The sequence below is a fragment of the Camelus dromedarius genome, chromosome 3, assembly GCF_036321535.1.
Source record: "Camelus dromedarius isolate mCamDro1 chromosome 3, mCamDro1.pat, whole genome shotgun sequence".
In the NCBI taxonomy this organism is placed as follows: domain Eukaryota; kingdom Metazoa; phylum Chordata; class Mammalia; order Artiodactyla; family Camelidae; genus Camelus; species Camelus dromedarius.
This window is the reverse complement of record NC_087438.1, coordinates 31,321,234-31,897,949: the sequence shown is the minus strand read 5'-3', so window position 1 is coordinate 31,897,949 and position 576,716 is coordinate 31,321,234. Positions and strand designations below refer to the sequence as shown.

At 35.4% G+C, this 576,716-nt stretch overlaps 1 protein-coding gene, 1 non-coding gene and 1 pseudogene across 2 annotated transcripts; all 3 read left to right on the top strand.

The window, feature by feature from the left end:
• The first annotated feature begins 118,804 nt into the window (after positions 1 to 118,804).
• On the top strand, positions 118,805 to 442,460 carry HCN1 (hyperpolarization activated cyclic nucleotide gated potassium channel 1). Its single transcript, XM_010974280.3, has 8 exons — positions 118,805 to 119,228; positions 161,781 to 162,204; positions 306,866 to 307,027; positions 352,488 to 352,706; positions 385,643 to 385,789; positions 406,116 to 406,356; positions 437,167 to 437,331; positions 440,555 to 442,460. The coding sequence occupies exons 1-8, from the start codon at positions 118,813 to 118,815 to the stop codon at positions 441,412 to 441,414; spliced, it is 2,634 nt and encodes an 877-aa protein (XP_010972582.3). The 5' UTR covers positions 118,805 to 118,812; the 3' UTR covers positions 441,415 to 442,460.
• Positions 338,966 to 339,068, top strand: LOC116152363 (U6 spliceosomal RNA). The gene has a single exon (XR_004136004.1). It is a non-coding gene; the product is annotated as a U6 spliceosomal RNA (small nuclear RNA).
• A 53,363-nt stretch (positions 442,461 to 495,823) lies between the features above and the next one.
• LOC105084392 (small ribosomal subunit protein uS2-like) lies at positions 495,824 to 496,731 on the top strand (annotated as a pseudogene).
• Positions 496,732 to 576,716: the final 79,985 nt, after the last annotated feature.

Here is a 576,716-nt window from a genome sequence, read left to right as displayed (position 1 = left end):
TTGTCTGACCTCTGATAGTTGAAAAACCACAGAACTTAAACATGAAAGAATAAGGAACAATTTAAGTTTTTTAATGTGTCAAATGAGAGACATTGATAATAAAGAATGTTGGGACAAACGGAGTAAGACCTCTCAGGGAAAATGGGATTCAAGCTGTGCTTTAGGGGTTGGCTAGGAAGGAGGTAGGAGGAGAAAGCATGAAAGAAGTTGCTTTATGCAGGGAACATGACATACACAAAAGACAAAAAGGCAGAGATCTAAACGTTATATTTAAGAAACAATGAGTTGGTCTGTTTGGGTAAGAAACTTCACTTAGGAGGGTGTAAGACTGAAGGGAGGATAGGTAAGTTTGTCAAGGCTCCTGAATGCTAAGTGTTATGGACTGAATGTCCACTCCATCCCTAACCCAAATTCATATTTGGACACTCTACCCTCCCAATGTGATTGTATGAGGAGGTGGGCTCTTTGAGGATTAGCTGAGATTATGGAGGTGGCTCCCTCATGAGTGGGGATAGTGAGTGCCCTACAGGAATCATGAGAGAGTGCTTCTCTCTACTCTCTGCCATGTCAAGATGCAAGGAAAAGTGGGCAGCCTGCAACCCAGAAGAGGGCCCTTACCAGAACTCAACAAGGGTGCACCCTGATCTTGGACTTCCAGCCTGCAGAACTGTGAGAAATAACATTTCTGTTGTTTATAAACCACCCAGTCTATGCTGTTATTATTATCACAGCCCAAAGGTGACTAAAACAGCAGGGTAAAGAACACAGACTTATTTTGTGGCACTTCGGAGATTTGTGATACTGAAGGAACTACTCTTACATGCAAATTTCTGTTTATCCTTCACAACTATAGATATCATCTTCTCCTTGATGTTTTCCTTAACTCCTTCAAACAGAATAGCGAATAGAAAAAAGATTCATTAACAACAACAGAAACAAGAGTTGGATGGCTGCATGACAGAAAGAACACAATTAAAGAATATTTGACATTAGCTCATTCTGGTGTTGTATGGTTCAAGGCAGCTGTGGCTTTGTGAGCTCTAGAATGTAGTATCTTAAGTCAAGAAAATTACACACTGTGGTTTCAGAAAAAGAAGTGAAACATTTGACTTAAAAAGAAATTTAGTTTGGTGTCAGATAGATGCCATACATGCTGCACCAGGGATATCACTGACCAAAATAGTATAATTTATTTTTAACCAGATTACTTTTTATTGATTTCTGAATACAATTAAGGCTTAATCCAAGTCCAAGCTTTTGTCCTCATATTGTGGTAGAAAACAATTTTGAAAAAGAAAAGAGGAGGGTTGGAAGGAGAAGGATTAATAACCTTATTTGCTTTCTAATGCCTGACTTGTAATATTATCTCAGGGTGGGCTGGAGATTCCCTGCTGAGTAGCTAGCCCCAACCCCAACTGTCTTTATCTTAGAGAGAAGGTTTGTCAAAAGCAATTTGTAAATTGCAACAGCTGTGTCCTAATCTGTGAACAAATAGATATAATATATCCCATCTAATTATTAATTAAAATGACTGGATTCATCACAACCTTAACCTGGAATAAAAGATATCTAGTTTATATAGAACTTTACTAACTAACTGAATCTTAAATTTTGCCTGCATTCATTTGTTTAAAAGCACTGTAAAAACATTACCTCTCGTTATTGAACATAACATTTGCTTTTAAATAAACCTATTTTATTATATCTTGAATTTATAATGCAAATGAGTATGTAAAAGTTGGATCTGGGGTTAAAAGCATTTTGCTACCTCTCTCAATGAAAAAATGTTTTTATAGAGAAAGGAAATGAGAAAATATTATTCCATTAATGTTATATGTCTTTATAATATTTGACTGTCTGTGGCTCAGGGTTCTACTGCTAGGCTTGTTCAGATCCATGAGAGCTGACACAGTGTAATATGAGAAGTTCTTACATCTTATCTTGTGTAGGACTATTTTATTCATGCAAAGTTATCTAGTGTACAGTTTAAATGTAAATGATTTATTATACTACTATTTCCCTTTTCCTATGAGGGTATTGAGTAGAAGGCTAAGTTTACCAGTGATTTTTTTGCTAAGGCTGAGGAAAGATGATCTGTATCCTGGAGGCATGGTTACTATGAAAATTAAGAAAGCCCATCCAGGTTTGTGAGTTGAGTCAGTAGAAACTAGTAAGGTATAATGAATATAAAACAATAGAATTCAGACTGTCTTTGAGAAAAGAATTATGGAGGCAGAAAATTGGGGACCAGATAGCCAAGTTTTAAGAGAGGCTTGTTGATCTTGGGCAAGTAAATTCTTGAAACTCCAGATGTTCCTGAGACTACCCTCTACACTTATTCTCTAGTCATACATGATTCTTGGATCAGGGAGAGGAAGCACATATCTGAATAAAGTTTCAGTATCTGAGATAAATGAAGTAAATAAAAATGAAGTAGATAGGTTATTTGGTGAAAGGAAAAAAGGAACAGAAACAGCCTATAATGTATGTAGGTAAGCTTTGTGTATTACTTCAGGAGATTCATAAACATTTACCCATAAACACATATACACACACAAATTTTCTGTGATCAGATAATACTCTCCAAATTTATTTGATCATATAAACTTTTTTCCAGTGGAATATTTTGTGTGTGGATGACATTTTATGAAACAAACCTTGAAATTTAGGCACCAGATTTCACTTTGTGATGACAAAAAAATCCTTGAGATAACAATTCTGTCTTTGTATCTCTGTATGCCCAATGCCTGGCGGTGGTCAGTAATGTTTGTTGGCCCTCATTGCTTGACTCAGTAAACTAGCTAAGCCTGTACTAGTTTACCTTTATAAGTGAGAAAGCTGAAGGAGAAAAAAGTTGTGAGTTATGTGCCCAAGGATAAGGGAATTAAATGTGGATCTATTTGACTCCAACCAGGGAGACACCATCTATGCAGATTATAATGTGCCTCACACCTCAGGCACAGCTCCAAGAAACGTCATGCCAGTGATAGGCCCCCTGACTCATGTCATGTGTCCTTGCAAAAGCTGTGTACTTTCCATTCTTGTTGGGCAAGAGTGCCCGCACCTCTTTGTCCTCTTCTAACTGCCCGTCTCTAGCATAAGTCCAGGGGTCTAAGAGAATTTCTGTGGATGTTGGTCCTGGTTTGGGCAACCATGAAGGATTTGGTCCTGGATAATGGAACTTTGAAAAGGTGCAGTCATTTCTAGGACACTGTAGGATTTCTGTTCAATTTGCATTGTCTCTAAGGAGCATAGGAATATGGCTTAGTTGTTACCTTTTTGTCTTTCCCAGAGTGGTGCTTCTCAAACTTTAATATGTATGGGAATTACTTAAGGATCTTGTAAAAATAAAGATTCTGATTTTTTAGGTCTAGAGTGAGGTTGAGATTCTGTATTTCTAATAACCAACAAGATGCTGATAATGCTGCTGGTCTGTACACCAACTTGGAGTAGTAAGGCCCTAGACTATCTTGAAAATCACTGTCAGACCCTTCCCCCATTTGAAATTTAGAATCTTTTTGATACTCTAATCATTTATGATCTCTAATCATTTGTGATAAGTGAGACCAAAATTACCTTCCTCAGTTGAAGAGTACAGTAGTGGGCAAGTCTTGCTTTCCTGAGTTGTCACTGAACTCAGTTGTTCTAGAGTTGGCAGGTGGCAGAGGCTTTTTATAAAACTTCTACCTGGTTGTCATTGTGACTTCGGAGTCTGGTTTTCAAATAATATAGAATGCTTTGGTAAAAGATCGGAGGAATCTTTGCGGGAGGGTATAGCTCAGTGGTAGAGTGTGTGCCTAGCAAGCATGAGGTCTTGGGTTCAATCCCCAGTCCCTCCATCAACAATAAATAAATAAATAAATAAATATTGGAGGAATCTTTGATATGAGTAAAAAAATTGAGAAATTTATGAGATTAGTCACATTTCAAACTAAAAAAAAAAAGATTTATTCAGTTCAGTAGTGTTAGATCACCTATTATTTTGGAGATGAAGAATTCAATGATAACTAAGATAGCCCTGTTCTTGTGGAGGCTACTATCTGATAGAGATAAAAAATTAAAATATAATTATTAGGAAGTTCAGTAACTATAAAACAATATTGCTATATACAGTATAGTATGGGTACAGAAAAAGAACTATATAATTCCACATGGAGCAATTAGGAAGGGCCTCAAAGGGACAAAATGGACAAAGAGGTGGAGGCAAATCTAGGCAACTCAAAGAAGGTAGTCAACAACACTAGGAATGAAAGTGCAAGTGGATTTGAAGGATCGTTCCTCCTGTTACGTGCACAAATTTCCAGCTTGGAATTGTGATAGTGGGAAGATGGGTAAAGATGAGTTTGGGAAGAAATACAGGACCTTATGTGAAAGGGCTTTACATATTATGCTAAGAGATGTTAACTTTAACCAGTTGGCAATTGGCAAGATAGAGTTATTAGTAGTTATTAAGTGTGGAGGACATAATCAGGTATTTGTGATAGAAAGTCACCTTGGTGGAAGAGACAGGGGAGAGACTGGTAACTGGTGTACAGGACTGGGGAGAGACTGGACTCAGAGAAACGAGTTTAAAAAAAAAACTACTGTAATGATAATAATGGGGCCTGAACTAAGGTAAATAACATCTGTAAGATGAAGAGGACAGAACAGATCCCAATTCAGAGAATAAGGAAAAGGTCAGAGCTGAGGAGAGTGCTAAAAGGAGACGTTTTAGCCACTTGGTAGAAGTGATCTTACCCTTTAGAGCTGGCAAGTGACTATAAAGATCATTTGGTTAATATGATAGGTTTCGCTGTATTACAGCACATTTTAAAAACATGCACTTGCTTTTTAAATTTATATTGCTTTTTTTTTTTTTTTGTGAATAAGAGCACAAATGCAGATTCACTTGTCCTTTTAGCCCTATCCACATGGACCTTTTAGCCAGTTGTATCCAGGGAAACTTATTGGGTCATAGTGACATGAAGTTGAACTGTCCAAGACACAGAGGGAAAAAGTGTACTCCATCCCAGGAACTTGCTTAGGTCAGCTTGCCCTATAATCGATAGCCTATGTGAATTCCTGGCTGTCGTTTTTCTCTGCTTGTGATATTTCTTGACCACTCAAGAGACAGACCTCTTCTTCACACCGACTCTTCTAGCCTTGTATGCTACAGTTTTCTTCTGTCTGTTTCTCAGGCTATGAAGCCATCCATACTGATCAATACCGTGGAAGTTCCTCTTTGTGTTCCTTCTCTAAGAAAGAAGGCAGACACAGATGGATTCACAGACTGAGGTTTATATCAACTACATTTTATGACATGTCCTTCTGGAGTCATTAAACTAGAAGTGCTGAATTACATGTTATCTAATAGAGACCTTCAAAACTTTATAAGGTGCATTATTATTCTATTGTATCACTTGGTTGGTTTAATAAATGCTTCATTTTTATTGGAAAATGCTTTTTGGAAACCCATTTTGCTGTTTTACATGTAAATGTACAAACTATCCAATCCAACAAACATTTGTTGAAATCTTTTCATATGTACTTCACTAAGATAGGTTCTATGAGGATCCAAAAACAAAAAAGAGGCACAAGTTTTGATGATCTTATAATATGGTTGACTAAATACATATATAGAGAAATAGACGGACTTATACAAATATTGGCATGATACATGACTGTCACATGAATGTAAACAGATCAAATGAGAGCCAATTAACGGCATTTGAAGACTTTGAAGAAGATTCCAGAATAGATTAGTGGGAAAGAGGCTTTGTAGAAAGTCAGGAGTCTTCAGTTTGCTGTTTTATTTTGTAATATTTTTGAAATATTTTCTTCATCAACTCCTGAACACTTTAAAATATATTTTAAATAACTTCTCACAAGCACATTTCTTGCTTACTCTCTCCATCCACTCAGTTTCTCGTTCTCTCTCCACTTCTTTTAGGTGCATTTTTGAATGAATTCCTCTGAGGAAGGTCTGATTTTATAGAATTCATGCCCTTCGTCCCTCAGAAAGCTTCCAACTGACTTACATGGCCCTCCTCAGACCGAGTCTGACTCAATTCACTTTCACAAACCATTAGACTGCAAGCTCCTTGAGGTAGGAATTGTCTGTATTTATCATTGAAGTCCTGGCTTTTGAGGAAGCTGTGCTATGGATTTACTACATTACAACACAAATTGCATTTGTTCTTTAAAATACGGAGTACATATTTGTTTTATTTAATATTGGTTGGATAATTTCCTTTTAAAAATATCAATCCCTGTCAATTTAGCTCTATTGCCCTTACAAGTAACTAGAAGACCTATCTGACTTTGAGAACGGATTTTATACAGTGCCTGGCATAGAGTCCCAAGAAAAGCATTCATAGATGCGTTGTTAATGATGCTCATAATGACAAAATTTTTTATTCTAGAATACGTGTTATGGAATTTTATAAATGAGGAAACAGGTAAATAATTTAAAAATTACTGAGTGTACACAGTGAAAAGCAGTAAAAAATAACTTGCTTTTTGGTCTTATAATCAGAACATTAATACATATTTTTTACTTCACTTCTAATTAAACAGCTAAGCATTTTCTAATTAAATTGCTAAGCATTTTCTAGCCCAAATATTATCTTTATTTGTCTCCATAAACTTATCTTCTCCTGTGGAGCAACACATAGCATAACATTCCTTTATTTCTAAATAGGAAATTTGGCTTTTCTGCTTTAATCTATGTATGTTCCTTGACAAAAATAGTATTCTAAGTAGATTTTTATCAAGTTTCACAAGGTCTAGAAACTTTTATTTGTCTTCCATTTGCCCTGTTAACTGATACTTAAAAGAATCTTTCTACTTCACAGTCATGAATTCCTTGGATTTCTCACTCTCATTTTACCAGTGCCAAAACTTCTAGAATAACTAAACTAATCTTTATGTAAATAGAAACATGCCCCACAGTGCTCCGCAGCTGCTATCAAGATGAAAATACCAATCTTCACCTCACTGTGCTTACACCCAGCTAAGCAGCATCTGTAGCCAAACCTCTTTTGCCTCCAAACAAAGAATTGTAATGAGGTAGTCCATCTTCACAGAGAAGAGATTTGTTTATTTTTTACATTTCCAGAGATGTGTAAAGTATTAGCAGGATCTGATATTAAGGAGTTATTTTATGCCATCCTCATGAAACCCTGCCAAATCTGAGCACGTTTCCTGTTGTACAGTATGATCACAGTTGGCCACTGCTGGTGTCTTTGACTGTAAGGTATTATTGGATATATCCCTAATCCAGTTCCAGGGAGATACCTTGGGATGCTATTTAGCCAGAATTAATTCTGGTTCTTTTACTGGAGAGAAGCTAAAGCTTGGGGCCATCACCATGGGAACTAGAACTCTTCTCCCGGTTGAGTTTTGCAATATTGCAGTTTTGTAATAGCCATCCAAAGTATGAAATTCCAGTGTGATTTAAAAATACAGCCAGTATAAATTTTCAGAGAAAAAATACATATTATTGGAGTTGGGAATATAAATGAAAGGAAAATCCAGTGTAGCCAGTTATGTAAAATTTCAAAGTCTAGGATGAGTGTACTATCTTCAGTATAATTTCTTTTTAAATTTAAAACTATATACATGACTTCACTTGAAATACCTGAATGTCAACTCAGATAAATTATTTCACAGTTAAAAAGATTAGTATAAAAATGAATATGACTCAGAGTTGGGAGTGGGAAGTGTGAGAGCAATAGTTTGAAGGCAAGAAGTGAGTCTTTAAAGTGTCTTACATAATATTCAAAATAAAAATACAGGATGATAACAAGCATTATCTTTGCAGACATTGATGATGTATGTGTATAATTTGTGTCATTTTAGAATTAACATTTATATAAAATTTTCTGAGTAAAATGCCTTGCTGGACTAAGCACATTCGAGCAGAAAATCTTTTTTTTTTTTTTTTTTTAAAGCATGGATATTCTGTATCAGTGGTATATAAGCTTTTTCTCATGGCAGAGAATCTAAAAAGTTGAGCTAGGAGTCAAATGGTCCAAAATGAACGATTAAACCTAACAATTACACTGTTGAACCTTAATAATGAATTTTTCCTAATTATTTTTTAAATTGTTTGTGCATATCAGCTTGTGAAATGAAGAAATGATGAAGAATCATCACAAAAAAAAAACCAGACTGTTTTATTCACAAAAATATTTTAAAAATGATTTGTTTTGAAAAACATATTTGTGAAAATAAGGTAGTATTTTTGGTTTTATTTGTTGATAATTTTCAAAAACTGTCATTTTTTCCTCTGATTATGATAGGTAGAATTCCAAGATGGCCCCCCAAATTCCTCATTCCTTGTATACAGATCACATTTGATCTCCAGGACTAGAAATATGATAGATTTTGCTCCTGTGATTAGGTCATGTTTTAAGGCACAGTGACCCTCAAGACATGGCAATCATCTGGATATTCCTGACTGCATCATATGAGCCATATTAAGTAGAGAGTTTTTCTATGGGTGATCTCAGAAAAAGAAGTCAGAGAGATTCAAAGCATGAGAGGGGATTGAAGCACGGGCTGTTCTCCATTACTGGGTTGGACAAGGCCACTGGCAAGGACCTGAAAACAGCCTCAAGGAGCTGGGACCTGTCCTTGTCCACAGCTAGCAAAACAACAGGGATCTAACTTCCACAGCCACAAGGGAATTAATTCTGCCAACAACCTCAATGAGCTTGGAAGCAGATCTCTTGTCAGAGTTTCAAAATAAGAATGCAGCCTGGTTGACACTGTTTTCAGCCTGTGAGACCTTGAGCTGAGAACTCAACCACACTGTGCCTGAACTCCTGACCTGTAAAACTGTGAGGTAATAAACAGATGTTGTTTAAGGCCACTAAGCTTGTCATAATCACAATAGAAAGCAAATACACTGACTTTTCCCAACATGATTGCTTTGTGCTTAGTCATAGACTTAGAAGCTCAAAGCTAGACAAAGCAAAACAAGGATAATAGGGGACATGTATTACTCTTTCATATCATATTTTATAGATTTGAAGAGAGAATCAAGTATGTATTTTCTGTGTAAAGTGCTTCAGGCTACTCTGCTTTAATAACCTGGAAATTCCATTTTATTAGTCAGGAAACAAAACCAATAGGATCTCTCTCTCTGTCTCTGTCTCTCTCTCCACGTAGAGACAGAGATTGGTATACTGCAAGGGATTGGCTCACATGATATTATAGAGGCTGAGAAGTTCTGAGATCTGCAGTCAGCAAGCTGGAGACCCAGGAGAGCCAGTGGTTTAGGTCCAGTCTGAATCCACAAGGCTCAAGACTCAAGACATAGGAAAACCAATGTTTCAGTTAAAGTCTGATGACAGGAAAAAACAAACAAACAAACGGATGTCCCAGCTAGAAGGCAGTCAGGTAGGAGTTACTCACAGGAAGATTATCATTTTTGTTTTATTCAGTCTTTCAACTGATTGGATGGGGCGCACTCACATTAGGGAGGGCAATCTACTTTTTTCAGTCTACTGATTCAAATGTTAATCTCATGCAGAAACACCCTCACAGACACATCCAGAATAATGCTTGACCAAATGTCTGGGCATTTTGTGAACCAGTAAAGTTGACATGTAAAATTAACAATCATGTCTATCATGAATTACAGCTTTATAATTAGTGTTTACATGTACTTCAACACATAACTTTCATATTGATGTTTGGGAAGAAGGGAATCATAGAAAAAAAAACTGAGGGTAGAAAGTGGTAGGGTGAGAAGATAGGGAGAGGAAGAGGGAGAACAATAGGGAGATAGTGGGGAGGGAGGGAAGGAAGAAGAGAGGGAGAGAGAGAGAGAGAATACAGAAACATCAGAAGCCAAAAACGTTTACTTAATAATGTAAAATGGATGATTTACAAAGCTGGCAATGAAGCAGTGGCCCTGAACATACTGTTCAACCTCCTTCATGCAGCATTTCTTCCTTTAAAATGCTGTCATAAAACTACGGTAGGCACTCTGGATCCATGAGTCATTCACTGGTTTAACTATGTTAGGATCCGTGGTTGGTTGAATCTGCAGATGCAGAACCCCTGATATGGAGGGCCAACTATGGGACTTGAACATCAGCAAGTTTTAGTGTCAAAGGCAGGTCCTGAATCCAGTCCCCCTGCAGATACTGAGGGAGACTATTTAATTTCTCATCCTCTTTGTCAAACTTAAATGAGCACTGATTCTATAACCATAAGCCCAAGGAAAGCTAGGCTTTGATTGCCTATTAAGTACCACTACTTTTTATTCATTTTATATCAACTTAGTGATGTGTTACTTATTATATATATTTAACTTATTAGCCTTTATGCTTTCTTGTTGGTTTTAATGATAGTATTTAGTATCTACAGAAATTTTGTGCCATGATACTTTTAACATGTCAATAACATTAATTTTCATCCAGAAGAATGTGAAATGTTTGGGAAAATCACAAATTGTCATATTTCAGTGCAAGGAATTTGATCATTCTTTAAAAACATTAACAAATCAGAATATTTGTAACTTGTTTATAAAATGTCATTTTTTATGCTCAATTTCCTTTACTTTTACCGATCTATTTCCATATGCATATTTCCCATTTGACAAAATTACCAAAGTATTTAGAATTTATATTCATTGAGATGCACTAATAGCCAAAGAAATTGTTAAAAGCTAAAAGCTGAATTTTATTATGGTATAGTTAGTTACTGTCTTAGATATGACTATAATTAATTCAATAAGCATTTCTCTATTCATTTATTCACTCAACAAATATGCACTCAATTAATATGCCAGACCTTTGTTGAGTTCTAACTATAAAATGGGATAGATATAACTTCTATATCTCCAAAGTGCTAAGAATATAAGGATGAATAAGACATTAACCTTTCTGTGATTATTTGGGTTCTCCAAATGAAATTAAATGAGCAATACATTTATAGTGCAGAAGGATTAAGGAGCAAGAGATAGAGAAAATGGGAAGAGTCTTCAGACCATGATGCAGGTTTGACACATTTGAAGTAGAGGAAGAAGGAAAGAGGACTGGAAAGGAAGATTCTGAGACTCTAAGAAAGAGCCTTAGAGAATTCTAAAGTGTCTAAGAAAGTTTGGCCATCCTTGGTTGATGAGCTGTTCTCAAGTCATGACTACCTGTTAAAAGAGTTCAGCATTATGCAGAAAAAGGCCCCCATTAAGTATTTCCTCTGGGCTCAGTCATTGGCTATACGCAGCCCATAGGAAGCATGGCTTTAGTACAAATGTGATGGTGGATTCAAAAAGGCAACGTCTGGGCTGTTGGTCAGCCATGCTCCTTGGTGCAGACGTGGTAAATTTTCATGGCCACCAGAGTCTACTCCACAGCACAGATCTACTGCTCCCTGTATATCTTGAGAGCACCTTCTCCATGGTTCCTGTGGCTTCTTTCCTGAGGGCAGATTTGGAAAGGAGAGGTTAGTGGGATGAACTGTACCCCTTACCATTTTAATTGATCTTGAGGCTGAAACTGATGCTTTCCTCCTTTACTATCCATTTTATATTACTCACACCCTTACTTATCACACAGCTGGCTTAGTTGGTGTGATGACCTAGAATCTACCCGAGACAGTTGAGCCCTTGCTAATTATACCCTTTTCAGTCTGGGTGGCTGTGTGTGTCCATTCATGGTTAAGATGGGGAAAGTTATAAAACCAGGAGGTACTCAAGCGATCACTTTGATTCTACCGATCACTTTGGTGTATTCGTTCTTAACTACGCTGTGTAAAAGAAATCCTTTTCTTCCTGCTGGTCAGAGGCAATTACCCCTCCCACAATGATGAATTCTTTTGACTGACACTCTCTGGGCACAAGAAATCCAAAAATGCCTTGCTGGCAGCCATTACCTATAGATCAGTGGAATCATTGCTATGCAGTCTGGAAAGAGTATGCTTCCTTTGAAGACTAGGACTTCTAAACTTGCAGCCTAAATCTTCAGCAATAGAGTTGCAGGGATAAGAAACTCAAATTCTCTGGTGGGTTATTGAATGAGATGGCAAGTGGGGCCACCTTTGCTTTTACCTCTGATTTTGGACCTATGTGTACTTTGTATTGGAGACAGAGTGCCATATGGAAGTTTTATGCATCCTAATGAATGGCACTCTGTTGTTTCCAAATGTTACCTCTGAAGTGGCACTTAGTTTTGCTGCGCGTTTAAGGTTATTCCAAAGCTCAGTGAGACCAGCCAGCTTTGGGATGGTATAGTTTGTGATATGGCCATTAGATCTTATGGTCACGTGCCCACTTTAACACCTCCTGGTCAGATACTATTTTGTGTGGATTCCATGCCTGTGAACCAAGCATTTAGTTAGTCTCCAGATCATGGTGCTGACTGAGGCTTTGTGGACAGACCAGCTAACACCTGGAATAGATGTTTATTGTAGTGAAAAAATATCTCTGATCTTTGTAAGGAAAGGGGCTTGGTGTAGTTGACTTGCCATCCAGTTGCAAATTGGTATCCTTGAGGAAGAGTACCATATCAGGGGCTCAGCACTGATCTCTGTTGCTATTAGATTGGGCATTCAAAGTCCAGCAGTTGCTAGATAGGCTTTGGCAAGTAGAAGGTCATGCTCTCGGGTTAATAGATAACTTTCATCTCTGTCTCTGTGGACAGTTAGTTCACATGCTCATTATCCTTATTTAAGGATGGCATAGATTAAAATTCTCAACTGTTAGAGTTGTTTTATCCACTTAGTTTTTTAGTGTTTCTTTCATTGTGGATGATGTCTTATAGGAATTAATGTGCAATATAAAAATCTTCACACATTGTAACCACTTTCATATGTTCACTGTTGAAATTTCTCTCCTTTGTGTTCTCCTCACACCTTATTTATGTAACAGTATTACACTTGTTGCAATTATTTGTTTATATGACATTTATGCGTTGCTACCGTTTCTTAATTCTTATAGTCTTACTTTCATATTTTTATGTTTTAATTTAGCTATAATAAGTTCTCTGTTTTTCCCAAACAAGTTGACTGGTATTTTCTTTTGCCTTTCTTTAGGAATGGTAGTTGGGCTGGTTATCTTCAAAATCATCTGTCTTCAATGCCATAAATGCTACGATGTTGTCTTCCAAAATTTGGCATAGTAAGTAATAAGACTGATATTAATCTGATTATCTTTATTCAGGTAAAATATTTGTTCAGAAATTGACATGATTTTTTCTTTATCATTAGTTTGCAAACTTCACCAAAAATATATCTGGGTATATATATCTTTATTCAATGTTTGTCACTGAAATCACATCTTTGTTATTCTTTCTTCATTATCCTCAATCACCTTTTCTGAAAATCTTGTCAAAAGTTTTTATATCTCTTCAATTTTTCCTTTTTTATGGTTTTCTCTCAAGTTTTCCTTTTCTTACTGCTAATAAGATGCTGTTATATGCCAAGTAGAAAGAATATAAACCAAAAGGCTGATAATAACACATCATTCAAGGATATGGGGAAAAAGTAGAAAATTTATATACTTCTGGCAGAAATGTGGAATGTTAAAGCTACTTTAGAAAATAGTTTGGCAGTTTCTTAAAAAGTTAAACATCTATTTAATTCAAAATCTAGTATTTACACTCCTATCTATTCAAGGAACTAAAATATAAATGTTTGCAAAGAATTGTTTGTGAATGTTCATGCTATCATTACTACATAACAGTGCTAAATTGAAAAAAATCCAAAATCCATCAACTAGTAAATGGATAAACAAAATGAGGGATATCTATATAATAGAATACTACTCAGTGGTAAGAAGTAACAAACTATTGACATATACAGCAACATGAATGAACCTCAAAGACATTATATTAAATGAAAGAAGACAGACATGAAAGTCTACGTATTGAATTACTCCATTTATATGAAATGTCTAGAAAAGGCAAATATAGAGAGACAGAAAGCAGATCAGTGACTGCTTAGGGCTAGGGGTGGGAACTGGGATTAATTACAAAGTGTCATGAGGGAAATTTGGGGGTTGATAGAAATGTTTTAAAAATTGAATTGTAATAATGGTTACACATCTGTGTAAATTTACTAAAAATCATTGAACTATTCATTTTAAATGAGTGATGGCTCTACTATGTAAAGTATACCTTAATAGAGCAACTATGATTTTTTTGTTTCTTTCTCTTATTGCTCTTGACAAATGCTCTGAGTTCATATCCTAAACCAATACTGATTTTTAGCTGAACTTATTCTAATATCTATTAACCATATGTGTTATTTTCTAAAATCTACTTTTGTTCTTTTTATATGGCAGACTACTTATTTTGAAAATTAATAGATTTTAAATTTTCAGAGAAGTTTTAGGTTTATAGGAAAATCCTCTGGAAAGTACAGAGTTCCCATATAATACCTCCCCCACACAGGTTGTCCTATTATTTCCATCTGTATTGGTGGGATACATTTGTTATAATTGATGCACCAATATTGCTACATTATTATTCACTAAAGTCCACAGTTTACATTAGGTTCACTGTCTTGGTCATTCTGTAGGTTTGACAAATGCATAATTACATGTGTCTACCACTGTGGTATCATACAGAATAGTTTCACTGCCCTAAAATCTCCTGTGCTCCAGCTATTTGCCCCTCCTACTCTTTGCTCCCCACTACTGACCCTGAGCCCCTGATATTTAACTTTCTCCATAGTTTTGCTCTTTCCAGACTATCATATATTTGGAATCATATGTTACATAGATGTTTTTAGGTTGGCTTCTTTCACTTAGAAATATGCATTTGAAGTCTCTCTATGTCTTTTTGTAATGAAATATCTTATTTCTCTTTTAAATTCATGAATAATACTTCCTTTTATGGGAGTTCCATAGTTTTTTCCAATCCATTCACCTATTAAAGGACATCTTGTTTGCTTACAAGGTTTAGTGGTTATGAAGAAAGTTGTATAAACATTTGTGTGAGGATTTTTTTGGACATGAGTTTTAAATTCATTTGGGTAAATTAAAAATTTCTGTTCTGTGGAAATGCAAATCAAAACTACAATGAGGTACCACCTCACACCAGTCAGAATGATCATCATTAAAAAGTCCACAAATGATAAATACTGGAGAGGGTGTGGAGAAAAGGGAACTCTCCTACACTGTTGGTGAGAATGTAGTTTGGTGCAGCCATTATGGAAAACAGTATGGAGATTCCTTAAAAAACTGAAAATAGACTTACCAAATGATCCAGCAATCCCACTCCTAGGTATATATCCAGAGGGAACTCTAATTTAAAAATATACATGCACCCCAATATTCATAGCAGCACTGTTTACAATAGCCAAGACATGGAAACAACCTAAATATCCATTGATAAATGACTGGATAAAGAAATTGTGGTATCTATCTATCTATCTATCTATCTATCTATCTATCTATCTATCTGTCTCACGAACAGAATACTACTTAGCCATAAAAAAGAATAAAATAGTGCCATTTGCTGCAACATGGGTGGACCTGGAGAACATCATTCTAAGTGAAGTAAGCCAGAAAGAGAAAGAAAAATACCATCTGATATCACTTATATGTGGAATCTAAAAAAAAAAAGACACAAATGAACTTATTTACAAAACAGAAACAGACTTGCAGACTTATGGTTACCAAGGGGGAAAGCAGGTAGGAAGGGATAAATTGGGAGTTCAAGATTTGCAGATACTAATTACTATATAAAAAATAAACAACAATTTTATACTGTATAACACAGGGAACTATATTCAATATCTTATAGTAACCTATAATGAAAAAGAATATGTATGACTGAAACATGCTGTATATCAGAAATAGACACAACATTGTAAACTTACTATACTTCAATTAAAAAAAAAAAGACATATGCAAGACAAAACACAAAAAACTTCTCCTCTGTGAGAATGAGAAACCACAGACAAGGAGAAAATATTTATAAAGCACTTACCTGATGAAAAATTGGTACACAAAGTATACAGAGAACTCTTAAAACTCAACAATAAAAAAATCAAACAAACAAGTTAAAAAATGAGCAAAGATCTAAACAAACTCACCAAAGAATATATACAAAAAGCAAATAAGCATATGTAAAGATGCTTGAAATGTATCATTAGAAAATTAAAGCAGCAGTGAGAAACCAGTATACAACTATTAAACTCTAAAATCCAAAACACCGACAGTACCAAATGTTGGAGAGGATGTAAAGCAACAAGAACTCTCATTTATTGTTGGTAGAAATGCAAAATGGTATGGTTACTTAGGAAAACAGCTTGGCAGTTCTTACAAAACTAAGCATACTCTTTACCATATGATTAAGCAATTGTGTTCCTTGTTATTCAGCCTACTCATTTTAATTAGTGAAATAGTATGATTTAATGAATATCACATCCTTTTGAATCTCATTGGCAGTATAACTAGATTTTTTTTAAGTCTGTACTTTAAAAAATAGTTTAATTTTGTTTGCATGTAATTAATTTAACGTTTGCTTTAATACATATTAATAACTAGAGTGAGTTCCCTGTGCTAATTTTTACTGGAATATAATCAATATGTAACGTTATATTAGCTTCAGGTGTACAACATACTGATTCAGTTTTTGCATATATAGCAAAATGTTCACCACAATAAGTATAGTTAACATCCATCACCATACATAGTTAACAATTTTTTTCTTCTTATGATGAGAATTTTTAAGATCTACTCTCTTAATAACTTTCAAATATGCAGTACATTATTATTAACTATAGCAACAATGCTGTATGTTACATTCCCATGACATTTATTTTATAACTGAAAATTTGTACCTGTTGATCCCCTTCACCCACTTCAGATTAGGAGCTGCCAGAGGCAGGAGGTAGGGGGTGCCCTATGCAATATTTTGGGTTATAGTTTTTTAATCTTCTGAGAGTCCCCCTTGAAATGTAAAACTGTGGAAATTCTTGAGCAAATTTCACCCTGTGCATACCAAGTGGGCACTGACTGACTGTGAGCCTTCTTTCCTGGTCAGCAGACATTTAACAGATTAACATCTTTGGTTGTTTGGAAGTATTCAGCTGGAGGATTGTCAGGTTCTTTTATCAGCACTCCCACTCACCCCCAGCCCATATCATGCTCAAACCCACTCATCTCCCAACGTCTGCTGGTGGGATTTCAGTTGTGGCAGTGTGTCATGAGAGCCTTTAGTGCCAGTGAGAATTATGGAAGCTGTTATCGTGGTGGCAAAGGGAGTTAGCTGCGCTATACTGTGCCGGATGTGTTTTTCTCTTTATTTCTTGAGGCTGCCCACATTTGAGTAGGACATTATTCCCTTTCTGTCCTAGCTTTTTCATGGCCCTACCACTCATGTTAAGAAGAATGTCTCGTTATATTTAGCATGTACTGTGGAAAGTCATTCTGGACACTATTGTGATTTCACGAGTCCTTCTGTTATCCTCACTGATCACCCACGGCTCTAGTACCTCAACGACATTTCTGAGCTTGACAGTTGAACTTTCCTATTTCTATTTATTTCTCATTGAGACCCTCTCTGCTTATGAAGTCACATGCTATACACCCAGCAATGACTGTTTTATTCCATCAGTTTGATCTCTCGTGTATCTCTCAGAAATTCCTCAGTGCTTTGGTGCATCAGTGACGCCCTTCACATCTTCCATGAGTATATGGATTATTTTCTTATGTTTTTCATTTCTTTGGATATATCAATGAGATTTTTTTGTAAGGCAAGAGAAATAAATGAGTAGGCTAATTTTATCTTCTTGGAAAAGAGTCCCAGATTTAGAATACTTTTTGCAGTTTTCTCAAATATATTCTGTCAATCCTATTGAAGTTATTTTTAATACAAATTTATTAATACATTAAGTCAACATTCTTGTGATATTTAAATTTTTTTATTTAGAAACATTGTACAATTCTTTGTGCATTTACATTATCTGTTACATTTCTAAACAATGTTTTGAGGTCCAAAAATAACAGTTTTGGAAGCTCTTTCTTCCCCTTATCTGGGGTTAGTCTTATTTTGTATACACACACACACACACACACATATATATAAACACACATATATTTTATATATATACACACATACATTTATTTTATATATGTGTGTTTGTGTGTGTGCATACATAAATATACATAGAGCAGTGGCAAGTCACGAACACAGATGGTTGTTTCTTAAAATCTGTGCTAATATTGGAAAACCTAAGTGACAAAGGGAGACTTAGTGTTATTTTTAGCTCTTAGATCCAGTGGATTTTGACATAATTGGAACGTACAGAGACTCTTAATCTTTGACAGGGTTTAATCAGTTAAATCCTCATCTTCTTCTGCATTGCAGGGTGCTTCTCCAAGGGCAGAACACAACTAAATTTCCACGGGAAGAGTAGACAAATTTGGCCAGGGAATACAAATGAAATATCTATGACCTAATCACAGAATTTTAATTCTGGTAAATTAAAATTTCAAATAGTCTAAAATTAATAGAGTACGATTTATACTTTGGTATAGATGATTTGATGCAGTGATTATGATTTTAATTTTTTTGTATTTTGAATGCTAAATGGATTCATACATTGGTTGTTTGCCTTTATTTTTTGTAGCAACAAGGTGTAATTATTTTTAATTGTATTTTGAATTATATGTATATTGTCAAAGACTATTTTTAGAGCAGTTTTATGCTTACAATAAAACTGAGAGGAGATTATAGAGGTTTCCACATATCTCCTTCTCCCACACATGCATAGCTTTCCCTACTACCAACATCCATCAGAATGTTACATTTCTTTAAACCAAGAATGAACTACAATGGTACATCATAACCATCCAAAGTTCATAGTTTACATTAAGGTTCACTCTTGGTGGTGTACATTCGGTGGATTTAGACAAACATACAATGACATAGATCCAACATTTTAGTACATACAAAGTATTTTTACTGCTTTAAAATTCCTCTGTGCTCTGCCTGTTCATCTCCTATGACTCCCATTCCTGGTAACCACTGACCTTTTTTATTGTCTCTCTAGTTTCAAGAATGTCAAACAGTTGGGATACTGCAGTATTCAGCCTTCTCAGGTAGGCTTCTTTCACTTAGTAATATGCATTTAAGTTTCTTCCATGTCTTTTCATGGCTTAATAGCTGATTTCTTTTCAGCACTGAATAATATTCCATTGTCTGGATGTACTACAGTTTATCTATCCATTCACCTACTGAAGGATATCTTGATTGCTTCTAAGTTTTGGCAATTATGAATAAAGCTGCTATACACATCTGTGTGCAGGCTTTTGTGTAGACATACGTTCTCGACTCCTTTGAATAAATACCAAGGAGCACATCTGCTGGTTCATATAGTAAGAGTATGTTTAATTCTGTAAGAAACTGTCAAACTGCTTCCAACGTGGATATACCATTTTGAATTCCCACCAACGAAGTATGAGAATTTCTGTTGCTCCACATCTTCACCAGTATTTGGTGTTGTCAGTGTTGTAGATCTTGGCTATTCTAACAGGTGTGTAGTGATATCTAATTTTTGTTTTAATTTGCATTTCCCTGGTGATGATTTGTAGCATCTTTTTGTATTGAGTTATTTTTGATAATACAATTTCAAGTGTTATTTAAATAGACTTTTTATGGTTTTTCAGCTCTTTAAATAATTTGAATATTATATTTATAATGTTCATGGAATTAAATCCCATGTAGACTATACTACTGTATAAGTAGAAATTAAATTCATTTTTAACATGTAAATAGGTCACCAGTTGAACTAGAACAAAAACAGTCAATTTACAGCTCATTGGCCTCCCGCATGTGACTATTTTCTTTGCATAACGCTGAGTTCCCATCATAGGGAAAAGTAACACAGATGCTGGTTGATTATCTTTTGAGGTCGTTTTGAACTTAAGATAGGTTATTTCCACCATGATTTCCACATGTTTTGAGGAGCAGGTGAAGGGAGAAGTGCAGTGAACAGAACAGAGGGTGAATTTCTTACATTGTCAGTACCCTCTGCTTATTAGTGATGCTATTTCTACTATTTCTAAATGACTTCAGATTAGAAGAAGCATAATCGGGTTTAGCCATCTGGGTTTGTGCTGAGAGATTGTTCATTCCAGGAAACCTGAACACCATGGTATCTGGGACTGGACAGAGGAGCAGAATCAGTCCTCATGACCTTAACAGAGGGACATTAGCTGAAGATTTAAGTGGGGAATTTCCTTTCTCAGTGGCTGCCTGGAAGAAGGATAGACCTAATCTAGACGTTTCTTTTGACTTTAATTTGTAATTTTAATGTGAAAATAATCTTTAAAAGTTGTACTGTGCATGCATACATTATATAGATCTATCATTTGTTTATCTATCTAAAATAAGAGCACATTTTGATGATACAATTTTCTCATTTTTTAAGATTTTTGTTTTTTTTAAAGGTGGATACTTTTCTACATTTTAATATCAACCATATTTTATATATGATTCTCCTCTACTTTTTAAAATTTCTAAATCTTAACCACATTTTATCCTTTATCTTTTAATCTTTTCCACAAATCTTACTTAATTACTCTTTTGATAATGACTCAATATTTTTGTGATACTAAATTTCATCTTTTACTTTTTGCTTTATGTTTGCAACCTTTTAAAAAGTTTAGTTTTCATTATTTTTTGTTGGTTGCAAGTTCTCTTCTTATTTTAAAATGCTAGTAGTGTTCTCCTTTAAACATTTTCATTTGACCTCAACTTACAATTTTATTATGAAATTTTTACTGTTTTCCTTCTATTAAGTGTAGTCAACTCATTTGAACAACTTTAAATTGTAAAATAGTTATTTTGTTCTTCTTGGTATTCGCTTTCAAGACTTAAGGAATGAAACCAGAAGCAGATTTCCTGTCTCTGCAGCCTGTATGGTTTCTTCTAGACCATATTACTTTCTCTAATAATGTGATCTGACCTACTTAGTTGTCATAGAGAGGCCAAAGCATCCCTTCAGTGAGGACATGCAGCTAATCTTGCATTATCTAGGCTATTTAAGGAAAACAGAGCTACACATAATCTAGTCAGGGTGAAGCATGCTCACAAAGCCGTCTCCCCATTCTGTCTAAAATTCTTTGTTACCACACATTGTAGAGACATTTTGCTGAGCCCCAGTATATGAAAATGGCAGGGAGGGAAACTTGTACTCTCTGAGAGACAAGTACATGATGTTCATATAGCTAACTGGACCATTATGAGCTAGGCATGCTTTGTAATCTGGCTTAAAAAGAAATATGTCCTTCCTCATAAGCAGGGGGAAAAAAGTAACACAATTAGATACCATTTCAGACCCATTATATTGAAAACAAAATACAGTTTTTCAGTATTCCAAATGTTACTAGAGATATGGAAAAATAAGGATCCTTGCAAACTGCTTGTGACATTATATTTGGTGTAACAGGACTGAAGAATAAAATTTCAGTTTGTGCTAAAATTTACACATGTCCTACACCTCATTATTTTTGCTGCTAGATCTATATACCCTTATAGAAGTGCTTCTCAACTTTTTTGGTGTCAGACACCTTTAAACTGTAAAAAATTATTTGAAGACCTCAGAAAATTTTGCTTTTGTGGAATATGTAAATATATATATTTTCTATAGAGAAATTAAACTTCAGAAAAAATTAAATATTATTCATTGATTTATTATAAAACAACATAATACATTCATCACATGTTAAAATAACATACTTTAATGAAAAGTATTTTCCAAAAAAAGAAAAATTAGTGGAAAGAGTAGTATTGTTTACATCTCTTTATCTGGCTTAATAGAACACAGATTCTCATATTATGTCTATATTCATGATGATTTGGTATGTTGTTTTGGTTGAACTATGTGAAGAAAATACATGTTTCAAAAAGAAATGAACCTTTGAATAGCCTTTTCATATAATTATGGATATTCTTCTTTATGCTACACCAGAACTCAATAAATATTGCTTTTTAAATGTTTATTTGCAATGTAGATTCTGCAGCCATGTCAATAAGCATTTTGAACTCTTTTATGTACTAAGATCCATTGATCTATCTTATATTTTGAATAGGTCTTATAACTGTGCATAATTTTGTTACATAACCCTGGACATTAAGAAAATGTTGGTTCAGGAGTTCACTTATGAGACTGTATACTTATGGAAATGAAAAAGTCAAGTAATTTTTAGTAGTAGTAGTATAAAAATGTTTTTGACCTCATCTATGCTCTTAGGAAAATCTTGGGTACCCCTAGGGCCTTCATACTAAACTTTGAGAATTGATGACTTAGAGTAATCTTGCAGCACAAGAGACATGAAATATGAGGCTAATTTACATTTTAAATATATTGGGGGAAAATAAGGAACATCTGAATGTTCACAAGGAGAAAAGCAAATTTATGGTAGAATCATGTAGTTAATTGAATGAACTACAGATAAATGCATCCTCATGAAGAAATTTTAAAAATCTAATGTTTAGTAGAAAAATTAAGTTCAATATGATATAATGCATGAAAAATTTAAGACCACGTAAGAAAATGTTGCATATCATGTATGGATACATAAGCACATGGTAAAATATAGAAACCTGTGCAAAAATAGCTGCTTGAGGATGAAGATGCTTTTGTTTTTTTTTAAGGCATTGGTGACTGAAAATTGTTGTTTTAAATGTTCAAATTGTTGTGCTAATATGACCATTTTCTAAATTTTCTAATTTTTACACTATCTCAATTGGAATGTGCTTATCTCTTCCATTATTTTTTAATTTCCAAATGTGCATTCCTACCTCATTTGTGGTTGCAGACTGTAATTGTTTTAAGTTGATATCACAAGAGAATAAATTATCTTTATTGCTTTTTGAAAAGTGCATTAAGAATAAATCATGACGTGGCTTTTGACGAAGTAACTTACAGAGAAAAACAGTCAATTATTTTGAATTACAATTTCAAACATCTTGATTCTTAATTTTCAAGGATTCAATTAGTTGGATGCATATAAATAAAGTGATCCAATTTCATTAATTTGTAGCTTTGTAGTACATTAAAATATTATTGTCAATGAGTTCCTATATATTTTTCTTTTAATTCTTGTGCACCTACAAAAAAACTCAGAATTTTCAGAGAGCCCCTGAGTGTGAAAAGACTATCTTAAATTTAAAATGTTCTATAATTACCTTATATTGGATAAACCATGCTTAGTAAAGAACATTTGAATGAAATCATTCAAAATAAAATTATGACCGATTGGAGGGTTTTTTAAACAGCCAATGGATCTTAGGATGTGTATAGTTTATATTACCTGAAGAGATTTAATCCTACTGTCGGATAATTCTGTGTGACTAAATTATCCTAAAAATAAAGGTAATCAAAAACTTTAGTCATAGCAAGAAGTTATAGTCTTCATAAGCAAACATTTTTCAAGTGCACATAAAATGTAAATATTCTTTAAGAAAGAGTTTTAATAAATGTGAAGCTAAGATTATCTCTTTAGGAGGCATACAATTTTAGAAGCAAATAAGATAAATATTCAGTAAATGTTACTTAAAATTCATCATATGTTCTGTTTCATTTTTTCATTGTGTCATTTTTAACACTTTGAATGTGAGAAACCCATAAAAATATTTATCTTAAAGTTTGTTTAATTTTTTCCTATCCTGGTCTCTTATATCAATCCACAGTGTCATTGAGAGGATACTTTCAGGTCCAACTAATTTTGGAAGACTTGCTAACTTTTTGTTAATTCTATATGAAGCTAACACTAAGTTTGAATTGATGTTACGTGATCCAACACCATAAGATCAGAAAGTAAGAATTCAGAAACTTATTTTTGAATGTAGATGAATCCCCTTCAAAAAAAAAAAAAAAAACCTGAAAGTATCCTTAAAAATATGCACTTTTTTGTGGATATTAATCCATGTTTCTAAAGGTAAAAATGGTTGAAGTCAATCACTTTCTCCCTCAGGATAATAATTATGCTGAATAGTAAAATTAATAAAAAATGTATTACTTCTGACTTTTACTCTATGTCTTTTACTTATCAGTGTCTAATTTGAATTCCCCCGGAGCATACACTAACTCGGAGACTTGTGTTTATTTAGGAGATGATCCTTGGAAGCACAAGTGAAACATTAGCAAAATGAGACAAGGAAAGGGCATGAATAAGCAGTTTACTTACTTTAACAGTTTTTCTTTTTCTTTTTTTAAATAAAACTGTTGGAGAACTGGGTAGAATTTACCTCAGGATTGTCTCTCCAGGGTACAGGATAAGTTAGGGTATTTATCGCCCATTGGAATCCATCTTTGATTGGGACTTCTCTCTGGAATATAAAACTTTTTCAATACATCTAGGCTGTTGTGTATGCAAAATAAGGAGGCTCTCTAGAGAAAGTCTTTAAGTGGAAAAGCAGAGAGTTATTGTCAATAAGGTGAGAATTTGTCAGTGTACCTAGTCACCGCTGGTAAATCTTAATGGTAGAAAGGCAGTTTTCTTTTTGTTCCCTGTGCCACATCCTGTAAATATATGTGTCACGTATACAAATTAATACAGAAAACAATATAGCCTATCTTAGGTATAAAACTGCTGTCTCCTAAGTTCCTACACCTTTATTTTTCTCTTCTATACTACTAGGTTTTTCTGTCATTCTTCCAACCTTGTATTCACATCCTTGTGTCTGATTCAGCTCTTCCTTGCTGCTGTGTGATCTATTTGGGCCCCTTTCCCTGGCTTACCCTCACTTCCTTCTCACCCCTTCAGCTCAGCACAGTACTTTGCTCTTCTTTGATTTAGTTGTTGGCCACTGAGTTTTTGTTAATTTATGTCCTGTCCTCTGCTCTCATCTCCACAGAGAGTAGGATAAGGTGATTCCCATTTCTCATTATGTCTGTAATATGGAGAAAACATGTCCAACAAAATTAAGACAAAACAGTATTACCTCATTTAGAGTAAACATTCTCATTTCATCTTCATGAGTAAACTTATCTAGTATCAATGACTAAATAATTCTCTTCTAAAACAGATAATCAAAACCTACATCTAACCTGGTTGTCATCTCAATGAATACAGCAAAGCAATGAATTTGCATTTTACTCAATGCCAGCAAAAACATATTTGCATTAATATATCTTTAAATCTGACTAATAGTATTTATGAGAAACTTACACATTTTCCCCCAAGTCTTGAGTAAGCTCATAATGCAATTTTATTCCAACCATTTTTAATAAAATAGAATATTGAAGACATTCTAAGATATAAACACTGAGTGGTTAATGACATTCGCTTAGCATTTCCTGAAGTAAATTATGTTGAGATTGGATTCAGTGATTCAGGAAGTCTTATTAGAGCTATTTTGGATGCTCCCAAATTGACACACATCATTTTATTTGCACCAGAATATTAAATATTAAATTTACAATTTTCTTATGAAATCTTAACTATTCTATGAGTAAATGCATAATAGAAAATACAGAGGAAATGCTTTTCTAAATGACACTAAAACTCGCTTTGAATTATTTTGTGAGGGTTAAGTTATTATGAATTATAAAACCTGTTTCAATTGGAATGAAAAAAATTAAATGAAAAAATAATTTTTATACAGTAATTTTCCACAGGAACAATAAAATATATTTTTTAATATAATAAGAGCAAAACTCTTAAATTGAAAGGGAAAACAGGTTTAGGGTTTTAATTCACCAGTGCAAATATATCAATCAATTACTCCTGTTTCTTCTCTTTTCCAGTATAGATAGTTTCTAAAGACGGAACTGATAAGGTTAGGAGAGATATTTTGGAGACACCAAAAGTACCAAAGAGAGAAATCTTTATTAGCAGAGCAAAAAAACCCAAAAAACAAACAAACAAAAAAAAACCCGTGGCTTAGACTTCTTTAATTTGAGGTCAATTTTCGTGCATTTTGGAAATGTGAGTAAAATCAAATTTATACTGTTTCCTCATTAATAAAGCTTTAAGGATGAAATCAAGAGTCTGGGCTTCCTAAGGGTCCTCATAGGACACTAAGGAATAGTTTTGCTTTGAGAAAATTTCTGATTATATAAAAGAAGATTGATTCAAGTACATTGTAATGTGATTGGGAGTCAGGCAGAGAATTCTGGGGAAATGACTACCTGTTTTCCAGTACCAATTCCTTCACCCCTGACAGAAATGATAGTGAATTCCATAATTGATTTTATCATGCTAAATTATCTTTGATATCAAACCTGATAAAGACAATACAAAACGTTTAAAAACTATATACCAGTTCTCTGATGGATACAGATACAGCATTTAAATAAAATGTTACCAAATAAAATTGACAAACATCATTCACTGGAAAGGCACAGGGACCCAGTGGGCTGATACCAGACTTGGAGGAAGGGATTCTGCCTATTGGAGGGTGAGGCTTTTGGGTTTTGTAGTCCAGGGAGCACTAGCTCCTCCCATCATATGATCAGGAGGCACGACTGAGGTCTACACTCGTTGTTGCAGCTGTATGAGGTGGTAGAACCTTAGCCTACCTATTCTGCTCCTGCAGGTTCATGGTTGAGGGAGCACTTGAACTCACTGCATTAAGCATTTGGCTGTAGCCCATTTCCTGGGAGTTTTTCCAGGAAGCCACCTGCCTCTCATGAAGTCCAGTCTTCAAGTGATTAGACTTGGAAAAGTTAATCCTGAGCTCAGAACCCCAGTGAAGAAAGTGTTTCAGTTGTGTCAAATGCAGCACATTAAGTTAAAAGAAAAGTGAGGATTGAGAATTAATTATTCGACTTATCAATATCCATTCATTTGGCTCCCTGAGATGAGCTATTTCAGTGGAGCAATGAGTTCAAAGCTGGATTAAAGCAAGTTTGGGAGGATGTTGGGGTATAAGGAGAGGAGAAAATATTTATAGGAATTTTATTTTCAAAGTGGAAAAGAGAAATGCATGATAACACATGTGAAATCTAGAGGTCTTTTTTTCCCTTCTTCATTTTCTTTTTTTCCCCTCCATTCCTCCCTCCTTTCCTCTCTCCCTTCCTTCATTCCTTTCTTTTTTTCAAGATAGAAGGTATGTCAGCACATTTACTTGTGATGGGAAGGATACATGAAAAAGTGAGGAACTGATGATTCAGGAGACAGTGTGGACAATTACTGGAATAATTGTCTTTGAATGGTAAAAGGAGGTAGAACCCAGTGCAGCAGGGAGGAGTTCGTTTTAGACAGGAACACTGACAGCTTTTCATTAATAACTTGGGTAAAGGCAGAACAATGTGCATAAAGACAGATAGCCTGATAGTTATGGTCATAGCATCCTGTGGAGGTTCTCTCCTATTGCTTCTGTGTGCCCAGTAAAATAAGGAGCAATGTCATTAGCTGAGAGTGAACAGAAAGAGGAGTAATTGGAATGCGGAATCTTTGAAAAGATAGTAATCAAATAAAATTAAGTATTTACTTGTAGAGAGTCATTTTCAGTTCCTATTTTGTTCTCATTCAGTGATTTTAGAAATATGTATGTGTGTGTGTATGTGTGGGTATATATATATATTTTTTTTTTTTTCTTGTTTGAAATGATTCCCTCAGGTTAAAAATTGGACCTTCATTTAAGATTCAGTAAACAATGTGGTTAATATTATTTTGGATCAATGGTTAGCTTTGGTTATAATTTCTGATAGTGGTTACTCTTGACTTAAATATATGTGTTAAGTCCTTCATTTACTATTATATAGGGCCAAACAAACGGAGTTGGCATATTTGGGGTGCAGAATACCTCAATGGGTTAAAGAAGAGAGAACAATTCATATAATTGAGGATGGTATGGAAAGATCTCTTAGAAGAAATGGTACATAAGGTTTGATCAATCATTATAAGCGGCAGTGATAAAACATACCATGTGTGGGAGAAATAGAAGGTCCAAAATGGAATCTTGAGCAATGTTTATAAATAGAAAATTGAAAGAGGAAAAGAAGGAAGAAAGGATGACTAGGAAGAGAAGAAATCAAGGTGAAAGGAGAACTAGGCATTTCAGATCCTCCAGTTATTGAACCATTGCTCTGCTGCCAGGTTCTCTACTCTGGGAACACAGGGGCGAGGCCACACCTCTAAAGCATTCACAGTCCAATGGGGAGACTTAACTGGATGTCTCTCCCATAGTTGGACATTATTAGGTTGAAAAAAATCCTGAACACTTTTAAAAGAAGGGAGTAAAGAGCCAGAGAATAAGGAAACAATTATAATATGTTGACAAGTGAGTTATTTAATCCAGATATTTATTAGTACATAGACAAGTAAAACCTGGCTATTTTGTTGAATTCTTTTTGTTTATAATTCACTTTACTATATACAAGCAGAAAAAACCTTTAATTGACTACTTTGGGCATCTCTCCTCTGTTTCTGCTTGCTCCATGTTCTCAGGACACAGCAGTTCCTTAAGTTTTTGATGCTGTGAAAGTTCTATGCAGACTGCTGGACTGATTGTACTAGCTTAGGTAACCTTTGAAATTTTGCCATTCAGTGGAGCATGAGGCCATGAAAAATGGCAAGCTGGGAACTATTGGTGAGTTACATACGTCAGAACTACTTATGACTACATTTTCTTCTATAATAAAGGACTTTCTTGCTATACAAACTTGTTGCCACATATAACTTGATTCTTTAGAATTTTATTTTATTGAGTTATAGTCAGTTTACAATGTTGTGTCAATTTCTAGTGCAGAGTACAATTTTTTAGTTATACATGAACATACATATATTCATTGTCACATTCTCACATATATAACTTGATTTAAGACAAAACTCCATTAGCTGAATATCTGCATTTAGTTGACAGAATAATTCAAGTTAAAAACTTATTGCAGAATGAGCTTTCCTCCATAAAACACTCCAGATTATTTTCTTCCTCTGAATAGTAATTAATGAAATGTAGAGAAAGCTTAAATACATCATCAAAAGAATATCACATGCATTTAATATGCATTAGCAAAGATTTTATGGGTAAGAATTTTTCTCCCCTTTCCATGTGAGGTCTTTAACATTTTTAGCTTCTCTAATTTTCATTGGGCAACCCTTGTAGTGGCAAAAGTTACATGCTGGTTGGAGCAGACCTCATTGTTGCTTTTAAGAGTGTTTGTTCTTAGGCACTGAAGACAGGGCTGTAGGCATCTGACCTATGGCATGATTGGGCTCTCAGTGTAGGACTCACACTCAAATCCCTCCTGGTCCAATGCCTGACCTGTGACTTAAAATATATATTGTTTCTTACTAATGTAATCTGTATGTCTCCTTTATTATCTTGGGGTTATTAATTAATATCACATCTATCTTAGTAATTAAGCTGGCAACCCTGAACTTCCCAACCCATCTCTTGAAATATCTTCCTTCTTTTATCAGCATCAGTCTAGTAAACTAGTGCTGTCACTGTCTTCTAAAATGTGTGATTTGGTGACAGAGTCATGAGGTAAAATTGAGATGCAACTTCATTTTAGGATGCAGGAGAAAAGGGAAGACCCTTTCTCCTATTGTTATGCTCTTCTGTGGCCTCACATGCCATCCTGATACTACATACCTCAACTCCTTGGTTCTGAGCTCTTTCCTGAAACAGTTCCTTCCATTTACACACACAGGCAACACTTAGATGGGTTAGAGTGGCTGAAACAGGAAGAGTTTTTATTGTACGTAAACCAGCCTTCTCTAGTGACATATTTGATCTTGGTATGGAGTCTGAATCACTTGTTTGGAATCCCCTCACCTATGAAGAATTTACCTTCTGCAGCTGCTTTTCTGCCATGGCCTTAGATCAGATCACTTCAATTTATTGGAAATATTTCATATTTCATTTGAAGATGTGATAGTCTGACATGTCATTTTATTTGTTTCCTCCCAGGACATTTCTTGGTTTCCTATGTAAATATTTTTATATCTCTTAGCAGTTTTTAATAGCTTCTTTGATAAAAATACAAGTATAATAAAACAAATCAAAAACAGAAACAACAAAAGAAAAAAAGAAAATATTGAAACTCTATCCCAGCTGGCATGCAGTGCTGTGGAAACACAATATTTGGAATTGCAACTTCATTGGGGAGTATAGTAAGACTTTGTGTGGTTTTTTAAACATTAAGTCAATAAGCAAAAATGTCCAGTTCACAGAACAATTTAATTTTTAACAATACAATTGTGATAGCAGAATAAATCATATTCCTAAAAGAAAGAAAAATAGTGAAACACGTTACAAGTTTCAGGAACCTACTCTCATGATCTGCCTTTTGTGGACTTAGTATAACATAGGAAAGAAAAAAATGTAAGACTTAAAAAAGTTACTTTGTCTGGGTCTTCAAAATTGTAGAATAGATAAACAAGATTATACTGTATAGCACAGGGAAATATATACAAGATCTTATGGTACCTCACAGAGAAAAAAATGTGACAATGAATATATATATGTTCATGTATAACTGAAAAATTGTGCTCTGCACTGGGATTTGACACAACATTGTAAAACGATTATAAATCAATAAAAAATGTTTAAAAAAAGTTACTTTGTTAATATCAATGCATACTTGAATTATTGCAACAAGGTGATAGGTACTTCCAGTCTAACTTTGACCAATGTTTATGTAAATCCCAAACCACTTCTTCCATGGGAACGTTTTACTTTCTTCTCTCCTCAGACCAGAATATCATAAAGGGTAAGAGCAGAAACTGTGGGCCCAGACAGCTGGATTTAAATCCCACCTCCACTACTTATTTATTAAGAGGCCTCGGGCAAGTTAAACTCAGTTTGCCAATCTATAAAATAGGAATAATAAATTTATCTATTTCAGGAACATTAAATAAGATACTTCAGCAGTACAAATCATAACTGAGTGGACTTGTTTAATAAAGACATGCTCTGTAATTGTGGTTTTTCACAGATTTTACTGCTAAACTACATAGGAAAATATAAACCACTTCTGACTCTACGTCCTCCTTACTCCTGTCCAGTGCAAGTCCCTGCCCTCCTCATCAGAATCAATACAGTAAGTCAGGTAAAAATGGCACTTCTTCAGAGTAATGCAATCTGCAAATATATTTAATTACTCATAAGTCATGATTCATATCAAAGCTTAATGTGACACTTGCTAGCAGAGAAACTTAATCAATTTATCATTTGAAATGTGTTTATCTTTTGAAATGAAGGGCTGAGTTCATCTTATAAAATACTGAGAAAATTAGATTAAGTAATGGGTTTAAGAGCATATGAAGTCAACAGTTGGAACAGGATTGAGGACTCCTGATTCATGGCCCCTTCACTCAACTTTCAAATAATGTTTTGCCTTATGTCGTTAACTTTAACTTCATAAAGATTCTTTGTGGTTTTGTTTTCTGTATAGATATGTAGCCCCAAGTTTGATTATCTAATTAATCTGTAGATGAAACTATAAAGATAATTATATTAATTTAAAGAGGAAGAACCACTTTAATTTCACCAGGTGCTAGAAAGCTTTCACAAGGATTGGAACACCTGGCATTTGGCATCTATTAGGTCAGGATACTCTTCCACATATCCCTTCCTGTCAAAGAGCTTGTATTTTTACTAAATATGTACTTGGCCTTGGATGAATGCAGTTAACTGATCCTAAAATATAGTAATCCAGGTTCTTCAAGAGGTATTTGATGAACATAAAATAAGCATATTTGGAAGTTACCTCATTTTTAGAACTAATGAAATTAATATTGATATTGTTATGGTAACCCCTCTTGGTCAATTGTGCACAGTGTTCTGGGCACTGTATGTCTTAGGTTGGGTTCCTGGGAAGTAGCCTTGAGATGAGGATCCTTCTGCCAGTGATTTATTGAGAAAGGGCTCCTAGATGAATTCATTAAGGGAATAATGGGGTAAGCAGGGGGGAAAAGTGGAAGGAAGACAATGTGGATGCGATTTAGGCAAGCTCTATGGAGGCTAGGATCAGCCTGATCCTACAGGAGCAGCTTGGAGAGAAGGTCTATGCTTCAGGTGTATCCTGATTTTCTATTTTCTATGAGGGAGCTGGCACCAGTCAGTTGTTGATTAAAGATCTTTGTGAGACGAATGTAAACTCCCAGGCTTTCCACACTTTTACTCTGCAAGGAAGCCCCAGCAGCCCGTGGGCAGTTCTCCACTGTCGGGGGAGGGGTGCATAAAGAGGATTATCTCTGTTCTTTGTGTGAGCTGAACATTAACATACAAAGTTTAGTTGAAGAAACTGAAGAAATTTGGCAAACTGTTAAAAATGACACAATAATAAAAGTTAGAGGTTGAATTTGAATAATTTTTAATTCTTCACAATGATAATCTGTCTCAGATTCACAATGAATTTATTCAAGACACTAAAATAAATGTGATTTTGAAATGCCTCACTTTTATAGAGTAGGTGAGAAAGTGATAATATATGATTTAATACATACTATTCTTGACAAAGCGTTTTCAGAGATGCTATATCCAATTTTTAATACTTCTGAATAAAATAACATCAGATTACTATAGTTAATTGTGTGGAAATTGCCATGAGAAGAATTTCAGAAGAACTTTCTGAAGTTTCAGGATTGGTTTAAGTTAGCAATCACTTTTTTATATGATGTGAAATAATTTACTGAAATATAGTGGGGCCTGGACCTACTACTAGACATTAACTATCTGAGGTTAAAGGGCAAGTGTCCCATTTAAAATAAAAATCTCCTGGGTGGGGTGCTCTTGCTTTAGAGTTTACAATGAATTTTCATGAGCAGTATCTTACTTATTTCCCATACTGTTCCTTGGCTGTAGTCATTTTTTTTTTATTATTATTATTGTTACCTTATACATGAGAAAGTTTAGGATCAAAAAGATTAAGAAAAATTTTCATGTCACCTAGCTAATTAGATTCATGATCCGAGCCCAGTATTTTGACCCAAGAGCACCATAGGACACTTCTGCATTGTGGGCCAATACTGAGAAATGCACTGTATATCTACTATGTTCAGTATGCCACCTTCACATGCCTAGTATCAGAAATTAACAAATCATCCACATTAAACTGGATGTGTGTGTGTGTAGGGGGGCGGATTATGGGCCCAGTTAAGGATCTGATGAAAGCCAATGATTCTCTCTCACAAGAAAAATTCCTATATACATCCATTTTCATATATAATTTGAGTTGATTTTTTAACATCTGAATCCCCAGACTGATAACCTTGTTTTAGAAAAGTCTTCAAGTTTTAGTATCTAAGAGTAGGATGAATGTAAGACAAGGGCTTGAGGAGACTTAACCACATGGTCTACATGTGAGAAACATGGAGTTCAGGACAGAGGGAAGGAGGTGTAGAAAGTGGTAGTAAGTTACAAAGTTTCATTATCATGTTCATCTGTGTTCCCAGATGTCTCTGAATATTCTGTCATTCAATTTTGAGGATGAACTGGTCATGATCTACCTACTCGAGGTTAATATCTTGATTTCCCCAATAGGTAGAGTCTCTGTATTCTGATTACAGTCTCTGTAAACACTCCCCTTTACCTCCCCTACTCATCACTAGGACCATAGGTATCAGTTAATGTTCCAGTAAAAAAACAACAGCATGCTCACATGAAAATAACTTCAAGAATTATTTTATTAAAAAACTATTTACAAAGATTTGTGTAGGCTACAGAAGATGTACAGAGAATAATGCAGTAAGTACCCTAAGGCTGATAACAGTGGGGCTATTACTGACATATCTTAGTAGAGGGTGGAGTTGTTACTAGATAGTGGAAGCAAAGAGTTGTGTAAAAATAATTGTCCCACTTCTTTTCCAATTTGGATTACTTTTATTGCTGCAGCTAGGGCTCCCAAAACTATGTTGAACAGAAGTGGCAAGAAAGGGGATCCTTATCCTGTTCCTGATCTTAGAGGAAATGCTTTCAGTTTTTCACCATTATGATGTTAGCTGTGGGTTTGTCATATATGGCCTTTATTATATTGAGGTATTAATCCCTCTATGCAAAGAGGATTGTCCTAAAAATAGCTATGACTTTGGTCCAGGGACACTCTCAGCCTGAGATAATCACTCACAGGATCTAGGGGAATAAATACTTCCCTCTCCTAGACCCCTCTGATTGTTCATGGGCTCCCCATTGTCCAGCCAAACCCAGTATCAAGTGTTAGGGAATCCCCTGCTATGATTCAGTCAGGTCATTCTCCCAACAGAAAGCAACTTAAGCAAACAGAAAATATCCAGCAAAGAAAGCAAGAAAGCATGTACATACACACAGAGAGAAACACACACACCACTCCTCTTACCTCAGTCAAGTCCTGGGTATCATCTAATTGAGGCAGAATTCAAATTGCTCCTCTTTATGAAGTGTTTTCTAATGCTCTGACCCATACCAGATGTAAAGCGGGTCTTATTCTTTGAAAAGGCATGCCACTTTGAGCTAAATCACTACTCTGGCACTTTATCTGTTTTGCACCTTACTTAAGGAATTGTTTGTCTTCAGTTTTATCTTTTTTTTTTATTAGTTTAGGAGTGTCTTAAATGGAGAGGCTGTATCTGATACAGTTTTGACTCTTTCCCAGCACCTCAATAAATGTTTGAGTGATTAGACTGAAGGCTCTGAGAATTTAGTTTTGCCTATCTTAAAGTGGGGTATAATTACCAGTAATTTTCTCTTAAAGCATACATCTCATCTTTTTTTTGCTTTAAGCTTAACAGACTAAAAAGCATTTTATCTAGGTTGCTTGGATACTAATCTTTTCTTCTATGCTGTATGAAAAGACTCTGTAATGCCTTTCAAGCAATTTATTCAACCTTTTAATTTTCTCAAGTATGGAAGACATAGCCAGATGCATTCTAATTTTGATTTGCTTACTCTACCCAAATAAGATTAACATAATGCTTTCTCATATATTAATTTATTTTTCATTCATGTAATACATACTTTGAGATGAGATAAACATATAGAGTTATGATCAAAGATGGAAGCCATTAATTGATTATATAGGGAACAGCACATTAAGTGAGATCAGAAAGGGAACGTTAACTTCTTGAAGGAGGCATGCAGAAAGGTTTTCTTCATGATTGTGCTGAGGAGTGTGCTGACAGAAGCATTTTGAGGTGGCTTTGACTTAATGCAAGCATCAGGAGGAGTGAACAAGGTGATCTACATCTTTCTGCCTTTGCTGATACCAACTTTTTACTCTTATTATATGCTTATTTACTTTCTGCACCCCAGATCCATAGATTATTAGATTTAGAAGGGATCTGATCAGTGGTAAAAGTGATACCCAGGGAACAGAATTGGCTCAAGAATAAACAGCCAATTCTATTCTAGTTTTGTTTAGAGACCTGATCTTTTGCCTCCCAGACCAGAGTTCATGTTGCCCACAATCTTTTTTTCTGGAAATATCTAGTTAACCTCAGAAAGCTGATGAGAAGGGTGCTAAAAGCATTTGAAGCTAGAGAGGAATAGAAGGAGTAAATATTTCAGAGCTGACATGAATAAATCTACAGTCCTGCCTGGTTTCTTAATACAAAGTATGATCTGTGCAGATTCCAAAAGCAGTGATTCTGATAGAGCTATAAATCACAATAAAAGATTCATTTTTCTACCCTGGAAGTGTGTTTGAAACTTCTTGTAGGTTGAGAATCCGAAATCTAGAGACTATAAATGAAGAGTAAGACTTAGAGTTGAGTGGACAAGCCAAATATTTTTAAGAAGAAATGAAAAAGAACATATAGAAGAGGTGAGACAGAGAAGCATAAAATATGTGACTTGGCATTGCTCTTAGATGGGAAATGAAGTTCCGTATATGACAGGTCTTTGCCAAGTGCTGAAACATTGTCTTACTTCCTGAAGTGACTATAGATAAAAAGTAATGAAATTATTTCATTCACTTTATTCCATAAAGTCCATACTGTAACTAATTGGAATGATAGGTTAATGTTTATAAAAGTGGGAAAGGAAGCTATATATAATATAGGGATCTATACTTTTTAAAAATTTTCCTTCATTTATAACAGAAAGCAGAGCTCTCTTTTTCATTAAATCATTGGAATAGCTTTTACTGAAAATTGAAATGGCATTTAACAACATCCTAATGATCTATAATACAGATTTGTAATGTGAGGTATAATAGTTGATTCAGGAAGCTCTTGTCTTCCTTATAAAATTTTTGACAGTCCATACATTATTCAGATTTCTTAGTTTTTACCTAATGTCCTTTTTTCTGTTCGAGGATCCACACCAGGATATCACACTACATTTAATCATCATATCACCTTGGGATCCTGTTCTTGCTTTTATTGTTGCTTAGCATAAAATCCTTCTCTGTTGCTTAAATTATTCTCAAATGTTCTTAACTGGAGTAAGGAAGATAAACATAGATAAAAAGTGTGAAGATCAGGGTGAGAAGAATGAAACTACTTATATTTTATATTTGTATTACATCTGCCTCACTAATTCTGTGCCTTGGCTTTCGCTTCCTGGTATTTTTAATATGAATTGAATTTACAGATTGATTTCAGTTTAGGGATGCATTACCATCTTGAAACATAAGAAATCACATGTTAGGAGGCTGTACATGTGAGCCAGGAAGTCCCAAATGAGAGCCTCTCTATCTGTGTCATGAAAATGCAACTTAACAACATTCATGCCTTTCACTGAATCTGCCAATTACATTTTAGCCTGTGGGCTCATTTAAAAGCATCACAGGAAAACAGACAGCTCTTGCCAACATAGCTAACAAGACGGAATTAATAGCACTTTAAAAAAACATAATTGTAACTCAATGTTCAAAGCAAGGATATGTTAAGGGAACCATAGAATAAAGTGAGGGGAATACTTTAATAGAATTCATTACTTTAGGCACATCTAGAACCAATCTAGTATTGCTTGGAATATGTACAGCTATATTATATGTGTATAATACATACACATAATATATCCATGTATATTTAATGTATACTGTATATGAATGGTTTTCCAAGGCTCTGGTGAAGAAGTGAACACAAAGATGAATTAGACATGATCTCCATCTTTAAGGATCTTACAATGTACTAGGAGCACCATACATGTGTTCACAAATAGGACAAGCAACATTGTGAAAGGAAGTTCTGAGTGTGAACTGAGTATGAAAATGGGCATTCCCAATGCTCTGAATTAGGTACTCTGATGAGAAGTCTAGTCCTAAATTCTACCCCAGCCCAGCATTGAGATGAGAAGAATGAGGCAGGGTGGAAGAACCAAAAGGCAGCCTGCAAGTAAGGGGTATTTTAAAGTCACAATATATTGCCTGTAAGGAATGAATCTTGCTTCTTTCATAGGTATCAGACCAATAGGTATCTACTAAACATTCTTGATGCCTACAGAGCCTGTTAGCTTCACAATGCAAATGGTAAAACAAACAAACAAACAAACAAAAACCAGTGCTTATGTAGGAGAGCAAAGATATGTTTCTTGGTCTCTTGTTTAGACATATTCCTCATTTTTAGTTGTGGTTGACCTTGTAATAGAACCAATTAGCGAATGAGTGGCCCAGTTAGGAACAGCTCCCATTCCTTTCTGTCAAATGTCTGCTTAAATTTCCCTATTAGACCCTACTAGAGTTGACAACAAAAAGACTCTGAAAAGTAAGTCATACTGTTAGTCTCTTTGCAGTGATAGTGAAGTACAGGATTTTAGTATCTTTGAACTCTGAGTTAATGTATATGTACATCTCCTGAAAACAAATTTTGGTGAACTCCAAACAGCATTGGACTATGTAAAAAATGCCATATGCCACAGCCTAGGGTAACAGTGGAGCCAGGAAGTGTGTAGAATTACATCAGAGAAGCCTTTTCTCACTGGAGAAAGCACTGATGCTCACCCCATTTGTTTACTTTCTTTACAGCTCATTGAATCTCTGCAGGAAGATGAAGTGAAGTAGGGGTGAAAGCTGAAGCATGTTTGCATACAATCTGGATTGATTTTCTTTATGTAAACATGGCTAACATTGTTGCAGCTTTATTTAAAATAGTTTCTTTTGTAAATGTAAAATAATAGGATTGAAGGCACCGTTTCACCATTGGTTTTTATTTTCATGTAGGAAGGAAAAGAAAACAACCAGAGGATATCTGTTTATTCTTAAGTTCTCACAAAACATAAATTCCACAGAATAAATGCAGGACAATCAAAGTGCTCAGATATAAATATGAGGCCCATGTAGCTCATTCAGAAAAAACTTCAGCTTAGTATGAAACTGAATGTCAGGATAAGGTTTACCATTAGGAACATTCACTAAAGGAACCTTCCTTCACTTTAGGAACCTTACAGTAAATTCTTCCTACAGTTCATTTCATCTTCCTACAAAACACTTTAATACTGTTTTATGAAGCTTGCGTGGCCCTTTAAGAGTACAGAATGGTGTTAATAACCACGACTACTAGTAAGAGAGATAAAATGTCACTGATACAAGGCAGGGGAAGAAGAGTAAGGAAGCAGGTGAGGAATGAATGAACAGGGGAGAAAACGATACTTAACAGTTAACAGATCCATGATTCAGGTACCAGTCTATAGCACCAATGGCCCATGAAACAAATACTACTCATTTTGGTGGTTAAAACTAAACCCTCACAAGTAATAAGTACACATTAAAACTTCATAGAAAGGATTAATATACTCCTCCCTGGCAAATATTTGTAACAAATCCTTCTGATTTAAGAGTAGTGCTCTAGTGTGAGCTCATGCAAACAATAACAACAGGTAACATTGGAAAATGACATGAACAGACATCTATAATGTTTTTACTTTTTAATGTAATTTTTCATTCTATTGACAAATATTTAATTGAATAAATAGAGATTTTCTGGGTATGTTGCTCAGCACTGTGAGTGTGGAGGTGACCATGATGGGTTTCTTATTCTTTTTTTTTTTTAAGTCTTTTTCTATTTCTTTTTTTATTGAAGTATAGTCTGTTTATAATGTTTGTTAATTTCTGGTATATAGCATACTGATTCCACTACATATATGGTATTCTCCTTCACATTCTCCCCCATTATGGGCTATTACAAGGCATTAAATATAGTTCCCTGTGTTATACAGTAGGACTTTGTTATTTATCCATTTAATATATAGTAATTATGATCTTTAAATCACAAGCTCCCTGTCTATCACTCCACTCCCCTTTCCCCCCTGGAACCACAATTTTGTTTTCTATGTCTTTGAGTCTGTTTCTGTTTTGTAAATAAGTCTGTTTGTCTTATTTTTTAAAATTCCATATATAAGTGATATCTTATGACATTTTTCTTTCTCTTTCTGGCTTACTTCATTTAGTATGATTATCTCCGGGTCCATCTATGTTGCTGCAAATGGCATCATTTTATTCTTTTTTATGACTGAGTTTTATATATATATATATACACACATACACACACACAAAAACACACACATACATACGTACCGCATCTTCTTTATCCAATCATCTGTCAATGAACATTTAGGTTGCTTCCATGTCTTGACTATTGTAAATAGTGCTGCTGTGAACATTGGGGTGCATATGTCTTATTCAATTAGAATTTCCTCCAGATGTATGCCCAGGACTGGTATAGCTGGATCATATGATAAGTCTATTTTTATTTTTAAAGGAATCTCCATACTGTTTTCTATAATGGCTGCACCAAACTACATAAAGTCAGGTTTCTTATTCTTAAAGAACATCCAGTCACTTTGTTAAAGATAGAAATACAAACATGCAGCTTAAAATATAAAGATATTAACTAAACCATTGAGAAAAGCCAGGGATGGGTCTTAGTGGAGAGAAGTCATTAAAAGATTTTTCAAGTAATGAAATGGTCAGTAATAGGAAAGTGGGTGGATGAGAAGCATATTCCAGGGCAGAGGAGCAACCTAGTGAAACACACTGGTTTCAGTGAATGTGGAAGTAGTTAGCTGTATTTAATTTTTGCCTCCCTTTCACTCTCCCTTTCTGTCTCTGGATAGCTATAGATAAGAAGAGAGATCTAGCCATGAAAAGAAGACCTATTATACATCTAAATATTCATTTCCATTTATAACAAAACCAAATGCTATAGATATTAGAAGGGTTGAATTTTAGAAAAGTGATATTTAAGACCGTTCAGAAATCAGTGTAGAAGCCATTTGGGTCATAATTGTGCTATAAATTTCAAAACAGTAAAACTACTGCAGCCTGACAGTGCGTAATAAAATTGCTCACATTTAGTGATATTTTCCAAAACAAAATTTGGATCCTGGAGATTTTTTTGAAAAAAATTATACAATTAAGGAATTATTTAATATAACTCATGTTTTTTAATTGTTGTTAAAGAGGCAGTGTAACCAATTTTAGAGCTTTGGAGTATGCATGGATATTCCTTCCTAAGAAGTGGTCTCCTGATTCAAAAAGGGGTATATGGAGAATATCTACAAAATTTCGCAAATAATAATATACCTATATATGCATAGGTTACATATTAACAATTTAAACATCATCTTTCTCTGGATACTTTGCTGGCTCACATGACTTAATGGCTTCTTGAAGCTGTGGATAATTACTTCATCCTCCTCCTTAGCTTTCAAATATAATTATCTTAAATAGCACTTATTTCTGGTTGTTGTATACTGTGTTGGAGGATAATGGAAATGCAAGTAGGCTGAAATTTCTGTATGAGATTTCAGGAGACAAAAGGAACTTTTAAAATGTGATTTTGTTATTTTTTGAGGTCAGAACTATTGTTTCCCCCACCCAGAGGTACACCTCTTCAGTTTCGTTGTGAAAGCAATAAAAAATACTCTTCAATTCCATTTTTCTTACACTTCTCTTCTACTCCTTCAACTTTTGCAAAAAAGAAAACCAATTATTTTATGTCAATTTTGAATTATATGCTGCAATTCTTATGATGTATATCTCCTCCCATATTATGGGAGTGTTGTTTTTTTTTTAACGATCTTGTGCAATAGGCACTGATGTTAAACAATATTCTGATACCTTAAATAATTATTTATTGGTTACCCAATAAAGAAATCTCCCACCACCCTTTTCCTTAGTGATAAAAGAAATTAACATATATCATTATTTTCATGTTTTGTACATCTTGCTGATAAATGTGAAGAACTCATTTCCTAATTATATTAGCGTCTCCTTTCTAATTTGAATCTGTTCTCTAAAGATGGACACAATTCTGGGTTTTTGAACCTCAACATGTTCAATTTTATATAGATTTCTTGATGAAAATGTCATGTGTTCCTAGTATAGAAAATTAATCAGGTCTGCATGGGCTTAGAGCCCAAAATAGGAGTCCCTATCCCCTCCTTCCCATTCTGACTTTAACTATTCATTGGAAAACACCTCCCACCTGCCTAGCTGTTTCTTTAAATTTATGCCTCTAAATTTCTAAATATCATACCTACAATGATATCTTGCTATTATTTTTCAGTTTTAGGTAGTATCTATTGACTTCCCAGTATGAAAGATGGGGATATAGTTCTTCTATACTACCATCTCAAAAAAAATTTCTTTATTTCTTTCATTTTTCCAATGAGTTTTATATCATAGTTTTCATTAGGTCACAATTCTAAGCTTACCTTACTAAGGGTATGTAAATATTATTCACAACCAAACCAGTAGTGTATGATTATTTTGTTCTCTTTCCTAACTCCTTTGGTATTCCAGGAGTTAATAATTGCCTCATCTTTTATTTGCTCAATTCTCAATTCACTGTGTCATTAATCACCAAACCCTGAAATAATGTATATCACCTCTTAATATATGCTGACACATTTGGAAATTAATAAAATACATCCTTTTTTTTCTTAAAGTTATTCCTTCTGAAGCCCTCTGTCCTCTTGATTTGGTCTAGTATAGATGATCATTGGGTTTGCTGCACAAATGTCATCCTTGAATTTCCTTCGTCTCTCTCATGGGTCAGAGCCCATGTATCCTGGAGCCAGTGCCTTCTACTTCATTCGGTGTCTTCCGTATTTTGATGGAATGATTGTGATTTTTGACAAAGGCTTCAGGGGAAATAATTTTTTGAGAACTTGCATGTCTAATAGAATACTCATTCGATGCTTATCAGTACATGGCAGTATGGTTATTTAATAACACTAGTTTGGGAATTCTTTTCCTTCAGAATTGTGAAGTCATTGTTTCATTCACTTCTTTTTTTACTGAAATATACTTATTTACAATATTTTGTTAGTTTCAGGTATACAGCAGAGTGATTCAGTTATACATATATATTTTTTTCAGCTTGGTTTCCAATATAGGTTATTACAAGATATTGAATATAATTCCCTGTGCTATACAGTAAATCCTTGTTGCTTATCTATTTTATGTACAGTAGTTTGTGTCTGTTAATCCCATACTGACTTCCAATTTCTAATGTTGCAGCTAGAGAAATCCAATGCCACTCTGCTTCTTTATTATTTCTATGGGAATTGATTCTTTTTTCCTTCTGGAAGATTTCATGACCACTTAATTATCTCTAAAATTCTAAAATTTCACTACCTTATAATGAAAAGTAGATTTTTATACTACTAAAAATTATTTTAAAACTGTTTTATATTTACAGAAAAAAAATTGAAGGTAGTATGGAGAGTCCCCATATACCTCATATCTAGTTCCTTTATTATTAATATTTTACATTAGCTTGGTCCATTTGTTTTCACTAATAAATCAATATTGTTACCATCACTATTAACTAAATTTCATGCTTTTTAAATATTTCTGTAGTTTTTAACCTAATGACATTTTCTGTTCCAGAATCCCATCCAGGTTATTGTATTACCTTTAGTAGTCATATCTCCTTAGGCTCCCCTTGGCTGTCAAAAGTTTTGCAGTCTGGTCTCTCAGGTGCAGGTCTTAAAATCTGGGGTGCACAATGTGGGATCCAGTCCCTTTCCTCCTCAGGAAGAAGCTCGGGATTTTGAGTTCCTTCTCTATTATGGGTGGTCACACCAGGAGTAGGGGTTATGCTAGATTGTGTCTCAGTCTTTCCTCTTTCCTACCCAGTGCAATGCGGGGTTTTTTTTTTGTTTGTTTTGTTTTGTTTTCTCATTTGCCTAGTGTGTATGAGTTGTTCAGCTAGTTTGGGGTTTTTTCAGGGGAAATTGCTCCGTGTGTAGCATAAATGCAGTGTGTCTATGGGGGGAAGTGAGTTCAGTATCTTCCTACATCAGCAGCTGTATGAACCTAGAATCTGAATTTGAATTTTTTTACAGGAAATTCTTTATAGGAGAATACATTTAGAGTTAGGCCCTCCATGGCCTTAAATTTTTTCATTAATTATATAGATTAAAATCGTTTATTCTGAAAACATTCTACATTTTCCTTAAATTATTTAACTTGGAGTTCCACAAATCTATTTTTGCTACATTTTTTTTTGTCATTTTATACAATGCTAGAAACATGGCAATAGCTTTTTCGTTTCTCTTCTCTTTTTCAGTTTTAGTAGGAAAGTAGGGAAAGGTATTTGATCATCTAGTGCAGATAATCTAATCTGCCTCTCCTTTAAAGCTGCTCTGTGGCAGCTACCTCTAGTATGTTTGACAGTGGCATTAATGGCTCTGCCTCCAAGACTGAAATTTCCTTTAGCTTCTTCACTTCCAACAGCCCATTCCTCCTTCTCTCTCCAGTCTCCTTTGTGTCTTCTCTAATCTCATCTCCTCCCATTTTGGTAACCTTATTCTTCTGCTTTAAATCCAGCATTGCTAAGCAACTTTGAATGAAAAAGCATGGTGTCTTCCACTCCTGTGTCACAGAGCTGCTCCCAAATTCTCAAGTCACCTATGAGCAATAGCCTGAAAGTCATTCAAGAGACATGCAGAACGCAACTGATATAGTAAGGTCACTGTATAGGTTCAATTTTCCATAGTCCACAGTTTGTAAAATACACCTATGATTCTTATAAATATTCCATTTAGCTAAATCATATTTACTTCTCTCTAGATATAATAAAATAGAAATAGCTTTATTTTTAAAGGCAACAAAAATTTAACAATAAAGGCAGTTTCCATGAGCAGAGTTTGAGTCTTTATCAAGATTTTAAGTTGCAAGTGTTAAGTAAATAAACATGCAACCCAAATAATCCCTTTTATTATTTTAAATTTAGCCTTTAAGCGGCCAGTCAATACATGTCTTCTAAGTCTTTTTGCTTTCAAGTCCTCCTAGTAAGATAGCAATATTACTTTTCTTTGTGGATATTAAAATTTTCAGAAATAGCTTCCCTGAGCCAGCAGTTCTGAGGTGGTTTATTGTAACATGCAAGCAAAGACAGAGCCTGGCACAAGGGAAACTAAGTAAGAATTAGGACGCCTACATTTATTATTTCAGTTTACCATCATTTTCTAAGATGAATTAGGGCACAGAATTTTATTTCCTCACAATTCCAGTTTTCTATCTGTAAAATGGGAAAGCTATTAGTGTTTACCAAATGACGTTTCTCATAAATCAGGTTTATGAACAGAGAATGAAAAGTATAGCATAAATTCAATATATTTAAACAGATTATTCTAATGTCAGCCTACTCCCAAAATATGCTATGCTCTTATGGAAACTTATTTCTGCCTTGCAGTATCTTTGTTGGGTGAGAAGTCAGATAATTGCACAATTTGTTGGGCACTGTCCAAATGAATTTTATTCTGTAGTCTGTTAGGGTAGTTAAAATATTTTATTAAAAGGGATTCATGTCTTTGGGGAACTATAGCCACTACTTATGAATCTCCTTTATCAAAGGCGACAATATTACAAAGACAACAAACAAACAGAAAGGGAAATAAACAAACAAAACTAGATTACTTGAGAAAGATGCCTTATCTCAGATCAGTTCCTTATCCAGAAACCTGAAATTGTTTCACAGTTGACAGTCTCATATATGGCACCAACCTGAATCCCAGCTTGCAAATGTGTTGACGATAATGTAGCAGAACATTATTATTAAAATATTTAATAAATAATTCTACCCTGCAACAGGAACATTACAGTGAAAGGAAGCCCCAAATATACCACAGCCTCCCAGGGTCCCTGTGCAAGGAAACTTCCCTACTCTTAACCCCCAATGAGCCTCTCTATAGCAGAGTTCTCTGTGCACCTCTTCTCTGGATGTGCTGTAGTATACCCATGGGAATTTTCCAGCAGTTGAACAACTATCCAGGGTCCTCTTTTCTGTTGATGTGAATACTTTGACAACTACCTTACTGCTCAGTATGGACTGTCCTCTGCTGGTCCTCTTGAGGCCTTCTTCTCATGTAACAAATATACTGTTGTGGTGCCAAATGGCATTACTGGAGGAGGCTATGTATGTGTGGGGACAGGATGTAGGGGTTACGTATACAGGATATATCTCTGTACTTCCTGTTCAATTTTGCTGTGAACCTACAAGTGCTCTAAGAATAGTTTATTAACTTAAAAAGATATAACTCTGGAAGCAGTAGTTAATAATATAATTTTTAACATTTGACTTATTTCATGATTTTATGTGTCTGCAGAATACCCACACAAAAAGTCTGGGAAAAACATACACAGACATATTACACCATCATCCCTCGGTATCTGTGGGGAATTGGTTCTAGGATTTCCTGTAGATACTAAAATCTGTAGATGCTCAAGTGCCTTATGTAAATGATATAGTAGCGTTGGCCCTTCATATCCCTGGACACAGAAACCGCAGCTATGGAGGGCCAACTGTACACCTTTTTACTATATATATATATGAATAAACTGTGTCCACCCAAAATTCATATGATGAAACCCTAACCCCCAATGTGACTGTACCCTACAGATAGGTATTTTAAGGAGGTAATTAAGCTTAAATGATGTTATAAAGCAGAACCCTAATCCAATAAGATGATTTTCCTTATAAGAGGAAGGAACACCAGAAGAGTGCATGTACAGAGAAAAGGCCACATTAGGATTTGGCAAGAAGGCATATGACTGCCAGCTAGGAAGAGAGGTTTCATCAGAAACTAATCCTGCCGGCACCTTGATTTTAAAATTCCAGGCTCCAGAATTGTGAGAAAATAAATGTCTGTTCTTTAAGCCACCCAGTCATGGTATTCTATTATGACAGCCCTAAATTAATGCTGTATATATATATATATCTATTTATCTATCTTCAGCAAAAAGCAGTTTGTTAAAGCAATATAAAGAGATTATACAAAAGAAAGCCAAAGTGTGAGAAAAAATCGGAGTCCAAAACCCTGGACAACAATAATTAAAGGGACATGATTAAAACCGACAAAGGAGTTGGAAAACATAAATAAAGCCTCTAAAGAAAGTCATGAAGAAAAGAATTGTAAGTAGGAAGTATGCAAGAGCATCAAATATTGCAGCCAGTCCTATTAGCACAGCAATGAGAAGTAAGTAAAAGGATTTGCAAGACTAGTAGAGGGGGAACATATATAATGAGTTTCAGAGAGGGGATTGAGGATGTGGAGAGTGTAAACACAAATTACTACTTGGAAAAGTTTAGTAGTGAAGAGAGGGAGGTCAATCAACCTATTGAAGGTAAGATCACATCAAAGAAAGGGACTATTTAGGTCAATGGGTTGAGACTTTTTGTGGGCTAGGGTAAAGGAAAGAAAGGGGAGAGAAAGTCCAAACATGAGAAATAGAAGGTGAACAATTATCAGAGTGTGATCAAGGAAGGACAAATCCAGGAAGCGAAGGAGTTAAACTTGGGAAGCAGAGAAAGCATCTCGGAGAAAGGCATAGTGGAGGAAGTGGGCCGTTGCTTAAATTAACTCTAAAAGTAGTAGAAAGGAAGGTTAAGAGTATAGTACATAATATTACTGTGACGAATGGTCTGAAATACCAGCGAATGAAAAGTTCAGTCACTAGATTTTTGTAATTGTACCTTTGCAGCATACGTTTTCTCCGTTCTCGGTCTAAATTGGTGGCTTATTCTCCCTCAGGTGCAATAATGTAATGTGCTCACTTTATTATACAAGGCAGACTGACTTGTGTGGTGATACTTTTATCCTCAAGACCTCAAGCTTTCCCTCTTGTCATGGTTCCACTCTCTCTAATTTCACTAGCCCCCATCCCATTAATACGAACAAGTTGTGCAATCCTCAAAATAGTTGCCTGGCGACCTGGTAAGTGGTTGAATGTACTAAGATACCATATCATTGCATGTATCTTATTTATTAAAAGCTTATGTATTCCATATGTATCAATATATTTTATATAATAAAGCTATAACATTCTTTATTTGCAAAAAGCTGCATTAAATGGCAGCTAAACTACATCTTCTGCCTAGTTCATTCTCTAGTGCAGTATCGGTTATATGGATAATTCTTTCAAATAGCATATTAACTTTTTACAAGAATCTCCTATTGTTACCAATGTAGAGATTTTTTAAGGTACTGTATAGAATGGATACTTTGTAAAACTTCTACATTATAAACAGTAGAAATTTCTTATAAAAAGTTATTTACTGTATTATGCAGAAAGCATATTGAAAAAGTACTTGAGTTCAAATTGATCAATTTTCCATTTGTTTTAGAAGAACCTTTACTTGAACTATTCTTCTAAGTTATATATCCATGAAAATAATTATTTTCATTAAATAATTTAGAATTTAAAAACTAGGAAGAGTATATAAAATTTACTTCTCGAAGATCAGGGTATTCCAGACTCCACCTTTTTAAATGGATAAAGAACTGTAATTAGCACATAAATTCAGAGTTATTTAAATATATTAATGTGCCATTGATGTATAGTTTATGAAAATATAATTTGGCCTTTAGGTAAAATATCTATTTAAATTTGGCATTGCAACACATAACTGGCAGGTTTTTCTTTGAAGGTAAATAATGCATAATAAATAAATTAGCACATGCATTTTTTAATAGTGGTGTGCTCCACGGTGCTTCAAACCAATTAAACAGATAATAGATAATGAGTGTGGATTATCTCATGTAAAGTTTCAGGATTACATGTCATCTATGAGGCAAAATCTTTCAGTCTAAAACAACCTCTATTTTTTTTCTTTTTATCAAAAGCCTCATATTTGAGTTAAACGGAGGAAACTTTCCTTTTCCTTGTGTTGTTAGTTTTACCTGTGTGAGACAGGCAGCAAGTAGTAGCAACAATTATTAGCAACTATCTAAATTTTCATGGGAAGGTGAGCTTGCAGCTTATTTTTTTTTTTAAAAAAAGGACACAACTACAGTGAGTACATATGCATGTGAGTGTGTGGGTATGAAGGGAAGAGAAGTGGAAAAATTAGTGCATTTTCTGGGTAGGGATAACATATACAAAAATGATTTGCTCATTTATTTAGTTAGTTTTAAATCATTCCTGTTGAAAAAGAAATTGTAACTGAGAATGAGATGTGCATGAATAAATTACATTGGGGATTTTAATTATCCATAATGTAGAACACTGAGAAAGGTAATTGAGTTATGGGTGTAGTCAAAATGGTGTTGGGACCTGTGTACAGTTGATAGAAGGCTTTGAAAGCCAGAAAGAGACACCTGAATTGGGGTGACAGGCTTCCATAAGGTGCGGGGAAGGATGAAAATGATAAAAATACAATGAGAAGAAAATGACTCAATTTAACTTTTTAAATTGATTCAAGCAAATGTGAAAATATTAATTCTTACAGAAGAATGGTGGCCTTGGAAATAGAAATTAATTATAATCAATTATAGATAAATCCACGTGTGTCAGTTTGGGTTGACTCAAGAAAACAGAGACTAAGCTAGGTATTTTGACAGAGAATATTTAATATTAATGGTTTGGTTAAACAGGCATAATGGGAATGAAAAAAATGAGATGACACAGGGATAATAACTTCAGGAAACAGCTACCACTCCTAGAGCTAGGAAAATAGAGGTTGGGAAGAAGCAGGATCTTTAAGTTTATAGGAAGGACCTCATGGAGCTAGCACATGGCATGATCTCTATGGGTATCTCTGAGAAGGGCTGCTAGACTGTTCTGGGGGTGGCGGGATGCCAAAGGAGCTGGAGGATGGAGCCAACTGACACTGCCAAGGTAAAAGCAGCTGTGGTGATGCTGACAAGGATGGCATGCAGACTGGGAGAAGATTCTCTCTATCCTCTTGCCTTCCAGTCTAATGCCCCCTATTGACCAATTTATCTAATGTCTCCTATAGGCTGAATTTAAAAGGAAACCAGCTGGCAAAGGAGAAATACAGTTTACTGAATCCCAGGACAGCATCACAAAGCAAAATGTAAGAGTGGATAAGGAGCTAGGAGACAGTAGCTTAACAATCACATTATATAACAATAAAATTAATTGAGAAATAACTTAGAATGGCAGCACAAGAGCTATAAATTAGATATGGTAGAATGAATTTATAGTCATTAAAGTTTGTACACTGAAATAAGTTATTGGAAAGACTGGCTTAGTAAGAAGGATATTGATACATAATCTTTCTCTGAGGATCTTTAAAAGCAGAAAATAATTTGAATCTGTTGGGTGGTTAACAATTCTCCTGTTTAAAGATAGGGAAACATTTTCCAAATCTGTGATTCTAATATCCTTAACACAAACTTAATAATATAAAAGGAAGTCCTCTTTATTGGCAGAATAATCCTCTGATTTATTAGATATATACATTCCTGTTATAAGCAAGGGAATATGATAGATGCAAATATGTATCATATATTAACCTTAACTTCAAAATGTGAAGTCTGTTGGGTGAAACCATCCATGTCACTAAGTAAATAAAATATGGGATATTATAATTTGTATGTGCCAGGTAGATTCTTTATTTTTTAGGTGATAGAAGACCTGAGAAAATTGCTTATGAACAAAGTAAATGAATAAATAATTCAATTCACTGAAGAGTGCAAGCTCTACTGGTTTCAGGATTTCAAACCTGTCAGTAGACAGAATAGTATTTCATCCCTCAGCTCTGGTTTCTGCACTGTTAGTTTCATTCTCAGAGATTCTGGAATGGTCAGAAGGCAACCAGAAACTATGGTTCTATATTGGTATCTTAATAGATTCAGCAAAACTCGTACTGAGACTCATTGTTTTCCATTGCGTGATGTGGCCAGCCATGAACCAATCACTGTAGAAAGAAATTACACTTTAATTGGCCAAGCCTATTTCACTCATTTCTGGAGTCAGAAATAAAATGAGATCCACTTGAGGTAAATGGGGTGAAGAGAGGAAACTGATTTCATGGAAAAAAATGGAGTTTTACTGGTAGGGAAAATGCTAAAGGATACGTGTCAGCAAGAGAACAGATATCTGGTACGTGATGTAATTGTCACAGGGAAAGACACAATCTGCAGGCATTCAAAGGTAGAAGAAAGTAGTTCCAAGGAAAGTCCTCAAGAAGATAATCTTTTGAGTCTAGCCAAGAGAAACTCTGAAACATAGTTACTTCCTTGCCCTTTTCACCTTCTAGAGGCTACCTGCATTCCTTAGCTTGTGTCCCCTTCTATCTTCAAAAAGGACAGTAAACATCTTCAAATCTCTTTCTGACTCTCACACCCACTCCCTCATCTTCCTCGTTCATCTATAAAGACCCTTGATTACATTGGGCCCAACAGGATAATTCAGGATGTTTCCCACCTCAAGATCCTTAACTTAATTACATCTGTAAGGTCCCTTTTGTCAGGTGAGGTAACATATTCATAGGTTCTGGGGATTAGGATGTAGACATCATTGGGGGGATATATTATTCTGCCAACAACAGTATATAATATGATAAACACTCAGAGAAAAAAGCACATTGGCCCAACATTTCAATATCTTGCTAAATACTGTGTCATCTTTCTGGGTGTTTAGAACAGTATCAAAATTGGTTTGGGATAACCTAAAGCAATTACTGAATTGAGTTATCAGATACTTCTCTTTTAAATTACTAAAAGTATTACAAACCATGTACTTGATTTTTTTTTAACAGACTTTAGGAAATAGTGGTAAACTGGAAAAAATGGCCACCACATATTGAAGATTCTCACAAATAAACGCAGTTTCTATTTTTCCACCTGTTGCATCTAGGCTTGGATATGTGACTTGTATTGGCCAGTGGTCATTAACAAACATGACACAAGTTGAGGTTTGAAAAGAGCATGCACATTGAGACTTCCTCTCTCTTGCTTCTTTCTTTCATCATTGTCTGAACAAGCCTAGAGGACGAGAGATCACATGGAGAGAGGCATCAGCCACCCACATGTAGTAGCCATCCTTGTCATGCCAGCTAGGGGCTCAGAAACGTGAATGACGTCCTCATAGACTATCCAGCTCCAGGAAACTGGTCCAGGCCATAAGAACAATCCAGTCAAGCCACAGAAATGTGAAACATAAATGTTTATTGTTTTAAGCCACTAAGTTTTGGGTGATTTGCTATACTGCAAAAAATAACTGATACAGAGATTACTATTGTAATTGATATTGGAAGGCTGCTGCCTGTCATAGAAAGCAACCATGTGATCACATTTTTTTATGAAATGACATGAATTGACAAATAATGTTTATCTTCATTGTGATATAAAATAATACTTTGATTTAGTACTAAGCCATTTTTGAAAGGTCATGTTAGGCACACAATTTTAGGAGTTAGAAACCCCAATCCCACTGAACACTTTAGCTGTCTGGTTTATTCCAGCATTTTCAATCAAGGATAAGTGTTTGTGAGTGCTTAGTATGACTATCTGTCCAATTTCCCTACCGCATTTCACCGCAGCTTCCTTGAAGAGTACAGCTACTCATGTCAAGTAAGAGAGCACTGCTTCAGACACTCTGAACATTTGATAGATTCACAATCTAAAATCATGGTTTTATTTTTCTCCTTTTTTAAAAAGGGGGATGCCGTCTTGCTCCCCCAGAAACTCAAAAGATGAGTCTTTCCTCCCAAAAAAGAACATTGTAGCTATTCTTAGGTGTTTCTCTAAGGACAACAGGACAAAACATTCAGTATGAACCAGATTGGGGCTACTTCTTATTGATGTTTACTGTTAGAAGGGAGAATAATTTCTGAGATATTTAACCAGTATATATTTTATTTACTGTAAGTCTTATTTGCAGCTCCTTATCCATTTAATCAAAGACATTCCCAATTTAGGACAGAGTCATCTTACAACTGGTTTGCTTGGGAAGTGGCTTCTTGTACAGAAAAAATAACTATGGAACAAAGTTCTGAACACTTTATATACTTTTATTTCTTATTTTAATCCTACTTTATATATCTCAAGTCTAAATTTTAAGAGAGGTATGTACTACCTCCACATTCCTAAAACAATAGCATAAAAAAGTAAATATTTCAAGCTAGCTGATCCATACATATATAAGTGAAAAATGTGGATATTTTACCAAGAATCAGAATCTCAGAATCTTACATGTATGGCATCCAGTTTAATTCTGAAGATAGTATTTTGGATTCTCATTGAGAAAGCATGCTGAGAAAATATTAATAACACAATAGAGAATAATGAATTATTTTCCATGTTATTGAAACACATTTAATTCTAAGTATAATAGAGTTCATGTTTTTTTAAATGAAATGAAAGAATAGTCTACCAAACTTGGAATAAACGACAGCTCCATGTGAGCTCCCATTTTAAGTTTTTAATGTATAAAGTGGAAAGAAAGCAATGTAACAAGAATTTCATAAATAAAAACTTCTGAAATGTAAAATTCAATAATTTTTTTCCATTTAAATAATCACATTGGAAATCAATCTCTTTCAGACTTATAAATAAATTAAATGTCCTTTCCAGAGTGGTTCTCTGTGAATTAGGGTTTTTTTGTTGCCCTTATGGGAATAATCTCAGTGCTGTCAATTTCCAGCTTGGGGAAAGTAATTGTTGAGCACTCTTCCCAGGGCAATGGATACTATTATATTTGTAATAACTATTTTTATGAGCATTTTCAATTTTTCCCTTTTTTCATTCAAATATTTTGCCTCTAGCTCTTCCTGCTTCTCTCTGTACATGCTTATTTTATATAAAACTTTCATAAATGTGGTTGACCATGGTCATAACTTTGTAATAATAGCATTGTTCTAACTTATTTTTGTGAGATTTTTATTCAAAGTACTAAAAATTACTCATATATCATATTCATTCATCATATGTCATTTCAGTGAGTTTAGACAAATACCGGCTTTTTTTTTTCACAGATAATGTATTTGAATCCTTTAATATTTAGAACCAAAGGAATATCCCTAGGAGTGAGGATGCCTAAATGTATTATATAATGTGTGTTTGTGTTTAATAATAACGCTGAATGCATACATACATATTTACATTTATATGCCTATGTACAAACATTTACTTGAAATAATATTTTAAATGGCTTTAACAGATGAAGGCATAGCATGACACATATGTGGCAAAAGTCAGAAACAAAGAATACGCTATAAAGGTGTGCAGACATGACAAGTAATTTTATCCACGTTGTTACATCAGCCCCTTAACTTACATATTTTCTTCCAATCTCTAACTTTGAAGTTTATTCTCTATATTTCTTCTAGAATAACCTCTCTTATTTGCAGATATGATGATTTTACTTCCGTACTCAAACCACTTCAATGAGATTTTACTTTTCTACTCACTTCCAGAATGTTAAAAGTTACCAGGGAGACACTTTATGCCTCCAACAGAATGGTTCCTGCCAAACTCCCCAGTCTTATCCCCCATCATTCCACACAAACTCTACACTCTGGATGTATCAAACTAATTATTACCCCAATTCACTCTGTTTCAGGAATCTATGTATCTTTTTAATATATTATCTCCTCACTATTAAATTATTTACTTTCTGATTAGTTTGTGACTATTTCAAAATTCATATTAAGCAATTTTTTTCTTTGGGAAACCACTTGCAGTCTACCCTTGCAGGGCTAATCAATACTTATTTTTTGCCACTAGTGTGCTAATTATTCATTTAATAAAATGCAATGTGGAATATTAATAAGCATACTTTCAATTAAATTATTTGCCTCTCCTAATAGATCATGGGTACCATGGCAGTAGAGATTTTATTCATCTTTGTATTTAAAGAAACTAACAGTCATTGAAAAATAAAAGCCCTCACTAAATATTTATTAAATAAAAATATATATAATAACAAAATTATGTATATGTTATATATATGTAATATGCAAATATGTTCCTAAAATGTTAAACTGGAGAAATTTATTACAAAACTATGATTTTATATTCTTGAAAAAAATTGTATTTTCATGAGTTATTTTAATGATATCAGTTAAAATTATATTTTAAACTTTTCTTATCAAGTTAATTAATTTTTAGTTAAATCTCAGTAACATTTGAATCTTGATCAACATGAATCCCACTCATCATTCTTATTATAATGCTCACTACTTGGCACTGCCCCCCCACAAAGACCTCCTGAATTTTAACATTTAAAAAATGATCCACAAATAAGGATTAAGATAAAATAAAATAAACAAAGACAATCCTGCTTTATTTTTGGAAAATAATTTTTTCTTTGGCCAGTGTAGAAATAAAGTTCTTTCTCATCCATGTTTTTTCTCCAAATATATATATTTTTAAATTCTAAACACACAGAAAAGAAGCTTTCCCTTGTTTTCCTTTTCCTTCAAGAAACATCAAATGCTTTTTCCTTTAGTTTTAAGTCATATTACATCAGCAACTACAATATGTATCTCTTGTACCTTAATTTGATACACAAAAAAGGGAGAACTTTTTATTGTGTTGTATTTTATTTTAGAATAAAGAGAGCATGTTTTCATTACACCTCAGTAGAATATTTGACTCAAGGGAATATTTGAAAACAGCTATAGAGAATCTTTCTAAAATTTAAAAAACAACAAAATTTTAACCACAGAGATTTGTATGCAATTAATTGTCTTTCACTTGTAAGTACTTTGTTCGTGAAAGAAAGGCACCAGTGACAGTGGCTGTCCTTTACTCTTGCATCTCACCCAGAGTGATAGACGTGTTCCATTACAGTGCTGATTTTAAGTTACTAGGTATGTAAAGGCCTAATGAAATTTTGTTTCCTTCACATGCTGTTTTCAGTACCACCACCACCACCCCTGCCCCACCAATTTATTTGCAGTTGTTCGCCTATCCCAATGTAAGAAATTCAAGACAACGTTAATTTTGAGTATACTATTTATACAGAGATTACTCAAATTTGACATGGCCCAGACTAATTAGGATGATTATGTTCAGTATCCTCCAAAAGAGTCTCTTTTCCCATCTATGAATTACACCATCGTTCAGACAATCACTTGAACCTTCTATATTTGCAACTTCTTTGTGCTTCACCTCATATCAAATAAACCTCATCACTATTCTGATTTAAGTCCCCATTTCTCACTCCATTTCTACTGTCTTAAGGCAGATCAGATACAGATATCCAGATTGGATAGGATAAAAAACTTCAGGAGACCCTGAAGAATGAGATAATATCTCCTCTGGGATAAAGACTAGACTTGCTTAAAAGAGGTGGATTACCTGACTTCAGTACTCCCCTTCTGTAACTCAACCCACTGCACATGTGGTCATTCTTCTAGGTCCTCCAGAGCTTTCCCATGGGAGCTGGGGGCCACGGAGAAGTGATGCAAATGTGCTGATGCTGCTTGCTGTGGTATTATTAATAAAGTCCTTTGTATCTGTTCAAGGGGTCCTGTGTCTTCTACCAAAATGTGTGAAACAGTTACAAGCTGATTTATCATGTGGTAAATAGGATAAAATTCATCTTAGATCTGATACCAGTTTTTTTAATGTTAAACATACACTTACACAGCAATCCCATTCCTAGGTATTTATCCACATATGTCCACATAAAGATCATATACCAAACCTTTTGAGCAGAATTTGTGCATAATTACCCCAAACTAGAAACAAGTTAAATGCTCATTAACTTTGACTGGATAAAGAAACTGTGGTATATCCATAGAATACTATTCAGCAATTAAAAGGCACAAACTAATAACACATACAACATGATCAATCTCAAAATCATTATGTTAAGCGAAGGAAGCTATATTCAAAGGCTCCATATTGTATGATTCCATTTATATAAGATTCTAAAAAAGGTAAAATTATAGAGACAGAAATCGTATCAGTGATTGCAAGGGACAGGGGAGGGTAATATGTCAGAACTGACTGCAAAGGGATATAGGGGAACATTTGGGGGAGACAGTCTATTCTATAAATTGATTGGATGGTGATTACACAACTGCATATATTTGTCAAAGCTAGTAGAATTTTATACTTAAAAGGGATGAACTTTATTTTATTTATATTTCTAGAAAAAATGTTAGTTGGAAGTTCAGTCAAGTGTTTGTTTTGTTTTTATTTAAATCAATATGCTTATCAGAAATAGTTGACAGGTATAGAAAAATGAGAAATGTAAAGGTCCCTACCATTATGAGAGTCAGTGTTTGGTGGGGAAAGCATATATTTCCAGAAGTAATGATATCTTGTTCAGGTACTAGCTCTTCTACTAATCAAGGGCCATATCTGAGATTCCTAGGACCTGAGGTTACTTCAGAACTAAAATAAGAAGGTGGACTATGGAGGATTTCTGAGGTGTTGCCATATTTAATCATTCCTGCTAGAGCCTTAAGAACCACCCATACAAACTTCCTCTGCTCAGTAGTTATTGCCTAGAAAATCTGATAATACTCACTTCAGATGCAGCAAACTACTAACATATGGTAGAGTTTATAGGACCAATTGGGAGACTTAGGTGATTGTTTTAAATAAATGTATTAAGTAGCCTGGACACCATAATTTTTTTTTAAGTAATTAATGATCAGAATCTGAGATAGTTTCAGACAGTTCCTTGGACTTTACCGGTGGATGTCCTGATATTTTTCCTTCTTGATCGTAATTGCAGAGTTTAGCTCCATGCCTGGATAAAGTCTGTTCACTTTCTCAACAGGGAAGCTGAACTCATCTCTCAGCTGTAGTAGGGAGACAAAGCCAGTGAATGGCACATCTCTATTTTCCTGTGTAAAAGGAGACTTCATCAGGTTCGCAGTTGCCAACTGACTCATCTTGGCAGAAGATGTGTAGGGGCTCAAAACGTATTTGCAGCTGAAATTAAAATCAGCTGCTTATTCTAAAGAGCAAAGAGAGTTTTAGCCTTAGGCTTCTTTGGTGGTTGAGATGATGTTTGCTGATGAAGGGAGGCTACCTGTTGTCTTCTCATTCAGAGCTTCCACCCAGTTCAATTCCATGCTGTATAATTTCAGCATGTCCTAAGTGTTAATAGTTTTTAAAAAGCATTAAAATCTGTCATGATAGTTTAAATTTCATTTATCGTAACTTCCACCAGAAATGCTCCCTTTTACCAAGTAGTATATCTTAGAAGAGCATGGATTTCAAACTTCGTTTCTATTAACATCACTAGGAGGGCTTATTTAAACAAAATACTTGAATCTCATCCTAGGAGAGTCTGAGTAAGTATTTCTGAGAGGGGATCTGAGAATCCTTTTTAAGCAAGCACATGGGTGACAGTGATGCCAACTGCCATTTAACTATATTGAAAGTCTACTTCTCAGTTTATATTATAGCAAGATCTCTAATATTAAGAGGGGTTTTGCATCTCCTTTGACCCCAGCATCCAATCATCTGGCAAGTTCAATGGATGCCAGCTCTTCAGTGATACTCATTCCCATTGCTCTTTCCATTTCTTCTGGCACAATGGCAGAACAAACATTCTGAGCACCTCGCCATGACCATTACAACAGCATCCTGAATCCTCTTGACTTTAGTCATGTCCTTTCAAAATATTTCATATGTGATCTACCTCCTATAACTTGTTTCCTGACACTTCTCATTCAAAGATATTTTAAGTCCTTCTAATTTTGACTTACTAAAGTTCAAGGCTGTCATTCAAGTCCCTTTCTCACCCAAACTTACCCTGAATATTCAGTGTTATGCTATAAGCTTCTCTTTGCCTGAAAATATCATCACGTGCAATCTCTTCCTGACAAAGTCCTATTCAATCCTCTAATCTGTAATTTAAATATCTATCTCCTCCATGCAGCCAATTCCAATTTCCTTAAGCTTAAATAAATATTTCCACAGCACTTATGCATGTGCCTATCATGTATATTGTATATAATAGATGCTCAATAAATATTTAATAAATGAAAAAAGTTGCATGATTAATTGCTATGAATCACTTTTTCCTCACACCAAATTAATCATTCAGCCATTTTGATTTTTTTAAATGTAATACTAAAGTAAAGCACATATATGGAAAAGTGTAATAAACATAAGTATGTGACAAGATGATTTTTTACAAAGTAACCACACTCATGTGATCAAAACTCAGATGGGGAAACAGCACATAACCAGTAGCCCAGAAACAACCTCATGGCACCTTCCCATTCCTATTTCCCGCAAAAAGTAGCTAGTCACTTGGCTTCTAGTACCATAGATTAAATTGCCTGTTTGTGAAACGAACATAAATAGAATCCTACAGTATGTACTATTTTGTGCCTGACTTCTTTTTCTGAGTACTGTGTTTGTGACATTTCCCTACATTGCTGCATTTTAGCAATAGTGTTCATTCTAATTGCTATATAGTAATTCATTGTATAAAAGTACTACAATTTATCTACTCTATTGGTATGGGCATTTGAATTATTTCATTTTTATATTTCTACTGATAATGCTACTATAAACATTTTATACTTATCTTTTGATAATTGTATGAAAGTATTTCTGTTGAGTATATACCTAGGAGTGGAATTTCTGGGTCAAAAACTATGGATCTTTTCTCTTAATATTTCACCAATACATAGTCTTCACTCTTACTTCCACTGAATTCATTAATTCAGGCTCAGATAATTTCTAATTGGGACTAGTAAAGTGGTTTCAGAACTGGTCTTCCTGCCTTTTTCTATCACTACCATCAATTTTCCAGAATTTTGATGGAGAAATCTGTATAAAATACAATTATCATCATGTGTTCAATTGCCTAAAAAAAATTTTTTTCTACAGATTCCCTGCTACTTACAGGGAAGAAAATGAAGTTTTATATCTGGCATTTGGTTTACTTCATGATCTTACCAGTACCAATCTTTTAGTGTTATAACCTCCAATTCTTAGTATTAAAGTTTGTACCTCATTTCAGTGTTTTAAAATTTCATTGTAGCAACTCCCCTTATTTATTTAGTCAACAAGAAACTTGAGTGTAGAGATCTTTTTGTTTGTTTTAGGGATGTTCGTCTTGGCCTAGAAGGTCACTCCTATCGTGTTCTGGCCTCATGTATGCATTAGTCGACCATTGGCTCATAAAAGACTTTGGCATTCTTTTGGTTATTTAACAAATATTGTTGGAGACCCTGTGTCTTCAGTTTGAATCACGGAAGGTTCAGATGCTGTGTTCATCCTTTATAGATGGAACAGTGTTGACTGAGGGCTTTAGATAGGCTGTGTCCCACGTGGGGTTTAGTGGTACAAGTTATGGAGCTACATAAGGTTTCATGGAAAAGCCTGTCATTTAAGAGGGCAATTATTTGGGTAGAGGCAATCCAAGCTTCCTTTGAATTTCCAAAACTCGTTCTCTATCTGAAGAGCATTTTTCTCAGGAAGCAGGGAGTGGAAGGCAAAGTCATGATTATTCATGATGGATTGTTTGATGGTAAACCAGAATGTTGACAGCAATCAAATTGGGAAAGTTGATGTGAGCCAAGACTTGGAATTCATCTATACAGTGGAGAAATAACAATTTTTGTAGATTATGTGGACTACTCCAGTGAGGGCTACTAAGCTAGAGAAGAATAAGATATGTTCTGTCAGACAACTAATCAAGTTTAGAGTGCTGGAAAAAGAGAAAGGGGGAGGGACCAAGTTAAAAATAAGCGAACAAAGAGCTATGAAGCCCATCTAAAAAAAAAACAGTTGTACAGTAGGAATTCAGGCTGTAATCAGTTTGAATAAGTAAATAGAATTTCATACAGAGCTAGTGGCTGTTTGAACAAGAAAATTCTCAGGATATTCTTCTGCCAGGGAATATCTAAGCTTCTCAAAAAAAAAAAAGAAAAAAGAGAGAGAGAGAAAGGTTCTGAATCTGCCAATGAAGCCAGCATTAAGAGCTGACTACTTGATAGGTTATGTGATAGATGTCAGAAACACTGAGGCACATCTATAGGATAACTGCTGGTGTTCAAAGGCACTCTTATTTCCTAGAATTCAATACAAATTTCACCCTTTATAGTGTTGGTCTCAGGTTTTTTGTTTGTTTGTTTGCTTATTTTGTTTGTGTGTGGGGTTGGAGAGTAACTTTAATATTGCATTAATGTAGAAACTATTATTGGATTATTAAGCTGCTAGAATATAGTAAGATCCAGATAGGTCATTGATGGATAAATATTTATCCAATTCTGATAAAAGAACTATGTTAAGTACTTATTAAAATCACAACTTCTGGGCTTCTTCTCAGACTTAATTGGCTTGGAAATTTCCAGAGGGAGGGGTGGTAGCCATCCAGAAACTACGTTATAAAACAAGCAGCCCCCATGATTCTTCTCTTTAAGAAAATTTGAGAAACTGTTTATACAGGGGTCAAAATATGATAGCAATAGGTCAGAGCAAGCAACTAGTTTAAGAGTTAGTAGAGGGCAGATTTGAAAGTTTCAACTAAACCCTTAGGAGGGATAGAGAAATTGCTATCCTATGAGTCAGGACAGATGACTGGTAAACAGATAGTTCAAATCAGAAGAGTAAATTTAGAGTCAAACAAAAATAGGATGACATGGAGAAATCTGTTCCAATGTAACAGAGAGGGTTTTAGGCAGATGTAAAATTCTTTTCTAAACGAGTTACTCAACTTGGGAATTTGGCCTGAAGACTTCTCTTAATAATCTTGGGCATATTTTCAATTTGGAACTCAGTTTGATAAAGTATTCTCACTCTTTTGTGATGTTTGCCCCATGGGGCTGGAGAACCCTAATTCCCTCAAGAGATCATGGTACTCTTTCTTGGGAGGCCATGTCTGCAGTCTGGGCTGGGACTTGAGAATCTCTGTATTCCCAAGGGGGACTGCTTTGTTGTGGGCTTAGTCTTTTGCTTCATACTCTGGTTAATGGTGTGTGTGTGTGTGTGTGTGTGTGTGTGTATATATTTCTAGTCACCCTCTTCCTTGTCCATAGTTACAAATCTTGTCTGGGTTATGGACTCTGATAATAATTTTATGCATTAATGTTTATTCATAGAAGCTAATATCTTTATAATGCTGAAAAAGAAGCCTTTTTTTTCTAAGAATTCATTGTATAATATATAAAGGCAGATAAAAGTCTTGAAGAAGGGAGAACATATATATATATATATTTTTTTCTTCTTCCAATGAATCATCAGGGGAATTTCCAGTATATTTCTACTTTCTTTACTCCCTTTAAGTCCCTCAACTTGTCCGATTTATCTTTTCTTTTCCTTCTTTTTTTTTCTGGCAAAATCCACTTTATAGTATTCTCTATTATAAAAAAAATGTATTTGGGCCTTGGGAAATGACTTAATCAGTTAATGATTAATAAAATCTTAATGCTATATTAAAGCTAAAAGCATTTATTACAATGTATTTAAATTACTCTGTATCGAGGGATATAAGTCAGTTTAATTCAATACGTATTTCTGGTCCCACTATCTCAACCCCCTCCCCAAACTTTATTATATCAACTGCATTTTGTCATAGTAATTTCTAAAATGTTCACCTTTGAATAGCTATTTTCAGGAGTACAAAATAAGACTTACTGGCTTCAACCTCTATTTTGCAATTAATAGAGTAGTTCCTATCAGTAACCACTGGGAGGTAGCACATGTATTGCGTTTCCATTATTTTCCTGTGTAAAGTTATAAACTGGGTTCATATTACCTGAAGTTAATGATAGCATTTTTTATTATTTGTCCTAAGTTGGTGTTAAAATAGATAATTAAGAACTATGGTTAAGTTGGTGAACAGCAAAAACTGAACAGTGAAAAGCAAAAGTGCCATCCATGCTGTATTTGGAGGTCAGTGTTTTCCATTGTGGAAAATATGTACAATGCTGAACGCTTGACTATTTTGCCATCTCTATCGCTTTCTGAAAAACTAAGTAACAGGATGTCTTATTTATGTTCAACCTGAGAGTAATTTAGACATAAAAATAATTATAGTTACGTGCCCGAGTTAGAAAACAGCATCTGCTATAGGAAGCTGATTTACAGGCCTGAACATATAATGTCTCAGTGGAAACATATCTCTGCTCTGAATAGATTTACTTTTATTCATTAAATTGTTACTGATACTAAAGTATATTATTGGAAATTTGGACAGAATAGATCTAGTGGAAACTCATCACAGTTAAATCAATTTCCTGTTCATACCATGCTATTTCAAACTTTATCAGTGTGAAATTAATCTCAAAGCATTTTTTTTTTCCTGTGGAGGCTAATATCTTTTAAAAGTATCAAATAGTTTGAATTTTTGCCAATTTTAGATATGTCAAATAAAAAAGTTTTTGCTCGAAGAATTTTGGGTTAGGTTTTGACTAATGTTGAATTCTGATTCACCTCCTTCTCAGTAGTTAGCTATAATTCAGTAGTAATGTTTATAATAGAGAAATATTTTGTAGTTAAATAATAATTGATAAATTATATCAGAAAAATTACAAATTTATCAGGTATAAGTAGTTTATTATTTGCCACATATAGTCTTTAATTGAAATAAAATCTTAAAATAGATCCTTATTAATTTAATTACTGAAAATTTTTATACTCCTACCAGGACAAACCACCTTCAAGAAAAAAAAAGAAAAGAAAACTTCATGTGATTGCTTGATTAGCAGAAAGAGAAAATATCTTACACCAGCCATGGTTAGGAAATAAGAAAATATTGGAGTGCCTAAAGTGACATCTAAAGACTATCTTTCCTTGATATTGGTTTGACCTTTTAGAAAATCTAAAGGGTAACACTTATTAATTATAAGTTTACAAAATTAAATATAATAGCTACTTTATTTCTATTGTGAATATTTATTTTGCACTTGTTATTTTCCAAATATATAAACCCCATGGCTATTATAATGAATCAGTGTTTCAGGAAAAAAAAAACAAAACTCTGGGATACTAGTTTTTGCTATATAATTTATAGTGGTTTTGGAGCCTCCTAAACAGAATAACAAAGAATGTTATCATTTTGCGTTTTAATCTGATAATTTCTCCTCTCATTACACAAATCTGCCTATATAATTACCAGAGCATGTCCTTTTAGCTCTCCAGGTCAACCCTGGACATGAATTCAAATAATTGAAGCCCAAATATATTATAACCAGAAAAAGATTAGAAGCTCTCTTAACCAACCATCACATTCATCTTGTCTCTCTTTCCCCTTGAAAACAAAACTGACTGATGTTTCTGACACACTGAACAAGGTGTTTGCCCGCCAGTAAACCTGCAGCCTTCTACCCTTCACTGTTTGCTCATGTGCTTATCTAGTGTGTCAGTCAGAGTTGTTAGTTTTCTATAATAGAGCATCCTTGAGGTAGGTTAAGCAAAAAAACTGCTTACCTGAAATACGAAATAACCAACAGAAATTCCAGAAAGGCCAGAATCATGGCCTTAGGAGCATGATTGCCCCAACATTTGAGGAGCTGGAGAATAAGGAGTAGAACTCTGGCCATGACCTCCATTCTCTTCACGCACTTGATTCCTTCTCACCCAGGAGGGACTTCATGAACATTTGTGTGGACAGACCAGTCTGCAGGAAGCCTCTTGTGGCCTAGAGATACACAGGTATGCTACAGTTAGCCTTCAGGAGGACTGACCCAGCAGGAAACATGAAAAATGCCAACAAAAAGGCCCTTTGGCCAGGAAATGCCGGGGTCTTGAGTTGCCACAATATATTATAGAAGCATGTTCTTTAGCTGGTTACTTCCTTTCTGTGCTACGGATTACTTGTTTCATGAGGAGGGGAATGACTGAAACAGTGCACCAGTTCCTAGAGTCTAGAAGGGGAATTGCTTGGAGGCAATGCAGTCTGGCACAGTGGAGCTCTTGACAGTCAGTGTTTGCAACTGGCAGCCTCATATCAGAATCTCTGTTACTGCTGTTGGAAATCTTCACCACCAATCCCATCAGAAAATCAATGCTTGTAGCCACTGTTTCTCCACAGAAAGAGAATATAAGTAATTTTACCTCCTTTCTAAGGTGCCCACATCTTAACTATAAGGGAACTTGACCAAGAAAAATTCTAGCTTCTGTTTCAGGGAAGCCTAACTCAGAATGTGGAAAATTCTTCAAATCCAGGAAGAATGTTTAATATTTCTGCATGACCCCAAAGACATATTCAATGTTCACTAGGGTTAGGGACTAGGTTTTTTGTTTGTTTGTTTTGTTTTTTTGCCAAAAGCAATTTTTGTTGGTTGTACTTATGCAATTATATAATTTAAAGAAAGATTATATAAAAAAGTAAATAAATAAAAACTATTTCTTTGAAAGCTTTGTTGAATAGTTTGGAAAAACTTGGTGAAGATGAGTTGCTTTAAAAACACTATTAAGTTAGGTGTGGGTGGAAAAATCATTAAACTCTAAAAAAGCATCTGCAGTTAGATTGCTTTTTGGTGGTTTTAGGCTAGGTCTTCATTTCACTTTAAAGAGAGCAAAACTTGAAATCAATTATAGATAGTCCATTATAGGTACATATAGTGAAGAAAGGCAATAGATTACTTCAGCTAGCAGGTCCCTGTTTAAACAAAAGATGTTGACCCTACATCAAAATGTTATTAGCACAACATTTATTAACTGGTTTGAAAATTGGAAATTTTAATCCAAAAAAACAGTACTGAACCTTAGAGGAGGGGTATCCATTTATCAACCTGCTACTCAAAATCTTAAAGAAGCACTGAAGTTACTTACTGATTGAAAAATAACTCCACAATACAGCAGATTTTGTTTTATGATTCTTAAATTGTCTTTTTAAAAATGAACAACTGATGAACTTTGATCCCATTGGATAAGATAGTTTCTCCAATATATCCAGATAATTATAGTTACAGCTGTAACTTGAATAGCTGTGATAGGTTACTTTATCTTTGACCTAGATTAATTTCCTGTGGATTCAGTTATACCATATTTAAGAGAATGGACAAAACATCAGCCTCAATTTATTTTTGCTAAATTTGCACAGATTAAGGTAAAGTGAAGAATGGAAATTATTACATGTAATTAATAAATTTATTAGATTCTACTTTAAAGGAGAGGGATTGGCAACTTTTATGAGTCTGCATTGATTTAAGTTACTATTCCTATATAAAAGGCAATGTTTATAAAGGATTGTGGAAAAAAACTATTGTACAAATTGTAAAAAACAACTAGGTAATTCATTTTTTTTTTCATGCTCTATACTATCAGGATCTGTGTTATGCAATTTGTTTGCTTTTATATATACATATACTATCTCGTTTAGCTGTTATTCAAAATTAATAAAGATTTTGGATGTATTCTGCTTTAAAAATAACACTTTCCTGGTTTGGTTATCTTATGTTGTTTCCCTTGATACAAGTATCTCTGGTCTTAATTGTTATTTCCAGTTCCTAATACTTATCTAGACTCAGTCTTCTGGCAGTTGCTTCGTACCAGATCTTTTCCAAATCTTGCACTCTGTTCATGTCCTTAATTTGGGTTAACCATCTTAAGAATGGTTGATGCTCTTAAGGTCACCAGGATTCTTATACAGCATTCCTACTTTTCCCTGATGACCAGTTTCTGGGGCCTATCTGAGTGCAGTTCCTATTCTCTGCCATCCCTACTCTTCTATATCTTGCCTGGTTATAACTTTTTTCAGTTCTAGCTCTTTGCCTCCCATTCATCACTTGCTGAACCCAAATACCTAGAATTTTCAGGGGACTGAACTATTTCAAAATATAACTATTAATCCTCTTTGGTCCCTGGTATCATTTATCTTTACTTTGTGCTGCTCTGCTGTATTTATTTTTCCAATTTGTTTTTGTTTATCAGCCCATATTTCTGAAACAAATTGATTCTATCTTGTCATTTCTAAGCAGAGCTCCATCCATTATACCTTAACATTTTATCAGTCAGGATTACATCCAGCTGCATAGAACAGAAAAACCATCTAACAGTTGCATAAATAATTAGTCATCCTCATTTATTTTTCCTCCACTACAAAAATGTGGTGTTAAGATCAGCTGAATACTATCAACAAGGATCCGGATTCCTATCTTCCGACATAACTTAGCCTGTTACTTTTGTCTTTTTAATGGCGTGATGGTCTCTTTTGTTTTTGCCAATTTTCAGCTTCTTCATCCTTTCATAAAATACGTGCTTTTGAAATTTAAAAAATTTTATTGAGGTATAATTTACACGCAATAAACTGCACCTATTTAAAGTAAACAAATGGATGATTTTGAACTTTGTATATACACGTGGAATTTTCACAACAATCGAGATAGCATACCCATTTCCCTCAAAGATCCCTATGTCCCTTTGTGTTCTATTGTATAGTGAAGATAACACAAATCATTTAAAGGTTTTAATACCAAGTCCAACACTCATTAGCAGAATGAACTTGGATAACTAGTATAATCACTTCTGATTTTCTAATCTGTAAAATAGAGATAATAAAACCTATTTATAGGGTTGTTGTACATTTATTATTAATATATGTAGAATATCTTATGTGTGGTAAGCATGATTAAATGGGGCTAAATGTAAGAATACATAATGATAGAAATAGTGTGAGAAAAATCCCGATTACTTCCTTTACTTATTTCTATAAAACAAACTAAACATTGGGCCCTTTATTTCCTTCTATTTCAGAGAAGATACATATTTATATAAATTGCTTTTGTATCTCCTTATCCCACCCATTCCCCCAAGCATTAGTGCCTCCGTTGCCATTTTTTAATAATGAGAATAAAATTTAAAAATATGATACAGTGAATGGATCCAAGCTCCACTGACTTACTGTGGTTGAGTTTTAATAAAATAACCTCTTTTCCCTTGGCTTTAGGGCCAGAAACCTTAGGCAAAAGTGTGAATTTATGGAACCAACAAATTTAGTATGTATTTTCAAGCTTAAAAAAATCCTGGTCAATAATTTGTGGACTTACAAAATGGATTTAACTTAGATATGAAGGCATTTTCAGTCAGTGAAGCTGTCATTGTGCCATTGCTCTGGTGGCAAGTTTATTTCAAAATTTAAATCTAGGATGCTAAGTGTCATTGGAGGTTTTTCTTGTAATAAAACATTTATGGGAAAAACAAAACTCTGGTGACCTTCAACATAAATAAAATAAGTGGGCTGTCAAGAAAAATGGCATTTTATGATTCCTGACACATTGTTGGAATCAGAGCATTTAGTGTTAGTCCCCAGTCAATTAATTAAAACTTCTTATTCCCTGATTATGAGAAAGTATGAATGATATGGTGACTGGGAGATAGAGAAAAAGTTTGCAGTGCCTCTAGTTTAATACTTCAGTTATTATTACAACTCATCTTGATGCAGGAAAAACAGATGTGGGGCGTGAGGAGGGCTGTGTCCCAGGCTTCATTTGAGCCCCTGGGATGTGCCCTGCCAAGTGGGGTCCTTGACTAAGGGCAGGAAAGAATTCAAGAGCGAGCCACAGTTGAGTAAAGGTAGATTTATTTAGAGAGATACACTGAAAGGCAAGAGAAAGGCCACGAAGTGTGGGGGTTTGGTGCTCAGAATAGAGTAAAATTAGGTACACACTCCATAGACAGAGTGCTGACCGTCTTTGAACAGAGAGAGAGAGAGAGAGAGAGAGAGAGACAGGCTGTGAGGGGCAGTGTTGCCCATTGTAATATGCAAATAAGTGGAAGGACCTTCTAACTAACCTGGGGAAGGGGCTGGGATTCCCAGGAAGTTGGCCATTTCCCACTCTTTGACCTTTTGTGGCTAGCCTGGGGACTGTCGTGTCACCTGCAAGCAAGTTATTCACCATGCTAATATATTACAGTAGGCATATAACGAAGCTCAAGTTCTACTAGAAGTTAAATCTCCCATCATCTTGAGCCTCAAGCCTCCTGGGGTTGAATCTTTCACCATTTTGATGTTAATTGCTGTAGCACTCCTTGAATGGCTGTGCCCTGCCCCCTTCCTGTCTCAATCTCAGTGGGACCAGACATTTCAGTTATACCTTATGCTGTGTCTATTTTACAGAGTCAAAATGTTCTGTATTAGGATTTCTATATCTTATTCTCTAAATGTTATTCTCCTCGTAAATGTGCCTGACACAGTTAAAAGCTAGTGACTAATGTGTCAAAAAATTTAGGGTATGCAGTATGGGAAAGGTAAGGGTTGAAGAGTAAGACTCAATTCAAAACTCAGCTCCAAGATGGATCTCCTTACCCAGGCATCAGGGTTAGCGTCTGGGTCAGAATCAGGATCAAGTAATTAACCTTCTATGTTTCAGTTTCCTTCTTTGTAAAATGTGAATAATAACATTTTTCCAACAGAGAAGTGGTGAGTAATAATCAAGTACCTGACACAGGTCATCCTCCAAAAATTGAAGCTTTTATACATGGTATGACTTTGTACTATATTGCGGTATCACTTAGCAAGGGTGGGTTTAAATAGTGTGAAATAACATCTTTTCTCTTCCAATTTACATATCTGGCTGATAGGAAATTGTACTTGATATTATTGACAGCCACTCTGTCACAATTTAAGAGATTTCTGTTATGGGAACAGTGGGTAGAGAGAATGTCCAGCCAATTCAAGGTTGTAAAGGAATTTCTTCCCAATAAATTGAGGGGTTTGCATAGTGGAGCAGAAAACATGAGTCAGATAAGGATGCACAGAGCACTGAGAAGATAAGTTCAAGAGAGAAAATAGGAGTATATGCTCTAAGTCATGTTTTATTGCTCATCCACCCTGCCATACTGCAAATATCATTTCATTAGAAGGACACAGAATAAATCAGTGTGTATGTGATGTGTGTGTATGAGTGTGTAGATGGATGTATTTGTACGAGTGTGTATGTGTGTCTATATTCACACATTTTGAAAAGGAAAAAGAGATATCCATTTGTTTTTTTAATCCCTTAGCTATTTTTTACCGTCTCTCACTTCTTTTTCTCTTTCATCTGTCCTAACACCTGGTACAGAAAAAATGTGTCCATTTATGTAGTGACGGACATAAAGATTCAGCCTGAGTTTAAAATAACAACCACCACCACAACAACATCTTGGGAACATTTTAAATTCAAGAGTTATTAGTTCTGATTGGAACTATTCTGACCATTTGCTGCCTAAATGAAGCTCTAATGTGTTATCCTCAACTTAAATTTCCAGGGAATGTGCAAAATATTGCTTTGGAACTCCAGGAAGAAAACATCTTGGACATAATAGCTTATATGCATTTAGAGGCAGGAAATTACTAATTCAGCTATAAAATTGTTTCATGTGAGTAAGATGCAATTTTTAAACTTGCTCTTTCTTTCAAAAGTAGAAAACATGGATATACATATTACAGAGCTATAAATCATATTTAATTTAAACATAACTGACTTTATTAATCCCGTCCTTTTCTTAAAGCTTTTTTGTAATGTAAAGAAATGCAAACATCAGAGCGTGAAACTCAGATACAGTTCAGTGCTTTCACATATTTAGCCAAAATTCTTGTTGCCAGTATATACAACTGGTGTTCTAGGTTCTTGTCCCATCCCAGAAAGAATTCAGAGACAAGAAGTAGTGGTTAAAAAAAGTAAAGTGAGGATTTATTAAAGGATGGGTAGTACACTCTCAAGGGGAGAGTGGGCAGGCTCAGGTGAGCGGCTGCCCTGAGTTTCTTTGGCACATTAGTTACATAGGGTGTAAAAATGAATGGGGGGAATATTCACTGGGGAGGGAAGAGCTTGGGGTCGTATTCCCTGATTATAATCCCAACTCCACCTTCCCAAAGGGAGGAGGGGTTTTTGTCCTTATTTAGTCTGGATCAGAAGTGTCATGGCGTCGGTGCATGATGGTTACTTCTGATCTGCAAGGCTAATTTTAATGAAATGAGGGCATAATGAGCAAAAGGTTCCATTCGGATACTGGAAATTCCTGCCTTTTCTCACCTTTCTTTGCTGGTCTCCAGGCCAAAAGGTGTGGTGGCCCCTCATCAGCCCAAAGGTTCCTGCTTTTCTTTCTCTGCCCAGGGACCCCTGGTGCTTACATAATGTATGTTTTCCTGCATTTGGCTTGTGCCCCTCCTTTCTGCCCAATTCCTGACATTTGGTCTGTGTCCCCCTTTCTCTGCTCATATCTAGCTGTCTGCCTGCTCTAACATTCTGATTTAGCAATTGCACCAAGTAGAAGAGCTTGAGGCCATAACATTCATAAACATTCTATGAATATTTTGATAGCTTTTATGTCAGGAACAAATTTGAGAACTTTTTTCCTCCCTTTGAATCCAGGCAATTCAAATGCTATATTTGCCAGTGAATATAATTTTAGAAATCATTAGAATTAATGAAGTCGTATTTTCAAACAAAAGAAATAGTCACTGCAATGGAACTATTTTTGGATATATGGAAATACATTATATTATTATCATATGTTCTGAAATTCTCAACCTTTTAGTTTTGGGGCCAGAGATTGTGAACAATTTTACTAGGTATCCGGGGTTCATGGCTTCCCCATCGCAAGGCCAACTTCCTCCTCTTTTTTTCTGAATTGACTAAAGCACCAAGAAAAACTCTAGCTCTTTTTTTGAAATGCTGTCTATATGTTTACTAAGTTCATATAACTTTTTGAGATCAATACCTTCAGTAAAACTTTAGAAAGCTGAGTTGCATATGGGACATGCTGTTATCTTTATATTGTGAAGGAAAAGCCCAGCTGGGCTAATAAGCTAAGTCACAAATCTAAATGTAACAAGTGTCGGATTACTGATCTGAGTTCTGCTGGGCTAACTCGTAAATCTAAAGTTTAGTGCAGTTTATTGGGCTAACGAGCTAAGTCACAAATCTAAGTGTGATAAGTGTCGGTTTACTGATATAAGTTCTGCCGGGCTAACTTGTAAATCTGAAGTTTAGTGTCAGTTTACTGGGCTAACAAGCTAACTCGTAAATCCAAGCTCAACAAGTGTCAGTAACGTGATCTGTTCCAAATTGATAAGCTCCAGTGTACTGATTTCTTGCTTTTTGTTGTTTAAACCTTATTGGCTAATAGCCCCATACTTGTAATTAACCCTATAAAACCTCATGTGCACGTCTTGGAGGTGCTCAGAGCTTCGGAGCAGAAGCCCCTCTGAGCCCGCCGGCGTAATAAATCTGAGTACTCCAACCCTCCGAGTGGTACTTGTTTCTTGGCTGGCCTGTCATTTCCGTAACAATATGAAATGAGCTCACATCTGCTTTTGTATTTCTGATTTTAATAAGCAAAACTAGGTTGAATAATCAATAAAAGTAAAAAAAAAAACTAAGTTTTTTTTGTATTTTTCCCACTTCTATGGTTAATTCCTAATACTAAACCCAGACGTCAGTAGTCTGAGTTACTCATCATTAAGGATTCAGAATGTCCGGTGGCTAACAGCCTCATCTTTAAACCCAGAACTCCTTTAGTGATGGAAAATAGGATAAAGTTTAGAACTTATAATAGACCTTACTGTTTTATTCTTTTAATCTCTCTCTTAAAGACTCATTAGAGGTGAAAAGTGAAGGCAACCACCTTCTTATCAAAACTACAAACTATTGTAACCAATATTTTCATATCAAAGGGAGACAAGCAGTTAACACACCCCCCACCCCTAGGACAGAAGGAAATTTGCTTAGACAGAAGTGTGGGTTCTGGCCGGCAGAAGTTCCACCAAGACGGAATGAATTACTCGAGACTCTGTGGAAAAAAGTCAAGAGAGCGAGAGGGAGTCGGGAGCCAACTCCAGGAGCCTCTCAAATGCTCCCACATTTATTGTGTACAATCAAAGGAAAAATCACTAACAATTGTTTGATGGAATGCAGGAATTTAGGGAAAGACAGGGTGGGATTGAGATTGTAGAAATCACAATGAGTACAAAGGCTTTGTTTATCTTTAAAGAAGTCATGGGAAGAGGGGAACAAGATACATTCTTATAGATATGCTAAAGCAGACCACCAGACCAGCCAGGTCCTTGCTTTGGGGATAGAAGACTATCTAACAGCAGGCACGCCCAGCGTTTATAGCCGAGGGCCTGGGTCAGTTGCTTTGCAACGAGCAGAGTGCTATCTAAAACCTCAACTATGCAAGCAAGGCATTGTCTCTGCTTTTTACATCAAGGAGACAAGAGTGCAGGTGCGCAGGCGCCTGCTTGCAAGGCAGTTACTAAGCACGTTTGTTCTTTAAGGAGACAAGCGGCTGGGGTCTGTTACAATTGGTTAACCCAATCATGGGCTCCCACACAGGGGAATATTGTACAGGCCAAGAGATGTTACGATCTTTTTCATTTCTTAGGGTCATTTACTTCAGTGTCTTCGGGGAGGTCAGGCTAGACTGTCCTGTTGAAAAACACTCATTTGTTTCTTTTATTCTGTTATTCTGTTGTGAGTGAAAATATTGCAACCATATTGTAAACAAAGAATGCTGACACCAAGTCATCAGTGGCTACCGCCACCCCCCAGTGAGGACAGGCCTTCAGCCCAGCCTCTGCAGCCACTCACAATGGTGCACACTGAGCGGACTCACAATAAGAAAGGACAGGATGCTGGCCCTAGATAGCCAGGTGCTTGTCAAAGGAATGAATTTGGTGAGCCCAAATGTTTGCTTCCTCCCATACATAGAAAAGCACTAAATTCTTGAACTTGAGATGCCTGGTTTTCTTTAGATAACAAGCAATCTTTTATTGTTCCAACTACCTGGTCTTTGTTGTAAAGCTCCTATATATCCTAGCTCCTCCCCTACCTCTTCGGAGCAGTCCCTCAGAGCCATCTGAGAGGCTGTCATCCCGGCTCGAGGCCTCCCACCAAATAAAACATAACTCTTTTAACTTTTAGGCTGCACGTTTATTTCAGTTGACACTGTTATAAATGTAACCTTTTTAAAGTTGTGATTTATGCTGTTTATCAGTATTATTCTAGGCCACTGTGGCTGAGGGAAGTTTAATGGTGTTACCTGCCATGGTTTTATGCAGTTAAAGATCTGGTTTTTGTTTAATTTCTAAGCAGAAAGAGATTCTTTCTACCATCATCATCCCAGCAATCAGAGAACACAGAAGTCTCAGGTTCAAATTTCAGAACTATAGCCCTATGTAAACATTTGTGGTTAATAAGAAAAAACTACAAACTGCATAAAGTGACGTTACATAATTATTTTCTTGTTTGTTAGTAGCCTCTTCCATGAGATTGTAAGCCCTTTGAAGCCCTCTGGATCACTTCTGTTATCTGCTGTACTTAGAGCAAGGTCACGCTTAGTATAGAGAGGTTTAATAAATGTTTGTTGGATGAATTAATCAATAATAAGAGTCCTGTAGCAAGAAGTGAGTATTCTGGCAAGATAACTCTGGTGGGAGAAGAATGATACAGGGCACTTAAAAAGAGACAAACAGAACATCAAGCCAAGGACAGAAGCAGTTCTCTAAGCCATGGATACATATGGAGGATCGAAATGTGATATCAGAGCACACACCATATATTTCACTTCATATTTTATTGCATAGAAATACACACACACACACACACACACATACATAGGTTATATATAGCCCACTCCAAGAAAATTCTTCTATGAGAAAAAATCAATTAAAACATAGGTATTATTGACTCACAGATAGAGAGGTGGGGTATTAATTAAAGGACATTTTAAAAAATTCTTTTCTAAAATGGATTCAATTCAGACGGAGATAGTTTGCACTTAAGAATAGGACTGATTTTTAAAAAAAAAAAAAAAGAATAGGACTGATTTATAACAAGCTTTTTGTGAAGACTTCTGGAGACATTAGGATCCCAGCATAAGACTGACCTTGAATAAAAAGGCTAGGGAACTTCCTTACTGGAAAAGAGAGAAAAGGGTAAAAAGGATGTAGATGCCAAGAAGTGGAAAAACTGGACACTGGACGAAAATTGAAAATTTTGCAGAAATTGGATAAAGGAAAATGAGGTAATTAATGGGAAAAGTGGATGGCATAAAGATAAATATTGAGATTGCTTTTCAACATCAACTGTCCAATTAAACGTGTGAAATCATGATTTTATACTGGAACCAATATGCTCTTTTTTCTGTACCTTCCCCACAGTCTTTGCTTCAGTGGATTATGTATGGAGAAAATGAACATGCCTGAATCAGGGTTTACCTTTGGAATTGTATATTACTCATAAAATCTTCCTCAAAATGGCTTTCCCCTGAGATATTTTAATTCCAGTAGGTGCCTAAATCAAATGGTCTTTATGGAAATTTCTTTGAAGAGAGCTAACGTGAGGTCATTCAAAACTAACTGGCATTTATTCCATTGATAAGAAAGCCATGATAATTTTGTGTGTCAACAATTACTTTCAGGCCATGGTGCAGCACTATTTCTACATGTGGAAATGTTAGCTTTTAATGGAGAAATGGCCACTGTTTAATAAGGTACTGTTAGAATTCTTAATGCAAGTATAGCAAACAAAGTGAATTTCACTTGATTACAAAGTTAACAATTGCTACGTTAGGTAAAGAATGACCGGTGTAGTTTTGTTCTTTGAATTTAGGATGTTACAAGCAATATATGTCCCCTTAAATGTGGAAAGGAGACAGCCCTCTAATTACTTCTGCCTGGTTTCACTGAAGTCATTCTATCCACATCCATTTCTCTTTGAAGACCAGTGGACAGTTGCTGAGGTTTCTTTATATATCTCCTGCTAGGAAAGAGAGAGAATAAGAAAGATTAAATAATCTGAGTACAGCTTGAGTTGGACATTGAGGTGTTTTGTAACCACACATTTGAATGTGGGTTTCTTTGCTCTTTTGATAATTCAAAAGAACAAATAATGAAATGATGCTGCCATACTTTGATACAGATTTAAGGGCATAAGACCATTAACTTTTGCCTTCAACCTGCCACAATATTCATAATTCTCTCTTTACTTTCTATGCACGCTGGCTGCTGGCAGGGTATGGTATCTCTTCTCAGACGAATTCTAAACCACAGTCTACACTGAAGTGCTCTTATAAAAATTATGGCAACTCTGGGTCATGTGACCTTAGGCTGATACAGTAATTAACTCTTTTTGCCCAAATGACTGAACTGCATGCTCTAAGACTGAATATAAACAGAATCAACAAAAGGATTGCCATCTACTTTGATAATTAATTCACCACTGGAAAATAAATCATCTTCCTGTGCATAATTTTTAAAGATTATAAAATAATCTCTAGCTTGTCTTGGGAGATACAAAATTCTGTAGTGGAAGAGTTTGATTCTGCATAGTTCCTGGCTCTACAGTCCTCTTCCTCATTTTGCACTCAGCAGAAAAATTAGCATCTCAGCTCTGGAACTGAGTTGGCAAATTAGCCCTGCCTTGGGATATCTGCTACGGTCTGGGAAAGTTCTTGTTCCTTTCTGTGCATAAAGTTGCGCATAACCATGTAGTTTTGTACTAGTGTTTATTTCAAAAGCATTTATTGAATATCTTCTATGCATGGTGTGATATCAGAATGGAATATAATTTTCAAAAATGTGAAGAGGCTGAGTTCTTCAACTCAATGTAAGGCAGCCTATGAATGAATACCAAAATTTTAGAGACAATAGGTACTAGAGAATGGAGAGAAACTCTGAGTGGCTCCAGTGTAGGATATATTTCTTCTTAGTCTTCAAGACCTGGATAACTAGGATACAGCATTAACTTATTTATCCAAATTTTCAAGATTTAGGTTCAAATAATTAAATAGGTGCTTTAAAGACACCCTATAACCTCAAGTCTGTTTGCTTTACAGGATTTTATTTGCTTTCCACATAGATTATGCAGAATTCAATGAATGTGCCTGTGATCTGAACAATGCTGAATGATTTATTTGGCTTCAACTGATAAAAAGAGGTGTTGGCTTGTTTGGTTGGTGTGTTTTATACAGGGTCATAGTGAGCTATTGGAGTTGTCATTTAGAAAAGTGTCTGTGTGAGGCTACAAACTATGGTTCTTTTGGTACTTTGCATCATCCTGGCTGCTTAGACACTGAGGAGACTAAAAACATATCAGATTTGGGAGAATCTGCATTTATCCAGAGAGGCACCTGTATGCTGAGGAAAGTAATCTCCAAATTCTGGTGCCCTGTGGATCAAATCAGGCAGACATTCTGTCACTAGAGTCAGGTGTAACTTTAAAAAAGTGAATAACTTTTTAGGAAAAAATACACTGAGGAAATCAGTTCTCAAAACGGAAGGGAAAAAAGGAGGAGGAAAAAATATATTTATGATACATACCTAGGTATTATATCTATACATCTACATATACATATATAAAACAGTTTTTAAAGCTATTTCCTGAGTGCATGAGAAAATCAGATATCATTATTGTACCAAATATATCCCCTAGCATCCATGAGTATACCTTGAACTGAATAAAAGTCAATCTTTTTCTAGTTGTATTGGCACTCAGAAGTTATGGAATGGGTGTCCATAATTAATCCTTTAATTAATTTGTCAAAACAAACCTTTTTACAGTTGAATTGTGTAGCAACTTCCTGGCAAACTGAGGGAAAAGAGTAGAAGCAGATCTAACAGTCATTTCAGGTGGAAAAAAAAGCTTTCTGACAGAACGTAGAATTTCTATTACATAAAATCAATGAAGACATGATGTTTTAAAAGTTTGTTTGTTTTAAAACAAGATATAAAGCAACGTATAAAATGCTAAGGCTCTTTTCTAGCTAAAATTATGCTGTAGATTCATAGTTTCTAGACATAGTTTACAGAGCACTATTTCAGAGTATGTAAATAGATACAGAAAAAGTTGTAATTTGTGAAGGGAATTTATATCTCAGTCTAGAAACTTCCATTCATAGCACCTTGTAAATGATACTGAAAATTCTGTAGAAAAGAAAAGCATAATATTTTCTAATTGTTAGCCATAAAACACTTTTTTCCTCAGCACATTTGTAGAGGAATACCAAAACACTATAGACTTATCATAAATTTGAAGAAAAATTTTGTACACCTGGGGTCTGGGAATGCAAAGATACATAAGTCACAGTGACTATTTTTGAGGAGGGGACAGGCAGATTCATCATAATGAACCACAACAATTATAAATACACATTTGATGATGATGATGATGATGATGATAATAATAATAATAATAATAAATTCATGTCTCCAAAGTAGTAAAGAGATGGGACTGATCACCTTGCCAAAGAGTTATGGCCTCACAGAGAAAGTGAAAGTAAGATTTGGGAGAAAAATGAGTTTGAAACTGTTGGGAAAAGCATTTCAGTCAGAGGAAACAGAGCTATAAATCCCTGAAATTTTTTAAGCAAGGAAGATGCAAATCAAATTTAATTTTTAGATAAATATATCTGACAGAAAATTAAGGCTGAAAAGGAGAGAATGGTGACACAGTTCAGAGGATGTAGTCATTCTGTGACTAAGGAAATTACTAGCGCCCTCCCTCCTCACTTGACTGGTGCAGTCCTCCCACCTTTGGGGCTGAGAGGGATTTGATGTACAAAATAACACTAAATTTGTCACTTAAGCTTGTAACTAAAGCTCCTTTTACTTCCAATTCATCTAGATTGTGAGTTAACTTGGGCTTTTATGAGTGGGTATAGAAAGATGACACCTGCGTCTATGGCATCTAAGATTCATAACACTGAGGAACAAATGTTTTCGTAGGCCAGAGACTGCCTGTATCATCGTATGTTTTTAGGAGCTAGGACCTGACTTATTCTGTCTCTAAGCAGCAGGATATGTGAAAACTGCTGAAAAATAAGTAAGCCCTCATGTACTCTGGGAACTGGCAAAGACAGAATGGTGCCATCAAGCTCCATTCCAAATTGAAGGGCAGCTGAGAGACAACAAAGTCGAAACTTCCAGGTGATAGTGAAGCATGGATTTCCCACTCACATCACAGCTGGCTTCTCCAGTTGTCTCATCAATATCACCTCCAAAGCATTCTTTCCCTGAGATAATTTGGCAGAATCTCCAACCCTGGAATATTGGAATGCAGTCATTCTATCAGCATAGAAGTTAGCTCCCAGTAAGCCCATGTGGCTATTGGATATAGGACTGACTGCAGGAGGGTGATTCTGAGCAGCTTGGAGAGTAAAACCTCTTTATGGGCATAATAATTTGTTACTCAGGATTTTGGAAGCAGTTTATGCTATTTTTCCGGCAGTAAAAAGCTCCTCAAGCCCTCTGATTTTGTTAGCTTATTTTATTTTGTTTTGCTTTTCTTTTCATTTCATTGAAATAAAACTATTTAAAGCAAAGGAACACCCATCAGCAAAAGAATCTGGCAGACCATAAAGCAGTGTGTACCAAAAGGCTGAATTTGAGAATAGAAGTGTTCTAGTCACAAATCAGAGCACTCTGCCATCTTGTCTCAACAGCAGGCCTATTGGGCAGAATTCATGGTATTTAATTTAGGATAATCTGTGGGAACAGCTAGTCAGTTCCATTAACTTCTACAAAGCTATCCTTATGATTATATAACAAGTGGCTGTCATGATATGGAGTTTATTTGCCCCCAGTTTAAAAAGAGAGAGCTGCTTCTAAAAAATTTTAATAGGATACTTAGAAAGTATAATAATAGGCTTAGGAGGTTTCAGTTGTGAGCCCAGACACAGTAGAATAAAGGTGGGTTAGTTGTGGCACTAGGGATGAGGGTAAGGGCTGATCCTCATCCTGTGACCTAGGATGAAGTTGACCATTGAAACTGTCTACCCATATTTACAGAACAACTGTTGAAAGACAGACATGTTGGGGTGGGGGAAGATTCCCAGTTACCCATGTCAGTCGACCATGTCTTTTGTTCATAAATATAAACTGACAACCAAGGATCACTAGACACATGAAGAAAATCAACAGCATAAGAGAGAAATGCCTAGATGAACAAACAGAACTAATAATAAAAAGAAAAAAAGTCACTTTGAGAATGAGAGTAAACAATAAAACTGTAATTTCTATACTCAGATTGGCTTGAATAAAGAGTACATCTATTAAACAAGAATAGGTTGCTTTAAAACAGAATTATGAGAGCACAAGAAAAAGTTGTTTCCAAAAAGACAGTAATTTCACCGCTCCCCCCTACCTCAAATTAATAGCAGTACTAAAAGACGTAGGGGAGGAAATTTAAAATGCAGAGCAAAGCAACATAAAGACAGAAATCAGGGGGAAATGTGTAAGATGTGTAGACAATCAAGCCTGGAAGCCCAGCATTTATCTAACAATAGATTTAAAGGCAAGAGAGAGCAAAGAAATGGTGAGGAGAAAAACAGTAACAAAAGCGTTTTAGTGAAATAGAAGAGAAGGATGTGTAAGAATGTTTTAACAGCATATTTCCTTTTCCGAAATAAACAAACCAAAAAAAAAAAAAAAACGAAAAATAAAAAAGCAAGTTACAGAATATTTATAATGTGCATTGCCATTATAAAAAATTCTTTAATATGCAATATTACAATATTGCAATGTTATAGCAAATAACACTTTTGTAAAACCTTAGTATATGTTCTTTACTGATGTATGGAGATTGAGAAAAATCATAGAAATTTGCAAGAAAAAATGATAAGCATAAAAACATAGTGGTGGTTAATGCTGGGGAGGGAGGGAGGACAATGGTTTAGAGGAGTTATATATACTGGGGTCTCAAATGTATCAGTAATGATTAACTCTGTAAACCAAATATAAGCAAATATGCCATCATTTTATGATTGATACAGCTGAGTGGTGGGTTCAGGGATATTATATTTTTTCTATATTTTAATGATTTGATAGAATTCATAATTTTTTAGATAAAGTGGAATTCTAACTATGCAACCATTGCCATGAACTTCCTGAGAAAATGCCTTTCAAGAACATACCTTTATATGTACTGTTTCTTCCTCCTTGTCTATCACCTACTGCTGTGATAAATTTAAAACTAGGGAGATCATCTTGGGGAAGAAATTGAAAACAAACTGAAATTGAAGGGATAGCTGCTGTCACATTTATGAGAAGTAGCAAACACTGAAAAGCCTTATGAGAAGCCTAGCAAATTTACTGGGTTCATATGAGATTTTACCTATTTCCTTAGGGTGGGAAGACTTTTGAGGGCAAAATCAATCTGTCTGTGTGTTGATGAAGCTTATTGACTCAAGAGTAAACTGTTTAATGAATTGGGAATAAAGAGACTATGATGATTTGCTCTAAAGAATTATATCATTTCTACCTGATTCACCCAGAATCTTAAGGGTATTCAGAATTGTATTTAGTTTGTGCATGTAATAATGAGAAATTTCAATCATTTTGCCTCTTGAGGTCATTGTGAAATGCTGTATTTTTTTCATGTACATTTGGGGCACTTTTTAAATTAAATATTCATTACTGGTCCTTATTCATTTTCAAATCAGTAGCAGAAAATAAAGGCAGAAGAGATGGCAATACAAGTAAATGGTTTGAACTGAGCAGGTAAATATGCTTTCTCCCCATTCGCAGGAAGCTGTATGTAGAGCATGCTGCATAAATCTTGATACATCTATATGCTAAGAGAAGTACTCTGATAAAGATTCTGCAAATATAAAGAGGTAGCTAGATGACAGACAGGTAGATTATAGATAGGCAGACATTCACGTATGTCTACAGATAGGGACGTGAGATGGATACAGATGTAAACATAAACTATATAAAGATTCACGGAGACAGAGTTAGCTAGGGAAAATGCACTTGATCAATGCCCTCTACATCAAGGAAGGTATAGAGTTAGAGTATAATTCAGGTGGAATGCGATGTCATGATTAGCTAGTTAGAAATATAGAACATGGAAGGTGGAGCTGAATATTTCTGTAGTTTTCAAGTGACTTTTCAGTTCACACAGAGCTCCCTTGGATGAGCTTCTGAATCCTTTCTCTTCTGTCTTCATTCCTCTTCTTAAACAATCTCATCTGCTCAGTCTTTTTCATACCCTTGTCCTACTCATCTCTGTCCTAGAGATGGCCTCAGAATCTCGAAAATCATGCACAGAATTTGTGCTTCCAGGAAGAGTCATAGTAGGCCCTTGCAATTTCCATGGCAGTGACTATTAACTTCCACATAATTTAGAATTAAGCCTCTACAACTTTGGTGGAGTGTCCGAAGTGGAGCACATACTCTCCAGGGCTGCACCACATGATCTGTCCGAGTTCAGGATACAATTTTAACAATTCTATTTATATTCAGTTTTTATAAATCCTTTGTAATATATATTTTTATAATGCTCTATATTGTAATAATATACACACATGTAGTAGTACATAAAATATAAGTATAAATGGATAAATGTACATATACTGCAGGTTTAGTTTGTTTAACTGAGAGAAGTGGAAACTTAGAAGCCTATAAAAGACAACTCTGGAGAATAAAAAACTATCTCTGATATTGTTTAACTTAATGTTTTAATTTTGCTGCATTTTATAGAATAACAGTAGCATCAGGAAAATGCTGTTTTTTTATACTATCTTGACAAATTTGCTTTTCCAACTAAGAATAAAGAGAAAGAAAGAAGGGGCAACCTTCCCCCACTACCTCATCCTGCCCTAGAAAGGAAATATTAGAGAGAGAAAACAAATTTAAAGATAGCAAAGAGCTGTGATTTTCAAAGAACAGCTGTTCTCACAGGCAAAGTAAAGTGTCCAGAAAGAACATTGGGTGATCAGATTGCCTTTAATGTGCTGGGTTCTGATTGGTCTCCCTGCTTCCCTCCTGCCTCCTCCAGACTCTGCCACATATCAGCCACCAGGATCCTTTGTCTTCATAAATCAGAGCATGTCATTCTCCTGGTCTCAGTCTTCCCTTTCTGCCCATCTCACTCAGTATAAAAGCTAAAATCCTTACCATGTGCACAGAGTCTTGCATTATCATCTGTCCCTGGTTACCCCTCTGATCCCATTTCTTCCTCACTTTAACCTTTGCTCGGTATCTCAATCCAACAAACGCCTTCCCTCCTGCCTCAGGGATTTGCATTTCCTATTCTCTGTGTTCAGTAGTCTTCTGCATACTTGTGTGGTTCCCTTCCTCTCCTTTATTCATACCTCCTTTTAAATGGCCCCACTATTCCGAATGACCATTGTAACTGAACTAAGATCCCCGTGTCACTTTGTATTCTCTTATTTTTCACTTACTACTTGGCACACTATACAGGTATTGGATTAAAATAATGAACAGGGGAAATTCATTCAGTCCTTTGACTTCAAATTTCTTATCTAAAAATATGAAAGAGTTAAACAGAATTAATTTCTAGGACCTTGTAAAGACCCATGGGAGTTTGTAACGAATGTACATTTGTCAGACTTAGCTTGATTTAGTGGCATCGTTCACTTACTCAACGATCACGTTTAGAGGAAGCTTTTTGGTGGATTTGTACTTTTCCTCCAACTAATGTTTAGTTTTAGATGAATGAAACTTTTGAAGCAGGTTTCCTTTCAGATAAAGAGGAGGGGAGTAAATGAGATGATGTGGAAAGCCAAAGGCCCTTTCCCAATATTTTTAAGTATATAAAAGTTATAAATAGAACTATTCTCATATCCCAAACTAGTTTCTTTCAGTTCCTCCACCCTCATCCAAAACAGTTCCTGGGGTATACACCTTGGGATCTGGAGTCTGAAGGGGCAGCAGTTTTCCCCAGCCAGCCCTGCTGTCTAGAAGCCCAAGTGGTGGTAGGGACCCGACGTGACAAGGCATGGTGGAGGTAGGGCTTTGGTGGCCACAGAGCCTGCCTGAAACTCTGACGGAGGCTGACCAAGCCAAACTCCCCAAAGAGCCGGAAAGAGGAGCTACTCCAACTTATCACTTTTCTGAATCAAAATTTCTGGGCAGTTCTGAGAGCTATGGCACACCCCTACCTGTTCTAGCCTGAGTGGCCCAGTTTGCTTGGGTGTTCATCTCCTGAAGTTTTCATCATAGTCCAAATTGTTACCCAACTTCCCAAAACGTTTCTTATGTTTATTTGTGTGTCCATACTTGTAATATGTAGGATCCTCTCAGGATTGAGGTTCAGAGCAAAGGTCCTTGTTGCCCAGGTCTGAGGGCAGGACTGGTAAACCATATCATGCTGATTATTTGGAGAATTGCCCGGTTCTCAGGGGTTCACTGACTCACTCTGGCTTTTGGACATAACACTTAACATCTCAATAATGTTATTTCTTTCCTGGTCGTTTTAAAAAATAAAAACAGTTTCTACAACTATTATGAGGGTATAAATATTATATATGTTAGTTTTAATGCTTAGAAATCACTTCAAGGAAATCTGAAGTAATTCAGAAAGTTGATGTCATAAGAAACCTGCCCCCAAGATGTTTTACAGAAACTCCTAACATTTGAGTCTAAAATTTTTATTAAATAATGTGTAATTTGCATCCTACTATATGAAAAAACACCTTTCTTGAGTGAATCTAAGTTTAATTCTAAGTTGATGTAACTAGTTGCTTGGTAAAATACATTAAACCTTAAAATAGTAGTTATCAAATGAATTCTCATTTAGTATAATTGGACTTTCTTTAAGATCACAGACTGGACCATTGTGTGTGCGGGTGGAGCTGAGTAAGACAGCCACCTTAAGACATAATAATAGTTGTAATAATGAGAATAGTAATATTTCAAAAGCTCTAAACATTTCTTATAAGTTACAATGTTAGATATATTAAGTTTTCATTTAAAGATGGCATATTAACACATATGCTAACCTTAGCTTTTTTGAAAGGTTGATTCTAAACAATAAAAATGTCAACATACTTACTGAGTTCCTATTTAGGTTAAGGCATAGTGCTGAGTGTTAAGGGGATATACAAAGACAGGGAAAACAGTTCTTGATCCTAAGAAAAATATACTGTGACAAATATATAAATTAGTATTACATAACCCTAAGTCCAATTAATGTGTTTATAAAATCTCAAAAAGCTTTTTTGTATGTACTGTCATCCTGAAAAATACATAACCATTCCATATTATTAATCATTTTACAGATAAGGTTATGACTTGATTGCTGGTACAAGTTAGCAAAAGAGAGGCCTGACGTTGGAGCCTTAAGTCTTGGATTCCAAACTGAGTGCTTTTCAATCATGTGATGCTTTCTCTTTCAGATGAGACACAGTGAATCTTACAGGGCAAAATATTTTGGTTCTGGCGAAACCTCTGTTCAGCTGATGACAGTGGATGTTAGAGAAATCAAATTTATTTTAAGTCTAAGCAATGTATTATTAAATAATATTGTCATCAATTATGAACCTTATAAATGAGACAGATTATCTGATCTGCTTTCTAAATGGGAGCTGACTAGTCTTAAGGAATTTCTCAGGCATGAGTTGAGGGTGGGTGAGGGTTCATTTGTTCTGTAGGGCTATGTTTTGTGAAACAATTACTACAGGGTCTGCAGTTTGTAAGTGCTCAATATATAATAGCTATTATTATTTTTTAGCTCCTTTTGAGTTCACAAGAGAGTCAAGTAAAGCTTCGGCTCAAACAGAAATACCAGACAGTAGACACCAAGCTCCCTGCCCAGCAAGGCAAGGGACAGATATCTCACAAAGTGCCTCTTGCCCAGGGCCAGGGACGTTTGCCAGGGAGCTTGCTGGTGAGAGACTTGTTGCAGTAATTGTCCTTAGAGGTTCTAATTCATCATGAATTCTTAACTGCCAGAAGGGAGAAAGACAAAAGAAAGGAGGAAGAACACTTAACATACTGTGCTAATGATTGCCTGATTCTGTCTGGTGTTGCCTTCCACCTGGTAAGGGAGGGAAGTTTCAAAGCTGGCACCAAGTTCACACAACCTGTGCCCGGAACTGCAGGGATCACCCATCTTTATCCAGTAAAGAAACAAATCAACCTCAGGGAATCTCAGTTCTGTTATTTTACAAATAATTTTTTTTTGTGGCTGTAATTGTATTTTCTCTTTTTCTGTTGATTTCTGCAAGGCACGCTCTGCTTTGCTCACAGTCAGTAAACTTCCTCATGTTTGATTTTGTCAGTGTCCACCCTAGACCGTGACCTTCCAATGTAGAGGCCAGTGTATTCTTTTCATTTCAGTCATCCTCCGGCCCTATGATGATGCCATGCACATAGCACTTAACCAATGAATGATTATAATAATATTAAGTTACATACACAAGGAGTCCAACTGATAATCTCATGAAACTATTTAGACATTTAAAAAAATAATTGAGTGAGCATGGTTCTGTTACATAATCCAACTATAAATACTGTAACAAACACTGGAAGCAATCCACTGAAAATTGAAAAGAAGCCCTGGCATTGTAAGCATAGTTTTCAATTTGTAGATTCTACAAAGATCCGAAGATTATAAGAATAGATAGAACAATTAAGCTTTGTCCTGATAAATCGGCCTCAAAACTTAGAATCAGACGTTTTCTAGTGGCTGGAGTACTCTCTGTAGGATGTAATTTTGCTTGTTTTGAAACGACTAAATTCTTCACGTGACATGTGGGAGTTGATTTTTGGACCATTATGTTCTAGCTGGTAAAAGAACATAATACATTAAACCGCATGTGAAGTTTTCTATAAATAGTTCCTTATGTCATATTTGTAGGACAGAGGCCTGCAAATGGAAGTTTGATTTCATAATTACGTGTGTATATGGTTTATACTGGATCTGTGCAACATAAAAGTTTATCTTCAGTTCATGCTGGACTGTCAGTCAGTATTTTCCTCTCGCAGAGAACAATTTAGTCTGTTGCATGTTAACCAGTTGGCTACGTCTTCTTAACTGCTAATTGGTGTTAAATAAAACACTGATTTCAGTTAAACAAATGACTTATTTGAGGCATGTTGAAACAGTTCAACTTGTTTTTACATTAGAAAGCATTTATTTCAACCTTATTTTCAGAATTTTTTTTTCACTCTAAATCACTGTTCAAGATTATTAGAATACTGCACAGATTATAAAGGTAGAACATCAGGTAAATGATACTTCTTCCCCACTCCTTTTTCATTTTTATGCTCTCTCTCTTTACTACCTTTGACTTTTAGAACACAACAGTGTTTGGTACATAGAAAATATTTACTAAATTTTCATCGATTGAATTAATCAACAAATGGATCCTAACAAAGAACATCTATCTGCCGACAGGTTTTTCTTTGGAAGATGAAATGTAATGATATTTAAGTTGGTAATTTGATGTCACTCTGTCCTTTATTTTTGAGGATGCTTTATTCTGTCCTCTTGAAAGAGAATGGAACCACACCAAGGCTTCCTGTCCAGATGCAAATTAGGTAGGGTACTGGTATTCATCCAGGTTCTGATCCAGTGCAGCAGAGTCTTACGTGAGCTATGCTCAGATTGTTGGATCAAGGCATCCTGGAAAAGGATCAAAACTTTTGGGAGAATAGCTCGGTGTAGTAGTGTATGCCAGGAAACATATACAAGTGGTTCTAATTTTCCAATATTCATTTTCAGTGTTCCCATGATTACAAGGTAAATTGAGAAGCAAAATAATTACAAGGCAACATAATTCATTAGTGAACCGACCACTTATAAAATTAGTCTGAATTCAAATTTCCCTTCTCCATTGTGTTTATATGGTCAGTGTTTTGTGAAGCATTGGCTGCTTGCAACAGTATATAATGCAGTGTGGAGCAAACTGATGACAAAGTAAAATTGGCAACATCAAGATTTTATGAAACCAATAATATGATGCTGGACAACTGCTGAAATCCAATGCCAAACTATTACCCAGTAAAGATATAATGGATTTAGAATAGACACATGAGTGAAAAAAACCCACTAATTCTAAGAGTAAACAAACAAAATGAATGAAGTGTGTATGTGTATGTCTGTGTGTGTGTGTGTGTTTGGATGAGGTAAATTTTGGGACAAAGTTGTATGAGAGAACAGTAGGTGTCTCAAAAGAGAACATTTTGACTATCAAGGAATTAAAATACCAGACAAAATGCTGATGAATCTTTTTGTGCACAAAAATATGATTTTCAAGGGGTAATTTAGCCTTGAAAGTCAAATGTGATGTAAAGGCTGTAAATTTGTGGTACCATAAAACTTCATCAGAAAAATTACTACCCAGTAAATGAAGACAAATACGTATTTGATTCATTCATTATTCAAATATTAGGCTCATTTTGGTAATTACTCATTTTGTTAAATACAAAATAGTTTGAAAATTTTAGCTTCATTTTAAAATAGAAAATCCAAATTAAACCATTAAAAAAATTGAGTGCCCAATTTGAGTGGTCATTTTCCAGTATTGTTTATCCTTAAATAGCAAAAGATCTTATCTTTCTAAGCAGGATGCTGACAGTATCCAAAGATATGGACAACAATATGGATATTCTCCTACAGTTATCAATTTCATAAATTTCACATTGATTGAATACTTTTATCTAACCTACCATAAGTATTCCGGTTTTGTTGATTGACACAAAATGTTCATTGTAGAATTGTTTTTCCTCCTGTATAAAATCCAGTCAAGAATCAGCTTTTGCGTTTAGTTTTGGTGGGTTGGCCTTCTTAATCTGAAACATTTTCATACTCTTTCTTTTTCATATCAGCATTTTTGAAAAACTCTCTCTCTCTTTCTCTCATTTTCAGCCTTGCTCCTCATTTTGGGATTTGGGTGATATATCTCATAATTAGATTCTGATTATGAGTTCTTGACTAGAGAGATACCAAAGTGATACTGTATCTTGCTCTGGGATTCACATTTGGAGGCATGTGATGATGATGATCTGTCCGTTAGTGATGACAGTTTTGATCAATAGGTCAAGGAGTTGTCTGGTTTCTCTACTCTATGGTTACTGCACTTTCTTTACAACTAGTAAGTGCTCTGAAGGGTAGTTCTTACTAGTTCATACTAGTAAACCATTATTTTGATATTTTCCTGGAAACAAAAGGTCTTCCTCCCTACTTCCTGCTTATTTATCTGTTTATCTTTTTTAAATTTATAATTTATTATTATTCATTATTTTGATGCTCAGAGTGACCCAGATTTTGCCGGTGAGAGACCATTCAAGCTGGTTCCCATATCCTTGTGACAGGCTTACATAATTTTTTGATCGCTTCCTTACTTTCTGATACAGCAAGATGTTCTAGACCCATCTTCCAACCCAAATGCTTCAGCCCTGCAGTCATTTTTGCAAGGAACCCAGGATTATTTTAAGTGGGGAATAATAATAAAGAGATAATCTCTGGTCATTGTATGCTAATTTTTATTGTGATGTCTTTACTTCTAGGCTCCTTCAGTAGCCAGAACTAGGAAAATACACACACACACACACACAAACTTACATATATATACATTCTCATGTGTACATATACTGACATGCATACATATCCATGCACACATACATACTGTAAAAATCGGGAGTTTGCACAGGAACATACAATTCCAATCAATTCACAGAGGTTTTTTTCCTTTGTCTTCTCCATTTCGTGTGTGGTGGATCTTTTCTTCTACAGTGAGAGCTCTGGCTCCCAACCGCATTAAAACATTTGCTCAATCCTATAATAGATCTAAAATCGTTTCAGAATCACTTCATCCATAATTATTAATCATGTAACTCTGACCATACTAGCTTTTTTTTTTTTTCTAATTCTGATCCAGCAGAAGTATGCTTTATTACTTTTATTTGAAAATGAACTGCTTTTTCATCTTTTGGAGAGGATATATACTGGCACCCATCTGTTATTGCTGGTTTTAGATTAATTTTGTATTGACAGGGAAAATACCTCCTTCCTCATGTATCAGAATTTATATCAAACATTTTTTAAGTAACTCTGAGGTATCTGTAGAAAGGAGTGTTAGACATAATTAAATTATAATACAGATTAGAGACCACAGCAGGACTTACCCAAGTAGCCTTCCTCTGTTTATTACCATATTCTCAAACCACTACTTCACTGAATGTTCCTTCATCACTTGCACTATCTTTTCAAAGTTACCTGTGAAGAACTAGAGAAAACCACAGTATTAAGAGTAAAGACCATCCAATCAGACAAGTCTAGTTTTGAGGCCCTAACTTACCACTTACTAGATGAGTGACTTCTCTAAGCAACCATATATACAAACCTAGTTGAAAGACTTGTTCTGTGGATTAAATGAATAATTAATGTAACAGTGCTTAGCATAAGGTCTGGCAGAAATGAAGAGTTTAATGATCACCAGTATTATTCTTATCTAAAAGGGTATAATATCTGCATATATAGTTTAATCCACCAAAAATCTCAGCACCTTACTATAAATTGTGACTCTGTAGTTTCCCATTTTAACTGTATTTCAGAGTGGAAATTTACCAAGTATATTGATTGCTGTATTTTTTAATTCACACAGCCTTTCATTAAGAGATGTGACATGGTCAGTTTTTAATTTCTTTTGTCTATTAGTTTATCATAAAATAACTCTATCGTTTGCAATTGCTCAAAACTATAAGATTGCCTAATTCTTAACTAGCATATAGATTCATTGTTCTTCAAATACATTCCAATAAAGAGATGATCTTAAAAATAAAAAGGTTGTAAAGTCTAAAAAAAGAAAAGCTTTTGAAAGGTAGAGGTGAGAGGAAGTCAGTCCATAAAATGCTGACCTTTCATCAAGTACTGATTTTTCTGCTTTCCTGTGGGAGCATTAAAGAGGGAGTGATCTCATAGATTTCAAATAATGTCATGACCTGTAGCTTCCGCCCCATATTTCTGCCAATTATGGAGACTTCCCTATCATCCTCAGGATGTGCTTACCTGTTTTCTTATGCTAGGTTGACAGCTTGTTCTGTTCCCTTGGCCTTGACCTTGGCTTTGACATCCACAGGAGGTAGGCAGGCTGTCAATACAGAATAGACTGACATCAGAATAGTGCAGAGACCTTCTGGCAGCTAGAATCTGGGACAACTTTGGCAGCTTCTGCAGATTTGTATTTTCCATGTGATTATTCAGCTGGCTCCCCCCATCCTAAAATGTTAGAAGGCATCCCAATGCAAGAGGGCTAATACATGTAATTAGAGAGGCGTGGTTTTTGCTTTTCCCATCCCATCTGCAACAGCTTGAGTACCACGGCATTACTCATTTGGAGTCATAAGTCCTGACCTGCTGGATACCCAAAGGGCTCAAAGGCTAGGGGTGGACAGCTTGGAAGGGAGCCAACATTGCTTCTGACCTTGGGTGGTCAAATCAGCCCAAACAATATTTATATTCTGCATCTCCCATTTAGAAAAAAAAAAAAGGATTTTAAAAGACTCCACTTTTATGTGTTTCCATGTGACCCACTATTTTTAGCTATGTTTACTTTTTTTTTTTACATTTTTAAATTTAGGGAGCAGTATAAGTGTAACAATATAGCATAGCAAATTAACAGTTCCCAAAAAAGACTCAAAAAGTCAAAAATATGAAAATGTATATTGGAAAAATACTCTTTAGTTATTTCCATGCTAATAATAGAATACATTAATGTTCATTGTTAATAATTATGAGTAAGACAAGTTAAAAAAGTTCAGAAGAAATGAATTTGCAACCTTTTTGTTTCTGGAAAATTGCTCCCCCCTAATTGGCTTTATAATTTGGGCAAGTTGGTATTCTGAACAAATCAGGTGGTACCTAAAAACAGGTGTAGATAAGATCATTGTCTTCGAAATTCTATTTAACAAAAACAAGAAAATTGACTGAGTTACAAAAACCAAATGATGAATAAAGCTTCCCGACAATGCCTCTATTCATGTTCTTGATACTGAGGGAAACTTCCCAGAATATTTTCCCAGTGGTGACATCACACCTGAATGCTCTCCTGACCCTCTGTCCTCCACAATCATAACCACAGTGGTGTCTGGAAATGGAGAAAAGTTGTATGGAGGGAGAGAAGAAAGAGGGAGGAAGAGAAAGAAGGAAGGAAGGAAAAAAGGAAGGAGAGGCAAGAGGGAAGGAGGGAGAGATAGACAGAGAGAAAGAGGGAGACAGAGAGAAAAAGACAAGAAAACTGATGAAGAAGACAGAATAAAGGCATAAAAATGGAATAGAGGAAAGAGTACAATGAAGTAGTTTTATTTTGTACTCACCAAGAATTTTTTTCTAAAGAAATGTAAAGCAATGTCATGAATAACTAGCAACAAAATTACCTGTACTCTGCCCTCTTAACTCCTCTCTCCCCTACAACTTCTGCTCTTAGGATTTCTTGTCTCAGTAATAACAACCTCATTCTTCCAATTGTACTGTTGGGAGGGAGACCTTGGGGTCATCCCTGCCTCCTGTCTTTCTCTCACATCCCACATCTGCAAATCCTGTTGGCTCTATACTCAGAACAAATAACTAGTAGCTTATGATTTCTCTTTGCCTCCACTGATGTCACTTTGCTAAAAAGTACTATCATATTTTGCCTGGATTTTTGCTTTAGCTTTTAACTGGTTTCATGTTTCCATCCCTGCCAACCATCAGTCAAAATCTCAATGAAGCAGCAGGAGACATGCTTTTAAAAACATCGTGTCACTCTTTTGCTTAAAAAAAAAAAATAAATTTCCCATGTCAGAGTGAAAATCAAAGACTATACTACAGTTTGTGAGGTGCTGTCTGTTCAACTTCTGTACCTCCAGCCCCTGCAACCACATCACAACTAATTACCTTTCTGAACTCAACTGCTACCATGCTTCCCTTTCCTCTTGCTCACTCTGTTAGCAGTTCCTCCAACATACCAAGTATGTTCTTGCATCAGAAACTTTGCACATAATACGGCCTATGTGCACTCTGAAACTCATCCTCAAGTTTGTTCAGTTAACTTTGTATCACTGAAGTCTCTCCCGATCATCCATTCATCAATATCTAAGATACATGTTTTACTTATTTATTTGTTTGTTATCTGTCTTCCTCCACTAGAAAAATATGAGAGTAGAACTTTGCCAGTTTTATTCCTCAATTCCCAGGACCTAGAATTGGTTGGATTTAAGACAGGTAGCATATAGCAAGTAGTTATTCACTGAATAAACTGATGAATGATAAGGCTGAAGAAGTTAGATTAGAATAGGAAAAACTGGACGTAGGGAAAACTGGAAAGGAAGATTAGTTCAGTTTGCTCTCCCTCAGTCTGTTTTCCACTTTCTTACTCCTCTCCTGGGAGGCTGGTAGCTGGGTGATGAAAAGAACATGGAGTTTAGAATCAGAAAGACTTGGGAGTGATCCTTAGAGACATCGGACAGGTTGTTCCTCATTCTGAGACTTTGTTGTTCAAACATTAAATGGTGCTAAGAATATAAATTGTCTAGTGCAGTTTTTGGCAGAGATCCTCTCCATTTCCTTTAGATACTGGGGACCACTTCTGCACATGCCTGCCCAGGTTCTGTGTGCTTCCTTAGGGCTACTAAAGCTGCTGCGTGTGTGTTGTTAGAGGCAGAAGTACCTAGGAGTTTATATCCACCCACCCTCACCTCAAGGTCCTTAGATGTTGACTGACTTGTGTGGGGATATAGAAGTTCCGTTTCCTTGCCTCTGGTTTGGATAAACTCTGAGATCCCCTCCAGAATAAGACTGAAGCTTCCCTTCATTCAGAATTTTACCTGAATTTGCAAATGTCCCTCGGTTCTTTCCCTTCCCTATCTTGCTTCCAGCACTTCCTTATGTTTTTCCTGGAAGTGCTTCCTCAATAAGTGACTTACACACAAATCTTGATCTCAGGGCTGCTTTGGGGGAACCAAATCTAAGAATTTTCCAATAATAAATGTTGGGAGGAATCATTGATAAGTTAGAACCCAGTGGTTACTTCATGCTTGTTTTCAATCTAAAGAAAGCGTTCCTAATCCTAAAGCATTAAGTAATTAAGATTCTCAACAATTTTGTATAAGAAAAGAGTGTCACACCCATCAAGGGGACTTGAATTTTCAACATTGGAATCACTTTTCCTCATTCTCCGTCATGTTGATAAGATCGAGGCAGATAGGTTTGTATTGTGTGTTTATTTGCTAGTTCTGTTTGCTGTAACACTGTGATTTTAAGAGTCAGTCTTCTAATACTCAGTTGATTACTTTATTTCTTAGTGTTGCTCTTTTTCCCCTTTCCAAGAAGGCCATCTTCACCTGTCCCCAGCCCACTCACTCCTCAATCTCCAGGCCATTCCCTCCTCTATAAAACGCAGATAATACAGCTGACACACTCCTTTCTCTAGTTCTTTCTGTACTAATATTCCTTGTAATAGAATTTAGCATACTTTCCAACACGGTTTCTTTCTCTTACTTTTTCAAGTTTTGTTTCTCTCCTATGTCTCACTAGATGACAGCTAAAATGTGAAAAGAGACTTTTTTGTTTCTGTTTTTTTAAATTTCAATTTTAATTTTGAGATAATTACAGATTTACATATATGAAATGATACAGAGATCTCATATCCCCTTTACCATTTCCCTTCACGGTAATATCTCGTAAAACTCTTTCAATATCACAGTCTGGATATTGGCATTGACAGAGCCGACAATAGAACATTTCCATTACCACAAAGATCTGTCATGTTGTCCTTTCATAACCATCCCCATTTCCCTCCCACCCCTACTTCCTTCTTAACCCCTGGTAATCAGTAATCTATTCTTCATTTCTGTAATTTAGTAATTTCAATTATAATACATAAGTGGAAGTGCACAGTATTTAACCTTTTGGGTTTAGCTTTTTTTACTCAGTGTAATTCTGTGGAAATTCATTCAGTTTTATTTCTTTCTTTTTGATTGGTATTCACTTTGCCTTTTTGGCTTCTTTTTTCTTTTTCCTCTTTTTTTTTTTTTTTTTTTTTTTTTTTGCCTTTGCACTGGCTGGAACTTCCAGCAGTATTGTTGAATAAGAGAGAGAAGAGCAAACATGCTTGACTTCCCAATCTGACAGGGAAACATTATTCAGTCTTTTATCATTAAGTACAATGTTAGCTATATTTTGTTAATATTTCCTTTTCATAAATTGAGGAAACTTTTCTCTATTTCTATTTTTCTGAGAGATTTTATTATGAGTGGGTACTGAATTTTGTCAAATGCTTATTTTGAATTGCTATGATCATATGGTTTTTCTTTTTATCCTGTTAATATAAGAAATTACAGTGATAGATTTTTGAAATAATCAACAATCATTCATGGAATAAACCCCACCTGGTCATGCTGTATAATTCTTTCTGTAAATTGAATAATTAAATTTGCTGAGAACTTATGTTTCCATATTCATGAGACATGTTGATCTGTAGTTTTATTTTTTGTACTGTCTTTGTCTGACTTTGGTATCAGGGTAATATTAACTTTATAAATGAATTGAAAAGTATTTCCTTCTCCCTCTGTTTTCTGGAAGAAATTGTATGGAATTGATGTTAATTCTTTGAATATTCAGGAGAATTCTCCAGTGTAACCATCTGGGCCTGGAGATCTTTCTTTTGGGAATGTTTATAATCATAAATTTAATTTCTTTAATTGTTACAGAGCTATTAAAATGATGAATTTAATATTTGACAAGTTGTGGTAGTCTGTGTTTTGAGGAAGTATCCCATTTCATCTGTGTTGTCAAATTTATGTGTGTAGAGTTATGTCTAGCAACCTTTGATTACTCTTTTGATGCTGCCGGGTCTGTAGTGATATTGCCTGCTTCATTCCCAGTATTGGAAAGTTATGTCTTCTCTCTTTAATTTTGGTAATGTTGCTGGAGATGTGTCAATCTTATTATTTTCTCAAAGAACCAGATTTTTATAGCATTGATTTTTTTCAATTGTTTTTCTGTTTTCAATTTCACTGGTTTCTGCTCATATCTTTATTATTTCCTTCCTTTTTCTTGCTTACAGTTTAGCTTGCTCTTTTTTTTTTTTTTTAGGTTCTTGAGATGGGAGTGTAGATGACTGATTTGAGACTTTTTAGCTTTTCTAAGTATATTTCCCTCTCAAGACTGCTTTAGCTATTCCCCACAAATTTTTATGTGCTGTATTTTAATCTTTATTCAATGCAATATTTTTTTTTGAGTTTTCCTCTTTAAACCATGGAATTTTTTTAAAGGTATGTTGTTTAGTTTCCAAGTGTTTTGCAAATTCTGTTATATTTTTGTTATTGGTTTCTAGTTTAATTTCATTGTAATTAGTAGAGATATTGTGTGGTTTTAATTTTTTAAGGTCACTGACGTTTGTCTTATGGCCAAAGATAGGGTCTAAATTGGTATTTGTTTTGTGGGCACTTGAAAAGAATGTGAATTCTATTGTTTAGTCAACTGTTCTATCAATGCAGTTATATCCTCTTGCTTGATGGCCATTGAGTTCCTCTATACCCTTGATGATTTTCTCTGTAGTTATTCTTTCCTTTTTTAAGAGGGGAGTTGGAATCTCCATATAGAATTGTGAAGTTGTCTATTTCCCCAGTTCTGTTAATTTTTGCTTTATGTATTTTGCTTGATGCGTATATATTTAGGATTGCTATGTCTCTTTTGTGAAACTACCCTTTTATCATCATATAAAATCACTCGTTGTCTCTGATAATTTGCTTTGCTTTGATGTCAAATTTGGCCTTTGTTGTTGTACGTGGGTAGTTTTTCTTTGGTGTTTTCCTGGAATAAAGTGATTATTGTCTGAAAAATTTCTGCTTTCCTGCACGTTCTTTGGCTAGAGAGAGAATATGCTTTTGTTAAAGTTTTTTGTTGTTTATTTGTATGTACCTGTTTGTGTTTTTGGATTGCAGTCTCTGAAATGCTCAGTCTGAGATATACGAAGTAAAGAGAAAACTTAGGGAAGTACCATAACCCTTTCTTTGGGTTCAAACATTTCTAGCTATTCTGCCTTCTTCTATCTTTCAGAATCTCCTCATGTTTGTTACTTGTATAATATCACGGGTTTTGGTTTTTTTTTTTCAGTAATATTTAGGAAGGAATAGGAAAAGTATGTTTATCTTCCTGGGATCAGAAGTCAGAAGAGATTTTGTTGTTGTTGGGTATTTTGTATCATACACAATTTGAAGTATATGTGAATAATTCAATAACTGCTAATTTCATTATTGGTAAGTTGAAATAAATACATAAAACAAATTAGAAATACAGTAAACTGTCATCTAATATATAGTGATGAGATAAATGCTTTGGGATATAGTTTGGTAAATCATGGGCTTAAACCAAAAATAGTCACAGCCATGATATTATAAACTAGACAGCAGATGATACTCTAAGGTGCCCCTTATGTCAGTGTTTTAAAATAGTAGATATAATCATTTTTAAAGTTTATAAATATTTGGGTTTTCCACTACTAAATCCATACCTTCTGCCAAACCACAGAATTCTTCTCCATGCCCTGAGGAAAATTTATTAAGTGGCAGTTCTTATTAAGGTAACTGTATTCTAGCTTCAGAAAAGCTATTTAGGGGCAAGAAAGACCTTTGCCAAGGTGTCCAGTAAAAATTTGTTCCTGTAATTTTATGTGGGACAAGCATTTGGTGCCTAGGTCACATTAAGACTTATTTTAAACTCTCAGAATGACTGGGAAGGAATTTTGACTTTTCGGTGTACACTTAGATGAGATGAGCATTGCTAGGAGAAACTTTTAATGATACTTTATATTTATGGATATAATATTTGGAAACTTCTATAATGTAGTTTTAAAATGAGTTCTGTTCTTACACTTGTCATTCTAAGTAAGTGAGCTGCCTCATGTATTGTTCTGGTTTCCATAAAACTGCTTAATAAGTTAAGTGCTTATAATTTGTGGGACCATGTAAAAGAGAAAGAGAACAGTAAAAAAATTAACAGAAGGAGAACATAGCTTCCTAATTATGTTCAAAAAGTGATATTGTGAGATTCAGTCTAAAATAGAAAAATCTGTGTTTTTTGTTTAAAAGCTTCTCCTTCTGTTAATCTGTGATCTATGAGGGATAAAACATACCACAATGGGAAAGGAAGGGGATCAGGTTTTGAAACAAGTAGGCTCTTTAACCTAGTGCTTAACCAAAATGTGTTAATTTGTGTTACATGATTTGTGTCATAACGTCCCATGTGTTGCACTGAGTTGTTACCAGAGACTGAGAATATTCCAGTTTACATTTAATAAGTCAAGTGTAAGCAGATATCATATGGCATAAATCCAAATTTCAGTGTATTATTGGTACCATCATCATCTGGTTGATAATTTTTTAATAGTGATGTAGTATACTGCCTTAGCTCATTAAGAGTGGGGCAGTTTGATTTTTTATAAATGTAGAGAAGCTGCAAAGAGATATTGATATATTGTGTAATATCTTTTCAGTGTTTCTCACACTTATTGATTGTAGCCTCTCAAAAAGCTCTCAAATAAGGGAGTTTCTGCATATTTACTTCTAAATTAGAGAGGATGCCTTGAGATACATAGTTAAAAGTGACCCCAAAACTGGGCTATCAATAAAAAAATCTAGGATGTAGCCCTAGATATCATTAATCCAGATTTCTCTTACTCCTGGAAAAAAATCACTTAAACTTATTATAACCCAATCACCTCATCCACAAAATACAAAAGCTGCCCTAGATCAGTGATACTCAAATCAGGGTCTTGGTCTAAATTTCGCAGCGGCATGTCAGGGCTGCCTCAGGACATTGGGGTTTTGGGCTTCCAAACCAAAGTAGCGTTAATTCTATTTGGTTATAGATCAAGATTCTCTATAAAATTTAATTAAAAATAGGTTCTACTTTAAAAACCAAAGTTATAAAACCATGTACAAGATTCTTTCTGATTCCTCCCTGCTATGTGTTTACCTGATTTACCAAAGATTGTAGAGGGAGATACTGATAGGTCAAAAAAATAAATTCTTTATACCAGAACAAAGAGTCTAGATTTTTAATTTTTTATTTAGAATTGTAAAAGTAAGTTTTTTATGTTTAGTTTTGGTTTTGTTTTTTCAGTAACAGGAAAACAATAGTGCTTCATTTTAACAATGAGCAGAATTAGGGCCAGACAATATTTATGGCTTGACCTTACGTTATTTTGAATCAAAGTTCAAGATATATATAAATCTTGGATTCAGGGTGATTTTAATCAAGGAGTAAAGAAAATTTTATTAAAGGTTACCAAGAGCTTAGCAGTGTATATCTTTAGGAAGAATAGCATGCCTCTGAGAATAGTTTCTTCCTAAAAGGGACCAGGGCTTTTTGGAGAAGTGGCTGACTCCATTGGAATGAGGCAGGAAGTATATGGGTTAACCTGGAACGTCCTGTCACACCAGAAAGCACACAGACAGACTGTCAGACTGTTGAAGGCGTGACAAGAGGACTTGAGAGCCATTCTGAAGATGTGCTTACTGGTCGGTAATGGAACAACGTGAACAACAACAAATAACTACAGTGGATTGAGACACTGCAAATATATGTAAGTCTATGAACTCATAATCATTGCCTACTTCCCCATCCCACTTCCCCTGCCAAAACAAACAAAACCCTTGTTGCTCACTTCTAGAGGATTCTAGTGAACTAATTTATTATTTTGATGACTGGTAAATAAAATGAAAATTCAGTCATAATTCAAAAAGTATTAAAGGACAATTGAGGAAATTTGAATGCTGGCTGGGTGTTTTGAGATACTCAGAAGTTAGTGTTGTGGATATATTACACAATATTCTTTACTTTTGAATATATGTGAAATTCAGTGTAATGTAATTTAAGAGGCAGTATTAAAATTGAAAGTAAGACTCTGTTCTTAACTAAAATTCTAATGCTGAGATATTGTCACTCCTAGAGTCAGTACAATGTCTCCACATATAGGTGATTCTTAGAAGGTCCATCAGACCATCCCCAAACTGTGAATTAAGCTGGTAGTATAAAACATAATAGATGCAAAGATATCTTCAGTCTGGCAGTAGACTCTTCCTTTCCACATTGCCTCTTTTATTCTGGATGCCAAAGATTCTTCCTGCCTATTTGCTAAAGTAAGTAAGGCTTACGATTTTCTGGGAAGAACTGGGGGTGGTGAGATGGATGACAGTGCGATGAAGGTAGTTACACAGGCCAATTCAGCCACGTGGTCTCAAGAGCAGGAAGTCCTCCTGTTCTGGGCAAAGGCTGATGTACATGAAGCTGTCCATGGCCCCACAGTGAGGAGCTAATGGGGCCCCTCAGCGTGGACGTGCTCTGACTTTTCCTCAGGTGCTAAGGATGGTCTCAGCACTGGCTCTTTTCCGTTTTTGTACTGTCTCCTAAAACACTTGGCAGCCCCCAGAAACTGGCCCTGATTCTCTACACTGAGTCATCACATGTCAGAACCCTCTTCTCTAACTCAGGTTCTCCAGAATTAGGTGGGCTTGGGGCAGAGTGGTAGTTCTGAGACACAGCACTTTAACTCAGCTTCATGAAAAACGAGTTGGAGGTATAGATGCCAAAGCTGTGTTTAGTCTGGTTAAGAAAGGAGAGAGGGTATTTCACATCGGGGGAGTAGCAAGAAAAAATCATGTAGGATGCCAGTAACTAAGAGCAGCTTTGTGTTATTTGAACATAAAGTATGAGTCAGGAACAAGGGGATAGGTCACACGCTTATGGTTTTTGACCAAAAAAGATCTGGAGTAAGAGTGGCATGGCTAGATTTGTTGTTCGGGTAGTTTTCTCTGATCGTGTGAAAAATGAACTCCAAGAAGCAAGACTAAAGCCCTGGCAGAGCTGTTATGGGCCTGAACGGGAAGAGGGCTAAGGAGAGAGGAGAGGAGGGGAGAGTTTTGAAGAAGAAATTTGATGGGCAGGAGTCCAGAAAGAGTCGAGGAATTCTGCAGGCTCTCATCAATGCCTTTCCCTGACCCCCTCATCATTGCTGGCAAGAATGAATAAGAGGATTTAGATTTTTTCCTGGCAGGAAACTCTCCCCCCCGCACCCACCCTCCTTTCACTGCCAACGTCACCACCATTATCTCTGTTGACACCATCAGTAAAAATCTCATTAGGCCCTTTATCCGCATTTGCATCAGTCATCACAAGAAGCCCAGGGACTCCCAGGTCATTCTTCATCCCTAGATTCTAATCCCCATCTGGCTCCTTGAGCGGTGAGCCACTGCTCTTCCTTCTGGCTCTCCCTCTGCTCTTTTCCCAAGATTAATTTTTCCTCCAAGCATTTCTGACATATTGTATATTTTACTTACTTATTTGATTGTCTCACATCCTCACCCACCTCTAACTCTCCACCAGTGTGCACCAATGCAGAATGTAAGCTTTACAATGACATCAATTTTTGTCTATTTATTCATAGTTATTTCTCCAGTATTTAGGACAGGATTGGGCACAATACACATTTGTTGAATGAGTAAGTTTCAAAGTAAAAACAGTGCTTGTCTAACAATTGTACTTTGAGGGCAAGGAAAAGAGAGCAGTTGAGACTGACTTCAGTTTTTTGGCTTAGATGACCTGATAGTATAATTTTAAACATTTGATAAAATCAGAAGTAGTTTTCTTCCATATACTATACTAATTTTGGCTTCTTTATTTTAGGCAGAGAGCATTCCCCTGGCAATTTGTAAACACTTCATGTTTTATGTGTTGCAAACAGTGAATTTTTTTTGGAAAACATCACAGAAATTTAAGCATGCCTATTTTCAGCATGATAGTCTACAGAAAGAGTTTTCTAATCCCATCTCCCAAGAATGTGAAAAAAAATATTATTTGTATGTTATGTATCAGGGCAAAGCTATGAAGATAAATTTGTCCAAATACTCTCCTGGAACATTGGCATCAGTGAACAAGAATAAAATAAATAAAAAGAGATTTGGAATTGGGAAGAGAAAGTTGGAAAGATTTTCTTTTCGACATTTCTGAAGAAAGCCAGCCTCAGCAAAGGACAGTAACAGACATGGAAGCACGAGGACATTAACAAGCGGTACCAAGTGCTGCACCAGCCAAGGATAAAACATCCATATTCTGAGGCGTGTTTCAATTATCTTATCATCCCATAAGAAATTACTTCATACCTGAATTAAAAAAAAAATCCTTCTAACTCCCTTCATTTCCATTTACACACTAAATCTGCTGATATACAAATGACCCAAACATACATGTACACAGATTTCTATGAAAGATTTTATAATTTGGCTCCTGATTTATATTGGCTACTGCAGAGTCATGATATATAATTCTATGTAAATGGCTAGGAGGATAGATGTAGAAATATAGTGCCAATTAGGAAAGGAAGTTAAATGGAAAAGTGAAAATGGAGCTCTTGCTTATTGTCACAGACAATATTTATATACCTTAAACATATTCTCATGTAATCATTACTACCATCCTGGAAAATATTTAGTATTTTCCCAATTTTACAAAAGAGGATAAAGAATAAAGTCACTCAACTGTAAGCTGAGGGAATGAAAATCTAATCCATATGTGACTTCCAGTGGACAGCTCTTTGCATCTATTTCATACAATATTTCAAAAGAAAAAAAAATTTCTGTATATGAGGTTCTAGAAGTCTCACTGTACAAAATGAAGAACATGGCCATTGCGTTTAGACTGCCAGCCCTTCCATGTTTTGTTGGCATTTATAAAATTCAACTAAATTTGGCTTAGAAGCAATACACATACTACAAGGAAACAGTTGTCTTGTGAGTGTTTTGGGAAGGAGGAGAGAAAGCAAGAATGCATTGTGGGAGTGCAGACAAAGAGCAGTGTTCTTAATGTGCAGCGGTGACTAAGAAAGATTTCAAGCTTCAGAAAGAGTGGGAGAAACAAAGCCGAGTACAAGATTAACCTCGATTATAATAAAATGTAAAAACTAGGAGTTTCCACTCCATCTATCATGGACAAATTTTTTTTAACATATCCAAATATTTAAAAAAATTATTTCATATTAGTATATGTGCTTCTTATTCAGTGGCAGCAACACATTTATCCGCAGCCTAAAATTAAACACGGAAAATAATTTTTTAAATGCAAAAAGCACTTTTCTACTGAAGAAAAATAGTGGATAAGTCATGTAGGTATGCCATTTTAGAGAATGGAATGATGCCTTTGAAATGTGCATGAAAGAGATTGCTAATCCCATTCTTCTGTTACACTGTAAATTTAAAAGTCTGACCTACTTGGTATTTATTTTTGGCATGGCATCCATAACCTTATTTTATTTCTAAGTTCTAAACTGTTGGCTAGACAAATGAACTTTTGGAACATAAGCATTCCTAATTATAAATCTGACTGTGTTTACGAGTTTATGTTGAAGTCTGCAAAGGCCTCTATATACCTGGGAACCAGTTAGTGATTGCACTGCTCCAAACCAACTCCTTCCTTGAAGTAGAAAGGGTTTTAATTCTGTGTCTTCTACTTCGTGGGATTTAGGATAATTAAATAGACTCTGAACTTTGTTTCTATAATAGGATGATTGAGAAGATTAAATGAGGTAGCATATAAAAGCACAGTGGTTGGGCTATGTATGCATTCCATAAGGATAGTTGTTTTTGCCTTTTGCTTAATTAGGGGGCAAGAGATGAGTACAGAGGAAAAGAACAGAAAGAGAAAGGGAAAGTAGAAAAATGAAAGGAAAAAGATTGTAATGTTATAATACTTTATGTGAAGAAATCATTCAATTTCAACAAAAACAACTGTAGAATTAAAATCTTTGAGTGACCTCACAGGTCATGGGACTAAAAACTATGTACTAGAAAAAAACGTGTCAGTTAAGTGTCATTATCTTTCAGAGACGACTAATTCTACAACATTTAAATGTTGATCAAGTTCCACAGGTGGAAATAATCCTATATCTTTATTATTTTCTGGGAAAAAGAAAAAGCTTTATAATTAGAGTATTACTGTAAATGAATCAATGAACACTGCTGATATTTAATAAAAAGACGCCAAAGTAAGAAACAGGATAAACAGTTGCTTTTAACTATATTTTGTTATCAGAGTTTATATCAATACTATCTTATATATTCTTTAAGATGGCTTAGGTTTGCAAAATTCCAATTATTTAGAAATCTATATATAACAAAGAAATATGTGCCATGACATGGATCAAAATACAAATAAATTTCATTTTCCTTTGTATTGATCATTTATTAAAAGGATTAAAATATATATTAAGCACCTGGCTTAAATACATTTGGTAAACTGATATCAAGTTTCTTTTACTATAATAGTTTTTAAATTACAGATTTTTCTATTAGTCAAAAAATCCTAAACATGATTACATATCTATTGTAAGGCCTTCTGGGTATAGGAGAAAATTTTCCGACAGAGACAATTTGGCAGAGAATATTCTACAGTAGAAAAATAGGAAATGTAAGAAATAATTTAATATTGCTGAATTTTGTTCCTTTGGGAAGTGGCTTTAAAGGCTGCTAGCAGATTCAACTGTAGTCTCTTCTGATGGCCTGTAATTTATTAAACATGTTCCCCAGTCAACAAAAAAATTAGAAACAGTGGTTTCCTTTAATAAGGCAGGCAGGTTGGTATGTATAATGTGCATAATATGTTCAAAAAATTATTTTTTACATTTTGCACAGGATTTCCATTTACTGGAATATATTTGGCTGGAAGGAAAAAACTCAACTGTTGCTATTTCTCATCTCTTTCCAGGATTTTTTGTCTCTGGAATCCCTAGTTATCTGAAGTCTAAACTTTATTAAATACAAACGGAATGGATAGAATAATTTAGAATTTAGAGATATCTATCATTGAAGAAATGACAGAAATGAGATACCATGGTGAAGGCTGGCTTTTGCAATGGAAGGCAGCTCTAGAGAAAGTTACATAAATAAATATAGATTATGATTTGAAATGACCTAGTTCTTTTGGGATTGTTATGAGAAGCTCAAAGCATCTAAAACTTTTTTTTGTTTGTTTTTGTTTTTAATGAATGAGAGGTGAGAAATGGAAACAATTTATTTCCTTTAATGTAGGAGTGATGTACTGTGGTAAAAGTGGGAGTATTTACCACAAAGTAGCTTGATTTCAAAAGCAGAAATTAACTCAATATTATAAGAATGTTCAAATGAGCTTTGTGAAAAATCCTCTTTCCTTTTCATATATACCTCATCATTTGTCCTATGAATTAATGACAAGCTTATGGAGATGATGTGAGGACAAGAGTGTAGGGAAAAGGAGATCCTTTCACTCTGCATTCAGTCTACCACTAGAAAAGAAAGGGCAAGTACGCGTTATATTGTTTGATTCCTATGACCAGGTTGTAGTCTTCCTAGTATGCTGTTTAAAAAGAAGAAAAAGTTTGAGGACTCATCGGGGTCTAGTGAAGCACAATGTCATGATCCACCAGTAATAGCCAAAGACACGGGCGAGAGGAGTGACTGTTTTTCTGCTAAGTATTTGCGACTCCTGACCTCACACATTACTGGTACTTAATGTTGAAAATTTCATGGGGCAATCAGTATTTGTTATTAATAGCTTTCTATTCATACAAACACAGGGTTTGGGAAATTTCAATTTTGAGAGTTTCTTGTTATATTGCTAACCACTAGTTCTCATTGCTGTCTAAAGACTGTGATTTTGGTGATGCAATAGAATGGTGAAATGAAAAAACCAAGAATGTCTTGACAGAGAAAAAAGATCTACTAGTCCTCTGGAACTTCTCTCCTTTTACTCTCATACACTCCACCCTCTACATCTTCTTTGATCTCTTCCTTTCTGAACGGAATTATTTTAAAAATGTTCGCTGAAGCAGCTAAATTTGAACTGATGTATGCAGTATATCAGTTCCAAGTTTATCAGCAAATACTCAGCAGGAAGCTACCCCTCAAAAGTGCGCTTGGGGTTACTGGCAGCCACGATGCTTTGAAAGGCTGCCTTCCTTTTTCCTTGGTTAAATGATGCCACTTGAAAAGACAAATACCACTATAATTCCTGTTGCGCTGGGACACCAGCCTTCATCCAGCACACTATGATTTCATGAAAGCATAAATCAGCCTCACAAGATAAATCTCTGAGTCAGCTGTTCCTACTTTTGTATTGAATCTAATTAGAAGCGTGAAACAAATGCTTGTCACACATTCTGTCTTATTGAAAAATAAATAAATAAATAGATACCAAGGCAAAGACTTGGATGAGTTGGCAGTTGGAATAACAATAGATAATTTTATCCAGAGGGGCCTCAGTCAGCTCTCTGACATCCAGAAAATCAGTTTAGCTAAAAGCAGATAAAACATGTTAAACGTGTTCGTTGCTAAAGGATTCAAATTAGTTCCTTAGAAAGATTTTAGGATGGATGGCTGTCAAGTAAATAGCATACGCATCTAATGTTCCAGGTATACTAAGATAATGTATCTCTGATTAGTGTTTTTCTTAGTTCATGATACAAGTGAGTGCTGAAAACGCTTCTGTGTAATGAAGATTATGTCAGGACACAGGCATATATACGGTCACAAAGTACAACAGGTGCTTTGGAGGTACGAGGACTTCTTTAAATCGGACCGAGGGAAGAAAATATTCACGAGGCTGACAGTTGCATGCTGTGTGCCGGGACTACAGTGGTTTCCTCTGGCAGGGAGAGCACCACTGAAACAGCAGCTGGGACTGGCATCACCACACCCGGTTAAGCTTACAGTGACCGCTGCTGTTCGCTAAGATCCATTCTTCTTTCTGCACTGGACAAGCTAGAGAGGGAAAATGGGATATTCTGTGACTCGACAGCCCTGCACCTTTCAAGTCTTAGTAGTGGTACAGATTCCTATTACCCAACAAAGAATACAACACTTCTTGATTTAAAGTTTTTATTAGAAGGGATTCTAGGGCCTAGACCTGGTCCTTCCTCCCAGAATAGCTTATTCTATAGGTCAGGAGTCTACTGGATGCTCCTGCCTGTTGCCAGGAGGTCTGGTGCTAGCCAACCATATTATCAAAACACATATTGGAAACTTTTACCAGAGAAAAGGGACACCAAAGAATTAAAAATGAAAAGCACTTAATTTTCTGAATACTTATTAACTGACAAGTTTATTTTATTATATTGCTGGATTTATAGTTCTTTTCAGAAACTTTCTTTTTTCAAAAATACAATTATTTGTAAAAACTTAAAACAGCATATCTGTATCATAGTATAAGATACTTCTATTGATTATATGAATTTTAAAAATAAATTAAGTAGAACATAATTATTTTTGGAAGATTTTACTAGTTTGATTTGTAAATAATTCTGCCCAAATATTCTTGAAGGTACTATATTTTCAATCATGCTAGGATATCATGCTATAGCATCATAGAAACTTGACATTTCATTTCATTTGTGTTCAACATCACATTCATTGAAAAAATGCTGCCTGTTATTGCTGTGGCTTCACCAGGGCAGCCTGGTGGTTTTGTGTGTCCTGCAGGTCCCAGCAAGGTCTGTGGTGCACTGACCAGTACACCAGGTGGCTGGTAGTAGCAGCGTCATTGTCTGTTTTTTCTACTCTCACTGGAGATTTGAAAGTGTTTGGCATTCCTGGCCTTTCATGTTGTAGCAAACTTATTTTATCAGTGAATGCCTTCATGCTGTCCTTGCAAGGGGGCTGTTAGATGCATCATGCTGAAACGTGCTGGGGTAAAGGATGCTTAATAATGAGCGCATCTTCAGTAGCAGACATAATTCATTGGTCTAGAATTAATGTATTCCCTCCACATATCTTCTTTAATACCTCCCATATCCCAGGAATGCTAGAGATCAGAGTGCTGAACTAAAAACTAAAAACTAAAGTGGACTAAGTCTCTGTCTTCATGGAGTTTATATTCTAGTGGGGAAAGGCCAAAAATAGCTATTTTAACAGCAGAAAAGAACATTTCAAATAAATGCTGTGAAAACAGTAAAACAGAAACTCCTCATGCTGTTTATATTGTTTCATAGCAACACAGTTACCTGGTAATCCAGAGGCTCGCTCTCAGTGGGCAGCTGGTTCTAAGTGGCCACAGGTGAGCGCTTAATTAGCTGTTTGGACATTTCACTTGGTACTGAGTTTCTAGATTCCATTACAAGGATATGAATGGAGTTTTGTTGTTTTTAGTTCCATCTTGGCAACTTGAACAATTTCAAGTACCTCATACCTCTTTGATGGTCTATGTCTTAGTCTGTTCAGTCTGCTATAATAAAATACCTGGACCCACAGGTTCTCCATTTGTGCATTCAACCAACCACATATAATTTGGTTTGCAGATGGTTGAGTCAGAGGATGTGGAACCCTGCATATGGAGGGCCATTTTATATAAGGGACTTGAGCATCCATAGATTTTTGTGTCCATGTTGGAAGGGGATGTCCTGGAACCAATTACCCATGGACCTCAAGAGATGACTGTATCACAGACTTGGTAGTTTATAAACAATAGATATTTCTTTCTCACTGTTGGAGAAAGCTCACTGGGAGTCCAAGATCAGGGTTCAAGCACAGTGGGGCTCTAGTGGAAGCCCTCTTCCAGATTGTAGACTGCTGGCTTCTTGCTGTGTCCTCTCATGGTAGAAGGTTTAGGGAGCTATGTGAGATGGTAGAGACTCAGGAGCATCCTCTGCCCTCTTTTAAAAGGCACAAATCACATTTATGAGGCCTAGATACCTCCTAAAGGCCACTTCATTACCTTGGGATTAGGATTTCAACATATGAATTTGGGGGGACACAAACATTCAAACCATAGTAGTTTACATTTGCACCCCACTCTGTCACCACCCACCTCTGACACTACCCAATGTCTGTATCAAGATAGTTGGGTACAATCACAGAAACTAAATTCAGCAAAAAGAATATCCATAAGATTGATGAGAAAGCTGAAGAAATCACCTTGAAGAGGACAGAAACCAAGTATATCCATGGTATTTTGAGTCAAGAAGAGCTTAAAACCCTCATTCATGTGCCATTGCTGGAATATGTGAGCAAAATCATATGTATTTTTTTCCCCCATCCTTATGGTGCTCTACTTAGGATTCAAAATCGCAGGAGAGGAAGAGCTCAGTTCCTGTGTTCTTCCCTTGGCTGTATTGGAACAGTAGGAAGAGATTTGTTTCTTAAAAGCCTCTGCCTTATTTCACATTTCTCAGGGGTGGACAGAGAAGCTTAATGTGGTGTGCTACCAAGACAGATAGCTCACAATCAGAGAGGTCATTCTCAAAATGAAATTGGAAGGCTGTTAGGTATGAGAAATGGAAGCTAAGAAGTAAAAAAATCACCAAAGTCAACTCCACCATTTAGCGACTGTCTCCTATCAGTACAAAGAAACCAGAACTGACTTGATTTTACTTATTTGGTTTGAAATTCATTCACATGCATTTGAAGGAGAGTTATTACTCTCTTCCTAATTAAGTAAAATAATTGAAGGGCAGAATTGCTATGCTATTCTGTCGTCCCAGATTTTTCTTACAAACCTATAGTTCTACACATTTGATAGAAGATACATATGTTTCAATGATAACTATAGTAATGAATTTTTGCAGACCTTCATATAGAGAATCACTTTCTTGATAGGCCTGATTTTGAGAGGAGGAAAAGCCACTCCTCAGGTAGCACAAACTTCCACGTTATTTAGTAGCTAGTGAGTAAATCTGAGGTTATCTTCAGAAATACTCAGATGTTCATTGCTCTTATCCACCTCTCTCTTGATCACAAATGTCTGAGAGTCCCCAAGGGTGTTGCCTTCGTGCGCACGATTAGTTCACCCTCAGTAAATCCGGGGAGCGTGGGGCATGGAAGACCTTGCGGCGAGCTGCCTGTGTGTGGCAGACAGGGCGTCACTGATTGGACCTTGTGGTCTCTACTTCCTCTCAGAGGGCATATCTCTCTTGCTGGTGCCGTGCGTGTGGCTAGCGTACATATGAGTATATGTGAGTCAGTGTATATTAGAGAGGGCCATCCTCTCGCCACTAGCATTATGCTTTGATATAAGCATCCCAGCAATCCATTTCCCTTATGTTGGGTGCATGCTAGTGAAGCAGTTCTTTCAGTCTCTCTCTGCCTGGGATACGCTGACGTCTACTAGGGCAGGTAGGGGTGAAGCTGATCTACAGGCACTAACACTGCCTGAGAATCACTACGTCCTTTTTTATCTTGGGGCCGTTTTAGTGCTTACAGTTTATGATGCCTGCTTCTGTCCTTAGTATGAGTTTCCTTAAGGAGCTTTTCAGTCTTCACCCATGTGGGCTTCTGATGGCTCATCGACCCGTTTTCCAGGCACTGCTTTCCAACACTCCCAATTTGTGTTAGTACATCCAAAGTCAACTCACCCCATAGAGATAAAAAGTGTTTTTCATTAATTGGTGATCCATAGTACCAATTATTTCAACTGACCTCTAGGGCCAGTACTTGAGTCTCCTAAATCCACTTCAGGCTCCAGTACTTCACGATTCTGTGAGTTTCTTACTCGTTGGACCACCCTTAGGATGATTACTGTGCCTTATTTCCAAGCCTCACTATTCCTGAGAAGTTTAGTCAAGCAATGGCTCAGGATGAGTTACCTGATTTGTACCATTTAACTATCTCCAAGGCTGCTGGTGAATAAGGACCTTTCATTCATTTATTACATATTTAAAGACCCCAATAAAATCTACTGTTAATTCCATCTACTTCTAATACATGCCATAATAAACTGCCACTTCTATTTCTACAGAAAAGTTAAACATTTTTAAGCTATTACTCATAAATAGCACTTTCCTTACCCAAATTAAATTTAATGTTTATGTAATGATAACTAACATCTCTTCTCCTTTTTTCTAGAAAAATCATATTGTTAAATCTAAGATTTGGAGTCAATCTCCTTTGCATTGCCATCTGAATCATATTCAATTATAAAATTGACTCAATAATTTTATTGCTATTATATGATTTGGCATGAATTGACCCTAGTTCTATAATATGGTGTTTCCAAAGAAAATATAGATGAAGATAGAGAAATAGTCTGTGATTTTTTTTTTCTACCTGGTAAGAGGATCTCCTTAAGCCTTTAGTCAGTTGTATTAAAAATAAAAATTTCAATAATTTTGTAATTACTAATACAAGACTAGTTATCTTTTGTTGGAAATTTCTTACCTTGAAGGAAGAAAACGAGTCTATTATATCATTTTTTCAAAACAATTTATTGAATAAGACTAGGTACCAGTCATTGTTCTAAATGCTGGAGACACAGCAGTGAATAAAGCCTATGGGCTTACATCCTAGTTGGGGAGACAGACAATCAATAAATAAAGAAGTAAAATATTAAGCATGTTACTTGATGTTAAGAGCAGAAGAGAAACATAATGCACATAAGAGATCGAGAGAAATAGGAAGGGGTGCCTTTCATGCAAAGTGATCAGGAAAGGTTTACTAAGAAGATCACCTCCAGAAAACAGCTGTTTGACATGTGAGAAAAACACTGCAGGTAGATGGAACAGCATCTGCCAGTCCTGAGGTAGAAGTGAGCCTGGAGGTTTGAAGAAGAGTCAGGAGGTCTGTGTGGCTGGAGCAGAGTTTGGGGGGGAGGGGTGGTAGGCAATGGGATCAGAGCGGTAACAGGGTTTAGGAGGCCATTGTCACGATTGTAGCTTTTACTGGGAGAGTCGTTCCCTGAGAGGATTGGGATTAGACGGATGACCAGGCCTGACTTCTGTTGTAAATGACTCACCCTGGCTGTAGAGTCTGAGTCTAAATTATAAGGAGGCAAAGTAGAGCGGAGAGATCAGATTCAGAATGTCGAGAAAATGGGAAGTGTTGACAGATTGGGTATAAGATGGAAGTGAAACGAGACATCAATGACAAAACCGTGTGTTTTTTTTTTTTTTTTAATCTGAACAGGAGAATGTATATTAGGTTTATAGTTGATGTTTCACAAAGATTGTTACCAAAAAGCAGATGTAGGTTAAGAAACTTTTCTAAAGATAAGTGTTGCTGAATAATTCTTAGAGAACACATTGAATTATACATAGAAAGTTGGCTAATACTTGTCACATATACACATAATGCAAACTAAACAATTTTGATTAATGTAGATAAACAAAAAGATAGGTCGATGGATCTGTGGGTCCTTTGGTGTGGAAAACAGATGCCAACTCTGACAAAGGAATGTATTAGACATATATTAGCAAGTTTTATCAGTCAAGATCCTGGCAAGAAAAAGGTGGCATACTCAGCAGATTTCACTGAAGATATTTTAGTGAAAGATATGGCATGCAGAAATATGGGCAGAGTTAAGGAGACCCACAAGGATGGTGAAGCAGCCACGTGGGAACTAGGAACAGCAGGAAGGCATCACTGCTCCTAAAGTGGCAATTATTACTGAAGTGGGCAGAAGCTATAGCCATTGAGAAGATTGTAGGAGCTGTGTCCACAGAATAAATCAGCCTGAGACAGAACCATGGTAAGGGAGGGGGTGGCACAAAGGGAATAAAATCCCAATTCTTTTTCCCCTCCTGCCTTTCTATTTTCTACTGGTCCTTCCTATTGGCTTTGAGAGGTCAGAGTTTTTGGAGCCCTGGTGAGGGGCAGTCCATGGGTATCAGCCTCTGTGGCAAAGAGAGAAAAGAAGAGGACAGAGATTAAATCTGGAGGGACAAATAAAGAATATACAGTGCAGAGTTACACATAATTTAAGGAAGATCTGAACACTGAGACAGAAATGAGGGCAGCTCTATGAAATTCCTGTAGGAGGAGAATCTAGGGATTGAATTTCTACATTGTTACTGTGGAAAACTCAGCTGCAATTGCCCACTTTCTCTCAGTCTGTGCTGAAGAGCTCAGGTTCTGGGAGAATAACTTCCATGGCCTGGCTTTGAGTCAAGCACCCTCACTTGTGATGGGAAGAAGGGGTAGCAGGGTCCAGTGACTGGAGCCCGATCCTAACCATGTTGAATGGAAAGGGGACTAACTCAAAGGAAGGGATTATAAACAAACAAACAAACAATCAACAGAAAACTCTTTCCTGCATGTTAAAATATTTATATCCAATATTTTTAATAATAATAATAAAGAAAAAAGTTTCTGTAAATGGGCACCAATATTCCAGAATACAGGGATGTTTAATTCATTTCTCAATTCCAATGAGGTTAAAGCTTTGTCCTTTTGTGGGATTGTTTATCCTCTTTTTTCCAGATAAAATTTTATCCTTAATTGTAGGCCATTTATTTTAAAATTAAAACATTCCATTTATAAACATCTTAAGATGAGGTACGTGAATGGGTTAGTGTAAAGTAATTGCCACTGTTGGAGTGTGAAGGGCTGGGGGCAAAACAAACAGATAAACAAAACCCCAAAATGTAGGGTTTTGTCCATTGCTAGAGTCAACAAGAATCACAAAATTTAACCTTCTTTAACCCAACTTATGCATTCTAATTGATTCAGAGGCGAAAACAATAATAGTCTCATTTATAATAGTATGCAACTTCGCTTCCAGACTTTCTCTGAAGTTTCTTGCTAAAAATGTGGAGAAAATCAGCTCTGAGACCCAAAGTTGTTCAATGGCCTCTTTGTTGGTGACAATCCCCACCTCCTCTCTCTCAGACAATGAGTCATGAGGTTTGGCCTTGGAAGTGAAAGGTTAAAAGAGAACAAGACTTTAAGAAGGAAAGAAAAATTCATCAGTTCAGTATTGGCAAATTATTAACTCCATTTTGTCTTGTTCATTTATTTGCTTCTTTATTCATTCATCTGGTGATGAGACATTTAATAATTTTCAATGCCAAGAAACATGTGAGCATGAAAAAAAATCTTATCTATCTATCTGTCTATCTATCTATCTATCTATCTACCTACCTACCTACCTACCTACCTATCATTAAAATAGGAAGCGTATCATTTCAGTTAGGGGCACAGGAAGCGTTAGACTCAGATGGAACATGGTTAAGAGGTAGCTCCGCCACATAAAAGCTATGTCAAATTGTTATGTTAATGAACTCTCCATCCTACCATGTAAAATGGAAACAATATCTGCCTGATGAATTAAAATGAGATATCTGTAAGGAACCTTGCACAGGGCCCAGCACAGAGTAAGCTGTATTAACACCGGAAGTTATATAACTAAGATCGCTCACACTCTAAGGTAAAAGTTGGAAATCAATAATTATCACGCACTCTGATCGTCACTATAGAAGTAAAATGCATAGTGATAGACAAAATGAATTAATAGTCAAAAACTTATCCAAACAAACAAAACAAAATTTCCAGTACTTTGTTAAATAAAAGTGGTGAAAGCAAGCATCCTTATCTTGCTCTTAATCTTGGAAAAAAAGCTTTCAATCTTTCACCATTTAAATGATGTTTGCTATGGGTTTTTCATATATGGCTTTTATTATGTTGAGGTGGTTTCTTTCTATCCTAGTTTACTCAAGGTTTTTATCATGAAAGAGTGTTGGATTTTGTCAAATGCCTTTTCTTCATCAACTAAAATGACCTCGTGGGATTTTTTCCTTCATTTTGTTACTGTGGTATATTACATTGAGTGATTTTCATATGTTGAAATAATTCAGGAATAAATCCCACTTGGTCAGTGTATAATTCCTTTTAAAATGCTACTGAGTTTGGTTTACTATTATTTTGTTGAGGATTTTTGCATAAATGTTCATAAGGGATATTGATCTATAGTTTTCTTATAGTTTATGCTTTGTCTGCTTAGGTATCAGGGTAGGGCTAGACTCATGGAATGAGTTTTAAAGTGTTCTGTCCTCTTCCTTTTTTTGGAAAAGTTTAAGAAGTATTGGTATTGGTTGTTCTTTAAATGTTCGGGGGAATTCACCAGTGAAGGCATGAGGTCTAGGGCTTATCTTTCCTGGGAAATTTAAAATTACTGATTCAATTTTCTTACTAGTTATAGGTCTATTTCGATTTTTTGTTTCTTCATGACTTAAGTTTTGGTAGGTTTTGGGTTTCTAAGAATGTATCCTTTTTATTTAAGTTATCCAATTTGTTGGCATACAATTGTTCATACTACTCTCTTATAATCCTTATTATGTCTGTAGAATCAGTAGTAATGTCCCCATCTTAGTTTCTGATTTTAGTCATTTAAACCTTTCACTTTTTCCTTTCTCCATATAGCTAAAGGTTTGTCAGTTTCGTTGATCTTGCCAAAGAATTAACGTTTGATTTAATTAATATTCTCTAATGTTACCTGTTCTCTATTTCTTTATCTCTGCTCTAATCATTGTTATTCTTTCCTTCTGATAACTTTGAGTTTAATTTGTTTTTCTTTTTCTAGTTCCTTATTTTGTAAAGTTAGGTATAAATTTCCCCCTTAGCATTGCTTTCGCTGTGTCCCATAAGTTTCGGTACTCTGTGTTTTTGTTTTCATTCATCTTAAGTATTTTCTAACTTCTTTTGTGACCTCTTGTTTGATCTATTGTTTAAGAGTGTGTTGCTTAATTTCCACAAGTTTGTGAATTTTCCAGTTTTATTTCTTTTATTGATTTCTAACTTCTTCCCGTGGTGGTCAGAGAAGATAGTATGTATGATATCCAACTTTTAAAATTTGCTGAGGTTTAATTTGTGGCCTAGCATATGGTTTATCCTGGAATATGTCCCCTGTGCACTTGAGAAGAATGTGTATGCTGTTGTTGTAGAGAATTGTTCTGTATGTGTATGTTAGATCAAGTCGGTTTATTGTGTTAAATCCTTTGTTTTCTTACTTCCAGTTGTTCAATCCATTATTGAGAGTAAAGTATTGAAGTCCCCAGCATTTATTGTAGGTCTGCTTCTCTCTTCAGTTCTGTCAGTTTTTGCCTCATATATATTGATGGTCTGTCACTAGGTGTATAAATGTTTATAATTGTCATGTCTCCTTACTGTATTGTACCTTCTATTAATATATTATGTCCTTCCTTGTCTCACAACTTTTTTATTGAAGTGTAGTCAGTTTACAATGTTATGTTAATTTCTGGTGTGCAGCATAGTTTCATTTTTTATATATGTGTATATATATATATATATATATATAAAGGTATGGTTATCAGTGGGGAGCGGGGAAAGGGAGGTGGAGGGATAAATGGGGAATTTGAGATTTGCAGATACTAATTAAAATATATAAAATAGGTAAACAACAAGATTCTACTTTATAGCACAGGGAAAGTATATTCTTATAACTTTCTGATTTAAAATCTATCCTGTGTGATATTAGTATAGCTAACCTTACTCTCTTTTGGTTACTATTACACGGAATATTTTTCTCCATCCTTTCACCTTCAGTGAATTTTCCAAGTTTACTTTGTATCAACTTTCTAAATTCTATTATTCTGAATCCTATTATTAATTGTGATGGTTATAGAGTTGATACTTCTGGGTTTTCAGGGAGGTGATGTTATCAACTGAAAATACTACATATTGCAGACATGCTGGGTCTGAATGTCTTGTTCTGACTTTAATAGCTCTAGTGTTTCACATTAAGCATGACATTGGCAGGTGCTTTCCAAATAGATAATCAAGTTTCCCAGTGCATAAGACACAGAGGGGCCGTGAAGTTGCTTGTGGTCAACTATTCTTTTCACTGCTCCTTACCATTGCCTTCTTCAACACAGACGGATCTAGCTTTATTTCCTTACATGTGAAATGCATATTTACCATATTCTTCTATCCTAGTAAGGGGACTAAAATGTTTTTTATACCTTAAACCTTTAAGTTTCACTGAGAATTTTCCAATAATTTTCCAAACTTCAAGTTGCCCATCTATCTTTTTTGTCTCATTTCACACGTGCTTGCCTCTGCTGCATGAAGGTTTTTAGTTTCATATTAATCTGCTGCTGCTGCTGCCTGCAATTTGATCTTAAGCAGAGTATTAAAGGAAACAAGGAGCATTTAAAAAGATGCGTGATCTCTGTATGAACTGAACAACACTCATTATAACTACTGACATGACAGTTCTCATGAAATGAATTCATAATTGATATTCTCTGATGAGACCTCAAAGATCACATTCTTTTGAAGTTCAAGGCACTTCAAGACATCATGGACATCTAATGACGTAGAGTCAAACATGATAGTAGTCCTATTTTCTAAGATGACTGAAAAAAACCCCACTCTTATATAGCCCTGTGGATTTCAGCCTGAGATAGTTTCTCAATGAACAGACATGGAAACATGCCAAGGAGAGGTTATCCTTAACATTCAGGCCTGCCCTGGGTATGATACACAAGTGCCTAGAGTGGGTAGAGATGGGATAGGATGATGGAGGGGGGGAAATGACCATAGGAAAGTAGATAGAGAAGAATAGAGCCCAAATGGCTCCTATCTTATCTCCTCAATTTCATTCTCAGCAAATAATTGGTCCCTAATTTCTTCCATGATCAAAAACTAATAATTCATTCAATGAATTCAGAAACAGAGCAATTAAACAATGAAAGAAATTTGTGCTAGCCACGGAAGTTGTTTCATGATCGAGTCACATCCTGAAACACATTTGCTAATTCTGTCTGTCTCTTATTACTTCACTCTTTCATAGCTTTCACACTGTCCTAATCTACAAGTTCTCACTTTTTTTCTAAGAAAGCTTTTTATGTAAGTCCACATCCCAAATGACTTTAAATCAACAGCTAGAAGTAAAGTAAAGAAACTTGACTTTTTCTATTGCTGGCAACTTTAAGTTAATAAATGGATAGAATATACACATTCTCTAAATTTTAAAAAATAATATATTTTTTAAGAATTTGAATGAATGAAAATGGCCTAAAAGCTGTATCTAGAACAACCAGTGAACAATTTGTGATCCTATTTAGACATTTCTTTGTTCTATTTCAAAAAGTTGTTTTTCAGTAATTCTGTCATATTAGTTTAACACAGACATTGAAACTGAGAAAAATTCTGACAAAAATAACTGCCTGGTCATGATTAAGATTAAGCTGAAACAGAACAAATGGAAGGATTGGCTAGAAGAAAAGAGAAAGTGACTGAAACTCAGCATAACATTTTAGATGGTATATTTTTAAATTATTATAAAATTTAAAATTTATGTTAAAATATACATTGTCACACTCATGCCTGAAAATAGAGGGATTGGAGAAGCAGGCAGAATGGGAGAAAAGTAGGGAACATCTTTAGTCTAATAAAGAGAAGCTGCCTGAGTGATCGGGCCTTTCTTAGGAAGAATTGTGCTTTAGGCAGTGTTGGTTTTTATCCATCCTTTTGGCCTCCTTCTTCGCTTGGCACCTGGTATCCTCATCTGACCTCTCGGATTTCCAAAGTCCCTACTTTGATAGATCAGAGCACGTACTGTTCGTATTTCCTCTACTTCTTACCATTGAAATCTGGCCACCTATACTTATTTCTTAAGGTTCTGGCTTTTGATTAGTTGAAAACAGATGGTGTCTGAGTCAGGGTGGAGCTCCCTGAACACGGAGATTTAGCATAGACTATGGTAAGTGGAATGGGAAGGGGAGCCTTACAGAATTAGAACCCAGCTGGGCCTACGGGCTTCTTATTTCTGCTTCTCTCGACTTTTTTCTCTGTTCTCTGCTTCCTTTCTCAGCCTCCATTAACCTTTCATGAGAGCATCCAGTTGTCTTCCTCAGGCATTATCCTTGCCTTTCCTATTGTTAACTGGCTTCATCACTGTTCAGTTTTTTAGGAAAGCACCTTAATGGGCCCCACTCATTTTTTTTGTGCTAGGCTGTTGGTCACCAGCTTGTCACAGATTCCTTCCCTGAGGTACCCACTCCTCTCCCCCTAAAATGTGTCTGTAGCAACAGGAACCCATGAGATCAGAGACTCTTGGCAGGGCAGGAATTCCTTTAAAGAGGCTGTGGGCAGGAAGGTAATGCTTGTATCTGGAACAGATGTCTGGGGACATTTGGAAGTCCTGAAGCTCTTCAGATTTCAGGGCTGCCCTGCTGAGTGACTGGTGAGTTTGGCAGCAAGTCTTGCTTCCTTTAGCTAATCCAGTGCGTTTGGAAGACACCAAGGGAATAAGAAGACTCTCAGAATGCTTTCTTCAGCATCAGCAGCAAGCTGTAAGTTTCATTTGAGAATACTTTCCCCCATCTGAAATGGTGATTACATTCTGCTGAGATTCCAAGACATCTTGGCATCCTGGTGAGGCGTAGGTGAAGACTGACCAACACGCACGCCCCTTAGTGTGTTTCACTGATTACATAACATAAAAAGATAGGTCAGTTCTGGTGAGGTTTCCTTAACACACTTTTCTCTGAGTATTGGCTGCTGGAAGACCTGCTCGCATGTGTATTGATGTGAGTGGCCTTGGGAAAGAAGACATCCCATCCTCTGCTTAAGAAGCTCCGAGACAATAAACAAGGACAAGTGTAAGGAGGTCAGCTGTTTGTCCCTAGGTGCAAGGCTTCATCTGAAAAACCCCAAGCAGCTGATTACCCTGGGATACACAGAACGTAGCCTCTTTCTCTGCTTCTCTCCTTCAAGTGTATCCTCCCCCACCCCCACAGGTTCGCGTCTACTCATGAAATTTATCATCCAGTCAAACTTTACTTTCTTATGTACATCTAGCTTTACGGTGAATTTTCTGCACGCAGAGCCAGCCTCTCCCCCTTTTTATATCTGTAACATCATTCAAACAGGCGTTCAGACAACGTGCCAAGGTATCAATGAGTTCAGGGATGTTTGTTTCTCTTGGACGAACATACAGCCGGTAGTTCAGTCTTTCTGTCTTTCTGCCTCTCTCTCCTTTTTCGTGCAAACATATACCGAGTCTCTCACAAAATGTACAAATAAATGTGTCCGAGGGCTCCCCAGTTCAATGTCACGCTGGGCAGAAGTGGAGCAAGAGTGGAGGGAGAGCGTGCCGTGTGCGGGCGGGGAGAGTCCCTTTCCGGCCAGCAGAGGGCAGCCGAGGGGAGGCGCTGGCGCGCGAGGGCTGAGCGGAGCCTCGCCTCGCTCGGGCAGCCTCAGCCTCAGCACCAGCCGCGCCGGAGCCCGGAGCGCAGCCACTGAGGGCAGCGGCGGCGGCGGGAGCGAGGCGCGCAGCGAGCAGCGGCGCGGGCGGGAAGCAGGAGCCGCCGCCGCCGCCGCCGCCGCCGCGACGGGCAGCCAGGCTCGGCGGCCGCCAGCTCGGGCCCCTGCCCCCTCCGCTTCGTGTCCCCGGCGCCGGGCGGCCGGCGAGTCTGGAGCCCGCGCCGTTGCCGGCCGCGTCCTCCGGGCATGGAAGGAGGCGGCAAGCTGAACTCGTCCAACAGCCGGGACGATGGTAACAGCGTCTTCCCCTCCAAGGCGCCCGCGACGGGCGGGGGGCCGGCCGCGGCCGAGAAGCGCCTGGGCACCCCGCCGGGGAGCGGCGGGGCCGGAGCGAAGGAGCACGGCAACTCCGTGTGCTTCAAGGTGGACGGAGGCGGCGGCGGCGGCGGCGGCGGCGGCGAGGACCCGGCCGGGGGCTTCGAGGACGCCGAGGGGCCCCGGCGGCAGTACGGCTTCATGCAGCGGCAGTTCACCTCCATGCTGCAGCCCGGGGTCAACAAATTCTCCCTCCGCATGTTTGGGAGCCAGAAGGCGGTAGAGAAGGAGCAGGAAAGGGTTAAAACTGCAGGCTTCTGGATTATCCACCCTTACAGTGATTTCAGGTGAGGACTCCCTGTCGCCGCCCCACCCTCCCTTCCGGGCGCGCCCTCAAACGCGCTTCCCCGCTCCGGGGAGGGGGCGCCCCGGGTCTCGCGGGGAGGGGGTGCGGGGCGGGCGGCCGGTGGCGCTGCCGGAGGCTTCTACTCCGGCGGCGGTCTCGACTCTTCTCCAACTAGTTTCCACCCAGGATGGGCTGGCTAATTAGTTCCTGTTGCCCGGGAACCCCAGGGAGGTTCTCTTCCTTTGCCTTGGGAACTTTGGGGCCAGATCGGGAAAGAAGGCCATGTGACCACCGAATGGAAAGATGCTAAGTTGTGCGGGGAAACTTTTACTTCGGTGATGAGAGTGTTACGGAAGTGGCCAGAAAGTCGTCTTGGGGGTGCCACCCTTCCTCGCACTGCTCCCCCAAGAAGTGGGTCCCTTCCAAAGAGGAAAAAGAGCGCTCCTGGGGTGAGGAGAGGATGGGACGACCGGAGACAGTGACTCACAGGTCCTAGCCGTTCCAGCCTCTGTCGTCCCTGGGGAGTGTTAATCTGTTTTTCATCTGTTTATAGGCACTGGGTATCCTCAGTGCATTTCTTCAGAATAGTGGCTGGCAGGCTGAGGAAGGGTAATTTGCGCTTGGATAGTCCCAGACTTGAGATTTAAGTGGAGCTGGCGCTGCCAGGTGGGGCAGGAGCGTGACAGGAAGCCTCAAGTTCCTGAAACGGAGACAGGGGGCGTTTCCAGAGCCCCCTTCCTGAAACAGAGGGACACCGTTTCTTGACCTTGGCTGTAGTCTATTTCAAAAATCTCTTTTCAGTTTTCCAGCTCAGAAACAAGGGCAGGAGAGCTGTCAGGGAAACTCTGCTTCGGCGAATTAAAATTAAGACGTTTCCTGATCTTATTTGTCGCGCAAATATTCATTCGGTTATAAATAAGCATTTCAGAGATTATCAAGTGAAGGTCGTGAAGTAGATCCTCTTATTAGCGTTCGGACACCCTGCACTCACGTTATATTAGCGCCTGAATAAGGTTGGGCTTTTAATTAAACACACACACACAGGCATACACACACACACGCGCGCGCACACACACACACCCACACACACCCACACACACACCCACACCTACCTCTCAGAGTGGATTTATCCGTTTATTTAGCTTAACTGGTTCAAAAAAGAAAAAGAATCAACAAAAAGAGTATTGTGCAAACTAAGCAGTTTTAATAGGCGGCTATTAAACAGTAAACATACATAGCAATAAAAAAGCATTGTTTTGAATTATGTTTAGAAACTAAGGAAAATTGCCTTAAACTCCACGCCTTAATGGGAGCTGTCCACAGTACTGAATGACATTAGCTGTAGAAAAACCCACACCCCTTCCACAGGAAACCTTGGAGCAACTGTCATCACCTTCTCTGAGATATATATACACACGCATATAAGTACTTCCATTATTTATGCATCGAGTGAATGGGTTTTAGGAAGTGTGTAATTTTAAGGCTATTATTTGCAAAAACACATGGCAAAGTCCAATGGAGGACTTACAAAAACTAACAACATTTATAGTCCATGGAAAATAAAGAGTTTGACTGAAAGAACGTTCATATTAAAAGTATCTACTAAATAATCAAACATATTTCCTCCATTCGAAAGATACTTACAGAAGTAAACTTATGAATGACCTTATTCTAATATTGTCATGTTCTTTAGAATTTTAAAGGTTGAAGCCAAATGTTGAATACTATCGCTACCCCAATCTTCAATGGAAGTATATTGCAATCCATATTACAGTTTTTTTCATGAAAAAAAACTTTACATGGAAACAGACTTCAGTTTTAATAACAAAAGTAAGCATGGTATTTCCAGAAATATATGTGGTTCAATATTTACATGCAAATAAAATACTAAACTTTGTTTATTTAATTTCACACTCAAATGGTTACTTACATATGATACTTTTGTTTCTTGAACAATGTGAAAAAAGACTATGCTTTTTCAAAATGGTGACATAGATCAAATAATTAATCTTTTGTCACTTACTAGATAAAAACATAGGGCCACCTTTCAGGAATTGGAATAGTGTGCCAAAATCTTTTGAATGAATGTAATTCATGAAATGAAAGTTTCTCCACATTTTTCCCAAGTAATTCATATGAGACAAAATGTCTCTTTTAAAATGAAAAATTACTACTAAACAAGAAGAAATTGAAATCAATTGATAGTTCAATTTTATCATGCATTTCAAAGAAATGAGAGATGATTAAAAAGTGAGCTAAAACTCTAAACAAACTCCAGTATGGAGTAGTAGTTTGGAATATTTGATATTCCCTTGCATAATTGGAAAAAGAAAATGACAGATATAAATTAAACAACTGCTATGATTTAGATTTTTAACTGGAAGGAATTTGAAAAAAATAAATTTTGAAATGCACAATTACTGTTTACACCAGTTTTCTAAAACAGTAAACTAAAGAAATAATATAAATACTTGCTTGCATATGTTGATATTTAAATCTTATTATATCATTAATGTTTTTGTATGATCTCAATACCAATATAAGATTTCCCAAAATCTATGACATGTCAGGATAATGTAATGCAAAAAAGCAAAAATAAGAAAGACAACAATTCTGGCAGTCTATTTTTCCCTGAAGGAAAAGCAGTATGAGAGTAATCACCCAGATAATAGAAATGTTATGGTCATGATCTGTTTACCTCGGACCCTTTCCTGATGAAGACACTTTAAGGGAAGTGCTTACAATGCCAAACTTATGTTCAGTAACGATTTAGTGACTTGGAAAGTGACACTTAAGAATATATTTCCATGGAGGATGGGGAATATACCAGAAATTAAAGATACCCAGGTTTTTTGTTATTGTTGTTGTTACTGTTTTTTTTCCCTTCACTACGCTAAGCCTTTGCATGACCAGGGAAGTTTGGTCTGTCAGCTCTTTGGTCAGCCCCACACTGCTGAGTGTAGCTGGCCCTGCCGCTCCAGGGCACGTCAGGACTGTAACACTGCGGCTAATGATCTAGTGTCCCTTCTCAGGGTGATTGATTTCTGAGGCAGGCTGTTCTGGCCCTGAGACTCCCAGAGAGCTAGCTCGGTGCCTCTCTCGCCGGCCTGGGCCCAGGAGTGCTGTTGCTGTGGCTGGCAGGTAGTTTTCTCCTACATCCGGTGTAAGTAGGGCAGAGGCACTGTATTTCCCTTCCTCCTCAGGGGAGGATGATGTTAGAAACCTTCAGGGACTGAAGAGGAGTCAAATACTATCAGTGCTGTTGGAAATAACTGGGTGGATGCTGCAGAATTGAGTAAAAATATCATATGCTTTTGTTTATACCATGGTATATAGTCACCCAAACTAGGGAAAATATAGTTACTTAAAAAGTAAACTTACACTGATTTTTCTGTGGGGAGGACATGGTCTTGGGCTTACTGAGTTCCCTGTGAACAACATACCCACACAAATATTTAATTGAAGGTTAAATATGATTTTGAGGTTACTAACAGTGATTATATGTTTATTAGTTAAAACTGTACTTTTCATTCATTTAACAATTAAAAAAAAATGACCCTGGCCAAACACTGTGCTTTCATAGCCAGTCCTTCACTATGATATAATCATGCAAATGAACTGAGAGACTACTTGGAACACTTCTGTGGATGGTTATTATCATGTGAGTAATTTATCTTAGAAAAATTTATTAACAAACTATTTGCCGTTTCAGGGATTCTGACGTTATTTTGTTGGATCATGCTTACATAAGTGCTTTTTTAAAAATAATGTTCCAATTCCATATATATTGCCAGCCAACATCTTGCCTCTGGTAAGGGAGAAGATTTTATATCTTGACTCATTATTTCTTCCACTGCTTTTCATCAATTAGTGTGAGTAACTGTGAAAAGCTTATTGTGTCGTAAGGATACAAGGACCCTAGAGACCGAAGTCACGTCCCGAAGATGCTGCTGGTCCTGGCCTGCTGCCTCTGCCTCATGTTGCAGCCACGACTGTGCTGATGTCAGAGGTCACTGATGTGTTCATTAGTGAGGGGAGGCTTCCTTCATATTACAGTCAGTCAGAGAGAGACCGCTTGTTTCTAGGAGCTTCTCATGAGAAAACAATTCAGCCTTCTGGGGTTTAAGGACTAATTAGCCTACTGTTGTGTTATCTTTGTGCTGAATGCACTCTGTATTCTCCCAGCAATGCTCCTTTTCTTTGCTTTCCGTATCAAAGACAGCCAAAATTAACCGTAAGAATTTATTTTTTTCTCTGTTAGGCGAAACTTTTTATATCTTTTAAATTCAATTAAGTTCTTATTGGTTTAGCAATTGTTAGGCCCAGTTAAAGTGGAATAATTGGAAAGATTTGGAAGTACGAATTTATTCAATTATTTTTTCTTAGTATATGTGTAAGTTATAAAACTTCAAATTTTATTAAATATTTCATTAGTTAATTGCACTTAGTAAATATAGTGATTATACTATCAAAATATTATAGGATGTTTTCCATTTTTTTTCCTGAGCAACCTTACCTTTAAACCTACTTTTGGGGACTTGGTGTAAATTAAGAGCCTTTGGGCAAAAACACTTTTACCAATTCATATTTAATTATGTGGACTTGTATTTACAAATTTGTATGTTGAATAATAGTGAAAGAATTTTAAATACATAGGAACCATGTATTATTTATCTTTGTTATTGTAGGCTCATTTAACGGAAGTTAATTAAACTATATCTGCTTGATACAAAACCACAAACCAAAATAGCACCAAAATATCACCAGAAAACAATTTCATTAGTGTCTGTTATTCTGCGTTATTGCGCTCAGTGAACCTGTGTCCCAAAGTGAGTATGAAGCAAGCAAAATATATCTGTGCCTTTGGTACGAGCACTTTGCCATTCTGAGTATTATTCTTCAGATAATTGACTTAACTACTTGGAGACAAAAATTGGGCTTAGGATGAGGACTTTGAAATAGAGTTTTTTGAAAGTATAGTACAAGTTATGGCAGACTGTTAGCACTGCATGAGGAGTGCTGAACATGTTCGGGGTCTGTGATAAATTTTCATTTTGTCATTTTGGGTACAGAAGTAGCAAACTATGAATTAAGCTGACACCATATATTTTAGGAGCAGAGGTAGTGGTAATGAAGAAAAAAATCTGCATGCACTAGTTAAAAAGACTGTTTTCACTTACTCTAAGTACTTCCCTCCTAAAAATAATTTTCTTTGTGAAGGCATCTTGATGGACAACTTAACATTTTTTTTCCAGAAAAAAATAATCAAGGAAAATGGTGATGCTCCCTGGTTCATCCTGGAATTTTCTGTTTTTGCAAAATAAACCTTCCTGGCTCTATTCTGTGTATGTTTGTGTGTCTGTGTGAGAGAGAGACAGAGAGAGAGAGAGAAACTATTCAAGGGACATCTGTATACAAGGGACATATGATAATTGCTCATTTATCTGACACATTTCACCGAAGTTTGAGTGATAAAAATTCATTTCATGACCCTTTTCAATTTTATTTGTTAATTTTCTCATAATATTCTTCAACCGTTTCACCTAAGAAATAACTACTCAGTTAAAGCAAAGTAGTATAATTATGCATGCTTTAGATTTACAATTTGACCATCTTATTTACATAGACCTGGTTTTTATTTTCAAGATGTTAATTATAACTCTAAAGAAGTAAGGCCAAGTACACACACATAGAGTTAGCAACTGTTTACAAATTTTGAACGTTCAGGATTGCTTCCGGTATTTCAGTATTATAAACAGTGCTGCTGCAAACGTTACTCTTCATTATATTCTGAGCAGAGAGCAGGGAATAGAAATACTGGCTATGAACATTTTGGAGATTCTGTACATATTGATTTTACCAATTAATACTGCCACCAGCTGAGACACTTCTTAAAATTATAAGTGATGTTGGTTCACTAAGGTTGATGTTCCTGTTCAGATATACACAGGGAGTTTTAGAATAGAAAGTCAAAACTGTCCTTCATTCTTTTCATCACAGAGGACATAGAGCAGCAAGTCTGATCTTACATTATGTTGTCTAATGTCTAGTAATGTTATCACACTGATTAAAACCCTTTAAGGGCTTCCCACAACTCTTAGAATACATTTGATAGACCCTACGTGAGCTCCAAGAGCTTGCATAGCTTCAGCCTGTCTGTGCACCATTATCACACACCACTCACTCCCTCAGTTTTCAGCTACCTGGGTGAATTTTCGGCTCCTAGGATCTGCTAAGTTCTCTCCTAGCACAGAGATTTTGATGTGACATTTAATTCCACTGTTTGCAACTCTCTTTTCACTTTTCATCATTCTGCATCATATCTTATTTCTCCTGGTCAGTTGGATTTCAGTTTAATCATGGTGATCACCTTCACCACCTCCACCTCCATTTTATTTTCTGTCTGGGCCTCCTGTTTCATCAAAATTTATAATTATATTTTATGTATGTCCCTCCACTAGAATTTAGGCTCCATGACTTCATTAATAGTATTCAGTTTTATATTCCTAATGCCTTAAAAAATGCACATAATAGATTTTTTTCCTAGTAAGCTTTCTCAGAGGCTTTATTTTTTAACAGGTTTTTTTGAGGTATTATTCACCTACTATACAATTCACTCATTCGAAGGGTATGATTGAATATTTTCTAGTACATTCACAGAGTTGTGCAACCATTACCACAATCAATTTTAGAAAATTTTATCGAGAAGGAACCTCAGACCCATTAGCACTCGTTTCTATCTTCTCCTTCCTCCTCCCTCCACGGCTCTGTCCAACCACTAATCTATTTTTTGCCTCTCTAAATCTTTTTTTTATTCTAGACATTTCATATCAATGGAATCATACAATATGTGTTCTTTTGTTACTGGCCTCTTTCATTTACCATTAATGTTTTCAAGTTTCCTCTGTACGGTAGCATGTTTCAGTACTCTATTTCTGTTTTGCTGAATGCCATTCCATTGTATGGATATACCAAATTTTATTTATCCATCCTTCAACTGATGGATGTCTGGATTGTGTCTAGCTTTTGCCCTTAATGAATGCTGCTGGAATGAACATTGCTATACCATTTTTTGTGTGTGTGCAGAGATGTATTTTCATTTCTCTTAGAAGTGAAATTGCTGGGTCAACATAACAGACTTTTCAAAAGTATTACAGAATGAACAGACAACGAATTAGTGTCCAACCAGAGTATACCACATTTATTCTTAGCATTAGTAAACTCAGATGAAGAAAGCTTTCTTTGCCTTCAGCAATGCCTGGCATCTCCTCCCTGCTGCCACCTGCAAGTACATGCCCCAACTGTTACATTTTCCTGCCCAGTATACAAATGACTAAATGAAACTTCAGGGAGATGAAGCAGCATGAACCTGGTGACATAGATAGACAGTAAGAACTGGGCCAGGAGTTCAGCTCTTTGAATCACTCCAGTCTTTCACCTAAAAAGAAACAAGGCTGACAGTATAAATCATTCTCCAAACCTGCAGGGAAACATTGTTACACCTAATTGTTTGTTTTTGCTCCCTTGTGAAGCCATCCCAAAGTAATATGAAAAAACACAAAGATGCACAGATGACTAGAAGAAAGAGGAGAAAGAAAACAAGGGATCTCAGAGCATTTTGGAAAATAGAAAGCTAATGGAGAAGTTACTCTTCTTGCACAGTTCTTCATCGTTGAGCCATAGTAGGGTTCAGGACATGAAAGGACCAGTTAAGAAATAGTTTCCAGGAAAACCAGGCTGAAACCAGGAGGCTTAAATAAGGGTCTCCTTAGTGAAAACAGAACTCTTAATCCTAACATTAGAACACTCATATCTGGTCGGTTCTTCCCCGGCAGCAAACTGGGGAAGAATATTTCCAGTGGGAGACATTTCAAGGTCTTCCAGTAAAAATTCTTTTTATTTGTTACCTAATGACCTTGCTAAAAGCCTCACCTATGTACATAGGGACCGTATGTATATTTTGGTATTACATTGTATGATATAATCTGAAAGCAAAAGATTACAAGACTTTTGAGAAAAGTCTTCATCAGAAAAGAGAAAAACTAACCAAACAGCAAAAGAAAGTCGAGAGAGCAGAGAAGCATTTGGGATAATGGGAAATTCAACATTATTTAAAGATACGCTAAAAATGATATCTTTTGGAAAATATTTTATCTGCACAATAAAGACAATATGCTATGAAAGTTTACCCAGGATGTAGTAAGTTGATACAGAAAGTATAGGGAACCCTTAGAATTAGAGCAAAAAGAAGAAAAAGAGAATAGAAAACATAAGCAAAATAAAGGATAATTTATAAGGTCAAAGTCTATAAAAAGAATTCCAGGATAAGAATATAGTATGAAAAATGGGTATACAGAATTAACAGAGAAATTTGAAACAAACTTTTCCAGATAGCAGGGAGTGAACTGTCTTTTCTGAGAAACTCAGCAGAGTGTTCAGCACCATAAAAGGAAAAACCCCACCAGAGGTTATCACACAGAAGCTTCAGAACACTACTGAATCAGGAAAAAAAAAAAACAAAAACAAAAAAAAAACCTTTTCAAAGAGAAAGTTACATACCAAGAAGTGGGAAATACTGTAAGCTAAATGATAGTGTGACAAAGTCTACAAAGTTCTGAGGGAAAGCGACTTCTGAAAGAACTGTATAACCTGCCATAATATGAAGATTAAATAAAGGCATGCAGAGTTCAAGAACTCTGATACTAACCACCCACATATCCTTTCTTACAAAGCTACTGGATGATGTGCTCCAGCAAAACAAGGAATTACACTAAATAACGTGAAGCAGAAGATGAGATATGGGATCCAACACAGAAGAACTTTGAAAGAGTACTCTTGAGTAGCTAGTCTTGAAGGAAATCAGTCTAGACAGAGGGCTCTAGAGAAAGGCCTTCAACATCAGCATTTGAAAAGTACTTTAATAGGTGTTGCACAGATCATCTGGAACCAGATATCTACAACTTTCATATAAATATCCATTACATTGACTACACGAATAAACAAAAGACCTTTATCAACTGCAAAATGATTTGCAGGTGTATAAAAAAAGAAAAAAAAAAACAATTGGCTCAGCAGGGAATAACACCTGGTCCTAATAATTTAAACAAGGTTGACTGATTGAAGCAAAGATTATTGTCCAGTTATTCTGGGAGGACAGGGGAAAGGTAGAGGAAGGTTGGGTATTCTCAAAAGCTAAATCCTCATCTGCCATAATTGGAACTTAGTAGGGTTTAAAGTTGATGTATCAATTTCCTTTTGAAATATGAGTTAAACGTCAAAAGAAACAATTAGGGTGTTTGAATTAAGGAAGTGGGTGTGTAGAGTGAAAGGAATGGAGCAAAGCTTACGTGTTCTTTCAATCCTTCAATACTATTTTACTTTTTTAAAACAGACTATGTTTTGAGGTGACTTACAGTTTTGTTAGGAACACAGACTCTGGAGCAAGGCTGTTTGGGTTAAAATCCCAGTATCTGGGCCTCAGTTTCCTCAATTATAAAATAGAGAAAATAATTTAGATATAAATCTTACTGGGTTGTGGGGAAGATACATATTTTATATCTGTATTATGAGTATATAGTGTCTAGATATGTAGTGCTTAGAAATTATGGTCTGCTTCTTAATGCTATGTAAGTGTTAGCTGTTATTATGAAAGTAAAATTGAAACAGAAGTAAGAGTGTGAACTGTTTGAGAAAGAAGAATATCCTTTAAGTACACACGTGACAATCTTCAGAATTCCTTAAGCAGCTGTGTCTGTGAAGGCTGGGCCCTGTAAGTGATGTGCTGTTCTGGTTTCTTTTTATCCTCAGGGAAGTCTCGGCAGCAGAAGCCCTGCTGTGCCTCAGCAGATTTTGTGGGTGCTCTAGGAAATAAGTTCACTCTTGAGGCAATAAGCACTGGGAAACTTCTAATACATCTTCTATCGGCAAGATTTTCCAGATACAACAGTATTATCTTCTAAGTTGGTATAGAATGCCACTGTGTTGACCATTTAGAAATAGCTTTTAGGAAAATTCTAATGGCATTGAGTTGCATATACTCTTGCCCATTAATCTTTATTTTCTTCAGAAAATGGCAAAAACCATTTGGGATCTCATTTCAAATCAGATAATGTTATATTTGAGCCAAATAAGATGATTCATAACTTGCCAGATTCTTTCATTTTCCTTTTTGTGGTCAGTTTTTTTTTTCCACCCATTGGAGCATAATTGACTTACAATGTTGTATTAGTTTCAGGTGTACCGCATAGGGAGTCGATATTTTTATACATTACGAAATGATCACTGTGATCAGTCCAGTTAGCATCTATCACTATACAAAGTTGTTATGATATTAATGATTATATTCCCTATGCTGTATGCTACATTCCCTGTGACATTTTAATTTTATACCTGGAAGTTTGTACCTCTCCATCCCCAACATCTATTATTTACTGTAAAATTTAATAGTCTATTAAAAATGGTTGTTTAGAAATACAGTTTAAGAACAGATCTTTTTTTATGTCATTTTAGAGCAGATGTCATATATTGCCCTTGGAATGTGTTAGCCTTGTTATTTTTTAAAAAGAAAATATACCTTACTAAAAATCATACAATCCTGGTTATTTGAGAGATATGAGCAGAGGCTGAGAAAATGAATATTGAAGATTTTATGAGTAATAGTTCTAAGGAGAATGAGTATTCTTTATTTTTTCTGTAGAAGAGTCATTCATTGTTGAAATACTTATTCTTAAAAAGGTTCTTTGTTCTGAGCAATAACTTTGGTGTTGGTGTTGAATAATCATGTAAGTGAATTAGGATGAAGATTAGAAATAGACTTAAAGATTTAAATAAAGATTTAAAATAATATAATTGTCTGGGATTCAGATGTACTTTTAAAAATACATAAAATAGCAGAAATATGTGCTAAAATCACTTAGTTATGGTTGTATGTGTATTGAGTAATATAGATAACCCCAGAATTCTACTTGTTGTGATTACTGATTCTACTAATCATTCGTGACTGTCCATTTCTGTCAGTGACGCTTAGGCTTCTAGGCCTAGAGAACACCCTAAGAATCAAATGAAAGCTGTCGATTTTCTGCCTGGGAAAGTGCTTCTATTCACAAAATTTCTGTCTGTGATTTCAAGAGGTTTGTGGTTCCCTTGAAGCACATTTATTTTTGGACTCCACCTTAAGACTTCTTGAACTATCCAATATTTTTACACAGGAATATGACACTAAAAACAATGTATGGAAGACCCAGAGAGAAAGCGTTTTGCTTCGGTCTTTAAGAATTAGAGCTGTAGCTAGAAAGATTTGCTTGGGAGGGAGAGAATTCCATTAATCGAGTTAGTTCAATTTTGAAACTATGGTTGTGGATATATAATAAAAATGCCACAGACAACAAAAACCAAGAATATAAACTATATATAATGAGTTATACAATAAAGAGTATTAATCAATTAAAATAATTGAGTAAAGTCCATTGTTATCAGATTGCAACAAAATTGAATCCAAATAGATTTAAATTTATAAAAGGTAAAAATAACTTGAATCAGAGTTCCTAGAAGAATATTAGTGAATTATTTAATAATATTGCTATGGGGGAGAGCTTTCCATCAGGTGACCCTAAAGACTATGTAAATTGTTGCCACCTTTCTAAAGGTCAGTTTGACCCAATGTAAAAAAGTTTTTGAAAATGTATAGGCTAGTACATTATTTTACAGGAAAAATATGATGCATTTGTAAATACATGGACACAGGGATGATTCCTGTAATATTCTTCATAGTAACAGAAAATCATAAACAAATAAAATGTGAGTAAAATTTCCACCCTATCCTAAACCCCAGTTAACAGGTATGCCCTGTATCTCTGCCCTGACTTTTCTTCATAGAATTTCTCACCATTTCTTATATTAAATGTTTTGTTTACCTCATTTGATTACCTCTCCTCATCTATAATTTAAGCCTCACTTAGGGTGAGAATTTTTTTTTATTGTTTTAACCATTTTACCTCCAGACTAGATGCGTGCATGACGCAAAGTATGCACATAATAAATATGAATGAGTGAAGAAACTTAAGAACATGAGGCTTAGTCTTGGGTTTTGTACACAATTTCCCCTGCATTTTCTACAAAAAACCTGAATATTTTAATTTACTGTGGATAGCTTAATCTGATATACAGAAACATGTTTTTAGAAATAAGATTTTATGCTATTTAAAATAATATACAGGCGTACTTGTATTAATTCTATTTACAATAATGCTTGCTTTTATGTAGTTTCTAAAACATCTAAAACATCTCTTGGGATGGCTTGTTTCACAACCTATAAAAACTAATTTTATTGGCTTTGGAATCACTGGAATCAATGCTATCTTCATCAAAATAGAGTTGAAAATATATTTCTTTGGGCAATGACATTAAGAAAGAATAACAGTTTACTTTCTTGAATTCTTGTATGTATCATCCTTTTTTTTTTTTTTTTTTTTTTTTTTTTTGCCAGATTGCACTGCTTGGTATAATAGTGAACATTTTGTTTTAAGCCCTATTGTATAGGAATGGAAAATTAACACTGTTTCTATAGGTATAATTAATAAAATATTGAGTCAGTGTTTTGAAAGAGGATTAATTTTGAGTTTTAACTCTGTGGTAAGCAGGTTCTTTTATTGTGTTCACTATAAAGATCAAAAATTTTAACCAACATTTTTCTGAGTAAGCACTACTAAATTGGTTCTTACGTAGTTAATGGAAAGGATATCATAGCCCTCAATACAAGAAAATTGAGGTTGGCATAATTTTCAAAAGGAAAGGGAACTTGAGTCTAAGAAGAAAGCAGTAGTTTGGTTTTTGGACATAAGAGCAGAGCAAATGGGTAGTAAAACCAAAAATACCCTGGACAACTGCTACAGCAAGACTATCTCCTTGAACCTGAAGGGTAAGTCCCAATTAGGAATCGACCTGTGACAACCGCAAGACCTGTGTTTTGTGAACCTCCACGTAGGTCAAAGGAAAGAAGTAATGGGAAGCAAGGTCATCTGATAGACCTGAGACAGGCGGGCCTCCCATGTAACCAACTGGTATTTGTTGGAAGAGGAGCCAAAACTGACATGGGATTTGCACAATCCAGTAGCAGGAGGTCTGCAGTCATTTTGGGGGCAGGAAATATATGTTAGGGGCCTGGAACAACTTAACATACCAGACAGTAGGGAAACTGTCAAAGACTACCAAGGTAGTATAAAAAAATATATAGGGGTCAGCTTGAAGGAGCCAAGATGGGATTCAGGAAGCATAAGAATTTCAATGAATTCAAACTTACCAAGTGTTTAAACTTAAGTTCATAATAATATAAAAAATGATTATCCAGTGAAACTCATAGGGACCCAACTCATTACCTTGAAACCTGGGAAAACAAAAGGAAAGAATCAGGCATTTACCCTGCCTTTCCTATTTTATCTGAACCAATGTTTAAGCTTTGTAGTGGAGGAAAAGAGTATCCTTATAAAATTATTAAAAGTAATACATGAAAAGATAATAATATAATTAGAAAATCATGATTTTGCTATCCTCATTCAATGAATGATCTAGATATTGGTCAGCAGTAGGCACTCAAATACAGAGGGTGGAAGAACATGCTGAACTTGGACTTTGAGTGTGTAATCAGCAAAATCAAGTGTTGGAGAACTGACTGGCCTGCCACCCAGGGTCTTCCACAGATAAACAGTAAGAGAAAAATGGGATGGAGGGGAATTTGTCAATTAAGAGATGTTCTGAAAATGGAGGTTTTGGACAGAACAAACTATACAATCTAGGGATGCACAATTGTGATGAAATTATAGTGAAATTTAAGGAAGCAACTACTATGAAAGTCAACAGAGCTGTTATTTTGGAGGGGGGATGGGGGCTGTGATGGGGACTGTGTACATGAATGAGCTTCTTAGGTGGGTGGCAAAGTTCTAGTTCTCATCCTGGGTGGTGATTTCAAGGTTTTCTGGCTTATAATAAATCACTGTTATCTCTAGTTTTCTGTATCTGTTTTATTTTACAATAAAAAGCAAAGAAAAAAAGGGGATAGGTCTTAATTTCCAAAAAGAAAGATCAAGCTATAATGAAAAGAAATACAATATTACTATTTATCTCTGTGTTTTACTCACAGATCTGATTTGTATTTGCAACAAAACTCTAATAATGCTAAGGCAAAGCAATGAGATGCCACTTTATGGTGGGGAAATGACTTGTATAATCTCAGAAAAATCAGAACCTTAATTCTTTTAACTTGATTTGAGGAGATGTTCAACCTCTTTGAAGCTAATCTGTAAAATTTGAGAAAATCATGTCTATCCCCTTAAGAGATAATAAGATAGTGAAAAGTCTCACACGTATCCAATAAGTAATGAATATTAAATTCCCTTTTCACTTTTTTTGTTATCCTGTTAATGGTATGTAAGTACAAATAAGTAAGTAATAGTGGTTTTTCTAAAACACATGAGATACTCATAAACTCACTCATTCAGTACACATTGAGTGCTGAGTATGTTTTCAGGGACTATTAGATGCTTTAGATACAAAAAAGAATAAAACCAAGTCACAGCCTTTTAGAGGTTTTTTTGTCTAGTAAAGGAGATAGGCACAAAAGAATGTAACTCTAATGGAAGGAAAGAATACTGATAAGAAACTTGTATAAAATTGTACCACTAGAGAAAATGATGCATTAATTCTATAATATTTAATCATCAGCTAAATTTTAGAATTTTAAACTATTTCTCAGATTTTTTTTCACAAACCATTACAAATAATCAATACTTTTGTAAGTAATTTTTTTTTTTCCTAAAAAAGCAGTACCTCTGCTGGGGTAAAATTCTCTTGGATTTTTAACATTTAAATCTTTATAGTCCTTGTTACACTATTGTGATTACCAGAAAGCATGAAGTATTTTCAGGCTTGTTTTAAAAGGCAAGTTGAGAATTACCTCAAAATTGTGTATTTAAAAGAAAGAACAATCCACTGGAAAATGGCAAAGGGATTTATTTACTGATTGAAATGTGGACTGCCTCTGTATCTCTTTCCGATGTAGAATAAATCTAATGTATATTCCTTCTGTGTTAACAAATCATGTTGGAAAGAGAGAGAAAAGCTCTTAACCTACTTTCCTATCTTCAGTTTTTAACTTTATCATGCTTGTTAATTGCCTGGGTGTCCTTTAACCATCTATTTCCATGATTCTTTCCCAGAGGCTTGGTTTAATTTTAAAAGTGCAGTGTACTCAGCCCTAATTATGTGAGAGCTCACTGTAGGCAAACAGCAAGAGATAGTAATGACCAAAATGTCTTCTTAAATCAGTGCCAGGATACCACAAGCACAATGCTGTAAACATTTAATGACTAGGAAATACAACTATATAAGGTAATACTTAGATGCAAGTGATGTTTGAAAATAGGATTCCTTCCTTAGAAACATGACTTTACTAGGTGTGATTTTTAAAATACATAATTTTTGTAATTTTACACATTTTATTTCTCTTATCAAGTGTTTAAACAAGCTGAATACTCGCAGTCTCAACTTCTTTTCATAATCAGTAACTAGACATGAGGTGGTTCTACTTTATCTGAACTGGAATATAAGTTCACAGAATATGCAGTCTGTGTGCCTAGAAATACTGTCCCTTGTTTTCTTTGAAAAGCATGCTACTATTTTGACTTAAATGTCCATAGTAAATCAAGAAATTAAGTATTATCTGTCACTGTTATTTTTACGTTAATTTAGTGGGAGAAACAATTACTGTTGAAATGTTTTAACTGGCCATATATGGTAAAATCAAGAGTCAGTGGTTTATTCTACAAAGGATGGTCAAAATGCAGGATTACCTCCTAAGTTCAAACTGTCACACTCTTCTAAGTGCGTTTATTTATATTGTCTCACTGAGTCCTTGGAGCAACTCTGCAACAGGTACTATATGCATCAAACTAGAGCTTAGGAAACCAGATTATGGAGAGGTTAAGGAGTCAGACAGCTTCTCAGTGGGAGAAGCTGGGATTTGAACCCAGGTTCTGTGTGAGAGCCCACACAGAATTTGCCCAGAGGAATTCAGTCATATCCTGATCGGGTGTTTTTCTGACTTTATGAAAAATGTACTGTTGGAATTTATTTATTATTTTCCAGGCTATAAGAATCTTATTTAGCTGATCATATTGAGTAGGAAATGCTGCCCCATTAGCCAAATATTGGCTGCAGTGTTTTGAGAGCTTCATTTCTGGTTCATTATGTTGGATTGGAGTCTATGAGTCAAAACCTAATTATTTCAAATGTTCATTTGTTTTTCTATAAAGCTAAATATTTGACAGTAAAGAGTTAAGGGTAAATCCTGAAAATTGGAATGTTCTTATTCGAGCAGGCAAATAAAACAGAAATGAAACTATAATGACTTCTTTTGACTCTGCTTAAGTTTAGTACTCCAGAATGTATAAGAACCAGTGAAAACAATTCTAATCCTAAAAATACTTTTGATTTCCTTTCATTATGTTTTCCTGCATTCTTGTAACTGACAGTGCTTACATACCAAAACAAGCAGACTATACAAATGAAAATAGCAATGAAGAGCTATACTACTCAAAACGAAGGCATTGGGAGGTATTTGGAAATAGAAAGAAGCTATAAAACTTTAGCTACAGATATTATTGAAGAGAGATAGTTACACACAAAAAGGTCAGTGTTTGCCATTAGATTGCAATCTGCCACCGTATAAATGTTATATATTGGATAGCTTATAAATTGTAGTTCTTTAAAATAATGGATTACAATTGCTTGGGAAAATTTAAGAGGGTTTTCGTTAGACTTAGAATGTACTGAAAAAAGGCAACTAAGAAAGGCAAGAAACTGTGTAAGGTTTTATGTGGCAGATGCCTAAGAAATTCCCCCAAACTATTGTCCTACTGTGCTTCTGAGATCATTCCCTCTGGTTTCTTAAGGTACAATAACAGGATGATACATCTAATGGAATCACTGCTTCCAAAGATAATTATTTCATAACTCACCATTGCTTACTGGGACTGTGGAGCAGCAGAAATAACCTGAGAACCTAAATTCCAAACAGAATTAGGAAGAATAAACACAAAGATATTGGAGAAAGGAAATACCCTTCTGAAACTTATCAGTTTAAAAAACAAAATTAATTTTAAATCCTTAGAAAAATAAGTTGGCTAACATTATCACCAATCTTCAAGATCAGAATTTCCTGGATAATAATGTGTAATTAAAAAATGTATTTCATCATTTCTCCTCTCTAACTTAAGTAAATTTAAATTCTTTGTCTGTAAGAAACATGCTTAAAGCACTTCACACAACACAAAACAAAACAAACCCTTGGCTCTTGGTGGTTTTTGCTGCTTTCATAGTTTACAAACTTTTGTAAAGATAAATTTATATTCACTTTCTCTCCCTTGTTTATCATTACTCCTAAACCCTACATTACCTGGCTTTCCATTTGAGTAATATCCTGGAAAAAACCAACCAACGAATCAAATAACACATCTTGTAAATATCATTTAACTTGCTTGTTTCTAAATTTAGTAAACAGTTTCCAGACCTTATTTAACTTGACCCTTATTGGTACTTGACACTCCTTCTTGACTTCTCTGTCCCTCTTCTCCTTTGGTTATCTTCCTGCATCTCTGCCCACTGCTTCTGAAAGTCCCTGTCAAGCTCTAACTCTTTGACCATTAGCTTATATGTTGATTCTCAAGGTCTAGCTTCAAGGCCTCTTCTCTCCTCTGTACGCATGCTCCTTGGGAAACGTCATCCATTGCCATGTGCTGAACTACCACTGCCTATATGCTAATGATTCTCTGATGTGTTCCAGCCCACAGTATATTCCTTAGCATCAGACCACATATCCAATGGCCTTTTTAATTTATTGTGTTACCTTTGACCTGATGTCCAAAACTGTTCCTCATCTTATCTTTCCTTAAGGATGGAGTGATTAACATTCCTACTTAACCCTAAATCTCAGTATTATCCTAGTTTCCTTCTTGTTCTTCCCTGGCACTCAGGCTTTGGTGCACAGGTGTGTACATGGGCATGTATACACCACACACACACACACGCACCAGACTTACTGTGCCTTACTCATTCTACCTCTTAAATAGCTCCTGAATCTGTCTCCTCTCTACCACCACTGCCATGGATCGGGTCCTCTTCTCTCTTATTTTTCTGTTATGACTGGTCATTGGTTTTTAGTGTGGCTCCACTTCTGTCCTCCAAACCAACACTATGTTGTGCCCACCACATTTTGGTTGTTTGTGAACATACACACAATGGTCTATCATGTGTCTGTATTTTTTTCACATTTTCCCAACTATTTAATATGTGTTTAAGGACAAAACCAAAATTAAAAGCTAAATAGAGAACTTTATCTAGTTATCTATTCTTTGGAGTTAGGCAGAGAAATAGTGCTGGGTTACAGAATTAAACTAGAGATAATAAACCAGAGCCAGATAATTTGTAATGAAATTCAAGAGGCAGGGCTCTGGAGAAATTTCTCTGAAACTCCACAGCTCTGCAATTCAATTTAATACAGATTTACTAATCACCTACTGTGTACCAGCCACGAAGCCTGACCCAGGATAGAGCACCGACGAAGGCAGACATGACTCTTGTTTTTTTCTGAGCTTACAGTCTTGTGTGAAAGACGTGCATTAAGTGAGTAATGAGAGATGATCACTGTAAAAAGGAAAACTACGGGGTCATATATAGAAGGATGGGGCTAGGGGTTTACTCTAACTCAGGGGGTTAGGAAAAGCCTCCATGAAAATATGACAGTCGAACTTAGAATTTGAAGACAAAAAGGAACTAGTGAGGTAAACCGGTAGTTTCAGATGTGAATGAGACTAGAACTAAAAACCTGATAAATAACTCTTGTAAAGAAGCAACTGCTGATAACATTTGTTGTTTTCTATCAGTATTAATTGGGTAGATAAGATAGGCTGATGATAGATAGATAGGTAGGTAATAGTTGTGTCTCTTAAGGAAAACACTGCATATTTATTTTTTATAATGTGTCATTATAGCCTTTGCCCGGTTACCCTCTGGCATTGATTGTATTTGAAAATACTCCCATTCAAGGCTCAGGTTTCCCACAAATCTTTCAACACATAAATGACCATTCTTTTAGTCTGTATTCTTTTAAAATTTATTTATAATTCATATTCCATTATCCTGAGGCTGCATACATTTTCTGATTATTTTAGCCATTCTATTTTTTTTTTTTTTCAAATTCCTTCCGTAGCATTTATGTCTTCTACCTCCTTTTGGCTCTGATCCCCCTCCTCTACCATTTATATGAGTAACCTGAATGTCTTGTTCCAAGACAGGCTCCAAACATGTCTTACTCCAAACATGGTAAAATTCTTCTGACTTCCTTAAAGAGAAACAGGAATTAAAAAATATTTTAATAGTGCAATTATGGTTTTCCTTTATTTTACTTAATATACCTTTAAAGATATCTGAATAATAAATAGAACTATATAGGTTTATATAGACTTGCCTGTGCGTGCACATGTGTGTGTATGTATTTTTCTAGAGCAAGTTACATCAGTCTTACTCTATATAATGATAAGATGCATATTTAAAATATGATGGTTTTTCTGAAGTCTTCATAGGCAGTCTGACTGATACTCATGATGACAAAGCAGATTATACTGGAAAAACTAGGTGATAAAATGTATGTGAAGATTTAAATAAAGTAGTACCTCAAACAAATCTAGGAATGAAGCTTGTGTGTATCAAGTCCAGCCGTGTCAGTATACTCACATGTTCATATTCATGCACATACATACTTTATAAATTGTGTGAAGCGGGGAAGTCCACGCACAGCTGCAGTGGAGAGCTCCCCATTTGTCTTGATCTATTTAATGACCAACAGGGCTGAGTCTGGGCAAAGTTGTGAAGCACGAATAATCTGTGGTCTGCTCATCAGCCTTTTCTACAGCATTTTCCCTTTTCACTCTTGAGCCTGTTTCCCGTTAAAACAGAAAAGTATCTGACATCAACCATTATTAATGATATCCAAAGTGTATACCAACTGAGGTGACTTTATCCTATTTTTGTACTTATATTTTTATATCTAATGCTGGAAGAGACATTGTTCACAGTGGAAAGAAGTGAGCAAATTACTTGGATGCAGGCAGGTGATGGGAGCTGCGCAGAGATGACCCTTAAATCATATTAGGCTTACTTGGTTCTTCCTGAAGCTAAAGCTGATTTAATGCTTTGGGATGATCCAGGGAAAGGTCAGAAAATACAGTCGACTATAACATATGGGGCTGAGGTTGAAGAACATAAATTTGTAATACCATCCTTGGCATGGTGGTATGATTTTTCTCGAACAGTTCTGCATCTCTGTGTATGCAGAGAGAATTCACATCATAGCCTAGATCCACATTTGGGTTTGGCTGGTGGATGCATTTGAATGAAGGATCACTGGTGACCCAGTGGGCTAGAGAATGAATGCTCTCAGTGCGAGGTCCAGGGTGTGTGGGAGAGGAACAGCCAAAAAACGTTTGAATGAATGAGTAAAAGACATAATGTAACTAGCAAATAGAAAGAAAGAGAGGACTTGGCTGGCCTAAGATATCTTAAGGTGCAGACATTGATTTCATGCCATATCTGAATTAGGAGCAAAGCTAATATCAGACTAGGTGTTTGAGGAGTGTTGCAAATTATCTGGAAGTATGTGGCAATAGGTCTCTCCCAAGATATACCTTATAAAATTCAGAGTAGTAGTGAGGATACTGGTTCCAGAAGGGTTAGTGAATCAAATTTTCCAGGAAATTATATTGCCACTTATTTATGTGTTCCAAGTAATAATAATTGGTTAGGAATTTGGAAGTTATGTGCTACCCACACACAACAGGCAGTAGGTGCTTTTATATCCGGACATTTCTTACTGAAAACGCATTCCATTCATTCTGTACTTCATTTTAAATCCCCAAATATTTTTAATTGTACTCTAAAATATATTAATGAAACATTGAATTTTCATGATATTGAAGAATCTTGTCAATTTAAACATAATTTTCTGATTTATGTGTAATGCCTAAATACACCTATGATAATTTTAAATTAATTCTAAGAGATGGAAGAAGACACAAAAGTTAAGTTGTATCAAATAAAAATGCATTACTGTTAGTCCTGGTATATGTCACATAATATTCTCTGTTTCATCCTTACAAAACTTTGTTAGGGTTCGTAACATAAGTTTAACATAAAATTATGAGCAAATATGCTAAATTATGTAGATAGAAGATAATCAGTGAAGAAATATATTCTTTGTAGAATGTACATTTTCCTCTTTTTATTCATTATTTTATTGAGCAGTCTTAATGATTGCATCCTCAGAGAGTTCTGTGGCACTTAAAAATATAGACCTCTAAGTTTTCCTTATAAAATTGTTTTAAATGACTAGATTCTCACGGGAGGCATTTAAACATTTTTGCGTATTCATCCCAAAGAGCTAATTTACATAATTCATAACAAGTAGCTTAATTTCAGGCAGATTTGTGTATATGTATAGACTAAAAGTCAATGAAAATTAACATTTTAATATTAAAATTTAAAGCATAACTATTTTATGGAAAGCTTAGTATAATACCTAAAATGCTTTCATTTATTATTCAAATGTCCTAGTCTGTTATTTCATCAAAGAGAAAAGCATTATTTTGCCCTAAACATTAAAAGAAAAATTACTGAAAATAATTTTTGAAAATAAATAATGGGAAGTAACTTGGGGAAATATGTATGTTCAGACTTGAAATTGTGAGTAATGGAATAAAAGCTAGGACCAGAATGATTCTGCTGTGCCTTTCTTGTGGTAAAAAGCATAAGGTCAAATTTGTGACGGTTGCTTAGGAGTCTATTTTAGAATGTCTTATCAGCTGATTGTAGCTATAGAAAACTTTATTTGAAGACAAACATGTTTCTCTATCACCTCTAACCTCCCACTTGTGATGCTGATATAAGCAAAGAATTGTGCTGCTTGAAAAAGCCACTAATGACTAGGGATGGTTGGTGGAATTTAAAAAGATAACCTAAAGAGCTCCCGGTGTCCAAAGATGGAACAAATTGAGCAACTAAATAAGTAAAGTAGTATTGAATTATAACCCAAAGTTTAAAATAAATATCCATGAGTCCATTTTGATGTAAATAAATGACTGAATCAATCGATAAATGGAGAAGAGACAAATCTCCCGTGTCAAAGAGTTCCAAATAATTTATACAGCTACTCATCCCTAAAGGAAGTGCGCTGTAACTCCCCGTTCTTTCCTTGTGTGCTGTTAGTAGTGACTTCTTTCAAAATAAGAGTGGAAACAGGAGTAACTTTACAGTTGAGAAACCTGACCAACACTACTAGCTAGATGATCAAGATTAACAGAGATAAATTATGTTGCTGGTTATATACTCTTGAACATGATGTGGTTTCTGTCTCTGGTCTCCCTTCCCCAAACCCATAATTCCAGTCTAATCATGAGAAAAGCATCAGACAAATCTTGATATTGAGGGATATTTTATAAAATATCTGACCTGAACTCTCCCCAAATATCAAGGTCATCAAAATCAAGAATAGACTGAGAAACTCCCACAACCAAGAGGAGCTGAGACATGACAGGTAAGCTGTAATGTGATATCCTGGATGGAATCCTGGGACAGGAGAAGGACATTAGGTAAAAAATAGGGACATCTGAATAAAGTAGGAGTTTGGATAATAATTTACCAACATTGGTTCATTCCTTAGACTAATGTAAGATGTGAAAATAAGGGTATGAGGTTAAAGAGAATTCTGTACTGTCTTTGTAATTTTCTGTAAATTTAAAATTATTCTGAAACAAAGCTTATTAAAAAAAAAAAGACAATCAAGGCAGCTTTTTAACACCAGAGATTCAGAGAACACAGGAAAAGCTACAAGCCTCTCTAATTTAAAAAATGCTGCTCTTTTGCATAACATTTTTCTTTATTTTTTTCATGACACCATTTATATTTCCAAACTGTTTAATATGACAATCTTCTGTTCCAAACAATTAGACCAGAAGCAGATACTTTTAGGCAAAATAAATCTCCTTACTCTAGTCAGATATTTTGACCTGTGTCCCTAACCAGTTTTTAATTACTTTATGGAATTCAGTTCTTTTGTTTCACACTGAATTGGTAATATATTTACTTGTTATGTCTGCAAAGGAATGCTAGTGATCTGCCTGTGAATACTAGTAATACACTTAGTTTAGAGAGGTGTCCTCTGAAAACACACTATGACCAGTTGAGCTTACTGAAGCTGAGGGAAGGTTTTACCATCATTTCCAGCTTTTGAAATCCATTATCATGATGTTAATAACATTAAAAAAGCCAAAATTCTGTAGATGTGTATAAAATAACACCTAGCATTTTCTGTACAAATACACTAATAATTCAAGTAGCCATTGTCTGTGCACAGTAGATAATGTGGCGTGATAGGATGCTCACATGTAGTTTGAAGCTTGAGGCACAAGCCTAGTGACCCACAGTTCTTCGGTGTTTTATGACTGGTCAAGTGCATTCCAATAGTCAAACCAATTTATACAGCTAGACGTAATATTGGATTACGTATATTCCACAAGGATCTTTCTCTTACTCTTTCTTTCCCCTCCTCCCATTTCCCCATGACACTTTTGAAATTCAGGAGAAAAAACATTTTAAAATACAGTCTTTAACTAAAGTATTTTGACTCTCAGCATAAACATCTTTCTTATATGGATTACAAATTTTAAACCAGCTAAGAAAAGATGTTTTATCTCCTAAGTCAGATTTAAGGACTTTGCAAGAAGAAAATCCTTGAGTGTAACAATAGCAGGTTCTCTGCTACCTCTGACTTACTTATTGGTAACTCAGAACTGAAACCATGCCAGTCTCAAGGACACAGTCTTAATACTGAACTAATGTGTATAGTGGAACATTTCATTCAAAGTTTTACTATTGAAGGTGAATATATTGAATTGAATAATTATGTGACAATTGCAATTGAGTCCATCTCCATAACTTTTTTCTGTGTGGTAGTTAGCAAAGAATATTACACTAATCAGAATTTACTCAACTTCTAAGCAATGAGTTATAATTATATATCACCATGTTTGAGGTGCTGAAATAGATTCAAAGAGTTAGTCATAAATCTTGCTCTCAAGGGCCTTATCGTTTAATGGAGAAGGGAAGATTGAAGGCTGTAGAACTTATATAAGACATTTTAATAATATTTTATCATACATATTATTTGATAATCTATTGCATACTGGAAATGGTTTTCTGGTAGTAAACAAGGGTTAAAAGAACAGATTAATTACTTAAAACTTGGAAGTTCCAGAGAGTTAATGGAGGGAGGTGGCATTTAAGCTGGACCTTGACAAGAGGTGGGATTTCGGTGGTGGAAACAGAGAGGAGAGAACAGGAGTTTTAAGCACATGGTACGACGTGAGTGATCACAACAGAACAGTAGGGAAGAGTAGTGGGAGATAGCAAGGAAGGTATATGGAAAATGCATTTTTCTCAAAAATGACTGAGGAATGGGTTTGGGTTTTCTGATTGAGAATGCATTTAATTAATGTTTTAAGCACATGTGTTGCCATTTTCCAAGGAATTGAAGGACTTAGTGTTACATTAAGAACAATTCGTATGATGGCAAATGTAACTTAGGGTAATTAAGTTTCTTTATCATCCATATGTATCAGTTACTCTTGTAAAGTGAGATTAAGGAGTATTTATTTGATCTATTTTGTCACGTACAGTTTACTTGGCATTTTTCCAATAAAAGCTAATTTTTGGGGGGAGGAGGAGATCTCCTTCTTGATAAGTGCATTGTAATTAACTATGTTGTAGGATTTTGTGATTATATATGTTGCTTATATCCTTTGAAAAATAGGCATTAAAAGGAGGATTTACTCATTTTCTGAAAAAAATGAGACTTTTTTCCCAGGTGATAAATCCTGGGGTAAAAGAGCTTATGCTGAGTATAGATCAAACATAAGAGAAATTTTCAGATTAGACTGTAGTAAAAATGGAGGCTTCCTTGGATTTCAGTAGTGTGGGGACCTGACAGTTTAACAAAGTAGCCCTGTTCAAATACATGGTCCGGATTTATATCATATTCTAATGGAAGCTGATTCCCTGTTAGCATTCTTCACCTGCATCTCTCCAGGAACATGCACTGCTAAGTTTGTAAGGTCTTTGGGAGCAGTATTTTAAAGAAGCCAAAGAAGCCCAGGGCCTGCACTAGGAACTGAAGTTCTCTCCTCGTTTCCATGGTTTGACTCAAAAATAAGTAGAATGTGTTAGATTTAGAATGTTTCAATTAACTTGTTTTTTCAGGAAGAAACAAGTTTTGATAAAGCATAATTTGAAGATTCAGGGAATTTTGTTTTTTGACTCTGTGTTCCTAAATTTGCCTTTCCTCCTTTTCTTTCAGTCTGTGTGGACTTAACATACCGCATCTATGATTCAGAGCAAATTTCTTCCCCTTTGGTCTATATCTCATGGCTCCGCTCATCCACAGCTATATTTCCTTTGTGTTTACTCTTCATATTCATTTTCTATTAGTTTCTATACAATCAGCTTTCAAATGTGATCAGATTTCTCCTAGTCTTGAAAAACAGTAAACAAATATACACCTCCCCTCACTCCAGTCACAGAGGGAGATTTCTTTAAATAAATAAAAGAATAGGCAATTGGTAATTTGTTCTTCATAATAACTTACTACCATCGCTTTTGTAATGGTATCCTATCTTTGCATGATTAATCCAAAACGTTATCTCCATCTTTATGTTTCTCAAATCTTGAGCATCATTCCTTGTGCCTGTTTCCTAGTTTTATCTGTGCTTCTCCAACCTTGAACTTTCTGCTCTCTGTACTTAACCTGCATTCCTTTATTCCCCCTACACTCACTACTCATCAACTCTACTCACATGAGTCCTAAACCAGTACTTCTGCTCCTGACAGTCCTCTTATTCTTTAGACTATTTTTTTTTCCAACTGAAACAGACTATTTTTACAGAGTGTTCTTCCAGCCTCCTCAAAATGAACATGTCCACATGTAAGTGAAATCTGACCAAAAACTAGATCTTCCCAGTTACTCACTTCAATACTTGGCATCACCTTTAAAACCTTTATTCCATGTCCTCCAGTTGAAATCTTCGTATCAGCTTCCCTTTCCTTCCTTCCATTTCTGCACTAGGTAACGTCAGAAGAGGAACATTTTTCCTCTTTCTCTTTTGTTCCCACTGTCTCCAGTCAAGTCATTCACTCATCATCCTCATCACCTCCTACTACCATAACGTACTTCTTACCGAACTTGCTTTTCATTTCAATTTATCATTTACATTGTTTTCACTGCAGTTTTCCAAAAGAAAAAAGTCATAATTCATTATGCCACTGTTATTGGAGAATTACCATACCTTCCTGTTGTATTCTATATTGACTCCAAATTCTTTTGGCTACTTTTAAATTCCTTTCTGGTGGAACTCCATTGTACCTATTCTCTCTATTTCTGACTTCTTTTCAGAATTTCTGGAATTTCCAGAACTTCTCTTTTGCTCTGCAAGGACTGATTTCGGCCCAGCCTTTCAAATATTTCCACACTTCTTTACATACTGGCATATTTGATTCCCCTGGCCCCTTTCCTTTTGTCTGTCCAAATCCCACCTGTCAGATCTAGCTTTATCAGCCCATTCTCTCTCCGTTTCTGGCAGGTGTGTCCATTTTTTGTTTGTCTTCAACTGAATTTTCAAGAATTCGTCGCAAAGCTTGGTAGTAATTATTGGCTGGGTCTAGGAAGATTAGCCAGCTGTTAAGATCAATTATCCAGTTATTCACACTCATTTCATAACTCATTTTACTTCTTTGCATGTGATTGTTTAACTTGCATCACTGCTTATAACTCTCTTTTTGGGTGAAGAACTAAAGTGTGCACAGGAAGATGAATGTAGTCTTTATACACATTTAACGTGGAAACATTAAACCTTTGGAAAAATTTAGATGATCCATATGCACATTTACAAGATTTGGCTGATACAGTAGCTATTGAAGTGCCTATAGTAGCACGTATGAGAGATTATAATTTCAGGCCAAAGATCCTCGTGCACAATTTGTAATAATTCAATTAATTTTTAAAGTCAGGCTTCTACAGTTTGAGCTCAAGTTTTTCAGTAAAGACAGTAGTTCTTCTTAACTCTCATGTGTGGGCAGAGAACAATAGCATTATCAATAACCAAAACTATCTTCATTTACCTTGATGCAATCTACATCCTAACTGAATGATGATTTTCCAAGGCTTGCCGGGTAATTAATTACATCAATACAGCAAATGTATTTGGAGCACCTGCTATCTGCCAGGAATCCGTCAGATGCTGGAGCTGTAGTCTCTGTATTTACTCACTCTGGGCCTTTCCTGATTCTTTTTTTTCCCATCCAAACAGCTCTCTTTAGCCCCGACATCATCTTCACTTATCAAAATCCCTGTATCAGCTAAATGTCACTTCTTTGCAGCTTCTTCCAGTCCCCTGAACTAACTAGTTTGCCTTCCTCCTCAGCTTCCAAAGTGCTTTGTTTATGGTTGTATTAATTGTCATCCACACTGATCATGCTGTACCTTGTATTTTAGTCATTTTTATATATCCTACTTATGCTTTTCATGGTGTCTTGCAAAGTATAAAAGATCAAAAATTTTATTGAATTGAAATAAAATTTTGTTGGACTGAAGTCAGAATATGCCACTACTAATACTATATTTAGGTGAATTATTCAAACATACCATTTCACACTGATCAGTATAATTGCATGATGACTTCTCCCTTGGTTTTAGGTTATTGAAATCTAGCCTGATGACAGACTTAAGCAAATATGTGTTTATTCATAAAAGTGAATTGTATAAGTTATTCAATTTTCATTTTAGAAAAACTTTACTATCAGAATGGTACAAATGGTGCAAATAAATGACACAGCAATATATTAATTGTTAAGACCTGTAAAGAGATATAAGAGCTAAATTTATATAATTCTCTTGGATTAGTCACTCCACCATTCTTGGAAAGATATTTCTTTGTTCTCTCCATGCCAAGCCACTGTCTCCTTCTCACAGAGATTCCATCTCAGCCTCATTTCCTGGTTCATATTCTTGTTTCATGAGAATGGACTTGGCTTATGACCGTCACTTTAGCTCTTTCCTCCTTCCTGTCTTTAATTTCTTCCTTTAAGGACTTATGCTCTCCCATGGTTTCAATTTTCAAATCTACACAAAAGACTCTTAAAGTTGTTTCCCCAGCCTTGGCATCCCTTCTGAGTGCTAGAATATTACAGTCCAGCTGTCGTCTGTCATGTGAACATGACCCATATTCAGTACATTACTCCAAAACTGGACTTGTAATCTTCCCCACACCCACTCCCAAGACTTGCATATTATCATTTCCTGGTTTCTCTAGCGCGGGAGTTTATCTGACCCCTTAAACTTCCTTCTCCCCAAATCCAGGCAGTCTTACATCTTACTTTTCCCTCACAAGGATTCTTTACCCTGTCTTTTCTCTGCCTTCCCAAAGTTAGTTGTCATATTAAATTTCTTAAAACATTACTTCAGTTCTCTCAGTTTCTTGCTCTGATATACAGATAACTCTTACAAAATAAAGCTCTTAGATTTGAGAAGCTTGTTGGGGCCCATCTAGGTTCGCTTTCTACAGGGAAGATGATAGAGACCCACAGTGAGGGGATTTCCTCAAGATTATAAGGTCTAGATAATGTTAAATATGAGAATTTCAGCATTTCTGCACTAATCTAGTCTTCTTTCTGCTATGTCATACTGCTTATTCTTAAGTAGGTTTTTTTTCCTAACACCAATAAATTGATTTTGGTCAATGATAATCAAAAATACAGCTGACAACAAGATAATAACAGACCACTGTTTTTGGCTTAAAGTCATAACTATTATTTTTCTATAAAATTGTTTTAAAGGAAAGAGCAATTAAGTTGGAAAATATTAAAGCAAAAAGCCAACATTATGCTTATTAAATAAGACTCCTGTTACTCAGTAGAATGCTTGTCTGCTAATATCCATAAAGGTTGGAATTTAATAAATGGATATCATCTAAGTCCAAATTATGGATCTACTATCTAGGATGCATTTTCAGTAGAGCATATTTGGAGTGGAGCCAGAAGGAAACACATAATTTTGCATTTGTGACTATATTTTGATAATTAATACTAATTATTTTTCATTAAGTCATGCATACATATAAGGAAAATTGTGCTATGGCAGTGGCATAAACAATATTGCTTTTTGTGCAAAAGTACAAATAAATACAGGTTAAAATAAATATGATGCATGATGTTAGACTTGGAAGAATAATCCTGGGTTGGTTACCAGAAGACCTGGCTCTCAGTCTCAGATGCCACTAACTAGTTAAGTGACATTGTCTAAGTCTCATACCATTTTGTTTCAGATTTCTCATCTGTAAATATAGAACTAATAAAACATTCTTTGTCTCACTAAACTGTTGAATAAATACAATGAAAATGATTATTGTGAAAATACTTTGTGAATACTAAATTGATTTATAGCGATTGGGAAATAGCTGTTGTCTGACAAACTCCTACAATGTCATCGTAGTTTGACAGCCAATTTGAAAGGTAACAAAGTAGTGCTGTGGAGTTGGTTCACCTTCCTAGTATTAGTTACTAGAATTTCATCAAGTTATAATTCAGAATATCCTAGAATGTTTGGGTGGATAACTCACAAAATGTTTCGTGTTGATGCTGGGCATGATATTTTTTCAATGCGTTGTTTTACAATTTAATGTGGCGTAAACTTGTTAAGGGCATCAGTCTCTCAGTCTCTACTAATGTGTTTTCCAGTATGCTTGACACTGCACTAGTACTTAAGATGCCTCAACTCATTGTTATTTTTCTTGGAATTTTTTAGAACACTCAGTAGTTTTCAGTGTGAAGGGGTCTGTCATTCTAAAATAATATCTTACATTCATTTCAAATCTGACATACAACTTCCACTAGAAGGAGGAGTAGTATAAGACAAACAGGTATTAAAAAATTTTTTTCCCTTGTATGTTTGTTTTGCAGCAAGTGATGTGAGAATGACGGTTTCTGCTCGCCAGGACCAGCATGGGTCTCTGGACAGGTTGTAGGCCAAACAAGCCTTGAGTTCTGATCTCAAAACAAACCATTAGGTAACCTCAGGGGCCTACGATGTTTGAAAGATATTCCTCTGAATATTCTTACCATGCCCCGCTGTGGCTCATTTCTTGGAAGCTGTTGGGGTCTGTAAGACTAGGCAATGTGAGTCCCATGGCTCCTCCTTTACCCTCTTCTATACTGGTTAAATTAAGACCTTGTTTACTTTCAAGAATGTGTAGAATCTGTTCACATTTCTTCAGAGTTTCAGTCTAGCCAAGTTTTATGTTTTCAGTTTTTTGAGTCTTTCCTCACAAGTAAGGCTTTCCATTTCTTTAATCATCTTTCCCCCCTTATTCTTTTTTGGCCATCTTCTAGCTTGTTCACATTTTTATGATATTAAAATGTTCAAAACAGAATAAAATATTCAAGAGACAGATACTTGTAGACTGAAATTCCAATATGGTTCCTTTACTTCTTAAAGCCTTGAGTATTCATGCATTCATTTATTCAGTAGATGTTTAGGTAGTTCACTGTAGCGCAGGCGCTGTGTTAGACAACGGGGATGTGATGCAAAACAGAAACAGATATGGTTTCTGACCATGGTACGTCCACTATATTTGGAGAAAAATAGACCTTAGAAAAATTGTCCACACACCTATAAAAATACAAAGCATTTTTTGTATGTGAAGGAAAAAAGCCAAAGTACTTTGGGACTGTATGACTGGGACACCTGGCCAAGCCTGGAGGTAATTTCTTCATTCAGTCTGTGAATGCTTCTCTAGGGCTTACCATGTTCATTGTCCTGTTACAGGTTTTCTTTAAATGCAATAGAAGAATGATAAAAAATAGTCATTGCCCTCCATAGAAATACCAAGGGATGGCTTGTGAGAGCTTATGCCCACTCAGATAAGTTTTGCAATCTTGCATGAAGGGTGGGTATGTATCTTTAGGATATATTGTTATTTTTTATTGAGCCATAATTAAAACTGTTAAGCGAAAACAGTGTGTTGGCTAAGGAAATAGTTTTACTTCAAATCCTCTTAAATCCCTTTCCCAAGCAAAAATTTGCCCCTCCCAGTCCTATCCCAAAATTAATTTTGGGGATGCTCCTGCTTGATCTTAGATTAGGCTTAATACATTCTAAGGTTCACGAGCCACACGGGTTGAGAGGAAAAAGAGGAGAGACTGTGCCTTAGAGACCTTAGGGTTGGGCTGGAGGAGTTTCTGGTCCACTCGAGGATGAAAAGATAAGGAAAAGAAGAAAAGTGTGAAGTGTATTCCAGGCACTTGCAGGGAGCAGTTGTGCAGAAGAAATTAAGAAAAGGAGGCACAGAGGATAAGTGATTAGATTAGCCTGTGTAAAGCTCCATGATCACGTTGAGGATTAGTGAAAGAAAAGGTCAGAGATAGGGTAGAAAATGTAAATTAAGACATTTACACCAGTTCTAAACTGCCAACAGTTTTGGCATGACTTAATTCTCATAAACATATTCTATAGGTTGATATTTCCTTTTAATCTTTTATGTTGTTCTGTAGCACCATCTGGGTTTTGAAATAATGACTTTTGACTTAGTAATCTTAAAGCACACAAAATAATTATTTCAAGAATTGCTATCTTTGACACACATATAAGATCAGTTCTTGAGTCTTTACGTTTTTCCCCAATTATCTCTTTGGTACCAAGAAAAGTCTGAAAATTTTATTTATTCACAAGTTTCCTGCTTTTTGTTATTTGCTTTTTTAGCTGTTGAAGAAAGTAAACACACAACCTGTCACTTACCTGAAGGTAGAAGCCATGTCTTTCCTTCAAAATGAACAAATCACAAAAACCTCTTGCAGAATGTAGTAAATTTAGAATTAGTTGAACATTTTCCTTCAAGTCACTGGGGTACATAAAAAAGCACATGTGACTTCAGCCTATTAAGGGGATTTAGTTATCTGCTGAGCAACATCCTACTGTGGGTATCTTTTCCGCTGAAGCAGAAAGAGGTTTGATAAATGCCACTGAACAAAGGCAGAAGGGATGTAAGAAGAAAGAGCAAGCATTTCTAGTTACAGCTTCATATATATTATATATATATGAATTGTTTGTGGGGACTGAAGTAAATTGGAGTCCCTATTCATTCGATTCATTTGTAGGAGACTGAAAACGTCTCATCACGCTGGTAGTTCTGCTTTAAATATGCCCTAGTGTTTGTGTGAGTTGCCTAGACAATTAAAGAAACTTGGTCCTCGATTCTTAAGTATTCCACAGCAAATGCTACTCTGCCCACACACTCCTGATACTTGTTCCAGACCTGGGAACATATGCTCCCAGTAGAAGCATTTTCTTCCTTGACACATCACCCCTTCTGCTCCTCAGATAATATGGAGCTGGAAGTGGGTGAAAACCTCAGTGCAATTCAAGTATGAAATTACATCTTTAAGTATTACTGTTTTAGGGGAAAAAAACATCAACTAAATGGAAGTGATATTCCTATTTATCCATGTAGAACCCAAAATTTGTGGAAATTAATCTTTAACTTCAGAAGTCTACTGTTAAAATAAATACATAGATATTATTATAAGAAGTATTTTGAAGAGAAAATATGGTACTATAGCATTTATAACTATAAGCAGAACTTAACATTTTTTAATTGAGCTTTTATTTGATCACATTCTTGGCTGTCCTTGATCATGATCCTTCATTTTAACTAGGAAAACAAAATATTAAAATTTATGAAGAGAAAACACTCAATGTAGCTTTGGAGCTAAAGCATTAACTAGAAAAGTAAATATATTACCAGACCTTTTAACTTTTCATGGCATTTAATCCCTTTATCTCTCTACCTTGAATCTATTTCTCTTAGTATTCTTAGTGACAACGCTAGTGGGTGTCTAGTGGCAACCTAGAAACTCCCACAGTTTTGGTGATCGTTAAGTGTTTGTGGTGTCGTTACATATACCAAAACAAGTTTTTGCCATTGTGTAGGGAAAGTGTCAATGCACTGACTCTACGAAATCCTTCCCAAGTCTCCTGTCCTTCCCCCAAGGAAGACTTGATCACTCTCTCTTTTCTGTGCCTTAGGATTGCTCTTTTTATAAATCTATTTTAGATGTTATTGAACTGTTTATCTTTCCTAGACCTTATTTTCTTGAAGACTGGGGCTGTGTCTGATACTCTTTGTGTAGTGACTAGCCCAGGAAGCAGCACATACTTGTTCATAAATTAATGCTTGAGCTGTGAATGAAATGCAGCCTCAAGAACTCTTCAGCAAGTGCTATCTTTGAATTTCTTTAATAATAGTACTCTCTTTAAACAGATGACCAATTGGTTCTCTCTTATGGTAATCCGGAGTACCTCTAGTATACTTTTTGTGAACACGTCTCAAATTCTCTCCTGGTCTTATTTGATAAGTACAAGTCTTCATTTTCCTGTTAAGTTGGAAGTTCTTGAGGACACAATTTATAATTTATGTTTGCATTTCTCAGAATGCTTAGAACAATACCTACTGTGTGGAAGATAGCCAATGCATATTTGTTGGAATTATTATAGTGTAACTATTTGGGGAAAATATTTGGTACTAAATTTGACTCTTGCTTTCCAAGTGCTTTTTGCCTGTGGAGCATCTGAACTGACTTTGGTTTGTACGCTTGTGAGATATCTTTGCAGGCCAAGGCAGAAAGAATTTGAAACAGGCAATCCTATAGTACTTTATTTAGAAGATGTGTGCTACTCTATGGGTGTAGGGACAGATGAACTATCATGTTGATTCTCTGGGAATGTAGGAGACTCACAACGGTTTCTACATGGAAAGGCAAAGAAACCAAAGAGCAGCCATTGAGTCATATCTGCAGCACCATAGTCAGGACCTAGACTTTCCCTTGTGAAAATAGTTTTGTTCTCATTTCAGATGAATGACTGATAAGACAGGCGAACGTGTGTCTATATTTTGTTTTATTTATTTATTTTTAATGCTACTTTTAAAATTCTTGAATCATTTATACAGGCATTGAATATGGTGGAAGGAGTGAATTGGTCATGGGTTCAAAGTAATTTTTCTCACTTCCTGCCTACACGAATTTAAGAAAGGTCTTTTGCTGGATGGGTTTCAGTTTCCTCTTGTTAAATTTAGGTTACGCTGCCTACCTCTCTGGTTGTTTTGAGTATCAGATGAAACGATGTTTACCAAGTGCCTGTTATCTAATGAATATTGCTTACACTTTATTGCCTTGATGCTGCCTTCCTTTTCAAAATTCAGTGAGGAAATTACTATATATAGACATGAAGACCATGGGCGCATTCCAAAACTTCCATAAAATGTAGACATTTTGCAGACTTCCAGACACAGTAATGTGTTTGGTCTCTGATTCTGAACTTTCCATCACACCCTCAAACTGTGGCATCAGCAGCTTAGAATGAACAAAAAGGATAAAGGTTTGTTGAGATCTGTAGAGTAACAGGAAATCCAAGGGAAGTGACCTACATTATCTGCAACAAGAAAGATAAAATGGATGATCTGAAAATAAGCAATACAGTGGGAAAATTATGGTAGTAATGAGGGAAGAATTATTCTCAAATTGAAACTTCCAAACTTGAATACACCTTAGCTATGTATTTAGACAGGGAAGAATTCAGTCACCTTCCTTCTTTTAAAAATTTCGGAGTGGTTGGATGAAAGTATATCAACAAATCTAAAGCCCTCAGCAACTGACAGTTATTTAACTGAGCTTCAAAATGAAGTATCTTCATTGTCTATATCATGCGACTATCTGTCATTGTGATCACCTAATGTCCTTTAGTCTGTCCCTGGAAACAGTTAAAAAATGGACTCAACTTATTGAATTTCACACTTTGGTGCATAGAGTACATTTTGGTTGACATGACCACTGACAATATTTTTGCTTTTCTTTAAGGAATAAAGAGCTAAAAGCCAAAGGAGAGTATAAAATTAAAAAAAAAAAAATCACTCAATGCAAAAAAAAATACTAAGAAGCTAAGGAGTAGTTTTAGATTGGACTTTTTTAAGAACTCTAAATTTAAACACTGAGAGCTATTTTACACATTTTCTACACGCCTTCTATAAATTTAGGATTTTTATTTTTATGGGAAATCTATATGGCATCATAAAGAGAATTCTGCAGCATAGACCTACTTAATTCTCAGAGAGTTCTGCTCCGTTCTGTAACTTCTGATTAAAGCTAGAGACTTACAGAAATATAATTCATGTGGGACATTTGGGGATAAGCAGACATTCTGATTCAATGGAATGAATGTTGTGGCCTTCATTTGAAGTAAATTTGAATGACATAATGAAAGTACCCTTGAATGACGTTTTCCTTCCTGTTGTCTCAAGCAAGAAAATCAGCATAGTTTAAAAATATGCAATATCACTCAAGGAGAAGTGAAAAAGGCTTGTACCTATTTAATTTCCAAACTATTCAAAAGAACAAATAATCATACATATTTTAATTAAAATCTTATATTATAATAAACCTTCATTAACATAAATGTGATTAATTTGGAATTTGATCATTGGGAAATCAGAAGCCCATTTGCTAGGCAATTTACTTGTAAAGAAAATTGGCTAGGAATAGCACAAAAGCAACATTTTCAGACATTGTTTATTAAGTGGTCTTTATGAAATTATTACTGACAGCACGCATTATGGTGAGGTAGTCACTGTTCACTAGTCGGTGCCCTCAAATGCTGGAAATCACAGAGTAAAACTGAGATAGTAATTTAGGGCAGGGAGGAGATAAACTCCCAACTAGTCTGGGGATGGGATGAAAGAGGGTGCTGTGAAGGAACTGGCATTTAAGTTGACCATTGAAATAATATTGGAAAATATAAAAGACGAGTTTGGGTTCTAGGAAAAGGAAATCCCAGACATTTGTTGAGCAATGGCAAAGACAAGGAGTCTGAAAAACAGCATCTTTTTAAATTTAACTAAGGATCATGTATGTATAAAAAGATAAGCTTCAAGTTATGGAATTGGGATACACTCTAGAGGATTTTGAATGATTACATTTCATTCTGCAAGCAATAGGCAAATCTGGTGGATATAAATAGGAAGTAATTTACCGGGGCAGGTTGAAACAGGAAAATTTGTAAGCATAGTAATGACGTAATAAGAACTTCATAGAGGATGATGGCAATGGAACAAAATGAAAAGCTGAATATGAAAACTATTGTATTAGGAGGAATGTAAGGCTAGGCAGAGGATCAAAGGCCAGAGCTGGGCTGACAGAGGAGTCAGGGATGATTTTTAAATTGTATGCCTACTGGCCGGCTAACAGAAAAAAGAAAAAAAAAAGAAGCAGCAATGCTATAATAAACAGAAATAAAAATACCAGGAGAATTATTTTGGGGCCATAAGGTTAACTGATTTCGATTCCAACCTGTTGAGATGGCTGTTCCAGTGGGGCCCTCAGAGGCCACTAACTATGCAGGTTGTAGTTGGAAATGCATAACTCCGTCTCAGAGGTTAAGGCCAGTGATCGAGTTGGGAACCGTTTATGTAACCTATCAGTTAAGCCTGTGGGGATGATGGGACCAAATGATAGCACAAATAGAGGGGTGAAACGTGGCAGGAGTAGTCATGTAGAATGCCCACTCTCACGGTGGAAGAAGAGAACTCAGGTACAAGTTGAGGAAAATTAATTTCTGCTAATATATAAATATGAGTGAGGAACTACGAAAATGCAGAATCATAGGAACCAAAGATCTGGGAGAGTTTCAAGTAGGAGGAGTGAACAGTCAAAATAGTAAAATGCCACAAACAAGAGTATATGGACCAATATAAGGCCATAATATTGGCATTTAGAAGATTAACCCACAAAGAAAAAAGTACAGTTTCAGAGGAAGGGAGAAGCAGGAAAAAAAAAAAGTTTACTTTTGCCTGGACTGGTGCAGATCTTAATACCTTCACAGGGATTAAATTTCTATCCCATTAGCTCATTTTAATAAATAAGATTAGCAAAGACATAATGTACCTCCTCCCCATCTCAAGTTCTCATTGGGTAAATGGCAGTTTACTGGAAAGCATCTAAATGTTTTCAAATACAGTTTAACTTAATTTTATCTGTAAGTTAGGCTAAACTTTCCTACGGTTGGGATCTTAGTAAGATTTCACCGTATTCAGAAAGCTTGCATATTTTCACTTCAAAATACCAATATTTGAATTGTCTGTGTTTTCTGATATCTTTACTTCCAACCCCCCAATAGGCAATGAATTTGTCTCTGTGAGACATCTAGGCATTAGATCAAGTGACCTGACCTAGAAAATTTCTTTGCAAAGCTTAGGAAAGGTATATGTCCTACAAAACATCAACCCCAGGGTGCGTGTTCTGTATGTAAGTAATGAGGTTTATAAGGTGACGAAGGATGTCCGAGAACCCATCAGCTAAAAGATAAGGTATTGGCTGCTGAGACCTGATGGGATGAATTGCCACAGATAGCACTAGGAAGAGGACATAGCATTTAAAAGAAGATACTCCATGTTATTTTTCAAGAGATATGTGCTCAATAATGAGGCTGTTAATTGGACTTATTAAAAATTGAATTAGTTTTAAATAAAATTTGAAAGATAATTGCAAGGACTGTGTGTTTTATAAAAAGTAAATCCAGATGGGCATTTGTTTATTTGTTTAAGATTGATAAATAAGTTGATTCACAGATGTATGCCCAATTAATGTTTGATATCTAAAAACATAATTTTTAGGAGTGAGCCTTAAGTGTCATGGGACAGGTTTGTCACATCAGTTGACGTCAGCCATAGGTAAAATAGTGCCATGTATAAATGTGGTACCATTTCAAAGGTTTAACCAGAAGTCCTTCCCCCCATTCCATTTAATGACAACTATTTATTTACTCAGAGAGATGAGGGAAGAGAACTTTCACTCAATATTTAGAGACAAAAATTTAAAGATAAGCACCTCTAGCAGTTGTTTGAATCTTTTTAAGGCTTTAGGTTAGAAATATCTGACATCAGATTATTTCAGCCATAAGGTGGGAGGGGATCCTGAAGGATGGTGGGAAATTCTTGTTGGGGAAGTGGGATGGTCTTTATTCACCAGAAGCCTTGGAGAGATCCAAAGAAGCACGGCTGAATTCTGAATTCTTTATAGTTTAGTATCATGGACTAATCTTTGCAATGCCACTTTTTTCTCATCTAAAAACTTATAAGGGGAACATGGATTCTTAACATAAAAATAATCTATCTATGAAAATTCATTATTTGTTAGTAATGAAAGTGATCATAGTTATTAATGATATAGTAATTATAGTTAAAATGCCATTTTATTTTGTCTGTTTTACCTACTTTCAGTATATGGTAAAAATGATTCCCTAGGTTATTATTCTGCTGTAATTATCAAAGACTTGCTTTCCCAGTGAGTGCCCTCTCTACTTTGCTGGTTTTACAGAGAAAGGAACCTTCTAAACCATACAGCTAGTGAAACTAGGATTTGAACCATAGTCTGCCTTAGAGTCCAACCAAGATCTTTTACAAATATTGTCTCTCTAGAGCAGGATGAATAAGGGGGTGGGGGGTGGGGGTTAACATACAAAACCAGCTGCCAAATCCAAAACTGTTTTGTTTGTAGGTTATCTACCCTAAGAGCATATTTTAAATCACTTCCTATTTATTTTAATGTAACCCATGTTACAAAAACCCTCAGTGATTAAAAATCCAGAGTTAAAAAGAAGAAAAATTAGGAAACTATTTACTGCATTAATGGCCTTTGGCTTATTAGAAAGGATTTCTTTAAATATCCCCACTATGTTTTTCCACTTAAAATTCAATTAATGTATCTTCTTAGCATTGGCTGTCCCGGATACTGTCTACATTACTGCAGAAGTTAAACAGAAAAACGAGAGAGTTTTGAATTTCAAAGAACTTAAATCCAGTAATGTTGGAGAAAACAAAGACAAATAATTGGTAACAAAAGCAAAAGTAAAATAAGAAGCATACAGAAAATATACGTTACTCTGGGTGTGGTTTAAAAAAAATACTAAGAAATTCATTGCCAGAATGGGACTTGGAGGATAGGTAGAATGCTAATAGGAAAAAGAACAGGTGGAATGGAAGTAACCGTATCTCCTGTACCTGCTCCTTGGTGTGCATGATGGCAAGGTAGGAGCAAGTACTTGCTTGAGTGATCAGTATTTGCCATAAAGTGTTAAAGAAGAGACCAGGAAGGGAGGAGGAGACTGCATCAGGGAGTGCCTGGAGAACCAAGCTAACTTGTTTTTACTTACTTGAGGGTCCATGATGGTTTCTGACTTGGCAAATTACGTGTCAGATAGGTTGCTCTGGGACTGTTGGGTAGAATTGATCAGATCCCATAGACAGGGGGCTCTTGAGGTATTCCAAACAAGACCTAGCTCTGCCCCAACTAGAGGGGTAATGGTGGGAATGAAAAGAGAGGGTGGGTAGGAAAGACAATTCCGTAATAAAATGTACAAGACATAGAAATTGGGACTTAAGGAAAAGGGAGGGCCTGAGTATCCAAGAGAAATGTTTAGAGCAAAGGGTTAAGAAGAAAAACTCTTGGACAGGGAGGCATAAGAGTCTCATGAGGTCAGTTTTCAGGAACATATTCAATGCTGTTTTTTTAAAGCAACTTCTAGTGTGGGTGATAACTGTGTTTTCCTTGACTAGCTAAGGAATGAATCCGTGTTAACAAAAGAAAGTGTTACACTATGCAGAGTCTATAGCATGGTCTGTGCTTGTGTCTGTAAAACAGAGTCAATGATTCTTTGGAAGAAAATTATAAGGTTTAATGGAGCTTCATATCGATACTGAGATATCTAATGGCTTCAATCCATACTAAGCAACACTAATAAAAAGCTATGGTGTTATTGCTATCATAAAGAGTGGATGGCACTTTATTCTTCTCATTTATATTGACTAAGAGGGATAGAATATGATTTTTCCTTAAAAAATAGCTTCTATCTTAACAACAGAAATACCAGGATGTATGTAAAAGTGAGTATTTTCCAGTGTGCTCCTGGCTGTTCCTTACAAAATTGGATTTCTTTTGGTAAGTAAGGAGAGGTGAATGAATACTAAGAATGCCACCAGCCTTGTGTGCCACAGCTTGTTCTATGCTAGTATCTGTGATTTGCATATAGTGGTTTTTTTAAATCTCTAAAACTCTACGCATTTGGTTCTATAATAATCTTTATTTTACAGCTGAGAAAATTTAGGATTAGGGAATTTAAGTGACTTGTCTCCAAATTAAACAGCTGGTGAAAATTTCTGGTTGAAGTCAGCTGCAGTGGGAATGGTAAAGGGCAAATGGATGAATATAACTTACATCTACGCGATAGAACCAAACAGCCTTGGTGATTGATTGAATAATGAGATTGAGTAGCTTTCGGGCCAGGAGTTCTCTAGGATGGCTCCAAGTTTTCTGGCTTGCAAGTCAGATACAGAGTTGTTCCTTTTCTGACATAGGGAACATCTGAGAGATGTTAGTGGGAGGGGAGATGGGAGATTGAGGTTGGGCATGCTGTTTGACCTGAGTGTGAGACATGCAAGGGGACAGATTTAGAAGACTGCTGATTATAAGGATTAGGAGGCTTAGAAGACAGGAATGGACTGGAGATAACGCTTTGGAGTCACCTGCTATGAATTAATCATTAAAGACATGAATGAGTGTATAATATTGCCCAAAGAGCATGTGTAGAACAGAAGATAAAAGGGCTATGTGTGACTCCCAGGGGAACAGCTGCCTTCCAAGGGAAAGCAGAGAGAGAAGCCCACAGAATAGACTGATAAGAGTGTCCGGAAAAGTGAAAATCCTCAGGGCACACACGATTTCATTTTGGAGATCAGTGACATCACTTCTTTGTGAAAAAGCTATTGCAATATTGCATCTCCTCTCCATCTCTCCCCTGTCTTTAGTGTATTAAGTGGCACATTTTGTATTTCCATTAGGAGAGGAGAAAAAAGAAGAGAAAAGATTTCATTGATATTGCCAGTACATGGTGTATGACTGATATGGGCATTTGTATGCTTGTCCATAACTCTGTAGCTAGGTTTCAACAAAAAGACGGGTGAAACCTTCAAAATGACAAACGCTTATCTTTTGCATAATCCTGGGGCGGGGGTAGAAACAATGGGAGAGTAGGACTATTAGAGTTCTTTTGTTGTGTTACTACTTTTATCCCAGGAGTCATTCATAATTAGGAATGATAGTAGCTTTGAAAGGTTTATGCAAATGTATACCTTACCAAAATGTAGCCCAAATGGTCTAAGCAGGAGCATTAATGTAAAATAAAAACTTCTTGGTTAACAGAAATTTCTGTTATGAAAGTTAGTGTCATCTATGTAATACAATTGCCAAAAGAAGACACCTTCCAGCAGGCTGAAGCAGCTCATGTTTCCAGAGACTTATTTCATGACTACAGAGTTGTATAAGTTGATGTGTTTCTTCATTTTTATAAGCCTATACTGTAACAAGTATTGTCTATTACCTAGTCTAACTATGGTGTCAGTAGACTTTGAAAGAAACCAAATGAAAATAACATTATAATAATCTCTGATGAATTTAGTTATGCTATGTTAACCTGGAATAAAATTCCTGGTTTTCTCACAATTTTAAGATAAGGTTAGACAAGAATGTTTGAAAAGATAGTTAGTGATTATAACTGTGTTGAAAATTAAATCAGAAAGTTTAAAGAAAAAAACCTGTTTGGAATAATAGTGGCAATATATTTAAAGTAGTTGCTCATTGAAGCAGTGATAAAATGAAAATTTTAGGTACATTCTAGTTTCAAACCAATCTGTTCAAATATTTTCAGCTTCAGAACAAAGTGAGTTTTTGTGTTTTAAATTAAGAAGAATTAAGTATAAATATCTGAAGTACCATGAAGCTATGGCAATTCAAGAATTCATGATTAACCTAATCTTTACTCCTAGAGATAAATTTGCAGTACCAATGTTTTTCATGTGCCTTATTTATTACTGGTCATTTTAATCTGTGATTGATAATTTTATATATAAAGTACTTCAAAGCACCTCCAAAGAGTCTTCTCAAAAATGCTTTTTTAAGATAGATATTCTGGGTCTTCTGCCTTATTTTCATCCATAGTTAACTATTGTGGGGGTTGTTTTTGCTTCTTTAACAGATAGATGGGGGTATGGGAGTTCTTGAATTTATTTCTATAATACTTTACATCAAATAATTTTTAGAATTCTATAATCACAATGCTTTGCTTTAGGAATTTTACTTATAATTTTATGACCACTGAAGGAATTACCTTATTTACAACAACCAACACTTTGTTCTTTTACTCATTTATTTAACCATAAGTCAGTAATAATTTTTATGGTGGCAGAGGGAGGAGAATGGGCTGGTGACTATCTACATCTTAAAATCTGATTTTTTTTTAAATTTCTTGTAGGTTTTATTGGGATTTAATAATGCTTATAATGATGGTTGGAAATCTGGTCATCATACCAGTTGGAATCACATTCTTTACAGAACAGACAACAACACCATGGATTATTTTCAATGTGGCTTCAGATACAGTTTTCCTTTTGGACTTGATCATGAATTTCAGGACTGGGACTGTCAATGAAGACAGTTCTGAAATCATCCTGGACCCTAAAGTGATCAAGATGAATTACTTAAAAAGCTGGTTTGTGGTTGACTTCATCTCATCAATCCCAGTGGATTATATCTTTCTCATTGTGGAAAAAGGAATGGATTCAGAAGTTTACAAGACAGCCAGGGCGCTCCGCATTGTGAGGTTTACAAAAATTCTCAGTCTCTTGCGTTTATTACGACTTTCAAGGTTAATTAGATACATACATCAGTGGGAAGAGGTAAGACATGTCTTTTACTTTTTTGAAGTATACCATGAGATTTTAAACTGTAACTTTTAAAATGAACAGCTGTGCTATTTATAATGAGTTTTATGAAATTCAAGAAGAAAAATTTCATTTATTTTTCTTTTTGGTACATAAGTGATATATTTTTATCTTCAAAAGATACGGTAAAATACTGGATTTGAATGAACTGGAAAAATTAGTGATTGTAAAACAATTTTTTTATGCCAATTCAGTCTTTTTAAAAACAAATCTACTTTAATCAACGAATTTTTATCCTAACCAATGCAGCCCCTCTTCACCATGGGAGGCTGTTTTTATCTAATATCTAATATTAGGTTGTTTTATCTAATACATCAAGAATTATCCTTGATGAAGATGTGTAGGGTCTGATTGCTAACCTAGTTTGTATCATTAGTTCTGTGAAGTAATGTAGGATATATTTCCTCTAATGTTGAAATATCAGAGAATTTGTGTTTGAAGAAAACAGATTTTTCTTAGTATTTTCAAGTTGCATATTTAAAGACTGACTTTAGCATGATAATTTTGCTCATTGTTATTCTTTGCCTATAATTATTTATTATAATTTCTCTCTATTAGTTCATTTCATAGTCCTGAAAAGCAGCATGCCCAGGAGGGAAATTACTACATAGAAAACACAAATAGTGCAGTGAATACATACATACAGTAAATCTGGCCAGTATTTTGCTGACTAGGGCATCTGTTGCTGTTAGGCAGTTGATGGGACCTAAAGAGGCTCAGACGACTGGAGTTTCCAAAGATCTGAGTTAAAGGTACCATTACCAAGCAAAGGAGTTTATGTCCCTAATTCCAGAGTTTGCATATTAACTTTTTTGTTTTCTTTTCCTCCTATCCCTCAAAAATTAATTATAACCTAAATTTTATTGTCTGTACAAAAATGGGAGTCAGGAAGGCCTCCAGAGTGCCTATACCTGAGCTAGAGAAAACAATATACTGGCTGGGGATTCATTATCACTTCACTAGCTACATAAATGCTTTTAGCATTTTTGGGCTGAATTATGTTTTGGAATTTAGGTTTGAGCAAGTCATAAAATGGAACTTCTGTGAACATTAGCTCTGCTTTCTGTGAGGCTGAAGCAGTGTTTGTGTGTGCTTGTCAATGACATTTTGGCTCATAGAATTTCAGGAAATGACATACAGTAATAAGACACAGCATAAGACACTGCTAAAAAGGCATAAAAATGGATCATCTTAAAATATGAATACGGATTATATTTAAAATCAAATGAAGCACATTTGAGAAATTGGATTCATCTTGTAATGTGTCTCTGTATAGCACATTCCACCTAAAATGTAATAACTGGTTAGTTCTCAAACATTATGCATATGTTACTATCAAAACAAGGTGGTTATTGAGAATAATAGCTAATATTTATTGAGGGCTTGTTATCTGTCAAGTAATGTATTTGACTCTTTACATGGATTTGTTAATTGCCTTTTCCTAATAACTCTGGTAACTTGCCCAGATTCACAGGGTTCATAGTAAGGGGATACTGGGATTTGAACCTTGGCAACCTGACTCTAAAGCCAAAGCTCTTAACCACAAAACTGTACAGCTTCTCACTGTAACATATGCTCTTTCAATGATAAATAACCTTAATATTATACCAGTTTATTTATATATATGTGTATATATATATATATATATATATATATATATATATATATACACACACACACACACACACACATATATATAAAATCAAAAATTGTAGAAAACTTTTCTTAACTAAACTTTATGGTCCAAGCAATGTAAGATTTGAATATTTACCTCTTAAAACATGATCACAAAAAGTATCTTAATGAGTAACTTATGAGAAGAAAAATCACTGATATAAATACCCAGTCAATTAAGAATACAGTGGACAATGCTACTATTTTAATGTCTTGTAGTTTTAACCTAGTTACCCTAGAGAATGGCAGAAGGATGAACAGATGGTGTTCTATCAGATAAAATGCGAGGCTAGGCGGTCATACATGAGGACACTCCGTAACGCTGATGTCCCGCGGTTCCTGGCAGCGGTCACAGGCACCCAGCTCTGTGTAACTTGATGGTGCTTTAAAGATGCCATGATACAATTCAGGAACAGCGGCTCACTGCCATCAGTACTGTAAATGCAATTTGATATGCACTTACAGACATTTGGTAATCAAACACATTCAGGCTAGAGTTGTGAGTTGGCAAGATCTTTCTTATAAATAAATGACCTTGATAATAAATGAACCATAAGCTCATTTAATGAAGAATGTTTTCTTGATTATTTGATACCCCCATATAATATCACATATATCATGCATATTTAATGCCTGTTACTAATACTGCTAAATAGAGGAAAAACAGTAGTAATTTATGCAGAATTTAATATGGATTTATTATTTCATCACCTCCATGATTGAAACCAAAATCACAAAGAAACTTAATGGCTCCAAACTGGTAAATCTCTACCTTAGTTTTATAAATGCCACCAGGATGTGTTTATAAGTAGAAATACAACAAATAATCAGAAGTCGCTCTGTGAGCATTTGGAATAAGAGTGCAGAGGAAGATGTAGGTTCACCCACACGCCTCTGAGTTCTGAGTGTTTTAGTACCAAGCTGGCTAATGCTAAATCCAGCAGATTTAGGGAAGTAATGTGTGAAGTCTGGAAGCTGCCACTGTTCTGAATGAATCATTCCCAAGGAAAGTGCCTGCCTTCTATAGGAAGCTGCTTTCATCTTCAGTGATACACTTTTTTTTTTCCCCTGGTCTGAGTAAGTTCAACTGAAAAACCACAGGAAGTGCCAAAGCCAGATAAATTAGAGAAATATTGTGAATGAAATAAAGAAACTTTAAAGTTTAGCTCTTACGTTACCATCCTTGTTAAAGTTGAGTAGTCGCTAGTATGGAAGGAAAGAGCTGATTTGGCCGACTGACTTATAAACGGCATTGTGTGACGAAGTGAGGGGGCAAGTTGTTTTCACAAGGGAATGATAGGATCAATGGCTTTAGGATGCAAAATTAAGCTTCTGGCACAGTAGTGAAACTTTAGATATATTGCCAGGTGAGGTGGAAATCTGGGGCAATTATTTAGATAAATCAGGCCAGCAAAATCTTTTCTCTGTAATTTCCAGAAAACTCAGGTGAATCTCTCCCACTCTTGTATTTTGACTTAAAAAAATAATTCCTTTATTTAGCATTGTTGTTGTTAGTTATTGCTATATTTCAAGTGAAGTCAGTGACCCAGGGCACAGTGCTATTTTGTGACATATCGCAGGGAGAACCTGTTCTCTGTGATCCTCCTGAAAGAGACATATGGTGAGGAAATCCTCAGAAATTAAATGGAATATTATTAACAGTTTTTGACAATCACAAGCCAAGAGGGTAGATTAAGAGCTTAGTAAGTAGATTATTCGGTTAGCAAAGGTGAAGAGTTCTAGGAACATAGAATGCTACAGCTGCTGATCCCAGTTATTTTACCAAAGGCGGATGATCCTTGAAATTATTAGATATTGAGGGAACAGTAATTGAACAGGGAACTATTACTCTGTAATGGTTATTCTATTTGTAGGATTCAATGTCACAGAAAGTAGAGATTCTTCATGGCAGTGTAAAAAAAGTGTGGTAAACGCATGATACTCGTATAATAACCATGGCTTTGGAACACATATCTGTAATATTTTATTTTTCATTCCTCATGAACTATCCCCTCAACCTTCCTTGGGTAGAGTTTAGACCTGTCACAATTAACTACACCTGTCTTGAGGCAAGAAAAGCATCCTGTAGTTCTGATCTTCGTATGTGTCTGTAGCAATTTCAGATGAATAATGTGCCCGGAACATTGCAGTGCTCCTCTAGCAATCAATATTAGATTTTTACATTGGCTTAGGGGCAGATTTATGTACAAATTATGTCTGTACATTAATAAACATTAATAAGAAAATTTATTCTATGGGTAGCTAATACAGACTGCAGTTTCTGTCTTTGATTGATTTTAGCACTCTAATTGGTTTGGATTAGAATTAACTATTGCTATAAATTGTTTACATATAATCATACAATACATATTATAACTACTTCCATTTTTTAGAAAACATATAGAATTCTAAGACTTGCTGTAAGGTAACACCAGTGTTTCCCTAAACCTGCCCTCTACTAGACCTTCGGGAGGCTCCCTATTGCCCATCACATCAAATCTGTGTTTCTCTGCTGTGCCTTCAAGGCTCTCCAGCAAACCATTCCCCCGTCTCGCCATTGTCACTTCATATTTGCACCCAACAGCTCTTTTCTGTGTTTTAGTTTCATAATGCTTCTTGCAGAGTATGATTTTTTTCTGCTTCTATAATTTTGCATGTGCCATGCCTCAGATTTGGAAAGCCTTCTTTTTTTCCCTAGCATTCAGTTAAAATTCAGCTAAAATTTTCTCCAGAAAATATCCTACATTGGTGAACTGCACTATAAGGGGCAGTAGTTACACTTTGACCAATTCTGCTGGCTCTGTCTGCATTTGTTCATGCTCACAGCTTGGTGAATACTCGTATATACATTTCCTTTTCTTTTCCTGGGCATAAATGTCCATAGGGAAGAGTCAGTATCAACTTTTGCCCTTGAATCTCCTTGTACACTAGGACAGAGTTCTAAATACAATAGGTTATCTGAACATACCTGTCTGCTGAGTGCATGGCAATCCTCCACATTCTAAATCCATTATATAATTACAAAGAAAGAGTCTTTCTTCAATCCCAAGCATTTACTGAGTAGCTTCTCTTTGCAGATGCTACATATGAGAATACAAAGCAGATCCCAACTTTGTAGGAAAAACAGACATATGAGCAAATAATCCCAGATGGTGTGGTAAATGGTGGCATAAAAGAGGAAGTGTACAATGCAGCTTTTTTTGCACATGAAGAAAGCTTCAGAAATTCTTGAACTGAGTTTTGAAGCTGGATTCTGGATGACCAAACTGGACAAAGTGGGGCAGTGGAGTGCATTCATAAAGACATGAAGCACACGCAGCCTAGCACCTCCAGAACCTCACACGCAGCGGCGGTGAGCTTGGAGGGGTAGACCAGAGTTCCTGTTAATGGTGGACTTTCTCAGTAAGGTGACACTGAGGCATTTTAGGCAGGGGATTTGCATTTTAGAATGCTGCAGAGTCAAGAGGATTGGAGACAACTGAGGCTAGAACTAATAATACCAGTTAGGAGAGGAATTTGTCACTCATTTGAATTTTTTATGTATAGCTAGCATCAAGCAGGATTCTTTTTAGATATCTAAAGGGAGGTTTATCTTTACCAAGTGAGTATTCTTGCCCTTGAAATACTTGTATCAAATAATAAAATATGATATGCCGTTACATGAAGTCTTTTTGTAGTGTTTTACAATTTAAATATTATATTTGATATAATTGATAATTGTTAATATAATATATTGTATTAACAATATGTTGATATAATATTATATCATTGATACAATTATATTTGAGATTTACATTTCACACCACCAGAAACATGGTGTAAAATGGATCCTATGCTAGAGATTAGTATATATGGGTGTTTATTCAAGTTGTGCCTTTCAATTTCTATTTAATCTAGGGAGAAGCACTTAAGGTGACTTATTTATGTCTACATAAATAATAGAACAGTTTCGAGGTTCAAATGAAGTGAGATACATGGACATTTTTTGAAATATTTAAATTGATATATGCTTATAATATTTATAATTGTAGGAGTCATAATGTTGTGTTTCTCAGATTGGCACACTGACTAACAATAGCATTACTGCATGTGTATGTGTAAGTTGCCCAATATTTTCTGCAGGCAAATATTGGTTCTGCTAAAGACCACTAGGTGTCCTCTATTGGTTGTGTTACTTCAGGGTTCTGTATTCTGAAATACCGAAACTGTCTTCTTGGAAATTATTCATTTATACTCTCTTAGAATCACCTAATTGCTTGGCTATCTATGTCTAGATGAAACAGACAATGAAGGTATTCATATATGTAAAGATTTTTTTCTCTTTATCTATGCTCAGGCTAAAGAAAGAGTTTGTTAAGTTCATTCTCTAAAAACATAACTTTCATTCTGAGAGAATTGTTTCCAATATCATATTGTGTATTTCTTAAGATGATATTCTAACAGAAACCCTGAAGTGCTAAGGTACCGAGTGATGATGAGTTTTATTTGGATAGGAAGTATTATTAACACAATTAATAAGAGATTAACAAACTATGTGTGGGTGTATGTATGTGTGGGTGTATGTATGTGTGTGTCAGTGGCAAGACAGATAATTCTATAAATGCTTTTTGGCTAATGTACTGCTGCAGATCTATGTGATCCTGATGCTTTTAACATAGAAATATCAGTTTAATGCTAAAACATAAGATGAAATTTGAAACGTTCAGGCCCTATTTAATGTTAAAACATTAGAATTTCTAAATGCCCCAGTCATTGCCTAGTCTGTTCCTGTTTTGCATGTGTTTATATGCTTCCAAGACTACAGGTTGATAACAACCAGACTTGCATCCAAAGGTTCCAAGTTATGTACCCCTGTGCCTCAAAATCTACATGACAGTGTGACATCTCTATAAAGATACCACTTGAGCTCTTCAAGCTTAGTAGGTTCCCCTTCGTATCTCCTCCTTCTCTCTTCTTTCCTGTTGCTCAAATCAGAAATCTGAGAGATTTCCTGGACTTCTTCTCTTTCTACATAGCTAATAATGACCACGTTCTCCTGCTTCTCCTTTGTAGAATGTGCTTTGCATTCTAGTACTTCTTCAATCTTCTCTGTCACCATCCTAGTCCAAGGATTTGGACATCAATCATTTCTCATTTGCATTTTTATAGTAGACTCATGACTAGGCTTAAAAATTCCCCTTTGCTTGTCTTCCTAGGGCCTCAAAAGTGATATTTTTGAAGAGCAAATATTACCATATCATTTACCTGCTGAAAATATGTCTGTGACTTTTCATTATCATTAGGACAAATTCCAAAATTCAAGGTCCTTTGAAATCTGAGTTTTTCCCAGGTCAGCCTGGGAAACTGCTTGCTCATTATTTTTTAACTATTCTGAACCTCTTTATGTTTGTCATATATACTGTTCTAAGGCCTTTACATATGTTATTCATTTTTTCAAGAACTTTATTCGTTTAGCCAACCCCAGTTTATCAATCACATTTTTTTCCTTTGACTTTAACTTAAGTTACCTCGAGGTGGAATTAACTAATCTCTCAGGTAATGTTCGTTCCATCTGTAATATACTGGCATAGCCCCTAATGCTTTTGCTTTGTAAAATGCGTAACTTTTGTAATTTATCTTAAACAATGCCTGCCTTCCCAGCCACATATTAAACTCCAGGAGGGCAGAAACCATAGATTTTCTGTGTCTTCAGCTGCTAGCATAGTGTCTGGGAAAATAATGGGGCACAAGAATACTTGTTAAATGAGTTAAATTATGCCTTCAAGGGAATTCCAATTTAGCAAACATGTGAACAAACAAACATGTAAGAAAAAACAGTAGAGTGTCTTGAATCCAATATTAGAAGCATTTATAGTAGGGACCAAAAAAACAAAAGAGAGAGAAATAAACTAGGTGAGTGCGGTAGAGGGTCAAGAAAGGTTCTAAATGAGGCATCCTAAACACGGCCGCTTTGAAAACCAAGCTTGAAAGTGTATGTCCTTCCAAATGGATAGGCCTGGGAAATAGTTCAAGGGAATTTAGAAATCATGGTTGAAATCAATCTAGTTCCTCCTTTGTAGGTGGAGATGATAATAATTTTCTGTCCAGTCTCATAGAATGGTTTTGAGACTCCAATGAGAAACTATTGTTGAACATACTTTTAAACTATAAAGTTTATAGAAATGTACATTTTTGTTATCACAAAAGTCTCTACTTGTTTAAAATATGTAAAATCTCAACAGAGAGTAAAACTCTTGGTCCTTCAGTGTGCTTACTCCCATTCTAAATATTGGAAGCAGTAGAAATGCTATTAAGCATTATTCCTGTTCAAAATATACCAAGTAGAGATTTGCAGCAGTAAATAAATCAGGGTAGTTTAGGACAAAGTACATTTAGCCTTACATTTCTCCAGAGCTTCTGGATAGATGTCTCAGTTTTCCCTTTCATTGCACATGGCCACTGCTGCTTTAAACTCATCTATGTGCTCTTAGAGAGAAAACTGGGAAATTGGGAATGCCATTGGTTCCTGAGTATTGGACACAAAATTTGTGATGTAATTCTGCTTTAAACTTGAATTCTAGTTCAAATACCAGAGTGTTTCATAATAAACACTTTGTTATGCGTTACTTTAGTTAACTGGGTAGTTGTCTCAACTGAACACGTTTCTTTGTTTGGTCCTGTATACTGTGGGGCACCCGTCTACAAATGGGTGATGTGCAGAGTCATGTCATAAACTGGAAAATAATACACCCAAGGATACTTTTTGTTACAATGAAGTTAAATTAAACTTATCTCTGAAGGAAATGTTGAATATTCTCATCTAATCATAAAGGGAAAATATGTGCTTTTTTATTATCAGGTTTTAACAAATCAGGCTTTCAGTTTAGTCAGATACAATGTCAAAAGTGTTTTTATTAACTTGAAATATTTTAGAAAATAATTATGCTTGCATTATGTCAAAAGTAGTAGTTGATTCACATTTTATTGAGCAAAGCACAGTCATTTAAATATATCAGAAATTGTCACAGAAAGTCAGTTTTAAAAGACATTATAACTGTGTTATGAAAGCTCAAGAATAATTAGAACCCTTGAATTGCACTGGGTAATGGCTGAGAAAGACCTACTTCAACTTCTCTTTCTGTCTTGCTGATGTGTGCACTTTAGATTTTGTATTAGAGAAGTCGTGTCTTAGTGTGAAAGGGAAATACATTTGGTTGGTTATGTAATTCTGGTGGCTATTTTGAGTGGAACCTGCCATTTACACCATTTTTTTTAAAAGATATTCAAAAATCTTTTTCTTATTACATTTTAAAGTGAAAGTAGACATGAGCAAGTATTCTGGAAACTAGTCCCAGGATTTCATATAATTTAAAGCAGTTGTGAAGTAAGAGAGTAGTAGCTACTTTGACAGAATCTTATTGTCAGGAGTGGTGGAATCAGAAAGGGTTTTTCATTAAGGTTGGTCATCAGTGGGAATATTTGCAATAAAATGCTGATTATTTCAATGTGCTGCTTTTTTATTGTTACTCATGTGGAGCTATGAGTCGAGTGAACATATAAAATGAAGGAAATTCAGCTGAATTGAAATGAAAGTCAGGAGTTCCTTGCACAAGTCATTTCTAGATGCTTTTCTCTCATTTTAAAATGTGAATAATGGTTTCTTGGCTTGTATGGTTGTTTAATAATCAAAAAGAAAATCCATACAAAAGTGCTTGTAAACTTTAAAATTGAATGTCTAAAGAGCATATTATGTAAGATGTAGCTAGCCAAATTATTTCACTATTTTCTTAACAAAAATCTCTGAAAAAAATGAAATTCCTATCTTTTTCAATATTCGACATGATAGTAGAGAGTAACGGTAGAATTTAGATTGTGGTAGTTTTTGCTTTGACATTTAGAATCCAAGAGTTATAACTCCCCAATAGCATATAACAGAAATGTTTGAGGAATCAGCCAGCTTTGTGGAAGTTAGCATTTTAGTATGGGAAGCAGTTCTCTATTGTATGGAAATATTAATTTCCATGATACTGCGGAGAAGGATAGATGTCCAGAACAATTTCTTCCAGCTGACTGGCATTGAATCACAAGCATTCAAGTTCACAGGTTTTAATAATACTGTACAATTAAAACTGCTTCTCCATTTTATTTAATCTGAAATTCAGAGAAATGCAGATAATCCTTAAGCTGGTAGAAGATTACCTCCCCTTTTCCCTGGCACATGTTTGTTGTAGAAGCAAAATAATTTTGTGATGACAAAATAATTACAAAAAATGCTAATAAATTTGTTAGGAAATATTTATTGAAGAACTTCTCAATTTATGATATTTTAAGCTCACATGATTATTTATTTTAGAATAATATTAGAACATGTATGAATTCCCAGAGTAGTATATGTATTTGCTATTCTGAACACACAAAGCCAAATTATGAGTCATGGACTCCAGAAGTTCTAAAGGACTAGTTTTCTGTTTTCAAATATTCCTCGGTAATTATGACACTAATTTCACCATTGGGGAATGATTCCCTTATGTTTCTTCAAGAATGTCTTATAGAACTTTGAATATACTTTAAACATTTTAGTTAACATTTTAGCAGGCTATTGGTTGGAAGGTAGTGAGAGTAATTCTCAAGTAGTTGAGAGTAACTCTTATACAAAAAGTATAAGTATATAAATATGGGTGTCACAACGTACATTTGTGTGAGAGGATTCCACCACGATGTGAGAAGTGTATTTGAACTGCAGAGGAGACAAGAAAATGCCAGCAGGTGATTAAAAAAAAAAGAAATTCACAATTTTGCTGAAATCTCTCCCTATTGCCAAATTACCAATATTTGCCTAATGTCAAAGACAAATGTTTTAATATTTCTAAGTGTTATTGCTGGGAATGTTACCAACTAAGTCATCCATCCCCCTTTTCATTTAGTTGAATTGTTATTTCAGATGTTCCAAAAATCTCCCATGTCTTGAAATTAGAAGATGACTCTTTGGTTTCAGATGGAAAAAATTCTAGTTAGTACATGTTCTGGAAAAATGCTACTATTTTTGAAAGAATTCAGTTTAGTAACACATTTCTTAAATGCACGATTCTGTACATCCAGAAAAAGCATCATATGTGTAATCACATACTAATCCTCATTTGCAAACTTCGTATCTTTATATTGTTATCAATGTAGTATTTAATATATATTAGTTGGCCACCCACCAGATACCGAGCACTGTACTGCATATAGAAATACAAAGATGTATACTTAACAACTACTGCTAAGAGGGATTTTGTGATCTAATGAAGGAGTTAGAAAAGGAAATCAACAATCGTATGAGAGACGTGTGAATTCCTACCTATTGGAAATTGTTGAGTGGAAGATTTGAAGAATGATTCTAAGTAGACATCTCAGTGTAGGCAGAAAGAGCTCCACAGTCAATTCCCTAAGTCTGCTAAAGGAGCGGGAGTGAGGAGTGGTGGTGGCAGGCCAGATAGATATTCTTTAATTAATCACTTGAAACAGAAAGAGTTCTAAAATACCACACTTTACTAAAATGTGAAATTTGCTGAGTTTTACAAACAGAAAATTTTTTATTTAAAATAGTATCAGTACTCTGTTGAGACTGCAAAATGTCTTCCTCATCCTGGACTATGAACATTTTCATTTTGTTCAAATCGTACAAATTTATGAAAGGTTTCTAAATGTTGAAAGTTTTTTAGAAAGCAGAAAGAACATTATATTTAACTTTTGTGCGCAGTATTACCAACTCTGTGATTAGCGAGAGAATTTAGCAAAAGAGAACCTAGTCTCTTGCTTGCTCACTCTCTTGATCTCTTTTCTATAGCATGGGTGCCCTTGCATGAAACCCCTAACCAGAAAATTTGTCTTCAAAATTACTAGAAGAACAATCCCTAACATATTGAGAGACTGAGCTTGCATTCAGGGGCTTGGGTGCCCAACAGCAAATCATTTATTCTGTAGTTATGGAAACACAGTTCATTCAAAATGCTTGAATTTCCTCTACATTTTACCCGTATGTATATTACTTGTTTACCCTGTGGCCTCCCAGCCCCTTCCTGCATTGAGTCACTTGTAACCCAGGCAACTGGTGCAGGCATTGCTGCAGCTTCCTTTCCTGATGAACCCGTAAGTTGATCCGCCTGCAAACGGAATGCATTCTTTCCACCAAATCTATTCTCAAAAACAACTATTTATTGATGTTTTCATTGTTGTTGTTGTTGAGAGAAGCAGCAGGCAGTGAAGTCACTCAGAATCTCAGTTTGGATAACTGTCCTTTGAAGAAGAGAGGAGTCAGATGACTGTAGCTCTAACAATAGCCCTCAGGAAGTCGACTCCTTTCCCTGCTTCCTAAGAAAGCAAGGTTCTGCCAATACTACGAGTTCTTTTTATCATCTTTACTTTTATGGAAGCAGAATTTTTTCCCTTTCCTCCTCTTCTGTCATATTTCCCACAAGATTTGCTAACAAAGAGTGTAAGCAAAATATCTATTAGCCATATTTTTATAACTGGGAAAAAAAGAAATAATATTCTTTTATTAGAAGACACATACACACACTGTGGAGCCTTAGCCTAGGGCCAGTACCTCCTACTTCAGGACTCAGGGTGTATATTTTATATCATATCTTCAACTGAAGGATGGAGTATTGAGGGTGAGTAAACCAAAGTGATCCACCCCTTGGTTGGAGAGCCACTGATTTTGTCTATTCATTAATTGTTATGTCATTTCATTTCTGCCTTCCAAAACAGAAAAAAGCGGTCCTGCTCCTTGTCACCTCATACTTGGATGTAGACTAACTGAGCAGCTTCCATCTGGACCATGGCCAGTCATTTTCACAAGGAGATAGGAAGGCCTGTAGGGTTTTGATGGGCAATGAAATGATCTGACTCAAAGTGATACATTACTTTTTTTATAACTCTTTGGCCAGAATTTGTCACATGACTTCACCCAGCCAACAAGAAGTCAAGAAGAGCAGTCCCGCCGTGTACTGGCAGGCAAAGAGCTGGAGCTGTTTGCTTAATAACACTACTTCAGGAGTTGGAATAGCTGAGACAGGGAGAAAGGGCGTGCCTTGAATGGATCCCTGAATTTCCCTGTGGCTCACTTGCATAATAAACTTGAGTCTATTCAAAATAAAATCACGTGATCTGCTTGATCATCCTATTGTCTTCCTCTCATGAGTATTTTTGGTCTTAGACAAAGAACCTTCTAGCTAGTGAATAATATCATGATGGAGAAAATGTGTTATACTTTTCTATGATACAGTCATTGCATCAGCTATTCATTAAATGATTAATCCTTTTGTGTTTTATTAAATACATTTATAATGGACTCATACTATATGCTATGCATGTAGATTATACCAGTACACAAAAGTTGTTTTCCTTCTTAAATAGCTGTTGGTCCATGGTCCAAAATCTTAACAAATAGGTCTTGCTTCTTCTCTGCTTCACTGTGTTGGGTGTGAATATGACTGAAAGCAGCATCAAAATGGTTTGGAAATGAGGCAGATAAGATCTGAGGTAGGGCCTCTGATATAATTTAAACAAGAGATGAAGTGTTGGGATGCTGATAGTGGGATGCTTCTGTTTTTCCTGTGCTCACAAAGTGCTTAGAAAGTTGATGGACGTTACATTAAGCATCAGAGGAAACTCCCTCAGAGAAGCTTCTTGAGTATACTTATTATAAAGCAATCCTTATTTTACTTAGTTTTTGAAGTGAACTCAACCTTAATAGGAATTTGAATCAGTCTTTTAATGGCAGTACCGATTTCCAAGCTTCAAAACATCAGATTTAGTGAGTTTAGCAATTTATTAAATGTAGATGAACATTTGCATAATTTAATCTATTATCCTCCACACTAGAAAAGAATTACAATGCTTAATTTTTAGACCTTTGCCCAATCAAATAGAGAACAATAAATGTTATGAATATATGATATAATCAGAATAATTCTTTTAAAAGGAAAATTTATTATACTTGTAATCTTGAGAACTCTTGAAATGCAAGTGTTAAACAATCAGATCTTAAGTGTGGCTCATAATATATCCATTTTCCTTAGAATGTATTACTTTTGTTTGGACTTCATTTTTCAAATAATTCAGACTTGAATAGTACTTAAAATCTAATATAATTACTAGACTGTTTGCAAATATTACTACTATTATCATATCTTTAATCAATTTTGAATTCTATGTCTCATTTGTTATGGCCCAGAATAGGTCTATCTTAGTGGGTGTTCTATATGTCCTTTTTTAAAAAAAAAGTATTTTCTGCTGTCATTGGTGTAAATGTTCTACAGTTGTCAATTAGGGCAATTAAGAGTGCTACTCAAATAGTTTATATCCTTACTGATTTTATGTTCTGGCAACTCTTGAGAGAGGGACATTTAAATATGCAACTATAATTTGGGGACTTATCCATTCCTCTTTGAAGTTCTAACAGTTTTTACTGCATGTACTTTGAAGCTGTCTTATTAGGTTCATACATAGTTAGGATTGTTATGTTCTCTTGATGAATTGCTATTCTCTTTAGCACCATAAAATGACTCTTTTTATCTCTGATGTATACTTTGATATTAATATAGCCACTCCATCTTTAATTAATATTTATATGGTATGTCTTTTTCCATGTTTTATTTTTAATCTGTTTTTATTTTAAAGTGGATCTTTTGTAGATAGTGTATAGTTGAATCTTGCTTTTGTTTCTTTATCACATCTGACAATCTCTATCATTTAATTTAAACCATTTACATGCAATGTAAATGCTGTAGTTGAGTTTATCATCTTGTTATTTATTATTTATCTCCTATGTATTTTTCCCTATTTTCTTCCTCACTTTATATTAATTAAATTTTTTATAACTGTTTATCTCGACTGTTGAATTAGTAACTATGCTTCAATTTTTTCCAGTGCTTGCTCTAAGATTTACAATATGCATCTTTAGCTTATCACAGTCTACATTCAGATAATATTATACCATTTCACAGAGAGTATAAGAAATTTACAATATGTCCCCATTGTCCCCTTGCTGGCCTTTATGCTGTTGTTAACAGACAATTTATGTCTGTTTGTTTTAAATGCCATAATATATTGTAATAATTTTTCTCCAGACAATTGCCTTTAAAGTATTTTTTTAAGTGAGTTAAAAAATGTCTTTTATACTTTCTGTTACCATTGCTTTGCACTCTTTTGTGTAGGTCCAAATTTCTATATGGTATCATTTTCCTTCTCTATGAAGAACTTCCCTTAACGTTTTTTGTAGTGCTGGTCCGCTGTTGATGACCTCTTTTGGCTTTTGTATGCCTGACAGTTGGTATTTGTCTTGATTTTTGAAAAGTATTTTTGCTGCATAAAGGTTTCTAATAAGACTTTTTTTCTTTTAGTACTATAAAGATACCACTTGATTTTTTTTTTCTGCATGCATTATTTCTGATGAGAAGTCTGATGATACTCTTTTCTTCGTTCCACTCTATGCAATATGACATTTTTCCTCTGGCTGCTTATAAGATTTCTCTTTAATATCACTTTTCAACAATCTGGTTTTTAAGTGCCTTAGTATGGTTTTCTTCATGTTTCTTCTACTTGGTATCTGTTGAATGTCTTTGATCTGTGGGTTTATGGTTCTCATCAAATTTGTAAAAATGCTGGCCATTATTTCTTCATGTATTTTCTATTTCACCTGCTCTTTTTGATAATTCTTTCCCTGGCCTTAGTAGTGACTTCACATGCATGTACTGTACCCAAAGACCCATTGAAGGGGTCCCTCTGCTGATCTTGGTACTCTCACTCAGTGCAGCTCCCTCCCTCAGCTCTGGTAATTTTGACTCGCAAGTTCCAGCCGCCATGACCTTCCTATCTTTCCATGTTGCCTCTCAACTCTGCAAGCCCACTAACTCTCTTTGTGGATTTCTTTTTCCTGCACTGTCCCTTGGAAACTCACTCTAGACAGGGAGCTGGTGCAAGATTACTGATCACCTTATTTGCGTCCCTTCTTCCAGGGATTTTCCTTCTGCATCACCTGTGATCCAGTATCTGAAAAGTTTTCCAGTTGGTCAGTTTGTCAAGTTTGTCAGGTCTTCTAGTTGGTTAAAGCAGGAAGGGAAACCTGGTCCCTGTTATTCCATTATGGCCAGAAGCAGGATGACACGCCTTGTTTAAAGATAAAAAAATCGTATTTTATAGAGAGATTTTTTGATTTCAGAGATGGGTGATATAATTTGAAACAAAGATAAGGTCGTCATGATTTTTGTAATTTATATGGTATAATAACATAACTAGCGTGTTATAAATGCAGCAGAATTGTAATATATGGCATAATTTGCTTTATGCAATTATGTCTATGTAGAAGGTTTAGACAAACAGAATAAATATGTACAGCATAGAAAGCTTTTTTGGTGGAAGAAGTAAAGGTCATTTAACTGACCATGATCATGCTTAACTAGCCGTGATTAGGCTTAAATTAACAGCTGTAGTTTGTTAGGTCCTGGCTTTTACAACTGGGATTCCCAGTGCTTTGAGTTAGCTTTACCCAGCCAATTCACTCCATGTGGGCAGTTTATATTGCCAAACATAAATAACATGCCCCTTTTGCGGACAAATGATTCCAAAAATAATTCTTGGCCACAATGCAAAGTGTCACCTTGGTTCTTTATGTCATCTTGGACAGTGTGGAAAAGGCACGTGAAAAGTCAAAAATATTCTCCCAAGAATACAAAACACGGAATTAGCCTCAGGACTCTTTTATTCATTCATATGTCAAACAATTTTATTATGATAGAATAACAACGCATTTTAGTTACCGCTCACTTAGTACTTTTAGAGGGGAGGTAATATTGAGGTAGTGTGACCAATCCTGGCTAAAAATTTTTTCATTCCCTTTTTCCAGTTTCAAAACAAATTTTGTTATTGTTTTTATTTCTGCTACTAATAACCATTTTCAAAAGAGACATGGTTCTATCTAATTCTTAACCCCATTCTCCTGATACTCAGGGTCATTGGTTCTAATCTCAATTAAATGGATCTGCCAATACAGGAATACTTTAGGATCCAATATATTTAGTGAGGATATTTTATATTTATACAGTAAAAGAGTAATAATCAAGAATTTGTTTTTATGGATCTAGGTAGAAATGTCCATACACTTTTTGTGCCCCTTTGCAGAAAAAAAAAGATGAACCCTTCTGAAGAGTTAAAAAGTATGAGATTTTATCCCTGCAATTACAATGGATTTATCCACTAACAATTGGCTCAGTTACTAGAATAGCAAATCTTTTTAGGCACTGAATTTTTCCCAACAAAGTCTTATGAAAATTTTCAAATATACAAAATGATGAAATAATTTCACAGTGAACACTTATATATATTCACTACCTAGGTTCTTTAATTAACATTGTAGTACATTTTCTATGTGACGTATTTATTCTTCTACTCACATGTCAGATTTTTTCTTTGATGCATTTTAAAGGAAGCTGCAGACTGCAGTCTTTTTTCTCCCAATATTTCAATATGTATCAGGTACTCTATTTTTAAGCTCTTGGTTTCGTACATATATTATGACATATAAAATGCTTTCTTTGGTATAATACAGTTTTATAGCAGACCAAGAATAAAAAGTGATCAGGTAACATAAATAATATTATGAGCATTAAGTAACCTTGAAAAGTTTAAAACAAATTTCAATAAAATGGTTTCATCATGATTATGTTTATCCAATTAATATATTTTCCTTTTAATGCCTCTCTAGCTTCTTTAACTGTGAGTCATTTTATGATCAAATTAGTGAGACTATCCTTGGGTTGGAAAACATTCCTAACTTTCTTCTTTTGCTCTTGGTTCCTTCACCTCTTTAAAAAAAAAAGTCGAATTGAATAGCTTTTCCAGGCTTGGAATTCCCTGATCCTCATTCTCCTCCTTCCAAATCATTGGGTACACTCTGTCATGATTTTTGAAAACAAATGACTTGGAGCTTCTTCAAACTACTGTTCTTTATGACTGTATTCCAGATGTATTCAATTGGCGGTGGGGGGCGGGGCAAGAAATTGATTTTCTACTAATAAACATTTTATTGCTTGCTTATTAATATGTAATACATTTCTATTCACTAACTTTCTTTTACAAAACTTCAAAAAAAACTTTTACTGCTTTTCTGTAGCTTGTGTTTTATCTGTAGTTTTCCTTTTATGATTTTTTTTTCAAAGTAAGTGATTTCTTGAGAGCCATATGAAAGGGATTACAATTTAGAAAATAAAATGATAGTACTAATAAATGTTCTTGGTAAGTGGTGCCATGGCCTGTGTTATTCAAGTGTGACCTTTAATGGTCTGCGAGCACATGTGTATTATGTAAAATAGTCAGTTATGTTACGAAGACATTAACTTGTTCAGTTTTTTTGTTGTTTGTTTTTGAAGCTCAACTGCAGGCAGTCTCTACCCACAGGGCCAACTTTTATTTCACCAAGTGAAGTAAAAAATCAAGTTTGAAAACGCAAGTTGACTGGCATTTTATTGCGACTTTATGCTATCAGTGTTCTAGTGTTTCTTATTGACTGTGACTGAAGTGTTCAAGAAGTTGCTCCTTTGCCTGTTCTCTATTCTGCTGTGGCAACCTGTGTGTTATTCTTTTTTCCTCTATACTTTCTGGGTTCCAAAAGTAAAATGTGATATACTTAAATAAAGGTACCTAAAATTTCACAAATAAACTGAGAATATTATGTATACTTTGGCCATGAATGGTTAATGAAACCAGGGAGTGATAATACTTCTGAGAAATACTATATTTGGGATTATGTTATGACATGACTCTGGTACACAAACACTTGGGTAATGGTAATCAAGAAACGATAATACCTTCTCTGCCACTCAAACAAAGTAAATGTATGTTTTCTTTTTTCCTGTCTTGTCTGTTTTACCTAAAGTTGCATGTTGTATTCATAGATAAAAATACACCTGAGAGATTATCTATCTTGACTGTGCACCCTAAATTGGTGATTCTCAGATTTTATTGCATAGACAGGGAATTTACTTTTTCCTCAGAGTATATGTGTGGTGCAACGTAGACATACTAGTTTTTATTTTGACAGTGAGGGAATTAAAACTCTGCCATCTACCATTATTATAATTTCATATTACACTAGAAATACAGGAGACCATGACGAACAGTTGATGAAAAACTCTTGCTTCCCTAAGTCAGTGAAAAAAACTCACCACGGCTGCTCCTGGTCCACAGAGGAGCATTTGGAGTGATAGCTCAGACTACAGCGAAACATCAAAGGGATGAGCAAGAACTTTACACATCCTTTTCACATGATGTGAACTGATCATGTGCCATCATATCTCAATTATTCTGGGAAAGAAATGACACCTGTGTAACTTAGTAGAAGGCGACATTCCTGCTATTCAGATATGAAGGCTTCTAGTGACTTGGAATGATAAATGGCTGATTTTGCAGGTTCTACATTTCAATGTCAGTTACCAAAAAGAAACCTGTCATCTAGAGAGGAAGAACAAGATGAAATCAGATTTACCAGAATTATAGAATTGTATTCCTTCCTTCCTGTAGGTGTGTTGTCTTATTCAGCATCAATTCTTAAGCATTTGACTTTGAGAATTATATTTGAAATACAAGTGTAAGCAAATGATAGACCCTGTTTGTCATGTATATGCACATAGATATATGTACACAGCAGTGTGTGTGTGTGTGTGTGTGTGTGTGTGTGTGTGTGTATGATTTCCTTCCTCTGAGATTGTTTGAGCTTTCTTTCTTTTCTAGATTGGATCTTGTAACTCCTCTAAATCCTCTGATTAAAGCCTTCCAATGACTTACAATAAAGTCTGAATATGACTTAGCACAACCACCCATGACCCTGCATGATCTGACCTGGGCTTACCTCTCCAAAATCAGCTTGTATCACTCTCTCCTCTTGCACACCATTCACTGACTTCCTTAGGTTTCTTCTTGAAGCTTGGTCCTTCATTAGGAATTTTTGCACTGGTTATATTCTTGACCTCCCCAAACTTAGCTTAGACATTATCTTCTCAGCGGGTGATTTCCTGGACACATTTAGCTGAAGTTGCTATTCCTCTACATTCACCTTCACGTTATCATGGGTCTTTGCTTCCTGGCATTTTGAATGGTTTTGTTTATGTGTTTATTGATTTGTTGCTCTGTGTGTCCCACTAGGATGTTAGTTGATAGTATAAACTTTATCTTTCTCTATTAAAATTGAACTCCCACTGCTTAAATTGTACCTGGAACACGATAAACACAGTAGTGATTGTTGAAGGATGTTTCTGAGAGCAGTCACTGCTGATTGTGATACTGCAGTGATTTCCACATCAGTATTCAGAACTGCTGGTCTAGATAGTCATGTAATTATTTTCAACAAAGAAGCACTATTAGATGTTTATTTGCTATTGACATGAATAGTCTTTCACAATTATCATATAATTGATTAAGTGACAATGTGGTGTGGTTGATGTACACGATTGGGATGAAATTTTGTTTCTGCTTCTTATGAGCTCTGTAACCTTGCTAAGTCTCCACTCCTCAATCTACAGAGTAGGAATAATAGATAACTCATAAGAATGCTGTGAATATTGAATGAGCTAGGGTATTTGTCAAGAGCCCGGGATTGAACACAGTGCTTGCCATGTGGAGGAATTTTATGAATCATTAACATAAAACTTTTGTCTGTATCATTCCAAATTTTCTTCTTTTTGCTATAAATATGCCTTCTATGTAAATGAAACCAAAGAGATAATAATACACATGAATCAAAATAGTGGCCTAATAATGTATTAAAGTATTTTTCTGGTCTTTGTAATAAAGTAATACATTCCACAAAGACCCTGAGGTTAAGAATTAGATCAGTGCAATTTTGCATTTTAATTTTTCTTGCATTGTATTGATATATTTTACAAACATATTGTTGATATACATTTTTGCACACCCACTTAGGGTCTCCCAAATCTGTAAATTTGGCTTCTTCTTTTCCTTTCTAATGGAAAGCATTTTGAATTCTCTGATTTTAGAGGTACAATTTTAACTTAGAGCTGTGTGTATTTTTACCATTATGAAATGTAATCTAATCTAAATGTAATCATATCTAATCAAGAACAGGTGCATCACCAATTAAATACATACTGCCTCACACTGTATGCAGGGGCTAAGTTTGCAGAGGGTGGTGGTGTGAGGTGTTAGGAAGATATGGGCAACACGGCAAGCCTAGGGGAACTGGGGCGACCCACCTTGTCTTTGCACTTGCTGTAGGAGAAGGCGAATCCTCACTAACTGCACGTGCAGATCAATGCTTGTCTGATACTAACACATAACCCAGTAGCTCGAATACCTACACACTGTTAGATCAAACATTTCCATGAGAAAAACCAAGGATAATATTTTGACCAGGAACCTGACAGCAGAGGAGGGAGAGCATGTTCTTCCTCATCATCTCAGAGCATCACAGGTTCCTGGCAAGAAGAAGCTCCTTCCTCCAGAACTGACTCATAGCTTCATCACCAAACCATTCACCTGCCTGAAACGTCATTCACACTAATGCCAGTATGCCCTGCATCCCCGTCTGCCTTTGTAAATGCAGGAAGCCTCAGATTTCCACATTTTCCCCATTCTCCTATGGTTCTGTACATCCACTACCCTGATTTCCTCCCAAGACCCTTTCCAGCCCCTATGCCCTCACACCGTCCATTGGGTCCTGTGGATCTAGAGGTTTTATCAACAAAGTCCCTCTGACCTTTAGTTCATCTTTAAATATTCTGTTCACTTTTTTTTTTCTCAGATAGAAACTCAGGTCTCCTCTGAGGATGCTATTTCCCCTGTAACCCGACCAAATGGTGACGTTTCTCTTTCCATCTCTTCATCCTTGGGCCCTGTGAGTGGGAGAGGTGTGTTGATCCTTGTTATCAATTACAGTCCATTTCCCTCCCTCTAGCCCATTGCTTACTTGACTCCTTCTACCCTACATCTCCATTTCTAATCCATTGGCTCTATTTGAAAACAGATCTGGAATTTGACCATTTCTGAACCATTTCGACTTTTACCATTCTGTTTCAAGCTACCATCATCTCCCACCTGGTTTATTGTACCACTTCATGAGGGTTTTTATTTTTTTCCTACACTTGCAACCTGTGGGCTTATTTTTCATAAAGCTGTCAGAACATTCCTTTGAAAACCTGTCAAATCTTGTCACTTCATGGCTCCAAACCTACAGTGGTTTCCAATTCCACAAAGAGGCCCATAAAGTCCTACATTATCTGACTCCCCAGCAATTCCTGTAATCTCATCTTCTATTGCACAGTCCCTTTTTACTTCCTTCTAGCCACACTGCCTCTCTGCTGTATCTAGAACTCTGCCAAGAATGCCCTTCATGGCTTTTGCACCAGCTTTTTTCGCGTACTGGGATACTTTTTCACCAGATAAGTATCCCATCTTTTGAGTCTTTCCAATCTCTACTCGAGTTATGAGTACAAGGTCAAGTTATGAGTGGGATCTTCCTTGACTACCCTATATAAAGCATGTGTTCTCCTCTGTTCTTTATCCATTCTCTGTTTTATTTTTCTTCATAGCACTTATCACAACTTCATATATTATATGTTTGTTTATCCCACTCCCCCTAGAATGAAAGCTCTGGGAGAAATGAGACTTTGTTTTACTTATTATTTTGTCATCTTCACATAGAACAAGTTTTAGGATTTTATAGATTTATATTCATCACTTGTTGAATGAATATTTAAGTTACCTCATTACTCTTCTGAATTAGGGAAGATGGATTCTTCACTTCAATCACTAGATACTTCTCCTACCTACAAAGAAAAACTGTCATTACCAAGTTCCAGTGAAGTAACAGGATAAGAAGAAAATGAATGTGGGATAATAATATTATAATGGTTATCATTAAGGTTTCTTGTAAAGTTCATATTTAAGTCAAGAAAAGGGCATTATAGAATATATTTTTTAAAGCTTGGAATTTTAGAGATGCAGATGATCTTAGAGGAAATTAAGACATAAAGAGGCAAAGTGAATGTGTCCAAAATAATGGAACTAGTCAGTTGGCAGGCAGAGCTGCATCTCTGCCTCATTATTCTCCATTGGAGATTCATTCACGCAGCAGTGAATATCCACTGAGTATCTACTCAGGGTGTGCTGTGGTTAAGGAAACAGACACAGATCTCCTCTGATGGATCCTACAGTAGCAAAGGACATAAATGTTAAAAAAAATATTGAAGTTCAACACATACATTGTTGGGCTATGTACTCTGATGGAGGCAGCATCTAAAAAGTGATATATTTATGAGAGGGTACTGACCCAATCTGAAGGATAAAGTGAGTCTTCCCTGGTTAGGTGTAATAATGAAATGAATGGACTTTGAGGAGAAGTTAGCAAGAGGAAGAGGAGGGGACTGTTCTTCTAGCAAAAAGATCAGACACTTGGTTCCTGGAAGGAGCAGGAAGAAACAGTGCTGTCACCTGATTGTAGAAAGACGCAGGTAACCTTTGATAATGCTAGACTCCCAATTCGGTATTATTATTGTTATATTGACTACTTATTGAAGAATAGTAGATATTGAGAACTGTATAACCTTATACACAATTTAAGTATGAGCAAAATATTCTTTTGCCTGCACTTTCAATTTCAAGGAAGAGTTTGCCATTAGCTGAAAAGTTTCAACCTCTGTGCTTGTTTGTGTTGATGGACTTATTTTCACTTCCTTGTTCTTCCTTTCAAAGAGCCTTCTCCTGACAATCTAGCTCTTTGTAGCTCATCTTTTCTCATCCAGCTAGTTTCCTATTTTTATTGCTGACTCATCCAATCAGGCTTAATTGTCTCTCTCTCCAGCTGGCTCTGTCCTTTTGGAGAAAAAATTCTGCTCCAGGTGCATTTTTTAAAATTAGGAAAATATGAGTGCCTAAATATGGACACAGCTAGAGTTTAATGTTGAGTTCTGAAGTTACAGAAGATGATTAGCATCTTTCATCTTTCATCATAGTGACCAGTAGATTTTGAACTGTCCTATCACCAGCTAACACATAGCCCTCACTGATAAATTTTTTTTTGAAATTCCTTTTGCATGATTTTTATTTGTTGCTTGATTAGTTGTTTTCTTTTTAGAAATTTTAGATTAATTCAGAACTGACTCATACAAAAATTTTTTCCCCCAAAGGAAACATGGTTTGAAACAAAAATGCAACTAAACTTAGAAATCAGAAGTTTTAGAATTAATGATAAATCACTTGAATATCCCCTCTATTATCCATGAAAAACAAGATGTTCAAGTAGATTCATTGTTTACAATGATGTTAAACCTGCTTAAGACAAAGGCTTGTAAGTCCTATCACATGGAAGTCTTTGGATGAATGTTAAGAAAAATATGAAGTTAACACATATGTAATGTTTCTAAAATACTTTGTTTCATGTACTTGAATATAAGAAAATGACTAATTTTAATATACTCTTTTGGTCTTCCCCAATTGGTCCTAATTAGTGAATTACATTAAATGGTAAATTAAATATACATTTTTTCTACTCAGCTTATTCAAATATTAATGTTTAATATATTAGGTTAACCTGCTCACAAAATTCCACTTATATTATCCCACAAAATATATTTTGACTCATGTAGATCAAATCAAAGATTCAGATTATTTGATATATTATGTTTTATGGGGACCCAGTCTCTATATTTATGTGATATTCAGAATGTTGCCAGAAAACGTCATTTATCAGATATTCAATTTCCCCTTTAATGTATTCATATTGATCTAGCTGTACAAATAATTCTTGCTCAGTTATTGTACACTAAATTTGATTTATGGTGCTAAAGTTGATGGGGAAATAGAGGGAAAACTTACTTTAGCATTTGTAGATGTTGTGCTAGCACTTCACATGCATTACATCAAATAATCCACACAGTGACTGCAAAGGTAGACATTATTTATCTCTTTCACAGGTGAGGAAGCTCAGGTTCAGAGAAGCCAAGAAATCTGAACATTATAGGGAATCCATGAAAATATTCTTTAAAGAAAAAATGTTTGATGATATACATGTTGTGAGCTTCATAAGTGTATTAATGCCACATTGGAGTCTCCATTTTTTATTCTTTATAGCAATTCAGAACACCTTTCCCTGATAGTAAGAGTACTTACAGAGAAAGAGAATTTAATGCAGTGAGATAACATGAGGTGAAATAAGGCAAACATGAGGAATCGGGGACTTCTATTTTCAGCGTTGTCACTATCTCATTAAATGAGCTCAGAAAAGCATTTAACCTTTCGAAGCCTGACTTTACACTTCTGGGAAAAAAAAAGAGTGGAACAATTGTGAGATTTATCTAACAGGGGTTTTCTGAAGATTAAAGTGTGAGTTTCAAGTTCCTGGAATAAAGGTTGCTAGAAACAAGAGCTCTTTGAATAAATCATTATGATGAGCTCAGATGATCCTTAAAGTTTGGAGAATTTTTTCCTAGCCACAAAGGAAACAAGCACATTTTGTACCCCTCCCAGCGTTTCTTCTAAATCCAGAATCATTGTTTGGATTGAGAAGAAAATTGCTGAAAAGAGACTGATTTCTAGTCTACTTCTGTTTTTAACCTACTGTGTGATCTTGGTTAAGTCATTTAAATTTTCAGGCCTCAGTTTTCCCATTTGAGTAATCAGGAATTGACTGCCTGTTTCAACTTTAAATAACAGCAGTGTGTTTGTGTGTTTCAGTCTCCCAGATTGTCTATCCTTGGCATATAATAGAAGCTCAGTAAATACTAGGTGGAATGAATGAATAAATGGGTCATTACACTGCTTCCATTTGCTTCATTACCTCAGGTGCTGTAGGTGTATCAGATAGAGAATCTACAAGGATACCTGTGAGAGAGCAGTACTATGAGGGGAATGTTTGAATGAATGTTTGTGCTCTTACTATGCTCACACAGGAGGATTGGGCTCCTGGAAATTTGCTGAAATTTACTCCGTCATCTAAATCACCTCTTGTATGTATTTGTGTTTCTGTCCCTAAACCTCTTTTGACTGCAAAACTGTGATTTACGTAGTAGAGAACTGATCTTGGTACAATGATCATGCAGGTATGTTTTGGTTCATTTCATTACATAATTTAGCCCCTTAGTACTCTCCATATTTGTTTTCTGATACCAGTGAGGGCTTTTTTTTAAACTTTTAATTTGAAATAATTTTAGATTTATAGGAAATTGTAAAGATAGTAGATAGAGTTCCTATATACCTTTCACCCAGATTCCCCTAATGTTAAAATTTTACACAATTAATGGTACATTCATTAAAAATAAGAAATTATATTTGGTGCATTGTATGTTGGTACAACATTGTTAACAAACTATAGACTCTATTTTGATGGCACCAGTTTTTCCACTTACGCCCTTTTCGTGTTCTAGGATTCCAGGATACCACATCCCATTTAGTCATCATCTTTCCAAAGACATATATAATGTTTGTCAATCTTTCCTTGTTTTTATGACCTTGACACTTTGAGGACTACTGGTAGCTATTTTGTAGATTTTATTTTTCCTGAAATTTTCTCACGATGAGACTTGAATTATGGCTTTTTTTAAAAAGAAGAATATTACTGATTGCTTGTAACATGCCAAGAAATCTGCTAAGTGCATTACCTGCTTCATCTTTTTCATCTTTCTTTGATTACTATATCATAATTTCCCATCTGTTTCTGCCTTCTCTGGTAGAGTGAGCCCCTGGGGAATGCACCAGGCCTTCCTTTTGTTGATCACCGATAATGAGCACAGTTTCTGGTGGATGGTAGGTCTGTAATATCCTTTGTAGTGAATGAATGAGTAGACTCTGGAGCAGGCTGGTGTGGAGGGAGAATAATTATAGCCTTCTCAGAAAGTCCTTTTTTGAATTCAATTTCTATTCCTAGAAATTCATCATGTGGATGAGAACTAGTACAACAACCAAGACTGGTTATCCCATACTGAATATTTAAAATAAATTTCTCCTAAGTTTATTACATGCATTTTATAAATTAACCTTCACAAAATACCATAAAATAGGTTTTCTTCCTAATTTTACAAATGAAGAAATTAAAGCTGTGGCAGAATTTTTTGGAGCTGCTTCTACAGCTCACGATATAATTTTGTTCATTCCACCTGAAGGGTGGGAAATGAAGTGTCAGGACTGAGTTCTCACCAGCGGAATGCAAGTGAATATAACGTGCCTCATTTTTGTGCTTGGCCCATAAAACCTTCCCATGCTCTCTTTTCCTCTTCCATTCTCCTTTCCTTTCTCTGGCTCGAGCCATGGTCACTGCTTGTTGAAGACAGTGGAACCTCAAAATGGAAGGAGCCCGAGTCCCAGAATTTCTATGTGGAGCAGACACACTTAGTAATGAGGAACACACCCTTTGGACTTCAGTGAGAACGATTAACTTCTATTTTGTTATAAACCTAAGGATTTTAATTTAGTGGTTACAACCGCTAGCATCACCCTAATGCAGAGGTGAATAGTGGTTACTTAACTTGTTAGAAGCCACACATTTCTGTAAAATATGTGCAAGCAATCAAAGATCAGGTTTGATCTGACTGTATAGTTTATGTTCTCTTAACTTATATGGTATTCTGCTCTCTCATGTTTAACTGCCATTAAAAGTTTAGTCATTACAAATGGTACCAGCTTTTCCACAGTGGTGTCTTTGTCTCAGGCATCTTCAAGATTAGGATGATTGCTGATTAGATGTGGGACATAGTACTTGGTGATTAGAATCAGTGACATTTCTAGGCTTTTGACTGTGTATTGGAAGTACAGTTGATGTATATTCATGGTGATATAGTGACATGTTATCTTTGTTAAAAGCTGAAGGAAAAATGGAGCTAGATAATATATTTCAATCAACCATGTTTCTTTTTAATTTACTGAGAGAGCCAAAGAATGTCATTTCTTTAACTTATCTCTCTTCTTTTTCTGGATTTTCAGGATAATGTAAAGATCATGGTTTTATTAATGTAAAAAACTTGAATTTTCTGGCATAGTTCCAACACTATTGAACATATCACTTTGAAAATTTTCTTTGAACATCTGAGAGAGTTTTATTTGTAAAATGAAAATAATGAAATCTTACTAATAGGATTAATATGAGAAATAAATGAAGTCAACTAAGCATAGAACCTAGCACATAGGAGCTAACTCAGTAAATGTTGTTAGTGTTTATTATAATTATTACTCTTGTTGTTTTAATTTTTTACACTAACTTGGGCATTGTGTCAAAAATTAGAGTAATATGAATTGCTCTCTAACTCTGGCTATTGGTTATTGGTTGTCTGATGTGGTTTCTTGGTTTTGCATTATATATAATAATGTACTAAAAGTTTCTGTACACAAGCATAATCCTACAGATTAAGAGTGTTCCATGTGTTACATCACATGTCATACCCATAGGTCAGGGCATTGCTGTGTGAGGATTTTTCTGAGCAGAGTTATTTCCATGACTTATTTTTTCTGGTACTTGTAATATTTATATGTGAAATATCAATCTTTCCAGTACTTAGCTGTATAAGTCTTCGGAGAGAAAGTTCCATCTTTAAAAAAATTATCATTCTAGACCCAATACATCTTTTAGTCACCATTTGTATACTTCACAGGTACATAAAATTACTTGGAATAATACTTTAAACATGTCTTTAAAAACTTTTAGTTTAGTTTGTCTGTTTCCCCAAATCATTTTGGAAAAATAACTTCAGTGTCTTAAATAAAATAACTATTGTATTTCAACCCATGTTACAAGTCAGCAACATAGGAGAGTCATTTATAATCAGAATTGTGGAAGAAAGGAATGAGATCAGTACATCATATTCATCCTCAATCATTTATGTTATCAGAAGAGAGCCAGGACTCGGATAATAAGAACATAATAGATGACCCCCAGCCACTTACATTTGGCTTTAAAATTAGTTGAGAATCTTAAGAAACAGATTTACTTTTTAAATATTATCCTTAGACAAATATTAATATAGTTTTATTCCTGAAGTATATAACAAGTTATACCAAGGGGCTTTGGCTGAGAATTGTGTCACAGGCTAGAAAGAGACAATGAGAATGCTTTCTATTGACTCTTCTCTATTCTAGAGTCTTGCCATTAAATGCTGCATTTTGTACCAATAGTAGCATGTCTATGTCTATGAAGTTGCAGTGTGTTTGCAAAAAAAACCCTTTCTTTAGTTAAGGCACAAAACATATCCCAGTATTGTTTCCAGCTTTGGTTTATATTTGGAAGAAGATACCAAATATCTAGAGTAAGTCATGTGACCATGAACATAAAAAGTGCTTAAATTCCACTTGTCTTTATTTTTCCAAAAGATCACAACCTACCATATTAAGACACCTAGAATTTTCAAAAAGTGCTTAAATTGCAGGGATTTTTGTTAACCAATTAATGTAAATGTGCTTCTCTTTTTAAGTGCATGTGTTTATGTTTATATTACATTTATATTGTCTTGCTTAGGATGAAGGCAGCAAAAATGTGATTATAAGAAGTGATGCCTTTAAGCTCAGAAACATATAAATTAACATATAGGGAGATTAGCTTTGGAAAATTATAATCAAATTAACTAAGTCGACTTGAGGTTTTAGTTTTATTCTCTGTGGTTTTGAAGCATATTCTACTCCCCACCTGTGAATGTACAGTTTCCAACTAGAATAGCCAATGATGAATTTCCAAATTTGGATCGGCTACTAAACTCATTTACACATTTCTGATGGAAAGATTATACTTGGTAATTAAGTTCCAACAACAATCAACAAAACTTCACTTAATTTAAAATGCATAAGACAAATATGAAAATGCCACAGAAAATAGATAGTATACTTTTAAAAAATGTACTTAAGAAATATGTATTTACAAAATTCCATATATGTTATTCAGAGCACAGGAATAATGTCCATGTGTCAAGCTACTGTTAGATATCTGTAGATATGTTATTTAAGAAGATGAGAAGACCAAGGTGTGAAGTCTGACTAACAATTCCTGGCCATGTGAAATTATAGAAGTTACTTAAAATCACCAGAGTTACCTCACCCATAACCATCATAATATCTTTATAAGGAATAAGGTGAGATAATGTATATGAAAATTATTTGAAAACTGTACAGACAAGCAGAAGCTAAGAGTTCAGTACCACCAAACCAGTTTTACCAGAAATGTTAAAGGGACTTCTCTAAGCAGAAAAGAAAAGGCCACAATTGGAAATATGAAAATTACAAAAGGAAACATCTCATTTGTAAAGCCAAAGTTACTGTAAATGTAGTAAATCAACAATGTGTAAAGCTAATAGGAAGGTTAAAAGACAAAAGTTACAGCCTAACACCTCAGAAATACAGAGGATCAGAAAAGATTGCTATGAACAATTATACACCAGTAAAATGGACAATGTAGAAGAAGTGGACGTATTCCCAGAAATTTACAATCTCTGAAGACCAAACCAGGAAGAAATAGAAAATATGAACAGACCAGTTTCCAGTAATGAAATTGAATCAGTAATAAAGCAACTCCCAACAAATTAAAATTGTAAAACTGGGATGTTAATTGTAGTTATATATGATGCACATGAAAGTTTGTGTTTATCTACATTAAAAGAACATTATCTCATCCTGTTTATTTCTTTTATCTCCCGTTTATATTGAGATATAATTGACATACAGCTCTGTATAAGTTTGTTATACCACATAATGACGTGCCATACCAGTACTGTGAAATGATTGCCACAACAAATTTAGTTAACGTTCATCTCCTCATATAGTTAATTCCCCCCAATTTTTTTTCCTTGTGTTAAGAACTTTTAGGAGTTACTCCCTTAGCAACTTTCAAATATACCATACTGCAGTGTTAATTAGAGTAATCTTATTCATTATATCCTCATATTTATTTATCTTATAACTGGAAGTTTGTACCTTTTGATCACCTTCATCCAGTTTCCCCACCTTCTATCCCTTGTCCCACTACAGGTAACCACTGATCTGATCTCTTTCTGTGTTTTTTTAATTCCATCTATATGAGATCATATATTGTTTGTCTTTCTCTGCCTAAGCATTATATGAGCATAATGCTCTCAAAAATTTACTCATTTTATCACGAATGGTAGGATTTCCTTCTTTTTTAATGGCTAAATAGTATACACCAACACACACACACACTTAGGTTGTTTCCTTGTCTTGGCTATTGTAAATAATGCTGCAATGAATGTTGGGGTGCAGATATCACTTTGACACAGTAAATTTGTTTCTTTTTGATATATACTCAGAAATGGAATTACTGGATGCTATGGCATTTCTTTTTTTAATTTTTTGAGGAACTTCCATACTGTTTTCCATAGCAGCCATACCATTTTGCTTTTAGTACACAAATCCCACATGTTGTAAATCATTCTAGGTTAAAGATTCTTTTGCATCTAAAGGGTTAACTTACATTAAAAAAATAATTTTGATTTTATTTTAGAATAGCATTGATAATTACTGCTTCCAACAAAGATCATGAATATTTTCTGTGGAAGTTATTATGAATAAAAGGACCAAAAGAGACAATGTAAACACCTTGGTACTAATTAAATTTTGCACATTCTCTGCAAAGATAATTATTAAGGATGGGATGAGATAATTTGGAATATGTAATATGAAAGTGAAATAACACAGAAAATTGAAAATCCAAAAACATATGGGAACAACTGAAATTCTAGCACAAGAATGATTATATGTATGAAATTTTACTGCTTTGGGTTTCTTGTCTGTTTTTGTCTCATTTAGTATTAATAGGGCCTCTGTTTAAGGAAGCAGCTGAAGAGGAAAAATCAGATTAGAAAGAGAATTAGTTAGGGACTGATTATCTAATCAGTCCCTAAATAATTGAGAAATGATTAGATTTGAAAGACAATTTATCAATAGCAAGAAACCCTTAGGTAACCTTAAACCTCTGACCATTGTCAATCGAGAGAAGCAATCTGGTTCAGGTTTCCTCTTTTTCTTCTTTATCCACTCTGGCAGCTCTTGTGGATGAACATCATGGCACACCCCCAGCATGAAAAATACGAGAGAACCCTAGTTTGTTTTAAGACATGTGTTACAAATAGATCCCTATTTTTTTCAGGAATGTTTTTCACTGATTTTATTAAAATGATAGATTTATATTTTCCTAGGAAACTGGGGGATGGATGGATGATCAGATTGTTATATGTAACATGAATAAATAAATGAGGGAAATGCCTCATCTTACAGGGTGAAATTAAAATAAAGAGTTTCTTTTGATCTTCAAAGTAAGATACAGAGAGAGGGACATTTGGAAATGGTGTTTGGGTTAATAGAGGAGTCCTAATTATCAGTGAGAAACAGAAGCCCATTGCTACTGTCTTAGCTATAAGGAAAAAACTGGATCTGGGGTGCCATTAGTATGTTTTCCTTTACCTGTACCAGTTGACAAGAATAAAACTGAGTCTAAACAGCTAAATTTTAAGAATGCATTAATCATTTTATCCTATTTTTATCACAATAATCATTTATTCCTACACTTGAATTTGGTTGGCTCATAAGATTGTAGATTATCTACAATACCCTGGATCATATCTGAGAATATTTCTATAAGAGTGCAAAACATACTAATTTGCTGGTGACTACTGAATATAGTAAAAGTGGTTGTTTTTAATTTTACTGAAGAATTTTAAATTGAAATTAAATTACACCAAATAGTGGATTTCTCTATCCAATATTATTTGTCTTTTTAAATAATTAACTACTTGAAAATAGCCATTGGGTATATTGCCAATTGAAAATAGCCTTAAATAAAAATACACATCCATCAGCATTTTATTTCTCTTTTGCTTTTCTGGAACATGCCCAGGGCATAAAGCTAAGTACCCTTTTGTCTTCTAAGGTCATTTTCATTTAGCCTTTTGAAAACAGAATGGGGCAAAGGTGATAATGATCAAGAGAAATGATTATTATATTTGTCAGTGACTTTGGGTTTGAAACATGCACTCTGCATTCAGGGTTCATCAATTGGAAGATTGAGTTCATTCACATGAACCAAAAGAAATATAAGAACAAGCGAAATAACATGATCTGATACAAATCAATAGACTGTAAATTACACACACTTAGGTCTCTGGGAACAAATATTTATTTGGATTACATCATAATATTTGGGATTATATAAAATGTAGTTATTTTTCAAAATGAGAATAAATCATTTAAATTTTAATAAATATGTGTTGATTCTAAGTATGACTGTTTTGTCCTTTATGCACTGGAAATGGAAATTATTATAATACACACAGCCTGCCTTCAAGAAGCTTACAGCCTACTGAGTCAGGAAATTAGAATAATATCTTTTACAGGTTAAAGGTATATTACTGGTACAGATAACAGTTGTCATTAAAGATTGGAAGTCACTGAAAATCAAACATGATTTCCTGGAGGAGTTAGGGCTTGATGTAGTACTTGAAAATAAAAACATTATTTAAGTAAGAAGGAGGAGACTGAGAAAAATTAGTCAGGACACCAGAAATAATATAGTGACATTTAATTATCAAAAGACTAGTCAGTGTACTTGTGAAGTGACGGTGTTTGTTACTTGCATGTCAGAGGTTTTTAATCTGGAAACAGACTTCAGGTATAAACTCTGAAAAATTTGTTTGCAATCATTTCTGTGTACGGGCAACAGAAATATTTATAGGAAATATTTCAGGTCCATAATTTTTGCCAGCTTCATAAAGGTGTCTAACTCCCTTTAAAGGTTGAAAACCTCTGCTCTGTGTTCAGAGCTTTCTTCCATAGATAAGGACTTTTTCATACTCATTAATCTGCTTAAACTTGACTATGTTATTGCATATTTTATGCTAAAATAGTAAAGTTTTGACAAAGATGGTCTCCTTAGTCCACCAAATAACAAATTGAATTGTTAAAAGGAAGAACCTTATTTGAATATCACCGGTATGGCATGAAATACTGAAATAATGCAATATATGAATTCTAAGATTATTTATGGTTCTTGTTTTTTATTAAAATAAGTAAGTTTGAGAAGACAAACTAATCAAAATTTGTTATCAGGAATTTAATGGGTAGTACTTAAATTTCAGTGGCAAAACTAAGGTAACATAGTTCAAAATGCTCATTGTATTTTTTGATCATCTTTCACAAGTTATATTTTATTATCATTTAACAAATCCAAAATGAAACCAGTTTTTTGAAAAGAAATACTTCTCTTTTAAGTTGTTCTAGATAAAAATAGCCTTAAATAATGTTCCAATTATACTTAATTTTACAGTAATTGTTTTATGGACACATACCTTTTATCTATACAGAAGTAATTTAGTTATTATAAAACAAAGTAGGTGTGCAATTTAAAGAATATTTTAAGATCCCTATTCATCTAGTATTCTCTTTATTCTCCATTAAGTTGTTAAACTAATTATGGTATACAAAAGTATAAGTTAATATCTTAATTAGTGAAAATTATATCCTTAAATCTAATAACATGAAAGCCTTAAGAAAAATATTTTATCATAAGAAGTTTGGAGTTAGAACATATATTGGTTAATACATATATATATGTGTGTGTATCACTGTATCTTCTTAAAATAGAGTTGAATAAAATTGAAATTGGTGTCCTTACAATATTAAATCTTTTCAGCCATGTACATGATATGTTTTCTGTTAATTTAGGTCTTGCATATATATTGTTGGATAAATCCCTACATGCACTCTTGTACATATTTCATTAGATAGATCCCGAAACATTTAATATTTTAGTTGTTATTTTAAATAGTACCTTCTTTTTAACTTTTATTTCTTATTGTTACTAGTATGGAGAAATGTAGTTGACTTTCGTAGATCAGTTTTAAAATTAATGTAGCAACATTCCTAAACACTTTTATTAATTCTAACAATGTGTTTCTATATTCTTGTAGTTTCCAGCCTAGATAGCCATATCTGTGGCTAATAAGAGTTTTGCTTTTTTCTGATAGCATTATTATAACTATTGCTTTTAACATCTGCTGCATGGGCTAGGACCCAACATCCAGTGTTGATTAGGAAAGGAGACAACAGGTAGTCTTACTTCTTATTTTTGAGAGAATCCTTTTAGATATCTACCAAAAAAAAAAAAAAAAAGATCTTTGCTTCTTTTGTTGATACTCTTTATTAAGGTTAACAAAGTGTTCTTCCCATTGTTAGTTTGGTAAGCGTTTTCACCAAGTATCAGTTGTTGGATTTTATTCAATGCCCTTTCTTCTGCATTTATTGGGATGACTATATATATATCTTATATACCATTCCCTCTATATGATAGAATGTAATTATATAAAATACAGTATTATTTATTTATAGTATATATATTTATATTTTATGTATAATGTGTGTGTATATATATATACACACATGTATATAATTGTGTATAGTTCTTTTTTAATCTGCAGTGTGTTGAATTAATTACATAGGGGAATGTCTAGTGTTGAGCCAAACTTCTGTCTTGCATTCCTGGAAGAAATTCAGTTTGCTCTTGATATCTCATGTTTTTTTTAAACCTTATTTTGTTTTGCTATTATTTTGCTTAGTATATTTGCCACTATTTGATATTCAAGGCTTCTTTTTTCAAAATGACTTTTTCTGGCTTTGTAATCAAGATTACAGAAACCACTTAAAATAGGCTATCCATTTTGTTCTATCCTCTTTAAAAAGTTGATTTAATTAGATATGTCTCTTCCTTGAATGTTTAATATAAATCCTCTTTAGCCTTCTGACTATGAGATTTTTTTCTTGGAAATAATTTTTAGTAATGATTCAGTTTTCAAGTTGTTATTCAAATTTTCTGTTTCTACTTTGAATCACTTTTGGTCATTTGCATTGTTTTCTAAAATATGACTTTACTTAAGTTTTTAAACATGAGAGCATGTAGGTACTCATAAGTTATTTTATATAATCATTTTAATATGTTCTTCATCATATTATTTTTTCTTCCTGCTTTCTTTGGTTTTATTCTTCTGTTTATTTTCTGACATCTTAGCTTAGGTGCTTAGTTCATTAATTTTGTATATTCTTTTCCCTATTATATGCATTAAAGCATGCACACATGCAAACACACACAAACTTCTAAGTACCACTTTAGTACACCTGAGAAGTTTCATATGTAGAATTTTCATTATTGCTCAGTTTTACATGTTATCTGGAGATATATATTATCTTCACTTTTTAGATTATTCATAGATTCATACTAACAATGTGTTATTTCTCTTTTCGCAAATGTTTTATTTCAATTTTTTAAGAAAATTTACTGCCTCTTTCGAGTTGAGTTCTTTTTTCCCCTCATATCTTCCCCTTCCACCACTATATAGCTAATCACTTAATCATTTTATCCTGTTTTATTCTAAACCCAGGCCTAGACAGATGGTCTCATCTTGTGGGATGGGTTTTATTCTGATTTATCTACTGGGAATGTGGCTTTTGTCCTGTGTTTTGAGATATTAGGGGATCCCTGATTCAACTTTGACCTGCTGAGGACCTCTGCACTTCCTCTCACCCCACTCACCTTTTCACTAAGTATGTACAGTCCCTTCAGACATACTCTACACTAGCAGAGTTTGGCTTCTTTCCTCAAGATGAATTCCAGAGCCTAAGTTTACATCGTGGAATCATATTTTCTTACTGTTCCTATCTTATAGTTACTTTTTTATATCAGAATATAGTTACTTTTTTACATCAGAATAAAATTTATAATATATAAGTTAGATTATATTCTTATACAGTAAGATAGCATGCTCTTTTCATTTTCAGTTGTTCTTGATAAGCCTTAAATATAAAAAAGTTGTGGTGTTAATGTTCTCTTTTTATTTTGATGAAAATATAACAGAAAGTATAGTAAAGCAAAACCAAGATTTGTATAGTTGCTGGGGCAGGCTAACTCCTTTTATTTCTTTGCTCAATCCAACTGCACAATAGTGTTGTTTGATAAATTGTAATTAAAGTAAATTACTGTTTAGATGCAGACTTTGGGTAATTTGCTGAATATAAAGCTATATCCCTCTTTGCCCATATTTGTGAATTAGGTATGGAATTCATTGCTATTTTGATATGTGTCTTTGGTTTCATTGTTATTGCGTTTACAATTGTTCTGTAAATGTCTCATCTGAGAAGATTAGCCGCTTACATTTACTTTCCAGTTCTTAATGTTAAAGCATTCATTTGCTTAAGTGTATCATTTTTAAAAATTTTGATATATTTAGCTTCTGTGAACACATGGCATGCAATTTATGTCCCTTTATTATTAATACATTTTGAAGGGCCATTTATCAGACCACGGAACAGTAGCTAACAGATGTTCTGTCACCTATGTGTCTGGCTCCCTAATTTATTACAAGGCCACTGTTTATTGATAGGACCTCTTTAGTGTGTCAAAAGCACAGATTTTTTTAAGAATGTTCCTAACTTGAAAGTTGAATAATGACATTACTAGCAGAATGGTTAAGAATGTGTAACTGCCAACCAGACTGCATGTGTTGGAATCTTGGCTCAGCTACCAGCTGGCTGTACCACCTCAGGTACAGGCAACTTGCTTATATCCTCTGGGTAGTGGCATCTACAAAATGGGAGCAAGTGTAAGACCTTCCTCTTCTGTTGTAATGAAAAAGAAGGAAAGAAGGAAGGAAGGAAGGGAGAAAAGGAGGGAGAAAGTTGATTAAACCACTTACAAAAGTATTGGCTGTTGGATTGTATATAACATCCTACATATTTTTCCTTTGCTTCTGTGTATAAATCATATATTATATATATGATTTGGAATAAAAGCAAAAAAACCCATGTATTATATAAAACTAGTAAGGGCTTTTTCAAAGTGGTTGTACCTTTTATGTACCTATCAGCAATGTATGACAGTTTTGGTTAAATCACATCCTTACCAACATTTTGCATTTTCAGTGTTTTAAAATTTTAACCATTCTAGTAGGTGTATAGAGGTTATTGCTAACTATTTTAATCATCACTTCACATTCTAGCCATTATTTTTCGTTCGTTTGTTTTGTTTCTTAAAGAAATTAAATGAGGAGATCAGAAAAAGTTCCCAGTGTTCTGGATTTGGCTGATTGCTTCTTCATGGTGTGATTTAACTTGTTTGCATGTCCTCTTCATTTCTTATAAACGTTTCTGGGGCTTTTTTTGTGTGTATGTATATCTGTGTTTTTAACTGATATAATCTTACTTCTGCATGAAAGGCTTATTGGTACGTTTCTTACAAGGAAGAGCTATTGGTGATAAATTATTTCAGCTTTTGCATGTGTGAAAACCCTTTATTTTTTCTTTGCCTTTACAAGATATTTTAGTAGAATAAAGGACTCTAGGTTGACTGTTTTTCTTTCAGTTAAAAAAAAATCACTCCACTTGAGTTTTGAATTCATTTCAATGCGGTTGTGAATGATTGTTTCAGGGTTCATGGCTTATGAAGTTTTAAATGGCTAAGTGATTCCCATTGAAAATTAAATTTTTGTATTGCATTAACTTGAAAAAAGGCAAAACATGCCTCAATTGTTTATATAGTTGCTTTACTTTACCTCAATATGTTGACTCATATATATTCAGAAACAAAAATGAAGTGAATATTTAGTTAACTAAATTATCTTAGATACCAAAAAAGACCACACACAAAGCAATAAAAACCTAATATAATTGTAACTAACATATTTATGTCATGAAAGAAACTGGAATGCTTTTATATACATATATTTTTTTAAATTGAGTTTACAATGTTGTATCAATTTCTGGTGTACAGCATAATGCTTCAGTCATACATGAACATGCATATATTCATTTTCATATTCTTTTTCACAATAAGTTACTATAAGATATTGAATATAGGTCCCTGTGCTATATAGTATGAACTTGTTGTTTATCTACTTTATAGATATTAGTTAGTATCTGCAAATCTAGAACTCCCAGTTTATCCCTTCCCATCCTCTTCTCCAGTAACCATAAGTTTATTTTCTATATCTGTGAGTCTGTTTCTGTTTTGTAAATAAGTTTGTTTGCCTTTTTTTTTTAGATTCCATATGTAAGTGATATCATATGGTATTTTTCTTTCTTGTTCTGGCTTACTTCACTTCGAATGACAATCTCCAAGTCCATCCATGTTGCTGCAAATGGCAGTATCTTATTAATTTTTATGGCTGAATAGTATTCCATGGTATAAATATTCCACAACTTCTTTACCCAGTCATCTGTCATTAATTCAAAGAGTTACATGCACCCTGATGCTCATAGCATCACTATGAATAGCAACAGCATCACTATTTACTATAGCCAAGACATGGAAACAACCTAAATGGAATGCTTTTTAGAAAAGTACCTGACATTCAGTTACCTCCTCTTTTTATAATGGCAAGTTTTATCTCTATGTATCTAGAATTAAAAGTTGCCTCTGACACAAATGTTTGTTAGACTATTAGAGTTAGCATTGCTTGGTTTTCAACTATGGGATAGTTTTCAAACTTGTTGTAATAGAAAAACTACTATAAGGAAACTAGCTAATAGGAGGGAAATAGCTCCAAAATACTTGCTTGAATCATCCAAAAAATAAATCTTTTACCAAAACTGAGAAACAAAGAGCACACTAAGCTTAAAACCCTGAGTGGACAGGGAGCCTGTTTTTATATCATCAATGTGTAAAAAGTGACAGGGGCCTGGAACATAATAGTCTTATAATAAAGATGAGATAGTAGAGGAAAATAATTACAGGTGAGTGTGGTGTCTGGGGTGGAGGCACAAAATTTGCTTTCTCATCTTATTGCAGTTGGTGGTTGAACACATACTATTGATACGAAGTATTAGCACAAAAAGAACTGAAATCAAAGAATCATCCACTGTAACGCTGAAACTTCAGTCAAGGTAGGGTTATTACATACAAAAAGCCTACCTGTGCTAAAAGACAGGCTTTCCACCTTAAGAAAAATTAGTATGTAAGAGTATTTTTAAAACTGCATATAGTTGAGATTCTATTTCACTGGACTCATTGCTGTCCCCAGACTAAGTAAGACTCTATCTTATTGGCTGAGAGAGAGAGAGAGAGAGAGAGAAATGATATTGCTCACTATGACTATGCTGTATCTGAAATCTTTTACTGGAATTATCCAGAAATGATGACATTAAATTTTTATTTTTATATTGTCAGAATAGCTATTTAATGATCCATTTCTTCTTTGAATGTGTAGCAACAGTCCAAAAGTGATTTTGGAAAATGAAGAAAAAACTACTCAGTAGCAAACATAAAATTTTATTGCAGCAATCAAAAGGAAAACCAGAAACCATTTCTTTTCTTTAAAAAGGCTTAGAGTTGTAGCTTCAAGCAGTAACTAGTTTGTCATACAAGTAGTCATATTTTAAAACCCATATTGGCAGTGTTTCAGTAGCCGGCTAGGTTTCCTTTTGCCTCCTGCTATCCCTTTGGGCATGGCCGTCCATAATTGATTACTACTTTAATGTTATGCCTGGGAGTAGAGATTTTGTCGGCAAGGCTTTCCTCTATAAATTGCATACAAGAAGCCATATATCTGTTTTTCTCTCATAACAGATCCAATTATTTAATGCTGTAGTTAGAATCCCTTTTAAACATTCTATATAGAGAGCATAAAATAATTATTATATTAAAAAGCTACCTGGAAGATGTGTTGTCACCTACTTTCATCCAATATTCATCTGTAAGAAGCTAGATTACATCACGTTTTAAATGCCTTTCCAGGCCAAATTGTCTTTTTCATATTTATCATTGGACAGCATTTTACTTTTTTTTTTTTAACCTGCTTTATTCAGAAAAGTGCTGGAAACAAATTGGCAATTATTCTAGCGATTAGAATATCTATGATCCGTATCAATCTTAATGTGTATGCTTGAAAAGATGTCTGAAAACAGAAAGAGAATGGTTGGAAAATTTATTTTTGGCAATACTGAAACAGGAAGTGGATTGAGAGTACATTAGGTACTGTGACAATAGAGATTTGAGTTGTCATCTATGATATTGTAGGGCCTGGGTCTCTGTCTTCCTAAACTACTAAATGGATAAGAAGTAGGGAACAGTCTCCACTTACAATGACTTATGAAAAATAATTAGTTGAAATCCATCCAACTAGATTTTTAAAATTCCACATTTTCTAACTACTTTGACTATTTCTCCCATTGAATTGGACAGATGTTTGATTGAATTAATTTGTTTGTGTTGATATTATGTGGGCACAGATTGCCTCTAAACAATAGAAAAAGAAAAGAGCTTAAACACACATCTCCTTTCACTGATGGTTAATAATAATGGAAATGAAATCTGATCACAAAAATCCAAGCTTTTTTCATGCTACTGTGCCAAAGCTGTGTGCACGTATATTTGCCAGAAATTTAATGAACACTGAGAGAGTGCTTCTCAGACACTTGAATCTGAAGAGAGGATTACAAAGTTATAAATACATGTTCTATCTTAATCACAGTAGAAATAAAGAGAAACTCTGGCACTGTTTCCCCCGTCAGCAATCACAAGAGTATTCAATAAGAAGCAGCCAAATTTTAAAAATATTTTAGGTAAATGGAGAGTGAGGAAGACACATGTATTAGTTCACTTGGGCTGCCCTACAAAATACCACGGACTGGGAGGCTTAAACAACAGAACTTTTATTTTGTTCACGGTTCTGGAGTCTAGAAGTCCAAGGTCAAGGCATCAGCAGGTTTGGTCTCTTCTGAGGCTTCTCTCCCTGGCGTGCAGATGGCCACCTTGCTGCTAAGTTTCCTCACCTGTTCCTCCCTCCGCGTGTGCTTCCCTGACGTCGCTGTGTGCTTCCCTGATGTTGCTGTGTGTACAAATTTCCTCTTCTTCTAGAAGGACACCAGTCCTATGAGATTACAGCCCACCCTGATGGCCTATTTTTAATTTAATTTAATCTTTTGAAAGACTTTATCTCCAAATACAATTACATTCTGAGATACTGGGGTTTAGGACTTTGACATGTGAATTTGGGGAGGACAGAATTCAACTTGTAATGGGACGCCTCTCATTCTTTCTCACTTTCTACATGGAAAATGCAGATGCATTAACAGAATATATATGTAAAATGTTTTTTTTCCCAATTTTAAACAAAAATATTAGGAGTAGTTTTAGAATCCCTAGATATTATGACTGATCAAATAACTGGAACTCTACAGGCAGTTTTAAAGGATTGTGAGCTCCCTAACAGATATCATGAAATCCATGTGCAGAAGATCATCTGCTTTACTCATAGAAACGTATTTTAGGCTCTCACTCAGATCTGATTTATTTTTAATTTATACATATTTGTAACAGAAACGATAATCTGGTTTCCTGGAATTGTAACATTAGAAAAGGATTAGGATTAGAAGGAAAGTTGATTTTAGTTGTCATCTCTCAGCTGCTGATTTTATAAGTGAGAAACCCGGGCCCAAAGGTCGGTGGCAGAATCCACACTAAAACCTGCCATACTGGCTGCATATCCAGAGCTCTCAGAGTTGCTGCTTGCGACTTGAGATCGGATTCCAGCATCTGAGGTTCTGGAAGCTATTCCTTATTGGAAAATGCTGCTGAGATTACCTACCTATAGTGGAGCAAAAAACTTCACTAGTTTTTGTTGTTTGTTTCCAAACCATAGGAGAAAAATTTACTCAATAAATCAGATGCCACCGAGATACATGACAAAGGCCAGACATGCTCACCCACTCACTACCCAAGGTGGTCTAATCAATGTGGGTCCTTCCCTATGCTCTAATTTTTAGAAGCCTTATTCATTTTTAGCACTTTCTGATACTTGGCCAGAGATGAGAAAGACATAAATAGGAAAAAAATCTCTTTTGTCCAACTCTGTACCCATCTCCCATAGCCTTTATGATTTCAGTCTTATTTACTAATAACAGGACAGAAGTGAAGTACTTCAACTTCGCTTTTTAGACTTTTCCTGTCTTACTTCCCAGGGTTCTCTTTTCACAGACAAAAATTTGGGCTATTTAAAGCCTGCTTAAACACCGCTTTTCCAGGAAGTGTTTCCTAACTTCTCTAACCCACAGAGCTCTCTTCTCTGGAATCCAAAGTAATACCCACTGGCTGGAACCTTCATTGGCATTTATCTTGGGAGGTGTGTGACTTTTTTCTTAAATGTCTTGCAAGCCTCTTGGCAGCGGAAGATCTGTTCAATATCCCTCCGGACTTGCTGGTTCCCAGGTCAGGAACTGCCAACAAAGTGCATTCTGTCCCCTCCAACTGTTTCCGGTCTGATAGCTTCAAAGTGAGATGCTGTTAAGACCTCTCCTTCCATGTGAGCTGGCCTGTAGGTTTCTGCTGGGGTCTCCTGATGGGTGGTATCATTTTTTAGTACAATTTTACATGGAAAAGAATGTTTTCAGGGGCTCTAAAGTTCTTATAGATACTAAAATATTTCATTACAAATGAGAATTCCAATGAGCCTACATTAGTTATTAAATACCAGAAAAGTACTATGATTTGAAGAACGTGAGTAATTTAACACATTTGGATCTAGAGTATATAGATTTCTGGGAAAAGAGGGAGGAGAGAGTAGGAAAAATATTTTTGATTCAGTTAATCAAAAATTTTGCTTTGAACTCACCTGTTTCTTATTGCTGTTCTGCTGATGTTACTGAGAGAAAGACTCACACACACACACACACACACACAGAGGAGTATGGGGAGAGAGAGAAAAGGAGAGAGAAGGAGTGCACAGTGGGAAATTCTGCTTATAACTGTGACTGTTTTTATAGAGCAAATCAAAGTAGTGACTTAATCTGTTCTTGTTATAAAATGACATGGCCACACATCTAAACAAATTACGGTAACTACCCTTGCTAGTTTGAAGATGCCTCTTGGCTTTATCCTCCTAAGCCAGGAGGTGGTGAGTTGTGAGCAGGCCTGGACAAATAGTAATGATCTAATTATCATTTCTTATAGGCGCATTATCTCTGTGTGCCCTAAACGAGAGAGAAAAGAAAGTTCCATGTCTTTTCCATGTCCCATGTTTCATCGTCTCATGTTTTTTTAGTGAAATCGCACAGAAAATTAAAAGGTTTTAAAAAAATAGAAAATAATACTGTGCAACCTGCCCACAGAGACTACTTAGCCAGTGACACAGCCAGTTACCCTCATGGCAACCATCACCAGAGTCCAAAACATCACAGAAAATTTTTTTCCCAACAGTGATAAAAAGCAGCTCACTGACTATGATTTTTAAGAACTATCAGATACTAATACAAAGGAACGTTAAACTGTTCTAAACCCCAAACATAATGTCTTTTGTTGACTTTTTTCTTTTTTAATGTAAATTCTGCAGTTTTTATCTGAAGTCCCTTCGAAGGAACTTTCTCTTTTAATATAAACAAGCAAATCATTAACAGCCAAGCAGATAAAAGTACTATTTGCGTTGAAGGAAATTTTAAGCACCTTTTTGTTTTCTAGCTCTTTTTTGTCTCCTTTTAGATAATCTTCTAATTTTATTTTGGATGATGCAAAAGTTCCAGAGCTACTCTAATTTAGTTTATCCAGTCAGCAACTTTCTCTTCAGAATATAATTCTAATGCAAATTATGGATTCTTCTCCCTGAAAAAAAATGTGCATAACAGAGCATAGAACTGTGCACATAATTTTATGACTCATGGGAGACTTCTACCCCCTCCGGGGGTCCTTGTTTAAAGACTATCATGAAATGGCCATTTGACAGGGAGAAAACACAGCTTCACCAGCTGGTCCATGTTCTCATCCCCTGTTCTGAAAAAGCAGCAGCTGGAGTTTTGCTGTTTGCCATTCATGTATTTCATGTCACTCTCCACGTGTACTGCTGACCCATGTATGATTGTGTACATAAACTATTTATTCCTCGATACTCCAATTTGTCAGCTTAATTTTTCTTCAATGGAGAGTCAAGCTGAATGAGTTATTTATAGATTGCAGTGTTTGTGTTGCCTCTGTGTACAGTTCCTATGATATGGCAATTTAGAATAGCTAATGATTTTGACCACCTGCGATGAGCAAGGCTCTATTCATGCACTGCCTTACTTAATCTTCAGTAACCTGAATGAGGCAAATGCCTTTATATCCACAAGACACTGAGGAACAGAATGCCTTTTGGTTGTTTGGTTATTGTTTGTTTCATATAGAATCAAATAAAAACTGTAAAACCATATATCTTATCAAGTATAGAGCCAAAATAAGATGCTGGACTCAAGAATTTCAAAGTCTATGCTAATTTCTCTAAGTTGTACTTTAAACATATCTCAACTCAGAAGCAGAGTGAAGTAACCAGGTTTGGGAACATAGTTCCTTGAGGGTTGACTTTCTCCTTGTGCATCACTGGTCCTGGCAGCTTGGATGTTAGAAGGCTTCTGGCTTTTAGCTTTTACAAGTTTGCATGTACATGCACTTCAATGCCTGTTCATCTCTATTACTTTCAAACACAAAATCTCCTTTTCCCCCCTATTGCCTGGCTTATCATTTGCATTTCTCTCACTAGGTAAATTCATTCCACACTCACCACGTCCCCTATAGAGACTCCCACATATATATCTCACCCCCAGCTCTGCTCTGAACTCCAGTTCCAGATTACTCTTAGTTTTAAGTTAGACATTCCACAGACCAGAATTTCCAGATAACTTCCCTCCCCATTTCTAATTCCATTCTCTATACACACACTAATGTAACTTCTGTCTTTTCAACATTATCCAACTGAGAGAAGGTAGCAGGGGGAGGTTATTTGGGGGTGAGAGAGATGATAAATTTGGTTAATGTAAGGAGACATCTCTAACATGCAGCTGGAGTGAAGAGCTCAGTGTTGTATTAGACAGAGCTGTAGTTTGGAGAAATAGAGAATCTATGTGTGGAACATGTGTCTATATTTTATTTCTTCCTTCTTTTTCTTTTTCTTTTCTCTCTCTTTCTCTTTTCTTTTCTTCCTTCCTTTCTTCCTTCCTTTCTTCCTTTCTTCCTTCCTTCCTTCCTTCCTTCCTTCCTTCCTTCCTTCCTTCCTCCCTTCCTTCCTTCCTTCCTTTCTTTCTTTCTTTCTTTCTTTCTTTCTTTCTTTCTTTCTTTCTTTCTTTTTCTTTCTTTCTTTCTTTCCTTCCTTCCTTCCTTCCTTCCTTCCTTCCTTCCTTCCTTCCTTCTTTCTTTTTTCTTTCTCTCTTTCTTTCTCTGGAAGACTCCCTCCCAATGTTGCTAATGATGAGGTTTAATTGCTTAAAAGTCAAGTAATGCTACTGCAAGAATTTGCCTTGGCAATTATTTACCTAATGATTTAACTTTTCATTTGAGGAAAGTAGGACCCAGAAAAGTTAGGCAACAACGGTCCACATTTCAAGCTGGGACTATTTTCCAGGGCTCCTCATGTTCAGTAAACGAGTCAGGAATGCCTCGGTGTGCTGGCTCCATTAGAATGTCTCTTCTCTGTGACTGATTCAGTAAAACTGATACCTCTTCTTTCATCTCAAAGAGAGGATGCCAGAGGCAGCAATTTATCTGAATTTAAAATAACAGAATCATTATATCATGATACTTTGGCCACCTGAAAGCAAAGAAGATGCACCATCATCAAACAGCAGAGGAAACATCTTTTTCCTCTGAGTCTTAGGACTCTGAGACACTTGGGAGAGAGGCATGATAGCACTTTGATTTCACTAAGGGAAACCATTTAGTAAGTTGACACTGAATACTTTTAGAGTTCCCTAAGAAGTCTGCAAGTGTTAATATACCTCCCAAAATGTTGGCCCAGCCCCAGGGCAGAACAAAGATACTCTAAATTTAGAGAATATTAGGGAACAATAATAACAAATACCAATATCCTCTCGTACCCTTTTAGAGAGCCCAGAACACATTTGTTTTGCTTCTCTGAATCTTTGTGTTGGCAGTAGCAAGGTTAAATGACGTTTCTTGCCTGTCTGTTAAACATGTGGGTATTCCCATTGGAACTCTGCCTGGGTGTCATAGAGATTTACCAGTTTTACTGTCTTGCTAAATATGGCTCACTGTCGGGGGTAAGTAAGGTTGCCGTGAGACAACTGAACTTGTAGTTGCTAATATGAACATAGCACATTGTGTCCCATGTGTCATATATGTGAGTGTGTATGAGTGTGTATCTCTATGTCCTTGTCAATCTGGCTGTCTCTACTGATGTCTCTGTGCTTGTGTCTTTCGGTGTGTGTGTGTCTGTGTGTGTTTAACGGCTAATAAAGTCATCATTCTAAAAATAAGAAAAATACTAATAGAATACTAATTAGAAATTAGAATACTAATAAAGGAAAAATATTTCTTTGATGATCCAAAGGATTTGAGGGGGAAATCTGTTTTTCAAATTAGTATTCTCTTCTGAAAATTAAACAATGTGATTTTATTAAACAGTAGTTTAAAAATAAAAGCATTAGGGTATTTTAAAACACATTTTATTTTCTTAAAATTTCCAAAATGGAAATAGTTTGATCCATGACTTTTTTTTTTAAAGAAGTAACCTGGATTTTCTGACAATGCCTTAGTGAAAGTATCTAGAGAAAGAAAAAAACAACTTCTCCTTGTTAAACAAGTCTCAATTCTCAGTGGTCCTGCTCTGGCACTTACGTTGAAGTGGACACTACTTAGGGGGTTTGTAAGGTCTTATTCTATGACATTGTTTATGCAAATACAGATCCCTCTAAAGCATTAAAATAATTAATTTCTTGCATTTGCATAGTTATACTAAAACTATTTAACTACATTTCTTTAAACACATTTATATGTACTGAGTGACATACAAGGAAATAAAAAAAAAAACTAAAAAAATAGTCCATTTCAGGCAGAGAAAACTTCCTAAGCAAAATCAAACTTTTTGATCTAGAAAATATGATATAATAGAATAAAATTTATTAAAGCCATTGAAATGTGTAAAAAGAATACATGGATAATTGAAAACCAACAGCTACTTGAAATCCTCTATTTTTTATTTTTTCTCTAAGATATTTTTGGCTCCTATGAAAAATGAAAGATTAGGGTAATATTCAAAGTCACTCAAATAGTGACTTCAACTGATGTTCCATGATCAGTTTTACTGGTGAAATATCTTCAATTATTTACATCTCTAATTAAGGATTCCTTCCTTCTCCTTTTATTTTCTTTATAAATCCTAAATACTTTAAGATCTTAAATATTTAAAAATATTTGGGTCCTTGTTTCCAGTGTACTATTTTACTTAATATGACGGGGAATTTGACTAATATATTTCATGGGGATGAACTTTTAAACAAAATAATGTGAAAAAAAGATTAGAAATTGACTACCAATAAACAGTTCTGTTAGTCACGATCTACCTGGAACTATAGAAATTTTAGAACTTGAAAAGTTACATATGTATAATAAATTTTCTTCATTTAAACACGAAAATTGAAGAAGGAAAATATTTATAAATGGAATAATTACTGTACCTATCCAACTGGTGTTTTCTCTCTGATGATTGATATTATTTTCTAAGTAGACTAGGCAGTGTTCACAGTCAAGGACAAAGTCACTGCAGGGTGTCAAAGATGTGGCCAGTGTACCCATGAGCCTGCAAATTTTTAGATCATGGGGCTCCCTTAGACAACTTGTCCAGTGTCAATTGATTACTTAAAGGAGCTTAACTATTAAGGGATTCCTTTTCCTAATTAACTGTTGACACTTGCAACCATTGGATACATAAGAATTATTAAATAGAATGCCAGAATCTGTTGAAATATTACTACTGCCCATAAGAAATACATATTCCCATTCACCTGGAGGTAATAAACCCTCCAGAGCTTATAACCTCCTGTTCTACCATCTCTTCCTTGCTAACCTAAATAAAGAGGTAAACTGAAGCAAGCTCAAATTAGCAGAAATTGAGTTTATTTGGAAATTGCAAGTCAGGAAGTGAATGCTGTGCAAGCTACAGGCAAATCCGTTGAAGGTTTATTTATGGGTATGGAGGGCAAAGAGGAGGAAGTCCAGCCAGAGTCCAAGCAGTAAATTCACTGGCTTGAGAATGGGGAGAGATTCTTGGAGGATGTTCATTGGTCAGGAGGTGGATAAATCTCTGTCTTCTGTACATCAGACATTTATGGGAAATTAATCTCTCAGTTCTTAAGTTTCGTTCTTCTGAGGGCACGGGCATGAGATTCTCCATTTCATATCCTCTGGCTCCATTTTAGGTTGAAATCCTTTCACATCCTCATTCGCTTGGGGATCACTGCTTATCATTTTGTCCGCAACCGACCAGCATGCAGATGTTCCAGTGTCTGTACCTCTTCCCTGACAGTGACCTCAGCACTGTGTCATCTCTCCACACGCATGGCCATTTTATCACCCCACAGCCTTACACCAGCACTAGTCCCTACCAACGTCTCCTGCCACACTTGTTTTCATTAACCTTAGTCTTTTCTCTGTTCAAGACGTCAGACTTGTTATCCTCTTTATCCAGCCAGTTTTCCACCACCATAACATATTTGTTTCTTCCTTACTACTCCAGACCCTACAACTGGTATTTTAATTACAGCCTCCTCATCTCCTTAGTCCCAGTGCCCTCTCTTTTTCACATACTCAGCTCAAGCAGTTTCTTGGGCTGAAAACAGCTCCTGAAGCTGATTCTTACGTTTTTCACAGGTAGTGCTCACACTGGAAGGAGAGAAGTCTGTCTTTCTAAGATGAGCCTTCCTATTTGTTCTCTTTTATCTTTTCTAGAACTTTATTCAGCTCTCTGATTCATAGAAACTCTCCCTCTGAGCTGCTGCTACCCTTACCTCCACACAAGGGTGATTTTTTTCTACTTTAAACAAAGCAAACAAAACAACATCAACAATCCCTTCTCTATGCACACAAACTGTCCTTCCAGCTGTTGCCATATCTCACTGTTACAACCAACGTGTTTTCATCAACGTCAGATAAGTGAGATAAATCATGGCAGAACTCAGGAAGCTCAGCAAATGGTAAACGCTCAGGGTAATGTCACCCGTGGTTTACACCATTTTATTTGTTACTATTAGCAATAATGGAGAAAAGACGGGTTTTTGGATACAGAGAGGTATAAAGGCTTAACCTAACTTCCCAGCCAGCCAGTGAGGTCTTCCTGGAGGGAGTGACCCCTGACTTGAATCTGTAAGGGTAAGTCAAAAGATAAAAAGGCTTGGAAAGAGAATCCTGAGCCTTTTCTTATTATCTTAATGACTGATGGGGGTAGGGGAGAGGGTACTGGTACTTAGAGGACTCAGCTGAGTTTCTAGCCATCCTGCAACTTGTCAGGTAATGCTGCACAACTAAAGATTATTCTGCAGTTAACATGCACTGCAGTTTTCAATAAAGGAATTTCTCTACAGATCAAGAAAAAATGACATAAAATTTTGGTTTGGAACTTTAATCAAGTAGTGTTCTATATCACACAAAACCACTCCCCTACTCAGTATCTGAGATGCAACAGATCTGACTCAGTCTGCAGGTACATTCGTGGTGATTCTACCTGTAGGGCAAACATGTAACTACTTCATCCTGTCTTCTGGTGCAGCCTTGTCTGCACTTAATTATTTCATGATTCTTATTTTCTTGTCATTTATCCTATGTATTACCTATAGAGGATTATATATTTTAAAAATGTATATATATGGGTAGGCTATATACTGGATTCCTTTATTAATTCCTTTAATTAATAAAATGGTGCTAATATTTCCTAGAAATAGAGGCATTGATTTTATAGGTTTGAAAGTCACTGCAGCATATTGAAGATATGATGGGAAGACTGTAGCCAACCTTGGCTATTGATGGCCAGTGGAACTGAAATGTCTTTCTGTTGTTGTTGTTGTATTCTGGAATTTATTTTTAAAACAAAATATTCCAAAAGGTTTACTAAGATATTCTGTTACAAACAGCGAACCATATAAGCTTCGGTGATCAGAAATGCTTATTGATTTATTTTCTGATAACTGTGCTAGGCCGGTGTATTAGGTTTTTTGGTTTTTTTTTTTTTTTTGCTTCTGTAACAGATTACCACAAATTTAGTGGTTTGCAGGAACGACAGATATTACAGTTCTGTAGGTGGGAAGTCTGGTGTGGTCTCGCTGAGCTGCGTTTCTTTCTGGGGACTCGAGGGGAGAATTCGTTTCTTTTTCTTCCCTGGTTGCTAGAAGCTGCTTGTTCCTTGTCTTGTGGCTCCTTCGTACCTCCAAAGCCAGCAGTGGAGTGTTGAGCCCTTCTCAGTTTGACTCACTCTGACCTAACTCCTCAGTCACATCTCTTTCTAATTCTCCTCTTCTTTCTCTTTCTTCAACTTTTAAGGACCCTTGTGATTACATTGGGTCTATCTGGATAGTCCAGGATAAAGTGCCTATTTTAAGGTCCATTGATTAACAACCATAATTCCATCTACAAGCTTAATTTTCCTTTACCATATAACCTAATATATTCACAGGTCCAGGGATTTGGACATGGAAATCTTTGCAGGGCCATTTTTCAGCCTTCTGCAACTTCCACTGTTGTATGTACTGAAGCCTTAAAGCTGTATGCAGGATCCTGGCTTTAAATGGAATACTTCAGTCTGTATCTTTCAAGTAATATTCCAGAGGACTGGGGTCATCAAGGGAATTTACACTTCTAACTGCTAGCACATTTCCAGTTTAGCTATCCAAGGGAGTTAACCTGTCGACCTGCAGAGGTGCATTAACTCATGTAAATTAATCCGTTAGCACAATGAGCAGTCAATCCCACTTACTCTACTCCATGGCTACCCCGTTTAAAAAACAAAAAGAAAAAGAAAAAGTGTCTTTCCCTCCTCTTTTTTCTATACATATAAACTCAAAGTTCCCTTTTCTTTATCATTCAAGTTGATGTGTCATACCTCTCCTCCCTCCAAAATATGAAAATATTTTGTTGTTTTTTCTGTGTCTAATATCTAAGCCTTGGATTACAATGTGAACAATTAAAAACTCAATTGGAAATCAGCACTTATTTAACGTCCTCCCTTTTTTGTGTTTGTGCTCTTTTTGTTTTAAATTATTTCTATCTACAGCTAAATTCTCCCCTTGATAATTTCTCTCTATACTCTTTTTGTTGCAGGATCTTTGAGGGACCCTAACAGGCATATGTGGGAGACAGAAACATGACCAAACGAAGGAAGGCAAGGGGCTCACTTCTTTGAGACAGGACATGGGAGACTGGCTAAGTTAGTGCTAGTCGGGTCCAACTTATGAGGTAGCTTACAACCTAGAACTTGAGGATGACTGTAGTAAAAATATGACTTTGTACCTTATAGCTCGACATAGAGGAAAAAATACTGACTCAGATCAGCTACGAGGAGTTTATTTGACCATCAATAACCTTGTATTTCTGTTTTTCATTTGTCAGCTCTGAGGACTAGACTGATTTTTTTGGATATCTTCAAGTTTTAAAATTAGTGACTTCATGTCTTATTTCTACTCTATTTAATAGTTCTGTGTATATGGAATTATTAGCTTCACTTTTATGAACATACATATAATACACAAATAATAAAGTTTGGTTTAAATACATCCTTTTTGATATGATAGGTTACTTTAGGAAGTTCGAAGTCATGAAATAACAGTGATGACATCTGCAAAAAACTCGTTGCACATACTGACTAGTCCCATCCAGGTGAGTGAACACCAGTAGAGTATAGTGGACATGTAGCTCAGATGTCACTTTTAGTTTACTATTTTACTTTTGTTTTGTATATCTTTCCTCCTGTCTCAGAATAATGAAAATATCTACTTTTCTTTGCTCTTTTTTTCTAGAACAAAACTGCCTTGTTTGAATCCCAACCTGTTGTTTCAGCTGTGTGGCTTTAGCCAAGTTAGTTAGTTTTTCAGTGCCTCCATGTTCCCATCTGTAAAATGGGAATATTAATAGTATCTACCTTGTAGAACTTTGAGAAAATTTAAGTGACTTAGTACATGTACAGCAGTAACAACACTGCCTGTTTAGAAAAGTAAATCCTCAGTACTGATGAGCTGTTAGGATTCAGAAGTCATGCAGTCTTCAAAATTGGCTTAGAGACAGTGTGACACTGTAGGATATTTGCTTCACCACCTCCTACTCTTGTCTAACGCTTCTTAGAAACACTGGAATAAAGTTGTGAACACACTGGAGTGATGTTGACTAGGTGCATTTTCCTTTTTTTTTTTTTCTCTCTGTGGCAACAAGGAAGGAACACTATATGCTATGTGTGAGGTCAAAAGGCTTCAGTTATTTTACTGTGAAGCCTGAATCTGAAGTCAGTTTACATTCACTGTCAGAAAGAGACCACCTAATCAGTGCCTGGGAGGCGCTGGAGCCTGGTGTTGACATCCCTGACATACTCATGTGAGCCGTGCAGGACTGGCTTCTACTTTACTGATTTGGGCTCCATTAGGGCCTGTTCATCCCATCTGGCTTGTCAGGACCCAGTGGTGGGCCATCCACAAGGACGAACAGGGGAAAGCAGCAGCTATGAAAACAACCAAGTCTTTCCGTACTACACTTGTGAGAGGACAGTCCTTCCTTGCAGGGGTTTAAGTTGGCTTAGCTCCACTGTAACCAGTCAGGGGATATCACGTTTGTGAGTCTCCCCACGTCAGTGAGTTACAAGCATGTGTTCAGGTCCCATGAGTTAGAGATGGGACACAAAAGAGCAGCTCCACTACTCTAACCAGGCTGATCCTTGGTTAATGAGATCTGACGATTACTAATGTTTAATATCAATCCACAGAACAATATTATTTCCTTAATTTTAAAGTTCTTTTCTTCAAGTTCAGTTCAAAAGAGATACATTGCTTCATATTTCTCAAGACATTTAAGGAAACTAGATGTCAGACATAAGGACAAAAATATTTTATAGATAAGGTTTGTGATGTCAGAAAGATTATTATAAAAAGGTTTGTGATGTCAGAAAGATTATTATAAAAGCTCATTTTAGAATTTGCATATTAGTTGTCAATGTAAATTTTAATATAACTAGAACGTTGTGTTAATTACATTTTAAATGACTTTTTCCTCCATGTGAAACTCATTACTTAAGGACTGGAGACAGAATCTTTTGTGAAATTGCAAATTATTTATTATATAAATAATCATTGTAACGTATCTATGCTAGGCCTATAATTTTATACTTCATACATTCTTATGTGAATACATTTAACAGTATAAGACGTTTTGCAGATTGAATACATGATAATTTGTGAAATTATTTTTATGTACACTTACCCAGATGCAATATGACATAGCACAGCTAATTCCCCATCTTGACATTTTAAAATTATATCTAACCACCAAGGCCCAGCACAGATGTTCCCTTCCCTATTAAGGTTTCTGGATCATCCCAGCCAGAATAATTTTATCTTCCTCTGACCTCTAGCAATTCTTGAATATAACACTCGTGTTGCTCTAATTTCCATGTGTCTTTTTTTTTTTTTCATATATTAGGTTGTAAAGACATTGAAAGGAAGAACCATTTGATTCATTTTATTTACCTCTCACAATGCTCTAATTGTGCCAGGAAGTTAATACTATTTGTCAATTAAGTGTCTTTGTAATGAGAGTAACTGTCAGTGAACAGTTTATTGATACTCCAAACCAGCCAAAATCAAGGTGTAGATTCAGGGAGAGACTACTGCAGATGTCGGTCATTCCTTTGGCACAAAGACAAGTAAAAACACAACTTGTAGCACTAAGAACATTTTAAATCTGAAAGTAAATGCCTTGGTATATTTACTTGGCAGTGGGAGAGGTAAAAGATTAAGTTTGGGATGATTCAAGAATCTGGAAGATGGACTAAACTGGGAAGCTTGGAAGAATTTATGTAAATCTTTTTCAGCTGTAATAGCTATGTATTCTCATGGCCTCATAAATAGAAAAAAAATAATTTTTATCATTTAATGGCATTTTCAAATGGAATATTACATTTAATGATCAGTTGTAAGCTGTTCCACTGAGCATGTGCTATTGAGCATCTACTTAAAGTAAACTTACAAATTTTAATATTATAAGAGAAGATATTAAATAATTATTTTGTTCAGAAACCTCATTTAATGTTTTTCAAAAACACAAATCCTAAAGATATTTCTTGTAATGTAAATACATTTTATTTTTCAGAAACTTCACTTACTTCTTAAAAGACGACTCAGAGTGTAATTTCCCAAGGCTAAATGTTAGCAGTCAGAAGTAATAGATACCTTACGTCAATCATCTTAACATTTTTCAATCCATATATATTTTTTATTCTGAAAGAGACTGTAGTGAGTGGAATGGCACTCAGGGAGCAATTTGTGAGTCTATTTCTGGAAGACTCTCTCCGTTAGTAGCACACAAAACCATTTTTTTCCCCTCTTCTATTTTAGTTCTCTGACAAAATGAGCAAATTTATAAAATAAACAAAAAAATAAAGGGAGTTCACAGATAACTGTATTTGTACTGGGACAATATTTGCAAAGGGATTTTGGTAGTAGAAAATGCATCTTTTCTGATGAGATAACACTTAAGTCAGCTTGGGAGGTGACTTGGGGGAAGGCTTTCTTAATGATGTCTAGATTTTTTAACTGAAATGCATGGGTGGTTGCTCACCTTTCTCAGCTGTAAGAGGAGAAAAAGGAGAAATTGATTCAGGAGAAGATGAATTTAATTTTAAATGTGTTTTAGCTCAGATTCTGTTGGGAAATTTGAATACAAACCCTTGTACACAGAGACTGTTATGTACATGGAAATGTCTTTAAATTAATAAGCTCCTTTCATCAAACTCTCAGGCATGAATTTCTATGCACCAAAAATATTTTGCACAACACATTCCATCAATTGCTAATGCAGGTGTTTGCCCAAATGTCATTTTTTTAATAAGGCCTTTCCTGACTACTTTTATTTAAAAAAAAAAAAAAAAGCAGCTCTTTGCCTTATCTCCACAGTCCCTATTCTACTTTTCTGGATTTTTTTCTTCCATATCATTAATCACCATTTGACATTTTGTATATTGCACTTACTTTTTTATCTCCTCCTCCCACCCACATCACTACAAAGTCCCTCCATGAGGGCTGTGACTGGAATTCAGTGCTGTATCCCCAGCAGCTAAATTTGTGCCTGACACATAACAGATGCTTATAATTGTGTTGAATGAATCAATAAATTCTGAGTCAGTTATTAGTCCTTGAAATTCCGTATCAATAGTCTTTTATATGTGGTAAGACTATTTCACCATTAAAAGTGAATAAACATGTTTCTCCAATTAAACAAAGTAATATATCACCCTCAATCTTGACCATGTGATTATACCAGATATAAATACATATAACTACAACTGTGTATTCAATACATAGTTGTACAAAACAGCAGTTGTACATCCACCTGTACAGAGATGACAAAACCGTGCTTATCTGTGGGAAACATTGCAGATATTTTCAAATTAATGGATCCTTAGTATGTTAGCCCCAAATAGACTGCAAGATATCCAAGTTCATTCATTTTAAAATATTTTGCACACACCTAACAGAATGAAGTTTTAAGGCCAAGGAATGGACTAAATATGCAGATATCATTGGGAAAATATTAAAGAATATTAAAGTGAGAAGTCCTTCCAAGTCTTTTACAATTTCTGTAATTCTTTGATAAAGTATTTCATTCCTCTTGGTTAAGGTCTGATTTAAAGTCCCCTGAAAGAATGGAAGTGCCTTGTGAAGGGTGTACATTTATTACTTATCCTTCAACATTAATTAGTTATCAGAAGAATTTCAACAGTGAGGATTATCTGAGGGAACGATGACAGTGCACATGGAGTGTATGAGCTGTATGGAGTGGAGGGAGTGGAAGTTACGTCACTGCTTAGGAATCAATAGGTTCCTCTGTTCTGATTGAATCAAACACAGCAGTGCCTAACAAGCAAGGACATGCATGCTTTCAAATGCATTTGTAAATAAAATGCAAATAGTCGTAAACTTTAAACTTAACTTTAAACTGACTTTAAACTTAAGGTATTTGTTATGCTTCATACTAGATATCCTGAGATAGAGCAGATATGGAATTGATTAATTGAGTGACTCAAAATTTTCATCCAGCATCCAAGTTCTTTTACATCATCTTTCAGCTCCACCATCCTTAGTATGTCTGCTTTCGTTTTTGGGTCCCCTTTGCCCTAGATCACAAAATGAGGCAGAAATTCCAGGTAATATAATGTTCAGAAAAAGAAAAATATAGCATCTTTATTTATCCTTTACTGAGTCAGGAGATATTTTCAAAAAGGACACATGAAACCTCCCCCACATGCCCAATTTTACACCAGTCCCTGGAATGGGGCATGGGATTACCAGACTCATTTACTAATCTGGAGCCATATAAATTACATGAGGACCAGTGGACACACCAGTAAAATGAGCTTCTCCATGCCCTTAGGAAAGACTGAGGAATTGGCCATCATTGGACAACAGTTGTGCCTGCTCTAGGAAGCAAGAGGTGCTAGAAATCAGGACTACTTAATTAAATCCATGTCAATATGGAAGAAATTGAAAGGTGAAATACACAAATAACCCTCTGCACTATTTTACTCAACAATACAAACAAAGCAAATGTTTAGGTCATCAAGTGAGCAAGGTTGCCCATAATCCTCATCAAGGCTAATACCAGAAGTATAAAATGTGAGTGAGCATGACAGAAAAAAGAATATACTTGCCACAAGGACAGACTGTCACACAAGAATTTGAAATACCCTTCGTGTTTTTTTACACATTGAATTTCTTTGTACATTTGTTTAGAAACATTAAATAACTGTAGCATAAGGGTAATAAAACTCAAAGAATTAGTCTCTGATTTGACTTTGGATGTCAATGTTTTAGTCCTTTAAAAGTTAGAACAATAATAATGTCAGGTGTTTGGGGTTTTGTTTTGTTTTATTTTGCTTATAGCTAGGCCAGTTCAACTATCCAGTTTACAATTTAGGGTGAGTTGGATATAGGCATAAAAGTTAGTTAAGTGTTTCAAGTAATGCTTTAGACATCTGGTATGGAAAATATTTGGTCTGCTGATTTCCATATCTTTTGTGTAAACCATGAGAGCAACAATAGATTGCCTTATCTCTATTTTAATTATTGCTTCACTAAAATTTCTCCCTCAGCAGGTGAGCTAGTATGCTGGTGAAAAGACTATTGCTGAAAATCTTTTAGTAATAAATTAGTCTTCCTGCTAAACACGGAGATGATGAGATGAAAAATGAATGTATCAGTGATTCCATGCTCCAGATGACATGGGATCTAGGAAGATGTAAAAGGAAAGAAACACAAGCAGAGGCAACAGAATAATATAAGTCAGCTTTAAAAGATGCAGTAAAAATTATCTGGGGGATGGGGGAATAGAGAAAGTGAGGGGAGGGTGGGAGGGAGGGAAAGAAAGTATCAGATTGAATTAAATATTCAATATTTACTCAATATTAATGTGGATAAAAGATGGTTTTGGTCTCATAATTAAAAACAAAATAACTTTGGTAATTAAAAATAGTGATAGAACCTCCTTAATTTGCACTGACATTTTATAGCACAATTTTAGGAAATCCATTTGGCAAGCACCTGCAAGTTTTTTACTTCAGTCAGTGGGTTGCCACTAGTCAAATCTCTCTGGAAGGTTTGGTAGTTAAGCTTAGTTTTACCATCAAGATACATAAGTCAGTTATACTCTGTATGTTAAAATATACTGGCAGAAGTTATGCTATATTCTTGGCCCCAAAGCAAATCATTAATAATAAAAGATGCACATAAAACACTTAAAAATTATAGTTTAATTAAAATTATACTTGCTAATCTTAAGTTTCCATTAACAATAGTAAGGCATTAGATATAAAGTTATATCAATTTAAAAACTGAATATTTGAGTTTTATGAGAATAGGCAAAGACTGTGAAAATCAGATAAATCTTATATTACTGAAGAACTCTATAATGAGTAGTTTTTATTTCTTTTGTACAATGTTAACAACACACAAAAATATGAGATTAAATCAAATAAACAAATGTAATGTTAAACATGGTGAAAAGTTATGGACTAAAGTTTCAAAGTGTGAATTTACGTAAGTCTTGAGGTTTCACATGTCAAGCAGAGTTTCAGCCGTGTGTAACAGTGTTATCAACATCTCTGACTTTCCAAAATGAATTTTCAAAACATAAATCTATCTTTCCATATGGGCAAGGGCTCCAAAATTACATAATTTAAAGCTACTTTTTAAAAAACAAACTTACTGTTTTGAGTAAAAAATTATTTGGTTGGTTACAGTGCTTCTAAGATTTTCAAGCATACTTTAAAATTCAATGAGCACTTGAAATTTTTTTCATGTTTTACTTACCAATTTAATGAATATGACTTGTTTTAAAAATGAATAATAATAACAATAAAAATAATTAGTAACATTTAATAATGCTTATTCTGTGCACTTCTAAAAATCTTCTAAACAACACATTAAATAATTTGATTCTCATAATAACTGAACATTGGGGGCTATTTATGTGCCTAATAAATGAAGAAACTGAGACGTGAGGGGGAATTTCTAGGACCAGTACTATTTTGGATCAATTTACTGATTTTTCCAACTTTTGTTCTTTGTAATTCCAAAAAATTAATGTGATCAGGAAATTAACCCAAGGCCTTGTATCTTTCCTAAACTGTACAAGGAAGAGTGGATTGTGTTTTGGATACAATCCTGTTATTAACGTAAAAAGTTAAGTGAAGATCAAATATTTTTAAAAAGAAAACTTTGTTCAAAATGTACTTAAAAATATCTGATATAAAATTAGCTTAAAATGGAGAAAAGCTTCTAAAAATGATTTTTCCAATGTGCAATTACAAATGACAATGATTACTAAAATAGTAGAGATAGCAAAAACAAAAGTAAAAACAAAACCCTTGGCTACACATGAGTGCAATGAAAAGAAAGTCCTATCGTGTATTAGGTCTGGACTGGTTTTAAGCCTTGATTAACAGTGTAATTTTGGGCAAGTCTCTTAGTGACGATCTTAAGTACCGTAATCATTTTTTGGTGACTTTACAAATGAAAGTAAGCTAGAGATGGTACATAGAACACTTTTTGCAACTCAGTCATTTTGAGAAGCTGTATTCTTTTGTGCCATCATGCTTTTTGCACTTTTTTTTTTTGGCCTAAAATAAATGCCTTCTCCCTCACTCTCTGTATCTAGATAACCCCTGCTAATGCTTAAGACTTACTTCTGCATGCTTAGTTCTGAGGATGCTTAGTTCTGAGGACAGCTCAGAGCTGCCTGGCTCTCTGCTCTCCCAGCTCCTTCCTCTGCGCATGTTCATCACAGCACTTCCACCAGCACTGCAAGACTTTGTTCTGTTACTGATCTTCACTCCTCTGTAAGAGGAAGGAGCATTCTTTGACTTTGCATTTGAAGCGCCAAGAACAATTTCTGACACATAGGAGGTACTGAATAATTTTTGAAGAAGGAAGGGAGGTACCCAGAGAGCAAGACCAAAAGAGAGGAAGAAAATATTTTGTAAGGCAGGCAGCTGAGTACATCTCAACTCAATGTCTTCATTCCATTTTGATGCAATTATCTCATCCTGATTGTCTTCATTCTTTTGTACACTACACATAATTTTAAAAGCAATTAAGTGACATTTCCTTATGACAATAGTATTAAATCCTAAAACATTTCATGAGCTTCAAGTGGACAAATCCACAGTTCTTTGCTATTCTTGGCCTGCATCAGAGAGAAAATAACATTGAGGGGAACAGAGTGACACTGTTACTGTTGGTGTGTAGGGCTCACCCCAACATTGATGTGTCCTTATCCAAAGGCTTTCTGCTTTTATAAAAAGAAAAGAAACCACCTGAGAGTTCTTGCTCAGGCATTTTCCCTCTTAGGGAGAAACCCACCCCACAGTACAGAAGACCTAATCTTACAGAAAGTCATTGTGATGGGAAAATTCCACTCAGACATGGAACCTGTAGACAAGAGAGTCTTATTTTAGTCTGCCTCAATATTCTGCTTTTTTGTACTTAGCTTTCTTTCTTCTTTTCTTTTTTCTTTGGGAAAAATTATCAATTTATACCACGTGATTGCTGATTAGAATTGTGTCATTATACCCTTTTTTAATTCTGAATTTTGATTTATAAATCTGTAGTTATCTTTTGAGGCAAGGCTATTTAAAAATACTTAATGTAAAATTTTAATATTGTGGTTTAAAATAAATGGAAATATAACTATGACTTCTTTGTATAATTTAATTAGAAAAATTCTCTGTATACTGAAATATCGAAGTATCTAGTAGCAAGTTTCTAAGTATTGCATAATGAAAAGTGAGCATTTGAATGTTAATTTTTAGTTTATAAATGTGGGAGAATAATGGCAATTATTTAAAATAATTACCTTCCCCAAATTAATTTATTAGACCTATTTCATTCTTGAAAAATAGATAAGTAGGTATAGAGCTCAAAAAAGATCATACTTGTGTAGGATCAAGGTGGTATTATAGAGACTGGTATTATTAGAATCTCAGACTAGGAAGGAGGCAGAAAGATGTGTAATTCCATTGTTAGGAGGACAGACTCAACGCTGGCTTTTATTGGAGAGAGAATAATATTGGCGTGTTATAAGAGCTATTCAGTTTAACAGAACCACGATGAAATAGCAACATTCAGGTTCTGCTGCTTATCCACAACTCATTACTACACCATATCAAGCTATGCCAAGAATGTAATTGAATTTTATTTTTGTTGCCAGAATGAGAATGTTCTTCAAAGTAATTTTGTCTCAAAGCTTCAAATCATGTTTAATTAAGATAATCTTTGAGTGATTTTATCAAATAGAGTGCTTACTTATTATTTCTATAACTCTTAAACAATCTGATAAGTTGATTCCTATGCATGCAAGGTATTACCCCTCAAGGAAACTGTTTTCTGCATTACAACATTGTTTAGTGGTGGTAGAACAGGCAAGTTATACACACAAATATATTCAGTAGAGAAAATCATTTGTCTTACATGGGTTAGTTTTATGAGGCCACCCAAAGCTACAGAGAGAATATGTGCTGGAAAAGATGTCAGCTTAATGATGACACTTCCTCCATTTGTTGCTCCCATTGGTTTCTGTGGATAGAAAAATCTATAATGAATTTGATACCATTCCCCAGATAGAACATTAGGGAATGTAGCAGAGGATTCCAGGGATCAAAGGAGAAAATATTCACTCTGTGTATAATAACTCAGAGTTTATTTGTCAGCTCCATTGGATTGATCCTTAAATCTGACAGTTCAATTTTCACTTACCTTTTCATTGTTTTTTCTCTGATAACTTCTTCCTATGATGAATTTCAGTTCCATTTAATTTGACTACAATACACATAAGATTCTTCTGACAAGATAATTACTCTGGGCTATTTTATAAGGTATTTTTAGTTTACAGGGCGGAGAAAGAAAGGAAACTTTTAACAAATACAAATGTGTAGCTCCAGTGTGCCTTACAAATCCCTTTATGTTTTTCTCCTGCTGTCTTTTCTTTCCTTCCCCTCTGATACAGATTCATACCAGATGTAACTCAAGCTGCCACCTGTTCCTTGTTTATCTGAGATGATTCCTTTTTATCATCTCGTGTTCCTTACTACTGATAATTACGGAAAGCTTATTTTAAAATCAGATTGTGAAATATGATCCCTTATAAAGAATGAAAATAATGCTTGGCATATTTGCTCTTATAAAATGGGACTTGCTTAAAGGACTATATAGTCAGAACATAATTAATTGCTATTTTAAGACTCTGTCATTAAAACATTCAAGGAAACATATTGACTTTTTTTTTTTAATGCAGACATGACACTTTCAGTAGACTAGGCGTTTGGAGTTGGAGTAAGAGTTTCCTGTGGGTGCATCCGCACTTAATTTCCTGTTCAAGTTACTTATACTAAGTGGGAGATGCGTTAGTGAGGTACCAGAATGGGATTAATCATTTAAAATGTCATTGTGGAGCAGAATGAAGTTATATTAGTTGAGTGTTTAAGTTTTGATTAATTAACAAATTACCTTTCCTCAGATAAGAATTTTACTATGTCCATGATTGAGTCTGAGGATACAGATGGTCAGTGGGGAGGCCAGAACTTTTACCCAGGTGTCTTATGTGTTAGTATATTCACAACTGAAAAAATTGCTCTAACCCACAGACACCTAATATCAAATAAAAATTAAACTAACCTAGACAGAAATTGGAATAAAACTCATAGGAAATAAGAAAAGGACCTATATAAATTAACTTAAAGGACTTAGGTTTTAAAGGCAGAAGGACCTGGGTTAAAATCTCTCTTTCTGCCACATTGGAGCTATATATTCTCTGTTCTTTTGCTTCCTTTTCTGAGTTTCAGTTTTTCATGTGTAAAATAGAAATCAAAATACTTACCTTGCAGGATTGTTGGCACAATTAGAGATAATGTTTATAAGAAACCTTGTAAAAAGTGTCTGGCATATGATGAGTGTTCATAAACAGTTGTCCTAAATTTTCAAAAAGTGAATGATTTCAACGTTTTCAAAATTTTGTTTATGAATTGATGTGAAATGTTATTGGAATTTTTGCAGGAATAATTTATTGTCTTAATTTTCTGATTTGAGAATCCTTAAATTGGCTCCTCTAAATGTAGGAATTCTTATGTTTGTAAATCTTATGTTACTTTCAGTATGTATTTGACTGATAAATGTAGTGATAGAGGGATTTACTACATAAATTCACTGTATAAACAGAAATATAAATCTAGGTATGTACAGTATTATTTACCCTAGGTTTATTAAGAGCTTGTTTAAGAAAAAGCCATCAAAATACTTAATTTTTTTCATATGAATTTTATCCTGTGAGCTAAACTGTTACAGGACAGTATTCTTTTACTCAATATAATGCGATAGTGCAATTTACTCTCCCTTTCTTCAGGTTCTAGTTTTACATAATCTATCACCTAACTTATTTATTTTGTTTAATGAAATTAAGGTTGCCTTTTATTATTTGTCCACCCAGAAAACAAAATGTCACTAGTGCTGATAGGAAATCATTAAATCCTTTATTAAGCTATTTTTATTCTGAGGTGATCTGTAGGAAGGAAATGTGGCACTTCTTTTGGCCTTTCTGTTGCTTTCATTTTGGCAATTCTCACTTTCTTACCTTCCAAATCACAGGTTTCATCTCAAAGCATTTACCTTTGTGGCTATTTTTCACTCAGATATTTACTCATAGCTTCTTATTGTGATGTGTGTGTGTGTGTGTGTGTGTGTGTGTGTGTGTGTGTGTGTGTGTGTGTGTGTGTGTGTGTTTGTGAAATTCACCTAAATTTTAAGTCAAGAGACTTTCCCAGGACCTTTTTCTCTAATATCATTCTGCTGGTGGGTATTCAGAGAAAGCAGCTTGGGACGCACACTCTCGTTGATTTGGAGGCCATGACAAGTATCCAAACAGAGAGAAGATAAGAAAACCTCAAAATGTATGTGATTGGGTGTACTCTGATACAATTGTGATTCTAAACACCTGGAGTTAGTGTACAAGTTCATGGGTTTAAGAGCATGAAACCCAACAAGACTGCTGTCACTTCAGATGCTAACCACAAATTTGGAGGCCCCCAGTTCACCAGTATTTCTGACCAGAAGTCCAGGGAGTTTCCATGACCCCCTTCAGATTTGATAATCCATTAGAATGACTCATAGAACTCATGAAAGCACTTTACTTATGATTACAGTTTTATTAGAAAGGACACAAATCAGGACCAGCTAAATGAAGAAAGACATAAGAGAAAGTCTGGGAGAGTCTCAGACACAGGGCTTTCCTGTTGCTCCCCATGGAATCAGGAAGCAACACCCTCCAGGTAGATGTTCACCAACCAGGAAGTTTTGGTGTCCAAAATTTTTATTGAGGTTTCATTGGGTAGGCATGACTGATTGAAACACTGAATCATTGCCCACATGACTGAACTTAATTTCCAGTCCCCCTCCCCTCCCTGGAAGTCAGACTGGCTTAAAGCCCCATCTCTCTAATCACCTGGTTTGTCTTTCTGATGACCTGTTCCCATTCTGAGTAATTGTCTTAGTAAAAACTCAGGTGTGATCCCAGGTGTTCATAAATAACAAAGACACTCCTATTACTTGGGTTCCCTCTCAGGAACCTGGGACAGAGGCCACTCAAATTCTTTACTGTACAATAGTGAAGAATCCAATATTAATTATAAAAGTATATATTTCATCTTGCTAACACACATTTTCTCTTTTTACTACCCATTAGAAGTCTGATTTACAAAATATGTTAGCCTTTGAAGAATGACATTAGAAACCAACCTAAGTGTCATAATGGGACTGAACATTTTGCTAATATCAGTCTACTAAATTTTGTGTCCATTTTGTTTAAAATCTATTGAGAATTTAATCAAATTATTTGACAAATGATATGCCAAAAATCTCATTTGGAAACTTTCAATTAATAGAAATTATTAAAAATAAAGCTGGCAAAGAGGAACACCTCAAGATTTCCTATAAAATCAAGGATAAGTAAACAAATTAAATGATGATAGCTCAAAAGCTTTGGAATATCTTGCAAAATGTGAATAACTTTGGATGGAGTTCCTGTGTTTACTTACAGTATTATTTTTTTTTTGTACCAGAGTGGAATAAAAGTAGGAAGGTTTGAAATTTTGCAGACTATAAATTTGGTGAATTACTCAAAAGAATCATTAATAGACAATTGACTTAACGTGTTTTGACTTTTGAAAATATTTGTTGAAGAAAGTCACTCTGAGTAGAGGCAGAGAAATAGGACTTGCAAAAATATTTGGCCTGAAAGGGTTACACATTTTGCTATGAAAATCTCAGAAAATCCTAAAGTTACCAGAATTTGATATGAGCTTAGCAGATGTCTTAACACCTGTAAAGAGATTAATTTAAAAACTTGCAGTCTGTTGAGAAAAGTTAATAAAAGTACAGGCACTTTTTCATAAAAAGAACCATTGAAGGAAAACAGAATAAGAAGAAAAAGGCAAATTAAGAACAAAAACAAAAAAATCCCAAAATCCCGAAAGTGAACATTGGGAGACATTTGGGAGATTTGTTATTTCTAGCTTAATGGTAGTTAAAAAAACAAAGCTCTAAATTTCCAAGGATATTGGAGATTGTGCTAAGTCTATAGTAAGAGGAGTGATAGACCAGTGCAGAGGAGATGAAACTGATGGAAAGAAACTGGAAAATGAAGTTTTAACGAAAATGCAAGTCAGAAATGGATAGAAAGTTTGAGAGATAAGTTCTGCTTTAGACATATGGTTTTTAAGGTATAGATAAGATTGCCAAAAGATGAACTTTCGCTGCCAGTTGGCAATCCAAAGGAGAGATTGAGGTGGGGTATAAATATTTGTTGTCATCACAGAATTGTATGAGAATCAGTAGGAATGGATGAGAGAAGGAACATACAGGAAGAAACCATAGTGGAAAGAATGAGTTTCGTGGAGAGTCTACACTAGAGAGTTTGAGAAGGAACTTCTAAAACATGTAAAAGAAAATTGAAGCAAGTGTATTCCTGAGGGTGAAGAGACCAAGACATCCATTTCTGTATCTTCAGTGCTTGTCAATTATTAAATAGGAATCGAATAAATAAAAGAATGAAACTGGGGGGTAAGGAATGAGTACTATGGAGATACAATGTCACTCAAGGGATTTGGGACTAGAGAAAATAAAGTCTCTGTAGAAGTTTACATATAATCATGGTGAGATAGGACTAATTAATGGGAGAATAAGAAAAGGATATTGAGCTGTGGACAGAGAACAATGGCCTTGTCAAGCTCATTTTAGTGTGAGAAAAGATGCGACATTATCTGAGGTTCTCACTTTCTATGCTGACATCCAGAATTTCCTGGAAATGTGCTAATAAGAGGTGAAGGATAAATTTGACTTAGGGTTTCAGTAGACGTGCAGGAGATTGATTCTTTGGATTTTTATAGCAGTCAGCCTGTTTATTAGTAATTATAAAAGCACACTATTGCTTATAACATTGAACTGCTGTATGTAGGAGAAGAGGAAGAATTCAAAAGTCCAAGTCGAATAAGTAAATATTAATTACATGGTTATAGAAATGGTTCTGACATTCCCATTATCTCTTTAAGAAAAAAATGAGGATTTCAGAATTTCTTAAGTGACATAGGTGAACATTTTGCAAGGTTTTAAAGGAAAGTGATTGTGAACATGTTTATTCCAAATCAGAGTGTTTTTGATGTGGGTGTTTTGCCTTATGGACATTTTGAAGCAGACTCATCAAAACAATTATAAAAATGTAAAAAATAAGTTACTGTTAAAAAGAAATCTCTTATTTAATATTTCATGCCTGAGCTCCATCCCCATTTCCAAGCCTCCATTAAACACAGAGAAAGGCTAAGTGTTATGTAGGGAATGAGATGCTCACGTATATATTATTAAGAAATAATACAGAAGAAGGGTAAACATTTTGTCAGACCGGAGAATCACATTTTAAGATCAAACTGGCCTTAACAAAATACACATTGATTATTCATGGGCAATTTAATAGCTCCTTTCCCAATATTACTGGTCTGTTTAGTTTCATGCTGATTGCCTCAAGAATTGTTCTGACTCCCCATGGGGTGAATTGGACTATACAGTGTCCAGATAAATAGTGTTGAGCTAAATAGCTTCTGTTTATTGTGTTAACGAGGTTTTAAGATCTGCTAGACAATCTCTATAGGAAAGAAGCAGTTTGGTAACCCTGGGCTGAGACCCTTCCTCTCAGTCAAGCCTGAATTTCATTAAGTTCACAGACTATTAGCAAGAGTATTACGTCTGCTTAATAAGAACCTTATATATTAAATTTTATCAAATTCATGAAAAACAGAACAGTAGAATTGGAAGGGAACTTAGGGGTCTTCTAGTTCAACCTTCCTCCTAACCTGAGAACCTTTTATAACAACTCTGACCTCTAATTACTCATTTTGTCCACTCATTGCCTGGGAGTCACAATTTCATGAGGATGCCTATTCTGTATTTTAGTGGGCCTGTCTGTTAGTGATAATAAACAACGACTTCTTGTTTAGTTCTTCACCACTGCGAACTTCTTTTTGCCACATCTGGACTCTGCTGGGTACAGTTGCTATGAACTATCAGTCAGATGGAGAAGGAAAAGTTGAAATTAGGGGTAGCCCAGGGGTCTAGGGCAAAGACGGAGGCCAGGCCAGGCATCCTATAACTAACTTGGATGTTGGAGTTCCAGTAAGAATTTGGGTAAATGAGAAAAAGCTGAGATATCAAATACAGTGGGCAAATAGGAATGACAGAATATTTTATTCTTGCTATTCTTAAAGTTAGGGTAGTTGCAGCGTACTTTGAGGTATATCTTTGATTGTAATTAATTTTATCATTCTTATCTGATCTTCTTTTAAGATCATATCCTAATATATGTGCCTCCATCTGCTATGAAGAAGATCTGCATTTGCAGTGTTTTCTGTTTTTCATGTACAGTATGGCATGCAGAATGCATTTATCCTTGTATTGAACCCAAATCATCTCTCTTTAACATCTGTTCATAGGTACTAATTCTGAAGATAGACCTACAGAAATTTATAATTAGTATTTAAAGAAAATATTATTCATGACACTTGTTAAAACATTAAGGCAGACTTTGTTTAAGAAGACTGTCACCTTAGGTATAAAGACTACTGAAATGAGATGTTGCAGTAGGGAAGACAGATGGGGCGCAGTTCCTAATATAGCAGGGAACACTGGAGATACATAGCCAGAGAGTAGGTTGAGGGGTCAGTGGGTGAAAAATTACTAAGAGGAACCATCAGGGCTAGGAGGTATTCTGACCAAACAGGCCTAACAGGATTCTTGCTGAAGACCAGCCAGGGTAATCAGACATCATCTGGGGGATGGTGGAAAATGATGACTTTGATCAGATACTAAAGGTGATCAGGGTGAAGAATTCTGGCTAAAAAGATTTAGTAGGACTTTTGCTAAAATTGACCAATGAAAAAATGAATGTGAAAGCCCAAAAGTCAGGGCCTACCTCCTTGAGAAAAGAGTTCAGAGTAGCCCCACTAGAATTTGTTCAAAGTTATTTGTCATTAGTTATTACGACCTTCCTGAGATTTTTACTTCTATAAGATAAATGATATTTTTGAGTGGATAAGGAAAATACAGCATGTTTCTAGACTTTGCAAATCTTTCTTACTGTTTTTGTAAGCTCTTTCGTTTAATTCCTCCTTTAAAGCAAAGACCTGATAAATTAAAACTGTTTTAGACATGACATTTCCAATACAAATTTAAATGCAGTGATATTTTTGTCTTAGAAATCTACTCTGTTTATTCAAGGAACATATTTCAAGGCTTTTACTTGATTGTACTTATGGGTAGAAATACTTAAGAAATATAAAATAATATTATGGAGTTGGTAGTTTTTTTGGTTGCAGAGTTGCAAGATGTAACTACATTGCAAAGGAACACTTCAGCTGCCAGTGGAAATTAAATGCTGTGTTAATTTGTTGACTACTGTATTATTTGAGTTCCTTACTGCTTTTTTTTTTTTAAAAGCTAAATTGTGTGAACAACAACTGCATTACAAACCCACAGTTTAAGGATGGGGAGTACTGCTCAGACATTAAAGAGGGAATGTGCTGCTGAGGAAGTTAATGGAGAAGTCAGATTTAATGAAGCCCTTGCAGTTCTTTGGAGAAATGTGATAGATTTCACTAAAGATGTTATTTATAGAACAGTCTTTCCCTTAGCTGAAGCTAAGATGCAGAATTTCAGGATGAATCTGCTTCTGTTAACCACTGTCTTGTTCATGGATTTTTCTTGAAGAATGTAAGATGATCTTGAATTATAATTAAAATTTGGGCAAAAATGTCAGAGAGCAAATCAGTGGTCACTGTGTATGTATTTTAACTTTATTTTGGAATTTGAACATATTCTAATATAAAACTAATACCTTTAATCTGTGATCTATTCTTAATCTGTTATCCTTTTGACTACTTACACATAATAAAATTATTTTTCAAAAATAGCCAGTTTTTGTACCTTATACATAGTTGAGAAATAGTCATTAGTTAAGAAATATTCTCCACTAAGCTCCAAACTATTGTTTATTATTATACATTCCTTTTTTCCCCAGTCACTTCTCTGTTTTATCATAAAGGTTTATTATTATACATTTTTGATGGAGTTGCTCAGAATCATCCTCCAGTTATTAAGTTGTACAGGCCAAAAAGAAAAGATAATTGCCAGAAATAAGTATCATTGCTGAGACAAATATAATGTGAAAATGAATGTCTTTTAGCAATGACATTTTACATCCCGATGTTGACTATAATCCGAATCAACGATGCCTTTTGTGAGGCAGTGGTTTGCCTTCTTTTTGAAAATAAAGATCACTTTTACCTATCTCCAACTTTCTACCACTTTCTAATTCTTCATGATTGTTCAAAGGTATCATCTCCGTGGAAACATTTGAGAGTTCTATTAGTATCCTGGGATATTATTCATTTTTATCTAGACTTGAACTTATATCCATATTCCTTCATGGAATAAACAAAAAAAGTGTTATCAGATTTTACTAAAATCTGGTGTTATTTCGTTGTGTATTTGATCTGAAATAAGATGTGTGGCAGATAAGAGCATGATATATTTTTTTACTCTTTGATTATGGATAAGTTGTTCATTATCGTTTACTGACCAGTTCTTTATTGCAATACCCAACTGAAAAATTGGGCAGAAAATTCTGACAGTCAGACATGCATATCACAGAATATAAAGTGACTTTCCCAAATTTAGGCCAGTGAAGTAGGTAGATAGATATAAAGGACTATTACAGAATGTTAGTAAGTATCAGAGTTTTGCTTAAGAATAGAGATAATGAGTTACCATTCTGTGAATTATTCAGATCTGTATGCTTAAGACGATGTAATTTAGTTTTCTGTGCATGGCTTTCAAAAATAGTATGATTCCTTTTCTCTTTTTCTAACAAATGCAAAATCCATAGAAATGAAAATTAGCTGCAGCTGTGATTTTATGAATGGTTTCCTAGAAACTACATTGAAGGAAACTTCAACCCACAAATGAGTTTTATATTGCTCTTCTCAGCACGTGCAGATGGGAGGTTTGTGAGCTCACAGTTGCTACCAAAATATATTAAATATATTTTTTGTAGATGATGGTCACATTTTTTGAAGTTTCATGTAATGTTTAAATAATCTTGCAATTCCTTATGGGATGAACAATTATGTTTTAACAATGAAAGCTTTAGCAGTTGCCCATTAAAATGAAAAACTCATCTAATATAATATTTACCTACTTAAAAAAAAATCCAAGTTTCATTGGTTTGTAATCTATTTACACAAACTGGTGACTCCCTTATTGTCTCTTAATGCAGGATGATGATCATAACTTATTTGTGTTGTTAAATTCAGATTTATAAAAGTGTATTTATATAAAGTGTATTATTTGAATTCTTACTATATGCAAGACATTGGTACTTAGTAGTCTTGGTGAAAAAAATCAAAATAATCCAGACAGCATGTCTTTTTTAAGTTTATAAACTTAGGAAGAAAAGAAATATGTATCAATAGATTGATGATAGACTATAGGCAATTCTAAAATCATTTATTAATATATAATTTTCTAATGCTGGAAAGAAGAGATGATAGTAGATGCAAATGATGTTGTACTTCATGAACATATCATATTCAAATAACTATTTTTTTCTTTGACAAAATTTCTATTCTGGTCAAGCAAAGAAATACAGAAGATGTACTATGTCTGAAATACCATTAGGCATTTTACAGAGTTTCTTTTGTCGAGGTAGTGAGAATATGGGTAGATGATTGGTAATATATTTACTAGTAAATATTGGATTGACATGACTGCAAAGTTTCTGATAGAAAGGATCAATATCAACCTGAAAGACAGCTTCTTTTTTTTTTTTTAATTTATTGAGAGGCAGTTTCTAATGGGCAACCCTTTTCTCTGCCCTATTATCTATCACAACATTTTATGTATTTTACATATTTCTTTGATGAAGACGTTGAATGCTTATTTTCCAAAATTGTGGATGAAACAGATTTTTGGCGTATCAAAAAATGGCTTGTATGTTCCACACTTGGTTTCAAAACACACTCAAAATGTTTTAAAATACAGATAAACAATGTGGATATATTCATGTACATGAATATGAAGCACTATGGAGAAGATTTAGCTACATGAATGTTCACCATGATATGAGTACAGAGACTGCTCATTTGATCTCACAAAGCTGCTTTAATGAATAGATACTGTCTCTGCTAGTGTATCCTGTCTATTCAATAACTTATATTTCTCCCTTAATATCAATAGCTAATTCATACTCAGCATAGTAGAAGCCGGAAATTCACCATCCCAATTGTCCGTTTTTCTACTTTGACTGTTCCAGCAGCTCCTTCTTCCTCAGTTGCTCATTCAGGAAGCTTAGGAGTTGGCCTCAACCTCTTCATTCCTTTCATACAATTAGTCAGTGTGTCTGACGTATTCTGTCAATATACAGTAACTCCAATATAGTTGGAGTTATTTAGAGCTGGGTTGGAAGTGAGCAAAAATAGTAATTTTCTTTCATTCATTCATTTGTTCACTCATTCATTCCTTCATCTAATAAGTGAAAAAAATGATTATTGAATGCAAGCTATGTTTTCAATGGTGTATATCCCAGTAACGAGATAAAAAGTTGTAACAGAATTGGAATACAATGTAGAAATTTTAAGTGCTGAAAGGTGTATAAGTTAAATGATAATAATAGTTGAAAAGAAATGATTACTAAAGCAAGTGATTAGTTTATCATTAATTACCTTTAAAGAAAGGTAACATAATTCCATAGGATTTTCCCCAGTGTCTTCTTCTGAGTTTAATATTTTTTAAAGCTTCCCTTTTAATAGAGTCACTGTAGAAAGTAAACTTTTGACTCTGGGATACATCAGTTTTGAATGTCATTTTGATTTTGAAACATTTCTTATTAATTTACTAAAGTCACTGCAAGCAACAATCATTCTGAGTTTACATGTAAACTCAAAATGTTCTTCCTTATAGGAATAAGAAGAATCTAAAATTGGAAGAGTGGTATTACTTTTTAGAGAGGGAGAGGAAGATGCCAGTTGGCATCTTTTGGGACTATCTTCTATTCAAAATGTAATATTTGGATTTTGTTAAAACAATTAGTACCACAAAACCAGTTTAATTGGAGTTATTTTACTTTGACACAGGTTGACATAAAAATAATAATTATAATGCAGAGGTAAGAATGTATTTTTCCATTGGACATATTCATAGTCAATCAAACACACTCTAAACACAGCCCAGCTCTCTTCTGTATGGAACAAGTCTCCAGTTGCCTGAACATACACTGTGCTTTAAATGGCCAGAACATTTTAAGTGATGCTGTTCAGTATCTCAGTGTAATAGCTTCTCCCAACTTCATCAAGATCTGATTTCAGCTAAGCTCTGTTGGAAACACAGACCTAACAAAAACAGCAGAAATCCTGTCACTGGAAAATACACAGGACAACTCAGACCTCTCAGGTGACTCCCCCCTGCCTGTTGCTTGTCATAGTTCTTAGCAAAGTTTATTAGAGGGCACTTAGTTGCTCTTCTACCCCTGTCACCACTGCAGTAGTCATCAAAATAACACCACGGAAAGAAAGTGCAGCAACGTCCCCAAAGAACTGCTAATCTGAAAAGAAAAGGCTTTTTTTAAAAAAACTTCTTTTTCTTTGGCTAAAAAAGCACTAAAGCTATGTCAACAGATATTGTAAAAAGAAAAGATATGCAGTAGAAAAAAATTCTGACATACAACAGAGTCAGATACCAGGATACAATAGGATACATCTACCCTAGTCCAAAATACAAAGAAAAAGCATCAATCAACTTATTGGGAAATTATTTAGCAAAATGACATTAAGGCAATGAATAATGTAGAACAAAACTGCCTGTATTTCATTGTATAATAGTTGGTTATTTTAACGTTGCCTGTGTGTGGTTTTAATCTTTATATGAACAGTTGAGAAGGAGAAAAAAACTTTTAGCCTCCAGGTGAATGCTTAGGGAGGAAGTGATGAAACTATCCTATAATCAAACACACTAATTTTTTTCTTTTTACCAATTAAGACTGTGTATGTTCCTGCTAAAGTAAGGGGAAAATGTGTATTAAACAATGAAACTTTGATTACAACTTCTAATGCTTCTGCATATTTATGTCCAGGATAATTAAATAGTAATACTCAGGGAAATAATAATTTTTTTCTGATTTACCTGGCTCTTCACTAGAAAAATCTTCATTTTAAGTCTCTTTGACATTCCATTTTAAATGTGTTATCTATAGTGTGTAAAAAGTTCACATTGTACCATGTATATACTCTTTAAAAAATACTGATAAACACCTACGTGTCCACAAAAACTTAAGAAAGAAACATGTCATTGCCTTTGAAGACCCTCTGCAAATGCATCACGCCTCATTTTTTTGGTAGTAGCCTTTATCTTGAATTGAGTGTTAGTTATGCTCTTGCTTTTCTTTGTAGGTTTTCTTTTTTTTTTTCTCTCTCTCTCTCTTTCTTCCACACATACATCCTATATTCAACTTTGTTTCAATAAATACATTGATATTTAATGAATAAGAAGTAATTCTTTTTTGGTGGTTCAAACTCATGCAGCCAGTCAGTGCTGTTGGTCTGTCTATCAGTTAAGGTTTTATGGAATTGACAAAGTAGAATGTGGGAAAGAATTTTGACTGAATGGGACTTGAACTTAATAACATGCTGATTTGGAGATAGCTAGGTTAAAGCAGAAGTGGGGCTGGGTGTTCTAGGGGAGTGCAAAGAGATGGCCTGACACTAGTCAGCATGTGGGAAATCACATTTAGGACAGTTGGAGAGCAAAGTTGTAGAGGATGCCCAGGAAGGAGTCGATAGTTCTGGAGATCTGGTGATAGATAAGCTTTGATAATCAAGAAATTATTGCATTTTGTACAGAATTAGGATAGCACTTAGGGGAGCTTTATCAACACCCTATGACATTGCCACCATTACTTTATATAGATTCATTTGTACAACAAGCATTTTGTAGCAATATGTATGGGGCACAGCCCGCAGATTTTATTCAGTTTGTAATAGAGCAATATTTTGGGCCTTATCCTCTTAGATGAACATTTTCCTGCATGGAGCTAGTGGAATGATTGTGGTGAGCACTAACTAAAGCATATTAACAAAGACTTGTGTATTTCAGAACAAATCAGTCATATGCATAATTCCTTTTGGGTTCTAATTTTGTTCTATATTGAAAGGAAACCAATAGTTGGAATACATTTTGTCACTTCATGTTATAGACATATATTTCTTTTCTTTTTTGAATTTTAAGATCACACAAGGTTAGAAGTGCTTAGTAGAATTAAAAGATAAATGTACAGTGAAATACTTTCATCAAGCAGAACACATTAGGTATGATTGTCAGATTACTACATTTAGTATATGTGCAGTTTCAATGGCTCAATAAGAAAAAAATAAAAACAGCAATAGCAAAATGTATAAAGTAATGGAAATGTGTGATTTATATATTATGAGGCCTATAGAAATAAACACATGGTAAATTGGGAAAACATATAGTAATAAAAATCCAACAACATAGTGAGTTAGCATACTTACTATTTCAGCAAACATTATGAAGATCAAAGATGAGAATTTTGTGGGAAAAAGTCATTATCATACTTTTTTTGTTATATATATTAGCAAGAACTCTCTGAAAAGCCATTAAACAACTCTACCTAGAGTCTTAAAAATTTATACTGTTTGACTTCAATATTTGGATTCTATCTGAATGGACAAGCAAAAAATACAGGACAAGCTCTATTTGTAATGTTATTCATTGCAGCATTCTTTACAATTATTTAGAATTGGAAATAATCCAAATACCATAAAATAGGAGAATGATTAAGGAAACTAGGGTCTATCTTGATAATGAAATATTTTAGAACTTTCAAACATACATGTGTACACAATTAATAATATTGGGATTTTTTTTACACTGTTAAAGCAAATGAAGAAATTATATATTGAGTTTACTTGAAATTATGCAAAAAGTATGTATATAAATGTATTGATGTGTGTGTGTGTGTGTGTGAAAAATGATTTATCTTCAAATAATGGAATTGTGAAAATATTTTCTTAATTCCACCTTTGTGTACTTTCCATATTTTCTATTATGCTTGGGTTCATTTTATAGTTTGGAAATAAAAAGGCTTGTGGATAGAAAACATGCAAATAAGAAAGGGGAAAAGGAAACAACCAGGATTTATAAGCATCTACTATGTGTCAGAGGCTATGTGATTTAATCTTTAAATCTAAGATGGAGATATTATCTCCACTTGATAGACGAAGATACTGATGTTTAGAGGGATTTAGGATAATTTGAGATTTGACAGACTGGCCCTTCATTACAAATAGGAAGAACTGGACCTGATTTTTAAACCCAATCTGTTGATTTAATACGCCTTCTCTTTCCATATTTGCTTCTACATTAAGTCAGAGGATGGGGAAAGAATATTGTCATATAGAGGAGGGAAAGAAAGGCCACTAGCACAAAATGAACATGTTACTTAGGAATCCTATCTTGTGGTATCTGGAACTTGAAACTAGCAATCAAATCTAACCACTCCAGGTCTAGTCCTTTCTTAAAATTGTTCCTTGGGGGCATTTAATAACCTTGATTTTCTTTGGTTCTCTATTCACAACATGAAGATTTTTAACTTGGGTGTGTCTGTTTTCTCTACTTACTATAGAGTTTTAATTACTTACATTTACTTCATAATTTTCAAGTGTCACCTGACTTCTTAATATCATGTGAGCACTTTTAACCTTATTGCTCTTTCAAAAATATTCATTGAATAATGCATATGTAGTAGATAAATTCAGACTGAGACTTCTTATTGGACGTTTAGAAAGAAGCATGGGATATAACTTTACAGTTAATCAGATACCAGATCCTAGTCCTGCCACTTGCCAACTATATAGATTTGAGCAAATGATTTAGATTTATAAAACTTCTCTCCCTAAAAAGCAAAATTATGGTCAGTTATCGCACAGGATTGCAGGATAACTTGTAATGTATATGTAGATATTTTCTACTTAGCAGTTATTCAATACATAGTTATTATTATTAATGGAGTCAATATTTTTTATTTTTAAATAAATAAAATATAATATTACATTGAGAAATTAGTAGATTCTTGTTTCCAAGGTGAAGAAACTCACTTCTTGCTTTGCCACTGAAAGTGTGAATTCAACACTTCTAAATGCCGATAAGGTAGAAATTGGAATGAGAAGATTACTCCCATTTAGTTCATTTTGCATAGAACAAACTCCACCAAGGATTAACAACACTTCAAACTGTTAAATCAGCCTGGTGGCACTTTACAGTATTTTTGCACCCCTTCCCTGGCAACCGCTAACTTATCCGTGTAGATGTGATTTTTACTAATATTGCATAGGAGAAGTAAAGTCTAAACTGTAGTGGGACCATTGATTATTCAATGGTAGTAATTCTTCTTTTACATCACAGCTAAAGGAGGGTCACTTGACTATTTCAAAGATCTATTAACCTTAGAGTCTATTACAAAGCTAGTGCTATTCTTTAAGCTGACATTTTCAGTTTCCTAGCTGACTCTAGGTACATTCTTTATGTGGTTATAGTCAAATGGCCATTAGCACAAAGGGCAAGTGGGGAAAAGATAAGAAACAAGGAGAAACCAAACATTCAAGTAGCAAGGGAAGAAGGTAAGAAGATAACAGAGGGACTATAGAATCTAATGGTACCTAAATTCAGTAAAATCAATGAAACAAACAGCAGTGAAATGCCAATGTTTTGCAGGAGACTCAAGATCTAACATATTTGGCAGATGTATTCAGACAAGTGTACTGTTTAAAACCACTCAGGTAATATCTCTGAGTCAGTATTTTCCACATAAAGACTTAGCAATTTAAAATACTCAATGATAAAGCCTTCATCATTTGATAAAACTTCAGCAGATAGCAAGCATAAAATCTGGACAAATTTTCTTTTGAATCATTTGAAAACACTAGAGATTAGTAAGAGACTAGATCTAATCTTAAAAAAGCAGGGACTGTACCTGATGAGATTTTTACATTTGATGTTTTTTATGCCTCAGGACTTTCTCCAACCCTAGTACAGATTTGAGAACAAAAAGTTCCAACTTTAATAGCCTGGACTGTCAGGGGACAGATTTGGGAACTGAAAGAGAAGCTATAAATTTAAGAGGAAATCCTCAAAGGGAGGAATTCCTTCATAAGGAGGGAAACACTCAAATCTTAGTACAAAATACACCTAAAATTTTGTCCAACTTATAAATTACATATGCTGTTTGAGAAAAAACAGCAGTTAGTAGCTGGAAGAATTGATTGGGGATTTTAGCTGCTGCCCACCTCAGGGAAGATTTAAGTTTAAGTTCAGATAAGTTGACAACTTCTTAGGAAAAAAATTGATTTTCAAAGAAATGTAACAAAATCCAATTCCTCTTCAACTTCTAATTTTAAATATTCAGTATCTAAACAAAAATCAGAAACAAGAAAATGTGAAACAAGAAAACAAGTAGTTAGTAGAAATGACAGTAGCGTAATTAAGTTGTTTCAATTAGCAGATAAGAATTTTAGAGCAGCTATTACATTTTCAAGAACTTAAAGAAAAATAGCACAGAATAAATGGACACCAGAAGGAATTTCAGCAGAGAAATAGAAACCATAAAAAGATTGACTTGGAAGCTCTAAAGCTTAAAATATATTAACTGCAATGAAAAGAATTACTGAGTAGGTTTAAAATAAGATTGAAGGTGGCAGAAAACAAATAGTTAACTTGAAGATGTAATTTGTCCAACCTGAAGAATAGAGAAAAAAAAAGATCGAAGAAAAATTAACAGAGCCTCACAGACAATTCAAGTTACCTAACATAATGTAATTGGAATTCCAGAATAAAGTAAGAGAGGAATTGTGGCAGGAAAAAAAAAATGAAGAAGTAATGGCTGAAAGCTTCCCCAAAGACATCAATCTACAGATCCGTGAAGTTCAGTGAACACCGAGAATGATAAATACAAAGAAAGAATACCACATCTTAGGCACATCATAGTCAAACTGCTGACATCTAAAATTAAAGAGAAAGTTTTGAAATCATATACAGGATATGGCAAATAACTAAAAAACAAAAATAACTGTCAATCAGAATTATGTATACAGAGATACTCTCCATCAGAAATGAAGATGAATAAAAAATTTTTGAGAGACAAGACCTGATTGATTGCATAATTAAAAGACCTGTACTATAAGAAATTGAAAAGGAAGTTCTTAAGTCTGAAGGGAAATGGCAACAGATGGAAACCCAGATCTACAAGAAGGGATAAGACTACCGGAAAAGTTTAAAAATAATAAATGTATATAATGTATGCAATCAATGTGTGCATATATATATATATATATATATATATATATGTTGCAGGCTGTATTTTTCAAATTTAACAAAAGACAATGATGGAAAGTACTTATTTAAAAATAATTATTTAATGCAAAACAATGAGATTTTTTGAATTATACATCGCATTTCTGAATGATGAGTTTTGCTTCTCTGTTACCTTTCTCTTCTGAGAGGAGATCATTAAGGAATACATTAAGACATTTTTCATTCATTGTATATAGATCAGGGCCAAATAGAGTTCTCATATTTATGCTATAAGATAGACTGCTGTTTTGTATTTCAATATAGGAGAGTCTAAATGTCATTCATCTCTTTGTTTTATGAAAAGATCATTATCTTTATTCATGTTGTTGTATTATTTGCCTTCCTTTACACTAAGGGCATAATGCTGTTTTCAATTTTATGGTGCATGGTTTAGTTTCAGAGCAGGTAAATTGTTGCACTGAGCAGAATGCTGATATTTTATTTTGAAAAGATAGGATTGCTAGGTCTTAGTGTTTCAATAGTTTTCAAGTCAAGCATATAATTAATGTATGTGTATGTTAAAATATGTATTTAAGCTTAAAATGGTTTTTCACATTTTGAATTTTACACTTTGCAAGAAATGTTTAATTTAGACCAATACCTTTTCTTCTCTCTGCTCTGAAAAGAAACCATATGTTTCTAACCAATTAAAATAGACTATTTAGTAAATGAATTCAAAGCATAAGATTAGCTCTTTTATTTCCAAAATCATTCTTCCTAACTAATTTTGCTGAACCAGTTGATGCTTGTTGAAGCTAATTCTTACTTTTCTGTTTCTTTCTTTCTTTCTTTTTTTTTTTTTTTTTTGCTTAGAATTGCTCAATGGGCTATGTTAATAAGCTAGATCCACATCTCTACCCACATCTCCATCTTCCTTCATGCACTCTTATCGATTTCTTACATATTGTGTAAGTTAATGTCTTTCTCCCTATCTGGAGCATCTCAGGATTCCCCTAAACTTTCATGCAGAAGTGGTCTTACAGCAATCCCCTGGAAAGCACACCAATTCCCATCCACAACTATTGACTTATTACTTTCCCTGTTTAAATAAGCATCTCAGAACATACCATGTGGACATTGGTTAGTAATCCTTAGGTGACTGAGAGCAGAAATCTGTGCTCAGTATTACTAAATTTTCTTATAAATTTCTCACTTTTAGCTAATGCATCTTAAAAGGATGCCAGCATTTTGCCCCTCCTTTTTTTTCTCTTCTCCCCTCCACTGGCTGCTTAGCAGAGAGCTTTAAGCCCGCTGAACTGTGCCCTGCCACACTCCACTAATAACCTGTTGTCAGCACTCTTTATCTTCTGAGGGATCATGTAGTTTGCACAGCACACAAAGGCCCTTCCAGGAGGGGAGAGTAAGGGCTGAATTCCAGCTCAGGCTCTGTTCCCCAACCTTTATTCACTTGGCAAGCTACCCAAAGGGAAGGCTTTTCCCCCCAGCTGTATTTATTGTCCCAGAGTGGGAGCCTTTCTCTAATTCTTGCCACGCTCCTATATATGGTTATCTGTGCGCATATCAGAGAGTACATGTGAAGTTTTGGCATAATGAAAGTACTTCCTTTCAATATTGGAATATATTAATGAGGATATGAATTAACTAGTTATCACCCACCTTGACAAGACAAATCAGTACATGTGAGACTGTCTCTCCAGAATCCTTGCAAAGAAAGGAAGAACTGGGCTTTATCACATCACTCTACTTAGGGAAACTTGAAATGGCATTTTAATAAGGCAGTTCCCTGGAATAAGACTAAATTTGGGGGATGTAGAAAGGAACTGACATGGAGTCCTAGATTTTAGTGGGAGGATTTTGCTTTTATTTATGTGTTTTTTGTTTATTGCATGTGCTTTTGAGTTACTGTGAACAAGTAAAGATTTGTATTTTTCTAATTAGTTCTCATTTAGCAAATGTACAATGTGTGCTAAAAAGAAAGACTATGTAAATAAATGCATCATATATGCCAATAGCACTGATTCTCCAAAGCTTATTCTGAACCTGACACAATTTAGAATTGTGTCCTCAGTGCAGGAGCTCTTCCCTTAGAGCTCAAAATCTTAGCTGTCAAACTTCCCCTAAACTCATTAGGACTCATTTGTCTCTGTCAGTGACGTGTTCTCAAGAGCCAGTTCATGCCAGGCTGCTTTGTCTTACAGCCACTTTGAATCAGGCCAGTTTTCAAGAAAAAAAGAGAACCTATACTTTGGGAATTATATAAATTTTTCTTTACAAAGTTGCATTTGCAAGAAAAAGTGCAGGTTAAGCACTGTCTAAATAAATTAAATGGTGCATAATAAAAATATCCTTTCTATAGAGAACTCAACTCAGAATACTGTATCCTGGTCCAAATGAACCTAGTAGAGAGGTTCTGAGCACCTTTTCTGCAGGACAACAAATACTGGAGGATAATCTCTTAATACTCAGCCGAGAAGTGCCTTAGTATCATATGTTGTGATAAAAATAAAACATTTCTAACACTCTGGTTATTTGTTTTAATTCAAGGGTAGGTTTTTATCTCATTTCAGGAGTAGATGATGGATGGAATTAATACCTAAAGCCATGATTTATAAATGTAATTTCTCTTAATCTAGTTTTATTTTTTAACACAATTGAATGTGAATTATTTCTAGGTTATACCTAAGTGGCTATAATTTATAGTACCAAATTTTAATAACAGAGTCTTAAAAGCTGGAAAGGACATGCTTATATAAAAATGGGATAAACTAATGAAAAATAGCCAAGCAGAAGGCTGCTACAATTGTCATTATTGTCTTCAAAGATTTCTATTGGCTCAACAGAAAATCAAATAAACTATTGAGGTTACAAATACCTATACTATAAAGCTTGACCACAAGTTTTTTAGCCTGTAAAGTTTTGTTAAGGTCTGTGGTCTCTGATTTTGAAGGCCCACAGTCTAGTGAAGAAGTTGCTATTTAACAAATGGTTAAAATGAGACAAGTGCTAAAAGCATATGAACCAAGTGTTACGGAAACATAGAGGAGGGAAATTGACTTTGACCTGGGAAAGCATCTTGTCAAATTGGAATATTATTTGAAAAAGGTCTTTCTCATTTCAAACTCCTTCATCACCATTGCTCAGTCTCCACAATGCCTCTGTATGAAGTGGAGCCAGCAGAGTGCCAGGAGCAGGTTTACAGTTTACAAGAAGACCTATTTCAGTGGAGAGGCTATTTCAAAGCCCAGAACAAGAGAAGTTAGACTTGAAGTGGTAGAAGGAAGGGGAATAAAGAGAGGCAGAATAAATTAGAGAAACATTTAAGAGGCAGAATTAATGATGCCAATTAGATGAGAAGAATCAACATGAAGAAAAATTTACCAGGGCTTACGCAGTTTCACTGTTCCCATGGATTATTTTTACACAGCAACTGAATTTGGCAGAAGTTATGACACAGTTTTAAGCATGATGATTATTGCTATTTTTTCATGTGGTGCTATGATTTTGTGTGTGTGTGTGAGCATTCCTTTAATTTTATATTGGCAAACTACACCCAATATTTCTTGGCATTCATATCCAAAATGTGGTATATTTTTTTAAAAACTTGTCCAACAGCACCATCACTAGTCTCTATTACCCCCCTTTCTTCTCTCTCCTGTGGATCCAGGCTGACCGTTTTCACCTGTTATCAGATTTGTGACCTTGGAAAAAATGTGGAAACCTCCCTGTGCCATCAGTTATGTTACTTGTCAAATGGATATGATAATAATAGAGCCTATCTCATAGAATCAATGCAAGATTTAAACTAGTTAATACATATGAACTTCTTAGTTTATTTTTTGGAAAACAGAATTTAATTAAAGTTAAACTTTATTATTTTGATAGATCCTTTGGGAACAAGCATGAGGAATACTTCAGATCAAAGTTATCTTGAAAGCTGAGAGCCTAAGATGTTTATTGGCTGTAACCTTTTGTCACCCCAAACATACTTATTCATAGAATCCACATGAGGGTTCCATAATTGTAAAATATTATAAAATGCATAAAGCATAGTCCTTATTAATTACGTCATGCCAGTAGTTTTTGTCACTCCAAAAAGTACCATTTTTTAATTAAATTAATATTCTGTCACAAATTGAAAGGTAATTGGGTAAAATTAGAGATGTCAATCCTTTTAGATATTGACTCATTTCTTCTTTACACAGAAATTTTTATTCTTTCAAGTGCAGATAAAATTCTTATTTTTCACATTTAAGTCATTCAGAAAGTCTCCAAAGCACTTAGAGCATTAACGTATAGAATGTAATTCCCCCAAAGCCACAAAATGCCATATTCTGAAAAGCAGCTGTACATTTTAAACTTACTGAAAATTAATAAGGTTTTTGTTTTTGTTTGTGTTTTTTAAGTAGCACAACGTGAGTTGAAGCAGGCCTGTGTTGATTTTTTTAGTATATTTGGTGCTGTATGATTTACAAAGTATTTTCAATCATAAAATAATCCAGTGACTTAGGAGTGGGACCTGATTTTTTCTTGATATTTGGAATAGGGAGCCAAGAGGCAAAAGCTTTTCCTGAGGTGGCGTATTCAGTAAACACTGGAGTCAATACTCAGACGTCCAGGTCAGCATTGTTTTGTCTGTAGTATCCCTCTCTTAATTTACCTCTATTATTGTGTTTGCATGTGTAACAGATGTATCAGTACAGACTGTAAGTATGCACAGAGACAAGAAAATCCAGAAATTTGCTTTATTGCATTCTACATATCTTTTTTTAAGAATCTAGAGTATCTACACAATTCTTAAAAATAGTCACATCTATAATTTTTACCTTTATTTGGGAAGATTTGGCAAATGTGTAGAAAATATTAAAGATTAACTCAGTTTTTAAAATGGAAATATTTATTATTAGTTAGTTGCAATTAATAAAGTTGAAAAATTGCAAACCAGATCTTCATAATAAAACATAAAAAGTGATTTGGCAACTGTGGAGAATACTAGATTTTCTTAAGAGCTTATTTTATGAGAAAATGTTTATCTTCAGCTGTTTTTAAATTCAAGTGAGTACTTTTGATTTTGCTTATTTTAATTTGGTGTTCTGCCCAAGACACCATTTGGATCTGATCAAAATGACTGGATTTCAATGCACTCCTCATTTCTGGATTTTTCCACAGTTATCATTAATTACTTGTTCCTGCCCCTCAAGCTACACAGTATTTCCTTCATTACTTTGACACATTTTAGGTGACTAGGAGGCTAGTTCTCAAATAAAATACATAGGGCAACCTCACTATTAGAATAAGCCTCCACAGGTACCTTTATACTTGCCTCTACCTCTCAGTTGTCTAATGAAATAATAAAAAATGGCTTTATCTGAGCTCTGGGTTGCCCTCATTATCCATTATCTACCTAATTAGGGACTAATTAGCCCATAAATATTGAAAAAGCAAAGTAAACTATAATGCTTATGTTTTTATTGGAGTGAGAGAGAGCGTGTTCTGGTTACTTTAGAGTAATGTCTAGTTAAAGAAAGAAATGTTTAGGAGAGAGATTCTTGAATTCATGAAACTAAAGAAAAAATATAATATCAATGCATCATGATGGACTTCTTTTTCTCCTTTAGGCTTAGTGAAAAAAGATCTTGGGAACTTTAAGAAGCATTGAGAAGAACTTTAAGGAACATTCAGCACTAATGAATGATAGGAGAATGGATGGCCTACAAATGATCTGTTTTTATTTTAAAGCTTAAAAGTATATGTCTATCTTAACTGTGTTTGAATTCATTTAAGAGTAAGATATTTCTTGGCCCATTTATCTCTATTAAACTTTTAGATTCTATAAAGCTAATGCACCTTCACTAAATTTTACTTGTCTTTACTTTCCTAATCATGTCTGTGATCTTTAAGTACCATGCCAATGAAATTTGCTTTGAGAACCCATGCTTTCAATTTTAATGACATGCTCTAAACTTATCACTGAGACTCAAAATTACAAGCAAAGACATTTTGGAAGAGTTATCTTGTCGCATTTCGTAGATTTTGCCCTAAGGCAGAATTTGAAAAGAGACCATTGTTTTCTTTGGTGTCTTTCCAGTTCCTCTTTCTGGAGACGTTTGCTTATTTTTAACATTTATTAAGCAGCATGAGCTTTTGGAAGGTTCCTTAACCTCCCTAAGATCTGGATCCCACATTGATAAAATTGGTATAATGATATCTGCTTTTTCCTCCTCTTAAACTTGTTCAAACAACAAAAAATCAAAAAGAAAATTTCTATGATGGAAGAGGGGTATTAATAAAAGTATGACCCAGTAACGAAAGCCAACTGACTTACAGTACTGGTATATACAGGCTAAAAGTCAGTGCTGGTCTAGAATACTTGTGATAACTCTAATACTATACTTATGAAATGTAAGCTATTAGTGATATTGTTCACAGGAATCCCATAGATGACTCTCAGAACAGAAGACCTTAATTTGTAAGTACAAATCAATAATGTTGGGACTGAAGGAAGGCAGTCAGGAATTTGAAGGAAAAGTGTTCTTCCAGAATGTATCATATCAGATTGCATAGGTAGTTAATCGTTCTGTTTATTATGTTTGAGAACACACTAGAATATAGGCGAAGATTTCTTTGCTTAGCATTCATTTATTTACAAGATTAAAACACCAGGAAACCCACCTATATAGTGGTAAAGAAATAATGAAATTAAAGGTAACTTAATTGATTTTATTTTTAATTTAAAATTTATTCTTTTTCTAGGACTATAGAGTGTCCTTGGGTTAAAATATAGTCAGCTCTCACTTTGGATCAGATAGAGTTTGGCTTATAGCTCATCTCCGCCATTATAGGCCATGTCACTTTCAGCAATTTAAACTACTAAGTATTTATTACATGTACAGTACGTGCCATGTAATGGAATTATAGAAGTTAGTATAACATGGCATCTACCCACAATCTTCTCATATTCTATTCATAGAGATAAGCAAGAAAGGATATTATGAAATTGTAAAGGAAGTTTCTGTTCCAAAAGGAAGAGCACCTATCTCAGTCCGTGTGTGTGTGTGTGTGTGTGTGTGTGTATTGTGAGCAGGATACAAAAACACTCTGGTGGAGAGCTGAAACCCAAGTTGTACCTTAGTCATTTTACTTAGCTTTCCTTCTATTTTCTGCAATTTAGAGGAAATAGCACTGAGGGTACTTTTGGAGGTCAAGAGGGTTAAACATGATAATATACTAGAAATGAATGTGACTGAGCATGACAGGTTGACTTGGAAAGGCTAGAACCGAAACCAAGGCCCACAGTAAGATAAGGAATGGGGAAGAGAGGCTTATACAGAGTGGCAATCGAGGAGATTTTGGCACAAAATCCTCAGCTCTGGGCCCCAGGAAGGAGGAAGTTTAGATGAATCATGTTATCTGAAAGATAGGGGCAATCCGAAAACCAAATGAAGGGTATCTCTAGGAGAGAGATTTTTTTCCCAAGACCAAAGTATCAAAACAAATGGTTATCTACAGAAGAGATGATTGGCAAAGCCAGAGTCCCAAGGCCTGGATACAGGAATAAGAGTCTAGCCTTTGAAAGAAGGAATGCTGGGACTGGAACAGGCAGGAGAAAGGTGGAGTCAAGGACCTAGAAGGCAGCAGACAGATTATCTAGGATGACAAGTTTGACATAGTGCATGGAGGCTGAAGGCCAGCTGCAGAAACTGGAACCTATGACCAGTGACAGGTGAACAATGGCCACTTACTGCTATATCCATGAGAATTTAGCCAAAGCTCCTTTATCTTCCCATTTAAGGTAAGCACTAATTTAGAAATTGAGTTTGGGATGAGTCTGAATTCTCCAGTGAGCCCAACAGTGGGAGAAATGGTTGGGAATTAGAATCTGATATTTTATGATAAATTCCTTGACTCACTGAAAGTCAGCTAACAAGAGGACTAAGACTAAATATTATAGAGAACATCTAGGCACAGAGGAGAGCCGCAGTGGACTTTAAAACCTAGCTTGTGCAGGTGACTAGTTCCATGGCCTTGGGCAAATCATTTACCCTCTGAATTTCACCTTCTTTATGTGCATTTGAACTTGGTTTGGGGGACTTAATGGTGTTTTAAACACATTTAATTTACTTTTTATTTATTTGTTAATATTAATCCTGGCCATTTAAAGATAGAATTTAAAGAAGCAATTGAGTTTGCAGGGGACTTAATATATTGACTACTATGTGAAATAGTACTTTCTTTTTTACTTTCAGCTGTCATCAGTACAATTGAGGCAGATGTTCAACTGTCTCTAACTTAAAAGCAACGTAAAGTGTTGCACTTTTTTTTTTGTATATTCAGGGCAGATGAGGCCAATTTTCTTCTACAGGTTTAATTGACTGAAAAACTCATACTTTATGCATTTTCTTTTTAAGTTAGGGAAAAGGGAACTTTAATCAAGGTTGGTATAATAAGTACTTGTATTTTTAAATTTTCTTTTTAGTTTGCTACTAGAAAGAAACTCACATTTTAAGGATTTCTCCTAAATCAAAGAACCTTCTTGGTAAAACTGTTGGCAATATAAGCAAAATTAATTATCCCTTCAGGTTACATTTCTTTCTAAATCATGGCAGTAAACAAATACTACTCATTAGTGCTTGTACTTTGAGATGCTACTGAGGGTCACACTATGGCTCATTGTGCACAGGTTTGAAAATTAATGCATGATTTAGTTCAAATGAGTAAATCTAACATTAATTTTTAAGACAGTGGGGATTTTGACCAAAGATTTTAGAGATAATTTCTATAAGCTGTTAAAATTGTCACAGATTTTTAATTATTTATACAGTAAGGTTAAATATGTGGCTGAAAGTGAAGCTGAAGGTCATAAAAGCAAAACTATTTCTGGACAGATGATTTTTGTAATATTTTATGAGAATCAAATTAGAAAGACTGTTAAGAAAGTAAATTTCTACATTTTAAAATAATGGAATAAGGTGAAGATTTTCACCTGTATGACGGTTAGGTCAGATAGGAAAATACAGTTGAATGAAATGTCAAAGTCATTTAGTTTATAGACTTTTAAAATTTAGGAGTAATTTAAGCTGAGTTAAATCAATCTCATCCATGAACAACTAGACTCTAGAATGTTCTTGAAATCATCTGAGTTTTATTTATGTTGAAAAATCTCTAATACTTTGCAGTATTATTCTGCCAAAGGTAATAATTTCCTTCTTTAATAATATAGTTGATTCCAGATTATTGAAAACTGCTGGGTTATATCTTTGCTGACAATGAGTAAGTAAAATTATAAAAATCATTTAATATCTAGACCATATCAGTGAGATTCCTTGCTGTTAAGGACTGGATTGGGTCTCTCTCAAAATGTGTTGAAGTTCTAATCCCCACCACCTCAGAATGTGACCTTATTTGGAAATTGGGTCCTTCCATAGGTAATCAAGTTAAAGTGAAGGTTAGCCCTAATCTAGTGACTGATATCCCTATATAAAAGGGATAATTTGGACACAGAGACAGACCTGCACAAAGGTAAGATGGTGTGGGTGTGAAGGCACAGCGAGAATGCTGAGGCTGACAGAACCGAGAAGAGAGGTCTGGAGCAGTATCTCCCTTACAGTTCTCGGGAGGAACCAGCCCTGGGGACACCTTGATTTCAGACTCCTAGCTTCTAGATCTGTGAGACAATACAATACCATTGCTCTAGACCACCAGTTTATGGTTTGTTACTCCAGCCCTCAGAAACTGACACACTGCCTGCTGACTTCCTGTTACGTTAGGCCAGTGGGAGGCACCAGTGTGTGGGTGGAGACAATGAGTCGGGCCAGTTCAGCACATTTGTTCTCCAGCCTCCCTCTTGACCAAGACTCTTGGGTGGGCTGCACTCTCCTAGGGTGCTCTCTCCACACAATTATTCCCTCTGGATTCCTGAAGCCACCCTCCTTGCCCCTTCCAGTCCAGGTGTTCAGGCATTATCTCTGTTCACCTCAATCTTTCCCACATCATTTAAAATAATCCTTTTATTAAACTCTTATGAAAAGATCTACTTTGGGTGTGACGTCTTTTTCTCAGAAGGACGTTGACTGATACACTACCTCTCTTAAAGAAAATCGCTTACCCTTTACTTCCTACTGTGACTGTCCATGGTACATATGATAGCATTTACCACTTTGTTGTATTCTAATGATTTGCTTGAGTAAATATTTCCATCTATAAGAGAAATTCCTTGAAGCTATTTATTCTTCATTTTAAAGCCAGCATCTCATACAAGTTCTAGCATAAGTCCTCGAAATACACTTACTGAATGGATGCATAGCTGACTATTTTTAAAATGTTTGCATATCCTGTCATCCACAAAAAAGAGACTTCAGGTTAGCTAACAAAAATAAACATCATGTAATATTAAAGTTAATAGGTGAAGAAATGAAAACTACAGGATAATAAGGTCAAAGAAAGAAACATGAATGTAGAAATAAGACTAGTACATAAAATGTCATAATATGCTGTGTACTTGTATGAGGTAGTTAACAAATATGGTTCCGTGTTTTCTAACGGACAGTGTGGAGGCAAAAGAAGGTCAGTTACTTAAATCACAGTGTCATAAGTCAAATACAAACTAATCACTTATGCAATACACACATTTTACAAGTACTGAGATCAGATGCAAATATTAATCTGAATTTTCATGAACAGGCGAGCATATGATGCAGTGAACAATGGCTATAGATAACTAAAAAGTGAGTTTCCTAAGGATATTCTTGTACCATACTTTCTTGTGACCAATGGTGTAATGCCCAAATGCTCAGTAAAGATGATTCCAGTAAAGCAGGCTAAGCAAAGCAATACTGATGAGGTGCCCTGCCAGAATGGATTAATCTAAGTAGGCATTCGGAAGATCTAGAATACACGAACTGCCTATAGTTTTGATGATGTTACGATTCATGCCCATAATATCTGTATCATAAATGTTATACATAAATATTATTATTTATGTATGTATTTTGTAGCAATGAACTCAAGGCTTACAAGAACTAAGAATGTAGATAACCATTGTTAACTGTTACAGATGAACACGTGTTTTTACAGAAAGCCAGGCGATGAGGTAGAAACTGCTTACAAGTATTTTCAGTCACCTTGTTAAGTTAATATTGTATTTAACAAACAAAATAAGGGCTGATAATGATTAAAAAATAGAAATACTTTTTAAAATAAATGAATACAAGCAAGTTTGTAAAAGCCAGAAAATATAATTTCCCCTTTGTCCTTCATAGATTTTTTCTAAAACAGGTTTCAGTGAGTAATGAGATTTTAAGCTCTGTATCAGCCATTTGAAATGAAAAATACTATTGAATAATGTTTTAAAATGTATGTGATAAAAGCTGATACTCCAGACGTATTTCTTTTTGTTGTCCCAGGGGAAAAACATACCAGGGGAAGTCCACATAATGCTCACTGCTTGTCTCAATGAAGAAACTACACATTGCTTTCTATCAAAAGATTAGAAACCCAACGCTTACAAATCTCTGCATGTGAAAAGTACAAATTAGCAGGCCTCTAGTGAGGAAAGTGTGTGTGTCTCAGCTGGGCATCTTGGACTTCTCACAGTGCCAGGGGTCAGTGGTCTTATCATCTTGCCGAGTTAGGAGGAGAAAACTCAGATTCTGACTTTTCAGTGTCGTTCAGTCTCAGGAACTTTGACTCTTGTTTCTCTGTGTGGGAGCGTGAAATTCCTTGTAATAAAATTGGTTATACTGCCTGTAATTAATGTGGCTATAATATATGGTAGCATAATTTGATTTTGATGGCTTTCTTCTTTTTCTGCTACTCAGCCACCAGCATGGTCTTGGTACCCTCTGTGAAAATTATATTTATATGTAAATAATTTTTTTAAACATCAGGACTTGTGTCCATATTTAGGCCACTCATCATCTTGTATGAAGTTATTTTCTTGATGTTTTTCTTAGTTTAAGAAACTCAGATATTTCTGGGAGCTTATAAAGAGTTCATCTATTTCTTTAGTGTACTTTTTGCTTCTCATATGCAAAGATTCCCTTCCTTTTTCTCTTTTTCCACAACTTCCTGGCTCAGAGTACTTTACCATACAATGTTTTTGTCGCTTCTTGGTGAATAATAACCCCCAGATTGAATTTTCCTTCTTTTCTCATCTCTCCTCACATTCAATTCTGTCTTCGTCTCCTGAAGGAAATGTCCACAGAATTGTCCCTTCCTGCATTTCTCTCACACCAGCGGAGCCACAGCACTTACATTCTTGGACCTTCTCCTCAAGCAGTGCATATCTTAGGTTAACTCCACTTTCAATATGACCTCCTTCAAGTCCTGTGTATCTTGCTCAGACCTCTGGTCATCTCTGTAGCACCGGAAACTTTTTCCACTGGCCAGTGTAGTTATGCTGGTTCTGTGACTGGGTTGCCACACTACCATGCCACCACTCAGGAGTGGAGACATGGACTTGAGCTTGAAGAGAAAGCTCTCAAGTGTTCCGTAGGTGAGGATCCATGGGATGTCAGCAAACAGAATTGAGATTTTGTCCACAACAATTTAGGGTCTGCTTTAATGCAATGAGAAATAAATGATTAAGATGCCAAATCTTCAGCATCATCAATTATGTTCTAAATAATTTTAGCCTGAAAAAATTAGACATCTTACCAAATGTACTAGTTATACAAAGAAAATATTAATTCAGTGCCCAGAAAGTCTCTAATTTAAACAGATGTACTCTCCTGGTAAGTCCTCTAAGATAAACTTGTCTCTTTTTCTCTTGTGGCAATTGAATAAATTAAGTTGTTGTATGAGCCTTTTAGCTACCAATTAAATGCTGAGTGTCACCAACCAAAACTAATTAGTTGGATTTAAGATGAGTTTATCTGAAGTTCTCATTTCTGACAATACTTAGAAGGATGTATCAGTAGGGCTTACATTAAACTACATATAGCAAATACTCCAGATTACAATAGCTAAAGATTGCTTTTGTTTTTTGTTTTCCACACTGAGACAAGTACAGAGATAGGCAGTAAAGAGCTGGCATGGTAACAACAGAATTACACTAGAGATACATTAATTTCCTCTTAGTTTTCTGAGCCACCATCTCCAGCTGTGGTTCTTGTCCTCATGCTTACAAGATGATTGGAACTCAAACTATTATGCCTCTCTCTCTTTCTTTTTTTTCCCAAAAGAAGGAACACTAAAGAGCCAGTGGTAATAGGATACAGACCACCTGAGTCAGTCCCCTGGCAACTTCATTGCTAACACTTTGACTTACATCACATAGACACTTTCATTTATTAGAATTAATTAGAGTGAAATATAGTTTTTTAACCGGGCAGTGTTTGACTGCAACAAAAATCACGGTTCTGTTTTTAAAGAAGGGGCCAATTGGGAATGCAATATCTGCCACAGATAATCAAATAACTTTTGAGGCTATATGATAATCTATGTGTAGGAAAAATCTCTCTTTGTTTTCCACAATACAGATATACCTGAATAAGCATGTATGTCTGTGTGTGTCTGTGAGGGGTCGGGTGGAGATTAGAAAATAATGCATGCAGTCAACTCATCCAAAAGTAGCATTGACTTATCAATATAGAATTAAAAAGAAGAGGGTAATCAGAATGTATCTTCATTTCACCCCAATGGAAATTATATCTAATTAGAGGCTATTTCTGCTTATTCTGTCATGGTTGATTCCTCATACAGGTTCTCATTAACCATCAATATCCAGGAGCCTGTACTGAGGTCACACAACTTATGCCTATGGCTTATTCTTGTTTGTGAAATCAGAGGCCTCAGAATGTTAATAGAAACTCCAAGAAGTCTTACACTTTTTTTTCCTAACATAGGTTTAGTTTTCCACAAGGCTTGAGGTTCCTTAGAAGAAATTAAAAATGTGAGAACTATGTCTAAAGCCTATGCACTTCTGTTCTCTAGTGTTATCCTGACAAACTTTACAAGAAGGAATCTGTTTATCTTAGATGAGATAATTAATGAATTAATGAATCTGTAATATGGGACATGATTTGGAGAATAACATAATTTTAAACACATAATGGACTTTGGCTTTAATAAGATAGAATCATAGTGTGATAAGATGAAAAAATCATGGGGGGGTTCAGTAATTCTCTAAACAGTAAGCATTCCCCTGAGGCATTATTAGCTTGAGTTTATTAATAAGATTACTCTATGATGGAGTATTCCATGGACCTATTTGCATATCATCTTGGAATTGATGAAGTGTAGAGCAATTTATAAAACCAGAAAGTAAAGTTACAAAAAATCTCTAGTAAGATAAACTGACTTGCCAAATTTAGTCTATGACTTACTCCAGTTGAAGAAATTTTACTTATGAATTCTGGCCATCTTATCTTTGCATCTCAAGAAATACTGAAAGGACTAGAAAAGAAAGAAACAAAACAAAGTAATATCATTTCTTAGTTTTTATCCCTTTAAAAAAGTAAGTTTTGTAACATATGTGTTACTTTCCATGGAGCATTCTTCTGGGGACATGGATGGTGTACTCTAATCAAACGCCATGTGTTTTTTCCAGACTACAAATACTCTCATAATTTAAGGAGAGAAAAATTACTCAGTGCTGAAATGGCTAGGAAAGGCTGGATTAAGGAGAAACGATGTAAACTGTGCTTCAGAGAATGGGTCAGATTTAGAGAAGTCAACTACAAAAAGGAGACCCCTTACAGAAGGACACGCATGGGAGTGATCTGTGTATTTGTGAAGTAAACAGTTTCATTGGCTGAGGTGTATTTGATGGATATTAATGTAAAATAAATAGGTATGAGATATTAAGAAAATGACTGCTTGGAGTTTTATCACCTTAGAAAAAAGAATAAAAAGTTGACTTGCATTTGTATAGCATGAACAGTGACTTTCTGTATTCATAATGTTTATTTTTAATTTTTCTTGAAAGAAAAGAACAATATTTGCTAGTAAATTTAATAAAGATGACAGATTCATTTTTTGTTTTATCATGTGGAATATATTTTGACATTCCTTTTTTAAAGTTACATTTCAAAGTTTATGTATTTACTCTTTGAAACCAGTAGCAGATATTCTTAGAATGGGAAAGGGTGTGCTATTTCATAATGTAGTTGTTTATGCATTGAATATGTAGTAGCTGGCTGGACTGATGAACTCTTTCTCTGTATCCACTCCATGTGGGACTTGAGTAGAATTGTAGCCTCACTCACTATGGTATCATTGAGTGAATACTGTTATCTATTTATACATTAGCCAGTCCTAGACGTTGTAATAACTTATATACTTGGCTTTCCTTGTATGTGATAACAATTATGAAGACAAGAGTGATGTCATTTTAATCAAGCAAGTGAGTAGTATAGAGTAGAAGCTGAACACATTTTTCTTAAATTGAATTGAATGGTACTCATTGCTGCATGATTTTGTTGACATTTCTATAAGACATCAACAGATCCTTGGTGTGTCTTTGTTGAATGAATAAATTGACCGACTATAGCAGTTTCAACAATGACTCTACTGATGGCTTTGGGCAAATATGCTTAGTTTTTGAAGTTCCTTGTCTGACACCACACAACTAAGCGGGCTGCATTACTGATAATTAGAATGTCTTTGGGCAATTAATTAGGTTCTCTTTAAGGAGAAAAATCCAAAAACTAATACAACATGATGGACTTCACAGGATTAGCAGCAGTTGTCATGTGTTTTGACATCAACTGTGATTTTCCTTCTGCCCTCCATATGTTAAAATGAAAACTGTGCACATATGGTCTATATACCACAATAAGCTTTTGTGAGCCTACATCTATGTGTAGTTCTTATCTCTAAACTATCATTGGATAAATAGAAAATAAATAACAAATTTTATTATCAATGAAGTTTAATATGAAGAACATTTAAAAATACTCAAATTTAAGCAGAATTTTCAGGATAGCTGAATAGAAGTTTCAAGAAGACAAATTCCAGTTCAATAAAAAGTAAAGAAAAATCTTAACAATTAATTGCCTTATGAATCAATGAATTATTTTTGAAATATTCAAATAGATGCTGATTTTTTTTTTTTTTGGGCCAGAAGTTTCTTACATGAATAGAGTGAATAGATTTCAAATCAATTCTGTAAACATTCACCAGATGTGCACTTCATTCAAGGTTTTATTGAAAATGTTCCTCCTAGTTGGATATTGAAACGCAGGAAGAAGTTCAGTAGCTAGGGTGAGATGCAGCGAAGCTCATTTCAAGTGGTCAGATTAAGAAGGAAATAATTTGACGAAGAGTGATTAAATATTGAGGGAGAAATATCTTTGAAAAATAAGTTTGGATTAACTTATAACAGGTCTTGAACTCAACAAGAAATTTGGACTTAATTCTTACTTGAAGCACACAATCCTTGTGGGTTTTGAATTACACTATCAAGTTAGTGTTTTAGTGAGGTCATTCTGGCTATAACAAGAGTGTTGGATTGAAGCAGAAATATTGGAAGTGACGAGAATGGTTTGGAGGCTATTTTCATGATTCAGACAAGGGATGGTAAGAGGTAGTAAGGAAACAGAAGGAAAGAGGACAAGGTAGTTGAGGCAGAATTTTAAAACTTAGCATACTGATTCTTAAAGCTGAATAATAGCGTAAGATTTTTAAGCAGCAGTTTATAGGCTATAGATAGATATAGATATATAAGTAGTTTTTTTAAAAACTTAAATGGTGAGGAGAAGACATTTTGAGAAATTTCATTCGGTGTTCTAATGTTTCGTCTCTTGGGCTTAGGCTACCCCAGCTGTTGACCATTCTGTGAAATACAGCTCCTCACTTGTCCTTTTCTGGGAGCAATTAGCAGGTGAAAACTTACTAGCAAAGAAAAACTCAGGAGGTTGATCAATATGCTGGATGCTTTCTTCTTATCTTTTGCTATCCTTTTAGCCCCAGAGAATTTGTGTCCTCTTAAAATATTTATATTGTGGAGTTTCTAATTTTTACTTATTTACCTTAATGTGGTCCTAATTCTGTGGAAGTCTATTTATAACTGCTTGTTCTAACCTGAATGGTTTTATATATTTGAAAGAAGTATCTTTAATGCAGGTGGGGATTATTTTGATTCTGCAGTTTAATCATGTAGGAAATGTAGTTTTTACCTATTTCTTTCTTATCTATCCACTCCACTCCTTCCTTCCTTTTAAAAATCTGATATACCCTCCCATGAGACTTCATTCCAGGCTTCTCCTGAGTTATTTACTTTATAATTTTACTTCTTGTTTTATCATAAATAATATCATTTTCTAAAGCAGAAGTAGACAATGTATTTGGTTCTTTACTCCTTTACAAAATTTAATCTCTTTCTTGATGTGTTCAATGTTTTACTGGTGATGTCAAAATCTAAGATATTTTTTGAATACTATCACTCTGCTTTATGTTTTCTTAATTCTCTGTGGATATTTCTCAAATGTAATCCAGATTATATTATATTACAATGTTATGATTTGTGTCTTTATATTTTATCCAAAGAGTAAGTTTTTTTGATAAATAGGGATATACTGTATTCATCTTTTAAGTTAGTGTGTAGCATGAATTGGAACACACTAAGTAAGTATTAATAAATAAAAAATATTTTTATTCTATTAAATACTTTTTTGCTCAATCTAAAAATCTCACATTTACCTTTTATATCTATCAAGTATGTTTGTTGTCTACATTTTGGTAAATCAAGCTAGCTTACGGCAACATGGTGCAATTTATAGTTTTTCAGTATTTTTTCTAGTTCATGTTGTCTTCTGAATTCCTTTGTAAAATTTAGAGTATGTTTTATAGAATCCTTTATATGAATGTGACAGTGGCTATTGTGGAATTCAGTGCTAGAGCATTTGTCCTCTAGACTAATATTTTTTAAAGAGAGGCTACTCAATAAAAAATATAAAAACACCCATGGGGCATGGCTTTTTAAAAATTGTTGCCTTATAGAAAAAAATTAGACTATATAACTACATTTTATGTAAATTATTGGCACAGTAGATATCAATAAAATGATCTAATTGTATTATACTCGTATGTTAACACCTAGTTGGGTCTGGAAACAACCATATGGAGCAAGTTTTCTAATATTTTAGCCTGAAATTAGATCTTGAACTACAAACTAGGAAAAGACCAAAAAGATGGGTTACATCTGACATGAGTGCTGTTCAACAGTTTTCTAGAGCTTTAGATCACATTAACCACATCATATTCTAGAAGACATAGTCATTGAATCTTCAGAAGACATTAAGGAGTTCTGAGCAAATAGCAGTTTGTAAAAAAAATTGACTTTGAACAGTGGAATATATGAAACAAAATACATATGATTGAAATACCTTTGATCTGTAGCCAATAAGAAACATAAAATAGGGTTTTATAAATAGAGATAGGGAATTCACCTAGGAGAGCTAGCTAGTTGCTCACATACAGAATATGAATGTTATGTGTGAGAATGAAGATCTCATCCTTAACTTTATAGGCTATGATTTAAATTGGCTTCTTTTTGCATAACTTATTAAATTCAGTTTCAAAATGTTTAAAATAAACTTAATTTTATGATAGTTTTATATTTACAAAAAAGTTGCAGAGATAGGAGTGTTTCCATATACCCCACACCCAGTCTCCCTATTTATTAATATCTTACATTGTATGATACATCTGTCAAGCAATGAACTAATACTGATACATTACTATTAACTAAGTCTATACTTTTATTCAGATTTGCTTAGGTTTTAAAAATTTAATGTTCTTTTTTCTGCTCCAGAATTCCATGCAAAATCCACATTATATTATATTATATATGTTACATGTATTATATGATTATATAATATATAACATTATATTAAGTCCTCATGTCTCCTTAGGCTCTTCTGGACTGTGTCATTTCTTAGACTTTCCTTATTTTAAATGACAGTTTTGACAGTTTTGAGGGCAATATTATATAAAGTGTCTTTCAATTAGTGTTTGGTATTTTTCTTATGGTTAGGTTAAGAGTTACAAGTTTGAGGTAAGAAGACCACAGAGGTAAGGTTCTCTTCTCTAATGGCACATTTATATCGAAGGTAAATACTGTGAATATGACTTGTCACTCATGATGTTAACTTTGATCACATGGCTGAGGTAGTGTTTTTCAGGTTTCTCCACTATAAACTTTTTTTTCCCCCTTACTATACTGTACTCTTTTAAAGGAAGTCACTACGTGCAGCCTACACTTAAGAGATGAGAGTTTATGCTCCATATTCTTTAGGATAGTGTATCCACATATATTATTTGAAATTCTTCTGTAAAGGACATTTGTCTCTTCTCTGTCATTTATTTATTGATTCAATCATTTATATTGTTAAAGACTATGGATATTGATTTTATCTTTATAATTCAGTACTATGTTATTTATTTTGTTGCTTAAATTTTTCTGGTTTTGGCCGTTGGGAGCTCAAGAAAAATGGCATTAGAAACCATCTAAGCACTAGGTGTGGTCATTGCCACTGTGGTGTTATTAACTTTATTAACTAATTATTAATTAATAAAGTAAACTCCAAAAATTTTCGACAAACTAAGTAACAACTTAAAATGTATCTCCCATGTGCTAAAATCCAAGCTCCGTGAAACTGGGTGGCAGAGTATTTTCTATGTTGTTCCCCTTAATAGAACCCCTAAATATTAACTGGATCTGGACACCAACAATAAATCCTACAGTTCTAAGCCCCCTTGAAGTTAGGTATGGCCAAGCGACAGTTATTAGAGATGGGATGAACCTGGTATCTTTAAGCCTCCTTCTTGTCCTTAAATGGAGGAGGCGTACCCTTCTTCTGCCACTTCTTTTTGCCTGGCTGGCATGTGGAGTTGATGGTGGGACACTGAGCAGCCATGGAAAGTATGACAACATGGTAGAAAGAATTAGGGCCCTGTTCTTCATGTGGTCAGCATACACAGCCTGGGCTGTCAACTCTTAAAAGGGAGAGACATAAAATTTTCTCTTATAATCCTTTGTTATTTGGGGTTTTCTGTCACACTCAAATGTAATTCTAATTATACTTGGTGTATCAGGTTTTTTTGTGATATGAATCTAGAATACATCTTGACCTGTTGCCCAGTAGCTTCCCACTTCTGATGATTATGTGTTCCAGCCAATTATGTCTAATTAAACAAAGATTTGTTAAACACCTCCTGTGAGCCAGGCTGTGTAGTAGGGGCTAAGAAGAAATTTCAAAATGAACAAGTTAATGATTTGCTGCCCTATTGAGGCTATATTATAATCATATAATAGGAAGTTTCCTGAACACACAATTCAGTTCTGTATATCCTTTGTATATAAGCTTCTACTTGAGATGCCCTTCATTTTGTGAGATTGCATGAAAATCTAATTGTCAAGGCTCTTCAGGGAAATCTTCCCTGACATCTCCAAGGAGTGTTAGTGACTCCTTCATCTACACTCTTGGAGCACCTACTCAATCTCACTATCAAGTCATATCATTTATCTAGTAGATCAAAAGCTCCTGAAAACTGGTTGTGTATTTTCATTCAAGCATTATTATCATCTACTAAAATTCTGGCAGATGCAAGATGTTGGTATAATTCGACTTTATTAATTTATAATGAGTGACATTCTATATGAAAAGAAGGTAATATTAGTATCTATTGTACTATACAGGGAACTCCCTTTCCCTTATCTTGGTGATGGGGAAGATCAATTAATGATCAGAAGTTTGCATGATGATTTAAGAATCAAAACGTAGCTTTCCTGTATGACCTGGAGGGTATTTGAACCAGGGCATGTTGAAGTCTGAAGAACAGTTACTGTCCACAACAGGATATATTGCTAGGATCATCTTTTTTTAGATTCCAAAGTATATCTCATTACAGGGAAAAAAATGAACAAACTTGAAAATCCTTCAAAACAGCAGCATAGATAATATCTATCAATAGCTTTAACACAGCTAATTTTCACATGCAAATGAGAATAGATCACTCTATTTTAGTAGAACAGAAATAGAAATAATTGGCTTGGATTTGGGGGTCATATTAGAGGAAGAAGTCCTATCTTTAAACACTGGAAGCAAACTTGGCCCACTGAGATGCTCCTAAGAGAAGCATATAAAAATTGAGAAGAAAGACCCTGGACATCTGTGAGTGTAGTTCATGTTCACACAGTAGCGTACAGGCCTGGAGTGTGGCCATGACTGGAGTCTCCTGAACTGTTCCAATGATTGCCGCTTTCTCGCTCTCTTTATTTCTTCCTTTCTTCCCAGCTTCCCTCCTCTCCTTCCTTCCTCCATCCTTCCTTCTTCCTTCCTTCCTTTCTCTCTTTCTTTCTCTCTTTCTTTCTTTCCCACTCTCTCTTTCTCTTTCTTTGTCCTTTATCTATGTCTTTCCCAGCCTGTGAGCATGTATAGTTGAATTTATAATTTTAATATGCATGTGATTGACTCTATCATGTAGCATTATGTAACCAAATAGCCAAAATGTGTCTCAGACCCCTGAACAACCAAATCAAATCACTTGGGTTATTTTCACCTCTGGGACATTACATTTTTTGTGTGGTAATCTCACTGTTCTTGTTTGGTTGGAGGTGACCTCATAGTTACAAATGTAAAATGTCAGTTTAGCAGAAAATGATACAGTGCTGAGGACATGTTAAATACAAGCATTGATGGTAATATGTAAGATTCAAAGAAGAAGCATGTTGTGTGTTGATAATGGTTTAAGACCGTGAAGGTAAGGAAAATGTCTTTTTTATCCGAGTGCCTTGGGTGTAGCAAATGAGATGATGACATAGACCATTCGTTTAGTAGCCATAGCTCTTTTGACTTTGACTCCCAAAAGGTTCAAATTTGGAAGCAAATACCTTACCCTTGTGAACAGGCTCTGCTAATTCCTCAAACTAGTACTGTAATACAGCACAGCTGTATTCTCTGAATGTCTCAAATTTACCTGTAGTCCATTAAGAACCATCATTTCTTTTATCGGTACAGTTAGAATACTGGTTAATACTAAATCACAGATATTTTATATAGGGAGGTTTGACTTTTAGTGAGAATGCTTGAAAATGTCAGTCTTTGCACTGAGGCTACCCTGTGTTGTTGAGCTTTAAGTGCCATGATCCTTAGTACAACATGCTGCTTATCTCTTTTCCTAATTTTTTTCCAGAAAGACAACATACACATCTTGATTATAGCAACAGAGGTAATACTAGCAATTTGAGGAAAAGTTGGTCATGTATCTTCTATTATTTAAATTACAAAAAGGTGAAAATTATGAACTTGGAGAATAATTTGGGTTGTAAGACAGGTGGCAGAATCTGACTCCCTGTGGCTTTCAAAAGTAGGACACAGAGGCCTTTGTCTGGGATTTTTCTGTAGTCTTACTTGGAAGTGAGAGAAAGACAAGATGACCTTTTAAGACATACCTCCAACTCAGTAATTGTCATGTGAACCTTAAGTGTTAGTAAGATTCCTACTTGTCAAAACCTTTCACAGTAGGCTTTTTTTAAGCTAAGAATTTACTGATTTCTTTTGTCCTTTTAGTTTTCAGTGCTTGGTTTATATGTCTCCTTTCTGCACACAATGCTTATAGATATCCCTAATTACCCTCAGAATGTATAAAATTAAAATAAGTTTTTGGTGAAATTCTGGTAAGATAGAATTTTCTGGAAACATGAGGGTATAGCTTGTTCTTTTAAAATCAGGAATTCAATATTGGTAATAATGATTTTTTTTGACATGGAATTATAATATAGTAGCTAGAAAGTGCTTACCTTGTATTCATTCAAATTTCGATGTAGCAATTTGAAAAGTCAGTGCATGATTTTCCAGTTAAAAAGGAATTTTCAAATATTGATCTAGCACTTCTGCCTGCAGCTTGTCTTTCCACCCTTCCATTAGTAAAAGCCTAAAAACCCTCCTTCATCACTTTCACCCCTTCATCATGTAGTCCGTGGGTCACCTTCCAACCATGTGAAGGTGTTCCTTAGCTCTCAAATTGCAGGGTTAAAATGTTTCTCACTAATACATGTTTAATTCCCTCTGGAAAAGGTGTTTCTCTATTGTGAACATCTGTTGTGAAGCTGTTTTTTCTGTCACATTTTTAGTGGGACCTTGGAACCATTTCAACATCTCACCAAGGAGCATGGAGATGAAGTGTGCTTTCTTTCTTATCCCATACTGTCGAAGCCCTCTTAGCTGCTGCTATGGCAACAGACTGGCAATAGTTGTAGAGGAAACCATGCTCAGACTACGGCCAGATGGAGGGAGTGGGTGCCAGTGGCAGCATCGCAGGGAAGCTGTGTGTAGCAGTGATGAGTTGAACTTGGCTGTGTTCCTCTCCAATAGAGAGGCAAGATGGAAAGGGAAGGGAGAGTGCTGAAACCACGGAGCATCACATAAACCGAGCAATTGTTCACTTGAGTGTGGTCCATTTTGATGTGAAATGTAGATTTTCTACTTAATTTTATTTTTATTGATGTAAAACATGCTAATATCTATGCTCCATTTTTAACCTCTGTCTTTGTCTGTCTCTGTCTCTCTTTCCCTTGCTGTTTTGTTTGTGGGAGAAGCCTACTCTTTCGCCTTTCGTTCCTCAAGGTCTGGAGTTAGCTAATTTCAAAATGTTCTTCTCTCTTTAGTTCCTTTAAATTGGTAACAAGATTCAGGTTTGATTTTTTTTTTTTTTTTTGCAAGACTGAATCACAGGTGGTGGTGTGTACTTACTTCAGAAGGAACATAATGTCTCTCTTTGTGAAGTTAGCAGCCACTGCCTAAATCCATTACTTCATTAAAGTTTGCAAAATAATGATTTTCTAATTTATGTACTCCTTTTTCATTTATTTTCTGGATACCTAGCATTTTATCAAATATTCTTAACCTACAATAAGTTCCATGGAGGAAAGAAGACATAAATGCTTGTTATTTTCTATTAATTTACTTGCTTTTCATTTTAACAATTGTGATGTATTCTATTATGTGTATACACCAACATTTGCATTTTTGCCAGTTTTTATAGATATAAACAATGCTGCAGTATAAATGCTTATACATGTTTTGACAATTTCTACTTTAATATTTCCAAATTTTTCTCACATGCAGGACATAAAAATTTCTCATGACCCAACATTCTCTCTGTTTATTTTTTATTTATTAAATGTTCATTATTATTATTCTTGCTAGTTTCATGAGCTTAAAATGATTTATCATTATTATTGGCTTGTATTTGCTGAGTGCTTCTATTCTCAGGCCTTATTTTAATTTTGCTGGCATAATCTTATTTAATTTACATAGCAATTTTATTAGGTAGATAATGTAATTATTCTGAATTTTCAAGTGGGAAAATGAAGGCATAAATGTTAAGTAATTTGTACACAGCTAGTGAGGAATAGAGTCAACGTTATTTGACTCAAGATTGTCTTAAGCATTAAACATTGGTGGATGCATTCCTTGATGACTAGTGAAACTGAATGTCACTTCATGTATTTATTAGCCATTCTGATTTCTTCTTTAGTATTTTGCCTTTTCATATCCTTTACCTTTTTCCCTTCTTAGATTATCTTCATTTATACACGAATGTCAATCCAACATCAACCTGTTTATCCATTTACCAGAAATCTTAATTTTGTCATTCTTATGAATATAAATATTGAATACAAGTGTAGCTGTAGTAAAATCCTTTCTATTTACATTTGGATTTTAATTTGTGAGGTCATATCCTTAATGGTGCTATTCAAATACACCTCGACTGTGGCTGTTAAACACTAAATGATTTTTTGACTGCTGTGTAGTAGTCCTGAGGGTGACATTATCTTTAATCAAATACAAACACATATTGTTGTTTTAAACCTCTATTGGGTCTAAGCTAACTACATGTTCACCACTGTGTCAAACAATGTGAGAAAAAGCAGGAGGCTAATAAAGCATTATTTCTATCCTAAAGTTTACAGTCTGTTTGACAGGACAATTCCAACACAAATGAAATTAGGGAATGACTTAAAGGAGCATATAATCACAGTCTAGGTAATGTGAGGCACAGTGAAACTCTATGCTAAAAAATATGAAATTTTGCATTTTAGAAGAGTTTTAAAATATTTTAATGTCTTCTTAGGAAAACAAACATAATAGGAATCTAACATTAAATTAGCTCTTAGCTATTTAAAATAAAGACTATTTCAAATTTAATTTTGAATATCCGTTCTGTCCTGGAGAGATAATGATAAATAAGATATGATCTTCTCTCAAAGACTGCACTATTTGGTAAAACAAAGTAAATGAAAATGAACTGATTTTAATAAGCCATGAGTAACTTCAGTTCATGCTAATTACCCTTGCACTATAAAAATACTGTAAGCTTATATATTAGGATGTTAACAGTGAGTAGATTTTTGAAGATGGAAATATGTGTGTGGTTTTACTTTCTTTTATTATATTTATATTTTCAAAATGCTTTTTATGATCTTGCATTGTTTTAAACTAAAGAAAAGTGTTCATGTACAAAGTACTGATTAAATGAAGGTTAGGACATCCACATAATAAAACACCGTGAAAATGTTAAAACTCGATTGAGAAAATTTTCAGTGTGTTAATAAAGAAAACCTTTCAAGAAACAGTAATAGAGAAAAACAAGGTAATTTAAGCATGTGTAGTATTCTTATTTATGTTTATTTAAGAAGGTTGTTTGTATGCATGTTTTTTTTGTGTGTGTGTAATATTTGCATTAAAAAATTCTGGATACGTAAGAAACCATTGACAGTGGTTCTGGGAAGTGGCTTTGGAGTTACCTTTGAAAAGATAAAAACTTTTGAACTGTTTACACTTTTTAAATCATGTGCTATCAGCTATTTTGTCATAAAAGTATAATATTACTGAATCAACAGGAATCTAAGACATTTAAAGTACATGTTTTATGAAAACTATGTTATTAACATAGAGACAAAGATATGTGTGGGGCTAATATACTTCAAATTTGTAAGCAGTTATTACTGTTGATGTCTTAATGGGAATATACAATTCCATGTGTCCTTGTGTAAGATAAATTGATCTCTTGGTCCCTGCAACTTGCCACCTTTCAATTTAATCCCTGGGTGTTTCATTACTTGACATGCATGTAATTACTAAAAATCTCAAAGCAGTATCTACAAGTTTTGTTTGCTGGTTAGTAATGTTTTTAGGAAAATAAATGCATAATTATTTTTCTTCTAGAATAAGAATCAACAGTTGTGTTCAAACTATTTTATTAAGCATAATACATTGCATTACTAAAAAGATAAAGCATATTGTTACATTCTTTTATAATAATATAAATTCCAAAAATTATTTAAGAACCCTTAGATGACACTAGCTGCTTCAATGTTTAGGGAAAAAAAATCTCTAAATCATATTAGAAAACTAATGCAATAACATTTTTCCTATTTCAACTGTAATAGAAGTATCCTTTCATAAGTCCATTTTTCCCTCAAATATGTTCCAAGACATTCTTGATATTATTTTTATTGACGTTATTTGTAGAATATTTTTATTGGGGAGATATGAAGAATTAAAATAATAAGCTATTCTTGGAAATAATTGTAAGGACCTTAATCTTATTTTCTCCTATGTATTCATTTTTCTTTACATACCTCTATCCATTTTATTATTTAGCTTCCACAATGAGATTATTTTGAAGGAAGTTATGTTTTTTTACATGCTATCCATTTCAAATAAAATAATCAATTAGTAGGGTATTTGTAAATGACAAAATTAGTGTCAAAAATACTATTAAAAGTATTGTTCATATTAATAATTCTAGGCAATAAAAAACTGATGATCACTAAAAAACTAAACATGAGTGTGTAGTGTGTAAAATAAAAAAAAGCTTTTCCTTAGATAAAGCTTCAAATTGTGCTCTACACTGGAATTTGACACAATATTGTAAAATGACTATAACTCAATAAAAAAAAAAAAAGCTTTGCCAAAATGTAGCTCTAGTACCTTAACCATTGTAAAGACTGGCTTCTAACTTGTTTTGGGAAGTCATTTGAAGGTTTCAGCAGATGAGGGGTGTGATATGACAGGTTTTAGTGATTTGGCTGCTGTGTTGATGATGGTGTAAACGTGGACAGATGTCTTGGTTATTCTAGGGATACAGGTGAGAGATGAGGATGGTCAGACCAGCATGTTTAAGGAATAGGTGGTGGAAGAGGCTGGGCTCTGAGAATATTTTAAAGTTCGAGCCTTCAGGTGACTTGCATATGGAGTAGGAGAGTATGAGTGGAACCAAAACCAACTTCAAAATTTTTGTTTATATGAGTCTAAATCTAGATAAGGAGTTAGTTCTTATTTCTAGATTTGTGCATGTGCTAGACAATGCAGTGGGTGCAGGAAGAAAATAGGGCCATTTAAAATATTGGGAAATAATAGAACTACTTCTTGGAAGATTGTGGCCAGCCTTCACAATGGTAGAATTCAGAGGCCAGAACTCAGATTTACTCAATACAGAAAGGTGGTCCAATAACCAAAAAGGCAAATCACTGTTTGTTCCATGTAGAGAGCCCAGTAAGAGAGGGCAACAATTTCTAAAAAAAAAAAAAAACAAACAAAAAACTCTGGGAGAGATTCATATTTTAGGAAATTATGACAAAAAAGAAGTCAGGGGATGATTAATTATCAACACTTCATATCTACACATGACATGCACACACGTACCCAAAGACCAAGGCGACTTGGCTGACTTCACACTGCTAAAGAAAATTAGTTACAAGTATAATAGGACAGAATCAGGATTATTTAGCATCTTTATATCTAAAATTAGATAATGGCAAGTGTAATACAGTAGAATCAGGATTATTTAGCATCTTTCTCTCTAAAAGTAGATATTGCTCTTGGGGAGATTGTAATCAACCATCATTTTGCTTCTGCTGCCTTCAGTCATTATTTTGAACTGCCACCTATCTAAGTTTGAGCTTGCATATCAAACTTTGTATAACGTTTCTAGTCATCAATCCATCATAGTTTACTCTTTGGTAGCATTTGATTTGATTTTACAAAAAGTATTAGGATAGAAGGTGAAGTTAAGTAGAAACAAATTAATCAGTATAGGGGTGGCACATTTATTGATGTGAATTTTCTGATATTCTAGAAAAAGTGCCATTAGGAATTTTTATAATTTGAGGAGAAAATTATGCCACCTCTTACTGAGAAAGAATTATTAAACAAACATCTGAGTTAGCTTGCAGAACATAATTTTCTTAAGTGAAGTGATTTACATCTACTACATCTACCACTAATTTGAATTAAAGGTAATATGCCCAAGCTATTAATTATAGGATTTATTTATGATTATGCATACCTTTTAACCTGTATCACCATGGTGACCAATATAGTCATTAAATTATGTGCCAATATTAGATAAATTATTGCACAAATGCAAATCAACTAAACAAGAATTGCAAGTTACTGAAGCGACACTGTGAAATGATAAGTTGATTATTTACCTGTTAGTTCTACCAGATCTAATATTTATTCTAATCCCGAAGTCCTCCACCTGTATGTCTACATACTACATACTACACACTGTTTTAGGTGCTGTGATAATTGTTTGTGTCTATGATAAGAATTCTTCATAAATATTTTATCTTTATTAAACCACATTTCTTTAATTTCAACTTGATTTGCACAATCTTGAAAAGTTTTCTATGTAAATTAATCCATAATTTTTTACCTGAACCATTGAATTTCGGGATCTGTCCATCCTTTAGTTCCTTCTCACTCCCTCAAAGGGTTGTTCTAAGAATAAAATTCAAAGGGAGAGGATTTTGCAAAGTACTTATAACTTAGAAAGAAATATATTAAAATGTAATATGAGACTATCATCTTAAATATAGAGATTAATTGCTGACAACCCCAGAATGTCAATTTTAGCAAAGGACTCTGGCATGCTCAGATAGAGAGGGTTTTACTTTAAAATACGTATTCTTCTTTCATTAAAAAAGGTCTAAGGATCTTGGTTGCACTTGTTCGTCAAACCTACTGAAGAGGTTTTTGTTTCGTTTTGTTTTGTTTTAATTTGCAAGGGTAAAGTAGCTCCTTGTCCAGTGCTTATTCTCCCTGTGATGCAGGGGCCCTTCTAAGAATGTGCTGTCGTTAAATATGGGTTGAACGCTCTATGCGGTGGCTGGCTGTGATGGGGGAGCAGCTGGCCGGACACTCATTATGACACAAGGACAGGTGTGAGAGTGACCTATTGCTTGTGTAGTGTGATACCCAGGGCCCAGAAATTCAGTGAGTGTCCAAAATTCTCAGGAGAAAAAGTGAGAGCAATTGAAATGTTTTTCTTGGTTTGTTATAATTGTTTTTATATATTTACATGTTGTGACAAAATGTCCCAAGTGTCAGCATGGCCAGCTATTACATTATATGTAGGTAGTGCTTATGAATCATCTGATAGGCCCATGTCAGATCTTGAATTCATGAAAAATAATGAATTTGACCCTAGCTTTCACAACTTCCTTACCTTCTTATAGAGGCAGTATATCATTTCTGTAAGAAATATGATTTTATTCCCTAAAGTATTTGCATACATTATTTTTCTCATTTGTTCCTCAGAATACTGTTTTGATTTTTCCAGCTAAAATGAGACACCCAGAGAGAGGGTCAGAACTATGTTATTCAGGTTAAGATAATCCATGGAATAGATTCCACATGTCTTATAACAAAAGGCAACCATGCTGGCAGAACAAGTGAACAAATGCTTGAGCACACAGGAAGTCAGAAACATTCAGAGGGGTTAGGAACTCACCAGGTGACTCAGAGAATGACTGGAGAAGCTGTGAACAAGTAGCAAAGATTTGGACAGTGTGAAGACCTGCCCAAGGAGGTTAAAGGCCCCTGAGAAAAATCTCAAATTCATTTTTTGAGTGTTTCAAAGGACTGCATAAAATTAAAATATGCTCCCCAAAGTATTATGTATTATTTAGAGCCTGGATAACACTTTGTGCAAACCTTGTGACAGATTAAGAGATACATTTGAGGCTGATTTAGAGTTCCGGGGCAGTGCATGCTAATTTTTAATTTGCAAGCACAGACTCTGCATCTTATTTATTTATTTATCATCTTGCTGGAAGATGGCTCAGGGAAAAGCAAGTGCAGAAACCAAATCTCAGTAAGTTCAAGGGGGAATGGGTTTTTACAGAAAAAAAATCATATGGCAAGGATACCAGTGGGTGGGTAAGGTGGATAATAGGAGGAAGGGTTTTCTGTTTAAGATGGAAGATCCTCGAACAAGTTCACATGCGGAACAGAGGGCTGTTTGAGATGGAGAAGTTGTAGACAAGGGATGATTGGTGGAAAAAGGTCAAGTGTAATTAGGAAAGAATGGGAGCAATTCTAGAGCAAAGGTATATATTAGATGAAAGTCCTCTTTCGCTGAGAAAAGAGTGAGAATAGTGAGAAGGTTGGCCAAACAATTCCAGAATGATGGTTATGTCAGCAGCAGCAGTGGCCACGGTGGTGGATGGGAGACTGGGAGGAGGGATCATGGGTCAGGGCAGACTGGGAATTGTAGCATCACTGCATTGGCATCATATTTCTGGAAAGAAAGAAGCAAAATCTTTTGGTTAGAATGCTGAGAAGGAAGACGGCATAAGGAGGCATGAAGAGAATGCAAAAGTTTGAAATAACTGTTTAGAAAAATAGTATTTTTAGATATATTAAGGAAAGAACCCATGGCCCATACATTTGTCAGGGATCACTGTGGAGCCAATCAGTTCAGGAAAGCATGACTTTGTAGTTAAATCTATCAGCAAGGCCAGTCCCAGCATGATCTGACTCCTGGCTACCCTAGCAAATGATCTCTTTGGCACTGTACTGTTGGGCTTCTGTGCCCTCGTCGCATTGAATTTCCTTGCAGTTTTCCAAATGAGCAGTTCTGTCTACTGCTGCCGTATGTTGCACATGTTGCCATTTTGCTCCTTCTGTTTCAAATTTTGTTTTCACCCTGTTTTATCTGGTTAGTTCTTACCTTTCAAGATACCGCCCCAGCAACATCCTCTCCAGGAAGCACTGTCAGTAGGGTTGCCAGGTAAGATCCCCAGTTAAATTTGAATATTTGGGATATATTTATAGTAAAAATATTTTTCATTGTTTATCTGAAACTCAAATACAATTGGATGATCTGTATTTGTATTTGCTAAACTTGACAACCCTAGTTGTCAGTCCTAGATAGACTAGGTTAGTTGTTTTTTATGCCCTATATTAGCACCCACTACGGTAGTCTATGTTACACTGCCTACTTCTGTCTCTTGACTGGCTGTCTCTCATATTTTATTCTCAGGCTTCTTGAGACTAGGGACCACATCTTGGTGGACTCATCACATAGACAATGCCTGACACATCATAGGCTGACTTATCACAGGCTTTTAGTGCCTTCATTGGAGAAATTTAAGCTGGCTGCCTTAGGGCTGTGGACCTGACTAAAAAGTAGCCAGGGTCCAGTTTGACCATACCTTTAGTCATTGATTTTGGGGACTGAGACTGCCTTACTCTTTGTGGGTAAATCTGAGTGTGGGAGGTACATGGCACCTCTGAAGAATCATCAACCCTCTATAGCCCTGTGGTCCCTCTGGAGTTGTCAAGCACTTACAATCAGAAGAACACTTCTTTTTCCTGAAATTGATCCAAATACGATTTTATTTTCTTGTTAAATTTCTTTTGGAATTCCCCACTATGGCTTCCAGATCAATCTAAATGCTATTCCGTGAGTTTCATGGCTCTTCATCTCAACCTTTCTTTTCACCCACCATGCATATGTTTTTCCTACATGCCCTGGCTTCCCATCAGACAAAACTATTACTTCTTCCTCAAAATGCAATGAAACATCACATCTCAGCAACTTCATGCCATACATCAGCTTTCCTCTTGGCTTCAGAAATCCGACCCCAAACTGCAACTCAAATAAAAAGTCTTACATTCTGTGTTGCCTATGCACAATGTCCTTCTTCTGAACTCAGGGTTAACTATTCTCTGGGAATTTCTTGAGACATCACCTGTGTTAGAATGAAGTAGGTACACATCAACCTTTCCTAGTACATCATGAAATATCTGGGGACAAAGATGTGATCTGGCCTCTTCATGTGGCAGACATTCAGTAACTGTTTTACCCAGTGAATTGTACAATCAAGGATTTAGGGCTAGAACTTACAATGCAAACTTTGTTGCCTTTGGAGATGACCTTTGAAGGGAAAATTTTGGTTCCTTAATTTCTTGACAGAATTGTGGTCACAACAGCTAGTATAAAATCATAGACTAAACAAAAATACTAATCATAGGAATGGATGGAAGAATAGCAGTTGCTATGATATTATTTATCATATAGTTACATGGTTCTTTGGACCTTCCCCAATATTCTCTGACCTACCACATCCTTTTTAAGCTCAATGGAACAGCAACCTTTAGCTTCTGAATCACTTCTATTTTTTTTCAATATAAAGATTGTTGCAGCAGATTTCAAAGATCGAGTTTTATGAACTCTGGTAGCCCCCAAGGGCATTTTAATATATTTTATGATAATATGGAAATGCCATACATTTTTTAAAGCAATATTATTCAGAGTTTAGTGAACGTACAACTGACTTGTGCTATTATTTTTGTTTTATGATTAATGTAATTGGTCTCTGCTCTTTGATCAATATGAATTTCTGTAACATGGAAAAAGGAAATATTTTTGTCCAGTACTCCTCAATCAAGGTAGTATTGTTAGTCTTCTTACAAGTATTTATTAAATTACTATCAACTGCATTTTAGTGTTTAAATGCTTAGGATCCATTGTTAGTGAAAAATAACAAAACATATTGCCTTTCTTATGAAATTTCTGTTTCAACAGAGAGGCATAGAGGATTAAGAGTAGTGGGAGCAGGGGTGCTGGGAAGCTTTGGGAGAAGGCAGTTTGTAGTAGTAAACCAGATGGTCAGGGAAGGCCTCAGTGAAATGTAAAATTTGAGCCAAGACTTGAATAAGGAATAATGGCAGATGTTGGTGGCAAATTCTGTATACATTCATCCAAATTTAGACCATCCTGATATAATATATGTTGCATACTCTCCAGTCAAGATTACTATATTCACAGTGTAGTCCGGCTTCTCATAAATATGAAAATCAGTTGTGTTGTATGGTTTAAAAATAGCAAAAGTCAAATCAGTATTTCCAGTTCAAGACCTGCATTTCTCCTCTATCACCCAGCTAGTGGGATCTGACTGTGACTTTATTTAATCCAGGCTTCTAAGATTAATTCACTCACATAGTGTGCATGTCAATCTTGCGTTCTCTAAGAACTTGACCTGAGTATGTTAATCTGATTTTATTTACCTATCTAGGCACATTTGAAAGAAGTAATTTCACTAAGTTTTCATTGCATTTTCTTCAAACCTTGATACATGTAATACACTTTCACAATGACAATATTATTGGATTATTTTGAAACTATTAAAAATGTTTAAGTACTAGAACTTGGAAAAAAGAACTCACGTTATTTTGCCAATTTTCTCAGGAGGGATTTTAAAAATTGGAAAATTGAAAAAAAAAAGCCCATGTGTATGCACATATGTCTTTAAGAAGTCATTTATGACAATAGATTTTCATGTTCGTGATACTCGCATTAGGGCAAAGCTCTGATAGAATAAGCCTTTTAGTTTTGAAATGGCCTAGATATATCAAAAATAGTGATGGGTCCACCATACATTGCTCTAACCAAAAGAAAATGTAGAGCTGATTCTGCACCATTTCCATCATCTTACCGACCTTTTAAATGTACAATGGTGTTCTCAAAAATGTATTTGATATTGAACAAGAAATATTTTTAAGAAAGCCTGAGTGTGTCACCAGATACAACTTCTGTTCTTCCTGTATGAACTCACCAAGTACAGAGCATGGCAAAAAATACATGGTCATCATTTTCAATTTATTAATATCTACTGATAATTATTTACTAGATTTTCAACTTGAGCGTATTAATCAGAAACACTTCTAGTTCCCCAAATCATTATTAAATACACTGTGGTAATATTTTAATGTAGTGACACTACTGTTTCAACTTATTTTGGCATTAGGTAGAGGAATGTTCAAAGTTTTGATATATTATTTTCAATTAGGCAGTTTGAGAAAGTAAGAAACAACTACTGCTAGAGGGGATGCAAAATGCCTAATGAGTTACAGGTAATACTAATGGAAATGTAGAAGAGCTATTCATTAAAAGTAGACAATAGAGATTGAATTTTGGACAACTAGTATAATTGTGAATATCTGCTCTACCAGCTAAAATAGATGGTTTGTTTGGTTACTATTATTTATCTTAATATTTGAAGATATATATGAATAATTTCTCCATTTTAAAAACTCATAAAGATTTTTATTTTATATGTATACATATAATTTTATATATGTATATTCCTATCCTATATTATTTCTTATAATGATATTCCTTTTTAACTCCTAAAATATTTCAGTAAAATTGCACATGAAAGATTTTGATGAGAAATTATTCTCCTGCAGGGAGGTAAGTCTACTCTCTGTAGTTAGGCTAAGCTATGTAAGCACAGTAAGATAATTACTTTTTCATGGTTTATTTGTTAGTACTTCATTTTATTTTTTAACAGTTTTTTTGGTTATTCATTCTATTGAATGGCTTAAAAACTTACCCTGAAATATGTCATAAATGATAGAGAATGAATGATTCCCACTTAAAGGATAGAGATATAGCTATAGCAGCAGTAATTGATGGTGTATAATTCTGGATACATCCCTGAGTGATGTATCTTTTTTTTAACATCACATGTAATAGTTATCTTTTATATGAGTCTCAGTGGAAAAATAGTTCTTTATCCCTGGGGTGTTGGTTAGAAAACAAGGTTTTGGCAATAGAATAGATTTGAAATATGGCTCCAATTCTTCTAGCTTGGTAAAATTTGGTAAGTTATCTAATTTTAATGACCTGTTGTTTGCTCATCTGTGAAATGGAGATAATAAGATAGTACAAATCTTGAGACTTTTTTGAGGATTAAAAGTGTAAGCACTTATAATATTAATCAATATGTAATAGCTCTGCTTCCTCCTGTTGCAAAATCCATGAAGAAGGATAATTTCCAAATCTGTTTCTGAACACGTGGAGTTATCACTGCTGACTCTATCTGCCTATGTTTCTTCTATTACTTCTGTTACTTGGAAATACTTGATCTTGTCCTTTGGGATACTCCCTAGTATGCAAAGCTAAGAACCATAACACTATCATCTTTTCCCCATTTTCTTCTTTTCTAACACTGAAATTTTTTTCTACATATGTGAATAAATTTCCTTTCAACTCTTCTTCAGAGAAAAAGAGGTAATAGCTTTTATAAAAAAAATTACAAATTAATCCTTAGTCTAAAGCACTATTGAATGACTGGCTTCGTTAAACCATAAGCATTTCCCTACTGCAAAAGTTGTTGGGAACTTATAAAATGGAAATTCTTTGTAATGATTCAAATAAGGTGAAAACAGTTTTATTGCTTAATAAGCAATAAGACTAAAAATTCACTTTGTTATTGATGTCTGTACTTTCATCATTTTTGTTGTAGTAATCCCTCCCAAAATTTTTATTGTACATCCGAAAGGAAAAGGAGACAAATCAGGAAACTGGAGGAGAGAAGGGGAGAGGAAAAGAACATGGTTTTCATTCAAGGTTTAACAGTAGTGATAGTCATTTGCCTAAGTAGAAAGAACCGGAAATAAAGTGTGCTTAAGAGATATTCACATGGCAGAAAAACATCACTTATTTGAAGTAAACAGATTCTTTTAGAGCCTGTATTGAAGTACAAACCAATCAACTGCTTTCGGATATTTTCTTAGAAAACTTTTTTTTTTCCATTGACAAATGTAGTAAGTGATAACATAAGGATGCTAAGCAGAAAACTAGCATATCTGAGTGAAATCTATCAGGAAGTGAGGGCATATGTGTGGGTAATGAGTTTACCCGAACTGGGTTTTGGCCACAACTCCAAAGGCCAGGCTTCCAGTTGCCAAACTGCCACCTGTGCCCTACATACCACAGGTGTTCAGGCCTTCAGAGCAGCTCCTCTTCCTAATGATTTCTGGGCCAGTAGCTCCCACACACCCAGCATGATCTCGTCACTGAATCGATACTCACTTCTGCACCAAACATTGACTTTCACCTTGACTTTGAACATTTTCTAATCTCTTTTTTTAAAGTTCTAACATAGTAAAAGTGTAAGCTTTGTATCAGTTAGGAATAGGTTAAGCTCTTCTTATTAGAGACCCAAAATAGCACGAGAGGCCAGGGGAGACATGGCAGCTCCGTGCCCCAGCTCAGGGACCTAGACCAGTTCTCTCTCATTCCTCCAACCTAGCCTGAGGTGTCCATTATTAAGTCTGCATTACAATCACAATAAGACTGCTGGAGCCCTCACCTTCTTGTCCTTCTTGTGAAGGGAAGAAGGGGAAGGTCAAGATGTGAGCTTCCTCTGAGTCACTTCCCTTCCTTTCTGAAAGAGCTTTCCTGGAAGCCCCGATGAAGTACTTCTGTTTATATTATTTTGCCTACTTCTATCTATGAGGGAGCCTGAAAAATGTACTTTATAACTAAAAACATTTCTGACACTATCAAAATGAAGTTACTTTGAGGAAGAAAGGGTGAAGGGCTCTTGGATAGGCAACCAAGAGTTTCTACCATACCTTTTTCTTTTTCTTCTTTTTAAATTGAAATGTAGTTGATTTACAATATTGTATTTTTTCCTGGTGTACAGCAAAGCAATTCAGTTATATATATATGTATTTTTCAGACTATTTTCCATTATAGATTATTTTAAGATATTAAATATAGTTCCCTGTGCTATACAATATATTTTTGTTGCTTATCTATTGTATGTATAGTAGTTTGTCTCTGCTAATCCAAACTCCTAATTTATCCCCCCTCCCTCGTTTCCCCTTTGGTAACCATAAATTTGTTTTATGTGTCTGTGAGTAAATTTCTATTTTGCATATAGGTTCAGTTGTTTATGTTTCAACTAGATCAAGTATCTAAAAATGCTTCCAGAAATAAATAGAGCTAGTAGCTTCTATATAGCTGTGCCTTATCTTAGGGACAATATACGTATACCAATGACATTCAAAGTTCAGTTTGCATGAGAACATAATAGGGGTTTGTATAAAATACAGCTTCCAGAGGTTCTGGCCCACAGGGCTAGTGAGGCTCAGAAATCTCTTTGAGGTCCCCAAACCATCTTAGAGTTATTGACAGCCCCTGGCTATGTTGCTGTGGACAGTCTTCTTTTTGAATTTTTTCAACCGTATTAAGTCCAGAATTTCTATTGGAGCTTAAGGGTAGGGATCTTTTTAAGGGGGAGAGGGGATGTACAGAGTGTTGGCAGCTGCAGAGGCAAAGCCTTTTACATAAAATTGAGACAGGCCTCTATATGAGAGAAGTGGGCAGACACGGTTTGTGGGTGGGGAGCATGACGCCCCTTTCCCTGCCATTTGGGGCTGTCGCTATTTGTGAACCTACTTACCTTCTAATTCCAGACTTTGCAACACATGGAAGATCAGCAAATCACTGAAATGCTTCAAACTCAGCCTTTGTCCTTTTTTTCATCTTTGCCAGGTTCTTGATGCTAGTGGAGTCAGAATTTAATTTATCAGATGAATGTTAGCAAAGCAAGCCAATCGGCCAATTGAAAGGAGAATGAAAACAATAAGCCTAACCAAGATCACTTATTGGGTGCCTATCAAATGCTTATCTTCAGTCCTTTGTTTTTTTGTTGTTTGTTTGTTTGTCTGAGGATTTCAGTTAATCCTCAGTTACAGTCCTTCAAAGTAGATATTTTATCCATTAATAAATGAGGAAACAGAGACCCTGAGAGTAAACTAAAAATTCAAAATTACAGTTGGTAACAGAAAAAGACAGATTCATACCTGGATGAATGAATGAACTTCAAAGCCATGTTCCTTTGACTCTGCCTTACTGATTCTTCAATGGGAGAAGGAGGGAGACCAAAACCCCGAAGTCTGATAATCCTCCTCTCCCTACCTTAACGATACTGTGTCCACCTCCTAATTAACTGGCATAAAGGAAAAGAAGGGGATTGCAAAAGAAAAATGGAATCAGTGCATACATGTGGCAGAAAGTAAGCCAGGAAAGCTTGTCACAAGTATACTTCCCAGGTGAGTTCTTATGTCACTCTTTATTCCAGATCCTTCCTCAACATCCCGGATCATTTCCTTTTAACCCCAGTTGCTAAGTCACAGTTCAGGTTCCTTCTCATCCATCCGTCCTCCCGGTACCAGCCCAACCACAATCTTCAGTCATGTCTGAAATCAGTCCTCACTCCTCTCCAAACTCAGTAAGCGCTTTCGGGTTTGATCCTAGCTACTTTCATCATTCTGCATCCAGTGCCTTCCTACTTTCCATCTGACTGAAATATGAGAAAATGCAAGTAAGTCCTCTGCACCTAACCAAACTAATATCTAGCTTTAAACTTTATTAGAAGAATCATTGAAATCCATATTGCTTAAATCCCTCATTTTTCTGTCAGGAGAGGAAGGTGATGTACATATCCTTGTTGTGTTCATGACTGAAGTCAGCAGCCACTGATGCTAATTTCTCTTCTGCCACTACCTCGCCTACATTGTTCTTCTGTTGGTCTCCTAATGGGATGGGTCAATACTAGGTTATGTTTTGCTGCTCTGTTGACATAATTTCTCTTATCTTCATCTTTTTTTTTTCAACCTGAGCTGGTCATGTAGCTCTTCCTGAACTGTCAGACCCTAGTAAGGCAGCACAGTATGGTTATTCAGCTCTTTTCTCTGCCGTTAACAAACTGAATAAACTTGCAGACAATGTTTAAACTCTTCCTTCTCATCCTCCACTCTTTTCTTCTTCTTCCTCTTCCTCTTATTCTTAATATTACTATTATTGTAATTTTGCTTGGATTTGTAAAAATGGAATATATCTTAGCTGTTTTACACAGGAATAATATTTTATTTTATTTTATTTTATTTTATTCATTTATTTATTTTTGCCAGGATGAATCCATTTTAATTATTAGGGAATTAACTTTGGAAATATCCCCTCTCCCTTCTCCATGCTCCTGCCCCGGGGCATGTCCGTTCTAATTTGGGCAGGAGCCCCTTCTCCTAGAATAACTTATTATTTCTAAGTAAATAAAATGAAATAAAATATCTTTCAGTTGTACCCTTGTATCCTCTGTAGACACATGCCCTTGAAAAAAAATAGTTTGGTTTATTAAATCACAAAGAGTATCTGGAAAATATGAAGTGAATGTGAAATTGTTGAATATTTGCTGTAAAGTAGCCTAACAAGATCATTTTAGAAAAATAATAATCATAAGCCACTAATAATAAAAATAGTAATAATAAGCCACTAATATTTTAATTATATTAAATACTGTCTGCCAGGATTATTTTCAGCATATTGAAAATATATATTCAAATAATAAGAAGAACCACCACTAGTCACTGAATGCGTATTGCTGCAAAAGTGTTATTTCATTTATTAATCAACATAATTTAAGTTGAGGATTTTGTCCTCATTTTATAGGTCAAGAGACTGAAGTTTAGGGAGATTAAGTCATTTACTGCCTGTCATTCAGGAAGTGGCAAAGTCATGAGTCAAACCATGATTTCAGACTCTAAAAATCTATACAAAATATGAAATTCACATTACCTTTGAAATATACTGTCTCAGAACATACACTAAAACTCTAAATACATTCAAAATAATTCAGGTAAATTCATGACTGCTGGATTTCAGTGGGCCAGTAAAGGAACAGTTGACAGCAATGTAATATAGCAGGGGAAAACATGCTTTTTCACAGTAGACTCACTTTTTTGCTCTCTTTCTCTATCACAAAGAGAAAGTCACTAGCATAAGCCATTAATCTAACTCCTGTTCTGAATAAACACTTGGTTTACATTTGACAACATAAATTTCTGTAAGCTCCATCAAACACGGAGCTTTGGGGATTTTTAGATCAACTTTAATATTTTCATGGATGATGGACTGTTTCCTCTTTCCTGACAGGTGTTACTATTGCTAGCACAAAGTTTGTTTGGCAGTATCGCTGAGCACATAGTCTTTACTAGGTAGAGGGCTCCTCCGTATGGCTCGGACAGCATTCTCTCCTGGGGAAACCAGCTCTGAAAATAAAAACTGGGGAAAATACTGATCAAGCCAGTATGGGAAAATGGTGGTGAAAACAGTCAAATACATGACCATTTTCCCATGATAATTTATTTTGCTTTTAAGAAGGAGGATTTTAGAATGCCTTAAGGTTTATTCACAATGGCTATACCAATCGTCTCCTTTGTATTTTAGAAGATATTCTAGCATTATCTGGAAGATCAGAGTTAAATCATCTTTTTTTTTTTTTTCTGTTCTGCAAGCAGGATATGTACAGGCTAAAGATAACTTGCTATGCTGTTGCAGCTGACTTTGACACTTTGTCACACATTTCAGCCCACCTCAACTCATTTTTTTTTTAATATATGAAATGATTCCAAATTTAAGTGACCACAGAACTAAAACTATACTGCCATATTACCCGAGGGAGGAAAAATGTCTCTTTTGTTAGACTCTCATTTTGATAATCTGACCCTCATTGCAACTTCCTGAGCAATATGATAAACCAATGGGTTTTAGTTTATAAATCCACTCTATTGCATTGACGCTACTTCAATTCTAAACTTTTCTCTAAAAGGAAAGAGTTAGAAAATTTTTAAAAACTTTAATGATTCTCTAATTATAAAATATAAGATAATTAAAAGGATTTCATATTCTACAAATGTAGAAAAATGTGATAAAATACATGTTACTGTCAATCTAATTATGATTATCATACTCATTTTATGTACTTTCTAGTCCTTTTTTTCTAGATATTAATTTACTTTTTTAAAAAGTGTCGGTCTTCAGCGGTATGTCTTGGGTTACCTTTCCTCAGCTTCTAAACTTCGTGTCTCTGAGGCTGAGACCTCACTGAAGGATGACTTTGTCTAATTATTTGTCCAGAAATTTATTTTTTCCCTTAAATTATGAAATCATGAGTTATGGGCTACCAGTTATCATGACCATAAAAACTGCAGTGGCTTCCAAATTCTTACCTCTTGCCAGATCCCTTTACTGAATGTCATATTCAGATTTTCCAAATGCCATGGATATTTCCAAGGGGGTAAACTCTGGGCAATTTAATGTCAGATTGCACAAAACTGAAGTTCTATTATTTTTTCCTCTGAAAACTGCTTTATTTTTTCTATATTGGATGTTGGATATTTCCACTCACCCAAATACCTCCACTAGAAACATGGGAGCCACTTCGTCTCTTTCCTCTTTTGTCTTCTGCATCCATCCAGTTCACCATCAAGAACTGTCAGTTCTTTAAATTGCTTTTAATCCCTCTGCCACTGATTCAGACTACATTATCTCAAGCTTAGTCATACAACAACAGTTTAAAATCAATGCCATTTTAGCTATATTTTCTCCTTTGTAAACCATTCTCCAGTGTAGTTAAAGGAGTGGTATTTTAAAACAATTGTATCTAGTCATTTCATTCCCCTTTTTAAAAGTCAATATTCTTATTTTCCTATGTAAGGCTTCTGGAGCCATTCATACTTGAAGGTTTCAATATCATCTTTCATCACAGCCCATCCTTTCCTTCCTGATATCCTCTCCTCTTCATTACTCTACATTTCGATACTTTATACTGAATTGTTTTAAAAATTTCTTTCTTTATTGAAGTATATAGTCAGTTACAATGTGTCAATTTCTGGTGTACAGCATGATGTCCCACTCATGAATATACATATATATATTCATTTTCATATTCTTTTTTATTAAACGTTATTACAAGATAGCAAACAATCTTATGGTTACTGTAGGAAAGTGGGTGGGAAGGGATAACTTTGGAAGTCAGAGATTTGCAAATGATAACCACTGTATATAAAAATTAAAAAAAAAACAAATTCAATATCTTTAAAAATTTCTAACATACCAGGATCTCACTTCTAGGTTCTCTACCAGCTCATCTCTCTGTTTAGCTTATTTTATGATTCAGTGATAAAATATTTTTCCCTCAGGTCTTCCTTGGTGTCCAATCCCACCACCATTTGGATTAGCTAACTTTTTGACATCAGTTAGGTTCTTGTTTTCCTCCACAAAATCGACACACATACACACTCCACAAGCGTTACTTCTTTGACTTTATTTTCTGGGAAAATTCTTCTTCTCCTTCCATTATAAAACCACATTGGTCGCCTAGCAGTTTTTTTTTTTTTAACATGCCAGATATGCAGCCGCGTCAGGGCTTTTACAGTCATTGGCTGACCTCTCTCGCTGCTGTGATTCTTTTCTTCCAGAACTGACTGACTCTGCCACCTCATTTGAGCCATTCAAGCCCTTGATAATCCCAGTTTTTTCTGCAGGTGCCCAACCCTTGCCCGCCTCTAGCCAAGTCACTTGCATTTACTGATCTCTCTAACATCACTCTTCTCCTCCAGTTTTGTTTGCCTAAGACTTATAATGGTCTTTCTAACATACTACATAATTTAAGTATTTTTTTGTTTATTCTGTATCATACCCTTTTCTCCTCCATTAGAATGTAAGCTTCCTGAGAATGGATATCTTTGTCCATTTTGTTCACTGATGTATCCTGAGAGCCATAGGTAAATATCTGAACACAGCTCTGAGCATTTTCACAGAGCTAACTCTCGTGTATTAAGTGATTATTTCAAAGTACATGGAATATTTTGAAACTGATGCATTGTTGTCAATCTTTATATCAATTTATAGCCCAAGCAATAGTGAATGAATCCACTTTTCCATGTCTTTAATAGGAAAAAATATTCCAAACTAACATATATTACTAGTGGGGAATATCTTATTTCAGAATGTTAAATAATTTTTCATTACTCATAGATTGAACATTACTTGTATTTTTTATCAGTGAAATTAATTTTTTCTTTCGTGAAACACTTTCATAATCTTTGCATAATTTTCTGTTTGGATGTTGGCATTTTCCTTGTATCTTTGTGATACATTTTTGCATGTTAATTACATTATCTTTAACTTAAAAATGTTTGATTAAAACTTATTGCCATTTTTCTAATAATTTATCTTCTGCCTTTTTTTGTTTATGGCCTATGCTAGCTTCATAAACACTCATTACCAAGTTTACCAACAAAGTAAAGAGGTTTTTTTTTTTTTTTTCTCTTGGCCTTTTCTTTCTATTGTTCTTTTGTACAAGACTTGCTTTTGACTTTGAAGGTTTTATCTTTGCCTGTTATTTCTCAAAGCACTTTTGGGGTACTTCCTTTTGTCATATTTCTTCTGCAGACTAACTTAAATCACCATTCTGAATGATTAGATTGTTTTCCTCAAGATTCACTTTACAAACAACGTCCCTGCGCCCGTAACCTTGAGCAATATAGGTATGATATCATAGTCTATTACCACCTTTCCCCTTTGGCCAAATTCCAGATCTTCTCAATAAAGTAATGAAACAGAGGTTTTCTGTTTCTGCAGAGAATGGTTTAATTGGTTTTGAGAAATGATGATATAATGCAAAGTGTTGTGGTTGACACGGTGCTGATTTATACCACGTGATAAGATTTTGAAATTAGGTTGGATGTCATGTCCTGATGTGTTTATGAGGGCTCAATTAGGTATGTCTTAAGATGGCATTAATATATCCTGGGAATAGTGTGGAGTGAAATCAACTAGATATATGATCTTGCAAATTTGTTTATTCTTATATTTTAAAATTAGCAAATATTTACTCCTCTGTATGCAAAACTAAAAATACACATAAAGTACTAGAAATATAATGAGAAACAAACCATAGTCCTTCTGTACATGAGCATACGGTGTTATGAAGAGGACAGAGAAATAAAGTCAATTACGCATCAGCAAAATAAATGCTAAAATAAAGCAGGAGGGTGCTGTGGAGACACATAAGGAAGGATTTCCAATACAGTCCCCAGGAGTACAGGGAAGGTCATTTAGAGGGGGTAAAGCTATGCTGAGATCGAGTTTGCAAAGGAGTTAAGTGAAATTGTAGAGAAGATAAAAAAAAGGGGCAAGAAATCCACAGTCAAACATGGCCACTTCAAAGCTTTTTGTTTAAATGATAAAATGATGAGATATTTTAAAGAAGTTTTAAAGTGGTGGTGTCAATATGACTCGTGTACCCTATTTGTTGTTGGTTTTTTTTTGAGCTCATTCTAGATGCATAGATAAGTCATTTGCAAATTACATTTCAGTTTGTAGATATTACAGCTTAGCCCCCTTTTCACTTTTCATTATTAATAAAGAAGTCTATTAGAAAGAATAAAATTCTATGTTATTAGATGTAGGAAAAAACTACTTTGTTTTTCCAGTTTGTAATTGTTTTATATAAGTATAAAGTTGTTTTCTATTGAATAAAAAATGTTTTGCTGAAAAATATAATCAAGATTTGTGCACATTCCAATTTATAGCTCTTGTCTTCTGTCTTTAGGGAAATATATATGCATATATGAACATTTATATATGTGTATAGATATAAAATCTCCAAAATGTAATAAAAGGGATGCATCACAAACCATTTTTATCATTATATCCTAGTTTCAGTAAAGATGATGGATGGATTTAAGGACAAGTTTATATAGTAAATTTAAATAGCTATAATTAAGACAATACTGTTAATAAATATCAGGAAATTATTTTTAAATGCAAAATTGCATTGTCCTTATCTAAAGGAATGTTAATTCCACTTAGAACTAAATAGAATCATACTTTGCAGTAAATTCTGGTGTGCATATTTTATAATATTACAATTATGTCACAGTGGAAACATGTTTGTTTTATAATCTTTCATAGTGACAAGTGGATCATGAGTTTTCTATTCAAAATACATTATCCACTTAAATTGCAAAGAAGATAAGCCTTTTTCTATTAGCTTCAATGAACAATTTTTAAAAATATTTTCATAAATTATGATAAACAACTTGACAATCATTAGAGTTTGTGCATTTTAGTTTTGATACTTCAAAGAGTGAATAAATTCTAAAACTAAATTTTAGTTCAAAAAATGTATATAAGCCAAAATAAATATGCCTTTCCCTTGTATACTTTATAGGCTGATTGGGTAAGGCATATACATATCATTGTAAGGGCACTGTGAGATATTTAACTGGCAGATTTTAGATTAATTTAAGCTGGTTTCAACAAAATATAACCCCCAAAATTTCTCTTTTATTCAAGATGATCAGGATGTCAAAGGTAAAAATATGTATTACAAATGTAAGAAAAAATACACTCACATTTGCACACACACCTCTCAAAATATTTTGAAAGTAAAAGCCAGTTGCAAGGTCAAAGAAATTCATCACAGTGAATGATAAAAGCATTCAAGGCAGTAGAAGTACTAGTCCTTAATTTCTATAATTGTGATGGTCAAGGGATTTATTCTCTTTGGCTACCCTGAATTGTCAAAATAATCTTAAGGAAAAAAGAACAAAGCTGGAGGTATCATGCTTTATGACTTAAGATATACTGCAAAGCTACAGTAATCAAATAGCATGGTACTGGCACAAAAAGCGTCACATAGATCAATGGGACAGAATAGAGAGCCCAGAAGTAATCCCATGCATTTATAGACAATTAATCTACAACAAATGAAACATGAATATACAATGGAGAAAAGACAGTCTCTTTAATATGCAGTGCTGGGAAACCTGGACAGCTCCATATAAAAGAATGAGATTAAAACATTCTCTAACACCATATACAAAAATAAACTCAAAATGGATTAAAGACTTACATTTAAAACCTGAAAACATAAATCTTCTAGAAGGAAACATAGGCAGAATACTCTTTGACATAAGTCATAGCACTAATTTTTTGGATTCGTCTCCTAAGGCAAAAGAAATAAAAACAAGAATAAAACAAATGGGACCTAATTAAACTTAAAAGTTTTTGCACAGTGAAGGAAACTATCAACAAAAAACAAAATGACAACCTACTGACTGAGAGAAAATATTTGCAAATTATGTGACCAATAAAGAGTAATGTCCAAAATATACAAACAGCTCATACAAGTCAATATCAAAGAACCAAACAACCCCATTAAAAATGGAAGGATGACCTAAATAGACATTTTTCCAAGGAAGACATACGGATAGCCAACAGGCATATGAAAAGATACTCAACATCATTAATCTCAGAGAAAACTACAATGAGATATCATCTTACACCTGTTAGAATGGCAATTGTCAAAAAGACCGCAGATGACAAATGTTGGCAAGTTTGTGGAGAAAAGAAAACCCTTGCACCATTGATAGGAATGTAAATTGGTGCAGCCACTATAGAAACTAGTATGGATGTTCCTCAAAAAAATAAAAACAGAAAAACAGAACAACCATATGATCCAACAGTTCCACTCCTGGGTTTAGGAGGAAATGAAGACACTCATTTGAAAAGATACATGTACCCCAATGTTCATAGCATTATTTACAATAGCCAAAATATGGAAGCAACCTAAGTGTCCATTATCAAGGGAGTGGATAAAGTTGTGGTATATATACACAATGGAATATTACTCAGCCATAAAAATGAATGAAATTCTGCCATTTGCAACAAAGTGAATGGACCTAGAGAGTGTTATGCTTAGTGAAATAAGTCAGGCAGAAAAAGTCAAATATTCATATTATCATGTATATATGGAATCTAAAAAAAAAGCAAGTAAATGAAAAAGTCAAATACTCATATTATCATTATATATGGAATCTAAAAAAAAAAAGCAAGTGAATGTGTATAACAAAACAGGAACAGACTTACAGATATAGAGAGCAAGCATACTCCAATAAAAATTTTTTAAAAATTGAATAGGGAAGATGTGCTTTATAGGAAGAGCTTTTGCACGGACAAGATGAAAGGAGTTAGCTAGGGAAAATGAATTTTCAGTAAAGGACGACAACAATAATGATAAAAATCGATTAATGAGGCTAGAAGAAGTAGTATGATAGTGTGGATGTCTTGAAAACTGAAGGAGTAGAAAGTTTCAGAAAGTCAAAAATTTTTAATGTGAAAAGTAATAGGGACGTTAAAAGTAAATATAGACTACAAAATGTAAATTTGTTATATGACAGAGGATACTGATGTGGACTTTGGCAAGAAGAGACAATGGCCACAAAAAGTAGAGTATGGGCTAAGACAGTGAGTGGAAAATAAGGAAATGTAGACAGTAGGAGCAGCACTTATCATAGGTTTATCAGAGGAGAAGAAAGAGAATGGTTTGTCAATGGGAATTTGAGTGAAGAAGTTCTTTATAATTTTATTTTTGTTGTTACTTTTATTTATTGATTGATTTTTACAGGATGATTGACACATAAATAGGTTTATAACATGAGATGCAAAAATTATTCAAATTAAAGAAAAAAAGTAGTAGGGGATAGCATATGTGATTATATTGTCCTTTGTTTTTTCCCCCAAATGGTATCTGGTTTGGGTAGTATAAAAATTGAAGTCTCGTCACACACCAACTGACTTTGGAAGAGACAAGTCAAAGGTGTGAGGGAGATGGTGAGGAAGACAATTTAAGGCCGAAAACTTCAGATGGTGCCATCAAGAAGAATTCACTGGTGAAAAAGCCAATCCAAAGATAGGGGAACCATCTAGAAAGCAGTAACTTCCACCCAAAGAGGAATTAATATAGATCTAGAATATGAATGGAGCAGAAGGAATGGGAGAAGAGAGTAAATCCAAATGAAAAATAATTGGTGACATATGAAGAATACGAACTTCTAAGCATCTCCAGGCTTTCCAGTCATACCGAAGCAGTGAACCTCCCTGAGGGTAAGAAGCTGGTCACTGGTCCCACTGCACCTGGTAGTGTCTGGGTCTCATGGTCCCCTTAGATGCTAGGTTTTCATCTCTCTGAGCTACTGGTGTTGAGTCTGCTTTCAAATTTGTCTACCACTCATCTGTTGAATCTCCAATTTCTCCATTAGTCCAGCAATGACAGTTTTACTCTGTGTTAACTTATGATCTTGCAAGTCTTGTAGACTTCCCTAGTCCAGATTCTGAATCTGAATCTGCTCTCCATTCTCTGACATGCCCTAGGAGACAAGTCTATTTGACCACAAAATTCAAATATTTTTTGTATATACTTAAAAATACACATATTCCACACTAATACATACCATTCACTTAATGCTAGGTTTACTACATACCACTCAGCAGTGGGTTCACTGTGAATTCTCACTGAAAATACGATAGTTGAGTCTTTTAAAAGTTGTGAGTGTTTTTTCCATATATTTAACTAACTTATTTATTTGAACTTGTTAAATGAATATGACTCTGCAAGTTAACAGTAAAACCAGTACCACCACATCCTAGTCAGCTCGGGTTGCTGTAACAAAATGCTGTAGCCTGAGTGGCTTAAACAAGGCATATATTTCTCACACTTCTGGGGGCTGGGACGTCCAACATGAAAATGCTGGCAGATCTGATGTCTGGTGAGGGCCCTTTTCCTTGTTTCCAGATGGCATTGTCCTTACTGTACCTTCATATGGCAGAGAGAGAGAGAGCGCGCGAGCAAGCTCTGGTCTCTTGATACAAGAGCTCTCATCTGGTCATAAGGACTCTACCCTCATGGCCTAATTACCTCCCAAAGGCTTCATCTCCAAATACTATCTATCACATTGGGGATTAGTGCTTCAAAATGAATTTTGGGAGCACACAGTCCATTCCATAACATTTCCTTCGAAAGTGTGGTTATCTATAAATTTGTTTGATGAGTAGTAGAAGTTCTAAAATCCTTAGAACTTTGTGGTATTGAGTGCATCTCTAGGAATCTTGAGAATGCTACAGGGGAAAAATATTTTCCTGTATCTACTCTCAGCTGCTGCTTTAAAAAAATGTTTTGTAGATATTTTCACTTAAGATTTAATTCTAAATGCTTTACGATTTCTCTCATTCTCTTCTTGCAACCCAGAAATTGGGCCCTTGAATATACGTATTTCCTTCAGGAAATGGTGATTCTTTTCGAAGAGCATTAGGAAAAGGGGCTAGAGGTGCAACTACGGAGGTAGACATATTAGAACTTTTCACTCTTGATAGTCTTAAAAAACGCATGTTTTTCTTTCTAAATAAACTACTGAGCATAATACAAAAATATTCTCGTCTATAAACTCTCATACTACATAAATACATGAGAGGAATGGAATAATGTGGAGTCCAGAATCGATGCTGAATTTAGCAGAAAACATGACAGTGACTTCTGAGTCTGAATGCTGGGTGAAAGCCCAGATGATAATGATAGTGACCTTTTGGACTCCTCCGTTTAGAACTTGTCAGAAATACTGGATTCTATTGAGTTTAACTCATGCCAACTCAATAGGAATATATCCAAATCTACAGTTTTTCAGAGTCAATTTTGGCTCAGTCTGGGTGTCTGTTAGAGGGTTAGCCCATTAGCTCAAGTTGATAAAGGTTCTGGAACTCCTTAAACACAGTGGGATTTATGTTGTTGCATCCATAAAAGGAGAACAATATTTTTGGTTAATTCAAAACAGTTTCAAAACTCAAAATAGTCTTCTCCACCATAAAAAGAATATTGCCAATCCTGAAATATTTTGAAAATTCTGCAAGCATAACAGGCATTCAGAAAATAGAAACCAAGCTTTTCTGTTTAATAACAATGTTATGATTATAGAACATATGAAAATGACCATAAAAGTCATTAAAACTATTTTCATATACTTGTGTATAATCGAAATTTAATCACTAGTTCATTTTACATACTCATTATGTAAGCCACAATTACATTATTGTTACTCAAACAACAAAGAAACAGATTTCAATTAGTGACTACTGGAATTAATAGGGAAATAACTATCTGAAATCATTCAGATTTTTAAAACCATGCAATTATATATTTTTAAATTTTTTTAGGGAGAGGTAATTAAGTTTGTTTGTTTGTTTGTTTGTTTATTAATGGAGGTACTGGGGATTGAACCCAGGACCTCATGCATGCTAAGCACACGCTCTACCACTGAGCTATACCCTCTCCCCCATGCAATTATTTTTAGAGTAACACCTGTATTGCAATCTTTCTGTGGTATTTATTTATATAAACATGAAACTGAATTAAGATTAACAGGTAGTAAATTTCACTCATCATTCGCCAATCATTTAACACGTTTATTATAATTAACAGTATGCCAAAGAATTTGAGATACTAAGACAGATACTATGTTCCCCATCAAGTTTATATTTTAATGGAGATAGGAAGAGAGAATCATAAGGTAATTAAATATGATGAACAGAAGTAAATGATATGAATGCTAAGAGAAAGGGATGTAGATGAGGCATGGGAAGTAAGCAGTGGCCAGATCATAAGGGCTATATATTGCTAAACTTAAGATCTTGCTCTTTAACTAAATTTATTGGCACATCTTCGAAGATTTCCAACGGGAAAAGTGACATCCTCATATTTGTATTTTGTAAAGAAAACTCTAGTTGCAGGGTACAGGAGGGCAAATCTAGAGAGATGGAAATAATTTAGGAAGTTTTTAAATAACCCAGGTGAAAGATGAAGATTGTCTGAATTAGGGAATTTGCAATTTAAGAACTTTTACTGAGGGAGATTTATAGAATGTAGGTACTAATTGAATATGGAGGGTGAGGGAACAGAGTAACACTGGCATTACCCTGATGAAAGGCTACTTTGAAGCTTGATGTATTTTAGTCCCTGCAGAGAATTCAAGTGAGATATGGAAGGGGGGAGATATAGTTTTGGGCATCTGCAGAATGACTGGGTTGTGGGTTTTTAAATTAAGAGGGTTGTCCTCAGTAGAAGTCAGGGTATTAGAGTTCTTTGACTCTAAGTGATAGTTGAAGTTACGGAAGTGGAAGAGTCTTTCAGGAGAGTGTGTACAGTGGAAGCTGGGTAATTTCAATCCTAGAGAGAGCAGAGAGTGTATAGCTTAAGGAGACTGAATATAATTGACCAGCAAAATGGGTGTAAACAGAAACAATAAGGAACATTGCCTATCAGAAAATGAGAAAACAGAGTGTCAAGAAGGAATAGCTGAAACCTGGTAAATATGCAGGGATCAAGCAAACGTGATTTGCAGATTGCTCATTGGATAGCAACAGAGATACATGCCAATTTTGTCATAAATGTTTTCATTTGACAGATAAGAGACACCGGGTTCCAAAATGTTTAAAAGTTGAATATAAAGGGAAAAAGTGAAGACTGTGTTAACAAGTTTTCAGTATATGCAAGAAGAGAAGTAAATGTTATTAAAGTGAATGGAGTGAAATATAGGAGCAATGTACAATTTTTCAAATACATATAGGAGAGATTTAAGCATGCTTAAATGCTGATGAGGGAAAATATAGGGAAGAGTATGAGAAGGAAGAGAAGGGATAATTAATGAAGCAAGGGCCCTGAGCATATTGTAAGATAAAGAAAAGGAAAAAAATAGAAAAAGAGACACATCATGCTCTAGAATAAGGAGAAAGGACATAAACATGTTTGTAAATGACAGTATTTTTTTTCAGTAAAATTGGAAGTTAAATATTTTCTTAGGATGAGGTGAACAGGCCAGGTATGGTAGACTTCGGGAGGCATGGGAAGGTTTGAGAATCAGGTATGTGCTATCCAGGAACGTGCCAATCTCACTAAGCAGTGTTGATGTTACCTAGTTGATGCTAACACCATGAGCTAGTGGGGATCTCTCCAGCAATATCTAGAAGCTCATATATAGGAGTAAGAATGTGGATAGTTAGTTCATCTTAAAACAGGATATTAACATTAGAATACAGCAGATAAGATAATTAACAATTTTCATAAGATATTGGTTGAAATAATAGATTTTTGTGTCAGACTGGATAAGGAAGGAAGCGATGATGAACAGAGAGTAGACAGTGGAAGAAACTAGAACTTTTCAAAGGCTACTCATCTCAAACAATTAAAAACAAAGTTCAGTGAGAGTAAGACAATGAAGAATGAAAACTAGATAGAAAGATGCCTTCAGAGAAGTAAATTTTGGTAACTACAAGCTTGAATAATGACAAGGTACAGTGATGACAATGTTTATATGGATATTGATCATGTAACTGGGGTGTGACCAAGGATGACAGATATTCTGGAATTAATAATTACCGAAATTACAAACAAAATCTGTATGCAAATTTATTTCATTACAGGTACATGATAAGGGTTCTCTTCGAATCAGAATATCCATCCTGTTGTCTACAAAAAAAGAATTTGCTAAAATATATAATAATCCTAAAGTTCTCATTTAGTAAAATGTGCCAGTTATTTTTAAACTGGGGACTACCTCATTCCTTCCCTCCCTCCCTCCCTCGTTCCTTTTTTTTCCTTTCTTGTTCACTTCCTTCTATTTTGTAAACATGCATTTAAGTGTTTGCTTTGTGAATACAGTCCTTGACCTCTAGGGGCTCACAGTCTAGTGAGGACACAAACATATAAACACATAATTACAGTTGAGTATTAAACACTTTTAAGAGTTATGGACTAGGTCCTATGGGAGGAAGCTCTTAATTCTTTCCGTGGAGAGTTCAAACAAGTCTTTCCTGAGGAAGTGATGTTTGAGCCAAGTTTTGAAGTATGAATAAAGTCAGAAAAGCTACAGAATGAAAGAAATTATACCAGGAGAGAATATTATGTAAATAGATGCAATCATGTTGAGTAAAGGTACTATGACAGTTTTGATCGGCCTCAAGTATGGAATACCTACAGAGGAGGGGCGAGAGACAATGGTGAAATGGTAGCAGAGGACAGATCACAACAGGCTGTTAATACCAGGCCAAGGAGTTTGGACTTCATGAAGATTCTCTAGATCTCCAACAGAAGTTCAAGCAGGGGACTTCCATGATAAGTTTGAATCATAAAATGATGATTCTGGATGCCAAGTAGACTATATTTTCAAAGGTGAGACTGGAGGCTGGAGATATGAGGTAACTGATGTTGAAAAACAATGAAAAACACAAATTAGTATAGGAATTAAATCAATTACAACAAAGCCCAACATAATTTTTTGAATGGGAGAGAGACTTGACAAAGTAATTCTAAATTTATTTTTAAATATAAGTGTGTGAAATACAAGCTATTTAGGAGAATTATGGGGTAGGGTTACTTAAAGATTGAAAAATATGCTACAAAGATAAACTAATTTAATCAATGACCCACTGGTACTTGAACTGATTAACAGCTCATTGGAACAAACCAGTCAGTCCAGAAAGAATATGCAGTTGTGAATTTGAGTTTCCTAAGTCCTTTTATATTCAGGGTTAACAGAAAGGATGCATTATAAAGTAAAAATTTCTGTTTCTAGAAAATAGATAAGACATAGAGGTGGGCCTTCTGTCCCTCCTAAGGCTCCAGCACAGTTAAAGAATCAAAGTGGAAAAAAAAAATGTGTCTATAAAACAGAAAGGAACGAGAGCAGAGGACTGTTATCTAGAGGAGAAAGTTCTCAAAATATTTAAATGATTAAAAACCAAAGGGAGTAGAATGAAGGATGGCACAAGGAGAGAAAATCCTGGAATATGTTACACAAGGGCCTGCAAAAGAAGTGAGAGCCAGTCTGTACTATGAAGCCACTGAGACATTTGGAGTTAGAGCTGGAAGGCATAATGCAGAATGTAATTGAGCAGTAGGGCTTACACAGGAAGGACACTTAGTTTAAGGTCAGTGTGACAATTGTAAGAGTTTTTACCCATAACCCATTTCTCATATCCAGTACACACACACACACACACACACACACACACACAGAATTGAGCAGTTTTCACTTACCCCTGTGTAAAATACCTCATCTTCTCACTAAAGAAATTAAACACATATTTGGAGATACAAATTCACTAGATGCTAGAAGGAATGGGGTCAAATCTTCGAATAAAGTGAAGAAAGTGATTTTCAATCTAGAATTCTATACGCAGATAAGCTATTGTTAAAGAGGTAAAAGAGAAAGATAGTCTCACCCACGTCCCTGCTGCCCTAATCACACGCCCACCCCAAATAAAGGTATAAACTAAGTGTGACTACTACAAGATGTGTTCAAGAAAACAGCAGTTACGATAGCTCTGCTGCGGGTCTAGAGAAAAATGAGTCCTGCTTAGAACATGTGGGTGGTCTCTGGAGAAAAAACTGTTTGTGTGAGTGTGTGAGTGTATGGTGGAGGCAATACCATGAGCACTGAAGAATCCTGAGCCTAACTTTGTATTCTACATAGAACCAATATTTGATAGGAGGTTTTTGGTGATAAGAAAAATCAAATTTATACAAAAATGACTTACTGCTTTTAAGGGTCCTTCTGCATATATCAGTTTATGTAATTCTTATAATAATTCTGATACATAACTATTTTCAACACTTCAGGTTGTCTGTCAAATATCTTGATGCACTATTACCTGAATTGATGAAGCATTATAATGCATACTTAGTTCTGGAAGGTGTCCAACTAGTGAATCTGAAATCGTGCCATTTTTCCATTAGATCAAATCTTACTCAAATGTTTCTTGGGTTGCTAGCAACTTTGCCAACTCTTGTTTATTTTTTAAGTTTATTTTCTTTTTTGGGAGGTTGCAATAATAATATATTTTTCTCACTTACTAGGTTTCATCAGATGGCATAAGGTGTGGTTAATTCATTAAGATTTGAAGTCCTATTTTACTGACTTCATACCCAAAATCATGTTCTTAATGGTTTCTTTCCAAGGGATTTGCCAAGACAGTGAACCAGCACCATTCCTTCCAGAGCATCACTGACACAAATCCACTCAACTAAATTAGTGTTTCAAACTTGACTGGCTCATCTGGCCCAAGTAGCTAGATAACATGCCAATGCATGATGTAACTCTGATGGCCACTACTAAAAGATAATGAAGAAGCATTATTTTCATCTTAGCAGTTTTTTCAGAAGTCAGCTTTCTTTTCTCTTGGAAGTCTCCCCTGTTGACTTCTGGCAAATGGTGGAATGTGCTGGCTGCACATGACCTTTCTAGACTAAAAATGATGAATAGAGGCTGGGGATGTTTTGAAAAGACATTGTGCAATTTATCTAGATGTAATGGCCTCTAACACATTCTATTTTACCACCTGTTAATATTACCTTTAGTTTTATTATATTCTTTTTTTATTTTTATCAATAAAGGCTTAGAGAAATCACTTATTAAAATAGTGTTTTACTTGTAATTTCTTTTCCATTTGGTATGTGTATGTGTGATAATTGGCTTCCTTGTGTTTCACTTTTTAAAAAATTGTACTATTTTATTTCTAAAGTAAAAGTATTATTGAATTTTATATGTAAAACATACTTCAGAGTTTATTTGCCCTGTTTCCTTTCTTTTAGTTGAAAAGCTAAGACAAATTTTTAGAAACTGATTAATGTAGAACTCTAGAATTCTCGTTTGTGGTTAGGCATTTCCCCAATAGACAAGTTTTTAAGGTCCTTACATGGTGAAAACTTTTGGTTAGTAAATGTCTTTTGATTTCACGTTAGTTTTGTTACTTCACAAAATAATTCCTCAAAGATTTGGAAATATATATATATATATATAACTAAGCAATTTAATGTTCCATGCCAGTATATATGACAAATTTTAAATATTTTTATCACACTACAAACACTACAATTTTCAATATTTTAAGCCAAAAAAAAATTGGTTGAGATGCCAAACACTTGTGAATTTAACAAATTTCATGACTGTGAGACCAAAAATGTTGGAGTGGATTTTTTCCCATAGAACATACAGAAAATGGAAGATATAACAGTACATAATATTTTTGGGGGGTATACTTAAAATATATTAGCAAAAGACCACTAAAATACATTGTGCATTTTATGTTTGGGAGACAGTCTAATAGATTTTGCTTACCTGAGGATTAGTACAAAATTATTTCTGGATGATATATGAATAGAATGGAAAATTATGTCATATTCTTACTTGGTAATTTTAATGCAATTCAATAGACATTTATTGATTATATAATATCTATAAGATACTGTCTATGGGAAAACAATCTACAGAATGTATAATGAGTTTAAACATCCTCTGCTTTATTTGCTTTTATAGTTCAGTTTCCAGAGATTGTACACTGAAGTAGTCCTCTCTGTTTTAAGTGTGTTTATTATTTACATGAATTAAAAGAGAAAACAAATTTCTGACATGAAGTCTCCAAAGTAAAATATCTGTTCTTACCAAGACTAGGTACATTTCTCTATTCCTTTGTATGGTGTATTTTTGGCCTTCAAAAAGCATAAATCCATGTGATTGATTTTGTATGGTGAGGAAATGGACTACATAGTAATAAAAACTAGAATAGTTTTGCTATCTGAATCTCAAGATGCAGAGATAACTAAATTTGTACTTATTGGAGCATGTAACGTATTACAAATTTGATGAGACAGCAGTTACACAAAAGAAAGGGAGCAAGCAAAAGATTGACATGAAACTGGTAAGATAAAGATGAGACTATAAATAGCATTACGTTATTTCTGAAATGAAATATTCCCCAGTCCTCTCCAAAAAACAGTGTTAGGAAACTATCATTTGAAATTAGTTCACAAGAGCTACTCAGAATTGACAAAATATCACTAACTCGTTTGATTTTTCACCTTCTTGCTCTACACATACGTACAAACATACATTAGCCACTTAACAACTGTTTTCTTGATTATAATTTTTTTTACTGTAAATGAGACAATAAAAAGAGAATATTAAAACTTTTTTATTAAAAATTAATTTAAAATTTTGAATTTTCTAGACAAGATTTGCAAAAAAATCCAGAAGAAAATCAATCATATTTCATTAAATTAACATCTTAGTGCTAACTTCATGAAAGTAACTGCTGACTTAGTGAAATTAAGTGTGTAGTAAGCATCAGATCGCCTTCATATGACCATCCTTAAGGTAAGGTTCAGAGATCCATCTTACAATGTGTGTTTGTTTTTATTTTCTTCATTGAAATATTTCACAAGTTGTACAATTTGTATATATTCTCTACATTTACAGCCATTTGAAATTTGTAATAGAATAGACAATGATCTTAAATTGTTTCATTTTAATTAATTTTATTTTTCTGTAGTACTAATCTGTTTAACTCTCTTCTTAATAGGGCCATTTTCAATATTCATTTGTAATTTGATTTTCCCAAGTGTAAGCTACTTCTTAAAGTAAATTAAGCACACGGGGGTTGTGTTGGCTCTTTTGTTTTTCTAGAGCACTGTCCAATAATTAGATGTGCTATTATTCTACATAGTCCTCATATAAATTTAAAAGATGTACTTCTCTTTCCTAAGGAATTTTTAAAATGTGATGTTTTGGGTATATTCAGTTAACAAAATGTAACCTACCATAAGCATTTTTGTTGCTGACCTATTCTCATTTGTTAGATGATTTTGACTTTAAATTCCAAGGAAAATGAGTGATCTTAGTAGAAATGTTTCATCTCAGTTAGGTGCTCATTAACACTGACCCATTTATGTAAATGCATTGCTAGAAGAATAACTTCTGTGGGAGAAAAACATTTGCTGAGCAAAACTCTATACCACCAGACATTGTGCTTCCCAGTTTTCAAGGTTTGTACTTTTATAGCTTACACTATAATTTACACTATAACTGTTTCTATTATTGTTTCCTACCCCAAATATTGAAGGAATCCATATTATTTTACCATTTTTTCTTATGTTTTCTTAGTAGCTAATGATTTTTGCTTTTTCTCAGGCTAGCAAAACTAACAAAGAGCAATTTTTGCATGAAGAGATTTTTTTTCTAAATGTTCATGTGTAAGGAATTAAAATCTTATGTAAAATATATATGATTAGAAATGGCTGATATATTTTACAGTATCAAACTAATGAAACAAATTTATACTATCTAGGTGATAGTTAAGAAAAGATAATTAAGAAACATGACAATTTTTATAACTAAAATATTTAAAATTTATTTCTTTTCATTTTATATATGTGTGTTTGTTAAAGATATATGTGGATATGATCAAAATAACACATGTATAGTTAGCTATATACTTTATTTTTTGGCAGTCATGATTGATAACTAGTATATTCTATTCCATAACTGTACTTCTGTAAGTATGTGTAGTTGTTATGGCTATATAGTACTGTTACTGAATCCAAGCTCATACTGTTCACTGCACAACAGTCCAATCAACTGAGCAATGAGGTGTTTGGGCAAGGAGTAGTGACTTTATTCAGAAAGCCAGCAGGCTAAAGAAAAGGGTGGACTAGTGTCCCAAAGAACCATCTTGCCTGGGTTTGGATGCTAGTTTCTTTTATATAACAAAGAGGGGAAGGTGAGAAGGTAAAATAAAACAGTGATAAATTGTTCCAAATATTTCCTGGATCCAGCCAGACTCTGGAGGGAATGTGTTAATTTCTTCTTTCCACAGGTGGGCCTGGTCAGGATGTTTCCTGTGAGCTTAAACGTAGGCATTTTAGCTTAACCCTCATTGCATAGGAGGCAGAGTTCCTGGGAATGGGCCATTATATATAGTTTAAGCTATACACATCCCTTTAATGGTTAACTTGTAGCAAAAGCAATAGAATACAAGCGTTAAAGTAGAAGAAACAGATCCAATATGGAGTCAGATTTGTTCTTCCCTCCTATAGTCCTGTTCAGTATTTGCAGAGTCATGTAATGATACAGCCTTCTCTATAGTTCCAATGATACGCTATCTGTGCCACTTCAAAAAGAATTCTCAGATGGATGCTTTTTTTTTTTTTTAAGTTTCAAGCCCACATTTGGGGAAATGAAGTCGACTTTAAATTTCTTCACATTCCCCTAATATATGGGGAAGAGGGAGAGGGGAAAGAAACACAGAGTAGCTATGACACATATGTTCCTCAGGAAGTCAGATTTTGCACCAGGTGGTAATTTGCACATGTAACTGTGAAAAGAAAACCACTTTACCTACTGGGGCAGGCCAGCTCTCTCTGTCTCAGATTTCCAGTGAGGAGAGTTTGTTTTTTTGAGAAGCTAAACTGAGAGGACTGTGTAAAAAAATGAGAATGTACCTAGGAAGTAAAGATTATTTTTTAGTTTAAAACATTTTTGATAAAATGTGAAATTTTATTGTGTCTAAATATGTGTAGAAGTTAACAATTTTAAGGAAAAACACAATCTAGTAATTATAGTAATTTGATATTGTCACCACAACCAAGAGGATAAGCATTCGGCTTGTATTATATATGCCTTTTTAAAAATTTTTATCTTTATATTATTTTATTTTTGCTCTACTTTGCAAAAGTATCCGTCCCCAAATGACAGCAGAGAGAGTTGATTTTCATCATAGACTGGGGACTTCTAAACTAATTATTTAGGTTCCTGGAGGAGAAAAAGTCAGATTAATATCAAAACACACATCATTTGATACCAGGAAAAAGCCAGTAAGAAAAACTGAGGATATTTGTTTGTTGGAAAGTACAAGGGGTCAGAGGTGAGGGAACTCAAACATAAGAATTTGTTTCCTTTGAAAAAGGTAACATTTTAAGCTAAAACTCAGCAGGATAATCATGGTCTTTGGGGAATGTGAGAAGAGAGGAAAAAATATAGGATAGATGGTAAGAGGGGAAAACTGTAGATGCTAAGAATAGGGAAATGAATAGACCATAGCTGAGGGCTTCAAATAAGGTAGCTATCCTTTAAAAAAATTCAGTGAACATCATCTACAGTTTCCTGTCCAGTAATTTTGATTATCTCAGGTATAGAAAATGGCTGTTTTGATTACTCAAAAGTTGACATTTTGCAGAAAAAGGCAATCGAAAAATATAGAGTCCTTAATAAATAGAGATGTGTGGTGGGTGGAGACTGAGAGGTTGTAAGATGCCAGAAATGAGGGTAAGTAATGGGTGGAATAGCCAAATAGAATGAACATAGACAAGGAGGAATTTTTTTATACAGCTGGATAAATAATTGAAAGTGGCAAAGAGGACGGAGGGAAACGAGGGCATTGCCATCAAAACCTAAGGCTTATGAGGTATGAAAGAACTGAAATGACTATTTGAGAAAGCTACCAGAGAAGAGGAGACTTTGGGAAGAGGGGTAGGCGTAGTCATAAGTCTCAGGAAAAGCAGAGAAGGAGAGGAAGAATTTTATGAGGCTGAAGGTATACAAAAATTAATTGACAGTTAATTGGAAGCGTTTTGGAAGTGACAATAGAAAGAAGAACCCAAGAAAAAGCATTCAACAGCATGAGGATTGATAATAGGTGTGGCGAGCTGGGGAATAGAAAACTGCATTTTGACTGGGGACACAGGCTATTAAAGATGAGAGGACCTGAAGGTTATGGGCTGGCCATTCCAAGTGTGATCCTAGGTAAAGTAGGAGACTGATCAGTCCAATGACTGCAGTCGTCATCAGTGTTCAAAGAGGTCTCTGTGAAGAGGGCTCTTCTCTCACATACCACATAAAGCCCTCTACACTTTACCTAAAGCATGGTAGGATAGTCTAGATCATTTTCAAGGTAAGAATTACAGAAGGCACAAAAGGGCTCTTAAAATATTGATTTTAGTATTGATTAAGACTACTGCATATTGAATTCTGGATACGTTAGCTGTGAAATAGACCCAAGAATCCGACTTTATTTTACACCTTAAAGATAACAATGTTCTGTGTCAAGAGAGCCGTTTCTGGCCCATTTGACTTCCTTAATGTTACTTTGATAAGAATTCTGAAAGCATATTTGAAGCCTTCAATCAATAGAAGATCATAGAAGCAATCTAAATATAAATGATTCCCATCTGTGAAATCCAAGATTAAGGATAGATCAATATATTCTTTGAAAAATCTTGAATTAATCTTGACACTTTTTTTGGTTAGGTAAAACATAGTAGATCAGATAGTTAAAGGGAGATTAAGGTCCACTGATTTCATAGGTGAGTGTTTAGATTGAGAGACACCTAAATCCAATTTATCAAGAAAAAATGTGGAAGCATTTTGAAATCACTCTGCTAATTTATGGATATCTGCCACACAGCACAGTTTGGGATTTGACTGTTTAAGAACAGGATGGGTTATACATTGCTCTTGGGAAAAATATTACAAAAATATAATTGTGGTGAACAATTCTGCAAATATTAGAGCAGGATTTGGGATTCTGCATCAAGTTATCTTAGAGTATTCTTCAAATTATCTTACTCAGAGAATTCTTCCAGCTAGTCTATCTGGAGTTATAAGACTCCAACAGGGCAGAATTCTAGAACTATAATATTTTTTTAAAGAATTCAGTGACTATTTGTGATCAGCTCTTTCCTCTCACTGAAGTCATATGAACAACACAATGTTCTGAGCTGGACAAATGTAAAGCACAGTACCTTTCCACTGACATATTTCCAGTTGTTGGTGAAAATAAAATTGAAGAGCTACTTTAAAAAGTTATTTTTATTATTTTTTTCTATCGACTCTCATAAGTACCACTCAAAACATATTGCTGGTGGGTCAGAACAGTCTGTTTTTCTGCTACCCACACCCTGAGCACTCAGATCAGGTTGCAAATCAGATTACTTGGAAGGTAGAAAATAATGAAGTTATTTTTTTAATTCCCTGTTTTAAAACACAAAAGCAAAAACTTTACACTCTTAAGATCAAAAGCTGCTTGTGCTGTTATTGTTAACCTCCTGCAACATTCTCATCCATTCATTTAACAACAACTTACTGAGTGTCACCTACAGTGCTATTTTTGTGTAAAGTCAGATTTGCGTGCAGTAACATTAAGATAATTGATTTAAATGGTAATTTATCGCTCTAAGATATCTACCTCATAGATGGAAAAAAACTGAAAATATTAATGAATTAACCAATGGTGTTGGCCACTTGGTCAGGATGTTGAATAAAGTCACACTGAGCTTATCCTACAAACTGCCCTGAGACTACAAGAAGTTGTGGCTATGCTTAAATTAGACCAGACATTTCCTTCTATGGTTACATGACTATCTCCAGATGTATGTGCTCCATAAGGAGGTAGTCTTCTCATTCCAAATCTTCCATGAGCAAGGTTTTAACAGGAACATTGATATCTCCCATATGACCTAGCTGTCCCACTTCTGGTATTTATCAAAATAACACAAAAACACTAATTTGAAAAGATATATGCACTCCTATGTTCATCACAGTATTATTTACAATAGCCAAGACATGGAAACAACCTAAGTACCCATCAATAGATGAATGGATAAAGAAGATGATGTGCTATGCGAATACAATGGACTATTGTTCAGCCATAAAAAGATGACATCTTACCATCTGTGACAACATGGATGGACCTTGAGGTTATTATGTTAAGTGAAATGAGTCAGACAGAACAAGACAAATACCATGTGATTTCACTCCCATGTGGAATATAAAAATAAGCAACCAAAATATCTGAAATAAATGAACAAACCAAACAAAAAAATAAATAAACACATAGATTCAGAGAACAGAGTGAGTGGTTACCAGAGAGAAAAGGCAGGTGTGTGCAAAATGGGTAAAGGGGATCAACTGTATGGTGACGGATAGAAACTTAAGATTTTGGTGGTGAGCATGCTGTACCTTACACAGAAGTAGAAAAATAATGTTGTACATATAAAGCTTATATAATGTTATAAATCAATGTTACCTCAATAGAAATAAATTTTTTATAAAAAATTAATTAATTAATTAATTAATTAATCAATCTTGGCAACTGGTCACATGTGAAGATTATGCCTGCCAAAGTATATGAATTATAAGAGCTCAACAGACAATCACATTGGGCCCAGGCACTACGCACACTCATGTGTATGTCAAAAGTAATATTACATATATTATGTTGTTCTTTTGTCAGGTAGATAGATCAGAATGGAGGTACCTAGATTTGACTGTCTGTAATTAGCCTCTGATATTAACCAGTGTCAAAATAGCCAATCTGCTGTGCTTCTTCCAGTGTTAGAGTTTGGGATAGTTCCAAAAAATGAGGTCACTTTTGAACACATAATGTTAAAGGCCAGAAAGGGAGACTCTTTATAAAATTAATTATGTGAGCTATTACTGAGCGCTTTCTATATAGTAGAGTTAGTATGTAAATCTAGCACTATGATACAGTATGCCAACATTGTGAAGGTGGGAATAGAAATGGGGTAGAGGTTAGGCTTAAATCTAGGGATTATCCTGTACAATAGGCGTTCAGGAATTATATGGCAGCAAAGCAAAAAAAATGTGTTTCTTATAACCCCATTAACTCCCTTTATGAAAAGAGCGGTTATTTTTCTCTGGAAAACAGTTTAGAAATAACATGGTTTTCTTAAAGGAATTGGTAAATAGCTGTTAGAATATGTTATTTTATTTCAGTAAATAATCCCTTAAGATCACATGAAAGGTATCTAACTTCTCAAAAAGAAAGTAGTAAATCCGTAAGTCAGCTGTGTTGAGAATGGGCCGTAGTTCTCTATAACATCCCAAACTTCACTCTACAAAGCCTGATCATTGGGTGATGGTTGCTGCCCATATATTTATAATTTATAGACTGGGAGACTGTTTCGGATATTATTTACTTCAAATAATAAGGTTGAAAAGAGATTAGTTTCTTGTTTGATCCAGAAGCTTATATTCTGCAATTTTACCCAATTTCTCATCTATGTAACACTTAACACAAAGATATATATTGAACATTTGGTCAGGAAGTGCTTAGATATACACATAAAATTTTATTATAAACAAAAAATTTAAATCTGTGGTTTTCTTTTCCTGCTTTACTAGTGGAAACGTTTTTAAAATTATATTTTACTGTATTACTTTTAATGAAAAGTTATTGATGAAAATGTTGGTACAATTTTTATTTATAAATTTAGTGACCAAGAAATATCACAGGGAATAATAGCAAAAGGACTTTCCTGTGGGTTTGCCAAATAAAAAACCTAGCTAAAAAATATTTTGAAGGAAATACAATTCTTAATGCTTTAAAATAAATTGTTACATGTTTAGCTGTCTAATATCAAAATACGTGATCTGTTGACTTTAAAATGTAGGACCCCGCTCTTAAAAAAATTCAGAACAGTGTATGTATATATTCCCGCAAAGACAGATTTTTTTGCTCACTATAATTACTATGTCAAAAAGAAAGATTGTTTAAAGAAAGAATTAATGGCGAATAGAAATATATCAAAGTGAAAAAAAACATTTAATTAAAGACAGATTTGGTGATTTTATAAAAGCAAAACCCCAGCTGTGCTGTCATGTTAACCTCTATATACTTCAGTACACATTTCTTAAGGACTACAGAAGTTTTCTTACTAAGATATAGTTTCTAAATCAAAATTTGTGGGTTTCTTCCTATTTCTCAGATAATTTCTCAATGCATGGTGTCCTCATTACTTCAAAAGTAGACCATTCTTTTGGTCAATTATACAAAATGTGATTCTTAGTATCTCAAAATGCTGTATCTTTGTATATTCATGCATATTTGTTACTTTTATTTATTAACTCAGTAGTCCTTCAACAATTAAAAATTTTATTCTAGAATATAGGTCTGCTCCTAAGTGGGTTTTGTTATTCTAGATGAGGTGAAATATAAACAGAAACTGTATTAGCAGTTAGATTAGCAGGAGAATGATAAATGATAAATGATAAATTAGCAGGAGATGCTAGAGAAAAGATTCAGATTCTGAATGAGAAGTTATAGATATAAGTTCCACTTCTAAAATTCTGATGGAGGATGTTCATTTGTCATAATGTTTGTGCTTTGTAAATAATCTCACCTATCATAATGGATTTTGTGAAAATACAAATAAGAAAGTTTCACAGGAAAGGGAAACCTGTACCAGACAGATAATACAATGGAGATAACAATTTTAACTTTTAAAAACGTGTTGCACAATTGTTTTTTTTACCATTCAGAGAACTTTTATCTCAAAAGCCACTATCCATGTTCCGTATATTCAATAAAAGAAGTACCGCTACTCATATAGCAGAAAGTTAACTGCAGTTGATTCACAATCTAACTTTATGTTTTGCAATTTAATTACTTTTGCTAACAGTTTTCGGTCCTTGGTTTATTTGTTTTCTGGTTCTTTTTTTTTTTTGGCTCTTCAACAAATCTATTAGCATGGGATGAGAAGAGAGAAGAGCGTGCCTATCATTTCTCAAATTTGTTAACTTATTTTAAAGTACCTTTGCTAAAATGCTTGGAAGGACAGTAAATGAAAACTACTGGCAAAACCAATTGTTCTTTAAAATATGACCCACAGATTTAATGTATTTATGTTACCTCTGTTCCTTATGGAGAACCCACAGTTGGTTGTAATAGTCAGAGTGCCAGCCAGACTTCAATGTGAGGATAAAGGCATGTAATCTCTGTTTCTATTTGTCAAAGTTCTTCCTGTATTTTTATTAAATCAATACTTGCACTACGTAATGTCAATGCCTACTGACACTAGTAGTATTCCTGACTTTTAAAAAATGGATTATAAGAATTGGTTTTGTATTTTGGTCCACAGATTTTCCACATGACATATGACCTGGCCAGCGCCGTGGTGAGAATATTCAACCTCATCGGCATGATGCTGCTGCTGTGTCACTGGGACGGCTGTCTCCAGTTCCTGGTACCACTGCTGCAGGACTTCCCACCGGATTGCTGGGTGTCTCTCAACAACATGGTTGTAAGTAACTCATACTATTTCACATTGCGTTTTCTATGTTTTGCCCAAAAAGTTTCAAATGTTTATGTTATAATGATCTAATTATCCTCCGTAAATGGTTAGAGAAAACTTCGCTTCAATGGATATAAAATTAGCTGTTATTTTTCTCTTTCTATAACTAAATTTTATTTACATGAAATATGCCTGGGGATGTATATGTTACAGCATCTATTTTTAGATATCTTACTCTGTGTATTTTGAGATATATTTTATTTCAAAGATACACATACAAACACACACATATAATCATATACAACATTCTTTTAAAATTACCTACTGCTCAGAATGACTTCTTTCTTTCAACGTGATCTTAGCATTTACTATGTTCAAGACATGAAATTCTAGACGTTGTTAAACATGCAGACACATGTACATCAGTGTAAATGCAAATGAGATGCATTTGACATGCAATATTTCAGGTAGTACTTCCTTCTAGTGAAAATACCATGGAAAAGGCAGCCTTTAAACTTTGCCCTGAAAGATATGTAAATATAAAAATGTCTATGAAATAAAAATTTGATTTTCACAGTTAAATGTACTTACATTCACATTTAATTTTAAGAGTGTATGTTTTGATCTACATAGTGCAACACTTACAAAGGAACTGAAACAATAGTGAATATTTTAATATATATTCACAAATATTTGTTCTCTTTTTATATATGTTTCATATTTTCTTCTTGTATTACATTTTAATTATTACATTTAATAAGATGTTACTTAAGTTAGCTATATATTAGAATAGCCTTCTCTTCTCTTTGACATTTGATAGAAAGTACATTTTGTGAGACTTTCACAAATTTTAACTTTGGCATAAATTGAATACCCTCTTCTTTCCCAAACTGTTTTTTTATTAATTTCATAGCTTATTATTATAGCAATGACATGGGCATCTTAGAAATATACATTTTTTTCTCCCAATAACTGTAGCTCAGGTTTTGTACTTGAAGGCAAGAGGGTTTATTGCACGTGTAAAGAAGAGTGTCTTTTTCTCCCTTTTCTCTCTTTTTGCCTATGTATTTTCCTCCCTCCTTCTCCCCTCCCTTTCTTCCTTCCTTCTTTATTGCTTTCACTCCTTTCTTCGAGACCTGATATTCACCTGGATCTCTCCTTCATTTCATTCATACCTGCTTAAATGTCACTGCCTCACAGAAGCCTTCCCTGACCATCCTAATACATCGCCCAATTTGTTTATATTTCATCTTAAAAGAATTTAGCAACACACGTACATGCACGTGGGCATGCGTGCACACGTAATCTGTTGTTTATATTTTTGTGTGTCTCCCACACCGGAATGTAAGTTCCACTAGGTCAAAGAATTTGTCTTTTTCTATCCTTTATCTCCAGTGCCTAGAAGAGTTCCAGACACAGTAATTTGCTGTAATCTAGTCACTTATCAAAAGTTTGGGAAATGTTCTATATGGGACTTTCTGTATCTAAAATCAAGCCAGGGAGTTTCTTTTCTAATCTCTTTTCTAGCTCTTTTCTGTTCGAACTCACTTTTCTAATCTGTGTAGTTCCCTTGATTATAGATTTACCACTTTTCATATCATTGAAGATGCAATACATAAAGACAATACTAAGATATTTGGGGGTGAGGAAAAAATAGCTCTATAATCTGGCTACTGACTGAATGAATAGTATAAAAAATACTAACATTGCTGCCAAAAGATGGTTCATCATTGGCACCGACTAATATTTAAGTTTGCAAGTAATTATTATTTTAAATTTTCCCTAGGTATCTTTCAAAAAATAGCAGTTGTCTTTATTGGAAGAGTAAAGGGACTGTTTTTAGGTATCCATAAATTGCATGTAATTGCATAAATTGCTTGTTTAATTGCAAATATTATAAGGTTGGGAAATATAATACTTAATACATACAGTAGGAAATGCATTTAATGAAGAAAAATTTTAACGTCTTGCTCATTTTTCTTTAAATGCCTCTGCATGTGCTCTTTTGTGTCTGTGTTTGTGTTTGAGCTAACATAGCCAAACATTTTTTATATACTAATGTTGAACAAAATACCCTTTCCTGAATTTACAGTTCAGTTTTGGCTTTTTTTTTTTTCTTTTTGGCTGCAGTTTTACTTACGAAATGGGCTCCTATTTTCTTTCATATTTATTGAATATTATTTCCATGTTTAATGTAGAGGATAGGAAAGAGTTAACTATAAAGACCAGAAATTCTTCTGTATTGTGGATATTAGTGATAGGAAGGAGATAACGACCATAAAAAAGACCATTTTTAATCAATAGAGAATCTGATGGTGTCATCTGACCTTGCAGATCCTATTTTCTATCCTAAAGCTATTGAGTTCTTGAAAACCTTCCATCCTTCACAATAAAACAGAGAAAAATGTATTTACATACAAAGAGAGTTGTAAAGAAGAAGTTAAAATCCAATATAAGCAAGAAGCACCCTGTATTTACATATCATGCTTAAGCCCGGAGCTTCAAGAAATGCTATCTTGTTTGGTTCTCACCTCAGAAGAATGAGAAGCTTTATTCTCTTCTGTTTTGCAGTTCAGAAAACTGAAACTTTTAGAGGTTAAACTATTTGTTCATTGTCACACATGCAGATTGTAGAATCAAGATTAAAATGCGTATCTATCTGACTCCTTAATTTCTGTTCTAAACCATGTTAGAATACTTTATGTTGCATAGATTATTAATAAAACAGTTAAGAAAAGTAGGTACAAAAAAGGAAACCTGTAGTCACAGCATGCCAGTTGTAGTATAAAGTCACTTGAAAATCAGGATTTGACCTCTGACACTAAAAACTGGCAAGACTAATATGAGAAGCAGATGTAGAAAAATAAATGAAACTAGGAAGCAAAAACGGAGAAGCCAGATCAGGGTGGACGCGGAACATAATACGCGTCATTTTGGGGTATGGGTTGACAATTACTCTTTAACATTTGACATTGGTACTAAATGACTTAAGATAAAGATTAGGTAGAGTGTTCAGACAATTCCTTGTGCATTCCTGCCTTCCCATATCATGTACTCTTAAATATTATTTTGAATACTCCTTAACCATATTTGCATTTATATCTATACTTTATCTCCATATATATTTTAAATCTTTCTTAAACACATTTGCATATGTATCTATATCCTTCTCTCTGTATACTTAAATCCTCCTTGACGATGTGTGCATTTGTATTTATATCCTTATCTATATTTACCCATCAATGCCCTATGATGAGAAATGCCATAACTATACTATCTCACTAACTGGTAATTTGTCTGATATATTTATTCTTATGTTAATTGCTTCCAATCTGCATTTTATTCCATAGAAATAGGTTAAATTCCTCTTAGCTAATTCCTTCCCAGTCCTTATAAATTCTACCAAAATAATTCTTTAAATGCTGTTTTTTAAAAAGTCAATTGCTAACATGGTGGGCTACTTGAATTGGTGAGGTAAGAGATAACTGACTTGCAAAATGCAACCTGAACAGGGATTGATCTTGTGTCATATTTGTAGTATTTACTTTTGTTTCATTCAGTAAATATTTGAATTATTGAATTCTATTTGAATGAAAATCTTGGATTTGCCAGATAATTAATGTTTAATAAGATTAATTCCAAAAATCTTCTCATTCGTATGATATTTTTTTTACTTCCCCCTAGGATATTTTTTGACTATGTTTTAGGTTTAGCACACACACTGAAACTGCAACAGTCCATCATTAAATGGATTAGAGGCAATGGGTTTTTGGTTTAAATTATAAAATTATTATAAAATATTCATTTGGGAATCTAAGAAAATTCTAAAATATGATGCAGCTGACCTTGCATATGAATTTTGACGTAACTTAGAGAATGACTGTACAGAATAAAGAAAGAGTTGCAGATAAATAGTACATTCCTAGAGCAATGTTTCTCCAGTTGAGGTCTGCAGGTTCACCCTCAGGGAACCCACAGGTTTTTCTCCCAGAAATCTTATAAATGTAAGAGTACATGTTGGCAATAGTTTGAATGTTTCAAGGTAAGCATATTATGAATTTAGTTATCATCTGCCCTAAATATAGAGTCTGGATTTAATTTTGTAGTTGAATTGTGTTGTGCCATGAGGTGTTACATAAAATAATTCTGGCCTGTAAGCTTAATAAGTAAGTGATCCATTTATACCAAATGAAGGCTAAACGACATCCTGTTAAATGTTGTACAAGGGGAGGGTATAGCTCAGTGGTAGCATGCATGCTTAGCATGCTTCAGGTCCTGGGTTCAATCCCCAGTTCCTCCATTATAAATACATAAATATATAAATAAGCCTAATTATCTCCCCCCCAAAATTAATTAAAGAAAAAAATAGCTTTAATGTTCTGAAATGAAGTGATATGAAAATTAATGAAACAATTTAAAAAATAAAATTTAAAAATAATTTTCACCATAGGCAAAATGGAGAAATAGATTTGAAAACTAAGTCACTCATTACATAGTATACAATTTATGTGTTAAATTACATACTCTAGAAAAACTAGTATTGTGATAATCAGTGCTATATTCACCTTGTATGTAAATATTTGGTTTCAGCAAAAATACATCATCCATCACAATCAATTTACATTAAGATGTATTTATTAACTTATTATTTTGTTAACATTTGATTTGTAAATTTATGTCTGTTTTAACTTTACAAGGACTATAAGGATAAGAGACATACCTAGTTTTATTCTTGTATTTATTTGAGTTATATCTAGTTTTATTCTTATATTTATTTGAGTTATATCATCATCAAAATGATTTAAGCCAACTCAAAGATCATTCCTTACAATGATTTATTTTTTTGTTATTTGAAGGAGTCTATGCATTATTTCATCTTGAGAAATGCCATTCTAGAGGGCAGACAATATGTCTTAGAAGTATCTGTGTACCCCACGGGTCCTATGCCAATCTTGCATATATTGCTAAATAAATACTAATTGTTTATAACTGAATGGGTAATTAACAACGGTATTTGCAAATTAAATGTAAAGAAGTTATTCTGTTGTGCATTTTCAGTGTTGTTCCTTGGATACTTTTTGTTACAATAATTTGTACATCAAATTATTTCTTCAAAGATTAGTAATCACTTGAGCAATTTCTGGGCAATATAGCATCCTCAAAACTCATGAATCCAAATCAGTGAGCTTCTAATGCTTTTTATTTCTGTATAAATAACAATATTTTTCAGAAAAAAATTTGGGATATATGAACAATACTAAGACTATTGGAGGAAAAAAAGAAATATAAAATATCCAGAAGGGTCTAATTAATAAAAACTATGTGGAGAAAATAAGAGATTTGGTTGGAAAATCTAAATGATTGTCATTTTATTTTCATTTGAGACAGCGTATCAAGGACACTTACTAATAACCAAGAGGCCCCACACTATGCACATTTTCCAGCTTTCTTCCAGTTGGATGGGGCCCTATGATAGTGATATCGGTGGGCTCTGAGTTGACAGTATCATATTTCACTTGTAAGCCTAAGCATTGAAAAGCTGGTATGCAACCTCCCAGTTAGTTCTCTTTTCCTCTCCAGAGGCATGTATTTTAATACGTAACCCATAACATGTAATATAGTTTTTCCTGGCTCACCGAGGCTGCAGACTAGGGAGAGAAAAAAACTAGCAGAATTGAATTTACAGGGATTCATTCCAGAATTCCCTCTACCACTGCTACCTCTGTGATTTTAGGCAAATCACCAAACTTTCCTGTACGTCAGCTATGAAATGAGGGTATGCTGTTTACTCTTTCCCTTAGGTAGTCTTACTGAATACTTGCTTTGTGCCAGGCATTGTCATCAGCACTGAACACACAGTAGAGAATGACGTGAAGCCCCTGTCCTCGTAGTACTTACACTCTAATGTGCTTTCATTCATAGCACTGCTTCCTAGTACTGAAAACTGTGCAAAGATTAATTAGATTTTCTAATCTATATGAATAGAAAATTATGTTCGAAAGTCATTAATATAAATTGAGGCCTCTGAACTGTGTGCCTTGCTCAAAGAGCAAGTTAGTGAAATACTGTCCTCTTTCTGCTTGCCAAGCCATGTTCACTTGAACTTCCTACAATATTTCCCCCCTAATTTAGCCATCCAGAGAGTGCTACTTTCTTCTAATGACAGTGTGCTAGTGGCAGCCTTGTATGGACTGAGATAAAATCCATAGAGGATATAAACTAAAGCATGGGGAGACACAAAATAGGGAGATATGTATTTCCACTGCTGTCAACTGGTTTTGGATCAAGAACCTTCAACAAAGAGGAGGGATTGAGACACTTTGGTCACTTCTAGCTCAAAAACTGTAATAATCAAAATAAGTGCATGCTGGGGGGCTAGAGTAAAAAGGGCTGTTTACTGATTCTCAGCGAATGATTTGGAAAAAAAGGAATACATGTTATTCATATGTAAGTCCCCATATACAAATAGAACATTGAAATCTTGAGTGATTATATTACTTCCTGTTGATATTTTAGCAAATGCATGAAGATAAAATAGATTCACTTTTTGTTTTACAAAAACCCATAAATTAATTAGATAATTATTGACTGAAATATTACAACTAAGATAATATAAATAAGAAATGAAGCTAAAAAAACTGAATTAAAATGTATATTTCTCCTCTCTTGAAGTCTAGCAATGTACTTTATTTTTTAAGTGATTTTTTTTTTTAATTGACATGTAGTTGGTTTACAATGTGTTAATTTCTGGTTTATAGCATAGTGTTTCAGTTATACATATATATATATATATATTCCTTTCATATTCTTTTTCACTGTAGGTTATTTCAAAATAGCAATGTATTTTAGATTTGAATTCTATAAATTAGAAATTGTATTATATATTATTGATTTTTTTCTAAGTAGAATGTGTTGCCTTAAGTCTTAACAAAAGGTAACTAAATTTGCTGACAAGTCACTATTGTAGCTCTGTTTTTTTAAAAAAGTGCATTCATAGCTCCTATGAGTTATAATAACAAAGTAGGTCAGCAGACTGCTGAGTGCTGTGATTCTCCTTCGCCATCCTGTTTCTGTCTATTAGGAAAGCTAGCCTGGTGACTGTTCTCTATTGGATAGAAACACAACCTCATCACAAAGGTGAAACAATTCACATGCTGACTTCTTCCTTCTCAGATGTGTATTCTTTTTTATGGGAACGAACATACGGAAATGAATTCTAATCTGCTATTGTGTTTTCAAATGAAATGTGCATTTCAGAAAAACTTTAACCTGAATTATAGTTCCATAATAGAGAATGACAAAGGATATTATTTAAATTATATATTATCTGCAGCTGTATTAAGTAGCTTCGGCAATAATAGGACCAATTCATGAAGTTCCTCCAATTTTTTTCTCACATAGACTAGCTCTTAAATTTTGAGTAATCAAAGGCTAGAAGAAGCACCATTCATGAAATAACTTTATCTAACAAGTGGTATCTACTAAAATTGGAAAAGAAATAAAGTATCATATAGTTCAATATTTTCTCCAAGAAGACTAATTTACTAGACTTTGTTCTCCATTTCCATATATATATATATTTTTTTCATATGAATACTGTGGAGACTTTCACAGAGGTAATGTAAAGATACATGTACCACAGTATCTCACTTATTCTGAACCAAAAGAAAGCATATTCATTCCCATTTTGCAGATAAGTAGTCTGACCCAGAGAATTCTTACTAGGTTTACATAAAGCCAGAAGCAGATAGTATGGGAACTGGTGATGAAATCCATTTTTTTCCCTTGAATTAATTCTGAACCTACCATAGCATTTTATTTCATGGGCCCCAAAGAGCTTCCTCCATTATTAATTGTCAATTAATGTTCACAGAAAACGACTATAAATTGATTGCACCAGTGGAAGAACTTGGAATATATGTGGAAATATTTGAAAAACTCATTGTATTTTGTATGTGTATCTTGGTTTTTAAAGTTTCTCCTTTTCCTACTGTCATAAATATAAAAATAATTTGGCAAAGGAAAGAAGTTTTAACTTTGCATTTATTCTGAATTTCTCATTTACTTGGGTTTCACATGACATGAAGAAAGCTATGGGATAAGTGAGGGATATAAAAAAACAATAGAGGAAATGTTTTCTGAACATTTTCATAGTCCCATTATATACTCTATTATTTTTGAGAAATATTTTGTTGTTTTTAAAGATGCAATATATTCTAGAAATGAGTAATCCCTATGAAAAATTTAATTTGACTTGTGAATCTTTAGTTTATTTCAGTTATTACATATATATATGTATATATAAAGAGCATAGACAATTTATCATAAGATATGAAGAATATGTACTGAAATCATTGACCAGGCTTCCCTGTGCTTTGAGAATATAGTGATGGGTACAATGTGACCACATTTAAATACTGTTCTAGTATTAACCAGCTAGGTGCCTCGGAAACACGGCTCCACTTAAGCAAGAGTTACTTAACACTTGGCTCTGCTGTACAATCTGCTGTCTCATACTGCATGCATAGAGTTGTGAGCACAGCCATCTGTGGATGGTAACCATTTATTCTAATTGTATAAGTTTGATAATGATGAAAAATCACATAGGAAAATATGAGAATTTGCCACCACATCTTTTTAATTTATACAAGTATGTATAACAGTGAACCATCCTATGTTCTCTATACTGCAATAGCATTTTCTAGAGCATATCATGAAGTCAAAAATTTTTCTCTGAATCTATTCTAAAGATAGAGATAAATATTAATTACAATATCTACTTATAATGTCCACCAAAGCAATTGATGTATATGCACAGAGCATCTTGTACTAGCCTTTGCCATTGTGATCGATGTGGTAATCTGAGATCCTGATTCTTTTAAGTTTGGAAAGGCCTTCCAGTAAAAAAAAAAATTCTTTAATTTCAGTTGTATTAAAATGAAAACATAATTAATTTGACTATTTCAATTTGCCATAAACTATGTTTTTGTCCTTTAGATGATCTTTTAAATGTGCTTGTTCTGATGTCAGCTATTGTTTCATGTTTTTAAAAAGATATTTAGTTAAATAGAATTATAAAATGGGAAAAATACCATTTCAGGTGGAACCCATTACTAACTCCCCACTACTCCCAAGCTAAAACTAAAGCATTAGTGCTCCATTAAATGATTACATTTTGTTTAGCACTTTTGTAATTTTGCTTTCACTGGATCAACAATTCTTAAGGGAAAAGAAAAAAAAAGAAATTTAGCATAGGTATATAATGAGTAAATCAAATTTAAGTTGGTATTATTCTATAACAATTATGGAAATCATTCCCCTGAGGGTACTTTCCTTTGCACTCATTGATGTTGTAGTTTGTCTATAATTTTTTCTAATTATTTTACCGGGAGATTATAACTTAAAAAAATAGCTCTTTAGAAATGTATGAAAAAGATTCTATGTATTAATTTTTATACAATGAAATATATAAACATGAAAACCTTATAAATGATAGATCTTGATGCAGTATATATATGAAAACTTATGAGAATGACATGTTCTGTTGTGTTCTAATGTATTTTATCATTTAATTTGTATCATAATGCATTGTGTGAACAAATTATAGTGGTTTAGTGCTCTATAGGAATTAAGTGACCACAAAATTTGAAAGAGAAATAAAGAGGATAAGCTAACTATTTTACATAAAATAAATAAAAGAATAGAACCAGGAGATAGGAACCAAATAGCTGATGCAGTAAAAGTAGATTGCCTTTTCTCCTTTCAGCTGTGTTTCCACCATTGAGGCCATCTGCCATTTTCACTAGATGTCTCTGAAGCCGGCTCTGTTTCTCCCAAAAGAAAGAAAACTTATACTCTTTATCATAACCAGCTATTGTTTAAGATAGCTTGTTTCATTTGCTGAGTTATATTCTTATTAAGATCTTCTATTTCTCATCTAGTAAGTAAATGATGTGTTTATGAGTATATTTCTACCAACTAACCTATTACAAGAGTTCTAACTTCTACCAGATATCTAATATTTAGTATATACAGTCAGGTATTATTATTGTTTGGTTCTTTATGCATCTATCAGTTTTGCGACATCCATTCACAGCCATGCTCAGCAAATCATCTATATTCAGTGATGAATAAAGAGCCAATTAATTGCAATGTCATAGTTTACATTGCCCCTTTACCTTTTAAAGATCTTTTTGATACTGAGTCCAAACTTGTTCTGCTTGCAGCAACATAGGACCATAAATTGGGAGACAAGGTGTTGGGGACATAAGGTCTTATAATAAGAATCAGAAAAAAAAGGAAAAGGACAAGTACAAGAATCAGACATGGCTCAGTCAAAGATGTGAAAAATACATAAAATTTTTGTGGCTGTAATTTCAATATATGTCAATAATTAAGATACTGCCCATGTTAAATAAATTAAAGATCATAACTGACAGTATTTTTAGAAAAAATTTTATTGAAGTATAGTTGATTTAGAATGTTTCAGGTGTACAGCAGAGTGATTCAGTTATACACACAGACACACACAATATATATTGCTTTTCAGATTCTCTTCAACTATAGATTATTACAAGATATTGGATATAGTTCCTTGTGCTATACAGTAGGTCCTTATTGTTTATCTATTTCATATATAGTAGTTTATATTTGCTAATCCCATATTCCAAATTTATCCTTCTCCCCACTTCCCCCTTTAGTAAGCATTAGTTGGTTTTCTATGTCTGTGAGTCAATTTCTGTTTTGTACATAAGTTCCTTATTTTTTTAGAGTCCACATATAAGTGATATCATATGCTATTTATTTTTGTCTGACTTACTTCACTTAGTGTGATAGTCTCTAGGTCCATCCATGTTGCTGTAAATGACATTATTTCCTTCTTTTTTATGGCTGAGTAATATTCCAATATATATATATATATATACCACATCTCCTTTATCCATTTATCTGTTGATAGTCATTTAGGTTGCTTTCATGACTCAACTATTGAAAATAGTCCTACTATGAACATTGAGGTGCATGTATCTTTTCAAATTAGTTTCCTCCAGATATATGCCCAAGAGTGGGATTGCTGGATCCTATGGTAATTTTATTTTTCAGTTTTTTTAAGGAGCCTCCATACTGTTCTCCATAGTGGCTGCACCAACTTACATTCCCACCAACAGTGTAGGAGGGTACCGACAATATTTTTACAAGAAAAAATATTTAATGTAATTTTGGGCATCCAATTCTAAGATCTTATAATTCTATAGATAATTATTTTCTGACCAGAAGAAACCTAATTATCTCTTTGAAATGTAAATGCTCACTGGTTATCTATTTTTATTCCTGAAATTATGCTTTTAAAACTAATTTAGATTCATTTATAAAATCATTTGTATGTAAGATAAATTAAGGACATTGTGACACATCAGTAATTAACTTTGCCTTTCAATAACTACTTTTCTCAAATAACTCACTTGATCACTTCACAGAGTATTTAAGTATTAAGAAAGCATTAAAGCACACTTACATATTGTAAAAACCTAGGAAGAGTGTAGCAAAGAGAATGAAATTATGCAAATTGAACAAGAGATCTCATTGTTTTTACACTTATTCTTCTCAATTATGTAAACAGGAAACAAAGGCTCTTTCCTTTGCAGTGTTTTTCTTTGTAGTACATCTCTTACTGTGTAGCCGAATTTAGTTCATAAATTTGTATCACTCGTTTTGACAGAGCACTCTGATGAATTCCTTAATTGAGAAACTTAGAAGTAATGTGGCTCTGCTTCCATAAACCACTAACATCTTGTCTTATTTGTTCTATTTTTCTTTATTACTTGTAATAAGAAAAATCTTTTAAATTATGACAAAAATATTCTCCTGGATTAAATTAGTCATTTGCCAGTTTCCACTTGGAGCACAATCAGAGCAAAAGATTACTTATTGTTTAATTTACAGCAAGACAGTCAGAAGCTGCATATTTCACATTTGACTTCACCAAAAATAAAGCCATCCCTAATATAATCGTGATGCATCTGCTCATTTAATTGCTGATTATTTCCATTGCAGCCAAGTTATGGTAAATTGAACTCACAGTTTCTTAAAAATGCTTATCTCTTCATTTAGAGATAAAAGAGTTAATTGATCATAAGTTAACTCATCTTCTCTCTATGAATCTCTCATTTGTGAAATTATATTTCTTTAGAGGATCCAGAGCAAACTTGAGAAAAGGGATACAAAATAAGCAACCAATCAACCAGACACACATAACCCATTTCATTAATATTAATAAAACACAACTAATCAAAGCCTTTAAATAGCTCAGTTTTTCACTTATTTCCCAGGAATTTGATGCGAGTTCAATGGCAAGAGAAGTGAGGAAGGTATTTGAAATTTATCCTAAGAAATAATCTTGACTATGGAATTAATGTTGAGTGTCAGCTCAATCTAGTGTCCTATGCTATACTTCTTTGTAATATAGTATTGACAAATATACAATGTGATCCAAAAAATATTGACTATAAAATAGTAATTTAATGTATTTCATAATATTCCATACAACATGACAGGAATGAGAAATTTTTCATCAACTTTTGAAACCAAAAATTTGCTATTATTATAAGAGTCAAAAAGTCAACAAAAATAACCTGAAATCTTTGTTCTCTAAAAATACCATTTAATGTATAAATTAGACTGCACATGGAAAATTCTTTAATAATCACATGACAACTTGAGGCTATCAGATTAATCTAGTGTTTGAAAAATAAATAAAAAAGAAAATGCAATCAATTCCATCAAAAGGTATTACCCAAACATGGTCTGGTCTAACCAAACTGACTTCGAATTTAAATACCTACATGAGCCAATCCAGTAATAAAGATGTATGAATTAGACCAAGTATAAGAAAAAAAACAAGCCTTGCCTCTAGTGAACTAGGCAAAGCTTATCCTGTCTAAGGGACACAGCTGCTCCTCAGTTTCAGCTGATAATTATCACGTGGAAGTTTATATATACCCAGTGTTGCCCAGAACTAGCAAGGAAAGCTGGCATTTTTATGGGAAATCATAATTGTTAGATATAGCAACTACTATACACACAGACACACACACACGACATACCTCATTTTATTTTTCTTCAACTGGTTACATTTTGCAGATTTCAATTGTGTTTTTTACAAATTGAAGGTTGTGGCAACCCTGCATCGAGCAGCTCCATTTTTCCAACAGCATTTGCTCACTTTTTCTCTGTGTCATATTTTGGTAATTCTTGCAATATTTCAAACATTATTATTATTATTGTATTTTTATGGCAATAACGATCAGTGATTTTTGATGTTACTATTGCAAAAAGATTACAACTCACTGAAGGCTCAGATGATGGTTAGCATTTTTTAGCTATAAAGTATTTTTAATCAAGGTATGTACCTTTTATAGACATAATGCTATTGCACACTTAATAGACTATAATATATTGTAAACATAATTTTTTTTATGCACTGAGAAACCAAAACATCCCAGTGATATGTTTTAATGCAATACTGGATTTATTTCAGTGGTTGCAAACCAAACTTGTAATATCTCTGAGGTGTGTCTAAAAGTACAATTTTATATATATATATATATATATATATATATATATACACACACACACACACACACACAAGTGTATATACATATTGTAAAAGTATGTCATTTAATTATATATGCTTATATATCATTTTACATAATTATTATTTTTTAAAAATAATGTGTCCCCAAGAAGAAAACACCAGTAAGCATGATTTAGATCTAGGAGGCCATCAGCTTCCAACTTTCTAGATTAGTCATTTAGTTCATAGGGTTGAAACCAGTAATATATGCTTTGTCCCTACATGTACTGGTCCCTTCTTTCAGACCAGGTCCTAACAGAATTCCTCCTTGCTCCTCCATTTACAAAAGGGAAAATAAATCAATCAATGTAAAAGGTACCTGGGGAAAATGGGAGAAAGGGAATTTTTCCCCATCAGCTTTATGTTAGTGATACAATCAAGAACATATCCAGCATCTTAAAATTTATCACTAGAGATATTTTTCAGTTTTAAGTATGTAGTGTCCGGGCTGGGCTGAAAAAGATTTGGAATAGCATTGTGTATGCAATTAGATATGAAAGCCCTTCCCACTGCACCACAGGACCAGTTTGCATCCACTTATTTGTATGAGATTAGGATGCATTAGTAGCATTTAGCTATCATTTATCTAGCTAGCTGCTTATCTACCTACTTACCTATTTATTTATTGAGTGATGATTTTTATATCTGCTGATCAAATGGGAAAATATATTGACAATAAAACACATTCTTGCCTTCAGTTTTTCTATTTGGGAAAATAGAAAATAAACAAAATAAAGAGCTATAAAAGATAATCCCAGGCAGCACAAATCCTATTAAGAAATCTAAAGCAAGCGGACAGAATACAGTGACCTGGGTCAAGCAGATCTATTTAAAGGCGAGTAGTCCAGGAGGAAGGGACAGCTAACTCGTGTGGCCGGAGTGGCGTGAGAGAGGAGTACAAAAATGATGTTGGAAAGATACCCAGGGCTAACCAGATCAAAAAGGGTCTTGCAAACTATGGGAAGATTTGAGGTTTTATTCTCTGTAAAGTGGAGAACTAATTGAGACCCAGCAGCCTATGCTGTGAGAACCCCTTCCAGGGCAGAACGCAGAGGACGGAGTCCTATTTTCCTAGTTTACAGAAAAAGCTATGGCACCAGGCACTTAGCTGCAGGAGGGTGAGCACATGTCTAAGTCAGTTGACAACAAGCTAGCGGTCGGGGCAGAGCAGCAGAGTCCAGAGCAGTGCAGAGGTTGGCCGTGCGTGATGAAGGCTCCAGGCAGCGGGGCAGAGCCACACACAGCAGTGAGTCTGACCTCAACTAGTGAGGTCTGGAGACGGAGCAGCAGCTACTTTCCCCCTGGGTAGAGCAAGGAAGCACAGTGGCCTATGTAAGTAGGTCAGACTGATTTGAAACGTGTGACATCTTCCTTAGCATTTCAGGTGGAAGAGGGGCCTCAGTTTCTTTGGTCATGAAGGTGGGAGTGGCTAAGATCTTATATAGATAAAACTTTTTAAATGATCTTATCTTATCCTAAGGAGAGAGAATTTGGGTAGCTTTGATCTTATGTTAATCAACAAATATTTATTGATTGTCTGCTCGGTGCCAGGCACTGTTGTAGATATTATTATCCTGCCCTGGGAGGTCTCCATTCTAATTGAACTTGTTACTGTACAAGGAATAATTGAGAGTAAGTTTGCTTTCCTCAAGTATCATGTTCAGTGATGAGAAACCGAGACAGATGTTTGATTTCTGGCAGTCTCAGATCTTCAGTGATGCTTGAGCTCTTTGATTTATGTTTCTATCTTCATTATTTGAAAAATTCTCAACACATATTCCAAGTTGAAGCTGATGCTTTGTCAGTATGTCTAATGATATTGTGTGTTTATGTTTTATTTTTCTTTTTGCCTTCCCTTCAATCTCCTTTAATATCACTACTTCTGGGAAGTCTGTCTATGTTAAAGTAGTCTGTGTACTTGCATTTATATCAAATGAAATCATTAGGAATCCATTTTAAAATGTTTAGGCTCCAATTGTAAAAATAATATCCTGTTGGTTAACGGATCATCTTCTTTTAACCCTGGAGAGGATCTTCCATGTCTCTATGAGCCATTTGGTCATTCTTGCTCTACTTATCTAGTCATGCAGGGTTTATGGAATAACTTCTGGAAGTCAAGCGGAACTCTGTTTAAATAAAAGAGCAATTTGAACTTGATTCATTTCCCTCTAAAAAAGACAGAAGATGACATATTAATTTACAATGTTTCTCATTTTATCATTGTACTGCATTTTTTTTTCTTTTCCTGGAAGAAAACACTTACTAGAAAACATTAGATTATTTTGTGTATTTAAAGGCTAAGATACCATTTGGTGCTCCACATTTCCCCAGTAATGACATATTTTCCTTATCCGAAATTTGATTTTGTCAGGGTTGCAGGATAGCCACTCTGAAACATATAAGGAATTAGAGAGAGAGAGATTTTTTCTGAGTCGTAAACTTCAGTTTAAGAGAGAAAAGTTACATTCAGGCTCCTATTTATTTTCCTCTCCTCACTCCATCACCCAACAATTTTCTGAAAGAGAGAAAACTACACTTCAACTCAGAAGGAAACTACTTCTTAGTCATTTTCCAGTGAAATTTTAATTGACTCCTGGTAGTTGAAAACATAAAATAATCAATTTATTAAATGGAAATAGGGCTTTATTAAAAATACAATCATGAAGTGAGAATGCAGACAGAGCATTCATTGAAATAGATCTTCCAGTTCTTCAGAAGAGTTACAAATTTTCTTTTGACAAAAGAAAGCTATTCATGGAGCCTAAGGAGTATTCAGAAGATTACAAAATTCTTTCAGTGCAATTGCTGTCATATTAGGTATCTGATAGCTGTGCATGACTATTTTCACAGAGGTTGCTCTGAAGAGAGACATAATTTAAATGCACATTCTTTCTGTAGTTAACATATTAGATTACTGTAGACCAATATAAAGAGAGTATTCCTCTTCCTGGTTGGCCCTTAATGTTTGTTCTTACTATATGTTAGGGATCCTGATGTGCACATCATCTCATTTAATCATTGCCACCTCTAAAGCATGCATTGATAATCTCAATTTTATAATGAAGAAACTAGAGCTCGGAGTCCTTAATATCTCTACTGTAAATGGTAGAGCTGAGACTGAACTCAGGTTTGTCTAATTTCAACCCTCGGAAGCTCTTCAATGCCTTAGCCATTCTGTCTTCACATTTAGGACTTTATTTATTACTTCATGTCTTAGCTTGGGCTGCCAGAAAAAATACCACACACCGGGTGGCTTAAACAACAGATACTAATTTCTCCCCTTTCTGGAGACTAGGAAGTCCAAGATCAAGGTGTCAGTTATTTTTGCTCCTGGTGAAAGCTCTCTCCTAGGTTTGCAGGTGGCCATTTTCTCACTGTGTCTTCTGGGGTGGAGAGAGAGGAAACTCTCTGGTCCCCTCCCATAAGGTCTCATGACTAATCCCATCATAAGGACCTCACCTTCATGACCTCATCTAAGTTAATTGCCTCCCAAAGGCTCCTTCTCCAAATACCATCACATTGGGAGTGAGGGCTCCAACGTGAATTGGGCAAGATGTGTGAGGGGAGACACAGTTCAACACATAGCATCTAGCTTGTTTTAATTCCTTCTTCCAGTATAACCCCTGCCTGGCACATCTGTCAGGTGAGCAAAACTGGATGTGTCAGCATATTAACTCTTCCTCTGGTGTGGTAGCCAGTTCTGGCGATCCACCTCCTAATGATCACACTTCCCAGGTGCCAGGGTTGGTCTGTGTTACCAAAAAATACGTGGTAAAAATACATCTACTCCCTCTCTCTCATCACTGAACATTAAAAAATAAGACCTTCCTGGGATTGGGGTGGAAGAGCAGCTGCTATGTGTGAGCTGCCCTGGGGAAAGGCACCCAAGCCTCCTGCCAGCAGGCATATGAGAGGCTGCAAGTGGGTCCTCCAGTGCTCCTTCAGTGACGCGTCCCTGGCTTCTTTTGGGGCTAACTCTCTCATGAGAGGTCCTGAGCCAGAGGTACGCAGCTAAGCCACTCCCTGACTCCTGAGTCTCAGAAACTGAGATAATGAATGTTTGTTGCTTTAAGCTGCTAAATTTTAGAGCAATTTGCTACCCAACAATCGATAATGGATGCACTTGGCATTCTAATCTTTTATTTTTTGTCAGCATACCCAAAGCAGTTTTCAAGCCATTTCTCTTCTCCACTCAGAGCATCCTTCAAATCTTCCATTCTTTACGAAAATTTTTACTCACTTTGATACTCTCAGATTTTAAACTTATGTCCTGGGTTAAATGCATAATGTGACAAATTTGCCATGCACACACCATGAATGTGAATGGAGGTCAGTAGGAAATATTCTTGGAAACAACAAAATGCCTTTACTCACGCACTATAAATTTAGAATTTGTGTTTATTTGGCAGGAACCAGAATAAAGTTTATCTTTGTGCTACCTTTGTAAAACATATTACTAAGCAAATTAAAAAGCATTTGTTTATAAAAATAAATTCAAGTATATTAAGTAAAAACATTTCATAATTTATGTTTTATAATCATGAGATAGGTAGTTTACATGTATTCATGTCAATGATTGCAACACAATTGAACTGATTCTCCTGTGTGGCTTGAGCATATCCCATTAATTTACATCTAAAATTTTAATATGCATTAAATTATTACCCTAATGTATATACCTAAGCATATCTTTGCTAGTGTAATTCCTAATTGATACTTAAGCTGGCAACAAAACTGCATTTCTTTCTAAAATACTCTGATTCTGACTTGCCACCAGTTTGGATTGAACACACTCATCTGGGTCTATAGCAGGGATATTTGATGTTTTAACATTAAGGAGGCAACGTTATACAGAGCAGAGTGCTAAATAGGGAAGTAGGAGAAATGTGTTTAATCTGTTTTCCCTTTCTGCACTATTTAACCTTGTGAATAGAACTTATTTTCTGTACCCTCTCTTTACTTATGTAAAATGAAGAAGTTGGACTATTAGTAGTTAGCCTTAGAATTCTTAGTATTCAAGGAGAAACTAAGGACCAATATGTCAAATAAATACATATAAAAAATAAAGTCTCGTTGATCGGACTGAAGTAGGTTTGGGGCCCAGGAGTCCAGGCCTCTGTCTCACCAGGTCTTTCAAAGGCCCTGTCAGTGTTGGTGGGAACACGATGTGACAGCCCAGTGGATTAGAAGCTCTCTAGAGCTACTGTGTTTATAATGTTCCGAAACTGTATTTTCAGTAGAAACCAGTTAACAAATGTGTTACTTGACATGGCAAATAGTATTTGAATAAAGTGCTTTTCTTTTGGAGCTCTTACCAATCCATAACCACTTCTTTTTACTAGCTCATGAATAAATTATCACCATTACATTTGTATTATGTCATAATTAGTGATGTCTGTACATAGGCCTGTATCAAAATTCAGTGGTAGGCCTATATCAAAATTCAGTGGGTTTAACCAAACTACCATATGAAATAAATAAATGTAGCAAGTAACACAGGTGTGGTAAAATGCAGAGCCTCTTCTTTGTCTTAAGCATCAGATGCTTGAGCTAAGAACATCCGGAGCACTTCATCGAGTTTGTTGGGTTTAGGTAACAAAATTGGTTATTGGCTATGTGTACTGGGCTTCAAGCTGATTGGACAACCCTGAAACTGAGTAACCTACTGCCAGCGTGAAGTAAAAACTGTGGGAATGATCAGATCTGTGCCATAAGGAGGCTTCTCCGCTGACATTCGCAGAAGCGAATACAGATAATAATACTGTATTTTCCTTTTCAAAGTCAAAAGACCCAATGATGCTCACTCCACTGGGTTGTAAGATTTATAAAGACTGTCTATAAAATGCTTACTACACATGGCATATAGTCAGTGCTCAAAAATATTAGCCATCAGCAATATAATACTCTAGTTCCAAAATTTGACAAAACTCTCTCTTTAAAATTCATCCATACTCTTCATCATTGTTTAGTCTTTGGCTTAAATACCTTCTCAGCTTACAACTTTGGATACTAATGATTCTGTATCTCATTTAATTTATTCTCAGAAAAATGTCAACCTTATCCCTCCTGGTTATGTCTACTTTAATGTCTATTTTCTGGTTTTTGGAATTCTTCAGCTCCATTTCCTTCTGACTCCTACTGACTAAGCTTCGTCCAATGTGCAGAGAATAATAATCTTTTCATTCAAAAGTCCAGGGGTGTTTATTCCAGTACTAAGTCTTTTGGGTTGGAATGGCTCTGGGGCAAATGTTTTTGGAGGAAGACCCCAAGTGTCTCTCCAGGGATGTTATCAATAGTAAGGAATCCATCATCTAGTACACCTTTATAAAAATGAAAACTTTCCCACTTTCTCCATAAATCCTACCTTGTGCCAAGAGGCTCAAATGTGAAGTCTATAAATCCTTCATAACCAACTTAAAATTCATTTCTTTTTATTCTCTCCAGAGAAGTGAAAAACACTCTCTGAGCTGAAACCCGGCACCTTCTACTAAATCACCTCTACTGAATACACCTTGTAGGGAGTGAGCAATTCACCTTCATATTTCTCTAACTCTGGGATGCCACTCCAATTTGATTGACTAGTGTACTGTGCATGAATTAATCCTACCCTTCAGATCACATTGGGTAGGTTTGAGGGTAAACCAACAGCTTTTGCAATTTGTCCATGTGTGATATTTTATTAATTTGAATTAGTCATTCAACAGACATTAATTGAACACCTACTATAAAACAGGCATGTTCTAAGTCTTGAGGACACAGTGAAGAGGTCTTGCAGACACAGTGAAGAAAGGAAAGATATGTTTTGTGGCTTAGATTCGCTTTAAGAAAGGAAACCAACTAATTTGAAAAAGGTTTGTTTTCTGAGCATTTTAACCTTCAGAAATGCGCAAAAAAATGTACACGTTTCACCAGTCTAGCCACAAAAGAGGAGACAGGAAGAAAAAGAAACACAAGCAGCTATGTATGCCTTAGTACCTGGAAACAAACTAAACATCGATTAAAATATGATTTCCTCACAGATCAACAAATTGTTATGGATAACTGATGTCACTAGGGATGTCATTGTTATCTATGCTTTTTGTAATTAAAAATTCCCTAATTATAAAACAGACTTTGATGAATATTGTAGTTCTGTTCTTCGACACTCATTTAATTGTCTAGAGATTTACAAGAAACATAATATATTTGAGGATGTTTTTGTGTGTTTGTTCTTATTTAAGCCTAGAGGTGAATATATATATTTTGGACTTATCGCTGTTTCATTTCTTATTTATATTCCTGCTTACAGTCCATTCTCTTGCTCTTCTTCCTGAAACATCCAGCTTTGACGTCATAACTGTCACTAACCACCACTCTTACTACAGTCTTCTCCACTGCCGCTCCTTCCCATGCAAACTGTTTTCTAAGTTCCTTGAAGGCCATTAGAGTACTTAAGAGTGCTTAAGAGCACCCCCTGCCCCGCCAGCAGCACCAAGCTGAAGTTCTGATAGACGACCAGTACCAACTTGTCAGCTTTGTGAATGTGGCATCCTAGAAGTGGATTATCTCCACCCAAGTGAAAGATCCCATATGAAGCTGCACAGATCAGGGATGAGCCATTCTTGCTGATCAATGCCCAAAGTTTGATGCCTGAGCAAAATAAACAATGGTTGTATTTTAAGCCAGTAAGTTTTAGAATGATTTATTATGGAATAATACATAACTACTATCAGTAGTTCTAGGAACAAAATCTTGGTAACGTAATTGCCGTCATTTCTTATACACTCTGTGGTAATTGGAATGCCCGTTATCCTCTTTAAGACTCAATTTCATCACCTGGGGAAAAAATGATAATTATAATCCCTACTTCATAAGGTTATTTTGAGAGTTAAATGAGGTGATACATTTAAAGTTCTTACAGAATAGTCACTTAGTTTACAAAAATTTTTCATTAGTTTTTGGTGATTATTAATTCTTTTGTATAATAAGTATTTTAATAAGTATTTTCTTCAGGGTATAAAATCTTTTTTCAATATTTTCTCTCAATCCTCTATTCTTTTCCCCTTTTCAGATTATATATAAAATATCACATTGTATTATATATCCATATTGTATCTATATATTTTAAGCCTTTTTTGTTCTTTCATACTGTTTTATTCCAAATTCAGCTTTTTCTCTCTCATTTTAATGGACTATTTTACTTATTCCTGCCTTTCTATCTTTTCCTTATATTATCCCAGGCCAAACTTGCTTTTCAAAAGCTGTGGAGTGGTAATAATGTATGAATTTAATAGTACATGAAATATATTAAATCATTATTAATCATGAAAAATGTTTAACATTAAAATGTGCAATTACCTTTATCACTAGTAAGTCAAAATTAATAATTAAATATGTATACAAATTAGCTGGTAACCACTTAAATGTGAAGTTTACTAACATAATTCTTTTTTACAAATTCCTAAAGCGTTAATGGTAAGTTGGAGTAACAAGTATTTTTTTAAAATGAATGTTTCTTCGTTGCTTCAGTTAGCACTGAAATGATCAAAAAGCAGACATCCTGATAGAGAGGAAAGAAAAACAAACATCTAAATGACCCTTGACATGGATAATCAAAATTTTAAATAGGACAAAATTCAAAGCAGAAACGAATTTAGCAGAAAATTTGAAACTGACTAAAATCATGTCGAAAATCAAATTGTACAATGTTAATTTATATATAGTGAGAATATGTAGAATAGATTTTTAAAGTATCTGCTAGTTATATTTCTGGTATGCGCCAGGGGCTTTGCATTCATTATCTCATTTAATCCTTGTAGTGATTCTGCAAGTTGTATCTGCATTTTTATAACAGACGGTTACAGGCTCAGAGAAATTCAGTGGCCTCCCCAGCATAAAACAGCTGTGAAAAGCCAAGTAAAAATTTTACTTAAGGAACATCTCACTTTAAAGTATACCTCCCCTTTCCACCATACTACAGATTTTACTGGCTAAAGACATAATGTTCTCCTTCAGATAATGCCCTGAAATTTTGAAAATGGAAAGCAATCAAGAATGACCTCCATACAATCTCGGTAAAGTAGGATTTGTTCCCAGAGTTAAGGGTTAGTTAAGCAAGGACATGAAATACTCCCTTGTACTTGAAATGACTAAGAAACAATGTCATTACATATTGTACCATAAATCCAATCAGGTAGTTTCATCAATGCTAAGTAATTAAAGTTTTTATGGGTTAATACTTAAATTGAAAGTATTTTTCTACTGTATATATCAAACTTCCAGGTGACCTATATTCTTTATAAATATTTTACGCTTTGTTTTAATTGTAAATATTTATTAATAACTCATAGCTAATAAGTACAAGTAAAAATTAAAGTAATTTAGTGGAACTATACATTTGATATACAGATCCATATATTAGAAATATCACAGTTTCCCAGCACTATCACTTGAATCGATGCAATGTTAAGACAAATTTTCTTCACAAATGATGCCATCAAAAGCTACAACTTGCTCAAATCTAATAAAAATAACCATAATTTGCAGGCTAATTTGCCGGAGAAACTAGGGCTATCTAAAAGGAAATGCTGAATAGATTTTGGAGAACACATAAATATTCAGATATTTTAGAAAGAGGAAAAAGAATTTCTCCTGGCAGAGAAATTAGAAGGCTTAAATATTAATCATAAACACAAAATTGTGGAGGGTGCAGGCTTTTTGTTTTGTTTTGTTTTTAGTGTTTTTAATAAACTGAAAGCTAGGTTTTAGACCATTGGTCACAAAAAGATTAAAAAGATAAATCAGTGAACTACATTCTGGAGACAAGTATTAGGTTTTTTGTTGTTATTGTTACTTGACATTTAAAGGTTCGAAATTGCAATGTATTTAACTCTTGGTATCTTGGAAACAGGCAGCTATAAAAAGCACCTTAGGAAGTAAACATTTTAAGAACTATAGAGCTGATGAGGGTGACCTGGCTGTGTAGGAGTCAATTTATAGAAAATACTGGTATGCTAAAGCAATTTAACTTTGTCTCATTTGGAGCACAGCAAGAATATGCCTTTCATACTACAGCATAATTCCTATGATAAATTATAATATGAGTTATAGGCATATAATATGAATTTAGGCATATAATATGAAGCACAGCAAGACAACTAGAATGTGCCTTTCATAGTATAGGCATACACACTACCAAGTTTTTGTTGTTTTATGAATTTTGATTACATTTTCCTTTTATCTGCTCTGTAGTTTAACATTTTCCTTTTCCTTCAGTTAATGGGTGATTGGAGAAGAAATATGGTTTTTTTTTCCCTCTGTAGTTAAATTCAAAAAACACATGAAACTTTTAGTGTTCAAATGGTGAGCAGATATAAGCGCCTTCGAACTCTCTTCAGGGAACAGATCCTGTCAAAATTTGTGCTCCCATGGAGAATGAGGAGCTTTATATGACTTATTCTCATCTGCATCATAACCCACTTGTTTGTTGTTCCAAATAAATGATCCTTAAAGGAGATGGAACAAAAAGGCATTCAGAATACATGTAAATATTACAATGTAGAGTCACACCCAATATATCCGTCACACTTTATCTCAATGAGTTTTACCTATTCAAACAATTCACTAGAATTAATTGCAGGGAGAGGTGAAGCCATTCTCTAGATGAGGAGAAAGAATGGAAGAATCTTGATTGCCCAGGCTCAGGAAGATAATATCTACTATCTTTTAATCTCATTCCTACAGAATTAAAGCATCACTATTCATCCCTCATTTTTGCTTCCAGGTCATCAAGTTCTAAATCGTAATTATCTTGTGCTTTGTGTATGTTCCTTCTTCTGCCATTCCCAAGCATCTGTCTGTTTCACATCATCATTACCACACGTTTAAATATAGATAAAATCTTTTAGTTAATCTATCAGCCTCCCTACTCTCTCATGATCCCATATCACATCCTCCTGTCAGTAGAATCTCTTAAATTCATGAATCAATCAATAAAAATCAATCACATTACTTTTCTAGTTCAGAATCACAGTGATTCTAATTCATTTCAAACTCTACAGCATGGAATTAGTTCAAAGCTCTTCCCCAGATGCCTCAGACATGTCATCTCTCACTAGTCCATTCTTAGCCCTTTATGTGCTTAGTTGTTCCTTTTCTTTCAATTATTTGGAATTCGATAATTCGATTATTCTCTTCTCTAGATCTTTCTCCTCCTTTCCATCACCACCATCTTCATACAAATGCCCTCTGCCATCTTCTCAGTTAAAATTACAAAATCACCCCGTAGTATGTAAAAGCATTATTTGACATCTTGATATGATTACTAATATGTTTTCAGAAATTAACCTATAGTAATTTCATGCATTCCTGTCATTTATCTCTAAGGATTTAAAGCATGTTTTTTGAGTTTATCGAATGACTCAATAATTGGATTTCTTAGGATTAAATGAAATGCCACACAGATGGTGTTAAATATTATTATGTGAATATAAATTACATAAGTGCTTTATTGTGTGACGCGCAAGATAAGAAGTTACAAGCTGTTAATTATGAGCATAAACCACTGCATTTGAATTGATGACAATGATCTCATACTATTGCCTTCAACAGGGGAAAAGTTTAAATTTGGCAAGGAAATCACAAACCACTGTGCATCCGTTAATTACTCACTGTGTGCGAGGAATTATATGCCAGTAATTGTAATAAAATGTCAATGCCATCATCCCTGATTTCATTATGTTTACATACTGAACACCCAAACTAAGGACTGTTATTGAGAATTATAACAAATGACTCCTTGATTAAAAACATCTTTTATCATTAGTGATGATACAGATGATTTCCTGTGAGTAACAGATAGTCATGTGTATATCTGTATATATTATATTATGTATGAAATACGCACAGTAGTTTAAAAATGAACATGTTTCCATGATAGGTAGTAGCAATAGAAATCACTTCATTCTTCTATTATTTATTTGTTTCAATATATTTATTAATGACCTAAAATACTGAGGCTACACTTCTGTGTTTTAAATAATTTTTCAACATTGTCAGCAAGAAATGAAGTGAAAATATGCATACTGGGAATACGTTAAGGTTTATTAAAGAAAAACAAATCCTCAAATGAAGCTTAGGAAATAATTTAATATTTAAATTTGAATAGTAGCATTCCATGCCATCTTACTAGAGAAAGTAATGTTTTTCCCCAGAATTTTGGATCATTTTGGCAAATTTGGTTATGAAGAGCTTCTTTTTTTTTTTTCATCTAACTTTTTATTCTTAACTTTAGGTGGCCTTACTCAGAAGATAAATATTAATTTCTTAATTTCTATAGAAATCTTTAGCACTTGGTGTCTTAGTGTATTTTTAAAAGTAAAACAATTAATATGTACTGTTAATTCATAATCACAACTTTAATGTTTTTATTCTTTTAAAGTAAATCAGTAATTTTTATAAGGTGAACTTGGCAAGATCAGGGAAAGTGAGTATGTGATCGACATAGTTGTTGCTCTCCAAGAAGTTTAGCGAGGAAGATGAGAAAAAGAAAAATACACAGTTTAAAGATGATCCCAAGAGAGTAGTTGAAGGTGTTTTGAAGTCTGGCCATTCAGAAACTCTACTCAGCCTTTATCCTGTGCCAGATCCTGGGATAAGCCCCGGCGCGCGATGATAAACCAGTGAGACAGGAGCAGAATGTACCATGTACGTATGTTAGCAAGTGAATGTTCTGCAGATGAAAATTGTTCTAGTGGTTCTAAGGCAACATTGCCTAGGAAGAGGAAAAAGCTGAGCCGGATTTTGAAGGATGAATAGAAAGAGAGGAAAACAATAGTTTGCTGTTAAAAGCCACACTGCTATGAGCATTCTTCTTTACACACTTACCTGTGCAGGAATTCCTCTTGGGTATCTAACTGTAAGTGGAATTGAGAAGTTACAGGATAAGTAAGCAACATGGATTAAACAAGTTGGTTGCTGCTTTTGGAATTAGAAATTAGAACCCTGGGTGGTTTTAGCATGGTCCTGGTAAGTTTTGAGAGAAAGGGTCAAATACAAGATAAGGAAAGAGAGAGCAGGGCTTCCTGGGGCACCTGAGTAGAGTCCCGAGCTGAGAGTTCCCACGAGAACCTGGTGGTGGATGTGGCATGTGTGTAACTTGATTATGTTCTGCTATGAGTTAGAGAGACATAGAAGGCTTTGTGTTACAGAAACATAAGAGACCACATTATAAGTGACTGCTGCCAGCTAATAAATTGAAAGGTAGGCCATGCAAGGCTGGGTTGCCACTTCCATGATGTTTTCAGCAACCAGCCTCCATCTGCCACAGGATGTGACTACTGCTGTCCCTCTCCCGAACCATCAAGGCTGAGCACCAGCCATCAAGTTCAGGCGAGAAGGAGAGAAAGGGCAAAGAGCAGAAAAGGACACCTCCAGCTGAGACAGCCTCTTAGATTTCCACAAACCTTGTCCAGTAACTTTGACGGTCACCTCATTGGCCAGTAGTTAATCACTCAGCAGCCCATTCTTCCAACAAATACAGTGTCCTGCATTAAGCTGGGCATATTGTCACACTAAAAATGTAAGATGCCTAGAGAAGGTGAATGACTTTATTAAATTCATAGAATCATTAGTGACTGATCTCTTAAGCCAGCACTTCTTGACTCTCAGGTAAGTTTATTTCTGTTTCCCCATGTGTTTCTCCCCTTTCTACCCCAAACACTGCACAGGCAGGGTCCCCACAGAGAACAGATGACATTCTCAAGTTACAAAGTCGAGGGAAAGCTTAAAAAGGAGACTGTTTGCCACATTGTGAGTGGGATGCTGGAGGCCACAAGAGATAGCAGGGTGCCCTTGACGGTAATCACAGAACTGTTGCCAAGACTAAAACCCAGAAAAGAGAATCTTGTAGATGGGGCTATTTTGGCAAGAGTAGTTACCTTTAACAGAAAACAGTCCCCACACTCTTCAACATGGAAGCCCAAAATACTGACCACATTCTCCTTCTCTCTGATCATACGTCAGGTTTTCCCATTGACGTAATCCAAATGAAGTCAGAAGCAAGGGAGCAAGTTACTTTAACAGTCTCCTGAGCAAAGGGCAGGGTAGAGAGGGTTGAAGGACAGGCATGGAAATGCAGACAGACTTCAGCACGGTAGCTTATTCTGAGTTCTCCAATAGAAATACTCGCTTACCTCCTCAAATATCAGGGGACTTCTGGCTCTTGCTTTTTCCAGCATCCTGGTTATCAGCACTTCTTTGGGCTTCTGGTTGACAAGTTACTGTTTGCTGCTGCTTCTCTCATTCCCCGCGATGTGAGGGTATCAGTGTCTCCCATAGGATGTTGATTTCTTGTATCTGAAGTACCTCTCATTACTTGCAGTACTGGATAAACAACCACTTGGTAAACTGCTCCAGTGTTTCCATAAGACTGTCCCATCCTAGTAACTATGCTATAGTTCTTTCAGGATATGAAATACAGCTCACAGTCCTTTGTTTGTTTGACAAAGGAAGCTTGTCTAGTGTCAATAGTGAACCACACTCTGAGCTCCCCCAACAAGGCATGATAGTTTTAAGCAAACCCGGACTGCCACAATATGATTCTCCTCCTAAATTCCTTAAAGTGTCCAAGGAGATACCTGGCAAAAGCATGAAAAGCATAAGTTTTGCATCACTGTGGTTTCCTGACACAAAGGGATGCGTGTGCAAAAGGAGCCCAAGGGTATCACCCTTTATCTCCTAGTAGTCTGTGATGAAGAGAAGTCACTCTGGTGTAAATGTGCAGTTTATGCTCTGGTATTACTTCTGGGTCAAGTTATGCCAACGGTATATAGAATTAGACATAAATCTCCAAATTAAAATAAAATACTTTTACAGAGAGGTACTAGAACTGTCTACAGGCAAGCTGGCTGGATTTACACCTTCTGCTCAAAGGCGTTAACTCCCAGATGGCTGATGTCCTTAAGTACTGTGTTTGCTTCCATTTCCACGACTGTGTTTGCTTTCTCTTCCCACATCTGTGTTCATCTTAGGGCCCAGCTGTTGACAGTTACATTGATTTATCAGCATCAGAGTCTAACTGGAAGCTTACTATTATTTTCCTCATGGGCTTGCCAGCCTGCACCCATGACCTTTTTCCTACCATAATGTCATTTAGAAAAGATCAGATTGCTTGGTTTTAAAAGCTACATGCAAAACAATATTAAATAGATTAGAAATCCGTTAGTGCTATCAGCATTATTTTTGAGCTCAGATGAGCTCTGATGGGTAATTGCCCTCATTTTATGTTTTCTCACCATTCTTTGCTTGCATTTCAACATTATAATCACTTTTTCTTCTAAATAGGACAGGACAGGATTAAAAGATAAATAGAAAAAAGCAATTTTATCTATTCATAAAGTCAGTTCACAATTATTGTTGTTTTTTTCCCTTAAGACGCAATTCACATGAGAGGTCACTTTGGAATTTGGAGGTGCCCACTTCTCCATGTTCAAACTGGTGTGCAGATAATGCTCTCCGCCACTCTAATAGGGACACCCCATGTCCGCCTCCAGCCTTGTCAGCCTTCCTTTGTAAAAATGTAGACCTCAGTATGTTTAGAATTTCTCCTTTTTTTCTAGCTTCATATTTGTCCAGTGGTCTGAATGAGATTTTGAAATCTGCATGAGATTTTGAAATCTGCCTGACAGTACTTGTTCCTCGTGCTTTTTAGTTTCTTATCCAGGAGGTGTTTGGAGGATTGAAATTTTCCACCATGAAGTCATACACCTTTAGCTCGACCTTGATTTTTTTTTTTCCTCTTCACTAATGAGACCCTGGGTAGCTCTTATTTAAGGAAACTGCTTTTGTATGGTTGGCCAAATTAAATTGATCATAGCTGACTATGGGTAACCTATTGTTTTATTTATTTACATTTCTCAGTACATTCAAAAGGCCTTGAGGAAAATTCTTAGTTTTGTTTTTTGTTTTTGGTGTCACGATCAAGAAGATTTTACTTTATTCTTTCCTGTCACGTGCTGGAGGCAATGGCCTTGTATTTATTTTAGCAGTGAACTGAATATAACATGATCGCTTTCTCTGCAAAAGCTGTGGCATGGCAGAACAGCAGCTTAAAGGTCAAATATTACAAGACCTAGTAAACACAACTATATATTCTGCCCCTAAGTCTGACCTTGACCTAACAGTGCCTAAAAATGATTAAAAAAAAAATAGCTCCCCTGATAATTGCTGTATTTTTTCCAGAGAACAATATATTTCAGAAACATTCAGTAACATAGTAGCAGAAAAGTAAATTATTAGTGGTGATTACTAAACAAATTATTAGTAGCCGCTTAATACCTCAAGCCATCCATCAAAAATTGTCAATCCACTAATATTTGATGGGTGCGCACTATGTACTTGACGCTGCACTGATAGAAAACTGCATCTGAAGTTTGAGTCCTGCATGATGTCAAACTAGTTCAGGGTTAGTTATTGAGAAAACACCTTCAAACTGCAGTGTATTTAAATGTGTTCTCTGTTATTTGGTCCATACATGAGTAATGATTCCAGGAAGCCCAGCATATTCTACAATTAGGCAATTCAGAATGTTGGCATTGCCTTTATCTTTTTTTAATTTGTTAGGGGTAGCGGGGAATAGTAATGAAAAGGCTAAAATTCAGTGCCCACTATTCACCAAAGACTCGTGGCTTATGGAAACCTCTGCCATTTTCATTCTCCACCCTAAAGAGAAAATTGGAGCATATTGAGAACAATCATATCTGGTTAATCATGCTTTGGAAGGTAAAAATAGTATCTCTCGTGTTTAGTTTTTAATATGCATGGGAATCATCGGAAGCTAAATGACAACACTAGGTAAATAATAAGTAACACTGCACATTTATAGATGTGCCAACCACGCTTATCTCACAAGACCTGTAAGAACTCTGTTCACTAGGCAGGTCACATGTCCACATTTGAGTAATGGACCACACTTTTTATCTCCTGTGTGAATGTTAGATTTGTCATCCTCCTCTAAAGGAACCCAAAGCAACTTCTGTGGGCTTTTTGATCAGTTTATATGTACTGGGTATGTGTTCCATCTTCATCTCCTGAAGAAAATATGAAAAGGATGATATTTGCATTGCTAGAGTAGTGCTTCAAGTTTTACTCTTGGCACTTTGAGTCCAGAAAAGCATAAGTATAGCTCTGTGAGAGGGTATTTACCTTCTTCTTGGAAGAAAAAAAGGAGGAATAGAGAAATAGTTGAAAGCATGTCTGAAAATGAGCCAGGGACGCCAGTTCCCTGATAAGGCACCCATGAAGAAACAAATACCTAATAAATTTGAAATATTTTATTTATTTTAATTTGTATTTTAGTATTAAAATATGTGCTGAGCTGTTTATGCCATCTGCTATACAGATATCAATTGGGAGAAGAGTTGCTCAAAATGCTAAGGGCATCTGTTTGATTTCATTAAATTTAAAGTTCACGTTTCAATCACAGTGGAAATACCCTGAATCTTAAAGAGAGAATCTTAATGAGTGAGGTTTCTTTTGTGGTTCAGGTGAAGGCATCTGGCCTTTCGACTTCCAACACAATTCAAGATATCTATGATAAATTTATAGACCAGAATAATACTCCAATACCATTTTAGGTCCGTTAAGTATTTCTCCTAGATTCTGTTAATATCAATCCCAGTTGGGTGTTTGTGATATAAAGATGGTTAGGATGTGGTCCCTGCTCTCAGGGAGCTTTGGTTATACTGGTGAAGCAAACAGAAACAGATGGTAGCATGTTATCACATGAGAAAGGAAAGCATAGTGCTGGGCTCCCAGGGCAAGAAGCTGGACTCTGCTGAGGGCTGACTTGGAGGGATCACAGCAGATCTTTGAGAATGTTACAAAATAATCTGCATCTTGAGAGACTAGCAGAAGTGGCCAGGCAAGGGGAAGGAAGCCAGAGCGCATACCGAGCCAGCTAAAATTACCTATTTAAAGGCATGGAGGAGAGTGAATTGGCTTGTTGGGACCTGCAAGCAGTTCACAGTGGCAGGAGCTGTCTGGCTCTTGGCGTCAGAGGTAGGAAAGTTATGGAGTGTGGCTGGAGAGCAGGGGCCACGTCCTAACCAGCTTGTTGGGATCCCCTTTGTAGATCTGACTTACTCTTGAGGCTACGAGGAAACGTTACGCCTGTGGGTAGCTAGACTGGACTTGAGGCTTCCTACTCTGAAGAATGGCCTGGAAGGCAGTTAAAGTAGAGGTAGTCAGTGGTAATTTGAATCATAATCTGTAGTAATCCAGGCAAGAAAAATTCAAGAATAGTGAGGCATTTTTCATTGGGATGAAGAAAAGGAGCTCTAGCGCTCACTTCTGTAGCACACATGCTGAACTTGGAAGGATCGGAGACTAGCGTGGCCTCTGCACGAGGTTGACACACAAATTCCTGAAGCATTCTGTAGTTTTTGTAATGATGCGGGATGATGGATGTTAACTAAACGTATTTCGGGTACCACTTCACAATATATACACGTCAAATCATTATGTTGTGTGTCTTAAACTAATGCAACATTCAAGTATCTCAGTACAACTGGGAAAAAAAGGGGAAGGAGATCTATCTTTCTATATAAGAGAAAAGTAAAATAAACAGTAAAAAGATAATATACAGCTTTAGAAATACAGGAGCAGAACTGAAGTCTAAGGGTGGTGACAGAACAGAAGAGTCGATGAATATCAACCACCACTGACCAGAGGATGGCATCTAGTACCTTACAGGATGATGTAACCTAATTATGACGTAGAGTTTATCACAGAAGTGTAATTTGATTTTTAAAAATCTTGAAAGGGAAACAACTGGCCTCAGAGTTATTAACGCTCACAATCATGGAAGAAGTACACAACAGACAAGCATAGTTATTAAGGACGCCAAGTCACTTTCCATATTATAAACAATTGATAATAGAAAAACCAAAGGCAGGGCTTAATATGGCCTCAAACCAAGTGACATCATAAGATGTCCTGGAGGGAAATACTGGGCAGGGAATGACAGCCTGGATGCCATACAAAGGGGGGACAAAAAAAGATTCTTTTTAATTGTTGTTTATATGTGTTTGGTTGGTTGTCCTCTGATAAATAGGTATTTTCAAGCCTGAGAATTTGAGTAGTAGTGGAAAGAGACACTACTTAGCTGCTCTTCTGCCTGGGTGCTTTGGGTCCACCCCATGGAGAGAAGGGAAGTACAACATGGAGTTGTCAGTGATGTTGAACTGAGATGCGGGATTCAGGAACAGTGGGTTTCAGTGGTGGTAGGCTCAGTTTAGAAGAGTTCTGTTTGGACACACGGGATCTGGGACATCTGTTTAAAGCCAGGTAAGGGACATCCACATCAGTAGTTAGGGCTAGAGGTCAGGAAAGTGGTCTGTCTTATTTGGATGAATCATTTTCAACTCCATTCACCTAATTGAGAGTAAACCAGATGTGTGATCTTCCTGAGAATGTCACTGATTTTACTTTCTTACCCAAAACAGAGAGACTCAAGGTAACTTCCAGAAGAAGATATGGGACACATTGTTGAATAGGCCGTTCATTGTCTTGATTCTCTGATTGGAGAATTTGGTACTCTCCTTTCAAACCTCCTCTGCAATGTGATGAAAGTTGTTTCCACTGAGGTTTACTGCTGCCTCAGTCTCCACTGTCCAGAGAACCTAGTGTCCCCTACCAAGGACAGCACGCAGACTGAATGCTACACTACACCATTTCTAGGCAAGCCTGGGGTACACATACACATACACCCCCACCTGAATACACACAGACGATTTTGTTAACCTATGTCACTAGTGCCTAAAGAAAGGTGAGGATGAAAGACTATTGAATCACTGGAGCAGATTAATCACTTTAAAACTAGCTTGGGAAAATCTTGTGTGAGTCATGGAAGTGATGCACAAGAGAAATCATTAAGCGTTGAATGTTTACTTCTTTTTTTCTGAACAATCCCTACTGACTGAGAAATGCATGCTGTTAATTGTTAAGGCATTTTCTAGCTTTGTCAGTAAGCCACAGTGTTGTATCTTTCCACGTCAGAAGATGTTAAGGAAGACATATATATGACCTGTCCAGCTGTGTTCTGTAAAGTCAGTCTGCCAGTTTGGGGCAAATTTGTCATTTTGCCTGAATAAGATGTTCTGGATCAGCGTTCTACAGGAATTGCACCAAGCAGTGTTTCTCAGGAAACATGGGTTATCATGCCCCACACCCAAAGTGGTCAGAGTTGTGGGTGATGTTGGCATTGGGTAGCGTTAGAATTGGAAACAGGTAAGAATTCTACCAAAGGATTTAGCAACATTTCGCTCCCGATAGCATTTGCCTTCTTATTAGGATTTTTTTTTAAACATGCGGACATAGAGTAAAGACTGCTTCTTTCCTAAAACTAAGATAACCTCAGTTTTCTCCATGCTGTAAGAAGATAGCTAGAATATGCTCATTAGCATAATTTCAGAGGAACCCACTAATGTCCAATGGGGACCTACTTCACGTTCGTATTTTCTTTGGCTGGTACTGGCGTGGTTGGCTGTGTGTGGGACAGTCGGCCATGTGTTTTTGTTCTGATTTTAGAGAATTGAATGGAGCTCATCAGAAATGGGAATTTTGTCTGCATCACCATTTTCCTAGTCTTATTGTAAGCTAATAGTACCAAAAACTCCCTCCCTCTTTCTTAGACACATAGACACATGCACACACTCACACTAAATTGTGACGTGAATGGAGAATTGATTTATCACAGATAACTGAGACTCTAGGTTTTAACCTTTCTAGTCCTTGTAAAAAAAATGGTTATTTGTTTTAATTGTATTGATCAAGAAATGTGTTTTGCATTTCTTCAGTACTAGTTGGTATTTGAATTTTATATGAAGTTGTATGTGAGATCAAGGAGTCCACACTTTATGAAACGTACATTTGTGTGTAAGGCTTATGTGGATTTGGAAGTCAAAGCAGAATATTCTCTCAGATCCGTAACTGCCGCAGAAGTCTTACACGCTAAGAAAACACTGAATACATATCATAGGATAAGAGCTTTAAGTTGAGGGTTTGGCTTCTAAAAAATAACTCCAAGTGCTCAATACTTTCTGCATTTTGCACAACCTTACATGGCAGAGGATTTCCTAGGCTTATCTTGTTAGACTGCATAATCAATACACCAAATGCTAGCTTGCTTTTACTGGAAGGCTTTATTTGTTTGTCTGCAATTTAAGGTCATGCCTTTAGAATTAAATAACATGTACTGTTGCTGATTTGTATCATTATTACTTTGTGTAAATAATGAGGGTGAATTTTAAAGGTATTTCTCTAAAGTAACAGAACAATTTTAACTGGCATCACTTGTCTTTTAAACTTGTGATTGAAATAACTTGAGCATAGGGGAATGGTTTTCTGTATAATTTAATTAGCCACTGATCTAATACGATCTATTCCCTGAAAGAGATAGCTTGAGGGCAATGCTGGGCGATACAGATCATAGAGGATGTCCTCATCATTTTACCCAGATGTATTGTAGTAATAATCTGACTTGTACTACCACTTTCAGGATGGAGATGGTTTCACCAGATCAGGGTTGATTTTTGTCCTCTTAAATACCCGTATGTGAGCAGAGTACTGGATAGCGATGATTCAATTACAGCTTAAAATGCACTGTATCTGCAATGAACCAATGGAAAGATACTGCTTCCTGCCATGAGACCATGGGCAAGTCAGTGAAACTCTGAGATCCATCCTCATCAGTCAAATGAAGTTAATGAAGGCCGTTCTAGCTGCCATAAGGCTGTGGTGATAATCACCAAGACGAATTAAGTTCCTATTGTAAGAGATCTATGTAAACTGAACCTGGTGTTTTTGGTGGTGGTGGTGGTGGTGATGCTATGGGTTATTGTGATTATGCAAATTCAGTGGAAATGATACTTGTACGCATGTGGAGACAAGAGGGCTTCTTTTTGATTTTCAATTCTTAGACAAACAGAGTGAGATCTCAGATATATTGTTCCTTGCATATTAGATTAAAATACAGTTGGGTAGTCTGAATATTTTCATTTATGTATCGATGTGTTTATTTACTTATATATGCATGTAATTTCATCTTATCATCATGGAGAGTCTGACCCTCAGTTTGATTGTAAGGGGATAGACTAAATTTTTACCTAGATCTTATACAATTATAACTTTCTATGACTCTGTGGATAAGAGTCAGTCTACTATAGGAAAACATATTTAATGGGTCAAAGCTTTTATTTTCTATCACTGTCCCTTTGTACCTCTGGTCATGGGATCCCTGGCTCAATAGCAAATCCAGATAGAAAAAGAAAAAGCAGAGAAGTTCATAAATATACCATCCAAAATTATGTGGATATGTTGAATGTTAAGAGCCAACTCTACCATTGCTAAGGTGGGATTTCAGAATCTGTAATAAATGAGAGTCTACCTTTTGGGTTAATGGAAGATCTCTTTTTAACCTCAACATAAATAACGAATTACTGAGTTAGCTTCTTGTCAGCTTCTTTTCTCCGTGGTTTAAAATTTTCTGTGCTATGCTTATCTCTGAACCTTAGATTTTAATAAAATTCTTCATGACTTACATGTTTGTAAAGAGATTAGAATTGTAGCTAGCAGTAGAAAGTGCTGTAAGCATGTTTGTTAAATTAAAACACGCACACATACACACACTGTAAATAAATTTAGACCCTCATTTGCAGAACTATGTTATATGGAAGACACTTAAACATCTTATTATGTATCCACCCTTTTATAAACAGCCGCTTTATGTGTCAGCCTTTTATATAAAGCCTCTCATTTAATCTGCATAAAAAGTACAAATTCTTTCTATATTCCACCATCTGTCATACAAACTGACATATATGCAAATTATCCAGGAAGAAAATCTAATTCCTTAATTTAGATGGTCCCATAAACATTTACATAAATAAAAATTGCACACTTAATACATTTTATGATCTAATTAACAATAACCACCCAAGGGCTTCACTTAGGCTGAAAAGGTGTTCGTAACATACTGCTTCTCTTATGTCTCAGGTGGCTACTTTTCTTACTAGGAGCAGAAGTTTGAGCCTAGCAAAAAGACTACAGTTCTTTGTTTCACTTTACTTTCACTTTAATTGTAATAGTTTTTCACATTAGCAATATGCTAAAACCAATAATTAATAGAGTTAACTTGAGAAGGTCATCAAAAGAGATACTCTACTAATTTGAAGATAATCAGTGCAGAGCTGCTTTGCTAAAACGCATACAGTTACTTTAAAGTGCCTATTAACTAACAACACCTAGAAAATATGGCATCCTTGCTTATTTCGCTTCAGCCAGGTGTTGAATGACAGCGCACAGCATCCGCTAGTGTTTCACATTGAACTTGCTTCTCTATGTCACCTGCACCTTCCAGCTCTCTGGAGGATTATACCTCAGGCAAGAATTTCCTTCCAGAAGTTTCTCTCCTATTAGAGACCAGGGTAGTTTGCTCCATCTCGAGCTTTGGGGATGGGGGAAAGGAGGAGAGCCCTTTGAGAGTTTTTAGCCAATAGGAAGATATAAAAGTGAAATACCACCATGTTACCCAACCACCTTTATTGACCTCAGACACTCCGGGGGAATTTTCCCTCAGAGGTTTTCTCTGTTGAAAATCTGAGATAATTTTTTCCTCTAAATTCCCTTAAGATATAGTAGAGGTTTCCTTTCGTTGGTTGCAATGAAAATACATACATTCTTTAAAGAATTTCTGTACTATGGTTATGTTCTTAGAATGTTTGAAAATCTTGTATTATAATTATCATGAATTTTACTCATATAAATGGTTATGAAATATACAGCTAAGATCTTTAGAGTGGAAAAGATTATACTGTGGTTCAGACAGACCTGTGATTGCCTTCCAACTTTGCCACATACAGGTGTGTGACTTTGAGCAAGTTTCTTAATTTGTCCAAGCTTTGCATTCCCTACCTGTAATATAACAATATGAGGTTTCAGAAATGTTATAAAGAGCAATGAGATGATGTAATAGTACCTTGCAAGGAGTTAAGTGCTTAGTGTATGCTAATCTCTTCCATTGTTCCTTTATATTTATGCATGTATGTAAAATGTATTTACTAATATTTATATATGGAAAAATAAAATACAATCGCTTATATTAACTTACACAAACAAGCTAACAGGTACCACATGAAAATATTTTTCTTGAAATGCTAATTATAATTGAAAAATCACACTTAAAATCTTAATATCTGATTTAGTACCTTTCTATAAGTATTAATGAACTCTTAGTACAAAAATTTGGGCTAATGGACACTCCAAATTTAAGAATTATTAATTTATTTATGTTTTTATTTTAAAATAATGCACCAACATTGAAAGAAATGTGAGAAAAATATCCATAATCTCAAGCATCATTAAATTTTAATTTATAAATCTACTAAGTGCAAATTTTGTATTTTATCATCATTATTGAAATACTAAAGAGAACATTTAGAACTCAAAGGATTCACTGGCCAGGGAACAGGTCTAGAACAAACTCTTAAAATGACACAGACCTCATTCTTTTCATAGCAGTAGCAGTTTAGTTATGCAGTAACTTTTTACTGCTAAAAACTGTTTGAACCCTCTATAATGCAAAAGGGTTGATGTCAGAGGTGAAAATATTTGTAAGTAGCTCATAACACTACAAATAAGGAAAAGAAATTTCTCCAGTTGAAAAATATATATAATTGTATATCTGATTTTTTAGCAGTGTCATTGCTAGAAATATAGCTTTTAAGTTATTTGGAGAGATTGCTATCAAGAATGCAAATATATATCCCAAGAATTCAAAAGCTTTTATCATGTGAATGGAAAGGAAATAATCACTACTTCCTAATACATTGAAAAATACAGTGCTAATGTTACATAACAGGGTAGACAGGTCATGGAATCAATGAAAGCATGATGTTGGAAGGCTCTCCTCCTGCGCACTTTGGAGTTAAAATTTGCTTTGCACAGCACTATACTGTAGGGGAAATGCTTGCATCCTATATATATATTCTTTTAATCACATGTATTTTTTTAAGAAATACTATTTCTTTTGGCTATCTCCGTTTTTACCTTACACTCAGCATTGCTGGCAGTTTTTACCCCCGGTCTCCTTAGAAATGGCATGAACGTGTTTCTACCAAATAATTCAATTTAGGATGGCCTCATTGAGTTGATCGCTACTTGTCTTCCTGCTGACATTATCACTTACTATGATCTGTAACAAAATGTCACTATGTTTCATTCAACTAAGATAAGGATCTCTTCAAGGATGTTGTTTTTAATGTCTCTGTTTGTAGTAAGTAGATGAATCCAATAATTCTAGGGGACACAATTCAAAGAACAAAAAAACTCAAATTACTACTTAACAACAGTGATAATTCTATTTTAATCCCCAATCAATATAAAGCTCACTCCCAAAGTCTGTTCATGGCTTACATTCTTCAGCCCTGTGAAACTGATGGATAACAATTGTTTACCACCCTGATTCTGTTCTCTTCTATACAGATAAAGAAAAATCATGGCATATTCAAGCAAGGACAATATCTTTGGAATTGGCAACCTATTTTGCTGACACTTCTTATGTCTTCAGGCAGATTATGTTGCACTGTATTCCTTGTCTTGAGGACTCCTTAATGCAGTTTTCAATCTGATTGGCATTGCTGTAATTGATATAAGTAATAAGTTTATTCAGTGACTGAAGAAGTAAGTTGAACACACTGATAGAAATTTGGTGACCTAGCTTTGCAGCGCTCATTCTCTGCCTGGCTTTCTGGCTCTACTACTTTGTTATTTCTCTGATTCTTTAATAATTTAGCAATTGATGTGTGAATTTTTTTTTAAATTTTTTATTGATTTATAATCATTTTACAATGTTGTGTCAAATTCCAGTGTTCAGCACAATTGATGTGTGAATTTTTGAGTCTTTAAATTCTATATATCATATTTTGCTAAGATTTTACCTACTTAACATACTCATACTCATTTTTACTTTCAAGAGATAAAGAAGAGTTAATTCAGATACTCAATAATGGAATATTTTGGCTTCCTAACTTTATAAAATTTCAGTTCATGTGAAAGGTGATGAACTGAGGAACTTTTGTTGCCATGGTGAGTTACTAAGTGACTTAGTTTGAATTCGAATGTCCTATGTCAGGAGAGCTAAGACAGTCTAGAATAAATACTTCTTTTCTCTCTCTCTCTCTTTTTTTTTTTTTTTTTTTTTGTGCCATAGCCCTTCACCCTGACCCACATTCCATAGCAGTACAAAAAAGATATGAAAACAAATGCCTAGAAAGGATTTTAAGTTAAATCTAGAGAAAGCTCAAAATATAATTTTTCTATATGAAAGTTCCCCAATGGAATGATCAAGTTATCATATATATTTTTTCTCTTAACTTGGCTCAATACATTTTCTGCAAAAAAAAAAAATCAGTTTCAATGATGACTCAATGAAGTGATGAATTAAATGAGTGATCAATTTGAATAATAAAAAATTAATCTATAAGGAGCAGTTTATCGGTATATCATTACCTAAAATGAAAACGGGATATTCCCTAATTAAATCAGAGCTCACCAGTAATTTGGTTGTTTACTTTCAATAGGACTCAAATTATATGTAACTTTGTAATATTTGGATTGTATGGTAAAGCACTCTGAGCATACAGTCTCTTATTCATGGGATTATGGATGTAGACGAACAAATGATAGAGTCATTTTTAAAAGAGAACAGCCTCATAAGAAAAAAATAGGACATATTGGGAATAGAAACCTTCCTGGATTTTTCACAAAACCCTCTAAGATCCTAGCTTTTCTTTCTTCACGCCTGGGCTTTACTTTATTTTAATTAACTGTGTTAAATAATGGTTGAAATGTGAAATTTGAGCTAATCGTTGGTCTTTCACTCCAATATCTTGCCCAAAATTATAAAATTATGTTTATAAAGTAGAGATCAGTGTCATGTAGTGGTTAATAATACATTCCCTAAAGCCTAATGGTCTGGGTTCAGAAAGCTGACTCTTCCACAGAACACATTTGTCACCTCGGGCGAGTCACAATGCTCTCTGCCTCAACGTCCTCACTCATCAGGTGATGATAAGAACTGTATGATGACAAGACCAAATTGGTTTAATGTAATACTTGGTGCTTTGAACAGTTTAGAGCCATGCATGTTATTTGCTTCTATCATATGTTTTTCAAGGGTAACACTGTATGTGTGTTTTATCACAGTCAATTTAGTTTTCCTGCCTGCATCTTTTGTGACTGGAGTGTGATGGTGGGTGGGGATGGTGGGGAGAGGAGGAGGGGATAAAAGACAGTGCAAGTGATGGTATAAAATATTGTTCCTCTACTTGGGAATCTTTCAATAGCAGCCTCCTAATCACATGGTTTTCACCTAAATACTCACATACCGCTTTGGGGGCTGGGTTGGCACTTGTACATGCAGTGTGTGTAGAGGAAATTCACTGTCTGAAGAGAATGATGCTGGTCTCAGAGAACAGTAGAGAAAATCCCCCACCTGATCACTCTCCTCCATAAAGACAGGCCTATATGTTAGCATGATTTTTCTAAATGTTTCCTAACCCCCTGAGGTATTCTTTCTTTTACCATTTCATAAGAACCTGATATGCTAAATTGTATACATCTTGTCTCCTCAAAATTATCTGTTGTTGTTGTTTTGTCCTTTGTACTTTTATACTATTTCAGTTCTCATTTCACCTCCCTTAAACTTGTAGTAGCTTTTAAACTGACTTCTCTACCCATTGTTAAGTCCATCCTTCATATGAGGATTTCTCAAGCTTACCACTGCTGGCTTTGAGGCCAAATAATTCTTTGCCTTGGGAGAACTTACTGTGAACTGTAGGACATTTGGTGGCTTCACTAGCCTCTACCCATTAGACGCTAATAGTTCTTCCCCCTGTTGTAAGAACCAAAATGTTCTCTCTATGTTGTCACGTGTCCCTTGAGCAGCAAAATCATCCTCAGTTGAGAACCGCTGCTCAACAATGCTTCCTGATCAATCTTCCTAGTTCAGAGTGTATCATTCCCTGTTGAAAAACTTCAGCAGCTTTTCATATTATCCTGAAAAAGATGTTATGACCTTTTCAACTCTGGCCATCACTATGTTTCCTAGTGCATTCCTTATTCTATTACATATTGTCCTTATGATTTAGACTTGCTGATCTATGAGAAAATCTTCCAATAGGAGGTAGGTAGGTAGGTAGATAGATACATAGATAAATAGATAGATAAATAGATGACAGGTAGTTAGATAGGTAGGTAGATGAGGAATTTTCCAAGTTTAATGAATGTTCTCAACCAGAATTTTCTCCCAAGTACCCTGTCTCACATCCAGCCTCATCTATCCAGAATTTTTCCTGCTTAAGACATGTTCTTGCTCAAATTCCTTCACATAGTAACTCAGTTTAAATCCCTGCTGGAATTGAGAGGGTCTTTGCTATATAAAGTTTATTTTGTAGTATGGTTTGTAATGAATCCAATTTTATGTTTCTGAGTTGAATTTCAAGAATTTAAATATCCATTTAAAATAAAATGTATATTCAAGATTTTTATAGAACATTGCCTTGTTAATTCAATACCCCATTTCTTGTTCATGGAATGTCTAGAATTTTTGGAACTTAAGTGTGTTCCTGAGACTAATTATATATATTCATGTAAGAACTCTGTTCATGAAAACTTGTGCATGGAGTTATTATACTATTTGCATTGTGTAATATAATATACAAATAATTTGCTTTCCTTAAAGTTAAATTTCATTTTATACTTTTCTCTCCATAAGAGAGAGAGAGAGACTAGTGAGTAGTTTAATATGAAAGCATGACCTTATTTTATAAAAAATAAAACGAATTTCACTTTAAGAATCTTAACTCCTTCAACTAGATGGAATTAGTTATTCCTTACTAGTCAGCAGCCACGTGCAGTTCCAAAGTTTGTGAAGTTGAGTTTTTAAATCTTATCATGCTCTGCTTTAATCTATGAATTTGATTTTGGAAAACCCTATTAAAACAGTGAACAAAAATATCCATATATATTCAGTGTATTTTTATGATAATTTAAGAATTCATTTGAGAGTCACAAGGATGGCTTCATGGGTACGTGGCATGTGACCAGCAGTTGCAAAGGGACCTGCTTTGGGAAGGACCCTGTACTTGGATTAATGCTCTCTGCAGCCATCTTGAAATTCATAATCATTTTATCTTTGAATTTATGTTTTGTAAGTGAAGTCCACTGGGACAGTGAAGCATGAACATGAGCATCGGAGCTGCAAGTAGCAGCTGTGCACACACAGGTTCAGGCCTGCGCGCACAGCAGGCAGTACAGAAGCCAAGCAATTGTCCTGGCAGCAAGGCGCACACAGGCACACATCAGCAGTCTGGGATGCCATGTATCCCCGCTGTGCCCAAGCCAGAATTGGGCCCAGATGAGCAGTGGCAAGGGCAGTAGCAGAAGCAGCGGTAGCAACAGTGGCAACAGTGGGACTTAGGAGTGGCTCCCTGTGCCGGCAAGGATAGGACCCATGGTGAGAGCCACCTGCCTATCAGTCCCAGGAGTCCATCCCTGTAGTATCTACACAAATATCAAATCTCCTGCCTAAGTTCTAAGACAGAACCTGCAGAGCTCGGGCAATAAACTTTATCAACAAAGTTGTTACAAAATAAAGGCATTCGTGTGCCCACTGCAATAAAGCTTATTGCAGAGTTATTAGAATTCTTGAATTTAAAATGTCCAGATTTGAAAACTCTAGCAGTGTTGCAAAGTGAATATATCCACCAGCCTAGAAATACAGATTAAATTTAAAGATCATCACATAGGATGGAAAATAACACTATTTTCATACGGAGTTTTAAATGAGCCAAGGAAGACAATTTTTAAATTAAATTTTCCTTGTAATTAAAAATACAGGAATAGAATACATCAACAGGCATTATGGATTATATACAAACCATGAAGCTACTTTTGGTTTCTTGCACGACCTTGGCAAGTTACAGGAAATGTCAGAAGAAATATTAAAATATCATTGCATACATTTACATTTAACATTGAACTTCATATAAAAGCAGTATAAAGTTTCTTTATTGTGATAGAATTGTTCTGTATCTTGATGGTGGTGATGAATACAGGAATCTACAGATGTAATAAAATTGCTAAACACTAAATACACACACAAATAAGTACACATACATTAGTGAAATATGAATGAGATCAGTGAATTGTACCTATGTCAATTTCCCATTGTAACATTGTACTACAACATTGGGGGGAAACTGAGTGAAGAGTACATGAGATATCTATTATTTCTTATCATTTCTGTGTTCATCTACAATTATTTTAAAATAAAAACTGTAATTAAAAAATCATATTCGGGCATACATGAAATATTTATATGACGAGTTAAATCTCTATGGAAAAATTATTTCATGAGAATCGTCATCTCCAGATATACTAAAATTTATATATTAAAACAATTTATCAGAGATATATCCTAATGTTGTCACAGCCTATAAAATACTCTTAATAGTTCCAGTAACAGTTGCATCAACAGGAAGATTTTCCTTAAAATTAAAAAGTATCATAAATTATTTGTGATCTTGCATTAGAAAAAGCAACCGTTGTCACTTTCAGTTTTATCATTGAGATGAAATTGTTAATTGTATAAATTTTGATGACCTAAGGAATGAATCTGCAGAAAATTAAGCCAGAAGAATTCTATGGTCAATACAGATATCACAATAGTACAGTAATATTATTGTCATATAATATATAATTATGACACCAAAATATCTTTTTTTTTTTTGAAATTCACAAATTTATGTTATTACTCAACTATCACTATTATTATAAGTTTTATAAGTAATAAAATATTTTAAAAGAAAAACCTTATATATATATAATCATCAACAATACTTTTTTCCCTATGTTTTGAACTAAAAGGCCTCAAATTTTTGTTTTGCCCTGGGTCTCATAAATTATGTAAATCTTGGACTAGGAAGTTTGATACAAATTGATTAAAAAACTCCTTAAATGTTATCACAGTATATAATATATATTGAACAGCTTATTTTTGTAGAATTGAGCTTAGAATAAAGTTTTGAAATGACATCAGAATTGCATCTAATAACTAATGTCAGAAGTCAGCTTTTTTTTCAGAGGGTCTGCCAAGATATTATTTTGCTTATTTTATTTTATTACGGTATAGAAAGCCAACAAAATTCATCCATCATCAACCCTGACATTTGAATTCCAATATACATTGCTCAGAGAAGACTTCAAAGAAGTCTTTTCATTTATCAGACCCGTATTTCCAAATTGTGTTTGTTTATTTTTCATTTAAGACATACAGGATTAAGAAGTACACAAATGTACCATTTAGATTTTTTAAATTTAAACATCATAGTTTTGATAAAAAATTCCTATAGTTAGGCTTAGCTGTTTCACACCCATCTGCAGCATTTCTCAGCTTGCAAATATATTACTAGAGAAGGGCCAGATTTCCTGGAAACACTAAAATGAGCCCATCAGCATTCACTCTTGGCATTTTTATATGATACTCATGCCATTGTCCCAAAAGGAATTTTTAGTTTTAAAAACAGCACACCTAAAACTGAGTAGGATTGCATGTTGTAACAGTAGATGCTTTCTATTTCATCTTGCAGTACAGGCTTTGAAAACATCAGTCATTTGATTGTTGGCTGGGGAGAAGTACCTGTGTAAATGCTCCAGGACAAGAATGTTACAGTGCTTCTGTGTACAGGTGATACTCACTTTTTCTTGCACCATCCCAATGCTCCTTTTTCTCTTCTGTTGCAGAATGATTCGTGGGGAAAGCAGTATTCGTACGCACTCTTCAAAGCGATGAGTCACATGCTGTGCATCGGGTATGGAGCCCAGGCCCCGGTGAGCATGTCTGATCTCTGGATCACCATGCTGAGCATGATAGTGGGGGCCACCTGCTACGCCATGTTCGTTGGCCATGCCACCGCTCTAATTCAGTCTCTGGATTCCTCAAGGCGGCAATATCAAGAGAAGGTAATTGTTTTCTGTCTAATGTGTTCAACACAGCTAGTTTGCTAATTTAATTAATAGTGTTCAGATAAGTAAACTGTGCCCTCTATCAAAACTATAATAAGCTAAAGTGTTTATAGGGGGAAAACACAATCTGTTCCCTAATTTGAAGTTTCATCAAGATGTAGCTTTTATTTTCAATGTCTCTCTTAAATAAGAATTTTAAAAAATCTGAATTTGCATTCACAGAAAAATGTTACATGTTTCAGAATATATGATGTTATATAAACGTATTATCATGGTTTATGTTCTATCATTTTTCAACAGTAGAAAGAATATAAAGGCTTCTCCAGTAGGTGTGAGAAAAATATGTTAGCTGATTAAATATGGACAGACAGTCTCTGCACGTCTCTCTGTGCCTCTATATGTGGTGCCATCGTAATTTATATTACAGTCCATATGCGTAGTGGAACATATGTTGCCATTATATCTAGATAAGTCACCACACCCTCCAGTCTTTAACAGCTACTATTATGCATTCTTACACACAATGTGTTAATTAACATGATTGCTGCTCTAAACTTTTCTCAGAAAAAAGACAAAGAGTAAATTTGTGCAATAATTTATTTATTAGATTTTTTTTTGATGCTGAATTACTGTAGTTGGGACTAGACCTTGGATAATAAGACAGTACTTAAATTATTGACCAAACATCAGTAACTTTCTGACAGATAAATAAGAATATTTTATAACTGAAGGAAGAATTTATAATGTGGGAGCTCTGTTGAGCATGGCAGAATATATAATATGCACCTTGCAAAAGAGCAGATCTGAAAGTAATGGTTAAAATAGTTCTAGAATATTTCCCCTGGTGAGTGATAACAGCTTAGACTCATAATTACTTGCAAAACAGCCAAAGATCCTTTCATTTGTGACTTTATTTACTGAAGTTTTCAATACTTTAATCACACAATAGGAAAAGGGAACCCAGATACTTTATTTCTCATGAATGTAATTACACTGCCACCAACTATTACAGTGAGTCAGCTGATATTTTATTTCTGAAGTAATGAAAAGATGAACCACCAAAATTGCTTTGAGGTTCATTTTAAAATAAAGCCTCCCATTAAACAGGAAAGAACAAAGGACATAATAAGGAAGAAGAAACTTCATACAGTCATTATTTTGACTAAAAATTGTATACTCAATAGAATTTGGGCAAATTTATGGGGATTTAAGATAAGATTACAACATGGTACATGCTTCTGTTACACAGTTTCTTTGTCCCTTTCAGTAGATACTGCTTTTCATAAAAATGCTCTTTTCCTTTTTCCTTACGCTTGCATCGTTGCTGTATATTTTCTTAAAAGCAATCTTTAATTTCCAGGGTTGCATTTATTATATTGCAGATTAAGTCAGTTCACCATTTTTATGTTTTTAGACCTGCCCTATAAACCACATTTAACTTGGGAACCCAATCTATTGAACTATGTAGTCATAAAATATTTATATGCAAAGATATTATGATGTTTACCATAAGTCAAGTCATCAACTTCTTGATCTTACAAGTGTTTAATAGAGGACAAGGATACTAGGGTAACTTTTTGTTACTTTCTGACATTTGGAGCAATTTAATAAGGAACTGCTTATTAAAAGTGTGTAATTTTTTTTGTCTCCAAATCCAGATCTATCAAGAAGTTACGTTCTAGAATACTGTTCTCATTTTCTAGTCAGCATAATTCAGGTCCTAAAAATATTGTTACTTTAAAAAATTTTTACTTTTATGAACAATGTATGTCTTCTTTTCAATCTTATATTGTATAGTGTATGATTGATTTGCAGTTGCTTTTGTGATTCAGCCACTTTGGATTTTTCTTTTTTTTAGATAAAATGCTCCTAGTATAAAATTCACCAGTTAATGCTGAATTTTAAAGTGTACATCTCAATGGCATTTAGTCCATTCACAATGTTAAGCTACCAACACTATCTAGCTCTAAGACATTTGCATCCTTTAAGTGTTTGACAGTCATTCCCCATTTTCCCCTCCCCCAACCCCAAGGCAACTAATAGTCTGCTTCCTTTCTATTGATTTCCATATTCTGTATGTTTCCTATGAATGCAGTCATATAATATGTGACCTTTTTGAGGCTCATCCAGTTTGTATCATGTTTTAGAGCTTCATTCCTTTTTGTGGCTGACTAATATTCCATCATATGGATATAACATATTTTATTTAGCCATTTATCACTTGATAGACTTAGTTGTTTCCACCTTTGGCTATTGTGAATAGTGCTGCTATTAACATTTGTGTACAAGTATTTGTTTGAGTACCTGTTTTCATTTCTTTTAGGTTTATACCGAGGAGTGAAATTGCTGGGTAATAGAATAATTCTAGGTTAAACTTTGAGCAACTGATGAATTATTTTTCAGTTAATATTTGTCTTTAGGTGTATTGGAACCATCTGCCATGGATGTCTGCAAAATTAATATTGATATCATTTTCACCTTTATGTACCCAGTAATATATTTTTGATGTAAGAGAAAAAGCTGTACCCAATAGCTTTTATAGCAGCCATTCAGAATGTGCTAGTGTTCAAGCACCTAATCTAGCTCCAGAATTCACTCCTAGACATGAGACTCTACCGTCTCCCCATCACTTATCATACTCTTCGACTCAGGTGAACATATTGATCATGTCTAGTCTGCTGCAGGTCACCTAGCTCACTATTTTAGTTTGGAATCTTAAGAGTCATTTAATTCTTCCTTCTAAGGGAACATCTCTTCAACCTGGATCCCCCCAGGTTTAAGTAGTTCTGTCATCCCAAGTGGTAGAATAAGGTCCTCTGATTATGAGAGCTTTATCTGCACAATTGTCATTATTATTATTTTCTCTCTTAGCCAAAAAAAATGTGTCATGATCATTACATTGTCACAGTGCAGATTAAACTTTGACTTGAAATACATTGTATGCTGCTGATTTCATGAGCTATCATGTTTTGTATTCTCTTACATTTCAGACAGCTGCATTTTCCCCTTCTTTTAAATATGGACTTTGGTGTAAGATGGGTGGTATTTAAAATGAGCCTTTCCCAGTGCTCTGCTGTGGATTGCCAGCAAGCTGCAGAGTTTCTGCTACTAGTTACTGAACAAGCTCAACTTCAGAAATATCCAAACACCATTGTTTGGTTTTGGTTTTGTTGTTTTTTTCTCTAGTTGGTGTTTTAACTTAATTTAGTGAGGTTCATCTTTTCTGGGCAAATTAAATCTCTCCCCACCCCCTACCTAGGACTTTTGGGGGCTGGAAGAACCAGGAGTGAGGAAAGTAGGTGTGCTCTGTAGGCTCTCCTCTCTCTTCTATGGTGAGCCTACCAGGAGCTGTTCTTTGTCTTCTCATCAAAGTAGAATAGCCCTGGGGAGGAAAGGGGAGGGAAGAGGCAGTTTGAATGTGACTGCTAGAGCTTTTAAACGAGTGTCCCTGGGTGGGTTTGGCAGATGATTAAAGCTGGCACTTTATTTGAGAGATTCTTTTGGGCATTTTCATTGAGCCCCACTGAGTCCATCTCCTGTATTTCCTGAGATGAGACCCTGAGAATCAGACAGTCATCTCCAGCCTCTTTCTGCTGAGGGCTTCTTGCTCTGCCAAGAGGCATTCTTGCACAGGACCTAAGATGTTATGCTGGCCCTCCCGTAAGGCTCGATCCGGTCCACAGAGAAGCACTCGTGCATCTTTCCCTTAGCCCATCTCTCTGCACTCTGCTGCCTCCTCCACTAAAGCAATGAGGAGCCTGTGTCTGGACTCCTTGGATTCCTTGGCAGAAGTCAGACTCCCATGTCCACAGGCTATTTACATGTTTTCAGATGTGATTCAGGCCTCAGACTCATGTCTCCCAACTATGAGAACTTGTTTCAAAGATCCCCAAATGGTTTTCTTGGAGTTCCCCTGACAGGTTAAGTGTTAGAAGGTGGCCGTCCTATACCTCTGACCCAAAGTGGGTTAGGAAAGGGACTCACAGAAGAGCAGTCATTTTCTTCAATCTTTTCACTATTGTTTTCAGAAAAACTCTCACTCTCTCCTCTGACTTCTGTAGAGCTTCGATGAGACTGAGACTCCAGGAGTCTTGATCCTTGGATCCCAGTTTACTATAGTAAACCCGTATAGGAGAGAGCCTCTTCCACAAGCAGTATTCTGATATCTCAGATTAGGAGCTCCGTGAACATGAGGAAGGAAGAGTGAGTCCCAATCTAGCAACACAGACCTTTCTTTATCTCAACTCTTCTCTAACCATCTTCCACAGATAATGTAAATAAATCACAAATATATACGTATGTATATATATACATACATACATATATAAGGTTTACTACTGAATTACATATATGATTGTTCCCTGGTCAAATCAGTTTGGAAATGTTGTTTGAAGTAATGAATTGAAGTGGAGCTTTTTGCTGTAAATGTGTGTACCCTAGACATTTAAAATTTTGTCTCTGCCCTCCATAGCAAGCCTCCATGTATTTTAAGTAATTGATGTACACTTTGGGACATATCTATCTAGACAAACTCCCCACAGTGACTATTCTTTTTTTTTAAACTGACCTTGGGTAGTTACTACCTTCTCTAGACATATCTGCACATATCTAGCACATTTAGTCTTTATGAAATGAAACTGCTCTGAATCACTGTGTGTCTTTATACTATTGTGTCTAAGTTCTTACATTTGGACACCCCTGGGAAGCCTACTATTATTTGTAGACTTGTCACTCTCTTTCCTGTCAAATAATTATAGTAAAAGCAGCTCTTAGATGTGCAGTTTTCCCTCTGTAATAAGCAATAATTTTAACACAATACACATTATGAATTTAGAGCAAGAAATTTTTAACTCATCTTGGTATACTTGATGTACGTGAATGATTTTTACTGTGAAATTTGAACATGAAAAAAATGTAATTATATGAAGAAATTATCAAATTGAAATAACTTTGTACACTGAATAGCTTCTGTATTCAGGAAGCGGAGCGTATATAAATCCAAGGCAGATCCAGGAATTATTTGTTTATATAGACTGTGCTTTCTAATGGTAGGGCACGAGACAGTGAGCCAGTGCTGCTTAGAGATTCAAATATTGATAATGTTGCACAAAACTGTAAAAATTACTGATTCTCAGCTTAATAATGATAAGAAATTAAAATTCTAAATTTATCCAAATGGGAAAAATGATAAAATTTATCCATATCAGAAAGAGTTTATAGGATACCCATTAAAACCCCTTTGGAATAAGAAGGTGAAGTTTTATGTAAGTAGTCTCTGAACCATACAAGTGAGTTTTTTTTATGTAATCTTGCATGAAGCCATATATAATTATACAATTTTATGTAATCAAATCAAAAATTTACATCCTAAACCTTGTCAGTTCAGGCAAATCTTTTTTTTCTTTGTTTTACTTAATAGCCCATAGATACTTATTCTTTCTTTGTAAATGAAAGACTACAATCAGGACTGTCACATTGGTTTCTTATTCCATAGAAATATTTGTTAATCAGTCTAAGTCTAATTTTCCAAATTTGTATAAACTAATGGTAAGACCATTGACAGAAGACTGGACACCAAGACCTGCTCTCATTTTCAAGCTACTCAATCCCATTTGCAAGAAAGCAAATTTCATGTCATTTAAAATAAAGTGATTATGGCATATGTGTATATATATATATATATGTATATATGTGTGTGTGTGTGTGTATATATATATATATATATTATATTCATATATATTTTCTTCTCTTGGTAAATGCCCTTCAAGGAGGATTTGGGTGGAAGAGGAATGGTGCCAAATCAACTTTTCAGCTCTTTTGGATCTTACAGCCAAATCTCTCTTCCAGCCAGATAATTATTGTTCTCTCAACAAAAATGATTCTGACCTACCTGCCACACCTTTCATCCTCTCCCTTTACATACTTATCCCTTTCACTGTTTACACAGGTTCTGCCCTTCCCTTTGGAAGGCTGTGACATCTTCCCTGATAATTCCAACCTATAATAATATATTTATTGTGTATATTCTGTCTATTCAAGGGGAGGATAACACCATGATGGGAAGACCTGTATCTCTGCTCTTGTGTATTTCATCCCCACACATAGAAACCTCAGTACTGTGATGCTGAAGATAAAACAGGGCTCAGAGGGGACAGTGAGGATTAAGAATACTTACAGGTGTCCAGCTTTTATTTCAGCACATGAATGGGAATAAGAGTTCATATTTTGAACTTTTCTGAATGCTGTCACTTGAGTATACATGAGAGCATCTTTTTAAAAATATTTATCCTGTTTATTCACATGGATGCAAACGTACTGTCTCCGGTGTTACAGCAAGTGCTTATTTATGTAGGTAGGTAGGTAGGTAGGTATGCATTTAGCTCAAACACAGATCACTTTTTGAAAACTAAATTTTCAATATGCTTCCCCTTCTGGCATTCTGAGATTGATTTCCTGTAAGTAAAAGGTATATTATCAAAATGTCTTTCATCAAGGTTGAAGCCATTTCTTGGTTGCTGGATTGATCAGTAGTCTGTTCTGCTTTAGGACAAGATGGAATTCTTTGTTTCAGGAAGAAGGATGGGACAATTTGTCACTGATATCATGTAATTCTGAGTCCTCAATTGAAAAAAAAAAAAAAAGAGAAATTCTAAGACCAGAGTAACGGCAGATCAAAAGAGAAAAACTTGGAGCAATGGCAACTGGCCATGATGGTTTATAAATAATACTATTGTTCAGTTAAAAAGAAAAAAAGTTGCATCCTATGCTGTAACCCATCTTCATTATATCAAGAAATTAGTCAATTGAGCTACTAATTTGTTTTACTAGTTTTGTAGGCTAGAATCGTATTGGTCTTCAGAAGAACAAAGGGGTTTTGGGATTATAATGATCTTGAACTTTGAAAATCATATCGACCCCAGTACTTAAATGAAAAATAACCTGAAACCCTCATTTTCACTGGGAGCGTTTTTAGGGGAAAGAGGTAGCTCTAAAATCCATGTGCCTTCAGCAAAATGTTTCACTTGGTTTTCTTCCATATTCGTAAGTGACTTCTTCCTTCCTTTACAAATGAGAATGCCGTGAACACAACTCCCACATGGTTCCTTAATTAGCCAGAAAGATTTCCAGTTCAGCTATACTATATTCTTGTGCTTCCAAGGAGCTCAATTTAAGGTACTCTGATATGTTAGAGTGGTAGTACTGCCAAGTGTTCCCAGGCAGGACATCCTTGGACTGGGAATATCCGCAAGATTTTTCTCATAGGAAAACAGCAGTGCCATAGCCCTTGGATTAGCTTCATGTGGCCACTTGAGCTGCTAACAAGTCAGACTCCTGGCAGAATAATAACATTACATGCTCAGCAGGAAAAGATTTTTTACATTAACTAAGTACTGTTATTAAGATAGATACAAGTAAAAGGAGGGAGTTTGAGGCTATTAATTTAACCAAGGAGAAAAGTAGAATTTTGCCAATTGTGAATCTCTTATGCTACTGATTTTAATCTTTGTATTTTAATATATCCCAATGGGAGATAGGGTATCCCCTTCACTCAGTGATACTTTCTGTACCAATACTAGATTTTCTATGCTGAGATTTCCTGCATCTTTACTGTAGATGTTCATGGTTTCAAGTCTGTACAGATTGCTAGAGATTTGTCCTCACCAATCCTTCATTTAGTTCTTTGCAGTTTATATTTAATATTGACAGAACATCTGACAGCTTCTTGTAATGGTACTAAAGTAGAGCTGCATTTTCTACTGTTTTCTTTTATTGATTGATGTATGGATTTAATTTTTTAGAAATGTCTAGATTTTCATTTGAATGAACTCCCTAAAGTTCTCTTTCAAGTGCTTTGCTACATTGTACATGTGTCCCTTATATGTCATACGACCAAATACACAGTTGAGCACTAACACAAGGCAGATCTTTTCACCAGGGATCCACTAACCTGACAAGAACCCACAATGGACAAGAATCACTGAGTGTACTTGCATTTGTTTAGTTATATCTCTGGGATCCATTGGAAATGGGCCTTGAAGAACACAGAGGAAATCAGCAGGCAGAGATAGTCACCATGGGAGAAATGTCCCAGAAAAGAGCTCTAATTTTGAGAAGATTCCTGGCAGACAGTAATAAAATGTGCAAAGGCCCAGAGGTGGCTATGTGTGGGGAATACTGAACTGTCTATTTTGAATGAAGCAAAAACTACCTTGCTGGGCAAAGTATGAAATAAGATTGGGTCATGATCCACTGAAGAATAGTTTTCAATGCTGAAGTGATGAGACTGTCCAGTAGGAAAAGGCTGTCCCTTGCAAAATTTTAGCTATGGGAGGTAGTCATTGAAGCTGTCTTTTAGGAAAATAAATCACAGCAGTGCATGAAATATGGTGTACTCCGAACCTAGGTTGTATGGTTCCGAGAGCAAATAGATCACTTCATCAATGCTTACTAGTAGAATCATTAGAACAAACATAGTAAACAGGGCAAGAATGTCAGCCTTTTAGGTCTATAGGGATACTCTAATCAATAAAACTGCCAGAAACAACAGTTTTTTATAAAGAAGTAGGATCCAAATAGTCTTGGGAGTTGAGATGTCATGTGAGTTGAATCTCAAGTGTTCCACTTTGTATCCAGTTGATGCATGTTTATTGAAGGCTTACTATGAGTCAGGCCTGGTACTAGATGCTACACGTACAAAGGCAGCTGATTGATATGGGACCTTCCCTCATCAAGCTTCTTGTACTACACTGGGGCAAGTGACGGGCACCACACTCAGCAACAAGGCTCATAGAAAGCAATACATTATTATAAAACATTTTAGTGCTGAGAAAGGAAATGTAAAGCTCATGCTAAGAGATTTTAAGGCTTTGACTTGATTCATAGGGGATATGCTGTGGGTGAGGGAGAAGAAAAAATGATATTTAGGAAATGACCTGAAGAATGAGTAGAAGTAAGATAGTGAACAGCATGGGACTGAGTGTGAAAAAGGTGGCCATTATTCAGGAACAGACAGGAAGAAAGTGTGACAAGAGCAGAGAGAGAAATGAAATGGCCCAGGGTGAGGCTGGAGAGACTGATATGGGTCACGGTGAAGGCACCTCTTAGGCCATCTTGTATTTTAGACTAAGTGCTATGAAAGTCTAGTAAGAATTTGAAGCAGAAAAGTGATACAATTAAAATTTTTAAAAAGTGTTTGGTCAACAATATGTATAATAGATTAAAGGAAAGCAAAAACGGCCTAGTGTTCTTTGGCATTAGGTAAATGGGCCAGTGCTAACTTGCACAGACCCAGGTAGGGTTTCAATTTTAGCAGGTGGAAATATTAAATAGGCCACTCCAGACTGATTAAATACTACTCAGGGCAAATGCTGTGCTGCTGTAAGAAGGTGATCCAATGATTCAGTGACCTAAAGAACTATATAATTTGTGAAATGAGAGGCCAGGTCAGAGGGGTGGCACTGCTCCAGATGGTCATTTTCAGAACAGTCTTCCAAATTGTTCCTCCACTATCCCTTGGGATGGTATTCCCCAGCATTTAATAGGCATCATGACTGCCTGGAGAGCCTGTTGAAACAGATTTGTGGCCCCAATTCCAGAGTTTCTGATTAACTAGGCCCAAGGTGAGGCCTGAGAATTTGCATTTCCAACTATTTCTCAGATGCCACTGCTGGTCCAGAGACTGGCCTTCAAGAACCACTGCTCTAAGGTATCAATCTTGGCTGCAGGTTTGAAGCTATGCCATGGACATGTCTGTCTTCTAGCTCCTGACAAGAAGAAGGAGAAAGACACACATCACTTCTACTTGTATTCCATTGATGAGAAATTATACATGTTGTTATTTAAGGAAGCTGAGAAATGTAGTCTAATTGGGCAACTCTGTGGCCAGCTAGCAACTCTGTATCATACAAGAGGCAGAGAACAGATTTAGGTGTGAAACTGGTAGCCTCTGCCACAGATACTAGAGCAAAAATAAAGAATCAGGAAAATGCTTGAAATTTTCTAGGAAGCATACACTTTGGGTGGGTCATGGAGCACTTGAAAAACAACAGTAGATACATTGCCTAAAGCCATTTGTATTGGACTGGTAAGTAATGGAGAGCCATTGAGATTTTGAATATATCCTGACTCTATAAGAAGGTAGATGCTAGAGAATGAGGAGATATATGGAACAAGAGATGATGGAAGTGTAAAATGGAGGGAAGAACTTATGTCTTCCATTAAGCCATCTGTTAGTAAACTTGGAATGTGTTATCTAGAATGCTTCTTATGCACTGTCTTATCTACCGGGTTAATGAAATATCTTAAAATAAACCATTAGTGGAATGTATACTCTCTATTAACAAACATATTACTGTTATAAAAAAGTCTATTTTATAAAAAACTTAGGTATCAATAATTTTATTTCCTCTTGCTTTTCAATTGTGATCTGATTAGTCATAATGAATCACTAACATGGATCTTCTCTGTCATTATCAATGAAAAACAATTTGTATAAAGCAAAATTACACCAGATGTATCATAAATAGCATTCACTATTCACTGTCTGAAGTCAGAAATTTTTCCTCTCTGAAAAATGTACGAAATGAAATAACTCATGAATTTTGAATTGAGTGTATTGATAGTTTGAACTTGGAATACAAATTTAGAACTCTTGATATACAAATGAAGCAAGCACAAACCACTTTAATGCAAAATATTTTCAATTTTTTTCTGACTATACCCATTTTACTTAAATAATACAATATTTAATAATAACAATATGTAATATTATGTTTATTATTACTATGTTATTGTTGACAAAAACAAAATACAATAATACAATATTTTACTTAAAGTGTATCTTATTTTATCAACTGAATGTATAATGATAAGGATAATGACCATTATCAGGTGATAATATAAGATATAATTCAGATGATAATATAAGAGATTATTATAGTCCACATTCACTGCTTAAGCTTTGCCATGTGAAATTATCTTAGAATGTATGTTCATTTTCAATGATTTCTTACTATCCTCCTACTTCACCAAGTTATTATTAAAATTAATGAAGTAAAAATTTGAAAGTTATTTAAGCAGTTGGTGAAAGGCACTATTGAAACACCTAGCATTAGCATATTTAATGAAAAATGACTTTCAACTTTAGTATTGTAGTTTTATTAAGTGACAGGCTCCAAGATGTCTATTAAATGATGAAAATAGATTATTTCAGTTTTTTCCTCAATGGGAACATAAAATACTGAATTTCATTTTAAGGTTATGATTTCTTCTTTCATTTCCCAGTGGTGGGCTGATCATTAAAGCACCAAATTATTTTTTAGTTATTAACATAAACATCTCACTTACCTGGAGCTCAAATTGCTAGTAATCATGACTTCCTAAGTTAAGCTCCACCCCAGAATTTAGTGGAAAAGCAACATATTAGAAGTAGACGCAGAGCTGCTAAAGGTAGGTGCATGGAGATGAATGGGGGGAAAAGGATCTATAAGTGAGAGCAAGAAGAGGAAAATGATAAAAACCAGATTTAGCAATGAAGAAGCCAGCCCCATGACACAATGCAATGTAGGTCCCAACCTTGCCTGTCTGTGAAGGTAGCTTTCAACTGGTGCAGTCAGGCTCTGGTTGGAGGACTCCCATCCCACATCTGAGCCCCACCAAATGTTGATCAATTTATAAAATGTGTTTGTATTACAAAGAGAATTCCTTCTGTTTTGTTGGCATCTGGCAGGCAAATTGTAAAGCTCATCTAGTCCTACAGAATTTGGGGTCACAGATGCTGTTAGAGGGGAGGAGGTTCCAAATCACACAATGGCAATGCCCAGAAAATAATGCACAATTCATGCTTCCCCCAAAAGCAGTGAACATCTCAAACAGACACATGGGGCACAAGTGAAAGATGGTAATTACGGAATTTTGTTTTCCAGTTTGCCCAACCTTATTTTTTGTTTTTAATTGCATCTGCCATTTAATTTCTCCACGTTTTTCAACCAAAATGTTTAGTACTTAAAAACAATCCAGAAATCCTAAAAGTGAAAAAACCAACCAAACAAAAAAACCCCAAAACACTAAAAGGCACTTTTTAAAAGGCGATAAACATTACTTAAAATGTCAGGAAAATTTACGATTAATTCAAAGAATGTTGTAAAATGATTATAAATCAATAAAAAATGTTTAAAAAAAAGAAATAAGAAAAAAAATCAAAGAATGACTATTCTGAAGTGTATTTAAATGTTTTTAAAGGGTGAAAGTGTGAAAGCCTTAATTGTTCGGAAGTTTTCTTTATTGAAATACTGTTCCCTGATTGAATGACTCATTCTTCCCATCTTGGCAGTAATAGTATAGCGTTCTATCTAGTCATACAAGCTCCAGGAAGTTGTATGTTGGAGAAATTACAAAATTTAAGACGTTAAATTTACAAATCAATTCTCTCTTCTTTCTATAAATGATTCTGATGACTAGATTCCAAACTTTAAAACATTCATAAATTATGCAATCACAGTGATCATTCCTTCTATTAGCAATATAAAAAATCTAGCATAAAGAACGCTGTATCATTGTATCTTACAAGCATATTATAAAATAGCATCCCCTTTTCATCTCAAATTTAGATATTAATGACTGGAAGCCAAATCTATACAATTCGTAAGAGTCATAACAAAGAAAATAGCCAGTATTCTGAGAATGAGTGTGCATGAGGCCTATCAGGGTTAGAACATATCTATAAGAACTATAAAAACATTAATAAATAGAAATCTTAATTCAATAGAGTTGGGAGAACAGACGGGAGATCTCTTACACCCTGCAGCAAGAGCAGAGCCCAACAGGAAGAAAAATGACTCCCCTTCTGTGTTGGCAAGGTCTCAACCAGTGAAAAGCCGTGGACTCTGTTTAGTATAGCTTTTCTAACTTCCTTTTCTTCTCTTTAAGAGTTCTTCCCTTGCTGTGCAGGGACTTGCACATGGCTCGCCATGGTTCCAGACCCCAAACTGCAATTCTCTCCTGATCCCTAATCAACCCATCTTTGCTAGAGAAGTATCTGGCAGTCAATCTGTTTCTGGTTAACAGGACATATCTGCATTTTTAAGTGGCTAAATTATCATCCAGATCACTAATACTATCTAGACAACAGTAACATAAACATTTTCTTAGCTTAAAAGCTGTTAAGTTATTTATTTATTTTTTATTAATGTTTCTAGTCCTGGGCAGAAGGAAGATTTTTCTATTTAGGTATCTTTATGATGATATAATTCTCAAATAATTCACACTTTAGAGATAAGAAGGCTGAGATCCAGAGAGATTAAATTATATTTCACATTCACACATCTAACTAGCAAAGTGGTAAAGGAACAAAGCAGCATTCTTACTTTTCAACACACTATGCTTTAGAGGAATTCAGAGGTAACTTAATAATATTTTCAGGAGTACTTTGCTGATCAGCCTTTGCACTTACCTTCCAGACTCCAAAAACAGACCATAACAACCAAAGAAGATCACATTGTGAGCTACAATTACTATTATAAGATTGTAGCATTTATATAAAAAGCTTTTTTTTGGTTGTATTTTTGAAGGTAGTGTTGCTTATGTCAAACATTTGATAAGCAGACTAATTACATTCTTCCTTGGTTGAGCCCTTCTGCTTGGTGAGCTAGTTGTAAGTGGGCATTTTACCCAATATAGATAACTTTACCTAAAACATTATTTTGCAAGTACAGTTTAGATGCTTTCAGCTTTATAAATAGTGAATTTACTAGAAAATCAATTTGCATGATTTTTATTGACAATAAGATAGTATTCCACAGATTTCATATAGCTTTAAAGTTTTTCTTTGGCCAAATTTTATGTAACATATACATTCAGATGCCAATGAGGGTTATTAGTATCTTATTACATTTGTCAATAAAATGTACACAAGCTTTTATCTGAAAGCAAATATATTTGGCACTGCAAGCAGCTTTACAAAATCCTAAGTACAGTGTAGAGTTAAAAAGGGCAACAGTGCATAATGTGGCTGTTAAGCACTTATCATTAGAATCTCCCAACAAACTTGTAGAGGTGTTACTTTTCATTCCTAATGACTGGAGAAACAGTGGTATAAATGGATTATAAAACTTACCTCAGGACCACAGAACATTTCACTGCATTAGAATATAAAGAAATAAGTTAATTCTGTGGGTTTTGCAAGCAACTTTATATGTTTCTCAGATGTATAAACTTTTTTTTTCTGGATAAGTATGCAGAAATATGACTTTGGTTAGTATTTTATTATTTTATATTTTAATACTAAAATGTTGCTAAAAGTATTAAGTATGTTTGACATTAGCTGGAAATAACCCATTATTTTAAATGAGTGAAAGTTAATAGGTTTTTTTTTCTAATGGAATTTGAAACCTAGTTGTAGATTTTGAAATTATGTACTCATGTTTTAAAGTGATAATGGTTTGTTTTTTCAGAAAAATTAGTTCAAAAAGTTACAATAATTTAAAAGAAGACATTGTGGCATTAAACAGACAAAAGGTATCATGACATAGTAATCAGGAACAAATTACCAGAATATTTGAGTGATAATGTTGGCCCTGATGTTTCCACAATGATAGAAGGGGCACCCTGAGATCTACTATTTCTGTAGAAACTTATCTGAAATTCACAGACTAGATTTCTGTGAGTTTTGAAAATGTCTTAGAGTTTTTCAGAAGAAAAAATTTAATTATCTTCAAAGGTATCAGGTTTTATGGGGAGTTTACCTTATGAATAGGCTATGTTAGTTTTTGCATCTGCCTGATCCCATACTTACTATTAAGATTCTTATATAAATTAATTTTAAGAGATTGTATAAGAAATCTAGCTTTGTTCCCTGGAAAAGAGCTTTGCAGTATCATAACAACTCTCTTCTAAAGGAAAACACTGTGTGATTCAGTGTAGCTGAAGATAGCTGCTAATAATTACTGTGCTCACAGCACACTTATCTTGACTGTGCCACTTTCTCTAAAATGGAAATAACATTTAATATTTTCAAGTTTTACAAAGAGTGAGGAAATTAACCTTAATTTGAACAAGCAACAGGATATCTTAATCTTTTAGTCCCAGAATATTTCCTGTGTAGAAAGTAATGAAAAGATTTTCTTACGATCATCTGACGCAAAATATAGTATTAATGTATCTGTAGTTTGAAAAAGGAGGTACAGGGCTTGCAAAGGCACACAATGTACAAGGAATTCATAAATGTCTTAACAAATGGTAGAGCCATGAAATATTATGCTCTTTAGTTTTTCCTTTCTTGTGTGAGGTAAAAGGTACATGACATAAAATTTACCGTTTTAACCATATATCCCTGTAAACGTATTATAAACATATTTAATAATCTAGAGCATTAAAGTCCTCGTAACATCACCCCCAGTGTAACTTAAGTTCTTCCAGAATATCTTCTTAGCATGCCCTGGATATTTATACTATATACGGAATATAGTGAATTCACACACCTCAGCTTGTTCGAGTTCTTGCTTTTTCACTTAATAAATACATCTTATGTATATTTCCATATTTGTTATTTAAAATTTTTATTTAATTGTCATAAGAACACTTAACATGAGATCTAACTCTTTACAAATGTTTAAGTATACAAAATGTTATTGACTGTAAATACAACGTCGTATAGCAGCTCTCTAGAGCTGATTCATCTTGCTTAACTGAAACTGTGTGCTATTGATTAGTAACTCCCCTTCTTCTCCTCCCTCCAACCCCTGGAAGCCACCTTTCTCTTCTCTGAAAACATGAATTCAATTATTTTAGATGCCTTATAAAACTGGAATCAGGCAGTATTTGTCCTTCTGTGACTGGCTTATTTAACTTAGCATAATGTCCTAAAAGTTCATCCATGCTCTAGCATATTGCAGAATTTCCTTTTTTAAGGCTGAATAGTATTCCAATGTATGCATATATACTACATTTTTTTTTACTCCATCTATTGATTGATGAACACTCAAGTTGTTTCTACATCTTGACTATGGTAAATAACACTGCAATAACATAGAAGTGCTAATATCTCTTCAAGATCTTGATTTCAGTTCTTTTGGATAAATACCCAGTAGTGGGATTGCTGGATCGTAGGATAGTTCTATTTGGAAAATTTTGAAGAACTTCCATACTGTTTTCCATAAGGGCTGCACCATTTTGAATTAACACTAAAAGGATACATGAGTTCCAGTTTATACATGTTCTCAACAATATTGTTGTCTTTTTTTTTTTTTTTTTTTCAATAATAGCCATCCTGACAAGTTTGGGATGATATCTCCACTGAGGTTTTGATTGTCATTTTCCTGATGATTAATGACTTTGGGCATTTTCTTATATACCTCTTGGTCATTTATATTTTTTCTTTGGAGAATTGTCTATTCAAGCCCTCAGCCCATTTATAATTGGGTTATAGGTTTATTTGGGGGGATATTATTGTTGTTGTTTTTTTACTATTGAATAGTTGGAATCTGTTGTAAATCCACCTCACTCTTTTTTTTATTAATATATGCAGCCATCACCACTATGCATTTCCAGAGCTTTGTAATCATCCTAAACATTAACTCTATTCCCATTAAACAACAACTCCTATGCTTCCTATTTGTTCTTACTACAAACTTTTAGATACAGCTATACTTCTGCCTGCTGTCAAGTAGTAGCTGAATAAATTAGCAGATACCCAGTCAAAAGGAAACCTAAGATTGTATTCCATAGTGCCTTGAGGTTCTACACAAGCCCCTTGATATCCCTTCTAGGGAAATATTTGTTAGTCTAAGCTTTCTTCATAAATCTTACATAGATTTATGGTAATCATGATTTTTTAATTGATATTCTTTCCTTGAGAAGGCAAAAAAAAATAGAGGGACTTTTTATAAGATACTCATGGCAACTGAGAAATACCTTGCTGCTTTGGATTAATTATGAAGATAAAATATTGTTTATTTTTGTTATAGTATAATTGTAGACTTTATCCAGCCCATTCCCTTTCATTTCTAAACCAAAATCCAAGGCTGTTTTGATTAATTCATCTTTCACTATTGTCTCATAGCTTGTTTGAAATTATGAATGTGAAACAAAATCTCACTTTTATTTATTTTGGACAATTATTTGTTAGCAATTTATTATTGCTTCTTATGTTAAAAAATGAATTCAGTTGAGATATGGGAGCCATAGTTAGGAAACATTTCTAAATTTAACTTAATTTTTAATGTTCAAAATTATACATTAATATTAGATTTTCAAGATTAACCAGAATTAGCTCCTATTTTATCTCAGCCATTTTATGCCATCACAATATATATATATTTTTTTTACTGTATTGAAATTTCCTTTGAGACCAGAAAGAGTGATTTTAAATTCTGTTTAAGTCCTGGACCACCAAGTAAATATGTCATTGGTGCATAGTTAGCACTGAGCACATTTCTTAAATAAAATGAATAAAATTAAACAGATGTCTAAATAATTTGCCTTTGGCCACTGAGATTATGAATATAAAGTCTTTCTTCTGTCTCAACTTTAGTCAAGATTGATTTACTCCTTTTCAAATGAGACCCACTTAAAACTGAAGCCAAAATGTTATTGCCTATTATTATTCTTATCCTTGAAATCTTTTCCTCTTATTTCATAGGGACAAATTGTTATTTGTAACTTACAATTTAACAAAAAAAATATGAAGGAAAGAGATACACATTTTACCAGTATAATAATGATTTTATTCTTGAAAAAAATAACTTTACAGTATTAACCTAGAATCTATTAGTTAGTAACTTCTAAATTGGCTCAATATATTTAACTTATATTTGGAAAAAATCCAAGTAATAAAACAAGAATATTTCTTTTATGTGGTTTCAAACACAAGAAAATGAAGGTCATTATAATGTTTCACTTTCAGAAAAAAAGTTACTTCTCTGATACACAGTTCAGAGACTATATTCAGTGAATATTTTCCTATGTTGCCGATTAAGAGGAACATATTATAGAAAAGTGCAAGTGATTAAAAAAAACAAATACTCGTGACCTAACCTTGTAACATTAATCAATGAATGAATGGATGGATGGATGGATGGATGGATGGAGACCAGTAACTTACAGAGCCCCACATGGAGAACGAGTTCTGATGTCTGGTCCAGCCTCATCTTCAAGCTCAGGAGGAAACACAAGCTGTGGCACCAAAAGGGAACACTTTCTGCTTCTAGGAACATTTTCTAAATGTCTCTTTACGTGGTGCTGTTAAGGAAATTAGTTTTCTAGTGTATTAATTCTTATAGTTAACACGATTGTCTTAGTCTGCGCTGTTATAACAAAAGACTATAATGGGATGGCGTAGAAGCAGCAGAAATTTATTTCTCACTGTTCTGGAAGCTGGGACATTCAAAATCAAGGCATAGGCAGATTCAGTGTTTTGTATTGTCTGTTTCTGGTTCACAGATGGTGCCTTCTCAGCTGTAATCTCATGTGGCAAAAGGGGCAGTGGAGCTTCCTTGGGCCACTAGTATAGGGGCATTAATTCTGTTCATTCATAAGGACTCCATCCTCATACCTAATCACCTCCCAAAGCACCACCTTCTGATATTATCACCTTGGGGCTTAGGTTTAAACATGAATTTCGAGGGGACACAAGTATTCACACCACAGCAAGAGCTTTAAAATTTAGACCCAAGAATCACCCTTTTTCATAGTACCAAGGAATAATAAACCTTACTGACTAGTGTGGTGACCTTGGAGATAATGAAAAGGCACTACATTAAGAATTCAGAGACCTGGTTTTATTCCTGATATTTACTAACTAGATGTGAAATTTGTATAAATGAATTTGCCATTCTGGGCTTCTTTTCTTAATCTGTGAAATGAGAGACTTGAAAACAATGATCTCTGTGGTGCCCTCCAGCTCTGAATGTCTCTTTTTCTGCTAAATATGGTAATTTCCCTTGGATGATCCAAAAACCACTGTAAGTTCCTGTTGGGTCACCCTTATAAACATAATTCATTAATGTGTAGTACTGGTTGGGGATACAGGGTGAGGAAATCTTAAAATTATATGACTTTTTATTCTACATACAGATTTTCAGGGTATATGCTAACAATTATTTACAATATTAGATACTATATTTTAATATAGCCTTCTTGGGAGATTTTCTTCCACTAGTTTTGGGTTTGTAGCTACAATCTAATTTGTTACAGCATTACACATTTATAGTAGCACCCAATCACACAGCTACCTGACTTCCAACTTCTACCTGACTTCAAATGGGTCACTCCCAAAGCCAAAAATAATTAACATAAAACACCCCTGAGTCTTAGGGAAATAGGTATGGACATGTAGGTATAAGAAGTGTTTGCATTTCTTGTCTCCTCAAGTACTTAACATCTCTTTAGCTGGTTTTACAAAAAGCCATTGTTTTTCTAAGCAGTTGGACTGTAAGGCCATAAAGTTCAGGTTGCAGGTGATTATATGCAAAACAGACCCCTAACTATTTGGAGAATTACAGTTAAAAGATAGATCAGATCACAGAGAAAGGAGCTAGAAAAACACCAACAGCTATAGGCAAGGACGGCTTAGTGGAAAGCCAACAGAACTAAGTAATGTGGGAGCCTCTGAGATGAGAAATGAAGCAGAAGCCCTGGGAAAAAGCCAGGCAGTAACCACTGTACCATGTATAGTATAGGAAGTATTATTCATAATGATTACTGTGAATCATCAAGAGTGGTTTAAATTATGTTCAGTATGCTCTGTTTACTCTGGCCACGAAGTAGAGGGTTGGAGAAAGATTTAGAACAAGAGAGTTTTAATGTTGTTTGTGCAGAGATCTCCAAACTCAAGATTTCTGGGGAGACAAAGAAATATGTCTTCATTATCTTTGCATTTATAGTTTTAATGTTTATAATAATACTTTAATTTTGTGCCCTTTTATATTTGAACTTCCTTGGCCATATTTCAGTGTCTTTGTGCCAGTGCAGGGAATTGCTACTAATTAGGTTGGACACAAGGCATTATCTTCAGTCCATGGAAATACATTTCTTCCTTAAATTTTACAAGACCAAGTTCAGAAGCCATTTTTAAAATGAACACATTTGTTTTTAAAATACTAACCAATAAATAGTATTTTAACTAACCATGAACTGAAGAATGGAAATGAGGTTCAAGACAATTGAGAAAGTGTAAAACTATCTTGAAATTTTAAGAGTCTTTGAATGATCTCTTATATCTCTTAATTTATGTTACTGGTTTCGACCATTTTCCTTGAGCTATAGTTGTTCATTTTTGCCTGAGCACTTTCCTTGACATAGAACTGACTTCACAAGGCACACATTTATTTTGAAATGTTTTAATTTTTTGAATATCAAGCTGTCTATTAATTTAGCATCTTTATCTCTCTAGCTCCTAGCCAGACCAGAGCACAGTAAGTCAAACCTTCTCTTTCAAATACTTTCTTTTCCAGAATAGCATGCTTGCTTTTCTCAATGAGTCCTCATATACATATTTTTTTTCTCATTTTATAAACTTCTGGTTGTTTTCTTCTTATTTTAGACCAGTAGTTCTTAACCTGGGCTGAACATTTGAATCACCTGGAAACCTTTTAAAAATAATGATGTCAGGAAGTTACACCATATTTTCACTGCCTTTGTTAACATCTTGGAACACATAATCCACAGAAAATATGGGTACACGTTCTGTGTGTGAAGAACATGAGTCAGAGTTTCAGTTCCTCAGTGCAATTATTGTATGGCCTTCGGAGTGTTAATTCCCTCCTGTGAGTCTCAGTCTTTTCACAAGGATATAAACATAACCATGTCTGCTCTGCCTACCTCATGTGGTAGCTGGGAAGAGTAAATGTTCTTTGTAAACTGTAAATTACCAAAGAAACGTTATCACTATTACTGTCATCACCCACTAAATTCTAAAAATGTAGATTGCCTTCTAATAATTCTTCTTGTCCACATGTCTGCTTATTCAGTATATTCCCTGACTCCTTTTCTTTTCTAGCCTTGATTTAGTCTTCCCCTTTTCATTAGTTTTTTAAATAAAAATAAGACAACCATGGAACTAAACAAATACATGCATTTGTGGAATGTTGGTAAAAAGAATGAAAAGGAGGATCTAAGTTATTAAATGGCCTGTTTGACTTAGTCGTCACTCTACTGTCTTTTTATTTCTTTTATAATTATATACACTTGGAACAGTATTTATCATTAGCATTTTTATGTGTTTTGTGTTTAGCTAAGAGTGCCATTGTGCAATTGAAAGAAAATGTTTCTAGTGTCTGCTCTGTCACGGTTTTCTGTGGCCTAACAGAGTTGTAGAGAAAGTACTTGGAAAAGAATAATGAGGTACATAAATGTAATGAATAGTAAACATTAGTCTACTTTAGGAAAAAATTTATGATGATAAAAGCTCTCAAATACCAGGCAAAATCTATATAGGTTTTAATATTTAAACATTTAACTTGTATTTTCATTTATTTATAACCTCCAGTAACCTCTTCTTTCCTTAAAAACTTGATGCTAAAGTACAGAAGAGATACAGGAAAAATGGATGTAGGGTGTGAGGGGGGCCGTGCCCCAGACTTCGGTTGAGACCCTGAGATATGCCCTGCCAAGTGTGGGTCCTTGGCTTCCTGCAGGGAAGAATTCAAGAGGGAGCCACAGTTGAGTGAAGGTAGATTCATTTAGAGATACATCAAAAAGCAAGAGAAGGGCCATGAGGGTGGGGTTGGGTGCTCAGATTAGAGTAAAAGTAGGTACACACTCCATAGACAGAGTGTGGGCCGTCTCCAAAGAGGGAGAGAGAGGGGGACACCACTAGGCTCCGTGTTGCTGGGTTTTATGGGCTCAGTGGCTTCATATGCTACTAAGTGGAAGAATCAGTCTAACTAGCCTGGGGAAGAGGCTGGGATTCCCAGGAAGTTGGCCATTTCCCACACTTTGACCTTTTGTGGCTAGCCTTGGAACTGTCATGGCGCCTGCGGGCATGCTATTCACCATGCTAATGTATTACAATGGGCGTATAATGAAGCTGAAGGTCTACTGGAAGTCAAATCTCCCACCATCTTGAGCCTTAAGGCCTACAGGGGTTGAATCTTTCACCATTCTGCTGTTAATTGGTGTATTATTCCTTGAATGGCTGTGCCCTGCCCCCTTCCTATCTCAAAACAACTTATATTTCAACAGTTTTTCCTAGTCTAAACTATAGTATGATGTTGGAGATGTGCTCTGTGTTTTCTGAAGTGCTGAAAATATCTGTGTTAGTATCGGTGAAAATTAAAATGCTGGAATATACTGTTTAAGTTGGGAAAACTGGGAGTTGAATGAGTCATGTCTTATAGTTAACACTTTATTTTATAGTAGTTTGCTGATCCCAAGTTTATTTTCACTTTCAGGGGTTTTATTCCATTCTGCTTTTTTACAATTTGATATTAGGGAAATATATTTGTTATTAAACAAATGTGTGAATAGTTCTGTTTTTCACACTGTAGTATTTTGATATACTCCATTAGCAGTGAAATAGAGCCACATGAATAGACTGCTACATTTTTAAAAGAAACATGGATGTCATACCATTTTTATTTTTCTCCAATAAAAATTAGCTGAGTCTTTTTTAATTCCATCCAGTGAAAGTAAAATTTTAGTCAAACACTGAATCCTCTCGCGTAGTGTATTGTGTTGCTGTTGTTGTTGTTACTAACTTGGAAACTTGATTTAGCAAAATACAGAGCTAAAATTAACCATTCTTGGAGGTGCTCCTGCATCAGCCTTAGCTCAGCTTGAGCAATGATTCAGTTTTGTTAAGCTCATGATCCAGAATGATCAATTAAGCCAATGATTTCCTCATTTGTTTACCGAGTACAATTAAAGTGCAGAGAAATGTAAACACGTACACCAGAAGGTTTTGGACTATAGACTAAAGCCACTGGTCTCAATATGAAAGTTTATTTAAAAGTTTAAATTTTACAGTATATTCTACAATTTATCTCATTTTAAGGATTTAAATGTCTCACCACTGAGGAAGACTGATGAGTCAGGAATATATGATATATTATTCCTTGTCTTCTCTGAAACTCTGGTACTTTCTTGTGCTCTCTCCTGTATTTCCAGGTTTAAGGTACCAATCAGATTGGAGTTCAGTGAGGAAGGGGAATGGTATTAGGAGAAGCAGGAGGAGTCTGGGTCACCTACGGACTCGTAGATCACTGAAAGGTTTCAGCTTTCACTCTAAGACGAGAATCCTTGGAGGATTTTCAACAGACATGACATGGTCAGACTTACGTTTTAGAAGGACAATACTAGTATAGGTTTGAGAATAAATTTTAGTCAAAAGTTAAAGCAGAGACCAATTCAAGACTATTGAAGTCATCCACATAAGAGATGGTGGTGAGTTGGACCAAGTTTATAGGAGTAAGGATGAATAAGTGAATATATTAAAAAAGCAGATCCAGGAATATTACTCAGCAATTAAAAAAGAATATGTACTGGTATGTGCAACAACATGAATGTACTGCAGAATATCATGCTAAGTGAAAAAATGACAAGATGTGAAAGATTGCATATTGTATTATTTCACTTATGTAAAGTTATGGAAAAGGCAAAACAAGTAACGGAAAATAGATCAGTAGTTTCCTTGGACCAGGGGTGGAAGTGTAGGGTAACCACAACGGAGAATGAGGGAATTTGGGGGAGTGATAGAAGTGTTCTAAAATTTGGATATGGCAGTGATTGCTTGTAGAAATGTACGCTTAAAGTGTTAATTTTATTATATGTAAATTTTACTTCAGTAAACTGCAAAGCAAAAAAAAAAAGGCATCAAATAAGATTTACCTATGAAAGTGGTGTATTAGAGAAAGAGATATGGTAAAACCAACTGCAATGTTTTTGGTCTCAGCTACTGGTAGGAAGTTATCATTATCTGAAGGGAGAGATGAGGTGTGATCTGGTAAAATGAGGTTTAGGGGAAGAATTTCAGTTTTGGATGTGTTAAATGGGATGTCCTTATTACACATCCAAGTGGAGATGCCAATTAGGCAACTGGACATATAAATCTGAATGAAAGAAGTCTAGTCTGCAGACATACATTGAGGACTTCACCTTTTATATGTATATAATTATATAATGTAACTTCTCCATCAGATTAACAGAGATATTTAAATTGTTCCATGGTGAAACTGACAACTGATCAATACTTGGGTCTGAAATATGGATATATCTATAAAGCCAGGAAACTAGGAAAAGACAGCATTCTTTATCAATGAATGTTGATACAGAGAGGGGCTCTAGAATAACTTACAAATTCCTCTATCAGTTGTCATTTCTATTTAAAATGTCTGTAACCCACTAGGCTGCCCAGCTAAATTATAGGAAAATGCCTGGCAAAACACCTGGTTAAAAAGATGCTCATTAGCAATGACTACTGATTGAATGTACCTCCTTAAGGCCGTTCAGTATTGGGCTGAAAAAAAAAAAAGGGTTAAACTAGCGTCATCATCTTGAAGCTTCAGATGATTTTGAGAAATTACAATTTAAGGCCATAAATACCAAATGAAGCAGAATCTAGTCCTATCAGAATAAGTTAACAAAAAATCTTATTGATGATTAGGAACAATGAAACCTCCTGGCCCCTTTATGGTTGAGTAGAACAGAATTGGAAACTGCTTCACTTTCCGTCTCTGCTCAAATGTCTTTGACGATGGCTATCCAGTGACCTACTGGTCCATTTCTTTGATCTGCTTCACTTTGCTTGGCTAATGCCAAGCCTGATAACACATGTTTTGACTCATCTTCATATTGTATCTGGTACCACTGGCATTGTGTTAGGTCCAATATTTTGTAAGCAGCTGCTTTCATCCTCTGCTAAGATGTTTCTCTGGCAAGCATGTTTTACATTGTTCTGCTAAACTGTTCTAACTTTAATAAGGCATTTTTTGAATTTATGCTAATTAGGTTGGAAGTCTTTGTCATCTCTCTCTACTTCAGAAAACGTAATTTGGAACTTATGATGTTGGTTTGCTTCTGGAAAGCCAAATTTTATATTAACCAAAGAGTATTAGTTTTATAGGGTTAGAGTTGCTAAAGTTTGGATCCTTATCTTTTATAAATTCTATGATTGGTTTTCTGAAAGTATTTCCTTTCCCTTGGCATTATTACACATGATGTTTATGGTGCTGGTTTGCTATCAAACTCAAAAGCACTGTCAATAAATGTTAATAAGCCATTGCCAGTTCAAACTACTATTATTCAATTTGAATTACTTATGTAAGCTTATATTCAGAAATTTATATTTCTCTGTGTTGATATATATATATGCAAAATACAAACATATACCTGTATATTTGTGTATGTGTGTCTGTATGTTTTCTTTTAATCTCAATCACAAATACTCACCTTTGATTAAAGGCTGAGCTTTGCTTAAACAAGACCTCCATTCTTTTTCTCATTCTGCAGTGCTATACTTAGCACTTTTTCTAATAACATCTCTTTACTCTCTAGTAGATATTTACCAAAGGTTATTGTAGTAATTATATAATGTAACTTCTCCACTGGATTAGCAGAGATATTTAAATTGTTCCATGATGAAACTGACAACTAATTAATACTTGGGTCTGAAACATGGATTTTGATTGGTTGTATTTAATATATGTATGTGCTGCTTCATTGCTTCCTAATATCACATCATGTCAGACTTAATGAGTAATAACAGATAATGGATAATAATATCCATTTCAACTGTGTTTTATATTGTGTACTTAAAGAATATTATTCTTTTAATTTGTACAGAAGGAATGATATCTTTGTTAGAATTGTTCACTTTTGAAAAACAAATTAATCCAAAAGAGTGTAAATGTTAAGCATTGTAAGAGTTCCTTTCTTCATCAAATGTGTTGCTTCTCCATGGTAATTTGTTGATGAGTCATTAATTCATTGTCTTCTTTTAGTTATTCTCCAGATGACATTTACTCTTAGTAATTGTTATGTATCTTCAGATATTCAGTTGCTTTAAATTTGGAAAGCTATGGACAGTGAAATAGAAACAGTTGTCTTAAAAACAACCTAGAGAGACTTTCAAAAGTAAATCAAGCTATTACTAATGCTAAGAAATATTTTGACCAGAAATAATGAAGAATATCAGTGATATTTAAATAATGTCCTTACCTTCAAACTATTAATCTTTTTAATGCACTTATATAGGGCTTATGTAAATAATTTATTACCCATCAGTAAAAGTTTAAAAGATTGGATGAGGGTGGTGGAAAGAGGATATTGGAAAAACATTATTAACAGAGATGTTTAGCTCTTCATTGCAGAGTAAAATTATCTTCCCAATGGAAGCGCAGCATAACTAAATTTGCATCTTTTCATTGAAGAACCCGCCTATACACACACACGACATACTGCTAACAATCAGTGTACCTAATATTTTATAAATTTATACAGTTTTTAATCATTTTACCCCAGATTATTAGTCTAAAAGCTGCAATCATGTAAGTTTCAACCTTGAGGTGAAATATTACCTCTAGATTTATAACCAATAGGTTTTATGCTTTAGTAAATATTTTGTACTTCACCATTTAATTTTTAACCTAATTATCTTCCCTCACAAAAGTAAATAAATAAATAAATATTAATTTTTAAAAATTAAATGATGAATTATTTAAATTAAAAGTTAAAGTAGTATGTTATAGATCTTTGAGCTACTTCAAATAAACCATATTATCCTCAGGAAGAAACAAAAGACTGGGCATTTTGTCACAATGAATAGGTGTCTGATTTTTCTCTGCAATGTATCGTTAAAATTTTTTAAAAAGTAGTAAAAGTAATTTGAATGTTTAACATATATTTGGCCTTACCAAAGAAAAATGGAATTTTTGCTAGTACTTAAAAAAAGGACTTCAAATCAAAACTAAGCAATATAGTTTACAAATATGAATATTCTAGAATATATATAACTAATCAATTCAGCAAATATTGAACACTTACTGTATATGAGTCACTGTTTAAGAGAATAGAGATACAATGGTAAGGAGATACCTTGAGATCCTTATGGCCTAGTAGACAATACCCCTGCCTTCAATGACGTTACGATCTAGCAGAGAATTCAGACAATTTAATAAGCAGTTATGATAGTGGCGAAGAGCCAGGGTATGGGCTTGGTGTTAGGGGAGCACAAATGGCCCATCTAGTCCAATCTGGATCCTTACTACTGTGATGTTCTGCTAGCCAGCATGAGCATCACCTAAGGCATTGTTAGAAATGCCAAATCTCAGTTCCAGCCCTGACATACTGAATGTGAATTTCTAGTTCACAAGATCCCCATGTCATTTGAATATATTAAAGTTTGTGCCAGATATTAGGGAAAAATATTCAGAGAAGCAAACAAAAAGAAAAACAGAGGATACTCACAAAACAGCTTTTGTGTTGCCTCCAGAGCTTGTTAAACCACGAGAGTTTTTTGCAGCCTTCATTTCCTGACATTAGTACAGGTTTGATACAGAGATAGATGTTATTATGGTGACACCCTTCTTAAAAACTATATGTTTATTGTGATTTTCAAAGTAACATGAGTGTAATTCTTATTTCTAAAAACATACTTTTCACTTTCTTGTTTTTGGAATAGTTTTTTTTTTAATTAAAGAATAAAACACCTTTGTGTTGACAGTAAATAGAAGGCAATGAATAACAATAAAAAATGAATTACACGTTTAGTATAAACCACTGCATATTTAGGCGTGCAATTAAAGCATTGTTGTATTATAGGTAATTATTAGAAAATTGTTAAATAGCAATTAGTTTAAAAATCTAGTTGAATTAAAATATGCTTCATGCTTAGTATAAATACAACATATAAAATGATGCCTAAAATGACATTTTTCTTACAGAATGAAAAATTAATGTAAGTTTTGTATATTCAAATGATTTTAAATGCAATGAAAAAATAATAATTAATAAAAACAGAATATTTGAAATTTCCTTTCAGAGACCAATAATCAATCAGTTACTTTTTTCTTTGTTTTTATATTTAAGCCAGTCATCATTGGATTTATGACTAAGCTATCTTATGTTTTACAAATATATTTTTAGTTTTGCCATTTGTATACATTGTAACTGAAGCCATGGTTTCTATTTTGATCCTACATTTAAAAATAAACAAATATCTTATACACACACACACAGTAGAATACTACTCAGCCATAAAAAAAGAATAAAAGAATGCCATTTGCAGCAACATAGATGGACCTGGAGATCGTCATACTAAGTGAAGTAATCCAGGAAAAAAAAGAAATATCACATGATATAACACTTTTATGTGAAATCTAAAAAAAAAAAATAATAAGAAAAGAAAAGAAAGAACACTAATGAACTTATTTACAAAACAGAGACAGACTCACAGACATAGAAAACAAGCTTATGGTTACTAGTGGGGAAAGGCAGGTGTTGGGGAGATAAATTGGAAGTTCAGGATTTGCAGATACTAATTACTATATATAAAATAGATAAACAACAAGGTCCTACTATATAGCACAGGAAACTATATAAGGTACCTTGTAATAGCCTATAATGAAAAAGAATATGAAAAGGAATATATATATAACTGAATCACTATGCTGTACACCAGAAATTAACACAACATTGTAAATCAACTGTACTTCAATTAAAAAAATTGGTTTTGGTGTGTGCTGGAGATGCATAATGCAAAGTATATGTAATAATGAGTAAAACCGTTAAATATCTATCTAATTTTGCCTATATTTAGTATAATAATATGTATACTTTTCTTTTTTGCCTATTCATAAAAAATTAAATGAATATTATAAATTATGTAAGTAAAATAGAATATTTTGGAAATGTACTGGTAAAATAGTTATTATCAAATATATTCTAAAGAGGACAGGGTAATTTATTTTGGATGGCATATGTTTTTGAAACTCATTACATATATATTTTTTCCACAAATATTTATTGATAATTATCCATAATAAGTTTATTATTTGAAGTACTGCTATTTGTCAGCATTTTATTAAACTGAAGCTAAATTTATTTTCTAATGAGATTCCATATAAATATCTTGAGGAACTTGGTATTTGTATATGCCAATATTAATTAAGAAAGGTATATTCTTAGCCATGGCATAAAACTGGTAGAGTTTTTGTTAAACAGGATATTATGCTATGTTGTATTATTTTTTAATGTTAAGGTAGGAATTTAGATTCCCTGTCTTAGGTTACCTGGGAGCATTTACTATCATCTCCAAAGACTGTGCTGCACTGCAGGAAGGAAGCTGAGTTTTGGTGGCAAAAGTCTTACCATTAATAATTGTTTCTGGAATCATTGAGAGTTTCCCTATGTAAAAACTTTATGCAAGAAAAAAAAAACTTTAAAAAGTGATGAAATGACAGTTAAGTGACATGCACACAGTCCACAGGCTGAGTCTGCTGTGGGTATGGGTTACATTATAAAAGATGCCCTGAGCTGTCATAAAGCCCACTGTTGTACAGTAATTCAGTGCTTCCCAAGATGCCTAGTGATACAGACAAACTAAGCAATTAGATCTTTGGCTTGCCATACAGATGGGGCCACTTAAATAAAATTTATCTCTTGTGATAACTCTTTTTCTGGGAAAAAAATCCCCAATTTACATCATTCTAGGTGGTTAAGGGAGGAGCAGTAGTTTCTCTTGAGCCCACAGGGCCTGCCCTGCCTTTAACACAACATGATCCACGTGCCAAAGTGACACATCTTGGGGAGGCCTGTTCTGAAGCCCTACAATATCATGTGCTTGCATTATTTATATATACATTATGTTAATTGCATAGAACATTTAAAACACCAAAGTACATTAGAATTTTAAATGGTAAATTGTTTCATAGTCTTCTAAATCTGATGAGATGAACTTTTGATTTTATATATTCAAGAAAGAATTGTATTTGCACCTTTGCTTTTCAAAAATCTATTCATCAGTGATATTCAAAGTATCAAGTCATCTTTTGCATGTAGTATATTACTAAAATTAACAGAAACTGCCATTTTATGATTTTTTACTCTGCCAGCTTATGCATAACTTCTAACATCTGGTTTATTTCATTATCCACCTACCACGAGGTGTCTTCTTCAAAAATGTATTTGTTATCTTTATTTCTTCACATCACACAAAGGTGATATTTTTATTCATTCTTGCAAGTCTTGTTATGTATGAGGGAAACAGATAAAAAGAAATGGCTCCTGTTTTCAGTAAGTGTTGTGTTCTAACAGAGATTACTACGTAATTCGCAAATTCACTGACCATGGTCCGATACCTCTGTTCTTAGAATGTACTCCTTTTCAGTGCCACCACCGTTTTCAAACTTTATCCTTCTTTGGATTCTGATAACCATGTTTTTCTGGTTTTGCTCTCACATCTTGCTGGCTAATGTGAGTTCCCTTAACTTGCTCAACCTCTATGACTCAACCACTTTTAAAATATAGATTCCACTTTTTCTTTTTATCTCTCCATTTGACACAACCTTAGTGATCCCTTAGCCAGTGACTATGTGTATATTTTCTCTTCTGACCTAAATACAGGCATTAGGATGCACCATGAGCATCTTAAACTTAGCTTGTCAGAAACTGAATTTCTTTTCTTTCCTACTCACTCAAATGTACTTCCGTATGTCCTGAGATAACACAGTACTTGGCATATAGAAATGGTTCTATATTTTAGCGTCTGGAGGACCTGTTAAAACAGACTGCCAGAGTTTCTAATTTGGAGTTTCTGATTCAGTAGGTCTGGGGTGGAGACTACCTACGAATGTGCATTTCTAGCAAGTTCCCAGGTGACACTGATGGTTTGGTAATCATACCTTGAGACCCACTGGCACACAGCAATCCACTAAAGCTTGTCAAATCAATAATTACTATGAGTAAATGGATGTTTAAAAAATGTAAGATAGGCTCAACAATCAAATGAACTCAGTAAATGACAAGAAATTTTCACAGAACTTTTGTCTGAAGAAGCAAGGAAGATCTTTGGTGCAACACTCTCATACTATAGATTGGTAAAGTAAAGTTGAAAGGGATTTACTGATTTCTGTGAGGAAAAGTAACTAGACTGGTTTTCTTTGCAGTCCAGCTGCAAATCAACTTTATCCTACACAGCAATCTTGTAGAAAAGGCCACTGAAGTATCTTCTCTATAGATCAGCTGCAGGAAGGCTTGAGCAGGCTGAATCCCAGGGCTTCAGGGGTGGGCATCCAAGGTTAGAAGAATTACAGATTCTGACCTTCTCAGGAAAAATTAACCCAGTCCTTCTCAAGTACATACTAGAAGCCACTTACACACAATGACAGTGACAGCATTGGTGTCTAAATTTAGAATGCCTAAGTCGTAATCAAGTGGCTTCAGAGAGATATGTGTATGTATATATATACATATATGTATATATATATGTCTGCAGGCTTTAAATACTTTAGGGCACAGTCTGGTGACCAAATAAAGGAATCTGATGACAAAGTTGTATTTCCTTTGAGAATACAAATCTCTAAAAGGGAATGTCCAAAAATATGAATGTTATGTGTAAGGAAAGTATGCACAAAAAAATTGAAGAAATACAATACAGTGGATGCTGTTTCTCATTAGCTGTATATTATCAATTACCAATTACAATTACAATAATTGTGGGCAAGAAAGGAGTATGGTCACCTAGATTTTCTAGTCTGAGCTCTGTTATCAGGAAAAGATTTGAGAAAAAATTTCACAGATAATACATTAATTGTGTTGTGTTTAAGAAAAGAATTTTATTCCATTATCTTCATCCAGTTTTATTACCTACTTTTTTATTTGTACTCAATTTTATCATCTGTGTGATGAAACTCATTTTGGGGGCTGTAACTAAATTTTTCAAAATGTGATCCCATGACTCCTTCATTTGAAACATCAAGGGACTGTTTCTCAGACTTAAATGTATACGAGTCATCTGGGGAATCTTTCTAAAATGCAGTTACTGATTTCATAGGTCTGAGGTAAAGCCTGTTAATTGTGTTCTAGTAAGCTCCCAAGTAATGTCCATGCTTCTGTGTTTCGGTTCGATTTGCAGGGATTTTTTTAAGTGTGTATGTGTATGTACAAGAGTACATGTATACATTTACAAAGGCAGATACCTCAATGGGATCAGTATCTGGAGTTCAGCCTGCAAACTTGCATTCGCAAAAGACAACCTCATCCCAAATTTTATCAGCCATCAAATTTAAGAACTGCTTGTTTAAATGAACTTTAATGTCTAAGTCAAGTTTCAGCTATAAAATTATGTGGATCTAGTTTCATCTGGTATTTTTCTAAGTCCTAAATGGAAGCCTGACATTTTCTCTTAATTTATAGAACTTCAGTGTTGCTTGAGTATCTATGACTTGCAAACGGTTGCCAAGCTTTCTGCCTCCAGATTCAAGTTTTAGTTGGGTCTGATCTTTTGATGTAAGATCTAAGGTAGAGGCTTTTGTGCTACTATCCATAGTTTTGAGATTCTTTCTCCAAATAAAGAGCAAAACATCAACTTCATACCTTTAGAACATAGCTACAAAAAGAAAAAAAATCCAAAGACAATGCCATCACATTTTTTTCCTTGCCCCATCACTGGCTTTTCTGGGTCTATACCTGTAAATTCACTCTGTACTCCTTTCATCCTTCTTTTCCATAACGTCACAGTTCCTTTCAGAAGGTGTTTACCAAAACAAGTTCTTTCTACAGTTTGTGATACAGAGTAGTTGCATTACTACTGTGAGGAAAAATAAGTTACATTATAAGTAACTTAAAAATAAGTACATTAGTTCCTTCTCCTTAAAGGATTTCTTCTTTTTGCGACTGTTATTCAAATGTTATTGAATATAGCACGACCAAGTAGCATCATGATTCCTCATGAAGCCTAACAGTGTTTCCTAATTTCCTTTTTTCCTTTTTTCCTTTCCTTACAGTATAAGCAAGTGGAGCAATACATGTCATTCCATAAGTTACCAGCTGATATGCGTCAGAAGATACATGATTACTATGAACACAGATACCAAGGCAAAATCTTTGATGAGGAAAATATTCTCAGTGAACTCAATGATCCTCTGAGAGAGGTAAGATTTATGACCCTCAGTCTCCACTGTGCATGATCACGGTTTATTTTCTCTTTCCCTGGGAAATCGTCATGTTTATGTTTTGGCACTATTCGAAAGAAAAATTAAAACTTGACATTAAAACATCTTTTTTGCCCTTATTCTCTCTTATGTTCTCCCATTTACAGGCATTTATGTTAACAAGACTGGACAATTGGGTCCTCTTGTGATTCTCAGGATACTGTTTTATTTTCTGTGTCCCTAGTTACAAGATTCCTTCTTGTGCCCTCATTGTCCATATCTTCCCAGTCTCCCACTCTATCACCTCATGCTCACATAACTGTATCTTTAACTTCTTTTTGATTTTTACTTCCGTCCTCTGTTTGTTCTCCCCGTTTACACACTGACCTGACCTGTTGTGAGTAGTTCGTTTCCTGTTACCTCATTAAAACACTTTGCAACATCAATAACCACCTCTTTGCCTTACGTCTCCTTTCCATCCCTCGCTGGACGTCTTCCCTCCGCCCGGTGGAATGTTCAGGCCACCCCTAGGTTAAAAGAACAGTCTCTTGATTGTTCGTGTTTCTTACACTGTTTTGCTCTCTCTCCTTTCTTTTACTGCCAGCCTTCTCAAAAGATTGCTCTATAATTATTGCGTTGTAGTTCAGTCTCCACGTTACTAAAATTGTTTCCTTGGAAATTATCAATGACCATTCAATCATCAAATCCTTTGTCTTTGTGCCATTGGTGGTACTTCTAAACTCTTAATAAAATACATATCCTGAATCACTGTTGGGGACGTCTTTAAAACTGGACCATCCCTGAGCCATTGTCTTTACTTATTTATTTATTTTTTTGCATGTCTGTATTATTCTTTTTTATTTAGTTCATCTCATCTTCAGTTCTGTAAATTTGAGCTCCAACTTCTTGCCATCAGCTCTGTTTTCTTAAAAGCTACATGATCTCCCCTTACCCTGTGTATATAATAAACTGTGTACTGAAGTCATTATCTTCTATCACTAAACCATTCGTCTTTTGAAGTCTCTCTCTGTAAATGTTTTAGCTATTCTCTCAAGTCATTTGGAATGTAAAGTTTTAGCCTTTTTAAAAAATCGTTCTCTGTTCTGCACATCTACCCAATCACCAAATACTGTCAATTCACTGTGACAATACATCTCACTCCTATCCCCTGTTTCTTTTCCCAAGACATAACTCTAAACTTATTCCTGACACATGGACTATTGGCACTGTCCCCTTAGTCTGCTTTCCAGCCTTTGGTCTGTTTTCTCTAACTACCATTTAAAGCAATGATGCCAGATTAATCTTCTTTTATGTGTATGAGCTAGTCATGTCTCTGCTCAGAAAATTTCAGTCTTTACATTACAAATTAAATCAAATATAGCCTCCTGAGGCTCATACTCTGTCCCTTCCAGGCCCTGATCCTGACTAAATCTCCAGCTTTACCTTCCCCTGCTGTCCTACATGTTCCAAAGTGGCCTACAGCCAAACTGTACAACTATTTTGCGAAAATCAATTCTAATTTCTCCACTTGCATCATATGTTTTCCAGATATGTTTTCATCTACTGGCAAATCTAGTTCAAATAGTATTTCTTTATTTATACCTTCTTTGATTTTCCAGGTCAGATCTGGTCCCTCCTTACTCTGACCTCCCAGTGAACTGAGTCTGTTGCTCTCCTGTGCTACTTATCCATTCTGTCCGTTATCACCATTTCTTCACATTTGTTTTCTCCACTTTTGCCTTAAAAGTTCTTTAAGAGCAAAAGTCATTTAGTCTATAAATTTGTCTTGAAATTCCTAGTACATGTTGCATATATCAAATTCTCAATAAATATTTTCATTCCAACAAACATCTTTACCATTTACAACCATTCCTAAGTGTCTGCATCCATTCAGCAGTAAATATCTGCTATTGATTAGCTTGTTTTCTCTACAGAGTCCTCAATCAAATATGAATGTACAAATCTTTTTTGCTTTGAGAAGTATAATGCAAACTTTTGCATATGAAAAGAATAATACGTCATTAATAAAATCTATCAGTATGCTCTGCTTTATCTCATTGTTGAATCACAGATTTTGCTTTCAATCCAAATCCCTTTCACTAAGAGGCAGAAGCTCAAGACACCTGAACCAGGTTGTGTTCTCAGTGGCCAGGTGGGGTTCAAAGGCTGGTGAGGACAGGCAAAGGTAATGGAAGAGACAGGATCAGGGATTAAGGTCACGTCAATAGACACGTCAATAAAACTAAGAGTTTATTTCAAAGAAGCAGGGAGAAGGAAGGATTCCAGCTTAAAATGTCATTGAGGGAATACAGAAAGCTGACAGAGAAAGTGAGCAGAAAAATAGACCCTAAGTAGCTGCCTGCTTACATGGGAAGCATTCCTCTCGATGCTAAAAATGCTCAAAGTAGTGTAAAATCAGAATAAGAAGAAAATTTTCTTAATAATGTGTGTGCTATTTACTACTTTATCTTGCCACACTTTAATTTACTCTGATTTTCAGTGGAAAAAATTTCCGCTTTGCATTTTTGCCCCCTTAAAGACATACGTTCAGTTTTCTCAGTTCCTACAACTACTCTATCATTGAGTTAGAAAAAAAATTTTTCCTTATATTTTCAAATGCTATATAGTTCAGTGTCTCAGCATCTTTTACCTCAACTTCTCAAGTGCACTCACCATTTTTATCCCTACCTTTGATCTCAATTAGCTCAAATGCATGCCATCTCATGGCTACCATATTGATTGATGTACAACACAAATTTAATGTTACTTTCTTCTTAGAACCTAACCATAACCTCCTATCCCCTGCAAGAAAAAGTCCAAACTGCTTAACATAGCACAGGAGATGCTGCATGGCCTGCCTGCATCCTCATTTCTCTACATTCATGCTTCATTGACAGGGAATTGTTGATAATTTCCTGGGGGGAAATGTTGTTGATTGCCTCTTTGCCTTTCTTCATGCTCCCCTCTGTCTTCACTCCCCTCTACTCAGCTTACCTTCAACTTACCATCAGACACTCTTACCAGACATGACCTTCTTCAAAAAGTTTCCCTCCTATTCTCTCCCTATCACTGTATTTATCACTTGTCAGATTATTGTTTGTCTCTTTCAAGCCTATGAGCTTCTTGAGGATAAAGTCTGTGTCATAATATCTCTGGATCTCTAGTGATTAGTATGTGGTAGGAACTCATTAAATATTTACTGAGTGAATGGTCTTCAACAGAATCATGAATGAAAAGCAGGGTAAGAATCATGGATACTTAATAAAATTAGAGATCCTAGAAGTAGAAGCATGAAATGCTCAAACACTTAACACCTTAAAAAGGTGAAAGAAACAATGTTCTCCATGAGTTCATCTGCTCGTCAGCTTTTGCTCTTCTAGCATCAGAATCACACGAAAGCCTAAATTTAATGTGATGTCGAGTTAAGACTTTATTAGAAGGAAAGCAGAAAGAGTAGAATAGGACAGTAAGGAGACACATTGGCAGAGGGCTAACAGAAGTCATCATTTAAATAAAACCTGGATCTAGAAAGACCAGACATGCCCGATGCAGAATGTTGAATAAGAACAATGGAAATATGTCCTGTTCGCTATTAAATTGGAATATTACGTACCTGCCCTGTTCAGGTGAGAGTGGTAGATCACAAGAAATATTTTATAAGTAGTAAAATACATTACTTAAAAATAGTAAAATATATCATTCCCCCTTTCCAAAGCTGTATTCCAACTTAGAAAATAAGGCATTAACTTATGCAAAGGTGTATTTTGGTCCCTGTTTTGCCTCTAGTGTCTAGAAAAGTGCCCAGCACATAAAAGACATTGAATGATTGATAAAATGAATGTCAAATGAATGAAACTAGGATATTTAAAAAGAGAAAGCTAGATTTCTTGATATGTATTTTGTAATAAAAGGTTAAAATATGTGCTTTGTATACACATACACCATGTATAATTGTTAATCGTATATTCAGTTTTAAGTCAGCAACCATCTGATATTTTAACAAGACTTTTAGCTTAAAATGCTTCATTGTCCAGAAGGCTCATTTTTTATGAAAGTATTTTGCATAATTTGAGATGCTAATGTATACTTAAGAGCAGTGATTTCTGCTAACCCAAGTCTGGGTACTCAGGAATGTATAAAAGTGAAAGGACAGGTCAAACTTCAAATTCTCAGAAACTTATACAAAAAAACCTATGGCTTAAAAATAAAGAAAGTAAAATGCAATATTTATGAATGTAAAAATTATTGTACACTCATAATCAATTAAGTCTATATTATGTTATATTCATTTTATTCTCCAGTCTTTCTTTCCAGTGTGTTGGAATGTTTTTATATCTGAAGGATCTCTAAGATGTAAAATGGCAGAAAATTTCATTTGTGTGACCTTTGAAGACTCTTACAAAAAACTCATATCATGCATATGCAAATTAATTCAGCTAGTGGATATTTTGAAAGCACTACTTTATTGAGAGCGTTCTTCTACTTCCATTTCTGTGCAGAAATTAGGTGATTTATCTTTTTCATACACTGGAAACAAAGTGCTGAAATGCCTTCAACAAACACCTGGCTCATTCTTACTGTTCAGGTCTCATGGATGTTGCCTCCTCATCTAAATTAATTCCCTCACAGTCATTCTCCATCACATCAGCCTTTTTGTTATATACACATCACTCTTTTGTCTTGTCGTCTCTTTTTACTTAATTGTCCACTCTTCTATAGGAACTCAGGATCCAAGAAAGCAAGGACTTTGTCTTTCTTGATTTTTCACCATTGCTTCAGCCCCTAGATAGTTCATATTAAATAATTACTTACTGGATAAATGAGAAAAGGCAAATTAATAAGGATCTCACACTTGGCAAACCATCTCAAAGAATCATTGATTCTTAGAGCTTGGAGAGAGTGTTTTATAGACAAGTCAGAGGTGGTGGCACTAATAAGAAAAGTGATGCCCAGAACTACGAGGTTCTGTGGCCAGGCAGCTTCCTCAGTACCACTTTAGATGATGCTATGGAGTATCTTGTCTCTAGTATATAACAAAAGGATGTTGGCCTTTTCAGATTCCTCTGTGATTTTGTTTTGATATCTGCATCATAAGCCAGAAATTTCTGTCTTGAATGTGGTTGTTTTTGTTTCCTTTTTAACTTTCTCGAGATTTACACACATTAATGGTTTATTGCAGAGTCCACCTGGTAGTGGGGGAATATTCCAACAGAGTACCATTATCAAAGGTATAGAAGTGTTTTGTACAGTGTCTGTAATCTAATAAATCCATGGAATAGATAGAAATAAGTACTTCTTTTCTTAGATTGCTATGCCAGTTTTGCCTAGAATATTGTCAGTGGCTAACAAAATAAAAGTTGCTGGATTCCTTGTCCAAACCTCAGTAGTGAGCCACCTCCAGGTGTAGAAGATTCAGAGGGGCAGATAAATCAGTGTATTCTTCATCCTCAGTCTAGACCATGTGACCTGAATACTGACTCTACTGCATTGTCAGCAGTCTGGGAAGAGATTGTAAAGTCATCATAAAAAATTATCTTTGTTTCGCTGTGAACTAAAATACATGGGCCAGGAAGTAAAGGAACAACTACAGTTTTCTAAGAAAAATACTTAAGATGGTACTCAGAAGCTTGGAATTTTATGTTAGAGCCACTGTTTTGTGATGCATTCATCATCCATCGTCTGCAATCTTCACTCTCCAGTTGCTCTGTGGCTGTGTCTAGTTAAAATTCTGAGACTGCAAAGCTGGACTTCAGTGATCTCTAGGAACTTCCTCTCCTCCCAGTTGGTACCTGTCCCAGCTTTCTCTGAAGAGCTCTCCTCTTTCCTCTCCCTCCATCCATGTATGATACGCTCCTTTTCTCCCTGGCTGCTCAGAACTATTCAGTTTCAGTGTTTTGAATAGTTTAAATCCGCTTTATGGTAGTCTCAGTGCCACTAATAGTTCTGGGTATACCTTCAGTTATATATCAAGTCCTGGGTGAAAACCTACTATGGTGGTTAAGGGCAAAGCCCTGGTTCCACCAGCCTCTTTTAAATCCAGCTCCACACAAGTTACTGTGCACAACTTTGGGCTACTTTGTAACTTGTATGCTTTTCCACTTTCCACATTTTTAAATATGAATGAGGACGGTAACTACCTCACAGCATTGTTATAAGATTGAATGAGCAAAAAATATAAAAAGTTGGAAAAGTGCCTGGCACACAGTAAGTAGCCAGTGCAATTTAAGTCTTGGTACTGCTATGACTCAATGCAGAATAGAATATGTCCCAGCCCTCATGGCTCTTACAGCTAAGTGAGAGTCGGAAATTTAAATCAGCAATTACAACTGTGTATAAGTGCTGTGAGAGGGTCATTCAGAGGGTGTTAGGCCGTACACCGGAGGGACACCGAGTCCAGCCTTCTCATATGTCTCATTTCTTTCTGAATTTATTCATGCAATCTGCTAATAGGCTCTTCCTCCATTTTAACAGCCAGCCTTCTGGAGACAGTGTCTTAGCCTCCAAACTTGGCATTGAAATGTTAGGATCAGAGACTGATGACGCTTTAGTAAAAGCAGGTAGTATCTTTAAAACTAAAAACTAATTAGAAAAATTCAGTGAACCATCCCCTTGTGCTTATGAGAGCCTGTTGGAATGTGTACAAAGTAAGGTCTATTTTTAACATGATCGGATTTATGCTGATTTGATTAGAGCAAAGTGGCAAACTTAACAGTCGAGAAAGAGGTTAGTGCCCTTCTAAGTCTGTCTCCAAAGTTCAGAACTGATCTATTTTTAAACAATGGAGTGTGAAGAGCCGTGGGCTGAAAATAGGTACAGATCATGTGTTCCAGGAGAATATAGGACGTCAGTATATTTCATTTTCACAGAACATGAATTGGGCTGAGGTCCTTCTGACCTTTAATTTGTCGAATAGACTGTTAGGGAAGAAACCATAATTTGCATGAGTATTTATTTAATGTGATTCAGAATCATTTTTTCAAAGTATATACTTGATTTTTTTTAAATGCCTTCTGAAAATGTGTTTAGTTAAGATTAATTAAAATAGACTGGAATCACAGTATTGTAAAGCTATTGTGTGATCTTCTAAATTATCAGATACTTTTGTAAGAGACACAGTAACCAAAGGCTAGAAAATTTATGTAAGTGGCCTGGTCTTGGTCACATTACCAAGCAAAGAAGTTGGGTTATCTTCTCTCTTTTGGCTTGGAGCTTTTTGCCTTCATCTCTAGTTTCTAGAAAACAAACAGACAAAAACAGTTAATGATTTCTTAATGTGTGCAAGGTATTGACCCTGGCGTGATGGGAAGGTAAATTGTAAAACGTGGTTTTCAGTCTCACAGTGCTTACTATATGCTTGCAGAGACAAGACAAAAATACTTTTAAGAAAAACTATAAAGGAAAAGTTAAAATACGTTACTAAAAATACAAGGAATGTAGGAAGTCACATATGGTTAATTGCCAGAGAAAAGCAGACTACACTGAAATTCAAAATGGATTAAAGATTGAAATGCATGGACCTGTGATCATAAAACTCTTAGAAGAAAACATACGAAAAAAACTTCTTGACATGGGTCTTGCTGTAATGATTTTTTTTTTGGATCTGATACTTAAAGCACAAGCAATAAAATCAAAAGTAAAAGGTGATACTACATCAAACTAAAAAGCTTGTGCACAACAAAAGAAACCATCAACACAAGAAAAGACAACCTATGGAATGGGAGAAAAATCTTTGCAACCCACACATCTGATAAAGGGTTAATATTCCAAGTATATAAGGAACTCATACAACTCAATAGCAAGGAAACAAATAGTCTGATTAAAAAGTGGGCAAAGGACCAAAGAAGATGTTCAGATGTCCAGCAGGTGTATATGGAAAGGTGCTCAGCATCAGTAATATTAGAGAAACGGAAATCAAAACCACAATGAGATAGCACTCCACACCTGTTAGAATGGCTGTTATCAAAAGACAAGATTTCATGAGTGTCGGGGACGATGTGAATAAAAGGGAATCGGGCACCTGGCAGTGTCATCAGTGGCATGGGGAGGATGGTTTGTGTCACTGAGCAGGAGCCAGGTTACTGGGCCTTTTCCCTGATTTCTCCTAATGGCGCTTTGCTACTTCCCCCCACCCCCCTTCAGTATTTCCCTGGGTGTCAGTGCTTATTTCTAGGACTTCAAAAATTGGTCCTATGCTAATATTGTGTAATTCCACTTATGAGGCCCCTAGAATAGGCAAATTCATAGCAACAGAACATAGAATAGAAGTTATCAGGGATTGAGAGGAGGGAGAAAGGGGGAGTTAAGAGTTTAAAGGTTACAGAACTTCTGTTGAGACTGATGCAAACGTTTTAGGTATGGATAGTAGTGATGGTTACACAACATTGTGACTAGACTTGTGAGTCGTATACTTGAGAACGGTTAAAACTATGAATATCGTTGTATACGTTTTATACAAATCTAAAAAATGAATCTTATAAATTGGCACTCAGTTCTGTATCTAGTCCTGATCTCCAGAGCCATTTCCATCTGCCCGTGACTCTTGTCACCTGAATGCCTGTGATGCTTCACACTCGATACAAAAATAAAGAAAATCCTTTTTTCACATAAGTAAAAAAATTTTTTTGAATTTATGTCACTCGAGACAGGAGCTCGGCAGTTGTAAGTGTGTGAGTTGTGTCCCACACCTCCTCAGAGGGATCCCAGCTGTATCTGGATCATAAATATTACTCCCACCACTAAGCTAAGTTGCTCCCATCAGCTCCCATTACCACCATGTCCTGGCAGATACCCAGAAGGGGGCAGCTTCATCCTGCCTGCCACAGCCTAAGTCGCTGTATTAGTTTGCCAGGCTGCGATCACGAAATACCACCGTGGCTTAAACAACAGAAATTTATTTTCTCACATTCCTGGAGGTTGGAAGTCCAAGATCAAGGTGTCGGCCAGTTTAGATTCTTCTGAGGCCTCTCTCACTGGCTAGCAGAAGACCACTTTTCTCTTTGTGTATCCAGTTTCCTCTTCGTATAAGGATAGCGGTCAGACTGGATTAGGGCCCATTCTAACAGCTTCATTTTAACTTCATCCCCTCTTTAAAGGTCCTGTCTCCAAATATAGGCACATTCTCAGGTACTAGGAGTTAGGGCTTCAAAATATGAATTTAGAGGTGTTACACATGCCTGCCAACACATGCAATGCTCCATACAAATCTAGTTTAAGTGGCAAGTAAATGAATGTGTAATGCATCTTAGAATTCCTGCCTGGTTTTAGGGTGTGGCCTGATTTCCTCATGTCCTTTGTAACATGTGCACATACTATTACGTAGGGATTATTTCCATTGCTGACCTGTTGATGAAGAAAAGGAATTTATGTGGATTATATTGTAAAATGTCAAATAAAGGTTTTTGTCAAGTTCTCCAAATCACCTCTCAGAGTTAAATGTTCTAATTCAACATACTATCTGCTGGTCCTGTTTTAGCAAAATTTTTTAGTTTAGCTGTCTGATGTATTTGCTGTATTTGACAGTCCAGATTAATCTGTTTCTCCCCTGTCAAGTAGGCTTACCTCCTATTCTGCAGATGACTCTGACACCTTGCTTACCGCTTGCCGGCCACTGGAGCTGTGCTCTGCTGGTGTTTACACAAATCCTAACTGAGCTTCAGCCTGGGGTTCTGGAACCGGGCAGAGATATGAAACCTCTGATGAACACTGTTGTTGTCAATACACAGTTTTTTGATTTAGGGTTTTTTTGGTCTGCTTCTACATCATTTTCTTTCCTATATAAGCAAATTTAAGTGAATGCTGAGAGAACTTTATGTCATCTGCTGAATTCCTGCATGGTACCCTAACTGAGTAATATGTTCCTTTGTTCTAGGAAGGCAAAACAGTAGGACTATGCTAAGACCAAATTAATTTCAAACTTCGTGTGCATTCATATTGTGAAGTTTAAATGTGATTTATTATCTCACAACCAAATTAGATGCTTATGAGAACTGTAACTACAGAAAACGTTAAAATGGTTGAATCTGTGTCTCTCAATATTCAGCTTGTTCTGAGCTATCCTTTGCAAACAGGCAGATTTCATTCAAGCCACTTAATCATACTTTGCCATTTGTATATGCTAAGATTTTAGACTGATTGCTTTTTAACTCATAATTTGAAGATACTGTGCATTTAGCAATTGATGGTATAGCTGAGTTTCAAAACAAGAAATCGTGAAAAATGCTAAAGTTTGCCAGTATTTAAGAGGCCACTGCAGACAATTTTTCTCTCTATCTCTATTGGATTTTTCTTAATAAACTATGATTAACACAAGGTGGAATATTGTGTGGCCATTAAAAAGAATGTCAATGAGGACTATATTTCAAAATGGTAAATATTTTATATTATTAAAAGTAGGGAAAATAGAAACAAATATTAAATGTGTATTATGATTACAATTATATTAAAGTGAATAAGAGATTATATTAAGAGAATATATAAATATATTAATTACTTTCATTACGGTTAAAAAATATAGAGATTTTTTTCTTTTACATATTTTAAGGGATATGTGTATACTCATTTTGTTTTTAAAGATGTTTTTAAAAATACAATTTGTTTGCTAGTAAGAAAAATTGATTACTCTTCTTTAATGAAATGGAAAACTACAGTAAACTAAGATCAAATCTCCCTCTATTAATTCATCAATCCTTATTTTCTTATCTCTAACTCCATTAACTTCCCCACAATAAATATTAAAGGTAAGTATTTCTTATCTTTGAATTTTATTATATTATTGAAATTTTATTATATTATTCAAATATTATATTATTCAAATATTATTATATTATATTATTCAAATTATTTAGAAGTTATAGAGTTAAACACTCTCTTGAAAAATAAGACACATTATCTCAACTAGAGAAACAGTATATCATAAATCCTCCCTAATAGGGACACAGAAATCTGGGGAAATGCTTTGAGTTTACAAAATTGAAACAGGTACCTAACGTGTTAGTCAATATTTGGATAAATGTTTATAACATTTTCAAACATTGATATTTGTATGGGTTGAGTTACTTACACATGCAGTCAACCATCTTGCAATTTAGAAGACAAACTAGCAGATCAGTATAAGCCAGCTGGAAATGCTGAGAGAAATTTTTTAAATTTCCCCCATGTGTTTCCTTTAAAAAAATGGAATATGTAATTTACAATTCACCTTCTAAATTTACTATACCATTAGGACAGCTTTATTATAAGAATCCTATATTTTATTCATTGACTTTAGCCAAAAGGAAATTTCACTAAGACTGTCTTGTCATTTTTATCTTCTGAATCCCTGCACCCATTATGATTTTGATATTTAATAACCGGTTCCCCACTTAACTTTTTTTTTTTAATATGACCTAATATCTTCTTAACAAACTACCTTGAAGTCTTTCTTTGACATTTTATAGAATATATGGTCTTTATCATTCATTTGATTTTAACAGGTATTCTTTTATAATACAACTGTTAGTTATAATGGTTAATAATAGGTAACATTTAGTGAACTTTGTTAAGTGCTTTACTTGGTTATTTAATTTAATCATCACAATTATCTATGATAGAGTTGCTAGTTTTATCTCAGTTTTACAGGTGAAAAGGTTAAGATTTGAAGAGTATGAGTCACTTACTACAGTCACCAAGCCAGTCGGTTTTGGAATTAGGGATTGTACCCATATACAGACATACACACACACACACACACACACACACACACACACACACAGGGGAGATTCTGCCATGTTTATTTTATTCTTTGCAGTTATCTTATACTAAATATGTACCTATATTATGTATCTTGCTTCTTGAACTATAAACTTTCAGATACTGCTTTATTTTAGGAACCATGGTTTCCACATCTGACTGCTTATGACTCGGAGTGTGTTATTAAAAGCACAGCTTTTGAGTCATATCCCCTGAAGATTTAGATTCAGATTCTCTGAATCTGGACTGGAGCCTAGTAAACTGTATTTTAGAAAAAAATGCCATAAATATATCCAGAGAGGAGACTGCTGTCTTTGGTAGGTCACTGAAGCTTTTTTTTTTTTTCTTATCGGTGCTGTCTACTTGAGAGCCATGATAAGGGTAAGGTCCCACAGACTCATCTTGAATATGTTCTGTTATTTCCCCAGAACAGTCCTACAGCTTACCAACAAACCCAGACTTTACCCCACTCTGGGCATTTTCTATGCACCCTGCCCTGTGTTGGACCCTTCAGCAGTCGTTTCATAAGAGCCCTCTCCTAGGACACTAAGGACTGCTTAGACGCTGATATGGTTGCTATTTTATTTATTGCCCACAGACTTCATGTAGTGGTCTTGAAGGTATGATTGCAGATGGCTTCCTTAGAGCTTTTCAGTGAGGTCTGTTAAGAAACTTTGGTTAGCAATTTTCAGATATTGATTTACTCTTCATGGAAGTCTTGGGATCTAAATTTATTCTTTCCAAGAGTCAAAGTAAACCACATTTTACTCTTCTATGGAAGTTTCTTATTCTGTTTCACCTCTCTCTTCAAAGTTTAAATAAATGTCAAAAAATTATTCTTTATGTTTTTCTTGCTGGGTTCTTCAGTAAATAACATATTTAACATGAAGATTTTAAAAAAAATCTAGAGCTGAATTCTGTTTGCCAGTCCTCTTACGTATTAAATCATGTTTGTTCTATGGCAGTGTTCTCTGTCCAGTAGAAATGTAGTGTGAATCACATATTTATTTTAAATTTTCTAGTAGTCACATTTAAAAATAAAAAGAAATGTGTGAAATTAAGTATAATAAATTTGTTAACTAAGTGTATTCAACATATAATTTCAACATGTAATCAATATAAAAACATCATTAATGAGATGGTTTACATTATTTTTTGTATTAAGTCTTCAGAATCTGGTATATTTTTAATAATTACAGAACATCTCAATTGGGATGCTAATTTTTTTTATAAAAATCCTTGATCTGTTTATAGATTTCATGAAATTTACAGTTGAAAATGCATATTCACCTATCCAAGCTTTTCCAAACAATTTAACATTTTCTAATAGCTGAATTATCAGCTCTTAACTTTAAGCTTAAATGGTGACAGTTAAATCTATTAAAAATTTATTTTCTCAGTCACTCTTGCCTTTTGTCTAGTGGTCAGTAACTCCATGTCACTAGTGGCTACCATGTCAGATGTTGTCACACTAGGAACAAACTGTTTAAATGCTGTTAAATATTGGGCTCACTTCCCACGTGCTATGTGATTTTTGTGAAATGACAATCTCTTTTAAACTCATTTGGCTCATCTATACTGCTGGGTTAATAATATAACTATTTCATGGGGTGGTTGTTATCATTAAATGAGAAAAGACAAAATATTCAGTAAGTATTAACGATCGTCATCATCACAGTCATTATACTACATTTAGACCAATGGCACTTACCCTCTTGCTGACAATGGCCCCTTTGGAAATCTTGTGAGCACTGCCATCTGTCTCACATAAGACACAGGGACAGTGTACACCTGTTTGTGTATAACTTCCAACAGGTTCGGGGCAGCTACCTGAAGCCTAATACCCTTGTCAAGTATCTTCAGGCCCCCGCTTTACAATGCTTGATTTGTATTAACTGCTGTACGTATTCAGCCACCAGTTCCCCATCACAGCCTTCATCATTTGTGTCTATGTCATGGGGTTCTTTGAGGAAATGAGTTCATGTTGACTTGGAGGCTTATTTATCAGTATACTCCAAGTCATTTAGTTATCCTTTAAAATCTCATTTGTTTTCTTCCAATTTACCTTTTACACTAATTTCTGATGAAAAGAAAGTGCTTCTTATTTACCAGACATGTAAACGAATGTTGACAATTGAAGATAAAATTAGATTAGTACATAAAAGAACCATTATATTTCTTAGTTTTCAAAATAATTTTGGGGTAATTATTGTTAAAGCAGCTGTATTTTCATAGCAATTGGTTCACATATAATAAACACAAGCAAGATCCTTTTTATGTATTTTTAACTAGAATCTTGTGTTTTTTGAAGAATTCCACAACAGTAAATATCTTGCTGTGTAATAATCTGCCCTGAAAATATATATATTGCATAAAATGTGGCATTCAAATTAGTTAAAAATGTAAATAATTTCAGAAGTACATCAAAGTAAAAAAGCAATAGATATTTGCCTGAAATAGATAAAGTTTTAGATTTAAAATGTTATAAAATACTAAAAGTGACTGTTTTCAACCCAAAGCTTAGGCGGAATTGCAGAATATAAGGGTGAGGTTAATTCTAACTGCTAATAAGCTTTTGTGATTTTGATCCAGGTAATAGGGAGGCCCCTTGGTGGAGTTGAATGAGCAATGGTTTGGAAGTCAAACATAATGGTTAGTTTCTTTAGACGTATTCTAGCTCTGAGGCTTGGGCGATGTATTTCCCCCCTCTAAGCTCCACTGTCTTCATTCGCTTGTATATTTGGGAAAATAGAACCAAATTCAAGTTTATTCTTTGCTTGTTCTCCTCCAGGAATAAATGAGATATACTATGTGAAGTACCTGCTTATTATGTGCACTTAATAAATCTTATTCCCTTTCTCTTTCTTTCCACATGCCACTTTTAACTTGTCAAATTCAATTACAATGTTCCTTTGGGGGCTATTCAGGGAGAACTGGAGATATCACTGAAGAAACAAATGGCCAGAAACATTTCTTTAAAAGGAAGAAGTAAAGGGCACACATCAACAATGACCCCTATAACACAAGAGATACCCACTCCCACAAACAACCACAGCAAATACTGGTCTCCTTCTCGTTTCTTTTACACTCCCTTTCTTTGCAGTTCAAAGATCTCAGATTTTACTGATTTACAGTGCCAGTCAGATAGCCTAATTGTATGAGGTAGCATGTTTTAAAAACTGGCAACCTGGAGCATGGATGCCAATGTAAAGACCATCAGATTCAGATCTTTAAAATTAATTGCTGTGGGGGAAATAAAAACAGCCATGTTTGCCGCCTTACATGTCAAGCTCTCAAAATGTGTAAAGTTGGAAAGAACAAATTAATAGTTAACATCAAAATCTCCAGGGTTTATGGTGATCCTAGGTATTTGTAAAGGTAAGATAGCATCTTAGAATCCATCAACACCCTAAGTTAGGGAGATGGGCTGCCCGAAAAACCATAGTTCCTCCCCCTGCGAGTGAGTGGGCCTTGGCGTATTACTCGATATCCTCTATAAGCTGGAATAGTAATGATACCTAAGGCATAGGATTTTGTGACGATAAAATAAATACTTGTAAATCACTTAGAGCAATACGTAGAACCAGCAAGAATTTCATAAATATTGTCTCCTATTTTTACTGTGTTCTTTCTTAAAATTACCAGCCTTACAGAAATCCCTAACACATCCGATTACTCTGTTTTGATTCTAACTACCTCTGAATTGGAAAAAAAAAATAGGACGTCAGCAGCACTGTTTTATAGGATATTCTAGGTGACAGAGTGTCATTCGATATAGATTTGACTGTATGTATTTCCTTGTTTCTCAAGTTAATACATAGAAGCCTGCACATCTGGATGCCATCCGAATGTCTGTCTGATGTAAGTTCTTAGAAGGAAGCTCTTGTGTGCTCTGCAAAGTCTAAAAATACAGGGTGTGTTGGCTGTAGGGGTTTAGCAATGGAACAGCAGCTCTGTTTTGTTAAGATTACTCTATGATTCATTATTGTAATGATGGTAATTATATTTATAGCTACCGTGCTTAAAACTTTTTAGAACTATACTGTGTAGAATAAAATCATGGAGAATGGAGAGCTGAATGTTTCACAAAATGGAACTTTCCATAGTGATACTTGAGGTATTGATAAAGAATTGTAGTGCTAGGAGGAGCCTTAAAACATTGCTGTGCGTTGTAATAACAAACAAGATATTGCTTAAAAGTTCCCAGGGTCTCAATGTATGCACAATTCCAAAGCACAGATTCACGGTTAAAACGAATCCTTCTTGAAGCAATCTAAATATATCAAATCCCATTTTTTCTTATTGTCGTAAAGTTAAACAAACTAGGAATCAAATTACCAACAAAACAATAACAATGAAAGATACCAATGAGAGCCAGTGAAAAGGCAAGTCACACATGGCGAGAAGATACTTGCAATGCATATCTCAGCAAAGAGCTCCTGTCAAGACTATAGAAAGAACTCCTACAATAGAAAAAATAGGGAAAACTATTGACTGGACTTTTCACCAACCAGGATCTTCATCTGACCAATAAGCCTATGAATATGTACATAACAATGTTAATCATTGGGGAATGTAAAATAAAACCACAATGAAGAAGAATTTTAAATAAGATATCTCTACATACCTATTAATGGCTAAAATTAAAAAGAATGATAACATCAAATTTTGCCACCAGTGTAAGACAACTAGAACTTTATATATTGCTGGTATATGAGAAAATAATGCTATCATTTTAGAAAACTTTTGACAATGTCTACCAAAGTTAAATATACACTTATCCTATTACCCAGCAATTCCAACATAAGGCAATATTCAAGAGAAATCAGTGTATAAGGCACTTCAAGAATGGTTATGAAAGGTTTATTTTATTAGCCTAAAACTAGAAACAACCCAAATGTCATGAAGAGTAGAATGAAGAAATAAATTGGGACATAGTCATAAAATGAAATACAGCCAGAAACATAAAAAGAAAGAACTGCCACCACACGGCAACATGGATGAATCATGCTGACGTAATGAGCGAAAGAAACAAGACACCAAAAACTCTGTGTTGCACAATGCCATTTATAGGAATTTCAAGGACAAGTAAGACTGCTTGTAGTGATGGCGATCAGCACAGCCAAAGCCTCTGGGGTTGGCTGGAAAGGAAAAAATTGAAGCCTCCTGAGAAATGTTCCATATGTGGACCTGGGTGGTTACATAGGTTCACGTGTTTGAAAATCTCATATAAGATTTGTGAACACTTAGGATTTGTGTGCTTTACTATATCTATGTTACAGGTTAAAAAAAAAAAAAAAAAAAACTCTACACTGCGACCGAAAAATGAACATGAGTAATTCTGTTGCACTTCAGCAAAATAATGGGAAGGACTGCTGAAAAAGAAAGACTTTCATATGTTAAATAAACTGACATTATGTCAAAGTTAAGATCAAATGCAGGGCTCTTCATTGTTCTTGTTTGATTTTTGCATCATGCTGTTTTTAATAGAAAAAAGTTGATTTACTTGGAATTTGAATAGAGTTGTCTGTTTTCTCTCACTTTTTATAATTTACTCAGTCATTTATTTATGTGAGTACAGCCTCATAGTTATTTTATATTTTGGCGTTAATTAAGCCAGTGTTACACTATTTATTTTGTTACCCAAATCGTTACACCCTTGTTTGGTAGCTCTTTCAAGTTGGCCTCTTTGAAATATATTCTTTTCATTTTTTTGTTGATGTTTTTGCTTGTTACTTTGTTTGTTTTCTAGCATGACCATACTTTCTGGTAGGATAAGATGCTCTAGGAAAGAAATAATTGTATTTTTTTTAAGTTATGAAGTAAGCTTAGTAGTTTGGAGACATTATTATTAAGGTCAGGACCACATATCTGATTCCCTTAGAGAGCGAGCATTCCTCAATTTAATGCACATAGACAATATTCCTAACTCAGGTCAAACATATTGCTGAAAAGAAAACCTCATTATAACAACTGCCATAAAGAATCTGGATGGAGATTAGAGATATTCATAGCTTTACTGTGTGTTTTATGTGATACAATGTGCTATAAGGACCTGTGATTGATGGACGAGCTTTAAAAGTCTTGTTTTACTAATAGAGAGATATTAATAACATAACTAAATATGTTCCCTCTGCAAAACTGTGCTATAAAAATGTGATTGATGAGGAAGAGCTTTTAAAAGTTTCGCTTAACTTTTAGACTCACTTGATTGTTTCTATTAAACTACACACCCTCAAAGCAAACAAATTTCACTGGAAGACGAAGGGTTTTTAAATGCAAATGAGTTTCTGTCTCAAGACATCTTATTTCTGTCAAATATTTTTTAGAATTTACAGTTTAAATCAGAAAGTATTCACATAGAGATAAAAGTTCTACAGAGACAGAGAAAAATGAATGGATTCCTTCAAGCAGTAACAATAATGTGAAATCATCTTCGCAGTGATATAATCAAGGCAGTTCCAATGGTGCACCTGAATATGTGATGTATCATAGAAAAAGAGTTGTTTATATTAAAAAAGACACATTTAATTGTTTATAAAATAGACTTTCAAGTATTTTCTAAAATAAAAGGTGAGAAAACAATGAAGAGAAAAAATTTGTATAGTTGAAACAAAAAACATAGATGAAAAGATTCTCTTTGCTTTATTATTTTTGTTTGACAACGTTTATTTTCTCTGCAACCTGACTTATTTTCAGTTTCCTACACGGTATCCTTCTACGTCATTTTACATGTGAAATTATTAACTCTCTAAGAACCAGTTTGGTCATTTTAATGGACATATCTCTGTCTTCTTTTAACTCACATAGTTACCTTGAGTACCTCGAATGGTTCACCTTTTATCTTCCTGTGGTGTTTGTATAGAAGTATATTGAATAGTAAAAAAACACATTTTATAGACATAAGACTTGTTTCCCAAGCTATTTGCTTGAGAAAGCGTTGTAGGAGTTTTCAGTAGTCACTTCCCAACAAGAATAAAAATTAGGCTTTGTGAGCACTTTTTTTCCACTGCCAAACTCCATCTTCCCTCTTCCCCCTATTCTTCCTTTTCTCTGCCTTCTGTTCATTCAGACCTGCAGGCATGTTTATTGAGCACTTACTATGTGCTGAACTTATTGTAGCCCCAGTCTACTCCTACCACGGCTCTTCAGCACCAGTTAAAACTAACCACAGATCATGTAAGTTACAGCCACGCGTGGAGTCAGCTGTGTACTGTGGGGCCTGGATGGTGCTGCACCAAGTACCACATGTAATATCCTTCTCTTGTCTTTACTTTCTAGTTATTACTGCTGATTTTTAAATATTTTGCCATCCTCCATGAAACCCGCTATTAGAGGTATTTCTCTGCTCTGCTGAAATCACAACATATTGTTGAAGATGAAACACCTTTTCCATGGTGGACGCAAAATTTTGTGCCCTCTGCATCAGCTGAAATTTTGTTAACTATCCTGGGATATTATTGGGTGATTTTATGAAGTAAAAACAAACAAAGTTTGTTTCCCCAGTCTTAGAAACTGGAATTTTGTATTCCCAAAGCAAGAATTCAGACCTCAAACCTCTTTCAATACTTCCGAATCTTTTTGCCCTTTTCCCACCCCTTAGCAGAAGTGACTTCATTTTCTTTGTCTCTTAAACAAGTTACAAACTCAGGTTCAACCTTGTTCTTTGGGGGCTCACTGGAGAAGATATTTCTGAGAAATGGCATTGTGGTAAAATTTAGATTCCTGTTGTTTATTCTGTTCCGTATCTAACTTGCAGGATTGAAAATGACTGGTCCCACACCCCTATTTTGGTTCATAATGACAACCCTATGTCTAATCTGGACTAGAATCCACAGAATGAAGTCAAGCATATAAATCTCTTAATTTAGAGTTGTCCTGCTCCCAGAAATAAGATGAACAATTCAGGAAAAGGAAAATACGGCTTCTGTCCAGTCCAGGACTTCCCATGAAAGCCCAGGAGGCTTTTTAAGGAGGGATTTTCTGATCTAGCCCAGATACAGACTGAATGTATAATTACAGATTATGTCTAGTCTCCTTTGTGCAATGTGTAATGTGACACTACGTCTCCTTGCTTTAATGGGAACAACGTTAAGAAGAAAACGTCAAAATGCTGCTGGCATTTTGCTGGCAGCTGGGCTCTTGTTTCAGAACTCCAGTTAGTAGGTGCAAGTTAGATTTTTCAGTTGTGACCATCGAAGCAGTAATGTCATGGCCAATAGGAAATGTTACGGCTTCCTTTCTTCATAAAAGCAGATAAAAGGGAGGCTAAAACTCTTCCACAATTTTGTTCTAATTCTGTATAAAGAATAATAAAGAAATGGAAAGTTATAAAAGGTAAACTGGTATATATTTAATTCACATTTATTGAATGTTTAATATGTGCCTATACTGCTCTCCGTGATGGGAATATGTCAACAAAAATAAAGCATAATCCCTGGTTTCGAAAAGATATGAAGATTATTAGAGCTTATGTATTTTTAATTCTTAATTTAAATTGCAATGTATACTATATAGAGAATTTTAATTTTAACATATGATTTTCTTCCTGAAATGATTAATATCTCTTTTAATATTTGTTTATTCTTGCCATCTTTAGGAGATAGTCAACTTCAACTGTCGGAAACTAGTGGCTACAATGCCTCTTTTTGCTAATGCGGATCCTAATTTTGTGACTGCCATGCTGAGCAAGTTGAGATTTGAGGTGTTTCAACCTGGAGATTATATCATACGAGAAGGAGCGGTGGGTAAAAAAATGTATTTCATTCAACATGGTGTTGCTGGTGTCATCACAAAATCCAGTAAAGAAATGAAGCTGACAGATGGCTCTTACTTTGGAGGTGAGTGAAAAAGAAACTTCAGCTGAGCTGAAGTCTAATTTACCTGCGATATGTATCTTTATCAGAAATTTGGAGATGTCAGGATGTTGTTTGTTGGTTTTGAATATGGGCTTTTATTTGAATTCTGATAAAAAGTCTATACGGTATGTTTTCACATTTCAGGGTCGCCCGTTCAGGGCACATGCACTTATTACCCTATTAGTTAGAGTAGTCCTTCACCTTCTTGAACTGAAACCAAATAACAGTGGCTTAAACAGATGGACAGTATGTTTTCCTCTCAACAAATGTCCCAGGAGGGTCAGATGGCTCCCCTCAGGACAGTTTTCATGCACCCAGATTTCATTTATTTTGTTGGTCTGACATCCTATAGAGTGTTTCCTCATTTTCACAAAAGGCATTGGTTCCCTTCCACAAATTGGGCCACAGGAGAGGGAGGAGGGGACAGAGGAAGTGAAGAGTGAGCAGTTTCTCTTTAGATGTGTGCCCAGAATGGCCAACATCACTGCCCTATCACATCTGATTGGCCAGAATTTAGTCACAAGAGTACCTCTAGGTATAATGAAGGCTGGGAAATGTAGCTTCTGGTTGAGTGGTGTATTAGTTGGAGATCTCTAGAGAAACAGAACCAGCGGGATATATATACACAGAAGGAGATTTATCATGAGAAACTGACTCATGTGACTATGGAGGCTGACAAGTGTTATGATCTGCCCTCTGAAACTGAAGAACAGGAATGCTGGTAGTTTAATTTGTCTGGTTCCAAAAGCCTGAGAACCAATGGTGTAAATCATGTCTGAGAGCAGAAAGTAAGATGAGAAGTTAGCTCAAGCAGTGAGACAGGAGAAAAGGAATGAATGCCTTCTGCCGCCTTCTTTTTTTTTCCTGTTTAGGCCCCCAGTGGGTTGAAGATGCACACCCTAGAAAGGACAGTTCACTTGACTGAGTCCACTGGTTCAAATGCTAATCTCACCCAGGAACACCCTCACGGACATACCCCCAAATGATGCTTAATTTGAGCACCTCATAGCCAGTCAAGTTGACACATAATATTAACCGTCACAAGCGGCAATTTGCTTTGTTAAAAATTCTGACAAGGAAAAAGAGAAACTGAAAGCTGATGGAAATAAATAAAAGCTGATAGTAAGCAATACAAGTATAATCCAGCTTTGGGGGGAAGTGGTTTGGGGAAAAATGTTTATGGGTTTGTGTTTTGTTTTGTTTTGAGATTTTTTCTTGTTTTCTAGTACTACATGATGCTCTAAGCTCATCTTACACGTTTCCTTACTCAGTCCTAGAATCAGCCATTTTTCCAAGGATCCCTGATTCCTTTGATTGGAGATTGGTTTTAGAAACCATGATCTGGACACTAGGTGACTCATTTCTATTACCATTAATTCCAGGTCCTCTCAGCTGACAAGGCAAAGTGAAACATATGTACATACTACGTTGTATATATACACATGTCTGTAAATATTTCTATGTGTAGCCATAGTGTATCCATATTAAGCTAAATATGAATACATACTGATATTTCCAACTCTAATCCATTACCACAGAAATTATTCTAGCCTCTTTCCCTTGTTTATCTGTAGTACACCCCTCAACAGGAAGAAATTTGGTTCCCACAATCCATCATCCATTTACTTACTTAATTATTCAGTTCTAGTATAGATTGACAGTGGTTTTAAAATTGTTAACCAGTACATCCATGGGAAATAACTTTATCAACTAGAGTACAGTCTTACGTACAGTTCCTTTTGCCTCTTCATTCATTTGCAAAGATGCTTAGGTCAGCATCTTATTCCTCCCCCTCCTTCACTGAGGTGGTTTCATACAACTGCAATACACTTACATTCTTTTGTTACATTCTGAATTCCATCCAGAGAACTCATGACTACCTAAATTATTTCTTTTTTAATTTCCATACCATCAGATTTACACTTACATTTTTGTGCTGTAAAGTTTTACAGTTTTTGACAAATGTTTACTGTCTTGTATTCACCATTACAGTATCATCCAGAATTGTGTTTGACAGCAATACAATAATTGTATTGATAGCAAGTGATGTATAAGAAAGATAATGGGATTAAATGAGCTTTGTTTTTAAAGAGGAATGAGATGGTCTTCAATTACTAAACATAGTTATAAAAATCAAAATGCAATTTTATATAAAATACATATTCTTCTCCATTCTTCTAAATTTCTTTTAAAACATACGTGATCAGTTCTAAATTTAACCTTATAAAATTACCAGTGAAGTTACCTCCCATTTTAACCATTGAACAAATATTTCTTCTGTAGTTTATTCCTGAGTCAAATATCTACTTATTCAACCCAACTCATTTCAGTAAGAAATTCTACAAAATAATACTTTGTTTGGATTCACTGCTTTTAGTGTCACTCATAATTTCACTATGCTGACCTCAACAGGCTATTAGTGGACCTGTCCTTTGATGAGAATTTTATGGAAGAAAATAGGTCAGCATACTTTCAATTCTTTTACACGTGCAGTGGATATTTGTTCAATTTAAAAACCAAAGAAGCCAAACAAAGGCTATTAGAACCCGATAATAATAATAAGTTGTACTTATTTAGCATGTTAGGGTTTACCTTTTTATGTATACCTCTTTAAGTGTCTAATATGAAAATTTTGAAGTTGATAGAGTAAACTTTTGTAGCATACTAATTTTACATTTCCATAAGCTGAGCATGGCAAGTTCATAGTACTCTTAAGCAGAAGAGCCAGGGATCAACTGAGGAATGCTCTTTCCATTCTTCTAAAGTGTCTGGATTAAGTAAATGTATTCAGTGCACAGAATACACTCCAACTAAATGGCAAGCAAAATAGTGAGATAAGGAGACATTCGAAGAAAGCTCGCATTCAGAGTTCTGTGTTTTGTGCATAACTTCCTAACTTGATTTATTTCTGCAATAATACTGGGCTCTCTCTCTCTCTCTGTATATATACACACACACACACACACACACACACACACACACACACACACATGTGTCTAGAGAGGTCTCCCCCCCCTTTTTTATGTGCAGGTGGGAGAGAGAGTGTGTTATATTAACTCATGCATCATTGTATTCAGTGTTCTCACCAACAGAGTTCCAAGTAATGTTCTAGGAGACAGAATAAAAGAAAATGAACATTATCTAAGTGCCTGCTGTGTATTAGGTAGGTTTATAGGTACTAGTTATACAGCATTGAGCAAAATAGACAAAATTATCCACAGCCATGGAGCTTTTTTACGTTATATTTTAGAAAGAAGAAATTTAATAAAGAAATCTGGAAATTACTGAAATATTAGGCCACAGTATCAGATGGTGATAAATGCTTCAAGGAAAACTGAAGCAGAGAAGAAGGATAAGAAACACCTCCTTGCCCTTCCTTGCCAGGTGGAGATTAGCATTCGGGCATGTGAGATTACCTAAGAGTCCCAGGCTTCCTACTGAGAGTGATGGACAGTGGGACTAAGAAAACTAACGAGATTGGTCCTCATGGCTGAGCCCAGGTAAATGGTGAGGCAGTGAGTTTTGGGTACTAAAGAAGTAAGGGTCTTCCTTGCAGAAAAAGAAGTTCCTAATCTCCTTGATTCCTTCTATGAGGAAAATTTTTATAATTCTCTTTTTACGTATGAGAGAGATGAGCCTCAGAGAAGTTTAACAATCTGGCAAAGTCCATGTACCTGAAAAGAACAAAGCCAGGTTTCAAACTCAGCTATGAATCTGACCCCAAAGCCTGTGTTTTCTCCACTGGTCTTCACTGCTTCCTAAGAGAGGGTATGATGATCCTCTAGGATGTCAGCTTTAAGCATTAGTACACCTTAGCTTCCTTTCAGAGCCATCCATGGCCCTTTTATACATGCATTTGTTAAACCATTTTGTAATCAATATGTTCTACCTGACTCTCCTTTTAATCATGCCATTAACATATTATCCACTAAGTTAAACTGCTATTCATATACTTCATTAAAATTTCAGTCTATCTTTGTATTCAGTAGTTCATGATTTTAAAGACAAGCTTTTATTTTTTTCTAATATAATGTTTCATTGTTACTATTTCTATCCATTGATCTCTTAGAGGTTGTCTTTCCACACCAAAGTGTTCTAATTGATTCAGTCTCTTGACTTTGCTTCTTTCCAAATGTTTGTCCCATAAATTCTTCTTATAGTATAATGATGTGAAATAAGCTTAGCAGAAAGAAAATACTTCCCACAGTTGTTGTCATTATAAATCATTTGGTATTAAATGCTGCTTAATCATGTCTAACATTTTGACAACCTCAAGGAGACTGCCAGATACTTTATATAGTTAAAGTGCCTATTTAAGAGTTTTATGCCCAAAAATGCATCTGGTCAGATTACAATCATCTGGTATTTTTAAATTTTAAACCAAGCCACAGGTTTGAAAAACCACAGACAATTCCATCATGGTGACTATTCATTATTTGTAAGAGGAATGGAGCATCTGCCAATCTGTAGCTTACAGTTTACTCTACCTCTAGTCCATTGTACATTTCTAAAATTATTTTAGTGAAAAGTATGAAGTTCTATGGCAAGCCAAAACAAATCTGGCAGGTTATGACTCACCTTAGAATATAAAATTGTTTTGAATATTTTTAAATGTTCTTTCTCCTTCTTTTGAAAACATAAATTGTGAAAATTTGATTACCAATACTCTTTAGTACTCACATTTTACTTGTGTTATTCAACTTTTGTAACAATAAACTCTGTATATGCCATTAAGGGAATTTCTGGTAATAAAGAATAGATGGAAGATTTTTTCCCTCATTTTGCATAGCTCAGAGGGTAGAAAGAAGTAGGGCTTTCTATCAAGCTAACTGGAGCAAATACAGGGTAAATACATCACCCAATAAGGATAGTCTAAGTGAAAGCTATTTCCTGGATTGATGTTTTCTTTAAGGGTTCTCCTTGGAGGAGATCTGCATTGGTGATTTGAGAGTAACCAGTGGGCCTTTTATTTTGAAGCCCAACCTTTCCATTCATGCCTGTGTCCCAGCACTCCCAGAAGGGGAGGCTCCAGCCCCCTGCTCTCTGTGCTCTCATCCACTCTGTAGCTATTCCTCATTCAGGAAAGTTTATCTGATTGTGTCCCTTGCCTTTTCTACAAAGAAGAATAATACCCAAATTCTTTAAGAACATCTCCAAAACCCTCTACAGTCTGGCCAAACCTATTTTCCTAATCTCAGTGCATATCTTTCCCTTCTGACACCCTTACCCCAACCCCCTAAAACTACTAGTTCTTATATAAGCAAGCAAATGTTGCCTTTGCAAAGAATGATCCCTTTGGTTTAAAAAAACTAAAACTAAAATGAAAACAACCCCCTTCACTCTTTAGGCTGACACATTGCTTCTCATGTTTTTATGACACCACTCAAGTATTATTTTTTAATCTCCCCCAGGCAGGCAATTTTTTTCTTTCTGTTTTCATAGTACTTTAACCTTAACCTAATATTGAACTGTTTTCATTATTATTTTATACATCAATCTTCCATATTAGATTATGAATTTTCTAAGTTTAGATACTGTGATTTTTTTTCCAGTTTAAACCTGCAACACCAAGGAACAATGCTTGAACTGTCACACAAAGTCAGTGAGAACTTGTACAGTGAGTGAATGGATGAATGGATGGTGGATGGATATATGTTCCCTTGTCTCTATTCTTTATCTCTATCTCTTCTTCTGCTTTTTCTCCAGCCTCAAAAAAGAAAAGCAGTCAAGCATCCCATTCACTTTTGTATTATACTGGATTCAATTCATTCTCTTTATCTCAAGATTGGAAATCAATACAAATAATAATGATAAATTATAAGCTAAACTAAATGAAACACAAGACATTACCTGTTTCTGAGAAGTTCAGTGTTAATATTTAAATTACTTTCTATGTAATTTTAAATAGATCTCACTCTATTAAGGATAATATAGTTCTAGAATTTAACAGTGTAATCTGGAGCAAGGCTATCCAGTAGAACTTTCCGTGGTGATGGAAATAGTATCTACTTAATACTGTTCAAGAACTAGCCAGGAGCAATATGCAGCTATTGAGCATTTGATGCTAGTGTGACTGGGGAATTAAATTATTAATTTCATTCTATTGTAATTAATTTAGATTAAATATAAATAACCACATGTGGCTAGTACCTACCATATTGGATAAAACAGATCTAGATTGCTGTAAAAAGGGGCTGAAAGGAATTTACAAGGTTATTTTATCTAGCATAGTATAAAGGAGTGTTATCTTTCCCTATTTTTTTATTCTTAGATATTTTCCAATCTTTCAAAAAATCTTTATTTCATGCTAATCCTCAAATATCCCTAAGAGTTAATTTATCTCATAAATGTAGCAAATGATATCAATTTCCTTCCTTTCTTCCTTTCTTCAATCCTTCAATCCTTTTTTCCTTCACATATAGATATTGAAAATCTTCAGTGTTCCAGGCAGAATTCCAGGTATTAGTCATAGAGTAGCAAATAAGATAAAATCTTAGAACTCATGGATATTATATACTTGGGGAGATATCCAACATGCAAAAAATTAATGAATACATGAAATAATTTCAAGTAATAGATACCATGAAACAAATAATAAAACTAGTTAATGAAAGAAGAGTTGAGTAGAGAAGAGACCTTAATAAAAAGAGGTAACTAGCCATTTAATTTCTTCAGGAAAGGCATGGAGAATAGCAACAGCAAAGTTCCTGAAGTGGAAACAGAGGTGGTAGATTCCAGGAACAAAAAATATCACCTGACAGAGCAAAGGGAGAGATGGAAAGGGTTATAGAAGCCGAGCTCTATTTTGTATCCAGAAAAAGAACTAGCGACATACATAGAACATGATGTACTTATAAGTCATCTTAGTGATAGGCCGGGCACCCTAACTTAGTTACGTTGGGAAGGTGGTAACCAGAGGGGGGAATAAGAACTGGTGCTAATGAACTGGATGGACTTGTGGGATAGAAAAAGAATTACTTGAGTTAGAGCAGTAGAATCAATTGAGTTGGAAATCCAAGAAGTGGTGATCTGAATGGCAGCTTTGAAGTTGGCTAAGCTACTGATAACTAGGTCTAGGATATGACAGTTGAAATAATGGCTAAATAGAAATTTAGAAATGAAATATTGTTAAGAGTGAGTTAACCAAAGAACATTAACAATGTGTTAAATGAAGCATCTCCAAGCATTCTGATGGATACAATGATGATATGTTTTAAACGTTACAAAAAGAAGAATCTATATTTCAGGGAAGGCCTACTTAAACTAAGTTAAGGTTATACTTTTAAGACTTTTTCCCTTCATGTGTTATTTACACTATTTTCCTTATTTTCTCTCCATCTCTAATTATTTTCTGATTTATTTGCAACATTTATATAAAAAGTACACAGAAACTATGGAACTAAAAGATTCCTACTATGCTGATCATTTTATGTTTTTATTTGCATCTTCATCTTTAGCACATTCCCTGATAGATCTTTTTAATGGAATAAATATTTGTGGCATTGAATCTAAATTTGAAATCATCTTTAATTAAATAATATTTTACATCATGAAGTCAGTTATCAAGCTTTTAATAAATGATCTCTATTTATATTTCTTTTCAATTTTTCAAACATTTAATTGTAGTATCTGCCCTTCTTTGTTTTTCCTCTGGTTTCTTAACAAAAATCATAAATGTGAACCACATCATTAGACTCAGTATTTTGGTAATACTTCATTTGATGCTGAATAGAGCAGCAAGATTCCTTCTGAGCTTTTGTTTTCTGAGTTTTTTGTTTTTATTTTGTTGATGTTGGCTTTTTTGGGGGGGGGTGTTATTGGTTGTTTTGTTCTGTTTTTGTTTTTGGGTTTTTTTTTGGTTTTTTTGCTCTCCAGCCTCACATTTGGCTTTGAGAGCCGCAGTACCACATCGCTGACTAAGGTCTTCTTGCCCCACTTCGGCAGATCTGTTCATCCCCGTCACAGGCGGGTATGATGAGTGAGCTAACATTAGTAAAGTACTCCCAGTTCTTTGGATTAAAGTTGTGCAAGCTATTATTCTGTTGTGACACCTTCTTTAAGGATCATTATTGTACTTCATTGTATTTGTGGAGTCTGGGAAAGAAAGTGGGGGAAAAGTCTTTGAGTAGGCACACTTCAACACAGTGTAAAAGGACAGCAAGTTATGGAAAGAGCTTGGGTTCAAATTTTATTTTTAATATTATCTTTTTTTCCTCCCACTTTTTCTATTCTATACTATCAGCCCAGAGTGGGGTGAGGTGAAGGAAGACCATCTTTCTGTGGGAATAATAAGTGGTACCTTCTGAGGCATTAGGTATACATTTGGAAGCAATTAAAAATTCTATGACATTCTCAAAGCCGTATTTTTATCCTATAAAAGAGTTAGGAGGTATGCAAATGAAGCATTCCAGGCTCTTTATCATAATGTAGAATTTCAGTTTAAAACATTGTTAAGATCTTATTTGATAAATGCTCCCAACACAGTATTTATGATCTTGGACAGCCACTCTTTAAACAAGTTCATTTGGAGGCAGTGGTGTCCTGTGGTTAGTTTATGCATGTAATTGCTGGTAGACAGATGGCTAGGTTCTCACTGTGTCCTCATTTCAACTCTGTCTCTAGCTTGCTCCTTTTCCATGTGGCCTTCCACGTGTGCCAATATCAGAGGCTTTTAATTCTGTGTCCAAGTTTTACTTACTCTTAAATTTAGACCCTCCCCTCAAGTCTGAAGTTCCACATTGCTAAAACTGTACCGCTGTACAGTGGCAACCCCTGCTGACCTGTGCACCATATGCAGTTTATAAGGTTATGTCTCAGTAGCTCAAGCATATTTCATTGCTTGATTGTTCCGCTCTCATAATATTGCAAATTAAATTATCAAATTCTATCTTTAGAAACAAAACTATAAGAGGATCAGGAAGCCACATGATGTGGCAGAGCGCTCAGCATCCACAGCGCCAGGGACCAGTGCCATCTCTGTCAACAAGACCCAATCCAACTGCATGTCCTCTGGCAACTTGTTTAATGTTTTAAGGCTTGGGATCATCATCTGTAAAATGAGTTATTAAAATGGACACTGTGTGCAGCCTTCCAGGTCTGTGATTCTGTTGGAATGGCACTCGTGGGAGCATCTCCTTTTTGCCAGCTTGCTTGTTTTTAATAGCTTTTTGAGTATCCAAAGTGTCTTCTAGCTTATTCTAGAGTCCACAGAAGTATTATCACTGAGGATATTTTCCAGTACAAGACCTTAGCATTAAAAAAATGGAGGCAGGTGATACTGGTGAAGATTCATGTTCTAGTGCGTGAAAATTAACTACAACCCTTTTTCATGGGTAGTGAAAAAGTAGAAAGTGTCAGGGGCTGGTTGTGAAGCCCTTTGAAATGTGACAGAAGGATACTGTTTAAGGGTGTGGGTGTTCAGAGTCAGATCTTGAGATGCTGTTGGGTTTTGAGAAAGTCTCTGATCTTCTCCAAGCCCCTGTTTCCAAATCTGTAGCATCAGGATGATAATAGTAATTTCTACCTCATTAGGCTTGTTTAGATTAGTGGATGATTTAACACGTACAGAATGCTTAGAACAACAGTTGGGACATAATCTGTGCCATGATATTAGTTGGTAACAAAAGCAACTGGACTGATGTCATATAGAGCAGCAGATACCCATGCAAGATGTTACTGAGGTATTTTTGAATCAGTGCTCATGTTGAGTGAATCAGCACTGGAGAACTGAAAGATCTATTTGTATATTCTTTGGAGTCAGTGTTAGTCTTAATGCAATACCAGTGAAATTCACTCTAAATCGGTTTGTGGCTATGGTTGGACACAGGAATGTGGAAGTGAAATAAATAATCTTGAAAGCTTTTACAAGTTAAAAGTAACCTTAACTCTGAACATTCTAATTCCCTCATTGTACACGCATGTGTGTATATGCATATTCACACACACACACCCAAGAACTGACACTTAGGATTTCATAAAATCCAGATTCTCCAGATAACTTGTGTTCAATGTGTCAGGCATTGTGCTAAGTAATTTGAAATATATAACTCCACATTAGATTAAGGTAACTACAAAAATATATAGTCTTTATCACTTTCAATGTCAATTTCCCAAATGCATTAGGAGGGAAATGGAAGAACAGACATATTTTTTTTAAAGCTAAATTATTCAGAAACATTTCCGTAAAATTTGGAATTAGGTAGGCTCTAATCCATTATCTCATTCCCTTGGGCAAATGAGGAGCCTGAGAGATGCCTAGGCCACAGAGATCGGCAGTGACAGTGATAGACTGTCACTTTAGGCCACTGCTCTTCATACAGCAGAAGGTACACTACCTGCAGGTGGTTAGCAATGTTATTACTTCATAGCATTTCAGAAAACAAGGATTGTTCCTCTTAGATTGAATTATGAAACACATTACACACACAATTCCCTTCTCCTAGCCTGTTGCTGAATAATCTGCACTTGCTAATTCTAAGCATGCTCCACTTATGCGTGATTGTTTTGACCTATCTATTACCCATGGAGACACTTCTCCATGGCTGCATTTACTTAGAACAGAAGAGTGAAATTACCGGTCAGAATAGTTCAGCAAAAAGATAATGAAGTGGGAAAAGTTTAGTCACTTTAAATTGCATTTCATCACCTATTGTGCAGGGTATAGTAAGTTTATTGAAATGTTTGAATATCCTTAGAAATTTAAAGTGCCAGGCGTATTTACAAAGTTTCTCTGTACCTCATACTATATGTCACAAGAGAAATACATTAACAACAAGTTGATGTTTTAATGACATGCAGTGAGTGGTTCCCTTTGCTGGGATATGCATGTGTGCTCCAAAGAAAGAAGGTTCCAAAGATGTGTCCAAATATTTTTGATGCCAGCAAGTCAATTAATAGCCACTCACACTAACACCATCACACTGGACATGAATGAGAACCTTAATTACAGTCCAATACAGATTAGACTCCTTAAAGAAAGAGCATTTGAAATCTTAATTTAATTCATTGCACAATGCAGCGGTTCACTTATTAATTTAGTTCATACTTATTTATCCTCTTGTAAGGACTTAAAATGAGCACCACAAAAAGTTCTTATTTTCTTGGAGTTTATAAGATATTTGTAATTGTAAAACAACCACAAATATTTCCTGCCTCAACAAGAGACTGGAAATATTGGTACTGAAACATTTTTGTATGTGTAATATGCATGTTTGCTCATGTATTGTTACGAGTTGGAGAAGGGAGAGGATACAGTATCAATGTTTGGACTCATCATTTCTAACAGGTTATCATTTTAAATAATATAAGTGGATTAGGGTATCATTATTATCATTATAAATTTGCCAGTGAAAGAGGAACCAAAATAGTACTTCCATATCTTGTGTTCTACACGTCTTCTCCTTTTTGTATCTGACTAGAAAGGAAGTGATCTAGATAAGAGTTGATTCCCAGTTTGTGAGACTCTTGGACCTGGTCTAGCTTGTTTTTTGGCTTCAGTGCCTTTAGAATCAGGGCATTCTGGCTACAACTACATAGTTCCGAGTAAAGAAGGGATTTGAACTAAGCTGTTTGGTCATTCTAGAGTTCAGTTTTCTGATTTCCTTTATTTTGGGTTAAATTAAACACACAGGTGTCTGTCCACATCCTTGCAGTATGTGGACACAGCTCTACCAAGATGTTGTATTGTAGATGGAGATTAATTTTCTTACTGGACGTGACTGTGATCACGTGTGATCACAGATCAGCTGCGGAAGAACAAGAGAATGTTACAATAAAGAATAACATATTACAGGATTTCAAAATGCTTGTGCTCCAGGCAGATAATCTTACATGGAAAATTTCAGGCAAGCTAAATTAGGGAAAATGATAATACTAGAGCAAATACATTCTGAAAGTATCATTTTGCATCTTGAGCTTTTATTGCCACATATATTCTTGTTGGAGAGATCAAGAAAGGAAATTTAAAAACTGAATCATAACCTCTTCCCCTTAAATATGAACTTTATCCAGTAGAAGTTTGCTGTTGTCCAAAACCTTGGTTGATAAAAAGCCCTTAACTATGTAGTTGGTTAAAAATTTAAGTTCGCCTCCTGTGATTTTCTCCTAAACCATACAGGGAGTTTATCAGAGACGATTGGGAATAGTTGGTGTCTGATATCTCATGTATGAGAGAATTACTGAATGCGGTTGAACAAATACTAGGTCATTTCTGGTTTACCGAGCTCTTCTGAATGACTTATTGGTCAGGATTACCATGTTTTTGTGTGAATGTAGTCTTACACCTTGCAGTTTTGCTGGAGAGTATGTACTGTTTTGGTGGGGGGGGGGAATCAACATCCCTGCCATCATTAATTTGAACATCTTCAAAGCCAAGCCCTTTTGTCACTAAAACTGTGAAAAGAAGAGAAACAGGCAATAATTGGTCTTGGCTATATTTTCAGACTGCCCTCTTGAGATTTTTCTTGGGGACCACTGAAACGAAGAAAAAGCCAAAATATTGATACCTTTAATAACCGAAAACTGAAAAAATTCAGTAAAAATGTTTCAGCGTAATACTCTGCCTAATGGAATTTAGTGTTTTTAAAGTGTCTAAGTCTGTAGGACTTTGGGAATACCAAAGAATAAACCTAATTCCCAGTGGTTTCTGAGTAAGAAGTCTATAATGATATACGAAGGGTGAAAATGAGAGAAAAAAATGGCCCCCGGGGGATATGAAATTTCATTTCCAGCCCAGAGGATAACATTTTAGAAAGATTATCTTGGATTTAATGTTTGGTTCTCTGCATTTGCTGTGTTCATTGGCCCACTTGTGCCGGAACTAAATGCCTGAGGGCCTGAGAGGAGCCAGGGAGAGGGAAGAGGTGGATCCCACAGGAGAGAAGTGATTATTTGGTGAAAGAGATGACCTTCAGGCGGAAGCGTTTGCCTCTGCCAGTGACTCTGAAGGAGTAGATTTGCCTTCTCTCAAAAGACCCCCATTAGTAACTCTAATGGCATCATCATCATTGCAGGGATTTGGACAAGAATTTGCTACAACATCTTTGGGGAGACAAGATGAGGTGAACACGTCAATGAGAACCTTGGGTCTAGATCAAAGCTTCAGAAACTCTACATGTTTTGAACTGAGGAAAAGAAAATCTTTGAAGAAAAATCTAATCATTAAAACAAATTAAAAATGATTAATATAGGTATTAAATAAATCCTGAATCACCCCCAATCCTGTGATTATGATGTTCTGGACATGCACTAGCACTGTATCACTTTACCTTGTGTTATTTTTCTACAGCAGCCGTCATTATTCGAGTCATCTTACTCATTTAAGGTTTTCCATGTCCTTCACTAGCATGTTAGTTCCATGAGAATAAGGAACTTGTCTTATACCTGCAACACCTAGAGTGGGATCTGGCAGGCAGTAGACTGTAATACAAATTTCTTGGATGGATGAATGAAGTAATTTCCGAGCTGAGCTGTAAAAACTGTTCAGTAGTGTGCTGAGCCAAGAAAAAGTTGGGATGGAGATAGCTAATTCAAGGAAAGGATGGCCTGTTTTAGAGAAGGAAATTATGTGGAACCACTTCTGTTCTTTCACCTCAGGAAACCCATTCCTGATGGTCTGAAATCAATCCAGCTCATTCCAGAGGGAAGTATGACCCTAAATGTAGGCTTAGAAATTGATTTTAAAGAAGCATTTTCCCTTCTGCTATGGAATAGAAATTTCTGCTCATAATGTAATATACTTAAAGTTGACCCCCCCCTTTTTTTTTCAACTTTAAATGGACCCATCACTCTTATGGGGCATAGGAAGGAGGGAGGAACACTTGGAAGAGATATAGGAGTCTCTGGTCCATATCTCTTAACTAATGACTGTGACATCAGAGTTAACAGTTTGATTTGAAAGTCTCTTCTCTTCTGCGAAGAAAAACTGCCATATGGCCGACATTGTGGTCTTTCCACTTACACAACAATTTAATATGCCGGGTTCATGATGAAATACCAGCTCCCGGCTGGGAAGTTAAAGCAGCATTCAGCTCCGCTCAGCAAGAAGGTTTCAGTGTGATATATTCTGTAAACTGGAGTCTGCATTAGCCAAGGGAAGGGACTGGCATCGTTAGGAAACACAGTTGGACTTGTTAAAACAAGCGTTTCAGTGCACAGATGGTAAGTCTCTTTGGAGCTATGCTTTGGATCACTTTGCCCCTACTTAGCTATCTACTAAATATATTTTTGTTTCATTTCCTTTTCATTTTTATCTTTACAACAATTTATATGAATGCAGTCTTCTACCTCTAAGATATTTCAAAAATGTTTGTTGGGAAAGAAAGGGCTTCCAGTGTATTAAAATATTCTCTTTTCTTTATAAGTGCCATTTTAATCGGCCCCTCAGAATATCTGTCAAGGTGGCATAGTGGAACAGGAATGACCTCATACAGACAGAAAATCAAGTGTTGGCCCTATTACCAATGAGTTATTTAGCCTTAAGTAGGTTAATTCAGTTCTCTTAGCTGAGCACAGCAGTCTGTAAAATCAGGATGATAATGCTCACTTTGTAGGGCAATTGCAAGGAATAAATGATTATGTATTATATATGTGTCTGTGAGTGTCTGTATAAAATGCCACAGCTCTATCAGCATATGCACAGGTGTCTCCATATCCATTCAGTTAAAGATTTGTCCCAAGGTGGTGTGCTTGCAGTGACTGACCCTCTCTTTAAATGGCTTTCCAAGCTCCCAAGGTCTGGGAGATTTCTGAAACATTTCATTTTCCAGTGAAATTCTTTAGCTAGATTTCATGGTTCAAGGTGATAGCTAGTAATGTTTGCACATATGGCACAAACCAGCCATTCCTCTTCTTCACTTCTCTACTTTGAACTAATTCTTCAAAATATTTACTCCTCCAACAAGCCTGCTCTGAACCTCTAGACTGATCCATGGATTCCTCCTCTCTTTTTATAATATTCTTAGCTTATTCCCATCTTTTTATTGAATATATTACAATTAAATCATCTGTGCTTGCCTACTGGACTAGACTTTTTTTAAATTTTGTAACTCTGTTCCCTCCCCCTGGGTTTTATAGGTCTTCAATAAAGTGTGTTGGAATAACCATCCACACACAGATACATGTGTACATATACACAAGCATATTTTGTTTCTCATTCATCATTTGCTTCCCCATTCTATATCAATATCTTCCTAACTGATTTATAGGCATAAAATTATTTGCCACCTATTATTACTACTAGTCATTTAAGTTAAATATTGATTGTGTTATAAATGATATAACTGATAATGTTATCAGCAGTTTATGCTTTGACTAATACTCATTTGTTCCACAAGCTTTCTGGAGACTCTGTATGCCAGTCACTGTGTCTTCAGTATGTCTTTAAGAAAGTAAACATGTAACAGGAAGTCAAACAACTATGCAGACCAGCACAATTCAATGCATCACAATTCAATAAAATCACAACTTAAGATGGAGGAATCTGCCCAAAAAGCATCCTCTCTGGAGGAGGTGACACCTAAATTGAGTCCCACAGTCTGAGTAGGAGGTAGCAGATTAAGGGGATGTTTGTGGAATGAGCATTCCGGATGGAAGGAGCAGCAAGTGTAAAAGCAGCGGGTGGAGAGAAGATGGCGGTTTGAGGAAATGAGCATAGAGTATCCATAACGTTTGGGATGTAAGGTGGGAGGCAGGCAGCAGCAGCAGGTGAGTGACTGTAGATCTATGTGTTTGCAAGAAATTAGGATTTCATCCTGCAGGTAATGAGCAAGAATTGGAGGCTTTTAAAATGAGGAATGGAATGATCAAATTTACTTGTTCAGGAATAAGTATTCCATAGAGAGAGGCATTGCACAAGTACACAGACAGTTAAGAAGGTCTTAAAATAACCTAGAAGAGAAGTTATGAGGATTTAAATTAATTCTCAGGAAAGGATTAGAAAAGATTCTCAGGAAAGGATTAGAAAAGGAAAAAGAATCAGTGGAATTTACAGTCCTGCTTCTTATGGAGAGTAAGAGAAAGAGAGGCGCCCCAAACGATAGCATGTTTTTGGTTTGGATAACTGGGTAAACATGAGGCCATTTACCTTGGTAGTGAATATATTTAAAGCAAGTTGGCAAGGTTAGCAGTGGGAGGAAATAAGCCGTAAGTTGGGTGTTGGGCTTGCTAGACTACACATTCTAAGAATGCATCATTTTGACAGTATTATCACCAACAATTGCCACATTTGCAGTTATTTAATACCTGTGTTTATCCAATATCTGTTGGTTGAATTGATGAGTGAGTGCCTGTGAACCAAGCAGCTTGTAAACGTCCGGGAAGATCAATAGTCTGTTTGCAGTACCAGGGGCCTGCAGTCATGTAATGAAGACAGAGATGACTCTGGTTCACAGTAAATTAGCAAAACTAATTCCCTTCTGAAAGCTGCCACTGACCTGAGAGCAGAAAAGATGATCACTAGCCTCATAAACATGGGGAATTCTCACAAAATTGTAAAAGCGTGTCTCCCCTCCTATTGTAATCTGTTGTAACATATTGAGTCCTCTCCCCACTTAGTCTGCTACTCTCCAGCCCTTCTGAACCAGAGCCCAGACAGACTCAAGCGCTATGGTCTTAAGTCGTATATCACAAGCAATGAATTAACTTAGCATTTAACATGTCTAGGATGGTACTACTCACATACCGTCCTTGTGAGAATTCATTAAATAGTGACTGAAATGATTATCTGTTGTATGGTTTAGATTAGGAGCCCTAGCTGAGAACGTACCCCCCCCAATATTAGACCAGCCTACCTCCCATTAAACAGTATGCTGAGTTATCAACAGGGAAAGCAAAAGAAGTGATGCTTCTGTCATTAGAGGTACAATTCAGTTTCCTTTCTACCTCTCACAAGTTTCTGGATCCATGCTTCTAACCCTATGTTTTTTCTGTAACTATTCTATACATTACTAGATGTTTCTGTTCTCGAAAGGGCCAGGTCTATACCTGAGCTTTACAACACCCGGAATTTTTATGTAAAATTCTTAAGTTACATAAATCTTGCGTAGGAGAGAGGGAACAGAGCTTCCTATCCAGTTATGCTCTCTAATACTCTAATTGTCAATTAGGCTATAAAAACAAACACTCTTGATAGAATGCCTCCAGCTGTCTCTGCTGAGGAAAAGACAATTTATCCCTGCAATGGAAAGATACACACCATCATTAAACCTTTACGTAGGAGAACAAAGGAAGCTGAGATGTACCAGACCTTAGGGAAAGTTATTCAGCACGAAGGGCTTTGGTAATAAGAACAAGAATAAAGACAAACCTCTAACTCTAAGAACAAGGAGAATGAAGATAAACCTCTGACCCTAAAGCCGATTTACCCAGCACTGTATACTTTATATTTTGAAACTTTAATGTTAGACTAACTCAGTAGTCTGGGGGCTCAGGAGAAACACATGAGCTCAGGATAAAAATAACAATTAATAGTTATTCGTGTCATTCCCATGTATCATAATGGAAAGCCACTTTTTATAGCTGTCTCCCAGGGGACGAGCTCTGCAAGATTTTTCACTGGTCTGTGATGAAATAAGTAATATGAGAACAATGGATCGACTTATTCTTAGAGATGAGTTTATTTAACTGTCTTGCCCTTTGTCCTGTGTTTATTTTTTATTTTGGAATTACTCTTGCTATTTCTATGTTAAAATATCTTTTTCTTTTATGCACTGATGATGATGGTGGATAATTGTTTTCCTAATTTTTTTCTTATCTTTTTATTTGTGTCCAAACCAAGGGAAAAATAGAATTGATTATTTCTTGCTCCTAATTAAACAATTTTTAATATTATTGGTTCATCATACCTAAGTATATTATAACTACTTCATTCATTAAATTATTCATTCTTTCTTCAGCAAGTATGTTTTGAACAACTGCAAAGTGTCAGTTGCTGTTGTCGGTAACGGCAATACAGTAGAGAGGAAGAGAAACAATAGCCTGCCTTCCTGCAGCCTTCGTTCTCATTGAGACAGACAGACAATAAAATGGAAATAAATCAGTAAGATGATTCCAGATAGTTAAAAATGCATTGAAAACAAACAAACAAAAACCAGTTTCTGGATGAGGGTTTTCCATGGCCAGGTATTGCACCAGCACCACACCTTTTTTAACCGGACTAACATGGATTATTACCCACCCACCTACTCCATGGAGTCAGTCATTGCATGTACGCGTGTTGCTGGGGCTGTTGCTCATGACACTACGTGACAGTGCCACGTGACACATACTGGACATATTTTATTCACTTTTCTCTACACTCCCCCCCAAAAAACGTTTTGCTTTTGTATCAGAGAAAATGCTGTAAGATTTAACTAGGCATCCCAGCACTAAAGAAACACCGTCATATGTGGCTCTAAGCATTTCCCTAACCATACGATATCGCTAATCAAAGAAAAGGCCTTCCCTCTAGGCTTTGTTGGCATACCTTCAAATACTTTTTGGTTTCCACACACTGTCAGAAAGCCCCAACTTAATCAAACTTTTTCTGTCAGAAACAATTTGCACATTGGTTACTATTTACTAACACTAATATACATTTTATTTTCCTTTCTCTCATTTTTTTCTGTATCTCTATGTCATGGACTCTTTAGCTGATCTTTTTTTATTCTGTTTAATTAAACTAGGAAACCAACTGGAGTTACCTGAGACTGTAATGGGACAGGAAAATAGATGGAGATTTCAAAAAGCATTTTTAATATGTTTAAATAGCTTTCTCTCATTAACAAAGTGATTAGCTTTCAGTTTACAGTGCCCCAAGATAATCCAAAAAAGACTGCATAATTAAGGCAAATGTCTCAAAGAGTTTAATCATAAATGCTTCGATATCTAAAACATAATTTTAAGCTTCTGTTGTTAAGTTGATATAAAAGTACAGAGACACAAAGCAATAGCATGTTTGCCTCCTTGGAATTTTAGAGCAGGGTTCATGAAGTTGTGAGACCAAAAGTATGCCCTCATCAACGCTACTGTCAGTCCATCAGTAAAGGTGCTTCTAGTGTGAGGGTTTTGCTACTGGCATCTGGTAGACAGAGACCAGAGATGCAGGGGGACATTTTACAACACACAGGTCAGCTCCAGATGCCAAAAAAATCATCCAGCCCCAGATGCCAACAGGGACAGAGAAACTCTGGTCTAGAGAGTCTCATTCAGTTTGATATTATTGGAACACAAGTCCAATACTTCATACATTAAGTCCAATAATAAGAATTATCTTTCTTGCATTTGTTTTGTTTTTCTCCTGAGGTCCTTTCAGCAATTCGTTCATTCTCACGTGACCTCTGAATTTTCAGCTGTCATCCATCCTTCCGTTTAGGGATTTCTGCTAATAATGATGATGATGATAATGATGATGCAAAAAATAGTAAATAAAGATATACCTCTGTAAGTCAATTTTCCAGGTCTATGGTGTTTTAGTTACATTTTACTGGTGTTCAACAAACAAAATCCCTTTTTGTTTTCAATTGCTATTCCTTAAAAATAGGTTACTATCCCTTTCTGAAGCAAATGAGTATACTTTTCTTGTGCTGGGACAGTATTATAGTGGATTGCATAGCTTTCATCTTACAAAACTTATTTTTAATTATTTTAAGTGTTATAGGTTCTCGGGGACATTTCTGTTTAGGCTCCTCTGGGAAGGAGAGAGAGTTGTGACATGATGTGGAAATCACCTCTCCAGAAAATGTCTTCCTGTTTAGAAATTTGAACACTGACTGAATGTTTGATAATATTAAGTTATTCTTGTTAATTTTTACGTGCGATAATTATGGTGATTTTATTGTAGAATTATTTATATATTAGTAATGCATACAGAAATTTTACAGTAGAATTAATATATTTGCAATTTCCTTCAAAATAATAAAGGAGAGGGGAAATATGTGAGGTGGCAGTGAAACAAGTTTAGCTGTGAGTCAGTAATTATTTAAGCTGGGTGATGAATACATAGGATTTATTTTACAGTTATTATTTACACTATTATACAAGTTTATTAGACTATGATTTATACTATCATACTAGTATTTAATAGTATAGTATTATACTGTTCTTTTTTTGTATATTTAAAATATTCCATAATAAGAACCTTAACAATCAAAATAATAAGAAAAAATTAGCCCTTTTTGTGACATTTATCTTTTTAGATGTGTTCCCCCTGCCCCACCCTTCTCCACAAACCTGAGAGGAAAATACTGGTTGACTGAGTACCTGGTTGAGTGAAGCTTCTATTGGATATGATTTGAAAAGAATGGAATCACCTCTCAGTTAAGCTTAGAAAGCTTTCCTCCACGATGAGAGCCAGGCCATCTCTGGTGGGAGGGTTTCCTGTTGTCTATTTATCAAACTGGCCAAGTAGGAATTTCTTAAAATGTGGTTTGGATAAACTGTTGGGCATTTGACCCAATTCTTCAGTTCGCTCTGCTAGAAATCATAAGCCAAAACCTAGTTCATACATCTTTAGCCCAATGATTACTACTCTTTCCAGATGTTTTAATATGACTAAGTTAAAATATAATAAAAGTCATCTGTGTAGAAGGGAAAAAAAAAGTCTGTTTAACCTAGGGGTTGACAAACTTTCTGTAAAGAGCCAAACAGTAAATATTTTAGGCTTTGTGGGCCACATGTGGTCTCTGTCACATATTCATCTTTTTATTTATTTATTGTTTTACAGACTTTTAAAAATGTGAAAACTGTTCTTAACTCAGTACAAAAAGTAGCAAAAAATATGATGGTTGAATTTGCCTATAGGACTTTTGATATAAATAACCTCTCATTTCAAACCTAGCCTATCTTCCAATTTAACTCATTCTGAATAATATAAGGAAAATAAGTCACTGAAATATATTTTACTTATTATCCCTTTAATGCATTTTTCTTCTATCAACTAATACATGCTACTAACTAAACCAGCTAGTTACTGATGTGGATTTTTTTTTTCATCAATATACTTGACCTTACACACAAACTTTGATGCAGAACTTCAGCGTCATTTCTATGATTGCAATTATTACCTTAACTTCACTCACTTGTCAAATAGAGTGATGCTTCTTGGAGTGAGAAAAGATCAGCAGATAGTTCCTTTTGTTAGGACTAATTTGTGAATGTGCCTGTTCTTTTGGTGGGGAGATGTTAGTAAGAGTGCTTTCTTGCCTAATACATTTTTGCTGTTCTCTTGCACAACAAGAGATTTCCAGCGGACCTCTCTACTGATACTTTGGATTACTCAGAAGTAGAAAATGCAACCTCCATGGGTAGGATGTTAATTTGCAACTCACTTCAAGGCCTCTCTATGACTACTCATGTCATGGACTTAAAGAACGCACTGTAGTCTCTCAAGAGAGGGAGAGACAAGAGAAGGCAGAGGCTTCTAACAAGATGGATGACAGTAAATATTTAGAGAAGGTGGGAGACGGAGACGTGTGTGAGTCAGGCACTTTGGAGCTGAAGGGCACAGAGAAGTGCAGGTTAGCTAAGATGACAGAGTCTATTGTGAGCGAGCACATGAAAAAAGGAAGCACAGCAAACCAGGTCAAGACCGTCAGAGGCCTCCCGACTTTGTGGCAGTTGAGAGTGCTGCTCGGGAAGCCCCAGGGACGCCAGTGGACTTTTAAGAGCCACATTAAGGCTACACCTTTCCCATAACTTAAGACTGTTTTGGCTGTTCATTCCTTACTTTCTGAATCCCCATGAGAAGTTATCATTTGGCCTGTTAATCACAATCCAATGTAAAGCATCCCCATCAGGAAGAGTTTTCCAGCCAGGCCATCCCATGAGCTGCCGACCAGTTACAGACAACCATCTTTGGGACAGGCATCAATACTGGAACCAGTTATCACAAATATGCAGAGTCATGAGATAAAAGCTTACCAGCTTGTACACACACAAAAATACTGCTTCTAAGCAATTTTATAGAAAGGAGCTACTGGCTTAATGTCAGGAAGATTCTTGTGAAATGAGGTTTTTCTCTGGATGCCAAAGTTTTGCTTGATTTTTCTCTGGTTCCAAAGTTTTAGTTGATTTTTTTCAAAAACAGCCTTTCATCTTATCTTCACTCACTGGACAGATACCGTTTAGTGGTTTTCCTTTACATCTGGGTTCAAAATTGCGGATGCTTCATCATCTTTCAAGTTCTTTTGAAGCTTCCTTTCACGGGGATTCTTAGAAGAGATCATTTCTGGGCACATTAGCTTTATTTCAGGCAAATTCCCATCACCTCATACCCAAAATTATTATCAAAACTTCTTTATAGATCTTTTTATAACTGCAAAGAATCTCCCTTTTAGTTTATTTTATAAGCCAACTATAAATTAATATTCTTGTGTCATAAAACAAAAGGTTTGAAAGAGAATACATTTGCTTTTAAGAGAAAGAGAGAGATGGAGCACTTTTCCTGTATATGGCAAGACTCTGGAGACTAGAACTCCCTACTCTATTTCATATAATCTCCTTTCCTAAGACAGTACTTTATGCACAGATTCCTTCCTTAAGAACCTCGCAGTACCACTGCGGATCAAGACCCAGCTTCTTGCCACTGGAGGACTACTCTCTGTGCCTAATCAAATTCCTGTAATCCTGTGAGGCTGCTGGTTTTACATTTCCATGAAAACCTCCTTACAGACTCTTCTCTGAACCTGTGCGCATGATTATTTCACTCTAATGTCCTTCGTCCCCCCTCCCCTTCCTTTCTCCCTGTCCTCTCCATCCTCATGGCCTGAACAGTTTAATTTCTGCACCTTGTTCAGAGCCTAAGGCCTCTCATGCCACCTGAGGTGTGCAGAACTATACGATGACAAATGATGTAGTATCTGTATTTTTAGAGTTTTATAAACTTTAAAGTCACTAGCAGAAAATGTAGCTTGGAAATCATTCTCAAGCTTTTGTTACATATTGTGCTTGAATTTCTAGTTAACTATAAGCTCTTTGAGGCAGGATCAGTGTCTTTCATTTCTTTTATATTTCCCATAGTTTCCTGCAACGTGCCGGTACAAGGAAATCATTCGTTGATTTGAATTCATGCTATCCCTTGATTTCCATTTCTTTTCACCACCTTTTCCCAACTTATTTTAAACAAGGAACCCTGTTTTTGCTTTAGTGCTCACAGCTATAAGAATTCATTTCCCCAAAAAACTTGCATGATTGGCGTGACCTAAGAACTTGGTAGAAATGCAGTCTCAGGGCCCACTTCAGATTTATCAAATCTTAATCTGCTTTTCAGCAAGACATTAATATGTATAAAGTGATTATTATGCAAATTAAAATGTGGGGAACACTGCACTTAAGAATCTAGTCTGAATCAGTTGACCGTTGATTTTTTTACATTAAATAAATCAAGAAAACGTGTATTTAAATCTTATTTTATCATTGGTATGTATATGTGTGTTGTGTGTGAAAAAGAGAAGCTAGAGAAGAGAAGTTCTCTTTAACTAGGGGAAATATTGGAGACAGACAACTTTTTTGCTGCAGTAGACTCATTTCATAAATATCTAGTGAATATATTCTCTATTTAGACTACTTTTTCTGCTGTACTTTTTTTTTTTCATTTTTGTGTTAAACCACATAGGAAAACAGAGCTGTCAAGATACCACTTCAGAAAACACATGAGGTATCTAAGAGCTGAAGTCATTTGATGAATCTTTTAAAAGCTGGCTGCTTTTTAAAGGCATTTATAATTCAAGGTGTTTGATTAACTTTTAAAGAGTTGAGTGCTGGTAGGTTTAAAATCAGAAGGAAAGATTTGGAGTGGTCTGGTGGATTTTGAAAGATGGATAGAAACAGGAAAACTGTGGTCTTACTTTTCTTAGCTTTGATATTTTTATGTGATTTTTGTTCCAATCACATAACAGATCACCTTTTATCTTCTGGATATCACGCGGGCTAACACAGAGCTAGCAGTGATTGTTTCTCATCTATCCAATAGATAGTCTGAAAATCACTGAGATGGGCCATAAAGTACTTTAACTTGCCAATGACAAGAAATATATATATATATACATAATAGAGTTCAGTTTATAAACAGTATTGTGTAAAAGTGATTGTATACAGATATTAGCCATTAGAAGGAGTCCCAATGGAATTTAAAGACTCCTCAGATATCCTAAGGTAGGGGAAGGGGTGAGAATTTAAGGAGTGAAAAATATAAACCTTAATGGAAACCTCCACATATCCAACAGGATGAAACAATCGTGTCATAAACGTGTTTATAATCAGTAGGAACCAGATAAAAGATAAGAGCGATGTAACATCTAGTGAATAGGACCAACACTCCTCAAGGAGATCTGGCTCTTTGGGATGCTGTGTTCAAATGTGAGCACCCTGTTTTATGAAGGATGTTTCCAATCTGGTGTAAGTCACTCTGCTTCTCATTAATTGATTGACTCATTCATTCCTTATTTCATGAACCAAGTGACAATGTGTGACATAGTACATTTCTATGGTAAGGACTAGACATCGCAAATGTGACTGTTGAACTTTTCATTAAATACCTTATAGTTTAGTGTAGAGAAATAGCATATAAACAAATAAGTTCAATAATGTGCTGTAGGGGCTAAGATGCAAGATGATCAGAGTGGACACACAAAGATGAATTCTACCTGGGGTAATTGAGAAAAAGTGTCCATCGGTGTGAAGCCTCGTACGTGAGACAAGTCTAAAGTATTGGGATGATTAGTTCATGAACAAGTTGTTTATGGGGGGGGGGTGAGAGATGATAGTTATATTTCACAAATTTGGAGAGTTACTTGATACATGAAGTATTACTTTTTCTTTGGTTCTAGCAAGTCGAGCCAAAAATCAAAGGAAGAAAATACAGAGAGAAGAGAAGGAACATAAAGAAAAAAGGAAAGGAACTCATGTTGTAACAGTGCCCATACTGTACGAGGCTTACACTGGGCACGTTAGAGGCACTGTAGTAGTTAAACCTTGGCACGTTAGAGGCACTGTATTAGTTAAACCTTGTAACAGTTTTGCCAATGTGTAACTTGTCTGAGGCGTTGCTACCAGAGTCAGTACTCAGAGCCCGAGGTGATCATCCTGATCCTGTGTTTTAAGAGAAATAAATTGACCAGACATATGGCGAGAGCTAAGATTTGTTTGACAATGCAATATCGTTAAATGACTAATCATAAATAATAGGATAAACAGCAATAGAGGACACCAGTAATTGTGCATGTATGAGTGTGTCCCCAGAAATTGAAATAATCAATTATATCTTTAGAAAAAAGCAAAATTGGGCAATTCTGTTTATTAGAGTATTTATCGTGATATAAAATCTATTTATATATAATAGGCTATAATATAAGATCTGTACTTGAAAATATGTTATATCTAATCTCTTTTTTAGAAAGTTATACAAAATGTGAAATTTTTCAAAATACATCAAATACTACAAAATTTACATCTATTTTGTTTTATCCTTCTCTGTTTCTTTAGATCCTTATTCAAATCCATTTGACACTTCTACCAGCCACATTTGGTACACAGACTGATTTAAGTCGGATGTTACCATATCGTATGCCACAGAGGTGACATTTTACTAGTTCACTAGTACAAATATAGAAACATTACAACTACAAATAGAAAATGAAAAAGTGATATGTCCTCTTGCACATTATTATGAGACACTGGATTAGAAACCTAAGTGGTTTCTAGGAAATTAGTATTTCGATGCACAACAGAGGATTACTTTTATTTCATGATTATCAGATACAAAAGAAGAAAGTAATTTTTGCTTAGGTTGCTATGAGCGGCTGAATACAAATTTTCCCATAAATTCTAGAAACTCAGGTTACCTTTCATTACCTTACAAATTTCTGCAATACTTTCATGATTAACTCTTGTGTTACCGCAATGTCAAAATCTGTTTTAGAGGTCAGAGAAATATTTCTGAATTGCAAAATTCTTGAGGCCATTTGCCTTGCCTTATAAAACAACCATTTTTATAGGTGGCAGTAATGTCAGGTGGGCTGAAATGTTCATAGTCAGGTTAGCTAATGTCAGCAAAAACAGCGTTGGGTGGTTGAAATAGCTTATCCCCTAAAGACTATCAAAAGCGTATACATACACAGTGTGGCAGGCCACGTTTAATCTCCCGGGACACACTTCTTATACTGTTGAAATTGGAAGTAGAGATTTCTAATATTCCTGTGATGGGATTCATTACTCTCAGTTTTCCTCTTGAGTAAGTGAAATAACTTACCCAGGAAAGAAAATAACTTATCTTGTAAAGAAAAACAGGAGAATCATGCAGAATTAAAATTAGTACGCCAAGTTCCCATTACTTGTGCACTTAATTATAGTCTAGAAATTTACTTCCAGAAGAAGGGACGTATTTCCAAATAAACTTCCACTAAGATTTTTAAAGCAGCAGTTGCACCACTAGGAAATTCCTAGTTGAGTTCTCAGAGAGTAAACAGACAAGAAAAAAATAAAAAAGCAGAAAGACTGAAACAACAAACAGGGTCTAGAAAATAAGCCAAAAGACTGCTTTAAAAAGGTTCCATCTGTAAGCTACACTCAGCTGGTTCTTTGGGAGTTCAATTTTACTTCATTTTATATTTTATTCTCCTTGTGAAGTCAATCTGAGCACCCAAAAGCAAATTAATTTTTAACCTGGTGAGTAAGGACATACCTACTTTGAAGAAAACATAACCAAATCCTCTGTATACTTTCTTCATTATATACATTGCGCAAAAACCTCGAAGATACACCGTGCTGCTTAGGAAAAGTACATAAAGCACTTGGCAAGTTCTGTTACAAAGGGACGATGCCCAGCAGGGGAACCAAGACATCTGTGTCATCAGAAACTGAAGGCTAGAACTTACTGTCAACCTCGAGTTTGTCCGCTATCACTGTAGTCATAAGCATTTTAAAACAATTTTCTCTGGGCTCAGGACTCAAGGTAGCAGGCACTTCGAGGGATAAAATAATGTTACTGTGTGGCTATTGTCTTTAAAATGTCTTAAACTCACCAGGGAGATTAGATCAATGTTTAGGAAACAATTAGAAAACACAGTATAAGAAAATTAAAATAGTGATAAACTAATATATACACAATTTCTAAGGAACCTAAGGGAAAGTATTAGATACAGATGTACAGATGACTAAATTGTTTTTTTTTCTCTCTGTCCTTTACCCAAGCACACACACACATATATACATACACACACACACACACACACAGTAAATATACAAAAACTCAGTCTGTAACACCTAACACAGGACTCCCTTCACTCAATACGTGAATCCCCAAAATAACTTAATATCAACAGAAAATTAATTTTGAGAGAAACATCTGTTCCATTCATATTGAATCTAGGAAATTTGGTTCATGAAATCTAAGACTCTTTTATGATCAAGTTTACTTTTTCTCATTGCTAAGTGTGTGATATTGTTTATTTCTGTTCGTGGTGGTAATAAAGAATATGGAGGCATTAAAAGGAGAAGGGACTAATTAAATTGTTTTTCACACTGACTAGTGGCTATTTCTGTTCTTATGGATATGCCTTCATTTGTTCTGTTCCTTACTAAGAAATTGCTGAGGGGATGCTGAGAGATAATGGCTGAAGAGCTTTGTGTGGGGAGTGAACACAGCTCATTCGGTAACATCTAAAAGGACTTTGCTAGTGTAAATCTATATTTAGCTCTTAGTTTTTCCATGGGTGATTGAAACTCATCTTGTAGAACATGTTGCTTTTTTGTTCACTGATTCAATTCAGCAAACATTAAGTGCCTACTGGATGCCACAGAGGCACTAAAGATATAAAAATCAATGGAACTTTAGATATCAACTAAGACTGAATGAAGTCTGAAGTATTGTGGATTAAATGTTAATTTATTGTTAATCTCCTTTCCCACCCACTGCTCCAAGCAACCACTAACCTGTTATCTGTTACTAGAGATTTGCCTTTTCTAGAGTATTTATATCAGTGGAATCATGTACTATGTGGACTCTCATGTCTTGCTGCTTCTACTATGTTTGTGAAACATACTGAGGTTTTTCCATGTTGTAGTATACACTCATCGTTCAAAACCAGAACTCTTAACAACTATCAGAAGATAGAGAATATTACATCCAGAACAGAAGAGGAGGATATAACGAGAAAGCAACAAACATAGGAAAATGGAAAGCATTTGTAAATTAAATAAGTGCCAAAATAGAAATACATTGAAAACAATGAAAACTAAAGTTGAGGAAATTTCCAACACTAGTAATCACTATTAGTAGCTTTGTTTATATTCCTTCAGATCTTGTTTTTTTTTCTATTCTGTGTTTTCCTATTCTGTGTATTTCCTATTTCCTTAGATATTACTTTTTAAATAACATTTTAAAAGTGAAAGTTATATACAGCCACAAATAAAATTAATTTATATAAAAGAAAGTTGAACAAAGACAAAATGTACACAGTATATCTTCATAAAGGAATATTTTCCAACCAGAGCAGTGCATATCGGTAGATTTTATTGTCGTCTTACTCGTACTATATGTGGTCATTTTTATCATGCTGTAGTTATAATCTTGTATCCTGCTTTTCTCACTGACGCTTTCATGACCATTCTCCTATTAACACATAGACTTTAAAAGCTTTACTTTTTACAACTGCCACATAATTCATCATGAATCTTAACCTGTTATTTAAGGCATTCTCATATTTTCAGATGTATAAATAAATGCATAATGTATATCACCATGTAAACAACATTGTTCTGATCACAAACTGTTTCCTTAGGCTAGATTGTCATGTGAAATTCCTGAGTTAAAGAGTATGGATACTTCTTCAGATCTTTGTTACATATTACTGGGGTTTTTCTGACAGACTTATAACCTTTCTATATGACAATCTGTACAGATTTGAAAGCAGCACTTAGCAATAATACATTTCTCATCTTTTTTTGTCATAATATTGTAATTCTAAATTATATAATATGGCATTAGTACTTTAGCAACACAGGAATTTAATTTTGGGATAGTGTGGAAAATACTTTATTACATTTTTATTTTATATTATTATTTTATTACATTTTTTAGATTACAGTAGCTGAAAAGTGCCATGGTATGATGATATACTTTATCCTCCAACATTGACCAGTAGAGATTCACCTTCCTACCAGTGTGCGTGCACGCACACACATAAACACACAAATATGAACAGTGCACAATATTTTTTCATTTTTAATGGCATTTACTGTTTTCTTTCTAATTTTATAAGCAATGTTTGTTCATTGCAGACAACTAGATATTCATAAAAACATAAAGTGAAAAATAACAATCATCCATAATCCTCATCCCCCAGAAATAACCTTCATTAGCATTTTGATGCATTTGCTCGTAATGTGATCATCCTCCTATTTAGGGTTGCCTTCCCAGGGCTGTGGGTCCTGACTGTATCGCATGTGTGCCCCTCCTACCTGACTCACTGTGCTTCCTTCTTTGTATCTTTAGTTGTAGAAGATCTTTTCTACTACTCTTCAGGTTGTTTTCATCAACAGTTGCTCTGTAAATAGTTGTAATTTTGGTGTGCCTGAGGGAAGAGGGGAGCTCAGTGCGTCCTACTCTGCCATCTTGGCCCCGCCACAATATTATTTATTAAATTTGAAATATGTTTACCAGCATGAACAATAACATAATTAGTGGCTTAGGTGGCAGTTCCTAAAATCCTCTCAATTGCCAGATTGGTCCAGATGCACTTCTTTAGTACTCCCAGAATGCCTGCATTCTCTTTTTCTCACCAGATTGCATTTAAATGAAAATGAAAAGGAACTAATTTTTCTTTTTACCACCAGCAGGTAGGTCATACAAAAGTAGATAGTATGTTTGATTCGTGTTTCCAGCTCTAACATCAAGTACCTAGTGCCTCCCACATAATTTACCCATGAAGTTTATCAACATGGATGGAATTTCTTTAAATAAGTTCATTGGAGTGTGAATTTGGGTCGCTTTCAATAATTATTTTGCTATATTTCCTTCTGCTAGGAGACTGTGCATTTCGGAAACACTTCTGCCATTCCTTTTTTCAAATACGTTATCTTGAAGCAAAATTTTTCAATTAAACAAGCAAAGTCTACAGGATTTTAATAAATTTTGGAAAATGAAATAGAAAATCATCACTTTTTTAATTTAGTGAGCTAATAAGAAAATCCAAATTTGCAACTGTCTGCTTACCTTTTAGTGGGAATCAAAATTTTAATGAAGGATTTTCCTTAGAATTTACTTACATAAAAAGCCACTCTGAGAATTAGGAAAATAATGTTTTATACTGATCTTATTGGAGTATATGAACTACCTAACGCATGCCTACAATGCATACATCTGAACCTGTGATCTAGTTTTGCTTGATCATAGGACTTTCTAAGCCAGTGATTTTGAGCTCCCTTTGGTTTCTGTCTTCCAGAATTCATAAACTTCTGTCTGACCATAGTCTCCTCTTGTTTTCAGCTCCGTTTTGGATTTATTATTATTTTTCCTGCATTTTTTTTGGTTGTTATTTCAGAGGGATTGGAATGGGAGCCTAAAGAAAATAAAGTTCTTTCAGCCTTACCTTTGTACCAAAAGCCTCAATTATTTAAATTTTTTTTTTCAGATTAACTGTTAGCAATTGGGTACTTTTAATTATCAGAAAGGATTTCCTGATAAAGTAGAAAATGTTGCTAATCATTGATTTCTCACATCATGAAACTTTTTTTTTCTTTTTTTTTTTTTTTAGTTCTGGGAGGCTTTAACGGCCTTTTGCAGAAAATTACCAAACAAATCGTTCTTTCTCATCTTTTTAGAGATTTGCCTGCTGACCAAGGGACGCCGCACTGCCAGTGTCCGAGCCGACACATATTGTCGTCTGTATTCTCTTTCCGTGGACAATTTCAATGAGGTCCTGGAGGAATATCCAATGATGAGAAGAGCCTTTGAGACGGTTGCCATTGACCGACTAGATCGGATAGGTACTCTGCTTAGTTTTCTTCTCTGTGCAAAATTTAGTTTTAATCAAGTGGACTGACATATATATATACATAATTTCAATTATAAGTCCCAAATGCTAGTTTATAGATTGCTTCTTAATTCGCATAGAAATAGCAATTAGCTCTAGCCATATTTCTAGAAAGATCTGAGGCTCTATCTAACTTTCTCTTCTAACTATTCTAGGTTTGTTTATTCATTTCTGTTTTTACTAGCTACACAGTCTGATTTCCCCAGTGATACCAAAACAATTTGAATCTTAAGGTAAAAGCAATGAAAAAAATTCTAGATTGCATTAAAATAGAACTAAAAATACAATAGTATGAGTCTACATTACAAACCCAATTTTATAACAAGATTTTTAAGGATCAACTTTATATTTTATTCTTATATTAAGAATTGAGAACTTGTGCATTTTAATTGTCTCAGGAGAAACTTCTTGAAATGTTTGTAATACAGACTCAAGCAGAAAAAGCCTTAATAGAAGTACCCACATAGATGCTTTACTTTGCACAGATCAACTTATTTTAAAGTCTTCTCTGCTCTCAGATAAAAATATGTAAGTTAGACCTTATTAGTTACACTAGTTTAAAGATTTGGATAATTGCCATAGTGAAGTTAGATCAGATGGGCTTGCTGCTAACTTCCCAAGATATGCTGGAACATTCTGATGTCGGTAGGTGGTATGCATTCATTTTCCACACCCAGATCCTCCTGCCTCACCCTACCCTCCTGTGCCCCCTTTCCTTGCTTAACTCTACTCACCTTCCTATCTCAAGTTAGACATCACTTCCCTGTAGAAACCTCCATGACCACCCACTCCCTTACTAGGCTGAGTACCCTGGATATGTTCTCCCTTATCGCTGGGAAATTTCTCCATCACAGCACTGCTTTTATTCTTTAAGCTGCTCTAGCGATGCTAAGCTTTGTGAATGTAGAGATCATGTCTAATTCGCTGTTAATTCACAGTACCTAGTACACAATGAATATTGGTGAAGAGAGTTAGGGAGGGATGAAGGAATCAATGAACTCAAAGGAGATGGGGTTGGGAATCACTGGAAAGTAAACAAAGAGGTACTTCAACTGCTTCGTTCTTATAAAAGGTAAGGACTTCTGATTGATGTATTGTCATGCCAGCTTTTCTCCTGCACTTTACTTCTTTCTTTTCCCCTATATTGGTAGGACAACAGACTGCATAAGGATCTGAAAGTAGATTAGGAGAAGTAAAGGTAGTAATTTGGACATTACCATTAGACATCACATACGTATTAGAAAGTATACTGATAGTTTAGAGATGTAACAGGATGGGTGTGTCCAGGAGACAGTGCCCAAAAAAGAAGTGAGTACATCTGAGAGCATCATTACTTAATTTGAAAATAATTTCCTTCTTTGTGGTATGTTGAGTATTTATGGTAGAACCAGAGACTAATTTCTGAGTGTATGAGTTTTTTTCTAAGCCAGCTAGACATATTTAGCAAAAGCACCAAAATCAGGTTATTTCAATAGAGAATTTCCGTTAATCTGATAGAGCAGCACACTCATCTAACTTATTGCAATTGACTTTTTGTTAGAAAGTTTGCGTGAAGTGGTTTGCAATCAATAATACAGGCAATTAAATTCCTGGTGAGCACCAAGCATTTGCATTCTTAATTCTTACAGGATTCTAACAGTGCTTTAAAAGTTATAGTATTTTTACACAAGGGCCCAGATACTTAAATGATGAAATGCTGACTATTCACATGATCACAAATATTATCCTTCTCAGTTTTGTGGCCATTGCTTATAAATGTATACACTATAGTTAAAGGAATATGCTAGGTAAGCATTTATATTTTCTACTAATGTAGAAGTCTTTGTTCTTTGGGAAATTAAGACAATTCTGTAAAGAGAGGCAGGTAACTATTCATTTCGGTAGCCATTTAAAATGATTACCTTTCCCAGCATCCAAGTAAATTATAACACATACTGCATTAAAAAATATACCTTGTTACTTTAGACATGATACTTTATTTAGTGATAATGGCAAATTAATTTACTTTTCAGTCACTATATTTACCTGGGTATGACTTTATTGATGATGTCATTAAAAAGTCACCGATTTCCCTTTCATCAACCTGCAGTTGATTCTAATTGCCACTTTGCTAGAGAATGTCTTCTTACTGCAAACCACTCCACAGACAAGAGCGGGAAGGAGAGGCCCTGCTTCCTGAGGTCCTCGATGAGCGAGAGCTTGCCATACATGATGCCCCTTGGTCCTCACAGCAACTTTTCAGAAGAGGAAAGATTGTGAAACGCTTCTCAGTCTGGTTGCCCATGAGAACCCCCTGGGGAAATTTGCTTTTAAAGTACTGAAATCTGGGCCCACGTCTGGTTAGGCCAATTTAATTGGCAGGGTGCAGTTGAAAATCAGTCCTTGGAAAGCTCCAGAGATGAGAAGATGCAAGTAGAGTGGACAGTCATGGTGGGGGGCACTGGTCAGAAGCAAAGGCCTTTGCTTCTCAAACTTGCATGTGAGAATCACCTGGGGATCTATTAAAACACAGCATCTGCTCAGCAGGGGCGGGGGTGGGGGCGGGAGCCTTCATTTCCAGCAAACACGCACGGGATACACGTGGCTGGCTCACAGTCTGTAGTAAGTCTGCCATCAGAGTTACTGGTTTCCTTTCCCAGCCCGGTCACTTGGTAACCATGTTTTCTTGGGCATTATTCTTAACTGCGCCCCAGTCTACTTTTGGGTGAAATAGGATTATGAGCTCACCTACCTCAAAGAGTTGAAGATTAAATAAAATAAATCTACCTGATGTCTTGTGTAGAGCACCTGTCACAGAACAAGTGTTCCATTGCCCTCTCTTGAAAAAGAAGCTTTAAACTGAAATCTTGATTCCAGGCTCATCCTGATCCAAAGGCCCTTTTTTCCCTCCCAAGGTAGCCCTCAGGGCACATATCTCCATTTCTTCTGTAAGGTGGCTTTTGCCATGTTACACACTTTTCAACCTGACTTGTGTAGAAGGTAAGATTTCCCAGAAAGATACAGGAAGCGTGAAACGCAGGAGCCACGTTTCTGTTTGGTTTCCGAAGGTGAGTACGTGGCGTTTAAGCCCCTTCCATGAGACACTGCCACCCTTCTGTCTGCAAGGTCACTCTCACTTGGAGTTGCCATCAGTCTTTTGTAGGCTTTCTAAGGGCCTATCTTTCTTTCGCTGACAGGAAAGAAAAATTCAATTCTTCTGCAAAAGTTCCAGAAGGATCTGAACACTGGTGTTTTCAACAACCAGGAGAACGAGATCCTGAAGCAGATTGTGAAACACGACCGGGAGATGGTGCAGGCGATCGCTCCCCTCAGTTATCCCCAGATGACGGCCCTGAATTCCACATCTTCGACGGCCACTCCGACGTCCCGCGTGAGGACACAGTCTCCGCCGGTGTACACCGCCCCCAGCCTGTCGCACAGCAACCTGCACTCCCCCAGCCCCAGCACGCAGACCCCGCAGCCGTCGGCCATCCTCTCGCCCTGCTCCTACACCACTGCGGTCTGCAGCCCTCCCGTCCAGAGCCCGCTGGCCTCTCGAACTTTCCACTACGCCTCCCCCACGGCTTCCCAGCTGTCACTCATTCAGCAGCAGCCCGTCCAGCAGTCCCAGCCGCCGCCGCCCCAGCCGCCGCCCCACCAGCCACAGACATCCGGCAGCTCGACGCCGAAAAACGAAGTGCACAAGAGCACGCAGGCGCTTCACAACCCCAGCCTGACCCGCGAAGTCAGGCCCCTCTCGGCCTCGCAGCCCTCGCTGCCCCATGAGGTTTCCACCATGATTTCCAGACCGCATCCCACTGTGGGCGAGTCCCTGGCCTCCATCCCTCAGCCCGTGACTGCGGTGCAGGCAGCCGGCCGGGGCACTGTCCCCCAGAGAGTCACCCTGTTCCGACAGATGTCGTCGGGAGCCATCCCCCCCAACCGAGGAGTCCCCCCGGCACCCCCTCCACCAGCAGCGGCTCATCAGAGAGAGTCATCCTCAGTCTTAAGTACAGACCCAGAGGCAGAAAAGCCACGATTTGCTTCAAATTTATGATCCCTGCTGATTGTCAAAGCAGAAAGAAATACTCTAATAAACTGAGAATATGCTCAGACCTTATTTTATTCTATCTCCTGATAGATCCCTATAGCCTACTATGAAGAGATATTTTAGACAGCTCTGGCCTACATGCAAAATGTAAAATATATATATATATATACATATACTATTAAATCTATACCTAAAAGTCTCAAGAGAAGTTCAACAGACTTGTTTAGCATTCAGTGTTATATGTCTTCCTTTCTTTAAATCATTAAAGGATTTAAAATGTTGTTGTAAGATTATTTATTTTTAACCTACTTTTACTTAATTCCTTTGATATATGTATTTCTCTATTTTATGAAGAGTTCTTGAATTCAATGGAAACAAACCTCTGGTTTTAAAAAGGCAACTCAAGTGAGCTACTGAATAGCACCAATCAAAACTTATCTCATTAGCTGTCTCTGCATCTAAATTGTTAGTTATTAATTATGGAGGATTCAAGAGCAAATCCCATTTTATAGCTCTAAATTGTTTTTTGGTGCTTTCAATTTTGAATTAGGTTAAAGATCACACCTTATGCTTGGCCGTGGTAGGGGACTAGCATTGCCACCGCTATGACTTTCTCTAACCTCAAATACGTCCACGATCTTTTAGAGAGCCGAGGGGATATTTCTTTTCACGTGTTATCGGACTTTTACCAAGACTCAATCAATGTTAGTTGTAAATAACTTTTCCAACCCAGATAAAAATATCTATTCTGTGCTGTATGAAGGTAAAAGTCATCGTTGAAGAATTTAGTTTTATTGCTTCACTTCGAAACTTAGATTTTAAATTTTACAAAACCTAATTGTGACACTTATTCAACTGTAATGCAATGGCTTGAAACCTACAATATTATTTTAACCTGCAGTGTTTTATGCAAAATTGTATGCTCGATTCTACAAATTGCTTGTATTACACCGAACATCATTCCTTTTCTTCCTTCTTGCCATAATCAAGCATCCGAAAATAGGCCCTGCATGCTTTTTGGGAAAAAAAAAAAAAAAAAAAAAAGGTTCAAAGCAGTCATGTAGGGAAAGGCTTACAGTATTTCTCGTTCTTAGAAAAGTATAACCATTCATTAATTGCCTATCTTAAAATTCCTATAAGGCTGACTTGGATCTCTGACTTAAGTCTAGAAGTGAGGTTTTCACTTTCGTTTAATGTTATTATTATTATTATCATTATTATTAGTATTATTATTTCAAAAATGATTTGTAAACCATAGCTTGATTTGGAGTCACCAGTGTGTTCTATGTCTTCACTGTAGTTGGTAGTTTACAGTGGTGTTAATTTAAAAAAATAAATACACTATAGCATCATGTCTGCTTGGGAATACACACTTTGCTCTATGTGTATTGTAACTAAATGGCTAGTAACTCTGAAGGCATGTGGTGACTAACATAGCCCTTAGATAGGAGGTTTGGTGTTTTAAAAGTGCTGCAAAAAGTACAGACATGGTGCCAGCAAGCAGGGGTCAAACCGAATGTCTGTGAGCATTGTTTGTTTGTCTGTTTCCTTAGCTCTTTCCACGATCTCTGAGCATCTGCTTCTTCTCAAAGAAGTCCCTTAGAGATCAGTTGTGCCTAATGCATCCCACGAATATGGTGGATGACTGGAACACAGGTGGAAGGTTCCTAATAACCGACTTCTGTACACAACCCAATTTAAGACAATGACCTAAAGGAAGGTCTTCCTTATCTCTGACACTGGCGATCCATTTAAGAAGAACTTGACAAAGATCATGCATGAAATGGGGAAGGGGCTCCAGACAGACTTGAGGACAGAAAACAAAAACAAAAGCAAAAACTCTAAATTGGATCCTTGCTGCCTGTTATGCCTTTTATGGAGCTGATACCTGTAATACCAAAATGAGTTGTTATGTTTAATTTCTAACAGAGCCCAGCTTGTGTGAAAGGAATCAATGTGATGTTATTATGAACATGCTGGTGACCTATGCTGGTGCTTCAGGAATGGTGTAAGAAAGGGATTGTTCAGTCTACCTAGAATCTATGGGAAAGCTGCAAGACCATTTACATATCAGTACAAAACTCCTTTATTTTATTAAAATACTGAGAATGAACTTCAATTTATGAGCATCATATACTGGCCCTTTAAATTATTAAAGGTTTACATTTGATAGGACTAATGGGTTTGGTAGTGAAATATTTTTATATATATATATAAATTTTTGGTTTTTTATTTTGAGCACTATTGAGAAACATAAGCAAAATTGAACTGCATGGTCTTTCAGTGCAACCATAAAATTTTTATTCACTTTGTAACAGAATGGACAAAAAAAAAAAAACCCTAAGGTTTATATGTTAAAAATAAAGTGGTACAGGGTAAATTATATACATATATATGTATGAATATATATACTTAGGTTAAGAAAAATTGACTCACATTCCTGTAATATAAAAGTCCACTGCTAGTTGAAAAGTGGCCTCTTTTCTCTGTACATAGTTAAGCCCATAAGTATGGAGTTTTAAACTGTACAGAAAGAAATGTATTATTGAAAAGACTGGTCTTCCTGCTACTGGGAAAATAGTAGAAAAGCTAATTCTAACAAAAACTGTATGATCAGGGATGAGTTAGAGTATTTCTTTTGTCTTTGCTCAAAGCCATACATATATAAATATATATAAAGATTATTAATAAATTCAACAGAAAATAAACTAAAACCATGAATATTTTATTTTATCAATATAGTCTAATCAAATGTTTTGTTTTATTAATGAGTACAGATTTGCCTCTGTCTTTCTGCCTTTACATGGTAAGATTTCCAAGAGGGCTTATACTCGATAATCACTGTAAAATTAGTTACAGGTTTTCTATACGTGTAGAAAGCAAAGAACTTAAATAAGACATGGATTTTCCAGCTATTCCTGTGTTTTACATCTTCTACAGTGTACAAGTTGAGTTTTCTTTAATTCTTCACACTATTCTTCCTTAGTGTATGATTGTTGTCCATTTTCAAAACACAAACGTTTCTGTACTATTATTGGAAACGAGGATGACAAATAATTGCCCTATAATTTACATATACGAACCTATTTTATGATAGACTTGAGTCTTGCCAAGGCTTTGGAAAGTGATAGAACCTCCCTATGCAAATGGGTGCATTTTGAATCAGACCTAAAATCCTGAGACAGAGTTTATTACAGTGAGTGAAGGATTCTCGAAAACTCTACAGATAAGTGGCAGGAATGCCAACAGATTATATTCATCAAATACATGGCCTGTCTCCAAGTCTCGGGGACCACCCATGCCTAAAGTGAATAATTCCCTGATGCATACTGCTCCACTTTCCAAGGGTGGTTATTTTTCCATTTACAAACCTAAATGAGCATAATATTTGCAGGAAACTACAAAGTACAGAGTCAGGTTACTAGAATAATCCTAATAGTTAGGGGTGATTTAAACAGAACGACGTGTTTTGAATTTTAGATATATTATTTCAAATCCTGAATTAATTACCCTTCAAAGTATCAGCAATCTCTACCGTCTTTCAGGTTTATTTTTAAAGACACCATGGCTTCTTTTTCCACTTGTGCTTGTGTTTGTCCCTTTTATTATTCCACTTTGCTTCTGTGGATCTCGCTTTCATCATTTATAACATTAAGCTGTTTCTCTCCTTTCTACCTCTATGCTTCTAGAATATGTGTCATAAAACCCAGGTGTGGTTAATCCTGTTCATTTGCACTACACCTAGCAAAGCTTCATCACACGCTCTATTTGAAAAATGACTTACACTGTACAATATGAAAGAAATGTAATCATTATAGAATAATTGGATACTGGGCATCAATAGCTACTTGAGTCCTGAAAGGAATAGTCAGAAATCTTAAAGCATGACTAGCTTCATGCATGGAATTAGAGCTCGGCTCTATAATTTCATTCACTCAGCCCTTTTTCTAGGGGAAAAAAAAAAAAGGATAGAACAATCAGGGTTAAGTATACCTGCTACTGGCACTCGGGAGCAGTGATTTTCTTAAATAGTTTTGATGCTTTCCTTTTTTAAGAAAATGACATCTATATTTTATAAATTGGCCAACAATGAAGTCAATCATGAAGAGAATCTCTGCTTTTAAAAGACTACAAAGAAAGTAGAAAGTACCTTGTCTAAATTCATCAAGGATTTAGAAGCAAATTGGCCATATTCCTCCTCCTCCCATTTTGAAGTTTTTGACCAAAGGCCACATTCCTTCCTTCTCTGGGAGCAATCGACATTTCCATTAAATTTTGTCATTTTGTTCTTCCTCATTTCCTTCATAGCTTTAGGGTATGAAAAGCATGAGTTTCTCTACACAGGAAAAATGTTATGGCGTATTCACAAATCTGCTGCCAGAGAAAGATAATTTTATTATATTTGTTTAGGAGAAAATGTTAGTGATTTTGTGACACTTGATTGCTTTTCAGTTTTGATTACTCCCTCAATTGTACTGGAAAGGTGCAGGTATGAACTGCTCAAAGTATGACGTTCTGCTATCTAACGTAATGAAGTGTTTCATTTGAGGAATATTAAATAGTGCTTAGTAGATAAAGTACTTGCCTACACTGTATAGCATATATTCTCCATATGACTCCATGTCAAAGATCAAATGTATATTAACTATATTGGCTTGTAAACCAACAGATGGAAAGATTCGAGTGATTGTCCTCTTCACAGTAATTACCTTAAAAAATCCCAAAGACAGTAGCATGAGTCAAAATAGGTTTGGCCACCCAGTTCAGAACACTCTAAAGACCAGTAGCAAGTTGATATGCGTGTCCTCAACTGTGATTTATCTCTACTTGGTAGCAGTAAGTTCCATTTTGGGAGTCAATCAAAGCTCATTTGAAGCCTTATTTTCTTAATACAGTAAATGATTAGTTTGGCATTACTACGATCAAAACAAATTGTGATCAGTTTTACGTGTGGCTCATAAACTGTCTCCGAAGGCCTTCTATATTGTTCCAAGACCCTTTAGATATGTATAGCTTTCCAAATTCAAACTCTCAAGATTCTAAACATCTGTGATGTTTATCTATAAAGTTCTAATAATTATAGCTTTATACCTAACCTAAGCATTTGGGTTTTTTTACTCTAATAGAAGAACAATGATCCAATCCATTGATTTGGGCCTTTTTTGTGTGTGTGTAGTTCTTTTTAAAGGGATGATTACATATGACATCCTGTATTTCTGTGAATACATGGTATTGAACTTAAATTTCTCCACATTTGAAACTCTCAGATAATAGCTTTTTAAATTGGTAACTGTAATGAAAGTTTAGTCTTTTTGAAGCTAGTTTATTATTAGCCTTTACAAGAGCCACATAAGCGGAGTTCTTCTACGTGATTTTAATTTCTCCAAGGTATGAGTGTTGGCAAGTTTTGAGACTTTATCTAGCTTGTTAAAACAATTTTTCATATAAATTGATCAAACATAATTTATAATTCAAACTTAACAAGAGAGTTCGGTCTAAACCCGTTTAAAGATTCCATCTAAGTAGAACTATTTCATAAGAAAATAATTAAAAGATTGGTTTAACAATCACTTTTTAAGAAAATTATCTGGTTAAAGATTATTAACCTTTTTATAAATCTGAGTATTAGTTGAGTGAGGAAATATTCCCAGCAAATATCTTAATTTCTTGAAAATCTGTCAGAAAATTGCTCAAGAATTTTATTATGAATATTAACTTCTTTCCAAAAGGACAGTAAAATATGTTTCAGAAAAAGTTCTGGCCCTAAGTAGGTTTGAGAAATAACTTTCTTTTTGGTTGTAACATGTATGACAGTAAAAGGTAAATTTTTCTGCACACATTTTTAGGTGACTTCAATAGTCACAGCTATCTAAGGAATTAGTTTATACCTGCGAAATGTTAAGTGTCTGTACCAACCCATCTAAAACAATTCTTGCCAATAGTCTCAGCAGAACATAGTTCTCAAAACACATGTTTCTTTGATGGCAAAAAATAGCAAAGTTTCTTGCAAAACAAAAAAAAAGTTGTGTTTTTCTTTCCCTAAAGCTGCTGTATCTCCCCAAATTATGAAATATTTAACGACTCAAAGCCTCGTGTTATACAAGGAGATGATGGCTTTGGAAATTTTGCAAGCTGACTTTATTCCTTTAGTTTAGATCTGAAAGCAAAAAAAAAAAAAAAAAAAAAAAAAAAGGGGAATTGACCACCACTCAAAAACAAAAACACATCTCGTCTTGATTCTCAAACTGTCCTAATCTCATCTGCTATACCTCAACACAGTTCAGGACTTCTGCCTCCGCACCTTACCAGGCATTGTTTTAGGATCCACAGGGGCTACAGGCATTTGGATTCACAAGGAAACACACTTTGCCAATTATATATATATTGGAAAAGCAGTTCAAGTACAGTGCCTGAAAATACCAAATGACACCAGAGATCAAATATATATCTGAAAAGAGCTTTAAGTATTCATTTTGATAGTGAAGAGTGTCACCGTGTTAGTTCCAAAAAACAAAAAGGAATATGACATTGAAGAGGATGCAGATTTACTTCAGAACGTGTGGCGTAGAAGTTGGTTATCATGAAGGGGCTGACTGCTGTCATCACTTATTACCACATTCTCCCTCCCTACTTTCCTGCTGGTGTATTTTCACAGATTCCTCAGGCTTTTTAAAGATGTTTTCTATGGACCTTTTGGAACAATGTGCTTAATAATCTGTTATAACAAGTCTTCTCAAATAATCATGTGTTCCTGTTTATAATGAAGCTAAAAATGTATGCCATAAGCAAAGATATGCATTTCAAAGAAAGTCACACTTTTTTTTTTAATAAATAACAAATAAAGGAATGGGGCAGAACCAGTTAGCTTATAATACTGAAAGTAAAGGGAGAAGACATAGGTTATAGGAGCTCAGTTTCAACAGATTAGAAATATAGGCTACATTAGGAAGGAGGAAAGTTGTGATATTTTTATGCCTGTTTCAGAACTTCTCTTCTTATCTATGAGATATTAACGACGGCATTGATATAAATCCTGAGCACTTCGCCTCAAAAAAAATGTGACTGCTTTGGAGAGGGGAGAGTGTAGACTGAACTAAGAGTGTGAAAAGGCTTGAAAATGTGACCTCTTCAGAAATAAGAAACCACCAAAATGCAGCTTTTCAAATGAAAGAGATGCAATCATACGAGTGGACAAAGAATGGCTCAGTGGGAGGGGAAATTTCTATGTGCAAAGGGCAGGACACATGGAGGGCTTCTGCTCCCATACAGCACACTCAACAGAGAAAAGCCATCAGAGGACCACAGAACTCTAACATAAGAAATCCACTAATACTACGTACGCTCACACAAAACTGTCTGAGAGCTATATCATCTCGTGTACTTAACAACAGCAGAATTCTGTATGTAAAGACTTCCAATCTAATGGGTACCAATCCCTAGAGTGCGTGGGTTTGTATAGGGAAATTGAGACTTTTAAAAAAAGAACTTTTATGTAACTAAGTAGTAGTATTTATACATTAATTTTTAAATTCCTTTATTACAAATACCTTTCTATTAGTTCTGATTCCCATTACACTTAAGAAATGACATGTATTCATTTAAAAAAATTTTATTTTCTCAATGATTGTCATTTCAGAAGAGTAATGGCACTACTGTAAAATATTAGTTATAAACAGGGGACTCAGATAGGGATAAGAACCTAAATACTGATATGTGCAGGGATTTGTGCTGTATTCTCTGGATTCATCTTACTGCTAAACAGCTATTCGGATTTCTATATAATATTACATTTTATAATAGAAAGTAAATATTAGGAATTAGGAAGAATAAAAGTGAGTAAGAATAGGCAGCAGCAAGGGAAAAATTATCAAATTAATTTGAAAATAGGAAATTAGGCTCTACATGTCCTGCAGGTTTCCTATCATCCAGTTTATAACGTTTGAAATGCAGAATATAGTTATTAAAATAACTTAAAAATAGAAGGCATGGGCTTTATTTTTCAATAATTAATTAATTAAGCAATTAATCAACCTCTCAGTTTTGCAGACTGCCCAGTAGTAGCTGATTCTTTGAACAACCAGAGGAATCACCTGGATGGTAACACCTAACGAAGGTCTATGAGTCCTTTTATCCATAATATTCCCCCAGTGTTGCTTGGAATTCCTGATATTTAATCAATCCATTTGGTTTCATTTGTGTCCATTTCTTGTGTACATGTTACCTTAGAGATTCAAACACAATAAACCGTTAGTTCTACCTATAATTTAGATGGTCTATTAATACATCAAAATCATTCCCTGAGCACATATGGTATGGCGAGAACTGTTGGAGACAACGTGGATATGGCTGTGAACAAGAAAGACACAAATGTGTGCCTTTATGAAGCTTATATCCTTCTGGGAAGGAATACATTATAAAAAAATAAGAAATACACAATAATTGAGGTGGTGAAAAAAGCTTTGGAGGAAAACTGCAGAAAAGAGAGAAGGGAATGTCAAGAATTGGGATTGGGGAGGATTTGCTATTTTAAGCAACATGATCAAGGAGATCATCACTGAGATGATCATTAAACTGACCAAAAAAGGTCTATCAGTCATTATAACCAGTCGTCCTTCTGTGCCTTGCTGCTTAAAGGATGTTCCTGAATCCGTATCACGTGGGTGTTTGTTTGGAGCACATACAGAATCCCAAGCCTCCCCTGTATCTAGTGGCAAGAGTCTGCATTTTAACAAGATCCCTAGGCGATCCATATGTGGGTTAATATTTGAAAAGCTCAGGGCTAATACAATTTTAGGAGAGGTAAATAAATTATAAGGGCATTTTAGGAAACTTCCAGGTATAAGGACATTTCTGGAGATACCAAGTCAATGTTAGATACCATTGCAACTGATCTCCGCTCGACAGGAAGAGTATTAAGACATTACATAAATATGAATGTCAAAGAGAACAAGGCTGGACAGCTGTGAATGCCAGTAAATCAGAGTTGATTCAGACAACTACAGTGGGGGAGAGAGACTCGGTGTAAACTGAGCTCACTCAATTCCACTGGGGGTAAAAAAAGGTGGGAGCCTTTTTAAATGCTGCAGTGTGCCAAAGAATAGTAGTAAGGATGTTAAGGCGGGTTGGTCAATGTGGTTTACTGATTGACACTTATCTGATAGAGAAACAACTTTTCATATCTTTAGGAGAGAAGTTAGCTTTGCAAATTGGAGCCAGGTGCCCACCAAGTTAAATTCTCAGCCTCCCATGGGAAGTGGGAGCCCAGAGAACTGTGTCTCTAGATGTTTATATTTCAACAAGATGACTCCCAGGTCCTCGAGATGTTTCTGGGTGGTAGACACTTTACATCTCAAAGGGGAGAGAAAGGATTTATAATTGCAAGTTTTTTTCTTTAAGTAGCTCCTCTAAGAAAAGGGCAGACCAGGGCCCATAGTCATATTTTGGCTGTGGAACAAATGGTAAATTCTTTTCGCATTGCTGAATTTTCTCAGGCCAGGATTTTGAGGGGGGCTGGAGTCATTCTAGGGAGATAGTCTTGGACCTATAGAAGCCATGTTACAGTTTGCTCACGTCTCACAGTGTGAAGGCTCATGGGGCTGTTGGACAGAGTGCCAAGAATTTTTACATTTTATGCAGACACTGAAACTGATGGCAAACTACCTAATTAATAATTTTACTCTGGACCTACTTTTGGTCACACTGCCTTTCCTAGCTTGCCTCCTGGCACTTCCTAGTTAGAAATAAATAGGGAGAAATTCATCCCTGTGAGGTGTTATCATTTCCTTATTTGGGATGAATTTTGGTGCCATAGGCAGCCATGTTGCTTAATCTCACATCAGTCCAACATGTTTATTGCTTCTTGTAATATTTTTAATGCTAACATTAATACATTGACACTGTAAAAGTAAATAAATTTGGTCAATGTTTTATAAATGGGCTTCTATTCTGCAGTGCTTCAAAAACCCAGCTACAATGCCTGGTTATCTGAGTTAGCTTGGAGCCATGGTAGAGTTACATAATCTTGTTATATTTGAGTTTCTGTAACTGGAAAGTGAAGAATTGAAATAGTTTCTGCTTCCTAGGGTAATTAGAAGTATTAAATGAGATAAACTTTGCAAAAAAGTTGATCCCAACTCTTGGCTCACATCCAACATTCTAGTTGCAAGGAGCAGAATTTTGTAAGTCATGCTGCGCTGCCTAGAATATGAATGAGGTGAGTCGGATGTCTCACTCCCAGCTTTCGCAGGGGAAGGAGCTATACGTGAAATCTTGACTCTTCAGGGAAATTCAGGCTTCTTCTCTCCATGACAACATTCCTCAGGACCCAAGACCTCCAGGTGTTGGGCAGCTGATGTTTTCAGATGCCTTCTGTAAACAGCCGACAACCGCATATCCAGTTTTCTTGAAGTCAGTCCATCCTACTACCGACAAGGCTTCTTTCTCATGTCTGTCCCGTAAAAGATAAAATAGCAGGAGGGGATGTCCCTCCACTAGTGCACTGGTCCCAGCAAGATTCTCTGTGAGATATGAGACAGATGGGGGGCATGAGCCTGCTCTTAACATAAATCTTGTGACAGAGTGTTGCGGAAAAACCGGCTTCTGTACCCTGATGGGCAAATTGAGACTCGGAAGCAGAGTTTTGGGAGAATTAGAAAAGAACAGCTTTATTGCTTTGCCAGGCAAAAGAGGAGTCACAGCAGGTTAGTTTCTCAGTGACTGTGAATCCATCTTGGGGTTGGTGTATTGAGGTTTTATAGAAAAACTGGATGGAATAGAAAGGCACCAGCAATCAGGGTGTTTTCCAGGGCATTGCATTTTTCTTAATCTTGAGGAATTCACCTCGCGTCACAGAGAAACTCCAGAAGGTCTGTTCATTCTTCTGAAGCTATCAGCCCGTGACTACCTTTCGGGAATACGGCTTCTGGGTTAAAGGATAAGCTCTTCTAGGTTTAGGATGTATAGGGAGTAGAGAGTATAAAAAGCAGTTGGGCAAGTGAAGCACAGATGGGGGTTTGCCAGAGAAAAGAGAAAAACAAGTTGCAAGGATTTTAAGTCGGGGGGGACTCAGCAAACAGATACAGCATGCTAATTTCCTGCTCTTTCAGCAGTAGAACTCGTCCTACTGCCTGGTGGGCGTGGTGCACGAGAGGACACACTCCAGATAGGATACCATGTATGACAAGGGGATGGTGAACATTGTTATAATCACACCTCTTTAAAATAAAAATCGGTAAAATGATGCAGAAGTCACCGTGTTGTTGGTAAAGTTGATGATGATTAAAACCAAACACGTGAGTATACACACACACACACACACACGAGTTTGGTTACACATATAAAGCCTTGTCTTTTATTGACTTATTTAGGAAAAAACAAGTTTCTGAAAGACAGCACACTCCAAGTACTCCCCTCTTTGAAGTACAGATCCAATTAAAGGGTCAAGTGTCTATTTCTATCTGATGTTCCAAGAAAGATGACAATGTGGAGCTCAAGCTCTGTAGGTGTCTGAGTGTTATCTGACTCCTCTGGCATGAAGCAAGCATCGTGCCCCTAGGAATTTGACCTTCTCCCCTGCCCTTGCCTTTAAATTCAGGCTCTTGGCTGGACAGCAAGCTCTTAGGGAGGAGAGACAAGACCATTTTTTATAAACGATACTTTAAAATCTCCTACTGCAATTACAAAACCATAACATCTTTTGGGCGGGTAGGCTCTGCAGGAAATCCTCTGGACTGAGTTCTTAATGCTTTGTTCCCAGCAGGAGCTGAGACCTAAACTTCTCACTATTATTTCTATTATATAGATTATAAATGCCTCACATTTTATATAATATAAATTATAAACTTACTATCATTTATATTGTAAAGTATGTAAGATATTTTTATATATGTATATATTTATAGAAGAAAACACCCACCTCATGTCAGAGAGCTTTGGTGTTTCTGGTGTGAACACTGTTGTTAGAGATTGGTAGACAGGTGATGAAAGTGTACAATAATCAAAGAATTATGAAGTTTGAAATTTGAAGCTTCCAAGAGTTTCAAATCAGCTGAAACTATTGAATCAAATATTCAGCCCATGAGTAGAAGCCTAGAGCTATTCATTTCATGCTCTCTTTATTGCTAAAATAGACTAAGTTTTAGCAGATTAGCAGGGGGAAATGGATGTCTATTGGGGCAGAAAAAGAAATTTACTTTTATTTGTAAAGATTAAATGTAGTGACTTTATTGTACTAGTGATATAACTAAGAAAGAGACAAACTATTTTTAAGGAAGATAGTTTACTACACACACAAACTGTAGTGTTTTGTGACTTTTTTGTGTGTCTTTTTGTCTTAAAACAAAGTGCTTGTACAGGCTCGTAGTTTAGCATAACCTAAAATTAATAGACATGAATTTTTGACATTCGGCAAGACACAAAAAGCTTAAATGTTTCCTGTGCTCTTAACATACCTGATTTTCCTAGACTCTGGTCAATTTTTAACACTTGAGTCTTTTTTTTTTTTTTTTTTTTTAGCAAACTTCTTACTTCAATAAGTTCCTTCCTGTCACGCATAAGCAAAATCTACAATTTTTATTTTAATACACATATGATCAAAGTGAATTCAGCTTTGAATCATCGAATTACCCTTTTCTATATTATTCCATCCTTTTGCAATATTTCAGTACTTTTACCAGAAATAAAATAGATCTAATATCACTAAAAACTTAAAGTGACTTAATTAGATCTTAATTCTTCTAAGTGTATTTGACTGGAGGGAAGAGATTTTATAGAAAAGAAGGTACTAAACTGAGTAGAACCTTCATTTTAACCCTAAAAACTTCCAACCTTAACAGATAGGCAAACCTCATTGATGTCATTTGAGTAGAAAACCAAAACCTTTCAGAAAGAATATCATTCTACAGTGGACCCTCTGGGTCAATGGTTTCTAGGTCTGTGGATTCAACCAAATTTGGATAGAAATATTAAAAGAAAAATTCCAAAGAGTTTCAAAAGACAAAACTTGAATTTGCCACATGCTGGCAACTATTTATATAACATTTACATTGTATTAAGTATTTATTATAAGTGATCTAGAAATGATTTAAGTATACAGGAGGAACTGTATAGGTTATATGCAAATACTACACCCTTTTCTATAAGAGGCTTGAGCACCTTCAGAGTTTGGTGTCTGTTGGGGATCCTGGAATGAATCTCCCACAGACACCAAGGGATGACTGTAAAGGATGAATTAGGTGACAGAGGCTTGAATCTTACGGAAAAGTTTGCAGATGTGTGCTGAGCTCCTGTCATGAAGTTCAATTTGCAGTTTGAACTTCAATGAGATTGGTTATTCATACAAATGATACCATGATTTGCACAAATCACAAATTTTGAAAACTGAAGCATAGTGCCAGTTACATAGTAGATACTCAATGAATGATTGATTGAATGAATGAATGGAGTATAACCATCCTAAATATCCTATTAGAAGAAGTTAAAAAATAAGTACTTGTTGTCTGTATTAGAAGTTGTTGCTTCTTTCTCTTGAAGAATAACTGGAGGAACATTGCCATTTAAGATATTATCTATAAAACCAACATTCTTTGAGATAGAGTGAATTATCCTTTATTTTTCAGCCTTTTTGGCAACACAAGTTAGCTTCCAATAAATTGTGTCTTGAGTCTGAAATAACTGGTAAATCTGAAGTCAAGGGTATCAAAAATAGCTATGTATAAAACAATAGCTCTCTGTGACCTGATTATCCCAATAACGGTAACTGTTGCATCGTCTCACAGGAAAAATATAGCTTCTAAGCTTTTGTACCAAAGAAAATAGTCATTAGGCAGATATCATATATGCTCTTACATGTCCCCAATTTAGAAAAGTTGACTATAAAGTCATATTTTTCATCTTAAATAAAGTAAACCTGCCTGTGGCTCCCATTTGACCAAGATGGCCTCAACGTTTATCTAAGCCTGACTAAACTTTAATTAGCCTTCTTCCTAAGTGACCTCCTTTTCTAAGAACATTTGCTTTAGAAAACTTGCTGTGAAAATTTGTAAATTCTTTGTCTCCCTTTTTGAGATGTAAATCTTTTGCAAACCTGGAATGTCTTTCTCCAGGAACTAGAGGTCATCTCTTTTGAAATGTAATCATCTAGAAAATTAGAGCTGCTGTCTCTCAGTCTCTAAGGGAGGGCAGGAACCTAATTTTAATAAGCCAGTTAACAAACACAGATGGCCTAATCACATTGACCAACCTCCCTGCAATGTCTTCCAGTACTTTTCCATTAGCTCACTTCAGCATTTAAAAATCCTTCTTCCTTTCCTTTCAGCATAGTTGAGTTCAGTCTCTCTCCCCTATTGCAATAGTCTCAGATAAAATCTTCCTTACTCAGTTAACTAGGCGGATGAAATTTTTCTTTTATACTTTGTAGTTGCAATCCAGTCCTGTTCCTTTCTCTTCCAGTTCATTTCAGACTTGTTTCCTTTGCCTTTTCATCATTCTTCTTGACTCAATTTCGAAAATTCTGTTTCTACCATCATTTTACAGAAGTCTCATTTTTGCCTCACTTGATTTTTTTCACAGTTTTCATTTTCATCACCTCTCTTTAAATCCAATATTCTTTCTTGAAGTTTCTCCCTAGACTTCCATGATTCAATTTTCCAATACATTACTTATAGGATACATTTTATTGTCATTGTCTTTTACCCTGTTCAGTTTTAAAGTGTTCAAGTTTGAATTATTTTATCCTTCTAAACCACAACCTATATTTTTCAGTGGCACCAAATTTTTACCAACACCCAAACCAGAAACTATGATCCACAGTTAGGTTTTTTTCCCTTTCCTGTTTTTATGCCTAAACACAATTTGTCACATTTCCCTTTTTATTTTTTTCTTCCAAATTGTCTTATGTTCAATCATCCAACTAACTCCATTTTCACAATTGCTATCCCAGTCAAGGCTCTCGTCTCTAACTTGGTTTTTCCAACTTTGGTTTCTGCAAAACTTTTCCTCCTACCTTTTTACCTTCCACATAGACTTCCTAACATACCACTTATTTCACTTTGTTACCCAAGTTGGGGGGGATCTCCAAATTAATCAAGTTAATCTCTCCAAGTTAAACATGCTCATTTCTCCCTGTTTACTGATTCTACCCACCAATTGCCATTCCAAATGCAAACTGGAATTCTCTACATTATCTCCTCAACATAGCTAAACACAGTAAAGCCATTTAAAGTCCAAGTTTTCTGCCATGAATTCTTGCAACTTTTTTTCTGATAACACTAACTTGTTTTTCTTTGAATCTTTATTGTAATTATTGACAATATTATCTACCATTCTACATTTATCCCTAGCTGCATAGAAATAAGTATTTCTAAGTATTTCCTTAATTATTTGGTTCAGTAATCTAATAGATATTTATTGAGTAGTGACAATGCATCAATCAACCACTGTATCCAGGAGCTTGGGATATAAGTGTAAGCAAACTGAAGAACTCTGACTTCCATGAGTTTACTTTCTAATGGGGAAGTAGACTTCAATAAAATAATTATGTATATGTAAAATTGCAAAATCTTAAACTTTATGAATAAAAATTACACACTATTCTATATCTGTGATAGGGAAATTTTTGGTTTGACATCCCTTTAGTAAAGTCTTGAATATTTTACACAATTCAAAGTGACTTGGCTGCCCCCAAAACTTAGAATTGCCAACTTAATGCCAAGTTAGTATTTTGCACTTGTTATTTACCTATTTTATTATTTTTGAGAAGAGGAAAGTACCTGCTCAAAAATAGCTGAGAAAGAAGAGAATGATACAGCCAAAGAGATAAGCAAATTTAATAACATTGTCTAAATTCTTAAAGAGATACCCATATTTTTTAACTTTACCATCTCTTTTGCAAGTTCCTGTGATGGCTGAGAATAATCTTTTAGATCTGGATATAATCTTAGGAGAAATTGTTGTAACTTTTCCATCTCTTGCTTTTCAGATTTATCTTAGAACACTAATTAGAAATTCTCGTGTTCCCTCCCCTAACAGATTAATATCAAAAATATCATATTATGTGTTTCACAATGTTGAGCACAGAGTAAATATTCAAAATATAGGGAAGCAGTGGTTGAATAGAAAATCATTAAATTAGAATTCTTTTGATTTCTTTGTGTTGTTCTGTTCCCACTTCTTTTCTCACTCTTCAAAAATTCCTAAGCTAGCTATTTCAACTACTTGCTTTATGTGAAGCAATATAGAATAGAGGTTAAGAGTTTGGACTCTGGAGCCAGAGTGTTTTGTTTAGAACAATATCCCTGCCACTTCCTACCTGGATAATTTTTAGCAAAGTTACTCAACCTCTCTGAGCCTAAATGTCCTCATGAAATGGAGATGATGATGACAATGATGCACCTTCTTCACAAGGTTCTTGTATTAAATTACTGGACCTCTGATGTGAATGCTACTGTGGGTGATCATGTACTAACAGAAACTCTCTTCTATGGGGGAGGAAGGAGAGGTGATTGCAAAAATTCATAATTTATCTATTTCTTTTCTCCTTTCACATAATAAAAAAAAACAATGTTTTTTATAAAATACTTGATTTTCCTGACATGGTTCCCAAATCTGCTCTTTTCATATTGATCACTAATTAGCTCAAAACAATGGTAATGTTAAAGGATACAGGGAAAAAGCTGGTTAAATATTTATTGTAAATATACTGAGTCGTTTTGCCCATCTCTTCCTGAATCTAGGTGGATAAGTCTGGGTAGAAGATCTTTTCCATTTCTCAGTTATGAAATTTGAAGAGCTTGAATCAAGTTTTGATATATGTTAAAGTCACTGCTTCCATTTCAAGGCCTTTCTGAGTGAGGACAATTTTTTCTTTTAGAGGACATTAGTCCTTCATCATTGCCCTTTTGTTAGATACAGCTAACTTTTTTTGTTGTTTACTTTTTTACTTTGAGGGAAGTGGAAACAGTACAGTGTTTATTGAATGAAGAATTAATGTCTTTTTAAAGTGTAGGTCAAATAAACACATATACCACCTACAGATACTCCCACATAAAGAAATCTTATGTTTGCCCTTTCTCTTTATTCGCTTATCCATCATTATTTTTTAGCTATAGAAGACATGAATACTCAGTGTAACAAAAGCAAGATCCCTTTCCTTCAAGCAAATATATTCCAAGGAAATAAAGAACATTTTTCTTGTTTTTTTTCCTCTGAGGGAGTTCAGACTGTATATATGTATGTAAATTTATTTGACTATGTAGTGATTTCTTTTTCTTGAGTGTATGTGGGAGGAATAGAATGTTCAGTAAGAACAATTTTGAAATATTTTACCCTGGTATCACTGTGTGAAATGACTTAGCAATTCAAGTCAATCAGTTTTTCATCTACTGCTGCTATTAAGGTACATTTGTATTTTAGAATTGATTTCCTGCTTAGCAGAATATTGTTTTTGAATGTCTGAAGGCAGGTTTAACTCACATTTATCTAAAAGCCTCCTACACTTCCATTGCAACAATCAAATCTTAATTCTATGGAAGTTTTATATATATATATAGTAATTATTTGTGTTCTGGCCATTAAAAATAATTTTTAAAATATACCAATAAATACATCAATCAGCTAGCACTATGCTAGGCAAAGGGAGGATACTTACAAAGGAATGGAAAATAAAGACTTCTGGTAATGTTAGTAACAGTTCGGAAGGCAAAATCAAGTACATCTATGTGAAAAAAATAAATCTGCAAATTAACATACTAAAAATACATAAGTTTCTTATTGTAAAAAATGTTGACTTTAGAAATATTTCTGAGGAATTAACTTATGTACTGATTTTCTAAAATAAGAATATGTTATGATTTTTGAAAAGATATTTAATTTAAACATTTATATGGCTATTTTGAATTTTATTATTATAATTCTAGCTCACTTTATCAGCAGCCCCATACTGAGTGCCAGCCAGGTATGGTATAACATACAAGATTCCTGCCCTCAAAGAGCTAACAGTACAGATGGAAGTAAACCACTGTAACCCTACATGGTAATTAACAAATGATTAACTTTATCAGAAACTGTTCTAGAAATGTGGTTTTCAGCCTTAGCTGTGCATTAAAATCACCAGGGGAGCTGATGCTGGAATCCATCTCCCAGAGATCTGGGTTTAGCTGGTCTGAGGTATCACTGGGCATTGAGATTTTTGAAATTTTTCTACAAGATTATAATATATAGCCCAAACTGAGAACCATTGCTACAGGTCCTGAGAAGAAAAAGCTACCTTCACCTGGAGTAATCATGGAAAGTTTCCCACAGTTTGTGGGTTTTCCATAGACAACCAGTTAAACTGAGTTTAAAGGCTAGAGAGGTATCAGATTATGTGGAGAAGTGTCAGGAACATGAGAGACATGGGTAGTGAGGCAAAGAATAACACTAAGGCAAGAAAGTACAAGTTATATTTCTTGAACAAGCAGAAGACAGAATAGGTGATAAAACCAGGAGAACATGTGAAGTTGAAGCAATTATCCAGCTAACTGTATGTGCTGTACTGTTTCTTTTGATTTTTTACCCATACTTTATAATGCATACAAGTGACACAGTGTCAAATTTATTTTGTACCTCTGTGGTAGACTGCATAAATGGCCACATCCTTAACTTTTACCTGTATCCTGACTATTTGCAAGACCTACCATAAATCTGTGATGAAAAGCAGAGTCTCTTTTCCTCGTCCTCAATCTGACCTGGCCTTATGACTTTTTGGCCAATAAGACACAGTAAAAGGTCTTAAAGGCCAGATCCAAGCACAGGCCTCAATGACTTTGCATGCTTCTACCTTTTCTATTTCAGAGCCCTGTCCAGCCACAATACAGGAAGCCCAAAATAACCCGCTCAAATATGGAAACCACAGTAAGCAGAGACTTGACATGCCAGTTGAGGTCATTCTAGGCCAGCAAGTGTCCAGCGATGAGCAGCTGACCCCAACTCTATGAATGAGCCCAGCCAAGACCAGAAAAACCACCCAAAAAACAATACAAATGACCACCCCACAGGATTATATTCTAAATGAATGGCTCCAATTTAATTAATTAAGTTTTGGGGCATCAAAAGCTAACTGATACTGTCTCATTTCCACAGCTACTGTGACTGATCCATGCAGTAAATCAAGCTAGATCAGTGCAAGTTCTTCCTCAAAATATTTTTCAGCTGGAACTGGGAGAGAGATACTGTCTTTCTCTTGGACTGTCAAACTGGAAGTCTATGAGTACAGAACTTTCTAAACACCGGTATCCAACTGCATGGAGAAATATACCTGCAGGAAAATAAAAGAACAAAGCTTAAATATAAGGAAATGATAACAAGAGACAGAAAGAGTGACAAGGCCCTTTTTGACAGTCTGTTCATCCACGATTCCAAGTTTCCCTTAAGGCCAAGTCCACCCCTGTCTCCTTTACTGGAGTTTAGTTATAAGTTAATAAATTCCCCTGTTTGGTTTAAACTAGTTCCAGTTGGGTTTCTGTCACATGCCCTTGAAAGAGTCTTTACACAAACTGTTTAGCCAATCTGGAAGAAACAAAATAAAATGTGCTTGAGTTACTGAACAATCCAATACATCACACATAAAACAAATCATTTAATCAATAAACATTTGTTTAGGATCCACTCTAAATAAAACACTAAGTTAGGAGATGGAAATATGATCTTATTCTTAAACGATTTGTATTCAAATAGGGACGACAGACTGGTATACCTATAATTAAGCCTTACAATCAGGAGACAAGAGGTATTGGAAAGCTTCCTAACCCAGCCTTAATAAGGTGGAATCTTAGTTTAGTCCTGAGAAGAAAGCAAGGTTCAGCTCAATGAGAATTTAAAGAAAGCACTCTAGTTAAGGGGTTGTGACTGTAGCCTTATTTCCATGAAAATATACCCGTCCTTTGATTGCTGATGCCCCACACCTAGAATTTTATTTTTTAAAAAATAAGATGCTGAAGAGAGGAAGAACCAAAGCTAACATTTTTTTAGATACCTACTATGTACAGAAACTATTTTAGATACTTTATATATCATCTCTTTTAATGCATTTTGTGAAGAATTTGGATTATCTCATTAGACTTTCACAGCAACTGTGTGGAATAGGGAATATTAAATCCCATTTTACCTCATTATTTCATATATTTTAGGACAAAAATTAGCTTTGGGATTGGTAATTGAGTTTGTATTTTTTTCCCTTGGAAGAGTATCTAAGAGACATAATTAAGTTTAATATGTAATATATACTAAAATATATATGTGTATATATACTCTAGAATGCATAATATGTATTAGAATATACTAGATATAGTCTATATTCTAAATATCATATAGATGTGAGAATACACTATATATATATATATATATATATATATATATATATATATATCAGGATACATAAAGGAATTTAAAGATTTTTTTGGTATCAATTTTGTTTATTGACAGAAATTGACATTTAAAAATTTTTATTTAATTTTTGAGTTTAACTTAATTTTTAATTTTAATTCAATTTAATTTTAAGTTGATATTGACAAAACTTCTGCAAAAGTTTATTTTATATCTAAGACTATGACTTAAGTTTCTTATTACAGTTTCATTTAATATACTCCCAGAAAGGTAGCTTGAAGACATTAATAACACTGCAATTAAATATTATTAGATGAAATTACAATGCATAAATTATCCCTTAGGGTTGAAAGTTCAACTCCTCTGGATCTCAGTGGGATTCCTGAGTTTATATTTATTATGTACTTACTTTTTTTAAATTTATAAACTTTGATTTTTTCCCCCACATTTTTCTTATGAAAATTTTCAAAAGAACATTACACCCTGTGCTTGTAGCCATTACATATATGCTTTACAGTATTTGACTAGATGGACAGACAGATTTCTGGTTATGACCACAGAGAAAAGATTAATAGTGCAGGAGAATAAGGATAGCTGAAGGAAAAAAAGTCTGTTAGGTAAAAGGAGATGGGACCATAAGTGCCAGCAGGGGAACTGATAGGTGACCTCTCCCATTGTAACAGACGGAAAACAAAAAGAAATGATACAGGTGCAGTTGCTGTTGTTACTGCTGATGCCATAGTTAGTGCTGTAATTGATGATGATGATGATGATGATGATGATGATGATGATGATGATGATGATGATGATGATGATAATGATGATGGTGATGTCCAGGGTCGCCTGGAGGTGCAGAAGCTTATAGGTGATGGTTTCTGTTTTCACAATGAACTATGAGTTGAGCCATTTATTCCCAAGTAAGGGTGAAGAGGGAAGGTAGATTTTTTTATGGAGAGAGGAGATATGAATGCTTGGAATTGCAGAAAAGGGAGACTTGTAATGCAAGATTTGTTTCTACATTGGTCATGTCCCAGTGTCTTTTGACTTCTTCAATGACATACTTCATTGAAAATATTTCACACAGTTGTATAATTTTCCCGAGAAAAATCCAACCTCTGCTTGTAAGTATGGAGAAGTCAGATGGTAAGATTTATCGAGATTGGGATTTTGCCAGATATGATCTACGCAGGGAGCGTGTGGACCTTGTCACTATGATCATCCTGGATTGGACTAGTGATAAACATTTGGTTGTAAACTGGACCAATTACTCTCCTGAGACTGAAGTGACTATGTAATTTCTGTTGGGTATTTGATAGGATAAATACTACATGATTCCACTTGTATGGAGTTTCTCAAATAATCAGACACATGGAGGCAGGAAATACAGTGGTGGTTGCCAGGGGCTGAAAGGAGGAAGTGTGGGGTTTTTGCTTAGAATATAAAGTTTCAACTACGCAAGATGGGTAAGTTCAGGAGATCTGCTTCACAGCGTATTATCTATAGGTAACAGAGTGCTTGAGCACTTCGAAATAGGAGGATAGATCTCACATTAAGTGTTCTTGCCACACACTCACACACACACAACAACAAACAACAAAAGAACAGAAGAACATTTTTGGGGATGATGGATATGTTTAATACTTTGATTGGAGCGGTGTTTTTATGGATATATGCATATGTCCAAACTCATCTAGAGGTGTACATTAATTTGTGCCACTTCTTGTGTATCAGTTATACATTAATAGAGCTTTAAGAAGGCAACAAGAAGCTGGAAATGAATTTGTCATTTATTTAATAAAACAAATGATGTGCATAAGCAGAGAGAATAAAGACATGTGTAATATGTACAAAGTGTAAACCAAAGACCATGACTTCTTTACTTTCTGGTCCCCAAATTTATTATCTTATAAATCCTTGTTGCTACCATTTTGCTCTGTGAGACCTAGCTTCCTCCTTCCAGTAAATTCACCTTTAGATTCCCAAGCTTTGTTGATTGGTCCCATTATTTGGAGATAATATGATCCCTGACTAAGACACTTTGACAACCATTCAATTCAGAGTAGACTGTATTCTCTTTCAGCATGTATTACTCCATCAATCCCCTCAATATTTTTATTGCCATTTTGGGCAGAGTCTAGTTCCCGAAGTATATTAGCCTTCTCTGCCAGTGATCCTCTGATTTTTGAAATTTGACCACTGGCAGTTTCAGTCGATTATAAGATTAACAGAACAACAAGGTTGGTATGGTTGCCAGTGACCCTAACAACCTCCTGGAGGTGTATGTCCGGAACAGTGGAAGTTCTGACAGCAGCATATTGCTTTCTGAAGGCTATGAGAATGGAGCAACCAGGAATGGTGTGTCTTCCATTCAATGTAAGCTTTACTAGCTCAGCAAGATTTTTCTCTCTTGTTTACCAAATTCCGCACTGCCTAGAGAATAGGTGCCCAATAAATTTTTGTTGAACGACTGAAAACCATATTGTATTAAAAAGTCTTGTCATAACTGGAACCATCTCACTTGGAGATGTGGACAAACAGTGGAGAGGTTTCTGTCTGCAAGTACTTGAAAAGATGGCTTACTTCCACTGGCTCAAGAGGGTAGAATTATAAAACTAAATACTCAATCTTTAACTTTCTGTAATCCTCCCATACTCAGAGTATTTGGTAATGTTCTTTGTCTCATTAGGGACCTGACTCTTTATACTAAACTGTGTAACTACATCTGAACACAGGCCTCTACCATATGCCCATAAAGCATCATCTTGACATATAACTAATGAGACAAGGTCTTCCTCCAAAAACTGCTGCTCTATGACCCCCCCCCCCCAACCTGCCATGATAAGTAAGGCTGGGAGTTTTAACCTTAATCATTTTCACACATCCTGTATGAACCCAAGATGGATATTCAGTCAAGTTGATTACCTGGTGCACACCTGCTAACGTAATTAGGACTATAATATGATGTTTTGCTCATTTACTAAACTAAAAATAGCTTAAACCAAGTTTAGCACCAGTGTTTGAACAGTCAGATACCTTTTGGGTACTTTGAACATCACACTCTTATTAAATCAAGCACTGCTACCTTAATTCATTTTTTCTATGCTTTAGTTCAGTGATTCTGTGGGAACTAGATATACCCTAGAAACCTACATTTTTAACAAACACCCAGGATGTAGCTGGTAGGTGATAGACAACACTTTGAGAGACAATGCCTTGAGGAGAAATTAAATGAAGCTGGTTTCTGGATATTTATTCTCTTGTGTTGTGCATTTTCATTTGAGTTAAAAGTTTCTAAGCTTAATTATGCTCTATGGGAAAGCTAGTAAAAAGTTCTATTGACATTTCCAGGTTAACTCTTTAATGTTGATATAGGCAGAAAGTCTTATTACTTATGATCTTCCTCCAAGCAAACACAGGAATTATTTAAAGAGGCCTCCCATTCAGCCTTCGATATAGAACCTGGAGATAAAGCTTCTATATGTCTCTCCAGTCATAACCTCAAATCATACCTGGCAGAATCTTTCCCTGTTGGACACAACCTACAACCTTAAGTGTTAGATATTCTTTGCTTAGACATTCAAGAACTAAATTGGAAGTCAGGTAGAAATATTTAATGCCACGCCTCCAACAAGTTCTTCTGTTTTTATTCCTGGATCTCCAGTCTTCTCCTCTCTACTAGTGAGTGCCCTTGAGGTAATTAGCCCATTTTCTCTCTTCCCTGCTCTTAAACATGTTTTCTTGCCGATATTCTCTGTCACTCTAACTTTCCTAATTTCATGAGTTCCATTTTCTGTATTCACTGTTGAGAAGACTTTACATTTTCTTTTTTTTCCCCCTAAGTAGGAGTGATTCTCTTAGTCAAACTCAGATCACCTTGTTTTATAAATTTATGCTTGTAAGTGAATGTGTGTTTCATTCTGAAGAACTAAAAAGAGCTACTTCATGAGTCCACAAGGATACAAAAATAAGCATATAAAGAGATATGCTGAAGCCAGGTGCAAAGTAAAAAGATTGGGGGGAATTGCAGGAGATAAAATGAGTCAGCAAATAGGTAATACCAGAACTGAGTTAATTAAGCTCACTGAGTCAGAAGGTAGAAGACAGTACATTAACAAGGCCAGTGGAAAATACATGGAGAGCTGGGACATTAGAAGGAAACCAAAGCATTCAGTGAACTGCAAACTCAAAAGAGTGAGAAACTGCATCGTTTCATCTTAGTGACTTAGGAGAATGAAGACACATAATTTTTTTTTCAGTCCTTCATGGATCAGGGAAAATGAAAAGAGAAGGAAATATTTATAAAAGGAATGTGTTTTTTGTTTTTGTTTTTATCCATAGTTGCCATTGGCATTGAAGAAAATAACTTCTTTTACTCTTCCAACCACTTACTTCAAGGTAATTACAGTGGTTTCTTGAATTAAACAAGGAGGACATTTGACTGAGGTGCTTCTAATACCGTAGCAGCCTAGTAAGCAAACTGAAACCTGAGTGTGTCATCGCCTCAAGGTTAAAAATCAAAATCTAAGGACAATCAAGCTCAGACAACTTGGCTTTTCCAAATAAGGCAAATGCTTAAGATATAACCAATCAGATCACTTTTTTGCTTTACTTTTTATCTATAAAAGTCTTTCCACTAGCTCCTGTCCACACGGACTGTTCCTAACCGCTTCAGTTTGGCTCTGCGATTCTGATTAATTTTTGCCCAAATAAACTCTTAAAAATCTTAATATGCCTCAGCTTATGTTTTAACAGGAAACCTGTTCTATTTACAAATGAGGAAACTAAGACTCAGGGAAGTTAAAGAACTCATCCAAGATCACATGGCTATTTTAATATATTTAAATATTTAAACCCAACATTCATGTTTCTTTCTTTCTGCCAAAAAAAATTAAAATAAAAATCACAAATTCAAAGAGCCTGAAAGAAGACACCACAACTTCGAAAATATACAAACTGTATAATCTAAGATTCATTCATTCATTCAAAACTACTTGAGCAGCAATAAACATTCCATGGGTGCTACAGGTTCTGAAGAAATAGCAATGGACAAGATAGACAAATGATTGACACTAAACACTCCATGTGTCTCCAATTTGCTTGCCTGTATTTGGTCCTATTTTGCTTTGCTTTAACTCCAGTAAAGTAGCTGAAGTAAAGTACACCATGCCTGAGGAAGAGAATAGAAATGAAAATAGTAAGGCTTGGAAATGTAGCCAAGGTCAAACTTCCCCTTTGTGTGGGTTGGTAGCAACAAAAGTAACATGAAAATAAGGAGACCTGGAGTATCATCAAGGAAGGGATTTTCACTTCACTGCTCCATTACACCGGGATCAAGAAAGGCTTTTAAGCTATAAATACTAAACAGTGGAGTTGTTGTAGAAATTTGCACGAGCCCTTTGATTTAGACAAAAGACAAAAAAACATAAGTAATTAGAACTCTCCAAGGAAATAAAATAGAAGAAAATGGAAAGTGAGTTTATGATATTATATTTGGTTTTAGCCATTTTCCCCTCTTTTATTGCTTTATTTTGGATTAATTGGGACTTTTTCTGTCTTTTCATCTCATCTGTTGACTTACTAGCTCTTTTTGTTGCCCTACTTACGTGGTTGCTTTAAGCTTTACATGATGCATATTTATCTGATCACGTTCATCTTCAAGTTTTATTTGACTACTTCACATACAGTAGGGGAATCTTACAATCGCATACTCTCATTTCTTTTCTCCAGGCCTTTGTGCTCTTATTATTTATAAATTTAACTTCTATATATGCTATAAACTTTCTATCCATTGTTACTGTCTTTTCTTTGAACAGTTGATTATCTATGTAGGGGATAAAATTTTTTTAATTATAATTACGCATGTATTAACCATTTCTGATTCTCTTCATACCTTTATATAGCTTCCATCTTTTATCATTTTCATTCTGCCCTGTGTGAACTTTCAGACTTTTCACTCTAATCCTTACAGCTGTCTTTCCCCAGCCCAGAATAGTTTCCTCACTTGCACGTGCTGATCTGAGTACTTGAGTGTGACCCCTGCAGTTGTCTGGAGTTGTCGTTAGCTGCACCTTCCTCCTCCCCAATACTCTGGGGACCTGTACGTTCTGACCACCTTGTTGTCCCCACAGCTCTGTCTCTTCAGCTGAAGAGGTCTGGTTGACTGTGCCTGGGATCCCCTTCCCGAGCTACTGCCTGGAATCTTTCTTCAGGCTGGGGCAATTATAGGTCTCACCTCCTTTGTTTCTCATTTCTCAGGGGTCTCTGACCCTTGTTGCCTGCTGCTCAATGACTTGAATGTGAGTTCTCTCATATAGTTTGCCCAAAATTTTAGTCATTTCAGGTGAGCAGATCTACTTGGTACTCGGTACTTGGTACTCCATCTTGACCTGAAGCAGAAGTCCAAAGCTGTATTATTTTATTTAACAACTCTCTTACACTACTTACTATGTGTCAATCACTTGTTATGTGTTTTGCAAATTTATCATATATAATTCTCATCACATCCATCTCTGGTAGCCACGGCTACCGCCCTACCCATTTTATAGATGAGAAAACTGAGGCATATAGGGGATAAGAAACTAGTTTAAGATCACATCAATAAATGAGGCAGCTGGTTTTAACTACTGAGGAGTACTGGCCTGTAGATAGCAGCCACTAAAATGTATTTCACAGACACTGGCCTTCCTAGTTTGACCAAGGGTCATGATCAGGAGGAGGTGGAGAGAAAAGTAATGCCTGATAACTCTACCTTAGCACCTGAGTTTTTAGATCCCTGTTTCCATAATATACCAGGAACTTCTGACATTTCAAATTCTCTTAGAGTAAGTCACTACTGAGTCCAGGTTTTGGTCAGTCAATCAAGATGACAATGAGAAATATTTTAAACTGTTTAACCAAGACAATTAACCTAAAATCTTAGGTAATATTTCAATAATCAAAACCCACTTGACAATTATACTCTTCTCTACCAAATGTAACACTCTCTGAAGCAATTTCCACATGTATTTTCCTGATTTTTACTGGAATGATTAATGTATTGCAGTTCTTTTGGTGTTAACTCATCTTCATCTGATGTAGGCTTTACTGACCTAAACACACACACACACACACACACACACACACACACACACTCACAGACACACACACATACACTCACACACACACACACACACTCACAGACACACGCCACTCACTCCCCAGAGTGGGAATCTAAAAGTATTTAGTACTTAAATCTCTAGAGACAGCGATGGATGATGGAGTTTAGGTGTATAGGAAATGACTTGCCCTTGCAAGGTAATTACCTCAATCAAGATTTTAAAGTAAGAGAATGATTTTAGTTGATAATGTATTGAAGATTTGGGGTAGTTGGATTTGTTCTTCCTCTTACTATATATTTTCCATTCCAATTTTCAAGTACTCCTTATTTCCTAATTATTTTGTTGTTTTCCTAACAAAAACAAAAGCAAACAAAAAAGCCAGGGAAATTGTAAACTTGGTCAACATTGTAACAAAGTAAATTTAATTGTCAGACTTTGCACTTAAATTTGAGCTACCTCATTCTTCTAGTTTTAAATGGTAAGAAAATTTATTTAACACATTTACAGAAACTCATTCAATTCTTATCTGTGACTTGAGCCAAAATTAAGAAAACTATCCTGATTATTTTATTTTGTTAAGATTTATAGAGTGAGTAGAAGCCAGTCTATCCCAGAGATCTTGAAATTTTGTCATTCTTTCTTTTAGTTTGGTCACCTTAAAGCTCTGTGTTCAATGGCATTTCGTTCCAGAAAACCATGGGTGATAATATAATTAATTTTGCCCCTAAAGATCTTGGGTCTCCAGACCTTTTCCCTTTTTAGGATCTTCAGTCTTAATTGAACCAGATAATAAATCTTGAAACTACACTGTGGTAGGCGGAAAGGCCACCAAGATGTCCACACCCTAATTCCTGCATCCTGTGAATGCTTCCTGTCATATGGCAAGAGGGACTTTGAAGACGTAATTAAGGCTACAGACATTAAAATAAAGAAATTAACCTAGATCATCCAGTGGGACTTAGCATACATGAGCCCTTAAAGACAAAGAACTCTCTCCCCGGAGTGAGATTCAGGAGAAGAAGTTAGAGAGAGTTGAAGCATGAGAGGTACTTGACCCATTGGTTCTGAGTGGGGACCACAAGTAAAGGAAGAAAAGGAATGCAGGCAACCTCTAGGAGTGAAGCAGGGACCTTGGTCCTACAACCTCAAGGAACTGAATTCAGTCAACAACCTGAATGAGCTTGGGACAGATTTATTCCCAGAGCCTCCAGAAAAGAATGCAACTCTGACAACATCTTGATTTCTGCCTGGTGACACTCTAAGGAGAGCCACACTATGCTATGACTTTTGACCTTCAGAACGTGACATAATAAATGGGTGTTGTTTTAAGCTGCTAAATTCCTGGCAGTTTGTTATGGCAGAGACAGAAAATGAATACCATCATTTTCCTGAAAATTTGTGTCTGAAACTAGTACTTACCCCAATTCCTATATCAATCAAAATTCTTAATATAATTAACAGAAACTGATTTGGCCTGATTTAAATAGATTATTAATATAGATTTATTAAAGAGAAAGTAAGTTCATCACAATATCAAGAGAAAGGAAAAAAAACAGATTCAGAAAAAGATAAGGAACTAAAGTTAAATATCATTTCCTTGGGGCCAAAAACATGTCTGAGAACCAACAGCATGATGACATCATCTCTATCCCTCCCATGGAACAACATGTCTCAATCCACCAATTCTGCTGGCTCCAGACACTGGATAACACAGTCTTAACCACTGACCACATGGCTCCTAGCAATTGTCTGCAAGTACCACCACCGTCATCACTAGAAATTAGTCTCCTATGTCAGTAGTTGCCCTTTATGTCATTAATTGCCTCTCCTCACAAGGATAAGTCTAAAGCCCGAAAAGCTAGTTAATTTTGTTGTTGTTGTTGTTGTTATTTTTTAATTTTTTATCTAAGTGTAGTTGATTTAAAATGTTAGTTTCAGGTGTACAGCAAAGTGATTTAGTTATACATCCATATATATTCAATTTCTTGTAATAACATATTATGGAAAAGAATCTGAAATGAAAAATATGTATGTAGGAGAGAAAACATTAATTGCCTTTTACTTCAACATCTGAAAATGGGTGCATTTGAATGGCTATACCTAGCTTCTGTGCATGTAGGTGAGCTGTCCTTGCAGCTGGAAAAGTGACGTGTGCTGTTTTGAGGCATAAAAAGATGTGCACTTCACCAACCACCACTCAGTTGGGAGTTCTCCAAAAGCAGGGAGGAAGAGTTTTCAAAGGAGGGGCAGGCAAATGTTCCCAATTATTTAGCTCACTTGCCTAAAACTTCTAGAATTCCTGTCTTGGGTTCCTTCAGACCCCTGATACAAGTTTCAGAATCTATCCTCAATTTCTTGAATTCTCTGAGGCCGCAGGGATCACAGATAACATGCTGGGAATGTATAGTCAAAATCTGAATGTTGCCTTTTCCCCAGGAAACAGTGATATTATTAGAACAGAGAGTATACAAGCATCGTAGTGGAACAAATATAAAATGTTCCCTTCGAATCTCAAGTGAGGTGACCTTGGCTGCATCTCTACTCAGCCTTTTTACATCTGTTTCATCAAGTGTAGAAATGGTAATGAGCTTACCTCAAATGGGTATTGATTAGTTAATGTGATATAAAGCTATTTAGAGAAACCTCTGGAGAGCTAAATGTGGATATAAGACAAACTGTGAGGGGTAGTGGACAGGGAGAATGGATTAAACGTGAGCGTGAACTTGGGTCTTACATCCCAGGTGCTGCCTTCTGAAGCACTGTATGTGTGGTGGACTGAATGTTCTTGTCTCCCCAAGTGCACACTTGAAATCCCCACTCCCAGTGTGATGGTATTAGGAAGTGGGGTCTTTCGGGGTAATTATGAGTGTGACTAATGCCCTCCTAAAAGAGACCCCAGAGAACTCTCTCGCTCCTTCCACCACGTGCGGTTACAATAAGAAGTCAGCAGTCCGCAACCCAGAAGAAGGCCCTCCTCAGACCATCACCGTTCTGCCCCCCTGATCTCAGACTTCCAGGCTCCGGAGCTGTGAGGAATCAATTTCTGTTGGCTGTAAGCGACCCAGTCTAAAGTACTTTGTTATAACTGCCCGCAATGACTAAAGCTGTATGTTAACAAGTCTTGAGAATGTGGCAAAACAAGGTAAAAGTCTGTTGCCATGACATCACTTAAGCCCTCTTGTTGAAGAATTTTCTAAAATATATATAAAATATATATATATATTTTTTTTTCTCTCCTTTTCTTCCCCCTCCCTGCTGACTAACGGTGCTCTGGATGAATTGTCCTTTATCCTCTACCATTTTCCAATCTCCTCAGTTCTTGATTTTCTTGGAAGAGGCGCTATACTATGTGGCTCCCATAATACTTTTCTTAAATGGCTTGTATAAGAAGCTGACTCCTTAACTTAATGGAGACAGTGAAGTAACTTAGAGCGTTCTTAACCTGTTTAAATACAATCTATTCAGATGTCAAACTACCCCACAAAATTAAATAGGATAACATAAAAAAGATGGAATGATAAACAAATAGAAAAAAGGATAGGTAGAAATATATATATATATATATAAAAGACTAAGTATTGAAAACTATTCACTAAAGAATCTAGGTGGTAAGTATATCACAGTTCACTGCACAATGCTTTTCACTTGATGAAATAAATACTTTTTTATTTTAAAATTAAATATTAGATAAAACACAAAGAATGTTGGAGCTAGAAAAAGCTTTGGAGTTTATAAAGCACAAATTCATCATCACATGGCAGATTATTGTACTTAATAAATAATTTTTGTGTGAATGAATGGAATGAATATGACAAATAAAATCATGAGTCAGGATGGATAAGGCGACTGCTAAATTGCATAGCTAATCATTGGCAGAATCACAGCTTAATTCAGATTTTCTGAGTCCTAGACAGGTGATCATTTTATTTATTAGTCTATGTTTACAGCTGGATAACTAGCCCTAGGCTCAATTAATATGAAGCAAGTCCAGCTTGAGACACACACATGTGTAAATTCTTAGGATATGGTATGGTGTCTGGCATAAATAAAAAGTTTCCTTTCTTATCAAGAAATGGTGTTTACGGTCGTTTAATGGGTTTTGAAATTTAATCTCAAGCTAGTAATCATTTCTAACATACCCTCACTCTAACTCTAAGCTTTACCATTTATGCATCAGGATTTCCCTTTGCTGCATATACATGTATGTTTGTAGGTGTATGTGTTGGGTCGAGGGAGAGGTGGTGATTGACGGTTAGGAAAGAGGGCACAGTGGTACCTCCTTCCCTACACAACTCAAGAGGCTACACTTAGCTCTCCTTTTCTTCTCTTTCCTACATCAACAAATGACATTTTGAGACTTTAAAAGTTTGGGGCTGGATGTGTTTCTGAATTCAGAATATTTTAGATTTTAAAAAGATGTATTGTTTTTATGTGCACTAAATACGTTGTATCTCCAAAGTGGCATGGGTTGTGCCCCATAATCAAATATATTAAAATACCCAAATTGAAATATACCAACATTTACAACAAATGGGACAAAGAAAGACTATTAATAGCCTCACATTAATTCCTCTCAGGTCAAGGTTTTCTCTTGAATAAGGAACCAAAAAATATTTCAAAGCTTTTTGAATTTCCTAATTGCAGATGAGAGGTGTGGGTCTAAATTGCACTCTCAGTATCGTAAAGCTTGGATTCTTGGGAAAATGAGGAGTGCTTCCCTAACATGCTGCATTCTCTTCGGTTCTCATGCGTTCTCCATTTGCAGTGAGGAAAAAAGTGAGACACTGACATAGATTACAGAAGGATTTAGATTAATAGAATATAATTTGTTCCTTTGTTTGTTTGTTTATTTCTAACTTGCTGCCCCTAGACTAGCAACTCTGTGGTTTTAAGCAGTATGCTTGGCCCAAATGCTAAAATTTGGTGTTAAAAAATGGCATGAATGATTTACCAAAGAAATTCCCCTTCTTCAACGAGCTGACCACTCTACATCATTTTAGGATCAGCTCAGATGTCATCTCCCCCAGAAATGCTTCCATCACTTCTCAGATGAAATTAAATATCCATCCTATGTGTTCCCCTAACATTCCGTGTCTGCTTTCAACATATCACTCTTTCCTGCTATGTTTATCTACATCTATCTATTTCCTTATCTTTCTTCTATGCTTTGAGGACAAACACTGAAACTTTTATGTATATTTGTTCTCAGCATTTGGTAGGTTCTGTATTAATTGAGTGATTCAGGTTTTAATTGAATGAGTGAGCATATAGCTGTTCATTAAATAGGCACATTGACTGATGTAACGGCACTTTTTGCTGGATCCAGTGCATAAGCTTGAAATTGTTGGATGAAATTAACTTTAGTCTATGTTAGTCTCTTCCAGGTAACAGGGAAAGAGGAGCAGAATACCTTTATTTATTGGATAAGAATATTCCTGGAAGTAAAGATATCACGGAACTGACCTCCCTTCCAGATTTTTCCCAAGGATAGAAATCATGTATCAGAATACAATGTGCCTCTGCAGGTCTTTGCTCCAATGCTCTGCTTCCATAGGCACTCAATCACTCTTGTCTCTGTCTGCTGCTTATACTGCTGTCGCCACCTCTAAATAACTTAACTCACTTTCTCTTGCCTTTCTATTTCTATTCATTTATGTCTTCCAAAGCTTCATGATTTGAGGGGTATCTCTTTTGTAGAGAAATTTTCTGCCTTGGTCTCCCAGTTTTAAGTCACAAAAAAAAAATAAGATAAATTTTTTATCTTGTCCATAGATACCAATTAGTGCTGAGAATTTCCACTTAACAAAGTTATTATAAGAAGTCATGGGCAAGGGGGAGGAGAGTATAGCTCAGTGGTAGAGTGCGTGCACGAGGTCCTGGGTTAAATCCCTTGTACCTCCATTAATAAATAAATAAATAAATAAAATCTAATTACCTCCTTCCCCCTACCACCGCCCCAACAACAACAAAACTTTTTTTTTTTAATTTAAAAGAAAGAAGTCATGGGCACTATGTTTGGAGAAGAAAGCTAGTGATGGCCTGGGTAGTAGAGAGAAGGTAAAAAGCAAACATAAAAAGCTAACTCTGGTGGCTTTGAACACATCCTCTAAGCGCAATTGCCTCTTTAGAGCATAGATTCACATGAGGTGCCTTATTCTTTGCACCGCCATTGCACTAGTACATTCCATTACTGTCTCCACTGGTTGATGCCCAACTACTGATTAATATCTCTCATCAGCTTGGCAACCCATTAGCACACATCCGTCAGTTCAGAGTTCAAAATATAGTCAATAATTCTTTGGATAACTCTCTTTAAAAGCACCATATACCCATTTCAAGACCTCTGATCAAGGTAAAACAACACCAAAAACCTCAATAATAATTTTAGTCATCATAATTAAATTCCAGATGATTATTAAAATGATAAAAAGCTCTAGAAATTGAGTAAGAAAAACTGAGTCATTCTCTGCCTCCATTATGGTTAAGCGCATCAAATACCACAGTAAAAGCAGCATAGGAATAGAAACAAGGTAATCTTTGTTTTTGAAACAAACACAGACAAACTAGCAAACAGAAACAGGACCATCCTGTCTAGAACTAGCTCCTAAATTTATGAGGCTTGAGCCTTTTTTCTGACAGGTGTTAGTGCCCTTATGAAAAGAAATCTGTTCCTGTTCTGCAATATGATTTCTGAAGATATATGAAAGTCCTGTAGATGTATAATCACGTGAAGAGACTGATGTGTTTGCTTTTTTTTTTTCAATTACAAACAGACTAACTGCACCCTGGTAACCATATGATTTTATTCCTTTTAATACTTTCTGTGTATTTTTTTTTGGAGGGGTAGGAGGGAAGATGGTAATTAATTCTTTTAAAAGCTAGACTTTATTTTTTAATTTTAATTTTTCATTTTTTTGTCTGGGCTTAAGTATAGAGACAGAGTGCCAAGAGCTGGGGAGCCAGGGCAGGGTTTATAATATTTATGAAACATCTGAGGAATTGGTGGGAGTGAGATCAGCATATGGGAGTAGAAGTGAACCATCTATGTAGGAATAGCACAGAACACATCATGGAAAGTGACATGCTCAAAATTAGTCAAGTGTCTAGCTTACCACAAGTTTCATGTTGTAATAGAAAGGCAATAATGTAGGAAAAATAATATAATCACTTCAAATATCATGTCACCACTGGCTTTTTACCAAATAGAGGATTAATATGCACTCTTGCTAATATTCAGCTGCACAGAGATGTCTTTTGTGATGAATATTTTCCATGTTGGAAATCCATGTTGAAATTTTCCTTGTTGAAAATTCTGTTAAGGAAGAGTCTGAGACATCCAAGGAGCGTCATTATACAATACACTGTCTCTGCATCTTTTTTCCTTTGCTATCCTTCTCAATAAAGTAAAAAAGCCTTGTTTATTTTTTCCCAGAAATCATGCAAAATGCAATGGAAGCATGATTATTAAAGATAATTTTCTTTCACAGTCTTTCAGTGTGCCTTGTTTCCACAACATCACTTTTGTCCTAGCGCTCACTATGAGATGAATATCCTGAGTTTAAAGTGAAAATATACAGCAAATACATTTCTCTGTGCCACATATAGTGATTAAATGTAAAAGATAAGTTATCACAGCCACACTAGATAATATATTTATTTCAGTAATCATGTTCAGAAATTATCTATCCAACTCCTACCTCTCCCGAGGAACGGATTTCCCCATCATTTTTTCCCTATAGAGTTAAATGAAACTTGGTTGTGTTTCCTGATGTGGCTAAGTATTCATCTGTGGCCCTGATTACCACCATTATTATGTGCTATTAACCAATGTGAAAATTATCAAGTTACATAATGATAGCAGTCACTTAGCACCAATTGCCTCCACATCCTTACTTTAAAGTGTTTTCTGCAAATGAAGAGTTTAAAATTAAAATTTGTCTTTTAAGCAATGTAGGTATAGTTTTTTGGGTGTGTTTCAAATATTACTTATATATTATTATTATGTATTAATGTATTACATATAATAATATTATTTTAAAATTATTTATATTATTTCTCCAAAGTCTCCATCAAGTGTGAATAATAATCATTGATTTACTATGGGATTAAATACAATTGCCTAGGATGGTAATGGCTCTGGAAACCAGACTTGGCTAGCCTTGGGGGCAATTAAAAGAGTGATCTTTTCAGAATTTCAATTTCAGGCTTTCTCACTGAGTAAATTATAAAGATGCACCCCGGGGAACTTTAAGGAAGTAATGAGGCTTTCGTTTCCATATGTTAGATTAGATTTTTCCTGGTGTACTTATTATCAGAAAAGGCTATGAGCTAATTTTTTTGTTTATTCAAAGCAAAGAAGAAGACCCCGGACAACATTTTCCAATAAAAAGCACAAGGAGAAAGTCAGCACTGATGGGAATTTGCCGCCAGAGTATTTTTCACGCTTGCCATGATTCTATAGGACCAGCTGAGGGCATTTGTGCAAACAGGCGTGTGCAGAAGAGAATCCATCTTCAAAAGTGTTATGACATTGTCTATCCATGCTGTCTGTATCACTCTTACCAGTGTCAAGGCTATTTGATATTATCAAAGATTTGGAAAACACATTTTGAGTCATAGTGTCTCCAAATCGCTCATTTAAATGGAAGTTCACTGGCTCTCTCCAGCTGCTTGTATTTATAAATCGCTATTTTAGAACAGGATTCTAAAATAAGAAGATCTTGTTTTGAAATACTTTGTAACTGGCCTGCACATACTATAGGTCCAGATGGTACAGCTAATCCCCAGGAGGGGCATTTCATAGATTTGAGCAGTCTCAATGACTGAGGCTACATCACACAACTATTTCATCTGTCTTCTTGTCAGTATGTGATACTAATCACATGCTCTTGGCACCTTCTGGGATCCCATTTGCTCTAATACTGGTGATGTTTTGGATACTAACCCACACTCTCAGTTTAGTTTCAGGCACAAGCCCTGCTTTATATGGAGGGGGATTTTTGTTCCTGAGAGAGGTAAGTTTTGCTGACAGACCATCCAAATACAACAAAGATTCCCTGCCATTTCATATAAGAGTAAACTCTGATTAATAAGTCTCTTGGTGGCACCAGGTCACAAAGCTAATATCAGCTTCTCTGAATATCTCTGCAAAGTCCTCAAACTAGTCACAGTTGATCCAATACTTTGGAGGCTTTTTGAAATAGGCTTCTGAGCACACTGTGTGTGCTCAGTGGAAAATTATTTTAACCAGCACATTATCTAAAAGAGTCAGAGTATTATTTAGAAAATGATGAAACTAAATGTGTATAGAGCTATTTCAGTTAAATGCTTAGGATGGGCATGATAACCAAATTTGGTTCACCAACATAGAGAATACATTTTTTATTTGAGAAGGGGAATAAATATAGAACTCTCAGATAAAGATGTTCTCCATTTTTATCCCCAAGCTTATTTTGGTTTTGATCAACTTCAGAATAAATGCATTTAAAAGAAACAAGTAAACCTTACACTCCTGAATTCATACAGTACTCAAGAAAAACTCATCGTTTGACTTCATAAGTGGATTAAATTGGCAGTAAAACAAATCTTTGACTTCAGAAAACTTCAGACAATATATAGATTCTATTACTTAAATCATGAAAATCATAAACCTGCCAAAACAGTGTATCACTTGATTTGATAAACCAAATAGACTTCACCTTAAGGGATATTTATGAAATACACTTGATTTCCCCTTTAGAAAAATTTGACAGCACATCCTCTTAATATTGAGAAAATGCTTTATCTTTGATAGTAGCTAAATTCAGAAAATAATTTAAGAGAAATATTTTAGCACTCTCCTTGGTATCTTTTTCTAATTGTAAGTATTTTGATCCACTGTAATAAGTCACTGTCAAGTGAAGCAATGCCTCACTTGATCTAAAGATGCCAGTAACAAAAGCTATAAAAAGATGCAGTGGAATAAATTGTAGCTGATTACTGAGAAAGCATGTATACAGAAAACCAAGAAGTAATAAAATTGATTAATGAATGTAATACATAAAGTGGAAAAGAAAAAAAAGTCTCTTGGTCAGTATTCTTTATTAAAATGCCAGTATAATCCTAACTTCAAGACTTTCATACAATTACATCCCAAAGAGGTTGAATGGTAATAGAATGGCCCTTTTACTTAAGGCATTATTCGCATTACTCATCACTAACAAAGAAAAGAATAAAATTTGATTCTAGGTACTAAACACTTCACATCTGTTAACTCATTTAATTCTCTCAATACTATTATAAGATAGCACCTCCTAGAGGATTAGAAACCAAAGATTATGTTGGAAGCCAGTGAGACTAGAAAAACGAATTCAGGTCATGTTCACCTAAACTTTCTAAACTAAAAGATAGTTGTCTACAAAAAAGCAGAAGATACGTCCTCTAACCTTCAGACAATATTCACCAAGTGAAAAAAGACTATAAACAAGTACCATAACACAAGTTAGTAAATGAGATAAAACTTTATATAAAATGACCACAATATATCCATCATATTATGGAGGTGTCTACAAAGTTCTATGGCATCAGAGAAAAATGAAACCAAAATCTACAGAAGGCATCAGAAAAGTCTTGCTGACGTGATTAACATATGTAGTTAAGCCCCAAGTATCAGAGGAGATGACAGATTTGTCAAGCAGATAACAAAGGAATTTGGAGGAGATAATATTAAAATTTATTATGTGCCATATAGTGGACTTTAACTTTTCTCATAGCCATTGATTATTAAAATATATTAAACAGGGTACTAACATAGTAATTTTGCTGTTTTAGAATAGGAACCTGGAAATGATATCAAGCTTGCATTTGAAAGGCTTAAAATGAAGACAGAACTATTGGAAAATTCTACATAAAAAAAGAATGAGAGCCTCTTCTGTGGCAGTGAAGATGAAAGGATGGCTAGAAAGATATTTAGGAAAATCAAATCAATTGGATTTGGCTAAAGGATGACAGGAAAAAAAACCTACATTTATTTTAATGTGTTTTAAAGTGGGTAAAAATATTTCACTCAAATAGACTGAAGACCAGAGTTTTAGTGTGTTTTCTGCTACAGATGTTTCTAAGAGCTTTGATTTATACAATCCATGAAGGCATTCTAAAAGAAGTAAGAACCAAAGCATAGTTTTTTTTTTAATACCAATTCTAAGACAGCTTGATTGGTAATGAGGAAGGAACAGCAGTTAGGGAGTATGGAAATCAAGTCCTTACTGTTACCTACGTGTGTGAAAATGTAAATTACCTTCTCTGGACCTCAGTTTAAAGTGATTGTATATGAGAAGATTAATAACAGTAACATTCAATTATCTTTCAGTTCATCACAGAGTTCTTGGGTACGCTTCTAAAAATAGCACTTTCCAGCTGTAAAGGCATCTGAAGGAAGGCAATTATTCTTACCTGGACCATTATTTAAATAATAAATATCTCCTGAGTTTGTTTAAAATGGTGAAATATATAAATAAAAAATTGACTCCCTTGAGTGATTTATAATCTCCAAAAGACAAAATAGATCAATAGTTTATTTGTTTCAAAGGGTTGTCATGATCAAATGAGATAACACATATAAAAGTACTTTGAAAATAAGAAGAAAATATAAATGTCATACAATATTTTTCTAGATAAAATCATTTTGTGAGAGATATCTATGGTACCAAAGACTAGAGTAACATTCAATATTTATTCAACAATTTTTATTAAGTATCTGCTAGGTGCCAGGCATTATTTTAGGTACTGACTTAACAGTTTTGAAAAAAAATGCCTGATTTTTATTTCCAGGTGTTTTAATTATACTTGGGATAGACAGATAGTAGTCAAGAAGATAGACTCAAAATATCAGCTGGTGATAAGTTCTGTAGTTAAAATATAATAGTGTTTGGGATAGTGGCTGAGAAACAACTTTATAAATGTGGCCAACCTTTGAGGTTGGAGCGAAAACTTGAGTGACAAGGAGAAGGTCATATAATGAAGACCAAGAAGTAAGCAGGAGCTGGACCGCATAAAGCCCAGCAAGTTAGGAGCTGAATCTTCATTTTAAGGCAGTTTTTGGTAGGAGAGCAAATGTTTTAATTTCCACTTTAAGTGATTTTACTACTGTTTCTTTATGGAAAATATAAAAGAATAATATTGGAAGTATTATAAGTAATTAATTTATAAATATAAAATGATTGTGATTGGGTCTAGATTAGTAGAAGTTAGAATAGAGGGAAGGGAATGTATTTAGAATGGATTTTAGAGGAATTCAAAATTTAGAGTTGATAGGACTGGCTGACAGTTTAGATCTTGGGGTAGGGCAGGGAAAGAGAAAGAAAAATTATCTGGTATGTAGCTTCTTAACAAATAAATAATAAATAAACTTTTGAATGAATGAATAAATGAATGACTGGGTTCTAGAGCTGAGTGTTGGAAGCTATCAAGGATTTTGCCCGATTGAAAGAGAAAAGGGGATTTAAAAGTAGCACACATTAAGGTTGGCAGTATCTTCTTGATATCTGTCTTTTTAATAGTCTAATTCTCTAGCTAGCTGAAGATTCACCCTGGAGTTGGATTATTGTATCTTCTCAAAGAGCAGGAGAGCATTCTCTCTCAAACTCAACTGGATGGGTAATGGGCGAGCCAAAAACACTGGCTCCATTTTCACTATAACCTTCAGGTCTCTTTGGCTATCAGCCTTCATGTTAGCCAAGCACTTGTAGAGACTAACTCTAAGTTTTTACTTCTAAAATACACTAATATAGGTACTAATATATATTAGAATATATTAAGATCTGTATTGTAAAATATCTCAAACCAGCATGGGAAGATGAGAGATTAGGGTTCCAAATCAATGCCTTTGCTAAGTAGAACCAAAGAGATTGCAGTTTCCTAACGAAATTCAGAAGTTTCAGTGAAATTCATATAAACAATAGACTCTTTAATTAAAGATAACATCATATGAAGGCACTGAAGTACTCTTCTAAAATGTTACCAAGTCCAAACTCATTCTGCTTGCTGCACGACAGACCAATAAATTGGGAAACCAGGTGTTGGAACAAGGAATAACAACTTTATTTGGAAAGCCAGGAGACTGAGAAGATGGCAGACTAATGTCCTAGAGAACCATCTTCCCTAAGTCAGAGCTGAGGTTCCTTTTATACTAAAAAGGGTGTGTGTGCGGTTGTTTGTTGCAAACTTCTTGGTGTTGGAACCCTTTGTTACTGCAGCTGTCCATGTAAGTCAGGTTGTAGTTTTCCTTCAATAAGACAAATGTTATCCTCTGTTCTCCAACTTTTTATCTCTATATGAATGAAAAAGTGTTATACCCTTAAAGATCAGAGCCTTGAGAATGGGCTGTCCTGTATACTTCAGGCTATAAACAACACTCTTTTACAAAATGTGCAGAACCAGCATGAAACAGAGCACAGGGTTAGAGCTAAAGGAACAGCTCTAATATGGAATCAGATTTTTTCTTTCCTATTACAGAAAGAATTGGCTGATTGTGTTTACAGAAGGATTTACAAACGCCTCTCTTTTAGATGTGAAGCTGAAGGATTTTAGGAATTGAGGTCCCAAAATAAAAACTTTACAATCTAACAATCTAACTCATATATCTCGCTCTTATAATGATGGGCTTATGAAAATAATTGTTGACTCCTTCTGGACATTTATCATGTGTGAAGCACTATTCCAAGCCCTTTAAAGTTGTTAACTTATCTAACTGTCATAACAATAAAGAAGGTTCTATTTTCTCTACTACACTGATGAAGAAACCAAAGCATGGAAAGGTTTAGTCTTGACCAAAGATACCAGCTTCTAAGTGGCAAAAAAAGGAGGTCTGAACCCGAAGAGTCTGCCTCCAGTTCATATTCTTGACCATGACAATTTTCTGGCAAAGAGTAAAACAAATGACTATATTTCATAGTTGAAAGCAAAGTACGGAACAATACCCTCAGTCAAAGGCAGAATGTGCCTAATGTTTTCACCAATAATAATGTTTGTTGTACCCAAATGAACTCTTGAAATAATGCTGTTCTAGTGAGCTGAAAACCTCTTTTTCAACAAATCCACTGCATTTCTGGCAAAATATGTTGTTACGGACTGAATGTCTGGCACCTTTCCAGACAAGCTTAAAGATATTTCACTTTCTCTGTCTGACTTTTCAGTTTGGTGGATTTTTTACCTTTTGCTTTTGTTTTGTATTGCTTTTGTTTGCCTGCTTTGATATTATCTTAGGAAAATGGTAGATTTGTATTTCTCTGTAGTTCAGGACATTTATTAAACATCACAGCTAATAACATTTTTTTACATTTACTCCCATTACCTTGTCCCTGTTATTGAATGCTGATACCCATGGGGCTATTTTTGTATGCAAAGAAATAGCCAATTAACTGTGTAACAAAATTAGCCGTGTCAAACTATTTGTATGCATTTTTAAGAGATATTTGATATCTCACATGTATCTTAACAATTGATGAATACCTAATCAGTTTATAAAAGAAACTGATCTGACATTGACAAAACTAAGGTTGATACATCATGAGTCACACCTATCCATGTTGGAAGCTCTCAAGGTCAAAGTATTGGTGCCAAATATAGGAATGTCCTTTTTGTGCATTCCATTCACTTAAATCAGTCAGGAATTGATGTTAATATTCTCTCTCCTCTATCCCTGAGAAAAGATGAGAAGCATCCATGTATAAAAGCTACATCATATAAAGTCCATTGCACTTAGCCTGCCAATTTTCCTTTCCTGAATTAGATTAGAGGCCATATAGGTTGAAGGAGTTATGATTGTCTAGGTTTTGCTTGTCTTTAGGGGCTCAGAAGTAGAAATGGATGCCTGACTGGCTCACTGCTGACCATTTACCAGGCACTTACCTTACTTTCTGAGTAATGGTCTACTGACACTGCTTCTCATCATGCAGCCTTCTAGCCTAAGACATCAGATTCAAGGAAATTGAAGACATTTGCTAATTGACATTAGAAGACAGCTGTTGTAGACCATGCTCACAGTCATGCAATGACTCCACTTGATTAACTTAAGTCAAAAGACTTTTAATATAATTTCTTTATTTTAGACAGAATCTAGAATTGTCCTTTCTCTTGACCACATTGTTTCAAATATGGCTCAGGTTGCCACAATTAACTAAAAGCATTTCCCCCTCCAGTTTTAACTTGAAAATAAAGTGATAATCTTTTTTTTGCTTCAAATTTTCGACTCAAGATTTCATGTTAAAAGTCAAGCAAATATTGAATTTTTTTTAAAAACGTGGCTGTGCAGATGGAAGTAATTTTCCTGATTATTTTGCAGCATACCAACTTCAGATGCACAAACAACTCTTGTGTCAGCAGACTCAAGATACACATTCTGAGGATACTTCTGTAGGGTGCATCGTGACTATGTAGCCACGTGTGAATTTCATTTCCCTGTATGACTTCTGCAATTCTTGTTCCTACAAGGCTGTATTTTATGAGAATAAAAATGGCCTATATTTGGTTAAAAAAAAAATCAGTTGATGCTGATTACAAATGCTGAACAGCAGATCAAAGTGTCATTACCAAATAATACTACCATTACTTTCTTTTAGCCTCAAAATGTTTCACATTTTAATCCCCCTTTTTCCTCCTAGTGTAGGACTCCTATTCTGTGTTCTGAATAAGTTGAGTCCTACTTATAAGAAAAATAAATCCTAATTCAAAACTGAATTAAAATGTCAATTTACACAGAAAAAAAGGATAAACTCCAGGATAGTTTTGATTATCTTAATTACATTTCTAATAGGTCTCTACAGGCTTAGAAGTTAGAGATTCTTTTTGAAAACTTCAAACCTTCAACACTGCCAGGAAGGCTATATTTGAGAGACTGTAACTGTGCTTCTTAAATATTTAATTGTGACAGTTTCTTAAATGTTATTGTAATAATTAATAAGATAAAACACAGAAAAGAAGGTTTTTATTGTTATTCTTGTCTTAGTTAAATACAATGAAAGCCCAGCTTCAGTCATATAATTTTCCTAATCAGAAGCAGTCAGTCACTCTCCAGTTACCTGCCGAGTGACATGTTAATCTTTCCAGCTGTATTTAAGGCTTTCATAATATATTTGATCTATATTACCTGACTTATCTCTCTGCTACATTTCCTATGCCTTAGTCAATCTTATTCTTTAAAATATTCAGGAATAAGATTAAAGAACCGCCTTTGATAACCTGCATCTATATTAAGCATTCTTATCTTACTTTAATTTCTTTCTACTATCTAACCAGATAGCTAAAATGTTCTAAGTAAATATTTCTGCTTTCAATCAAGACAAGGTAAGCTGTCTTGAAGAAAATAGACTACATCAACAGCATTATTATGCTAAATTTGCAAATAAAGTAATACATTATTACTATTTCATAGAAAATACCCCCCACCCATGCACAATGTGGACACCTTTATGATGGACTCCATTTTGAAAATATTTCTATTTCTAAAGTAACATGCTCTTCTTCCTCTTCACCCCAGCCCCCAACCAGCATTACACTTGTCGAAGTATACTTATATTAATTCTTGCGACATACGGAGCCCACCCTACATGGGATGTTAAGCTGACTGAGGAATTTTTAGTGGTAAAAATTTTGGAATAATAGGTTAAATATTTTGTGAATAATATTCTTAAACTATATGCAGTAACAACAACTAAAAAAAAAAAATCAAGATGGGGTCTTTCCTGTGTAGAAATATATGTCTTTTTCTAACAACCTTAAGTCCTGTTAAGTTATATTCTATAATCTTGCCTTGGAATATATGTCCTCACCTCATGATTATTGTTTGCCACATGACTCACTGACCATAACAACCTGTGATCTTTCTCAGTTAACAAGGGATTATTTTACATTACAACCTTAACATTAGCATCATAAATTCCTTTCAAAATAGAATGATCTTGTTTACAACTGACTTGAACCTATATTTCAAGTGGTCTTTAGAGGTGATGTAATAACCTATTTATGTGTAAGAGTTTGGAATACTGGGGCTCTACACCTAACATTCCTAAACATATAAAGGTAGGAATGATGCTTCAGTGAACTTCTTTCTCCTTGGGATCCCCCTTTTCATAGTAGGAAAAGATTGCTTGTGTGCAGTTACCCAGTAGGTACCAGCAATACCGACCTTATGCCTCTAAAAATAACATGATACATGTCCATTCTCTCCTGTGAAATCTTCCTTGAATACCATCACCATCACAACAGGCACAAATAGTCTTTCCCCTCTCAAATTCCCAACAATCTTGTTGATAGCATAGCGTTACTGATTACTTTAAATGCTTACCATACATTACGCTAAGAATGTCTAGAGATCAGATGCTGTCTTATTCTTTTCTAATTCCCTCAAACTAGCCTCACAAATGGTAGGTACTCAATAATGACATGCTACTGAGTAAGTGTAACTTTTTTATGTTCTCTGATTTTCTTATTCTTTGAAAAACGTATCACTTTGAATCAGTGTTTTGATAATTAATCAAGTGTTGCCTTTAGTTGTTGCTTAATCATTTAATGTAGATAGTTCCATAAGGTCAAGAAATTGGCCATATCTTCTGTACCCCACTTAACTTTTAATCACTGAAAAAATTAATACACAACTGTTGAATAGGTAATGCATCAATTTCTAATTAATTAATTAATTAATTAAGCCATTTACTGACTACCCACTATGCAAGGACTGAGAATACTATGCTGAACAAATCTAAGACACTTTTGGTCCTCAGGTAAGGATTATTTCTTTAAAAAATTTTATTTTTATTTTTAAATATTTGAAGTATAGTTAATTTACAATGTGTTAGTTTCAGGTGTGCAGCAAAGTGAGTCAGTTTCTCTCTCTATAGGATATATATTCAGTTTTTTTTCCTCTCTCTCTCTCTCTCTCTCTCTATATATATATATATATATATTTCCAATTCTTTTCCATTATAGATTTTTGCAAGATATTAAATATAGTTGCCTGTGCTATACAGTAGGTCCTTGTTGTATATCTACATTAGATACAGTAGTGTGTATATGTTAATTCCAAACTACTAATTTATCACTTCTCCCCATCTCTCCCCTTTGGTAGCCATGTTTGTTTCCTATGTCTATGAGTCTATCTTTGGTTTGTAAATAAGTTCATTTGTGTCATTTTTTTTAAGATTCTACATATAAGTGATATCATATAATATTTGTCTTTCTCTGTCTGACTTACTTCACTTAATATGATAATCTCTAGGTCCATCTGCATTGCTGCAAATGGCATTCTTCCATTCTTTTTTATGGCTGAGTAATATTCCATTGGGATCTATCTATCTATATATATATGTCAAACCTCTTTATTTATTCATCTGTTGCTGAATATTTAGGTTGCTTCCATGTTTTGGCTATTGTAAATAGTGCTGCTATGGACATTGGAGTGCATGTAACTTTTTGAATTAGAGTTTTCTCCAGATATATGCCCAAGAATGGGATTGCAGGATCACATGGTTACTCTATTTTTTAGTTTTTTTAAGGAACCTCATACTGTTCTCCATAGTGGCTGCACCAATTTACATTCCCACCAACAGTGTAGGAGGGTTCTTTTTTTCCCACATCCTCTCCAGCACTTATTTGTAGACATTTTAATGATGCCCATTCTGACTGGTGTGAGATGATTACCTCATGATAATTTTGATTTGCATTTCTCTAATAATGAGCAATACTGAACATCTTTTCATGTGCTTGTTGGCCATCAGGATTATTTCCTAAAAGATAACTTCAAACATTATTTCAAAACCACTGAATCAGAAATTTCAGGGAAAGAACTGAGAAATCTATGTTTTGAAGCCTTATAGGTGATACTAAAAATCAGTTAAGTTCTGAGATGTTTGAACAGGAGTTTGCCAAGAGGAAAAACAGCGTGAGATTGAAGACACAGTGTGCCTGCCATTCTTCATTGCCTGAATAGTGAATCTGGACACAAAAAGAATCCTCCACTAGGACTCCCTCAATCAGAAGAAATGCAAAAAACCAGAACCATATTTACAAATAACAAATCAATGACTTATGATGACACATTGCATATATATATATAGAGAGAGAGAGAGAGAGAGATTTTAGTCTGTAGAGTGGTTTCCTGAGACAGAAATAAAACTGAGGAACTCAATATTGAATAAGCTCTGAAGAAAATAAAAACATTCATGCCAATACAAGTGCAAATTGAGTTAGAGTATTTATGGGAGAAATATAAGATAAATGATAGAATGACAGAAATGTCTTAATTGGAACAGTGGAATAGCAGGTGGAGGTATAAAACTGCAGTTTTAGGTGTGGTTCAACATTTCATGGGCTCATAGAAAAGTCAGATAAATTTTAGAGTATCATTCCTGAGTTGACAGAGAATTTGCCTTTTGAAATATTAGGAACAGCATTTGGCTAATCTCTCACTGCAACCCTGTGAACCCACTGAACTACTAGAAGAGTAAAGCTAGGAGAAACCTGCTCAAACTGGGAAAAATAGTTTAGATAGGCACCATCAATCTTTTATCAGATATAATATATTATTTCACGTTTATGCAGAAAGCTAGGGGCAAAAAAAGTCCCTGGGAAGATCAAACCGGTGTGAAATTATGCACACAGAACCGATGAAAGCCTGCACTGAAATACAGGCAATTCTTACATCATAAAAGACAGATGGGAATTTTTTAATGGTTACATTCTCTCATTTTCCAAATGAAAATATTCATCATCTGTGGACCTGATTTCCTGATATTTTTAGGATAAAGAGAAGAGTCTCTAATATTACACTAATTATTTTGGGGATAGTGACTAAAAATAGTGTTTTTAAGGATATTTATGCCTGGGTGTTCACTAGAGGGCTGTTGAGTGTTCATAAGGTATTCTGAGCAGTTAATTTAATTGATCTGCAAATGGATGGCGTTAAGACAGTCTGGTCAGAGTCCTAACAGTTTGATAAGACTTGAATTTTCCCCTTTGGGTTGCCAATGATACAATTATAATGTTGATACTGTAAACCCAGTAATGTGCTTTTGCTTTCAGGGGGCTAAGGGAATATTTGAAGTCAGAGATTCTTCATTTCACTGCTTTCCACTCTAAAAATTAGAGCAACCTTGAAACGGATGGGTATAATATACAAATAAAACCATAAGAGACATTCCATGACATGAAGAGACTCTAGGCTAACTTGATTTCCTTCCCACAACCATGCACTTTTCCCCTTCCTATCCTTTAGCTGTTTTAATGCTATAGAGCCTAAAAAGAAACCCACAGCATTTCTGTTTCCTTCTGATTGTTCATTGTGACTTCCTGCTATTACTTCATAAAGGTCAAGTAGTACTTGTAGACTTAAGATGGAAAAATAGAAATCATATCTTCACTCTGCCAAGCCCGGTGGATTTTCAGTATTGTTCAATCAATCAACTGAACACATGCATTTGTTAATTACCTACACTACATCAGTACTATTGACAACATAATCTCCTCTCAATGCCTTGGAGCAATGGAGTGTTTAGCCAATAATTAATTAACTACTCAGGATAGTAAAGGTTTAAGTGTTGAACTGTCTTTTGCTGAATCTTAATTCACATCAGGATTTTTAGGTAAGTGGAGAAGAAGAAAAGTGAAAGGAATTGGGGGTCGGTAGAATGACAAGAACCTGCAAGAATAGATACAAATAGAAATCATGCTTCATGTTAATTACTGCATTTCCTCCATTTTACGCTGAACTCATCCATAGATAAGCCTTTCAGATAAGCTCCAGTTCCAAGTGTTTTAATAGTGGGGCAGAGAGCAGGTGGAGAGAGAGAAATGAAAAGAGATGTACAAGGATGGAAAAGGCACTTTGCTCTTCCCCTCTTATTTCCTCTTCTATCATCTCAATACTCAGTTCTTCAAGGGAAATAACTAGACCCAGAAATAAGGAGTTCCTGGGAAGATTCCAGGAGAATTAGTTGCCTAGTCTGAATTCTCTCATTTTGAAGAAAGCAGACACAATCTCTATACTAATTTTTTGGCACCTAAACAGGTGGGGGTTATGTTTAGGAAAACTGGAAGAAAAAAAAAAAAAACCCAAAGGTCTAAGTTTGCTTGTTTATTTCCAGGAATAAATGTGTTACATGTTTGCAGGCTAGTTTGTATGACTTTGCATATGTATTTCCCGTACAGTACACGTCATTTTCAGGAAGTTCCTACTCTGTATCAAATCAGACTGAATAATTAATTAAACTATGTACAACTGCTGCCTAGTTTACTGCTTTTTAAAATGGAGTTTATACCCAGTAGAACTGTGGACCAGGTAGCTTTACACTCTCAATGGTCCAACTATAAGACAGGAAGGATTTGAAAATAACCAGGAAGCCAGGTAAATTAAGGTCAATGCTTGCAACTTTTAAATAAATGTTTTATCTTTTCCTGAGTTCCTAAAAGAGCATTTATTATTTTGGTGGAGGCTGATGGAGTGAGGTGGAGGAGAGAAAGGAGAATCAAGCTTGTGACAGGATTTCTAAACTTGGTTCAACATCCATTATCTCAAAGGTGACTGTGTCATAATGACAGATCAGGAAGGAGGAGTACTGATGATGAGCTGGAGTGGGGGTGGGGTTTAAACACAGTCACAGAATGCTCATTAGTTACATTAATCTTGACCTAATGGAAGTCTTGGCTGAGGAAGGTGGCACTTACATGAATGAGACTAATGTTCTAAGCGCAGGATGCTGGCAGAACAGAAAGTAAGTTACCAGAAGGTCACGGGCCATAATCTCAATATTTAGTTTATGGATTCTGAGAGATGAGTGATGAAAAATAACCATTGCTTAAAAAATATTTGGTAATGAAAATTGGTTTCAAACACCATAACACAAACACACGCACGCACTATAGCTCTATGATAAAAGTTTAATTTGGGATAAGTGCTAAATTCACTTGCTTAATCTCCTTTGAGATGTCATTATTTATGTTTAGTCAAACATACTCTTCTTGTTACCTATGAATAATAGTTTTAAAATATGAGAACTGTGGAAAGAAGCCCAAGTTGCAAAATTAAAAGTAAAAGTGTATGTGCTGACAGTCTCCTATCAGATAACTATATTTGGACCACAAAGCATTTTAAAATAACTAATGGTTGAACTGCAAGAATGTCAGAGTTTATAATTTACCATTTCCTTTGTTTCATTTAGTTATAAATTAGTAAATTAGAGCAGTTGTGGGACAAGACTCTTTTCACCTCTGCTTGTCTTTTTTTTTTTGGTTTTTTTCCGAATTGGAATTTTGAGGAGTATCTGTATTAGCACAATCTCTTGCCTTTGTGTCCAGCAGCAGGGAATAAGCCAATTACTATCTCGTTAAGAGATATTCCTTGAATGAATTTTGGTAATTAAAATTATACTGAAATGGTCCTATATACCAGACTGTCAATGTCAGATTTGGGGCAATCTAAAACTTGAACTGTATCACTCTCAGAAGTCAATCTGTTTCTTGAACTCTTGTAAGGTTTATTTCGGGTAACAGTTAATGGTATATTGATTGGTAGACTGAGGTGGGGGACAGAAGGACAGAGGATAGGATAAGGAATATTAATTTTTTTTTTGTAATCGACTAGAACTTAGGCCTCCTAGGTTGTTCATGTGATAATGCAAAGGTCCTCTATCTTTTATTAGAAAGACTTAGGCACTAAACCAAAACAGACTTTTCTAAAGGCATATACTCATATTTCAAACCCTATATTTAAAGGCAAGGAAAGCTAAATCTAAGGAAAGATAAACCCGAGGAAAAGCATGCCAACACATAGGATTTCTTCTCCTTTGCAAAGTTTTTCTATAGCTTTAAGTTTTCCTAAGCAACTAGTTTCTCAGGTTGTAGGCAGCGTTAAGTTCATTTTCACCACATCACCGTGGGATAAGTGATAGTGAATATGCCAAGGAAGGAATTATAAAATAGATTGTTCCCTAAGCATTTGGGCTTAATCAGCATCTTCAACACTAAACTACTGATTAAAATTAGCAAAATCTTCTAGGCACTTGGAATGTAACATTGAACAAAATAGAGAAAAATGCCTCTTTCTTAAAGCTCACAGTCTATTGGAGAAAGGCAAAAAAAAATTTTTAATGTAAGTATCTATTAATAAACAAATAGCACTGCCTGTGTCAAGTGCTGTTCAAAATGTTTTATAAATATTAATGCATTTGATCCTTGCTACAACCCTGAAGCTGGAGTGTGAAGCGGCGTGTTACTTGAAGGTAGATTATTCTAAGTTAAAGGTGTCTACACAAATCCTGAAGCAACCACTGTGAGATTGGTAACACTCTGATACAAAAACTTGACAGAAACATTGAAATAACAAACTACTGGCAAATATCCTTTATGAACGTAGATGAAAGTTTCTTATCAAATTTTAGCAAAAGCAATCCAATATAAAATTGAATATTTTATAAATATGTATATACCAATGATAATAAATCATGCGCAAGTGAGGTTTATCCCAGGAATGCAAGGTTGGTTCCCTACCCTACTACTCTCTCGCTCTCCAACTTTAGTACTATTTGCTAATTTATATTCATTCTACAAGTATTGCCTCATTGTAGGATTTTTTTTTTTTTTAATTTCAAAGGCTGATTAGTTTCCTTTTCCCCATTCTTTCCCTGTCTTCTATACTTTGCTACTCATTATGGCAATTGCTATGTTCTTGTATAGTTGCTTCTGTCATTAGATTACACATTGTTGGAAGCTGAGGCTGGGTCATATATATCTCTGAATTTTTGAAACCTGTCATTCTTCTGTTGCTCAGTACTTATCTGTTGGATTGAACAGACCTAGAGGGAACCCAAACAGGCCTTAACTCCAAAATTTTCCCTGTTTTCCTATTGTTGAAATTTCTTCCTTAAAACTTATGTCTTTGGGAAAATGCTCTGTCCTTTATTAGTATGTAAATACTTTTGACTACTTAACACATTTCAGACTTTGTCAGATATTTACACCCTAATGTTAATTGCTTTATCAAGTCTTTCTACTGCTATTGTTTGCTGCCAGCAGGTTTTTAATAAGGGAATATGTATGAGTGTGCATGTATGTGCTAAAGAAAAGAGAAAGGAAAAAGAGCCTAAATTTAGTTAATGCCTGGAGGGGAAGATAATTAATAGAATTTAGCACAAGAAAGGTTTGCCTAGAACCAGAGGGGACAAAAAAAGTGAAAACTTGTAGCAGAATAATAATTTGGTCCCTTGCCTGGGGTGACTGAAAAATTTGGAGTCATTAAATATTTTTTAAATATTTGTTCAAACATTCACTAGGAGAATGACAAGATAATGGAATACTATTCAGCCCTAAAAAGGAGGAGATCCTGTCATTTGAGACAATGTGATTATTGATGCTCACTAGACACTCTATCTTCATCTGTGTTTCACATGAAAACAATACAGAACAAAGCACCAAATCCCAAGAGACATGATACAATTAATATTTAATGCACCTTAATTTTGGAAATAAATATGTTAATTTAGGATGACTGCTCTAGACCATCTCCCAATACATGTACAACTTCAGTTTGCCGGAGATTCTGCTGCATTTTCTAATGAATATTATTGTAACACATACAATAAGATGTTAAAGTGAAACATTTTTCTCAGTTTTAGCTAAGGTGTGAGAAATCCAAAAACAACAACAACAAAATAGATGGCATATAGTCTCACATTTCAAACAGAGGTGGTAGACATCTCATGCAGTATCTATAAAAGACAAGGTAGAGAATTTTTTATGAGGCCATAAACCAAGAACTCACCTCTAAAAGAGTTAGTGCTGAAAAGTCTGAGAGAAGCTATCTGGGAAAAAAAGTTGTGTTGAGACCCTATGGAATTTTACTGTTCCATACGGGAAGGAGCGAAAAGACCAAGTAAGAGAGACCTTAATACTATGTGCCCTGAACTCTTAACCTGTAACTTGAAAAGTCTAAACTGAAAAATGGACTTGCTAGAGGCTCTGAATGAGAACAGGCAGCTGCATTTGAGGGTTCTAGAATCCAAGATTTTCTCAGTACCCAGGATGCATTAGTATTTCTCCAAGGACTAACTTTGGGTCTCACAGAAGAATATGGAGGCACTTCAAACCTTGCCTCATAGTAACATCAGTATACATCGTGGAGTACTGAGCTCCAGGGACTGAAAAATGACATGTACTTAGCTAGATGAAAATGCATGGCCCACTTCTTGGGAAGCACAGTCAAATGGTCTGTGAAGGCTTCTAGTGAAGCAATAAAAGCATCTGTTCTCTCTTGCATCGCTAAACCCAGGAAGCACCAATGTGAATTACACTGGGTACCAATTTAAAAAGATATTACTTTTGTCCCTTACATCATTTCTCTCTCCTGCTTCATCCCTGCAAGAGCCAAAGGCAGTTTCTTAAGTGGAGAATAAAAGAAGAAGAAATAAGAAAGTTAATCGTTCCCTATTTCCTAAACCTAAGGCAGATCTTTTAATTCCTACATACTTCAGTGTGTATTTCCTAAAAACCAGGACATTCTTTTGCACGATATTACAACGATTGAAGTAGGAAATTACCTGATACAATATTATTATCTAATCTATAAACCTTAGTGGAAATTCTACTAATTTTCTCACTAGTCAATTTTACAGCAAAAGAATGTATACATATATATATACAAGCATATGTATATTTTTCCTGATCCAATATTCAATCCAAAATCACAAATTACATTTATAGGTTATTTATATTTAGATGTCTTTAACCTGGAAAAGCCTTTGATGATATTACCTGATCTTCACATGATCGATGAATTCAGGCCAGACTGTATGTAGACTTCTCTTATTGCATCTGTTTGTTTGTTTGGAGCTTTTCTTATGATTAGATTCAGGATCTGCATTTTTGGCAAGAGCATCCCAAAAGTGATAGTGTGTCCTTTTCAATGCATAATGTCAGGCAGCACCTGACACCGATTGTCTCATTACTGGGTAACCATGATCCCTTGGTTAGGTGGTGTCTACCAGATCTGTGTACTGTAATATTTGTTCTAACTGTTTTTAATTAATAAATATCTTGTGGGGAGATTCTATATGAGTTGGTAAATGTCCTGTTTTTCATCATAATTTCACTCACTATCGTTCACTCACACAATTCCTACCTAAACAAATATTATGGTAATGCCTGGGAAGTGGGTAGTTTTGTAATTCTAGCATTTCTTCCATGTTTATTGAAATTCTCCTGTAAGTAAACATTTCCTCTCTCTCCACTTACTTATTTTATTCATTTATATTGACATGGACCCCTGGATCTTAATTTACTCTCCGAGTAGGAGAGAGTCCATCCCCTACACTAACTATCAAACAACAGTATTGTGCTTCACTTTGGGCCAATTTAAATTACATTTCTACATTGAATCAAACACTGTAACCAGATGATTTGCACACTTGTCATCTTAGGCCTATTTGAAATATCTATCAGTAGAGTTTGTGATGGGCTCAACCTCACCCAAACCACGAGCTGCTATACAGTGGGGGTAAAAATGAACTGATGCTGCAGAAACGTCCACAATATACAGAACACCCGGTAACCACTTCAGATGTACCAGTATATCTGTTTGAAAGTAGGGGTAGGGGAGGTACTCAGTTGGTACAGCTGCATAGATCATTTCCATATTTCCACTTTAGAATTCCATGAGGAGTTCCTCTTTCCTTATCTTGAGATGCTCAGACTCCCAATATCTATAGGGCTTTTATCCTTGGGCCAAATTAAAAACAATGTTTTAGGTTCTCTCCCTATCCCATATATCTCTGTTCTTACTGATCATCGGATAGCAAGGGGTGGATGAGGGGAGGAAAAATTTAAAGACATTCTCATGTGTCTCCTTTTCCCTTGTACACTCTATTTCAAAACCAAAAGAAAACTTGAGCTTTTCCACGCTACCCAGAGAGGGGTCCATATGGCTCTGTTCCGGATTCCCATCGTAACTTAAAGGGAAACTTTCACAATGTCCAGAGCCCTTGATGTCTTGCAAATGAAGGAGGAGAGTGTCCTCAAATTCCTTGTGGCAGGAGCCCCCCTAGGGTGGCAGCAACCTTAACCTCCAAATGGAGCAGTGCATCTACAAAAGGAGAAGTGATGGCATCTACATCATAAATCTGAAGAGACCCTGGGAGAAGCTTCTGCCGGCAGCTCGTGCCATTGTTGCCATTGAAAACCCAGCTGATGTCAGTGTCGTATTCTCCCTGAATACTGGCCAGCGAGCTGTGCTGAAGTTTGCTGCTGCCACTGGAGCCACGTCTATTGCTGGCCGTTTCATGCCTGGAACCTCCACTAACCAGATCCAGGCAGCTTTCCGGGAAAGCTTTCTGGTGGTTACCGATCCCAGGGCTGATCACCAGCCTCTCACCAAGGCATCTTACATTAACCTGCCTACCATTGCCCGGTGTAACACAGACTCCCCTTTATGCCATGTGGACACTGCCGTCCCATGCAGCAACAAGGGAGCTCACTCAGTGGGTCTGGTGTGGTGGATGCTCGCCCCGGGAGGTTCTGCGCATGCGCGGCACCATCTCCCAGGAACACCCGTGGGAGGTCATGCCTGATCTCTACTTCTACAGAGATCCTGAAGAGACTGAGAAGGAAGAGCAGACTGCAGCTGAAAAGGCTGTGACCATGGAGGAATTTCAGGGTGAATGGATGGCTCCTGCTCCTGAGTTCACTGCTACTCAGCCTGAGGTGGTAGACTGGTCCAAAGGTGTTCAGGTGCCCTCTGTGCCAATTCAGTGGTTCCCTACTGAAGACTGGAGTGCTCAGCCCATCACCAAGGACTGCAGCTCCCACTGCTCAGGCCACCGAATGGGTTGCAACAACCTCCGAGTGGTTGTAAGCTGTTATTTCCACAAACTCTTAAAATGGAAATAGATTGACAGAAAATAAACAGTTTCTTAAAAAAAAGAAAGAAAAAAGAAAACTTGAGATAAGGTTATTTGTTACAAAGAAATATTGATAAGAAAGTTAACGTATTTTAAGAAATTTAACATGTTTGAATTTAGAACTGAGTATGATCCTTTATTTCCATTATGGCAAGAAAAGAAAAATGGAAAAGGTATCAAGGTTTAATAATAAAACATTTCCAAGATTACTTGTACTGTAACTCAGTAGTTTCAACTTTTTTTGGTATACATGTATTTTTATTGAAGTATAGTCAGTTTACAATGTTGTGTCAATTTCTGCTGTACAGCACAATGCTTCAGTCATACGTTGAACATACATATATTTGTTTTCATATTCTTTTTCTCCGTAAGTTACTACAAGATACTTAATATAGTTCCCTGTGCTATACAGTATGAACTTCTTGTTTATCTATGCTATATATATTAGTTAATATCTTTTCTATTTTCTGTTTATGACTTACAAGACTTTGCAGTGTGGGAAAATGTTCACAGAAATGAAAGCATTTAATTGACACTTTTTGTTTTTTATTTCTTCTTGCTAAATGTGTGTTCTTGTGCCTTAAAAAAAAAAAAAAAAAAAAAAACTAGGAAAATTTCTAAATGTGATGCATACCTGCCAAGAGAAGAAAAGTCTCATTCTTAGGAAAATAGACAATTGCATTAGGATAGCTTGATAAAAATAAAAATTAATTATTTGTAAGTCTTAAGGGAAATCATTAGACTAAACAGGAATGCTAACAGAACATACTGTTTAAGGGGAAAGGAGGCTCTTTTCCCATCACACTGACTAATTAATGCAGAAACTAAACATAAATATAATAATCATGGTGTATTTGTTTCCACTGCATTGTTTGAATGAATGTCTCCAAGGAATAGACAATCAGGTGGAATCAGAATTAAGAACATCTTTCCTGAATTTCAAAGTCCCAAATTAGCATTAACTGTTATTCAGAATACCGATCTTCAAAACTATCTTATTGAAATCATCTTTGTTTTTGGAATACATTCCTTATTATTTGTTCAGTGTTTTGAATGTAGCTCCTCAAAGAGAAAAAATTTGCTAATTAAATTCTTTAAAAGGATGTAGAAGAACAGAGACTGTAATTCCATCCCGAGTTAATGAGTAGATCCCTGGGGCTCAGTCCACTGCACAATGACATGAAGAAGGAGACAATGGACCTTAATTCCTGATAGGCTACAAGCATTCTTGTGATAAATAAGATGAGTAGCCCCAAGGCATGTTAAGACCCATATGGAATTCACCATCATAATGGGGAAAATAGAGCCTCCAGAGGGAAGGACCCAGAAGCCTGTAAAAGAAGGGCAGAGATGGGGCAGCAGTGAGTTATCCTGACACCTCCATCTTGTTGCCTTCCATAGAGATTGTCCCAATGATAAGCAGGGTTGATAATGTTCAGGCAGCAGTGTAAATTTCTGGCTAGATGGGTAATATGGGCAATGTCTATACACTGCCTTTGGAAGTGAGAAGCCTACCATCCTGTGGGGATATGAAATAATAAGTTAATTTGGTGACACCCTCTAGGATCTTCCTTCTCTCTCTCTCCCAATTGCCACCTGGCAGAGTCAAGACTTTGCATAGAACATGACTACCTGCAATTCTACAGGGTAATGATGACCCAGAGAATCATTATTTTATTCCTTGGAAATTTTTTGTGACTTCGATATACTCAAGATTGATGGCCTAAGGAATATGTATGTATTAAACACAAATATACTTTTACACTTTTCCCTTTACTTTCATACAGGGAAGAACTTATCAATATCTAAAATCTGAAACTGTCATCATCATTATATTACTTATGTATCATCAAATTTTCAGGTATTAATATGAAGAATGAACTTTAAAAAATTAAAATTTGCCTGGTGAATGAACAGAAGTATGTATTGCCTGAATTTTTAAGAAATTTAAAATGTAAAAAAATTTTAAAAGACTATCAAAGAACTCACCAGAGCTCTTACTGGTGAGGTGTGTAACCTGGGTTGCTTCTTACCATGTAGTCGATTGGCTTATGTCCTGGATTCCCTGACTTGACCCATCCTCCAGGATCGTTTCCTACCAGGACTGCTGTGGGTTGGAGGAGAAGTTGGAGGCACAGGTTACAGGTAGAGATTTGGGGGTGAAAGATTCTGAAGACCTCTGAAAGCAGGTGAAGGAATGGAGGGATAACCTGAGCATTCCTTTCTTGCACCAGCTGGAAGCATTTTTCCTCCTGTCAGCAACAAGCTAATTGTCCTGTTCAGTCTTCAGGTATGCCAAACCGAGCTCTGTTGGGTTGTTGCTCCAGTCAGATGGCAGAAGACCCTTTATTCCCTCAATCTGTAGATTTCCAATCTGCTCACTTGGTTACCTTCCTCTATGAATAGTTTTCCAGTGTGGACTCTCTCCAGATCTTTTTTACTCTCCCTTATGTCTCACATCAGCTGGTACAGATTTAAATGTTACAATGTTGTAACAAGGAGCTCTGACTGAATCTAGGGTTAGCAAGATGGGGTGTCCTTTGTCTTATGCAAAATACATTTAATTCCTAAATCAAAGTGGACAGATATTACAACAAGGCCTCCTTTTCAGGGTAGCCTAACATGTTTGTATTTTTGTAGAAAAGTCATGGAGCTGTGGATGGGTGCTAAACCAGTTCTAAGAGGAGGTTACTGGAGAAGCAAGATGAGAAGGAAAGCAACCATATAGGTATCTTATCTGGCAGTGATGCAAAACCAGAAATTAGGGGGAAGAATCACTGACAACGGCAGATGACAGAGGTTAAAAGCCTACATTTGGGGCTCAGACCACCTAGATTTAGAACCTAAATTACTATCTTAACGCTTTGATTTTCTCATAAGAAGTGGGGCCAGTATTCTTCACTACCTATTTTTAAAGTTGTTATGTCAATTGCAAGGGCAATCATTAGTCGGTGCTAATTATGTTATCAAAAATTTTCTGATTAATAAACCATCATCAGTCAGAGGAAACTTGAGAAAAAAGAGAATTCTCTTCAAATGTTTAAGTGGCCTAGCTGTCAATCAGAGAAGAATTACCTATAGATCTGTGGGTTTGAACCTGAACCAGCAGAAGGAATTTAACTGGAAACAGATTTAAATCACTTCATGGAAGAATTTTATTATTTTTAATATAAACTTTTAAAATAAGAAAATTAATAGGTATTTATAGCAGAAATTTTGAAAAATTGAGAGAATTTCAAAGGAAAAAAGAACAGCACAGAATCCTAGGGATGGAAAAACTCTTTCCCCTGGAGATAGTTGAATAAAATTTATTTATTAGAATTTCTTTCACTGTTAGAGATTCTTCAAGTTAACTTTTTTTGATACTCAGTTTTCTTATTGAATTTGAGAACAAATGAGGAGATATAGTCAAGCCATTGCTTAGCTAAACAAAAATGACAGGAACATCGGAGAATGTCTGCAATAAAGTGTGACCATCTTCATCAGCCTGGCTTGTTATGATGGGTTCTGCTTTGTTGGGATGAGAATTATTTTGTTCCTGTATGTCATGAAATATGCAAGTGTTGCCCCTCAAACTCACTAAAGGAATTAAAACTATAATTTGGTATTTTCTGAAGATCAATCAATAGCCCTGTATAAAATATATATCCTGTATAAAATACTTTATACTTTAGAACAGAACATTGATATTCTGTTAACAGCCTGTTTTTGTCCTAGTTTAAAATAAAGATTACGATTATGTAAATTGAGGCACCTCCCAGCTAATCATTAACCGAAAGTATATCACTTAAAGCTCCTATTGCTTTAATTCACTGCATGCCCCAAACCCAGCCCTGCTAATGTGTTAGTTGGGTATGATTTCTGCCAGTAACTGGCCAGAACTTTTACCCAGGCAAATTAACAAGTCATTTCAATGATGCTGGACTACAGTTTTAGTTGCCTTTTCTATGCTTAAGAGATTTGCTTTTTCTTTGTGACAATACTGAGAATCGTTCAGGAAGAGGTTACCTGTTTCTTGTCATTTTACACCCATTATCTTGTTCCATTGCTATCTTGACATGTTTGCTTCTCACAGCTTTGACTCAGGAGACTGAGATAATAAATGAGTTTAGGCTGTGTTTGGAAAAGACTAGAAATTCTTGAGAATGACTGCCCTCTGAGAAGCCTGTGCAGCTTCACTCTGCCCCCATTCGGCTCAGCAGGCTGGCCAGGGCTGGCTTCTCTGACTAGCATCAGTAGTTCTTCCCTGAGCAGAATTTACATTCCCCTCTTGGATGGAAGAGGAGACCTTTGTGCAAAAGATTGCTATGTAACAGTTGGACCCATTGCTCATATGAATTCCCTGAGAACTCAGACAGGAGTGTGGCGAACCTTGCTTCTTCCTCCTGAGGAATAATTCCTGGAGATTGGATGAGGATCTCATTCCATTCAGCACTCTAGTCTATGTCACTTTAGCTTTGTCACCTTCTCTAGTCAGCCATGATCCTCTATCCCCTCATCCTGATTTCTTCTTAGCATTTCCATCATCCGATCTATTGTGCTGTATTTTGTTATTCAGTTATGTTTGTCTTCATCCGCCATCAAAATAAGAACAAGGACTCTGCTTTTACCTATTACTGCAACCCCTATGCCTAAAACAGTATCTGGAACTCTGTTGATACTCAATAATATTTGTTGAATAAATGATAAATGACCTTGCTGGAGAGACGGATTACAGAAACAGTTGAAAACTATGATGGTTTGCTTTATCATGCACATGTGTTTTCTTGCCTTCTGCATAAGCCCTCATGTCAGCATACAAACATAGAAATCAAGAGTGGTTTGTATGATCATCTCCTATGAAAAAGGATCCGTACTCAATAAATAGTTATTGACTGAGTAAAGGCATTAATGAAAGCATGAATTTGACAATGAGTGCAGAATTGTTTTTCTAATTAGAGCTCTGAAAGAAAAATCTAGGAAGGAAAATAGAAAGAAATGGGACAGCCTTATTATACTTTCTTGCAAAACTGTGGGGATGTTATGAGAAAGGCGGTGATCTTTTCCTTCTAATTGTTAATAATGAGATTGTGAGAAAAATCCTAGATCCCCAAATAAAATATAAACCAATGTGTCCCATTGGATGATAAATAAGTTGAAATTTTCATAGAAGAGTTAGGAAAACGTTTCAATTTGCTCCTCATTTCACTGAAGATACAATTTTAACTTTTTGGTCAGAGGTGATGACAATTTTTCTCATCAAAAAAGCACAGCTAAATGGAACAGCAAGGCCTGCCAGAGTGTCTTCCATCTCAAGGTCCAATTTAAAAATAACTTTCTGTCTTCCCTAAAGATATGGTAACAGTGTGAAGAGAGCCTTGAGCGGTCTCCAGCAGATAGGTATTTTCAGTCCTTTAATAAACATTGACTGGACCTACCTTTTAAAGACACAGCTGGCTCCCAGGGCACTTTCAGACCTACTGTGCATAAGCTGGACCACGAGGAGGTCCTGAGACAATGGATCACCTTCCAAGAGACAAGGAGCCAGCAGCACCACATTACCTCCCAGCTCCTGGGAGGATCTTCTTGGTTTAGTCCTACACATAAATGCACAGATGCTCTCAATGGCCTGGCAGGGTGCCCAGTGCAGGAAAATGTGTGATGCTTCTTCTTGCAGAGTACCATTAAAAGTCATGGACCATGACCAGACTGAGTTGTGAGATGCTCCTTAGCTTTCTGGCTTATTTCTTGTGTCTTCAGTGTCCATCCAAGTTTTCTCTATAGCCGTTTCTCAGTTCCTAAATTTTAGGCAGTACAGTTTGAGGAAGAATTTCCCCTCACATCTATTAAGTAATAAAATATTAAAAAGTACATTTCAGAATGCTAATTAAAAAAAAAACTTGTATCTAGTGCTATGTGTGCAAAGTACTATCTTTATGGGGACTTCTTTAAAGAAAAGAACTTCCAGCTTCTGACAGCTTTCTCTGACAATCCCTAATGATAATTTTTCTTCCTTTATAAGAAATGAAAATTTCAACTTCTCAAAAATGTTAGACATTTAACATACATTAGGTCACTCAGTCTTCGCAACCATTACTATGATGGATGATCATGTTTTTAGAGATGAAAGAGCAGAAACACAGAGAAATCAAGCCACACACCTAGTAAACAGTGGACTTGAGATTCAAAATCATGTAAAAGTCACCAGTTGCTCCTCAGTAGAGTGTGTGAGGCAAGCCCTCGAATATTTGTTGAGGGAACAGTTATCTGTTGAGTGTAGAGCTGTTGGGAGGCTTAATGTAGCCAACATAAATCCTCCAAAGTAATTCGGAAACACTCACAGTTCATTTTAGTAGTATATTCATTGTAAGTCTCTCCCAGTATCCTCTCGGAAGACTCACTGTTTTCACCATCCTTTTGTCTCACGACTCTGCCCCAGACCAGTTTGGCTGGTCCCATTGTATCTATCAATGAAAAGGTCCTGCTAGAAGTGGTTTGAGGTGTGCTTTGGTGCACCTTTGTGTGTTTCCTACACCCACCTCCTTGCAGCTTCATTTGTAATGCTTAGTTAAATCCTATTCATATGTGTGCCCTCTTCTGGTGCCCTGGAGAAGTACATAATTTTTTCCCTGACATTCTCTGCTCTTGGGCTATGTCATTTCACATGCAATCTGTACCTTTTTTCCTGACAAATCTATCTTGCCCAAGTTCTCAGCCTAATCTTTGAAGACACAGAGCCGGAAAGCCCTGTTGCATGGGAAAGGTCAGTTGGTCATGAACTAAAAGAGACAGACAGTTCATGGTTTGCAGCCTCAGAATCAAGTAAGAATGCTTAACTCTCAAGGAAAGCTGACAGAAGCTTCTAAAATGCATCACACTCCCCTACAATGAGAGTTGGCTACACAGGGTTGAAAGCTAAGAGACACCACTCTAGCAGTGCCACCCTGTCATATTTTGAAAAGTTGCTGCAAATTACAAATATCAGCTTTTTAAAATATATAATAACCAACACAGAGTTCTTAGAAGGAGGTCATGAGTAGCTTATTCTGTGGTATTTCAGAGAAGTGCTTGAAGTAACCAGGGTCATTTCAATTCCCAGTACCTCATCATGGTAGGCAAAAGAGGCAGCGCCATCATATAAAGACCCCATCCTTCATATGGGAACCACAACACTGCCAGCATCGAGTATTTCTTCAGTATTTACTGTGTACAGGCTTAGCACTAGGAACTTTACATATATTATGATATTTAGTAGCTGAGACAGGTACTGACATTATCATCTTCATTTTGCATATGAGGAACTTGAGACATAGGAAAATTAAGTAACTCACCCAATGCACAACTAAGTAAATGGAGTTAAGATTTGACCCTGGCAATATAACTGTTGCATAGCCTTTGCTTGCTTAACAGGAGCCAGGATACAATACTTGAAACTCTGGCAAGGATCTCCAGGAATGTGGCAAACACAATGCTAAGATGGCGCTTAGAGAGATGAAGAGAGACTGGGCTAATGCGGAGCAAAGCAGAATGCCTGAGTTGCCCTGGAAGATGGCAGTGAGGGAATACCAAGACTGAGGAAAGTGGGTGGGGAGGAATGACACATTATGTGAATTAAGAAACCCCCCCAGAGGGTTGTGTACCATGGAAAGGCTCAGAGGAGACGACAAGATGTTTCCCAAACCTATCAGAAATGATCTGGTATAAGAGGGGTATCGGCAGCACTGAGAAGTTCAGAGGTGGCTCTACAGGTCGGGGCTGTTGGTAGTGGAAGCAGTTCTAGGCTTGAGCTCATTAATATTCATGGAGATGATGAGGCTTCAAATTAATAGAGGTTAAATGTTGGTGCATAATTGCCTAACAATTTCTTTAATGACAACAAGGTTGAAGGGACATCCAGTGGGCTTTGCCTGACCCACATAGAGTTGTGGAGATGGCTAATAGAACATGGTGTCCCTACAAAAAAAAGTAGACTAGCAAGTATTTTTTTAAGGTTAATGTGAACAATTAAAAGGATGTAAGAATGAAAGAAAAGGAGACTGAAGATGGTAAGAAGTCACAATCTCTTGCTTAGACCCCAGAACTAAGTTCATTTTCAAATCCAGAACCCACTGACAGAAGAGGTGACTGGTTCACTAAGAGAAAACAGCATGAAATACCACGGCAAGTGTGTTCTGCGATGATTTCCCCAATTCTTCCCCAAAGGAACCTATGCCTATTTACTTAGGTGACTTTTCCTGGAGGAAGAATATCCAGGTATTCCAAAGACTATTAGACCTGGTGTCTGAGCTGATACCAGAGAACCAAAGCATCATCACAGTCACCCTATTAGAGTAGGGACTTATAAGAGCAGAGTGATAAATGGATTTCCTGCACATAGTGCCCATGGTCAAGTGTTCTCTCTTAATCAGGGCCCAGTTATGCACCAAGAGCTGTTTCTCAAAAGGTTTATACTCTAGCAATGACATCAGATTCATGCAATGGCTGCAACAAGGACTTCTACTTAGTTAAGCCTACACTAATCTACATTCTATCATCACTCTCCTGGATTCATCTAGATTCTAGAGGTAGAAGGGCAAATTAAACCTAGATATGTATGATGCTTAATTTTGTATATCAACTTGACTGGGCCATCGAGTACCCAGACATTTAGTTAAACATTATTTGAGGTGTGTCTGTGAAGATGTTTCTGGGTAAGAGTAACATTCGAGTCAGTAGACTGAGTAAAGAAGATCGACCTACTTGATGTGAGTGGGGCCTCGTCTAATCAATGGAAGGCCTGACTGACTGAGTTGACACATTCATCTTTTCCTGCCTTTGTACTCAAATGGAAACACTGGTTCTTCTAGGATCTTGAGCCTGCTGGTTTTCAGACTGGAACTTAAGAAAGCTGTCCTGGTTCTTGAACTTTTGACTCAAGCTAGAACTATATCAGTGACTCTCCTGAGTCTCCAGCTCGCTGACTGAAGATCTTGGGACTTCTCAGCCTCCATATCATGTAAAGTGATTCCTTACAATAAACCCCTTTCTCTATCTGCCTGCCTGCCTGCCTGCCTGCCTGCCTGTCTATCTATCTATCTATCTATCTATCTATCTATCTATCTATCTATCTATCTACCTACCTATCTACCTACCTACCTATTTATCCTTTCAAACTCTTTTTCTAAAATTCATCAGTGAGTTTGCACCAAGGCTGCATTTCCCACTGACTACTGCTTCTCCAGGACTGGCAGGAAGAGATAGTAATGCAGGCCTATTCCTGGGAGAAGTAAGGCTCTTTTGACTGCAACCTTGGCTCAAGGACTCCTTATTGACTTTGTCACAATGTTCTTAGACATGCACATCAGTCTAAGACTTTTCTGACTCAACCTTCATCACAGGAGTTAGACTTCTACCACAGTCTGTCAGCCCCCTTTATATCATAGGTATTTTCCCCAAGATATCCCTTTACCATCTAGTCATATCGTGGTGTCTTCCTGAAGGACCTGAAAAGAAGAAGAGAAGCTTACTTTTCAATTTTGCCTTGGCCTGTATTCTTCCAAAAAGCAGCACTTGAGATAACTTCTTGGGTTCAGTCTATCTGGGAGACATTCCCAGGATGCTGAAGTGGGGAAGCAGAGAGAGTGAGACAAGGAAGGAAGATAAGCCAATATGAGGATGTGTTATGAAGGTTACTGTAGAGGGCAGTGGGGACTCCACTGTGACATAAACTACTCCTAGAATCTTCATCGTAAAGGACAGGAGCTGGATTGTTTATCCATGAGCTGCTTCCCCCGTTGTTGAGGGTTTCTCCACAGTTCCAGGCTGTGCTGGGTTGGCTCCTGCACATCGGAGAATGTGTTAGGGCAGAGTGTGAGACGCATGGTGCAGGGGAGAGCAGGGTCACTGCTGATCTTTTCCTTTTTGAATTTCTAGTGCCTTAAACACTTATTTGTTTCTCAATAACACTGAATAACTGAATAAGTAAATGAATGAACAAGGAAACGATGGATTGTTTAAGATCCTTTACTTTAGCAGTCCTCAAGTACCAGTCTGTGAATGGACAGTATCAGAATCATCTCTGGAGATTAAAAAAAAAAGTCAAATATTTTAAGGTTCTGTCTTTTGAATGCTGATGATATGGTAGACTTGATATAACCCAATTTTCTGTTTTTAAAAAAATGTCTCCTGTGACTTAAAGGTAGAGCCCACACTGGGGTCTACTGATCTGATCTCACCAACTAAAGCTCCTCTTTCTTTGCTTCTAGTGGAAGATACTTTGTGATATGTTCTCCCAAACACCTGAGCTGTAGCTTTTTAGGTTTTGTATGTAAATCTTTCACTCAGTTTGACATTTTCCATTTGCCAGTGATTGAGGACAGTTTTAGAGACAGAAATAAAATCTATAATTATATGTCATTTCAGGTATAGACAATATTTTCCCACCACAGTTTAGTACTAACTGAAATGAATTAAGTTTCACATCTTTCCATTTCCTAGTTAGGAATTATCAGGAGTTAATAATTCTAAAGCCACCTTAAATAAAAGGTATCTTCAAAAGGAGTGTCTCAGTGCTCATGATTGGAGCTGAGCTCAAGAGCAGACACAGAAATGACCAGAGGCCAGGCTTTTGGCATTGCTCAGTTTCACTTCTGATAACTTTTAATTCTGTCATTTAAATGCGTAGGCTAAAGGATAGAAAAAGAAGTTTTCTACAATTTTAAGAACTCAAGTTTTAAAGAGTGAGGGAAATAGATATAAGAAAGAGGGTGTAGGAATTTTGAGGTATAAAAGCATGCGTCACACTTGTCCTAGAATCTCGTGGGCACACTTTTTAGTTTTAATACATATGGGGAAGCAGCTGCTTTGATGTCATCTTTTGGCCACTCAGAGCCACCCTCTGTCTTTTTCAGGAGCTTCATCCAAACAATCCCATGTATAAATTAATATGTAAAATCAAGACTTCTATTATCTCTTTCAGGCCACACTATCTCAGAACAAGATGACAGTAATAATGGAGCAGGAAAAAAGATGTGACCCGTAAACATCTTAGCACTGCCTTTGACTTAAAATATATTTTCACATTATAGAATAATGTAGACTCAGAAAATTCAAAAGATTCTAAGAAGGAGCAAATAGAAGATAAAGGCAACCAAATATAATTAAAATTGTGGTTTTATTTCTTTGTAGTTATATGTGCTTATTAGTTTCGAGTAGCCTGTAGGTTAATCAGTGAATACGTGAAAAATAGCTGATAAATGGATAGATAATGTCATTCTCTTATATACAACATTTTTATATACTTTTTCAAACTCACAAGTATAAGACAATTATTCATTGAAAATATTTTATAGAAATTTTAATGGCCGCCTGTACATATTCTTTATTTATTTAACCTTTTCCAAATTGTTACCTAGATTCATTTTCCCTTTTTCCCCCTAGTATCAGTCACAGTATCACAATCATATACATACAGAAAGTTTTTTAAGATATTAACCATTATTTCTTTAATTTTATAAAAGAAGAATCATGGTGTCAAAAAGTTTGAAAGTTTGTACATGTCTTGACGTGATATTTTTAAGCCCTTGAGGAAAAGCCAAATGGAAGAAAGAAAACACTATAAATGTTCATGTGGATTGCACAGTGTTTCTATTTTTAGTATATAATTGTTTGGACATAAGCTGGAGAAAAGGACAAAGAAGAGTAGGAATATACGGGTCTAAAAACGTGTTTCCCACTGGAAAGCATGATGGTGGCATGGGGATTTCCCCCCTCTTTTCCTCCCACTGCACATTAGCCTTCTTGGATTATCACATGGTTAAGGTTAGGAAGCAGCTGTGAACTGTCAGGCACAAATGGGAAGATATCTTCCATTTATTCACTCAACAAATGTTGATTGAGTTACTACTGCATGCCAGGAAACATTAGGTACTGGAGATGTAGAAGTGAAAGAGAAGGACAAAATCCACTGAGGAGTCAGGAGAGTAGGTGCGACGCAGAGGATTTCAAGCGGGTCACGCATAGGAAGTAACCAACTGAATTGCTGCCTTGGATTTGGAGGTCAAGGAAAGGCTCTCGGAGGAAGACAAGCTGAAGCTCAGATGCAAAGGGCAAGAAGGAATCAGTTCTATTGGCCCTCAAAGAGAAAGACTCTCAAAGCATGATGAACAATGAGGACAAGTTTTCTTGGTAAAGAGTTTGCTCTGTCATAGGAAATAAATGAAGGGCAGTGCAATTGAAATCTATCACCCTCTTCAATTATGAATCTAGGGAAAATAAAACAATATAGCGTAAGAAGTATCTGTTATTTTATTATTAGAAATCATATATCCTTTCATATTAAATTATAGTTTTGCAGCTATATTTAAATTATATTTATACTCATCATTACTTTAAAATTATAGTAGCTATTATATCTGTTGCTAAATGTTATTATTTCATGTTTTAATAAAATAGCATATTTATTACTGTAGCAAATTTCTTTTAAAAATATTTTGATGACTACATCAACATAATTGGTTTGCTTTTTTAACTTTATGACCTTCAAACATTATTCTGAAAAAGAAATCATAATTTCATCAAGAGGTTGAGAGGATTTATGGCACCAAAAACATTATGGACCGTTGTCTAAAGAAAAGGAGAAAGTTTGTGGAATTTTTATCAACAATGTGATAGAGATTGAATCATTAGTTCTTGGCTTGTCCAAACCAGAGTCAATTAACCCAAATAACCACAGCAAAAATTCGTATGTGCTTTTTTCTTTTTCTTTTTCTTTTTTAAAAATCAGCTTTACGGTGACACATCATAATTATCTCAAGTCCATAGCTTGAATTAGGATTCATTCTTCATGTTGTACATTCTGTGGATTTAGATAAATGAATCATGACATGTATCCACCATTATAGTAGCATACAAAGTTGCTTCACTGCCTCCAAAATCCTCTGTGCTCCACCAATTTATCCCTTCTTCCCCACTACTCCCTGGCAACCACTGAAATTTTTAGTCTCCATAGGTTTTTCCTGTTCCAGAATGTCATATAGTTGGAATCATACAGTGCATAGCCTTTTCAGATTGGTTTCTTTCACTTAGTAATATGCATTTAAGTTTCCTCCATGTCTTTACATGGCCTGATGGCTCATCTCTGAATAATATTCCATCGTCTGGATGTACCTAAGTTTATTATCCATTCACTTCTTAAAGGACATGGTGGCTTCTGGGTTTTGGCATTATAAGTAAAGCTACTGTAAACATGTGTGCAGGTTGTTGTGTAGAGATGAGACTTTAATTCTTTTGGTTAAATAACAGAGTGAGGTTGCTAGATTGTAGGGTAAGAGTATATTTAGTTTGTAAGAAGCACCAAACTGTCTTCTGAAATGGCTGGACCATTTTGCATTCCCACCAGAAACAAATGAAAGTTCCTGTTGCTCCACATCCTCACTGGCATTTGTTATTGTCAGTGTCATGGATTTTGGCCATTCTAATAGGTGCATAGTGGTACCTTATTGTTATTTTAAATTGCATTTCCCTGATGGCATATGATGTGGAGCATCTTTTCATGTGCTTAGTTGCCATCTGTATATCTTGTTTGTTGATTTCTTAGTTCAAACAGGTGCATAGTTCCTCCCTAGCAAAGGACCTTTCATTTGAAAGTGGCTAGTAAATGTTTGTTCAGGTAATTGAATTTGGCTGCAAAGAATATGGAATCCATTTCACTGGTGATTTCCCAACTCAAAAGTTCGTTGCAGTTCAATGAGGGCCTCTTTTAGATATTTCAATGTTTAAATGTTTAAAGAGTCAAAATTTTCCCTTAGATAGTAGTGAACCTAATAAATTTGTAGGGAACCTTCCAGTAGACATGCTTTATTAGAGGACCATAAAATGTACCATTAAATGAAAAGGATAATTTCCCAGCCTTCTCACTGCCATTTTGCAGTTGCTCAGAAATCTTTGAGAGGGCTTCACCCCTCATTAGATGAAATCCCAACTGGATCACTGTGATGTGACAAGTAATTTGGCCTCTTCAATTCTGTCAACACAGTTAGAAAACTGAATGAAAATTGAATTATTGTGAATCAACCTTTGTACCTCAGTTTATTTTCCCTGGGTAAAGGACAAGTAAGCATTTTTCATTTACTCATAGTGGGAAAAAATAATCCTTTGAATTGATTATAGGAGTCTTTAACTAATGAAGTGATCTCTGGGGTCACCACTTTAGATGTCTAAAGATAATTTTGTGCAACATACTTAGTACTTACCCGGAAAATAAAATGCACTTATTTGATAACTGAAGAGCTTGAACTGTGCACGCTTTATCAGCAAGTCATAACATTTGCTTTTAAAATTTACCCTTACAGGTCAGAATGAAGAAATAATTATGAATATGCACGACTAGAGGTGTTGAAATACTATTTAGTCATCCTGAAAAAAATATTGCTGTGATTCTCTGTTGAGATTTCCAATACAGTTTACCTTGAAAATAATTGAGGCTTTGTCATGGAGAACAGGTTTGTTTGTTTGTTTGTTTGTTTTAGGATCAAATATGTTTTTAGAAATTTTTGGATATTCGATGGATTAGAAATGATAACTATTTTCTAGTACTACTGGAATTTTATTCTGTGTTTTAAACAGCTTTATTGAAGCATAATTGAAGCATAATCACAGTTTTATTTATTAATACAATTTGTTATTTTAAAAGTTTTAGGACTACAGAAAATTTACAATAAAGGTACAGAGACATTCTTTATACCTCAAACCCAGTTCCCCATGATATTAACATCTCATATTACTGTGATATATTTATCACAACAAATGAAATGATAATGACACGTAATTATTAACTAAAGCCCATGCTTTAGTTAGAGTTCCGCCATTTTTACCTAATGATACTATATTGCATATCATCATCATCACGACTCCCTTAGTCTCCTCTCGGTTGTGGCAGTTTCTAAGTTTTCTTGTTTTTGATGACCTTGACAGTTTTGAAGCATACTAGTCAGGTATTTTGTAGAATGTCCCTCCATTGGAATTTGTCCGATGTCTTTCCCACGATTACAATACAGTTATATGGTTTTGTGTGGATGGCCACAGAGGTCATGTCATTCTCATCACATCACGTCAAGGGTACAGATTATCAACATGACTTATCACTGTTGATGTTAACCTTAATTGCATGGTTTAAGTGGTGCTTGACAGGTCTCTGCAATGTTTCTTTTCTTTCTTCTCATATTGTGCTCTTTGGGGAGAACTCACTATGCATAGGCCACACTTAAGGGGTGAGTAGTTATGTTCTACCTCCACGAGAACACGATGTCTACAAAAATTGTTTGGAATTCTTCTGCATGGGAGATTTGTTTACTCTCTTACTTTATTTATTCAATTACTCATTTATATAAGTATGGATTTATATGCTGGTTTATAATTTATAATTTATTACTCTTATATATTTTTTTGCTCAAATTATTCCACTTTGGCTAATGGGAGCTTTTTCATTTGGTTCCTGCGTCCCTTTGACAACTTGATCCATCACTGTAATTTGTTGAGTACCTCCTTATTTTCAGACTCTGTATAGTGTTCCAGGCTCATTTGATGTATTTATTGCTCCAGCAGTAGAATCAGCCTTTTCTTCAAGGACCCTTGGCTTATTTTATTGGAAAATGATATTAGAAAAAAGATTTGGGTGTGAGATGTGCTTGTTGCTACTGAGGTATTGTTTCTAGACCCTCTCAGGTGGCAGAGCAAAAATTTAGTGTGCATACTAACCCATACTCGTATAAAAATCAATAAATATTTCTATATGTATTCATCTGAATCTATGTCAAGCTCAAAATGAGCTCATACTGATGTCTTCAACTCTAATTCATTACCACAGGCATCATTCTACCTTCTCCCCTTGCTGGTCTGCAAGCCTCTTTTCTAACAGTGAGTCTAAGCATGACTCCCATTGTCTGCTATTTACTGAAATATTCAATTCCAATATACACATACAGTGACTTCGGAATTCTTATTCTTTATCCCTATGGGACAGAACTTTACCAACTAGAGTATGAATACTTTTGCCATCAGTTTTACAGTCTTTACCCATTTTCAAAGTTACTTAGGTAATTTTTCCCCTTTTTGCCTAATTCCCTTCAATTAGGGTATTTTATAAATTTCTCTTACAGATTCTTTTGTCATAATCTGCATTCCTTTATAGGGTCCCTCAAACTTAAATGATTTTTTATCTTTAATTTATATATTCTAGGTTTTACTTTTGTGCCATAAAGGGCTATGGGTTTTTGACACATGGGTAGTATCTTGTATCTATCATTATAGGATTACATAATAATATACTGTTATAGCCCCCAAATCCCCTGTACTTTGCTTATTCAATCCTTCTCCCTCCCGAAAGCCCTGGGAACAATTGATCTGTTTACCATCTCCATAGTTTTGTCTTCTCTAGTATGTCACATAAGTGGAATCAAACAGTATGTAGCCTTCTTGGACTGGCTTTTTTCACTTAACATTATGCATTTAAGATTCATCATTGTATTTGTGTAGATTAATAAGCTCATTCTTTTTGTCACTGAATAGAAATCTATTATATGGCTATAGCAGTTTGTTCATCCATTCACCTATTGAAGGGCATTTTGGTTGCTTCTGATTTTTCACAATTTTAATTGTGCTACTATAAATATTTGTGTTCAGGATTTTGTGTGGACATAAGTTTTCAAATAAGTCGTGTAAGTACTTGAAAGTGTTATTGTTAGATCATATGGTAATACTATATTTAGCTTTGTAATTAACTTCCACTCTCTTCCCAATTGGCTGTACCATTTTACATTTCTAACAATAAGAAATGAGTTTCTGTTATTCTACATTTTTGTCAACATTTGCTACTGTCCAATTTTTAAATTTCTGCCTTTCTAATAGGTGTGTAATGGTCTCTCACTGTTGTTTTAACATTCATTTATGTAATAACATATAATGTTAAGCAATTCCAATATGCTTAATTTGTTGCCTGTCTATTTTTTGGCAGGTGTCTGTTCAGATCTTTTGTCTACTTTTCAACTCAGTTTTTCATTTCTGACTTTGGAGTTTTAAGATGATTATATATTTTGGATACAAAAACTATATCAGAAATGTGATCTGCAAATATTTTCTCTCAGCATATGGCTTCTATTTTTGTTCCTTTAACAATGTCACCTTCACAAATCAAATTTTTTAATCTTAATAAGATTTAATTAATCAATTTTTTATTCAATGGATGGTGCTTTTGGTGTTGTATCTAAAATCTCATCACTAAACACAATGTAGCATTTCTTTTATCTTTTCTTCCAGAAGATTTATGGTTTATATTTTACATTTATATCTATGATTGATTTTAATTTTTTGGAAGCTATAAGTTCTGTGTCTGAGTTCGTTTATTTGCGAGTGGTCACCAAATTGTTCCAGATTGTCTTTGTAAATCGATCATCCTTTCTCCATTGAATTGCTTTGGCATCTTTATCAAGGGCTAGACATTTACCTGCTCTTCAGATGGAAGCCATTGTGTAAAATGGGCAGGCACAGACACTCTTTCCTTCTTCTAGTTCTAATAATGCACTGTTTCTTCCAACTGAAGAGTCCTTGCACATATGCCTTCCTTTGTTTGGAAAACTTTTCTTCTTCTTCACTTATTTAACTTTCAGATCTCAAATCAAATGCCACATCCTTTACAGTCCTTATGACCATTTATAATGACTTATTAGGATAATCTATAAGCCTGATGAGGATAGGACTAGTGCCTGTTTGGCTCAGTGGAGTTTATCCCTAGTGCCTACCCGAGTGCCAGGGACCATTTCCATGGAAGCCACCTTAAACAATATTCTGGGAAACCTCTTACCCTACGTCCAACATGTCTTTCTTTTATCTTAATGGAAATAGACTGGTGCACAAATTTTGAAATAAACTAGTTCAGCAAGTGAATACAGAATACTATACACAGTGCTTTGCACTTCCTGGAATTAGTTAATTGGCTTTTGATTTTTTCAGAAAAGAATCAAAAAAACCTGAAATTCAAAAGCCTGGGCATCAAATTGAAGGTCTATTATAGAAAAAAAATTGTACAGGGATGCATATTGTCAACAATTCTATGAAATGTATTCTAGATGGACCTTAGGAATCAAGTCCCCAGGAGTACATCTGGCTATGAAGGGGGAGCAAGTAAGAATCTTGTATAGGATTTGCCACTCCTGAATGTTTTTAGGCACTCTGAGAAGTCCTTCATTTTGTAAAATATCTTGCTCTCATGGAAACTACATATATTGCCTATCATGGTAGTAGTTCAAGAGCAAAATGCTTGACTTACGTAGAGACATTTAAAAAGTCTTTGAACATATTTTAAAAACCTCTCAGGATCTATTTTCTTAATATTTTGTGTGAAAAAGAAGTAAAATGCATCTTGCATTCAGTACTGGAAAACTGATTTAGAAATCATCTAATTATGATGCATTATTTGGGCCATAAAAAGTCAGTTCTTCTCCAAAGTTAACCCTCTTCTCCATATATACATCATATGAAGATATGTGTATTCTTCATATACTTAAAATAAAATTTTGGAAGTCTGAGTTTTCTTGCCTGCATTTGAGTTAAGCAAATCAATGTAGAGCAACATTTTTTTCTATTAGTTAATATCATGTCAAAAGTTGAAAGAACCATTTTCTTCAGAAGGCAGAGTAAACAATGCCATGAGAGCTTATTTATGACTCAAATAAATTTCTCAAAAGAAGTTGGAGATTTCATTTCCAACCATAACTTAGTATGAAATATTTTTAATTATCCTTTTCACCAATATTTATAATTAATAAAGGGGAAAACATGGAAATTTTAAATATTGGAGATACGAATTCAAATTCACATAAGGGCAGGTGTTAGGGAGTGCCGGGGCAGGTGAAGCATTGCTGGTTTTCAGCTAACAGAATGTCCCTTAATACAAAATGTACTTTTGAAAATTGTGTGATGAAGAAGAAACACATGAAATTGCTTTTATGTTGTTTATTGACCTATGTATTACATAAATGTTGAATTGTGACTCAAAGAATGAAGAATTGTCATTGTACAGTTAGGAAAGAAAAAAATGTACTTAACATACAGAGGTTTGTCAAACTTCATAAGTCATATTAATATGAATACATTTTCTTAATCTTGATATTCAAAAACTAAAAATAAATTTAAGTATGGATGAACACTGTCTTGAGCCTATTTGGAGCTAGCAAATTCTTCAAACAGTTACCTAAAAATTCTTCCTAACAACCAACCTAAAAGGACAATAAAGATGGAAAATTCTGGAAAAATAATAAAAGATGTTTATTTCATCAATAATTACTTAAAAAATTTTGTCCTGAATGATGACCAAAATGCTGTGTTTCCTCTTCTAGAAGTCTGTAGTTCATGTGCATTCAATAAATATTGACTCTGATTGTTTTTTTAATGTAGGACACTAATTAGACATATAGAATATGTAAATAACTCTAAGGTCTAGTAGTGAAAATAAATCAAATGCAACAAAAATGTTATAAATCAACACAGGCGTATGTGTTCAAGTGGCCAAAATAATGTGAATTTAAAAACAAAAGAAGGAATCTGATACTTTTCCTGGGATTTAGCAGCAGCAAATTGTTTCAGGACTTGAGACAGACAACAGTTTAGCAAAACTGTGATTGCACCAATGGACTATTGGGTTAGCATATTTCTAAACATTAAATCAGTTATGGAAAGTCTTAGTGTCTGGAAAGAAAAGGGAGTCTTTAAATTGCAGGAAGATCTAGCCTGGAGACAAGGGCAGAATCCCTACAGTTCTACCATATATTTTTGGCTAACCCTCTAGCAGCCCGCTTGCTTTTGGTGCAAAGTATGGTCACTTCCCTAAAAAATATCTTTGTTAAGATAAGGGTAATAAGTTGAATGGTGCCCTCAGAGTGATATTTCTAAGTCTTTACCCCAGAAACCTTGGAATGTGTCATTTGGAAAAGGGTCTTTGCAGATCGTGAGATGAGATCATTCTGGATTATCTGGGGGAGCCCTATATCCAATAACAAGTGTTCTTGTCAGAGACAGATAAGAAGAAGACACAGACACAGACACCAATAAGAAGACCCTGAAAAGAGAGAGGCAGAGTCAGGGAACCCCTGGACTACCCGTAGCTGGAAAGGCAATGAAGAATTCATTTCTAGAGACTACAGAGGGAGCATAATCCTGCCAATACCTTGCTTTCAGATTTCTGACCTCCAGAAATCTGAGAGAATATATTTCTGTTGTTTCAAACCACCAAGATTTTGTTAATTTGTTAAAGCAGCCAAAGGGAATTTACACAATTAGCTTCTAAAAAGACTTGCCTTCTGTGCTGTTCCTCAAATGTGCTAAGTAAGCCCTTCTTTAGGACTTGTTATTCCCTCTGCTTGAACACTCTTCTCCAATTACCCTCCCTTCCTCACTCCATTCAAGTCTCTGCTCAAATACCACTTGATGAGAAAAGCTTCCACTGATCACCAAAGCTAAAATAGCAGCTCCATCCCACACTTCCTTGCTCTACTTTTCTTCTTAGCTTTGACTATCACTTATCAGTGGAATATAAGCATTAAGGGATGGTGATCCTATCTCTTGTTTATTGCTATAGATTCTACACTAAGAAACTTCCTTGCACATAGTGGGTACTCGATAAATATATGTTGAATGATTGAATGAAATAAAGGCCAAGTTTTTGTTTGTTTGTTTCTTTGTTTTGGTGGGATATATGGCAGACAGGAGAGAAAACTAGTTTTCAGCTAATGACAATAATATAATATTATGTAAGTGATGGCCTCTACTTACCTGAAACAAGCTCACTGATGATAAAACAGAGAGACTCAAAATTCATTGCTGATGCCAGAATATTAGGAACATGTGTAGGTAAACTTAAGGGTAAAGGCACTATCTTTAAATTTACGCACTTTAATACTAAGAAGCGTTATATGACCAATTGCTCATTTTAATCTCTATTTACATTAAGAGCATATGCATGACTGGAACATTATGCTGTACACCAGAAGTTGACACATTGTAACTGACTATACTTCAATTAAAAAATAATTTTAAAAAAGAGTAGTGGCTCTTAATTTTTAAGCATTAAAATTTTCTCTATCCTTTGTTCTTTTTCAAGCAGTTAATGATGTGTAAACACACTTTAATACAATAGGAGGGCATGCTGTTTAAAAAACTGCTGGTTTAAGTGAACTCTTTTTAATGTAATGAAAGGGCCAATGCTCAATTTTTCCAAATCAGTTGTTTTAAATCACGTTTGCCACTTTAATGATAAGTAAGCTTTGTTCTTTTCATTGAGCTTTTTTCTTTTTTACCCCATGAATTGGAGATCTTAAGTAACATCTTTTTTAAAATTTCTTTTTTTTAATTGACATATAGTTGATGTACAGTATTATATAATTTACAGGTGTATAATATAGAGATTCACAATTTTTAAAGATTATATTCCATTTATAGTTATTATAAAATATTGGCCATATTCCCTGTGTTGTACAATATATCCTTGTAGCTTGTTTAATACCTAATAGTTTGTACCTCTTAAGCTCCTGCCAAATTTTCTCTTCTCCCTTCCCTCTCCCCATGGGTAGCCACTAGTTTGTTCTCTGTATCTGTGATCTGCTTCTCTTTTTTTGTTATAATCACTAGTTTGTTGCATTTTGTTAGATTCCACATATAAGTGATATCATACAGTATTTGTCTTTGTCTGACTTATTTCCTTTAGCATAACATCCCCCAAGTCCATTCATGTTTCTGCAAATGGCAACATTTCATTCCTTTTTATGGCTGAGTAGTATTCCATTATATATGTATATATAATAACATCTATATATATATATTACATATTCTTTATCAATTCATCTTTATCATTCATCTTAATTGTCATCTGGACACTTAGTTGCTTCTGTATCTTGACAATTGTAAATAATGCTGCTATGAACATTAGGGTGCATTTATCTTTTTGAATTAGTATTTTTGCTCTTTTACTGATATATAACCAGGAGTGAAATTTCTGGGTCATATGGTAGTTCTATTTTTAGCTTTTTGAGAACGCTTCATACTGTTTTCCACAGTGGTTGTACCAATTTACATTCCCACCAATGGTGTATAAGTGTTGCCTTTTTTCTACATTCTTGCTAACACTTGTTATTTGTGTTCTTTTTGATGATAGTCATTCTGGCAAGTGTGAGGTGACATCTCACTGTGGTTTTGATTTGCATATCCCTGATGATTAATGACGTTGAGCATCTTTGCATGTGCCTCTTGGTACTGGCACAAAAACAGACACATAGATTAGTGAACGGAATAGAAAGCCCAGAAATAAACCCACACACTTATGGTCAATTAATCTATGACAATGGAGGCAAGGATACACAATGGAGAAAAAACAATCTCTTCAATAAGTAGTGCTGGGTAAACTGGGCAGCTATATACAAATGAAATTAGATCATTCCCTAACACCATATACAAAAATAAACTCAAAATGGATTAAAGATCTAAATGTAAGACCAGAAACCATAAAACTCTTAGAAGAAAACATAGGCAGAATACTCTTTGACATAAATCGTAGCAATATTATTTTGGATATGTCACCTAAAGCAAAGAAGATAAAAGCAAAAATAAACAAGTGGGACCTCATTAAACTTAAAAGCTTTTGCACAGCAAAGAAAACCATCAACAACATGAAAAGACATCCTACTGAATGGGAGAAGATACTTGCAAATGATACGACTGATTAGGGGTTAATATCCAAAATACATTAACAGCTCGTATAATTTAATATCAAAAAAACAAAAAATTCCATTTAACATAGACATTACTCCAAAGAGGGTAACATCTTTATCTGCTGCTGGGAGAAGAAAATTATAAGACCAGAATTAAGAAATTCCTTTTTTATACAATTCTATCATACATTCTATTAATTTTTCGTAAGAATGAATAATTGAATCATCAACATTTTTTTCTTCAGACATTTCCCTTTCTTCCAAAAATTTTGGGAAATCATAAAAATCACACATATCTTCTCAATTTTCAAGAGTGAAAATTTATTACTTTTTAATCTTCAACTAATTGTGAGTTTAATAGGCTTGTAAATATCTAGTGCATTACTAAACAGAGTGTACTGTTTTCAAAAATCTTCAATAAAATTTATCAAATGAAAAAATTATTTTATTTTTGAGTTAAAATTATGGAAAAGTAATTTTTGCCATACTATATGATTTTGTTTTTTGAGTCTACTTAAAGAATCAACTGATTCAAATAAACTTTAAACTTTTGCCTCTTCTTTCATTTTAGAGTTAGAATATGAAAGAGTTGTCTTTAGAAGTTATTTTTCTTAAGTATTGAGGATCACGACATTGACCCAGTTCATCAAGTGAATTCTTTCCTATGAATAAAAGGGTAAGGAAAAATATTGATTTAATATTTTACTCTGGTTTACTATACAGAAATTTTAGAAATATGTTACATGGGGGAATAAAGAGGTCATTATAGAAAATGGTGTCAAAGCAAAATGTCATCAAAGTTAAATAGGCAAAGAAGGCTTTATTCAAAGCTATTATCATGGGGAAAGAGTACAGAACTCAATCTGAATTCAGCTGTTGAAAAAAATGATGGGGGGGGGTTCTTGAAGGGCAGGGACAAGCTAGTGGAAAAGTACTGGAAGTCGTCACAGAGGAGGTTGATCAATGGCATATGTTGAGTATATTGAGTTATTTCCTGAGTTTGCAAACAGTTTTTTTCTCTGTGATTAGCCATCTTTGTTTGCTTATCAGTGCCCATGAAATACAGGCTCCCACACTTACACAGAGACTGGGAGATATTGCTATCTTCCTTGACGATTACATTTTAATATGATGGCTCCCAGGCCCTGGAGAAAGACATTTCTTGTGTTGTAAAACTGGCAAGAGGCTTTTAAAGATATTTATCTCTCATAGAGGCAGAGAAATAACTTACAATCATAAGCTTTCTTAAAAAATTCTCTAGGTAAATGGAGGAGAAGGACTTCTGTGTTCAGGCCATCTGAACACATCTCATAGAATTCTTATAGCGCCAGTGTGAGAGGGAGGTCAGGGACTTAGAGGCAGAAAGAAATCCATCTAAAGTTTAGTCAAGTTGAGGGAAATATAAAGGCCATCTGGTCAATGACTTCTTAAATTTTTAAAATGTGCTGCACTCAATTGATCGTGGGGGATTTTTTTTCCCCTAATGATCTGCTTTCAATATTGTACAGAAATAAATTCAATTCTTACAAAGCAGTAAAACAGAAGTGCACATGCCCTTGACTCTTAATGGTTATTGTAATATATTCAATATTGTTTGTCAGTAAGGATTTAATATTTATAATGTGGAGGAAGGACTTTTAGTTTGTACAGTAAACATGACTGACCTATTTATTTCAAAATTAATCAACAATAATTACAAGGTAATGATAGCCTCTTCGGTGCTAATAATAAGAATCTAGGCCTACTAGAATGGTAAAATAAAACAAAAAAATTGATATTTTCTTGCTCCTGTAACTTTGTCCACACTTTGTTTGGGTCACATGGAGAAGATACCAGGGTATTAAAGAAACAAACATTTCAATATAGGAAATGAAGCAAAGATGATTGTTTAGGCATTTAATGTCATCCTGTAGCATTGTCTAACTGGCCCACCTCGGGTCATCTTACTCTTCAGGGAATTGTAACTTCATTTAATATACTAGTTACTATTGATTGTCTAGACATTTCTTAACTCCATAAAGTTAGAAACTAACTTATAGAAACTTGATAAAATGCAATAATAATTTTCTTTTTTGTCTATTAAAGAAGATTGCATCAAAAGTATGTTTTATTGCCCTGTAGGTAATTAACCAATTTTGTAAGAATTTAACATTATATTTCAAAATTTATTTTGTTTTTATAGACTATAGAATGCCAGGTTTTCAAAATGTCTTTGGAAATTGCTTTGTCATTCTTTTAGTTCCCTAAAACATGACATGTGTTTACTATCTGTGTAAAAATTATGTTTTTTATATTTTGAAAATTATACTTTGACAAGGGGCTATAGAACAAATCCTTATATTGCTGTAGTTTGGCAATATAATGAGGCCAACCTATTCCTGATTCTTTTCTTTTCCAGTCCTGATGAATTTGTAGTGTCACTTCTCAGCTTGTTTTTTACCTAAAAATTCTATCCAGCTACAAGCTGGACCAATGAGGTGAGGCATGTGTGTGTGAATATATAAGCAAAACACAATGGTGGAATAAGAGGCAAAGGGAAACAGAGTTCTTCATTCTTATTATATTACCAAAAGGACCCAGAATTTATACCTGTGGGTGAGATAATTACCAATATGTACAGAAGCCTCTCTAAAGAAAATCAATACATTAGTTTAACCTTATTGTTGTAGACTCAGTTAGGTCCTCCCAAAGTTCATATGTTAAAGCCCTAACCCCGAGTGTGAGTATATTTGGATATAAAGACTTTAAAGGGATAATCAAGGTTAAAGGAGGTCATAAGGATGGGATCCTAATCCAAAATGACTGGTGTCTTTGTAAAAGAAGGAAGACACACCAGGGACATCCATGCACAGAGAAAAGGCCACGTGCATGATACACAAGAAAAGATACAGCAAGGAAGAGGCCAGCTGCAAGCCAAGGGAAGAGGCCTCCGAAGAAGTCAAACCTGCCAATCTTTGATCTTGGATTTCCAGCCTCCAAAATTATGAGAAAATAAATGACTGTTGTTTAAACTACCCAGTGTGTAGTATCTTATTATGGAAGTCCTAGCAAACTAATACATACATATTTATTTTTTTACTACTTATAGTCAACTTATCTTGAATTTTTAAAAGCGTATCTTCCATGCACACTTGATATTTGCTGTGACTTTTATCATGCAAATTACTTTACAGTAGATGTGATGTGATAAGCCAGATAAATTGCTAAAAAAGCACAATTTCAGTATTTGCATTATGGATGCTAAATTACTTACATTCACATACAGTTTTCCCCAATTGCTAAGGTAGACTCTATTAGAATAAAAAATTACTAGTTCATAATTATGCATAATGACATTAAAATACATGCAGCTATAACAACAGCTAGCTGTCTTAGGGGTTCAGTCCTCAAGATATTTTGTTTCCCAAACACCATAATTTCATTCTCTGTTGAATGAATTTTTAATAGATATCATTTCTTGCTCTGTAGCCATATATAGTGGATACTATGGTCCACTACAGAGATTGCTTCTTCAAGACGACACCACCTATTTCCCCAAATGCTAGGAATGTTACCTTCTAATATTTCAGGACTGAGTCCATCTTCAGGAATTTCTGTTGGGTGAAGAGAACCATCCTGCCCAAAATAATGGCCCCTTTCTAGAAGTCAATATCCAATGACTGAGCAATGTGTAGTTAAAAGGTCTAGCCCCTTTTTCTCACTTTAGAACCATCCTGAAGAACCATTCCAGCCCTAAGGCCCCCTGAGGGATTGGTTGCTTCTATTTCAACTTCATAAAAGTTCACCTTCTCTTTCTCAAGCCTGTATCCCTTACTTCCTTAAACGTTTTGTTTCCAAGAACACACACTAATAAACCGCCTTTATAAAAATCTCCTTCATAGAGCCAGCATATTGTGGAAAAACGAAACAAAACAGAAACAATTTTTTTAAGCATCCCCCAAAACAGAAAGACAGTTGGCAATAGAAATGACTCTAAGAATCAGACTGTAAAATGAGTTTTTGGAACCAGGCACCCTCTGGCCAGTTACCCATGACTGTATTTAGAGTACTGATATTATCCATGATACTGTAGTAGTACAATTATTAAGACTTTCATTGATATTAAAATGGGATATAATTAAATGATTTGATAGATACCAGACAATTGAGAGAGTTGGTGAAAGTATTCACTTTAAAGACTGTGGAGTTAGATGGCTATAAGGCTTATTAAGTCATGGGAGAAAGGCAATTTTAAGCTGAGAATGATCAACTTAAGATGAATGATGAAAGCCAGGGGACTTCTTTGGAAAAATATATAAAGACTCTTTTCTCTTGCAGCTGGAAGACAGAAAAAGGTGAGGATCAGACCCAACACTTAATTATTAGTGTATAAGGACTCCAGAAAAGATTTAATTTTTTAATCCTACTATGCCAAGTTCATAACCCTGATTGGTAATAAGTAGAACCCTCAGACTTGGAATGGAAATAAATGGGTCATTGTGCTCAGAAATCTTGAATCTCTAGATTCTCCAGAAGGTTCTATACATGAAGAGGTCACTCACTCCCTCCTGCCTCTGCCTTCCAAGTCAATATGACCCAACTCACTTCAGTATCCCCTCACCCTTCCTCTCTAGGTCAACATACTAATTACTTTGAATAAGTCACAACATAACCTGATCAGGAAATTTTTGGATTGGATGAGAAAGACAAGGAACTATACACCAGGGATCTGCAAGATGAGCCAATATACGTCAAGGACCAGGAAAATACATTTGGGTGCTGGAGCAAGGGTGATGGCATAGAAAATTGGATAAAGGGGAAATTATTAAAAGTGGATTTCTTTCTTATGAGTTAAGATTTAACACCTGGACAAGGACCTTGGATGGAGCTAACATATGCTAGGAAGCTTCTTGAAAGCTTGGAGAAAATGACAGCCCACACCCCACACTGAGTGACGAAGAAATACCAGAATTGCCATGGAAGAAAGTAGAGAAAGGGATCAAAAGCTCAGAATGGGGTTGCTACAGTGTATATACTGCATGAGGCTGAAAAACCCACCAGTTAGCCATTTTGCTCAAGGAGAGCTAGAGGACTGTCCATTTATTAAAGTTGTAAGTTACCTGCTGGTGAAAGGACCACCAACATCATTGGTAAGTTCAGCCATAGCCATACTCGATAGGCCAGGGCTGAGGGTAGGAGTTGCTTTTAGGTATCTTAAATGGCAGTAAGAATGATAGGCTTCTGAAGAAATGGAGGCCAGTTGTCACAATTAAACATTAGAAACCATTCGGGTGCAACTATTATAATGAACAACCAAGGAAATAGGAATACAGACAACTGTGGAGAAGCATGGTAGATGGGCAGTCAATAAATTGCTTAATTTATATAATCAAATAAAATCACAGATAAGTAGGTAGGAGGCTGAAGATAGTTACCTCAATGTCAGAATTTTTTACCTGGTTTCCAATACTTGAGCCATTTCTTAGAACTGAAACTTATTGGAGAAGAGACTGGATCTGGATGGGAGTCACTGCCAAGTATATATGATCATGATTCTTTTAGACCGTCTCCAACGGGACCCAAGCCAGGTACTATTTGGCACAGGATTTGAGAGAACATTTATACTCAGAAACCTGACATGTTATCATGGACCATTGTTAGATCAGGGGCCAGGTAGTCAGTAGACTCCTGTGTCAATTCCAGCTTAGCATATAGTTCCATTGAGTCCACAGACCTATTCACATAATTTTTTTTGTCCCCTGAATATATCATTGAAATGGACACATTTAAATATTGTCAAAACCATCACGTCATTTCCTTGACTTTTAGGATATGAGCTATACAGTAATGGAGAAGGCCAGGTGAAAGTCTCTGAAATTGGCCCCCATGCCTACAACACTGAGCCAAGAAAAATAAAAATTAAAAAAAGAAATCTATCCCAGAAGGAGCAGTAGAAATTCTCATCAATTTCAAAGGCTTACATATGCAGGGGTGGTGGTATCCATCATCATTTAATCTATCTTTCTGGCTTTTACAAAAAAAGGTAAAAGAAATATAACAGTAGATCATCATAAACTCCACTGAGTACTATCCCCAGTTTTCTTTATTTCACATAAATACATACATCAGAAGAGTAATATCCCCATTTTAATTGTTCATATGATTTAGTTACAGATTGGATTTTATCACTGTGTGAACTTAATTTTTCAAAAAAATCCCTTTTCATTTAATTTAGATTGGATTCTTCTAGGAGTGCATTGATTGTATTCTTGTTCAACAACAGCTTATATTTTTCAGCAATTTCTTTGTCTTTTTAATTTTTTTCCTTCTAGTTTTTCTTTCATTTGAAGCATTTATCACTTCTTTACTATCTTCCCCCTATTCTACACACTTGAAAAATTATGTTTATTTTCTCCTTTTTCATTTTATTTTTGTTTCTATTTACTAAGAACTTTAGATTATTGCAGTTCTGTGAATTTACTAAGACCTTTCTTCTTGTCCCTTGAAAGAATGGCTGAAAATATCAGGAGATAAAATTTCAGAAGAGCAAATAATCATAGATCACATATGACAACTATCAAAATAAATCTATACATTGTACTCTTATTTCAGTGGTTAGATATATTTTGATGACAGTTTTAGAAGTGTTAGATGCTCCTATCCATATCTCTTCTAGATACTTTGCAAATACAAACTTAACCTTATTCACTGTTGACCCATATGGCCAAGGCTAAGTATTTGTTCATTGGGAGCATTTACTTTTTCAGGGGCAAACAATATCTTCCATTTCAGATTCTGCCTTTGTGTTTGACAGGCAGTAAAATAACATTACCTAATATTTCTTCTTTTACCCTTTCTCTAAATTAGGAGTTTTTATAAATTTTCTTTCTTAAACTAGTATTTTAGACATATGTTTTATTACATTTTGTTTTCCACACCTTGTTGTATGTCTGAACTATTTCCTAAGTATAAAAAAGAATAACTCTGTTATCTAATTAAATTGCTTTTTCTTACTACTCTGAACATGATAGAGGCACAAAGATTAGACAGTTCAATGACAATTAAATTGTGTGAAAAATGATCAAACATGCGTATCTGATTTGTAGTAATTACTGTGAATCTGTACCCTTCCAAAATTAAATAATTAAGGAGGGTAGGATGAGATTATAAGCATGTTAGAGATAGATGAATGTCTGCAAGAGAAAAGCACAGTTCTTGTAGGGTGAACCTGAGGAATCCAATTAAACTTCTAGAGCCACAAACGCAGCTCTGAATAAAATTGAAGATTTTTCTCTGGTTACTAATGAGAAACCTTTTGAGTGATTTTTCTGAAAGGTTATTTGTTAATTAGAACCGAGTGGAATTATGTCTACGTGATTCAGAAACGAAGTGAACTGCTGTTACTTTAGGATGCGTGCAAGAACAGCAAGTACAGGCTCCGCCGAGCAGCCGTGCTGTCTGTAGATACATAGAATTTTGTATGCAGTTGATTCTACTGCAGTCGAAGTGTATCCCTTTCACAAGACTGAATGTAAAAATAATCTTTCCAAAGATCTCTTTTTCCAGCTTTATTGAGGTATAATTGATACACAAAATTGTATAAATTTAAAGGGTACAAGATGTTGATTTGATATATGTATATATTTTGAAATGATTACCACAATAAAACAAGTTAATGCATCTGTCATCTCTCATAATTTCCTTTGTATGTGTGTGTAATAAGAACATATAAGATCCATTCTCTAAGTTACTTTCAAGTATACGATACAATATTGTTAACTGTAGTCACCCTGCTGAACATTAGATTTCCCAGAACTTACTCATCTTAGAACTGAAAGTTTGTACCCCTAGATCAACATCTCCCACCATCCAGCCACTGGCAACCACCATTCTACTCAGTTTCTATGAGTGTGACTTTTTTCCTTTTCTTTTACTTTAATCTAAATTTAATGGCCACTTGCAAAATACAAATCTTACTAATTTTGTTGTAAATTTTTACTTGTCTGTGATAAAAAAAATAAAATTGCAGTTGTAGAATAGTCTTTGTCTTGGCAATGTCTACTCATCTTGTTAACTAATAATTTTTCACTTTTTTATTGCAACATATGCTGAAAACCCTGACACACACAGATACATAGTAACAAAAAGGACCAGAGTTACCACTGACATATAATTAATATGCTGTGTCAAAGAATACTATAATTCTTGAAGACGTGCTAAAATGAACTCAAGTTACATGGTTTACTTTGTTATCATAATGATGAGATCATCTTCAGAAATGTGTCTATCACTGGGCAAACTTCGTAAGTAGGAATAGTGTTATGGACTGAATTGTGTTCTCCCCAAAATTTCACGAGCAGAAGCCTGACCCCCAGAATGAATGCAATTGGAGACAGGGTCTTTAAGGAGGCTAAATCAGGTCAAAGTGTGAGATCCAAGGCCATCTCCAAACCAGGAAATCAATCCTGCCAGCACCTTGATCTGGGAATACCAGAGTCAAGAACTGTGAGAAAATAAATTTCTGTTGTTTAAGCCACCCAGTCTGTCGTGTTCTGTTATGACAGCCCAAACAAACGAATACAGATTTGAATTTAAAATGTATATTTTATGTTAATTTCTCAATGGAATTAAGATTGAAGAGATTTGTTGTCCGTGGTGTCTGAGGATTCTTTTCTGTTGGGAAATTGAAAGGCCTTATATAATCATGGATTCTCACCCAAGCAGGCACTGCTCCAGCATCGGAACCTCTCAAGGATGTATTCAAAGTGCCCACCTCCAATCTTCTTTTATCCTGGTAACTTGGCCAAGGACAACTTTTTTTTAGTTTCTCAGCCATATTCCTTATGGTGCCTGACATGTGTTGATCAAAAGATGCATCTCATTCAAATAGATAAAAATGTTTGCCAAATTCTCTACTTGAAATTGTTTTAATAGGCTTAAACAACTTAAAATGTGAAAATCCTGTCTTAAGTTCAATGCTGTCCTTTAAGACTTGTCCTTGAGAATGAGAGTGAACTCACTGGTAGGAGGTAAGAGCTTCACATGCTGCCTCGATTTTTGACAATACCATTTAAAGAGGCAGTGATTTAAGCCCCTCATGCTAACGCATTTGATAAATTTCATGACAGTTGACGACATTTCTTTCAGATATTTTGGCTGTGTTTTTAATGCAAATGGATGGCAATGCAGAACACAGGAAAAACTAGATGTGTTGCCAAGCACTAGAAGTACTTCATCTGTATAAAGAGTTCCCAACATTTTTGTCCGAGTAGAGGTTTAACATTGCAAATAAATCCTTCCCCGTTACAGGGACACTGTAGTCTTTGCGGCTTTTAAACGGGCTTTCTAAAGTAGGGAATCTTCTTGGGCAGCATCCTGGTGAACTCAATAGATAAACACGAATATTTGGACTGAAAAACTACCTAGGTTCATATTTATGAAAGTTGAAGTAAATACTTAGCTTCCTGTTCTTGTAGACATTATATAGCTGATCTGTTTCAATGTACTATGCAAATATATTCTCCGTTCTGGAAGGAGTGATGTCATTTGACCGCAGCACCGCTTTAGGCTCTAAGCCATAAACCAGAATGACCATTTGGAATACATGTGGCTTCACCACTAACCTATATTCACTCCAAGTAATTTCCAAAGTATTAATGTGGTGGTGGTCTGAAATGATTTTAGCCTCTGCTCTTATATATATATGCATTTACCTGTTTACAATGGATATTAAACTGTCCCCCAAATAGAGCACTAATAAGTAGATTGGGATTTTTTTTGCAAAAGATTCCTTCAAAATCTAGAGTCACAGTATGGGGGTGGTCAAATAAAGAAATCATATCTGTAGTGCAGCCACCACTGTCATCCAAACAGATCTGCTGTATTCTGCTCCATGATTTCTGATGTTTACCAGGATTTACATGGAAGATACAGAAACATATTTGTGCCCTTCAGGACTCTTCTCAGAAAAATTATTTCAACACCCACTCTATCTTTCCCTCTTCAACTCTCTTCAATTTAGAGGTCATCAGATTTCCTTTCAAGGTGGAAGTGTTTACCCAAGAGCTCTACACACTGATGTTAACCTCATTTAATAGCTTTGTTCTTTTTCAGGAAGGAATAGCCTAAGTGAAAATCAAATATATTAAACAAATTCAGATCATGAGATGTGAACTTCCCAATGTCACTGTATCTTTTTCACTTGACATTAAGTTAAATTGACATTAAGATAAAAATAGATTTTATTGTGTATAAAAGATATTCTCAATCTCTTTGCTTTCATAACATAGATTAGGAAAAAAATAATATAGCTCATTCTTAAAGCAGTTCTCCAGATTGTACGCCATTGCATGATTTGCAGATGTGTTAAATAAACCAAAGGTTTACTGTGGTATCCATGATGAGCCTGTTGGAAAAAAAAAACCTTGATGAGGGAAAGTGGGGTAGATAAATTTGACATTTTTTCCATTTTTAATTGCCAAAAAAGATTGTGAGCAGCTCAAATAGATTTAAAGTTCTACGAATGCAATGAGCATGCATTTGTTATTTTTACTCATGTCTCCCTACAGCGTTAGTGTTAAAGTGCAAAGAACTCCCTAAGTTCATTTTGAAGGAACAAATGAGACAATGAAAAAAAATGAGACTATAGCCATTTTCAGCAAAATGTAAGAAATATTCTATAATTATATAGTTTTGCTTTCTGTTTCTACTAAATATGTACTTGGAAAGACGTCATTTTAACTCTGCCAGTCAGCTGTCCTAGGTCACACATCACATCCAGATGTATTTCATAGTGAGGCAAGAGGCCATAAAACCTACTTAATTATATAGTTTTCATTTTTGTTAGTTTCCTCCTCATTTTATTCAACTTTACACTAATTATTGCTTTCATGTGCTAAGTGGAAAATGTATCATCTTGAGGTATTCCTTTTTGCTAAAGATTTAGAATCTTAGTTCCAGTGCAGTTTGAAATGTGAAGAATAACTAGTAATTAAGGATTCAAATTCTTCTAAAATTGTGTTTTTTCACTTGGGTCAACTGTCCTGCTGGGGAGAGATCCATGGAAATTTCATGCAAATCCCTTTGTCTCTTAAAGGGAATCAGACTCTCAGAGCATTTAGAGTCATTGCTCTGATGCACACTGCTTATTTCCAGGTTACCAGCTAGGAACTAGACACTTTTTTTAAGGTCCAGATAAGTGATATTAACACAGTAAAGCTAATCAAATTCCTATATAATACCATTCAGTGGTTTTAAGAACACCAGCGTATTAAGTTAAGCAAGGTATATTTCACAGACATTCCGAATTTTATTTTCAATCTCAGAGAGGAAACAATATTTGGGAATTCAGGTTAGTTCTTTCAGATAGATTTAAATGTGAGCCAAAATAATCATTCTAATGATTCCTTTGGAGCATCTATTTAAAAAGAAAGACTAACAAGTAACGACACTTGGTCTGTACTTTTTCTCTGCTTCCCCCAGCCCAAATCCTGTAAATGACATATAGCCACTGGTGTCTGGTCTCTGCCAAAATAAAACCGTGTAAATTGGAGAAAGATTGCTATTTAGAGTCATCTTTGCAAAATCTTAGGAAAGTCTTTGAACATTCTTACATTTTTAAAGGGCAAGTGGTGAGCTGTAATTGTGCTTTTTGAACTTGATTATATCTGCTTCAGTAGCACACTATAGATAATATTCTGCAGATAAAAAAAGGAAAAGAAAAAAGTTAAAGAAAACTGCCACTACATTTAATTGAAGCGTAGCTGGTCAGGAATTCTATAGGGTAATAACTGCATTGGATTTATTGGAAACCTGATCTTTCTAACATGCCCGGCATGTGATTAATTCTCACTTCGAAAGTTACAAATACTTACATGTTAGCATCAAGTTGTGCAGTGAAATAAACTTAACATTTGAGAAGACGATTCAACTTAAGTGAGAAAATATTTTTTAAAACCCTGTTGTGTTGGCTTTTTCTGCAGGTAAAGTACAAAATCAAAGAATAAACTTTCCCCTGCAAGGAAGGCTAACTCTGAGACTTACTGAATCTTGAGCAGTTTTCTAAACAATGTGCTTAGTGGAATTAAAATATTTGCTTAATATTTTTGAAGAGGATTCTCCAAAATGGGGATAAGCAGCACCTGTAATTTTATGTAAAATGCACTTCGTTGTTCCAATGATTCTTGTACGTGTGCATTTCAGGTATGACATAATTTCCCATCACTCAGGACATGTAGTAGCTTCTGCCTCACCTGACTGTGGCTTGCCGTGTTCCTCTTTGAGGATAAACCTCCCCAGAGGGTTTCCCAGGCACTGCAGTGGTTGTATGAACTCCGTCTTCAGGTGCTGAGAAGACTGACACAGAGAAACTCCATTTTTGCCACTGACACTCTCCCAGAGTCCCAGTGAAGGACCCTCTCAGGAAAACCTTGCCATTGTCACACTTGGCTTTCAGAGATGCAGCCCAGTGTGTGAACTGCCAGCTGAGTACAAGCTCAGGTTCAGAACAGTGAGTTGTCCCTGTGCAAAGCCACCAAGTCCCGAGAGAGAGGGAGAGGTGCCCATGAAACACTCTTCTCTCTGCTCTGTGACGGGGGGACTGTCTGTTGAGTGACCAGAGCTGTGTTTCAAGGCCATGCTCTGATTTCATTCTCCTTCTTTCTTTCTGTTCCTCTTCCTCAGTAAAGTCCTCCTGGGTATTTTCCTCTTGTTACCATACAGGGGAAAGAGAATGTGGTTCTTTTTCCAATGTGCCAAAGCAATGGAATTTCATTCCCATCACCTCAATAATTTGGTGCACATCCAAATATCGGGTCTCAGGTGGGAGAAAGTAATAATTTGCAGGCAAAAATGACCAGTTTTGTGAGGGTATTTTGCTCAGCTGTCTTCATTCTGATGTTCATCTAGGTATTTAGTTGCCAGTGTCTCCCAGTCACGTATTTTAGAGGCTAGAACTGAAGAGTATAAAAGAACATCGAGAATTCACTTGCACCTGGCATGTTATTCAGAGTTCAGTATTGTGGTGAAATGGAAAATGCATATTTAACAACAAACATGGGCACTTAATAGATGGAAGGAACTGTCTCAAGAAATCTATGTGTATTATTTAATTCCTGCAACAACACTATGAAACTTTACTATCACTTCACACCATTTGATTGGGTTGGACAATGAGATATTGCTACTCTTCAACCATTTTTACCCCTAGAAATGGAAGCTTCATCTAATTCAACCTAATATGTATGAGAGGAGATGCTACGTCACTTGCCCAAGATCACACAATCACAAACTGGTAAATGGAGGAATTCAGATTTGAACTCAACAGTCCATTTTCTCTTCACCTTATGCTCTTCTCTCACTCATTTTATATATTCGTATATACATATATACACACATATATATTCGTATATTTTTTGTCTATATATAACTGCATATATAGAGGTGAATACAGGCAGACCTCAGAGATACTGCTGTTCGGTTCCAGACCACCACAATGAAGCAAATATTGCAATAAAGTGAGTCACAGGAATCGTTTGGTCTCCCAGTGCATATAAAAGTTACATTTACACTGTACTATCATCTATTAAGTGTGCAATAGCATTAAGTCTAAAAAACTCAATGTACAGTTGACCCTTGAACAGCATGGGGGTTAGAGGCATCGACCCACTCTGCAGTCAAAATCTGAGGATCACTTTAGAGTTGGCCCTTCGTATCTATGGTTCTGCATCCCAGGATTCAACCAGCCGTGGATTGTGTGATACTATTGTATGTATTTAGTGAAAAAAATCCACGTATAAGTGGACTTAAGCAGTTAAAACCCGTGTTGTTCACGGGACAACTGTACATACCTTAATTAAAGAAATACTTTATTAAAAAATGCTAGCCATCATTTGAGCCTTCAGCAAGTCGTAATCATTTGCAAAAGTAACATCAAAGATCACAGATCACCATAACAAATATAATCATGAAAATTTCAGGAGTATTTCGAGAATTGCCAAAATGTGACACAGAGACACAAAGTGAGCACATGCAGTTGGGAAAATGGCATGAATAGACTTGCTCTATGCAGGCTTGCCACAAATCTTCAATTTGAAAAACTGCAATATCTGTGAAGCACAAAAAAGCAAAGTCCAGCAAAGTGAGATGTGCCAGCGTACACACAGACCTAGGGTGTGTGTATGTTTGTGTATTCTTAGGTATTTCTGTAAAGGCTCCAATATATACAGACAGTCAATCTCCTACTTTCTGGATTTTAATCCCAAACTATAAAGCTGGTTTATTATTTTTCATACATGCAGTCATCATTGGTATTTTTCACCCAAAGTACTTAAATTTTTTCTTTTTTTCCTCAGCCCACACTGAATTTGACAGCTATGCTTATGACTTTTATACTTTAAAACAAACCAAAAAAAGACTCATTTCCATTCACTCATCTCGACCTTAGTATCACCACAGAGGGCTTCTCTTTTTGGTATGATTTCACCCTACTTGGGTAGCTTGCCTTCCTGACAGTGGGTCTCAGGGAGCGCATTCCTTGCTTTCTTACAGAGGCCAGTCTACAGTTATTAGTGGGAACTGTTTACAAGAGGGTCACTGAGATCCTCGACATGCTGGGGTGTACCCACCACTTAGCTGGGGCAAAATCACCATCAGCCAGTCTGGCTCGTCTGCGATCTGTAGACATTTTCCTTTGATGGATTAAACATACTCTTCTTTCAAAGTTTGAAGCTATTTATATCAAGCATATGCAACATGGGGATAAAGATTGCTTGACAGGAGGTAGATTTGACTCTTCTTAATTTTATTATGTCAAACAGTGCAATGTGGTATGAGTTAATTATCTAGATAACTCAAACTAAACATATTTTTCCTCATGCTGCCTGTTGGGAAAAGCAGTCTTGTGCAAAAATCTTTCCATCCCCACTTGGTAGCATAAGAATGGGTCTTGGGTCTGGATTACTTGTTTATCAGGAGATGAGAGGTCCTCAGGGCTTGTACTGGACTTAACACCTCTCATAGGAGTCTCTCGGTATCAGACTCAATGTCCCCTCCTTTGTTCAACTTAATGTGCACGTCATATGACACCTGGTCACCCCCACTGCTGTATCTGTCCCCCATGGGAAGGGGACCGGGGCCTTCTGTTGCAGCACAAGATGGGTGTGTAGAGGCCAGGTGCCCTGTGTCAGCTGCTAGGAGGGACCAGCTGGTCATGGGGAACTGACACCCACAATGGAAGCTGCCTTTGCCCTGTTTCTTCTCTGCATAAGAAAAGCATTGCTTTGTCTAGGGCTTGACTGTGTTTTGTTTTACTTGGAGACTCTGATTCCAAGATTCAGTGGTGTTCACACTCCTACACCCAGTGATAGGCAGCAGGTACCATCAGCTCAAGGTTAAGGTTATAGGTAGAATTTGCATCATTTTACATTTTTAAATTTAAATTATCAAGATAAAAATTATTCTGGCAAATCTCTATATATCTCATACACACACACACACACACACACACACACACACACACACACACATATAAAGAGAGTGAGAGGAAGAAAATTATGTGACTGAATACATAGTTTGTACAAAACCCAGATTATGCACCTTTTAGAAAAGCTTGGCCCCATCTCCCCACCTACCCCCATCTGCTGGTCCTGCTTGCCTTTTTGGTGGATTCTTCATGGATCCCACCATTCCTGCCCAGATACATTCATATTCTCTCCCCTCGTCGCCTAATGCCACTGCATGTCTCAGCCTCCTGGAAATGAGGATTGGGTTTTCACATAGTCTTTGTTGCTGCCACTGAATGATACAGAAATTTCATCTTCCAAATCAAACCCACTTGACATAAGAGCCTCTGGGCTGCTTGGAGGCGCCAGATGGTACAACCAGAGATTGTAGAAGAGCTGAGGTCCTATGGCGTGAACTCTGACCAATGACAGAGCCATCTGGTAAATCGCTTGCTCTTTATCTTCTAATGGACTGGTCTTTGTTCCAGAGACCTAAAGGAGGCCCCCTGAGACCTAAGAATAGTTATGCTTCCTTATGTTCTTTGATCCAATTGGTAAGACTAAATAACAGTGTACAGTGCCCAAACGAGAAGAGGATTCAGAGCAGAAATTTGCAGAGGTATTTTCTTTAGCTTCCTGTAGCCAACAAATTTATTTTTCTTGAATGAGGAGAGTTTGAAAGTTAATATCAGAATATTGTCCATATTATGTTTAGTCCCTTTTACAAGTAACAGGAACATGAGAATAAGAAGGGTATTTAGAATTCCCTCCTGCTCAGCTTTCAAAGAAACATGGGCCCCAAGGACTCGGCTTTTTGCATTTTGGAGCAGTGATAGATAAGACTGCAAAGGAGTGAAGCGGTTAGATCTGGAGGAGAAAGGGCACAGCTACCCCAAGAAGCTTCAGAAAGAGAGTGAAGAAAGGAGGAAATGACAGAGGGCATGACTAATTTATGCAACAGCAGTTCTTAGAACTTTAGGAAGGACAAATCTCCGAAATGCAGAAAGTTTAAAAATGTTCTGGGAACTCCACCCTCCCCTTCCTAAATAGACCTTCAAAGATGAACTTCATTACTATTCAAGTTTTGATGTTTCATTTTAACATGACACAATGCTAAGGGGGATGTGGAAGCAAGAACAAGGTGGCCCCATTTTATTCAGATTACACGTAGGAACCGTTCACTTTGGTTAACTGCTTGGTGATCTTCGCATACTTCATTTTACAGTTATCCCCTACCACTGGGTATCTAGATCTAAAGTCTTTAGTTAAAGAACCATTTCTGGGTTTACTGAGAGCCCAATGGTGAAAATCTAGTGAGACCCACACTCAGTTCTGTAGTGGCATTCATCTCTGAAAATTAAAACGCAGTCACACAGCTTGCAAAGTGCAAGTACCAGAGAGATGCTGTATATCCTGTAAAATCAATTGCACGGTCATAGCCCCTCTGCCCCCATCTCTGGGTCACTGCAGGCGTGCTCTTTGCAGCTCTCCTCCAGTCTGCGCTGGATTGCCCTGTCACGATTTCCCGCAGCCCTTGTCGGCACGCTGGCTTACATCTGCTCAGATTCCTACAGTCAGGTGCTCAATCTCAGGTCCCGCCTCTGATCTCTCTCCCTGGGAAGCAGAAGTCTGCTGAGCATTACTCTGAGGCCAGTAGAGTGGTGGCTCAGCATGACCTCATTATTAGGGCCCTTTATTTTGTCCTTTGATGTTAATTCATCCAGAAACTGGACGTAAAAACTCTGTCGAGTCCTATTGTCACACTCATGTGTACGGATTAAGTTCAGGGAGTACAAAAAGCACAGACAATTCGGGGATCGGCTCTGTGGAGCAATAGATCCTGAACAGCATCAGCCCCAAGAGCCAGCAGGAGGCTGGCAAATTAAAGTCAAACATAAGAGAACCATTTCATCTCTGCCTTTCACTTGCCTGTTTCCTCTCACATCTACTCCCCACCCTTCTCTACTTCACTCTGTGTCATTACATACACTTTGCAGACTCCAGGGTCCTCTAGTGTTTGACTAAAGTTAGCCAATGGGAGGCACTGGCAGAAGATAGGATGAGAGAATAAGCTGAATATATCCTTTCCTGTTCTGGAGAGACTCCCTGCAAGCTCCCGAGCCTCCTCTGTGGCCGCAGCTCCTGCCTGACAGACGGGCAGCGGCCCCAGCTTTCACCAGATGGGCCGGGTCCTGGGCTGCCCTGCTCCCTCGGTCCCTCCAGCCTCCCAGTGCTTAAATTTATGCAGTTTCTTAGTGGTGTTACTATCTGGGTTGCCTCACATTCCTTTGTTAATATATTCAGCTTTATCATTACGTGTAAAGAATGATACGTGCTTGATTTACTCTGTTTAAAATATGATATTGACTCATATGAATTTACCGATACTGAACTGAATCTGAGCAGCCAAAATGGCAATTACCTATGGTTTCACCAAATGTCCAGTAATTTTTCTGTCTAGATGATGACTGGTATGCACCCCAAACTTGGGGGAGTCAAGGCAGCTAAAACCTGTGTCCTAAGTGGAGTAGGTGGGGACTTGGGACAGTTAAAGAAGGAAATACTATTTAAATTGTTGTTTTAAAGATAAGCATCAATTTTAGAGAAAGAGAAAGTGGGTTTGGGGGAGGACAAGTGCTGGCAAAGACAGAGCTTAAGAAATAGGAGCACTTTTTGGCAAAGAGCAGCTTGCAGGGTTTCTAATTCATAACTTGAATCTGATGGTGACATGGATATCGGAAAACCAGGGTGCTTGTTTACCAGCATGGCCGTAATCAAGGACTTTAAACACGGTGGCTTAAATAGCAGAAATTTATTATCTCACAGTTTCAAAAGTTGTAAGTCTAAGATCAAGCTGTCATCGGGGTTGATTCCTTTTGAGGGCTGTGAGGAAGGGTCTGTTCCATGTCTTTCCCTAGCCTTCTAGTGGTTTGCCGGCAATCTTTAGTGTTCCTTGATGTGTAGACACATCACTCCAGTCTCTGCCTTTGTGTTCACGTGGCGTTCTCCCCGTGTGTGTAACTGCATGCAAATCTCCCCTTTTTATAAGGATAACAGTCATACCAAATCAAGGCCCACACTAGTGAGGTAATTGTATCTTGAGTGCCTCTGTGAAGAACCTGTCTCCAAACAAGGTCACATTCTGAGGTACTGGGGGCGAGTACGAGGTGAATATTCATTTAAAATATGCATTTGAGGAGGAAGCGATTCAACCTATAACAACCACTTACAACATTTATCCACAATTCAGAGAAGCAATAAAGGGCACTGAGGCTAATTACAGGTAGGATATTGAGAAAACACATGATATCTAAACTGAAAGTCAACAGGAGGGACGCGCTGAATCTAAAAATAGGGTAAGAAGAAAAGAAGAATTGAAGTTGACATCAAATATCTTTCTCAAGGAAACTTGGGAGTTGGGGAGGCCTTTAACTGAAAGAGGAAACATAAGAGAAAAAGCAAGTCCATGAATTTTTAAAAAGTCACTGTTTGAGAGGTATGTATGAGAACCAAGTAATGCTTGTGTTTTGAGATGTTGAATTTGAAGTACAGACAGAACACTTAACTGGAGACATCTCATAGGCCATGCGATTTGGGGTCTGGAGCCCTGGGGTTAGAATTCTGGGGTTCAACTCTCGACTCTCCTTTTTCCATTGTGACTTTGGACAGGGCATCTATATTTTCTAAGCTGCAGTGTCTTTGTAAGATGTGCACTGTAGTAATGTTCAAGGTGTTGTTGGAGGATTAAAGATATAAGCCATGTGAGACAGCTTAGTGCCTGGCACCATGAAGGCGTTTAATATTTGATTGCTGTTGTGTTATCATAATCACTATTGTTAACTTTAGCAATGTTGGTACAAGGGATAGACATGCATGACTGTAAATGGATAGTGACATGGAAAAGTGAGCTAACATCCTTGCAAAACAGAAGAAAAAGGGCACAAAAGGTTTAAAAAAAAATCTCAGAAGCAAGATATGTTCCTTCTACCTTTTATAGAAGATAGTAAGAGTAAGGAAGATATTGCCTTCTGTGCTTAATATGTATACCCTGTGCCCCAAATTATGCCTGGTTTGTTGTGATTCAGTGACATAGTACAATAACTCTTTAAGAATTATCAATTAATTCCTCAGAAAAACATTAAGGCATTCTGTAAATATATAAGTAATAACACTCTGCTTCCTTCCCTACTGATAAGAAATCTTGTTCTGTATTTAAATGTTAATGCTGCTCCCTTGATCCACTCATCACTGTGAGGAGTTGATCGTAGCAAGTAAGACTTGAAAGGGACCTTGATATCAGAGCTCTATTTTAATAAAAGTAGTAGTATTTATATTCTGTAAATAAGTTCATTTGTGTCATTTTTTCATACTCCATATATAAGTAATATCATACGGTATTTGTTTTTCTCTGTCTTACTTCTCTTAGTATGATATAACTCATTTTGCTGTACACCAGAAATAAACACAGCATTGTAAATCAACTATACTTCAATAAAAAGAAACCAAAAAACCCCAAATGAATTTTAAACACTTATATTTATCTATAAAAAATGAATCTTGTAAAAAAAAAAGGAGTAATATTTACCCTTCAATAAATGCCCATCACTTTTCAAAATCTTCCCTTAGGAAAAGAGATAAAAATTCTAACCTGTCAAGGATATACTTGCACTCACAATCATACTTTGTGAAATTGCCCAAGCTTCTCTCTTTTTTGAGACCCACAAAGGAAAGAGAGCTGAGGAAGACTGAAAAGGGAAATGACATGCTCCATAGAAATGCGATTTACCACCCACATTGCCCCAGAGTGGAAATGTGCACGTACTGAATTGAACACTTACCTGTTAAATGACAGTGAAATCAGGTGTAAGCCTGCGTGAAATTGGACAAAAGTGCTTCTCTTCTCAATATTTCAGAGTGTAATTTATAAATTTTGTAACATTAAACTCTTAGAATCTTAGACATAACAACAGATTTTTAAAGTTAATGTTTTTCAAAATCATTCCTGATTTGAGAATTCTGGCTAGAGCTTTTTCAGAGGGAGAACAGGAAGAGTTGAGTGAAAGTGATTATTCACTGGACACGACCGTGTTTAACTGCCAAACAAATGACCACACTGAGGGTGGGAGAAGCAGTTTGGAACAATCTGAGATAGAGCGATACAAGTTTAGAGCTGAAGCTGTCCCTCAGGGAACATCCTATCTTATCCCTACATTTTATTTATGAAGAAACTAAACTCAGAGAGTTCAAGTGATGTTTTTATGAAGTCATAATGACTGAATGGTAGACTGGAACTATGCCTTCTGATTCTGAGACTACCGTTTATTCCATTGGCTCATGCTGACCAATTAGAGAAAGAGCGAGCATTCAAAGCAGCATCCCTTAGTGAATATAATATTCTTTCTGTGCTAATCCAGTTGGGGTTGGGGGGAGGATAAAAATCTCAGTTTTCCTCTCCATCCACCACACAAACTAGGACAGTGTTATTGAAAGGCACAGCAGAATCTTAAATACAAAATGGTCCAGCCTCCTGAAAAGTAGGCATCGTGAAGGAAGGAAGCGCGTGTTGAATGGCTTGGCCCATTAAACAAAACAAGAAGACACGAGGTCATTTCCCCGCTCTGCTGCGGCTGCCATGATCCCTTGGGGAGGGAGTGGGCCGAGGAGGGAGAAGGTAGGTGGGGCCAGGAGTGGACGGACAAGAAACTGCAATCTCAGTAAATTAGATGTAGCTTTACTTTGAGCTTTGCAAACTTTAATTAAGATTACAGGCTGATTTCCAGCCAAACTAATGCATGTGAGCCTGAGTCAGTCTTCAGTATTCCTAAGCTCCTTGAAGGAAAAACAAAGCAATACAATACAAAACAGAACAACCACAAAACACAGGCCGGATGATCACACCTAAGCAACACACAACACATCTGTCACACAACTTGATAAACTCGGTAAGTACTCTGTGTGTGTGTGTGTGTGTGAAAAGTGTATTTATCTTATACTTGACTGTATATACATAGAATAACTCCAGAAGGATTAACAAGAACTAATAACATACATTAACTCACATGAGGGAATTTAGGGGTCTGAGGATAAGTGTGGATGGAGGGTTTTTTTTTAAATTGCAGTATAGTTGATTTACAACGTTGTATTAGGGACAGTGCTGTTTTAAAAGTGATAATCTGAAACTTGACCCCTTTCTATTCCCTGGCTTTTTCAGATCTGACCTTTTCAGCAATTCAAGACTTCTCCCCAAATGATGCTTGCTTTCCTGTCTAACCCATAGCGATGTTGAACATATTTTTATTTACTGGGATTAGTGAGTTTGAGAGAAAACAATTGCTCCTTGGTCAGGAATAAGCCTTATTTTGCTGCACAGTGAGGAGAACTGGCCCTTTCTGAGTCTCTCTGTGATAAGCAGTGTCACGGACCTTCACGTGCACATTCCATCTGATCTCCTCCATCATTCTGTGCAGATGAGAAAACTGAAGCTGAGTGAGTTCAAGTGACTTTTCCAAATGACTGGAAAGTGGCAGAGAAGGATTGCAAACAAAGCTCACCAACTAAAAACGCCTAGGCTTCTTTATCCCCCATTGTATCTCAATGTCTTTGCCATGAAAAATTTACTGGAATAATCAGAGTTTGTGAATAAATATATTTGTATCATATATATACATAGACTTTTTATCTTATTCTTCTATGATTAGAAATCCTGATTTTTGCTATTTTCCATCCATCCTGAAGAATAGGAAAATTGACACCAAACCAATCCACCTCCTAGTATGAGTTCTAATAAATAATTACATTGATTATTCATCAAATTTCATTAATTCCATAAGAATTTGATTAAATCATTTTATAAACAGCTCATCAAAGTAATTTCACAAAGGTAGCCTAGAAAAAAATGTATATTTCACTTGCATCATTTGTCCTGGGATCAAGTTCAGAATAATAAGTTGTTCCTCTTATTTTTTTTGAAAAATCAACATGACATAAACTTGGACACACATGATATGTCCATATTCTCTAAATCTGTGAGAGAATGGATCATTTTCTACAAGCATGGGATGAGTTTCTATAATGTTACTATTTTATGTCTCCATTCTTAAGAATTAAATTTAGGTGCAACATAGTGGGATTTTTTTCCACTTAACAGTTTTGACTCTTGTATGGGATTCTCAGACCATCACTAATCAAATTTTTATATACTCAGTTGAGGTTTCAGGTATACTCAAAGTTCCATAGAAGGAAGAGAGGATCTACTTATTAGCCATGACTATTTAGATGGCTGTCCCATTGAGTTCGTATTTCCCCTCTTTATTCAGCATTGCTGAACTACAAGACTGTGTGTAATGTCAAGGCCATCCATTTGGGCATCTTTTTGTATTCCTGTGCTCAATTCAGATGGCAAGTTAGACAAGTAAGAAACTTGGCCTGAGAAGGGAAGGGAGTCCAGGGACTCAGACTCTTTCAGGATGAGGACCTGTCATGTTACCAGAAGAACTGCCAAGACCAGCAAGTGTGCTAGCTGAGGGTGAGGGTGATCTTGAGTGGACGGTAGTAGAAGGCATTAATCAGTTTGGCCCCAAGACCAGGTACAGAGGTTGGGGAGCAGGTTGTAATTCATCCCAATAACCTTCCTCTTGTACATTTTCCCCAGGAAGAAAGATCCAACGGAATCTAGAAGAAATGCTCCTATAACAAACATGAACAAAGGTGACGTGAGAGGCAGACGCAGAGGACTGCGGTGAACAAGGAGGTGCGCTGTCAGAATCCCCTGAGTAAAGAACTTGTCCCCGCTGTACTTGTCCAATGGATGATTAATCAGGTCTTGCACTAGGTGTACAAGAAGTTTTTTGATTAGAGACTAATCACATCATTTATAAGCTAAAACGAAACTAAAATGAATCTCATTTTCTAGTCTTCTTTGTGCACTTTGTGGTCCAAATAAACATCTTATTTCAATCTTGTCTCATTCTTGTCTGATTTTTCATCTGTCTTAGTCATTATACCATCTGTAATTTCTTCCCTAACCATCCCCCAACCTGTAATTCAAATCTGGTTTAAACATACTTTTCTTCATGAAATTTTGATCCTCTGAATTACAAATGATCTTTTCTTCCATTTCCCTCCATCAAGCATATTTTTGTGTGTTGTTTTAACGCCTATAATCAGATACTGTCTTAACTACTAATAAAGATACTTGTATTTACCTTCCCTTAATTTTAAACTCTTGAAAAAAATAAAAAGACACTATTTTTTGAGTTCTTGCAATGCTATCTGAATTCTTTAGATGTAATAATTCAATAAATATTTGTTAAGTACATTATTTAACAGATTCTTAGGAATGATAAGAAAAATGAAGCAGTGTGACAAATAATGGATAAAAATACAATTCTTTGTTTAAAAAGAAAATTAAGGTGACTAAAAATCTGGGGTTCTAAATATTTTCCCTTAGTTTGTATGATCCAGTCATTTAGTTTAAGAAAAGCCAGAAAGCATCAGATGAGCATTCCAATTTCCCTTTGTGGAAAGTCCTGCCCTTTCTCATATTGTATAATGTGTGAGGTGGAATTCTTCACTTTTTTCCTCTAAGTATATTCCTTGTAGAGGTTGGGAGGAGAGTACTTCCCACGAGCAGGATTTTCAAGAAAATGTGATTGAACTTTAAAATAAAGAAATTCTAACTAGAAAAAAAAATTCTATAAAGAACTTGATGACGCATAAATTAAAACTACTTACATTGTCAATTATCTCTGTTGCTATGCAATTCAAGTGATATGTGAAATAGAGTTATTTCTACTGGTTCAAAATCAGAAGCATAATTGCCTATTCCTGAAAGAACACCCTTAGTCAAATCTAAGTGACCTTTAACTTTGAATGGTGTGCTGTTTGGGCCATCATGCTAATTTCCAAATGACTGTGCCCTGCTTCAAAATGTGCATATGTGTAATACACAAATATTTCACATGATAAAGCCCAAAATTCCGTGTTTCTGTACTTCCTCTCCCCAAAGGCAAATACTGTCTTGCCATCTCCACTTGAAACACACTGTCTAATTAACTCTTATAAAGACATTGGCTGTCAGAAACATAGACAAAAATAACACACAGAGCATTTCTCTCCTACTTAGCCCACAGAAATACACTGTCCCCAGGACCAACAGCAGAGACAGAATACTGTAATGAAAAGGACAGGAGTTCTTTCAGATGGAGGAAAACTGGAAGGTAAGCTCCGACCTTTTCCAGCAGAGCTGACCTTGGTCTATGGACTTGTTCTCTCATCTGTGCACTCAGAGTGGTTGTGAGAACTCATGCAAAGTACCTCCCACAATGACTGACGGGTTGGGAGCACTCCATAAATTTTAGTGTCCTTCTCCTGACTGAGTATTTAATATACTTAAATCAAAGTGCTTTAACTCCTTTTGAGCAGGTGTTAAAAAAGATCAAGTGCCTCACTCCAGGAATTTAGTTTCTAAAGTATTTTGAAAATTGTCTCAGCATACAGTGCACTGGTTCTTAGCCATCCACTCCTGACAGAACATTCTACAGGAAGTTGGTTTTGCTATGACAACATTTTCAGGTATGTCTCCTCCTCCCCTGTTGCCTAACTATAATCAATGTAATAGCCTCCACCCCTCCCAGGAACCAAGGCTAAAGCATTTTATTAGTAGAGCAAAAGTTAGTAACGTACACCTTGGAGAATGAAGGCTGGCTAACCCAAGAAAGGAAAAATGGTGCTGCTCCTTTGTCTCTCCTGTCCTATATCCTGGCTTAGGGGCGTTCTCCTGATTGACTGACAGCTCAGTCCCTTGAGTGCTTAGGCATGGTTGTCTCCTTTGGGCATGCTCTTATCCATGATGCACACAGAAAAACCAAACCACAATGCTAATTACACTATGATGAGCACTGGGTTATGTTAAGTCTGGTCCTTCTCTCTACTGCGCAGCTGCAAAGTCCGATTCTAACCAGCTTCTTTGTTGTTGATCACTTAGAGAAAGTTAAACTCTTTGAATCCCCTTATCCTGAGTGCAGGTGTACTTCTAGATTGCTCCTTCTCTTTTCTGTCTAACTGACTAACAATTTTAGTTCTTTATTTCACATGGCCAATGAAAGGCCAAAGCGAGCAAATCTCATCCCCATGATCTGCAGAGACGTTGGGGCTAATTGCTCTCTTTTCCACAGAAAAGGATCTGGAATGGAAAAGGGGGAGGGGATTAACATTTATTGAATTTAATCATATGCCAGGTACTAAACTGTGTACTTTATGTATTATTAACAATTATACTTTACCCTCAGCTCATACTCAGATTAGGTTGGTCTGGTTCATTTTTTCATTCTGACGGCTCTAGAGTTGAGAATGGTGTTCCAATTTGTCTCATTACATATTCTTCTGAGAGCCAAAAGGGAACAAGGTAAATTGAACTTTGGAGTAATTCATGTGGTTAGGTCATTTTAAAATTCATTAAAAATTGAAAATATGAAATTTCATTAATTTTCTATGTCAGATATTACTAAAATTATTTTTCTGAACCTCATGTAAATATATACCAACATATTTGAAAAACACAGAAAAAAAAGGAAATTTAAAAATTTACTACTTAAGATGTCCACTATTAATATTTTGTTATATAACTTCCCATAGACTTCTTATTTTACATACACATGTTACGTATCATATATAATACCATACCAGAAAATACATAGAAATAGAGACTTGTTTATTTCATAATTGTATTGAGTTTTCAATATAAAAGTAATCTATTCTCTTTGGAATCTATTTTAAATTCTACCAAGTTCTCTTTTCAATAATCATAGTCTTCATCTCTGGAAGCAAGTACTCTCATATTTCTCAGCTGAATTTGCTATACATCTGCTAACTAGTTACCTAGACACACATGCACGTACTTGTTTTTAAATTTTACATAAATGGCACATGCATCACACATGAGTCTGAGCCTCATGTTTTAAATGTCAAGTCAACTCGTATCAGTATCTGCAGTAACTGTGCTGAAAGGTTTTATATTAACTGTCTCATTGATAGACATTTATATAAGATTACAAAGAAATTGTAATTATCATCATAATTTTCAAAGCTACACATCCAAAAAATATTAGAGCCATGTTCCAAAAGAATGTGATCTGCTTTCAGTGTATAATTTTAGCTAATAAATTTGGTTAATTCTAACTTTTCCCATAACTTCTGAATATTACAGATTAATTTGAATTCTGAATATTTTATCTATTTGTTGGTCTTAAATCCAATATTTTGTTTTCTAAAATTTTCTAATGGGTCATTTTTAATTGAGTTTATAACTTCATTGCTTTGTAGTTTCTAATATTTTTCAGTCAATTTTCTTAGGCTTTCCCCCTCATCTGAAAATAGTGACAATTTTTGTCTCCTTTTTTCCAATCTGTATACTTATGTATCTCTCTTGTCAAATTATATTGAATAGCACTTCCAGAAAAATATTAGATGATAGTGGTAATAGTATTCATCTTTGACTTCTTTCTGACTTCAAAGGAAACTATTATTTTTTCAAAGAAATCTAATTGCCATTAATTAAGAGATAATAAAGCACATTGAACCTAGGACATATGCTACTTTTTTTATTGTTTATCTTATTTTTCTCTGATGGAATCTGTTCATATTAGGTTAGTCGAAACAACTGGTTATTACTTCTCACTTCCTGAGACAGCGATTGCATCAGAAGTGATCTTTTTTCAACACTCTAATTTAATAAAATTTCAACTTTGTAATGACTAGAGAATTTGATGTCTAAGTTAAAATACAATTTCTTTGCAATGAAAGGCATCACTCTCTCGATCTTATACTAACAAACTATCTCTCAGTTGTCTACTTTAGCATAAAGTCTGTATCAAAATAACTCATACACCTTTCCTTAAGTTGAGCAGAGATAACCCCACGAAAGGAAGGGCTATGAGCATATAGTCTGGCGGTGCTTGCACTGCCACAGATGGTCCAAGTAGACAGAAGAGCAGAGTCAGGTGCTGAAATACGCTTTGCATACTAAACATTGTAAAGTTATCCTAACTGCATGTTTTGCATACATTTAAAAAACATTTAAGTAGCATGTGTTGAATTACTGAGTTTAATTCCCTAACTCAGACAACAGACTAGTGAAAGATATTATATGTTTCCCTCTACAGAAGCTGTTACGTGAGAAATCAAGCCTCTTCTCCGGGAGTCGGTTTAGGTACACATGGCTGGGGTCTGCTGCCAACCATGCATCTCCCCAAGCACGACCTAAGTCAGTTGCACACAAGAGCAGTGGTTTCCTTAAGCTGCATAGCCTCACAGGACACTTAGGATGGAAGAGAGAAGAGCACCTCTTCCCTCCCTGACTCCTGGGTATACATGCTGCAAGTTGAAAGAAGAAAACCTGGAACTTATTATGTGCCACACTTATATTTTATTATTGTCCCCTGATCACTGAATATTTATAAAGTTATTTATTGAGCAAAGTATGAAATTTTCATTTGATGTAGTATTCACAGTGTTTGATCAAACCATGTTTTTAGATTTATATGTAAGGATTGCAAAAAACAGTAGATTAAGCCCTCTCATTTAACAGGCTAGGATATGGGATGAGTTAAGGCTGACTTTTCTAAAATGAGAAATCTCCATATTAAAAGTTATCAGAAAAGAGAAAAATGCTTTTGATTAAAGTCCTGGACAAGGAGACATGAGTCATTTTATCTAGTCTTTTCCGTTAAGAAAAATACCACTTTTTATGTACAATAATTGCAACATGTTCACAAATTCAAGTCATAGATATTTTATTCAATGCTGAGATACTGCCCTATTTTTTAAGATTTATGAACAAAAGAGTATTCTCCAATCACAAGCAGTTTGCAACCTACCAGAATACACTAACATTGCCATTTTCCCTTCTGTTTTCTTGTCATTACTATCTTTGGACACTCCACATTAGTCCTTTGTTATAACTTTTTAAAAACTCTAATACTTAGCTCTTCCACATGAAAAGTGTGGATCTAATTATCTGCATCATTTATGTTTTCTACGTAATGCCTAAAACCAAAATTAATATTCACAAACACAGAAGAGTTATTTGCATACACATGAATGCCATTCTTTTTACAATGGTAATACAAACTTTAATTTATTGAAAAGATTAGAAATCAGTAGCCCCAACAATTATTCTCTGAAAATACTAAAATGCAAAAAATATACTCTATATGCAGTTGTAACATTTAGCCCATTTTCTGCTACTGCTAGTCAATAGGGAATTTGAGAAAAAAAATTTAAAAGACCTTTGGATAAACAAATATATTTGTCCATGTCAGTACAAACAGTGATGCATACAGTAGATAACCTTTGGAAACAATTATTCTGTTTTAATGTTACCCTAGATGCCCGAAAAGAGTAGGAGTTTTGAGTCAGCCACCTGGTACAAATGCACAAGGCACATAACACATCTGGACTGGTTTTCTCAGCTGTAAAATGAGTGTGTGTGTGTGTGTGTGTGTGTGTGTGTGTTTGAGGACCAGGTGGAGTAACATCCCTAAATAATGTTGTGACCTCTTTCTAGTTCTTAACTTTTATGCCTGTGGGGCTGATAATTATACCTTTTTTTTCAGCTCTACAGTTATTAAATTTGATCTATTTCAAACTCTGTTTGCTCTACAAACTAATTTGGCAATTGCATTCATTTCCATGATCACAATCTTACCATCTAAACCTGAACTCTTGATTCATAGTCTCAGCTGCCCCTGCACATTCCAACTGGGATGGCCATTTGATCCTTCCTTTATTCAGCATATTTATTCTTACCTCATTTTTCATTTTTGTTTTCTATCTACCATATACCATGTCACAAGGATGAATGTAAAAGAAGATGTTAAAGGGTGTCCACTTTCATGAAATCTGCAATTTTCTGAGCTTTGTTATGTCCCCAAACAAACTCTCCTTGAAATCTGTGTTTCATCTTATATGTCCATCATTTAATTAATTCCACCAAAATACAGCTCACTTGAAGACAGTCCTTGAAGGCCTGGCCACTCCCTTTACATTCAGTCCCCAAGTCTTAGGATTTCTATCTTAGTAATAATTCTCCTACATCACAGTCATTGCCTTAGGACACATCACAAATCAACAAATCTGCATTAAGCATCTAATTTGTTAATATTATTCTCCTTAAAGTTTCACAAAGTCATTATAAGTTTTCACTTTCACACATGCGTCATTTAATATTTGAAACAAACTGAGCCCTCAACTCTCTCTCTAACTTTATTACAGAATGAATCAGAGTCTTGGGACTTCAGATGTTTACTTTTCCAACATGAAAAATTCTAGACTTAGCTAAAGACATTTCATTATATCTACACATCTACCCAATGTCAACCTTTTTAAGAAAAATTAGATTTATGTTTGCAACATGACATGCAAACTATAAGCCACAAAGAACAGAGTTTATAAAAATGAATGAGCAAAATCTCGCTCTATGAAGTATATAAAAGGTACAATTTGCTAAAGTGGGGCTGTTTTTCACACTGTTATCATATATCAGTTTTTGTTGCTCATGATATTTTATCTCAAATTCTGTCAAAGGCCATTTTCAAATATAAGAAAAGAAATACTTATGCATGTATCCATATCAATATGTGAAAATTATCTATTACATGTATTAAATAGATGATGGTAAATGATAATCCTGGTGGGAGTCAGATGTGAAGAGGAAAATTAAATTAGTTCTACCTGATCAGTTCTCTAAATGTCATCACATTTGGAAAGATCATCTAAGCAGTAATCTTTTTCTTTATTTCTTCATATCTCAGTGTTTTTCCCCCCAGAAAATCTTTAAATAAGCATCAAAATGTAGGTAGTTGTTGAAGAGAGGACACAAAAGGAGAAAAAAATTTTTGAATTTTAGAACTAAAATGATTTCAGAAGAGATTCCTTTAACTTGTGGCATCAGAGGTGCCTACCAAACCAAACTCACAGAGTATGTGTTAGTAGTTCTAGGATGAGACTCAAGGGAGCTGTGTTTTCATACAGTTGTCCAGGTTATTCAGATGCTTATGGCTAGTCTGCGAATTAGCATTTGGGAAGACTGATATAGTCTACCTGACTCTTTTTACAGAGTAAGCAATGGAAGCACCTAGGTCAAGGGCATTTCAAGGTCATTCAGCTACTCTGTGAAACAGAGCACTAATGTAGCAGGAACTAAAAGGGCAGTAAGCCAGCCTTACACCCTGGCCAGAAAGTTGAACTCTTTAGAAGATGAGATACAGAAAGTATCCTAGAGGGCAGATTATTCGTATTAACCTATTAAACATACTGTTTCAGAGGGAGGGAAAAATTAGCAGTTAGGGGGATATAGGCATTTATAGACTGCCTATATCTTTAAAAAAAATTTTTTTAAGCCAAACACATTATACACATTGACCAATATTCTGTCCAATAATCCTGAGGGGTAAGGATCATATTACTACCCAACCCACACAAATCGGAAATTTAAAGTTCAAGGAGATTGAGTAAATTTATTAAAAGCAAATGAAGTGACAAGGCTGGGGATGCGAATGTAGATTTCCCTGACCAGAGAGCCTAGGCCATTTCCACGCCAGCAAAGACATTTTTAAATTTAAAAGCATCACATATATCAAACATTTTGATTCATATTATTATTCCTTAAAAGTGCTTTTTCCCTCCCCACCTGTGAGCTGGCTTCTGCCTTGTGACCTCTCCAAGGATGATGCTTTATCAAGTCTTTCCTTCCCTTTCTCTGTCTTCAGTCTCTCCCCTACTCATCCTTTAATTCATCCTTTCAACATGCTCCATACTCTGGCCTGGTCTGATCATTTTCGAACTGATCTGAGGACCCAACTTCCAGGAGAGGTCAAGAATATGGGTCTCCACCTCCAGTGAATAGGGACAGCTTCATTTGTGTTCCGTTTTATGCATTAAGGAGACACGTAATATTTCATGAATAGGATTCTGTGAAGAAAAAGTAAGTTGGAAAATCCATGCATTTTTAATGAAAATATTAGAATCATATTTATATTACCTTTCCAGCCAGTACTTTCCTATGTTAAATATTAAAATATATTATAAAACTAAAAAGATATCAAACTATTGTGTTCCTGGTATGACAACAACATATCAATGCAAAAGAAACACTACACTTTAGAGGCATCTTCTGTTGCAGAAAGAGACTAGAGTGATACCTCACACTAAGAAAGGAGATGGAACTATCATTACCTGGTTACTTTGACTAATTCTGTGTACTGGTTTGGGTGGTTCTTGGGTGCTCCGGGATACCCTGGTACCAAACCATCCTAAGAACTTTATTCGCCAACATTTCTAGAACTACAGAATGTCAGGGGAGGTCTATTTTACAACCACTTTTGAACAGTCCAAGAACTCCAATCACACTCTGATTATAAGATACATCCCCCTTTCTCCTCCACCCTCCCACAGGTACACAGTCAAAGATGTCACCGTGCAAGGTAGGCAATAGTTGCTACAGAACGCCAAAAGCCCAAACGGTAGAAGATTATGCATTAGAATTAAACTCACATCCTGTCCATGCTAGGTTCCCACAGAGGACATTGATGAAATGTGAGTTTGCCTTATTCCTGAAACAATGTGCAGAAGTGCATTACCTATATTGAGGTTTGAGAGTTTGGTCTTAAGTGTCCCATTGCTCAATACTCTGCACCCAATAATGATCCCATGGTCCCCATCACTTCCCAAACCTAGGAACCTGCTTATGCCGCTCAGCTCCTAAATTCTGCAATGCCATTATCTAAGTCAAGTGTGGTGTGATTGCAGAAGGCTTGCTGGTTTTCTTCTACGTGGACTGTCACCAAGCTGGATGGATTAGAGTGCAGCTATGACCCTACTGTGATTTAGGAAGAAGCAAGGATTGTGAATTCGATATCACTGTGCGTTATTTAGATTCAGATAAAACCATTAGGGACCTGAGGCCATGCTGTTATTCAAAGTTGAGTTGAGAATACACACGCCCATCGTGCGCCCGCAGAGCTACGTGAAGGTGGAACTTCCGGTTTGGTTATCGAATTTTTCAACTTTAGAAGAATCTCAAATTTGAAGTTTCTTTAAAATATTTGAAGTTTGGAAAATTCCAAATTTGAAAATTTCCCTCAAAAAATGTAGTACATACACACAAGCATAATCTCTTTTGGCCCTGAAAGGAAATGAACCTAGTGATTTTTAGTCTCATTTATAAAGCTTTTCCTTACCCTTCCTCCTCCACTTCTTATGTTTCACGGTGGTGGTTTGAGTTTCCAAGAGGACGAAATACAGATGCAGCTGATGGAGGAGGCACAGGGAGTTAGGAAGAAGGCAACGCTTAACAGATGATTCTGAAGACATTTCCTCAGGTGAAAGATAAGCATTGTCACCATCAGTGAATGTGACCACTTCATGACACAGTAGGGTGCATAAAATGTTAGTGCTTTTATGTTAGTTTTTTTTTAGATGGTGTAAAGAATGGGATAGACTCATCATTGTTCATCACAATCACTTTTTACTCATAATATAATTGGCAAAAAATTTCATGAACTTTAGATTTTTCTTAACTTTTGTCTCTAGTTTTTATCATTTTTGAGAATCTATTAATGAGAATTTTACAGGAAGCATATCATCATCTTATTAGCATATCATTATGTTAACTAAGAATATTTGCCTGAACATTTTATGAGAATTTACAATGCTTCAGGCATTATCCTCAACACAGTACATAGATTAACTGATTTAATCCTCAAGTCTACTTTACCAGTAGACTTTTTGTTTAGTTTTTTAATCAAAAATGTACAGATGAACAAACTGAGATGCAGAAATGAAGCAATTTGCCCAAGGTCATAGAGCAAGTACACACTGGGGACAAGTTCTGAGCCAGCAATCTGGCTCTAGAGTAGATGCTTTAAAGTTATTGAATGACTCATTGGCTTGTATGAATTTACCTTGTGGATCTGGATTTGAAGGAGAAAATCAATAGTATTGAGGATATTTCATTTATAGAGCCATTTCATAAATAACCTTGGAAGGTTCCTAGGATGGAGGAGAGGAAATAATTAGTCAGGAGGGTTCAGAGGGAGCACAGAAATTTAACCTAATATGGGGACCGAATTGAAGAGATCCAAGGACCAGGATGAATTCCATAAATATTAGTGACACTTTTCCTGGCAGTAATCTCATTCTCTTTGCTCTCTTTTCTGAGCAAAAGCAGCCAAAGATTCTGATATTATTTGATCTGACCCAGTTTGCTTCCTCTTGACCTCCTCCTGCTTAAATGGTTTTGCAGGAGTCAGGTTGGTGAGTTCAAATCCAAGCTCAAACCATTTTCCTCTTTGTAAAATACTAGTAGTACTAGAATCTACAGTAGAGCTGTTGGAGGGATCAGTGCATACTCCCTGTGCTGTTTAGCACAGAGCCTGGCACAGAGTAAACACTGCCAGTTATTAACATTGACCTTAATATTCTTATTCTCTTTCCTTCCTCCAAAACTCTTCACCTTCTTGCCCTACCCTCCCTCTTCTCTAGCTGCCAGACCACCTTCATAATATTTAAGCTAATTTTAAATTAAAGATTATCAATAGCTGAGGTCCATGTTCATCCAGTTGGAGATTTTTAAAATTGTTAATGTGGAAGTAAATCTGCTATCTCAGCTGAAAATCTTTTCAGAAATAGCAGGCTGTTTCTTTGGACTGTTGGGCTAGGGCAGCCCTGTTGGGAGGTACTTCATGAGTCAGTACCTTTGGACAAATAAATGGACTTATTCCACTTTGAAATGAAAGTTTGTCTCATTTAGATTTGGGATTACACAGAGGAGAGGGGGAGTGAGCATGTTCACAGCACCTGCTTTGTTTGGAGCCAAATCAACACAGTCATAAACAGTCTTAATTAATATTCCTAGTGATGGATAGATACATTATCACCTTCTCATTACAGATGAGAACTATGAAACAATAAATCACTTCCTCAAGCACCAAATGACTCAAACTTCATAATCCTTCTATAGCTCAAAAGAATATATCTAAGCAAATATTAAGACAATACAAAATCAACTGGTGACTCAGAACACACTGTACAATGAAAGAAAAGGGAGAGAAAACACCATTCAAATAAAAGCAAGACTTTTGCAAACAGTAAAACTGATTTTGCAAAATACTTTGAGCTGAAAATAAATAAGCAAAAAGAATTTGTAATCCTCAAAAGTTTGCACTCCACACTTGTACAATCAACAGTATGTTCCTTGGACCTGCAATTACAGAATTCTTTGAATGCTGTCACTATTTACTGACACGTCTACTGGTGGAAAAATATTGTCTGGAAACCAGGATCCAGAACTCCCTTCATGCACTACAATCATCACCAGCACCCTTCCGTTTAAACTCTTATTTTGCATCTTCTTTCCCTTTTCAAAGAGGTTCTTTCCATTGATTTTTCCAATTTTTATTCCCTCTCCTATCCCTTCTCCCACCTCTATCCCAGGAGGACTCCAACAAAACCTGTAAGATCAATGTTTCAAAATAAGTACAACAGTCAGTCACACTTGTCAACATTGTCCTGTGAAAGAAAGCTTGTCAGAGCTTTCCAAATGTAACAAGAATTTTCTTCTCCAGATTCAGGAGTAACATTTGCTGACCCTGTGGGGGGACATAGAGAGCACTGCTTTCTCACACCCAGTCCAGTTCATCTCGGGACCCAGCATTTTTTGCTCGTCCCCCATATCTCTTGTACTTAGTACCGTTTATTCACCTTATACATTCTCCTATCAGATGATGCTGGCATCCATCCAGAGCTCCTCACTTCTTATGAAGATGTGTCTGTTTAGAACATAGGTGTTTTTCAGGCACTAACGCACACATGGAATTTGTTTTCTGTGTTGTCTGACTGTTTGTAGCTTACCTGTGTTCATCATTTTGTCTCCAACTGGACAATTTGTGCCTTCATGCATGCTACAATTTTTTATCAACTATCTCCAAATACCAGGCACAACAGGTTCTGCCTTTATGGGTTCCCCAGTGGAATCTGGCATGAAGCTGAAAATGTGGTCATTGATATATAAAAAATAACTATAGTTAATTGGTTCATAGAAGTTAATTACTATGATACGAAACTCAACCAAACAATAGCCTGTTTTTATAGCCACAGAGGATGGTTTAGTTAAAGTCATCAGTTTTGTCTGCATCCAGAAGATGAAAAGCTAAATTGTATTGGTTTTTTAAAGCATGTTTTAGAAGACAGTATGATGAGCTTCTCTATATTTTCATCACAATTACCAGCCATAAATGCAGCTCTAGAAATCAAATTAATCCTTGTAAACTGTAGTTTATGAATGTGTAAGTCGATAAACATGCATTTATTTATTAGTTCAATAAGCATTTACAGCACTAGTTATGAGCACATGTGGAACATGTTAAGGACAGAGGGACAGAAAGATGCATTCAAGTCTGATATCTCATGATGAAGCTGGATACTTGAACAGGCAATTCAATAAACTGTCACAATGATCAACACAGAGACGTACAACAGACTATAAAGAAGTGAAACAAAATATAAAATTTTTCTCTTTGCTGTAGTGTGGAAATCAGAGACACTCAGCAGACGAGTTCTGAGCGGACGCTCAGAATGATGGCCGGAAGCTCAGATGGGAGACAGGGTGTGCGATGGCCTTCTGGGATGGGGGGAGCTTGGGGAAACTCTAGGAGGCAAGAGATGCTATGGCAGGTAAAGGCAGCAGTTGTTGTTTTCCAAGGTTGGAGCATCAGGTAAGTGGAGGAAGCAGTGGGAAGAGGAGTGAGACAAGCAGCAGGACCCAGGAGAGAGCACCCTTGTGAGCCCTGGGGGTGCCTGAACATGTTCTCTGCATGGCAACAAGACACTGAAGGATTTAAAGTGGAGACATGGCATGACCAGCTTTGAAAACACAGAGGAAGAATTTAGAGGTGCCAACTTGGGAGGCTGGGGAGACCTGTTAAGGGTTGAATAATGCTGACCAACATGGCGTCTCCTTTGTGGTGGGGCAAACCACAACACTGTTGTCGTCGGACTGTTTCTGTTCCCTCCTGTCCACCCCCAAAAAAGTAAAGTGGAAAACAATTTATGCTTAGGTAGATCGACGAGCCATAACCTAAAAACTGAAATAAAATATGTAATTATCTCCAACTGGTGATTACCAAGTGTTTTAAGAGACATAAAATTTTGGAGCTTTTTGCTTTTCTCCTAGATTTAGAAAAAACACACCATAATTTGACACTTTTTGAGATGTTATCTATTCTTCTTTAATGTTCTGTATGTGTTCTTAAATTTGGATATAATCGTGGGATGGGGGAGAAATCAGCCATGTGGAAATAAAGCTTTCTTTTCTTTCTTTCATTTTTCAGTGTTATCTTTATTGGTCATGAATACTCTTTATTAAAGAATTTGAGACACTTGTCACCAGAAGGTTGTCACTTACTTGCCACATTTGGCTCAGTCCATAAGTGGTGTATCACTCAGTTTTCAGCTAAGAAAACAAAAAAAGCACCCTAAGGATATCAGATAGGATGGTATGTGATTTAAGGATTAGCTGCTTACAAATCATGACAAAGCCTGTATGATTAGAAGTCAGAGAAAACCATTTCTAGCTTTCAGGAAATCAAGTAGTTGCAGGAGTTTCAAGAAACCACCACAGATGAGCTGACCACCTGCAGCACTGAAGCAGGTGATGCACACAACACCTGGATCTGCTGACAAATCACCTACCTGCTCTCAGCTGAGGTCCAACCAGCACCCACTGCTGTTGAAGGACTAGTGATGTCTACTTCCTTCCACCTTCTGAGCCATGCCTGCCTCTCAGGGCTGAAACCTAAGCTGGGCATGGCAAGAGAGTCAATCAAATGTGATTTCCAGGCTTCCAGTCCTTACCACACAAAGAGCATGTGTAGAAAGAACTAGAATGTGCTGAGATGACAGCAGACGTGCTGAATCACATGGCGTGCCTTCTGGGGTCATTCACACTACATTTGCTCACCGTGGGGCCCAAGTAAGACACTGGCTTATGTGTAAAAGAGAAGCTCAAAGGTCAGAGAGAAAATGAGTTGCCTCTAGTGAAGTCTGAACACTCGGTAAGTACAAGACTATCATAATCAACACTAATTATAACAATTTAGTCACTAACAGTAATTTAAGAATTATTTCCAAAGATTGATAATCAGCTTGACTTTAAATTCTGTTTCTATCTTTTAACTTGCAAATACTTAAAAACACAAGTTGAATTTCATCTGAAGAAAATGTTCACGAATCTGTCAGTTAAAAGAGGCATTCGACCAAATTCCAATTATTCTGGAAATCTATAAATACAATTTATAATAAAACTGTTATATAAAGTAGGTGCTGTATGCAAAGGACTATGTTTTCCAAGGTTAATTTTTAGTTTTTTATTATTTTAAAACTTAGTTACCAGACATCTTCCATTTAGACCTGTTTTCTCATTCTTTATTTTTTTGAATCCTGCAGGGCTAAATTAAACAATAAAGACTTTGTAAAAGATGAAATAGATAGATTCTCTAAAATTTTTTTTTCTTTTATATGTATAATTAGAAAATATTCAATTTGGTTTTTGTTAAACATAATTTGAAATAAATTATACATAAATAGGATATTAGTATTTTTTCTAGAAATTAGCTAATCATTTCTTATGTTAAAAATAGAAGATACTTTAATTTAGATTGAAAATCCTTTAATAGCAATGTAGTATAAACTATGGCTAATACCATGGAAATAACTTTTATAAGTATGATTCTAATTATATCCCTCAGCATATAATATGAGAGTGAAGTCCTTATTGCAGGAATGAAGTAAGGGTAATGTTAAAACTGTAGACTTTCTATTGCCAGAATAATGACAATAATAAATCTTAGTACCATGATAAACAAGTAATAAACTCTAAATTTTGTGTTCTATATAAATCCTATAATTAAAATGTTTTTACTTTTCAGCACTATTTAAATAATAGTAATACAATCTAAAAGGAATCAACTTTATGTAATGTTCTAATCAAAATAATATAACTCAATAATTGTATTACCTGCTTCATAGGACTTTCATAATAATAAAATGAAGCAATCAATGAATACTATTGTTATTATTCTGGTTATTTAATTCTTCTTGGAATGAAAAAAATTACAAAATACGTGTCACTGATATGATGAGAAAACAGGAGTAAAGTTAGAGAACAAATTATTTATATACCGCATATAATACTAAATCCTCTGAAAAAGGTTTATTAACATTTCTGATTTCACTCTGTAACACAGGTTTATTGTACCTTATAATCAGAATCTTGCTATTTTTGAAGTTTTTCCAGTGATTCTAAGAATGCAGTTTAAATATTTGCCTATATAAAATTTAGTCACATCCTTCAAAAACTTACACGATTATGGCAAATTTTAACATGTGAATATACATGCCATCCAACTATGTCCCAAATATACAAACGTATACATGTACATCTTATTCTTGTTACCAAGCCTTATTTTAGTCATTTGGAACACAAGGATACCCTGCTGACTAGAAAGATACAATCTAGTAGAAATTGGACTAAATGGATTATTACAATATAATGCAATAAGTTTAATTAGAGAAGAGAAATATTAATACTATTTGAGAGAGCCAGGAATGGATTACTTAATACAGGCTTGAGTAGGAATTTATACTGAGGACAAAAGAAAGACAGCATTCCCAGTAGAGGAAACAGCATTTACAAGTCATAGTTTGGGCAATTTCTTGATACTTGATACTAAGGAATGATAAGTTCAGGACAATTAAGATCTTAGTTGAGAAAATAGTAATGAAGAGGGTGAAGCTAAACTGTGGGGATAAAGTATTTATTGGCTATGGATTAAACCCAGACAGTGAAACCATGGTGACACTATTGCATGGCACACCCTTATTTAAGATGCAATTATTGGGCTATAATTATTATTAAAGTACAGATTTAAGACTTTACAATATATACACAAGAACCAAGAACACACACAATGATATTTTTATCATTATCACCATCATCCCTGTCTACTTCACTCATTGAATTAGTGGCTGTAATAAAGCAGGAGCTCTTCTAAGAACTGGTGCTATATAGGGGGCATTTTTCAATGGAGGCTGAAAAATAATTAATATGAGTATGTTCTATCCGTGCTTACAGTCTAACAGTGGGGGCATTGATAAAATATTCAAACAGCTCTATAACTGTTAATTGCGAAAATGGAAATGGTAGAAATATACAAGGCTCTTTAAGAGTTAATGACATAGTGATGTGACTCAGGCTTGATGTTCAGAAAAAAGTCTCTGAGTGAGTGGCATTTAAAATAAAATCTGCAATATTGTTAGGAGTTCTGCAGGCCAGTAAAAAGGAGACGATGGAAGGAAAGAAAGGAAAGTGCCCTAGGCAGTGATAAACAGGCTATGAGTGGAGAAGAGTCTGGCACTTGGGTGTCATGGAGAAAAAAATACAGAAAATATGTCACCTGCCATTTTGAAACTCACTTTAGTAAGGTGACTACCCATGAGAAAGTACCAGCTAGTATCAACTAGTGAATATGAAACAAAACAAGCCTATACAATATTAAGGTTTGGACGGTGTTCATATTTCACACAACCTGTTGAAAACAAAACAAAAACCATGAATTTAAGAAGCTATTTCTGAGTTTGTTATTTCTTTGAATTTACAAATTTGTGTACAGGTACTTGACATGATGTTGAGTGTTTCTCAAAGTGGAATCCAGGGACCATCTGAAAAGCAACCAAAAGAAAAACTTATTAGAGATGCATATTCCTGGACTTCAGCATGTCTCCTTCACACGTACTGAATGAGAATCTCTGGAGTGAAACTCATGCATCTGCTATTTAATAACTTTCCCTGGTTATATTTATGCACACTAAATTTTGAGAATCACAAATGTAGACATGAGGTTGGGACGATAACTTTTGCTAATCCCATGTTCCTGCCAAGATTAATAGAGAAATTATTTCTGTTTTCTTTGGTACTTTAAGAAAGTTGGAATAAGCTCTCTGGAACTCTATATGAACTTTACTTTCAGGAGGTAAAGAGGAAGTATCTATTATATGGTGAAATTTGGGAAAGTCTGTAGGGTTCATTGACAAAAGGCAGAATCACTGCATCAAAATAAATTAGACATAAAAATGGCTCTTTTATTTTTCTTTCCCTTTAACTAACAGTGTCTCAAGGAGAATTACTTTTTTTCTCCTCCTCTTGCAACATTTATTAACTAGTCCTGCTGAGGCAGGACCTCTCCTTCAAGGGAAGTGAAAGGGTATTTTACGATCTCCAGTGAAAGAGTATTTAAATTCATTTTAGAGAGAGAGGTAGGAGGCAATGCTGCATTTAATCCGGCTTTATCAGAAATTCTTGTATTGTAGGTAGTAAAGCTGTTACTTTTGTTTCATTTGGATTGGTACCCTAAAACCTCCAACACAGATTAAATGTCAAGTAAAAATCTGTACAAGTTCTAGGGATTTTATCTTCCAAAAAGGAAGAGTATGTGATACTTTATTAAAGTCTATGACTATACTTTACCAATTTTATCAAATTAATACAAGGAATATAAGATCCCCAATATTAACACTTGCACATTTAAACTATCAAGTACCCTTCACATACATTAACAATATTGAAAATGGAAGGGAGAAAATCATTAGTGAAATAATTTAGAACAATTTCCCATAACTGAAAGCCATGGGTTTCCAGACTGAAGGGCTCAGAGAGTGGCTAGATGAAAACAGCTTGGTTCAAGGACCACAGTTTTAAAACTTTAAATCATTCTTCAATTAATGATGGGATTGTGCAAGCTTCCAGAGGGTTGGAGGAAAAACAGCCCATCTATAAAGAATGAAGAATGAGAATGCTTTCTGACATCTCAATAACTCAGGGAGCTAGAAGGTAAAGAAGCAATGCCTTCAAAATCCTGAAGGAAGATGATTTGCAATCTAAAATTTCATGGCTAGTCAAACTATCCATCAAGTATGAGGGTAGAATTGAACATGTTGGGTCTCAAGATATTTATCACTCATAAACTCTTTCTTGGTAAGCTACTAGAGAATGTTGTCCACCAAATCAATGGGATAAATCCATTAAGAGCAAGACTCTGGGTACAGAAAACAGGAATACTAATGCAGGTATAATGAGGAAGGGAAATCACAGAATTACAACAGTGGAGCATGTGTGCAGTGCAATTTGCTTAGATGAAAGAACCCCAAGATGGATGTCTCTGAGAAAAGGAAAATTGAACTAGTACGTCACTTACATGATTGACTTTATGGAAAATAGTACTGAAAAGTCTTGGTCGGTGGAGGAAGAATTAGATTCAAGAACCAGGAAATTAGAGAGGGAAACAAAACGATTATTAATCTTGAAAAAAGTAAGCCATGACACACAATCACAATACCTTTATAACCTTCATCTGTGAATAACATTTCCATGAGTGTAACTTGTAATACTGAATATCAGTATATAAAATTTTCAGGGATGGCAAAGGAAACTTAGACAGAATGGGAGGGTAAGTGGGCTCAACCATCATCTACTGTAATGGGAAAACAGTAATATCTAAAATTGATAAATCAAAGATAGATACACACTACATATTTAAAAATACAGTGATGTGTAAGTGCTGGAATATAGTTAAACAAGTTCAAGGTGGTTGTTCCTAGGATGAATGAAGTAAGAAAAGTTCTTGCAGTAACTACGCTATAGCTACTGTTTGAATTATTAAACCATGTTCATGTATTCCGTCAGAAAAAATGATATTTTTCATAAAAATGAATTTTAAAGGCTTGACTAATGTGTGATAAATTAATTAAATATAAAGTGCTTAAAATTAATAATCTCTTAATAAAGGAAAGAAAGAGAAACATTTCTCTTCCATCAGATTAACAAAGTTTAAAAAGAGGAGTGAATGAGAGTATCAAGATTTGATAAGGATACGGGGAAATGTTAGTGAAGATATGAAATGTTCAGGAAAACAATTTAACAAAGTATATCAAGAATCCATGATATGCTCTTATCTGAATTACAGAAAATTAGCTTTTTTCTCTTGGCCTGGGGGAATAAATGGTCAGGTTTGCAAAAGTCAAAAATAGTCATTGCTTGATTGTTTATGACTGTAACAGCCTAAGCTTCCAATACAGAAGATGAGTCAAATCAAGGCTTTGTTAAAATATAATCTTTTTCTTGAGGTTTTCTGTTACCAGACCAATTAAAATGGGAACTCCCATACCTCTTAGCTAGTCTTTCAAAATTTTCTGCATAGCACTTGTCTGCATCTGACATACTACATGGTCTACTCACTGGTTTATTTATGGTAGCTTCTTTCCACCAGACTATAAGCTCCATGAGGACAGGGACTGTTTAAAATTTATAATTGTATCAACAATACCTAATAGTATTGTATCAATGTAGTATATGCTTAATAAATATTTTCATTAAAATAGTATAACTGAATAGTATGCAGATGCTATTCTGTGATACAGAATTAAGTTTATTGATCTAGAGATACTATATATATATATAGATATATCTAGAAATATTACATATTAAGTAAGGAAAGAAGGGCATGATATAAGATATAATTTGACTTTTATAAGACTACAAATAATTGTATGCATAGAAAAGAAAGAGAATCCATTATGTCATTTTTATGTGTTTCCATTTTGCCTATTTTTATTTCCTGAAAGTTTTCCTAAAGAACATTATATATGCAATGAAAAATAAAAATCAATTCATGTTTAATTCATAAGATAACCATTATGAGTCTAGATATTTTAGGAGTGGCACTGAAATACTTTACTCTTTCTGTAAATGACTCTATAAGCCAGATTCCAAGTTGATGTAGTCAGTGTAACATGGTGACTATTTGAGCATCTTACCCTCCCAAAGACCGGAAGCAATCACTCTGCCAGGCAGCAATATTGGCCGACAATGACTTCACAATTTACAAACTGACTACAAGTTACCAGGGATGAGGTTTATAAAACATAAATGAAAATCAGCAGTCATATTCTGAACAACAGAAAAATGACAGTAACTTTCTGACTAAAATGTTCTCTACTGCCTCATAACAGGTGTCTACTGCACCCTGTTCGGCAGTCCTTTGGTGGGGCCTCCTGTTTCCCCAATACAAGCATCCAAGACACTCAAAGCTCTTCTTCGAGAGTGCAGATTGTGATTAAGAACACAGACTGAAAGACCTAACCCCCAGTTTCAAATTCCAGCTCTGCTGCTTACTAGTTATGTGTTGACCTTGGTCAATTTGTGTAAATTCACTGAGACTCAATCCTTCTTAGCTGTGAGAATAGTTGGAATAGTACTTCTTAGAGTTCTTATAAATTATTATATGAGTTTTAACATGTAAATTACTATCAATAGTGTTTAGTATATCTCTCTATGTAAGTACCTACTAATTATCCTAATTATATTTACCCATACATAGGAATATATGTTCATATTAGCATTTGCTGACACATGTTATTCAATGTGTATTTTAATATAATATATAAGCATTTACTGTTTCTAACCACATTGGATGACAAGGGTCAGCCAATGGGTTTCCATTCCTCAATCATTTGGGCAATGATCAAAAGCAAATATTAATGCCTCACAAGAGCATGAGGAAAAATACTAATGTGTAACAAAAACAAAAATTATTTTTTGAAACAAGAAGAAAAACAAAATAAAAAGTAAAGTTTTTATTAACAAGAAAAATCAGAGCACCAAGAAGGTAGAGGGAGAAAGAACAGGAACCAAGGAGTCCAAAAGGACAGAGGTAGGATGTCTTGGAATTTTTGTTAAGAAGTTGTAAATGGCAAAAAAGAGAGAATTTGAGAAGAGGATATTAAGAGTGTCAGAGATTAAACAGGAAATTTTTAAGATATCTTGTTTTTTATTTTATTGAAAAACAACCCAAAAATTGGAGATAATTTTTTTTTCTGGGATCATTGCTTTGAATTGCTATCATATGCAGGCTGGGCTGTGTGAATCACTCAGCTCTTCAAGCAGAGATTACATTTCTGATAATGAAGGACCAAGCTGAGAATTCCCTCCTCCTGAGACTTGTACCCTGCTTGTAACCCAACCAAAATCCACAGAAACAATCAGGTAGCGGGGACAGTACATTTCTTCACAGTATGAGGCTCCATATGTTTGTTTTTGAGTCTGCTTTCAGCCTTCTATGTTCTCTCTGGTTTGGGGGAGGTTGACTTTTTCCCCCATCCTCATGTCCTCGGTCTTAAGCTATTGAAGGAAGGAATGAGGATGTCAACCAAAACAACTGTGCACTCCACGTTAGCAGGCTGTTACGCCGACCGTTTCTCCGTATGTATCTCGGCAAGCGTTATGTCTTTAGCTTTCTAACTTGCTGATACCAGTTTTTTCTCTGAAAGAAGAACTTTTAAGTTTCTTTTTTTCCCCCCTGATTTCTGACCAGAAAGTAATTTCCTTCAGCTTGAACAGGAAACATTATGGCTACTGTTCAGTTTTTTGGAGATCTATTGAACACTCTGGCATTTCCTGTAACATTTCTTAATGTCTTCATACTACCTAAATTACCTATTCTGGGAAGGATTGAGGCTCAGCCATGATCAATATTCTATTCACTATTCTAAAACCAAAGATAAGAATTCATTGAGGAAACCTGCTCTTGGATAACTTGAAATATTGCTGGGTTTTAGTGAAAGGAGCATAGCACTTGGAATTAAAATTCTGAACTTTCATGGGAAAGTTACTCAGCCTTTCTAGCCAATTGGTTTAAAGTTAACAGTTGGATTAAAGAGAAAATAATAGTGAATTTGCAGAGAGGATGTGAGGAGGATTAATCAAGAAATGGTGTCTATTATTGTGGCAGATACAGTTGTCACTCTGTCTACACTGCTTGGCACTCAACATATTCACTGTACACTGACTCAAACTTTCAAATGAGAAGTATCTGCAGCTCTGCCTGGAGGATTTCTATGACCACCAAAATCTTTAGGAGAGGCTCTCAATAGTTAGGTAGAAAGGATGACATCCATTGGAGACTGCTTAGCCTCTATATTTGGCCACTCCAGTGCTTACATAAAGGCTCTATGAACAGAATAGCCATGGGAGAAAGGATTAAGACTACACATGGGCCAACTGCATGGGCTACTTCTCACCAACGTTGATGTAGCTACTACTGTTTTTAAATGAGTGGACCAGTCAGCAGCCATGGACACTGACACTGAGTCTTGGTAAGGTACCATTCCTCAAGGAGTCAAGCCAGCCCCTTGGTGGCAAGTTGATTGTACTGAAACCCTCCACCTAACCAGGGAGGGACGGAAGCAGCAATTCATCTTTACTGAGATTGATAATATTCCCTGTATGATTTGCCATCCCTGTTCATTGCCCCTCAGCAAGTATTACTGTGTACATGCTCAGGGTGTTTGGTTTATCATTATGGGATCCCATGTAACATTGCCTTGACCAAGGGACCCACTTCATAGTGAAGAACATGCAAGAATGAACACCTGACTGTAGAACCCATTGGTTCTCTGATTACCCTGCATCATCCAGAAGCAACTGAAATGACAGAATGTTGAATGGCTTCTTAAATGTACTATTATAAGTGCCAGGTTGGGAAAAATGTTACTATAGGTTCAGGACACTGTCTTTCACAATGTGATACATGTTTTGAACGAGTAACAATTACAAGGTGCCGTGCTTGAATGCTTGGATCCCATAACCAAGAGCTAGAATTGTAAGTGGCCTCTTTGAATTGATGTGGGTTCCTCCAGATAGTGAAACTGAGGCAAATGATTTATTGGAAAAGCAAAGGGCACACAGTAAGGGTGTGAGATGAGACAGAGAAAAAAAGGAGCCAAAATGCTGCCTTATCACACAGTTTTCACTGTGAATCATAGCCTTGCATCTGGTAGAATAACGGTAAACTCACTCAAAACCTACAGCTCAGAGTTAGACCAAAAAGAAGCAAAGGACCTGGGATATTCATAGGTAATGCCAGTCAATAAATTGTTGAGGACTGTTCCTGGAGGCTTTAATTAATTCTCTGACATTCGGGCAAAGAAATGCAGTTGTTGGCAGCTGGAAGTTAGACTAAGCACTAGGGTATTCAGAGTGAGGGTTTGGGTAGGACACTAATTGCATCTGTCAGGCTCTCTCATTCTCACTCCCAGTTGCCCACGTGGGAAATTTATGTTTCTAGTTTGCTGAACTTTAAGATCTGCCAGATTAAAGATCCTGGTTCCCTGTGGGGGTAATTTCTACCAGGTGATGCAGTAAGAGTTCCACTTACCCTGACGCCATGGCTGCCACCTAGTCACTCACGGCTTGTACTGCCAGTAGATCTGGAGTTAAAAGGGGAATTGCTATCACGGCACTGGTAATTGAGCCTCCTTTTCAGAAGTAGGGGGGCTTCTGTATAATGGTGGTGTGGAGGAGTATGTCTGCAATTCAGGGAAGACACCAGGGCAGCTCTTGGTGCCTCCGTTTCTGGTAATAACCATAGAATACTGGCAATTATCACATGACAAGGACATGGTAACCAGCTGCCCAGACCCCTCAGTGATTTCCCCATTTGGCATACAACCTTGACCAGCAGAAGTAATGCCTAAAGGGTGACTGGAAACTAGAATGGCTGGCAGAGGAGGCCAAGAATCTGATTATGGCCTTGGACACAGTTGAAGGAGTGAGGAGTGTTTCCTGTTATAAGCCTTGGTTTTGCTACTGTCCTATAGATGGATATGTGAGAGAGAGAGAGAGGGAGAAAAAAAATTACGGTGTAAGTATTAAAAGTGTGTGGTGGGAATATAAACTGATACAGGCTACAAGAGGGAAAATGTTAATTTGGTTGGAATAATCAAAATTTTGTGTTACTATTATAGAAAATGTTACCCAGATAATGTTTTTAAATATCACCAGTAACATGTCAGCTATTATACTAATTGTAACTATACTTTACAGATACGTATTTTAAAAACATAATTAAGCATGATCTACTATCTGAAAAGGTTGAATCACTTTCCATTGGTAGGGGAGGGGAAAAGATTGTTCTAAGCTGGAGGAAAAATGTAAAATCATATTTTTTCTCACATAGTCCACCACTATCTTATAGCTAATAATCTTCATGTTTTACAAAATACTTAACCTTGACTTTTCCTCACTGAAATTATTATAGAATTCCTAGTAATAAAGCCTAATATATGTTGGACGCTTCATAATTAATCAGTGTTCAAGCTGTATTCTTTTATGTAAGACTATATGGAAATGGGTAGCTTTTAAAAGATTTTGCAGCTTTAAAGTCTCCTCTCTTAAGAGTTCTTCATAATTGATTTACTTGCTAATTTCCTCCCTCCATAGGGAAACCAATCATTTATATAGAACTTGACACAGCCATCTGGCAAAATAACTAAATCAAGAATCACCTCTGGAAATACTTTTGACAAGAATTATTTTCTAGAATGATGCTGTAATGTTATTCAATTGCCGCCTTACACTTGGTACATGACATTGTGATGCTAAATTCTAAAACGTTGCTAACACACACTCTCTCATTTTCTGTCTAATAAAAGATAAAGGATAACTTAAAAATTTTTATATTAAAGTTTAATATACAATTTATAATTTCACATATCCAAAGATGATAAAGTAAATGGCAACTAAATGAGCCATAAAATTCAGTTTGGTTTCCTTGTCTCGGGTTTGTGATATATATTTTCTTAGGTATATTTTAAAGCTGCCTCATAATTTTTGAAAACAGATATAACATAAATTTATATATCTTAATACTTATATGCACAAGATTTTATAATGGAGTGATTTCAATAAATCAGATGTCAGCCAGATAGCATATATTGAGGATTTACTGGGTATGGAATATCTTACTAAGGGCTGTGGAGAGATGGAAGAGATTAATTCCATGCAAAAAAATGTTTAAGTCCATTAAACATGCAAAGATGAAATATATTTACCTTTGCCTTCAAGGAGCCTATGGTCTGGTGAGAATGGCAAGTAAGTAAACAATATTACATAAGAAAACCTTTAAAAGGAAATATGTACAGGAAGCTGTAGTAGCCTGGAGTACAGCTATGACTCCTGAGCAGGGCAGGGAAGGTGTTTAAGAAGAAATGAGGCTATTGGTGAGTCTTGTAGAACTACAGGTTGGCCAAGAAAAGATACGGGAGAATGATACTCAGTGCTGAGGGCTTGCAGGGAAAAGACTGGGACTTATGAGAAAGAAAGCATATTTAGATCATGGGACATCCTCTGATAGGACTGGAGAACAGGTGTCTATTAGGAGATTAATGGAAATGAGTATGAGCCTAAAAAGGCAGGCAGTAACACAAATTTTTGTAGGCTTAACTTTTTTGTCTTAAAAAATTATATGATATTTGATTATTCTATCTAAAATTTGTTTTAATATAAAGCTGGTTTTCCATGCAAACATTTGCATCAAATGGGAGCTCCCAGAAGCTTTATCAAGTTTCTTTTGTTGTTTCAGGTATATCCATCATATCTCCATATGCCTTTGAGAGGCTGAGGAGCAGAAACATATGATGAGTTTCCAAATAAATGAGAATACCTAAGAGCTACTTGAGTTACACAAGTGAAGTGGGCTGTAATTATTGGTTAGTACTGGAAAATTTATCACTGAACCTTTCTGGCTATGTCTTACATCCTATGGAGAATTTCTTTCAGCTGAGTATTGTATAAACCAAGGACTCAACTGTTGATTTCTTGGGTATTGCCTTGGTAACTTTAAATTAATTCCAACCATGCACTTACATCATGGAGAGCTTTTTATATTCTAGGGGAAAAATACATCTTATGCCAAAGGACAAAATTTCTGAAATGCTGTTGGTCACAATACAATGCAATTCAGTTCCTTCTTATTGTAAGATACCAAAGTTTGCTGTTGATGGGGAAAGGGTAAAAGTACATTCTGTTCTCAGAATAAAGTCAGGAGCTGAACAATTTTTGTTGTTGTTGACCAATGAACAATAGGTTTTTGAGAACATTTATTTTTATGAAGGAACAGTGGAGTTCAGTCAAATCCATCGTGTCAATGAAAAACTGAAATCTTTGTGAAAATGCATGAGGCCAGTAATTCAGTTATCCAACCATTTTCCTCAACAAGCTAGTATAATATTAATGGATTTTGTAAGTGAAATAATCAGCCTTTTGTACTTTCTTGACCAGTTAAAAAGATTGGCCTTATGGTAGTTTATATTTCTTAAAATAGTAATATGATGGTTCCTAAGCCTATTTCAAGATGAAAATCCTTGATTCAAATTTGCAGAATTGATTACCTATGTAGGACATCTAGCGCCTGAGATACAGTTTTCTATTTAAATTTTTGCTCATATTTTCTTATAGGAATATATTAGATGATAATTAAATGATCAGATTTTTTAAATTGCATTAAAGAAAGTTTTCCACATTTTGTATTGTCAGAATAAAAATGCATGGTTGTATTAAATTTTAGCAACAATAGTGCCCAAACAGCCATTCTCAGAAGCATTGAAACTGAAGAAGACCTAGAAGCCATTCTCTGAGCTTCTCTGATTCTTCTGAGGTCACTTTCAAATCCAGATAACTGATAGAATCCACTATTAAAGTCTATCCAACCAATAGATGTCAGGACAATAAAACCGTACAAAAACCACTTTGTTTTATAACAACATAGAACAGATTTCACGTCATGAAATATGAATTGGCATTATGTAAGACTACAATAATTGATTAAATTGCTGTTTTCATAAAGTGCCATTATGACTTATTCAGTCTTTCAATTTTCAACTTATTCAAGCAAACTTACATCAACATTATCAAATCAAATAGTTCAGATGCCTAATTTCAATGTATGTGGGGGGAAAATAAGTAATTTAGTAGACTCACTTGTGTTGACACTATGTACAGGAAATGGTGAAATATAGTGTCATATTCTCATTGATCTTTATGGTTCAAGCTGGTGTGATTCATGTAGAGTAATATCATCTACAAAAATGTAGAGACTAAGATTTATGCCCTTCAGGAAAAATCAGCATGCTTTTCTTTACTGTGCACTAAAAAAATGGAGCTATGTCAATTAAGTTCAATTCTCATTTTGTCACGAGGCAATTCAGTGTGACCACTCATGTAGTCATTCATTTAGTCACAGCAAACTTCTTGATGGGCTTGTGGATGGCTGACTGCTGTGCCAAGACCTATACTAAGTCAGATTAGACAAGGAGTTTACTTTGTAAATGAAGTTTCTTCAAACTCCTCAATCCTCAGTCTTCTAATCTGTGTCATAAGATTTTTTTCCCCTTCCTCTTGTAATAAGGATGTGAGCAATACTGACTATATTAAAAGGGTCAAATTAAATGTATTCACACACACATGGGAGCACACACAGGCAACATATAACTTCCTCTCCAAATTTTTTAATTCTGCAAAATGATTTTACCTCTCTCCTACCCTAGGTAACACTTTTCACAAGCATCTAGGGAAAAAATTATTTGTTAATAATATCATAAATTTAACTTAAAATCCAGAGCATGCAGATTCACAAGGTTAGGTGGTCATCTTGGCTATTTTTTGTTTAGCGGTAAGTAAATGTGTTTGACGTATGAAGTTAGAATTTTTTTCCTGAGAAACATCTGTTACAGATGCTCAGATTTATGGTTGAAAGTGGATTGAAAACTGAAAAGAACAGAGTGAGTCATTATGACCCACATGAATAAAAAGAAATTCACACCTATGGACATAAGACAAAACTGTTGATGTTTATAAGGCACATTGACTCATAGACAGCTGTCTGAGTCATCCTGTTGGCTAATAATAGTTAATTAGAGCCTCTGAAGTATAACCTGAATAAGCGTATGAGCACTGATAAGGAAAGCATATTGCAAACCTTCACTTCTGAGATACTGTTTGTAGCCTAGGTCACCATCGATATCCAACAAAATAGATCCATATCAATATAGCTGTTTCTTACTTCTTTCTGTCTCAGAATAGTAATATAAAACTTTAGTGTAAACACTAACAAGCACATGTCTAATATTATATGTAGCCCACTGAATGAAGTTTGTCCCTAAAGTTACTCTGATCTTCTTTCTACAGAATTCTTTGAAGAATACTGCTTCTAAAAGCTTTCTTATTATTTTACCAATTTTCATGTGAAAACATGAAGCTTCTTGTCTTATTTTTTTTATGGGTGACATCAATGGGTGTGGTGACCTCACCAGTTATTCTTCAAATATTATTAAAAAAGTATATGTATCTTAAATCTATCTTTGTAGTCTGGTCCTCTTCACTGAGCACAGGATCCAGTTTTTCAGCTGCTCACTGATTATTTTCACAATGTGTCCAAGCAGCACTTCAAATTGTGTCCAGAAATGAACTCAATATCTCGACCTCATCACCCAAGATTTTCTTTTGTTGTTGTTTTTGACCCACTTAATGACGTAAGTATGACATAAATGACTCATATCTGTAGCTACTTAACTACAGAAACACTCCAACATTCGTGTACTCAATCCTTAAATATTAGACTCCTTAATTCCTAATTCTTCCTTAAATATTAAACTCCTTAATTCCTAATTCTTTCTTGTCCACATGTAATCTGTCCTAATTTTACTTAAAATATTTGCCAGAAATACAGTTAAGATCACCTACCACAACCGAATTCTACTATCCTGGAATACTGGTTTATGTTCCTTAGTATATCCTCAACTTTTAGCACTGCCCCAAGCACATTATTAAAAACTGCTGAGTGCTATTTTAACAAATGATTTTTTTTACCTTCCTTAGAAACTTTTAATATTAAGAAAAAGATCAAGTCTTGATGTTTCATAATTCTACCCCCAAAAAGGAAAGAAAAAGAATTTTAAAAGAATTTAAAGAATTTAAAATTAACATTTTGGGATCTCTTTCTTTGACTACTGAGTCAATGAATGACTCACTAATGGAACCACCAATGATTTTCTTAGAGTAAGTAAGGAAGAAATTGAAAGAGTAGGTGTAAAAGGAAGATTTACCCTCTATGCTCAGAAAATAAATTTTTGTTTATCTTTTTGAGAAATATCAAACCCAATACATTGTTCCATAAGTAGAGTTTTTTATTATAGACATTGAAGTTACTGCTTTAGATGAATCAATGAGTGAACATCTTATGACTTAAATTTCGAATAAACTTCATTACTCATACTCAGCACTTTTATAAACGCTCTATTTAAGAAAGATGTATTTTAGGCAATGTAAGAGAATTCACCCTCTCTTTATTTTAATTAAGGGAGCCAAGTAGAGATTAAATTAGATCTGATTTGCATGACATGTTACTTGCTACATTTTGAAGTAAACAAGGCACACAAAATGTGGTCTTGAAAAAGGACCAAATTGCCACTTCCCAAAATAAAGGAACAGATCAAAGTACGATAGTGGTCATAACCTTTAGCACTTTACATTTTGACAAAACTGATCTTGTCCTTTAAAGACAATTCATTAGAGTTTGGAACTGATGTCACATTCGGTCTAGGCAGTGCTTCTATTCACTCTTCCGTAAGGAAACATCTGCTACTACTGCCAACAGCCAGTTTCAGATATTTCTGACTCGTTCATCTCTTCCCCAACACACCCTTAACCATTTCAAAGCTGGTCTGCTCTAATCCTCAGAAGATCCTCTCCTCTCATTACCAGGTTATACTCTCCCAATATTCATGGGGAGAGTTGCTCCAGAAATATCTGCTATGATGGATGGAAATAGACTAAGACTCAAAAGCTAATGGAAAATCTAATATGAATCCTGCCATCTGGAGGAGTATAATATTATGATAATACAATAGCATGACGTAAGCTTTTTTATTCTTTCAATGTATCATGTGGTATAATGCCTAATCTTCTGAGAAAGCATCCAAACATATTGAGTCAAAGCCTACTGGGAGCAAAATCTGTAGTGTCAACCAGTGGTCTCAGGGGCATAGTCCAAACCTTGGGGATGTGCCTTGAGGGGATAAACTTACTGGAAGTGGAGCAGGATTCCTTGATGGCTTTTTGGCCTCATATTTTTGAGGGAGCTTTCAGCATACCTTGAATATTGACTGGCAGGTTAAGCAAGCAAGCAACAACAATGATAAATCTGAAAACTTTGGGGGACATAGAAGACATTTCTTTCCCCTTCTTGAAGGTCGTTAGTATTTCACTCCTTCCCTGTCTCCAGTCCCACATTCTCTCTGCCATGGGAGAGTGGAATCTCCACCCTGACTGGTGAGTGGAAGGAGAAGCCGCCTGCATAGCTCAGCCCTCTCCTGCTTTCTTCCTCTGGGAGTGGGGTGTCTTAAGAAACACACACTCTACTCTGCTCCTCAGTCTGTCTAATTTAGGGGATCACTGTTGGGAAACTCACTTGCTTACCTATGTAAGTGCCGTTCTCCTGTGTCACCTCCATCAAAAACAAAAATATTTCTGGCCCCATCTGTCTTACTACTCAGTTGGGTCAGACCTATGGCAGGTGAGAGTTTGGGGGTTCTCAAATTCAAGTTTATTAATACCTTAAAACTTCTTCCTAATACTAAAAATGAAACACATACTGGGCACGAGTACAGGACCTCATGCGGGGGTAAACTCTCTCCTCCTTTAACTCCAGGTCTTATTTTGTTGCTGCTACTAAAGCTATTACTTTGGTTACTACTATTGCTGCTGCTGCTGCTGCTGCTGCTGCTACACCAACTACTATACCTGCTGTTGCTACTGCTGCTACTACTGCAATTACTGCTACTACTACTGCCATCGACTCTACTAATGCTGCCATCGACTCTACTAATACTGACATCGACTCTACTAATGCTGCCATCGACTCCACTAATGCTGCCATCGACTCTACTAATGCTGCCATCGACTCTACTAATGCTGCCATCAACTACACTACTGCTGCTGCTTCCATACTCAAAATCTACTTGAAGAAGAGGGTGACAGACAGCAACCCTGGCCCAGTTTTCTCCCCATTCTCTGTAGACACAAAAGGAAATCTGTGCTCCCTGTTGCCAGTCCCTGTGGACTCTCATCTGACACAAAGGATGACAACAGAATTTTGAAAATACCTGCTCTTAGTTCCATTACTGTGTTCTGCTACCCTATGTAAATGGCACAAATGCGCTTGAAATGGCTTTTTAAAAGTCTCTGACAAGGTATTTAGCTGTATTTGTGTTCTTGGAAGTTGCATCCACACTTCTCCCTCCCAAATAAACCCAGTTTTTATCCATTCCTCTCCATAATTGAGGCTGCTTTTATTTTTATCTATGTTTTAGGATTTAAAACACAAAATGTCTCATTATTTGTTCTTTAATCATTTGTTTCTTGGAAGGGTTCATTTGTCACAAGCCAGAACTATGATATAAATTGTGTCTCAATACAAGAAAACTAATTAATTGGTGGCAAACACTGGATAATACAAATTGAAGGAGCATGAACTTTTCACTTGGGGGGGTCCTGACACAAAGACAATGAGAACTGATTGCATCTTTGGAAAGGATTAGATGTTGACATTTGAGTTAGCCTCTGAGGGGTATAGTAATTTTAAAGCTGTTATGTTTTTATGAAAAATACTGAAGGGTGAGTCATTAAAAGATTTACTGAGTAAATTCAATGAAAAAATTTAAATTTGTACTATTACTTTATTTTATAGTGGCCCATAGTGTACTACACAAGGTAATGTCCTATAGACATTTCCTTTCAGCTGTCTTCAAATTGCAAAGCCAGGCATCTGCCCAGTTGATATTTGCCCTGTGTCTGTATTGTGGGTATTGCAGGTCTTCTTTCTTGCCTCATGGCTTTCCGTAACTTCCACAAGTCTCTTATATCCCTCGTTGTTTTGAATGCCCCATAGCCCACCAGTAAGTCAGTAGGCTGGATACTAATGCGTTTTTAAAATACAAGAAACTCCTTGAATGGGATGTGTGCCCTGGCAATGAAACGTACTTTTATGTAATTTGGTATGTCTGATTGTCTTAACCTTCAGCTACCTAAAGCTGATGAATGAGAAGCATAGTGAACAGTTTCGCTGACCTCTGCCAAGGTGATTCTCTTATTCTACAAAAATTAAATAAAAAAGATGCCATTGCAATAAACTGTTAATAGTAGAGCAGCATGCTCTCCAGAACTTTGCTAAAATAACATTAAAGTCTATTTAAAATTATTCTATGGTTGTATCATTTGGATATTCTGTCTTATAAAGAAACCTATTTGGATATTTTTCTTGATTTATAGCATATGAATAAAGGTGATTCAACACATACAGTATGAATAATTTGTACAATTAAATTTTGCCATGGTAAAGAGGCGGCACAATCTTGCCGTCCAGCATTCAGTAAGTGATAAGTTACCAAGACCCATTTAAGAAATTTAATATTTGTCTGTACAGAGCTGTCTTTTCTACTTGTCCATCTGCATTTTACATTGAAATTGCATTGAATTGCACTGGAATTTCATTTAATCTTGCTGTCCAGCATTCAGTAAGTGATAAGTTACCAAGACCCATTCAAGAAATTTAATATTTGTCTGTACAGAGCTGTCTTTTCTACTTGTCCATCTGCATTTTACATTGAAGTTGCATTGAATTGCACTGGAATTTCATTTACATTGAAATTGACTAAATAAGTGGTTTGGTTCAACATCCTAAAGAAAGCCTCTCAGTTCTGTTGGTTCAGAGGAGTACATTACTTTTGTGTCTTCTTAGAATAAAGTTTATTAATAAAAGGGTGCAAGTTGATTAATTTGCTTATTTAATGGATTCGTAGTGAGGACCTCATATGGTCAGAGCCTCGGGGTAGCTGCAGAGTGCAAAGATGCTGAAAAAACATTTCCATAATGTAAAGATAATTATTTTAATTCTAATTAATATATTCTAATGATTCAAATCACTATTGCTTGAATAAAAAATGCACTTCTCTGAAAAATACACACAGTGGGACATGACTATGTCTAGAGCTGTGATATAAAGCTATTGCTTTATTTCTATACACGTAGCCTGTGTTATATAAATGGTGCCATGATAAATCTTAAAATAGCTCAGGAGAAAGATGAATTCTATCGAGGAAAGCTTTTTGCGTAGAGGATGGTACTTATGGATCAGTAGAATTTCTATTTCTCATAATGACAATATAAGGAGGGTGTAGTCAAAACCCAATCATTTGCATGTGAAAGAAAACCAAGTCATACAAATTCTATTACTTCCAGTACGGCAATGAGCATTGCACAAATTGATGAAGTGACTGAATTGTTTATGCCTAAAAACATAAATACCACCTTTTTCATTATCATATATATGGCTATTCAAATTGATTTTTATAGATACTCAGGTGGCTTTATGCTGTTCCAGGAAAAAAACACTAAATGTATTCAGGTTGGTTATTTTTAACATACAGCATCAATTACACGATAGGGTTATACAGACAATTAGAAAGCTTCCAAGCTTAAAAATAAATTTAGTTCAGTCATCCACAAATACTCAAACTCAGTTTAACACACGGTGCTATTCATCAAGAGTAAGCCACTCAGAAAAGTGCGAGTCAACATGTGCTGGTTTTCCCAATAAATATATAAATAATTGCACTCTCTGTTTCACACCCTGATATTTTCAGCCAAGAAAAGTTTCTGAATCAGCTGGGAATCAACCTCTACTTATCTGCAGCCATCACCTCGCATCACAAACAAAAAAAAATCCTGTTTTCAGTATTTGGAAGTTA

Coding starts and splice junctions, on each gene's coding strand:
- HCN1 (XM_010974280.3), top strand. CDS start 118,813: ATGGAAGGAGGCGGCAAGCTGAACTCGTCCAACAGCCGGGACGATGGT. Junction 352,707..385,642: donor GGCGGCAATATCAAGAGAAG/GTAATTGTTTTC, acceptor CTTTCCTTACAG/TATAAGCAAGTGGAGCAATA. Junction 406,357..437,166: donor AGATGGCTCTTACTTTGGAG/GTGAGTGAAAAA, acceptor TCATCTTTTTAG/AGATTTGCCTGCTGACCAAG.